This window comes from Pristis pectinata, chromosome 26, assembly GCF_009764475.1.
Source record: "Pristis pectinata isolate sPriPec2 chromosome 26, sPriPec2.1.pri, whole genome shotgun sequence".
In the NCBI taxonomy this organism is placed as follows: domain Eukaryota; kingdom Metazoa; phylum Chordata; class Chondrichthyes; order Rhinopristiformes; family Pristidae; genus Pristis; species Pristis pectinata.
The window spans coordinates 3107225-3683940 of NC_067430.1; the positions used below are offsets into that span (position 1 = coordinate 3107225).

A 576716-nucleotide genomic window follows, 5' to 3' on the forward strand; every position below is an offset into this window, starting at 1 on the left:
CGCACGCACACGCACACGAATGCGCACACACGCGCACGCACACACACACACACACACACACACACACACACACACACACACACACAACGAACTAGGTACAGACAATCGAGGATTACAATACGATACTTGCCACCCCTTGACTCAGTGCAGGCACGGCCCTATGCTACCAGGGACACTAACTAAAATGCTCCCAACCCTTTAAACAGTGCACACCTCACCAATGATTTCTCCAGTGCCGTCCCACGGTCCTCGGCCTGGAGTGAAGTAGGGTGATCCCTCGAAAGTCACAAAGAGGAAGAGCCGAGCACATGTGGCACTCTTTATAGTGCTGGCCCGTCCAGCCCAGGTAATTTACAAAGGCCAATGGCCCTGGGCCAAGTACAAAGGTGCTTAAAGGGACCAATGGTCAGGTGTGCGTTGATGGGTGGGGTGGAGCCAAACCTTGATTGGCAATGGTGTGTCTTTCGACCAGGTAATGGGCAGCGCTGTCACATGACAGCCGCGACCCTCCACAATACAGGTGATATGTCAGATTTTTTTTCTCTGTGACTAAACCAAACCAAATCATAATGAGGTACAGTAATTCACTTCAAGTTTGGCTCAAGCCACATACCATCTCAGGATAGAAATATTTGTCCTTCTCCTTGTTGCTGGGTCAAAACCCTGCAGCAGTCCATTGATTAGCCCTGTGGGAGGAACTTCACACACTGTGGCAGGTGAAGGGGTTGCTATAATCGATGATTATTAATTGCTGACTTGGTCACGGTGCCCATGTTCTATGAATAAACACAAGAGAAAGGAAAGTTCCGCAGTGAATTCCACTTCTCATTTTACTTTCCTTCTGTTTGAACTTCCATCTGACCGACCTAATGCAACTTAATCAATATCCCAAACCACGGATGCTCCACTGATGCTGCCCAGCCTGTTGAGTTCCTCCAGCATCGTGTTGTTTTTTCATCGAGATTCCAGCATCTACAGTCCTGTGTTTCTCTAATATCCCAAACCCTTTTCATACAGTGAATCAAGACTAATCACTTCCATGTACACCCTCAGAGCCCATCTTCCACCTGCCTTTGAAGCAAGCAGCAGATGGCTGTGAAAGAGGCTTTGAGCGGCTCAGGGCTCAGCTGACAGACTTGAGACTGCACCATCTCGTCACAACTGGCAGCTGCCGAATAGGTAACAGGAAGGGTGCTGGTCAAATGGCAGTGATGGGAAGTGGGAGGCATATCAATTGTGAAGATCAAAAGAGCTGGTGGGAGATTAGATTGTGGCTGCCATCCTCTTCAGTGATCACAGTGCTGCTGTGGCATTCGACACTGGAGTGGCCACTGCAATAATGGCCAACTCCCTCACTGGTCACTGAGCCACTGGCATTATTGATCACTGCCAGTTTATTGTTGCTGCTGGGGACTGTGTGCCAGTTTTTTCTATAAGAAAGAGAAAACAGTAAGTAACTTTGTTTACTATGTGACTGAGTGAGGGCTGCCATACAAAAACCCTCTGGTTAAAAGTGTGTGCACTATGAAATGTGGATGTGAGCAGTGGTCAATGTGATGGGCCATGAGTCAGGAGGAATAGAGAATGCCATGAAATTGGTGGTGAGTGTGTACAACATGCTGAATCAGTGTAGTTGTTGGGAGTTGGGATTTGAGGACATGTTCACCTACTCTGACCAAGTTCAGTAGTCCAGGTTTTGTATGCTTAGCTACCTCCGGTCATAGGCACTTCTTTGTGTATCTGGATAACTTCCTGGGCTCCACGATTCAGTGGATGAGGTGGAGAGGAGAAGTTCTCCAAGTCACCCAGAGTTGTGTCAGAGAAAATGACTGCCAGCTCTCTATGCTCTTCTATGGTTTGTTCCAACTTCATAAAACTGTAGGAGAGGTGCATTCACAGCTTCAGGAGGTACCATCACTTTCCCAAATTGCATCCTGTGCAAATGCAAAAATGTAACACAGTGCAAATGCACTTGGCTGGATGCTATAACTTCCCTGTTACAACTCAATTCTTGCACCAACTTCAAGAATTTTCTTGGATCAAATTGGTGCAAGAACTTGTGATTTGTTGTTCTAACGCACATTTCCAGCAAGATCCAAGTTCCCATCATCTGCATTCCTTCCAAAATAAACTGAACTCATCGCATTTAGCTTTTACATTTTTATATTTTACAAAATTGCTACCCTGTGAGAACAAAAAGCAATCCGGTGCTAGATCTGTAATGTGTGAGTTAAATATTTTCGCAGTTGACTTTGTGTGCATTTAGATATAATGTTCAGTCACTAGGGTTGTGTTGGCGTGTAGTATATGACAGAATGGTGATCCTGCTCACGATACCGAGTCTCTTCTGTCCTGAAGAAGAATTATAAAGTTTTATATATCGTCATCTCATTTTCTAATTGTACTGAAAGGCCGATCTTTTATTTTGAAACCGTGATGCCCTCTCTCTTGGGGGTATATCATCCCTGCATCTGCTCCATTAAGCCTTCAGTAAGAATTTTATACATTTCATTGAGATACCTGTTATTTTTCAAAACAACGGAGAGCATGGAACTTCTGCTGCCCCCTCGATAGCAAACATCTCCTTCTTTGGGTATGGAGATCAGACCTGTACGCAATATTCCAGATGTGAACACATCAGTCCTTTTATAATTGGAGCAAGATATCTGTACAATTATATTCAAATCCCCTTGCAAGAAAAGCCAACGTATTGTTTGTCTTCTGAATTAATTTCCATACCTGCATGTTAGCCTTCAGTGTCAGGTCCACATTAACACTTTTCAATCTCTCATTTTAAACAGTGTGGGTGTAGGAGGAACTGAACCTGGGGACCTGCTCCCCATCTGTCCCTTTTCTCTCTCTGACCACTGGGGTGCTTAGCAGCAGCACTGCCACCTGCACAGCCATGACCATCACATACTCCATCTGCAGCAGCCACTGGTCTGAGTAGGGCTGTCCTATATCTAATGAAAGGAAGGCCTTGATTGCATCAGTTGTAAATCCAGAGCTCTGTGGTGTTATCTACCATTACACCCAAAACTAGCAAAGTACAACTTTTAGGTGGGTAAGGGGTGTGGAAAGAGACAGAAATTACTCTGGAATCCAGTCCAACAAAGTAGTCAGGCCACATTTTTGTCAATTCACTCCATTGATACCAATGCTACTTCTAGCAATGAGCCAGTTTAATCTTTCAATCGCACTAAAAGTAATAATGTACTAGTTGTAAAAACAGACAATGCTGGAAGCACACTGTGGGTCAAGGAGCAGCAGTGGGGAGAGGAGTAGAGTTGACATTTTGGATCAAGGGCTCCTTGTGAGAGACATTGAGTGAGGGGGGTGGACAGGACGGAGGACGTGTCTGTGAAAAGGTGTGGATCGAAGCTTGTCAGAGCGATGGAGGAAAGTTTAACATGGGAAAGTTTGAGGTCATGCACGTTGGTACAAAGAATCAAAGGGCAGGTAATTATCTAAATGGAAGGAGACTCAAAGTGAATTGGAGTTTGGAGGGATCTAGGTGTTCCAAAGCACGAACTGCAAAAAGTTAGTGGGCAAGAACAGCAAGCGTATATTGGCCTTTGATGTAAAGGGGTTGGGGGTTGGAGTTGAGAAATTGGGAAGCTTTGTTACAATTATACAGGGTGTCGGTGAGGCCACACCAGGACAATTACACACTGTTTTGTTCCTCTAACCTAAGAAAGGGTATTAGTGGTATTGGAGACAGTCTAAAGGAGTTTCACCAGGCTAATTCCTGGGATCAGAGGATTATCCTTTCAAGAGAGGATAAGTGGGTTGGTTTGGAGTTTGGAAGAATGAGGGATAATCTTATTCAAACATATTAGATCCTAAGGGGACTTGACAGAGTAGATGTTGAGATGTTTTCACCAGTGGGAGAGACTCAAATGAAGGACAAAGAGGGGCAGCCATTTAAAACTGAAATAAATCAGAACTTCTTGCAGAGAGTGATGAAGCTGCACTGGAAACCAGAATTGTAGACCAGATACAAAGATGGTTACCACCGATACAGCGGTGTGGACCACACATCCAGTGGCATGCACCACTGATCCAGAAACACAAGTTCCAACTCAAAGTCTGTAGGGGGGGGGGAAATTAAATTCAATTAGTTAAATAAATGTGCATTGTAGCAATGTCCTCTCAGTAACAATAGTCATGAAATGAACCAAAAGTAGCAATAAGCCAACTGTGTTGCTAAAGTACTGTAGTGAAGGAAATCTACCGCCCTGGATTATATGTGATCCTGACATTCTCCTGGGATTGACCCTCCCGGGTTCAGAGCATTAGAGGATACAAAATAAGTGCTGGCACAGCCTGTGATCCTCAGGACCCGGATTGTAATTTACCTTTCCAATAACATGGTAAAGAGTTAGTCATACAGTCATAGAGCAAAACAACATGGAACCAGGCCCTTGGGTGCAACTCGTCCATGCCGACCAAGTTGTCTACCTGAGGTAGTCCCATTTACCTGCGTCTGACCCATAACCCTCTCAATCTTTCCTGTCCATGTACCTGTTCAAATGTGGAGGCCAGATCATTAGAAGCTTTTGAAGTGGAAGTAGATACATTTTTGAAAGACTGGGGATTGAGAGTTATAGGGATCTGGCACAGAAGAGACCAGCATAGATTAGCCATGAACGTATGGAAAAGAGGGAGAGGTTTGAGGGGCCAGTCAGCACATTCTAGTCCCTAACTTCCTCTGTCCTTGCAACAATTACTGTAAGAACTGTTAGAAAAGAGAAAGGAACAAATTGAAAGAGAAGGTTGCTGTGGAGAGCAGAAAAATAAAGGAAATGTTATTCTGAAATTGTTAAATTCAATGTAGTGTCTCTTGGGTTTCAACATACCCAGATGGTAGATGAGGTCCTGTTTATCAAGCTCATGTTTATCTCAATTATAGTTGGCTGAAAGGTGAGTGAAACACAATTGCTACAGCAACCTCCAGGGCGATATATCATGTATCACAATGACAATGTTGCTGATAGTGTATCGAAGCAGTGGGGCTGTGTCAAATCTCTGCTGTTGGAGCCTGAAGCTCGGCAGGGTTCCTCCAATCTCAGTGTGACGGCAGCAACGTTGGCACGAGTTGAATGGCTAAAAACCCAAACACTAAAACATTGCAGCACAATTCCAGATAGTGTGTACCCACATAACCTCCTATCTTTCACAGTTGTCCAGAGGAGACTTGCAGTGTTGCAAACAAGATTATGAAAATTCTCCAGAATGTTTTCAGTTACAAAGTTTATTTTATGGCATTGTAACATTGGTAATTTCTCAATGAGGGAATGAGGATGAACCATTTTTCGATGATCATTTCTCTTTCAATCCCAGCTGGGTATTTGTAACCACACCCTGAGCAGGCAGGTGGTTTCCAAGTTGTGGCCTTGTCCCGAGCTCTTCTGGTTGACATCTGCTTCTCCTGATAGCCCATGCTGAAAGCTTGTGCTTAATTTCAAGGTTTCAACATTGATCGTCTGTACCCTTCATCATCAGGTCTGACTACCTGAAGGTGTTGGGAATCTGGTCTGGAGCAGCTTGCCAAGGCAAAACAGAAGTTGGGAATGTGGGAGCAGTGGTCCCTCTCAATGGCAGGCAAGTACCTAGTTATCAGGTGCAAGGTGCTCTTGGCGATGCTGTACATGGCATATGAGTGGCTAATAACTCACTCCTGCACCATTAGCAGTTACCCAAGCCATCTTCCGTTTCATCTGGAGATCCAGATTGGATCACGTCTGTTGGGTTGTGATGTACAGGTCTCCCGAGAAAAGATGGAAACCCATTGCCAACGTTGCCCTTGTCCTGGTGCCCACCTACGTGTGTGGCTGCATCGAGCTGTGCAAACAATCAAAGCATGCAAACACCAAGTGCCACTATGTACTGAGGTTCTACCTGTCCTTGGTACTGCGAAGGCTGGGCCTGGTCTTGTTGCTACACATTGTTACATCTAGTTGGATTTTGTCACACTTGTCCCCTGTAGAAAAGTTTCTGCAGGAAAACACCTTTGACCATAAGTCCATCAGGCAGTGGTCAGTGCAGAATGTCCCAAAAACTCTACAGGAGAAGGACATAATGAACACTGTGCCAAGCAGACTGTCAAATAATTTGGCAGAATGTCCAGAACTCACAAACAAGCACCGTGACCTCACTTGGCTGGCAGTGAGAAGGGTCCTCCCCATCAGATCCTTCCTGTACAGTCAGAGTCTCACTGCCAACACATGCTGCTCTCTAGAGGGCTGCAGTGTGGATGAGATGATTGTCCAGTCCTCATGGACTGTGCATTTGCCAGGAAGGATGCAATGGTCCTTGTCAAAGTTCACACCAGGCGGGTGTGTAACAGAGGACTCTAAGATCTCCAGGCTGTTCCCAGGGATGCAGACCGAGAGAGACAGCGACTGCTGCTGGAGGATCGCCAACTCAGTGAAAGACATCCTTTGGTCTGCCCGAAAACTATTGGTCTTCTGGTGTAAGGAGATGTCCACAAGTGAATGCTGCTGACCAGCATATTCCAGGGTGCAGGAGGACATACTGTGAGACACACTGAAGCATTTTCTGTTTTTATTTCAGATTTCCAGCACCCGTAGCTTTTGATTTTAAGTTTTCAGGCTCTTCACCCCAATCAGTTCCTACCAGGGGTTGAGCTCCACTTCAGCCTCCTGCCATCTTTCTGTAACTGCTTCTTTTTGTGATATTTATAGATGACTTAGATGAGGGGGTGGAAGGCTGGGTTAGTAAGTTTGCGGACGACACTAAGATAGGCGGTGTTGTGGATAGTGTGGAGGGCTGTCGGAGCTTACAGAGGGATATTGATAGGATGCAGAGCTGGGCTGACAAGTGGCAGATGGAGTTCAATCCGGAGAAGTGTGAGGTGGTACACTTTGGAAGGACAAACTCCAGGGCAGAGTACAGGGTAAATGGCAAGGTACTTGGCAGTGTAGAGGAGCAGAGGGATCTGGGGGTTCATATTCACAGTTCACTGAAGGTTGCCTCACAGGTGGATAGAGCAGTTAAGAAGGCTGATGGGATAATAGCTTTCATAAGTCGTGGGATTGAGTTTAAGAGCCGCGAAGTGATGATGCAGATTTACAAAACTCTAGTTAGACCACACTTACTGTGTTCAGTTTTGGTCGCCGCATTATAGGAAGGATGTGGAGGCGTTGGAGAGGGTGCAGAGGATATTTACCAGGATGCTGCCTGGATTAGAGCGTATGGAATATGAGGAAAGGCTTAAGGTGCTAGGGCTTTATTCACTGGAAAGGAGGAGGATGAGAGGAGACATGATAGAGGCATATAAAATATTGAGAGGAATAGATAGAGTAGACAGCCAGCGCCTCCTTCCCAGGGCACCAATGTTCAAGATGAGAGGGCATGGCTTTAAGGTTATGGGTGGGAGGTTCAGGGGAGATGTCAGAGGGAGGTTTTTCACCCAGAGAGTGGTTGGTGCATGGAATGCACTGCCTGGGGTGGTGGTGGAGGCAGATACATTGAACAGGTTCAAGAGTTTGTTGGATAGGCACATGGAGGAATGTGAGATAGAGGGATATGCAGGAGGAAAGGGTTAGATAGTGTGAGGGTGGTTTGAAGGTCAGCACAACATGGTGGGCTGAAGGGCCTGTTTTGTGCTGTATGGTTCTATGGTTATTAACATTTCCTTCATGTGTCTCTTTAGCTTTGTCTTCCACACATCCATTTACCAAACCATAAAATATACCAAATTATGAGAGGGATAGATCAATTAGATAGTAAGAATCTTTTCCTATTGGTGGAGGTCGCAGAGTCATAGAGCCATGATCCATATAGCACAGAAACAGGCCCTTTGGCCCAATTTGTCCATGCTGACCAAGTTGCATACCACAGCAAGTCCTATTTGCCTGCCTTTGGCCCATATCCCTCTAAACCTTTTGTATCCACGTACCCGTCCAAATATCTTTGGAACATTGTAATTGTACCCGCCTCTACTCCTTCCTCTGGTTGCTTGTCCCATATACGCACCATCCTCTGTGCGAAGAAGTCACCCCTCAGGTCCCCTTTAAATCTTTCACCTCTCACCTTCAACCTGTGCCCTCTAGTTTTAGACTCCCCTACCCTGGGGAGAAAGACTGTGATCACCCACCTTGCCTACGCCCCTCGTGATTTTCTAACCCTCTATAGGATCACCTCTCGGCCTCCTAATCTCCAGGGGAAAAAGTTCTAACTTATCCCGTCTCTCCTTATAACTCACCCTCTCCAGTTCCAGTAACGTCCTCATGAATCTTTTCTGTACCATTTCCAGTGAAATGAGATCCTTCCTACAGCTGGGCCACCAGCTACAGCGACCGGCTAGGTGCCTAAAACACAAGGGCTTTGGTTTAAGGTGTGAGAGAGAAGGTTTAGAGGGGATCTGAGGAGGTATTTTCTTCACACCCAGAGGCTGATTGGAATCTGAAATGCACTGCCTGAGGGGGTGGGGTGGAGGCAGAGACCCTGACAAATTTGAGAAGCATCCAGATAAATACTTGTATCATCAGGGCATGGCAGGCTACAGACTAATGTGGGCAAATGGGATTCGTACAGATGGACACAATGAGCATGGATCTGTTTTTATGGTTGACAACTCTATGACTCTGACTACTATGGGCAACAAATACTCCCTGTGAGTTTTATGTTCTTACCCCTCGCTAGGCAGAGGTAGGAAGATTTTGCAATGATTCTCCTGTGTTGATGACTGATAGCTATGCTCTGACCAATAAGTGGAAACGCTCCCTCTGTGTTGACTCCATCAAAACCCTAGAGACCATCCTCAACTTTGTCTTTTCAAGTGATAAGGGTCCCAGGTCATTCTTCCTTTTCTTTCGGTTTAACCTTGGATTTCTGGCACCATCCATACCCATTATTTTGTGTCCTTTGCAGTGCCTCTATATCCTCACTGTAATTCATCCATCTGCATCATATGAATTAGTCGAACCAAGGTCTAACAAAACATTTTAGTTCTCTCACTCTAGAAATAAACCCTTGCGTGTGGCTTTCTTTTGTACGGCTTTGTTAACTGGGGCCACTTTGTTGCGAAGGTCGCTTTGGTCTTTGACCCCAATCTGGATTTGTAGTTTCCATTTGTCTCCTCATAACTTTTTCTCATCGAAATGCAGTTTCTGTCTATGTTGAAAATCACTTATCGAATATGTCAATTTTTCAAATTTATGAACATTTTGTAATTTGTTATAGTTTTCTGTATTGACAGTGTCACCCAATCTAATGCCATCTGTAAATTATGAATCGTTTTGTTGATTTCAGAATCTTAATTATTAATATAAATTGTAAGCATTAATAATGATTCAAGTCCCATGTGCTTATTGAATAACCCTTGGTACATGCTCCTCTAATCTCCTGATCTATGTACTGGCTGGTATCATGATTCCTATTAAAAGGTTCATAAATTACTCCTTGTTGCGTATTCTGCCTTTTCAATTTCTTATCTTCGACCATAATAGTTCCACCTCCAGATTTTCTGGCTGATCTCCTTCCTGCACGCTGCCTTTACGGTCTAGCTTAGCTCCTTTTACATTTTGCGTAAATTTTCTTAAGTTTCCTGGAGTATCAACCTTTGGTCCTGTTGGAACCATGGCCCTGGAAAGGGTATAAAATCAAATTAGTTTATTGTTATATTTGGTATTAGTTCAATTACCCTATTACAAAAGCTTCATGCACTCAAAAGTAGTGTATTAATTTTCAACATATTATAACTTTTCATCTACCAGTCCTTGATCAGAAATGCTGTTACTGTACTTAAATCCTTCCTGGTACAAACTACATGATTTCATCCAATTTATTACTGTTCTATACACCTCTTCAGATATGTAGATTTACCCTACCTGAACCTTAGCTCTCCCTTAATACATAACATAACTTAAAATCATGTAAAGCCAAATCAGAAAATGCAATAATTTGGTTCAGAAATTATTTGTTTCGAAATTGGTACCAGGCTTATCTTTGAAATGCTCAATTTACCTGATTCTTAGCTGACGCACATCATTTCTCAACTGGATGCGTTACTTATTCTGGATCAAAATGGCTTTAGTTTTTTGGGGCCCAAATGCAGGAACACACCCGAAATCCTGTCAGATTTCAGGCACCTCGCTTGTCACTGGGGACTGACCAAGTACCCTCAGTTTAAATCTTAGCCTTCCAGCCACAATTTATCTTGAAGAAACAGTCCAAATTTACCTTTTTCAATATAATTTACTATCTTGGTGAGCTCCATGGATTCACCTCTCAGATACCTCCTTTCCAGTGTAAAACCCCAAGACTCTGGCCTTTCCTAGTGGCTAAACATCCCTGATACAAGAGATCGGGCCAGTGTCTCACACATTGTGTGTTTGCATGTTCTCTCCGTGACTGTGTGGTTTTCATCTGGGTTCTCTGGATTCATCCCACATCCCAAAGACATGCTGATGGTTAATTGGGTCCTGTAAGTTATCTTTTTGTATTGGTCAACGGCAAAAAAAAATCAAAGGGAAATTGTTGGAAGAATAAATTGCAGGGGAGAGGGAAATAAGGAGTGGGGGAATGGGACTAGCTGGATTGGTCCTAAAGGGCTCATGGTATAAGGTTTTAATTGGAAAAGAGCTAACAGAATTTTAGACGGTTACCTGCTAGTTATCTATGGTGTTACCCTCCTGTATGGTAAAGGACAGACTGCTCTGGGGAGGTCTGCCAGTTTATGAAAATAAATGGAAAATATCTACCAATAACGTTATGGCAGCCTAAGAATTTTTCACCAGAGGCAGGATAATGAATTGGGTGTCAGTGGTGCTGATAACATCCATCACTTAGCTATCGCGGACAAGGCCGGCATTTGTTGCCAACCCTAACTGTCCTGGAGGAGGTGGCGGTGACCTTCCACCTTGAAACTCAGTCGAGAAAACATCGGCCACACACCTCAGAATTTTACTCTTAAAGGAATACTGAACTCTAACTGGAATCAAAAATCTGCAGATACTGCATATCTTAAATTAAAACCCGAAACTACTGGAAATAGTTAGCAGGTCAGACGGCATCAGTGCAGAAAGAAGCAGAGTTATTGACCTGAAACATTAACTCTTTCTCTCTCCACAGATGCTGCCTGACCTGCTGAGAAGTTCCAGCATTTTCTGGTTTTATTTTGACCTCTTCCTGCTTGTAGACTGCTTAGAAAACACAGGGGACCCAAAGATTAATGTCGAAAACACAGAATCATTTCTAAACAGTAAAAAGCAAACACAGTACTCACACTGCAGTGTCAGAAGAAGCCTAGTCTGCAGACCAACAGTAAGATTGAAAGCTCAATCAGTAACAGAGAAAATGCAGTCCTTGTGCAAGCAGTAAGCCAACGAAACACTGACATATTGTGTAGTAAAGAATATGCTGTTTCCATACAGACAGTAACCAAATAAAATGCAAAACAAACAGACATTTCACAATGTCAGTAATTCAAATAACACCAACTGCATGCTGTCAGTACAATGAAACAGAGGCATGAGTGTCTCCAATGGAAGCAAATAAACTGCAAAACTCAGAGCATCAGCAGCAGACGAAACACAAAGATCAGATTGTCACGTAACAAAAAAATGCACATTGAAAATTTTCTGTAACACAAGACACAGAGTTGTACTGGGTGTCATAGTGAAAATGCCCCACTCGCTATTTCAGTAACTCAGGAGGAAAGCGATGAAACTCAGGTGCTGAATTCCCATTTACGGGGAATCAGCAGAGTTCATGTTGTCCTCCCACTGGAAACTCCGAAGTCTTTGGTCTTTGCTGATACTCAGTACCCTCTCCACCATTGCATCGCTTTCCCCAGCATCTGGACAAAGGCAAACCAGACTGTTCACAAGGCTTGGTGTCATAGATGACCCCAAGAAGGGTTTGTGACTGTATCACAAAGAATGCCTGTTTTCATCCCTTTAATATGATTGAATCTGATTGACCCATTTGATGAGGAAACATCCATATCGTTTGTCCATGACTTGGCTATTCTATTGTAATCTTGGGTGGCCTCCCATAATATTGACAACATTATAAGCATCTTACCTTAACATACAAAGGGACTGAAGGAACTCAGTGGGTCAGGCAGCATCTATGGATGGAAAGGGACAGACAATGTGTTAGGTCGAGACCCTTTATCAGGACTGGAAAGAAAGAGGGGAGATAGCTGGTATGAAAAGGTGGGGGGAAGGGGTGGAGCAAGTGTGGGCGGGTGATAGGTGGATCCAGGTGAGGGGGGGGGGGTGATGAGCAAGTGAGGGAGGGGGGAGAGTGGGAGTGATGTAAGAAGCTGGGAGGTGAGAGGTGGAAGTGACAAAGGTCTGAAGAAGATGGAATTTGACAGGAGAGGACGGTGGACCACGGAATAAAGGGAAGGAGGTGGGGAGGGGAACCAGAGGGAGGAAGGTGTGGGTGACGGGCAGATAAAGAGGGCAGGGGAGGGGAAAGGGAAAGGGTGACGGGGCCGGTGGGATAAGAGAGAAAAGGGAAGGGACAGAGGGGAGACGTTACCGGAAGTTAGAGGAATCATTCTTCGTGCCATCGGGTTGGAGACTACCAAGGCAGAATATGAGGTGCTGTTCCTCTACACTGCATCTCGTCTCAACTCGGCAGTGGGGGCGGCCGTGGACAGACATGTCAGTGTGGGAATGGGAAGTGGAATTAAAAGGGATTACAATAGAATAGCCAAATCATGGACAAACGGTACGGATGTTTCAGCATCAAATGGCGGAAACAGGCATTCTTTGTGATACAGTTACACACCCATTTTGGGGTCATCTATGACACCAAACCTTATGAACAGTCTGGTTTGCCTTTGTTTAGGTGCTGGGGAAAGTGATGGCATAATTTCACCTGTAAACTGCTTCCCAAACAAAGTCTAGATTTAAAAATTCTCACTGTCATTTTCCAATCCCTTCATGGCCTTGCCTCTCCTTTCTCTGTAATATCTGCAGTCCTATGGGATGTTTACACACTTCCCATGTTGACCTTTTAATCAACCCCCAGATTTAATCCCTTCTCCACCAGTAGCCATGTCTTCAGCTGCCAAGACACTGAGCCATCGAATTCTCTCTGCAAACCTCTCTGCCTGTCTTTCTTCCTTCAATGCTTCTTAAATCCTGCCTCTCTGACCCAGTTTTTGGTCTCCCCCCCAAAAAAAATCTCTGCAAGTGATGCGGTGTCACAAACATCATAATGTCAGCAGCACTAGAAGGTCTCAGCCAGCAGCAGGGAAAATGCGAATGCAATGAGGAGTCCACGACTGGTACCCAGTGAAATGCAGACCAGACATAATTAATGCAAGAGAGTGAATCTTGTCATTCTGTCAGTAACCGGAAATTGGTGGCATCACTATTCCCTGAACAAAAAAAGCAAGGAGTTCAGTGTCACTGCTCCTATCAGTAGATATATTTAAGATGGAGACAGATAAATCTTTGAATGGTGGAGGAATTGAGGATTATGGGGAGCTGGCATGGAAGAGGAGTTGAGGCCGGCACAGATCAGCCCTGATCATATTGACTGGCAGGGTAGGCTTGGGGGGACTGGTGACCTCATCCTGCTCCTATTTTCTTGTGTTCCATTGAAGTCTGGACCTCATTCAGTCAGTATTAGAGAAAACACAGATATGATTCATGAAATCATTGAATCATACAACACGCGAACAGGTCCTTCAGCTCACTGAGTTCATGCCGACTATCAAACACCCATTTACACTAATCCTACACTAATCTCATTTTTTCATTCTCATCGATTCCAGCCAGATCTTTAACACACACCTAGACACTTGGGGCAAGTTACACTGGCCAGACCTACCACCCCACACATCTTCAGGATGTGGCAGGAAACCGGAGCACCCAGGGGAAACCCCACGCGGTCACAGAGAGAACATGCAAACTCTACACAGACAGCACCAAAGGGTGGGTTTGGACCAGGTCTCTGGTGCTGTGAGGCAGCAGCTCTACCAGCTGCACTACTCCAGTGCCCTAATAGCCTGGTATAGCGAGAAAAGTGTAAATACAACATGTGTATGATCTGGAACCCAATAATATGCTGATGGATCTATTTAGTGCTTGGTCTTTAACTGAATAAGCACGGTATCATTTTCAGTGAGAGTGCAGACTTCACATTGTGAGAGACTGGCAAATGTAAGTCACCCACTGTCAGTAAAACAGAACAAACCAACTCCACCTATCAGCCTCAGAACAAATGCAGACCTCCTCCTGAAGTGCATGGAACACAGAGTGTGGTGAAAGTAACAGAGAAGGCACAGATGTCTGCCACACAAAAATAGGAACTATTAGTGAAAGGGCTGACAAAGGCTGCATTTAGAAAAAAAAGCCTTGGAGATGCTGACAATCTGGAATAAAAACCAAAAAAATGCAGAGAAGACTCAGCAGGTCAGGCGGCATCTGTGGAAATAGAAACAGAGTTCACATTTCAGGTCAAAGACCCTTCACCAGAACTGGGAAAGAGAGAAATAAGTTAGTTTTAAGTTGCAGTGAAGGTGGTGGGAGGGATGGATAGGACAACGGGAATATCAGTGAATGGGTGAGGCCAGGGTTGCAGTGAGGATAAGTTGCAGTTGATGGATTAAAGGTGGCAGATAGAAAGTGATAATACAGACGCCTCAAGATGAACCTTTCTATTGCTCCCCTTCACGTGTGGCTGAGGGCAGGTGAGGAGAGGCCGCAGCTGTTTCCAAGGTTCTTATTGGTGCCCATTGATTCCCCCCTCTGGACCCACAGGAAGGTGAGCATTCATTGAAAACTGAGCTTGGCCATAGGCAGTTCCAAAGTGTGGCATGTAAACGCCCAGTCCCACGTGTTGGTAGAGACACGGATGCTGCCTGCCCCATCTCCACGGATGGAACCAATACATCTCCTTGGAAGAAATCCTTGGGTCCAACGGTCACCCTGAAAGCAGCAGATTAGGTGGAAAGTCCTTCACATCCAGAAAGTGTCACCTTGGTCAGGCCTTGATTTTACTGGCCAGCTCCAACATCTAATGAGACTCATGCACAAAATCCCAAACTCCTCTTGGTATCATATCTAATAAATGATTGGCACATAGAAATCACCAACCCACCTCTCTGGAGATGTGGGTTGAATGCAGAAATCAGAGAGTTGGTACCATGTTTTCAATGCACCAATACTTCTCACATCTCCCACCAGCCTCCACCTCCATCCTCCCATCGATGTTTGACGGTGACCTGACATTATAAGATTGACAAAAAATTGTTGGTGTTTGTAAAAGAGATATTGGACAGTGTGCACCATCAATACAGACATTAACATCCAGACCATGTACCGGCTGTAACTTAGAAGCTCGGACTTCAGCTTGTTAATTGGACAGAACATCTCACAACTTCAGCAAGCGAGGGACTGCAGTGCTCACTCTTCAATAACGTATTCAGGAATGCAAAGCACACACAACCAGGTACAGGGGGAGTTTCATTCTCAGCTGGTCACTGACCATTCATCAGTAACAGCAAATGCACAGTCCTCACACAGTCAGTGACCCAATCAGATGCAAGCTTCACACTGATGGTGAAAGAGAAAACAGTGTCACTGGCAATGCCATTTAAAACCAAGCCCAGACATAACCACTGGCTGCATGTAAACCTGCAAAATGCAACCACCACATTGTCAATCACACAGTAACTACAGAACTCACACTAATGCAGACATCACATGCTGAGCTCAGCATCTCGGCAGCAGGAAGAAGACGTATGTCACACTGTCGGTAATCCAATAAGATCCAGATCTCAGGAACTTAATAAAATCCAGACTTCTCATTGCCAATGATGGTAAAGGCACACAGCTCCTCTTTGTCATTAACTCAATAAATGTGAGTAACAGGGAAATCACTTCAATAATAAGAGGGAAAACACACTCCACATCATGTGGTTGAGCAAAATAAAACACAGGCTGCCTGCTGTCAGTAACAGAAGAAACATAAGCCTCTCTCGGTCCGCAACAGACAAAATGCAGGCCTGTACTACCAGCAATGGAAAAATACAAATCTCATGGTCAGCTGCAGAGAAACTGCAAATTACACGTGGTCAGTAATCCAGCAAATGCAGGACCACACATTGCCAGCAATAAAACACAGATCTCAAACTATCAGTAGCCCAGGGGGCACAGACCTCACAGACACATGTGATCAGTAACTAATAAAGCACAGACCTTGCACTGTCAGAAACAGAGAAAACACAGACTTCACCTCACATGTGGCAGTGAACACACATTGCACGTTGCTCGTAACTGATAATATATAGTCCTCAGTGATGGGAAGAACACACAACTCAATGCCAACTCAATAAAATGAAGATCTAATGCTGCCAGTAAAAATGATTCACATATAGCACAAAATCAGTAACAGAAGAAATACAGACCTTAAACTGCATATGTAATGGAGAAACTCTAATATCAGGTACAACCTAGATTTCAGCTTGAAAATCAAACAAAACTGCAGATGCTTGAGATCTGAAATAAAAACAGACAATGCTAGAAACACTCAGCAGATCAGGCAGAATCTGTGGAGAGAGAAACAGTGTAAACATTTCAGATACAAGATCCTTCATCAAGAGTCTTGTACACGAACTGTTAACTCTGTATCTCTTTCCACAGGTTCTGTCCGATCTGTAGACTCCATCTTGTCCGTTTAATACTTTGCATGTCAGTAACAGTGGAAGCACATCCTGTACACTGCAAGGTAGAACTGCAAATGTCACAAAGACTTCAACAGAGAAACCAAGGTCCTCATAACGCCAACAACAGAGAAAACACAACCTCACGTTATTAATAGCTCACTAACAAAAATCACATGCAAGCAGAAACAGACAAAACTCATACCATCTGCCAGCTCACAAAACACAAACATCAGATCACCAGTTATAGAGAAAATACAGGCCACACACTGCCAGTAACAAAGAACACACAGATCTTTTACTCATAGAGGCACAGGAGACACACTTCACGTATTTAGTAAAACAGAAGCACTGTTTATAACAACATATATAGTGCCTTTAACATAAGTACAGCATCTCAATCCATTTCACAATTAGAGTCAGAAGGGAAATTTGATACTGAGGCACCTAAGGAGATGTAAGGACAGATTATCAAAGGCTTCCTCCGAGTGGTGGGTTTAAATAGTATTCTAAAGGAGGAGGGAGATGTGAAGGGCTTAAGGAAGAAATTCCTGAGCTAAGGGCCTCAACAGCTGAAGGCATTTAGAAGAGGGATTAAAATGGGGAATCCATGGGAAACAAGCGTTGAGAAAATGAAGAGAACCCAGTGGGTTGTGGGGCTGGAGGAGGTAAGGATGTGAATGTTAAAACTGATGCATCATTGGACTGATAGTCTAGCTCAAAGATGGTTAGAATATTTAAATCGTGAGATATATAGGGCCTTTAGCAGCAGATGAGCTAATGCAGAATGAAGATTAAAAAAAATACTCATATCTGCCATCAGTCCCTTCTCCTTCTCTCCCCTTTCAATGTTTCAAAGGGATCCATCCCTTTATGACTCCTTGGTCCACTCTTCTGTTTCCACCAACCACAGCCCTACTGATTGCTCTTTCCCAAGCAACCACAGGACATGCAACACGTGCCCTTTCAGTTTTTCCTTCCCACCATCCAGGGACCCAAACAGCCTTTCCAGGTGAAGCAACGATCCACTTGCACTTCCAATCTGGTGTGCTGTATCTTTTGTTCACGCTGCAGTCTCCTCTAAATGGATTAACCAAATGCATATTGGGTGACTGCATTGTGGAGAACTGGGTCCATTTCCTCTCACGTCCCAAAGGCGTGTGGGTTGGTAGGTTAATTCGCCACTGCAAATTGTCCCTAGTGTGTAGGTGAGTAGTGGAATCTGGGGGGATCTGATAGGAATGTGGGAAGAAAGGACCTGTTTCCATGCTGTGTCTCTCTATGATTCTATGATGCTCTAATCCCAGTGACACCAAAAACTGAAATTTCATTGACAAAGACTCAGTAAAATGCAGACTACACGTGGTCAGTAATGGTGAAACTACAGTCCAGGGTTTGCTGGCAACTCATGAAACTGGTTACCTTATACTTCAGTGACACAGTGGCCCCAGAGACACTGCCCCTTTGCTACTGAAACTCAACCCTCAATTGCACAGTCTGTTAATTATATTTTAATAATATATTTACTTGAATGTGTTAAGGATGTTAATAGTAATGAAATGTCAATGCTAATAACTCTCATGGCAATTCATTGTGATCTTAGAGCACAGCATAACTTGAATATAAATGATGAAATAAGCATAGAAAATGCTGGAAACTTTCAGCAGAATAGGCACTCACTGTGGAAAGAGAAACCGAGTTAATGTTTCAGATCGAAGATCCTTTATCAGAACTGGGAAGTAAGACATCACATTAGCATTAAGTTGGGGAGAGGGTGAGGCAGCATAAAGGGCATTTTTCTGATTGGGTGGGGCCAGGCCTGCCATGGGGAGGGAAGAACTGAGTTGATATTACAGATGGATAACCTGCAGAGGAACAGGCCAGTTCTGACAAAAACAGAGAAAGTGAAATTGTGAATCCGATATTGAGTCCGAAAGGCTGCAACGTGCCCAGATGGACGGTAAGGTGCTGTTCCCCAGGCTGGGTCTCATCGGAACAATGCAGGAAGCCGCTGTCAGATAGTTCAGTGTAGGAGTGGGAAGATGTTGATTTCTTTGCTTGCCTTGCCTCCCACAATGCCCAGGTTTTCTCTCTATACAGAAGAGTAAGAATTTGGAAATTATTGTCAATTTCAAGTTCAACTTTAGGTTTATTGCCATGGGCACAGGGTATAAATGCCATGCTTGTTGATGTCACATCTAAGTCGTTGAGCTTCAATTTCAACATTACATTTCCCTGTTCTGGATTCCTCTACTGAAGCATCTATCCCATCAAGTCACTTCAAATACTTTGACTTGGCCAAACTTCCAAACTCATGGAAAAGTTATGTAAGTTCAAGTTCAAGTTTATTGTCATGGGCATACATACCCAGGGGATAAACGCCATGAAAATTAGCTTTTTGCAACGGTAGCACAGTACATGACAAGATGAGGACAAACATAAGTTAACAGAAACTTAAATTAACATAAATTGTACATAACTTACATGATAAAAATAACCATAATGACATGAGTGCATGTCACATGGACGTTGGTGGAGAGTGTATTGATGCACCTGAGGAGAAACTCCAAGACAGCAAAAGGGTGTATAGAGATATGGGGACTGGTGATCAGTGTGGAAGAGAAACACCAGCATCGACCAAAAGGGAGCAGTAGGGCCTGCTTCTGTACTGTAGATCCCATGTTTCACCTGCCCCTTCCAGGTCAGAGACAACACTGGCACTGAAATGGGGACATTTTTGTGGACAGGTGAGGTACAAGAGGGGACCAGCCAAATGACTGTCAATTAGCCCCTTGTACATGACAAGGAGGTGAGACTTTTCCTATCACTGCAGATACAGTTCTGTTGGTACTGAGGCTGAAAGGATGGTGTAGAAACATTTCTTTTCATGAAGATTGAAGACTACGATTTCTGTAAGGTACAGCATCATTTTTAGACTGGCCATTTTTCAAGATGATTCAAGCTAAAAATAGGATTCTCAATACCAGGCTGAATTATGTGACAAAATCTGTTCAGTTTGAACATTGCAAATGACAGTCAAATGTAAATGACTTGAGGTGAGATTGATTTAACAATATAGTCCCACAAATGCCACATTCTGAAAGGAAAATTTATGATATGTGTAACTACTTGTCCCTTTAATTGTTTATGTTATAAAGAATGAGCTGCTTTTATCCGTAAATTGATACCCATTTTAAATCTGATTCCCTGAGTGTTGCTGCGATCGGTTCCGGGGATATCTCCAGGTTTACACACCACAAATGACCACATAATTCTTCAAGCTAAACAGGATACTGTACCTTCACTGCCAGGGAATAAATCTGAATTGACAGACTGCACAGGGGTGCCCTGCTTCTGATAACACGAGGAAGCAAACAGTGACCAAAGCCCTGACTTTAATTCTGGTGAGGTGGGGTCTGAGGCAAATGTTGCAGATTCTTGGCTAGCATGACGGCAACACTGGCTAAATTTTAATGTTGGAACCTCATTTACATTCACAAATGATCAGCCTTGATCGATGACAACATTGAGTATTGGAGCATCAACCAGTCATCGAGTTCTACAGCATGGAAACAGACCCTCCAGCCCACTGAGTCTATACTGACCATCAAGCACCTACCTAAACCAATCCTATTTTGTACCTTCTGAAGTAAAGCATTCTGATGAAGAGACGCAGACCTGAAGTGTTGACTGCTTCTTTCTCCACAGATGCTGCCTGACCCGCTGAGTGTTTCCAGCATTTTCTGCTTTTATTTCAGATTGCTGGCATCCGTAGTTTTTATTTTGATTTCCATTTGCTAATGACAAGCTCCTCTTTAAGGTTAGCTGATCAGGAAGGGACAAAGAACGCCATGAACAGGGCAGCCCAGTTAGTTCTTGTGAATCCGCAAGGATTGTTCTGGCCCACTGGGAACACAAAGGATGTGTTTAAAATCCCAGTTACTGGGGCTTTCTATGGCCAGGGTAGCACAGTGGTGCAGCAGGTAGTGCTGCAGTTGCTGTACAAACTCCAGAGCAGCACACAATCTGCCAGAGGGACTCAGCGGGTCGAGCAGCATCTGTGGGAGAAAAGGAATTGTCGACTTTTCAGATGCTGCTCGACCCTCTGAGCTCCTCCAGCAGATTGTTGCTCCAGATTCCAGCATCTGCAGTCTCTTGTGTCTTTGCCTCCAGCACTGTCTGTGTGGAGTTTGTATGCTCTCCCTGTGTCTGAGTGAGTTCTCCCCCCAGGTGCTCTGGTTACCACCCACATCCCAAAGGCAGGCTGCTTGGAAGGGTAACTGGCTGCTGTAGGCTGCTCCTGGTGTTGGGGGTGGGGGCGCGGTGGCAGGACAACTGGCAGAGGTGATGGACATGTGAGAGAGAATGGGTTACAGGGAAATGTGGGGGAATGGGACAGATGGGACTGCTTTGAGACCCAGCATATTCTCAATAGGCCACCTGTCTTCCTGCTGTGTAGGAGGAAAGGAGCAGAAATAAATATAGTAGGAGATTGCAACAGCCCAATAGAAGTTGCTGCCATTCTTGTATCTGTGTCCACCTTAGTTCGGCCTATGACTGTGCTTCAAGTGCATGGATGAATGTGTGTTTTCCTATCTGCCTTATGTGTAAATTAAAAAAAGGAGAATGAATGACCTAAAGTAACCTAACAATACCGGGAGAAGCAATCAGTTCAGGTCACCTTATTGTTCTGGTAACTGTTCCCTCACTAATTAGGGTCATAGGGAGGTACAGCACAGAAACAGGCCCTTCAGCCCATCAATTCTACACTGACCATCAACCATCCATTTCCACTAATCCTACATTAATCCCATTTTTCATTCTCCCCACCATCTCATCAAATCCCCCCCAGATTCTGTCACCCACTTGCACCCCAGGGGCAATTGAGAGCGGATAATTAACCTACCAACCTGCAAGTCCTTGGAATGAGGAAGAAAACAGGAGCACCCGGGAGAAACAAATGCGTTCACATCGAGAATGTGTAAACTCCAAACAGGGAGCACCCAAGGTCAGGATTGAACCCAGGTCTCTGGAGCTGTGAGGCAGCAGCTCTGCTCACTGCTCCACTCTGCTGCCCCAACTACTTGTGCTGTGTCTCCATCATGTGCTTGGCAAAACCTGATGTCACCACAACAGTGCTGATAAATGTCTGTGACCCTAAGTATAAATGTCATGAATTGACAGCAGAAAATTTAATTTCTTGTCGTCACTGGGAACAACCTACTGGAAACCTTAACTTTTTAATAGTGTATTTGCTGCACTTCCCGAGTACATTGGAATCCATGAATTCCATAGCCTGCACAAAAAATGAAAGGCACTTTGTTCTACTTTATTGAAAGTTATGTTCGTTTGACTTTTTTGGGAATAAGTGTTTGTCTTATAATTTTAAATGCCAAAAGAACCAATGATAAGTAATTTTCTTTCTTTTTAAAAAAATACTGTCAAAAGTTCTCAATTAGCAAAAAGGGGATTTGAAGTCAGTTTCATTGATCGTTTTCATTTAGGGCTGCAGGCAAAAGTTTAGAACTCTTCCCAATTCTGCCCTGTCGCAACTGTAAGTTCATTTATGGGGTCTTTGCTCGGTGGAAGAATGTTGCATTACATAAAAATGGTGCATTGTAGTTAATTTTAAACATTTTCATGCCGAATTTCATTAATATTAGGGTTGTTAAAAAGCATTGTGGTTTTTGCTGGCTAGATCCACCTTTATCTTCAACCATTAAATCCTGCTCCAGTTTAGCTTCTTGCGTTTATCCAGATTTATCACTTTCCCCCCACCTCAGCCTGGAGTTCTCCTTGCCAACATGTCCTCGCAGTCCCCACCTCCAAAAGAGTGCTCTATCCTTGCCTGGAATACTGCCCCTGAGCCCTCACTTACCAGCACTGGGCAGTGATTGATGACGCCCTATGCAGAGAGATGGAGTTCTCCTATTCACCACTGTCCCCTTGCACTGTGAAAAGCCTGCTTGGTGGCAGGAGGAAACAGCAGCAAAGTTGAGCTCAGCAAGTGCACCTGGGGAGAGGCTAATCTGTGCGATGATTGAATTTGAGATTATGTTTTAGAGGAAGCAGGGAGAGCCACAGGGCAAGGTTTTAAATTTAAGTAAGCCTTAAGAATGAAATGATTGCAGCAAACTGAACTAAAGTGCTAAGGGAAAACCTTACATTGAGAAGCAGTCAAAGTATTTGATATGCTGTAAAACCAGCTGATACCTCTGAATGACAAAGGCTCCACTTGTGCGTTGAAGCAACTGTAGGCAGCGAATGAGGTGCATAGCGTATCCACTAAAAAAAGGCAAGGAGATCAGAAATTCAGCAGACTTGGAAAACTGTACAAAATAATGACAAATAGAAAGAAGCAGGACAAAAGGTAGCCAAATCTCAACAACCCAGTGACCAGCTGGAAAAGGTAGTAAGAGCAAAGAGAACATCAACCTTTATGACAGGAAGGTCAGGTACAGAGCTGTGCCGTAGTTACATTGGGGGCTTCATCAGGAACTCTGCGTTCAGTTCCCTCAGCATGGGTACATTGGGCCCTGGAAAGGATACCATGGAGTTCATCAGATATGGTGAAAGGTCCTTGACCCAAAGAGTTGACTGTTTATCTTACCACAGATCCTGCCTGATTGGCTGAGATTTTTCCCAGGATTTTCTGTTTTTATTTCAGATTTCCAGCAGCTGCAGTTTTTTAGATTTTGATGTACACTGGTATTCATCGGATTTATACATGCGGGTTAAATTATGAAGCCCCACACCTCAAGGTTCAACAACAGCTTCTTCCCCACTGCTGTCACTTTCTTGAACCCACCTGCAAACCCCACATTCTACCACGGACTATATTTCTTTTACTCTCTCTCAATCTTGCACGAGTGTTGTTATGTTTATTTTGTCATTTATTTTCACATAAGTTATATCTAATTTATGTTAATTTAAGTTTATGTTAACTTATGTTTGTCATGTTTGTAACGTACCGTGCTGCTGCTGCAAAAAGCTAATTTTCATGGAATTTATACCCTGGGTATGTATGCCCTTGACAATAAACTTGAACTTGAACTTATGTAACTTTTCCATGAGTTTGGAAGTTCGACCAACTCAAAGTATTTAAAGTGACTTGATGGGATAGGTGCCATTTCCTTCAGTAGAGGAATCCAAGACAAGTGGATGTAATTTTAAAACTGAAGCTCAACTATTTAGATGCGACATCAATGAGCAATGTCTTGCACAAGTGAAAAGCTGGAGCCTGGTCCTCCAAGGTGCTGATGTTGTTGAGGGTGAACACTGAAGTTAAGAAATTTTTATTTAATAGAACTGAATGGAAAATGGGCTGAATCATTCTGGCTGCAGTTAATAGTTCTGGAGGAGGCCACAGTGAAACTCCAGTAATCTGGATCATTCAGGATTTGGTGGTGCCAGAAGTTAAAGGGACCACGGGAATCTGGGCCCCGGCCAGTGCAGAGGGAGAGTGGGAACAATGGCCCTGGAAAGTGGGAAGGAAGGGCAGGAGCCGGGGTTGCAGTGAGTGGGAACGGCAGCAAATATTACCTGGTGAGCCACCAGCATTTTGGAATATTCGTATAGTGGATTATTAGAGTTTTACTGTCACTTCCACTCCCACGTAAGTAAATCCCAGACTCAACATAGATCCGCTGTAGGTTGGAGATGTATAGACTGACAGGTACCTGCACAGCTGTGACTCTGCTCCTGGCTAGACGCTGCATGGATCCAATGGCCAAGGCTGCTGTGCTGACACTCAGTAGCACTACACAAGGATCTGCCCAATCCTAAACCAGTCAGACTTAGCACAGGACCAGAGACCTCATTTACTTCACTGGGGATTTCCAGCCCAGGGAATCAGATGGAAAAGGGAAGTTATTTTTACATTTTACTCTAATATTTGTAATGATTTCTGGCTGTTTCAATATAGGTGAGCATATAAGATGATTTGATTGAAACATATTAGATTCTAATGAACATTTCCTCTTGTGAGAGAATTAGAATGAGAGTAAGCTGTTTAAGCATAAGGAGTTGCCCATTGAAGACAGAGATGAGGCAAATTGTTTTCTCTCAGTGGAGAAAAGATAATTTGCCTCATCTTCAGAATTCTCTTCCCAAAGGCCGGTGGAAGAAGAGCTTTTGCATATCTTTAAGGCAGTGGTAGATTGATTTTTGATAAGCAAGGGGGTACAGGGATATCTGAGGTAGGCAGAAATGCAGAGTTAAGGTTACAATACTGTCAGTCATGATCATATTAAGTGGTGGAGCAGACTCGAGGAGGCAAGTGGCCTCCTTCTCCTAAACTGTATGTCCATGTGAACACGGTGGCCACCACGTCTGCTTATCTGTTGACCCTGGATTTTAAGGCCCAGGAATACTGGTAGTTAAGAGGTTCTAAATGTAGACAACAGTGTCCATGGGAGATTAGACTATCAGACATGGCTGGTGTGATTGTGATGGTGTCAATTTCACTGATCATTGAAGCCGAAATACTCATAAGTGTCCCATGGAGAGAAAACTACTTGCTTTATGGGAGTTTTTAATTCATTGTTGAAATAGATGGGGAATATATTTGGATAACATTAACACCAGGTTTGTTGCACAAGCTGGTAATACATCAAATGACTCAGAAATTCTGCAAATCACAGAACATGTATGGAGCAATTGTACTTGCAAAATTTAAAACATGCAATTGTTTTTTTTTAAACATTGAAAGCAGTTATATATTCTAGAGCTTGGACGTGTAACTGTGCATGTTTGACGACCTACAATCTGCAGAAATACTTAATGGGCTTAGAAAAATAGCATTAATTTCATAGTAATTATCCTTCCCTTCAGCTGTTTAAGTATCCAGCAGCTGTTGAAGAAAGCGACAACACTTCAGTTTACTCCACAACGTAAGACTAATTATGAAGCGAGATGTATTAGAGATAGTGACTATCACACAGAAAGTAATCTGATGAGCTGCACTCAGGCTGACAAGCCCAAACAACAACAGTGATGAAAGTCGACAGTAATCTATTAATTGTTAAGTGCTTTGAGACATCCTGAGGATATGATAAGGTGTAGGGTGTCTTGTCAGCTTGCCCAGTGATAGCACTTCAGCCTGAGTTGAGGGTTCAAAAGTTATCTCGGCTGTACGTGAGTCCAGTACTGAGGGCATACAACGTTTTAAGTGAATGTAAAAGATCATTTGTCATTGTCCAAAGACAGGGAAGAGTGCCTAATGTAAGAAACTGGGATTATTATGACAGACACAAGCTTATGTCTGCAGTGCATGTGTCTCATAAAATTGTTACAGCACGGGAGGCTATTTGTTTGATCATCCAGGCCAACTCCTTGTGGAACAAACCATTCTGTCCTATTCTCCTGCCCTTTCCCCGTATCTGAGTCATTTTCCCAAATTCCCCTTTGATTATCTCTATCTCCACCACCACCCCTTTCCCCCCCAAACCCCACCCCAACATCGAGTTCCAGATTTCCTCCTCGCATCTCCCCTGTATCTTTTGACCATCAGTGTCCTTTGGTACTAGGACCACCTCCAAATGGAAACAACTTGTCTCTCTTAACCCCATTTAAACGTACCAAAAAACGTCTCTAAACCATCATTGCCACAAGGAGAGCAACACCAGCTTCAGGAGTCTAACCCTGCAGCTCAAATTACCACATCCCTGAGACCATTCCAGTAAATCTTCTACACACTCCTTCTCGGACTTTCCCATCCTTCCTACAACTGGTGGTCAAAATTAGATGCTGTTCTCCCGTTGCGGCAGGTCCTGATGAAGGGTTTCATCATGAAACATCGACAATTCCTTTCCTTCCACAGATGCTGCTCGACCCACTGAGTTCCTCCAACAGATTGTTTGAGTCTCCATCCATGGCTTGCTGCATCAATGTCAGATGGAGACTCTGAGGCAGACCTCACCCACTGGCAAGGTGGCGTCTGAGTTATCCTCCCCTGACTGCAGATCACTCATGCCCGATGTTTCACTGATCTCTGTATTATCCTCCAAACTGTGTGAAGTGCTGGAATCTGAGCTGGTTGTGTGTACATTAAGTCAAGTGATGCTATGTTCTCATTGTCAATATCTACTAGCAGGCATTCCTCTCCCCACAGTTAGTTCCAGCTGTATGCAGCCTTTCCCTACAAGTGCGTCAATGAATGTGGTCTTTGATGATGGAACTGTCTTGGGTTATTAGCTGCCAGTGTGTGAGAGCTGTGAAATGTGATATGAGGCATGCTGTAGGGATTTTTGTATGCAGGAGGTGAGGCATACATACACTTGTGTAGATCCTGGTGTATGGAGACTGTTGGTCGGTCAGTGATGAGTGTGGAGTGTACAGAGCAGAGACTGAGGCTAGTGATGCATTTAGGAGGATGTGCAAATTAGAGATACATTCACTGACCCCCTGACTGAATGTGCAAGGCCATCAAACTCCTGTGACACCACATTCATCCATGCCAGCTTGACAATTCCATCGGGCTCCTGGACGACTTTCCTCACCCTACTACGTGTAGCCCAATGCAAGCTTGAGGAGCAGCAGTGCATCCGCCAATTAGGAATACAGCCCACAGGACTCAAAATTGGATTCCACCATTTCAGATAACCAGTCTTTTGAGATTGTGCCAGAGCAGGCCAGGTCTGATGAAAGGACACCGACCTGTAACGTTAACTTCACCCTTCTCTCCCCATCTGAGTTGTCTGGATTTCCAGCATTGTCCTTTTCTCAGATTTCCAGCAACTGCTAGCTTTTGCCTTTCAAAGCTTTTATGTGTGTCATATGAACAAATAAATTAGGAACAGGATTAGGGTCATTGACTCCTTAAGTCTGTTCTGCCATTCAGTGGATCATGGCTGGTGTCACTGTAACCTCAACTCGGCATTCTCATTTACCAGTGGTAACCCTTCACTCCTTTACTTTTTGAGTATGTATCTACCTCTGCCTTAAAGATATTGAAAGACTGCTTCCGCTGCCTTTGAGGAAGAGACTCATACCCTCTGAATTTCCTTGTCTGTATTAAATAGGCAGCCCCTAATTTTGAACTTGTTCTAAATTCTCCCATAAGAGGGAACATTCTCTCCACATCCACCCAGTCAAGACCCCTCCTGAATTTATGTTTCAGTCAAGTCCCCTCTCATTCTTCTAAACTCTGCAGATATAAATCAACCCATCCAGCCTTTCATTCCAGGTATTAGTCCAATAAACAATCTGCTGGATGTATCCAGATACAGGGTTTTGACCTGAAACATTGACAATTCCATCCCTCCCACAGACGCTGCTCAACCGCTGAGTTCCTCCAGCAGATTGTGTGTTGCTCCAGATTCCAGCATCTGCAGTCTCTTGTGCACCAATTAATAAATCTTCTCTGAACTGCTTCCAGCCCATTGGAGGCCAGTGCTCTATAAAGTCCTCTTCATGTGGTCTCACCAAGGCCTATCTAACTAAAGCATTAGTTCCTTACTTCTGAATTCCATTCCCCTAACAATAAATGTTAACATTCTGTTAGCTTCCTAATTACCTGCTGTACCTTCATCCTGACCTGTTGCAAATCATGCACCAGGACACCTAGATGCCTCTATATCTCGGAGCTCGGCAGTCTCTCACCATTTAAATAATGCATTTTAATTTTTTTTACCTAAGTGGAAAGTTTCACATTTTCCAACAATATAATTTTGTCCACTCACTTAACCCATCTATATCCCTTTGTAGTTTCTCTTCACAGCTTATTTTACTGCCTTCAGTGAATTCAGCAACCGTCTCTTTGGTGCTTACATCCAAGTCATGATATAAACTGTAAGAAGTGAAGGCCTCAGCACCGATCCCTGTGGCACACCACATGTTACACCTTACCAACAGGAAGAAGACCCATTTATGCCTGCTCTCTTTTTCCTGTTTGTCAGGCAACTTTCTTTCTATGCCAATATATTACCTCTTACACCGTGAACTTTTATTTCCCATGTTAACCTTTAATGCAGCACCTTGTCAAGTGCCTTCTGGAAATCAAAGTACAGTACGTCGGCTATTTCCCCTTTACCCACAGCATGTGCTACTTCTTCAAAGGACTCCAGTAAACTGGTCAAGCAATATCTTTCTCATAGAACTCTGTGCTCTAACCCTGATTACTTTGAGTTTTTTCCCCAGGGACCCTGTAATAACATCTTTAATAGAGTCCTGGATTCATACAGCATGGAAACAGGCCCTTCAGCCCAACTGGTCCATGCAGACCAGGATTCCCATCTAAGTTTGTCCCATCTAAGTTTGTCCCTGTTCATGTACCTGTTCAAGTGCGCGTTAAATGTTGTTAATGTACCTGTCTCAACCACTTCCTCTGGCAGCTCATTCCATATACGGACCATCCTCTGGGTGAAAATGTTGCCCCTCAGGTTCCTATTAAATTTCTCCTCTCTCACCTCAAACCTACGCCCTCTAGTTCTTGATTCACCCTTTCAATGCCACTCATAATTTTATATACCCCGATAACATCACCTCTCATTCTACGCTCCAATGAAAAAAGTCCCAACCTGCTCAACCTCCCTCCATAACTCAGTCCCACGAGTCCCAGCAACATCCTTGTAAATCTCCTCTGTACACTTTCCAGCTTAATGGCATCTTTTCTATAGCAGGATGACCAAAACTGAACACAATATTCTAAATGTGGCCTCACCTACGTCTTGTACAACTGCAACATAACATCCCAACTTCTATACTCAGTGCCCTGACCGATGAGGGCCAGCGTGTCAAAAGCCGCCTTCACCACCCTGTCTACCTGTGACACCACTTTCAGGGAACCATGTACCTGAACTCCTCGGTGCCTCGGTTCTACAACACTCCCTGGGGCCCTACTGTCCACTGTGAAAGTCCTACCCGCATTTGTCATCCCAAAATGCAACACCTCGCACTTATCCAAGTTAAACTCCATTTTAATCCTGATACCAACTTCACTGTCAATGACACCAACTACTTTAATGACATCTGCAAACTTACTAACCCTGCCTCGTTCATTCCCATCCAAATCGTTGATATAGATGACAAATCGCAATGGGCTGAGCACTGAGCCCTGGGGAACACCACTAGATACGGGCCTCCAGACCAAAAAACAGCCTTCCACCATCACTCTCTGCCTCCTACCATGAAGTTAATTCTGTATCCAATTAGCCAGCTCTCCCTGGAACCCATGTGATCAAACTTTCCGTGGCAGCCTACCATGCGGAATGTTATCAGAGGCCTCACTGAAGCCCATGTAGATAATAATATCTTTTAACATCTTCCCTGTGACAAGTATTAAGCAATCTGGCCTGTAGTTTCTTGCTTTCTGCCTCCCACTCTTTTTGAATGAAGCAGTTAAATGTGCTATTTTCCAATCTAATGGAAGCTTCAAACAAGTTTAAGGAGTTTTGGAAAATTAAAACCATCGCCCAGTGCTGATGAGTGCCAGAGTATTTTTGATAATTTTTAAGGAGGCCTCAAAGGCCTCCTTAAAAAATGCAACACCTTCACTATCTTTTGGGAATCTCCAGCCCATAATTGTTCAAAGTGGGGGAGGAACATTCAGGAGAAGGCATTGAGAATCTTGAGTCCATGAGGTGGCACACAGAAGCCCAGCGTATGGGGCGGATGGAGCAGAGCACCTTGTAAGATACCTGCCCCCCTGATGTGGCAAATTCAGTGGTTCCCAGGTGGTCTTGACAGCACCTCAGAACCTTCAAAACTGGAGTGGAAGCAAGTCACCCTCAATCCCTAGAGACTGCCTTAGGAGAAGAATAAACGTGCAAGTGCAAGGCAACCACAAAACAGTTGCCTTTCCCCAATTATTTATAAAAGTCACTTGTCTCAAATCCAACAGTACAATTATGAAGAAAGATCCTTACTGTCATCAGGTGAGCCTTCACACAGCATGTGACAATGTTGACATAATTGTATTTTAAAATATTCATATAATTTAAATTCCCTGTTATTTCATGCCCTGAACCGTGTGCTACAGTGTGTGGAAGGCACTGAATGCATGGTCAATTGAATAAGTGAACCTTAGTTGCTTTGGATGTCCAGGAAAAATTAAACTTAAAAGGGAGGACGGCTTCAGCCCCCAGTTTCCCCTGAGCAGCCGGACAGAAAATCATTAGCATTAGTGGTACTCATGACACAAGCAACCAAATGATATTTCTGCAGGAGTGTTTGCTCCACTTTACCAGTTGATAAACCTCTGCCAAGTTATCTGGAGCAGAATCTTTGGAGAGAGGGATTTAACCCATTGCAATTTGCAATTATGTGCTCAGCAGGTATCTGACTAAACATAACGCCTTTCTGCTATGCTTCCGTGCAATGTTTAATTAGTAAATCAAAGCTGATGTTGCAAAGCTCTGGTCACAAGCCTCATTACTCCTGAAGGGACTGACTTGATTAGAAACATCTTTCTGGTTGGTTGATTTTTGACCCCAAGACAGTTGGAAAAAGAAAGCAATATAGAAAGAGCCTGAATTGTAGCAAATATCTGAGCCAGGGCTGCTTTCTGCAGACTGAATGGAAGATTGAAGAAACGTTCTCCAGTGCTGACATCCCCTTCCCTCCCGTTTGGGGATAAGATCCGAATACCCACCGCTGCCCTTCAGAAATGAAAGCAATCCACGAGAGCAAAGCGTGAGTGTATTTGTAGGTTGTCAGCACTCCTGGGTTGTATGGCAGGCTGTAACTCATTCATGCTCACTGACATTTCACACAATATCTGGAAGCTGTATTTTATTTCTCGTTTACTGCTGGGGAACGTGTCGGATGGGAGCAGTTTATCACTGGAGACCCAATTTTAATTTAACCCAGCCCAGCAGGAATGGGACGAGTGTGGATCGGACAGGCCCTTAATAGTCTCACTCTTAAATTTATATGAACACAGAATTTGTACTGTATTAAAGCACAGTTCAGGGCCTCCCCGGGTTACGAATGCCCGACTTCTGGATGCCCCGTTCATACGAACAAGTGCTTGGGAGCCCGGCGGGATGGATGGGATGGATTTGCCGGCTGCTCCAGGGCTGCAAATATCTTCTGCTGGCGGGGAACGGGGCATTTCCCCACGCCTTCTCTCCTCCCCGCCCACTGAGCCGCAACAGTCGGGGGGCTGGATGGAGCCGAGCAGAGCTGGGAGCGCTGAGCAGACTCAGTGAGTCAGTGAGGCCAGCTGGCGGCCGATCTTCCGCGCCTGCTCGCCCTCCCGTCACCCCTGTTTCTGTGATCCTCTCCCACACTCTGTGTCTGTTCATCTCCGACTCACAAATTGTTCAGGTTGTAAACAGTTCTCAGTAACGGAAGCCTGTCATAACCTGAGACTGCCGGTACTTAGCTCATAGTGCCTCCTTGAAAGAGATATCCAATTGCTCCCCTTCCGCTGCTTTTTCTCCCAAAGTCTTCCATTTTAGAGTAATTACTTTTTTGAAAACTTCTATGGAATCTGCATCTATTGAATTCCATTTAATGCACTCCAGATTGGACTTAAGGTATTAGATGCACAGCTCAAACTGTACTGATTTTAACATCCAGGGAGATTTGATGGCTTTGGACTGATGCTTGCTTTACACCTTGCCTGATTTTGCCACCCTATTAACCTCAATGTTGTCCAACCCAGGGCAACATCTTCCTGCCATCTGGCTTCACGCTCTCATTATGGCTTCATTCCTTTTGTGGGATAAACGTTGGCTGATTCAAATCCCACTGCCGTCGTTGAGTCAGAATTTGTTATGGTTTCTTCTGTAGTGGAATCTTTTATTTAACAGGGACTGCAGTACTATGGAAATTCTAATCTTCAATTATAATTAAGCTTTTAGCTCGTTGAAATCAATCCTAGTATGACAGGAATAAAAATACATAATGTCACAAATAGTTACAATGTTCATCTTAAACCATGGGAAAAAAATTGCTTTAAGTGGAAATAAATTTTTGTCAACCAATCAGACCACTTGTGTTTAACACAATTCTATGTATTTTATTTGTATCTGGTAGAGTGTGTCAATTAAAAACTAATGGGATAGGAATATCCATAAACACAACAGTGTATTGGAGTCCAAGACATGAATGCAAAAGACAAGGCTGAAACCTTTACAATTGTCGGCCTGAAGTGCCAACCGTCTGATTCATCTCAGCCCCATCTTGCATATTCATCATATTTGATGCCAATTCAATTCACTGCAGGTGTGTTTAAAGAAACACAAGGACCCTTGGATATAGGAAAAACTACGGGCCCCAACAATATTTCAGTGCATTGGTACATGCTAGTGTTGTAGAGAACAGAGCCTTTGAATCAGAATTTTTAACAGCCACTGCACTGACATCCATATAGCAAAGTGGAAAGTTCCAGAACTATCTCCTCCATACCAAATTGAATTCAGCCTAACGCTGCCATATCATGTAACTGTCATTCAGCAACAGTGTGACAGAAGGAGGAGTTGTACCTTGGTACAAGTGACAATAATAAAACAATACCAATGTTGCAAAACAGCACCTTCTCACCACGTCCTGCTCACCAATCAACGGTTTGAGTTCAACCCCCTCCAGATCTCATTGCAGTCTTGGTCCCAGCATGGACAAAGTAGTTGAATCCCTTGGGTGAGGGGAGAGTGATGGCCTTGACATTTGATCAATCATGGTGTTAACAAACATTAGTCAAACTGAAATCAGAATGGGGGAAACCTTTCCACTGGAGGGAGTCATACATGGCTCAAAGAAACAAGGTTGTGGTTGTTGGATGCCAATCACCTGAGCCTAGGATGCAGCTGACAGGTGGCGAATAATACTCCCATCTCACAAATGCCAGTCATTAACCAATTCCAATAAAAGAACATCCCTTCACAATGGGAATACCTCATCCACCCCCCACTTTCAATGTCCTGAGAGTCACGACTGACCAGAGACCTTAACTGGACCATACACATAATATTGAGGCTACATGAGCAGGTCAGAGGTTGGGTATCTGTGGTGAGTGATTCACCTCTTGGCTTCATAAAGCCTTTCCACCATCTACAAAGCAGAAGTCAGGAATGTGATGGAAGACTCTCCACTTACCATTCGCTGACACCCAGTTACTACCTTCAATAATCATGCTCTCCATCATCAGTACACCACGGCTGCACTGTGCTCCATTCTCAAAATGCACTGTAGTTACTCTCCTCAGCTACTCCGTTGTGTCCTTCCTATAATTGGATGCAGTACTCCAGTTGTGGGCCGACCTGTGTTTTATACAGGTTCAATGTAACCTCCTCACTTAGAACTCTATGCATCTATTTATGAATTTCAGGATCCAATACGCTGTATTAACTTTACTTTCAACATACCCTGCCAGTTTTAAAGATTTATGCACTTTTAGGTCTAAGTGCATCTGTTCCAATATGCGCTGCAGAATGGTACAATTTAACCTGTATTGTCTCTCATTCTTCTTCTTATCAAAATAAGTCACTTGACATTCTCTGTATTAAATTTCATTTGCCACCTTTCTGCCTGATCTGCCAGTCTATGTCCCTGTGTGGTCTATTACTCACTATCTGACACATCTCCAAATCACAAGTATACACTAAAGCCCCAGCCTGATCTTAGAACACAAGAGCATAAGAAAATAGGATCAGGAGAAGGCCCCTCAAGCCTGCCGCACCATTCAATATGAACACAGCTGATCTATGGTGGCCTCAACTCCTCTTCTGTGCCAGATCCCCATAGCCTTTGATTCACTGATCGTCCAAAAATGTATCTTCTCCACTTTAAATCGTTCTAGTGATCCAGCCTCCACAACTCTCTGGAGAAGACAATTCCAGAGATTCACCACTCTCTACAAGAGGAAATTCCTTCATGCCTCAATTTTAAATGATCAGCCTCTTACCTTGAAACCATGTCTCGTTCACCCACGAGTGAAAACATCTCCACACCTACCCTGTCACACCCCCTTAAGATTGTATATGTTTCAATAAGGTCAGCCCTCGTTCTTCTAAACTCCAAAGAGTGCAAACCCAACCTGTTTAGTATCTCTTGATAAGATTGTACTCCCATCCCAGGAACTATCCCGGTGAATCTCTGTCAGAATGCCCGGAATGTTACAATATCCATTCTTAGGTAAGGGGAGCAAAACTGTGCACGATACTGCAGGTGAGGCCTCACCAACATCTTGTAAAATATAACAAAGCTGCCCGATTTCTAAACTGCAACCTCTTTTCAATAAAAGCCAAAATGCCATTTGCTCTCTTAACTACTTGTGCACTTGCCTTTTGGCATTTTGTGATTCATGCACTGGAGCACCAAGATTCCTCTTTACTTCACTCACTTGCAGTCTTTTTCCACTTCATTAATAATCTATCTTCTGAGCCTTCTTATGAAGTGCATGAGCTCTCACTTTCCACATTGAACTCCAGTGGTCAAGTTTTCACCCACTCTCAGCTACCTCACAGCTCCAGCGATGTGGTTTCAGTCCCGATCTCCGGTGCTGCCTGAGTGGAGTTTGCACATTCTCCCTGTGACCATGTGGGTTTCTTCTGGGTGCTCCGGTTTCCTCCCGCATCCTAAAGATGTGCAGGTCGGTAGGTTAATTGGTCACTTTAAATTTTCCCTAGTGTGTAGAATCTGTGGGGAGGATAAAAAGAGGCCAGTGTAGAATTAGTGTAACTGGGTGGTTAATGGTCAGCACAGATTCTGTGGGCTGAAGGGCCTGTTTCTGAACTGCATGGAGTCCCATCCTTTGATAAACAACTGTTCCAATGGCTCTTTGATTCTGTCCTTGTGCCCAGTTTTATTCGTACTTTCACTGCCGCCTTTATTTCACAGGTCTCGTCTTTGCTAACCAACATTTTATGTGGAACTCGGACTTCAACATCTCCATGTAGGTACCACCTGCTGTGCTCCTTTCATCAACCTCCTCTGAGCTGTCAACAAGAAAATTGAACCAAATTAGTCAAATATGATTTGTCCTTAACAAATCCAGGCTGGCTTGCCTTTATTAACTCAAACCTCTCCAAGTGAATATTCATGTCCAGAAACCTCCCCACTAATGAGGTTAATCTGACTGCTCTGGAGTTGCCTGGCATGTACTTATACCCCTTCTAAACAAGGGTGTTACGTTTGCATTCTCCTGTCTCCTGGCACCTCCCCTGATTCTAGGAAGGATTGGATGATCCTGGTAAACCCCTCTGCAACCTTCATCCTCACCTTCCTCAGCAACTCATCCAGACCAGATGATATTCACTTTAAACATGACTGGCCTTTCCAATACCTCCTCCTTATCAAGTTTTACCTCATCCATTATTGTTATTCCCTCAGCTTTGACTGAGGTACTGGCAGCATCTTCTTCTAAAGACCAATGCAGAGAACTCATTAGGTATCTTTTCTGTGCTCTCCACCTCTGTGCATGGATCATCCTCTTGGTCCATAATTGGCCCCACCCCTCCTCTTGGTAGCCTCTTCCTCTTCCTCTGTGTGAGAGAACACTTGGGTCCCCTTTGATGCTAATTGCCGCTCTTGTTCTCATATTCTGCCTTTGCCCAAATTATTTTCCCTTTCTCTTCTCCTCTCAGTCTGCTCCTCACTTGAATTATTCAAATCTGTCAAACCCCCAGTTTCTCTTTTATCATATTCTCACTCTCTCTCTCCCTTGTTTGTTATACAAGGAACTTTCAGCTTTGATTCTCCCCCCTTTATCCTTTGAGGGAATATTTAAAAAATTCTCTCACAACATAGAAGGATACCATTCGGCCTATCAAATTTATGCTGGCTCTCTCAGGGCATCCTCATCAATCCTATTCTCCCACTTAATTCCTTGTAACCTATTCTCTCTCACATGCCCATCAACTCCACCCTGATTATTCTATCACCAAGATTAATCTACCAACCCCCATATCTGCAGGATGTGGGAGAAAACCCGAGCCCCTTGGGGGAAACCCACACAGTCACAGGGAAGACAACATAGTCCACAAAGGCAGTAGCGGACAGTCAGATTTGAACATGGGTTGGTGGAGCTGTGAGGCAACAGCACAATGCACTGGGTCATTGCTAAGCCGCTGTGCTGCCCTTAGGAATGTCTTTAGCTTGTACTTGAAACACCTCTTTAAAAGGCTGGTGTATCTTATTTTGAGGCATTGATCTTTAATAATTGTGACTGACGGTTGAGTTGCTACTGTTGCTTCCTGGAATTTTCAGCTTTTACTTATTCAGTACGTGAAGACATTTATTGCCAAATCCTTATCTAGAAGACCTTCGTCTTATTCAATCAACCAATTCCCAACTGAAAGTAGACAATGACAGTTATGACTGAACAAAAAAAAAACTTCTTCAAATTTTAACAGTAAGCTTTTTGCTCTTAAAGTGTTAGCAGTGGCATGAAATGAGAATTTCAATGTCAGTCAAAAAATATTGCTCCAGTTAGCTGAACTCCTGTAGAAAATAGAATTGGTGAGAGATTCTAAACAGTAAAGTAAGCAGGAGTTTCAGGAGTTGTAGTTTCCGTCTTGCTGAAGAAGCATTTCACTATCGTAGTATTGACACAAGATTCATCACATGGGCTGAGGCAACTTTGGCATTTACTCATAACTTGACAGAAATGATTAATTTCTTTGAGTTCTGCACTGCAGAGAAACATCGAACAGATGTTTTTTTTTGAAGCATCCTGACCCCAAGTACTTGTATAAATTAATTTAACCCCCTGATATATATTACACATGCATATATACATACACATGCATTGGTGACTGCAGAAGTGAGTTGTGTCTTTCTGTTTCAGTCATTGTTAGCGTCCAGAAATGTTGAGCATTTTCAAGAATATTTCAATGAGTGCAAATCCATTTTTTCAAGAAGTTTATTTTGCTTTAAGAGAGCCCAATTTAGAGATGGTATTGTGCAAAAGTGACCACAATCTGTTGTCTGTGACTGTACACATTTATCAAATGGTGTTACGAAGGGTCCCACCAATCACAAATACAGTGCAGGTGACACTGCAGGATGATGGATTACGTGCAGTTTTTTTCTCTCTGTTCTCCGTCCCAATCTTTGTTTGAATCGCTCACTATTTCCGGTTGAGGACGAGTCAGCAGTCTGCTCCCCATCCTCGATTGAGGTTGTCGGGAAAGAGGTGCGAAGCAACTGACCCACCTCACCCACCTGGAGGGCACTGAGCCTCAGTCGAGAGCCTCTGTCGAGCGCCTCTCAGTGACTGGGATCAGGAACATTTTAGACACTTAGTTTCTGGCATCAGCTTATATCCTTCTGCCCCCGGGGATTGTGCGTCCTCACGCAGCTCCTTTGAAAATCTTTACCTGAAGAGTTCAGACAGGTTATTTTCTCCTTGGTTTCTGTAACAACCATCTGGAAACATGGCATTCATGTGAAAGAAATGTAAGTCCCCATTAGAGATACGCAGAGCTGCACTCTGCTGAATCTTCTTTGAAACTGAGTGAAGTACCAGCAGAACAGGATGAAAAATTCAGGGTTTGAAACTGAGCAGCTCCTTTTCACCTAAAGCTGCTTCTCTCTCCCTACACCTGTCCTGAATTGCTGCTTGCTTGTCCTCTCTTCCCTTCAGGATGCTTCCCAGCACCAGCAATTAAATTAAAATTAAATTAGTTTATTATTGACACATGTACCGAGGTACAATGAAAAACTTTGTTTTGCATGTCATCCAAACAGATTATTTCATCACATCAGTACATTGAGTTGGTACAAGGGAAAAGCAATAACGGAATGCAGAATGAAGTGTTACAGTTACAGAGAAAGTGCAGTGGAGGCAGACAATAAGAGGCAAGGTCATAATGAGGTTGATTGTGAGGTCAGGAGTCCATTACAGCGCCAGGGACCCAGGTTTGATTCTGGCCGCTGTCTGTAAGGAGTTTGTACGTTCTCCCCGTGTCTGCGTGGGTTTCCTCCGGATGCTCCGGTTTCCTCCCACATTCCAAAGACATATGGGTTAGGAAGTTGTGGGCATGTTATGTTGGTGCCGGAAGCGTGGCAACACTTGCGGGCTGCCCCCAGAACACTCTAGGCAAAAGATGCACTTCACTGTGTGTTTCGATGTACATGTGGCTAATAAAGATACCTTATCTTATCTTATCGTACAAGGGGACCATCCAAATGGAATAGAAGCTGTGCTTGAGCCTAGTGGTAAATGCTTTCAGGCTTTTGCATCTTCTGCCTGATGGGAAGGGAGAGAAAGACCTAGGTCTGATGAAATGTCTTTGATCTGAAATGTTAACGCTGTTTCTCTCTCCATAGATGCTGGTTGACCTGTTGAGTAATTGGTAGTTGCTAATTGGTTTATTATCATCACATGTACTGAGATACAGTGAGAAGTTTTTGTTGGATGCCATCAGATAGATTATTCCATACATAAGTACATCAGGGTAGTGCAAAAGAAAAAAAAAACAGAATGCTAGTGTTACAGTTACAGAGAGAGTACAGAGCAGGTAGACAAATAAAGTGCAAGGGCCATGGCGAGGTAGATTGAGAGATCAAGAGTTCATCTTTATTGTACAAGAGGTCCATTCAAGAGCCTTATAACAACAGGATAGAAGCTGTCCTTGAGCCTGGTGTACCTGTTCTCAAACTTTTGTACATTCTGCCCAATGGGAGGGGGGAGAAGAGAGAATGACTGGGGTGGGCGGGGTCTTCGATTATGTTGGCTGCTTTCCCGAGGCAGCGGGAAGTGTAGACAAAATCAATGGAGGGGAGGCTGGTTTTCATGGTGGACTGGGCTGTGTTTTCAACTCTCTGTAATTTCTTGCAGACTTGGGCGGAGCAGTTGCCATGCCAAGCAGTGGTGCATCTGGATAGTATTCCCTGTTACTATTTTGTTACAGTGACATCTTCAGCACAAGGTTCTGGGTGCTGGTGAGGTCCTATAAAAGGTACATTTGAATATGGGTGGAGCATGATCACATAAACCCATGGACTGCTCCCATTACCTGAGGAAACCATAAATGAATTGGAAGGTATGTCTCCCCTATTGGATCTTGACATTTCTGCTTTCCCCAAGAAATTGTATGGCTATGGAGTTTAAGAAGTGTCTCCTCTATTCCCAGCACCATGAATGTGAGACAGGCTTGAGAGACTAGTTAGTCTTTCTCTGATTGCCATACTAGTATGTTAATATATTGGAACCCATTGAATATCCCAAACAATTTCGAACCTAAATTTTTAAGTTAGTATTCCAGATGCATTAAGGGAATAACTCCCATCTCCAGGAACACTGTCACTGCACGAAAATTCCTGAATAGTATTTGGAGTGAGTTCCATGTAGGGCATTGTACATTGTAGGTTGTATTTTCCCATCCATTGCACAGTATTAGTATATCTATTAAAGCATACATCTCAAACACTCTTCAAGGCTAAAAGGGCAGTGATGTTCTTTGTAGAAACTGGATACCCCACATAAAACAAAGACAGTCGCAGGTCTCCCCACCATTGGACTTGCTAAAGATTCCCCTGTTCATGAGGTTCTTTTGAACTATAATTGCTGTGTACGTCAGAAGCATGGCAACCGAATTATGCAGAGCAAGTTCCTACAAACAACAATGTGAAAATTGGTATTGGTATTGGTTTATTATTGTCACTTGTACCGAGGTACAGTGAAAAACTTGTCTTGCATACCGATCGTACAGGTCAATTCATTACACAGTGCAGTTACATTGAGTTAGTACAGAGTGCATTGAAGCAGTACAGGTAAAAACAATAACAGATTATCTCTGTTGTGATAACGTGGGTTGAGGAATATGTGCAGGACAGCTCTCCCTCAGTATGCATAAGGAATCAGCTTGAGTTCCATACATAGGTCCCTGGATTAGGGTTTGAACCCCTAACCTTCTGACTCAAAGACAACTGTCCTCCTGATCCACAGCTGCAACAAATGCGATTAGCCTTATTTCTGGTGGTGCTTAGGTGTTGAGGAAATTGAGTGACGTGATAAGTTCACACATTCCATCACTTCTGGGGTCTGGTTGATTGGATGACCCACCTAATCCCTCTGTTGGGTGGAAAGGTTCTGTTTGTGTGCACAATCTCAACCCAGATCCCGGGCTCAGGAAATGTATCTTCCAAATTGAGCATGAATTGAAGGCAAACATTAGTGAACAAGTTGGTCCATTGGGTATTTGGTGAAAGAGGCACAAAATATTGAACTGAATGAGGTATGGCTCACAGTTTGAATCAAACTATAATCATCAAACAAAGTTGAGTTTTACTTTTCTAATTTGAAAGTTGTTGATGTTGGTTTCCAGAATTGAAAAAAAACACCTAGCATTAATAATCCTACCATTCAAGATGTCCAAAAGTATGAAGGAATGCATGCTTGGAGAAGACCTTTTGATCTCCATTGTCAGGAGGGAGGTCACTGCCATGGGAAGAAGGAGATTTGGCACTGCAGAAGAATTGATCTGAAAATGATGACGATAATTATTCTGATGCTTTTATAAAGGTTTCATTCTTGAGAAGTGGGCCTCACTGGTAAGGCCAGCTTCTATTGCCCATGCCTAATTGTCCTGAGAACATGGTAGCAGATCATTTTGTATCTCTGGCTTGGTAAGCCACTTCAAAGAGTAATGAAAGGTCAAACATGTTTGATGTGGGACTGATGGTACATCTACAACAGGATATGTAAGGATTTCCTTCCTTCCAGGGTATTAGTGAACCACTTGCATTTGTTATGTCAGTCCAACAATTTTCTGGGCATGTCTAATTTCAAATTTCTACTTTTCTTTTAAAAATGAATTCTCAATACTTTGCATTTTATCTTTGCATCCCCACAGCTTGCCCTGTGAGACCTGGATGGCGTTGATCATGATTTACCTTCTGGAGTCATTTGTTAACATGCTTCCTTTCTGGGTCCATTCACAGTGCAAGATTTTGCCACACACAACTCATCATAACTTCTGCAGCCTTCTCCAAACCCAACTGGTGTATGGGCTTTGGTTCTGCTTTCATTAGTAGGACCTTGGAAAAAAGTGAAACAGGCCAGAAATCAAAATCATTCAGTTGTTATTAAGTCCAAAACAGATACAGTGCTTTGATGGGCTGAATGACTTCCTTTTGTGCAGTAACATGTTATGATTCTGTAAAAAGGAGTTCGAATGTGTGTTCTTGTGTGTGGTGTGTTGTGTGTGTGTCTGCACGTTACAAGTGTGTACATAACAAGAGTTGAAATAACCCCCTAAGTTAATGTATGTAGTATCACAGTGATGCAAAGACACAGCAAATGAGGAGCAGAAGTAGTCCTCCTCAAGCCTGCCCCACCATTTAGTGTGATCATGACTGATCTGTCCCAGCCTTAAGTGTCCTCTTCTGTGCCAGTTCCCCAGAGTTCCATGATCTTTAAAAAAATTACCCACTCCTCTTTAAATACCTCCAGCAATGGAGCCTTTCGGGTCGAGAATTCCAGAGATTCACATGCTTTGTGAGAAGCTCCCCTTCAATTCAGTTTTACATGGCTACCCCATATCTTGTAACCATGTCCCTCATTCTAGACTCGTCTGCCAGAGGGAGCATCTCAACACCTACCCTCTATCAACTCCTCTGTTTCATTAAGATCACTCCTCATTTTTCTAAACTCTAAAGGACACATATCCAACTTCTTTCGCCATTCATGAGGCTTTTAGATAGACATATAAGTGTACAGGGAAAGGAGGGATATGAATCATTTACAGACAGAAGAGATTTAGTTTAATTCGACATCGTATTCGGCACAGACATTGTGGGCTGAAGGACCTTTCCTGAACTGTACTGTTCCATGTTCTATGTTCTATGATAGGACTCCCTCTCATCACTGGAATTAGCTTAGTGAATCTCTTCTGGACTCCCTCCAATGCTGGTATATCCTTTCTCAAATAGGACCGAAACTGTGCATGGTACTCCAGATGCAGCATCCAGTACAATAGTAACAATACTTCCCTGTTTCTAAACTCCAAGCCTCTTGCATTAAAGGCCAATGTACTGTTTGCCACCCAAACTACTTGCTGGAATTACTTCATGACTTGTTGTGATTCATGCACTAGAAAACCTAGATCCCTCTATACTCCACTCATTTGCAGTCTCCCCCCATTTAGATAATAGTCTGCCTTTGAATTCCTCTTACCGAAGTGTACAACCTCGCATTGTCCCACATTAAGCTCCATTTACCAAATTTCCACCCACTCACTCAATCTATCTGCATCCTGTTGCAGAGTCCAAATGTGCTCAACACAACGTGCCCTCCCATCTATTTTCACGTCATCAGCAAACTTGGATACCTTAAATTCAGCCCCCTTCTCCAAGACATTCATATAGAGAGTAAATATGTGAGGGCCAAGAACTGATCCTTGAGGCATTCCACTACTTCCATCCTTCCAGCCTAAAAAAGTTCCATTTGTTCCGACTTTCTTTCTTCTAAGTGATGATCAATCTTCAATCTGTGCTAGCACATTTCCCCGATACTGTGAGCTCTAATCATCGAGTCATACAAACTCTAACTGCACATCAACCTTGAATGTGGCACTTTGTTAAGTACCTCAAGGAACTCCAAATTCACTAAATCTGCAAGTTCCCCTCTATCAACTCTGCTTGTTGCATTTCCAAAGAACTTCGGCAAATTTGTCAAACAAAGATGGCCTTTCATAATAACTTGGATTTCTTCTCTGCTTCTAGCTTGGAAAAACTTGCTCCATAACTGAAACAAATTGGATGTAGCAGGTCATTGAAGGAACACTTAAGGAGATGGGTCTTAAGAAAAACAAAGCTGTGTGCTATTGCATTTCAATATGAACCTGAAGGGTAGGCCAATTTTAGTGTAGTTCTATTTGACATGGTTAGAGGACAGAGCAGAACATCATGTGGATAGAGGAGTCCCAAGGGACACGCCTTCTCATGGTCCTTCAAAGAAGAGATTTGTAAATAACTTGGTTGTCTTCTCCATCCTCTCTCTAGCTACTAACTCACATCCTCTGCCAGTAAAGTCTTGCACCTCTGGGTAACTGGTAAATTGGTTTATTATTGTCATGTGTACTGAGATACAGTGAAAAACTTTGTTTTGCATGCCTTCCATAAAGATCATTTCAGAACATAAATACATCAAGGTAGTACAAGGGAAAAGCAATAACAGAATACAAAATATAGTGTTATGGTGACAGTTATAGAAACAATAAGGTGCAAGGGCCGTGACGAGGTAGATTGAAGTCAAGAGTTCATCTTTATCATACAAGAGGTCCGTTCAAGAGCCTTATAACAGCAGGACAGAAGCATCCTTGAGCCTGGTGGTGCTTTTTTCTAGGCTTTTGTATCTTCTGCCTGATGGAGGGTGGAAAGAGAGAATCCAGGATGGGAGGAGGTCTTTGATTATGTTGGCTGCTATCCTGAGGTCAGTGGGAAGTGTAGGCAGAGTCAATGGAGGGGAGGCTGGTTTTTGTGTTGGACTGTGCTTGGGTCTTGCAGTCTTGGGCAGAGCTGTTGCCATATTAAGTAGTGATGCATCTGGGTAGAATGCTTTCTGTGGTATATTGAGAAAATGGATGTAAGCAGTTAAAATGATGATCTGTGTTGGCTGGGTGCAAGAGCTGGAGGCTCCATTTTAAAGGCTTCTTCAGCCCAGTTTCCATTGGTAGGGTGTGTTGACAGTGCTTCTATCTTTTTAACTGCTTTCGACAACAGAAGGTACGGATGAAGGAAGAACTGAGGGGCCTCAATGGTTTCCTTCTGATATACTGTATGGCACGGTAGCGTAGCGGTTATCGCAACGCTATTACAGCGTCAGCGATCAGGGTTCGAATTCCCGTCGCTGTCTGTAAGGAGTTTGTACGTTCTCCCGTGTCTGCGTGGGTTTCCTCCGGGTGCCCCGGTTTCCTCCCACATTCCAAAGACATACGGGTAGGTTAATATGGATTTAAAATGAGCGGTGCGGACTCGTTGGGCCGGAATGGCCTGTTACCACGCTGTAAATAAAACTTAAAAAAATTTTTAAAAAATACTAGTTCATTGGCCTATCACTTCCTGCCATGAAGCCAGCTCAGTTGGTGTAAACTCCTCTGTGACCTGCTCAGTGAAGGTTTTATGTTTACTGAGCCTAAGATATCATGTGCTAGATTTGCCTCATTTCCTTTATTGCCACATCATACTGTTCCCTTCCATTTGCCCTGCTCCAGTCTCATACAAAATGGGTGACAGTGTTGTGCGCAGTGTTTGATCAACCCATTTTTATCTTTCACTCCAACCTTCAGTATGGTTTCCAGCCAAGCAGTTATTCATCTATTTATAGAAGGAACTAATTGATGGAATATCCTTTAGTTTTGACGGTCTTCTATTCCATGTGTCAGCTCCTCGTTGGAGAAATTTCTTCTTTTACAAAAGGTTGTTAAATGACGAAGACTGAAAATATTAACCCTGTCGTATTTCCAGTTAATGAACACGGGTATCAGTGGAAATTCATAACAGCCAAAGTGCCAGGGCCAATAAAAGAGATGCTAGTCACCGACACTGGGCTATAAGACCCCAGACGTTGCCGCTCAGCCCCTCAGACTTGCTCAGACTACGGTGAAATTATGGCTAATTGATACTTCGGTTGTTTTCATGCCATCAGTCTATTTAATCTAAAGACATCTCAGGACTGAAAAATCCAAATTGTTCCAGAATCCTTAGGGGGGAGAATTACAGATTTCTAATTCTGATAACATGCTTCTTCTCATTGGTTGACTTTCAATATTACGCAGTCCTCTTGTTTTTTTATTCTCCAGTGGTTGAACATCGCATTAATCCGATCAGATCCCTTCAGTAGTTCCCGTTCAATAGTTCAATGTTCACCCGCTTAACCACCCCCAGTCCCAGCTTCACACTGGTGCTTCACCACTCTCTCCAGCCACTGTGGGATCTCTGCCACTTCATGCTAGAGCTTTACCTTCAGGCAGAAGAGCTCTCAAAACAAGTCACCTCATGTGGTGATACTTTGTGGTGAGACTAATTGGAAAATTCTGATGTCACAGAGACTTACAAGATGAAAGCAGGCCCTTATGCCCACCCTATCTATGCTGACCATTGAGAACCTATCTGTGCAAATCCCATTCACCAGCACTTGGACAGCAGCCTACTATGTCTCGGCATTTGAAGTGCCTGTCCAAAGGTTTCTTAAAAGTTGTGAGAGTCTCTGCCTCCACCAGCACCTCAGGCAGTGTGTTCCAGATCGCAACCATTCTCTTGGTGAAAAAATTCTTCCTCAGGTCCTCTCAAACCACTCGCTCCTCACCTTACATCCTCTGGTCTTAGACACATCTCCAATGGGGAAAAGTTTCTAACTATCGACCTTATCGATGCTTCTCATAATTTTGTACAGCTCTGTCAGGTCACTCGCCGGCCTCCTCTCCTCCTGGGAAAGCAAACCCAGTCTCTCTTCAGAACTGAAACTCTCCATGCCAAGTAACATCCTGGTGAATCTCCTCTGCACCCTCTCCAGTGTAACCACAACCTTCCTATAGTGCAGTGACCAGAGCTACAGACAATATTCCAGCTGTGGCTTCACTCATGTTGTATAATGTTGTACCATTACCTCACTGTTCTTATATACTACCCCCTGGCTAATGAAGGCAAGTATCCTGTACGCCTTCATTGTATCTCTTTTCACTTTTGGTCTGACTACGCACAGAGACAGTAACCTATTGCTCACTTATAGAGTCAGAGTCATACAGCATGGAAAAAGGCTTTTGTTCCGCCTAGTCCATACTGATCATCAGTCATTACAGGTCGTCTCCAGGTTATGCACACCCTGTACCTACAAAGGAGTCTTTGGGAGACCAACGGGATGGATGGGGATGGATTTGCCAGCTGCTGCGGGGCTGCAGGTATCTTCTGCCAGGTGGGAATGGGACATTTCCCCGCGCCTTCTCTCCCACTCCTTCCCGAGCCGCATCGATCAGGGGCTGGGTGGAGCCGAGCAGAGTTGGGAGCGCGCTGAGCAGACTCACTGGCTCCCTCACTGAGGCCGGCTGGCGGACGCTCCTCCCGCGCCTGCTCACACTCCCGTCACCACTGTTTCTGTGATCATCTCCCACACAATGTGTCTGTTCATCTCCGACTTACAAAGAGCTCTGGTTATAAACAGTTCTCAGGAATGGAACCCTGTTGTAACCTGAAGCCTCCCTGTACACTAATTCTAATCTAATTCTATTTTATTCTCCCCAAACTCCCATCAGCACTCCACGGGTTCTACCACTCACCTCCAGACTAAGGGCAACTTACAGTGGCCAATTACCTACCAATCCACTCTGGGATGTGGAAGGAAACCTAACATGCAAACTCTATGCAGACAGCACCGGAGGTCAGGATCGAACCAGGGTCTCTGGCGCTCTGAGGCAGCAGCTCTACTTGTTATGTCATTGTGGCACCCAGTTTGTGCCTTTTTCTGCTAAAATAGGAAACAGTGGAGACTATCGTGCATAGAGGTGAAGGCAGAGACTGAAAGAGTCAGACGTTCAACAAGTGTTCAGTTCTGGTCGCCTTATTCTAGGAAGGAAGTGGAAGCTTTAGAGAGGGTGCAGAGGAGATTTCCCAGGATGCTGCCTGGATTGGAGAGCATGTCTGAGGGGGATAGGTTGAGCTCACTAGGGCTTTTCTCTTTGGAGAGAAGAAGGATAAAAGGTGGCTTGATAGAGGTGTCCAAGATGATAAGGGGCATAGATCGAGTGGACGGTCAGAGACTTTTTCCCAGGGCGACAATGGCTAACACGAGGGGACATAATTTTAAGGTGACTGAAGGAATGTATAAGGGGGATGTCAGGGGTAAGTTTTTTACACAGAGGGTGGTGGGAACGCACTGCCTGCAGAGGTTGTGGGGGCAGATACATTAGGGACATTTAAGAGACTCTTAGAAAGACACATGAGTGATAGAGAAATGGAGGGCTATGTGGGAGGGAAGGGTTAGATAGATCTTAGAGCAGGATAAAATGTCGGCACAACAATGTGGGCCAAAGGGCCTGTACTGTGCTGTAGTGTTCTATGTTCTATGTTCTAAGAGATTTACAAGGCAGGTTTACTACACAGAGAGTGGTAAGATGCCTGGAACACTGCCAAGGGAAGTGATGGAAGCAGATATGACAGCAAAGTTTAACAGGCATTTAGACAGGCACATGAACAGGCCAGGTATGGAGGGATATGGACCATGCGCAGGCAGATGTTCAGGTTGGTCAGCACAGACGTTGTGGGCTGAAGGGCCTGTTCCTGGGCTGGACTGTTGTGTTCTATGTTCCATTGCAAAAACTAGGACCCATCATCATCCCTTAAAAAACTGGGATGATCATGCTTGACAGGTGGAAATGAAGTAAAGGGCACAGTGGAGCATCTTGTGAATCTGCTGCCTCACAGCTCCAGCGACCTGGCTTCGATCCTGACTTCCGGCGCTGTCTGTGTGGAGTTTGCACGTTCTCCCTGTGACTGCATGAGTTTCCCCCATGTGCTCCGGTTTCCTCTCACATTCCAAAGCTGCACGGGTTGGTGGATTAACTGTTACCCTTATTGTAGGTGGCTGGTGAGAGGACCATGTTGAAGTTGATGGGCATGTATTAGAGTATTAGGTACAGGTAAATAAATGAAAGAAAAGGATTGCTCTGAGAGCTAGGATAGATGTGACAGGCCAATTGGCCATCCTCTTTATCATTAGAAAATATAAAAGATGTGAGGAAGAACTCTTTGACATCGAGAGTTGTGATGATCTGGAACTCAGTAGCTGAAGGGAAGCAGAATCACTCAGGACCTTCCAAAGGGCATGGGATGGGAACGCAAGGGAACATAATTTGCAGAGCATCAGAGAAAGTAGGGGAAGTGATTGGTCCACAACGAGCCTGCACGGACTGGATGAGCTGAATCGTTTCCCGTCTGTGTCATAACCATTCTGTTCCCAAAACCTGTGGAAAACCAGAGTCTTGGTTAATATCTTTCTCATTTCGATGCTGCAACAGTCTCACACAAAAGGCGACATTAAAATAACAAAACCTTAACCACAGGCAGCATGACAGGCCGTCCATTAATCATCTCTGTCCTGTGTTGACTGGAACAGACCCTGAGTTTTGTGATGGTAATTGCTGCTTTCACTTGGCACAATTGCTTTGTTGTTCTTTTATTTCCTAATTCCTCTTTTGCTCATGCTGTTTGTTCATTTAATTAGAACACACCTAGACATCATGAGTAATACAAATAGTTCACTGCCAGTACCTCGCTTTTTCTATTGTTGAGAAATTCTGGGATATTTTTGGGTGTGTGGTTTTAGAGTTAGAGAGTCACAACGAGAACAGGCCCTTTGGCCCATCAAGTCCATGCCCACCAGCAGGCACCCATTAGTGCCAATCCTGCACATCCGGTTTTATTCGCCCCACATTCCCACCAACTCCCCCCAGATTCTACCACTCACTTACACTCTGGGGGCAATTTACAGTGGCCAGATAACCTACCAACTTGCACATCTTTACATCTTTGGGAGATAGAAGGAAACCCCAGGCAGCCACAAGAAGAATAGGCTAACTCCACACAGACAGTGCCAGAGGTCAGAATTGATGGAACTGTGTCATAGAGTCGTACAGCATGGAAACAGGCCCTTCGGCCCAACCAGTCCATGCCAACCTAGATGCCCCATCCAAGCTAGTCCCATTTGCCAGCTTTTGGCCTATATCCTTCTAAACCTTTCCTATCGATGTACCTGTCCAACTGTCTTTCAAAAGTAGTTATTGTAACTGCCTCAATCACTTCCTCTGGCAGCTCATTCTATATATGCACTGCCCTTTGTATAAAAAAGTTACCCCTCAAGTTCCTAGTAAATGTTTTCCCTCTCTCCTTAAACCTATACTCACTAGTTCTTGATTCCCCAACCCTGGGAAAAAGACTGAGTGCATTCACCCTATCTGTGTCTCTCATGATTTTGTACACCTCTGAGAAACTATGCTCCAAGGAAAAAAGTCCTAGCCTGTCCGACCTCTCCCTATAACTCAGTCCCTCAAGCCCTTGTAAATATTTTCTGTATTCTTTCCAGTTTAATAACATCTTTCCTATAGCACAGTAACCAGAACTGAACACAATACTCCAAGTGTGGTCTCACCAGTCTTGCAAAACTGAAACATAACCTCCCAACTTCTATACTCAGTGCCCTGAATTATGAAGGCTAACATGTCAAAAGCCTTCTTCACCACCCTGCCTACCTTTGACTTCACTTTCAGGGAACCAGGTACCTGAACTCTAAAAGGTCCCTCTGTTCTACAACACTGCAAAGGGCCCTGCTGTTGTGAAAGACCGACCTGGATTTGACTTTCCAAAATGCACCACCTCGCACTTACCTGAATTAAACTCCATTTGCCACTCCTTGGCCCACTTTCCCAGTTGATCAAGATCCCACTGTAAATTTTGATTACCTTCCTCTTGAGAAGGCACCTCTACCAGCTGTACCACCGTGTCGGTTTTAAGGACACTTCAGGGAGCTCAGATTCCACAGCCGATGAAAGGCTTTACAGGAGGATGTCTGCCATTTACTGGAACATGATCCTCAAAATGTCGCTTGTCAAAATGTTCCCACCCGATTCTTTAAGAAGGAAGGAATTACATTTGCCTTTATAGACTGAACCTGCAAAAGGCTAGGAACTCTTTAAAAACTGAAAATTGGCAAGGTCAAGAAAAAAATCAAAATTTCATGTCAAAATTACAGATTCTTGTTTTGTTGCAGTCTAAAATTCAAAACTGAACATAAATGCTATTTTTTGTGCTTGGTACATGTATACAAACAAAATAACAGAATAAATAGAAGCAAGAGTGGGACAACCAGTACGTTGAGGCTGCTCCACCGTTCACAAAAGTCATGGCCGATCTTACACCTTAACTTCATGTTCCTGCCCCTGTCACATGAGCTTCGGTTCCTCAAAAATCCAGAAACCAGTCAATGTCAGTTCTGAATGAAGTCAATGACTGAGCCACTTCAGCCCTCTGGGGCAGTGAGTATCAAAGAATCACTGCCTTCTGACTCCTGACTGGTTGAGACTGTGTCCCCTCCTTCCAGGATCCTCAGGCAGGGCAAACATCCTCCCCTCACCTACCCTGCGGAGCCCTCGAAACACCTTGTGCATCTCAATGAGGTCACCTCTCTTTCTTTTAAACTTCCTTTCAATCTCTCCTCCAATAAAGTTCAAGTTAGAACATAGAACATAGAACAATACAGCACAATACAGGCCCTTCGGCCCACCATGTTGTGCCGACCTTCAAACCACTCCTAAGACTATCTAACCCCTTCCTCCCACATATTCCTCTATCTTAAATTCCTCCATATGCTTATCTAACAATCTCTTGAACTTGACCAACGTATCAGCCTCCACCACCACCCCAGGCAGCACATTCCATGCACCAACCACTCTCTGGGTGAAAAACCTCCCTCTGACATCTCCCTTGAACTTCCCACCCATTACCTTAAAGCAATGCCCTCTTGTTTTGAGCATTGGTGCCCTGGGAAAGAGGCGCTGGCTGTCCACTCTATTCCTCTTTGTTGTCATAGGCATACGTACCCAGGGTATAAATGGCATGAAAATTAGCTTTTTGCAGCAGCAGCACAGTACATGACAAACATAGGTTAACATAAACTTAACATAAATTATACATAACTTACATGTGTGCAAAATAATAATGACACTAGTGCAAGATAGAGAGAAAGAAAAGTATTTACAGAACTTCCACCCAAGGAGCCAGTCTTATTAATTGTTGTTGCATTCTCTCTGTAGTGAGTATATTCTTTTTCATGGTCAGGAGACCAGACTTGTTTGTGATATCCTGGACATGGTCTCCTAAGCAATAGTGGTGAGATAGCTCTAGTTTTGTACTCAAAGGTCTCTCGCAATAAAACCGATGTCCTTCCTAATTGCCTGCTCTACCTGCATGTTAATTTTCAGTGACCATGTACGGGGGCACGCAGGTGCCTTCGAATGTCGACATTTCTCAGTCTCACCGTCTGAGTCCAATACATTTGGTTTTGAGTCTGGGGAGTCTGAATCTGAATCAATCCAAAATCTCTATTTGACTGGGCATTTGGAAAACACTACCAGGCAGATGCTCAAACTGCCACCTCGCTCTGGTGTGATAGTTGTGCTGGTGGCTGAGGAGTAGTTACACGCCGATCGAAAATCTGCTTGGTGAAAGTAAAATCAGTCAAATGTGAATCCTCTTTTATCTTTAAGTTATCAAAAACTAGAATGAAACATCACTTTCCATTCCTACAAAATAGATTGATTTCTTTTGCTGCCTTTATATGTTGGCTTTTTATATGGAAATCAAGCTTCAGACCATGCAACATTCCCTTAAAGCAAGACTCCCGCATATACTTATACTGATGCAGAAAGCCATGCTCCCGTGGGAGAAATCCCATTCCCCTCTTTTTATGTCCCTATAGCTCTGCAACTTATTCCCTTTCCCAAATGCCCATCAGTACTCCTTCAATAGATTGTACCATTAACTGAGGGGTAATTTACAGTAGCGAATTAACCTACCAGCATGACTCTGGGATGTGGGGGGAAACCAGAGAACCCGGGGCAAACTCATGCAGTCACAGGGAGAATGTGCGAACTCTGCATAGACAGCACCGGAGGTCAGGATTGGACTTGGCCAGGGGGCTGTGAAGCAGCAGCACTAACTATTGCGCTGTCTGGATAATTCTGTTCATTTTGTCCTTTCAGTGTCCCAATACACAACACTTGATTTTCCTTCTATTCCCTTCACAGGAAAGGGAAATCAGGTGGGTTTATAAGAAGCCAAACTCATCGAACATAAGGACACACAGGCATCTGAATAGGTTGCATCGATTTAACACTACTACGCAATATTCAACATCACCAAGGCTTGGACATGTTGAGACACCTAGTACCAATGGCTTGAACTCTAATTCCCATGAATGTTTTCGGGGTATGAAGTGAGTGACATTATCTGAAAGCGAATCCTGTTATTCTTCATTGATTCAAGTAATTTTCAACCAAAAGACATTGCTCTGAGCACTCATATTAAAGTTTTACCTTCAATGGAGTTTGTGACCTTAAGTGATGGAGCATCATGTAATGTGTTGGAGTGGAACCCAAGTACTCTTTTCAGGTAGCTGCTGTTTGAACACCATGACCAATTAGATGCTTCTCTTGTGAAATCAGAGGAGCTTTAGGAGAGTGAAGGGCTGTTTTACATGAGCAGTGATAATGTATCTGCAGCCCTTGTTCTCACGTACAGCTCAGAGTAAGAATTCCTCTGATACAGCCGCACTTCTTGCCCGTAGTGTGTGGGTGAAGTGTGTTCTTATGTTCGATGAGTTTGGCAGCCAGTTTGCTTCAAGCACCTGCAACCCCTGAGCTGAAAGGTCAACAAAATGGTCTGTTCCAAGGTCATCACAGCACAGCTTAGTAACAAGAAAGCACATGAAGAGTTGAGAGGAACTACTAACTTCAGGGCCTTTCCACACATTGTTCAGTCATGCAGCATTCAGATTTACCACGCAATGAATCAAAGGTGTGAATTGAAGTCCAGTGGAAATGCTTAAATGGGAAAACCACTGATCCTAGTGTTTGATTTATGGAATCACTCTCATTAAAGAGTTCCTTTGGAAAATCATACAACGATCTTAAATAGAACTCAGATCCTAAAACCTCAGAGACTCTCCCAACTCACCCATCTCCCACCTCACATAAAACCTAGGAAATAGAAGCAAGAGTAGGCCATTCAGCCCCTTGTGCTTGCTCTGCTGTTTAACAAAATCATAGCTGATCTTCTACCTCAGCTCCACTTTCCATGATTTTCTTAACATCCTAAGATCTATTTATCTCTTGCTTGAATATACTCAGTGACTGTTTCTCCTCAGCCTTCTCAGGTGAAGAAACTTATTTTCATCTCTGTTCTGAATGATTGATCCCTTGAGACTGTGTCCCCTGGCCCTAGACACCCTAGTCAGGGGAAACATTATCCTTGCATTTATATTGTCAAATTTCATAATGATTTTGTCCATTTCAATGAGATCACCTCTCATTCTTCTAAACACTACTGGACATAGGTCCAGTCTATTTAATCATGGGACAAAGATCTTAACTGAGGAATCAACCTAGTGAACCTTTGTTACACTAGCTCCATCACAAGTATATCTTCCTTCAGGTAGAGAGAAACGAACACGTCCACAATATGCTCAGTGTAGTTTCACCTGGGGCCAATATAATTGCAGTAAGATGTCTTTCCTTTTGTTCTTAAGCCATCTTGTAATAACGGCCAGCATACTGTTTACCTTCCTAATTGTTTACTGAGCCTGCATTAGTGGTTTATGCCCTAGGACACCCAGGTCTTTCTGAACACAAGTGCCTTTCAGTTGGTCACCATTTAAAAATACACTGTTTTCTTTTTACAACCAGAAGTGTATGATCTCATATTCTCCCACATTATATTCCATCTGAAATCCCCTCACCATCCCACCCATCTGGACCGTATTCCCCAGAAGCCTCTCTGCATCCTTGTCACAACCCACACTGACACCCAGCTTTGTATCATCAGCAAGCTTGGATATATTACACATGGTCCTGCAGAATCCCACTAGCCTTCTGAACCCAACAGTGATCCAGTTATTCCTCTCTGTTTTCTGTCTGTAATGCAATTGTTATAAGACTATTGAATGGTTCCCTTATACGATGAGATGGACTCTTGACCTCACAATCTACCTTGTTATAACCTTGCACCTTATTGTCTACCTGCACTGCACTTCCCTGTAGCTGTGACACTTTGCTCTGTATTCTGTTATTGTTTTTACCCTGCACTACCTCAATGCACTGTGTAATGAATTGACCTGTACGATCGGTATGCAAGGCAAGTTTTTCACTGTACCTTGGTACAAGTGACAGTAATAAACCAATACCAATCCCAATCCCTAATCCATGCCAGTATATTACCTGCAATGGTGTTACCTCTAATACTGTTTAAAGTATGACACTTTATCAAAGGATTCTGAAAGTTTAAGTGTACCACATCCACTGCTTCAACCTCAGCTAATCTGAGTTACAACCTCCACAAAACTCCAACAGATTTGTCAAACGTGATTTCCCTTTCATTAATTCATGTTGACTCTGCCCAATCCTATGATTGTTTTGCAATTCTCCTGATGTCACTTGCTTAACAAATGATTCCAACATTTTCCCTCCTACTTGTTAGACCCAATTAGTCTGTCGATCCTTATTTTCTCTCTCCATTCTTCTTTAAAACAGTGGCTTATATTTGTTCCTTTCCAATCCATGGGAGCCATTCTAGAATGTAAGGAATTCTCTGTCCTTGATTAGTCTTTCTTTTCTGAATGATCTTTTACATTGTTCCTCCAAATTAACACAAATAATTTTCCCACTACTAAAGTTCCATTTACTGAGTCCTTCAAAAACACTCATGTAACTGGGAAGGACTGAAAGATTGTAACCAAGTCCTGCAGAATTCGTCCTTGCTTCTGTGGGGTATACCTCACCTGGGCCAGGAGATTTATCCACTTTCAGAGATGTTAAACTCCTTGACACTGTTTGTCCCATCCAATATTCAACCCTACACATTGACATTGCAACCCCACGGCTTCCACCTCCTTTTGTAAAGACAGGTAGACAGGTGCAAAGTATTCATTAGGAATCTTATTCACATCTTCTGCTTCTACACATGGGGTACCTTTGTGGCCCCCTGAAAGGCCCTATCATTCCCTTGGTTATCCTCCAGCCATTTATGTAAAACATTTTTGGATTTTCTTTTGACTTTCTTTGGATGTCTCCCTTTGATTTCCTAAATTCCTGGTTAATTTCATCCGATGCTCTCTGTACTCTTCCAGGTTTATTGCGGTACGGAGCTCCAGGTCTCACATAAGCTTTTCTGTTTTGCGTTGTCTTATTATTGTCTTATTAGGTCCTATTATGCACCTTGTTATCCCAGAGTCTCCAGATTTGACAGGACTCACCTGAATTTTTTGTGGGAGCATGTTTACCTTCTTTTGTCCCATAGAGTCAGAGGATTATAGAGTAACGCAGCACAGAAACAGGCTCTTCTGCCAAACTCATCCATGCCGACCAAGATGTCTATCTAAGCTGGTCTCATTTGTCTTTGTTTGGCCCACAGTGTGGTCCACCTCCATGTGACAGATTCCAATTCATCTTTACTAAATCATCTCTCAGTCTTGTAACATTGGTCTTAACCCTGTTTAGAACTTTTGCTCCTATTTCACCCATGATTTTTTTTCGATAACTATGCCAAATACAACTGAATTCAGATGAGAACCCCAGTAATACTCCCCCATTGAGACTCCTTCCACCTGCTCAACCCATTTCCCAAAATCTCACCCGAAGCTGTTCCTCCCAAAGCACCTCATTTTGGGTTTGTTAACATGGGTTAAAAATGTTCTTCTGAAATTCAGTGTCTTCCATACCTTTCACACAGACACTTTCCAAGTTAATATTCGGGTAATTGAATCCCCCACCGATTATGGCCAATTCTATTTCTCTTGAAGTGTTTGGACATCTATGAAATGCACTGCTTAGAGTCGATAGTACTGTCCCTTCCTTGTACTTCAAACCTTACAGCTTCATTTGACAATCTTTCTAAGATGTAATTCCTTTTCAAAGCTACTATTGTTTTTTTTGTACTATTTCCACCCCTCTCTCTCTCTGCCAGGCCTGCTTCACTTTAAGCCATGCATTACACATCTGCATATCCAATGGTGTTTGATGGCTAGTGCAGACTCGATGGGCTGAAGGGCCTGTTTCCATGCTATGTGACTCTGTGGCTCTGTTAGAGCCTTCAGCTCATTTGCATGTCCTTTAAACTCCTTGTGTTTAGGTGTAGGCCATTACGCATAACCAGAGTCCTCTTTTTCTTTTGCTTTTGTTTAAATTTGATCATTTGATGGAATGCAAGGAGATGTAGCTGTGAGTGTAAGGGGCTCTGGTAAGTCCAGCTCTGAGGCACCAACTTTGTCTGGTACAAGGCTGAGGGACCAGTTACAGTGCATCTGATCCACTGGCTTATGGAACTGTCACTGGACCCTTTGGTGAGCCCAGTGTGGAGACGGGTGTCAGCTGTGCTGCCGTCTCACCTCCTGTGTTTGCTGCACTTCTGCCCTGCAGCCTGCAGACGTGCAGAAGATGCTGACGCAGGCTGTGTGCTGGCCAGCACTCCTTTACGTAACAATCTGCTCACCAGTAGCACCACCGATCCATTTGCTCCCCCTCAGTGCATGCTCAACTTTACAATTCTCTGTCCTGTTTCCAAATCCCCCTGTGGTCTTGCTCATCTCTAGCTCCTCTGTCCAATGGGAGGTCTGCCTCTTCTATATCTGGCCCCTGTACATCTTCCAGTGCCATTGGTCTGCTCTTGATGGCCAAGTCTTCTGCTGTTTCAGCCACCACACAGGAATTCTCTGCCTAGGTCTCTCCAGCTGCCCAAGTACCTCTTCCATCAAGATGGCAGGCACAGTAGCGTAGCGGTTAGCCTAACGCTATTACAGCGACCCGTGTCCAATTCCGGCCGCTGTCTGTAAGGAGTTTGTACATTCTCCCCGTGTCTGCGTGGGTTTCATCCGGGTGCTCCGGTTTCCTCCCACATTCCAAAGGTGTACAGGTTAGGAAGTTGTGGGCATGCTATGTTGATACTGGAACTGTGGCGACACTTGCAGGCTGCCCCCAGAACACTACGCAAAAGATGCATTTCACTGTGTGTTTCTCTCTCTCTCTCTCTCTCTCTCTCTCTCTCTCTCTCTCTCTCTCTCTCTCTCTCTCTCTCTCGCTCACTCTCTCTCTCTCTCTCTCTCTCTCTCTCTCTATCTCTCTCTCTCTCTCTCTATCTCTTTGAAGATGCTTCCCCCAACCAAAGTCTTGGTCGATTTAATACCTCCATTCTAATGTCTCCTTGCATGACTCATTTGATTTTCATTTGGTATCACTCCAGTGAGGCTCCAGCAAGGGGTCTTTGTCCTGGGATGTTGACTCTGTTTCTTTTGGTATTGATTTATTATTGCCACTTGTACCAAGGTACAATGAAAAACTTGTCTTGCATACCGATCGTACAGATCAATTCGTTACACAGTGCAGTTACATTGAGTTAGTACACAGTGCATTGAGGTAGTACAGGTAAAAACAATAACAGTACAGAGTAAAGTGTCACAGTGACAAGGAAAGTGCAGTGCAATGAGGTGCAAGTTCACAACAAGGTAGATCGTGAGGTCAGAGTCCATCTCACTGTATAAGGGAACGGTTCAATAGTCTTATCACAGTGGGGCAGAAGCTGTCCTTGAGCCTGGTGGTACGTGCCCTCAGGCTCCTGTATCTTCTACCTGATGGAAGAGGAGAGAAGGGAGAATGACCCAGGGTGGGTGGGGTCTTTGATTATGCTGGCTGCTTCACCAAGGCAGCAAGAGGTAAAGACAGAGTCCAAGGAGGGGAGGCTGGTTTCTGTGACGCTCTGGGCTGTGTCCACAACTCTCTGCTGTTTATTGAGGTCCCGGGCAGAGCAGTTGCTGTACCAAGCCGTGATGCATCCAGATAGGATGCTTTCTATCCCACAGATGCTCCCTGATCTGTTGGTTGTTTCCAGCATTTTATGTTTTTGTTCCAGTGAATGTTTTTTTCCATATTAAAGACAACATATAAACGCAAGCTGTTGCTTTTGTTATCCCTGTATTTCAACACATCTACATCGACACTAGGATCAATGTTATTGGGAAGGTTGATATGGCTTATTTGATGTTGGTTTCTCGGGTCAGTTTGCGTGTGGGGATGGGAGAGAAGGACTGAGGGTACGAGGTAGGTTTCTGTCATTGCTCTTCACAGTGAGAAGCAGCCTGTGTTTCTCAGAGGAGACATGCTGAATAATGTTTCGGCACAGACTAGAAGGGCTGAATGGCCTTTTTCTGTGCTGTAGTTTTCTATGGTTTTCTATATAGTTACAAGTTCATCAGGAAAGACTCTTCCTGTCTCAGTATCCTGGCACACACAAGACCACCTGAGAGACTGGGGTCATGGTCAAACTGTCCTCAGATAAGGGGGCCCTTGGAAGAGTATAGACCACCCAGTTTAACTGTTTTGCAGGTGGTCTGCTGGCTAACTGGTCATTGGGAATTTCTAGTGGTCAGGAGTGCCAAAGGTCAACAGTCAGGATCCTCACAGCTGTAAATACATTCCATTCCCTCCTCTCAGAGGAGCAAGGCCCATCCTGGGGACAGGCTTACACCAGACTGGGTGACCCCTTGACCCATGCAGACACCGTGCACATATGTCTGGCAGAAACAAGCGCCAGAAAAAGCGTCTGCTTGACCCATGGATAGACAGTTGTAAGTTTTATTCTTCTCACCATCTGCTACATTGTAGAGAAGTAAGGGTTGATCTACCCTGGGTCTCACCCCTGTGTAACATAGCTGTCTACAGCAAATCAAAATTCAGAACACTTGTGCTGTTTTATTCGGAACCCCAGTGGTGCCTTGTTAATTCAATCTTCACGCTCAAGGACACATTTAATTTATTAGATAAAGATTGTGATGTACAGTTGTTGGCTCAGACCTTTCTGCAGCAATCATTATTGAAAACGAGCTTCGGAAAGCTCCTTCGGGACACCTTGTTGAATGGTAGTGTTCCGGTTCCAGAGGTTGGTGACAGTGGAGGTGTAGTTTAGGACAGGGGAAATATATTGGCTAATTTAAATTAGTGATCCTGTCACCAATTAATCTTAATGAGGACCTTTTTAAAACTGGCAACGTACTGCTGGGTGAGGAAGGAGTTGAATGTGATTCATTCTTCTCAAATAAAGTGGGAGCTGGATTGTGCGATTGGTTAGCAGGTGGTTCCAGAGAGAAGTGCCACACAGCTCCAGCAACCCCGGTTCGATTCTGACTTCTGGCACTGCCTGTGTGGAGTTTGCACGTTCTCCCTGTGACCACGAGGGCTTCCCCCAGGTGCTCCGGTTTCTTCCCACATCCCAAAGGTGTACGGTTTGGTTGGTTAATTGGCCACTGTAAATTGTGTCAGCGAATGGTAGAATCAAAGAGGTGTTGATAGGAATATAGGGAGAATGAAATCGGAATAGTGGGTACTTAATAGTCAGTGTTAGATCTGGAGATGGCATTGACCAGAAAGTTCTTCAGAAGTCAAGAATGAGGCAGAAATCTTGTAGTTACAGCCGTTTTATTAGGTGTTCATCATAGTACAGGTCAGACAGGGTCACCGTGTACCAGCCAGCAACGTAACAGTAACAGCAAAGAGAAGTAACTGAACTGTAACAAAGGAACCTGAGCACATGCTCTCCTATATACTGCAAACTGGTCCGAACCTGTTTTGATAAGAAACCTGTTAAGCAGGTACTGACTGAATCACACTTCAGCTTTACAGACAAAGAGACCACAGAAGTATAGAGCCAAATGTACAACATGTTACTAAAAGTTTACAGACAAACAGAATATTATGCAAAGATTTCAGAGCACAGTACGGTAGTGTAGCGGTTAGTGTAACACTATTACAGCGCCAGCAACCCGGGTTCGATTCTGGCCACTGTCTGTAAGGAGTTTGTACGTTCTCCCCGTGTGTCTGCGTGGGTCTCCTCCGGGTGCTCCGGTTTCCTCCCACATTCCAAAGACGTATGGGTTAGGAAGTTGTGGACATGCTATGTCGGCGCCAGAAGCGTGGCGACACTTGTGGGCTGCTTCCAGCACATTCTACGCAAAAAGCTACATTTCACTGTGTGTCTCAATGTACATGTGACTCATAAAGATATCTTAAATCTTAAAGAAAGCTAAAACTACAAGGAAAAACACAATAAAAAGAACAATCTAGACCCTGATCCAACATCAGCATGGACTTGATGGGCAGAAAGACCTGTTTCTATTTTGTATGCCTCTTATGATCCATCCAGCATTATTGGGTTTTTACCAGTTCAAACTGATTTACTGTTCCTTCTGACACCCAGTATCATCTGGCACACATTGCAACTGACAAAGATTGAAGATTTCAGAAATGTTTTCTGTAACAGATTCATTACATCAAAATGTGAGGTAAGTTCTCGCCAGAAATCACAACTGTTACGTGCTATAACTTCAGTAACATGAGGAAAACACTGGTATTTTCCTGGATTGCCAGGAGTTGGCTTTCTTTTGAATGTATCAACTTTTCATTCAGGTTGAATACAATGAAGCTTTTGGTTTAGATGAAGGTATTGAAAAAATGAAAGAGCCATTGTGATCCATGAACATGTAGGGAATCAGAAGAGAGCCGAACATCGAGATATAGTAGACCTTGATGGAAATGTTTCTCTTCAGATCACCCAAACCAACATCATTTCAATCCGGTGATGAATTGTTTTCACAGAATCTTTATAAATTTTGTGAAATGGCCCTAATCATGACGTTGATTTTTCTTGTGAACACCTAGACCACAGCAGACAGGTACCAACAGGCAATGTCTGCATAAAATACAGAAAAAGACCTGGGTAGGGCTGGAATAGATTGGAAGATTTCCCCACGGTCTGAAGGAGCAGTGAGCAGAGAACACAGCATTCACACAAGAGAAAGCAGAGGACAGACGAAGGGTGTTTTTCACACAGTGAGTTGTTCAGGGTTGGAATGAACTTTCTATAATTGATAATGCAGTGCAACAGTCATAGGGTAATACAGTATGGATACAGGCCATTCGGCCCAACAAGACCATACCGACCACATTGTTGTCCCTTTTTACTGCGTTCGGCCCATATCCCTCTGGCTCCTCCCCTCCATGTACCTATCCAAATACTTCTTAATGATACTATTGTACCTGCCTCAGGCAGCCCCACTTCCTCTGGCAGCTCATTCCATTACAGAGGAGTGGTATTTAGAAGGAAATTGAAATTTTTTTCTCTGGATTAAGATCAAAGAAACATCCCAGGCATCATGGACGGAATAGCTGCAAGTCCAACAGAATCAAAAAGGAGCCTCTTCTGAAACAACTTTCCCATCACTTCAGACTGGAAGTGATTCGAGCAGAAACCTGTCCCCTCTTCCACCTTCCTCCAACTGTCTCCACAGATGAACAAGGATGGCAAGGCACAGGTTCTAAATGTGCCTTTAGTTGGGCTGATGTCCACCACCGCAGGTTATGAGCAAGCCCCCACTGGAGAGTGGGAAGTCAGTCAAGAGAGGAGGTTGCCCCTGAATATATCTCAACGTAAGTGCTGACATCCACTGCCAACGCACTGCTGGCAGAGGTGGTGGAGGCAGATACATTAGGGACATTTAAGAGACTCTTAGATGGCCACATGAATGATAGAAAAATGGAGGGCTATGTGGGAGGGAAGGGTTAGACAGATCTTAGAGCAGGATAAAATGTCAGCGCAACATTGTGGGCCGAAGGGCCTGTAGTGTTCGATGTTCTATGTTCTATGTTCGATGTTCTATCCTACTGTGTATTTCTGGGGCCAGGTAGTTTGGTGCATCCACTGAAAAGGTTGCAAGGTGCCTCAGTGTGCCCCCAGGTGAGCTAAAATCCATAACACTGGAGCGCTGAATCCCCAGCTATGAAATACATTGAAAAGGTTAAAAACCAGTCTAAGTTGACAGTGCTCTTGAGCTTTAATGACAAGACATGTTTAAAGGAAAAGAAGAAGATTTGAGTTTATGTTGAACCTTTCAACACCACAAACCATTTGAAAACACCTTACAGCTTCGGTCTCACCATCCGACAGACAACTGACCAGAAACGCCCCAGGCAAATGAAGGCAGAATCTTCCTTTGTTACTGAGAAGAAGACACTGGGCCTAGTTACACTCCGCTCGCCCTGTTGGGGCAGGCCATGTCAGTCGCAACACAGACTCTTGAAACAAACTCTCCTCCTCACCCATTTTCTTTGACTTCACAGATAGATTACCGACTGATCCTTAAGGGGACCTACACTCTCCCTAGCTACCCCTTTACTTTTTACATATTTATAAAAAATATTAGATGATTGAGATCTGACCGATAGGGCAACAGTTAAGCAGACTGAATTTGTCTTTTTTTCTTGGACAGGACAATTTTACAATTGTTTCTTACGGCACAGAATGAGTCCATTCAGCTCATGGAGTCCCTGTCAGAGCAATCCCATCAGTCCCTCACCGCCTTTCCTTATTTCCCTGCATCCCTACAACTTATTCTCTCTCTCACATGCCTAATCAACTTCCCTTTGATTCTTCTTCCTACACTAAGAGGTAACAATGGTCAGTTAACCTACCAGCAATCCTTTGGGATGCAATAAAAAACCAGAGCACTTGGAGCAAACACATCTTTTCATGGGGAGAACGTATGGATTCCACACAGACAACACCTGAGATCAGGATCGAACCCAGGGACCTGGTGTTGTGCTGCGGCAATTCTAACTGCTAAGACATGATCCCGCCCTGCATTGTTGAGAACCATTTCCTAAATGGCTGCAGTCTTGTGCCCTTCTGTGCAAAACCAACGATCAGCTTCATGGCACTGCTCTTCAGTGTTGTGAGGACAAATTTCCAGGCCACTGTTTATGATCGCATGAGACTTCTTCCTGCTACGTTCAGTCCGTTCCACTGGTGCAAGTGCATTTCATTGTAATCTGTAACGTTTTTGATTTGGGAGAATTCAGTTTTGACACAGCCTGGCACATTTATTTAGAAGTTTGAAACAAGTGTATTTTGAATTTAAATCTGAGTGCAATGTTTGAAAAGAGAGTTCCCATGAGATCTGATTGTGTCATCCATGTTTCTGTGTGTTCAAAGTACGGAGAGTATAAAGGACTTCATCAACATCATTTACAGAGCAGCGATTTCAACACAACAGTGATCACAATCCAATCCTTTGGTATCTCATCTCAAGCAACAGGGGATATTCTTTGTATTTTTCTCCTGTTTTACATTTACATACCAACAATGCCAAAGGGACACAGATGGCAGCTCACAACTCTCTTCACAGATACTATCAATATAATTCTTTTGTCAACCTCACAGTGGGGCTCCTTGGCACACTGTGGAAACCAGCAGTTCCCTTTCACCCATGTATCACCCTGCTGAGCTTGGCTGAGGTATCAGCTTTGACTCAACAGCGACACTCCACCTCCGAGGCATGAGCTCAAATCTGCTTCGGATACCTCCTGATCACAGTAAAGCTTCAAATCGCCTTGCCACTGAGATATTAAACCAAGGCCCTGCCTGCTCTCATGGATGGCCTTCTAAAGATCCCACAGAGAAGAGCGGGCGTAATGGGAGTGGTGAGCCAGTCTCCCTTCACTGTGCTCCACAACATTTATCTCTTAACCAACGTCAGTGAAAGGCAATTCACTTAATCAAGCTTGAAATACATAAATAGACTGCACTGTGACTAAATCTCCTAAGTGCTTATTTTCCTCTTCTCCATCTTCTGAGGCAGGTCCTTGGGATCAAGGTTGACTTGCTTCCACTCTGGTTAAGTGGATTCTGAGGTGGCTGATGAGGCTGTTGTTGTAAACACAGACTCTCCCACAGATGGGGCAAGTGTGAGGTTCTTAATACCACCCTGAATGCTCCTTCTCCACTTTGCTGCAGATTCCCAGGAACCAGTGGGGATGTTGCATTTCTTCAGAGAGGCTTTGACCATATCCTTGAACCTTTTCCTCTGTCCTGCTAGTAATCTCATCCTGCGAGCTCAGAACACAGAACAGTACAGCACAAGAACAGGCCCTTCGGCCCACCATGTTGTGCCGAACTAATTAAGCTCATGATGCCTAATTAAACTAATTCCTTCTGCCTGCACATAGTCCATATCCCTCGATTCACTGCACATTCATGTGCCTGTCTAAGAGCCTCTAAAACACCTCTATTGTATCTGCCTCCACCCCCACCCCTGGCAGCACGTTCCAGACACCCGTCACTCTCTGTGTAAAAAACTTATCCCGCACATCTCCTTTGAATTTACCCCCTCTCACCTTAAGTGCATGCCCTCTAGTATCAGACATTTCGGCCCTGGGTGAAAGGTACCGACTGTCTACTCTATCTATGCCTCTCATAACTTTATGAACTTCTATCAGATCTCCCCTCAGCCTTCGCAGCTCCAGAGAAAACAATCCATTTGTCCAACCTCTCCTTATACCTCATGCCCTCTAATCCAGGCAGAATCCTGGTAAACCTCTCCCTCTCAAAACCTGCACCCTCTCAAAAGTCTCCACATCCTTCCTATAATGGGGCGAGCAGAATTGAATGCAATACTCCAGATGCGGCCTAACCAGAGCTTTATAAAGTTGCAACATAACTTCCTGACTCTTGAACTCAATACCTCGACTCATAAAGGCAAGCATGCCAAATGCCTTCTTTACCACCCTATCAACTTCTGCCGCCACTTTCGGGGAGCTGTGGACTTGGACACCAAGCTCTCTCTGCACATAAGGGTCCTGCCATTCACTATGTATTTTCCATTGACACTTGATCTCCCAAAGTGCAACACCTCACACTTGCCCAGATTAAACTCCAACTGCCATTTCTCCACCCATATCTACAACTGATCTATATCCTGCTGTGTCCTTTGGCAATCTTCTACAGTATCCACAACACAACCAATCTTTGTGTCGTCTGCAAACTTACTAACCCACCCATCCACATTTTCATCCAGGTCATTTATATACATCACAAACAGCAGAGGTCCCAGTACAGATCCCTGCGGAACACCACTAGTCATGGACCTCTAGCCAGAATAAGTCCCACTAACCACCATGCTCTGCCTCCCATGGACAAGCCAATTCTGAACCCAAATGGCCAGTCCCTGTGGATCCCATGCATCGTAATCTTCCAGATGAGCCTCCCATGAGGGACCTTGTGGAAGGCCTTACTAAATACATGTAAACAACATCCACAGCTCTACTCTACTCTACTCCCTGTACGCTCATGACTGTGTGGCCAGATTCTGCTCTAACTCCATCTACAAGTTTGCAGATGATACCACCGTCATAGGCTGTATCTCAAACAGCAATGAGTCGGAGTACAGGAAGGAGATAGAGAGCTTAGTGGAACGGTGTCATGACAACAACCTTTCCCTCAATGTCAACAAAACAAAAGAGCTGGTCATTGACTTCAGGAGAGGAGCAGTGTATATGCACCTGTCTACATCAATGGTGCTGAGGTCGAGAGGGTTGAGAGCTTCAAGTTCCTGGGAGTGAACATCACCAACTGCCTGTCCTGGTCAAATCACCTAGATGCCACGGCCAAGAAAACTCACCAGTGCCTCTAATTCCTCAGGAGGCGAAAGAAATTTGGTTTGTCCCCTTTGACTCTCACCAACTTTTACCGATGCACTATAGAAAGCATCCTATCTGGATGTATCACAGCTTGATACGGCAGCTGCTCTGCCCAGGACCACAAGAGACTGCAGAGAGTTGTGGACACAGCCCAGTGCATCACGGACACCAGCCTCCCCTCCTTGGACTCGGTCTTTACCTCTCATTGTCTTGGTGTAGCAGCCAGCATAATTAAAGACCCCACCCACCTGGGACATTCTCTCTTCTCTCCTCTTCCATCGGGTAGAAGATACAGGAGCATGAGGGCACATACCACCAGGCTCAAGGACAGCTTCTATCCCACTGTGATAAGATTATTGAACGGTTCCCTTATACAATGAGATGGACTCTGACCTCACGATCTACCTTGTTGTGACCTTGCACCTTATTGCACTGCACTTTCTCTGTAGCTGTGAAACTTTACTCTGTATTGTTATTGTTTTTACCTGTACTACCTCAATGCACTCTGTACTGACTCAATGTAACTGCACTGTGTAATGAATTGACCTCTACAATCGGTTTGTAAGACAAGTTTTTCACCGTACCTCGGTACAAGTGACAATAATAAATCAATACCAATACCAATACATGCAACAGTCACCTCGGTCACCTCCTCAGAAACTTAGTAAGATATGACCTGCTCCAGGTCCTATCCCCATGCACTTCCCATCTGTACTTACTGTGGAGAAGGACATGAAAGCTGGTGGGTTCAGGATAGGGAACAGTGATATCCTAGAGCATCACAACATTACTAACGAGGGGATTTTGGAAGCCTTGAAACATATGAAGATGGATAAATCATTGGTGCTTGACCAGTTGTATCCCAGGATGTTATGGGAAGCAACACAAAGGATTGCTGTGGCCCTGGTAAAGAACTTTGCTTCTTTGTTAGGCACAGGTGAGGTACCAGGAGACTGGAGGACAGTTAATGTTGTGTTTGCCAGTGAGCCTTACATAAAAAGTTGTTGGAAGGGACGGGATTTATTTGCATTTGGGAAGGCAGGATTGAATAGGGATCACCAGCACGGCTTTTGTGTGAGGGAAATCATGTCTCACAAATTTGATTGAGTTCTTTGAAGGGGTGACCAAGAGGATTGATGAGGGCAGGATGGTAGATATTTCTGCATGGACTTCAGCAAGGCCTTTAACGAGTGCCCTGTGGTAGGCTGGCCCAGAAGGTTAGATCACATGGGATCCAGAGTGAGTTAGCCGATTGGATGCAGAATTGGCCTGGTGCTAGGAGACCGAGAGTGGGAGTGGAGGGTTGCTTTTGTCAGGTTGCAGGCCTGGGGCAAGTGGTGTGCTGTAAGGGATCAGTGCTGGGTCCTCTGTTGTTTGTCACAATGATATGGATGAGAACGTGGATGGCATAATTAGTAAGTTTTCAGATGACACCACGATTGTTATAGTGAACAGTAAAGAAGGTTGTCTATGGTTACAACAAAATATGGATCAACTAGGAAAGTGGGCCAAGGAATGGCAGATGAAATTTAACTCAGACAAGTGCAAAGTGATGCATTTTGTGTCGCTAAACTAAGGCAGTACATGCACAGTAAATGGCAGGGCACTGGGGAGTGCTGCAGGACAGAGAGACCTTGTGATACAAGTATGTAGTTCCCTGAAAGTTGCAACGTGGGTGGACAAGAGAGTGAAGGAGACATATGTATGCTTGTCTGCATCGGCCACGCAGTGAGTACAAGAGTTGGGACACCCTGTCGCAGTTGTACCAAATGTTGGTTTGGCCACATTTGGAATATTCTGTGCAATTTTGATCACCACACTACAGGGAAGATGTGATTAAGCTGGAGAGGGTGCAGAAAAGATCCACGAGGACATTGCCTGGATTGGAGGGCTTGAGTTGTAAGGAGAGACTGGAGAGGCGAGGTCTGTCTTCCCTAGAGTAAACAAGGCTGAGAGGTGACATGATCGAGGTGTATAAAGTTATAAGGGGCATAGATAGGGTAGATAGCCAGAGTCTGTTTCCCGTGGTAGAGGTGTCTAGAACTGGAGGGCATAAGTTTAGAGAGGTTAAAGGGGATCTGAGGGGTAAATTTTTCACACAAAGTGTAGTTGGTATCTGGAATAAGTCGCCAGAGGAGATGGTGGAGACAAGAACAGGAACAACATTTAATGTGCATTTGGAGACAGGCAAGTGAGATTAGAAAAGATAGGCCTGATGGTTGGCATAGACATGATGGGCTGAAGGGGCTGTTTCTGTGCTGTACAACTCTACCACTCTATGACTCTATCAGCAAAGTGATGGAAGATATTGTCAGCAGAGCTATCAAGTGGCGTACAGCTTGATCACCAATGCCCACTTTGAGTTCCACATCACAGCCTTGATCCAAACATGGATCAAGGAGCTGAATGCCAGAGGTGAGATGAGGGTGATGCCCTTGACACCGAGGTAACATTTGATGAACCCAAATAAAACTGAGCTCAGTGGGAAACCCTCCAATGGTTGGAGTCACACCTTGCACAAAGGAAGATTGTTGTGCTTATTGGAGGTCTATCATCGCAGCCCAAGAACATCACTGCAGGAGGTCTTCAGGGAAATATTCTGGGCAACCTGACAGCATGAACATCCCCTCCCCTCTGCCCCTTCTCCACGGCTGCTCCCTGGCCTGCTGAGTTCCTTCAGCATCGTACTGTTTTTCATCTTTGCCTGCCCCTTTAATTTTCTGTCCCATTCTCACTCTGGCCGTTTTGTCTTTGGCCTCTCCCTTGTTCAGTGGTCCCATCACCCCATCCGTTTCTCCTCCTCTGCCCTCTCCACCTGCCCCTCACCCACACATTCCTCCCATCGGTTCCCCTCCCCACCTCCTTCCCTTTATTCCATGATCCACCGTCCTCTCCTGTCAGATTCCATCTTCTTCAGACCTTCGTCACTTCCACCTATCACCTCTCAGCTTCTTACATCACTCCCACTCCCCCCCTCCCTCACCTGCCCATCACCCCCCCTCACCTGTCAGTTCTTGCTCCACCCCTTCCCCCCACCTTTTATACCGGCTATCTCCCTCCTTTCTTTCCAGTCCAGATGAAGGGTCTCAACCCGAAACGTCGACTGTCCATTTCCCTCCACAGATGCTGCCTGACCCGCTGAGTTCCTCCAGTGCTTTGTGTGTTGCTGCAGATTTCCAGCATCTGCAGTCCCTTGTGTCTCCAACCACCCTCAACTGTTTCTTCAATGACCTTCCTTCTGTCTTAAGGTCAGAAGTTTGCTTGTGTGCATTTCCCTTGGAGCTCCTTAGGAAGTGAACACTCCATGCCTGAAGAACTAGACAACATTCATTGAAGGGCTGATGGGTGGCAGGTAACATTCTTGTCACAAAAGTGCCAGGAAATGAGAATTGGAGGCAATTGCCTGTCCCTTTAAGAAAAAAAGCCTAGCCTCTTTTTCCTATCTCTTTTTTTCTCTCCTTACCTTTGACCCATCCCCCGGTGGATCTGCTCTCCCCTCCTCCCCCTCACCTGCCTATCACTATCTCTTACCTGCATCTACCTACCACCACCCAGTGCCCACCCCACCTTCCCTCTTTTGTCCACCTATCACTGCTCTGCTTTTCCCTCCTATGTATTGGGTTGCCCCTTTTCCTATCTTCAGTCCTGAAGAAGGGTCCTGACCCAAAATGTTGAATGCCTGCTTTTCTCCACGGATGCTGCCTGGCCTGCTGAGTTCCTTCAGCATCGTAGTGCTTTTCATCTTTGCCTGCCCCTTTAACTTTCTGTCCCATTCCCACTCTGGCCATTTTACCTTTGGCCTCTCCCTTGTTCAATGAGACCCAATGTAAGCTCAAGGGACAGTACCTCATCTAACTAGACACACACAGCCCCTGGGACTCAATCTCAACTTCAACAATTTCAGCCTTTCTACTTTGTGTCAGAACTGGTCGGTTCCGATACAACAGCAGCAAACAATCTGCTGGAGGAACTCAGCGGGTTGAGCAGCATCTGTGGGAGGAAAGGAATTGTCAACGTTTCGGGTCGAAACCCTGCATCAGGACTGATATAAGGTCATCCCAAAGTTAAGTCAGTTTTTGTTCCTCCACAGATGCTGACTGACCTATGGAGTATTTCCAGTTTTCTATTTCACTATAGATGTCCAGCAACTGTTGGGTTTCACCTCTTGCACTTCCCATATTCTTTCCACACTCATCCAGCAGATCGGCTGTGATTAACAAGTCGTCATCATTTGCCATCTGTGTGGTCCGAACAACCTTGGTCTCCACCCCACTGCAGATATCCCCTTTGTTGTCTCCACCCTTCCTGCTTCGCTGCCACTTGTTTCTTCACTTTTCCTGGTTCTGATGAAAGGTCATTTGCCTGAAGCATTGGTTCTGCTTTTCTCCATATAGTTGCTGCCTGACCTGTCGGGTATTTCCAGCATTTTCTGTTTCATTTCAGATTTTCAGCATCTGAAATGTTTCCTTTTTGATCAATGAGTAAAGACTCATTTATTTTCCAAAGAGTGTGGGCATGGGGATCAGTTGGAGTGTTTCCCAAAGCTCAGGCACTCGTATTACTCCTTATAGGTATCATTGCAACCTGTTGTTACGAGCATTTGGTTCATATGGGCAATATTCTCCACCTGCCTGACTGGATTGCTATCTGATACCCTGGAAACAAGCTCTCCCACCTCTCTCATCATTGCCATTGATGAAGAAGCAGCACTCTCCAGTAATTGGAAGAGTGCGGCTTACGTTGTGCATGTGTCTCTCCAAGAGCTGGCTCCCATGTTTGCAACTGAAGGCTTAGTGTAATCCTGCTATCGATCAATAGAAAGCACACACTGAAACTAACGAGCTGTTGTTACACTTGGGAGCCTGACAACTCTGTTTTGTGAACCTCTCAATGCAAAATTAGGATCTTAATGGTACTTTTTTCAGCAGTATCATTGCACCACTCTATCTTGTTTCAGCACAAGTTACAAGCAGTGAAGGAATTTTCAGGCCAGTCATTTTAGGATACATCAGGAGGACAACCATGCGATAACAGTTGCTGAATTATAACATAGTCCTTTTATAGAATGTGACTAGTTAAAGTTAAATATTCAAGATATTTTGGGCACCCAGAAATAATGTGAAACAAACACTTGTCACCTTGCAGTCCAATTCACACCGCACTGATTTTTCTTCTCAGAGATGCTTGGGGACTTGAGTTCATGGCACGAGAGGAGGAAAAGCGGTCTTGAGTTCAGGATACTGACAAGGGGAGCACTGGTGAAATCAAACTGGGAAATTATCACGGAGACACAAGAGACTGCAGATGCTGGAATCAGGACCAACACAAAATCCGATGATTCCCTCATCTTCAGCCCTGCGTCACCTCCACCTATCACCTGCCAGCTTCTGACATCATTCCCGCCCTCACCTGCCTCCACCACCCCCCTCACCTGGATCCACCTATCACCTGCCAGCTCTTGCGCTACCTTCTCCCCCACCTTTCCATACTGGCTATCTCCCACTTCCTTCCCAGTCCAGACGAAGGGTCTCGACCCAAAACCTCAACTGTCCATTTCCCTCCGTAAATGCTGCCTGACCCATTGAGTTCCTTTTGTGTTGCTGCAGGAAATTATCAAAGCAATAATGTTGCTTTCATTAGTGGAGAAGCAGGTGGAAGCAGTGACTTTGTGAAGGTGGATATCAGTTCCTTTGACATTACGTGGGAAATGTCGGTCAAATTTGAAAGACAAACAATTTTAGTGTAGTTACAGTTTCTCCAAGTGTTTTGTAAGCTATAAGCAAAGATCTTGATGCTGAATAACTTGAGATGTTCAGACTGTTGACCAAAAGTTTGGCGAAAGAGAAAGTTTTACAGGAGTGACTTAAAAGAGGAAATATAAGATAAGACAAGATATCTTTATTAGTCACATGGACATCGAAACTCACAGTGAAATACATCTTTTTGCATATTGTTCTGGGGGCAGCCCGCAAGTGTTGCCACGCTTCCGGCGCCAACATAGCACGCCCACAACTTCCTAACCTGTACTTCTTTGGAATGTGGGAGGAAACCGGAGCACCCGGAGGAAACCCACGCAGACAAGGGGAGAACATACAAACTCCTTACAGACAGTGGCCAGAATTGAACCCAGGTCACTGGCACTGTGATAGCGTTATGTGAACCGCTACACTACAGTGCCTGCCCATACATTACTGTGGAGAAGCAGATGAGTTTAGGAAGGGAATTTCTGAGTTTTGACCCAAACAACTGTGGTCACAGGTCCAGTGCTGGAGTGATGCAAGTTGGGGCTAATTGTAATAAGACATAAAATTTCCATATTCAGTTCCCTTAACATTAAAATCCACTTGCCTTCTGAATTACCTCCTGCATCTGTACGTTGGCTTTCAGTGACTTTTTCCAAGGATATTCAGTCTCTCTGAACATTAATGCATTCCAATCACTCACACTTAAAAAGGGCTCAGCAGTTTTACCACCAAAGCAGATAGCATCACATTTTCCCCACATTGTATTCCATCTGCAATGTTATTGCCTAATCAGTTAGCTTATCTACATCCCCTTGAAGCTTTTTGCATTCTCATCACTGCTCCCATTTCCACTTAGTTTTGTGTCTTCAGCAAACTGAGAAGTTTTGCATTTGCAATCGATTCTCTCAGCCATATCTTTGCCACGGGTTGTGGATAGTTGAAGTCCAAGCACTGCTTCCTGCGAGACCCCAGGGTCACAGCCTGCCAACTTGAGCTGAGCCCATTTTATTCCTTGAAGCAGGGTTTTGATCTGAAACTTCAGCACTTCCTTTTCCCCCAGAAATGTTGCTCAACCCCCTGAGTTTCTCCAGCAGATTGTTTGTTGCTCCAGACTCCAGCATGTTTTCCTTTCATAAATCCATGTTGACTCTGCTTCATGATATTATTTTCTAAGTGTCTTGAGAGCACATCCTTTATTATACTGTAGATTCCAAAATTTTCCTTGTTCCCTATCAGAGACTCTGGTGATTCATTTCCCTGGGCCCCAGACTAACAGTTTGGGAGCTCCCTGTGTTCTATCTCCCTCCTTTCTTGAATAGCAGGTCACATTTGCTACCTCCAATTGGTGGGAACCATTTCAGAATATATTGAACTTTGGAAGATGATAACCAGAGCGTCAACCATCTCCATAGCTGTCTCTTTCAAAACTCCCGGATGCAGATCATCAAGTCCTTGGGATTCATCAGTTTTTAAGCTCATTAACTTCTTGGGCAGTATATTTCTAATACTAATTTCATTTTCTTGTTCATTTGTACTGGTCCCTTGATCTCCAGTATTTCCGGGAGTGTTTTCTGTGAAGACTAACACCAATTATTGGTTTAGTTCCTCTGCTATTTCCGTATTCCCCATTATAAATTTTCTGATCTCTTTGTTAGGCAAACACATTTGCCCTTAACTGTCTTTTCCATTTTACAAACCCATCGAAGCCCTTACCAACTCTATATGTGCTTTCCATAGATTTAATACCATCCTTAATTTCTCCTGTAATGGTCCTCTTTCCCTGTTGTGTCTCTGTGTATTGAAGTGGTACATCGAGAATATATGAGTTGCACGTATTATCTCTGTAAATGCTGGCCACTGCCGTCCACTTTAATGTAGTTTCCCAGTATGCAACAACCAAGCTGCCCCACATAACCTTCATACTTTTGCTTGGTTTCAAATTGAACTGCAGACCTTTAGAAGTCTGCTGCTGTTTATGATGTTAATCTATTCACCTTGTTGGGTATGCAGTGTACATGTAGGTATTGTGGTTTTAAATCTGGCCTTTTGATATTTTTAACCAGCTTCAACCTGATTTGCTTCTTCCCTTTTCCCTATGCCGATGTATTTTGCTTACTTCATCTCTAGCTTCCACTGTTTCTCTCCCTCCTGATTCTCTCCTTAGATTCCTATCCCTCTGCCAAGCTAGTTGGAGGGATTTGAATAAGATGAGAATTTCAAAACAAGAGAGCTGAGGACTGTGTGGAGTATGATTGTAACCAGGGGTGGACAGATTAACAATTCCAGTGATGGAATTGGAGTTTTGGCTACACAGCATTAGAGCCAACATATGCTGTGTCTGGAGTACAATCATGCAGACGGCTATGGGAAATGAATCACCAAAGTCTCTAATTTTGTCTTTTTTAATTTGTTTATGGGATGTGGATAACAGTGCCAGGGACCGCATTTGTTGTTCTTTCCTAATTGGCCTTTAACCTGAATGGTTTGTGAAGCCAGTTTAGAGTTCACCATGTTGGTGAGACTGGAGGAACATTTAGACCAGGTAAACATGACAGATTCCCTTCCCAGAAAGACTTCAGTGAACTCAATGGGTTTTTAAAACAATCTATTAGTTTCATGGTCATGATTACTATTACTATTTTTTTTAATTCCAAATTAATTTAAATTCCCCTGCTGCTGTTGAGAGATTTGAACTCTTGTCTTTGGATCAGTGGTCTAAACTTCTGGCAGCAGATCAAGTTAATTTGATCCTTGTAATACATAAAATTCTTCTTCACTGAAATTTCTAGACACACTTTGGTCTGAATATACAAGCTGACTTATTGGTATTCTGATGTGATGATTGCACTTCATAGAACATCTTGACATGAATAAATACCACATCTCTCAATGCAAGTTTGGCTTTCTGGTTGGAAAGCTTCCATGGTGGTAGAACAGATTGTATCTATTTTCTACCATAATGAGTCACCCTAATTCATGGCTGCACTGGGAATCTGAGAAGGTCAGGCCTGGCAGAGGGACAATTAGTCACTCGCCACAGCAGTGGGATGCATGCTGCAAGGAATGGTGGGATAGGACGTATTGATACTCCATGATCATGAGGGAAACTCCAACTGGATGCACGTGTACAAAGTGAAAATCTATTCATTCACCAGACCCCCTCTCCTTTTTATAGTGGCCTTCCCCCCTCCCCACTCTCAGTCCTGATGTAGGGTTTTGATCTGAAACATCGACAATCTCTTTCCTCCCACAGATGCTGCCCGACCCGCTGAGTTCTTCCAGCAGATTGTCTGTTGCTCCAGATTCCAGCGTCTGCAGTCTCTTGTGTCTTTATCTATTCAGCAGTGTTCCAGGGCACTCCCCACCACACCTCTCGGTGCAATATCTCAAAACAAAATCGGGAACATTTTGAAGGCAGCTTGAAATCAAATGCATCTGATTGCCCCATTACAGGAAGGATGTGGAGGATTTGGAGAGGGTACAGAAAAGGTCCACCAGGATGCTGCCTGGATTAGCGGGTATATGCTGTAAGGGGAGCTGGACAAACTTGGATTGTTTTGTCTGGAGCGCCAGAGGCTGAGGGGAGACCTTATAGAAGTTTATAAAGTCATGAGAGGCATAGATGGGGTAGATCACCGGCATCTTCTTCTTGGGATAGAAATGTCAAGTACTAGAGGATATGCATTTAAGGTGAGAGGGGGAACGTTCAAAGGAGATTTACTGGACAAATTTATTTACACAGAGTGGTGGGTGCCCGGAATGGGCTGCCAGGGGTAGTGGGTGGAAGCAGATACAAAAGCAATGTTTAAGACACTGTTAGATTGACATATGAATATGCAGGGAATGGAGGGCTATGGATCACGAGGAATATAGGCAGAAGAGATTTAGTTTCATTCAGCATCATGTTCGGCACAGACATTGTGGGCCGAAGGGCCTGTTCCTGTACTGTTCTATGTTCTATGTTTCATGTAAGTTGTCGGAATGGTATTGGAATATAAAGCAGTGATGTTTTCCAAGGCAGTTCACAATACAAGGACCAAACCAGTTGTGGTGATGGTGAAATAGAGCCCTGGTTGCAAAGGCCATTTCATTTCAGCAAATAACAGTTTGTGGAGATACTGATCTTGATTTTTAGAGCTTAAAGTTGGGAATGGTGCATTGTCAAAGAAAGAAAATGAAGTACTTTCTCATTTCATCCTCAATTAGAGTAAAGACTAAGTTTTCCATTAGTGGCACAGTTCCATTGTGATTAATGACACTATGCCACGAGTGTACATTGTTTTGATAGATAGAGGCTGTTAGCAACTAATCAACCCTGTTATCAGCAGTCTTGTTTTTATTTATAAAAAGAAAAATCTTTAAATCTACTTATGCAATGTATTTTAAAATGAAATTACCAGTTAAATTGGATTCCTGTTGACATTTTTTTTGCCAGTGGAGGGCCAGTATGTGTTATTGCACAGTCTACTGGAAGGTAAGCATTAATCAGATTTTGCAGTTGATCTGACACTGGTAGGGTTCATAGTTTGCCTCTGGGCAACAGTAATGGCATCAGCTTGACTTTGCAACACCTCAGACATTCACATCACAAAGAAACACCTGGAACCATTTAAATATGACAGAACCATAATTAACTACATAATTATTGAAAATGTTTCATAAAAGCCTTATTTTAGATGCCGCAGTTAACAATGAAAGAAGCCAATTAAGATAAATATATGGAAATCATATTTCTTTCCTGTGGCAACCAGTGATTTCCCTGCATCACAGCACCAAAGTTACAGCAAGATACAGAATGACTTACACACCTAACATCATATGTGGTCGACTCAGGGTCAGCTCTGGCTCAGCAGAAAGGACTTTTGCCTCTAAGTCAGAAGACTAATGGGTTTAAATCACACTTTAAACTTGAGCACATAATCTAGTCTGGTTCTTCGTTGAGCTTCAGGGAGTGCTGCCAGCAGGGAGCCATGTACCTTCTCAACTGCAAGTAAAAGTCCCCTAAACTAGCATTTAAAGATGAGCAGGGAGTTCTCCTTCATTAACCCCTCAAGCAACAAAATCTGAACAGATTAGTTGGGGACACAAGAAAAACTGCAGGTGCTGGAAATCTGGAGCAAACACACAGAAAAACGCTGGAGGAACTCAGCAGGTCAGGCAGCATCTATGGAGGGAAATGAACAGTCAACGGTTCGGACCGAGACCCTTCATCAGGACTGGAAAGGAAGAGAGCAGAAGCCAGAATAAGAAAGTTGGAGGAGGGGGAGGAGCACACGCAGGCAGGGGACAGGTGAGTCCAGGTGAGAGGGGGAAGGTAGGTAGGTGGGGGGGGGGGGGGGGAAGTGGGAATGATGCAAGAAACTGGGAGGTGATAGGTGGAAGAGGCAAAGAGCTGAAGAAGATGGAATCTGATTGGAGAGGACAGTGGACCATGGAATAAAGGGAAGGAGGTGGGGAACCTGAGGGAGGAAGGTGTGGGTGATGGGCAGGTTGTGAGAGTGGGGGAGAGGAAAGAGAAAGGGCAATGGGGCCAGAGGGATAAGGGAAAACAAAGGGCAGGGGTAGAGGGGAGTGGTTACTGGAAGTTCGAGAAATCGATGTTGATGCCATCAGGTTGGAGACTACCAAGGTGGAATATAAGGTGTTGTTCCTCTAGTCTGAGTCTAGCCTCAATTTGGCAGTAGAGGAGGCTGTGGGTGTGGGAATGACAAGTGGAATTAAAATGGCTGGTCACCAGGAGATCCTGGCTGTTACGGTGGACAGAGCGAAGGTGTTCAACAAAGTAACACCCCAATCTGCGTCAGGTTTCACCGATGTAGAGGAGGCTGCACAGGGAGCACAGGATGCAATAAATAACACCAGTGGATTAGTTGGTGATCCATCCATCTGTCTCACTAAGGGACCTGTTATGTTTCCTACATTATAACATTAGAACATAGAACAATACACCACAGTACAGGCCCTTCGGCCCACGATGTTGTGCCGACTTATGTAAACACCTGCTCCACGATCAATCTAACCCTTCCCTCCTACACAGCCCATAACCCTCCATTTTTCTTACATCCTATCTAAGAGTCTTTTAATTGTCCCTACTGTATCCACCCCCGGCAGTGTATTCCAGGCACCCACCACTCTCTGTGTAAAAAACCCACCTCTGACATCTCCCCTAAATTTTCCTCCTCTGACCTTAAACTGATGAGCTCTGGTATTGGCCATTGCCGCCACGGGGAACAGGCGCTGGCTGTCCACTCTATCTATGCCCCTCATAATCTTATACTCCTCTATCAAGTCGCCTCTCATCCTGCGTCGCTCCAAGGAGAAATGCCCTAGTTTGCTCAACCTATCTTTAAGCCATGCTCTCTAATTCAGGCAGTATCCTGGTAAATCTCCTCTGCACCCGTTCTAAAGCTTCCACATCCTTCCTACAATGAGGTGACCAGAACTGAGCACAATACTCACAATGTGGTCTAATGAGAGCTCTATAGAGCTGCAACATCACTTCGTGGCTTATGAACTCAATCCCCCGACTAATAAAGGGCAGCACACCATATGCCTTCTTAACCACCCGATCAACTTGCGCGGCAACTTTGATGGATCTATGGATCCTTGCAACACTTCAAGTACCTTGTTGGAAACAAAGCACTGTGGAAGGTTCTGAGTTTGTGAAAGGTCTGTAAAGACAAATATTTATTTCACAAGAACACTTTAAATTCACCTAGACCTATGTTCTGTTCTGTTGTACAACAGCAATATTTGACTGTGCTGTTACATTGAGTTGTCACAGAGTTACACAGCATGGAAACAGGCCGTTTGGCCCACCCAGTCTGTGCTGACCATCAACCATTCATTTACGCTCCACCCGGTTTATTTTACCCACATTCTCAACCCTAACCACCCCCCTTCCCCCAGAATCTACCACTCACCTACACACTAGGGGCAATTTACAGTGGCCAATTAACCTATCAATCTGCATATATTTGGGGTGTGGGAGGAAACCAGAGCACCTGGAGAAAACCCACGCAGTCACAGAGAGAACATACAAGCTCCACACACGCAGCATCGGAGGTCGGGATTGAACCTGGGTCACTGGAGCCATGAGGCAGCGGCTCTGCCCGCTGCATTGCGGTGCTGCTATGTTTGCAGTCACATGCATTTTATTGTGATCAGTCACTGTCTTGACATTTTTAGATCGCTTGAATCCAGTTGAAATATAAATAAAAGTCCCGCATTTCCGTAGCATTTCCACAGCTGTGATATTTAAAATCTAGTTAGCCACTGAAGTGACAGAGGAAGTAGAGTAGCTAAATGCATAGCAAGATTCCACAAACAGTCTTGTTTTATCCTCTCCCTTTTGTTAGACAGTTGCGTGAGGTGAGGATAACACACTCGGGTTTTGTGGGTTCTGATGAGACTCTTCTACAGATGAACCTTATTGCACTGCACTTTCTCTGTAGCTGTGACAGTTCACTCTGTACTGTTACTGTTTTTACCTGTACTACATCAATGGACTCTGTACTAACTCAATGTAACTGCACTGTGTAATGAATTGACCTGTACGGTCAGTATGCAAGACAAGTTTTTCGCTGTACCTCGGTACAAGTGACAATAATAAACCAATACCAATAACAATACCAATGAAGTGGGTGACTGTGCGGTTTGTGAGGTGGTCCACTCCTATGCAGAGCCTCTGTGTGTACTTCCATTGCATTGCCTCAATGTTCTTAATATCATCCATGTATTCCTTAAATACTTTGTGTGGGCAGGGCTCAACATTGACACTGACTGACAGATTAAAAACCTGTCAGACATTTGTTAAAGCAGGCAAGCCTTTCCATAGCACAGGCCAAGGAGTTGGGAAAGGAATGGAAGCCTTACAGGGCAAGAAGATATTTTTGTGGAATGGAAATTTATGTACGTTGGTTCTGTAATAAACACAGAATCTCTAACAGGGAACAATTGATGCAAAAGTGTGCCAAAAAAGTGTCAGTTAATTTTGTATGCCTGTTTGTATGTTGTAAATAAATATATGCATATTCTGCCCAGATGATTTTTGATTATGTAATTGTTTTCCTGAGATATATAACATTCAGAAGTTGAGAGGAAAAGCCGTATCTCCTGTACCACGTGCCATTAGTTTATTGAACAACCTTATGAAAATTTCAGTGCGATGCCCATGGCAAAGCTTTGATGGGTAGGAGGGGAAGGAACTTTAGAACTCAGTTCTACTGAAAACAAAGTCTTAATGCCCTGACGAGAGAACACGTAAGTATTTCTATATGGTGAACTTAAACAAGCTTCTCTGAAATGTGTCATTTTGTCACACAGCTTCCTGATGTGTGTCAAACAAATGAGCACTTGGAGGACCATTTCACGAAATGTTAGGAGAAAGAAGGAAACGGAATAATGTGAGAACAGCTCCTGAGAGATGTCTTAAATTGTGAGCAGGCACAATGTCCTCTTGACATGGATATTGTGAGTCTGTTGCGCTAACAACTGGCTGATTTCACATCGTCAATTGTAAAGGAAAACAAAACTGTTAAAAACTCCCTGGCTGGAGCTAACATTAACTTCTGAAATCTTAAAGACTACTGCCTCGAAATTCAATCACATAATGCTGTTTTGTTCAGTGTTATGCAATAGAAAATTGATTTATTTTTCCAGAGTGAATCACAAAATGACCATTTCTGGGTCCGAGTTTTCAACCAGGCAGATATTACTTGTGCATGCTAACAGGGGTATGATAACAATGTTCTTAACATATTAGACCAATAGCCAGAGTCAGGAGCGTTCATCCAGAGACCCGAGTTCGAATCTTGTGGGGGTAACTGGAGAATTTAAATCCAAGTAATTAAATAAAGCTGAAATAAAAAAAGAATGTACCAGTGATGACAAAGCAACAGGATTATTATAAACCCATCTAATTCACTCATGTCTGTCAAGGAAGGACATCACCCATCCTTACCCACTCTGGTCTATATGTGACTCCAGACCCACCGATGTGCTTCACTCGCTCCTCAGTTGAGGGGCAATTAGGGATGGACAATGAATGCTGGTAGGATCGCCAGTGTCCACACCACTTGAACGGACATAAACAAACTCCTCCTGTTGTGAGTGCCCCTTGTAGATTTGGTATGATTTCTCAATGGGGGCACACAGGGTGACATAGGTTGCTGTGCAATGCCCCATTGCAAGGGAACTTGGAGCACTTTGGTGCAGGGCTCCCTGGTTAGACCACGTGGACCTACCGGAGCAGCGCAAGGGGGACATCAACAAAGAGATGACCAAGCCTTGTCCTTGGGTCCTCCACACTACCTTGAGCTGATTGCACCTGCCCAAGCCCCGCAACTGCCCCTGGTTAACACCACACTCATTGTCCTGCTGGTTCCTGTTCCCACCCCCGACACTCCAACAAAGGCCTGTCTTTCCACCACCCCTACCACCAACGTTTTTTTAAAATTTTATTTACAGCGTGGCAACAGGCCCTTCCAGCCCAACGAGTCCGCGCCGCCCATTTTAAACCCAAATTAACCTACCCGTACGTCTTTGCAATGTGGGAGAAAACCGGAGCACCTGGAGGAAACCCACGTAGACACGGGAGGACGTACAAACTCCTTACAGACAGCGACGGGAATTGAACCCCAATCGCTGGCGCTGTAATAGCGGCGCGCTAACTGCTACGCTACGGTGCTGCCCCACTTCTGCTCCCTTGCTCTTGATCCGCCCCATCTTTAGTGCTGGGATCCAATGTCACCAGCACCAAAACAGTCATTGGCAGCTCAGTGAACTATTCCATTGCACCTTAATGGGTCCACAGGGAAATTTAAGCTTCTCTCCTTTGTAAAGGGCACACATAATGGTCGACTTGCACGCTCAAATACTGTCTTGATAGCTTATGAACCTGAATTCATAATATCTGGTAAACTGTCTGATTTTGGGGTCCATATCAACTATATTGTTATACAATTCACCTGGATCATGAATGTTCTCCTGGGAGGGAATTTGTGTAACAGAGGCCAGCTCATCACTCCGGCTTGACCCTAGATACCCTCGGGGCAATATATGGGGACACAAGAGATGCTGGAATCTGGAGCAACACACACAAAATGCTGGAGGAACTCAGCAGGTCAGGCAGCATCTGTGGAGGGAAATAAACAGTCGATGCTTCAGGTTGAGACCCTTCATCAGGACGCCCGACCAGCTGAGTTCCTCCAGCATTTTGTGTGTGTTGTTGCAGTAGAAGGGGACTTCTCAGCCAACGCCTCTCAAGAACCAAGTTTAAAACAGCCATAAGCCACTCAAGGCAGAAAGTAGAAGGAAGCAAAACAAAACTCCAGCATTTATATAGGGCCCTGAACATGGAAAAACAATTCCAAGCAGAATCGAGTAAAAGTAATTGCCGAGAAATAGGGGATATTATTAGGGTACATTTTACAGTGAATTTTACAGAGAGTGGTGAAAGGTTGAAGAGTTTCCAGAGTGTATGGGCAAGACTTTGTCAAGAGTCACCAAGAGTGGAGCAAAGAGACATTGGGGAGCTGGTGCACTGGATGTCAACGTCATTTAATGCCCTAAACCACAGCCTGCTCAGCCGTTTACAACTCACCACGTTGCTATGGGACAGGAGAGGCCAGACAGGGTGAGGTGAGCCAATTTCCTCCCTTGAAGGACATTATTGAACAAGATGCACTATTACAACAATCTAGTATTGGTATTGGTATTGGTTAATTATTGTCACTTACACCGAGGTACAGTGAAAAGCTTGTCTTGCATACCGATCGTACAGGTCAATTCATTGCACAGCGCAGTTACATTGGGTTAGTACAGAGTGCATTGATGTAGTACAGGTAGAAGCAATAAAAGTACAGAGTAAAGTGTCACAGCTACAGAGAAAGTGCAGTGCAATAAGGTGCAAGGTCACAACAAGGTCATAGTCCATCTAATCGTATAAGGGAACCATTCAATAGTCTTATCACAGTGGGGAAGAAGCTGTCCTTAAGTCCTCAGGCTCCTGTATCTTCTACCTGATAGAAGAGGAGAGAAGAGAGAATGACCTGGGTGGGTGGGGTCTTTGATTATGCTGGCTGCTTCACCAAGACAACGAGAGGTAAAGACAGAGTCCATGGAGGGGAGGCTGGTTTCCGTGATGTGCTGGGCTGTGTCCACAACTCTCTGCAGTTTCTTGCGGTCCTGGGCAGAGCAATTGCCATACCAAGCTGTGATGCATCCAGGTAGGATGCTTTCTATGGTGCATCGGTAAAAGTTGGTGAGAGTCAAAGGGGACAAACCAAATTTCTTTAGCCTCCTAAGGAATTAGAGGCACTGGTGAGCTTTCTTGGCTGTGGCACCTACGTGATTTGACCAGGACAGGCTGTTAGTGATGTTCACCCCCAGGAACTTGAAGCTCTCAAAACTCTCGACCTCAGCACCATTGATGTAGACAGGTGCATGTACACCGCCCCCTTTCCTGAAGTCAATGATCAGCTCTTTTGTTTTGTTGACTTTGAGGGAAAAGTTGTTGTCATGACACCATTCCACTAAGTTCTCTATCTCCTTCCTGTACTCCGACTCATCGCTGTTTGAGATACAGCCTACAACGGTGGTATCATCTGCAAACTTGTAGATGGAGTTAGTGCAGAATCTGGCCACACACTCATGAGTGTATAGGGAGTAGAGTAGAGGACTGAGGATGCAGCCTTGTGGGGCACCAATGTTGAGAATAATCATGCCGGAGGTATTGCTGCCTATCCTCACTGATTGCAGTCTGTTGGTCAGAAAGTCAAGGATCCAGTTACAGAGGGAGGTGTTGAGTCCTAGGTCTCGGAGTTTGGTAGTTTCATGGTCATTGTTACGCCTTGTCTATTTTTGTTGTTAAAACTCCAGTTTGTGAACTGAATTTAAATTCCAAGTTGCCATGATGGGACACAAAGTCACTCCTGGATTGTTAGTACTGGCCTCTGGATTACTAGTCCAATTTAACCGTTGCATCCCTACAAGGTTTCCAGGAAGGAGAAAGGCTGTGGGAGACAGGGGGTGTTTGGGGGGGGGGGGGGTGTTGAGAGGGGGTGTGGGGACAGAATGAACTGAAGCCAGAGGGAGATTTCAAAACAATAATAGAAGTTTAAAATTGTGGGATAAGGGTCTGGGAGCCAGAGTTGAAAATCAGTGCGGCAAATGTGCATGAACCTGCAGAGTGGTGGAACAGGGCATAAATTTTCAGGTAGTAAGTCTGGCAGTGACAAAGGCACGGATGATTGTATTTGTCAGTCCGTGTGAAGGAGAAGACACGGAGGGAGAAACTGGAGCTGAGTTTTCCGCAGGATGCCAACATTTTGAATTGTCAGCGTTAGCCTTTGACCACAGCCAATGAATCGTGGAAAGGACACAGTGTATGGTTGAGATGATGTATCTGGTATTCCCTAAGGCCTTGGATTTTATTTTTGGAAAAAAAGCATTCTGATGGATATCTGGAAGAGAGTGAGGTGTGGAAGAGGCCAAGTTCCAGTAAAAGCCATCAGGCAGCTGAAATTCCCCATCCCATCCCTCATATCCCCCTACACCACCCACCTAAACCTTATGTTTTCCAAAATGTTTAGCTCCAATATCTTATCTGGTAGATTATTCCAAATATTTGGCATGAAAAATTCAGATCTGTTATACATTTTCTTTTCCTCTCTTTAAATGTAGCCCCACTGGGCCTGACTTATCTTGCATTGATTCATTATTCGTTTACCTTTTAACACTTTCTATAACTTGATAAAGATCCATCATAAGTACTCTGTAGAATTTAGAAATGTTTTGTTACAGCTCTTTTCCTTTATGCATGGGATCAATCTTGTTACTTATAGCTTCTTCTTTGCTCCTGTTTAACCAAACTTAATAAAGTCATAAATTCCATCGAATGGAATCTATTGCTTCACTACGGTCTCTTTGGAGAAATATTACAATGTTCTGTCTTTGTATCAGTTTGTTTTCTAACTGCTGTGATATTAAAAGTGACAGGTTTCTGACATTTGTGAGTCCCTTTCAGTCTCATTGTGCCGAGAAGTAATCGCCCACGGTCTAATAAAAACAGGGGGAGCAAAATGTTTGAACTCTTGTTCATCTGGTCCTGTGAACAGTTTTTATACTGTACAGATGTTAATATTTTATCACAGTACACAATGCTTTGCATTTGTCAATTTTAATTTGTGATAATTCCAACAGATTTAACAAGGTGAAAAAGCAGAGATATTTTTAGGCTTTGGAATACACAGGGAAAAATATAGAAAATAAGTGTTGGCAAATGGGAGGCAGGATCTGCAGTGCACAGGCAGAGTCTGAAGCTTCCAAGAATCAGCCAGTTTGCTCACGCCAGAGCTGTTGACAGAGATCCGATTTCATTCAATTCAATTTATTTTTTATGACTTTAAATGACAATTTTGTCTTACATTTAGATTTGTCAAAGGAGGCAGTGCAAATTTAAGACACAGAAACACATGGCAAATTTGTTAGTGTGCTATCTGAAACAGACCATGAAATTTCACAATTAACTGTATGGCATTTTGCTCTAAATTGCATGCGGTCTCATTGAAAATAAACTTGTATCGAATGGTTTTCTTATTACTCCTACACAGCAGTTTGCACTTTGCCTTACTTATCTTTCAGGTAGTACACAATAACACTATGTCTGCATTATAGATGAGAATCAGCCCAGAAACATTTGCCTTTTACATTGAGCTGTGGGCTTGTTATTTTGTTGACACATCCTCAGAATGGCGTCATTTCTCACACCGTAGGTGTGCTTGTAAGCAGCAAAATGGTCTAATATTTTCAGGTTTACCATGCTCAGTATGTCTGGGAAGCACAAGGGTTAAATCAGGAAATCCACGGAAAGCTGAGGCTTCTTCTCCGTTCCTTGTCCTGGAATTTCCTGCATGTTTGCATCCAGGGACAACCAGAATCTGGCTGTGAGTCAAATAGACAACTTAGAAGACCACAGGGTTTTGGGTGCGGGTTACTTGTGCAAGTAAGTCCCGTCCAAGCCTCGCCGACCTTCTACTATCCTCTAATGGTTTCTCTCTGTGAGGGCATCCTTCTGCATAATATTAGTTCTGCTACCAAGTTATTGAGCCTTGTACATGAGTCTCCTGCTTTTGCAGTTAGAAACTCTCCTCAATTAATTTTTAAACTGAGCTAGAAACACAGTCATTTTTTTGGTGACTTATTGCCATTTTAAAGGATTTCACAGAGTCATGGAATTGTACACCACAGAAACAGGCCCTTCAGCCCATCACTTCCATACCAATCTTTGCACTAATCCCATTTGCCTCCATTGGAACTGTATCATGCCTTGCCTCAAAGTGTGTGTCTAAATTCCTCTTAAATATTGTAATTGTATCTGAACACAAACATAGAACATAGAACAGTACAGCACAGAACAGATCGTTCAGCCCATAATGTTGTGCCGACATAGCTAATCCCTCCGACCTACAGGATGCCCAGATCCTTCCATTTTCCTCTCATCCATATGCCCGTCCAAGCCCCTCTTAAAAGCCCCCAATGAATTTGCCTCCACCACCCTATCAGGCAACGTATGCCAGGCATCCACCACTCTCTGAGTAAAAAACTTACCCCTCACGTCTGTTCTGAGTCTATCCCCCTCACCATAAATGCATGCCCTCTGGTATAGGATCACTCAATAATGGGAAAAAGACATTGCCTGTCCGCCCTATCTATGCCCCTCATAATTTTATACACTTCCAACAGATCACCCCTCAGCCTCTGCCGCTCCAGAGAAAAGAACCCAAGTTTGTTCAGCCTCTCCTGATAGCACATGCCCTCTAATCCAGGCAGCATCCTGGTAAACTTCCTCTGCAGCCTCTCTAAATCTTCGACATCCTTCCAATAGTGAGGTGACCAGAACTGCACGCAATACTCTAAATGCGGCCTAACCGGAGTTCTATAGAGATGATACATAACTTCTTGACTCCTGTACTTAATACCTCGATTAATGAAAACAAGCATTCCATAAGCCTTCATAACCACCCTACCTACCTGTGTAGCCACTTTCAATGAGCCATGGACTTGCACCCCAAGGCCTCTTTGCTCTTCAACACTGTTAAGGGTCTTGCCCGTAAGAGTGTACTGCCTCTTGACATTAGTCCTACCAAGGTGCAGCACCTCACATTTATCTGGGTTAAACTCCATCTGTCATTTCTCTGCCCACATCTGACTCCACCACCTTCTCTGGCTGCCCATTCCAGATATCAACCGCTCTCTGTGTAACAAAACTTACCCCTCAGATTTCCTTTAAACCTCCTTGCTCTCACCTTAAACACATGCCTTCTTGTTTTTGATACCCTTACCATGGGAAAAAGACTTTGACAAAATCCTATCTCTGCCTCTCATAATGTTATACACTTCCATCACGTCACCCCTCGGCCTCCTTCGCTCCAGGGAAAACAAGCCCAGCCTATCCAATCTCTTCCCATAACTAAAATGCCCCAGTTCATGCAACATCCTACTTTGCACTCTCACCAGGGCCACTACAGGGTTCCTATAGTTTGGCGACCAGAACTGCAGACAGGAGAAGATATCCTCACAGAGATCTGCTCTGCACTTTGTTTCTGTGGCTGGATTTCTGTGACATTGGTACAATCGCATTAACAATCGAAAAGATCCCCTGATCTGAAACATGCCGTGTGACGGGCTCAGATGATGGTGGCTTGCTGAAACTTTAATGATTGGTTTTAAGGAAAGAATTCACGGTGGGAATGTGGCCCTTCCCTTTAACCACAGTTACTTAGGCTGATTTATAGTCAGTATTTACCCACATTACATGACATCCAGTCCATGCTGGTTCCCACTGGGGACAATTCCAAAGGTACCATTCCCACTCATTCCCCCTCTCATTTCCCTGTGGCTCTGCAATTTCTTCCTACTCACACATGCCCATCAACTCCACTTCCATTATTTCGCTTCTTCCTTACCTTAAAGGGTAAAATACAGTGGCCAGTTAACCGACCAGCACATCTGTGGAACATGGGCAAAACTGGGGGACTCTATGGAATCCAGGTGGTCACAGGAAGAACGTGCAGACCCCATACAGACAGGATCAAACCAGGGTCAATGGAGCCATGGGCAGCAGCAGTCACTGTCACACCTGTGTAGACCGCATTCCAAGTCGTGACCAGAGGCTCACCAAATGTAGTCACTACTGTTGGTCTTGATGGAGGTTGGGTGAATTTATAGCCATTGCAGGTCAATGGAAGATAAATCAGACAGCACCTAAACTGGGCAGTGAGTTAATGAACATGATGTAAAGCAAGCTGACATTTTATTACTGCTAGCTTCATGCCGATGAAACAACTTCAGATCCAGAGCCTTGACATGGAGGTTGTGCGGGCGAGGGGATATTCTCCTCCATTATAATCAGACAGGTTAGAAAGAGAAAGTGAAAGATTTTCACTGGCAAACCCCATTTGGGTTATGACCTCAGCCACCAAGGTCTACAGCTTTGTCACCACTGGTTTCAGACAATGAGGCCTGAAATCCCCACACACCTCCCTGCTCCCTGTCACAAGTACACTCATTGATGGGGATGTCATGGGGATGTGACTGCAGGGCCAAGAGTACAAAGTATCGATGTGCAGGAAGAGACCTCCCGGTGCCTTCCCATCCCCAGACAAAACTTAGTCGCGGAGTCACAGAGAGATACAGCACACAAACAGACCCCTCAGCCCATCGAGTTCTCACTAACCAACAACCTTCCATTCTACACCAGTATGACTTTAATCTCATTTTTATTTTTTCCCATATTTGATTCAACTGCCCCCGGATTCTACCTGTCACCTACTAGGGGCAATTTACAATGGCCAATTAACCTAGCATCCTGCACACCTTTGGGATGTGGGAGGAAATGGAAGCACCCGGAGGGAACCCACGGAGAATGTGGAAACTCCACGCTGACAGCACCAGAGGTGGGGTTTGAACCTGGCCCTCGGGTGGTGTGAGGCAGTGACTCTACCAGCTGTCTTCTTCCAATTTTCAGGTCTGTGTCTCATTGCTTCAGGTCTCTCCTTCTGACCCCTGCTGCAGCCTCTGCCACGACTGCCCTCCCTTTTTCCCTCTGTCTGGAATCTTGCCAGAGCCCCGTGGACACATTAAATCAGCCCAGAGTCAGCAGTTAGTGATAAAGAGGGAGAGGAGGTAGAAGTATCTGGAGTGGATCAAAGAGAAGAGAGGTTTGGAATGAACGGAGGTGATATGACCTGGAACAGAACTTCTTGCCGTTACTGCTTTGACCCAAATTACACAAGTACCTTCAAAGTGAAGGGATACTTGATAACTTGCATGTTGGACATAGTGGGTAATGGAAGATGAGGGGAGGGGTCATTGATTGACGTTGGGAGCATAGGACTCAAATCCAAAGGATGATCAGGTCACCTGCTCCTTGAGGCTATGAGCTGGAAATTTTTCTACTATGCTACTGCCCCAGGTGTAGAAATAGATTTATAGAATCTTTCCCCTTTGCAATTGTAAAACGCAAGAGCTGTTTCACATTCAAACTTACATTGAACAGGTAGAGCCCAAGGTTAAGTGATTTCCTCAGTATTAACTCCTGCATAGAAAATGTACAGCAAAAGTGTGGTGTCTGTCATGTTAATAATGTTCTTTCAAAAGCCTACGTCACCAGCTCAAAGCATTATATAGATTAGTTGACAAGAAAACAAAGTTGATATCTTGATCAGTCTTTTGACAATGAGAAATGTGATCAAATATTTCCTGATATTTTTGTTTTAGATCCATCATGAGTATCGGGGGTGCAGATTACAATCCCGAAATGCATAATTTCTGATCAAAACTATAATCTCAGTCCCCTTCAGAAATGCAAATTTAAAGAAATCCCATCCAGAAGCATTAAACTTCAAACACAGGGTTTGAATGAAAGCAAAGTGAATATTTATCAGTTATATTTCAAACTCAGTAGAAGGTAATTCTTCTTCCAATATATTTCATGCTTTTTTTATCCTTCGAGCCTGGGTATCCAAAATTGCTTTTATTCAGCTGTTTCGAGCAGCTTGCCCTTCTGGTTCCCTCTGTGATGGTCACCAAGAGCTTAAATCATGACAATGATTTAATTGTCATGTAAAAATTGCGTGCTGTGTCCACAGTTAAATGCAAAGTACTTACTGTCAAGTCAAGTGGAGTTTATTGTCATGTGCACAAGTACAGTGAGGTACAGGAACAGTGAAAAACTTGCTTGCAGCAACATCACAGGCACGTAGGTTCAGACAACACACAGAATGTAAATTTGACATAAATTATACAAGGCAGTGAAAAAAAGAATCAGCAAACCAAGACATTACTGCAAAGAAAACACGATTGAAGAAAAGTCCATGGTAGGGCAAGAGGTGGTCCGTAGTGTTCTGTTGCTGAGGTAGTGTTAGGGTTGTGCAGGTCGGTTCAAGAACCTGATGGTTGTAGGAAAGTAGCTGTTCCTGAACCTGGTGGTGTGAGACTTCAGGCTTCTGTACCCCCTGCCTGATGGTAGCAGAAAGAAGAGGGGATGGCCCAGACGGTGGGGATCCTTGATGATAGATGCCACCTTCTTCAGGCAGTGCCTCATGTAGATGCTGTCAGTGGTGGGGAGAGATATTTTGGCTCAACTGGCCCATGCCAGCATTTAGTCTCCACAGGACTCACCCTACCTGTCTTCCCTTCATCCTTTTTGCCCAAGTGGGGAATTGAAGTGCCTCGTACAGGATAGTGTGATGTCCTACATGGTCTGGGAAGATCACAATTCCTCCTTGGATCCTCAAGCATCTTCCTCCCTGTGGATCAGGAGGCTGAGACCTGCGCAGTTTCAGCTGAGGGCTGTTCGCCGTCGGAGGGTCAGAGTCAGAGGTCTCTACTGTGGTAATAAACGCAGAAAACACTCAGGAGGCCAAGCAGCGTCTGTGGAGAGAGAAACAGTTCACAATTCAGGTCCAGGTGACAAAGGGAAAGACAAAGGACAAGTTATCTTTCAATAGCAGAGAAGGTGGTGGAAGAGGAGTGGGTAGGACAAAGGGAATATCTCTGATAGGGTGAGGCCAGGGACTGTCATAGTTAAGGAATTCAGTGATGAGGTTCTTGTTCCTTCAACAGTTGCTACTAATTGGAAAGTGGGCTTGTGCTTACAGCTCTGATGTTGGCTGCTATCTCCCAGAGTGGTTCACGTGACTTTAAATCCTTAGAATGGGGTCTTGCTAAGTTTTTGTAGATGAGGAGACTGATGCTTCCTTTTCTCTTTCAGACAGGCAGCATGTTTATGCAAAGTCCTTTTGATGAGATTAACCAGCAAGATTTTAAATGAACAGCGAGGCCACATATTGTTGAAAAGCGAAAACCTGTAGATGTCAGGGACCTGAAATGACAACAGAAAATGCTGGAAACACTCAGCAGGTCAGGCAGCAGCTGTGGAGAAAGAAACAAAGTTAGTGTTTCAGGTCGATGACCTTTCATGTTGCTGACCCGCTGAGGATCTCCAACGTTTCCTGCTTTATCTGGGACCTCGTGAAGGTTATCGTCAAGTTCCCAGGTATTAACAACATTTCCATTTGTCTCAGTTGTTCCTTGTTGGAACAAGCTCCACTCCTAGGTGAGGAAGTTTCTCCTGAATTCCTTACTGGATTCATCAGTGACTGTTTTATGTCGATGAACCCCTATTTTCAGAGACCCCAGAAGCAGAAGAATCTCCATGCCTATGCCATTAGAGACCTGATAATATTAAAGACCTTAGGGTGATGACTCATTTACAGCCCCAACCTGTTTAATCTTACCTGGATATTTATAACCTTCCAGTTCTGCTGTCATACTGTGAACCTTTCTAATGCACATTCTCCTGTGCCTCTACATCCAAATTGTGATTTGTAGACTGGAACAGTGTCTAATACAAGTTATTATGTGAAATCAAGAAGTCTACACAGATTTATCTATGAAGAATCTTCAATTTTATCTCATCGCTTCACTGAGAAACATCAGAGTTTTGGACCGAAACCAAGTACCATTGCACTGGCTGATCTGAAGGGTTAGCAGTCAGGTCTTATTCCCTGGGCAGGGTATAACTATCCTGGGTAGAATTAATGTTATCCTGGGTAGAATTAATGTAGACCTTGCAGCATTGGCACAGAGTGAGCTGTGAGTGTGAGTGATCTGTTGGGCTCCTGGTGAAAATCACACCCCACTTCAGAAATAAACAATTTTCAGACAAGTGTGGCTACACAAGATAAAATCACACCGCACATGCAAAATTTCAAGCTCTCTGCTTTCCATGAGGACTATCAGAGTGATTATCTGTATATTTTTAAAGACAGCCATTTGAAGAATGGATCCTCTGGCAGCTCATTCCATATACGTACCACCCTCTGTGTAAAAAAGTTGCCCATCAAGTTCCTATTAAATCTTTCCCCTCTCACCTTAAACCTTAAACATTTCTCCAACCCTGGGAAAAAGACTAAATAGAGATGTAGAGAAAGAATAACCAATGAGAAGACTGAACAAAAAGGAAATATTAAAGCAGAAAATAGACAAAAGAAAGGCAGAGCAATGTGCTTAAAAATTATCTACTCCTCTGGGTCAGAATAAAAGTAGAGGAAGTCTCTCCTTAGTTATCGACCTCTCCAATGCAGCAGTGAGCAGCAGGCTCTGAGCTGTGGCAGATATCGGCTGCTGCAGCCTGGGAGAACGCTGAGCTAGGAAGCCAAGAGTGATGTGGGTGTAGTCTTCAACTGTGCAAGCAGTCCAAGTGGATGTGTAAGGCTGGTGCAGGAGGTCATAGATCTCAGTGAGGTCTCTCGTGGTGAAGTGTAGCTGCAAAGATATAAGATGCTGCTAAACTCTGGATGGGAAAAGTCTTGGGTGATGAGCCCTTCTCTGCCTTTTCTGGGTGCTCTCCACACCTGGCTTCAGTACCTCTGAGCCCAATGTCTCATCTCCATGTCACCAGTAAGAGGAGTGTTGGATGTGGATAAATCTCCATTGGAATGACAATTGGAGAGCAGAATGCAGTGAAGATGAGAAAACGGCACGGTGGCATAGCGGTTCACGTGACGCTATTACAGCACCTGCGATAGGGGTTCAGTTCCCGTCACTGTCTGTGTGGAGTTTGTATGTTCTCCCCATGAGTGAGTGGGTTTCCTCCGGGTGCTCCAGTTTCCTCCCACAGTCCAAAGACATACAAGTTAGTAGGTTACCATGGGTTTAAATGGGCAGCATGGACTCATTGAGCCAGAAGGGCCTGTTACTGTGCTGAATAAATAAAGTTTTAAATAAAGTTTTAAAAGTTTTAATTCTGTGTGAGTAGAATGTAGAGTAAGTAGCAAACCTTCAGAGTTCTCTAGAGCAGCTGGCAAAAATGCAGATTAGCTATTAAAAAAATTAATTGTTCTGTAAATAAACAACATTGGTTTTACGGTTGAAGGCAAAAATTAAAGGTTGCCCTATTGCCAATGCAAATTGGGCAAATTTCACACCCAAAAAACTCTCTTCTCACAGCAACAAAAATCCTGAAAAAAAGTCTCCTTTCCCACTGGGAAATCACATGGATTCAATTTTACACTACTCTGGCTTCAATCTATTCTCAACTGCTGAGCACAATGAAAACAGTAGGAGATTGGGAGAAGGCACTGAGACAGGGAAAGTCATGAAAGGCAGGAGGGAACAGAGCAAAGGGGGAAGAGAAGGAAGAGGAATAGGAAGAAAAATGGAGAAAGGAAGAGAAAGAATGAAGGGAAACAGAAGCAAAAATAATTGGAGAGTAAAAAAAAGGTGAAGGAGTGGTTTCCAGCAAAAGAGGAATTCTCCCAAATTTACTGTTCTTAGATGGAATATTGGATGATCACTAAAGGTAACGTAAGAAACTAAAAATAGTTCTTCATGATACTTCTTCAGATTTCTCAGCAGTTACTGGAGGCAAAGATCAGGAAAAGCTCACAGAAATCCTGCTCCGACTGTGGTCTTTAACTATTGAACAACATGGCATGAGCACACAGAAGATTCAGACCAGACTCTAAGCTCAATGTTATGATCAATGGATAACATCTCTTCCTGTAGCGTCTCCAATGTGAGCAAACCATTCCTGATCAGTTTCTATTTACTGAACCAATGAAGGGCCAGAAAAAGGAACAAGATGAATGTTTAAATGAGAAAGCTGGTGTTTCTGACAACGGAGCTATGCAGGGAATGAGAAACGTGAATAGTGGTCTAAAAGTAGAGAATGTTCAATTCAAACAGCTGGCCCATCAGAACCTGAAAGAGAAAATTATATCTGAAGCATGTGAGGTGGTGTTGTTCTCAGAAGCCAATAGGCTTTTAGGCCAAGTCAACTTGGCACAAATAACAATGCTTTTATGAATGTGACATTGGTCAGTAATTTTAGTGGGATAAAGGAATATTGCATGAGTTGTTGAATCCCTGTACTCACTGGTCAAGCTACACCTGTATGTAACAAGTGGAATTTTGTCTTTAGCATTCCTGTTATTTTTAAGGCCTTGCATGATTTGCACCTTAATTTTCAGTCAGGAGTGAGACCTGTGTCTGTTCAGAAATGCACAGTTCAGAACTAATCTTCGTGATATAACCCATGATAAAGCTGCTGGAGGTGTGAGATCATCTGGGCCTTGTGAACAACATTACCAATACGATTCAAAGAGTGAGGAGTGAACTTGGCAAGGGTTGTGAAGGAGGGTGAATGAGAGGAGGTGTATTTAATGTGAAGCAGGTAGAGAAGGACCAATAATAGAGGTAAAAGAAGATTGTGCAAGAGTAAGAAAAGGACACAGGGAAGTAAGAAAAACAAATTAAAGTTTAAAATTTGATATTCTTAAGATGTCCCAAACCAATTCAAAACCTGAGGGACTGAAACTATTCATGTTCTGGGCAGAGTTATCACACCATTAGAAGGAGAACAACACCTTTATACCATAGAAACGATAGAACAATACAGCACAATACTGGCCCTTCGGCCCAGCTTGTTGTGCCGACCTTCAAACATGTGGAAGGTCATATTTATGTGGAAATATTAAAAAAATTATTTAAAAAGATCAGCAGAAGCAGGAAATTTGGAGTAAAAACAGAAGATGCTGGAAACACTCAGCAGGTCAGGCAGCATCTGTGGGGAGAGAAACAGAGAGAATGTTTCAGGTTGATGACATTTCATTGGTTCAGCAACAAGGTCATTGAGCTGAAACATTAACTTTGTTTTCTCTCTCTGAGATAAAATCAAACTGCTGGAGGAACTCAGAGGGTCAGCCAGCAACTGTAGAGGGAAATGAACAGTTGACGTTTTAGATCGAAACCAAGTCCAGCTCCTCACCTGGATCCACCTATCGCTTGCTAGCTCTTGCTCCACCCCTTTATATTGGCTTTCTCACCTCTACCTTTCAGTCCAGATGAAGAGAATTGGCCTGAAGCATCGAATGTCCATTTCCCTTCACAGATGCTTTCAACCTGTTGAGCTCCAGATTCCAGCATCTGCAGTCTCGTGTATGTGTGTCTTTCTGAGATGTTACCTGAACAGCTGAGTATTTCCAGCTGGGTTTCCTATAATATACTTCTATATTTCTCTGATTTGTCTCCCAGAGACATTCCCCAAGGTCACAAGAGAATTCAGAAACTCCACACAGACATCACTGGAGGTCAGGATTGAACCTGGGGTGCTGGAGCTGTGAAGTAGTAACCTTACCTGCTGCACCACTGTGCCGCATTGTAGACAATTCCGGTTCTCGAGTTTAAGGGGCAATTAATGTGCAAATATAACACACTGTCATTCTTACCACTGGCATTAAGTTAAAGAGTTTCTGCATGTGTTCTATCACTCTTTTTTAAATTTACATTAATGGTCGACCAGGCCTTTCACGCTATTCCTTCTGCAAATGATATTCATAAACATAAAACAGTGTTTCTGGTAAATCTTCCTTCAGTTCTATTGGTACAGTGTCATTTTTGCCTCTTTAAATGTTACTCGTTATCACCAGATAAGCAGCTTGAAGAAACCTAATTACAATGAGTTAAAAAAGAACCTGGCCCAGGGGGATTGGGAATGCATATTGGCAAGTTAATGTGAATGATCAATGAGAGAGTTTAAGTGCAAACTAGAAATTTTCCTGTTGAGTATGAAAAGTTGAAAGTGCAAAGCTGGAGCTCTGAGAGACCAAAGACATTGAAATGAAACAAGACAGAGCAGGAGACGTGTGATAAATTCCAGGTTGATTGCACAGCGTCAAAGCAAGGTGAATGCAGAAAATACAGACAAGTTAGAAGGGAGTTGGAAGGTGAAGTGTCCTTGAGAGAGGATTAACAGGTAATGTGAAAGGCAATTCTAAGGTCTACAGGGTAGCAGTAGGCTTCAGGAAGATATTGGCAGGCTGATGAAATGGGCAGACTCAAGGTGACAGACTTCTGTGCAAGTAAGGGTGATGGTAAGTTTTTGAAGAAAGAATGAGGGGAGGTGACAAAACAAGTGCTCCAGTTTGAAAGGTGGTGTAAAGTCACAGAGATCCAATGATTCACGTACACAAATAAAAAGGAATTTAACCCTTCTTATTTACAAATGGTCTAACATAAGCTATCATTTTACCCAGGCTGTGTGTTTGCAGCCTCTTTTGTGCAGAGGTCATGATTTCTAATGCTGTGTATCTGTAAGTCCTTTGTCCACAAAATATGAATTTATAAAAGGTCCTTGAGATGTATTTGAACTGAAGAGGTTTCCAGTGTGTCATTGAGATCAGTGCAAGTGGATGGGCTGAGCCATGTTCAAATACTTAGAGTCAGTTTCCCTGTCAGTGCTTGGGACTAAGAAAATTGGCCTCCCAGTGATGGGATCATTCTGGCCAGGACTCCTCAGGAACTAGGGTCACATACACATGTAAGATCTGCTCAATGAGAGTTTGCAACACCCTTGAATTATATTGTGAATGATTAACGACTGGATCTAAATATTGGTGCAAATCATCCACAGAACTGGGTCAAATGATCACCTCAATCTCTGATCCGAGTAATAGGCTCACCATTACCCTTGTGTGAGGTGGTACATTTTCAAAGTAAGATTCAGCACAGCCAATGTGAACTGCTGCAGTTTTAAAGGGGACAGGAACAGAAAGATCCGAACTCCCCACACACAACTCTTTGAAGGTAAGGGATATTGGTCAGGATGTTTAGAAAAATACTTCAGTTTCAAAAACAGGTTATAAAGCAGAACATAAGAAACAAGAGCAGGGGTAGACCCAGGTGCCTGCTCTGCCATTCAACAAGATTATGGCCGATCTTTCACTTCAGAATCACCTTCCTGCAAAAACCCCATATTCCTTGATTTCCTCAATATCCAAAACACTGTCAAGATCTGTGTTTTATGTAAACTCACAGATCTCTTCAATAGAATGTTCCAGTGATTCACTTTGCTTTGACTGAAGATTTTTCTTGAATGTCTGATTCCTTATTTTGAGACCGGGAACTCTGGTTCGAGACACCGTGGCCAGGAAAGCATTATCCCTTCATGTATCCTAAAAGAATTTTGTATGTTTCACTGAGATCACCTCTGATTCTTCTAATCTTTATATAAGGGCCAAACTGCTTCATCTCTCTTCATATGACAAAACCTCCATCCCTGCATCATTCTGGTGAATCTTAGTAGCAGTCCCTCCATCCTTCCCCAGGCTGGGAGACCAGACCTGTGCCTCGTATTCTGGATACACGTCAAAGTCAAGTTTATTGTCATATGCACAAGTGCATGTGTGCACAGGTGCAATGAAAAACTTACTTGCAGCAGCATCACAGGCACAGAGCATCAGATAAACAGCATTCACCAGAGAAAAGTATAAATTAAACATAAATCACACACAATTTTTGCAAGAAAGACATAATTAGAACAAAAAACACAAAAGCCCATTTTAATGCTAGGTGATCAAAGTGGTCATAGTGTTGCTAAACTTTAGTGATTAGGGTTGTGCCGGTTGGTTAAAGGATTGAATGGTTGAAGGGAAGTAGCTGTTCTTGAACCTGGTGGTGTTGAACTTCAGGCTTCTGTACCTCCTGCCCGATGGGAGCTGTGAGAAGGTGGCACGGCCCGGATGGTGGGGATCTTTGATGATGGACGTTGCCTTCTTGAGGCAGCGCCTCCTGTAGATACCACCAGTGACAGAGAGAATCGGAATTAGAATCAGGTTTATTATCACTGACCTATGATGTGAAATTTGTTGTTTTGCAGAGCAGCACAGTGCAAGACATAAAATCTAAAACTTACAAAAGTAAATAAATAGTGCAAATAAAGGAATGGGTTCATGGACCGTTCAGAAATCTGATGGCGGAGGGGAAGAAGCTGTTCCTGAATCCTTGAGTTTAGGTCTTCAGGCTCCTGTACCTCCTTGCTGATGGTAGTAACGAGAAGAGGGCATGTCCCAGGTGGTGAGGGTTCAGGCTTTTCTTCCATTCACTTTTCATGCAAACGACAAATCAAATCATTAATTGAAACCTGGACACGTTCTGATGAAGGGTCAGTGGCATGAAACGTTGACCCTGTTTTACTCTCTCTGCCTGATATCTTGAGTACGATATTTCCAGCATTTCTGTTTTATAACCAGTTTTCATTCCCTTGAGGACACATGTAAAAATGTTATTAAATCCAGTTGTTTTCCTTTGCAGTGGGACGCTATCAGCGAGATGGATGAATTCTTCACCCCAATCCACACCTATCAAGTCTGCAACGTCATGTCTCCAAACCAGAACAACTGGCTGAGGACTAATTGGCTCCAGCGGAGTGGGGCACATCGAATATACATCGAAATAAAGTTCACTCTCCGAGACTGCAACAGCATGCCAGGAGTTGTGGGGACCTGCAAGGAGACCTTCAACCTGTATTACTTTGAGTCAGACAGAGATATTGGCCCCAATGTCTGGGAGAACCAATTTATCAAGATTGACACAGTAGCAGCTGATGAAAGCTTCACCAGTGTGGACCTGGGAGTGCGGAAGCTGAAATTAAACACTGAAGTTCGTGGAGTGGGTCCACTCACGAAAAAAGGAATCTACCTGGCTTTTCAGGACATTGGAGCTTGCATTGCCATCGTGTCCGTGAGGGTCTATTATAAGAAATGCCCAGCCATGATTCGGAACTTGGCTGTGTTTCCGGATGCAGTGACTGGTGCTGACTCCTCCTCCCTGGTCGAAGTTCAAGGTCAATGTGTGGACCACAGTGAAGAAAGAGATACGCCCAAGATGTATTGCAGCGCAGAGGGGGAGTGGCTCGTTCCCATTGGGAAATGCGTCTGTAGTGCTGGCTATGAAGAGCAAAGAGACAGTTGCCAAGGTAAGACGTCTTTCAACTTAAAATCTCTTCCTCATGTGAATTGGATGATGCAGCAGCAGATGACTTTGGATCTGTGGTTCTCAAATCTTCCCAGCTGTGGGTTCAGCCTCACCTCACCCTTGGATCTGTTGCAGACTAACTGATCGAGGTTAATTGCTATGAATAGTGAAGATCTCCATCATCACTACATTGCCTGCCTGTCAGGAAGGTTGTGAGCTTACTTGATGAATCATAATTTATTTCACATGGTGTTGACAAAGGCTGCATAGAACTTTCCTGCCAGAACTCGTGAAACATCACTGAAGTATACCGTGTGTTTAACGGTTTACACAGAGGGCATGTTATTGCTAACAGGACTTAAAAGTTATCTTTTGCGGTTTGCAGGTTGCAAAATTTTATCGGTGTTTTCAGACTACTTGCTTTAGCTCAGTTTTCTTCTTGTGAAGATGGAAGCTCAGTTACGAAGTGACGGGATGTAACTGCAGGGGAAATGCGCTGAAACAGGAGCTCATCATTAATACTGTGTCGGTGCAGAAAATGTCATCAGTTGCACAAAAGAGAAAGCCTATTGCATTAGGTTTTGAATATTTCTAAAGGGACTGTGAGGTGTGGAGAGGGAGCTGCAAAATATTTTTATCAGAGAGAAAGATTGATTGCTGTGTTGTAGCACTTTCAAGTCAGAATGAGTTCCTCATACCAGCTGTGAAAAAGAATTTCAGGAGCGGTCAGGGAATGGAACTCATCCGCAACCCTTTTCCGTAAGTTTGATGGAGACTTTGAATAAAATGAGTGGCTATGCAAAGCCTCGCTTCACTTCTCATTTGCCAGGTGAAGGTTTAGTTAGGCTGCAATCTATCCTTGAACAGATCTTTGAGCATGTATACACCTACCCAATGAAATCCTAGAATTCCCAGAGGAGCTTAACATCCAGACATCGACATTTCCGTACCCCCCTACAGATGCTGCTCGACCCGTTGAGTTCCTCCAGCAGATTGTGTGTTGTTCCAGATTCCAGCGTCTGCAGTCTCTTGTGTCTCCATCATGCAGAGATGACCATTGTGTCGATACTGGTGATGTAGACTAATGCCATGCTTTGACCTCATTGCATCTTCCTTTATTTCAAGTATCCCACCAATATTGATGTCAAAGAAACCTTAATTATTGAAAAAATCTGGAGAAACCTGAAATAAAAATGGACAATGCGGGAAGTACTCAACAGGTCAGGCAGCATCTGTGGAAAGAGGAAAAGAATTAACATCTCAGATCAAAATCCCTTCACCAGAAACTTAATTACTGTCTGTGCCTCTAACAACTTCCTGCACAAAGTAACTTCACTTCAGATCCCTTTTCATTCACTGAGGACAGTTTTGAATTTATAACTTTCTTGTTTCCGACTCTGCTCACTTGAAACTTAACATTAGGTACAGGGCTCTTGTCAGAATATGGAGTCAAACTTCATTTCCTGGACAATGCTATATGATTCATCTGATCAGTACATTTCCAGTAATCTGCGCCCATCAACATTTACCTCCCAACAGTTAAAAAAATTGCAATAACAAGCTCACCTGCCCTGCTAAATGTTCATTGAAAATGAAACACAGGGCTGATAGTTGGAGAGTACCATTCTCCACAAACTCTCTGGATGGAATAAAGTTTATTATTTCACAAGAAAAACATATAAATCCTCAGCACAGATAAACATCTCAACATATCTCATGGGATGTAAAATTGACATTGCTATAGGGGAGAGATTAGGTGATGAAAATCTTGGTCAAAGAGGTGGGTTTTACAGAAGACAGGGAATGGAAAGACCTGCTAAGCCCCAAGATGCTGAGCAGGAAGTGCACTCACATTTCTGGCATGAATTTCCAGGATGTGGCCTTGGTTCAAGCATCTCCAGCTTTCAGGAAGCCTTGGAGGATCTGTGCAAGAAAGAAGTGGACATTTCACCTCGTTCAACAATTCTACATATGTTTCTTTCAGTTGTTTGCCAAGCGTAGGTTAAAAGCAGTGCCCAAAACACAATCCGATGTGACTCACTTCTCAAACAGTAGACCCTCTGCATGATTAGACAATAAAATACAATGCTGAGCCAAAAGTCTTTGTTAAAAGTAGGAGCTCATTGAGTTCACAGATGGTACAGATGAGTTCTGAGCATCTGTCTGCAGTTTGAAGGTTGGTAGACTTCAACAGGTTAAAGCAGGAATCAATTAACAGACAAGGTGTATGTTATTAAACTAAGTGCCGGTAATCTCATCATATGATTAAATGATGATGAACACTGGCAAATGGAGCAGGTGAGGTAGTTTAAAATATAATTTCCTACCAGCTAATGAGCTGTGAATTTTGATCTGTGCAGTGCAATTTTTTTGTAGATCTTTATTATAATCTTGGTGTTTCAAACTGGAATAATGAATAGTTGTAGGAGATACTTGGCTTTATAATCCATTAAGACTCCTGTTCTTGTGTTGGTTTTTAACCCAAGTTTCAGATTTTGATTTTATAATTTGGGTAAGTTCTCTCACTTTTCAAATCATTGTCCGCCTTTGATTAAGGCTTTCTGCACTGGATTAATCTTACAGCGGCAGACTTCCATTATTACACCAGTTTTACATTTCTCTGCAACCCGCGACTGAAGATTGATTTTAAACAATGTGGATGGACTGAGGCTGTGTGTTAGACGTGGCCTCAGACTGGGTTCCATTACAATCGCATTTCCCTAACGTTGTACAGGTGCGATCAGGAACACACGTACAAGCTGTTGGAAGCAGTATTCCCAATACTTGGCCAGCCAGTAAGACACCTGTCAACCTTTATATGAAAAGAACCTTCGACAACATCATAAAGAACACCTGCCAACTCCAGCACTGATGGCAGGAGTAAACTGCCATTCATTGCTCGTCACTGACGCAGCATCACAACATTCTAATTTCTTCTGGGCATCTGAGACCATCGGTTTTCTTCCACTATTCTGGCTGCTGTTAGTTCTGGCAGCATCCCCTTCCCCAGTGAAGATCAACGTAAGTTACTTATTCCAGCCCTGCACTCCACCTGAATTCATAGATCATCTAACCTTCCCCATCTCTCCTCTCCCCAGCCATGACTTTCCACATGCCAATTTAGGTTGCCTTTTCTCTTAACTCCAATTCTATTTTCTTGTTCCCTGTTTTATTTTCCTTTTTGCCATCCCTATTAGCTTTGATCTTATTTGGATTATTCACCTGAGACACGTCTTACACCCTCTTCGTGGTTTCATCATGGTTTTACCTTCTATATCACCTGGAGAGCACTAGGTTTGATCTCCCTATCTGTCTCCTATCTCGCCTATACCTGAAGTACCTCTATAAAGGTTTTGTGATATTAATAGGAGTAATATCTATCAGTCTGGCAAACCACCCAGCTCAGCACCACCAAGGTCCCAAGGGTGCCAGATGAACAGAGTTTTACAGCCTCTTGTAACCATGGGTTGTTTGCGTGCTGTAATCCCCATCCGTGGCTGTCCACTGTGCTCCTGTGAACCCCTCTGAAGGACGTTGGGCCCAGTCCTATTGAGCTATAATGCATCCATCCTGAAATGGCCCCTCATGTCCAGAACTGGTCCCAGTGCCCCGGAATCTGAAGCTATCCCCCTGCCCCCTCCCTGCCCCCCCTGCCCCCGCCCCCCCCCCCCCCCCCCCCCCCCCCCCCCCCCCCCCCCCGAACCTTGTCTCTGGCCTCATTTTCCATGTCTATTCTCATTGGGGCTAATTCAGAGATTACAACCTCCCTAGCTCCCAAAAGTCTGTCTGTTTTGATTCAAGTTGTTACTTTAAAGAACTAGATGTATGCTACAGACAGTTTTCACAAAGCAGGATCTGGACATTATTTAGTTCACAGACTCCTGGCCCCCATATGCATGTTCCTCCTGTGCAAAATAACATTCAACAAAAAATATTACATTCCAAGCCTCAGAAAACATAATAGAAGAGAGACAGCATTAGGTGATAACAAAGTAAACCTTTTAATCCTTCTTAATCACCGTACCAACCATGGTTCTATTCCTGTTTTGACCTTTAATCACCACAATCAATTTATATTCCCTTTTTCACCTTTATTAATCTCTTCCAGCTATTTTATCACTGCAGAAATGGATGTGACTGAAACCACTTTAACAAGGTACCTTGTCACAATATGAAAGCTCTGTTTAACTCATCATGCACTACTTGTGTGCAGGCTGCCCAGGTTACTGAGATATACAAGCAGTGTAGCTCTTTGTTGCGATATGGGGCATTATCAGTCATAGCTCACAGGTCATCAGCAAACTGTGGAATATAGGCCACTGGTAATCTACAGCACAGAGGGACAAGCAAGCTACAATGTAGAGGATACTGATAAACACACAGTGTGGAGGGCCCCAGCAAATAATCATGTACAATATACTGGAAAACTGCAACATATTGGAAAGCAGCAGACTACACACTGTTATATGGGTCCCTGTTTTCATGCCATTTACTAATGCATGTTGAACCAGGAGAACAACAATTCACCAGAAAGATATAACTGAAAGTGTTTGCTGCTTTTTCAGACTTCAATGACCAGATTGCCAGAGCAAAAGCTGAGGGTGCTGGGGATGTTTTCCATTCAATTGTTTGAGTTACATTAGAATCAAAGGAAATTGTCATATTTGTAGTTGAAATTCTGTTTTCTCTCCATACATTTAATTGGGATGTTTCCACAGTACAAATAAAACTGCATTAAAAACAGAAAATGCTGGAAACACTCAGCAGGTCAGGCAGCGTCTACGGAGAGACAAATTTAATGTTTTATGTCGATGAATCCTTATCAAAACAACTTTTGCATTTCAAAAACTGCTAGTATTTCTTGCAGCTGTTGCAAAAAAAAATTAAACAAAGATGACTTTTAAAATGCAGCCTCATTACCACTGTAGAGAATTTGCAAGCAGTAAGGTCCCACTGATAATAATGCGACTGGAAGGAAAGTGTTGGCCGTGAGACTGGAGATGACACCCATGTGGTACAGAGAATGTCACAAACTACACTTTGCTTAAACCATCCTGATGGCAGTGCCTTTAACAATGTGGTATTCCCTCATTTGGGAATACTTTGGGAATTTTGGGAGTTTTTATTTGATGCAATAAAAGAGATATGTGGATAAAAGGTAAACCTGCTAACTTTTACTGGACTCTACCAAGAATTGACAGTTCCCATTTGCCCACTATTTGATCAGGTTTTGTCCAATTCTGGACTATTCTTCTGTCCTAGTTAGTGAAGCAAACTCATGGGGTGATGAAACATGAGCAGTAAATGGGGCAAGTATGCAATAATAACTACCCATTGTAGAGATTTACTTGTGTTGGCCAATCCATATAGATCGGTCCACCCTTTGAATTACTCCATGCAAACTCTCTTCCCAATCACCACACAGTCATACGTCAGAGATCACAAACAGTTGAGCAATAAAAGAGCCATCACTGTTTGCCAAATATAAGAATTACAAAATATCTGTGGCATCAGAGCTTCTTCACCTACAACAGGTGCCATTGGACATATGGCACAGACCATTCGGCCCAACTAGTTCATGTGCTCCTCTTGTGCCCCATTCTATTCACCTCCTATCTTTCCCCAAATTAATTCATCAGTGTAACATCTATTCTCATCTCTTCATTTCCTTATCCAGCTTCCCTTTAAATATATCTATGCGATTTACTTTAACCTCTTCCTGTTCCTCAGAGGTCCACATTGTCTCCACTCTTCATGTAAAGAAGTTTCTTCTGAAGTCCTTTGGAGATTTCTCAATGGCTATCTGATAACGATGGCCTCTAGTTATTCCCTTCCTCACAACATTTTCTCTGCCTCTCAAAACTTATTATTGTTTCAAAGATCTTGGTTAGATCTCAGCCTTCTTTACTCAAGACGAAATGAGATCCAGTCAGTTCATTCTTTCTTTGTTTACTCTTGCATTTTTGTTAAATCCTTATCAAGCATCTGTCCCCCCACCCTGTCCATTGTCTCTGGATCGTTTTTATAATACATCAAACAGGACTGTAGGTGAGGTCTAACCAAAGCTTGATACAGGTTAACCCCAAATTCCCTTCTGTTTCTCTAAGAAGAAATCCTAGTGTTTGGTTTGCTTTTCATTAAAGCTTTTCGAGATCTATGTGTTTGTACTCTGAGACCCTTCTTATCCTCTACCCCACCTGGACTGCCGTCTTACAAGTCATAAGCGACTTCCCGATTCTTCCTACCAAAATATACCACCTTGCATTTATCTGTTGTCAAACTTATTTTGCCAATTATTTTTCCACAAGCTTGTTGATGTCCTCCTGTGACATTTTGTAGCCCACAGACAGCCCCTCTCAGTTTGGTTTCCCAGTGTGCTCTTGAGTCCAGAGTCTAACTGGCTAATGTAAATGATGAACAGTGGTGGTCCCAGCACTGATTCATGTGAACACCATGACCTACCTCAGGAGGAGCTACCTCTCTGTGAATAGCTACCCTTGTCTCCCACTTTGCACTCTCAGTCCTGAAGCCAATGGGTAATCTATTCTGCTCCTTGTCTCCTGACAGCATTCTCTGCTCTCGTTCATTGGACTACTATGGGGCACTTTATCCTCTTAAGAATCCAGATAAATAACTTCTACTGCATCACCACTGTCTACACTCCCTCCCTGTCGCCTCTTTGATAAACTGAATAAGATTGGTCAGCCAAACTGTTTCCCTTTGAAATCTATGCACACTGTTCATCATTATCCTTTACACTTTTAATTGTTTTTCTATTCTTTCCTTTGGTAAGGATTCCATTATTTTTCCTACCATTAAGGTTAAGCTGACCGGTCTACATGTTCTATTATGTATTATGTTAGCGATCCACCAGTCTTTGGGTATTATGCTTTCTCCTTGAATTATTAAATATCTGCAACAATGTCCCTGCTACTTGTTTCCAAGATTCTATTAAAATGTGTGAATGCAATCTGTCCCGAACAGAATTTTTATCCTCTGAGTTCGATTGGTTTACTTAACACTCATTACTCATTGCATCATCCAGCACTATGTCCACCTGTATCTGCAAAAATTTTAACCATGACATTGGATCATTATGTGGCAGCTTTCCTGGTGGTATAGATGTTAATTTGATTCCAATTTCAATTATGAGTCATGAGAACACATCCTCAACATGACTTGCACTACTTGACAGATTGGATAGTGTGAAGACACGGTAGTTATATGCATCTGAGAGTCGGGGCTGTTGGTGAGGTCAACTATTGTGTGACCTTCATCTGACACCTGCCCTGCCAAATTACCAGCCAAACCCACTCTCTGGAGATGTTTTGTTAAATTAAATATGGTAACGAGGGTTAGAGGTTCATATATAATTTGCTTAACATGTTTCCCAAGGCCCAGGAAACTCAACAATTTAAAAGGAAAGAAATTAAATGTCTTTGCAAAACTGCTCTACTCTCCTGACATTGTACTCTCCCCTTCAAACAACCCTACCACCGTTGTGCCTCATCCCCTTCTGGACCAACCCCTTTGCAACCTCTGTTCTCTGCCCCACCAGCACCTGCAGACTCACCACCTGTGGGCTGTAAGAATGCTTCCTGTTCGAAAAAGGAGCAGCAGACAATCTACTGGAGGAACTCAGCAGGTCGAGCAGCATCCATGGCGGGGAAATGAACTGTTGCTACTTCAGGTTGAAACCCTGCACCAGAACCATGGGTTTTACTGCAGGGTTTTGACACTGAATTCTTCCAGCAGATTGTTTGTTGCTCCAGATTCCAGCATCTGCAGTCTCTTGCATCTGAAAAAGGACCTACGGCTGTGAGTTAGGTCAGTGACTTAGCAGAGGAAATGGCTAAGGAACAAAGGCACAAGATCTGGCGTTTCAGAGTATGTGGAGATCTGTGAGCTCCAAGTGTTATGTCTGTAACTCTGTTTGCCCATTTGGACATTATCTAACTTCACACTCTTTCTTTCTCCTGAAATCTCCACTTACCATTGTAACTTCAAGCCAGAAGTGGCTTCCATATTCTTCCCACCAAAATACACTGCTTTGCCCTCCTGTGACTTCTTTGTAGTCCCCTTCTGTTTGATGATTCAAGTCGGTCTTAGTTTGATTTCTTGGGCTGTTCTTGATTTCAGAGCCTGAATCATTATTGTACATTGTGAACTGGGGTGGTTCCAGCACTGACCCTGTGGATACCATGATTCACTTGCTTCCACTGTGAAAAGTTTGCCCTATATTTTGCTGTTCAGGGGTTCATCAGTCACTGAAACAATTGAGTACCTTCAGTGAAATTTCATCCATTAGCCTGCAAATGAGTGTAAGTCCTGAAGTCAGAAGTTAATCAAATTTCATCTTCAGTTGAACAAGATTGATTGAAAGAAATGCTGGTTAAGTGTGGAGAGCTGGAGGGTGTAAGACAGGATTAGACACATTTTGTAGTAACTGATTATCAGTAGATCTAACAACAACATTCACATATTCCTATTAATAAAACTAATGAACTTACCGCTTCATACATAAATTACACATAAAATGAGAGCATGAAAGATGATGGAGAAAACACTAATATTTTGTAATGTGTACTTGGTGCAGTGTAAGAGACCCTTCATTAATTTGACTGTCACCTGAGTTCAGTGATTTTTAAATCTCATTAAAAATCTCATTAAATCTATATTTCTGAAGGCTTCATACTTTTCCTGAAGCTTTTTACTTCTAGGACTTGACTTATTTAAGTACAGGCAATAACGATTTATTTCCAATGTGATCACTAAACAGGCCACGGAAAAAAAAAGTCCCAATAGTATAGACGCATCCAGAGGAAGTTTGAAAGTCAGATCCTGACCGCTAAATAATCCTCCTTTGAGGGGAGCCAATCTGATGGTGTGCTAAGGAAAAAAGTGGCAGCCTTGATTGATTTTCCAGTGATGGAATCAGAGTCTTCATTTGCATCTGTATTAACTGTTCTTGCTGATTAGGAAATATAGTACAGAAAGCTCTCTCAAATCTGGATGAGTAATATGCCCTAAGCATTCGAGGCTGGGATTGGGCCGAAATGATCCATATCTCTAAAACCCATTACACTATTTGATGAAGCAACAATTCCACTTTTTAGTAAATAGCATTTTGATCTTCTTAAGGGTTTAGCTGTTTAAATGCAGCATACAACATTATGCCGTTTTCTGAAGAGTCAGCAGTTATAGGACAGTGGAAGTGTAGTTGGCCCAAAGGTCATACGAGAGAAAGGCTAACCAAATTCAATGGAACATTGATAAACACCTGAGGCTGGGTCGGAGGAGGAGAGCATTACCTGGGAGTAAAATGCTGAAACCGCACTTATCACTGTCAAAGTCAAGTCCACACAAACTTGGAGGACAGGGACTGAAAGGACATTGGGTTTCAGAGGCTTCATTGGCCAAAAATGGATGTAACAATGTTTTATGTTCAAAGAAAGGAGCGGCAAAAATACGTACATAAGGAAAACAAACCAGGTAAATTATTAAAAGGATTTTACATAAATTTGCAAATGTAAAACGTTGAGATGTGGACAATAATTCAATGCAAGACTGAAATGTATACCCAGTGGCATAAAGTGTTACATTTCATTCTAAACCATTTTGATTAATTGAAATTGGTTTATTATTGTCACTTGTGAAAATCTTGTCTTACATACCAGTCATACAGGTCAATTCATTACACAGTGCATTGAGGTAGTACAGGGTGAAACAGTGCAGAATAAAGTGTTACAGAAAATGTGCTTTGCAGGTAGACAATAAGGTGCAAGGTCATAATGGGGTAGATTGTGAGGTCAAGAGTCCATTTTGTACTAGGGAACCGTTCAATAGTCTTATAACAGCACGAAAGAAGCTGTCCTTGAACCTGGTGGTACGTGCTTTCAGCCTTTTGTATCTTCTGTCCAATGCGAGAGGGGAGAAGAGAGAATGCCTGGGGTGGGTGGGGTCTTTGATTATGCTGGCTTCATTACTGAGGCAGTGAGAAGTGTAGACAGAGTCCACGGAGGGGAGGCTGGTTTCCGTGATGTGCTGAGCTGTGTCCACAACTCTCTGCAGTTTCTTGTGGTCACGGGCAGAGCAGTTGCCGTACCAAGCCGTGATGCATCCAGATAGGATGCTTTCTATGGTGCATTGATAAAAACTGGTGAGGGTCAAAAGGGGCATGGCAAATTTCTTTAGCGTCCTGAAGAAGTAGAGGCACTGGAGAGCTTTCTTGGCCGTGTTTGGACCAGGACAGGCTATGTTCACTCCGAGGAACTTGAAGCTCACAACCCTCTTGACCTCAGCACTGTTGATGTAGGCAGGAGCATGTACACCGCCCCCTTTCCTGAAGTCAATGACTAGCTTTTTTGTTTTGCTGACACTGCGGGCAAGGTAGTTGCCATGACACCATGTCACTGGGCTCTCTATCTCCTTCCTGTACTCTGACTCATTGTTATTTGAGATCTGGCACACTACGGTGGTATCATCTGCAAACTTGTCAATGGAGTTAGAGCAGAATCGGGCCACACAGTTATGGGAGTAGAGTAGGGGGCTGAGGACGCAGCCTTGTGGGGCACCAGTGCTGAGAATAATCGTGCCAGGGGTGTTGCTGCCCATCCTCATTGATTGCAGCTTTCAAATCAGTATTTGTCTCATCAAATAAAATGTGCATGTGATGATCAGAGTGGACTTGCTGTTGGGGATTACGTGGTCATTTGTAATCATCGTTACCATTCTCTAGCACACGTGCTCATCAGCTTCCCCTTCATTTTTTTTTACCTCACTGAGTGGGAACTTACAGTGGCCACCACCAGCGCATCTCTGGGATGTGGGAGGAACCCAGAGGCCATGGAGAGAACATACAAATGCTAGCACTTGAACTCAGGATCAAACTCTTTTGTCTCTTGGTCTGTGGAGCAGCAGCACGAACCATGACATACATTTTTTTCTTAAAGTATTTCTCATCATACACTGACACAGAAGGAGGCTAATCAGCTCACCGAGTCCATGCCAGCTCCAAGGGGAGAACATGGAACATAGGACTGCACAGCATGGGAAGAGGCCCTTTGGCCCATCACGTCCATGCTGAGCATGATACCAAATTAAACTAATCCCTTCTGCCTTTGCACTTACCATATCCCTCCATTCCCTGCACATCCATGTGTCTATCTAAAAGCCTCCTGAACACCACTGTCATATCTGCTTCCACCGCTACCCCTGGCAGCCCGTTCCAGGTGCCTGCCACTCCTTGTGTAAAAAACTGCATGCACATCTCCTTCGAACTTTCCCCTCATCTCACCTTAAATCTAAGCCCTCTAGTATTTGACATTCCTACTCTGGGAAAAAGATTTTGGTTGTTTACCCTATCTGTGCCTCTCATATTTTATAAACCTCTATCAGGTCACTCCTAAGATTCCGATGCTCCAGAGAAAACAACCCAAGTTTGTCCAACCTCTCCTTATGGCTCATACCCTCTAATTGAGGCGATATCCTTGTAAACCTCTTCTCAAATCTCTCCAAAGCCTCCACATCCTTCCTGGAATGGGTTGACCAGAAGTGCATGCAATACTCCAAGCGAGGCCTAACTAAAGTTTTATACAACGGCATCATGACTTCCTGACTCTTACACTCTATATCCCTAGCAATGAAGGCAAGTATGCAATACACTGTACATCTTCTTCACCGCTCTATCTTCTTGTGTTACCACTTTCAGGGAGCTATGGACTTGTACCCCAAGATCCCTCTGTACATCAAGGCTATTAAGTGTCCTGCCATTAACGTATACTTTCACTTTACATTTGACCTCCCAAAGTGCAACACCTCACACCTGCCTGGATTAAACTCCATCTGCCACTTCTCTGCCCATAACTGTAACTGATCCACATCCTGCTGTATCTTTTGATGTCTTTCTTCACCATAATTCCACCAATTTTTGCGTCGTCTACAAACTTACCAACCAACCCATCTACATTTTTGTCTGTTGCCAACAACACAAGTCCTAGCACCGATCCCTGCGGAACACCACTGGTCACCAACCTCCAGGAGGAATAACACCCTTCTGCCACTTCCCTCTATCTTCTATGGGCAAGCCAATTCTGAGTCCAAACTACCAAGTCACCATGGATCCCATGCATCCTAATCCTTACTAAAGTCCATGTAGACAACATCCACTGCTGTACCCAATATCAATCACCTTAGTCACCTCCTCAAAAAACTCAATCAAGTTAGTAAGACATGACCTGCCCCGCACAAAACCATGCTGACTGTCCCTAATTAGGCCATGTTTTTCCAAATGTGAGTAAATCCTATCCCTAAGAATCCTCTCCAATAGCTTCCCTCCCACTGATGTGAGACTCACTGGTCTATAATGTCCTGGATATTCCCTATTTCCCTTCTTGAACAAAGGAACAACATTGGTGACCTCCAGTCCTCCAGGACCTCATCCGCGTCTAGAGCGGATACAAGGATCTTTGTCAAAGCCCCAACAATCTCCTCTCTTGCCTCTCTCAGTAACCTGAGCTAGATTCCATCAGGCCCTGTGGTTTTGTCTACCTTAATGCTCTTCTAAAGACCCAACACCACCTGCTTCTTGATCTCAAAATGCCCTAGCACATTAGAATACCCCACACTGATCTCACTATCCTCTGTGTCCTTCTCCTTAGTGAATACCGATCCAAAATACTCGTGTAGTACTTCGCTGACATGCTCCAAGCATCAATTCCTTCCTTTATCCTTGAGTGGTCCTACCCTCTCCCTAGTTATCCTCTTGTTTTTAATGTAGGTAAAATAAATTGCCTTGGGATTCTCTTTAATCTTACTTGCCAAGGACGTTTCATGGCCTCTTTTGGCCCTCCTTGCTTGAGTTCTTTCTTGCTTTCTTTATATTCCTCAGAGGCCCTGTCTGGTTTCAGCAATCCCATCAGTCTGATTCCCCCTCTCCCTAGTTCCCTGCATCCCTGCAATTTAATTATCATTGCAAAACCACAGAGGCAGCGAGAGGGATAGACATGTCAGGATACTGGAGTACTCTGCACAGCAAGGTGCCAATGACAGCTTCTTTCTTCCAATTGTGGGTACATATTGCAATGTTTGTTGTTTTGGCGTGCACCAATAGGATCGCACATTGCTGATTAGAACATATCAAAAGAAATAAAATCACAGAGAGAATCAGCACAGAAATAGACTCTTCAGCCCACTGAGTCTGCGCCAACCATCAGGCACCCACGCACATTATCCTGCATTAATCCCTTCTTTATTCCCCCCACTTTCTCATCAACTCCCTCCCAGATTCAACCACTCACCCGCACAGACAGGGATAACTTACCATGGCTAAATAACCTGCCAACCTGCCTGCTTTTGGGTTGTGGGAGGAAACCAGAGCACCTGGGGGAAACCCACACAGTCAGGGGGAGAACGTGCAAACTCCACACATGCAGCGCCTGAGGTCAGGATCGAACCGGAGTCTCTGGCGCTGTGAGACCGTGGCTCTACTAGCTGCGCCACTGTGCCACTTACAGCACCTTGTCCATCCTCTGCATGTTCACAAAGCAGCTTCTGTTCAATTTGGAAGTTGCAGTCACTGTAATTAACAGTGGATACTTAGCTAGTTTGCACACAGTGCGGCCTCACCAACACCAATATGCTGGTTGAGAACATGCTACCACCAAGCAAAGTCTTGGGTTGGCCACACCTGAGGTATTCTAAGCCAGTTTAAGCACCACATCTTAGAAACCTCACAGCTCCGGAGACCTGGGTTTGATCCTGACCTCCAGTGCTGTCTGTGTGGAGTTTTCATGTTCTCCCTGTGACCGCATGTTTCCTCTGCGTGTTTCAGGTCCCTCCACATCCTAAAGACACGCAATTTAGTTGGCTAATTGACCACTGTGGATTACCCCTGGTGTCATAGAACCATACAGCATGGAATCAGGCTAATTGCCCACCATGTCCATGCCAACACATCCGTACCAATCCCACAGTAGGATAGTGGTGGAATCTGGGGGGAGTTGACAGGGAACATAAGCAGAATAAAATGGGATTAGTGCAGGAATATTGTAAATAGGTGGTTGATGGTTGGCACAGATTCAGTGGGCTGAAGGGCCTGTTTCCGTGCTGTGTGACTCAATGACACTTTAAGCAGGACCTTGAATGGAGTGTGATAAATAATTTACCGGAGTAAAACACAGATTCCCAGAGATAACTTGTTAGGGAAGGTGACACAAACTAAGTTTGTATTCTGTAGAAGAGCAAAAAGATTAGAGGGTAATTTATTTGAGATAGCTGTTACGAAGACCTGGCAGTGGAATCTAGGACAACGGACGAAGCCTACGAGTTAGGGCCAGGCCTTCAACGGATGAAGGGGGGGAGACATTTACACACACACACACACACACACACACACACACACACACACACACACACACACACACACACACACACACACACACACACACACACGGGTGAGGTTTGGCACTCCTGTCCAAAAATGGCAGCTGATGCTGGGTCAATCTTTCGCTCAATCTATGGTTGCTAGGATTCTGTTAATTAAAGGTTTTGAGCAATATGGGTGAATCTGGCTGTACAGAGTTAGCTCATACATCAGCCTTGATCTCATTGAATGGAAGTACAGACTCAGGGGGCAACATGCCCTACTCCTGTCTCTGTTTTCTTCTGATCCCATGTTCATGCCGATAGCATATTGTTGGCTAACCCTTTTACCTATTTTCACGATATTTGTGATTAATGTGCTTGTTCTATTCCAAACAAAATGTATACATAGTGACTGATAGTCTACATTCCAACTATTGCTAGAACCTAAATATGATTCAATAAAAATGTTTTCTCTGTGAGGAAGGGTGTCCTTCACTCTCTTTAACAGTTGCAGGATATTAGTACATTCTGCAAAGGCTGACACTCCACAGACATTTAATTGGCAGCAGGAAACACAGGGGTTTTCAGCAGTGAGGTACAAGGCTGGTTCTCCCTGGCTATATCTTCTCCGGTCATTGTCCGCAGTGACCAGACTGTCTAGAAATATACCAAGAAAGCAAAATCAGCTTTCCTGTGCATTGATAACTGTGTGAACTGTACAGTGGTCAGTCTGGTGGTCATCACTCAATCTCCACCCACTGCTATAACTACATAATTCATTGGACAATATTCACACAGTTCTATAGTTATATCAGTCACTGGGCAATCTAGTCACATCTCCTCTAGTTACGTACTCACTGGGCAATCTTCAGCCCCTCCTACAGTCATAACCCCTAGAGTTACATCACTCACTGCACAATCTCCCCACTACCCTTGCTGTGCAGGGCTGTTCAAAATCAGCGACAGAATCTGTTTGTTTCTTTTTCAGCCACTGATAAACCAAAGAAGGCTACAATCCCCAGGCAAATCCTGTGTAACCAAGAAGGCTCATGAAAAAGCTTCACCTTGAAGCATTTCAACATAGCCACCGGAAATGTGCTCCATTTTGCTGCAAAATATTGCTTTCAGAATTTTAAGATTGCTGCATAATTTAGATATTGTTACATGACAAAAGACCAAAGTCACTCAGCACAGTTTCTATCACCCTGTCATTCGTTTGATAAAATGGTACATCTTGCAAAGGTGAATAGTAGTGCACACTGACAGACAGAGTCATGGGGTCATTCAGCACGGAAACAGGCCCTTCAGCCCGACTGTTCCATGCTGACCAAGGTTCCCATCCAAGCTGGTCCTATTTGCCTGTGTTTGGCCCATATCCCTCTCAACCTTTCCTATCCATGTACCTGTCCAACTACCTTTTAAATATTGTTAATGTACCTGCCTCAACTACTTCCTCTGGCAGCTTGTTCCATACACTGACCACCCTTTGGGTGAAAGAGTTGCCACTCATGTTCCTATTAAATCTCTCCCCTCTCACCTTAAACCTCTGTTCTAAATTCCCCAACCCTGGAAAAAAGACTGTGCACATTCATTCTATCTATGCCCCTCATGATTTTATACACCTCTGTAAGATCACCCCTCATTCTCCAACGCTCCAACGGAAAAAGTCCCAACGTGCTCAACCTCAAGATCTGGAGCAGACGGTGGACAACCTGCACCAGCTGTATGTACATGTTCAGGTTCACAGCTGAAATTACTTCTTACTTGGAACTGAAATCGGACTGGTCTATTTGGGAGAAGATTGTATGTGGTTTCCTCCTTTCATATGATACTGCTGTATACTGCTGGGGATAGTATTATGGCAGTTTGCTGCATCACGAGTGCCAATTATGCAGAAAAGCTTCCAATGCTGAAGACCATGAATATAAAGTCTTCGATAGGAAAGAATTTAAAATCTAGTGGGTCTCAGCGTCACCCAGAGCAAGGCTGGGGTTATCAAAAACAAGGTAAACATTGTTGGGGTGGACTATGGGAATAAATAAATCTTTATTCTGCCTTCTTCAGACGATTAGTTGGTAACAGCTTCTTCCAATAATTATCTGCAGAAATGTGTGGAATGGCATTACAGAGTTTAGTAATGTTTTATGTTCAATGACTGAATGAGGAGCTATGATGAAAACGTTTCAAATTGGTGTCTTTTCCTTCTAAGTCGCCATTAAAGTTTCCTCAAAAGACCAATAGAACCAGATTAACTCATGATGTGGTAGCTGTATGCACCTTCTGGGTGATATTCAATATCCAGTCATGATTTGGAGATAAGAATTCTCCTTCATGCCAATTCAAAACAATCATCTCTGCTCTACTTATTCAGTGAATGGGAAATTGCACAGAAAATTATACATGTTGAGATATCTTTGAACTTTCCTCTGCTTCTGATCATGAGTTTGCCAAATTCAAGTTAGGTTGAAAGACACAGAAACATGGTAATCCTTGTGTAATGATGTAGGATCAAGGAGCAGTAGTGTATAAACTGAGTGAAGCACAGGAGTGGAATTAAAAATTTCAGTTTGATCAGAATTTAATTATAATCATTTAAAATTTTTGAAATTTATGTTTTTTTCTGCACTGCCATGAAGATCTAAATCATGTGTGCAAATGTAGAGGAGAAACATTGCATTTGATTGGCCAGAATTTCATGGTTTTGTAAACATCACTCTGAGCATTGAAGCCAACCTTTCACTAAGTCCCACACACCTGCTCAGTTCAATCCTTCTGTTCTTTAAATAAGAGAATTTATACCTTTCCAGGAACCATGTTTCTGTATCAGTGTTTTATTTTTCCATTGGAATCATGTTACCTGTTTGGTGTCAGAAAGACTTGAAGAGATAAAATATTTACTTTGATGTGTGTGGAGAGGAACTTGGGTGCTGATGAAGGGCTCTCGGTGCTGGTAGACTCTGCACAATAAGTGATACCAGGGGAGCTGATCAAGGAGGAGTTTTTACTTCATCTGGGCCTCAGCAAATGATCAGTTCATTGCCCAGAGTTCAGCAATCATTTGTCAATGAAAAAGTCCGAAGTAAAACAAAACTGCAGATACTGGAAACCAGAAACAAAATTAGACAATCCTGGAAAAAGTCAACAGGTCAGACAGCGTCTGTGGAAAAAGAAAATGTTAATGTTTCAGGTTATCAGAACTGAGAAGAGAGAAAACAAAGTTGGTCTGGGCTTCAGGGAAAGTTGGAGGGGGGTGGGCGGCAATGGGTGGAACAAGGGAATGTCTGTGATAGGATGAAATAATATGGTCATTAAATGGGCGGTAACTCTCCTTTGTCTGTGTGATGTGTTGCTAATATTGGAAAGTTGGGGTAATTTGTAGAGTCTGCTTTACTGAGATATGCCCAGCAAACCAGAATATACAAATGACAGTAAAAAAGCAAAAAAGGGGTGGCAGACAAGATGTCCAGTCCTGAATCAAACAGAAAGAAAGAGCAAGTTATCTGAATTTAGAGGACTGAATATTGAGCCCTGTAGGCCACAATGTGCCCAGGTAGAAGATGAATTGTTGTTCTTCCAGCTTACATTGGGCCTTGTTGTAACAGTGCAGGAGGCCACAAGCAGAAGGTCAGGATGGGAGTGGGGGTGGGTGGGGTGTGAATTAAAGTGGAGACACAAGAGACTGCAGATGCTGGAAATCTGGAGCAATACACAAAGGGGCTGGAGGAACTCAGTGGGTCAGGCAGTACCCATGGAGGGAAATGAACAGTTGATCCTTCAGGTCGAGACCCTTCATCAGGACTAGAGAGAGAGAGAGAGAGGGGAGATAGTCAGTATAAAAAGGTGGGGGAACGGGGTGGAGCAAGAGCTGGCAGGTGATAGGTGGATCCAGGCATTAAATTAAATACATTAAAATGGCAGGCAACAAGAAACTCAGGGTCACTGCTATGGACTGAGCACAGGTGCTCCACAAAGCAGTCACCCAATCTGCTTTTGGTTTCTCCAATGTAGAAGAGACCACATTGTGAGCACCAAATGCAGTGCACTAGATTGGAAGAAGTGCAAGTGAATCGCTGCTTCACCTGGAAGGACTGTGTTGAGTCCCTGGATGGTGGGAAGGGAAGAGGGAAAGGGCAGGTCTTGAATGTCCTGTGGTTGCTTTGCAGAGCGCGATTTGACAGGGAGAAGTAGGTGCAGTCAGAAGAGCAGACCAGGGTGTCACGAAGAAGTGATCCCTTCGAAATATTGAAAGCTGAAGGACGAGGGTAGATCTGTCTGGTGCTTTATCTTGTTCGAGATAGTGGCAGTTGAGCAAAGGATGGTCCATGGAATGCAGAGGCTGGTGGGGTGGAAGGTGAGGACCAGGGGAACTCTGTTCTTGCTCTGGTCAGGAGAAGGGGTCACAACCCTTGGACAGCCCTCCCCGCTATCTCCAACAAAACCAATGTTTGTCCAGTAGGGATGGGTATACAGAGGGAATATGTTTGGTAGGGTGAGACCAAATGGGCTAATGTGGTGGTTAGAACCAGATTATATGTTTTATATTGCCAATAGCAAGGCTGGGTCTACTAATGGAGAAAGAAAAACTGAGCCTCTACCACAGTTGGAAGCCCCATAGAAATGGCCTGTTCTGGGAGTCAGAAAGAAAGAGCAAGTTAGCTAAAGGTCGAGAATTCGATATTTTAAGTCCAAAATACTGCAAAGTGACCAGTCAGAAGATGAGACATTGTTCCTCAAGCTTCTGTGGGCCTTGTTGTACCATAGCAGGACCATCTTCAATACATCATATGTTAAAAGATATAAAAAGAGATACATGCACTGTAAGTAAGAACCTTTTGCTGTAAAGTAGCTCCCCTCTCTCCCTGACAGGACAAAGATCTTGCTAAACCAAGCAACACTGAAGAATTGTCTGATCTGTGTAATGGTGACTGGTACAGGAATAGATTAGGAACATTCATATGCTCACTGGGTGGAGGGTAGTGCTTCTGTCGGGATTTTGCTGCCAATCTAGGCCATTAGTGACTTTTCATTGGCAAAAAAATATATATGCTAGGTTTTGTGGGACAAAAAAATCCATTGAGCAATTTTACAGCTGCTAGTGATTTCTCCTCTGTACACTTAAACAAGGGACAGCTCAATGAAATATTCTGATATGACTTCTCCGGAGAATAGAAATAACCTAACGATACGATCAGCATTTCTCAGACACATTCTCAGAGGAAATAAAAGGAACATTTATGAACAATTTTAGAGCTGGCCCAAATTTTGCTCAGTATACTGCCTCCCAGTGTAATGTCTTCAGATCTAATATCAGCCTTGCCTGTGTGGGTAATTTGCAAACTGTGCAGTAATGGATGAATTAGTATTTGTACAGTGCCTTTACAAAAAATGCAAATTTGTACTTTATTACTTGATTTCCTTATTACTTTACACATTCAGGGTTCAAGTCTGAAGTATGATTATAGGGTGGATAATAATTTGATGGTATTCAGATGTAATTCATTCCCCATTTGAAAATCAGTGCCTGGATTTTGCAATCAACAGTGAATGAATGTTGCTAAGGATTTATTGCGCTCAGATTTTCTGTGGGCCTCTGTGTTCGATGTTGTGGTAATTTGAGGACAAGGCACCCTCCACGCGGAATTTTGGTTGTGGTGAACAAGACGAGCAATGACTTGTTTCCTCATCCGATCAGACTGAAGAATCTTCTGACCCCCCTCTTAGTGTGGTACAGTGGTGCAGCTAGGGCAGCCATTGCCTCACAGCGCCAGGGACCTAGTTTTGATCCTGGCCTCCGGTGTTGACTATGTGGAGTTGGCACGTTCTTCCCGTGACTGCTCAGGTTTCCTCCCCCGTCCCAAAGACGTGCAGGTTGCTAGGTTAACTGGCCACTGTAAATTGCCCTAGTGTGTACGTGAGGGGTAGAATCTAGGGGGAGTTGATGAGAATGTGGGGAGAATAAAATAAAATGGGATTAATGTAGGATTATTGTAAATATGTGCTCGATGGTCAGCGCAGACTCAGCGTGCTGAAGGGCCTGTTTCTGTGTTGTTTCTCTGATTCAGTTCTACAGGAGCAAATTTTCATCCAATTTGTACACAACGTAAGCGTGCATTTTTAAACATGTCCACTCCTTGGAAGTGTGCAGAGTAACCAGATCATCATATCAACACTTAGATAATGCTGATATGGCAGTGCTGCAGACTTGGGCCGTGTGAACCCAGCCAGTGACATGTATTAAGCATTCACAGGAAGTCTAGCAGACTCCCCATCTCCCTTGTTTAAAGGCATCCTCAGTGACGTTGTTTGTTGATGAGTGACTGGAAGGTGAGTTGTGGGATTATGTTGTTGACAACCTCATAACTCAGGAAGTCATGAGGGAGTGCCATGGCTTAAGGTAGATATTTACTTGAACTTGTATCTCAGAGGTTGTGGTGGCCTAACTCAGGGGAGCATCAGGGAGGAGAGGTGTGTCAGAGCAGGACAACATGTCAGGAGACAGAGGAGAGAGGCTTTGAACAGAGAGAGAGGATTTGACCCTTCCCGAAACGTTGACCGCCTGCTTTTCTCCACGGATGCTGCCTGGCCTGCTGAGTTCCTCCCGCATCATCGTGTTTTTCATCTAGATTCCAGCATCTGCAGTCCTTTGTTCCTCTCCTATAAAGAAAATTATCCTGCCACCCTTGACATACGTAAACAGACAAAGATTGTCCGAAGCCAATGCTTCCATTTCCTGGTTGGCTCAGAGCGCACCTCACAGTTCAATCTATCCTGGGTGCCCCAGTTTGTTGAAAGTTGTTGCATCCTCCACAAACTGTAAACTAGTTGTGCTCAGAGTCTGTGAGCAGAGCACTACCTGCTTATGAGACATTGACTTCCTCCAACAGAGAAAGTGCATCCTCTCCCCCTTGTCCTTCACTGGTCTGAAACCACACTTAAGTTCTCAAGGACCTACTCCATCAATCCCTTCTGGTATTTGCCCTCTATTCTAACATTAGTCCAATCTACATGGGGGTAATTGAACTGAGGTCGACAGGAAGAATGCTGCTGCAGTGCAACTGGTGGGGATCAGGAATCCTGAGGAAGACCAGTCAGTCTCCAGGACGATGCCTCAGCACCTACTGGGTGACAGATTGTTGGAATGTTCTGATACCAGCACAGCCCCTCTGAGAGCTGTGTGGTTCTACATGGCAGCGGGCTGGGTTTGCATGCCCGATACCAAAGTTTCCTCTGTCTTGCTCATCAGTAGGCTGGTTTCTTCCTGTGCTGTAATGGTATAGATACAGTATTGAGGTTGAAATAGAGTTGGACATTGGACATTGGACATCATCCATGCTGGTAAGTATGGACTCCAGGTTTTCACAGAGCCATGTTTGGTGCCAATTCCCCCATTCTTTGTGATGTCTCACAAGTGCTTCAGCAGGCTTGTCAGTGTCCTGACCTTCTAGATGCACATATTCATCACTCTTTGGCTGTAGGCTGCCACTCCTGAGTCCTCTGGAACCAAATGTGTGAGTGACTCAGATGTCCCCCTCCTCCCCTAGCGAGCTGGCACCTTGGACTACCCATTTCCCTTGCCCTGGTGTAGACTACCTGTGCCAGAGGACTGATCATGGGCTGATCCCAGGCATAAATTATCCTTTTAAATATTGGCTGCAGAGATTGAACCTGTGAGGCTCGGTGCTGGCAGCTCTAAGAACATTCAGTAGATCAGTAGAGAGTGCTGTGCTGGAAACAAAACCACCTGTTTCAGTGGAACGTTACACAGGGAAATCCAGCAGTGCTGGTCTGTAAACCTTGCAATTGAGGACCTCTATAAGATTTTCACAAAGAGCCTAAGGGTGACCTTAAACACAGTTGTAAGGCCACTAAGAAGGCAGTAAAGCAATTTCTAGGCCATAAACTGAAAGCAATCAAAATTCTCAGCAGGTCAGTTTATGTGACAAGAGAGATTGTGTTAATATTTCAGGTTGGTGACCTTTCTTCACTGTGACTGGAAAATGTTAGTGATAAAATGAGTTTTAGCAGAGGCAGGAAAAAGAAAGGGCTTGAAGAACAAGAGGGTAGATCTGCGATATGATGGAATCCATGAGAGGTTAAACAACAAACTGGATGATGTTGGTAGAGTAGAGGTAATGGGGCAAGTTAGTGGGTCTGGAGGAACTGTAGCCACTAACAACAGAATCATCGTAAACAACTATTCTGAGAAGATTGGATCAGTGGATGCCTTAACTAACGTAGTAATGAGTTCCGTGCAGGCTAGCATGTTTAAAACAATTTAAGCCCAGGTGCAGAATTCAAACATAAAAGGAGAAATAGAAATATGGCATTGAGGGAGAGAAAGAGAGACAGAAAGGGAAGGTGATTGTTATTACTTTAAATTAGTTTTATTTAAAAATCTCCAACTGATGCATGTGTTTCTTTTATTTATCTCTTTCTTAGCCTGTGCTTCAGGCAGCAGATGGATACCATAAGCACAGTATTGGTTTCAGAATCCAGGAGCTAGTATTATTGCAGCTGGGAGACCACAGTTTTGTACACAAGAACTCTGTTTGCTGGTTTTATGAGTTACTCTCAACAAAATTGACAACTGCTCCAATTACAGGGCAAAGCAAACTGCAAAAACATCAGTCACAAGAGAATAAAGCTCTCAAAATGATACAAATAGTCTATGATTAAATATTGGGCATTTACACGATCCCCTTCTAACACACAGCTCTGACATGTTTCTTCATGATTACTGTAAATATATGTGCCTTTAATTAAAAGGTAACAGTTGCCCCATATAATTCATGGCCATGGATTAAATGTCAGATTCGAAAAGTAACATTTTTAATTGCTGCCTGCTGCAGTCGGGGCAAGGTTTCTGATGCCGCTGTTAGTGTAATTTTTCATTTCCTGCCTTCACTCTCAGGATATAAATCACCTCAGTGGCTTTAATAATCTCTTCAGAAATATCCCAGACATTTTCAACTTTTTCGTGAATTTGATCACTGCCACTTTGCTTTAAATGTAAGACATGCCAGTGCCTTTATTTTTGCTGCTGGATCTTGTTTCATTTGTAGTTTGTGCAAACTGAATTTTGTGTGGTTATGGAGAATTTACAGCCAGTCAGGCTTCCGGGATCGGTGCTGGTATACTTGTCCCACACTGGTCTCTTCCCACGCTCCCTCATATAACACCATCTGTATATCAGAGTATCCCCACTACATCATGTATCTATCCAGCTCCCCTTTAGTACATCAACCCAATCCCCCTCAACCAATCCAAGGGAAGAACTTCCACATTCCCAGCATTCTCTTAGAATTGCAATGTCCTTGTACTTTTCTTTGGCTGCTGTCAAGGATGAAGTGCTTTCTCTTGGTCCTGAGGTGGCTGATGAGTCTGGTTAAAAAGAATACTACTGTCCAGTACAAGACTGTAGCATTCCTTTTAAAAATGGGATTAGGGTAGTTTTGTGTAATGGAAGGAGAACACCGTGTCGGTAGTGCACTTTAGGATGAGAGGTAACAAAATTGGTGCTGCCTGTACAACATAACTGATTAGGACCAAATCACAGAGAGCTTTCTTTGAAGAGTGCTGTTTGCAGGAAAAGATGTCTTTGCAGTGTCATTGAGCAGTGTGGCTCTTTGCAACAGGCCAGTTCATCCTCACCAGCATAGAATGCTGTTCACCAGGATGTCATAGCCAGGACAGCCCAGTGAGGTTGAAAGTGGGTTGCAGACTAAGTCCCACTTTGCCGTTAAGTACTTTATTCATGGATTTTATGATAAAGGGAATGTTCCAGCTCAAGCCTGAATGTGATCCCATTCCACAATGGGGATGGGCAAGTTTTGATGGGGATGGGCAAGTTTCGATGGGAATGGGCAGATAAACAAAATTATTCCCGAAGACCCGAATCTTCACGTACTTCAGTAGTGGCCTCGGCGAGCTGATCATGCAGCGACAGTTTCTTGCAGTTCCCGATGATGTTGGGAATCTGCCACTGAAAGTCCATCAGGTTAAATGCAGCACATGGCCAACAGTGCTATTCATTTCACATTTCAGACAATTTATATCTTTTAAGTTTTTTTGGGTTAATTTAAATATCATAGAGTCAAAGAGAGATGCAGCACGGAAACAGGCCCTTCAGCCCACTGAGTCCGCACCAAACATTAAGCACCTATTTACACTAATCTTCCCTAATCCCAGTCCTGAGGCAGGGTCTCAACTTGAAGTGTCGATCATTTCCTTCCCTCCACAGATTCTGCTTAACCTGCTGTGTTTCCTCCAAAGGTTAATTTTTTGCTACACTAATCCCATTTTATTCTCCCCACATTCTCATCACCTCCACCCCCTCTCCCACCTCCCAGATTCTACCACTCACCTGCGCACCAGGGGAAATTTTACAGTGGCCAATTAATTGAGTAACCTACCTGTTTTTGGGATGTGGGAGGAAACCGGAGCACCCAGGGGAAACCCACAGGGAAAATTTGCAGGCGAGGGAACGAACAGTGAGGGAAGGTTTGCCAATTGATTTTGCTGATGTGGATGAACCGAGTGTGACGTTGTACACCAGAAGACTGGAAGTGGAATCGTCAGCCCCACTCCTGACTTCACGAGGAAAAGAAAGTCATTGATGAAGTACCTGAAGATGGCGGGTCTGGGGCAGTGCCCTGAGCAACTGCTGCGGTGACCTCCTCAAGTTGAGTTGATTAAGCTCCAACAACCACAACCATCTTCATTGGTGTGAGATATGACCCCCAACCAGCAAAGAGTTTCCCCCTTAATGCCCATTGACTTCATTTTCACCAGATCTCAATTGCGCAATGCTGAAACAAATGCTGCCCGTCTACAGTGAGCCAGGGTTTGTGCTCTGGATTGATAGCAGTGGCAGATTGAGAGATCCACATGAGATTAAAGTTTGGAGTGGAATACAGTCTTGCTGTTATGGATGGAGCATGGCATCTGTTGGGCTTCTTCCACTGCCTTATCAGTCACTGAGATGGATGTATCATTTCTGTTTATGGTTGACCGTCACATTGCCTTTGGTATTTTGTCTCTGTGAGAGTGTGATTGTGAATGTGTGCGTGTGCGTGTGTGTGCGCGCGCAAGTGAGAGTAAAAGGGTGAGTGTGTGCAAGAGTGAGTACGAGAGAGTGTTTAGATGTGTGTGTGTGTGTGTGTGTGTGAGACAGAGAGAGAGAGAGAGAGAGAGAGAGTGGGGGGGGGGGGAAGATTACCTGGAACGAGAACCCATGGCACCAATGACTCCTCATCATGACATTTGTTGATGGGACACTATCTTATAATATTCATTTTATCTTAGACGGGGCTCTCAGGGTCACCCAACTCTGAAATTACTGGACATTCTGTTTTAAAGTGAGATGCAGAGCTTCAGTTATAAATCAAAGAAATCAAAATCAACCAAGTTTACAAAATCCTTAAAGGTTGCAAGCTGCTCTCTGCAGATCTACTCATTACCTTAAAAGCAAAAATTATTTCTGCAAAATTTTGGCAGAACTGTCCACACCAAGAAAATATTACATACAGCAAAGTACCATCATTGCAACTAAGTTTTAATTCTGATTTCATTTGAAGCATGGAGTTGAGGATCAGGAGCTGATTCTGTGGCATCTATTTTGAGAAATCACTGCCCCTGTGAGTCTCAGTGAGGATTCTTCAACCTGATTCGTTGAAAGGACATGCCTTTGCTCAGTATGTTGCTGCAGATCCCTGTTCCTCTGTAAGGGATGGCATGATGAAATGAATTCCTAATCATAATAAGTTGCAGCACAACAGCCCACAAGATCATGGACAGCCGTGAGTGTAATGGTGGCAAGTACAATTCACTTGCCACCAACCACAAAGTCCAGAACAGTATAACTCATGACATTAGTAAGAGCAATTCTACGCAAGCGAAGGCATAAAAGATCTGTTGACAGATCCCAAGCATTGGTAACCTTGGCAACAATGAAATGTCAAACAGGAACCACTTGCAGTTGGTGATGCAGGAGAAGCTGAATTTGTAGCCTTGGAAACTGTGCAAAACAGGACAACAGCTGGTAAAAGATTTAAAGTAGAATGAGGAGCTGCTTTTTTCACTGGCCATTTTAGATTAATATTGAATAGCCGACTGCAAATTATTTCCTTTGACTTTTATTTTGCTGTTCTTCTCTAAATTTGGCAAGCACTGACAGTCTGTGTACATTGATGTGACAGGATAGTTGGTCCCATTGTCCCAATGCTTCAAAAGGTGAACAAACTCTTGGGGTCATTCCTTGTAAACACTCTCTCCATCCCCACGGAGAAGCAGACTGATTTTGTTGGGCCCATCTCTTTGACAGATTGCATCAGGAGCTCCCCATTAGACTTTTAAAACTGTCGAAAGATAACAACAAAAGACATGAATGGCACTTTTGTTACAAGTCTCAGTTGGCTTGTGCATTCATGCCATTCAGTCAGAAGATTGTGGATTCAAGTTCTCAACCAGGAGGCAGGCACATAATCTGAGTTTACAATTCAACACTGTTGCAGGCAAGCGTTACATCACCGGAGGTGCTGGCTTTTAATTAGCAAGGGTTAAGGTGTGGTTCTGTCAGGTGGAAGTTGAAGATCTACTGCCATCTGCTCCAGAAACCCCAAACAGATTACCTGGGCATTCATCTTGTTGCCATTTATAGCATTCTGCAGTGTGCTAATCTCACAGCTCAAATTGCTGGCAATTTGTAGAATGCCATACAAAGGACTCTTTAGCCAAACCAAAATCCAGGAGTTAGAGGATGGTTGCAGTGTGAATGCAAAAGCGGATGAGCGACAGAAAGCAGATGAGTGCTGAATGGTTATTTGTTGGACTGGAGGGTCTCAAAATGACCTGAGCTCAGATATACAGGGAATAATTTCATTATTCTCTGGAGACAATACTTGGAAATGTAACTAATAGTGAAGAGCAAAATAACAGACCACCAGAAATAGGCAGATGCATGGCAGCTTAACACAGGGATGTGGGATGCCACATATGTTTAGTAGGAGAATAAGGAGAGATTATGGGAACAAAATGGCACCATTTTAAAGTGGACATACCAACAGCGGCCTAGGTTTCAGGTCTACCAACGGCTAAGCTGAGATAATTTTTGAAAAGAGGATCAGAATCATTGGGTTTGTTTGCGGGTGCCTTGAGTCCAAAAACAAGGAATTTATGCTGAATCTTTACTATTTATTGGTTGTTTCCTAGATAGAACATTGTGTCCCATTCCGAGCACAGCTCTTCCAGAAGAAAGTAAAGGCCTTAAGAAAAGGCACAAAGGAGAGATTTGCTGCAGTATTGGGAAGAAAGAGATGACTTCAGTTATCTGGGGAGAATCAGGTGCTGTTCTCGAAGGAGAGAAGGCTGTTCCTGGTTTATGCAAGAACAGATAAAGAGGTTCATTATTTTTTTCTTACAGGTAGATTGGAGAAAGGATTTTCAGTGACAGGATGATCAGTTGTAAGGTAATTGTCAGAGGCACTGAGACAAGGAGATCAAAAGTTCTTGTGTTCTGGAATACATCTGAAAGGATAATGGAAGCAGCTTCAAATTACAACATGATAAATAATCATTTGGGAAAACAGAAAGAATGGAGATAATTGATGAATTTCTTCAAAGAGATAACATTGCTTTTGATGGACCAAATGGTTGTTTGTGTTGTTTAGTTCAATAATTCTTTGAATAAGGAACTTACTGACTGAACTGCTTCAGAGCATCATGAGGATTTGGGAAAAAAAACACTTGAATGCCATGTTAATGGGTTCTTTAAGATTTTCAAAATGCGTCAAATATCGAGCAGCGAAAGTGAGTGATGCAGGAGTCCTCTGCAGGTCTCTGCAAAGTGGACAAGGCTTTCTGAGTGCAATTGGTCTACTTTGGAATGAAACTGGAGTAGTCTTGACTAAATATGTTTATAAGATCACGCTAACACACTGGTTTGTTTAGTGGCTGAGTACCGTACTTGGGCTGAGGATTAGATACTCTGATCAATACCTGGACATGGCAGAAGACATGCTGTAATCACATGCACTGCCCTGGTTGGAGAAGCATCATCCACTGGCCTCTGTTTAAAAGATCAGAAGAAGTCTCTTCTGCTTGAAGAACAACATCAAGTGCTCTTCATGTAATGGAGACAACCTCCTTAACACTCCAGCAGAACAGCCATTTACAATGAAGATATAAAAGCTGCTGAAATTATGGATCATCCGGTGATCAGGAATAAGCACGCACTGGCAGACATGGTAGTGTAGCAGTTAGCATAATGCTATTAAAGCACCAGCGACCCGGGTTCAATTCCAGCCCCTGTCTGTAAGGAGTTTGTATGTTCTCCCTGTGTCTGTGTGGGTTTCCTCCGGGTGCTCCGGTTTTCTCCCACATTCCAAAGATGTACGGGTTAGGAAGTTGTGGGCATGCTATGTTGGTGCCGGAAACGTGGCGACACTTGCGGGCTGCACCCAGAACACTCTATGCAAAGAAAGCATTTCACTGTGTGTTTTGATGTACATGTGACTAATAAAGATATTTTAACTTATTTTACACTAGAAGTCGGATCTATATTAAAGTATACAGCAAAATTTCAATAATCCAGCACCATTAGGGAGTGCTGGCCAAGCAGATTTTCTGGACTGTTGGATATTACTCCTATTAATATCCAAACACACTATTTTTACATGTTACACGGTATATAATGCATTTTCTAGTGAACCCAGTGAGTTTCAAGGGAACGGGAATTATACAAACCCTCCGGACCCCAGCTTTGGCCGCAAGGCTGCCCACCTGATCCCAGTTTTCCGGGCTCCACACCCAGCTCTGGATATATTCTCAGCCCACAGTTCCAACCCTGTACGCATGTCTGTGGCTACACACCATGCTTGCACCCTGGACACCTGACCAAGAGATAGTGAAGAAGGTTATCTGAGGATAGTGGCAGATGGCGAAGTAAAGGGTACTGAGGGACACAAATCAGCTGGAAAGTTGGACAGACTGGTGACAGATGGAACTTAGTCTAGACATTTCTGAGGGTGGTCAAATTCTGGTAGAACATGTAGAGTAAATGGCAGGGGTCTCAGGAGTGTTGACGTACAGAGAGACCTTGGGATGCAAGTCCATAGATCCCTGAAAGTGATGACACTTGGTGGGTAGGGTAGTGAAGAAGGCATTTGGTATGCTTGCCTTGAAAGGCCGGGGCTTCAGTATGGAAGGGGAAACTGAATTAATTCTTCTATTGGTCAACTTTCATTAGAACTGGGACAAGTTAGAGAGAAGAAGAAAAAAATCAATTTACAGAGTAAGGTGGAAAGGGGAATTGAGAACAAAATGGGAGGTCTATAGGTGGAGGCTACGAGAGATTATTTCTGATGTCAATTCAAAGTGGGTGGTATAAACTAGTGAGTAACTAGAGGTTTGTTGGGAGAGGTCCTCCATACATACTCCGACAACCTTGCCTTGTTTCTCAACAGCCTTTACCATCCATGCCTTTACCACCTGATCTTCATCCACCCGTCATCGCCACCTTTGTAGCTTCTTTTCTCCCATACACCCGTACAGCAGAAGCTCTCTTTGGAAGACTCTGAGCCACTGATAACTCCATTTGCCAAGCATAATATGGAACTAGTAATGTCAACATACATGCTGTAGGCTGCCTAGCCTCTCAGGCAGTAGGGTAGGTTGTCCAATGAAGGCATCAGCAGGATATGTGGAAAACCTAAGTTATTCGAGTGGAGACTTCAATCAACTTAATATAAACTTGGAAACCACAAGTGCTTTGGAATCAGATTTGGCAGGCATTAGAGAAAGACCAATGCATCAAAGAAGACAACAAGAGATGGTGTTCATCTTGAGCTGGTATTTTTTTTACATAAGGTAGAGGAAATGGAGGTACAAGGGACTGCAGATGCTGCAATCCAGAGCTAAAAGCAAACTGCTGGAGGAATTAAACAGGTCAGGCAGCGTCTGTGGAGGGAAATCGACAGTCAATGTTTTGGGTCAAGACCCTTCATCTGGACTGGACTCCAGACCAGGTGAAATGTCTCAATCTGAAACGTCAACTATCCATTTTCCTCCACAGATTTTACCTGATCCACTGAGTTCCTGCAGCGGTTTGTTTTTTGCTTGAGGATCTGGAAGTTGTGCAACTTTGGGAGTAATGAGATATAACGTGATCTGGAAGTCAATGATACCCAATGCAAGAACCTTGATATATTATTTTATTTCATTGGATGGTGATAAAAATAGGGAATAATGAAAACAATTTGGGTGGACAGGCTGTTCTCCACTGGAGTGATGCTAAACTTTGGAGATAGAGTGTTGAGAATCCAGGATAACTGTACCAAAGGAAAGTCAATCAGCTCATGATCCAAAATGAATGAAGAGGCAAACTAAAAATTTTGCAAACTAAATAAGTAATCTCTACAAATCTTGCAGAGAATCTGGGTTAAAGATTAGAAATTACAGAAATATATTAAAAAGGTGATAATGAGACAAAGCATTAAAGCATATTGGAAGAAGCTAAATATCATTGTGAAAAGATCAATAATGATGGCAGGCAAAGAAGAGATAGGAATCACACTGAATGTTTGCTGGTGCTTCAGCTGAGATTTAACACAAGATAACTGATGATCTGAAAGATTACTTCCTCCAAGTATTGACGAGGGGAGCTGTGAACATGCCTCTCAAAACAGCTTTAACCACAGCCACATTAACATCTTTAAGTACATGAGATGGAAGGTTAACAGAGATCAAGACAAATATTTCACTGGGAGAGATGATATTTGAACATTAATAGAGAGAGCATCTGTGAAGTTCTATCAGGAAGTTATAGAGCCATAGAGCAATACAACACAGATACAGGCCATTTGGCCAAACAGGTCCATACTGACCCTGGTGCCTACCCATCTCGTCCCAATTTCCTGCATTCGGCCCCTATCCCTCCAAGCCCCACCCCTCCATGTACCTATCTAAGTGCTTTTTAAATGATACTATTGTACCTGCCTCATCCACTTCCTCTGGCAGTTCGTTCCATATGCTCACCACCCTCTGTGTGAAAAAGTTGACCCTCAAGTCATTTTAAATCTTTCCTCTCTCACCCTAAATCTATCCCCCCTACTTTGGACTCCCCTACCCTGGGGAAAACACTGTTACTGTCCACTTTATCGATGCCCCTCATAATTTTATAAACCTCAATATGGTCACCCCTCATTCTCTTATGCTCCAAGGAATAAAGACCTAGCTTGGCCAACCTCTTCCTATAACTCAGGCCTTCGAGTCCTGGCAACATCCTTGTAAATCGTTTCTGCACCCAGTTTAACCACGGTGACCAAAACTGTACACAGTACTCCGAGTGCAGCTTCACCAATGACTTATACAACTGCAACATAATGTCCCAACTCCTATACTCAGTGCCCTGACTGATGAAGGTCAGTATGCTCAACACCTTTTTCACCACCCTGTCTATCTGTGACGCCGCTTTCAATGAACTATGCATTTGTACTCTGTTCCATTTCACTCCCTGGTCCCCTACCATTCATAGTATGAGTCCTACACTGTTTTGACTTTCCAAAATGCATCACCGCACATTTACCTGTATTGAAATCCATTTGCCACTCCTCAGCACACTTCCTTAACTGATGAAGCAAACAATGAAGCAAATATCTCCGCAAGGACCTCCGTAATTTCTCCTATAGCTTCACAAAAAGTCTGAGGATGCACCCGGTCAGGTCCTGGGGATTTATCCATCTTAATGATGTGTAAGGCTGCAAATACCTCCTCCCTAATATAAATGTTCTTCAGAACATCTCCACTTGTTTCCCTTATCTCTTGAGAAACCATAATTTTCTCCTCAGTAAACACCGAGGAGAAATACTCATTAAAAATCCCACCCATCCCCAGCGGCTCAAGACATAGGTGACCCTGCTGATCTCTAAGGGGACCTCCTAAACCCAATGTGTGCTTCCTTCTTTTTCTTGAACAGATCCTCAATATCTCTCATCAGCCAAGATTCCCGAAAATGGCCAGGTTTACCCTTCACCCAAACAGGAACACGCTGCCCCTCGACTCTTGGTATCACACTCTTAACAGCCTCCCACTTGCTATTTGTTCCTTTCCCTTCAAACAGACTCTCCCAATCAACCTCTGCTAGATCCTGCCTTACTCCCCCAAAGGCAGGCCCTGCTCCAGTTTAACACCCTCCGGTTTAGTTCCCGTTGACTATTGGGGGGTCTATAATACAGCCCCACTAGAGTGACCCTCTTCTTCTTGTTTCTAAGTTCTACCCACTCGATATTTCCCCAAGAAAGTTGTCTCTGTTGTCGTGTCCTCCTTTATCTAAAAGGCAACACCTCCTCCTCGCTTACCTGTACCTCTATCACACCTGTAGCATCTGTATCCCGGAACATCGAGCTGCCAGTCCTGCCCTTCTCTCAGCCGTGTTTCTGTTATAAAATCCCAGTCTCCAGAGCCAATCCACGCTCTGAATACGTCTACCTTACCTGTTAAACCTCGTGCATCAAAATAAATGCAGTTTATCTGGGTATTCCTTTCCCTGTTTTTACTGTGCCCCTGGCTGTCCTGATTACTAAACTTGTTATCGCTGGCTACTGCTTTATCCCGTGACTTGCTCCTGCTCAGAGTCCCTCCCTCCCGCCAATCTGGTTTAACCCTCCTGTATAGTAGCTCCAGCAAATTTCCCTGCAAGGATATTGGTCCCTCTCTGGTTCAAGTACAACCCGTCCCTCTTGTACAGGTCACTGGTAGACATAGCCAATGGAGAGTCACAGGGTCAGTAGTGATATCAGTGAATTTCTCATAAAAAAGGGGGAATAACAGATAGAAATAGCTTTTGATCTGCTAGTTACATTTTTGTTCCATGCAAAAAAGTGGACTAAATAATGAAAATCTGCATAATAATTACCAGCAGTGTAGGGATTCAGAAGGAATCCCAAGCAATCTACTTAACTGCTTCAGAGGAAGTAGCTTGCCAATGGCGGTGGTGAAAGCCCTGTGAAAATGAGGGCCGATTCTATTCTGAGCTCTTTAATGGGAGGAGGATGCTCAATTGTCAGAGGAAAAGAATTCAAGGATTTTCTCAAAGCTTCCTTGACGAAATCCAACATCTCCACTGACCCCTGGGAACCTCTGGCTTATGACCATTCATATTGGAGAAGAAGCAACTGGAATGGTTTTGGGTATCAGGAGACCAGGCATGGGGAACACACAAAGACCCTGCACACAAAGAACTACTTCACAAACTACCACTCTCCCACCCTGTTGATCACCACCCACCCAACCTGTAGAGTCTGTGGTCCTTACCTTGGCTTATTCGCCACCTCAGAACCCACAAAACCAGACTGAAGGATCATCCTTGATTCAAGGGACTTCTAAAGAAGAAGAAAATAAAAAGAAGTCCCCAAAAGACTAACCCCTGGGAAAGGCAAAAAACTCCATCTACAAGTTTACAGATGACACCACCATAGTGGGCCGTATCTCAAATAACGATGAGTCGGGGTACAGGAAAGAGATAGAGAGCCTAGTGACATGGTGTCACGACAACAACCTTTCCTTCAATGTCAGCTGAACAAAAGAGCTGGTCATTGACCTCAGGAAAGGGGACGGTGTACATGCACCTGTTCACATCAATGGTGCTGAGGTCAAGAGGGTTGTGAGCTTCAAGTTCCTAGGAGTGAACATCACCAATAGCCTGTCCTGGTCCAACCATGTAGACGCCATGGCCAAGAAAGCTCACCAGTGCCTCTTCTTCCTCAGGAGGTGAAAGAAATTTTGCATGTCCCCTTTGACACTCACCAACTTTTATTGATGCACCATAGGAAACATCCTATCTGGATGCATCACGGCTTGGTACGGCAACTGCTCTGCCCAGGACCACAAGAAACTGCAGAGAGCTGTGGACACAGCCCAGCGCATCATAGAAACCAGCCTCCCCTCTTTACCTCTCGCTGTCTTGGTGAAGCAGCCAGCATAATCAAAGACCCCACCCACCCAGGTTATTCTCTCTTCTCTCCTCTCCCATCAGGCAGAAGATACATGAGCCTGAGGGCACGTACCACCAGGCTCAAGGACAACTTCTATCCCACTGTTATAGCACTATTGAATGGTTCACTTATAGGATGAGATGGACTCTTGACCTCACAATCTACCTTGTTGTGACCTTGCACCTTATTGTCTACCTGCACTACACTTCCTCTGCAGCTGTGACACTTTACTCTATATTCTGTTATTGTTTTTACCCTGTACTACCTCAATGCACTGTGTAATGAATTGATCTGCACGAACAGTATGCAAGACAAGTTTTTCACTGTACGTCAGTAAAAGTGACAATAATAAACCAATACCAATACTCTTTTGGATCATATGTGGAGTATTGCATCAAATTCTGGGCTCCAGAGAGGGTGATCCTTGACAGGGTGCAGAGAAGATTTACTAGAATAGCTGAAAGGATCTGGGATTTCAGCCATGGGTTAGACTGGAAGGAATGGAGTCGTGCTTGGAACAAGAGGGTGGGGAGGAGATTTGGTCGAAGTGTACAAGAGGAGGAGCTCAGATAGGTTAGACAGAGGGAAGCTGTTCCTATTATTGTATGGCTCAACGACCAGGAGCCTCAAAAGAAATCACAAGACATAGGTTGATGTAAGGAATTCTTTTTTTATGCATTATGTGATTACAACCTGGAACTCATTTGTTTCGGATAGTGGCGATAGAGTCAACCAGGTCTTCAAAAATAAGACTGGTCTGATGATGGTGGACCTGGGGACAATGGGATCAGCAAAAGGAGCTGAGAACCTGCGGGGTATCGAATGCAACATGAATAAAATGAGAAAATAAACAACAGCAAGTGCTACGTGAATATCAATGAGATTTAGAAGTGTTAGCAAGCTCAGCTCTCAACATCTCTAAACAATGCAGAGCAGAATTGATCAAACCCAGCAGAATAGCCAGTGAACTGTGAGATGAGAGGGAGTACAGACTGCATCGTGAGCACAGTGGTCACCAAGACAGAGGAGAGACATTCAAGAGACTGTATGCAGAAGAATCTTTTTGCTGGCCTTTACAGTTAGCAATCAGAGAGATAAAAAGAGCTGTGAGCATTGTTAGGAGATAACTGGGAGTTAATGTTCCAGAGAAACATGTATGTAGCAAATGGGAAGAAACAGGTTAACCTGTAAAACAATTTTAAATTAAACTCTGCAAATAGAGCAAAGAAGCACAAGTACAAGCTGGGAAAAGACAGCCTTGGGACCAATATTAGGAGGTCCTTCTTCACATGGGGTTGATCAACACTTGGTGGAGGCACAATCGGTGAGGTAAAAACCATTGAGTTATGTAAGCAATCCGGTACGGTGCTGATGTTTGGGAGACGGACGGTGGAGGTGGGGGTGTTCTGTAGATGGCTGAACATTGGCTGGAGGGTCTTCCACATCTGTAATGTATAAACTTGAGCAAAATCAGTCCCACTCAGAAAGCGATGGAATGAACGTTAAATAAAAATAAAATCATCACTGCAGTCCCAACAGCAATCTCAGGAACCACACCAGCCTCCTTTAAACAAGCTGTGGTCTATAAAGGAAATGTGTTTTTAACATGGTTATTTAGCTCTTTATAATTATGTGGACTGCAGCAGAACCTGTCGGTTAAAGGAAGAGGTCAAGGTGATGCTGCTTCTCTTGTAATAGTTGCATTGAGGAGAAGAAAGGCCTCATTGAAATCTTGTTTCCACTAATTGCCCTCAGCAGTTGGTGCTGGCTGATAAAACCTGGTCCAGATGGGATTTCAGTACATTGACTTCTGACTCCATTTCCTGTGTTTTATTAAATCTTAATCCCTCGCTGTGTCAATGTTCAAGGTGTATTTTCTTATTATTTAATTTCTAATTCTAGCCTATAATTTAAAGCCCAGAGCAGCACTGAGGAATCATACAGCAAATTAGTTAAAACCAAATTCATTAAAATTTCCAGAAGGATGAATAATTCACAGATACGATTTGTAAAGTGAGAACGATTCCTCTGATAATTAATGCAGTTATGCAGAATAACAGCATGTAAAACTGTCAAATCCTTAATACCAAAGTGTTAAAACATTGTTATATAATCTTAATCCTTGAATGTCCAGTTTAGTCCCAGCATTGCTGCTCAGGATGATATTTATATGCTTTTAGTCCTTCTCTTGATTAATTGCCTCAGTCAGAATATTCTGAGGAAGAGCAAAAGAATGTTGTCCTGGTGACCCGGCCAATGAAAAATGATAATCACTAAAACAAATTAACTGGTTGCCTCTCTGATGCACTTTGTGGGAGCTCGCTGTGCATGGACCCGATGCCACATTAGTCATAGAGATACAACACGGAAACAGGCCCCGTGTTCCACCAGATCTGCGCCAACCATCAATCATCCATCTCACACTAGTCCCCGTTGTTCTCCCCACATTGTCATCAACTCTCCCCAGAATCTACCACTCGCCTACACACTAGGGGCAATTTGCAGCGGCCAATTAACCCACCAAACCCACGAGTCTTCGGGATGTGCGAGGAAGCTGGAGCATCCAGAGGAAACATAGGCAGACAGAGGAAGAACCTGGAAAAGTCCACCAGCAGTCAGCTGCCCGGTCGCTAGAGCTGTGAGGCAGCAGGTCAACCAGCTGCACCAGTGTGCCACCCCAGTGTCCTTGCATGAAGTACTTGACCTCAAGGGTATCATGATGTGAGGCAATCTGATCTTGCTGCTGTGCGTAAACTTAAAAACACTTCACTGACGGCAAAACACATTGGGACATCCTGATGTGGTGCAAGGTGCTACATAAACGCAGGTCTGGATTTCTTTCTTTTGACTTTCCTTGCTTTAAAATCACCAGAACGAGCCTTTTCTTCCTCGGAGCCCTGCTACAACATGTCCGACTGAGCCTGATGATCACAGGGTTAGATACTGTTGGTGCAGCCTTTGTCAGGGAACCAGTGCTAACCCATGACTGGCACAGGTCTTTGTGAGGAGGTTCAGAATTAAAACCCTGACTGCATTTTCTCTAGGAAGGAGGAGCCTTACCGTCAGGCGGGGAGTTGTTTGGGTTTGGTTTTGACTGAATAGCCAACTGCTCTTGTTGCTGGCTCCCATGCGTTAAGAATAAATATTTAGGCAAACTGGCAGAGGTGAAGTGGCAGTGGGGGCAAAAGTGCCTGTGTCAAGTACCTACTGGGATGGAGACTGTAGAATACAACTTGCTCAGGAGCTATTGGGGAGGTGCATACGGTGGCAGAGGCACCAGTAGAATTGTGATCGGCTCCTGCTGAACCCACAGGTCCTTGCGCACAAACCCTGCAAGTCATGAACTAATTAGACAAGGGCCGGTCCTTTAAGGGGCACTACTTTACTTTGCACTTTCAGGTGAAAGTTAATTTCTAGGCCAGAAATGTTCGCTCTTGTCTGGGAATTCTGATCTTAAGGCTGCCTGGTGTTATGTTCCTCTTATCCGATGGGCATCTGAACCAGGTTGATAAATTATAAATATCTGGCTGAGTTAGCGGCCACACTGTGCAATTATCTGGATGGAAAACTCCCTGAAGCTCACTTACCCTTCGAGGAAAAGCAGCAACTCTCCGCTGTGGATTAAAAATGATTCATTAAAAATTTAATTTTGTTTGATTGTAAGGATATATTCAAGTTGCGTTGAGCACATCCTTACAATTCAGTGTGTGATTGGGATACAATTCCATTATTTATAATTATTTTCATTGAGTTGAAGAGTCATATAGTGTGGAATCTTGATTGGCATGGACCAGTTGGCCCTTCAGCCCAACCAGTCCGTGCTGATCAAGATTCTCATCTAAGATAGTCCCATTTGCCCATGTTTGGCCAAAATCCATCCAAACCTTTTCTATCCAGGTACATGTGCAAAGTTTTTATGAGTTATAAATTAAGAGTAACACAAGGAAGCCCCTTCCAATCATCGCTCATTTATCCTGGGGCCTCATTACAGCAACGACTAGTATAAGTACCTTGTGATATCTAGTTATGAAAGGTGCGAGCAAATGGTAATTTGTAAAGGACCGGTTTTAAAAGTTGGCTTAGCAGATTGGAAGGGAATGATGCCAACAAGTAGATTACTCACACGGAGGAGTGGGGGAGAAGTGGGTCGGCAAATGGATGTGACACGGAGGCTGAAGACAAAATATTGGTATTGGTATTGGTATTGGTTAATTATTGTCACTTGTACTGAGGTACGGTGAAAAACTTGTATACAGATCGTACAGATTAATTCATTACATAGTGCAGTTATATTGGGTTAGTACAGAGTGCACTGAGGTAGTACAGAGTGCATTGATGTAGAACAGGTAAAAACAATAACATTACAGAGTAAAGTTTCACAGCTACAGAGAAAGTGCAGTGCAATAAGGTGCAAGGTCACAACAAGGTAGATTGTGAGGTCAGAGTCCTTCTCATCGTATAAGGGAACCATTCAATAGTCTTATCACAGTGAGGTAGAAGCTGTCCTTAAGTCTGCTGGTACGTGCCCTCAGGCTCCTGTATCTTCTGGATCACGGAACTTTAAGGCACAGAGGGATCACGTTCAGCTTGTTGTGCCATGTCATCCGAAACAAAAGCTTCTGGGACTAATAAAAGTCGGAAATACTGGAAACTCCAGCAGGGCAGGCAGGGTCTGTGGACAGAGCAGTTAACGCCTCAGGTTCAAGACCTTTCATCACAATTGACAAAGGGTCTCAGACTGAAACGTTAACTGTTCCTCTCTCCGCAGATGCTGCTAGGCCTGCTGAGTGTTTTCAGCATTTTCTGCTTTGATTACCACAGCGGAGGTCCCTGGCTCTGATCCGCTGACGGGGAACAGCCCTCAACAGAATCTGCACAAGTCACGTATGTTGTGGTCCCCTGCTCCACGGGAGAAAAATGCTTCATGGCCCAGAGTGGAATTGTGACTGTCCCAAACATCATATGAAGCAATTTTCATTCACTATTGAGACTAATCTCATTTTGCAACCCCCATGCTGTAACCCTGCAGATCACAGCTCTTCTCATCCTTAAGTATTTCTTCAATGTGATGGGAATTTCTGTCCCCACTACCTGTTCAGCCAGTGAGTTATAGACCCCGACCGCTCCTTGGTTAAAAAAAGTCCTCAGTTCCCCTCTAACCCCGCCAATTATTGTAAATTAATCCCCCACCCCTTTCTGCCGAGGGAAATGATCCCTTCCTGTTAACTGTGCTTGGGCCCTGTACACCTCAATTAGGTCTTTCCCCCTCCCCCAGTTTCCTCCCTTTTGATTTGCTGTGAGTGTCTGTGGAGCCCTGGAAGATGCTTTGACATTGGTTTGCCATGCCTGGAAACTCCATGTCCTGTTAACCTTCACAGCAACAAAGAAACTTTTTATAAACCGTAACAGTCGCTCGGCTTTAATTAGCGCTAATTGTCGTGTAGACTGCCCTGTAGGAATGAGAGTTCAGAGACATTCTGAGGAAGCAATCATTCTGTCCTTCCCTAAGATTTAGATTAATTATGCTCAATGTCCACTTACCCTCCCCCGAAATTTCATCCAGATCTCTTGCATCTTTCCTAATTCATCTTCTTGACAAGGGAAAGTTACATGCGGTGGGGAAGGGGTGGGAGTGAGGATAATACTAAAAATAAAACACAGTTATGTCTTTTTTTAAAGACCATTCATGTATGGTGATGAACGTGAATCAAAAGCAAAAAAGAAATAATACTTGCAGGAGAACAAAATGATGCAACTTTCTTCACTGCATTTTCCTGTTCTTCACCCTGTGATCGGGATGTTTGCAAACTTTCTCACGCTGTTAATACTGGCAATAAACTGACTCCTCTTCTAAAGGAAGTGTCCAAACCATCTAAGATAAGATAAGATAAGATATCTTTATTAGTCGGACGTACATCGAAACACACAGTGAAATGCATCTTTTGCGTGGAGTCTTCTGGGGGCAGCCCGCAAGTGTCGCCACTCTTCCAGCAACAACATAACATGACCACAACTTCCTAACCCGTGTGTCTTTGGAATGTGGGAGGAAAACGGAGCACCTGGAGGAAACCCACGCAGACACGGGGAGAACGTACAAACTCCTTACAGACAGCGGCGGGAATTGAACCCGGGTCGCCGGCGCTGTAAAGCATTACATTAACCGTTACACTACAGTGCCTGGCCTTTGATATGAAAATTGTAATCATAAGATGCAAACACTGATGGACAATGGATTTTTAGATATTATGATAGCCCTTTTACTATTACAATGCATTGTCATTTTTCTCATATTCCACATTCTCTTACAACATAGAAGGACGTCATTTGTCCCCTGGAGACCAAGCCGGCTCTCAGAACAATCCTGTTAGGCCCATTCCCTCAATTATTTCCCTGTAAACTGTTCTCTCACACATGCCTACCAGCTCTGCCTGATTTTCCTACTTACGCTAGGGGTAATTTACAGTAGCCAATTCGCCCATCAGTATGTGCTTGTGATGTTGCAGGAAACAGGAGCACCCAGGGGAACTCACATGGTCACAGGAAGAAAGTGCAAACTTCGTACAGACAGCACCTGAGGTCAGGATCAAATCTGGTTACTGGTGCTGTGTGGTATTCTTCCCATCTGCTAAGTTCAGCTAAGTTACCACATATTTAAATGGCACAAATCTCCATGAAGATTCCATTTTAAGTCCGCAGCACATCAGTTTCTACAGTACACTGGTCTGGGTGCTGTTAGCAGCAGCAGCCAGGAGATCCATGGCCCATTTCAAAAAAAATCCCAAGTAGTCTGTGAGGATTGGCAAGTAGAATTTGCCACTGTTTCATTATCCACTGCTTAATCCTTGTAACAAGTTCAATGGAAAACAAATTCTCCAAGAATTTAAAGGAAAGTTCTTGCAGACCATGTTAAATTACTAATCTTGCTATGATTTCTATATCATGGCAACTTTCCATCTTTTAATTTGAAATTAAAATCCAATTACAAATGAGGGAGAAATTAAGCAAATATGTATAAACATGATGATAATCAAACTGAAGTATGTTTTGTTGGTTGGATTATGTTTCTCTGGTTTAATTGTGTTGAAAACGGGGATAGAAAACATGGTACCTTTGAATTTGTTTGAATGTTAAGGAATCCTCGCATATTAACAGAGGTGAACAAGCTGAGAAGCAGAGAGAAGATAACTGTAAATATGCAGGTGACTGGTGATACTGGAATAATGACAAATAGAAAAGAAAAAGAAGAAAATTGAATTTGAGGGAGAAAAAATATGAAGTTGGTCAGGTTGAACTGAAGGGATGGCATTAAATTTAAGGACTGGGATGAAACATCTAGGAGGTGGCAAAGAACAAGAAGACTGACCATTACAGAGAGGGCAAGGAATTGTATAAAATAGGAAATTATTACGTGTAGCTTGGAGAAAGTGTTGCATTATCCAGAGAGAAAGTTTGCAAGCTTTATCAAACTCTGCCCCAATGTACTCTCGGTGTTAAATGAACTCCCGCCTGACATTTCAGCATCACAAGAGATAAGCTTACAGTATAGTATAAGAAAGAAGTAACAGGATAAGATAAGATAAAATTTCTTTATTAGTCACATGTACATCGAAACACACAGTGAAATGTATCTTTTGCGTAGAGTGTTCTGGGGGCAGCCCACAAGTGTCACCACGCTTCCAGCGCCAACACAGCATGCCCACAGCTTCCTAACCTGTACGTCTTTGGAATGTGGGAGGAAACCGGAGCACCCGGAGGAAACCCACGCAGACACGAGGAGAACGTACAAACTCCTTACAGACAGCGGCCGGAATTAAACCCGGGTTGTTGGTGGTGTAATAGCGTTACGCTAACTGTTACACTACCGTGGATACTTCATACTCATTTGTTTTCTCAAGTTAGGTTTTTCATAGAGCCATAGGGTTCTACAGCATGGAAACAGGCCCTTCAGCCCAACAAGTCAGTGCTGACCAAGATGCCCATCCAAGCCAGTCCCATTTGTTTATGTTTGGCCCATAACCTTAGAAACCTTTCCTATCCATGTACCCGATGCTGGGTTCAAGTGGTAATACCCTGAGCCGGAGGGTCTGAGGGTTCAGTCAGTTATACCTACCCCAAACATCTTCTCAGAGCGGGGGAGGAGAGGAGGTGGCTGCCCAGCTAAGTGGCTACTGTTGGAAGGTGCATTTGTGGGATGTATTGGTCTGAGCCATCTGCTGAGTAACCTGTAGTGTAGGAAGACCAATGAGAAAAGATCTCCTTGTACGTGGCACCAGCAGGCTGTGAGTCTTTGGAATTCTCGACCCAAAAGGGCAACGAAGGCTCAGTTGCTGAGTATATTCACAAAGTGATCAATGGATTTTGGATATTATGGAAAATGAAGAGTATGGGGTTAATGTAGGAAATTGGCACTGAGTTCAAAGGTAAGCCATGATCTCATTGATTGTCAGAGGAGGGAATAATGGCTCCTCTGACCATCAATGAGATCAGCCCCCAGTTCTGATCTTCTGATGACAGGCAAGTGGAAAGTGCTGAGGAGAGAAACGAAGGACCGCGGATGCTGGAATCGAGATGAAAAACACTCTGACGCTGGAGGAACTCAGCAGGCCAGGCAGCATCCGTGGAGAAAAGCAGGCGGTTAACGTTTCGAGTCAGGACCCTTCTTCAGGACTGAAGATAGGAAAAGGGGAAGCCTAATATATAGGAGGGAAAAGCAGAGCAGTGATAGGTGGACAAAAGAGGGGAGGCGGGGTGGGCACTGGGTGGTGATAGGTCGATGCAGGTAAGAGATAGTGATGGGCAGGTGCGGGGGAGGAGGGGAGAGCAGATCCACCGGGAAGGGTCAAAGGTAAGAGAGGGAAAAAAGGTAGAAAAAAAAGAGGGTAGGAAAGGAAACAAGAGAAGAGGCATGGTGGGGGGGGGGGGGGGGGGGGGGGGGGGGGGGGGTTGGGGGGTTTGTGGGGAAGGCGGGTGTGGATTACCTAAAGTGGGAGAATTCAATGTTCATGCCAAAAGTGCTGAGGGCTGGGTAAGAAGTCAAGAACAAATATGAATCAATGAAAGAGATTGACATCTCACTTCATGTCTGAACCTGTTGCACCTTCCATTTCTTCAGCTATCAGTCAGTCAAGCAGCTCCTCTGACAAAGAAGAAAGTTGCATTTAAATGGCATCTTTCATTTTCAAGTTTTCTTAACAGCCAGTGATATATTTGTTGAAGGATGTCACATAAACCTCAAGAAGCACACCTAGACCTCACCAACAGTAATGAGATCATTTTGTGATGTTGATTAAGGGATAAGTATGTCATATTGAGGACATTTCCCTCACTTCCTTATATCTGCTCCCCATGTGATCCAAAAGATAGCAACTCTGAAAGTGCAGGACTCTCTCAGTACAGCACTGAAGCATCAGCCTGGGTTTTATATTCAGGTCTTTGGAATTGGCTTTGAATCCACACCTTTCTGACACAGAGGTGAAACTGCTTTCCACCAAGACAACCGACACTTAATACATCAACCAGTTACTGAAATACAAATTGTGAAGTGTAAATAGGTAAAACAGTAAATTTCTCTGGTCGAGATATCCTGTGTGCTCTCAGTTCAGCAACTCAGTGCAGGAAAATAACGACTAAATTAGACAACGTTCCAAATATAAAGTTGCAGTTCTTGAAAGACTGAACTGCAGAAGAAATTACAACGAAAAAAAAGAAGGGGCTGCTGCTCAGGATTAATCACCAAATAACTCCCTGATAAATTCATTTTCTATTCTAATCATTCATTGGTACAGAAACAGGATTAACTTCATATACGACAACCCATTAGAATCTTAGGCATAAAAAGTAAACAAATCTATTATTTTTGTGTTTTGTGGCAAGTTAATGAAGTTATAAAGAAGGGAATCAATTATGCATGATTAAATTCAGGCAGCTGTTCAGTGGAATAATTAGGAGTGATTTAATGGTTGTCAGCACCAAGCATTTTGTCTTGTTTGATTCTTTCTACCAGACTAGTTCCACTCTAGCACATTACATTGGCTTTGCTGCTGTTCGCTGGTCAATTAAAGAGGAAATGGTTCCATTTATATCAGGATAACTAGACACTGCTTGAATGGTTACTATGAATCCTCTGCATATTCATAAAAACAAATGAAAAATATAAGGACCAGGGATGTTATTTTCTTTTTGTATTTAAGAATCCCACTCACACAGCTTAAATAAAAGCACAAGGCTGTGAAAATACATAGACATGCTTTCTCACATGTAAATATATTCCTGCAATTAATTCCTTTTTCTTCAATATACATTCCATGTAGCAGAGGATGCCCATTGATTGTTTTTGTCTGGGTTATAATGTCTCATAAATTGTCCCTTGTCCCTCCAAATAGCTTTTAGCAATTATATAATTGAGGTTATCAGGCCTCTGTAACATGAAAGATCAAGGTCCTGGTATCTACTGGGAGGATGTCCTTGAAGACTAAACTGGTAAAAAACACTCAGCGAGGCTTCTTGCAAAAGCTCTGCTGTACTTACGGTTACGTTGTTCCAGCTTCCTCCGACCAACTGGCTGACAAGTGAGTAGGACATCCTTGGCTGGAGGTTGGAGGCAGGAATGTTTAGCAACAAACAATCTGCTGGAGGACCTCAGCGGGTCGAGCAGTTCCTCCGGCAGATTGTTCGCTGCTCCAGATTCCAGCATCTGCAGTCCATTATGTCTCCATGTTTAGCAACACCCCAAGCAATCGGACTGGCAGAGGCCTTTGACTGGGGAAACAGGCCGTCAGGGCCAGATAAACAGTCTGGGCAAGGAATTCTGAGGACGTCATTGAAAGGTCATTCTGGGGCAGTGAGGATCAGTTCTCCTGGCCCACAAGATATGCTGAAGGAGCCATTCACCTTCTGAAGACAAACCCTCTGCTCCTCTCCCAATGCTGAATTTTCCAACCCCCAGGAACCCGTTGTAGAGCAATACATTTCAAATCAAGGGTACTGTAAAAGCCTGATTTAAATACCTTCACTCTCCATCACGTACAGAGTGCTGACTCTCTGGAGTTCTCTACCTCTGAGACCTGTGGAGGCTAGGTTACTGGGGGTATTTAAAATGAAGCTAAACACATTTTTGAGAAATCAGGAGATTGAGGGTTATGGGGAAATGGCACAGAGAGGATTTGAGGCAATAAATCAGCTGTGACTATATTGAATAACAGGGCAGGCCTGAAGGGCTGAATGACCCACTCCTGCTCCTATTTTCTCAGGGACTTATGTTCCAGGTACCTCCACACTCGAATGCTCTAATGTAAAAAGACTCACTTGTTCCAAATATAACTACAAAGTTTCACCAGCACTTGGGAAATTCCACAGTCAAGTTTATATCTGGATAATGAAAGTCAATGGAAGTGCAGGTTCCAGAAGTCTGAAATAAAAACAGAAAATGCTGGAAACACTCAGCAGGACAGGCAGCATTTGTGCAGAGTAACAGTTAATGGGACCATTGAATGGGGAATAAGAGGAACGAGTGTAGCATGCCCACCTTCAATACTGTTTAAACCATCCCCCCTCCCACACCTGCTTCACGACCTAAACTAACTTGTTTCTCTCTGTCTCCCAGTTCTGACAAAGAATCCCGGTCCTGAAACATTTCTCTTTCCTCAGATGCTGCCTGAGTTGTTGAGTTCTTCCAGCATTTTCTCATTTTATCCTCTATCTAGTTAGTTGCTCACAGATGCAATTCTGAAAGTTGTGGTGCCTATCTCGTACCAGAGCCAAGGGCATCTCCTCACTGTTGGAGAAGCAGTTGCAATGGGGTGGGGGGAGTTCTGTTCCCTGGTGTCATGTTGGAACCAAAGACAAAGGTAGAACTTTGGAACAAGGTTCTGCTCAGGGAGTTTGATGAGCAAAGTCAAGTTGAAATTAAAATATGAACCCTCATAGGTAATAATCTCTGGATTGTTGCTAGAATCACATATAACATTGACACAGGGAAAACAGATGACAGGTTTAACCACGTGGGTGAAACAGAGGTGTAGGAGAAATAGGATATGATTTTGATCAGATCAGATCAGATTAGCTTAGTTTATTGTCATGTGCATCGAGGGGCAATGGGATTCCTTGCAAACCTCGATTCTGGGGAAAGAGAGAACCATTCTGTTAGCTATTTCCCCTGTGGAACAGCCACCCCACCCCTACCCTCATCACGATACACACCCCACCCCTACCCTCATCACCAGACACACCCCACCCCTACTCTCATCACGATACACACCCCACCCCTACTCTCATCACCAGACACACCTGACTCCACCCCTCCCCTCATTACCACACCCCACCCCACCCCTCCCCTCATCACCATACTCACCCCACCCCTCCCCTCATCACCACACACACCCCACTCCCACCCTCATCACCACACACACCCCACCCTGATCACCACACACACTTCACCCTCCCCCACCCTCATCACCACACAGCTGCCAACCACTGCCTTTTCCCTTTTGTCTACCTGTTCTGAGAGTTGAATTGTCTGGAATATTCAGTTTCTAATCTTGGTCACTCAGTAGCGAGGTTCCATAATGGTTATTGTGCCAAACCCCTTTATTTCTATATGTGCAGTTCGTACGTTTTGTTGGGAATGCTTCACACATTGATACAGTGTGGATATAGCTTTCATAATTTCCATTATTTTTCCCTGATGTGATCTGAGTTATGAATGCTCTGTTACAGTTGTGAATTTCTGTCCCTTCCTGAGTCACTCTGCATGTCTAAATCACCATCTTGTTAAGAAGCTTTCATACTTATCTCACTGCTTTTGACTTTCTGAATCTCCAAAGCCCCATACAGCACGGAAACAGGCCCAACTTGTCCATGCCAACCAAGATGTCTGTCCCAGCTAGTCCCATTTGCCTGCATTTGGCCCATGTCCCTCTGAACTACTTCTATCCATGTATCCATCTTCAAAATCACAAGGTTAAGGCCTTTCTCCTGCACCGGCTACTGACTTTCAGGTCTCAGCCTGGTTAAGAGTCCTTCTCCCTTCACAAAGCTGACCAAAAGCAGATAAGTCTGGGTTTGGGGAGTGCGGGGAAGGGGAAGGGAAAGCGTGACAGCCGTGGGAAGGGCAGGTCAATGGGGAATGAATATTGGGTAACAGGCCTTTGAAGGAAATGGCTACTGGCAGATTGACGTGGGCCAGTGGTGAGGTCACTTGGATAAGTGGGAGTGAACTATCACTGGGGAGCTCAGGCATGGGATCAGTAGTTGAGTAATAGGCAAGCATCATGATCACAGGATCTGCTAAGGTTGCATTTGATTTGGGGTGGTGGTTAGAATCCTGAAAAAGGACTGTGGGATGGGTAGGTATTGCATTTAAGAGACTTAGATGAGATGCGTCCTCAGCACTAGATTCCATAAGCTGAGACTGTAGCGGTGGTGAGTTAGAGAGATTATTACATGGGGCGGAGGTCGACAGCTTATTTCCCTCCATAGATGCTGCCTGGCCTGCTGAGTTCCTCCAGCTATTTGTGTGTGTTGCCACAGTTACTGTTGCTGTGGCAGCCCTGACAAGTGGAGTGGAGGACTGCTTCTGTTTGAAGGGGCTGTCCCAAGCAGGGAACCACCTTGGACCAGGGCCAAGGGGGTGACTTTCACACCTGCACTGCAATGACTGGACACCACTGAGGATGCCCAGGCTCCTGCACCTTGAATGCACAGGGGTTCTTGAGAGAAAGTCACAGACTTTGTGGAACTCCCAATGAAACCATGATTTTCCCTTGCAATTAATTTTTATAATGAAATGACTATGCTTCCTACATAGAAAACAGGGCGCTACTCAATCCAATTTCTCGACCATTAAGTTAATTAGGAGCTTTGTTGCAGTTTGACACTGGGAGGATGTTTCTTTGGCTCAGGAGTGTAGAATTAAATGTCTCAGAATAAAGGAGAGCTATTCAGAACTGAGATTTGCAACCATAACTCAAAATTACTCGATTGCTTGTAAAGTACTTTGGGACATTCCAGTCTTTAAAGACACCATACACATTGTTGAGACCAAACACAGACTAGGCGACCACTTTGCCGAGAATGGGGTCCATCCACCATTCCCATCTCGAGCCGCCAGTTACGTGCTATTTTAACGCCCGCACTGCCCTGTCTTGTCCTCAGCCTCCTCCACCTGCCAGGGTGAGGCCAAATACAAACTAGGTGAACAGTACCTCACACTCCGCCTGGGTAGTCTGCAATCCGTCAGCATCAACATTATATTCCCCGATTTCAGGTAACTGCTCCCCCTCTGTCGCTTTCTCTCTCTTCCTGATCTACCTAGTTCCTCGTTCCCGCACCCATCCCGTCACCCCCTCCCAAGGCCCCATCACCCGGTTTCTTTCCCTCCTCCACCTACTCTGTCTGCCCATCACCCACGCACTCCTCTAACTGGGCCTCCTCCCCCCCGTTCCCACCTGCCCTCCCCACCTCCCCTATTTAAATTCCATGCTCTATCTTCCTTTCCGATCAGACTCCATCATCTGCAGCCCTCTGTTGACTCCACCTCTCACCTCCCAGACTCTGTCACTACTTCCACTCTTCCCTCCTCCATTTGTCTATCACCTCATCTCACCCAGATCCACCTATCGCTTGCCAGCTCTTGCTCTATCCCTTCCCTCTGTCTTTTTATACAGACTGTCTCCCCTCTATCTTACCATCCAGATGAAGAGTCTCGACCTGAAACGTCAACTGGCCATTTCCCTCCACAGATGCTGCCTCACCCACTGAGTTCCTCTAGTGGTTTGTTTTTTGCTCCATATAAGATAAGATAAAATTTCTTTATTAGCCACATGTACATCGAAACACACAGTGAAATGCATCTTTTTGCGTAGAGTGTTCTGGGGGCAGCCCGCAAGTGTCGCCACGCTTCCGGCACCAACATAGCATGCCCACAACTTCCTAACCCGTACATCTTTGGAATGTGGGAGGAAACTGGAGCACCCAGAGGAAACCCACGCAGACACGGGGAGAACGTACAAACTTCTTGCAGACAGCGGCAGGGATTGAACCCTGGTCGCTGGCGCTGTAATGGCGTTACACTAACCACTACATTATTTTCTTTGAGATGAGAAGAAATGTCTTCGCCCTGAGCGATTCTGAGCTTTTCAAATTATCCCAAAATGAAAATGAATAAAACTTGCAGATGCAGGAATCTGAAACAAGAACAGAATTACTGGAAGAACTCAATCAGTCAGGCAGCATCTGAGGGAAGAGAAGCCAGTTAACATTGTGGGTCAGGAACCCTCCCTCAGAACTGGGTGAGGAGCATAGGGGTTACAGTTGTCAAACCAGAGCTGAGGGGAGGAGTGAGGTGTGAGACAAAAGATGAGATGGAGATAGGTTAAGATGGATCAAGTGACAAGGAGCATGAGTACTGACTGTTAGCGAGGCACTTTCAATAAACGGTGTGAGAACTAGGCATGAGCACAATAATGGGAAACACTGAGAGAGCAGTTCACCTGAATGATCATTGAACTGTCCAAGTTCAGGTGACCCCCAGTTCTGAGGGAGAGTCCCTGATCCAAAATGTTGACTGGTTTCTCTTTCCACAGATGCTGATTGAGTTCTTCTGTCATTTCTGTTCTTGTTTGAGATTATCCCTGAAGACTGTGGAAGTTCAATCGATAAATATGTGAGATTTTTGGATACTGAGAATTAAGAGATAACAGGATAGGTGGGAGATCAAATGAAATTATATTGAAAAGGGGGGATTTGAAGGGCAGACTGGCTTAAACCTGCTTCTTTTTTTTATGTTTTTATATTTTCATCATGCAGAACTTAACCACTAACCTTTTGCTGATTCAGCTTGTATTCATCATTATCGATTGACTTGTGAAGCCTTTGATACATTTAAGTTTAATACACTCACAGTCTGGATTCTAAAACCTGAAAAATGCAGAGGTTCTAATAAATACTTCTGATCCTTTAGTTACCACCAGTAAATGTGGAACGAGAGATACTACTATTATCACAGGCTTCATTGTTGACCTTTCGACCTTACACAAAATGGTTTTAATAACACATTTAAAAAAAAGTATTCTCGAATGAAAAAGTGGGTTTGAGATGAGTTGCTCATTATCTTCAAAGGAACAGACGTTGTTTGAACTGCATTCATGTCCTGAGGTGATAAGATACATGGCATTTTAATTTGAGATGTCCATGTGAGGAATTTGGACCCAATGAAAATAAAATTGTTGGTGAGGCTGCACTTGAAGTACTGTATACCGTTTTGGTCACCCTGTTATAGAAATGACGTGGTTAAACTGGAAAGAGTGTGGAGAAGGTTTACGAGGATGTTGCCAGGACTAGAGGGCCTGAGTTATAGGGAGAGGTTGGCCAGGCTAGGTCTTTATTCCTTGGAGCATAGGAGAATGAGGGACAACCTTATAGAAGTGTTTAAAATTATGAGAGGCATAGATAAGGTGGACGGTAACAGTCTTTTTCCCAGGGTAGGGGAGTCCAAAACCAGGGGGCATAGATTTAGGGAGAGAGGGGAAAGATTTAAAAGGGACCTGAGGGGCAACTTTTTCACGCAGGAGGTGGTGTGTATATGGAACGAGCTGCCAGAGGAAGTGGGTGAGGCAGGTACAATAGTATCATTTAAGAAGCACTTGGATCGGTACATGGAGGGGTGGGACTTAGAGGGATATGGGCTGAACGCAGGAAATTAGGAATAGCTGGGTGGGGACATGGTCGGCATGGACTGGTTGGGCCGAAGGGCCTGTATTCTTGCTGTATTGCTCTATGACTCTTGTGACGTTAAGTCAAAATGAGACCTTCACTTCAAGCTTTTAGTCTATACAAACTAGCAAGGAGTTGCAGTGGTAGGTTGTAGGGACCCCTGGAAAGGTTTATAGGCTGACCCTGTTTGTTTCCTTACACTGTTATCAGGTTGTTTTATTATGATCAGTTATTTCACCAGGAGCAGTTTGACTTTTATCAATTCAGACCCTGACTGCAGATGTTCGAAATCCAAAATAAAAACCAAAAATACTTGAGATTTCCAATGGGTCAGGCAGCACCTGTGGAGAGAGAAGCAGACCTAATGTGTCAGGTCAATGATCTTACATCAGACTAAAACAAACTTAGAAAACAAGCACATTTTAAAACATAGAGAGGGAGGTGTGAAGAGGAGAAGGGAGAGGGGAAGGGTGAGGACTAAGAGAGCTAGTGATGGAGGTTGTTGAGGGAGGGCAGTGAAGGCCTGTTATTCACAGATCATCTGTCTGGATAAGATGTAAGTAAGGACAGAGGAGAGAGGAAATATGTCGTGTTGGAACTGTGAGGTACAGAACACTGCAGAGGTTGGCTCATGTTCACCATGAATGTCCAATCCTCTACATCTCTGTCCAATGCAAGGATGGCCCGAAGTCTCTTGAACAGAGGCACAACCAGCTCCCCTCTGCTACGACCCTCCTTCACCTGGCTGAACGTGTTCTCACGTGAAACAATTTCTCCTTTAACTCAACTCACTTCCTCCAAATCAAAAGTGCAGCGGTGGGAACTTGCACTGGTCTGAGCTGTGCCTGTCCCTTGGTGGCATATGCAGAAAAATCCTTGTTTCAGTCCTACGTGGGCTTTCTCTCTCACCTCTCTTTCCTGTACATTGCTGACTACACTGGTGCTAGTTCCTGCACTCAGACGGAACTCAGAAAGTTCATCACCCTTGCTGCCGATTTCCACTGTGCTCTCACCTCCACAGAGCCCATATCTGATACTTCCTTCCCTCTCGTGGCTTCTCTATCTCCATCACAGGGGGTAGGTTACTGACAAATATCCACCACAAGCCAACAGGTTACAGCAGCAACACCTCCTCCCACCCTGTTTCCCGTAAGGACTCCATTAGTTTCTCCTGGTCTGTTCTGATGACATCACTTTCCACAGCAGTCCGTCTGAATGCCCTCCCTTCTTCCCCTCTATCGTGGTTGATGGGTCTCCCAACTGCTTCTGTTCCGTTTCCCACATTTTTACTCTTGACCCTCTCTCACGTGGAGCTCCCCTTGTTACACCCACCCCTCCACCAACCTGCACATGCACCAGAGCATCCTTTGTGCTTTCCACCAACTTCACCACCAGACACAGCAACTGCAGGCGTTCTGTACCCCACAGCTGTCTTCGTCTTCTTCCTTCATCTCCTCCTGTTTACAATTAACAAGCCTGCAGTCTCCTCTCTCACCCCCTCTCAGCCAGCCCTACGCTAGATACTCCATTCCTCCCTCTTCTTTGCAAGTCAAAACTTTCCTGTTCTTTAACCTTGCCTAGTCCTGACGTGTGGTCTTCAACTTGAAACATTAGCTCTGTTTGTCTCTCCACAGCTGGTACCTGACTTGCTGACTGTTATTCCTCCTAGTAAAACAATAACTGAGTGATGACTAACTTTCTCATCATTGAAAACATGCTGAAACCAGGAAACATCCTCTAAACACTAATGTGCAAGATACCCTTGCATCTAATTGTGGAGGCTTGTCTCTTCCTCAGTGTATAAATTTCTCTCCCTATCCATTGACATTGCCTCAAGCCATTGATCTGAGCAGATCTTAAGTGTTCTGACCCAGTATCTATCCACCAGTAAGTCAACAGAGCCAAAACCAAGCCTCCTTGTCCACAAAAGTCAAACCAGCACATAAGAAAAACATAGATGCAAATAGGATCCAGTTCTCTAAGTTTTGAGGACTGCACCACCAAGCTTGGGGGTTGCGGCCTCACCAAAACAAGTGTGTCAACTGGTTTTGGGTTTTACGGCATATTGTGGTTGGTGAGAATGCTATTGTAATCAATCAGAGGGCTATTTCATGTGCAGTGTAACTTATTCTTTTCTGAGTGCTCACTTAATAGGGTTTGTAAGTAATGATTGATTTTCGTCTCTGACTTGCTCCGTGAATCTTTTCCTACTGAAAATATGTTTGCAGCACTTCAGTGACCTGTCAATAAGAGTGACTACCGCTACACAACTTCACCAGACTGAACTGTCCTTCGGGACTCAGGAATGCTGGAATACATGTGAAAAATAAATGATTAAATACATTAAGTAGGAATCCTTGGACGAAGGATTACTTTATATGAAATTGAAGTAGTGTATAATTGCAAGAGAAATGATACATGGAATCTGTATTCTATAAACTGGGCTCAAATAGCCACATAAAATAAATACAGAAAATGCTGGAAGTACTCAGCAGGTCAGGCAGCATCTGTGGGAAAGGAAACAGTCAACGTTTCAGGTCAAAGACCCTTCATCAGAACTGGGAAAGAAAGAAATAAGTTTAAGGTTGCAGAGGAGGTGGTGAGAGGGATGGACAGGACAGAGGGAATATCCGAGATGGCTGATGAGATCACTGTGGGACCTTCAGATCTTGCCACAAGACACGCTTGATGGGATGGGCAGTAGGTAGTTTGAGAAGCGGTGAACTCCTTCTGATGTTACCACTCATCTTCTGAGTATCCCTGACAAAGGGACATAGGTTCCCAATGCTCGTCAATGCTCCTTCTCCACTTGGAGTAGTCAAGGACCAGGAATTCCCACGTTGGTGGAGATTTTTCAAGAAGACTTTGAACACATCCATGAATTATTCCTCTGTCCAGACAGTAACCATTTGCCTTTTCAGAGCTCAGCGTAGACTGCCTATTTCTGGTGCTGGGTATGCAAACAATATGGCCTGTCCATTGGAGCTGACTGACTATAATTAAAGACTCAGTGCTGGGGCATACATACTGACATTGATTCACTTATCCTTCCAGTGAATCTTGAATATTTTGCAGAGACAGTGGTGGTAAAATGTCTCCAGTGCTTTGAGCTGCCTGCTGTAGGTCGTCTAAACCTCAGAAGCAAATATTGAGGTGTGTGTCACTGCAGAAGGCCGTGAGCTTTGCGTCAGATTTGAGATTCAATGGAATACTTTTTTCTTCAGATGGCCAAAGACAGTGCTAATTCACTGAAGGTGTAGATCGATTTTATTTGAAGTCTTTGCTTCAAGGTGGCTCTTGAGATATGTGACGCAGGCTGCTTTTTCCCTGGACCTTTATTATGGTGGAGCTGGGATGTGGCAGTGTTGTGCAACAGGGACAGTATGGTACCAGGACCTTTATTTTGCAGATGTTTAAGATAAGGCCCATTCTCCTGTATGCTAAAGTGGTCCATGATACCTTGAGGCCCTGCCTCCAGGTGTATGCATATGCAAGCATCGTTTGCATGCTCCAGCTTGCTGGCTAAAGTTGGAGTGACTTTGGTTCTGGAGTGGCAGTGATGGAGGCTGAAGGCAGAGCTGCCCAATTTCTACTGTGGATCTTTATGCCTCGATTTCCTTTCCTTGTCAGGAGCGGATGTTCTCAAAGTCTACTTGAAAGTTTCCCATCACCTTATTGGAATTCCTGATCCATGACAACTCAAAATATAGAAAGAGTATTTGGGATAGTCAGTAAATTATCTGAATGGAATGAAGTTTGAAGGCAGAGTATAATGTGCTCACATAATTCTATCAGACATTTGGCACTACCAGCCAGGGATTAGTTTGCAGGCATTGATGTCTAACACGTCCAACCAGTGCAGTGCAGTAACACACAAATCCACAAGGATTATTATCTACATTCAGTACCGTAGAGCACAACTCGGAGAAGCAAGTAATCAGACTGTACAAATCTCTGTCACAACACCTTGGCCACTGGGTCCAGTTCAGTCATTGAAACAAAGGAGACCTTCAAACACTGAAGGCCAGAAGAGCAAACAGATAAATCTCAAAATCTTTTGTCTGATTGTGGTGATTTATACTTTTAACCAAAATAAGTTAAATCTAAGTTTATAAAAAAAGTCATCCTAACTCTTGAGAATGTGGAGCATACTGACACATCGATGTGAAGTCAATTGAGATGTTTTGAGAAGAGATATGACTTGTTTGACAGGATGTTGCGATTAATAGAAAGCTGTGCTGAGTTGGATCAATGGCTGTGGCATATCCCTGTTTGCTTGTTGTGTTAACTCCTGAAAGCTGAATATATTAAGTTTCAGTTTCTGGACAAGACCTCATCAAACTTCACAGTGAACATGCGTATGAGTGATCATAAATAGTAGTGTTTTAAACCCTGCAATGTTAATTATCTGCCTTTTGCTTAGTGCCTTGCAGGCTCATGTATTTCGGATAGGTTTTGGTTCTCTGTGCTTCATTACCATTATTTGGGATATTGGCATCATTGACATGGTTGGCATTTACAGATAGTGCTAGGCCTGGTACTTAAACCACTGCAGTCCATGTGTTGCATTAATTAGAAGGGACTTGGACTTGGAGTTATTACCCTGCCAATGCTGCCCTTGTCATTCGAGTTGCGAAGGGTTTAGGACCTGGAGTCGTGAGCACGGTGAGAGTCAACCAGTTTCAGCTGATGGCTGATAAATACGACATTGAATCAACCAGTGGCATTCTTGGTTCCAAATCAGATGACCACGCGTTTGAGTCTTGCTTGAGATTTTCAATCCATTATCTGGGTTTGCAATCCAGTACATACTGGGAGAGCTTCCAGTTACAAGGGACATCATTCAGCTGAGAAGTTGAATGAAGTTTCTGTCAGGTTGTTAAATTGGATGCAGAATGTTACCATAGAAGGTAATAAAGCTAGCACTGCAATGCCTGAGGTAAATGGTGAATAGGACCCTTTCACCCAACACTTATAATTGCACAGAAGATATTCTGGGCCAGCACTGAGCTCCTGATATGCAAATACATTTCAGAGAGCAGAAATGATTCTCAAATCAAGTCAATTGCTTTTTGAACAATGCAATGGACATATTTACATCCCCTTTCTCTGATGCTAAGTTTAGTTGCACAATAAATGGTGTAGAAAATGGCAATGGTCATCGGGGATAGCCATGGACCGAAGAGACATAAACCAGGAATGGGCAGGTAGGTGGCAGATGGAATTTAATGCTGAAAAGTGCAAAGTGTAGCAGAAAGAATGAAATGAGGACGTATACACCAGAGGGCACAATCCTAAAAGAGGCACAAGAACAGAGAGGTCTGGTAGAATTAGTAGGTTCTCGAGGGGATCTGGAGGATAAGAGTGGTCTTGGGATCAGAAGATCATGTGGTCATGACGTGTGTCTCATGGGGTTGCTTGAGTGGGGTCATTAGGCCAGGGTGGCAGTGCAGTGTTGTTGGGTATGAGGAGGTGAAAGGTCAAAACTAAATAAGACACTTGCTTCTCAGGGGACCCGCCCTAGAGATGCAGTAGTGAAAAGATCATTGCCACAGCCACTGTTAAAGAGTCATACAGCATGAGAACAAGCCCTTTGGCCCACCAAGTCTCCAGAAGTCATCAAGCACTATTTTATTCTCCCCACGTTCCCATCAACTCTCCCCAGATTTGACCATTCACCTGAATACGAGGGGGAATTTAGAATGGCTATTAACCCATGAACCCTCAAGTCTTTGAAATGTTGGGGTGGGTGTGGGGAATCTGGAGAACCTGGAAGAAATCTACACATGGGGAGAATGTGCAAACTCCACACAGACAGCAAGGAAGGAATCTGGGTCAATGGAGCTGTGAGGCAGCAGCTCCACCAGCTACGGTGCCACCCTTGCAAAGGGAAAGATCTCATCACCGACACAACTGACATGGAACTTGCCTCAGGCGTGCAAGGTGACCTGCTCCCAGTTGAATTTTGAAAGTGATGTGAAATGAGCTGGAAATGATCTTCACTGCTTCACTCCAGGGAAAAATCAATCTTCAATCGTACTGTGCCGATAAAAAGTGTTATAGAATTAAATTTCTAGGCAGTAAAACTAAGGGAAATGGACAGAGTTCAGGTCAACCGTGATTGAATTGACTTCAGAACAGGCTGGCATTTGCCTGCTCTGAAGCACTTCAGAAGGAAGTTGGAAAAGCCAGTTGGCGTGCAGAGATCGATGACCACATGATCTGTTTTGTTGTTGGTGATGTTTGAGGGCTATAGAACCACAGCATGCTTGTTCTTTTACCATTCATACAGGAAAATGGGATATGTTTCTAACACCTCATCTGAGAGACATTGCTTTGATAATGCAGCATACTATCACTCTGCACTGGAACGTCAGCCTACATCATATGCTTTAGTCCAAGGGTGCTGGTTTGCACCCATGCCTAGTTGACTGAAAGCCAGCACTCGCCATTAGAACTACATCTGACAGATGGAACTTGATCCTGAAGAGCTCTGATGAGCCAAGGATTGACACAGTCAAACACTGGCTTTATCTGCAGCTGCAAATTTAAGTGCTATCTGCAATCCAGTGGCGTCTGCATAAATGAAAAGGATATTGCAAATTTAAATCTTAAAACTGGGAGGAGATAAATCAGAACACACCAAGGGGGGAGAGACTGCAGATGCTGTGATGTGGAGCAATGAACAAACTGCTGGAGGGACTCAGCTGGTCAGGCAGCATCTGTGGAGACAGAGGGATGGTTGTATCATGGAGGGTCATGGCTGTCACGTGACAATGACAACACTGACCCCATCTGGTCAGATGACAGCACTACACTACCTGGTCAGAAGACACACCACTGTCAATCAAGGTTTGGCTCCACCCCCACCCATTAGTGCACACCTAATTATTGGTCGCTTTAAACACCTTGGTACCTGGCACACTCGGGCAATTGGCTTGTTTGAACTACCTGACCAGCAGTCTAAAGAGTGCCACATGCCTGGTTCTGCCTCTTTGTTGTCTCCGAGGGACACTGAGGTAAGTTGTGCGCTGCTTAAGAGCAGTTAGTTAGAATATCCCTCTATCACAGAGCCTATGCTTGCACTGAGTCAAGGAGGGTGGCAGGTTTCTTCCTTGATTTGTTTGTACCCAGTTTGGTGTGTGTGTGTATGTGTGTGTATCTCACCCTTGTTGTAATTTCCCCCCCAAGTTCATGATCACCTGTGTGTATATGTGTGTATTGCCCCCGTTATCCTGTCCTGTGTTGGTCTTTGCAAATAAATCATTTTAACTCCAAAGACTGTGTCCAGAGTCCTTGCCCTTTAAGACCTTACGAACTTGTCTTACAACAACAGTCGATGTTTTGATCCCTGCATCAGGACTGAGTGTGTAGAGGGGAGAGAGTCAGTATAAAGAGGTGAGAGGGAGGGGTGAGGCAGGTGCTGGCAGGTGATAGGTGGAACCAGGTGAGGAGGGACATGATGGGCAGCTGGAGCCAGGAATGGGAGGGGAGAGGTGGAGTTGGGACCCAGAGGCTTGTGGACGATGGAGATAAGGAGAGAGAGAAAAAAAGCTGGAGATGGAACGAGGGGGTGGGGGAGGATAGGCTGGAGGTAGAGACAGAGGCTGGAAGGTGATGTGGAAATACAAGGGGCTGCAGATGCTGGAATCTGGTAAGTAAGGAAGGTGATAAGTGGATCCAGATAGGGGAGCAATGATTGGCAGATGGAACGAGTTGAGGAGGAGGTAGGAGACACAATAGGTTAAGTGTGTGGGTGATAGACAAATGGAACCAGGTGGGGGAGGGGAACAAATCTTGGTTATGTGGGGGGGTGTTGGAAAAAGTGGGGTGAGAGAACCTGGGTGGATCAGCACAGTGGTGTAGCTGTTAGCGTAACGCTACTACAGCGCCAGCGATCCAGGTTCAATTCCGTCCGCTGTCTGTAAGGAGTTTGTACGTTCTCCCCGTGTCTGCGTGGGTTTCCCCCGGGTGCTCCGGTTTCCTCCCACATTCCAAAGACGTACGGGTTAGGAGGTTGCGGGCGTGCTATGTTGGTGCCGGAAGTGTGGCGACACTTGTGGGCTGCCCCCAGAACACTCTACACAAAAAGGTGCATTTCACTGTGTGTTTCAATGTACATGTGACTAATAAAGAAATCTTATCACCGTTTAGTTATGGATAAATTAAATGTAAAAAATATGGGATTGAATTTACTTACTTCAATAGTAAGGTCTTTAATGATAATCAAAGTTAATTCAGTAAAGAACCATTAAGATATTTTGAATTTGCCTGGATAATTAATTGCTTCAGATGTGTTTGCTGTGTCTATGGTCAGGGTCATTGCTGTGGTAAGGGGGGGATGTTGGGAGTTGTGTCTCAGGTGACTTGGAGAATGGGGGAGGAAATTGCTGTGGGATTTTACCAGAACATAGATGACTTGTCAGTGCCAGCTGAGGACTTTGACAATGAAACACATCTGTTGGACAATTGCGAAATGTCATTGGTTATTTCTGTGAACTGATTTTCACCAAGCAGATTAACCCTGCTTCTCTGATTGGTTTTCCCAACATTGGATTCCAGGAAGTATAACATGCAGAACAGTCCTGGCCGGCCAAATCTGGCAATGTCCCAGATGGGTTAAATGAGGGATTTGATCCTGAGTGTACACATGACTCCATAGCCAATTGGTCAAATTGTGTTAATGTTGTACTGGGCTGGATGCCTCGATATCACACACATAAGAAGTAGAATTCAACTAGAGACAAGAGTCATGAATTGTGGAGCTTTTGAGCTTATTCGTAATTATAAGCAGAAGTAAATTGTGTGTTAAATGTTTATGGACGTTTTGATACATTACGGAACACTTCACACATTGCTTTCAGTGTGCACTTATTTTATTTTCTGCTTCAATAGGATCCCATTGTGTGTTTATGAAAGTCAGTGGGTGGTTAAGGGAGTCAGAGGTTGTTTCATGCTAATGTTTTGCCTTGAAATCCCTGTGCAGTCTTTTTGCTTGTAATCCACGGCCTATAATTGTGTTTTATATGGCTAATAAACACATGACTAATGCTGTTATTTCTCCTCCAGTCACACGTTGATGAAATATAATTGAAGCCTGGTCCAATTAGGAATTCCAGAGATGAGGGCACAGCTGTTGATTGCTAGCTGCACACCAAAGTAAATGCAGGATTCCAAATCCAGAGTTAATCCTTTTCATGTGTCTGGTAGCTACTCCAACCATCCCAATCTTAGCTCTCAATCTGCTGCAAGGGTTGTTGAAAACCGATGCTTAACTGATATCAGAAACTGTGCTTAGCTTCTGCACATAATTGGAAGCTTCTTTTGCATTGGTCTCGTTTCCTTCCTGAACCTCCCTCTTCACTGATTCCAGTCACTTTAACACATCTGTTACTCTTGTACTCCTGGAGCATGCTGTTTTGCCTGCACCTATGTGTGTGTTTATATTGGACGGCATTGGACAGCAGAGTTAGGTGGGGTACCTGTTTCTAAAACCATGTCATAGCTTCACACACATTCAGTACGAGCAAGTTCGAAAGACTGAACATATAAATAATAAAAGTTGTCTTGCAAGTAAACCTTAAGCTCTCGGAACATGTATATATAATTAAGTCTCCGTGCATTCGTGAAGACATTACAACTCTAGTCACTATTAACTTCATACACTGTAAAACATGAATTTGAAAGCACAAAACACCAGTCCATGGAAATGTAACTTTAATCAAGCTGAACATATGTGGCATTTCAAGTGTCTGGAAAGGATTTTCATTTGTATTATTCCCAGTCTCAGTTTGTGTGGAGCTGTCAATGAAATGCATCATCTGGCTCTTGGTACTTTGGTAACAGGAATAACAACTGTCCTGGCAGAAGAAGCTGTTTTCCAGGGATTGTTAATCCTCAGGACTGTTCAGGAGTTTTCAGGAATTGAGAAATCAGACCTTGCTGGCAATCCTGAAAAACATCAGAGATAGGAGAATTACTGTCTGACTGAAAGCTAATTGGCTAATGAAGTCAAATTGCTGCCTAATTGGTGAGCTGCACATGAGGGTGGGACGAGTTGGTGGTGGAGGCACAGGCAATTCATAGAATGTATCCGTGATAGCTTTCTTGAACAGCACGTTAGTGAACTTACAAAGGAAAACGCTGTCTTAGATCTGGTCCTGTGCAATGAGACAGGTAAAATTAACGATCTAGTAGATAATGATCCTCTTGAAAAGAGTGATCATAGATGCATGATGTGGGAAGTCAGGGAGACCTCCAGTATCTCTGACGACTACATCTGCGAGAAGTGCATGCGGCTGCAGCTCCTTACAGACCGTGTGAGGGAACTGGGAGTTGGAGCTGGATGACATTCGAATCATTCGGGAGACTGAGGGGTTGATAGACAGGAGTTACAGGGAGGCAGTCACACCTCAGTTGCAGGAGGCAGGTAGCTGCGTGGCCAAGAGTGGGAAAGGGAAAGGACAGTCAGTGCAGGGTTCCCCTGTGGCCGTTCCCCTCAATAACAAGTATATTATTTTAGATATTGTTTTGGGGTGGGGGGAGACCTACTGGGGAGAGCTACAGCAGTCAGGTCTCAGTCACTGAGTTTGGCTCTTTTCCTCAGAAGGGAAGAGGAAAGAAGAGGCGAGCAGTAGTGATGGGGGATTCATTGGTCAGGGGAGCAGACAGGAGGTTCTGTGGAAGAGAACAAGACTCCCGGATGGTATGTTGCCTTCCAGGTGCCAGGGTTGTAGATGTCTCGGATCAAGTCCACAGCATTCTTAAGGGGGAGAGTGAGCAGCCAGACATCATGGTACATGTTGGCACCAATGACATAGGCAGGAAAAGTGACAAGGTCCTGCCAAGTGAGTTCAGGGAGTTAGGTGCTAAGTTAAAAGATGGAACCTCCAGGGTGGCAATCTCAGGAATGCTACCTGTGTCATGTGCTAGTGAGGCAAGAAATAGGAAGATAGTGCAGTTTAACACATGGCTAAGCAGATGGTGCAGGGAGGAGGGCTTCAGATTTTTCGATCATTGGGCTCTATTCCAAGTACAAATGGGACAGTTTGCACCTGAACTGGAGGGGGACCAATATCCTTGCGGGAAGGTTTGCTGGTGCTGCTCGGGGTTGGGGGGGTGGGTTTAAACTAGAGCTGCAGGGGGGTGGGAACCAGAGTGGCAAGACAGCAAGTGGCGAGGCTGTGGGGAAAGTGGATGTTACAACTACAAGCAAAGATGGAAACCAAAAGGTCGAGTATGGTGGGAGGTATGTTCTGAGTTGCATCTGTTTCAGTGCAAGGAGTATTGTAAGTAAGGCAGATGAACTTAGAGCGTGGACCCCTATGTGGAATTATGATGTTGTAGCCATCAGTGAGACTTGTTGCAGGAGGGGCAGGGCTGGCAGCTCAGTGTTCCAGGGTTCTGATGTTTTAGACATGATGGGGGGAGGTATTAAAGGGGGAGGGGTGGCATTACTCATCAGGGAAAATGTCACGGCTGTGCTCAGAGGGGACATACAGGAGGGCTCGTCTACCGAGGCAATTTGAGTGGAACTGAGGAATCAATAAGGGACTACCACGTTAATGGGACCCTATTATAGACCTCCCAATAGTCAGTGGGATTTAGAGGAGCAAATTTGTTGACAGATAGCAGACAGTTGCAGGAAATATAAAGTTGTGATAGTTGGTGATTTTTACTTTCCACATTGACTGGAACTTCCATACTGTAAAAGGACTGGATGGGATAGAGTTTGTCACATGTGTTCAGAAAAGTTTCCTTAATCAATTTGTAGAGGTCCCAAGTAGAGAGAGCGCGATACTGGATCTCCTCTTTGGCAATGAGACAGGGCAGGTGACAGAAGTGAGTGTCGGGGAACACTTTGGATCCAGTGATCATAATTCCATTAGATCAAGATAATTATGGAGAAGGATAGGACTGGTCCTATGGTTAAGATTCTAAACTGGAGGAAGGCCAATTTTGATGGCATCAGAAGGGATCTGGCAGGTCTGCTTTGGGATAGGTTGTTTTCTGGCAAAGAGATGCTTGGTAAGTGGGAGGCCTTCAAGAGTGGAAATATTGAGAGTACAGAATCTGTATGTTCCTGTTAGGATAAAAGGCAAGGTTAACAGGTTTAGAGAACCTTGGTTATCGAGGGATATTGAGGCCCTAGTAAAGAAAAAGAAGGAGGTGCATATCAGGTATAGGCAGTTAGGATCAAATGAGGTGCTTAAGGAGTATAAGAAATAAAAGGGAACACTTCAGAGAGAAACCAGGAGGGCTAAAATAAGATATTGGGTTGCTCAGGCAGACAAGGTGAAAGGGAATCCAAAGGGTTTCTTTAGCGAAATTAAGAGTAATGGTACAGTAAGGAACAAAAAAAGTCCTCTTGAAGATCAGCATGGTTATTTATGCATGGAGACAAAAGAGATGGGAGAGATTTAAAATGGAGTTTTTTGCATCTGTGTTTACTTGGGAGTCAGACAGAGTCTATAGAACTGAGGAAAAAGAGTAGTGAGGTCATGGACCGAATTTGGATTACGGAAGAGGAGGTGCTTGCTGTCTTGAGGCAAATTAGCGTGGATAAATCCCCAGGACCTGACGAGATGTCCCCTCAGACCTTGTGGGAGGCTAGTGCAGAAATTGCAGGGGCCCTGGCAGAGATATTTAAAATGTCCTTAGCCACGGATGAGATTCTGGAGGACTAGAGGATAGCTAATGTTGTTCCATTGTTTAAGAAAGTCTCTAAGAATAAACTGGGAAATTGTAGGCCGGTGAGTCTGATGTCAGTCATGAATAATTTCTTGGAAGGTATTCTGAGGGACAGGGCCTGATTTGGGACAGTCAATGTGGCTTTGTGCATGGCAAGTCATGTCTAACCAATCTAATAGCTTTTTGGGGAGGTTACCAGGAAGGTTGATGAAGGGAAGGTGGTGGATGTTGTCTACAGAGACTTCAGCAAGGCCTTTGACAAAGTCCCGCATGGGAGGCTGCTCCAGAAGGTTAAGTCGCTTGGCATTCAGGATGAAGTAGTCAATTGGATTCAACGTTGGATTAGCAGGAGAAGCCAGAGAGTGGTAGTAGATGGTTTTCTCTCTGATTGGAAGCCTGTGTCTAGTGGTGTGCCGAAAGGATCGCTGCTGGGTCTGTTGTTGTTTATCACCTGTATTAATGATTTAGATGATAATATGGTAAGTTGAATCATCAAATTTGCGGATGACACCAAGATTGGGGGTGTACTGGACAGCGAGGAAGGCTATCAAAGCTCGCAAAGTGACCTGGACCAACTGGAAAAATGGGCTGAAAAATGGCAGATGGAATTTAATGCAGACAAGTGTGAGGTGATGCACCTTGGGAGGACAAACCAGGGTAAGACTTAGACAGTGAATAATAGGGCTCTGAAGTGTGCGGTAGAACAAAAGACCTGGAAATACAGATCCATAGTTCCTGGAAAGTGGCATCGCAGGTAGATAAGGTTGTAAAGCGAGCTTTTGGCACTTTGGCCTTCATAAATCAGGGCATTGAGTATAGGAGTTGGGATGTTATGTTAAAGTTGTATAAGACATTGGTGAGGCTGAATTTAGAATATTGTGTGCATTTCTGGTCACCTACCTACAGGAAAGATATCAATAAGCTTGAAAGAGTGCAGAGAAAATTTACATGGATGTCGCCGGGAACTGAGGACTTGAGTTACAGGAATAGGTTGGGACTTTATTCCCTGGAATGCAGGAGAATAAGGGGAGATCTTATAGAAGTATACAAAATAATGAGGGGTATAGATAGGGGTGAATGCATGCAGGCTTTTTCCCCTTAAGTTGGGTGAGATGAGAACTAGAGGTCATAGGTTTAGGGTGAAAGGTGAAGTATTTAAGGGGAATCTGAGGGGGAACTACTTCACTCAGAGGGTGGTGCGAGTGTGGAATGATCTGCCAGTGGAAGTGGTGGATACGGGTTCAATTGTAACACTTAAGAGCAGTTTGGATTGGTGCATGGCTGGGAGGGGTTTGGAGGGATATGGTGCAGGTAGATGGGACTAGGCAGAAAACCAGGCCCGCATGGCTGAGATGGGCTGAAGGTCCCGTTTCTGTGCTGTAGTGGTATGTGACACTATGATTGAATTTCTCATACAAATGGAGGGTGCAATAGTTTGATCTAAAACCAGTGTATTATGCCTAAGCGAGGGAGACTACAATGGGATGAGGAAGGAGTTGGCTAATGTAGACTGGCAACACAGGCTATATGATGGGACAAGTTGAGGAACAGTGGAAGACTTTCAAAGAGATTTTTCACAGTGTTCAACATAAGTATATTCCAGTTAAAAACAAGGACAGTAAGGGTGGGGAGAGCCAGCCTTGGATAACTGAGGAAATAAAAGAAGGCATTAAGCAAAAAGCTCGTGCATACAAAGTCACCAAGAGCAGTGGAAAACTGGAAGATTCGGAAAACTTTAAAAAGCAACAAAGAACCACTGAGCAAGCAATAAGGAAAGGGAGGATAGGTTATGAAAGTAAACTAGTACAAAATATAAAAGCAGATAGTCAATGTTTTTATAATTATATAAAGCAGAAAAGGGTGGCTAAAGTGAATGTAGGTCCCTTGGAAGATGAGAAGGGGGAATTAATATTGGGTAATGGCCAAGGTCTTAAATGACTATTTTGTGTCAGTCTTCAAGGTGGAGGACACGTCTAACATGCCAAGGAGATGTTATGGATGCGATGGGAGGTGAGGACCTCGATACAATTGCTGTCACTAGAGAGGTAGTGATGAGAAAATTAGTGGGCCTAATGGTAGACAAGTCCCCCTGGTCCTGATGGGATGCATCCCAGGGTACTGAAATAAATGGCGGAAGTTATATCCTTGTGATAATTTACCAAAATTCTCTGGACTCTGGGCAGGTACCGGTGGATTGGAAGACAGCGAATGTCACGCCACTGTTTTCAAAAGGATGTAGGCCAGTTAGCTTAATGTCTGTCATTGGGAAAAATGCTTGAAGTTATCATTAAGGAAGAAATAGTGAGACATCTGGATAGAAGTGGTTCCATCAGGCAGATACAGCATGGATTCAGGAAGGGCAGGTCCAGTTTGACAAAGTTACTAGAGTTCTTTGAGGATATAATGAGTGCAGTGGATAGAGGTACAGGGTACTGGTGAGGCAGCACCTGGAGTACTGTGTGCAGTTCTGGTCTCCTTACTTGAGGAAGGATATACTGGCTTTGGAGGCGGTGCAGAGGAGGTTCACCAGGTTGATTCCGGAGATGAGGAGCTTAGCCTATGAGGAGGGATTGAGTCGCCTGGGACTATACTCGCTGGAATTCAGAAGAATGAGAAGGTATCTTATCGAGGCATAAAATTAGGGAAGGGATAGGTAAGACAGACAGGAAGGTTATTTCCACTAGTAGGTGAGACCAGAACTGGGGGACATAGCCTCAAGATTTGGGGGAATAGATTTAGGATGGAGATGAGGAGAAACTGCTTTTCCCCGAGAATAGTGAATCTGTGGAATTCTCTGCCCAGGGAAGCAGTAGAGGCTACCTCATTAAATATACTTAAGACACAGTTAGATAGATTTTTGCATGGTAGGGGAATTAAGGGTTATGGGGAAAAGGGAGGGAGGTGGATCTGAGTCCACGGCTAGATCAGCCATGATCTTATTGAATGGCGGAGCAGGGTCAATGGGCCAGATGGCCTCCTCCTGCTCCTATTTCTTATGTTGTTACGTAATCTTCTAGATCATGTCAATGATGGCAGCATCAGTCTCCGCTCATCATGATACGGTTTGGATAACACCTAGAAAGAGCCATTCCATTATATGGAGGAGTCTTCCTTGTGGTCACCACAGGTGAGGCAGTCCAGGTGCTCTGTCACCTTTGCAACAATTTTCACTCATGCAGGTGGGAACAGCAAGACCATGTACCCTGGTGTGGATGCTGTCCACCCAAGCTTCCAATGGACACACATGGACAGAGATTTTCAATTCTTTGTTGGCCACAGGTGATGTGCCAGTTGACTGGGGGACACGGAAAGTGGTAGCTTTATTCAGGAAATACATCAGGGATCAGCCAGATAATTAAAGACCAATGAGTCTAATTCAGTGGTAGGGAAGGCATTGGAAAAAATATTCCAAGGGACAGGGTTAATCTCTACTTTGAAAGTAAGGGATTAAATAGAGAATGGCTTTGATAGGGGGAAATCATATCTGGGCAATTTGATTGAATGCTTTGTTATCATCAATATCTTTTGTTACATTTTCAATGTGGTTGATATTGTTCATATGGACTTCAGTAAGCACTTTGACAAGGCCCCATTTGGAAGACTGGTTCAAACAGTTAGAGCCAATGGGATTTGAGGGAATTTGGCAAATTGGATCCAAAATTGCCTTGGTGATAGGAGGCAGATGGAGATCATGGAGTGTTGTTAACAGTGGAAGTCCAGTGGTTTACCACAGGGATCCACACTGGGAGCCATACTGCTGGAGATATGCATTCCTGATTTGGATATTAATGGAGGGTGTATGGTTAGTAACTATGCAGATGACGCAAAAATAGGTTGTGTTGTTGATAGTAGGGAGGATAGTCATGGGCTACAGGATGATATAGTTCAGTGGGTAAGATGGGGAGAGCAATGGGAGATAGAATTTAATCCTGATATACCTGTATGTGCGATGATGCACTTTGGAGGACTAATCAGGGTAGGACATATACCATGAATGGTAGGGCCCGAGAGAGTATTGAAGAAGAAATGGTCTTTGGTATACGAGGAACGTTGAAGGTGGCAGCACTGGTAGTGAAAGGGTAAAGAAGCAAATCAGATTCTTGCCTGCATTAGTGTAGCAGTTAGTGTAACGTTATTACAGTGCCAGCGACCCGGGTTCAATTCCAGCCACTATCTGTAAGGAGTTTGTACGTTCCCCCCGTGTCTGCGTGGGTTTCCTCCGGGTGCTCCGGTTTCCTTCCACATTCTAAAGACGTACAGGTGAGGAGTTGTGGGCGTGCTATGTTGGTGCCGGAAGCGTGGCGACACTTGCGGGCTGCCCCCAGTACGTCCTTCATAATGCAAGAAGATGCATATCAGCGTGTGTTTCAATGTACATGTGACTAATAAATAAATATCTTACCTTCTCTTATTAGCCAGGGCATGGAATATAAGATCAGGAGGTTATGGGACCACAATATGAAACATTGGTTCGGCCACAGCTGGAGTAGTGTACAGTTCTGGTCACCACATGATAGGAAGGATGGAGAGGGTGATTCATCAGAATGTTGCTTGGGATGGAATATTTCAGTTATAAAGTGAGACAGGTTCAGCTGAGATCGTTTTCCTTGGAACAGAGGAGGCTGAGGGGTAACCTCATTGAGATATACAAAATTATCTTTGCCCCTCATAATTTTGTTTGTCTCTTCTTGGTCCTCCACAAGATAAAAGGACAATTTTCCCCACAGGAGAGGTATAGGCTTAGATAAGATAAGATATCTTTATTAATCGCATATACATCAAAACACACAGTGAAATGCATCTTTTGCAGAGAATGTTCTGGGGGCAGCCCACATGTGTCGCCACACTTCCGGCACCAACATAGCATGCCCACAACTTCCTAACCTGTACATCTTTGGAATGTGGGAGGAAACCGGAGCACTTGGAGGAAATCCACACAGACACAGGGAGAACGTACCAACTCCTTACAGATAGTGGCCGGAATTGAACCCAGGTTGCTGGCACTGTAATAGTGTTACACTAACTACTACACTACCATGCCTGGGTAGGGGTAAGAGGTTTAGAGGGGATCTGTAGAAGACTCTTTTCACCCAGTGAGTGGTTGGAATCTGGAATACATTACCTGTGACATGTTGCAGGGAGGTACTCTCACAACATTTAAGAAGGATGTAGCTGAGCACTTGAATTGACAAGGCACAGGAAGCTAGGGACCAAGTACTGGTGAATGGGGTTAGTACAGATGGGTGTTGTGTGGGCATGGTGGGTTGAAGTGCCTGTGTGACTCTGTGACCCTGTAAGAGGGTGATTAGTGACAACTCTGCTTCATGGAGACCAGTTGCCACATGGACTGTCTCTCTCTACGTTTATGAATCAACCAATACCCGTCCTCTTCCATATCACTGAACATTTGCTCCAGAGATTTAAGTGAAGTTATTCAAGGAATATTCTGAAGAGAATGCTTCAATTCCCCAAGTGTCATTTTACTCCATGTTGCTTGTGACTCTGGAAGATACTTTACGTGGAAGGTTGCTTTTGAGGCCTAAACTTTGTGGTGTTTACCGAAAAAAGTCCATGACACGAAGCAACCTTCAAGGATGGAATATTTCTGGATAGAAGGTTATGGGACTGCCTGTGATTCCCTGACTGGCGCTCCATTGGATGGATCTTGATGTTAAGAGACAGTATATGTGAACATCGATGCTGTTATGTATTGCAAGAGACTGACAGTTTCCCCTCTCTCTGCAGTGATCTAGGACTGTCGAGACTATTACTTTAATTACAGTACCTTGCTCAGATAAAAATATGCTTTGGGTTGAAATGAATATGGCAATATCCCAAGCTGGACATGAGGCTCTGACACAATGATCCCAATTCCCTGACCCACACCCCACTAGGCGCTCTCACCTCCTGGAAGTGTGGTGGTGTTGCAGTGCCATTTTGTGTTCTTGGTTCCATTGACAGTATAATTTGTGTTTCAAACTGAACTTTATAAGGGCTTCTGGAATGATTTGTCCGATCTTTTGCCCTGTGGTATGTAATGTGGTATGTAATGTAGAGTGTAATGTCAACTGTACAATCATTTGGATTTTTGTAAGTACATGCAACGTAAATGTGTGAACATCATAGAGGACCTAATAGGCCTTGGTATGGTGGTATGAAGTTCATTAAAGCTGCAGCAAAGTTGGTAAAGCCATTTTTTAAAATAAAAGGTAAATATCTAGTCACTGATCTTGATACTAATTCCCACATGGACAATGTCATAGAGTCATGGAATCACAGAACAATACAGGCCCTTTGGCCCAACCAGTCCATGCTGACCACAGTACCCACCCAGCTAGTCCCAACCTCCTGCATTCAGCCCATATCCCTCTATGCCCCGCCCCTCCATGTACCGATCCAAGTGCTTCTTAAATGATACTATTGTACCTGCCTCACCCACTTTCTGTGGCAGCTCGTTCCATATACTCACCACCCTCTGTGTGAAAAAGTTGCCCCTCAGGTCCCTTTTAAATCTTTCCCCTCTTTCCCTATATCTATGCCCTCTTGTTTTGGACTCCCCTACCCTGGGGAAAAGACTGTTACCATCCACCTTATCTGTGCCTCTCATAATCTTAAGCTCTTCTACAAGGTTGCCCCTCATTCTCCTATGCTCCATGGAATAAAATCTAGCCTGGCCAACCCCTCCCTGTAACTCAGACCTTCCAGTCCCGACATCCACCTCATGGAGGTGGTTTAGTACAATGGTTTAGAAAATGCAGATATCGGAGTTCAAGGTAAGGTACTCAAGTCTGCCAATGACATGAGAAAAGGTGGGAGGGCAAGTTGTCATGAGAAAAATTCAGACTCTGCAATAGGATATAGATAGATCGAGTGAGTGGGTGAAAACCTGGCAAATGGAGTTTAATGTGGGGAAGTGTGAGGTCGTGCTCTTCGGTAAGAGGCGTCAAAAGGTGGATTATTATCTAAGTGGAGAGAGACTGCAAATCAGTGAAGTACAGACGAATCCAGTGCATGAAACACAAAAAGTTAGCAGGCAGGTCCGACAAGTAGTTAAGAAGACAAATGGCATTTTGACCTGTATTGCAAAGGGGTTGGAGTTTGGAAATAGGGTCTCGACTGCAGAGGTTTGTGGAGGCTAGATCATTAGATATACTTAAAGTGGCAATGGATGCATTTTTGGAAGATGGGTGTATTGAGGCCTTTGGGGATCTGGCACAGCGGAAGAGTTGAGGCTTGGCGTAAATCAGGCACAATCATATTGAATGGTGGGACAGGTTTGAGGGACTGAGTGGCCTACTCCTCCTATGATCTTGTGATCTTGTGTTCTTTTTGTCTTCCTCTTGTCTGCCTGTGATGTTTTTCAGCTCGATGGATCATCATGTCATCCAGGAACAGGAATGTTAGGTGTAGACTAATTCCCATTGGAAGTATATTTGGAGTGCAGGAGTGTACAAGGAAGGATCTGCACTGTGCAGAGAGTGAGCAGTGAGGCTTCAGAGTTCTGTAGAACTGCTTGGCAAAGAATGTAGTTTAAATGGTTTTAAAAAAAGCTGGTTGTTCTACAATAAAACTGAATGATTTTAGACCTACGAAGTTGCGAATCCTTCAGAGAATCAAAAGTAGGCATTACATTATTGCTGATCCCCTTGGGCCAAATTTCACATTGGACCACATTTCTGAAATGAAAATCAGATGGAAAGTCAGAGATGGAATTTACCACTGGCAGACCTGAAATGGTGCAATTTTGGTCTACTTCAAGTTAAAGATATTTTAAATTGCACAGCAGTTCAGTGTTATGAGAACTGATCTGAAGGTTAGAATCTTCACATGGAGGCTAATAACCTACAAACTGGACTCACAGACCATAATTTCTTTAACATATTTATTTAGGTAGTTCATGAGCAAAATACTTGAAATTTGAAAGAGAATGCTGGAAATACTAAGGCCAGGAATCATCTATGGAGAGAGAAACAGAGCTAACATTTCAAGTTGCAGGTCTATCATCAGAACTCTGTTCAGTTGGATACCCATTTCTGTGCTTGAAGTTTTTAAGAACAATGCAAGGGTATCATGGTAAACTGTTATAAATTACGAGTATTATGTCCAGTTACAGGTACCAGACATTCAGGTATCCAAGTCTTGAGGAGAGGAGATTTGTCAGAAAGGTACCAGAGATGAGGGAGTTCAGAGACCCAGAGATACCAGACAACCTGGGTTAGTTCCCCTTAAAGCAGGGAAAACAGAGTTTTAATAAAAACTTAAAATTACAAAATAATTGACTTCTGTGTTTTTTTTATTTGACTGTTGGAATTGGAAACCTCTCCCAGTTGGTTGCTCAGCGAGATCATCAGCAGTTACTAATAACCCCCTGGGTGAGAAGGTCATGGCTCCACATCTTAGTTCATTTATCTGGAGAGACTAGAGAAGGAAAGCTTGTCCTTTCTTGAGTAGAGAGGTTAAAGGGTCATTTAAGTTCTTTAAGTTCCAAGTTATATGAACAGTTTTGTTGGAGAATTCAGGGAGAAATGGTTTCCATCAATATTAGAGTCAATAACCAAAGGAAGCAGGCTTAAAATAATTGATAAAAAAACACTAAGCGGTCAGGAAGCTTTTTACAGAATGAGTCGGTAATCTGGATTCAACGACCAGAAAGAGTGTGGAATCAGATTCACTTCATAAAGCGAATTGCACACATACTTGAAGAAGAGAAATTTGGAGGGAGAAAGGGCAGGAGAGAAGAACCAACTGAATAGTTCTTTCACAGAGCTGTCACAGACACTGGACTGAATGCCATTCTTCTGTGCTGTATGATTATGTGATATAAAAACTGAAGGGAAAATATACAAAGAATAGAAAAAGTTCAAAACCAGTCACTGTAATATTTATTTCTTGAGCTCCAACTGAAGTTTAATAAAATCTTCAGCATGAAGTACCTGCATAATGTCAATGTGACAGTCAGTACAAGAAGCGATATACTTCTGTGTTCCGAGGGTCACAATAAGTGACTTGACTTGACTTTCATTTCATTCTTGTTTGAAAAACCTATTTGGTTTGACATTAAATTGGTTAATTACCTTAGTGTGTTCGTGTGCCTCTGAAACTTTTCTTAAATACAGAACCAAACTTACCATAAAGTTCTTTGGCAATTATTTATACTTATTCATCAGAAATTTTTATCTTATGGTAAATGAACAGATCAAAAGTAGGATCAATCAATGTATCTGATGAACTTTTCATACTTGGTGCTAAAGTCAAACATTTGCAATACATGCACATTGCTGCTTCAATATAGAATACAGCTGATGTAATTGTTTTTGTTTATTTATGGGATGTAGTTACCTCTGGCAAGGCCAATATTTAATGCTACATGTTGCAGTCTGCTTTCAGAATTCAGTCCCAGACACTTCAATGTCAGATCTGCTGTACAACACCCAGCTGCTACTCTGTGTGCATTAAGTGGCAAGACTACTGACAGACTGCCACACCACTGTGTTGAATTGACCCATGATCCTGGTATTTAGAAGAATGAGAGGTGGTTTGTTACTTATTACAACACAAAAGGAAGCCATCTGACTAACAGAGCAATCCCATCAGTCCCATTCCTTTCCTCCCTCATTTTCCAGTAGCTTATTTCCTCAGACATGTACATCAACACTCCATTGATTTGTTTTTACCATTTAACGACACTGAAGGGTAAGTTACAATAACCAATTAACCTACCATCTTTGGGATGTGGGATGAAACCACAGCATCTGGAAGAAATCCATGCACTCACAGGGAAACAGTGCAAACTCCACATGGACAGCACCCAAGTTTAGGATCAAACGCAGACTGGTAGAGCTATGAAGCAGCAGCATTAACTGCTGCACCATCGTGCTGCCCACTTTAATGAAACGGGTAAAATTATTAGAGCATGAGAGAGCTGATGCTGATTTTACTTATTGGAGAACCGGGAAATAGAGGTCACTGACCCAGGGAAAAAGATTAACCATACGGAACTGAAAGGAGAGGGAATGTCCAACTGAAAGCATTGTGAATCTTTAGAACTTTTCACTCTGGAGGGCTGTGGATGGGAGTCCATGGGCATGGATGTGGAGGTGATGAAGAGAATCAGCTGTGCTCATACTGAGTGGCGGAGCAGCTTGTGAAGCGTTTCTTCCATTATCTGTCTCTTCTGCTCGAATACCATTTCAAGTATCAATTTGATTAATTCAGCAACAACCATTTTGGAGGCCGGACACGCCGTGGCGGTCCGTCTTGCCGGCGGGCGGCGAGGGCGGTCCCCGGTGGGGGTCTCTCTACGTGGGAGTCCTCCCGCTGTACATCGGGGACCTGGGGTGGAGGGTGTTGCACCGGGCTGTGCCGTGCAACCAATCCTTGAGCTGGTTCACCGACACCCTGGACGCCTGTCACTTCTGCGGCCGGGAGGAGACGGTGTACCAGGTGTACGCGGAGTGCGAGAGGTTGCAGCCCCTCTTCGATTATCTGCGGGGGCTGCTGCTGAAGTTCTGGTTGCACTTCAGCCCGGCGCTGTTGGTCTACGGGCACCTGGTGCGGTGCGGGGAGGACCGCGCGGCGGATCTCCTGGTGGGTCTCCTGCTGGGCCTGGCCAAGCTACCCATCCACGGGACGCGGCGGCAGGCGGCCGAGGGTACCGGCAAGTCGGCCTGCCTGCCCGTCTTCCGCGCTTACGTGCGCGCGCGGGTGCGTTTAGAGAGGGAGTACGCGGTTTCTGCCGGCACCCTAGCCGAGTTCCGCGCTCGGTGGGCCCCTCAGGGGATCGCGTGTGTCGTGGACGATACGAACGCGATTCTCATTTGAAGTCTCACGTGTCGCGTTGACGGGTGTAGCGTCGCGTGTGTGTTTCGTTAGTATTAGTTGCATTCTCTATCGTAGTATGTCGTTGCGTAGTTTCTTCTTTTCTGTATTAGATGTCGTGTATTGACACTGGTTGTCTTTTGTAGCGCTTTTAGCGAAAAAACATTTATTATTAAAAAAAAACAACCATTTTGGATTGAAAAAGACCTTTACTTTAGTTTTTTCTAAATTAAATAAAATAACGACTTACTTAGGCAATAAAGTTGCCCCTGTGCAGAGGGGCATGACAGGTTGCAGTGAACCGATTGCACACTGTATATGGACCTGACCTTCCTTTCACTGGAGGAACTCAGCAGGCCGGGCAGCATCCGTGGAGAAAAGCAGGCGGTCAACGTTTCGGGTCTGGACCCTTCTTCAGGACTGAAGATAGGAAAAGGGGGAAGCCCGATATATAGGAGGGAAAAGCAGAGCAGTGAGAGGTAGACAAAAGAGGGGAGGTGGGGTGGGCACAAGGTGGTGATACTACTCTATTGCGTTCGGTGCTCCAAGTGTGGCCTCCCCTACATTGGTGAGACCAAACGCAGACTAGGTGACCGTTTCACAGAACACCTGTGCTCCATCTGTAACCGTGATCTGCATCTCCCCATTGCCGGTCACTTCAACTCCCCCTCCCACACTATCACTGATATGTCAGTCCTCGGCCTCCTCCACTGCCAGGAGAATTCCAAGCGCTAACTGGAGGAACAGCACCTCATTTTCCGTCTTGGAACCTTGCAGCCTAACGGCATGAAGACTGAATTCTCCCACTTTAGGTAATCCCCACTGCCCTTCCCCACAAATACCCCCCCACCCCCCACCAGGCTTCCCCTCTTCCCTTTCCTAGTCTCCTTTTTTCTACCCTTTCTTTCCCTTTATCTCCTTACCTTTGACCCATCCCCCTATGGATCTGCTCTCCCCTCCTCCCCCACACCTGCCTATCACTATCGATAACCTGCATCTACCTATCACCACCCTGTGCCCACCCCGCCTCCCCTCTTTTGTCCACCTATCACTGCTCTGCTTTTCCCTCCTATATATTGGGCTTCCCCTTTTCCTATCTTTAGTCCTGAAGAAGGGTCCTGTCCCGAAATGTTGACCGCCTGCTTTTCTCCACGGATGCTGCCTGGCCTGCTGAGTTCCTCCAGCATCATCGTGTTTTTCATCTAGATTCCAGCATCCGCAGTCCTTTGTTTCTCTTCCTTTCATTGGCTTCATTGGTGAGGAGACTCAGGCAAGGCACAGAACTGCCTGCTAACCCGGTGCCCCAATTTTTTCAAACAGTGTCTGTAAGTCACAGAGTCGTACAGCATGGAAACAGGCCCTTCAGCCCACCAGCTCCTTGCTGACCATCAACCACCCATTTACACTTATCCTACGTTTCTCACATTTTTTGTTCTCCCCACATTTTCATCTATTGAACGGTTCCCTTATACAATGAGATGGACTCTGACCTCACGATCTACCTTGTTGTGACCTTGCAACTTATTGCACTGCACTTTCTCTGTAGCTGTGACACTTTACTCTGGACTGTACTGTTATTGTTTTTACCTGTTCTACATCAATGGACTCTGTACTAACCCAATGTAACTGCACTGTGTAATGAATGATGTACGATCGGTTTGCAAGACAAGTTTTTCTCTGTTCTCGGTACAAGTGACAATAATAAACCAATACCAATACCAATTTCTCCCACTCACATACACACCAGGGTCAATTCACGGTGGCCAATTAACCTTCCAACCCACATGCCTTTGGGATCTGAGAGGAAACCGGAGCACCCGGGGGAAACCCAGGCAGGGAGAATGTGCACACAGACAGCAGCGGAGGTCAGGATCAAACCCGGGTTGCAGAATCTGTGAGGCAGAAGCTCTACTAGCTACATCATTTTGCCATCCACTCGTGACTTGATACACATGTAAAATTGAATTTTACTTATTTAAATATGTTTTGTGCTATTCAAGATGAGCAATGATAGTCTGAGAAATAGAACGATTTAGGGTGGAAGGTGCTCTGTGATGCATCGACGGTCAGATTCCATCAGGGCAACTGGATAATCGGCAGAACACTGATCCACTGAACGGAAGGTAATTATGAAGGGAGAAGGTTACCTGAGTCTACCTGTCTCATTCATCTTCTGAAACAGTTCGGCAGCATCTCTGAGCTTGCTGATGATATTGCTGGATCATTGAGTCATAGATTCTGACAGCACAGAATAAGACCATTCAGTTCATCATGTTTGTACTAGCTCTCTGTAACTTTACACTTATTTAATAGTTAAGTATATTCTAGATTCCTGTTCATTGCTAAGTCTCCTCACACTGTCCTTCCATCTCATGGCAACATGCTAAAAATGAATTTTCCTCTCCAAAGGCCTTTGTCTGTGATCTGTGGGGACGGACCAGCAGGCAATTTGGAACAACTTTACCCCAATTCACCCCATCCCCTCACCTCTTTATGCTGGGTATCTCCCCTCTATCTTTCAGTCCAGAGGAAGGGTCTCGACCTGAAACGGCGACTGTCCATTTCCCTTCATAGATGCTGCCTGTTGTGTGTTGCTCCAGATTCCGATATCTACATTTCCTTTTGTCTCCAACCCGCTGAGTTCCTCCAGCTTTGTGTGTATTTAACCCAGTTACTCCAGTCATAATTTTGACATTCCTTTACCCCTTCACCTTCTCAGTTCAAAGGAGAACAGTCTTATGCGATCTCTCCTCATGCTCTTAAGCCAATATATTTTTTTCAGTAATGATACCAGCATAAAGCGGATGCTGCCTAGCCTGCTGAGTTCCTCCAGCATCATAGTGTTTTTAATTCAGCATAAAGTCCTTTTCCATTGATTTCTTTCAGAAGCATTGTCTTCAGGTTCAGCTGCTTATTCCTGATTAGGGTCAATGTCACTGCCAGAAATAATCTCCACGTTTCAATTGAAATATTGTGATATTTACTGCTGGATGCTCATACATCATGCAAGGAACATTGGAATGCAAGGACATTATACAGGAACTATCTGAAAAGTTTTTAAAGCACATCAATTCTCCCAGTGTGTGTGTGTATATATATATATATATATATATATATATATATATATATATATATATATATATATATATATATATATACACACACACATATATATATATATATCTCCATGCATGGCCATGAGTGTTCAGGAGCTGAAATACTTCATGGTTATGAATGACATGAATATAAAAGCTAAGGAAATTCAAAATAAGAATCCTTACTGATGTTATTAGCTTTGAAATGGCACTATTACTGACCTGGAGGGTTTGCTTGTTAATACTAGCCACTTGTACCCTCACTGGATGGTTTGGTCACAGACAAGATAATATCAATATAATTTGTGTAAAAGCCCACAGCGCTGTGTATGTTGTGTACTTCTCTCCTCCACAGTGACGCCTTGCAGACAGAAACTTGTATTTGTACAATATCTCTGACAGATAAGAAAACAAACTCCCAAAAGGGAGTGAAAGGAGAAGGATAAAGAAACTGAGTCAAAGACAATTAACTGAAAGTGGGAAAATGTGAGGTCATTTACTCTGGTGCACATAACAGAAAAGGTTGTGTTAATTGGCGAGAGATCGGGCAGTGTTGATGTTCAAAGGAACTTGGGTGTGCCTGTATACCAGTCACTGAAAACCAACACATTGGATTGATTAAGAGGACAAATGGAATGTTAGCCTGCATTACCTTGAATAAAGAAATCTTATTGTAATTGTACAGGGTCCCGGTGAGATGGCACCTGGAATGTTGCGTACAACTTTGTCTTCCTTATCTATGGAAGGATGTACTTGCCATTGAAGGAGTGCAACAAAGATGAGGAAAGATTGAAGGAATAGCACCATGTTCTTCTGAGTTTAGAAGAATGAGAGAAAATCTAATGGAAACTTACAACATTTTTAAAGGGCTCGACAGGGCAAATGCAGGGAGGGCCTTTGACAGAGACGTCTAGGATCAGGGGGCACAGTCTGAGAAAAAAGGATATTTCAGACTGAGATGAAGAGAAATTTCTTCACTGAGGAGGTGATGAACCTTCAGAATTCTGTACTCCCAATGGCTGTGGAAGCCGAGTTGTTATGCTCATTCAAAATACAGATTGACAGATTTCTGGGCATCAAAAGAATCATAGGATATGGGAATAATGCTGCAAAATGACACTGCTAGAACATCAGCCTTGAACTTGATGAATGGTGGAGCAGGCTCAAATGGTTGGATGGTCTCCTCCTACTTCTATTTCTTATGTTCCTATATTTTCATCAAAGCTTCGTGAAGAAACGGGCTTTGGAAATATCTGGGAGGAACTCAGCAGGCCAGGCAGCATCCATGGGAAAAAACAGATGGTAAATGTTTCAGGTCAGGACCCTTCTTCAGGACTGTCCTGATGTCCTGCAGATGGAGAGGTAGAAGAATTTCAGAAAAATACTAAAGCTCATGAGCCCTGCCTGTTTTGCTTGTGTGTGTATATAATGCCAAGGAGATATGCTGACAGGAAATATATTTCCTCCACTTAAAGAATTTAGTTGAAGGAGCTATAGCTCAGTTACGAGCAAGAAGCAAACTGCGGGAGGGACTCGGGGTCAAGCAGCATCTGTGGGGGGGAAAGGAATTGTCAGCATTTCAAATCGGGACCCTGCGTGTGTGTGGCTCTTGTGTCTCCATAGAGGTCAATTAATATTTGGTGGTAGGAAAGATTATTTAATGGTGAAAATGTCCAGAAAATAAAAATGTAACTAAGTGTAATCACCAGGGATTTCTAAAAGGAAGGTCATGCTTGATTAACCTTATAGAAGACCTCTTCAAAGAGTCATTAAAGGTGAAGAAGTAAATGTGATACATCTGATTTTCTAAAGGCTTAATGGCAAGATATTACAGAGTATACTTGCTGACTAATGCCCAGCCCACATCCGTGGGGTACAGCACTTCTGTAGTTCTGACCAACGAGATCACTCCTTTCCTGTTTTCTACTTGCAGCCAGCTTGCTGTACGTTCTGAGGCTTGCCCCCGATCTCACCATTCCCAAGTGTGAGGTAGTTACTTTGAGAGGAAGACACAGGAAGGAAGCCACATTCTGGAAGGAAAATCAATAACCAGATGGAGGAGAGCAATTTTAATTTTGATGACCATCTGGACAGTTAAAGAAACTTTGAAAAGTATCTGCCATGTGGCTCTGCGTGCAAATTATTGGATTTTTAACCTCCCTAATGTGTTGGATATCTCAGGTGACTTGTTTATTTTCAGGTGTCAGTGGAGGAGGAATGTCTTTCAGATGCTCCTGACTGATGTGTGTACCTACCAGTTAAATTCTATAGAAATTACATACAGATGTTTTATTTTGATTTTTTTTAACGTTGATTGTTTCTCTGAGAGATTTGTGTCACCTGCTAGGTATAATATTTTACAGACAAACCTGTCTGTGTGTAATTTGCTTCACGTCAATGATGAATGTTCATGACAGCTCAAACCCGGGACAGCGTTTGCAATTCAAACCCAGTTGCTTCGAACAGCCACAGTGAGTGTGTTAGTGAATGGTGCATGGCAGCTAATGTGTGATGTGTTGCAGAGAACATTGCTGCTGAATGTGAGGTCTGGGCCCTTGCACTCAGGAAAGTATTTCTTGCACATTCTCTGCCATCCCAGCCACTTGGGCGGTGTGGCATTGTGATTAACTTACAGGACCAGCAACCGGAGTTCTGGATCATTGATCCAGAGACATGAGTTCAAACCCACCAGGGCAGTTGGGCAATTTAAATTCAAGTAGTTAACTAAACAGGAAACATGGAAAGAAAAGCTTTAGTAATGAAAGTTTATAAATGATAGTTTAGAAAGAAAGCTTTAGCTCTCAGTAACTGTGACCGTCAAGTTACCAAAACTCCATCTGGTTCGGTAACACACTTTGGGAAAGGAAATACTCATGGAGTCATACAGCCTTCAAAAAGACCATTCAGCCCATCATGTCCATGCCAACCAGTGGGCACCTACCTGTATTAATCCCATCTTCCAACATTTGGCCTGTAGCCTTCTATCCCAAAGCAATTTAAGTGTTTATCGGGACACTTCTTAAATGCTGTCAGCAACTCTGCTTCCACTACTGTCTCAGGCATTGCATTCCAGGTACTCACCACTCTCTGGCTGAGGAATGTTGCCTTAGGGGCCCCTCTGAATCTCTCCCCCCTTACCCTAAACATTTGTCTTCTAGTCTTTTATTCACCTCTGAATAAGGGGAATTTGGACCACGTTGTCCTGGAGATGCCTGACACCGACTTCCCCTGGGAGAGTATGCCTTCAAATACACGACTTGTGAGACCTGCAAGGTGTACCAAGTACCTGGCCAAAGCCCGCGGTTCACCCACCCCTCTCTGACACTGTGGTAACAAGTCCACACCATCCTCACCAACTATGTTCAGCCTGCGCCCCTACCCCTCACTCCCCCTCCCCCTGATCTGCGGTAACCCCTTGGGTTGCTGGTACACCAGCCCCAATGATAGTGCCTCCACCCTCCACCACCCACAACATCCAGCTGCTGGCCGAGTTCCCGGTAGGTTCCACACCACCACACTCCATGCATCCAACAACCCCACCCTGCTCTCCTCCCACTATACCACAAAAAATCCAATCTCTTCCTCTCTCCCATGCAGGTAAACTCCTGATCTAACAGCCCCCCCCCCCTCTCTCTGATACAAACCCCATCTGGCCAATGACTGATGTCTCAAACCTGGAAAGGGGACAGGGTTTCACATTGGTTGTGGTCCCACCACATCTTCTCATTATGACTGCGCAAGAATTTCCAGGCACCACAGTGTTAATAAAACATTGAATTATACATTCTACCATTTAAAGAATCAAAGATTATAAAGCTGGAAATTGTTGCAAGACTGCAATCCCATCTCGAATCAAAGAACATCTTGATCCTGTATCTGAGCACTGAGGAACTGACCTCAGCCCCATGCTTCTAAATAACTGTAGGGCAAATAGTTAACAACCTCTTTGTTAGGTCTGATTTGGACCTGCTTTCATCGGTCTCGCTGCTTGCATTGGTGAAGGTTATTGATTTGTGTTCCATGCTATAAGAAATGTTAGGAATGAGCATGACCTCAATGTCCCAAAGAGTTTACAGCAGTGAAGTATTTTTGAATTTACTAATGTAAGAAACATCACAGCCAATGTGTTCAGCAGGCTCTACAGTCAGAAAAGAACAGCCAATTTCGAGCTTGGTCAAGGAATGATGCTGATCAGAACTCTTCTGAACTACATCATTGCCTTATCAACCTTCTGTTCTTTTCTTTGACCTCAGACTTGCCATTCAGAGCCAGATTTGGAACTGAAGCTAGTGGGTGTCTGTTGGGACCATGACTGGGGTTGGGGAACAGTGCAGAAATCTGGTTACCCTCTCATCCAACTGCAGAGCCATTGCAGTGAGACTGCAGGAGGAGTCGAGGTCAACTGTCTGCTCACTAACCGTCTCCAACACGAAATCGTGTAAGGAGAAGGAAGGACAGAGGAGGTCCGATCAGTCTCGAGGGAGATAGTGTCTGGAAATTTGTGGCACTTTAGATGAATGCAAATCCCTTCCACAGTCAGACTTCTGAGATCCATCAAGCAGTAAATTCATCACACTTCAGGGAATCTTATTTCCTTGTTCAAATTCTTCATAACTACATAGAAGAAGGTCATTTGGCTCACTGAGTCTTTGCCTCCTCTCAGAACACTCACACCATTCCCATTATCCCCTTCATTTCCTTGCAATCTATTCTTTCTCTCATACCCTACTAACACCCCACTGATCTCCCCACTAACTACCTGCACTGGAGGTGACTTACATCCACCTCCCAACCTGCACATCTTTGGGATGTGGGAGGAAACGGGAGTACCCACAGGAAACATGAAAACTCCACACAGACAGCACCCGAGGTCAGGATTGAACCGGGATTGCTGAGCTGTGAGGGGGCAGCATTACCTGTGGTGCCACAGTGCCGTAAGTACTGTGTCACTGAGCAATAAGTAAGAGGCAGAGAAGCTCCATTGAAATTATTTCAAAAACCCAAATGATTTTAACCCATATATTCCTAGATAAACAAAACTCCTTCTCATTCCCAACTTGTCATGCCTAATTATTAGTACTGCAGAGGGCATTTTAACTATAAGAACATAGACTCAAGATTCACGGCCTTGAGAGATACATACATGGAACATAGAAACTAGAACAGTACAGCACATGAACAGGTGTTCAGCTCAACCACGATGCCAATGTAAACTAATCCTATCTGCTTACACATGATCCCTATCTCTCCATTCCCAGCCTGTTCATGGGCCTATCGAAATACCTCTTAAACATTATCGTATCTGCTTCCACCACCTCCCCTGGCAGCGTGTTCCAGGCACCTACCACTCTGTAAAAACACTTACTTCATAAATCTCCTTTGAACTTTCCCCCTCTCAAGTTGAATACGTGCCCTGAGCCCTGACCATACTGGATCTGAAGCTAGGATAATTACAGATAGTTTGAAGGTGAAATAAACTCCCAGCAAAAGTAAGTAAGGCATTGCCAGTTAATCATCCTGAACGTAACTGGGCACATATTTAGAAACAGATAACATTGAATGTTCGTGGGAGGGAGGTGCACCCTGGGGTGACCGAAACGCTCTCTGACTCTGTGCACTGAAAAGAGGTGCTGGGATTATGTCAGGACAGTGACAGGTTAGATTGTGGAGATGGACAGGTGAACAGAGCTACACTTGGTGAACATTAGGTTGTAAGAGCAACTTTGGGAGATGAAGGAAATGAAGCAGAGTGTATCAGGTCTGTGGAAGGAAAAGCCAGGTGATCTTTTCATTCTTACAACATTACTGAAAATTGATCTTCAAGCCACAAGAGGAGACTTAATTGCATCTTCCCCTGCTGCTATTCCAGCTCCTCGTATCCCTGTTTCTGGAACCTAACTATGAGAAGATTGTCTGTTGTGTTTCAAGCACAGAACAGCAGTGACAACACTTTGTTAAAGACTTAATTGAGTGTAAAGTGCTGTGAGTAATGCAAAGGTTGTGAGGTGCAAAGTAAATCAATGAGCTAATGCAACATTAACCAGTGCTGTGTGATAGAGTTTTACCGTAGCATCATTGGCGATCATGTATTTAACCTGTGACGACTGAACTGTGTTGAATTGCTTCCAGATTCTCTGTGCAAATGGCATGTGTGCCCATGAAGGCACCCGCTACGGGTCTTATGTAGATACTCTAACCACCATTCAGCACATCGATGGTGACCAGGCTCATCCTCCACCCCAGCAGGCCTGTTCGGGAGGTTGCAATGCCCCCCACCGTGAGTGATGAGTGACTCCTGTGCTCTTCCACCTTACCTCCTAAACCCCCCCCCCTCCCCTTCCCCAGAGCAATGTCGACAATTCCTTTCCCCCGCAGGTGCTGCTCGGCCCGCTGAGTTCCTCCAGCAGACTGTTTATTGCCACGGCTTCCAGCACCTGCAGTCTTTTGTCTCCCCTCTCCCGGATCTCTCTCCAACCGGAATGAGGGGAATTAGGTCTGTACCCACAGGCTCCTGCTTGGCAATTCTCCGATCTGGGCTCTGGTACCCAGTGGAGGGTGGCAGACTCCTCTCTGAATTGGCTGACAAACTCACAGCTGTATGTTTGCCATCACCTGCCGGTGAGGAGATTGCTACCATCTTGTCAATCAAGCAGTGAAGGACATCAAGGAAGAGGAAGTCTCCTGTGTGGGTGTACAGCTCTCCCTGCCTCAAAAATCCTCAAGTAAATAAAACAATGCTGACAAACTTTGAAAAGGAAACAAAAAAAGCGATTGAAAAAGATTATCACTGTTCACCAGCTACAGTCTTGAGTTATGACCTCAGAGAGATTGCTGACACAAATTCAACATCTGATATACGGTGGTGTCTGAGTAAACCAACAAGAACAAAAATGTTGGAATGTAATTATGTGTCATTTTTAGCTCCACAGACCATACAACAACCCAGTGGTATTTGCATTCTGTTTGTTGGGTCATGCCATAGTTGAGTGAGATTTTCAACAAGAACATTCGAGATGTAAAGCAATCAATTATTAGATCAAAGTGAATCAATTATCATCAAAGTCTCTACAGACCATGTTGGTATCTGTAACCCAGTTCAATTAAGAGTCCCACAAAATTGCTTTCAACTCTTGCAAGGAATACGAACATCAAACCACATTTAGTGCTTGATAATAATTCTACATTACTGAAAACTAATATGCTACAACACCATCACCCAAAATTGAGATGTAAACACCTGTACACACTTGAATATCTTTGGTAGTCCAAGTAGGGATTCCTGCTTTGCATCATAAGGTTGATTCTCTCAGTCACATAGTCCTCCACTATCCTAAAGGCTCTGCATGTTAATTTCAGCTGGTCTTCCTGATGAAATTCATAAGAAGATAAAATAAGATTTCTTTATTAGTCACTTGTACATTGAAACACAAAGTGAAATACATTCTTTGCTTAGAGTGTTCTGGGGGCAGGCCATAAGTGTCACCACGCTTTCTGCGCCAAAGTAGCATGCCCACAACTTCCTAACCTGTACGTCTTTGGAATTTGGGAGGAAACCGGAGCACCCGGAGGAAACCCACACAGACACGGGAGAACGTACAAACTCCTTACAGACAGCGGCGGGAATTGAACGCAGGTTGCTAGCGCCGTCATAGCGTTATGCTAACCGCTGCACTACCGTGCCTACCCATCAGGTCCTGATACAATCACCACCTTGTTGGTCATAAGGTTGGTCATCCGACCACCATAAACAAGAGCCCTTACCATACAAGTTGCAAAAATAAAAAAAAACTGAGTTTGATTCATGAGACCCACCAAATGAAAGTAAAAACTTCATGCTACGGCCGTGCCAGTTTATAAAGAATCAAGGTGACGTCAGAGCCCTTTAAGACTTACTTTCATGGTTTGTAACTTTGTTTAAATGATTTTCAACAATTGCAATACATTTGCTGCAATCTTTTACTGTCTTTAAAATATACAGAAGGAAATTAACATTTTAATTTCCTGTAACTTTGCTCCATGGAGTCACATGATAGTTTAACAGACCATTTCTGATAAGATATTTTCCTGTTGATGCTTTAAGCTGGCAGTAAAGTGTGACAACATAACTGGGATGGAAAATCGAGCAATGAAAGATTAAGAATCGTGTCTGTAACTCCTTCAGCATCAGCAATGACACAACACATGTGGCGAAAACCTCAGTCCTTTCAGTTTGTGCAGATCACTGGTGGTCCGGAGGTGGGGGGGAGGCCACAGTCACCAATCCCCTGCCTTAGGTAGGGCACCGCTCGCAGTGGGAGTGCTGGCTGAAGAGCCTACACTATTGGAATCCCAATTCTCTGACCCATTCTTCCTTTGAGCACAACAGTGAGAGTGTATCAGACATCAGAGTGATACAGAGGGGAAGATTTACAGGAGCAAAGGATGGTTCATTCTTACAACAATGCAGAAGGAGGCCATTCAGCCCATTGGTTTCATGTCAGCTCCCAGGGGAGCAATCCCATGTCTTATTTCCCTGTACCCCGATAACTTATTCTCCCTTGTGGCCCCATCAACTCCCTTTCTGATTCTTTTGCCACTCACTTATTCCAAGGGGTAATTTACAGTGGCCAGTTAACCCACTAGAGATAAGGTAAGATAAGATGAGATATCTTTATTAGTCACATGTACGTCGAAACACACAGTGAAATGCATCTTTTGCGTAGAGTGTTCCGGGGGCAGCCCTCAAGTGTCGCCACGATTCTGGCGCCAACATAACATGCCCACAACTTCCTAACCTGTACGTCTTTGGAATATGGGAGGAAACCGGAGCACCCGGAGGAAACCCACGCAGACACGGGGAGAACGTACAAACTCCTTACAGACAGCGGCCGGAATTGAACCTGGGTCGCTGGCGCTGTAAAGCGTTGCACCAAGTACATCTTAAGGATGTGGGAGGAAACCGGAGCACCCAGGGGAAACCCATGGGGTCATAGGGAGAATGTACAAACTCCACACAGACAGCACTCGAGATCAGGACTGAACGAGGAGCTATGAGACAGTCACTGCTGTGTCACCTCGCTCCCCCTCCTATCTTCTGTTCAAGGCCATAAATAGGACTAGCAAAAGATTTTAAACTTGTATTATAGACAAAGAATCATTTGTATTTTTACAACAATTTTCACAATCACAGGATGTCCAGAAAGTGCTTACCAACAGTTGGGTACTTGTGAAGTGTATGGTATTGGCTGAAGAATAAATACAGACAGAGTCATGGAGTCATACAGCACAGAAACAGGCTCTTTGGCTCACCACATCCATGCTGACTGTTTTCCCCATCTGCAGTAACTCTAGTTGCTCACATTAAGTCCGTATCCTTCCCTGCTTCGCCTATTCAAATACTTGTCTAAATGCCTCTTCAATGTAGCAATTGTATCTGACTCCACCATCCCCTTTGGCCGCGCGTTCCAGATATCAACCTCTCTCTGTGTAAAAAAAAACTTTCCCCTTGAAAACTCCTCCCTCTCACCTTAAACCTATGCCCTCTTGATTTGGTACTCCCTACCCTGGGAAGAAGATTCCAACCATGGACCCTGTCTATGCCTCTCATGATTTTATATACCTCCATCAGATCACCCTCTCCACCTCCTTTGCTCCTGGAAAGCAACCTCTCCCCATAACTAAAGTCCTCCAATTCAGGCAACATCCTGGTGAATCTCCTCTGCACTCTCTCCAGTGCAACCATATTCTTCCCATCGTGTGGTGACCAGCACTGCCCATAATGCTCCAAGTGCCATCGAAACAGTGTTTCTAAAGTTGGAGCATGATGTCCCAACTCTAATTTTCTTTGCCCTGACCTAGAAGCATGAACATCGAACCACTTTCAGGGAACTATGGACTTGAATCCCAAGGTCTCTCTGTTTCTCAACATCTCCTAGCCCCCTCCCATTTACTGTATATTTCTATCCTTATTTGACTTCCTAAAATGCCTCACCTTGCACTCGTTGGGATGAAATTCCATCTGTCAACAAACGCTCTTCCTGACTTTCCATCAGATCTATATCCTGCTGTAACTTTAGACAACCTTCCTCACTATCCACAACACCAACAATTTTCATGTCAAGCACAAACTTACTCATCATTCCTCTTACGTTCACGTCCAAGTCATTAATATGAATCAGAAAACAGCAAAGGTCCCAGCACCGATCCCTGAGATACACCACTGGTCACTGACTTCCAATCAGAAAAGCAACCTTCCACTGCCTCCTATCACCAAGCCAATTTTAGATCTAATTAACCAGCTCACTTTGCATCCCATGTGCCTTAACCTTCTGGAGCAGCTTACCATGAGAGACCTTGTTAAAAGCCTTGCTAAAGTTCACGTAGACAATGTCCACCACCCTGCTTTCATAAGGCTTCTTAGTTGCCTCCTCAAAATAATTGCCCAGGACATTGAAGCTGCCTGCTTTTACTCACCATCGGAATAATGTCGTTGGATCTCCTAAATCCACCTGAAATCACTGACATGTCCTCAGCTTCATGGCTTATCCAAATTTTAGCCCTTTGTCCATGCAGTCCATATAGGCACGGTAGTGTAGCGGTTAGTGTGACGCTTTACAGCGCCAGCGAACCGGGTTCGAATTTGGCCGCTGTCTGTAACGAGTTTGTATATTCTCCCCATATCTGCGTGGGTTTCCTCCGGGTATCCTGTTTCCTCCCACATTCCAAAGACGTACGGGTTAAGAAGTTGTGGGCATGCTATGTTGGCGCCAGAAGCGTGGCGACACTTGCAGGCTGCCCCCAGAACACTAGGCAAAAAGATGCATTTCACTGTGTGTTTTGATCTACATGTGACTAATAAAGATATCTTATCTTATCTTAATCTTCTGCACTAGCTTTGAGCTGGAGGGGATGCCTACAGTTTTTTACACTCAGGCCTCTGGAATGGGATTTAAACCTATGATGTTTGACTCAGACAGAGGAGTACTACAGTGGAAATGTCACTCACATGTTAGACATTACACACTTTATACAGTTATGGAGTATTCAGGTCAGACTCCAGTAAAACAAAAAGAGATTATAATTGAGTCAAAGAGTCATAGAGTTGTACTGCATGGAAACAGGCCCTTCAGCCCAGCTCACCCATGCTGACCAAGGTGCTTTCCTGAGTTAGTCCCATTTGCCTGTGTTTGGTCTAAACGTTTCCTATCCATGTACCTGTCCAAATTTCTTCTAACTGTTGTAATTTTACCAACTCTACCACTTCCTCAATTCCACATAGCCATCACCCACTGTGTGGAAAGAATGTTCCTCAGGTCCCTTCTAAATCTTTCCCCTCTCACCTTAAACCTATGCCCTCTAGTTTTAGACTCCCCTACCCTGGGAAAACAGACTGTCATTATCCATCTTGTTAATATTCCTCATGATTTTATAAACTTCATAAGGTCACACTTCAGCCTCTTTCACTTGAGGAAAAGCAGTCCCCTGTATCTAATCTCTCATTATAACTCAAGCCATCCAGTCCTGGCAACATCCTCTCAAGCTTAATCACGTCCTAGACTGGTGACCAGAACTGCACACGACACTCCAAGTGCAGTCTCAACAAAATCCTACATAGCTGAAACATGACAGCCCAACACTTGAACTCCATCAACTGACCAATGAAGGCAAGCATGCCAGACACCAGTTTCACCACCCTGTCTACCTTTGTCACTATTTTCAGGGAACAATGTACTTGTATCCCAAGGTTTCTCTGTTCTACAACTCTCTCCAGGGCCCTGCCATTCACTATGTTTGTCCTGGCCTGCTTTAACTTTGCAAAATGCATCACTTCACCCTTGTCTCAGTTAAATTCCATCAGCAATTCCTTTGCCCACTTTCCCTGTTGATCTCGATCCTGTTGTAACCTTAGACAACCTTCTTCCCTGTCCACTACACCATCGATCTTGGGGTCATCTGCAAACTTACTAATCATGTCATTTACATGACTACACGACCAAAGGAAGATGTAAACAGAGGTGATATCCTGTAAATTGCAAGGGCTCCTCTGTCACCAGTTGAGCCACTCTGTAAAAAAACTGGACGGGAATAAATTAGACAATCCAGAGGTTTTCTTTAAAATCCACAGGGATGGGGATAGCCCATTGAAATTTCAAGAGTGGGAAAGATGATCTCAACCATGTGTTTCCAGAACTGTTGCTTCTATTTCTCCCTCTTTCCAAATCTACCTCTCACTTCTTCACAGAATCCTCCTTCATACCCGTGTTCTCAGCCCATTATACATGCTCACCACACCGTGTACACCTCTATAAGATCACCTCTTAGTCTCCTGTGCTCCAAGGAATAAAGTCCCAGCCTGTCCAACCTCTCCCTATAACTCAGTCCCTCAAGTGCTGGCAACATCCTTGTAAATCTTTTCTGCTCTCTTTCCAGTTTAGTAACATCTTTCCTATAGCAGGGCGACCAAAACTGAACACATTACTCCAAGTGTGGCCTCAGCAGTCTTACACAACTGCAACGTATCCTCCCAATTTCTATACTCAGTGCCTTGACTCAACAACCAGTCCTCATTGAGTGGTCAGCGGTGGAAAGGGTGAGCATCTTCAAGTTCCTGGGCGTCAACATCTCAGAGGATCTATCCTGGACCCAACACATTGATGCAATCATGAAGAAGGCATGCCAGTGGCTCTACTTCATTAGGAGTTTGAGGAGATTTGGTATATCACTAAAGACTCTTGCAAATTTCTACAGATGTACGGTGGAGAACATTCTGACTGGTTGCATTGCCGCCTGGTATGGAGGCTCCAATGCGCAGGATCACAAGAGGCTGCAGAGGATTGTAGACTCACCCAGCTCCATCACGGGCACAACCCTCCCAACCACTGAGGATGTCTTCAAGAGGTGTTGCCTAAAGAAGGCGGCATCCATCATTAAGGACCCTCACCACCCGGGACATGCCCTCTTCACGTTACTATCATCAGGGAGGAGGTACAGGAGCCTGAAGACCCACACTCAACGTTTCAGGAACAGCTTCTTCCCCTCCACCATCAAATTTCTGAATGGCCCATGAACCCATGAACACTACCTCATTATTCCTCTTTTGCACTATTTATTTTTGTAACTTATAGTAATTTTTATGTCTTTATGTCTTGCACTGTACTGCTGCCACAAAACAACAAATTTCACAACATATGTCAGTGATAATGAACCTGATTCTGATTTTGATTCTGAAGGCCAGCATGTCAAAAGCCTTCTTCACCACCCTGTCTACTTGTAACTCCACTTTCAGGGAACCACATACTTATGTTCCAAGGTTCCTCTGTTCTACAACACTCCCCAGGGCCCTGCCATTCACAGCGAAAATCCTACCTGGATTTTACTTTCCAAACAGCAACACCTCGCGCTTTTCCGAATTAAACTCCATTTGCCATTCCTTGGCCCATTAACTCAGCAGATCAAGATCCCCCTATAATTTTTTGATAACCTTTATCATTGTCTCCTGTACAATGAACCAAGCTTAAAGAGCAAGCATTCCTGATTGTTGATCTAGGAGTGCTCGACAACGGTCTCTCTCTCTCTGGAAAAATTCCCCAAAAATGCTTCCAGTGGAAATTGTGTCAGGTGTGCATGGAATGAGTCACACCCGGATATGCCATATGGAATTTTTGGAGTGACATGAACAGAAAGGGATATAATTATTATTGCTTTTTAGTTCAGGATAAAACAAAAATCAGCTTGTAAAATAACAGCATCACATGAGCCAGAACAAGCATACTCAGCATACCAGTGTCCAGGCACAAAGAGGAGGCCAAACTCCCACCCCACCCTTCCTCCCCCCGGACAATTACCTGAACGTGATTACAACTTCTTCTCCCAACAATGCATCTGGGTTACCAGGGCTAGAGGTGGAAGTAGATCCGATAATGACATTTAAGAGGCTTTTAGATAGACTCACAAATATGGATCATGTGCAGGCAGCAGAGATTTAGTTTAATTTGGCATCGTGTTTGGTGCAGACATTGTGGGCTGAAGGGCCTGTTCCTGTGCTGTACTGTTCTATGATCTAAGTATTCCTCCCCTACCTCCTCTCCAACCATCACCTGCCTTCCACAGCCCATACCTTGCTCACCACCTGACCCCACATCTTTATTTTTGGCTGTGAGGTAGAGGATGTGTTCTGGCTAAGCTGTTTAATTAGCTCCCAGTGGCACAGTGAAGTAGGCTCTTCGAGCTATGTTTCATACAGGCAAGAATTCCTGGAGACATAAGAGACTGCAGATGCTGGAATCTGAAGCAAAAAAACAAACTGCTACAGGAACTCAGCAGGTCAAGCAGCATCTGTGGGGGGAAAGCGATAGTTGATGGCTCGGGTCATGACCCTGCATCAGGAATTCCTGGTTTACACAGGAGATTGGCTGTCTGATCTACCTTCAGTGCTCTGTCAGCGGGTCTCTGTGGAAAGACTGAGGTTGGTTCTGGGGTATTGTCACCAGTTTATCTGTCAGCAATTGTTCCCACAAAAGTAGAAAAGAACAAAATGAACATCAGCAACTCTTCCATATAAAGAAATGTGACTGCTCCAAAGTAAATCCGGAGAGAAATTCCAGAAGTGTTAAGGCGGAGGCATTCCTTTGCCTCGGTATCTGCAGGCCACATCACAGAATGCACAACAGGGAGCACTCAGCTGATGGTGGGATTCAGCAGCACATTTCCCGATGACCAGGCAGAAAGCTGTGTATTCTCTGGGTCAGCTTCATGATGGAAATAGACATTGGTGCAACGAACAGCCCAGTGAAATCCCCTGGGCACTGGCAACTCTCTAACTGGTTTGTCGAAACAGCAAGAAATTAAAGTCGTCAGCTCTTGCATCCTACCAATAACTTGACTTTTACTCGGTTTGGAATCAACAAGAGGCCTTTTGGGCTTCTGAATTAAGGTTCCCTTAAAAGCACAAGCTTCCATGCTACAATTATCCTGAATTAATCCTTCCCCTGAAGGCAGGTTTTTCAGTTGCTGTGATGCACACTGCAATGCGGGAGCCAAGATGTGAACCCAGCTCTGTGAGAGCGCCATGACTTACCCTGTGCCCGTCTAATCTCCTTTTCCTTCAAAGTTCATCGTTCAATCTCCTTTCCTCAAAGCTTATGTACACAGATCTTCCTGATGTAATGATATGGCTATTTTGTCTAAAAGAAGATTATAAAAATATCATTGTGTCGCCTCTTCAGCTGCACAAACTTGGCAAGCACCTGCAGTTCAATGACAGCACGCAGTAAGTTGTTCTTTTGCTTTTGGGCTGCAGACTGGATTAGTTAAATAGACATCTCAGTGAGCAAGGTAATATCTCAGAGCAGGGCACCATGTGCCGATGACTGAAACTACCACTGCATTCATTTGTCCTGTGTCTTTGATGAGCGTTGAAATTCTATACTGCTCCCTTTGTGTCGCATGTATGACATGCAAGATGAGCATGATGTTTGTTCTATGGTGTGTGCTGTGTAGAGAGTCACCTCTGTACCTTGTGAAGCTCACTGACAGTTGGATTCATGTTTCACCTTGATTCACACAGGGACTGAGTTTGAGGTGGTGTTAAAGCAAACATTTTGCTGCTGGTTTGAAGCAAGGTAGTTGTGGAGATCAGAACTGTGATGTGTCTATACCTGTGAATTCCTAGTCTCTGGGAGAGGAATGTGCAGGGTAGTACACAGAAAGGACAGTTTTCCAGAGGGTGTGCTTGGTTTATTTGGGATTTACCTCAAATTATTCCACCCAAACAGGACATGGGGGCGGCGCAGTGGTACAGCCACTGCCTCACAGCTCCAGAAACCCGGATTCATTCCTGACTTCCAACGCTGACTGTGTGAGTTTTCACGTTCTCCCCGTGACCGTGTGGATTTCCTCCCACATCCAAAGACAGAAAAGTTGGTGGGTTTAATTGGCCACTGTAAGTCGCTCCTTTTGTGTAGGGGGGTGGTCAAATCTGGGCAGAGTCGATGAGAATGTGGGGAGAATGAAATGAGATTAACGTGGGATGTGTAAATGAGTCGGCACGGACTCGATGGGTGGAAGGCCAAGTTCTTACTTCGCCCTTGGACAGTAGACTGGTTGTAGACTGTTTGCAGGCACCCTCAAGCCCAAATAAACCAGCTTCTGCACAAAGCCACATTTATTCTAACACTGCACCCATGGCACATCCTGAAACTCTTCAATATTCCTCCTCTGGGGCAGTTGTGATCACCTTGATTGCACAATGTTGGACTCCCTTTTATTTCCTAGCCTGAAATATTTTGGGTGATGACTCTGCACCATAAGACAGCTTGGTAAATAAATAAAGACCCTGAGATGATGTTGGCTTCCTTCACATTTAACAGTACAGGTTACTTGTCCAACTTGGTAAAAGCCTTGGCTCCTGCCATTTCATCGTATATGTCCTACAGCAAGGGTGAAGGGTTGGTTGTGGATCACCTTGGGAGTGTACAAAGCTGTGGACGCCACAACAGGGGGTGTCACCCAATCACTCTTTGCTGTTATGACCAACACACTGTTGCTTGAGTTTGTTCAGCTCTTTGTTCACTCAACTTTGTCATGTCCATTGTGCTGGGTCAGACCTTAGTGAATTGTCTTGGCATTTGGCTTATCCCACATGTGTTGGCTGTGGAGGCAAAGTCATTGGGTGTATTTGAGGCAGAGATTGATAGGCATCTGAGTAGCCAGGGCATCAAAGGTTGTGGCGAGAATGCAGGGGAGTGGGGCTAATGGGAGAATGGATCAGCTCATGTTAGAATGGCGGAGCAGACTTGATAGGCCGAGTGACCGACTTCTTATAGCCTTATGGTGTCCATTAGCACCAGTCTGTGAACAGACAGTAATTGCTTAATTTGTGAAATTTTGCCATAATGCAATTGGCTCTTTGAGGTACCTGTTTTTGATTTCCAAAACTACTTTTTACTGTAATGAGCAGTGCATTGCATCTGCTCCGGGGTTCTTAATTTTCTCCAGAAAATATCCTCAGAGCCAGCTTGCTAAACTTCTCAATGTATACACATGTATCTGCTTATGGTGGAGCAGTCAGTAGCTGCATTGATATTCATCATGATACACCAATCATTTACACACTTTCAAGTCACTGCATTGCCCATTATTGCTGCTGGTGGTATGATTGTTATTGAGTCATACAGCATGGAAGTGGGCCCTTTGGCCCACTGGGTTTGGACCAACCCATTCACATCAATCCTACACCAATCCCATTTCATTATGACCTTGCACCTTATTGTCTACCTGCACTGCACTTCTCTGTATCTGTGACACTTTACTCTGTATTCTGTTATTGTTTTTACCCTGTACTACCTCAATGTACTGTGTAATGAATTGACCTGTATGATCGGTATGCAAGACAAGTTTTTCACTGTACCTCGGTACAAGTGACAATGATAAACCAATTCCAATACCGATTCTATCACTCATCTGCAGAGTAGGGCCAATTTACAGTGGTCAATTAACCTAACAACCCACGTACCTTTGGGATGTGGGAGGAAACGGGATCACCTGGACGAAACCCACATGGTCACAGGGAAAACAAGAAAACTCCACACAGACAGCACCTGAGGTCATGGTTGACCCTGGGTCTCTGACGCTGTGGGGCAAAGGCTCTGCACCATTATGCTGCTGTTACTTGAGCCTCACTCAATATTGTACAAGCCTCTTCCTTAGTGCTGATCCAATGCTGGGAATCTCCATGGCTTGCAATCCTGGGTCTAGCCTCAGACACTCAGGTTCTGTGCACTTTCCTTCTGCAGATGAAACATCTCACTGCTGTCAAGGGCACACCAGTGATGGTTGATCTCCAATTCACTGATTGCATCAATCTCAGAATTACCTCACACGTATAGTTCTGGGTGAATACCGATGTTCTCGCCGTTTTTGCGGCTGTTTACCCACACAAAGGATAACACTGATGCCGAAAACGTTCTGTGTTTTTGGAAGCCATCTCCATTGACGCAGCAATATCCCAGGCAATGCTCGATAATTGAGTCTCGTGAATTTGGTAACTGAGATTGAATTTGCTGGTCTGTTGAACTTCATGCAAACTTCATTCAGTTCAGGAAAACACTAAAATTACATTGGGACAGATTCTTCAACACAATTACATCATCACTAATGGTCTTGGGCGACCTATGGTTTCTAGTTCTGAACAGGTAGCTTCCCACAACTTCTAAAGGTGCTGAATTGAAGTGATTCTGCAACCTCTCACCTTGTGGAATGAACCATCATTTGTCTTGCTCAGCACCAGGACTCCATCACAGTGGTGTACGTCTCAGTGCTAACCTCTGTTAATAAGATTGCTTTCTTATTCTCTCATATGGCTTCATTCTGAGCAGGTGAAGTTTAACCCCAGCCCTCAATTTCTACAAGATTGGTTGCCCCGAAGTACATTTCCTTCTGTTCTACATAAGAACTGAAGGGCACATGCTCTTTATCACAAAAGGCACGAGCACGGACGTCTCAATTCTGCCCCAGGTAGAAGAAATATGCAATAAAATTGAGAGAGATCGGTGAGCAGTAGCAAAGGTAATGATTAGAAATTAATCTCATTGATATTACAAATCTCTGAAGATTTTCCTAAGGCTAGATAACTTTCAAAAATAATATGTCCATCAGTCAATTTCAGATAAAAGTGGGACTGTGGGCTGTTCCTGTCTGACAGAAGAGATCAAGGTTTTCTTCTCAGTGAAGTGTTAGGTGCACACAAGGGAACAATCATTTGGATGACCCATTGGTTTGGATGTGCTAGGAAATTTATGGTGGATGCTGCAAGGTAACAAGTGCACTTCAATCAAATTACTTATTTACGTTTAAGGGGCTTCGACATGGAGGTGCAGACAGAGGAGGTGTGAGAGCAGCTTGTGGGCACTGACTGTATGTGACAGCTGGAGTACTGATCTGATATTGTCTTGTGCCGTATCATGTGTTCAGCCACCACTTAATGACTCTGCCAAAAGCAATATTAAGATATATAGGTGTACTTAAATGAGACTATTGGTTTATTTTCTACAGTGTGTAGAACCTTTAGCATTCTGTTTTGTTTTGACGTTAAACGGGAGGCCTCGTTATCTACACAGTTGCATTTTGTCTTTGCTTTGCAGTAATTGAAAAGCACCAAAGGGAGACATTGCGATGAATAGTGTTGGAGCTCATGTGCAAGAGTGAACTCCTGAGATATGGATGTCGTGCCAAGGCTGATCTTTATCTCAGCACCACACTCCGATACACTGAGCTGGCTCACATCCATTAAACACTGCCTTGAAAAGTTCATTTGATCCAAGCCAAGCAGGGGTGGTGGGGAGAATATTTCATTTACTGCGACCATGTATGCAAAGAAGTTTTTGCAAGGGAACAGCAACAGTCACAGAGAGATGAATGGTGCAGGAGAACTGAGCAACAGGACCAAAAGATAACAGTGGGAAAGAACTGAGCAAAACTTTACAGGAATACAGGATGACTCAGAAGGAGGCTAACAGTACAACAGTTGTCCTAGTGAGTGTAACCTTGAGGTCACCTTGCCAAAGCTCCAAGGCAGGATGACACTGTGTGCTGCCACAGTTGGATCGGCTGCCTTGCAGCTCCAGTGACCTGGGTTCGATCCTGAGCTCTGTTGCTGTCTGTGTGGAGTTTGCAGCTTCTCCCTGTGACTCTTCTTCCACATCCTAAAGATGTTCCATTTGGTTACCAGGTGAGTGTAACCTGGAATCTAGGTGGCTGACGGTAGGATCAGAGGTGATTTAATGGGAATGTGAGAGAGAACAGGTTATGGGGAAATAAGTGGGTGAAGAGAACTGCTCTGAGAACAACACGGACTTGATAGACCGAATGGCATTTCTCACATGGGAGGGTATATAATGGGATGCGTAACAGAAAATACAGAGCAGCAATACTTAAAGATGGGGGCAGGTAACAGTGGATGATGACAGATAAGATAAGATAAGATTTCTTAATTAGTCACATGTACATCAAAACACACAGTGAAATATATCTTTTGCGTAGAATGTTCTGGGGGCAGCCTGCAAGTGTCACCACACTTCTGGTGCCAACATAGCATGCCCACAGCTCCTAACCCGTACGTCTTTTGGAACATGGGAGGAAAACCGGAGCACCCGGAGGAAACCCACGCAGACACGGGGAGAACATACAAATGCCGGAATTGAACCCGGGTCATTGGCGCTGTAATAGTGTTACGCTAACCACTACACTACCGTGACATGAGAGGGTAATTCTGCAGATGAATACAGAAATATTCCTGAGGAAATTAGCAGTGGGGCAGAATCCAGCAATGGTTGTAGGGAGGTAACAGTGCAAGGGAACAGAGCGAGTGTGTGTGGGGTGTTGGTGCAAGAGCAGTGTCACACTGATGGAAGCTGTGATATCAGTGAGTGTCGTGGCCAACTCTGAGAACAAGCCTGGTGCACACTCTGTGGAACATAACCAGATAATTCAGAATCAGAATCAGATTTATTATCACTGACTTATATGATGAAATTTGTTATTTTGCAGCAGCAATGACAGTGCAAAGGCATAAAATTACTACAAATTACAAAAATAAATAAATCGTGCAAAAACAATGGAATAACGAGGTAGTGTTCATGGGTTCATGGATCATTCAGAAATCTGATGACAGAGGGGAAGAAGCTGTTCCTAAAATGTTGAGTGTTGGTCTTCAGGCTCCTGTACCTCCTCCCCGGTGGCAGTAACGAGAAGAGTGCACGTCCCAGATGGTGAGGGTGCTTAGTGATGGATGCCGCCTTCTTGAGGCACTGCCCCTTGAAGATGTCCTCGATGGTGAGGAGATTTGTGCCCGTGATGGAGCTGGCTGAGTCTACATAATGCACTAAGAAATAAACCAACAGAAATCAAGTCAAACATAAAATAGCATGCCTTAAATTAGAGTTCTGCTTTCTGTCATTTTATAAAACGTGCAGTGGCTTCTGAATAATCTGAATTTTGTTTTCTTTTCATTGACTCAAACCCAGTGAGACACGGAGCTCTCCCAGCCACAGAGGACAGCACCTTTCATTTATTCACTTATCATTCCTTTCTCTGTGGTTTCGGCATCTGCCATTGACAGCAGCGTTTGTGCATAAATCTAGCTAAATCCTTGCATTGGTTTTAATGAATCTATACAAAGCCTGGAGAAGGGTGATGTGCATGTTAGTAGCAATCACAGGCCCGATGGCCTCGATTTGTTCTTTCCTAGTTTCCTGCAAATATGACCTTACTTTTCAAAAGATTTGATTTGTAGAGGCCACGGATAAGAAGGAGTGCAATACATTCTTATTTCATTGGTTGTTGCCAGGATAAGCTCACGCAAACCGCAAGCTCGGATTTAAAGAACAAAACATATTTAATTTATTCCCTCACACAACCCTACATCATGCCGGATGCCATTGCTGGGGATTTCACTGATCACTTCTAACTCCCACATTTTGCAGCTACTCCACATCACTGGGGCTGTTTTCCCTTCCAATATTTGATTTGTCTACTCATTTAGGTTTTGATTTACACCACGTCTGTTTTTAACTCTTTAGTTTCCCTATTGAGATGTAGTCCAGGGTCTTACCATGGGAAGGCAGTGTGGTGCAGGGGGGACCGATCAGTGGATGACCTTGGTCATGTGGATGTTGAGTGTAAGGCCCCTCCTCTCATGTGTTTCAATGAAAGAGGTGATGACGTCTTGTAGCTTAGCTTCTGAGCTTGCACAAACATAAGCATTGTTGGCATTCCGAGCTCGATTCCTGAGGATTAGGCTTCTTTTATCTGAAGTGCATTATTGGGGGACCCTCAACCCCAGCACAAAACTCCCGGTCTACTTAGCAGCAGCGATCCCTGTCCTGCTGTACACTTCTGAGACCTGGGCTTGGCTGTAGCAGGCATCACAAGATACAGGGAAAAGAGCATCAATGCTGACTGTGCAAAATCTTCCAAATTTATGGAAGGATAAGTGAATCCATGTTAATGATCTCTCATGCCAACATTTCCAAAGGTGAGGCTCTAGTTACATTCTCACTTCTATCCTAAAGAGACAACCCATTATTCTGAAATTATGTCCCCTAGTTCTAAATCCTCTCAGCTGGAGAACAGCTGGAGAACTGAGGGGTCTCTACTCAAGACCCCTCAGTTTCTTAAACAGACAGGTGGTGGAAATACTCAGCAGGCCAGACAGCATCTGTGGAGAGAGAAATGGAGTTAACGTTTCCAGTTGATGACCTTTCATCAGAATTGGGAATTAGCAATTATGTGACAATTTAAATTGCAGAGAAGTGGGGAGAGATGGAGGGAACCAAAGGAATGTTTGCAATAGGGGAGCGAAACTGAATGACACAAGTGGTGGTGTGGTTAAATGTTGGATGAATAATTCAGCACCTGAGATTAACAATCCAGAAATCAGAGTTCAAATGCCACCATGGCTGCTATGGAATCTACGTTCAGTTAAGAATCTGTTAGTTGGGCAGAGAATGAAAATAAGAGATTAGTGCAGGATTAGAGTGAGTTGGTCGGCACAGACTTGATGGGCCGAAGGTGAGCTTTCTGTGCTGTGTCTCTCTATGAATCTATGCCTCTAAATGGTGGTGGTGCCAGCTGAGAGAGTGTGGTGAAGAAGGCTTGGTCTTTGCCGATAATCTGTCCCGAGGAGAGGTGAATGGAAGAGGGTGAGCTAAAGTGTAGACAGACAAAATTGGTGACAAAACGATACTGTGGACATAGCTGCAAAACAGTGGAGAAGCAAAATACTACAGATGCTGGAAATCCAAAATAAAAGCAGACTTCCAGAAATACCTGGGAGGCTAGTCCTGAGGTCGAGGCCGGATATCTGACATTGTTGCTTTCAGTGTTGGGCTCCACCATTTGTAATGTGACCAGTCAGAAGGTGAGGTGCTCTTTCTTGAGCTTCCGTTGGAACAGGGAGAAAGGTCAAAGGCAGACAGGTCAGAGTGCGAATGGGATTAAAAAAAACTAAATTAACAGGTAACTGGAAGCAACTCTTAGTGATAGAGATTGTTTTAAACTCCTCCTTCCCTTTTGCCCCATGATTTTCTGTTATTATTGAGCTGCTATTAATGTCTTCCGGTGTGACCACCAAAACTATCATCTTTGATTCTCACCTTGGCACTGATTTGATCTCTGTGTCGGGCTGAGTCAGAGACAAATTATTGACCCCTGTTTGACCTCAAAACAAACTTCCAACCAAACATTTGCTCTTTGTGAAGACTGCCTTTTCCCAGCTCTGTAACATCACTCATCCCTGTCCCCAGCTCAGCTTACCTGCCACTCAAACCTCATCCCCACCTTAGCAACCTGTAGAGTCAACCATCTGAATCGCCTTGTGGTCACCTTTCCCTCCTGCAGACTTTGTAAGCTCAAATTCACCAAAAGTCCCTTTCCTAACTCACACCAAGTCCAGATCACCCATCGTTGCTGCCCATACTGATTCACAAGGCTCCCGGTCAGACAACATCTCACTTTTAAGATACACATTCTTGATTTTAGTTGCCTCTTTGACCTTTTTCTTCCCTTTCTCTGTAACCTCCTCCATCCCTGAGATCACTATGCTCCTCCAGTTGTGAGGCCCCAATTTTCATTGCTGTCTTACACCTAAGATCTGGTATCCCTAAACCTCTCTACTCCTCCACTTTCTTTCAGAGACTACTTAGAACATACACGTAGAGTTATACAGTGTAGAAACAGGCCCTTCGGCCCACTGAGTCTGCCTTGACCATCAGGCAGCCATTTACAGGAATCCCATTTTATTCTCTCCACATTTCCATCAACTCCCCCCAGTTTCACACCAGGGGCAATTTACAGCGGCTGATTAACCTACCAACCTGTGTGTCTTTGGAATGTGGGAGCAAACTGGAGCTCCCAGAGGAAACCCACATATTCACAGGAAGAGGGTGCAAGCTGCACACAGACAGCACTGGAGGTCGGCACAGAACCTGCATTTTGAGAGCTGTGAGGCAACAGATATCCTGGCTGTGCCACAATTCTGCCAATTGCACAGTGGTGCTGCGACATTGAATTCAACAACATCAGATAAACAGCCTTTGCAGTTCGCATCAGAGCTGGCCTGCCAAGTATTTCCAGAATTCCCTGTCTATTACTTCAGGTTTCCAGCATCTGTACCATTTTGTTTCTCTTGTGCTTTGCTGCTAGTTAGTCCTAACCATGGTGTCCAATCCTAATATTTCCTTATGTTGGTAAATTTTCCTTTTTTATGCACCTGTGAAGCAGTTTGCAGTATTTACTGTTAATAGAGGTGTTATATAAATGCAAGTTGTTGTTGTTGTATATCCACCTCCCAACATTGTGTGCAGCCTGATTATCCAGATGCGTGAACACTGCCGGAGGGTGTTGCCAGGGGACGATGCAGTAACGCACAACACACTCTTGCTTCTGCTTCAGCTACAGTCACACTTCATTCACATGGAAGCTCATTTGATATTCTTTCAGTTAATAGTCCTGCAACATTTTCATCTGATGAAATTTCATATTGCACAAGAATCGATTCTGCTTCATTATCCCGGAAGCAGTTTTATATATCTAACATGTTGTAAAATAATAAACATAATAACAGTCCACATTATTTTACAGGCCTATAAACACTTACTGTGAAGTGCTGAAACCTGTCAAAGTAAATCCCAGATCTGGCACTAGCCTCTTTAAATTCCACCATCACTCAATATCTCAGCGCTGGCAGCTGATTCATGCTTTTCCAAGATTTCCAAGCCCAGGAGCTCCTTCTCTCCCTCACCTTTGCCTTTCTTCTGCAACCTACAGCCTTTGGAACACACAGCTTTGCTCAAGACATGGTGCTCACCTTGACGCCGAGTTTGTTCCTTCATCTGACATGTGGAAAGAAATCTTTTAAAGGGAACGGGTCCCTGTGTATTTCAGTGAGTCATGTCACGTATGTTGTGGCCTGGGCTGTGCAGCTGAAATCTCACTCTTGCCAGTTCAAATGGAGCAAATGAGAGGAAGTGGAAGCTGCCAACTTCCTTCTGCTCCCCCTCAGAAAGATGAGTTGCCTTCAAGGAACTCATGGAGGTCCAAGGTCTTGGATTGACAACTGGCAATCATTGTGGTGGGGGAAGATCTAGGGTGGAGGTGGGCTTGGGTTTAGCAGTGACACCATCTGTATTTGGGCAATGGGCAAATTTGCAGCCATATCATCAAACACCTACTGCATTTATAAGAGAAACAAAGGACTGCAGATGCTGGAATCTAGATGAAAAACACGATGAGGCCCGAGGAACTCAGCAGGCCAGGCAGCATCCGTGGAGAAAAACAGGCGGTCAACGTTTCGGGTCGGGACCCTTCTTCAGGACTGAAGATAGGAAAAGGGGAAGCCCAATATATAGGGGGGAAAAGCAGAGCAGTGATAGGTGGATTACCCACCTCCCCTCTTTTGTCCACCTATCACTGCACTGTTTCCCTCCTATATATTCCCCTTTTCCTACCTTCAGTCCTGAAGAAGGGTCCTGACCTGAAACGTTGACCGCCTGCTTTTCTCCACAGATGCAGCCTGGCCTGCTGAGTTCCTCCGGCATCATTGTGTTTTTCATACTGAATTTATAAAGGGTGCAGTTGCTTTGGACTAAAATTTCTATTTAGAATTTCTGAACATTCATTTGATTTTTGTTAAATAACGTTCCATGAAACTCACATTGTCTACTTCTCATTAAAGTTTTACTGACATTACACTGGGGTGCTGCAAACAGAAAGAATCTTTCTGGCTGCTGAGGTTCTTGTGATGACTCTTGATGTGACATTATGATTCAACATTATGATTCAATACCTGTTATACTGTTCAGTTACATCGCTGTGAGCTGCAGTGTTATCAGCCTGAAAGCAGCCTGTATTAAAGGGTATGTGTGGAATTCCATTCCCTGAATGCTGAATGTTTCATGTGTGGGGCAATGGCAGTGGTCTCTGTCCTTTAGTAAGGATGAATTGCACGGCAAAGAGGGATTATTCAATCCATAGGAAGTGACTTTAGAAATAGAATTGGCATAAACTGTGAGTTCAGCTTTGTGTTGTGTGGGCACATCTGGTGAAAGATGCCATGTGTCCTCTGCAAGGAAAACCTGTACCATCTTGGAGTGACCTCACTGGCCCTACTGTAGATGGTGGGAGGTGTGAGTGGAGTGGTGTGGGGATATCTATGGTGCACAGAAGTGGTGAAGTGCTTGCTAATAAACCTGAGCCACTAAGTTCAATTCCCACTGTGGAATTTATATTCATTTAATAATCTGGAAGTTGAGGAAAAAAAACATGATTTTTGTAATGATGACCACAAAACTTCCAGATTGTTCTAAAAACCCATCTGGTTCACTCTGCAGTCCTGACCCGGTTCATCCTATCTGTGAGAGACCAGAGAGAGGAAATAGTATTTGACTGAACTAGACAGGTACATGGATAGGAAAGGTTTAGAGGGATATGGGCCAAATGCAGGCAATTGGGATTATCTCAGGTGGGCACTTTGGTCAACATGGATGAGTTGGCTGTCTTCATGCCGTATAACTCTATGACTCTATGAATCCTAAGTGAACAGAGAACATAGAACAGTACAGACTCTTTGGCCCCCGATGTTGTGCCAACATATTATCCTGCTCTAAGATCTATCTAACCCTTCCCTCCAACATAGTCCTCCATTTCTCCATCATTCATGTGGCTATCTAAGAGTCTCTTAAATGTCCCTTATGTATCTGCCCCCACCACCTCTGCCGGCAGTGTGTTACCGTGCTAACTCACTGTGGTGACCGAGCACTTGTTAAAATTGCAGGATTTTACCAAGTCGCTAGAAGCTGGTCAATGTCATTGATCTCCAGACCCGAGTCTGGGTCAACAGTCACACTTTGCCACAATTCTGTCCAAGGAGAGTTGAGAAATATGTGATATCGTATGCACCCTGGACAAACTTAGAAGTCCGAGGTGGGCATCTGAAACAAGGGTTTGGATCTTTGTACATGCTAAAGAGACAAGACGCAGAAGTCTACAGACCAAGTGCTGGTCAATGGGATTAGTATCGATACGTACTTGATAGTCAGCATAGACATGGTGGGCCAAAGGGCCTATTTCTGTGCCACATGGCTCGTTGACTTTCTAACTCTACGAGGAGCTGGTAGCTCTCTCCACTTATTGATGGAAACCGGGGCTCAAATGGACATCCCTTTCAGCCCCTGGTTTACATGTGTCATTTGTTTATTGTGGTTTCTTGGCACAAAAATAGGTCAAGTCAAATGTTTATTCCATAACTTTTCTGAATGATGAGTCTATTGAGAACAGCATCAGGCATTCTATGAACAATTTAAAGAGTAGCAGATGAGAGGTGAAACCTGATGATGATGGTCTCTATAGAATACATACCCTGCTTTCAGAGATATATCGTTTTTAAAATGAAATGTGCACAATACATGGGCCAATTACTTTCCACAAACAAAACTTTTTTATTCTTAGAGTCGTAGCAGGATGCAGCATGGAAACAAGCCCTTCAGCCCAACGCATCCGCACAGACCTTCAACCACCCGTTTACACTAATGCTTCCTTATTCTCCCCACAATTTCATCAACTCCTTCCCGATTGTACCACTCACTTACACACTATGGGGTAATTTACAGTGACCAGTTAACCCTCCCAACCCATACATCTTTGGGATGTGGGGGGGAGGGGCGAACCACAGCACTGTGGGGAAATCCATGCGGTGATAAGGAGAACGTGCAAACTCCACACAGACAGCGGCAGAGGTCAGGATTGAACCCTGGTGTCTGACGCTGTGAGGCAGTGGTTCTAATCGATGTTGCATTGTGCTACTTGATAGTAAGATGAGGAAGAAATAAATGGAATTAATTTTCCTTTTCTTCCTTCATTGTGGCAAATGATTCCGAAGATTTTTCCTGTAGTATTGAGGTTATGAACTCCTAGCGGACTAAAGTAACAAATGCACTCTGAATGATATTGATGGATAATCCTCTTGCCCATTTGATATGGATTACCACCCTGGAATTGTTGGCATTTAAATGACACTTAATGCACTATAGGTATTAATAAAAGAAAGCATTGGTTTTAATCAGAAACATTTACAACCTCAGGAGATTCCTCATGGCCAATAAAGTACTTTTAAAGTGTAGTCACTGCTGTAATGCAGGAAATGCAGCAGCCAATTGGTGTACGATGAGCTCCCACATAAAACAGGTAAAGCAAATTCTACAGTACCATGGCAGTGAGATTCCAGGGCAGAAGGTCTCCAAGTCAAAGCATTATTGTTTTACTCTGTACTACCTCAATGCATTGTGTAATGAATTGACCCGTATGAACGGTATGCAAGACAAGTTTTTCACTGTACCTTGAATAAGTGACAATGATAAACCAATACCAATGCCATTCGCAGTGACCGTCATGAAGTGGGAAGGTAAAGTTATGGAACACTGCACCAAGTCAGCCAGAAAATTAGACCTTGCTGAGATGTCCCATGTTACAGCAAGAGAGGCTGAAAACAGGTCTGGCTGAATTGTGAACACTGGAAACAAAGGCTATGACTTTCACTCACTGAAAGAGATCGAGAGAAAAGAAGTCTAGATTCTACAGGAGGTGGAAATCAAAATACGAGACACAGAGAGAGCAGAGGGGCAAAGATGGGAGCTTCAAAGACTCAAAGTGGAGCACGATTTGATTGAATTTATAATATTTAGTGCAACCTTGGGTTTTGAAAAATGTTCTTAATATTCTCTTTATGTCTTGGAAGTTGTGTTACCCACTGACATTACCAACTCACACTGAAACCCACCTCAGGAAATATCATCTTCTATTCACTGCCACACAATTTCACCACAGCTCTGGGTTCCACAGCACTTGGTCTCTTCAGTATGTAACCTTTGCAGGCATTGACGCAACTTTTGTCTCACTTCCTTCTGGGAAGGTCTCACATTCAGCTGCTCATCTCAGCTTGAAGCCCAGGCTTCACACTGCTCTTCAGATGGATCATCCACAAACTCTGCCCATAACGGAGCTTCAGAGTCTGTATGTCGATCATTGAATCTACTTCAGTGTACTTTCCTCCCTAGTTGTACCGTTAAGTTGTGAGATGCTGTCCTTTGGCCTCTCATTCATGAAGAACATAAGAACATTAGGAGCAGGAGGAGGCCATCTGACCCATTGAGCCTGCTCCGCCATTCAATAAGATCATGGCTGATCTGGCCGTGGACTCAGATCCACCTACCTGCCTTTTTCCCATAACCCTTAATTCCCCTACTATGCAAAAATCTATCGAACTGTGTCTTAAATATATTTAATAAGGTAGCCTCTACTGCTTCCCTGGGCAGAGAATTCCACAAATTCATCACTCTCTGGGAAAAGCAGTTCCTCTTCATCTCCATCCTAAATCTATTCCCTGAATCTTGAGGCTATGTCCCCTAGTTCTAGTCTCACCTACCAGTGGAAACAATGGAAACCTTACCTTATCTATCCCTTTCATAATTTTATATGTTTCTGTAAGATCCCCTCTCAATCTTCTGAATTCCAGCGAGTATAGTCCCAGGCGACTCAATCTCTGGGACTACGACTGGTAAAGCTGTTGCCAGTGATTCTGTTCCCATAGTGTCTGTGACCTCCACATTTCTTGGCACTTGTCATGCCTACCTCTGTTTTGACAGAGCAAAAACACTCTGACGCATGGATGGCCATCAATCTCTTCACAGCTCAATCTTCTCCATTAGACCATGCGATATAAGGAGGAAAAGGAGTCAGAAATTCAGCCCCTCTGCCACGCAACAGGATCATAGTTGATCCGTCATTCCTTAAGTCCACTTTCCTACCCTTTCCCCACAACTCTTGATTCCCTCACTGATTAGGAGCCTATCTCATCCTTAAATATACACAAGGACTCTGTCCCACAGCTCTGTGTGACAAGGAGCTCACAACCCTCTGAGAGAAGAAATTTATCCTTATCTCAGTCTTATGTAGTTGCCCCTTTATTCTGAGACCCTGCCCTCTGATCCTGGACCCTTCCACAAGAGAAAGCATTCTCTTGACATTTATTCTATCTTGCCTCTTAAGAATTTTATGTTTCAATGATGTCTCATTCTTCTAAAGTCTCATGAGTGGAGTCTCATATTTATAGACATTTTTAATTTATAGTTTATTTAGGTTGCCATATCACGTTTAACCTTTCCTCATCAGACAGTTCCTCTATGCCCAGGATTATCCTCGTGAACCTTCTCAGAAAGTGCCTCCAATTACATAATATTTTTCCTTAAATAAGGGAACTAAAACTGTTTGCAGAGCTCTAGTAGCGGTCTCAATAGTGCTTTGAACAACTTAAGAGTCATGGAGTCATAGCCAAAGGGATAGAGTCATAGAGCATAGCAACAGGCCCTTCGGCCCAACACATCCTTGCTGACCGAGTTGCCCACCTGAGCTAATCCCATCTGCCTACATTTGGCTCGTATCCCTACTCTTATACTCCAAATGCCTTGAAGTAAGGGCCAATATTTCCTTGGCCTTTTACCTGCTCTGATTGGATATTAACTTTCTATGTTTTATGTACAAGGACCTCCAAATCCTTTGGTCTGCAGCTTTCTACAGTTAATCTCCAGTTAATTAAACACTTTTCTTTCTCATAGTCCTTCAATCCCAGCAACTCCATGCAGTCCATGTCCATGTTTTCCAATATATAGAGACACATAGGACTGTAGATGCTGGAATCTGGAGCAACACACAATCTGCTGGAAGAACTCAGCGGGTCAGGCAGCATCTGTGGGAGGAAAGGAATTGCCAATGTTTCAGGTTGAAACCCTGCATTATAGGGCACAGGTATTATCTCTACTCTCTAACCTGTGGCCCACAACCATAAAAGATAACCTATCCATCTGCCTTTATTGAGGAGCCAAGGGTTTAGCATGGAGACTCCCTTCTGCATGAGTGCCTCACACCATTTTACTCTACCTCAATGGGAGGTGTTTCAGATGTTTCTTATGTAATTCCTACAATGAAAGCATAAGCCATGGAAGCAGGAATTGGTCATGTGCCCTCTTGGGCTCATGAATCAATCAATTAACTATGAATCGACTATCAATTAATCAACTTTCAATCAACTATTAATCAATAACATCATGGCCAATAGGTGATCCCTCATCCTGAAACAGGATAAGGGATGTTATCCATGTGCCCTGTTTCCAGATTTTCCCATGGGAGGAAAGTTCCTGTCAGCATCTAGTTTTTCAAGCCCTGTCAGAGTTTCATGTATTTTAATGTCATCTTGCATTCTTCTAAACTCTGATCAGTGGAGGTCTAAACTGCTGAACCTTCATACTCAAAACAATCTCTTTGTTTCAGAAATCAACCCAGTGAGCCCTCTGTCTCTGACACAAGTGCATCCTTCCTTAAACAAGGAGACCAAAGCTGTATGCAGTACCTTAGATGTGGTCTCACTGATACCCTCTACAATTGTACAGTTCTACACTTGTATTATCTCATCTGTGGCAGCTTAAAAGGTCCTTGAAGAAGTTGTCACACCAGAAGCTGGTTTTGAATACAAATTCAGGCCGTTGTGTTTATTGATTGTCAAATATTGCTGACTCACCTTTCCCTTGAGTAGCTGAATGTGTGTAGGACTTGTGGCTCCCCTCACCTTCCCATATTTATGACAGGTTGGTAATTGAGTTACTACTGGGTGGAATTTTAAGTGTGTAACAAAAAGCAGAATTACTTATTCAGTGACTGAATACCCTCATGTGAGGTTGCTAGGTTAATGTAACATCTCTCTCTCTCTCTCCCTTTCCTTCTCTCTCTTTCTGTCTCTTTTTCTCTCTTCTTCACTCTTTCTCTCTCTCTCTGTCTTTCTCTGTCTTCCTGTCTCTCTCTGTCTTTCTCTCTGCCTCTCTTTCCTGTTTCTCTCTCTCTGTTTCTACCTCCATCTCTCATTCTCTCTCTTTTTCTCTCCGTCTCCCTTTCTCTGCCTCTCTGTCTCTCTGTCTCTGTTAAGAGATGAGTATAACCAGCTACAACCATCGGTAGTTCTATTTATCATCCGCTGTGACTCACTAAACTAAACATTTCATCCGGCCTGCAGACTTTGAAATTAAACTGGCTTTGTGTCCTTGCCCATGATTCCATAATCTACTGTTGTGTTGATGCCCCTGCCTATGCACCGACCATGTTCCAGCTAGAAATATGGGCTCCAAATCATCAAAATCTGTCAGGAGCTGTGGAAAATACATCAGGTATGTCTGCAAACAAAGCCACTGTCTTGAAGTCTTTCTGTTTCCAACCTCGCTGCTGATAGTGTAAGTGCCACATGAATGCAATATTTCTCTCTTCACACTGGCTCTGATAATATGTGGGTTTCCTCCCTGTGATTCTTCACTCTGAAACTGTCCCTCGCAAAGGATTTGCATCAATGGAGTTCCGTTGGATTGATATTTTGGCTTCAGACTGAGGATATGGGCCTTTTTCTGACAGTTAAAACATTTTATTATTTTGGATCAGCACAAATGATATGGAGGGTTTCCATTGCATCAGTAGCAGAAACTTGCCCCAACCTCACCTGCCTGCTTCAGATTCTACTTCAGTCTTTGGTCCCATTTGGTGCCTGTATTTGTACCTTGCATTGGACGCAGTCCTTCAGTGTTCCTCCATGCTGCTCCAATGGATGTTGACAATTCTCCTCACAGCATCAAATGTGAGATTCTGCCTGATTAATAACTTTGATTCAATTTGCTGATAGATTAAACCACAAATAAGTTTGCTGGTCTCAGGTCACATCCAAAGAAGGCAGGCTTGGTCTGCACCATTTTCAGAACCTCTGCAATAGCATTGCCACACCAGAGCTTCCAAGAAAGAGACAGCAAGGAAGGAAAACTTATCTCAGAATGGTGCTATTCAAGCTCATTTTACCTGCCCGCTGCCCTGCAATTTCCCACAGGACTGTATCAATTCTCTTTTGAACATTGCTATTGAACCTGTCTCCATCACATTTTCAGGCAGGACATTCCATCGGCAGTGACCTGCTGTGGAGAACAATGCTTCCTTATGCTAGTCCCCTTAAACCCGTGTCCTAGAACCATCAAAACGTCATGATTTGAACGATTATAGTAAGGGTAATGAGGAGATCTGTAGGCAGCAGCTTGCAACGAGTCGCCACGCTCTGGCACCATTTCCCTTTGAATTTTGTCAGCTCCCTGGAGAGTGGCTCCAGCTTTGTATAACTGGAGGTGAGGCATATCACATAGTTGTTACACTTTTGGCTTAGCCTGAAGTGTGGTGCCCCAGTGAGTTATCACGGCTCCTCATCCAATCTATAACACAATGTTTGTGTTTTCTCAAAATGTGTTGTAACTAGATTCTAAAACACAGCACTACTTAAACATAGTCTTTAATGTTCACCAATACATCGCATGAATTCACAAGCACTGCAAAGGAAAACGAGTTTGCTGATATATTTTTGTACTGCAATTTAGTCCATTTACTTTGTCATGAGACAGGTTACACTGAGTCCATTTTTAGTCTGAAAGAATAAGGGGTATTTTCTTTAATTTTGGGACATTAGAATGGATTATTTTTCCCACTTTATGATTCTGATGCCCAGTACTTTAAAATCAAATGGCAACAGTTGATGCATGGAAATTGTCCAATTTTATGGCATTAACTCAAAGAAGGTGACTAAAGGTGTCAAAGAGCTAGACTTTAGGTATGGGCTCAAAGGAAGAGAGAGGTGGAGATAATGCGGTGGATATGTACGGCTGATGGCACAGTACCCATCCAAGAGGTAAGATAAGATGTCTTTATTGGTCACATGTACATTGAAAACACACAGTGAAATGCATCTTTTTTTGCGTAGAGTGTTCTGGGGGCAGCCCGCAAGTGTTGCCACTCTTCCAGTGCCAACATAACATGCCCACAACTTCCTAACCTGTTATGTCTTTGGAATGTGGGAGGAAACCGGAGCACCCGGAGGAAACCCACGCAGACACAGGGAGAATGTACAAACTCCTTACAGACAGCAGCCGGAATTGAACCCGGGTCGCTGGCACTGTAATAGCATTAAGCTAATCGTTACACTACCGTGCCTGAGTAGTGATACAGAGTGAGAAGAGTCATATAGGATATTAGAGACAAAGATTTGGAAAAGACTGAGAGAGGCTTAAACAAGAGAATTGGAACTTTAAATGAGAGGTATTGGAGAATTAAGAACCATTTTAAGTCAACAAGAGTGCAAGCTGAAGAGAGAGGGTTCAGAATGAGCGAAAGAATACGAAGGAGAGGAAGGCACTCAGGGACACTGAAGGAGATGATCCTGGAAACCTGGAAGTAGTGAAGTGGGATTATGGTTATGGAACAGATGGGTCTTGGTGGGAGTGAATGGAATGAACCATCCACATAACATGGGACTGGAATCACAGGCAAGATAGTGGTTGCAGGCTGTTCTCCTTGAGGACCATCATCAACCAGCTGAGTCTTCATGAAGTCTAGTAGCTCAAAGGTTTATTTGGGAACTGAGATCGGGAAGAAACAGAGTGAAGAGGTTACAAACAACTTGATTATACCTGAAGCAGCTGCAGAGGAGGGGCAAGGTTAGGTTCAGGGGAAAGAGCTAATGGTCATGGCCATTGATCATGACTTTGGTTTCCCTTTGGTTAGCTGGAAGAATTTCCAGCTCATCCAAACCCGGATAATGGACAAACGCCCCAACCACATGGAAAATCCTGCAGGATCTACAGTGGGTGTGTTACACCGTGTTTGGACAACCTGTTCCACTTAATCACCCACCAGGCTGAAAGGCTGAAACTGGCCCTCACTGGAAGAGTATTATACTGGAAGATGACAGAAGGCATGAAACATCGTGATGCTGTACAGAAAGTAGATTTAACAGAAGCACGTCCACCATTGCTGATGTTGGGTCTTATTGCTCCCACAGCGCTGTTTCTTATTTACACTTAAAGGCTGAAATCTTTAGCTTATATCAAGTTTATTTTCTGTCAATAGGTTGTGTGCTTACAATGTGTGCTTTCTATACAGGAGACAAAGCACCAGTGAGTGATAAATGGCTTATAGCAATATAGATCCCCATTTGTTCTTGCAGTGATAAACCCTTTTTCTTTAATTCATTTTCAATTTATTAAAACTTTGACTTGGATAATCTATTTTAATTTAAGTTCTATTTTTACTTTCCAAGCCTCTTAAAGCATTATGCTAATATAGTAAGCTGTTGCTTTTTCATTTCGTGCATGCAAGAATGTGTGAGGAAGAAGAGAAGGCCACTTGGTCCCTTGAGTCATGTAATAAGATCCTGGGTGATCTGGCTCAACCCCTGGTCACCTTTCACCACCATCCTCACCCCCTCTTTCCTTATGAGGAATCTCTATCTTAAAAGATTCAAAGCCTCTACTTCCATTGCCCTTTAAGGAAGATATTTACAGAGGTTCACAACCTTCTGACAGAGAAAGAAATAATCACTCCATTTTAGCCTTAAATGGGCAATCTCTTACTTTTAAAAAAGTGACTCCTGGTTCTGGATTCTTCCACAGGAGGAAACATCCATCCTGTCACAACCACTCAGGATCTTACATATGTCAATCAAGTGCCTTCTAATTCTTCTGAGCTCCAATGATGCAAGCCTAGCCTAACCAATCTTTCTTCGTAAGACATCCCATCCATTCCGGGGGTCACTGCAGTAAACCTTCTCTGAATTACTTTGAATGCATTAACATTCTTCCCTAAATGAAGAGACCAACACTATACACACTACTGCAGATGTGGGCTCACCAAAATACCCTACATAACAGAAGATAACTTCCCTACTTCTGTATTTAATAACATTCTAATATCTTTCCTCATTACCAGCATCACCTACATGCTTGCATTTATGAATTCTCAGAGTTTTACAACCTCTTATCATTAAGATGAGATGCTTCTTTACTTTTCCTGTCACATTTTTCCACATCATACTCCATGCTCTGCTCAGGACCACAAGAAACTGCAGAGAGTTGTGGACGCAGCCCAGTGCGTCACGGAAACCAGCCTCTCCTCTGTCTACACTTCTCACTGCCTTGGCGAAGCAGCCAGCATAATCAAAGACCCCACCCACCCGGGTCATTCTCTCTTCTCTCCTCTTCCATCAGGTGGAAGATAAAGGAGCCTGAGGGCACGTACCACCAGGCTCAAGGACAGCTTCTACCCCACTGTGATAAGACTATTGAACGGTTCCCTGATACGATGAGATGGACTCTGACCTCACGATCTAGCTTGTGACCTTGCACCTTATTGCTCTGCACTTTCTCTGTAGCTGTGACACTTTACTCTGTACTGTTATTGTTTTTACCTGTACTACCTCAATGCACTTTGTACTAACTCAATGTAACTGCACTGTGTAATGAATTGACCTGTACGATCGGTATGCAAGACAAGTTTTTCACTGTAGCTCGGTACAAGTGGCAATAATAAACCAATCCCAATCCCAATCCCAATACCAATCCCATTTTCCAGATGTTTCCCTATTTGTTGCCTCTTTCTGTCCTCCTCACAACTTACTATACAAATTTAGTGACCATGCCCAGGGCAGCTGGACCCAACTACATGCAGCGCATCTATAGTCTATGCCATAGTGAGCTCCTCATTCAAATTTAAAGCTTTAGAACATTGAACAGTACAGCACAGGAAAAGGCCCTTCGGCCCATGATGTCTGTGCTGAGCATGATGCCAAATTAAACTAGTCCCTGCTGCCTGCATGTGATCCATGTCCTTCCATTCCCTGCATATTCATGTGCCTATCCAAAATCCTCTTGACCCCAACTATCATATCTGCTTTCACCACCTCCCCTGGCAGCCTGTTCCAGGCACCCACCACTCTGTGTGTAAAAAACTCGCCCCGCACATCCATTTTAAACTTACTCCCTCTCATCTTAAAGCTAAGCCCTCGAGTATTCAACATTTCTACCCCAGGAGAAAAGATTCTGGCTGTCTACCCTATCTATGCCTCTCCATGTCAAGTATTCTGAACCCCAGATAGGTTGGTCCACTAACCTTTCATCCATGTTGTTGAACGTGCATTTGCTGGCTGTGTTTCTGAGCCTTGCCTAGAAATTGTCAACTGGCTCACCTGGATTTTGACCCTCAGGCTTTGGAGCTCATCTCTGTTGGCTCAGTGATTCAATTCTGAATTTTTTGAAGATCTTGTCGGGATATTTACTCTCCAGCTCACTTATTTTTTAGCTGTTGAAACGATCCAGTCCTATCTTTCCCATACACAAAAACCTTCTCTTCGTCAGTTGTGCCTTTCAGAAAACCATTGAACGTCAGTTTATATTTTTGCTTGAATTTTCTAAATGTTTCCACAATATTGCAATCTCCCCTTTCTGTTGTGGATAGTGAGGAAGGTTGTTAAAGGATACAGCAAGATATAGATAAGTTAGAAATTTGAGTGGAGAAGTGGAAGATGGAATTTAATCTGGACACATCTGAGGTGTTTTGCCAGCAAATTTTGGGAGGTTAAATGCAAGAGGGAAGTATACAGTAAATAGAACATAGAACAGTACAGCACAGAACAGGCCCTTCAGCCCACAATGTTGTGCCAACATAGCTAATCCCTCCTACCTACAGAATGCCCCTATCCCTCCATTTTCTTCTCATTCATGTGCCCATCCCAAGCCCCTCTTAAAAGCCCCCAGTGAATTTGCCTCCACCACCCTATCAGTCAAAGGAATCCAGGCATCCACCACTCTCTGAGTAAAAGACTTACCCCTCATGTCTCTTCTGAACCTACCCCCTCTCACCTTAAATGCATGCCCTCTGGTATTGGATCGCTCAACAATGGGAAAAGATATTGCCTGTCCACCCTATCTATTTCCCTCATAATTTTATGCACTTCCAACAGATCACCCCTCAGCCTCCACCGCTCCAGAGAAAAGAGCCCAAGTTTGTCCAGCCTCTCCTGATAGCACATGCCCTCTAATCCAGGCAGCATCCTAGTAAACCTCCTCTGCACCCTCTCTAAAGTCTCGACATCTTTCCTATAGTGAGGTGACCAGAATTGCACACAATACTCTAAATGTGGCCTAACCAGAGTTCTATAGAGATGCATCATAACTTCTTGACTCCTGTACTCAATACCTCGATTAACGAAAGCAAGCATTCCATAAGCCTTCTTAACCACCCTGTCTACCTGTGTAGCCACTTTCAATGAGTCATGCACTTGCACTCCAAGGTCTCTCTGCTCTTCAACACTGTTAAGGGTCTTGCCCTTAAGAGTGTACTGCCTCTTGACATTCGTCCTACCAAAGTGAAACACCTCACATTTATCCGGGTTAAACTCCATCTGCCATTTCTCTGCCCACATCTGCAACTGATCTATATCACACTGTATCGTTTGCCAGTCTTCTACACTATTCACAACTCCACCAATCTTGGTATCGTCTGCAAACTTACTAACCCACCCATCAACATACTCATCCAGGTCATTTATGCACATCGCAAACAGGATGCTTAGGAGCATTGATATTCAGAGGGATCTTGGGGAGCAAGTCCATAGCTCCATGAAAGTGGTGACACGAATGGATAGGATGGTACAGAAGGGGTATGGCATGCTTACCTTCATTGGTCAGGGCATTTGAGTATTAAAGTCGGAAAGACATGTTGCATCTGTATGAAACTGTATTTCGGCCACATTTGGAGTATTGCATGCAGTTCTGATCGCCATATTACAGGAAGGATGTGGAGGCCTTGGAGACAGTGCAGAAGAGGTTCACCAGGATGTGGTTTGGGATTAGTGTATTAGCTATAAGGAGATGTTGGACAAATTTGGATTGTTTTCTCTGGAGCAATGGATGCTGAGGGAGGTCTGATAAATTATGAGAGGCAGTGGTAGGGCAGATAATCAAAACTTTTTTCCCAGTGTGGAAATGTAAAATACCAGAGGGCATAGCTTTAAGGTGAGAGGGAAAAGTTTAAAGGGAGTTGCGAGGCAAGTTTTGTTTTACATCAAGAGTGGTAGGTGTCTGGATCATGCTGCCAGTGGAAGTGGTGGAGGCAGATATGATAGCAATGTTTAAGAGGCATTTTGACAGGCACGTGAACAGGCCAGGTATGGAGGGAGACACAAGAGACTGCAGATGCTGGAACCTGGAGCAAAAAACAAACTGCTAGAAGAACTCAATGGGTCGAGCAGCATCCGTGGAGGAAAAGGAATTGTCAATGTTTCACATCGGGTCGAGTTCCTGTGTCAGGGCTCAGAGCGGAGAAGGAAGGTAGCTGGTATAAAGAGGAGAGGGAGAAGGGTGAGACAGGGGCCAGTGGCTGATTGGTGGAACCAGGTGAGATGGGGGATGATGGGCAGGAAGAGCCAGGAGAGGAACAGGGAGGGGTGGAGCTGTGAAACAGAGGCAGGCGGGCGATCGGCAGAAACAGGCAAGGAAAAGAAAGTAGAAGAAGCAAAAAGGCAGATGGAAATTGAGGGCGGGGTGGGATCTGGTGGGTGAAGTGTATTGGTAGTAGGTAGATGGGACCAGGAGGGGGAGGGGATCAAAAATGGAAGGACCAGAGGGGGCTGGAGTGGTGTGGTGGGGCGTGGGAAAGGGAAGGAAAATGTGCAGACTAGAGGTGGATCAGAAGGGGGGCAAGGAGGTAAGGGTTACCTGAAACTGGAAAATGTATTGTTCATGCCATTGAGTCATAGACTACCCAGGTGGAATATGAGGTGTTGTTCTTCCAGTTTGTGTTGGTCCTGCCCCAGGCAGTGGATAAGGCCAAGGATGGACAGGCCGGTGTGGGAATTGGGAAGGGGAGTTGAAATAGCATGCAACAGGGAGCTCAGGATGGCCACTGCGGACAAAGCGTAGACGCTCTGTAAACCGGTCACCTAGTCTGCGCTTGGTCTCACCGGTGTAGAGGAGGTCACATCAGGAGCTCCGGATACAGTAGACAAGGTTGGAGGAGGTGCGTGTGAGTCTTTGCTTCACCTGGAATAGAGGGACACAGACCATGTGGAATTGGTATTGGTTTATTATTGTCACTTGTACCGAGATACAGTGAAAAACTTGTCTTGGATACCGATCGTACAGATCAATTCATTACACAGTGCATTGAGGTAGTACAGAGTAAAAATAATAACAGCATACAGAATAAAGTAGAACAGCTACAGAGAAAATGTAGTGCAAGTTGACAATAAGGTACAAGGTCATAAGAGGCAGATTGTGAGGTCAAGAATCCATCTTATGTTCAGGCAGATGGGATTGGCTAGATTGGCACTGTGTTTGGTGCAGATATGGTGCAGATAACTGTATTGAATAGATAAAGGGACCAGTAGCCCAATAGGAGATACGGGTCTGTCCCTGTATTGTGTTGTTCTATGTTTTATGTATGTTCTATGTTCATCAAGGGCTGGAACTGTATGACTACCTCAGCTGTCATTTATAAACAATTATCAGAGGTTAATGTTGATTTTATTTAAGGTCAAATTGAGTATTCACATTGTTCATGTGATATGGAATGTTACACACCACACCGGTGCCTTAATTACCTGCTTCTTAATTACCCTTTGACTCAAATCAGTAGTTCATACGAATGAAAAACACGATGATGCCGGAGGAACTCAGCAGGCCAGGCAGCATCCGTGGAGAAAAGCAGGCAGTCAACGTTTCGGGTCAGGACCCTTCTTCAGGACACAGATGTGTCCACGGATCCACGGATGCTGCCTGGCCTGCTGTGTTCCTCCAGCATCATCGTGTTTTTCATCTAGATTCCAGCATCTGCAGTCCTTTGTTTCTCAGTAGTTCATACCATGTTTATTTTCAGAGGCTACAGTGCACATGTCCCTGAGATCTACAATATGTATTTAGTATGTAGCATATAGAACACTAGTGAGTGACAGAGAGGTATACTTGTGTGTATAACAATATAGGTCTCTGTGCTTGCTGTAACCTAATATATGTTTATGTTGTCATTTACTGTAGTACCTTATGGTGTTTAGAAATGGCCTATAACTTATTACTTTTACAGCTGGATATATAACTGTTAATGCACACAAATACACACAGCACACTATACAAGATAGAAATAAACTGCTAGTTTTTGCACAACGTGAGCCACCCATCAGGCCCGGGATTTACATGTTTACCAATATCCTGTTTTATTTCGAGCTCTGCTCCGTTATTCTCAATCCCAAACTGCCAAACCTGCAAATCACAGACTGCCTGCAGGACAACTCCATTTTGCTTCTGATAAATTTGAGTTCACAGTCAAACAAATCCATCTTAATCATTACTCAATGACTAATGTTGAGATTGAACATTTTAACATTGGAACTGAAAGAACAGAATTAATCCAAGTTTGATACATGCAGAAAATTATTTCTGTGTTTAGGCCCACAGACAGTGTGAGAGAGTGGTCCAGGTGGAACTTGGTTTGCCTGGAATGCAGATTCACTGCAAAGACACACCATACTCTCTCAAAAAGCAGCTTGCTTCATAAAACTGAGCTGAGCTTCATCATCGCTGCTTACATCCTGACTCCCCACCAACTCTGGTTCAACCTCCTGTTCTCATTGTCTTACGTTGTCACTGGCTCAACTTTAAAATTCTCATCCTTGTTTACAGATCCCTCCATGGCCTTACTCCGCCCCTATCCGTGTGATCTTCTCCAGACTTATAACCCTCTGGGAGTTCTGTGTCCCTCTAACTCTCACCTTTTGTGCCGATTCTATTGTCATCAATCCACCTTCAGCTTCCTGGGCCCAGAATGCCGCAATTCCCCGCCACCCTACTCCTCTCCTTCAATGTATTCCTGGAACTCACTTAGCTGTCAATGGATGCACTTTAGTGTTTCTAAAACTCGAGGGTAGGTTGGAAGAGTTGGGAGGCGTGGCCAGCTGAAGTCATTCAATGCATCTGCACATGGTGCCAGAAAACTTTTTTTTTTGCTTCTGTTGGTGCTCCATGCATTTTTTATCTCTAGGCTCAACTATTCCAACACAATCCAGTCAGTTTCCCTTCTTCCTTCTTTCGTAGACTCCAGGCCAACACACAGAGGGCAGTTTACGCCTGAACCTTTTTGATATTTGGGGATGTACCGGGTGAGTGAAGCTGACACACAGTTACAACTACTGCAACACGAGACATGATCACACTTAGCATGCAGGTTTTACATTAAGTTCCTTTAAGAATTTCCAGACTATTATCATACTCTGCATGATCTTTTAAATCTTTTTGCACTTCAGTCAGCTGCCACGGTCAAGTTAGTGAGATTCCCTTCCATGTACAGTATTGGAGTAACTGTATTGAATAGATAAAAGGACCAATAGCCCAATAGGAGGTCATGAGTTTGAACCTGGACCAAACTAATTCCACCAATGAGATCTTTTTTAAATAGAAAGAAAATGAAAATTTGCATTTAAGATAAACCTTTCAAATCATCCCAAAGTACTTTTCAGCCAAGGATGTATGATGGTAATGTGGAGAATGCAGCAACCATTTTGTGCACAGAAAGCTCCCACTACTAGTAGTATGATAATAATCAAATCAGCTTTCTAACATTGCTGATTGAAGAATAATTGACACCCACTGGGGATAACCCCTCCCTTTGAAATGACAGCCCTTTACATTTAGAGCAGGTAGCTCCTTGGTTTGATGTCTCATCTGAAAGAAAGCTCCTCTGACAATGCAGCACTTCCTCAGTACTGCACTAGAGTGTCAGTGCCTTGGTTCTGGTGCTGAAGCCTCTGGATTGGTACTTGGATGCTCAGCACTCTGATACAAGAGACCATGAGCTGAGCCTCTGCTGACACTGATGTTATGTGGAAGTAACGTTGTGGTTTGAACATAACATTGTGAACTCTCCGAATGTCACAAAAACCCAACTAGTTGTCTATAGTTCTTCACTCCTACCTTCCAACATATAAAGCGACTATTCAGTCCATCAAATCTACTCTGGCTACAGGAGCAATCCCATTAATCCCATTCTTTGTAATCTATTCTCTCCCATATGCTCGTCAACCTCCCCTCTGCTTCTTTTACCACTCACCTACACCAGAAACAACTTACAGTGGCCATTTAACCTACCAACCAGCACGTCATTGGGATTTGGGAGGAAACCAGGGCAGTTTCGGGAGAAAGTCACCACAGGCACAAGGACAATGTGCAAACTCCACGTAGGCAGTATCGGAGGTTGGAATGGAAGCTGGCTTACTGGAGCTGTGAGGCAGCAGAATGCCCACTGTGCCACAGTGCCACTCTGGCATGACCTGATTAGTCCAGAAGAACCCTATGGTTGACCCAATCCATTCAATCTGGGGCAACTGTGGATCTACAATAAATGCAGCAATCATCGCAAGAGATAAGATATCTTTATTAGTTACATGTACATCGAAACTCACAGTGAAATGCATCTTTTTGCGTAGAGTGTTCTGGGGGCAGCCTACAAGTGTTGGCACGCTTCCAGCGCCAACAGAGCATGCCCACAAATTCCTAATATTGATGAGGGCAGGACAGTTGATCTTGTCTACATGGACTTCAGCAAGGCCTTTGACAATGTCCCGCATGGTCGGCTCGTCTGGAAGCTTAGATCACATGGGATCCAGGGTGAGTTAGGTAATTGGATGCAAAATTGGCTTGGTGGAAGGAGTCGGAGGGTGGTAATGGAAGGCTGTTTTTCAGACTGGAGGCTTGTGACCAGTGGTGTGCCACAGGGATCAGTGCTGGGTCCCCTGTTGTTTACCGCATATATTAACGATTTGTTAACATGGTTAATAAGTTTGCGGATGAGTTCAGATCCAGATTACAGATTCAGATGAGTTTATTGTCATGTACACCAGGGTGCAATGAGATTCCTTGCTGCTCCTATGAAGCTCACAAAGTAAACAGTGTTCATAATAATAATAAATTCAGCAATAAATACAGCAACGAGCACAAAATAATGGAATGGTGCAAAGTATAATAGTGCAAACTGAGGTAATGCAAAAAGAAGTGTGTAAGTGACAATAGCAGAATAACTGAGGGAAGTAGAATTACAGTGGCATGCAAAAGTTTGGGCACCCCTGGTCAAACATACCTTTGCTCATTGCGGCCAAAAAGTTCTATTTTAACTTCATCAGTCCACAGGACTCGTTTCCAAAATGCATCAGGCTTGTTTAGATCTTCCTTTGCAAACTTCTGATGCTGAATTTTGTGGTGAGGATGCAGGAAAGTTTGAAGAAAAAAGGGTGCAGAATTTCATGAAAATCCACCTCTCCAACTGTTAAGCACGGGGGTGGATCGATCATGCTTTGGGCTTGTGTTGCAGCCAGTGGCACAGGGAACATTTCACTAGTAGAGGGAAGAATGAATTCAATGAAATACCGGCAAATTCTGGCAGCAAACATCACACAGTCTGTAAAAAAGCTGAATATGAAAAGAGGATGGTTTCTACAACAGGATAGCGATCCTAAACACATCTCAAAATCCACAATGGACTACCTGAAGAGGCACAAGCTGAAGGCTTTGCCATGGTCCTCACAGTCCCCCAACCTAAATATCATGGAAAATCTGTGGATAGACCTCAAGAGAGCAGTGCATGCAAGACAGCCCAAGAATCTCACAGAACTAGAAGCCTTTTGCAAGTAAGAATGGACAAAAACCCCCCAAACAAGAATTGAAAGGCTCTTAGCTGGCTACAGAAAGTGTTTACAAGCTGTGATACTTGCCAAGGGGGGTGTTACTAGGTACCGACCATGCAGGGTGCCCAAACTTTTGCTTCAAGCCCTTTTCGTAACTTTATGCCTTTTGGAAATCAGGGCATCTTTTCCTCGCTTAGCTATTCACATTAACAGAAATTTTGACCAGTGATGCCTAAACTTTTGCATGCCACTGTAAGATCCGGGGATATGGCAGCACCACCGGGAAGGGGATGTGAAAGGGGTGATTGGTTCAGGGGTCTGACAGCAGTGGGGAAGAAGCTGGTCTTGAGCCTTGTCATCCAGGCTTTCAAGTTCATGTATCTTCTCCCAGGAGGTAGAGGAAAGAAAAGGGAAGGGCCAGGGTGACAGGCGTCCCTGATGATACCGTCAGCCTTCCTGAAGCTACGCACGGTGAAGATGGACTGGATGGAAGGAAGTGACGACCCTGTGACGGACTGGGCTCTGTTTACCGCTCTGTCAGTCCAGAGCAGAGCAGTTGCCGTACCAGGGCTGAGGTGCAATCTGCCAGGATATTTTCTGTAGCAGGTGTGTAAAAGCTCAAGAATATCCTCGTGGACAAGCCAAATCTTCTCTGATGCCTAAGAAAGTACAAATGCTGATGCACTTTCTTGATCAGCGCATCAGTGTGGAGGGACCAGGAGAGGTTGCTGATGATGCGGATGCTGAGGAACTTGAAGCTGTCAACCACCTTTACAGGGCCTGTTACTGTCCTGTATAACTCTATGATCCTATGACTCTCTGTGGGATAATGTAGAGTGGCAATTGTGAGATTCGTTTCTTGGATTAAGTCACAGTCTACATTGGTGGCTGTGGTATTAGTGCAGATCTTGGACGATGAGGTGGATTTACTGATTGAGGGTTTTGAATTGATATCTTTTTCTGAAATGGAAAAAAATGGTTTGTGCTTGCAATTCTTACATCTGAGTCTTCCATTTCACATCCATCATAGCTCCACACCACAGGACACAGAGCTGAGTAAATCATCTCATTGCAAAAAAACCACATTCTCCTTATCCTTTCCCTGAGCAATCTCTGATTATAATTAGAGGTGGTGAAAGAAATTTCCTATAAGTGGTTAACACAGGACTGGAATTGTATATTTGAAACCTATTATGTGGTAATCTTGTTTATAACCAATATTAACCAATGTGGAAATAGTTGTTTGATGTTTAGACCGATTACTGCATTACATTCTGTTTAGTCTGTCTCCATCTTTAAATGGGAAATGACTGTAATCTTCGACATCTTTGGAGCTGATTGCAAATGCATATGGAGTTAGTTATGGCATCAATTGCATCAGGAGCTTTCCTCAGAGTCCACTAAGTACTGTACTAATGTTTCTGATTATATTGAGCTAATTTCTTGGGTTTATGTAATGATCAGAGATATTTTCCTTGTTTATTTAAATCGTAAAGTACAATGTGTCAGCCCATTGGCCCATCATGCCTACACCATCTGTTTGAAAATCCCATCCAATTAGACCCACTCTTTGCTTTCCTTCCCACAATTCTCCCATTAAACATTTCTCTTCTGAGAGACACAATTGAATCTATTTCAGTCCCGCTGTTGTCCTGTCGATTTCTGATGACAGCATTCTACCTAAAGCACTATCCACCTGTTTTAGTGGCTTCTAGTTACCGACCTGTCCAGCAGTGGAAACAATTTCATCCTATTACTCTGTCAAACCCTTTCACTATTTTAAAAACTGTTGTTATTTCTCTCCCTAGCCTGTAAAGACAATTACCCCAACTTTTCCACATAACTGAAGTCTAGCACCCCCATACAACATCACTTCCAGGCTCTCTCCAAGATATTGATATTGGTCTGAAAGTGTCATGCCAGGATCGGTCATATTTTTCCAGCTGGAAGTAACCTACTTAACTGTCTCACTTTCCCCTCTAGATCACTTTTGATAAAGCCCTTATGAATTATTTTCAGTTTTAGTAACTTGCCCTGTCACCTTCGAGGTAATGACAGCACAGTGACACAGTTAGTAGAACTGGTACCTCACAGCTCCACAGACCTGGCTTCAATCCTGATCTTGGATGCTGTCTGTGTGGAGTCTGTATGTTTTCCACATGTCCACATGGGTTTCCTCTGGGTGTTCCAGTTTACTCCCACACCCCAGAGATATTGGTATCGGTATTGGTTTATTATTGTCACTTGTACCGAGGTACAGTGAAAAACTTGTCTTGCATACCGATCGTACAGGTCAATTCATTATACGGTGCAGGTACATTGAGTTAGTACAGAGTGTATTGAGGTAGTACAGGTAAAAAAAAAACAAAGTAAAGTGTCACAGCTACAGGGAGGTACACTGCAGGTAGACGATAAGGTGCAAGGTCACAACAAAGTAAGGTCAAAAGTCCATCTCAACGTATAAGGGAACTGTTCAATAGTCTTATCACCATGGGATAGAAGCTGTCCTTAAGTCTGGTGGTATGTGCCCTCAGGCTCCTGTATCTTCTGCCTGATGGAAGAGGAGAGAAGAGAGAATGACCTGGGTGGGTGAGGTCTTTGATTATGCTGGCTGCTTCGCCAAGGCAGTGAGAGGAGAGTCCATGGAGGAGAGGCTGGTTACAGTGACGCACTGGGCTGTGTCCACAACTCTCTGCAGTTTCTTGAGGTCCTGGGCAGAGCAGTTGCCATACCAAGCTATGATGCATCCAGATAGGATGCTTACGATGGTGAATCAATAAAAGTTGGTGAGTGGGTGAGTGTCAAAGGGGATATGCCAAATTTCTTTAGCCTCCTGAGGAATAGAGATGCTGGTGAGCTTTCTTGGCCATGGTGTCTGCGTGGTTGGACCAGGACAGGCTATTGGTGATGTTCACTCCTAGGAACTTGAAGCTCTCAACCCTCTTGACCTCAGCACCATTGATTTAGACAGGTGCATATTCACTGCCCCCTTTCCTGAAGTCAATGACCAACTCTTCTGTTTTGCCGACATTGAAGGAAATGTTTTTGTCATGACACCATGTCACTAAGCTCCCTATCTCCTGCCTGTACTCCAACTCATCGTTATTTGAGATACAGGCTACTACGGTGGTATCATCTGCAGACTTGTAGATGGAGTTAGAGCAGAATCTGCCCACACAGTCATGAGTGTACAGGGAGTAGAGTAGGGGCTGAGGATATTGCTGCTGGTGTGCAGGTGAGGGGTAGAATCTGGGGGGAGTTGATGAGAATGTGGGGAGAATACAAAATAGGATTTGTGTAAATGGTTGGTCGATGGTCAACCTAGTGAGGTACTTCACCTTAGTGAGATCACCTTGGTGAGATCATCCTGGTGAGGTACCACACCTTGGAAAGGTACTTCACCCTGGTGAGTTATTTTGCCCTGGCTTCAGCAAACACCAAGAACTAGGTTTCATGGTTTGCTAACTTTTGTAGCCAAGGTTGTGCGCACAACAGGCACGAGGCAGAAATTAATATCCACACATCCATCCTCCTCAGTGCAGCTCCTCTCCAACGAGCATCTCCAATGTCTAAGTTCACCTTTTATGTTTATTTGATAAGCATCTAATAACTTGGTTCCAGATGTTTTGCAAATGCAATCAGACTTTTCATCTGATTATTTATGCATTTATCGCATCTTGGCTCTTCTGTTCAACAGCAGTGTGGGTTAATGGAAGAGTTAAGATATCTTTATTCGTCACATGTACATTGAACCACACAGTGAAATGCATCTTCTTTGCATAGAGCGTTCTCACAAGTGTCACCACGATTCCGGCACCAACACAGCATGCCCACAACTTCCTTACAGGCAGTGGCCGGAATTGAACCCAGATCGCTTTCACAGATTCACAGACTGTGACATGAACACACTGACAGGGCAGCTGGTTTTACCTAATGGGAGGGTTTTATGGACTTATACAGAGTGGAAAGTATCCTTTAAACAATGAGCCAACTAGATCTTGGTTTGACATTGCCACCTTTAATTTCTTCTTGTTGCAACTTTATGGACCAGCATTGGAAGCCTGAACCATACAGCTCAGAATTGGTAGTCCTTCTCCTTGGTGAAAGGATAGCTTGATGCTTGCTTAGAGTTGTGATGTATCAATAAGTACTGTAGGTCGTCTATGACTGTCACTCCGTTAGAATACGCATTTGTTTAGTCCCAATCACACAGTAAAACAATTATGAAGATTGATCATTTTTTGTGTGTAAGAAGGTTTATATGCACCTCCTTCTGCTTGGGGTCCTCTTCGTACTCCTGTGAAATCGAGTGCAGTTAATTTTGCATGCTTATCTAACAGCAGCTGATGGATCTCAAAGTAATTAATTATAAGTGAACTGTTAGATGAAGTTTCTGGAGGTAAGATGTATTCTTCTAAGGATTCTGATAACCAGATTGATTTCTGGGATTAGTGGATCGTCTTCCCAGGGGAAATTGAGCGGAATGGGCTGAGATGGATTGGAGTTCAGAAGATCGAGAAGTGATTTCATAGAATCAACTCAGATTTTGAGGGGATTGAGGGGCAGATTCTGTGAGGATGTTTCCTCTGCTTTGGGAGTCCAGAACTAAGAGGCACAGTCTCAGGGTAAGGAATTAACCACTTCAAACTAAGGTGACGAGGAATTTCTTCTTTCAGGGAATTATGATGTTTCGCAAGTTTCTGCCACACACAGCCATTGATACTGGGTCAAAAACTTTATTCAAGGGATAGGTTTTTGGACTAAAGGCTGCAGATATTGAGCAGGAAATTGGACAAAAGATCAGGCATGATCCATCAAATGACAGAGCAAAACTGCAGAATGGCCAAATCTTATTTTTGATATTCTTCATTGCAAATCTTTCTTAAGTGTAGATGATCCTTAATGTAATGGATAACAGGGCAGAGATTTACAAGGGTTACAATTCATCAAAAGTGATTGCACATCAAAGCAATCCCTGATACAAGAACTATCAGTCCATAAGTGCCATTGTACTCACTACACACTCAGTCAACATGTGACCAATTGTTTATGAAGCTTTGTCACGAAACGTTGTTTGCAGTTTAACCTAATAGCTTCCAAAGGCATCCACTGTGCAACTGTGCTTACCTGTTATGACAGATTCTATTTCTGATCTCTATGCTGCTGTTAACAGAGTCATAGAGAGATACAGCATGGAAACAGGCCCTTCAGCCCGCAGAGTCCATGCGACCACAACCAGCCATTTTTCACGAATCGTGCATTAATCATATTTTTTTCATTCTCCCCACATTCTCATGGAATATGCCGTTGTTAATGAGAGAGGATTGGTTCAGTAAAACTGAAACAGTAACTCAGATCAAGGAACCTAATCCGGATAATGTGATTGAAATCCTGTCGGAATATCTGAGTTTACGTTGAAAACTTCCAGTTTTAAAAAAATCTGAAACTTATAAATGACCAAAGGGTTTTTATTGAAAGTCAGAGCTTCACTGATGCCCTTGAAGGAAGGAATCCTGCCGCTTATGTGACTCCCTTTTGTGTCAAGGACCTAGCCAACGTGTGTGACTCCCACTCACCCACTGTCATGGTTCTCAATCTTCCTGCTTCGCATGGGGATTTCTGGAATGAGCAATTTGTCTCCCAGGCACTATTAGTAGTTGCCTGGAAAAAATGGTATGTGTTTATATAGTTATGATGTGATCCACTGACTGGCAACCATGACTTAGAGTTAACTCACGTTGTTGGAATCCATTACGATTCAGAAACAACTTTCTTATTGGTTCTGAGGTTAATGGCATTGGGACAGGCCTAGAAACTCTAGGCCCCGTGAGAGGAACTGAGAGAGGGAGGGGGTGTGAGAGAGGGAGAAAAAGGAACTGACACAAGCTGAGAGAGAGGGTGGCGATAAAGAGATAAGGAGATAGAGAAAGAAATGGGGAAAGGGGAAAGGATTGGGGTAAAGAAAGGGAGAAAAGAAAACACACAAACTGGAGGTTGGGGCAAAATAGGAAGAGTGGAAAGGGAGCATAGAAATTGAGGGAGCAGATAGAAGAAGTGAGAGGGAGAGAGAAGCACACAACGTGGGAGATGGAGGTGGAGGGAAAGTGGGAGAGACAAACACATAAACTGGGAGATAGCATTGGAAAGAGAGAGAGAGGGAGTGGAAGAGAAACTCAGACTGGGACAGAGAAAGGGAGAGAAACCCCATTGGGAGGAGAGAGGGTGAACCACAAAGCTGACGCAGGGTGATTGCATATTGTCTGTGACATGTGCTGTTGCTCGGAGTACCTTTGTTCCTAAAGGCAGGCTTAAAAGGTGACGATAGATCCAGTAAAACGAATCGTCTTTGGATTTGGTTTCATTATGTTGTAACTTGCCGTGTCTTGCAGGTAAATGTCACACATTCAGATGGCTTGTGATTAAGCCACACAGGAATAGCATCACATGATTTACTCAAGTTTGCATGACCAAATTTCCAAGGGACACGTCAAAGCAGAGTTTGCAACCTAATCTAAGAAGAAGCCGTTGAGTTGCTCTGAAGAAGTTTAAGAAAAGCAGTAATATTAGATCCCCAGGACTACAAGGCCCAGGAAATAAATGTCATCTTTCTTAACTCTTAATTTATAAAAAGCATAAAAATGGCATCACAGATTTTTAGAAGTACCTTGCAGAACCATGATTTTTACCATGAGTTCGGATTGCTTTGATGGAGTGCTTTAAAAATGTGCATGCACCTTTGGACAAGTCCATCCACAATGCAAAAAATCCCCTTTGTTGTTTCAGGTTTACGTTGCCTGCCCTCCCCTGCTTTGTAATCATGTTCCTTGCTGGAGAAGATTCTTGTTTATTCTCCAGTTTGGCATCCGATCCTTCAGCTTGAAACACCGAGGTGGTGCGGGAGTGGCCTAATGCCTCATCTTTTCTTCTCAAAAATGAGGTACCAAACTGGGAATCGAACTCAAAGTAGCTGTGTGATCGAAAGGCTAAAAGATTAGGTGACCTAGTCGCTGTTTCTTTTTTGATGCTGCCTCATGAGTCCACTCCAGTTCTTTATTCCAATCGTAACACGTGCTAATCTCATTTTTGGACCAGTGTTAACAGCAATAGAATTCAAACCTTCTGTTTATATGCTTATTATTGAGGCTATTTAGTCTATCGAGTTCATGCCAGTTCCTTGCAGAACAATCCCAACGGTCCCATTCCACCTTCTTATATCTCCGTAACCCTGCACCTTATTCTTTCTCACATGTCTGTTTACTTCCCTTTGATTCTTTTTGCCACTTGCTGGGACTGGGACTGAGTTATAGGGAGAGGTTATACAGGCTGGGCCTTTACTCCTTGGAGCATAAGAGACTAAGGGGTGATCTCACAGAGGTATATAAAAGCATAAGGGACTCATGAGGCGTGGCCTTTTATCCAGGGCTGGGGAATTGAAAACTAGAGGGCGTAGTTTTAATATTAGAGGTGAAAGGTTTAATAAGAAGCTGAAGGGCAACCTTTTTACTCAACAGGCGGTAGATAAGGGCAGGCACGGTAGTGTAGCGATTAGCATAACGCTATTACAGCGTCAGTGACCCGGGTTCAATCCCAGCCACTGTCTGTAAGGAGTTTGTACGTTCTCCCCGTGTCTGCATGGGTTTCCTCCAGGTGCTCCGGTTTCCTCCCACATTCCAAAGATGTACGGGTTAGGAAGTTGTGGGCATGCTATGTTGGCGCTGGAAGCGTGGCGACACTTGCGGGCTGCCTCCAGAACACTCTGTGAAGAAAGATACATTTCACTGTGTGTTTCGATGTACATGTGACTGATAAAGAGATCTTATCTTATATGGAACTAGCTGCCAGAGGAAGTGAGTGAGGCAGGTACATTTGACACATTTAAGAAGTATGTGGACAGGTATATTGATGACAACAGTTTAGAGGGATATGGGCCAAGTACTGGGAAATGGGATTAGCTTGAATATACATCTTGGTCGGCATGGATACATGTGGTCTGAAGGGCCTTTTTCTGTGCTGTACAATTCTATGACTCTATGACTTAACTGCACCACAAGATAACTTACAGTGGTCAATTAACCAAACTGAGTGCCCAGCAGAAACCTGCAGGGAGAACGTGCAAATTCCACGCAGACCAGACCAGGATCGAGCCTGGGTCCGTGGACCTGTGAGGCAGCAGCAGTAACTACTCTGCCACCATGCCACCGGATTATTTTCAGCCATGAATATGCGAGATGGGAAGACATTTGGGCAGAGACATGGATAGGAAAGGTTTAGAAGGATATGGGCCAAACGCAGGCAAATGGGATCAGCTTAGGTGGGCATCGTGATATGGGCACCTTTGTTAGCATGGACAAGATGAGCTGAAGGGCCTATTTCCGTGCTGTATTGCTGTATGAGATGGAAAATAAATGGTCCCGTTAGTGAACGGAATCAGAATCACAAAGGCCCACTGCTAAAGGAACAGAAGTCTAACTCTATTTAACAGTCAGGAGCCTGGTTCTAGGACGTGCTTTGGTGTTTTACATCTCCTACTCCTCTGTTAGAAGTTGGCCAATGAGTTTTGGGCAGTCACTGTACACAGTGCTCTCTCTGATGTTTTTAATGGACTTTAAATACCAGCCGGCACTGGGTCAATAGAATGTCACTTTTGATGCAGCGATGCTCATGAAAATGTTTCCACTGCAGCAGCCCAACACTTTTGGAGCTGTTGAGCCTGCTAATATCGAAACAGATGCTCGATGCATTTCCGCTGAGTGTGTTAAGGGTGTGTTGCCTGTGCAGAAGGATGGCACAGATATATTTTGCTTGTCATGGTTAATTACACATAATTATTCCAGTATGATCACATTGTATTTTATCACTGATGCAAGAAAATTAGTCCTTAGCTGTGCCTAATGTCACTTCTAACTGGGATTAAAAGGGCCTGTTTATAAACACAGTCAAAAATCCTTCTGTAAAAGAATTAAAGAAAACCAGCAAACAAGATCCTTACCCCTCAGAGGTGGTTTATTGTAGGGAGCTCAGGGTTTCAGGCTGTCAATGCAGCAAGAAATTAGTATGTGGATTCACAAACAACAGTGCAAGGATTAACTGTGACTTGAACAGAACCAACTTGTGCTCTGTAAAGTATAAATTGTACCTCGAGCAATGGGCAATGGAGAGAGGGATTAATACCTGCTTCCTTGGCAAGCTAAAGATTTAGAAGCAGAAACCACGCTGGGCTCCACTCAGAACATTCTCTCATACCCTGATTTTTTCCTTATACTTTCACACATCCCCTTTATACCAGTCTTGCACACACTTTAAACAATACTTAATATCATTACAGTACAATAATGAACTTGCAACAAGATTAACAACAAATTGCTTTCATATACAAACCTTTTAATGCTGTGTAAACTCTCAATACATTTCTCAACACTGGGCGATAAGTTCTGCAGCATCACTGGTACATCACACCACCTTTAGCATCCACAGCAAAAGGATGTAAGGTTTTGTACTTGAAAACTTGTCTCCATTGATAGTGGAACTTTGCTGTAAAAAAAGTATAAACCCTTGTGGGTAACAGAGGCTGGAGCCTGAAGGAACAGGGAATGACAATAATACAGAAATCTGGGGTTACTGGAGTTTGATGTTGTTTAGAGCTGGGAATGAATTTTTCTCTGAAGCTTGGGTTGAGGCTGGGTTTATAGTTGAGGTTAATTTTAGTATTGAGTCAGGAGTTGATGCTGGTGATTTTGATGTCAGGTCCCAGATTGAGGCTGAAGTTAAGTTTATGGTTGAAATTGATGCTGGCACTTGGTTTAAGTTAGGGGCCACCCATTACAAGCCATCTGAACCTAACCCATTTGTTTTATATGTTTAAATAGCTCCTTCAATGTCCATTAACTGTGCAGTTAATGCTAGGGGAACACTGTATTTGGCCATCTTCAAAGAGGCAGGTTACATCTCTGCCAAATGGGTTATTTAGCAACACAGAGGCTTGGACTTTTCTGGAAAAAAAATGCAGTTTGAGAAGGACAAAATTCAATCAGAAACAAAACTCTTGAACTTGAAGCCAATGAAGTTGGTATGACTGGCAAATTGTGCAAGGTAAGCTGGGAACTCAGGTTAAACAATTGCCCATTGACAAACAACAAACATTTAAAGATGTAGAGCACTTAACAAGTTAAATGACAGGGGAAAAGTGATCCACTCCTATCTAACTCGCGTGGTCAAGGATGGGTTTAGATTGAAACAAAGCTTGTACCGTCCCCAAATACGTCTGGTCATTGTGGAAGTTCAAGGAAGCATGAAAGGGCAATCCAGTGGTTAATAAAGAAGAAGATGGATTACAAGAATACTTTGGCAAGCAGAGTAACAAAGATATGGGTGCCTTACTGGAAGAAGCAGAGAAATTGTAAGAGGGAATAAAAGAATAAAAGAAATACTTATATGTCTTTGCTGTAGCATAAACAATAACAGAAATAGAGTGGATCTCCTGGTTAAATGGTAGCCAGGAATTTCAAGTAATTACTGTAAAGAAAGTTGTGATGAAATGAAAGGAATTAAAAGCAGGCAAATGCCCCACATGTGGAGACCAAGTGGCTCAGTGATACCCCGTTTGGTTTCACCAGGACCACTCCAGTCCGGAGCTCAGCACATCCCATCACAGACCAAAGAACTGAATTCCAGAAGTGTGGGTTGAGTCGTTATCAAGTCAACAGTTGCCCGAGTGTCACATCAAGGAGACCTGCTAAAACTGAAGTCCATGGGAAGCTAAAGGAAAAACACTATTGGTGTTGGTTTATTATTGTCACTTGTACCGAGGTACAGTGAAAAACTTGCCTTGCATACCGATCGTACAGGTCAATTCATTACACTAGTCGGAAACCTCTCTCAGACAAAGGAAGAGGTCAAGTCAAGTTGAGTTTACCGTCATGTGCACAAGTACGGTGAGGTAGAAGTACAATGAAAAAATTGCTGCAACATCACAGGCGTGTAGGTACAGACAGCACACAGAATATAATACATATATTATACATAAATTATACAATACAGTGAAGAGAAAGAAAAGTCTGCAAAACAAGACATTACTGCAAAAAAAAGAGACAAGTCCATGGTGCAAGAGCTGGTCCATAGTGTTCTGTTACTAAAGTAGGAGTAGGGTAATGCAGGTCAGTTCAAGAACCTGCTGGTTGTAAAAAAGTAGCTGTTCTTGAACCTGGTGGTGTGGGTCTTCAGGCTTCTGTACCTTCTGCCTGATGGTAGCAGCGAGAGGAGGGCATGACCCAGATGGTGGGGTCCTTGATGATAGATGCTGTCTTATTGAGGCAGCACTTCCTGGAGATGCAACCATTTCAGCCCAGCAGGGTCCCAGAGCAGTGTCCTAGGCCCAAACAACTCCAGTCGTTTCATAAATGACCTTCCTTCTGTCGTAAGGTCTAAAGTGGGAATGTTCAGATGATTGCACAGCATCAAATTCTATTTGCATCTGCTCAACAAATGAAACAGTCCATGTCTGCATGCAGCAAAATGTAGATAACATTCTGGCATAGGCTGATGAGTGGCAAGTAACACTCTCTCCACAAAAATGCCAGATAATGACCATGTCCAACAAAAGGGAATATAACTACTTACCCCTGATGTTCGATGGCATTACCATTGTTGATTCCTCCACCATCAACATTGTAAATTGGTAAATCAGTTTATAATTGTCACGTATCGAGATACAATGAAAAATTTGTTTTACATGCCATTCATACAGATCATTTCATTACAACAGTACATCGAGGTAGTACAAGAGAAAACAATAACATAATGCAGAATAAAGTGTTACAGTTACAGAGAAAGTGCAGTGCAGGCAGATAATAAGATGCAAGACCATAACAAGGTAGATTGTGAGGTCAAGAGTCCACCTTATCATTCAATAGTCTTCTCACAATGGGTAGAAGCTGTCCTTGAACCTGGTGGTACGTGCTTTCAGGCTTTTGTATCTTCTGCCTGATGGGAGGGGACAGAAGAGAGAATGTCCGGGGTGGGAGGGGTCTTTGATTATGTTGGCTGCTTTACCAAAGTAACAAGAAGTGAAGAAGTATAGACAGAGTCCTTGAAGAGGAGGCTGGTTTCCATGATGTGCTGAGCTGTGTCCACAACTCTCTGAAGCTTTTTGTGGTCTTGGGCAGAGCAGTTGCCATACCAAGATGTGATGCATCCAGATAGGATGCTTTCTATGGTGCATCGATAAAAATTGGTGAGGGTTGATGGGGACATGTCAAATTTCTTTAGCCTCCTGAGGAAGTACAGGTGCTGGTACTCTTTCTTGGCCGTGGCATCTACGTGGTTCGACCAGGACAGGCTATTGGTGATGTTCACTTCTAAGAACTTGAAGCTTTCAACCCTCTCAATCTCAGCACCATTGATGTAGACCGGTGCATGTACACCGCCCCCCTTTCCTGAAGTCAGTGATCAGCTCTTTTGCTTTGCTGACATTGAGGGAAAGGTTGTTGTCATGACACCATGTCACTGAGCTCTCTATCTTCTTCCCGTACTCTGACTCATCGCTGTTTGAGATATGGCCTACAACGGTGGTATCATCTGCAAACTTGTAGATGGAGTGCAGTAGAATCTGGCCACGCAGTCATGAGTGTATAGGGAGAAGAGTAGAGGGCTGAGGACGCAGCCTTGTGGGGCACTAGTGTTGAGGATAATCATGGTGGAGGTGTAGCAGCCTATCCTCACTGATTGCCATCTGTTGGTCAGGAAGTCACGGAGTCCAGAAATTCCAAATAGGCCACAAATACCATGATTACAAGGACCGGTCAGAGGCTGGCTGTCCCACAGCCGGTAACTCACCACCTGTTATCCCAAAGCCCCTTCCACCATTGACAAAGTACCAAGTCAGGAGTGTGATGGAATAACCTTAACTTGCCTGGATGAGCACAGCTTCCAAAAACACTTGAGGAGCTCAATGCCACCCAGGACCAAGCTATCTACTTGATTGCTGTGTCTTATTCACCATCCTAAGCACTCATCCCCTTCACCACAGGTGAACTGTGACCGCAGTATGTACCATTCAGAAAGTACACTGCAGTCGCTTGCCTGGGCTACTGCAGCAGAAACCCCCCGAACACCACCATCTGCAGGATCCCTTTTCCTAATCAGGAAATATATCACCATTCCTTCGTTGACATTGGGATTTAACTCCTAGAACTCCCTACCCAACAGCAGTGTGGGAGCACCTTCACTGGCTGTGGTTCAAGAATACAGCTCACCATCTCCTTCTCACAGGCAATTAGGGAAATAAATGCTGGCATTGCCAATGATGCCCAGATCCCAAAAAGAAATTGAAAAAAAAATGAACTGAGATCCTGTGTATCTGTGCAGGTGGATGTACGTACCCAGGGCAATATTTATGGAAGAGCAAGGTTTCCCTTGATTCCTGGACTTCACATCCTTCAACTAATATCACTGCAAACAGACTGAAAGATCATTATCTCATTGCTAAATGTGGGGTATCACAGTACACAAATATGCTCTTTGGTTCTGTAGTGTTTTGTCATCCTCAGCTCATAAAGGGCACTCTATAAATATACAAGTAATTTCCCTGCATAGTGCCAGCTCAATTATAACAATTAGAATTCCCAGATTCAGAGGTTAAACTATTGGATTTTATTGCCTGAAAATCCACAAGTAGTTTGCAGGTGATATGCATATCCAAATAAACTCTTAATTTTAGTCATTTGTAACTTCATTTATTTAGTGTGAATGCATTATTTCTTGCTGTCTTTTGAGAGCATTACTATATTGTTAGCTGACAATTAAGGCAAGCTGCAAAAATAGCTTGCTTGCCTGAAGCAAAATTAATGCCAGATAAAGTCAATAACTTATCCATCAGGTGTCATGTGCATGACTCTCTTTAAAGCACAATATGACAGGCACATTTATCTGATGCTCAAAGCAGTTCTGGTGATTTTTTTCCCATTTGCTTTGCCCTTTCTGATGTCTGTACCAGCTCTTGTCTTTGAAGACTGCGATCCTTAAGGGAATTATAAAAATAGTCGTAAATTTCACTTTGTTTCAAATGCTCGGGATGACAAACTTTAGGTTGCGAAGTGTTTGCAGTCTGTGAGAGACCAAGAGGGTCATCCTGAAGAAAGAACGCAATCTTCTGTTTTTTCTCAACCTGCAGGTGTTTAAAGGAATGAGTCCCAACCCTTAGTGATTTCATGTAATTTCTAAAAAAATGAGCTGGAAACCCATTCTGTGTCTAACCAGGATGACAGGGCATTGCAGGAGGGATCTCATCCCAGTCGACCATGATATCTACCGATGATAATCCAATTTTATTGCATTAGACCCGTATCCTTCTGCGCCTTTTCTATATAAGTACACTTCCAAATGCCTTTTAACTGCTGCAACTGGACCCACCTCCACCACGTCCTCTGGCAGCTCATCCCAGATAACCACCAACTTCTGAGTGAAAAACATACCACTCCAGTCTTGACCCTACCACCTTCAAGATTTGGTCAGCACAGTGGTGCAGTTAGTAGAGCCACTGCCTCACAGCTCCGGCAACCCAGGTTCGATCCTGACCTCCAGTGCTGTCAGTGTGGAGTTTGCATGTTTTCCCTGTGACTGTGTACCCCTGACCTCCAGTGCTGTCAGTGTGGAGTTTGCATCTTTTCCCTGTGACTGTGTAGGTTTCCCCTGGTTTCCTCACGTAATATGAAGATGTGCAGGTTGGATGGTTAATGGGCCACTGTAAATTTCCCCCAGAGTGTCGGTGAGTGGCAGAATCTGGAGGAGTTGATGGGAATGTGGGGAGAATAAACTGGGATTTCTGTCAGATGTGAAAATGGATGATTGATGGTGGGTGAGGATACAATGGGCCGAAGGGCCTGTTTCCACACTGCATGATTCTACCTACCTCCATCTCTTCGCTGCCTCTGTGTTACACAGATAAAAGTGTCTAAATTATTCACCATTCCAAAACTGCTTGGTGTAAGCAGCACTTTCTTGTTCTGACAGGCTTCTGATGATGTACATCATTTCAGAAGATTTGTTGACCTAATGTCCTGACCAAGGTCATGGGAGAACCAGATATGTTCCCACTAACCTGTCAATACCACTTCAGGCTTGAACACAGTGACATCGATTAGCATCAATCATATAGATTTATACTCGGTTCCGTTGGAAAAGAAGTGACTGGAGCCACATGCTTCGGCTGCAACTGGTTCCTCTGACCCTATTTCCTGCCTTCCCTATTCCCTTTCCAATTCTTCCTCAACAAATGCCGTTATTAAACAGATACAGCCTTTGCTTCAATAGCCACGTGTAATAAAACACCACCACTTAACGAAAAACACATTCTGGCATATTCCTGCTTTCATATATCCCATGTTGATTCTGAGTTTGCTCCTGATTTGCCAATGAACAGAATTAATTTCTCACAATTTACTGTCCAAAATGTTGCATTACTGTGAAAGCAGTTAAATCCCCTTTCCCAGGACAGAACCCCATCACTGTAACCTCCCATTTCCATTATTATTCCATGCAAGACATTAGAGCGGTGGAGAGCACAGAGTTTTGAAGTTAACCTTGCAAAATGGGTCGGTGGTCGGGTGGAAGATAGACTAATGGAAGTAGGGACAAAAGGAATGAACTCTGGTGCCAGTGGATCTGAGGTGGAGGCTTAGATTTTCATTATATTAATTACAAAGTAAGGGACAGATTACTTGAACTAAGTTTGCAGATGACTCGAGGTTGTGCGGACACTGGCAAGAACGTACAAAGGGACTGACCCACATCGTAGGAGAAGGTATCACCACATTAGATAGAGTTCAATACAATGAGGTGTGAGGAAAAGACAAACAAAGAAGGAGCAGATCTACCTCTGTCCTGGGATTGCTGGGCTGCTCCCAGCACAATCCAGGGCATCGTCTTCTGCTGGGGATTGGCTCCACACTCACAAACAACACTCAAATTATTTTTAAAAACTGTAATATTAGTCTTAAAGTGTACACAAACCAACCTCACACAGGAGCCACCTCCCCACCATCTCCCAAGCACCACTCCGCCCCAAATCTGGTGATAGACACCTCTTCACCTCCTCTCCGCACCTCAACCCCAGTGCTTCCATTCTGATTCACCCACACCGAGCCTGAGGTGAACAAATTCTCCCTCCAGCTAAAAATGGAGAAGACCCATGGCCATTGATGTTGGCCCCAACAAAAGTTGCCCCCTGCCACCAAATCTACCTCCTCCCCCACTCCTGTTGTAGGCTGGAACAGTGAAGAGAGCGTTTGCGAAAACTAATTGCACCCTCAACGATGATTTACATTTGAACATCCATAACTCAGAATATTATTATCACATACAGTCATTATATTTGACAGCATTTTTGGTCTTTAATCGACTTTCACATTCTAACACGCAGTACAGTAAAACTCCAATCATCTGCCACCCTTGGGACTTTGGTGGTTCCTGACTGGCAGATTTTCTGCACTATTGGATATTATTCCTATTAATACACCAACACACTTCGTCTTTTTTTTGTTATATGTTACACAGCAGTATGATAAATCTTCCAACAAACCTGGCAGATTTAAACAGAACACAGTAACTGGGACCAAGGTATATTAATGGGAGAGCAGAAACTGGGGCTCTGGTGTGTTACTGGAACTGTTGAACTAGGGCCCCAGTGTGCTAAAGGAAGTGCAGAATCTGGGACCCTGGTGTGTTGAACCATTACTGTCTTCTGTTATAGGAAGTTTGGGGAACAGCATCCAGTGAGCCAGATGCCAAACCATCAGGATTTCTGGACAATTGGATAGCGGATTATCAGAGTTTTCTGATACAACGTGTACAAAGTTTGTGCCAGGAGCTTTGGGAGAAAGTTAACCCGATCCACATGTGTCCACAGTGACCAGATGTAAGCTGAAACCAGTTTTTGTCTCTGATCCTCTGAGGTCAATAGGTTCAGTGACTTTGGAATCTTGGCCTCAGTGCTCTCCCATTTCTGCTCTCCCATTAACACACTGGGGCCCCAGTTTCTGCTCTCCCATTAAGATACCATGGCCCCCAGTTGCTGTGTTCTGTTTAAATCCGCCAGGTTCGCTGCAGGATTTATCATACTGCTGTGGAACATAAACACAAAAATGACTTGAACTGTGTTGGTGCATTAATAGGAATAATGAGGCCAAGATTCCAAAGTCAGCTCAATGGCTTCTGCGAGTTATGGCCGAGGAGTTGTTCATCCTACCGGTGTCATCCAGGGGCATTGGGCCGAATCAAGCTGATTGGTGGCCAGAATTTCCACGGGGAACCGCCCACATCTCCATTCAAGTTCGTTTATTGTCAAAGGCATACATACACAGGGTATAAATGCCATGGAAATTAGCTTTATTGCAGAAGCAGCACTGTAGACAATAAACATGACAAGCATAATTTAACATAAACTTCAATTGTACATAAATTACAGGACCAAATAAACATCATAACACTAGTGCAAGATTGAGAGAGAGGTAAGGAAATACAGTCTGAGGTAGTGTTAAGGGTTTACAGGTCAGTTCAAGAACCTGATGGCAGTGGGGAAGAAGCTGTTGTTGAACCCTGAGGTGTGGGTCTTCAGGCTCCTGTACCTCCTGCCTGATGGTAGCATCGAGAAGAGGGCATGGCCTGGATGGTGGGGGTCCCTGATGATGGATGTCACCTTCCTGAGACATCGCCTCTTGTAGATGTCCTCGATGGTGGGGAGAGCTGTACCCGTGATGGAACTGGCTGAGTCCACCACTCTCTCTGTAGCCTGATGCGTTCCTGTGCACTGGGGTTTCCACACCAGGCCGTGATGCAACCAGTCAGAATGCTTTCCACTGTACATCCGGAGAGGTTTCTCAGAGACTTTGTTGGCTTGCCGAATCTCTTTACACTCAGCCAAACCCATAACCTAGAAGTCCAAGAAGAGCTGAAGGTCAGGTGTCAGTGTACCTGGTTGTCCCCTGTGCTGCCAGCTTCACCCATGGAAGCCAGGGAGGGGCTTCCGAAGGGAGGCTTCCTCACACAGGAAGGGGATGGCAGAAGAGCCCTGGCCTCAGTTATATATCTTTTTGCAATCAGACATTTTAAAAAAACCTCAAAAGCGTTTTGTGATGATGAGCTATCAAAAACCAACAGTGAACAGAAGGGGCCACAGAATGCATTGCCTGAGTCCGACTCATCAGTTGGAGCCCCTCCCTCTCGTGGGATACCTTTCGTAGCCCCTTGCAGGAATTCCTCTCGGCAGTGAGGGATTAGTTTGTCCAGCTCTCCACATCTGGAAAGTTAGTTCCTGGTGGGTCAGCACAGCAGGCAGTAGCCCAGTCCATGTCCAGCCCAGTGTGATGGATGCCAGCACTGAGTGGTACGTGCAGTGTTTGGCCGAGAATGTGAAGTCTCAGCTGGGTAAATGCCTTGGGACTGACAGGGGATGGACTACCAACAATTCGACAGTTCATGAGTGAGGAGGAGCGGGAGCTGGAAGAGACACACGTATCAGTTTTTTTTTTACCTCTGCATTATTAAATTTCTAAGTTTCTTATGGTTGAATTTTAGCTACTACTAATATGTGGCAAACGTCTTGTTTGCACTCAAATAGAAGTTATCTTGGTCAAGGGATGGGTTTACATTGGAAAAAGGCTTTTCATAATTTGGTTGGTTAGTACAGAAGCAGGAAACCATAGGCTAGTCACCTAACATCAGTCATCCAGAATCCAATCTTGAGGAGGTAATTAGAACATGTAGAACATAGAACATTACAACACAGTACAGGCCCTTCAGCTCATGATGTGATGCCGACATTTTATCCTGCTCTAAGGCCTATCTAACCCTTCCCTCCAACGTAACCCTCCATTTTTCTATCATTCATGTACCTATCCAAGAGTAGCTTAAATGTCCTTAATGTATCTTCCCCCACAACCTCTGCTGGCAGTGTGTTCCATGCACCCGCCACTGTCTGTGTAAAAAACTTACCTCTGACTTCCCCCCTAAACCTTTCTCCAATCACCTTAAAATTATGCCCCCTCATGATAGCCATTTTCGCTCTGGGAAAAAGTCTCTGACTGTCCACTCGATCTATGCCTTTTATCATCTTGTGCACCTCTATCAAGTCACCTCTCATCCTCCTTCTCTTCAAAGAGAAAAGCCCCAGCTCACTCAACCTATCCTCATAAGACATGCTCTCCAATCCAGGCAGCGTCCTGGTAAATCTCCTCTGCACCCTCTCTAAGGCTTCCACATCCTTGAGGTGACCAGAACTGAACACAATGCTCCAAGTGTGGTCTCACCAGAGTTTTATAGAGCTGCAACATTACCTCACGGCTCTTGAACTCAATACCCCAACTAATGAAGGCCAACACACCATACACCTTCTTAACAACCCTATCAATCTGCGTGGCAACCTTGAGGGATCGATGGATGTGGATCCCAAGATCCCTCTGTTCCTCCACACTGCTAAGAGGATATTTGGAAAATTATAAGACATTCAAGCAGAGTCAACATGGTCTTATGGAAAGGAAGTTGTGTTTGTCAAATGAAAGGTATAGATAAAACAGATCATCGAAGTCTTCTTCCAATGTTAGGGGTATCAAAAACAAGAGAACGTAGGTTTAAGGTGAGAGGTGGAAGTTTTAAAAGAGACCTGACAGGTGATTTTTTCACACAGAGAATGATATCTGGAATGTGCTGCCAGAGGAGGTGTGGGAATCAGACACAATCGCTTTTTTTTAAGGGGCATTCAGAGAGACACTTAAATAGGCAATGCACCGGAGGATAACATCTTAATGCAGGCAAATAGATTTGTGAAGGTAGGTAAAAGGTCAGCGTGGTGGTGGGTCAAAGAGCCCATTTCTGTGCTGTACAGCTCTATGACTCTATGCGTGTGTTCTGGAGGATGAAACAAACAGGAGATGAAGGATTGTCAGAAGGCATTTGATCAGGTGCCACATAAAAGGTTACTACACAAGATAAGGTTGCACGTTTTTGAAGGTAATTTATTGGAAGAGATAGGAGATTGCTTAATGAACAGAAAATGGAGAGTATAGATAAATGGATCATGCTTGGATTGGTGATCAGTAGCTAGCGGGGTCCCTCAGGGATCATTCTGATGTTGCAGCAACTTACAATCTACACCAATAACCTAGATGAAGCATCAAGTGTACTGTGGAAAGATTTGCTGATGATGCAGTAATTTGTGGGTTAGAAAATTATGAGCAGGACAAAAAGAGACAGCAGAGGATGTAGATATGTTGAAAGTTGGCAGATGGAGTGTAATGTGGGAAATGTGAGATTATCTACTTTGGAAGGAGAAATGAAAAACTAAATTATTATTTAAGTGGAGTGAGACTACAAAATGCACAAAGGAATCTGGGGATCTCAATAAATGAATGCAAAGACTTGGCCTGCAGTTACAGCAAATAATTTGGACAGCTCATGGAATGTTGGCCTTAGTTGCAAGGGGTATTGAGCATAAATGGAGGGAAGACACAAGAGACTGCAGACGCTGGAATTTGGAGCAACAAACAATCTGCCGGAAGACCTCAGAATGTTGAGCAGCATCTGTGGGGGAAAGGAAATGTCCACACTTTGGGTCGAAACCCTGCATAAATGCAGGGAAGTTTTGATGCATCTTTAGAAGTGAGACTGTACCTGCAGTGATTCGTACTCTTTTGCTCGCCATATTTGAGGAATGTTGGAAACTCTGGAATAATAGAAACAGGGAAACAGGACCAGTAGGCTATTTGACCCTTTAAGCCTGGTCCACCATTCAGGAAAGTTAAGGCTGACCCTTTATCTCAATACTATATTCCCACTCTCTCCCCTATACCCCTTGATGACTAAAATCCACCGACTTCTCTCGCAGAAATATTCAGCGAATTGGCCTCCACAGCCTTCTGTGGTAGAGAAATCTATAAATTCATTACTGAGTGAAAGAAGGTTGTCCTCATTTCAGTTCTAAATGCCTTACCCCGTATCCTGACACTGAACTGTGCTTGCATTGGAGGCAGTGCAGAGAAAGTTCATCAGATTGATTCCTGAGGTGATGTGGTTGATGAATGAAGAAGGGTTAAGCAGATTGGGCCTAAACACATAGAAGAATTAGAGATGTTCCAATTGAAACATGTGAAAATCTGAGGGGGCCTGACATGGTGGATGCCGAGGGGATATTTTCCTGAGGAAGGATATTTTTAACTCAACGGCGTGGTTTCAGGATAACACATCAGCCTTTTCAGATGGAGATAAGAAGAAATTTCTTCTCTCAGAGAGTTGTGAATCTTTGGAATTCTCTGGAGAGCTATGGAGGAAGAGGCTTTGAATATATTCAAGGCAGAGACAGATGGACATTCAACGACAAGGGTGTCAAGGGGGATGGGGAGAGAGTGGGAAATTGGTGAACATTTGGAAAATTGCTGATACTGGAAATCTGAAATAAAAACAGGAGATGCTGGAAACACTCAGCAGATCGGACAGCATCTGTGGAAAGGGAAACAGTTGACGTTTCAGGTACAAGATTCTTTGTCAGGATATAAAGTGGTGGAAGTGGGACTGTGGTGTTCGTTGAATAGTGGAGCAAGCTTACTGGGCCAGCTGGTCCGTATGGGCTCCTGTTTCTTATGCTCTTATTTAGTATGAAGAACAAACCTGCTACATAAACCTATTCCCATCACTTCATGAGATGCAATTGTTTTCACTTGACTGTGTACTTTCAATCGACAAGTGCCTTTAAAATGGTTAACTCAGCCTCACTGTTAGTACCTTATATTGTTTGCCAAACCTTTTACATTTATTTGAAGCTTCACAGCTGGCAAGAGGCCTTATAAGGATCTTGCCGTCAATAGGATTCACAATTCAGAGACACAAGAGACTACAGATGCTGGAATCTGGAGCAACAATCTGCTGGAGGTGAAACAGCATCTGTGGGGGGAGGGGGGAAAGAATCGTCGACGTTTCAGGTCGAGACCCTGCATCAGGTTGGGGCTGGCGCAGTGGCACAGCTAGTACAGCTGCTGCGTCACTTCTCCAGCAATCTGAGTTCAAACCTGACATCCGGTGTTCTCTGTGTTGGGTTTGCACATTCTCCCTTCTTCCGGGGGCTCCCGTTTCCTCCCACATCCCAAAGATGCAGATTAGTAGGTTAAATGGACACTGTAAATGGGTGTCGAGTTGAGTGGTAGAATTTGGGAGAGTTGTCGGGAATGGGGTAGAATAAAATGAGATTAGTGTAGAATGAACGTAAATGAATGCATGGTGGTTAGCATAGACTCGGGGCCAAATGGCCTGTTTCCATGCTGTTGAATATGTTACTCTATGAAATTCACTCTTTTATCCTGCTGGCATTGTTGTTATCTTTACAACTTTCTAAAGTGTCTTTGATTTTTTTTCCCTGATGATTTTTAGCGGAGAGGATTTTACTTTTGGGCAGTTGTGTAGATGGGAATTAATGGTTAGTTCACCTATTAGTCACCCTGTATCTGATTTTCCCCTCTTTTGAGTTGAATTGAATTCTAACCCTTTTGTGCTGGAATGGTTTCCTGCACACTACCTTGTAGCCAGGTGTTAGCATTAGATGCCTGAGTGAGGTGCATGGAACATGGAATGGATATGATGCCCAGAATCCAGCCGTCTGATACTCTCTCATCCCCAGAGAGGGAGCGTTTTGAAATTATTCTGTGATAAACTGTATTTTTAGAAATATTTACTGGTAGTTGCCAACTGATTCTCAGCAAAGCTTTTAGACCACAGTGTGATTACGGTGAACTTTTTGGGTGAAAGGCAGAAGAACTTAATTAACGAGAAAAAAGAATGCTGACAGTCAAGCCCAGGAAATGTTATTATTAAGGTTTTGGCAAACATTATGCAAAATTCTTCTGCTTTCAGATTAAAAACAAACTCCATCATCCATTCAGGCTGACTGACATGGTCTCATTAAGTTATGTGGAAGCAAAGACTGCTTTAAATACTATTGATGTAGTACTGGCAGTTAGAGAAGCAAACGTCTGATTTCCAACGATGACTCTAAGGGCTGGCTCATTCATCATCCACTCAGTTCTTATGGCTTATTAACAGATGTTGTTTAATCTCTAAGGAACAATATGATAAATGTAGGCAGCTACAGATGGTCATTGGAAGAATCTTTCTTCCCTCCTTTCCTTCCCGTTGCAATAAGGGAGATGACACCATGAAAGGTTTTCCCTCACATGTTTCAAACAGCTGAGAGCAAGGGTTCCACACACCTCTTCGCTCAGAGTCCACAATGTACCTGAGGTAAAATAATCACCGTATTTGATTCCAGCACAATGTCAAACCATGGTAGCTTAGCATTAAGATGCCAATGTTGCCTTAAGATTTAAGGTTGCCTGAAACATTCACAGTAGTTTCTATGTGCAAGCTAAGGGATTGAAGGCTATGAACCCAGTGTGAGTAAATGACATTAGTTGTAGATAGGTACAATGGCCAACATGGACACAGTGGCTAAAGGGTCTGTTTCTGTGCTGCATGACTCTATGGTTCTATGGCGAAAAAGAAATCAAAGCTATTGGAAAATATATGAGTGGGTTTTATCTTGTGGCTCCTATTTAATAGGTCAGAACCTTCAATGAATTTATCAGAGATTGGGAGCACCAGGGTGAAAACCTGGCAGATAATGCCAAGGTGAGGGAGACAACTTGCACTGAGCTCCAGATGGGTACAGGAAGGTAATGAGGAGGGTGCTGATCATTGAACAGATGAACAAAAGAGTTATTGGAGCAACACACAAAATGCTGGAGGAACTCAGCAGGTCAGGCAGCATCTGTGGAGGGAAATAAACAGTCGACGTTTCAGGTCGAGACCCTGCATCGGGACTGGAAAGGAAGAGGGGAGAGAGCCAGTATAAGAAGGTGGGGGAGGTTTTGGAGCAAGAGCTGGCAGGTGGATCTAGGTGAGGGGGGGGTGATGGGCAGGTGAGGGAGGGGGGAGAGTGGGAGTGATGTAAGAAGCTGGGAGGTGATAGGTGGAAGTGACAAAGGTCTGAAGAAGATGGAATCTGACAGGAGAGGACGGTGGACCACGGAATAAAGGGATGGAGATGGGGAGAGGAACTGGTGGGTGAACTGTGTGGGTGGTGGGCAGATGGAGAGGGCGAGGGAGGGGAGAAGATGGGGTGGGCCGGTGGGAGAAGGGGAAAAAAGGGACAGGGGAGTGGTTACTGGAAGTTAGAGAAATCGATGTTCATGCCATCAGGTTGGGGACTACCAAGGCAAAATATGAGGTGTTATTCCTCGAATCTGCACCTAAGCAGTAGAGGAGGTCATGGACAGACATGACGGTGTGGGAAGAGGAAGTAGAATTAAAATGGCCGGCCACCAGGAGATCCCGGCTGGTACGGTGGATGGAGTGAAGGTGCTCGATGAGATTTCCAGCATCTGCAGTCTCTCTTGTGTCTCCAAAAAAATTATTGGATCAGTCACTTCATGTAATAAGGTGAAGCAGAGTTGGGTCTGGTCAGGAGATACTGAGGACAATCCCTCAGTGCAGGCAAGCGGTGAAATTCTCTGATGGATGAGACTGGCAATCTCTGGAGATGCCCCCGTGTTTTCCATCAGGCATCTGGCCCCTCCAAAAAAGGTCAATGTTTTATCAGGCACCAGCAGGGAGGTCATGAGCTGTGAATCTACAGACACACCACAGCTGTTACATGAACCTGATGCAGTTTGAAGTGCCTCAAGTTGAAAGTGGCAGGAGAGGCCAAGAAATCAGACTACTGGCCATATCTCCTGATGGGTATTCTCAGCACTTCCCTTGTGGTTAACTATGGAGTACAGTTACCACAAATAGATGAGTCCTTCAACAGTAAAATCTGTGCCTTGTGCTTTCACTGAATATGATTTACTGTGGAACAGATTGAAGAGATACGTAATCCCAAATCACAGTAAATCACTGTGAACTGTGCATGCAAGTCACTCCATGATTATTGGCCACTACACAGTATAGAATAATCGAATCATAGAAATGTACAGTGCAGAACTGAGACATTTCGGCCCATCTAGACCATGCCGACCTCAATGTCTATCTAGGCTAATCCCATTTCCCTGCATTAGGCCTGTATCCCTCCAGTCCGCTCCCATCAAGGTACCTGTCCAAATGTCTTTTAAACGTACTAACAATATCTGCCTCCAGTACAGCCTCTGGCAGCTCGTTCCAACTATTCACAACCATCTGTGTGAAAAAAATTAGCCCTTAAATCTCCTTTAATTTTCTCCTCTCTCTCCTTAAACCTGTTCCCTCCAGCTTTACACTGCCCTGCCCTGGGAAAATGACACTACCTCTGCCCTTCATAATTTTGTAAACCTCGATAAGGTCACTCCTCAGCCTCCTACGTCCCAGTGAGAACAAACCCACCCTGTAAATCTCCTTATAACCACAGCCCTCCATCCCAGGCAACATCCTAGTGAATTTCTTCTACACTCTCTCCATCGCTACCACATCCTTCCTGCAGTCTGGCGACCAGAATTTTACACAATACTCTTAAGTATTGGTATTGGTTTATTATTGTCACTTGTTCCGAGGTACAGTGCAAAACTTGCCTTGTATACCGTTCATACAGATCAATTCATTACACAGTGCATTGAGGCAGTACAGGGTAAAAACAATAACAGAACACAAAGTAAAGTGTCACAGCTACAGGGAAGTGCATTGCAGGTAGACAATAAGGTGCAAGGTCATAAAAGGGTAGATTGTGAGGTCAAGAATCCATTTCATCGTATAAGGGAACCATTCAATAGTCTTATCACCGGGGGATAGAAGCTGTCCTTGAGTCTAGTGGTATGCGCCCTCAGGAGAGGGGAGAAGAGAGAATGACCCAGGTGGGTGGGGTCTTTGATTATGCTGGCTGCTTCACCAAGGCAGCGAGAGTTATAGACAGAATCCATGGAGGGGAGGCTCTTTTCCGTGATACGTTGGACTGTGTCCGCAACTCTCTGCAGTTTCTTGCGGTCCCGGGCAGAGCATACCAAGCTGTGATGCATCCAGATAGGATGCTTTCAATTGCACATTGATAAAAATTGGTGAGTGTCAAAGGGGACATGCCAAATTTCTTTAGCCTCCTGAGGAAGTAGAGGCACTGGTGAGCTCTCTTGGCCATGGTGTCTACGTGGTTGGACCAGGACAGGCTGTTGGTGATGTTCACTCCTAGGAACTTGAAGTTGTCAGCCCTCCCGACCTCAGCACCATTGATGTAGACAGGTGCATGTCCATTGCCCCTCTTCTTGAAGTCAATGAAGTCAATCTTTTGTTTTGCTGACATTGAAGGAAAGTTTCTTGTCATGACACCATGTCACTAGGCTCTCTATCTCCTTCCTGTACTCCGACACATCGTTATTTGAGGTATGGCCCACTACGGCGGTATCATCTGCAAACTTGTACAGTCTATCCAAAGTTTTTTGCAACTACATCATGATGTCCCGACTCTTATATTAAATGCTTTGGCCAATGAGGGCAAGCACACCAAATGCCTTTTTCACCACCCTATCCACCTGTGTCGCCACTTTTAGGGAACTATGCACATGTACCCTTAGGTCTCCCTGTACATCAACTCTCATCAGGTCCCTGCGATTTGCCCTAAATGTTCTATCAGAATTTGACCTCCCAAAATACACTTGTCTGGATTAAATTCCATCTGCTACTGCGCCACCCAACTTTCCAGCTGACCTATGCCCTGCTGTGTCTTTAAACAACCTTCTTCGCTGTCTACAACTCCACTACTTTTCACGTTGACTGCAAACTGACCAATCATATCACTTGCATTCTCATCTGAGTCCTTTCTGTACATTGCAAACAATAAAGGTCCCGGCACCGATCCCCGCGACTGGTATGGACTGGTAACACTGGTGTACTGAGACCTAACCTACTTGTCCAGGATTATTCACAAGTTAAATATTATACAAAAAGAATAGGAAAACATTTACCTGGACAATTCTTTCTGATGGATCCAAAAGTTGCTCTGCTGAAATTGACATAACATTTTGGTCATTTTTATCCAATATGTTGAAAACTAGGGAAAGGAAACCTGGGATGGGAGGTTAGTCTGGGATCATGACGATGGCCACATGGCCTGGTTCTATGCAATACTACTCTATGACTCTAAGACTAAGATCAGTGAACTGTGCTAATAACACAACTGCCTAACAATTCCTATCTGCTGACCTGATCAAAATATCAATGTATTAATTTTTTTTACAGCAATTACGTCCATCATTTGTCCTCCTAGTTCCTATTGTGTTCAGTTGGAAATGTTTTTGTCTGAATGGAGTGAATAAACACCATCGGCAGCAAATATCCAGGAACACATCTTCCAATAGCGACGTACTATGGCGCAGAACAAGGCAGAAGGTTGCATGGTATAATGAGGGAAGCCCCACCTGTAGAACAGTGTCAGACACGGATACCGCGCAGGCACACAGAAGAAAATTAAATGAAAGAAATGTAAACATATGCCTTCCCTCAAAAACTCTTCAACATGCATTGTTAAAATGGTGGGCTGGGACTGAGTCCAAATGGATTGGATGGCATGATGCTACAGCAGGTAATGATGGACGGAGACACAAGAAACTGCAGATGTTGGAACATAGACCAAAACACAAAGCATGTGTTGCTCTGGAGTGCAGCATCTGCAGACTCCTGACCTGCAGTGTCCTCCAGTGTTTTGTGTGTTGCAGCGGGGAGTGCCGCTGCCCCACAGCCCTTGGGGACCGAGTACGATCCTGACCTCCAACACTCTCTGTGTAGAGTTCTCCCTGTGACCGCATGGGTTTTCCCAGGTGCCCTGATTTCCTCCCACGTCCCAAAGACGTGCTGGTAGGTTAACTGGTTACTGCAAGTTACCTCTTTGTGTCGTAAGTGGGGAAAGTAAAGAACCGAAGGGGGAGTTGACCAGCATTTGAAAGAACAAACTGGCAGGGGGCTGGGTTGGGTGGTATAGCTCTGCTGGGAGACGGCATGTACCTGATGGGCCAAATGGCCTTCTATGTTGCAGTACATAAGGTTTGAACTTTTTACCATGGAGGGATTGTCCAGACAGCACATGGAAGTTGAAGTACTCTTCTGCCGGTCACAGCAACCTGTTTAAATAAATACCAGCGGCCAGCCAAGGGTATATGACAGCTGTAAATTCCATCAAGGAGAGAATCAGGCAGCTTGTTGCTCATCTAAAAATCCCAGACTATGTTTCTTAAAAGCCTTTTCAATGCAGAAAGAGAAAAAAATCAATTTAAATGTGATTGTAAATTCACTGCCGGCCCATTGTCATATCAGGAGCTCAATCTGGTGAACACTTTGGAAGAGAGATTCAGGTTATTTAAATTCAAATGCATGGGATGGACATCAAAATAATGGGATTTGAAATCCTCGAACAAGGTACAAAGTGAAGGATGGAGGCCCAAGTCTGTGCCTCAGATGTAGCTGCTCAGAGTACATCTGTGTGATTCATGCTCTCTCTCGCTAGACATGGCCAAGTGCTTCACTGCCGGCCAGGACTTCCACAGTATCTCCCTGTCTGCATTTGGTGTCAGTGTCCCACAGGGGGATATAGCTGCTCAACAGTGGTGACTGTCAATGTTTGTGAGATCAGGAAGCTCAGCGAACTGTCCAGATCAACTCTCATTGTGGAGAGTGGCCTGTCTTTGAGCGGAAATGAGCTCATGAAGTGATTTTTCTGTCGATGGCAATACTTGATTCATTTGGGAACTCCAGTGAAGCTCTGGAAGTCTGGCCTTTACAGCAGGAGATCCTGTTTCCGATGCTCAGTTTCGTTTCTCCTGTGGGTTGTTCACAGCTCGGCATTGCCAGAAATCCAGTTTTGGTCACATGACTGCAGCTGGCAGGTTGTAATCAAGGCTCAGGCTTAAAACGTCAGACTGGGAAATTTATGGTGCCTTAACTGAGAGCAGATGGTGCTTCTTCCCTCCGTGGCAGCCCATGTGCATTACTTACCTTCATGTCAGCTCTCACCCTCCCTTACTCTCCCCTACATCGCCCATGTTCCCTCGTGGGATAGGGCAGTGGTGCTGCAATTGGTGCTGCTGCCTCATAGGTCCAGCAACCCAAGTTCGATCCTGACCTCCAGTGCAGCTTGTGCAGAGTTTGTATGTTTTCCCTGTGACTGTGGGGATTTCCTCCTAGTGCTCCAGTTTCCACCCACACCTAAGGCGTGCGGATTATTGTAAATTATCTCCAGTGTTGGTGGGTGGTAGGTGAATTGGGGAGGAGTTGGTGGGCAGGAGAGAGAGAATGGATTACAGGGAATATAAATGGAGGAACGAGACTAATGAGAATGCTCTGAAGGACAGCATAGGTCAATGGGCCAAATGGCCTTTTATGTTATCATAAAATACAAGAAATTTATGGGGTGGGCTGCGATGTGGGGCCTGTTCTTCAGCCCCTGCCAGTGCTACGTGAGTTGGACATTAGTAAGCCATACAGCACATTGTACCTCTTCAGCTCACTGCCATCCACTCAAAGGCAATTGGGGCTGGGTAATAATTGCTAATGTTTCCAGCAACGCTGCATCCACAGGTGAATAGACAAAGTCATCATCTCTTGTGGGCCATAACCATTCAGTCTGAGAAAAATAGCCCTATCTATTGTGATCATTCTCCTCCTCACCCCCCATAAAATCAGAGCGCAGTTCATGATCAATCTCACCATCGAGCCTAAGGTCTACCCAGAACCTCACCTGAATGTCCATCGTGATTTGCCCTTGGTCCACCCAGAATTCTATTGGTTGAGGTGCTCCAGTTCAAAGGTGACATGTTCACAGTGAGGAGCAGGCTGATTTCAGTAAGTACTGTGCAAGAACCATTTAAAATGTCCCTGAATGTACTTAAATTGGTTTTGTTGCAGAGAATAATTTCTGCTGCCTGAACTAAACTCTGATAATGCGTTGCACGTGCTGCCCACAATCTCACACAGCCCAGCCCCATGTCTCTGTGCAGAGATCAAGAAATAGGAATAGGAGTAGATTATTCTGCCTTTCAAACCTGCTCCAGTGCTCAGCAAGTGATTTCCTGCTCTGACCCCATATCCCTCTGTTCTTCTAGTATCCAGAGGCCTATTGATCTCAGATTTGAATTCAGTCAGTGACTGAGCCTCTACATCCCTCCACAGTGGAAAATTGCAAAGATTCACCACCCTGTAAGTGCAGAAATGTTTCTTCATTTCAATCCTAACTGGGCAACCATTTGAATCAGTGACCCCTGGTCCCTGATTCCTGCTGTATCGACATCTCTGGCAGAAATCCCTGGCCAGCATCCCGGAGTGGAAACAACTATTACTTCTGCTCTTTGAACCACAACCTTCTCTCAGGTCAACACATAAAAGGTGCCCCAATAATACAGAGAAGAACAAGGAGCTTCCCCCACCCCTCCCTCCCCTTCACCACCCAACCTAGTATCCTGACCGATATTTATTTCTCCTCCAGCTTCACTGAAGACCCAGATTAGCCACTCATTATCTGCTTTCTGTTTCTGAGATCTTGCTGTGTGACAATTGACTGCTGTTTTTCCTGTGGTACGACGGTGACCATGTTCCGAGAGGTACTACATTGGCTGCAAAGCGCATCAGGAGGGACTGATGTGAGGTGGAGGATGATGTAGAATTGCAGGACTTCAGTTTTGTTTGTGGATACAGACTCCCATCTGAGATCAGGTATTTCAAGCCATGCTGGAAGTGAACGAATCACAGATGCTGTTCTACCTCAATGCCACTTTACCATTCCTGTCCTGTGTTAACTTTCACATTACAAGGCCCAATTCAGAGAAATGAAATCACTGTTAGAAGATTAAGATTAAGATATCTTTATTAGTCACATGTACGTCGAAACACACAGTGAAATGCATCTTTTGCATAGTGTTCTGGGGGGGAGGGGCAGCCTGCAAGTGTCGCCACGTTTCCGGCGGCAACATAGCAGGCACACAACTTCCTAGCCCGTATGTCTTTGGAATGCGGGAGGAAACCGGAGCACCCGGAGGAAACCCACACAGACACGGGGAGAACGTACAAACTCCTTACAGACAGTGGCCGGAATTGAACCCAGGTCACTGGCACTGTAAAGCGTTACGCTAACCGCTACACTACCGTGCCTGCCAAAGAAAATGCAACTGACTGCTACTGTGTTTCAACTTCAAGGAAAGCCATTTGACCCAACCAATCTGTTAGCATTTACCTTCTCTGTGAGTCAACGCTTCCAATCCCACTCATCCCTTGTTCTCACATGCCCTCCAGTCCTGGGAGAGGAAAACACAGCCTCAGAGTCCTCTGTGTGAGAATGGTCCATCCATCTCTGCTCCGAGTCCCTTACATTTACTCTTGTTCCGCTGCCTCTTCCCTCTTGATCCCTCAACCATTGGAAATATGCTTCTATTAACATGTCCTTTCACAATCATAAACACTTCAATCACATCAACCATGATTTACATTTTTTGGGTCGGCTTTTCTTGGGAAACAAATTACACCTGTCTCTTTCTGATGTCAATCTGGCCAATTGCAGGTTAGTTTCATTTGTTCATGATTTATGAAGTAACAATCAGATGGAAACGAAAAAGATTGATAATATGCGACTCAGTCAATCACCTGTCATTTGGTTTGTGAGTTATAATTTGCAGGATGACTGTCTGAGCTCAGAGACTGACATTGCCTCATGAGAACAAAAAAAATACAGCACACAATTTAAGATGAAAGTAGGAGAAGAAAATTGTTGGCAATATCATTTGCCCCCAGTGAGTCAATAAAAATGACGTTCATTAGCACTCTCAGTCCAGTCATCCACTGTGACAGAGTTGTAACAATTTTGTGTTGCTTTCAGAATAAATTACTGTAAAAGAGTGAAAGAATGCTTGTGGTAAAGTTAAACTGGAGGTAGATCTCATGAACACAAGTTGCATAGAATGTTGGTGTTGCGTTCTTGTTAAAAGTTGTTCTTGCAGTCTAACCATGATGCTCAGTGGGGGCAACAAAGTGGTGGCCCAGAATTTCCTGAAAGTACCAGCAGTTTTTCAAGCAAGTGCCAATATTTTCCATCTGACTGGTGGGAACTTATGTAAACTTCCCAAGAGGTCCAAGCTCTCGATGTTCTGAATACCTCATAGAGTTCAATGCTGGAACACCAGCTCACTGCAGCTTCCCACCTGGAACATCTGCCTCCTGAGATTATCTCTCACCTGCCAAATGGTCAGGGACAGGAGGGTGTGGCTGCAGAAGAGGCAGGTAGAGCAATCCAGAGGATAGTTCTGGAGGAGCCTCAGCTGTTGCCCTTTCCAACAGCTACAGGGTTCCTGGTTCCTGTGTGAACAAGGCTGGGAACTGCAGGGAGGACTTGCAAACTGTCCATAGCCCCATGGCACTGGGAGCCATTCAAGTTGGGGGAGAAAAGAGAAATGTAGTCATAATAGGGGATGGTGTAGTTAGAGGAATAGACAGTATACTTTTCCACAAAGATAAAGTCCCAAAGATTGGGTTGCCTGCCTGGTGCTGGGGTTAAGGACGTCTCTTCTGGACTGGAGAAAAATTAGGAGTGGGAGAGGGAGGATCCAATTATTGTGGTCCATGTAGGCACTGAAGACATAGGTAGGACTAGGAAGGAGATTCTGTTGAGGGATTATGAGGAGCTTGGGGCAAATTTGAAAAGCAGAACCACAAGGGTGATAATCTTCAGCTTATTTCCTGAGCCACATGCACATTGGCAAAGGGTAAATAGGATTAGAGGGGTAACTACTTGCCTTAAAGTGAGCAATGGGAGAAATGGGTTCCAATTCATGGGACACTGGCACCAGTACCGGGGAGGAGAGGGCTGTCCTATTGGGACGGGCTCCACTTGAGTTGTGTTGGGACTAGGATCCTGGCGAATCACAGGACTGAGGTTATAGACAGGGCTTTAAGGAGAGCTCTAAGAATTGGGTGCTGAGTATTCAAGAAGAAATGAGAGAGTGGTGGCAAATGACAGTGAGGGGGAAATTGTCAAGCAAAGTGTGATAGGCTGGGATGGAAAGTATAAACAAAAGTGTACAGCATTGAGCATGTCCAGAGTTTGTAAAAGCTGTAAAATATCATTGCTTAATGTTCTTTATTTGAATGCATGTAGCATTTGCAACAAGATAGATGAGTTGACAGCGCAGATGTCATGAATATGATCGAGTAGCTATTACAGAATCGTGGCTGTCAAGTGACCAGGACTGGGTGCTCAATGTTCCAGGTTATATGGCGTTACAGAAGAACAGGCCAAAAGGGAAAGGAGGCAGGCTAGTGCTGTTAATTATGGAAGGTTTCAGAGCAGTGTTGAGTTGTGATATAGGGGCAGTGGACAATCATGGAGAATCAGTTGGGGTTGAAATTGTAAATAGCAGGAAAAGAAGGCAGAGGTGGGAGAAGTCTATAGGTCCCCAGAATGTGACCTCTTGATAGGGCAGAGTATAAATGGGGAAATATCTAGGGAATGTTTGAAGGGAGCTGCAATTGTCAGGGGAGATTTTAATCTGCATATTGATTGGAAGAACCAAACTGGCAACGGTATCGTAGAATAATTTGTGGAGTGTGTCAGGGATTGCTTCTCAGCACCGTATGGTATGGAACTTACCCAGGAACAGGCTATTTTAAATTTGAGTAATGAGGAAGAATTAAAAAGAGGTCTTGTGGTTAAAGATCCCCTTGGAGGTTATGACTACAATATGATGGAATTCCAGTTGCAGTTTGAGGGAGAACACCGTAGGATCAAAACCAGAAAACCAGCATCTTCTACTTAAATAAGGGCAATTATAATGGTATGAAAGTGGAGTTGTCTAAGGTATGGACTGGGAAATAACCTAAGATACAGGTCAGTAGTTGAACAGTGGCAGATATTCAAACAGCTGGTCCATAACACTCAGCAGGAATAAATCCCAATTAGAAAGAGAGATTCCATGAGAAAGAGACACAATCTGTGGTGGATAAAGAAGGTCAAGGATTATGTTAAATTGAAAATCAGGGCATACAAAGTGTTGGTAGACCAGAGGACTAGGATCCAGCAACAAAAAGACTTAAAAGCTCCTGAGAAGCGAGAAATCTGATTTTGAGAGAAAACTTGTGTGTAATATCAAAACAAACAGTAAGAGTTTCCATGGATATCTACATAGGAAGAAGGCAGCTAAGGTACACGTGGGACCTCCAGAGAACATGGTGGTGAATTAATAACAGGAAGCAAAGAAATAACAGATATGTTAAATCATTTTTTGCATCATTCTTCACTGTAAGTATCTCTGAGATAACAGATGGGCGAATCTCAAATAACAGGGAGGAACTTGTAAATCCCAATCACAAGGGATAAAGTTTCAGAGAAACTCACAGGGTTAAAGATGGACAAATTGCTGGGACACGATGGTCTACACCCAAGGGTTTTAAAGGAAATGGCTGCAGAGACAGTGAATCCAATTTTTCAAAACCTGCTGAATTCTGGGATCGGACCAGAAGATCAGAAAACAGCCAAAGTGACTCCTTTCTTTAAAAAGGGAAGGAGACAGAAGGTGAGGACCTATAGGTTGATTCATTCAACACCTATTGTTGGCAAGATGCCAGAGTCAATAATCATAAGGAAACAACTAATCATTTAGGAAAGCTGAATATAATCAAACCTGGTCAATGTGGTTTCATGAAAGCTAAATTATGTTTAACAAATTTGCTCAAATTCTTTGAGGGTGAGTTGACAGACAGGAACCTGTAGGTATGGTGTACTTAGATTTTCAAAAGACACTTGGCAAGGCACCACATAAGAGGCTGGTGCATATCTTAAGATCTCAGGGTACTGGGGGAAGTACGTTTGCATGGCCTGAATACTGGCTGCCACATGGAGAACAGAGAGTTGGAATAAATGGGTCCTTTTTTCAGGCGGGAGAGATGTAACTAGCGGAGTACCCCAAGGATCGGCTCCCAGCCCTTGTGTGTTTACTATTTACATCAATGACTTGGGGGAGGGGATGAAATATAAGGTTTGCCAATGACACAGAAATATGAGCACAGAAACAGGCCCCTGGGCCCAGCACGTCCATGTCGATCTTTTTGTCTGTTTACACTAATCCCATTTGCCCATATTAGAACTGCATCCTACTACTCCTTGCCTATTTAAGTGTCTGTCTAAAATACCTTTCAGACAGTAATTGCATCTGACTCTACTACCTGGTAGGGACTTTCCATATGTTAACCACTCTCTGTGTGAAAAGCCAACCCCTCAGATCCTTCTTCCTCCTTCCTCTCACCTTAAACCTATGCCCTTTTGTTTTTAGTACCCCTGCCATGGGAAGAAGATGTTGGCTGTCGACCCTCTCTATGCCTCTCATAATCTTACATACTTCTATCAGGTCACCGTGATGCTGCACTGTTCTTGGAGTCATCATGCAATAAAGATCATGTTCCCCAAAGCACACACTCTGTTCCGAGCTCCATGATGCGAAGAGTTGACCAGCTGAAGGAAAGGAGTCAAATTCATTAAAGCCACCTCGAGAAAAAAACAGAATCTCCATTGATGCATGGGAACCTTGGACCGCTCAAAGTAGTGAAGGATGCAGAGCTGGGCTGAGAAGTGGCAGATGGAGTTCAACCCGGAAAAGTGTGAAGTGACACATTTTGGAAGATCGAATTTGAAGGCAGAATACAAGGTTAATGGCAGGACTCTTAGCGGTGTGGAGGAACAGAGGGATCTTGGGGTCCACGTCCATAGATCCCTCAAGGTTGCCACGCAAATTGATAGGGTTGTTAAGAAGGCTTTCATTAGTTGGGGTATCAAGTTCAAGAGCCATGAGATAATGTTGCAGCTCGATAAAACTCTGGTTAGACCACATTTGGAGTATTGTGTTCAGTTCTGATCACCTCATTATAAGAAGGATGTGGAAGCTTTAGAGAGGGTGCAGAGGAGATTTACCAGGATGCTGCCTGGATTGGAGAGCATGTCTTATGAGGATAGGTTGAGTGAGCTTGGGCTTTTCTCTTCGGAGAGAAGGAGGATGAGAGGTGACTTGATAGAGGTGAACAAGATGATAAGAGTGGACAGTCAGAGACTTTTCCCCAGGGCGACAATGGCTGACATGAGGGGATATAACTTTAAGGTGATTGGAGGAAGGTATAAGGGGGATGTCAGGTGTAAGTTTTTTACACAGAGTGGTGGGTGCGGGGAATACGTTGCCAGCAGAGGTTGTGGGAGCAGATACATTAGGGACATTTAAGAGACTCTTAGATATCCACATGAATGATAGAAAAATGGAGGGCTATGTGGGAGGGAAGGGTTAGATAGATATTAGAGCAGGATAAAATGTCGGCACAACATTGTGGGCTGAAGGGCCTGTACTGTGCTGTAACGTTCTATGTTCTATGTGAAGGAGCATTCAAGATGGTATTGAAACCAAGAAGCGCATAGAACCTATGTGGCAGAAGGAGGGGACAACCTTATAAACTACCCACCCCTTTTCCAATGGTTCCCACATTGACCACATCAGTCCCCTCAGGACCCACAGATTCATCTACACAAATTCATTTAAAATAAAAAAATTACTGATTGGGAAATCAACGTAAGACTTTATAAGAGAGGAAAGATACCAGGGCTACTTATTCCGCCAAAGAAACATGCCATTTGGCCCAACAGGTTTATACTCCACATTTGCCTCCTGCCACATTCCTTATCTAACACATCCTCCTATTCCTTTCCCTTCTGAGTGTTTACCTACTTTCATCTTAACTGCCTCTCTGGTACTCACCTCGTGCTTCCTGTGGTCGAGGGTTCCATAGCCCGATTACTTCCTGGGTTTTGAGATTTCTCCTCCATTCTCCACTGGACTCTCTTATATTTAAGACCTTCCATTTTGGACCACTTCATAGGTCAAAACATTTTCTCCATCTGATCTAGGGTATCTTTGGTAAAGGGAAACTTGACAGGGATGAGTGTGTGGTACATTAGCGAATATCAAGTATGCCAACAGAACTTTGCGAAGTCAATAGCATCATTAACACGGTCAAACATGTGTCATTCACTGTAGCAATCTCATTCAGCATTGGTCCCGTTAACACAACATGTCCCTGAAGGGTTAACATTGCTTTAAAATCATTGTGACACAACCAGATCTATTACAATATCAACCAGATGAATCTATTCTCATCCATCGGGAAGACAAAATGTTTATTTATTCCTCTTAACTTCCTGTAAAATACTTAAGGGAGTATTTATTACCTTGAGTAAGTAACAGTATAATGCTTTTTTTTAGTTGTTTACAAATGGGCTGATGGAGAAATGTGTTGGTGGTACACGAAACTTCCATTTGATATTCTGCAGTCTGAAGACTCCTGAACGTAATCTAGGCTGACATTAAGTGCCCTGTGGAACTCTGGGGGAGCACTGCACCCTCAAGTGGACAGTACGAAGGGAGTGCTGCAACGTCAGATGGAAGGCTTCAAGGGAGCATTGCGTTGAGGTAGACTGAGTCTGACGGAAGTTTGTACTGTCAAATAGGCAGTAATGAGGGACTGTTGTGCTGCAGAGGGGGAGTACTGAAGTAATGATTCACATCAGTGGGGCAATACCGAGGGATCGTTGCACTGTGCCAATGGTGATGAGGAAGCAATGCACTATTGGTAGTGCTGAAGGAGTGCTGTATTGTCAGCATGACCCACAGAGCATTGTGCTGTTGGCAGTGCTCTGCTGAGGGAATGTTACGCTGTTGGCTGTTGAGGGAGTGCTGCATCATCAAAATTACTGAGGGAGTGCTACATGGTGGTGCTGCACTGTTGGCGGTGCTGAGGGAGTGCTGCACGGTTGGTGCTGAGGGAGTGCTGCATGGTTGGTGCTGAGATCACATAAAAGTCCTGCAGCACCACTGAGGATAAGTGTGAAGTTCTCCCTGGCCAATATTCACCCCTTGACTGACATCATTACCAACAGAATAATAATTCATGTGTTTACTTAGTACTTTTATTTCTACAATGTTGAACAGCAAATTTACACAAAGCAAGATAGCATCAGGCAAAGACGTAACAGACTGGGTTACCTGCTTTTCTGAAGTTAGCACAAATCATTGTGTGTAAAGTGTGCTTGTACTTGAACTGAGGAGTGGGGTGTTACGGAACTAATGTGGCTTGTTGTACAAGCAGATAATGTCCATGGGCACAAAGGGACCCTTCTTGAGCAGTTTACCAAGAGTGGCAAATGCAGGCAGGACTGAAAGACTCTTTATCTGTTTCCTTTAATCCAAGGAATTACAATTTTTCCTCTGTGGTTTTAGTGGAAGTACGAGTGTAGGAGGAGATACACCTTACAAAAGCCAGGATTAAAGCTTTGAACTTGTCTCAACACTCACTTACATTCCGGTGCTGCTGTATCATGAAAGAGCCCAGTTTCTCTGATGTGAAGCCTTTGTTGAGTGATAGAGAAATCACTTCATCCTCTAATTCAGGCTGATAACAGTTTCATAGCACATCAATAAATGTGCCACCATCAATGACATTAACAGTTTAGTCAGGAAATAATGACTTGTTACTGCATTGATCTGATGTATGATGGTGCAGGGTTATTTGGACTATTTTACCTTTGTGACACCACAAAAAATTAATTTGTTTCACAAGACAGCCTCAAAAAAAAGGCAAAGTCTGCAGCAGAGAGAAGTACTTTAATGCAGACAGCAACATACACAGCAGCTAAAGCACAGTGATGCGTATAGCACAAGAATTTCCTGTGCCCTGTTGTATCACACAAAGAAAAATTATCACTGAGGGAAGTGTTTACAAATGACTTTGCTGAGCCATCTCATTTACGTAGCCCCAGAAACATTGATTGATGGACATGTTGTGTGGGACTGGGGTGCGACCTTTCAGAAGGATAAGCAGGAGATTGGGAGTCAGCCAAGTGAAGATGGAGCCCATTCAGTGGAGTCTCTGCCTGGCTTATCAATCCTTTCAGTCAAGATCAGCAGGGCAGTGGAATACGTCATTCTGGCGCTGTGAGTAATTCGGAATGTTTCCTATTTGTGTCTCAAGAAGGTTTCCAAGAATATCACTGGTGGGAGGTGGATTTGACGCACCGGCTTCCACCTCTCATCACTCCGAGGAGGTTCAGTGGCCTCACCAGGGTGGGGAGGTTCGGTGCGAGCATCTTCTCAGAGTCCCGTCGACTGGCATTGATTCTTCAATGGCATCGACTGAGATTTTAATCGAGCACAGAAATGGCTTGTCCACTCAGAAAATATCCCTGCCTCACTTTGCCAAGGACGGCGCAGTCGGTAGAGTTGCAGCTGAGTCATAGCTCCAGTGATTTGGATTCAATCCTGAGCTCGGCTGCTGTCCGTGTGGAGTTTGCACGTTCTCCCTGTGACCGCATGGGTTTGCTCCGGGTGCTCCGGTTTCCTCCTACGTCCCAATAACGTGCAGGTTGGTAGGTTAATTGGCCACTGTCAATTGCCTCTTGTGTGTGTGGGTGAGTGCTAGAATCTAGGGGGAGTTGGTGGCACCATGGGGAAAGGATCAAATGGAATTAGTCCAGATGAAGGGTCTCGACCTGAAACGTCGACTGTCCATTTCCATCCACAGATGCTGCCTCACCCTCTGAGTTCATCCAGCAGTTTGTTTTTTGCTCCAGATTCCAGCATCTGCAGTTTCTTGTTAATGGCTGCTCAATGGTTTTGCATCCAATGGACCAAGGGGTCTCTTTCTGCGCTGTGTGACTATGACTCAAAGTATGAGCACACTTTATACAGAAGGCAGCAGGTAAGGTCTCTCTCAGGCTTGTGTTTCATTGTTCGTCCCTCTGTTCTCTTCACCTGAGATGTCTGGGAAGGTTGGGCAATGGCCAAACTCTCAAAGGCAGTGATACAAGGAGCTCTCCTTTATCTCCCATCACTCACTGATCAGGAGCTAGTTTGCAGGGTGTTCATCACTGTAACCCACTCGTGAAGCTCCATGTGTACGTGACAGAGGTGTACCAGACATTGGCCTGGATATTGGAGAATGGCATTAGAGTGACATACTGACCGAGTTTGTGGCTGTTCAGAGGGCCTTGGAACTTTGATGTGATTTTCAAAGTATTGCACATTTCTGGAGTCGAAAATGTGCCACTTGCCGTGACTGTCAACAGGTGCCAGTGTCACTTTTACCCATCAGGACTGTGGAGCACTGACACCAATGTACGTGGCTGTGGTGGGTTTGGGCGGGAGGTCTGTGGTTGTGTCCTGTTCTGTTGCTCGAGGGCTGAGAGGAGGATTTACTATTGATGAAGATGGTTGCGATTTGGATGGTGAAGGAGTTTGCAAGCGTACAACCAGAAGCACCATTACCACCAAGAGGTGTGTGAGTTAGACCCTGGGAGATGATGGGTTGGAAGTTGATGATGGGTGGGTGTGATTGTTGGGTGGGCGGGGGGATTTGGTATTCGGAGGGGATATTGGGGGTTGGGATTGCGAAGGGGTGGAGTCAGGATTAACACTGAGGTCGGGGCAGGGTTGATCAGGAGTCGGGGCAGGGGTCAGGGGTTGTTATTGGGGTTTGGGGAATGGATGGGTCATTGGAAGTCGAAGGTTAGTGCTGGTTGGGATGGTGGGTCCTGTTTGTTCCCTTTGAGGTTGGGTCTGTAAAGGCACTTGTAGGGGAGAGCATTCAGTGTAGTGTTGAACATGGGATGAGCACCAACCTATTGGCTGCTCCCAGAGAAACATAATTTCATTGCTAAATGACTCTTGAAATATGACGATCACATGACCAACACGACAGTGAAACACAAACATCCTAGTTGAACTTTCAGTTCAGCATGAAGTGCAACAAAAAGCATCATCGTCACCAGTTTGTAAATCACAATTTACGAAGGATCGTTCTGCTGTAAAACCCCAGCGTGAAGGGATCCATTATCTAACCCGTTATCCTTTAATCCTCAGTCCCATTAATTCACAAATATCTGAAGCTGCCGACTGATACAGATCTTGCGTTTCTTATATAGATTTTATCCATCACCGTAGCAATAGGATTGAGAGCAGCCCTTTCAAATCCCCCAGACCCAGGAAATTCAAACAGAGCAAGCCTGCAGTGAGTTGGAAATATAAACATAAAGGGAAATGATTCCTGAGCCTCGGAGCCTGGGTCTAGATATGGATCTCTTAGAGTCAGAGAGTAATACAGCCCTTCAGCCCAACTCATCCATGCTGACCAAGGTACCCATTTACCCAAGCTAGTCTCATTTGCCCGCATTTGGCCCATATCCCTCTAAACCCATACTATCCATGTACCTGTCCAAATGTCTTTTAAGGGTCACTATTGTACCTGCCTCAACCACTTCCTCAGGCAGCTGGTTCCATCAACTCACCACACCTCTGCATGAAGAAGATGCCCCTCAGGTCCCTTTTAAATCTTTCCCCTCTCACTTTAAACCCATGCACTTTAGCTTTTGGTTCTCTTTCCCTTGGAAAAAGACTGTATGTGTTCACTCTATCTATGCCCCTCATGATGTTATACACCTCTCTAAGGTTTACCGCTCAGTCTCCTACACTCCAATGAATGAAGTCCCAGCCTGCCCAACCTCTCCCTATAACTCAGGCCCTCGAGTCCTGGCAATATCCTCATAAGTCTTCTTTGCACTCTTTCCAGCCTAATGACATGCAACATTGCTTCCGTTTGGTTCCCCCATCCTTTCCACTTCTGTTGTCTTACACTTCAAGTGAGCATTAGCATGGTTTAGTTTTCGGCACACTTGACCTGAAGCAGGTTCAAGTCCATCTCTAGGCCACAGTATTGAGGGAGTGCTCAGTTGTCAGAACTGGCAATTGTAGATGAGATGTCAAACCAAAGTCCTGCCTCACCTCTCAGGTGAAAGTGAAAGATTTACAGAGCAATGTTAAACAGAAACAGTGGAAGTGCTCCTTTATGCCTGAGCCAACATGTATCCTAAAGCCATCATATTCTTGATATTCTGTGGTGACGAACATGGGTTAACACAATTTTCTGTTAATCAGTTGCTGCTAGAGTGTTCATGCTTCACTTGAAAAGTGTCTATGGGAGATCTGAATCATAATCAATCTCTTACGTTTACTTTATTCATTATTAAAGTATCTATTACTTTCAGCTTGGACCAAATCATGTCAACGAAAAAATTACACATCCTCTCACCAGCAGGGTGTAGTGCACATGGACAACTGCTTGTGCCCAGATGATATGAAGATTACATCACTTTCTCACTCAGAACATGGTGTCTGCTGTTACCTTAAAACTGTCGACTCTCCGAAAAGAAGTCCTATTAGCCTTTGCAGTGGAGGGAGCAGGTACAACCATCGGCTGCATGCCAACATCTGCAGCCATTACCAACATCTGGAGCTATTGGCAATGTACAAACAGCCGCAGCTATCAGCACCACACAACCCATCGAACCTCTTGGCAACATTCAAACAGCTGCAACCATTAGCAATACAAAGCAGCGATAGACGTTGGCAATGCGGAGACAGCTGCAGGGACTAACATTTGAATAGAGCCAGCAGGAAGAAAATGTCCCATCCCATTACATTGAGGTCTATCCTTCAGTTAATAGTTTAGGTGTTTTGAGAGGCTGTTTCACTGAGGCTGGCAGTGTTTGCTTATAACTTCATTTTGGCTTCTGCTCATGAGGTTTGGATATCGCAGAGAGGGATCATCTAGTATTTTTAAGATTATTTCAGAAAATTCTGGACAAATGATCTGTTGTGTTATTTTAAATAAGAAAGTTTTGTTGCAAAATTAAGAATGAAAAGAGAGCTAAATATCCAGCTTTGGCTCTCAAACAGAATACTTAGCTCAGAGACAGAAGGTTCTGAATGACCGCTTGCTGTGTGCTGGCTCCTCACAGCAGCAGTTATGGAATAATGGATTATCTCATGAGTTAGTTATTAACAAGAGTTCCGTTTCCTCCTTGCAGTGGTCCAGGTGGATGCGTAAGGTCCCAGAGTATTATACACAGGAGAGGCAGCAGTTCTCACAGTATCCAGACCAACAACCCTCCTTCAATGTAAAACAGATTAGCTGGCCAATCGTTGTATTTGTTGCTTCTGGGACTTTGCAGGTGGCTGATATGTTTTGCCAAAGAACAGCAGTGTCTAGATTGCCAAAGTCACTTATTGGGCCTAAGTAAAACACAATACTATTGCAAATTCTCCCTTCCTCTCTTCCCAGCTGGTGAAAGAGTTTACAGCAACATCGGAAAAGATGTCAGGTCCACCATGCACTCTGACAATACCTGGTTTCTCCTCATCATCGTCTCTTGTCATGACTTGTCTGACACTCAACAGTGGACGAGCAAAAATTCTTCTACTGAAGTACTTGGAAGACAAAGGCCATTGTGCAGCACCTCCCCGAAGTGGCAACAGTTTGACACTGACACAGACCGTTCACAACCATGGTGGTCTATTTGATCTGTATCCAATGAACTCCCAGGATTCCCATTTCACTTCAGATCATTGAAGGGCCACCTTTTACTTGTAAAGGTCGTGATATCACCGCCCAAATTCCCTAATGCATAAGGACTCCCAAGCAGGTATCATCTCAGTAGCAAAGTGAATTGCTATTAAAATGCCCCAGATCCCACTGGGAATTCCTCTCCCTTCTTCTCAGATGGCCATCCGCAGGGGTCATACATGAGTCGGTGCAGGAGGTCGAGCTCACTGTGGCCCCTTCACACATGCTCATTTCCATATGATGTGTGGACACCCCAAGGGCAGGACTCGAGGTCACTGATCCTTGATCAGGTTCTTGGTGCTGAGCTCACCAGGGAAGGGTTGGATGGACCGCAGTCTTCCTTATCATTTCAGTGGCTTCTCGCATTCTCATTTAAGATTACCTTTCTGGACCTTTCTTCTCCTACCTACCTTCCCCCTCTCACCTGGACTCACCTATCACCTGCTTGTGTGTGCTCGTCCCCCTCCCCCCACCTTCTTATTCTGGCTTCTGCCCTCTTCCTTCCCAGTCCTGATGAAAGGTCTCGGCCCGAAACATCGACTGTTTATTTCCTTCCAATGGATGCTGCCTGATTTGCTGAGTTCCTCCAGCACTTTTTGTGTATTGCTCCAGATACATCCAGTATCTACAGAATTTCTTGTGCCTAGCTCTGATCTTCCCTTGGAATCACGCTCTTAATCCGACTCTTTCCTGGGTTCCTGTACCATCGTCACTCAACTCCTGTCTTAACTTTGCGTCTTATTCCTGTAACTCTGCTTTTTCCCTTTCATTCCACTTTCTCTGTCTTGGATCTGTCTTGTGAAGACTTAAATGTGGACCCTGGATCATGATTCAGCATCAGGTAATCCTTGAGAGGTAATTTACCAGTAGTTCGTCCAAAGACACCTCAGCCCTGAGTATCATTAATACTCTGTCTTGCTTCGAGCTGGTGCATCAAACCAATATGACTGGAGGCTCCCCCTGCCTTCTATGTTTGCCGTGGGTGATAACTGAATTACTGCTGGCTGCTCACAAATCCTGAGTCATAATTTTCAGTAAATGACAGGATATCACATATCCTTATTCTGGGGTGACCTATCTTTACTTGGTTTTCTCTCCCTCTACCCCTCTATGTTGTGAGCTGAGCCCTATGTACTCATGACCATCTCCAGTGTCAATATACTAATGATCTATAGAGGCAGGACCTCTGGTGACTGACCTCACCGATGTACACTCATAGCTGAGAGGTCTTACTTGTAAGGTAAAAGCCCACTAGCTAATAATAACTAAAGTTGTACTTTCCTCTTTGAGCTAACATTAGGCTTTGCCACCACACAACCCCTCCCCACCCCCCAACTGGCCTGAGTAAACAGAACTTTCTGCTCTTCCCTCACTCCAATATGGCATTAGTGTCAGCTGCTTGATACAATTATTAATGTTATAAATTCACAATTCTGAATCACATTCCAAGTGGTCAAACACAATTTCTCTGGTTATGACGGTGTTATAGAGGAACAGTATTAATAGAATTACATATTTATAATGGAGTAACATTTTAGGTGGGAAAATACAAACTTCAAGATTTCTCAGCACCTATGTTCACTTGTTGAAATGAGCTCACCGTATATTGTCATGAAATACCAAATGCATCAAACGGTCCTTCAAACACTGCAGGATTTTGATTCCAGGGACTGTTTGTTGGGATAGCTGAAGTGTTCTTCTCGAGGTCACTAACAGTCTTTGATCTTCAGCACTTACAGAGACTTTGGTGTAGGTCCCAGACATCTGGAGCCCCATTTTTTACTGCCTTGTGAACTTTATTGTCGTAGCAGAACTCAAAAACCACAGTGGGGTCAAAGCATGAAAGGCATGGTTAAAATTAGTAAATACATATCTCTCCATCTCTGCCTCTCCTCACAGCCTGTACATTTACCGAACCGTTAGTTTACTCAGGACATACGGCAATATTAAATCTTGGTCAATTTCAGTGTACAAGGGCCACAAACAGCCTTTACCACCCAGCACTGCAAGTGTAGCAGATAAGCCACTCTTCCCACGGATACTGTATGCCTAAATTACCTGTTTGACCAAGCTGTTGGTAATCTGCCCCAGTAATTCTTTTTGGCCCGATTTATTGTTGAATTTAAAGGGCTACATAAATGCAAGTTGTTTGTAGTAAGTGATATGTGGTTGCTTTGAGTTTTGGCAATTACTACCTGATATATCTTAGGAAGATGGTTGTGGTGGTTGGTGTTAAATATCTCAGCCACAGGACATCTCTGCAGGAATTCTTGAGGGTAGTGTTCTCGACCCAACCATCTTCAGCTGCTTCATCAATGACCTTCCTTCATTCGTAAGGTCAGAAGTAGGGATGTTCACTAATGATTGCACAATGTTCAGCACCATTCATGATTCCTCAGATAGTGAAACAGTCCATGTCCAAATGCAGCAAGACCTGGACAATATCCAGGCCTGGATTGACAGGTGGCAAACTAACATTCATGCCACACAAGTGCCAGGCAATGACTATCCAACAAGAGAAAATCCAGCTATCGCCCCCTGACGTTCAATCTTCCCCCCATATCCATAACCTATTGACCAGAATCTGAACTGGAGGAGCCACTTACACAATATGGCTACAAGAGCAGGTCAGAAGCTGGGAATCCTGTAACTCACCTCCTGACTCCCTAAAGACTGTTCACCATCAACAAGGCTCAAGACAGGTGTGAGATGAAACACTCTCCACTTCAGCTTCAACAAGACACAAGAAGCTCGACACCATACGGGATATAACAGCTCTCATGATAGGCACCCCATCCACAACCGTTCACTCACTCCAGCACTGATTTACATGAGCAGCAGTTTGAACCACCTACAGGATGCTCTGCAGCAACTCACCAAGACTCCTTAGACAGCACTTTCCAAACCCGTGACCTCTACCAGCTAGAAGGACAAGGGCAGCAAAAGCCCGGGGAACACCACCCCTGGGAAGTTGCCCTCCGAGCCACTCACTGTCCTGACATGGAAATATCTCGCCGTTCCTTCACCATCACTGGGTCAAAGTCCTGGAACTCCCTCCCTAACAGCATTGTGGGTATACCAGCACTTCAAGGACTCCAGCGGTTCACGAAGGTAGCTCCCTTCTCGAGGAATGGGCAAATAAATGCTGGCTCAGCCTGCTAAGCCCACATCTCTTGAATTAATAAAACAAAACTTGCACATGTTTAGCTTTGGCAACTTTTAATGAGTATTCAGAAGTGCCCAACATCAGAACAGTAAATCACCAATGGATGAAAGATCAAATTTAGCTATACTGTAGGAATACTACTAGTGGTGAGTATGGTCATTGAATCAGAGCTTAGCTCTGGCCCAGGTGTAGATTTAGATGTAGCTCTGTGTAGACGGGTGCTTGATGGTCATTGCGGACTCAGTGGGCTCAAGGGCCTGTGTCTGTGCGTTGTGACTCGATGATTCAACCTTTTGTACAGTGAGGCTCCAACGAGACTGCAGTCTTATTGAAGCTGCTCTCCTAATCATTACCAGTTCATACGTGGGCTGAGCAAAATCCACATTACTGTGCCTAGAAGCAAGCAATGACATTGTAAGTAAAGCCTCTTTGATGATATAAAGAAATGTAAGGCACCAAATGTGCGCAGGTTTATCAGCTATCTCCAAACGCACATCATAACTCTCAAAGCAAGTTTTTAAAAGCAGATGTGCACTCTTCAATATGTTATCTAAATATCTGCCTCAATTTCATGATCCATAGTGCAACACTGATTTTAATCTTGTGTTAGCAGTTCAAAATCCTGACTGGGGCTGGAGTTTACACGGAAGATTACCAATTTAGAGAGTAATTAATATTAGTAAATCCTTTAAGCAAAAGACAATGTGACTAAATTGTGCCAATTAAGTTGTCAAAGCAAGCATTCATTTACATTCTGTCTCTCCCATTGCATCTTTAATGCAGTCATTATGAATTATGCAGTAGATATGCAGATATCATGTGTAATAAAAGGGTTACTTGTGAAAGTGCGATGATCACTGGGCATATGGCACCAACTATTAATTAGAAAAATGTTTTTTAAATTCATTTTCATATATCTGATACCAAGTAATGCAAATCCCTCTTTTTTATGCATAGTGACTTGATGAGATTTAATTGTTTCTTTGTAGCTATAATAGTCTCAGACTTCTTCAAATGTCTATTTCTACCTCCAGTCAATTTAGCTCCAGGAAAAGCTGAGGCTTGGAAACTGTTTAAACAACATCAGGTGTTCCTAATAGCAACCAGCCATGCCAGAGTGAGCAAATTGAATAGTCTCTCCACTGAAGACATTTCTGAAGTGCTTAATAGCAATTGGCTTTTCATGGAAGAAGGAAAACAGTGTTCCTGTGATAACCAAATGTTTGAGAAATACTCAGGTTGGGCAATGTTTTTGGAGAGGGAGCCAGAGTTAACGTCCAGGCCAGTGATTTCCGTCAGACTTGGAATATGTTGGGCTGCAACAGATTTAGACAAGTTGTGGAGAATGTGGGGAGGATGGGTGGGGGAACCAAACAGACCTGTGATGGGGCAATAGACAGTGAGCAGTCCTCAGGCTTCAGGCCTCCTATCCCAAGAACACTGGACAGCCTTAACCATCTGCCTCATCATCAAACGCTGTTTTAATCTTCTTAAATGCCTCTGACAGTCTGACCTCTAAACACTGCTCAAATAGATGGAAAGAGTTAAAAACATTGCGGTACAGAAAGATGCCATTTGATCCTCTGGATCCATCTCCTTATTTCCCGGTATGCCTGCAACTTATTCTTTCTCTCATATGCCACTCAAATCCTCTTTGATATTTTTACCACCTACCTCTACTATGGGCAATTTACAGTGGCCAATTAACCTATCAGCACGTCACAGGGGTGTGGGAGGAAACCGGAACACCCAGAGGAAACCCCTGCAGTCACAGAGAGAACGTACAAACTCCGTTTAGGTAGCACCGGAGGTTAGGATCGAACCCGCTTCACTGGAGCTGTGAGGCAGTGGCTCTATTGGCTGTGCCATTGTACCACCTAAAACAGGAAAACACTGCAAATTTTATAAATCTTCAAATAAAGTAATACAAATTAAGTTATCATTGCCAGTGACCTTGGCCAAAGGGTTGGCAAGGCCACCAACTCCCTGGCATAAGGCTAAGGGCCAGCAGGATGAGATCTAGACCCTGCCCTGCCTCTGGGTCCATTGGTGAGTCCAGAGGTGGAGCAGACAGTGAGAAGCTCTGATACCTGGCCTCCCCCCTTTCATTCTACACATCCGAGAGCCCAGCAGACACAACGACACATGAAATAGGAGCAGGGATGGGCCACCAGGCCCTCAAACATGCCCCACCATTCAAAATCATCATGGCTGATCTACACTGGCCTCATCTCCTCTTTTGTGGCAGGTCCCTAGAGCTCTCAATTCCCCAATTTTTCAAAATATTTATCTATCTCCACCTAAAATTCTTCTAATGGAACATAGAACATAGAACAGTTGTCCTAACATATGCGCTGAACACGGAGCCAAATTAAACTAAAGCTCTTCTGCCTGCACACAATCCATATCTTTCCATTCCCTGCATATTCATGTGCCTGTCTAAAGGCCTCTTAAATCCCACAATCATACCTGCTTCCACTAGTACTCCTGGCAGCCTGTTCCAAGCACCCACAGCTCTCTGTGTAAACAGATTTGCCCCACACATCTCCTTTAAACTTTCCCCATCTCACCTTAAATGTCTATCCTCTGGTATTTGTCATTTTTACACTGAAAGAAAAGGATTCTGACTCTCTACCCTATCGATGCCTCTCATAATTTTATACACTTCTATCAGGTCTCCCCTCAGCTCTGCGACGCTCCAGAGAAAACAACCCAAGTTTGTCCAACCTCTCTTTATCACTCAGACCCTTTAATCCAGGCAGCACCCTGGTAAACCTCTTCTGTACCCTTTCTAAAGCCTCCACATCCTTTCTGTTAAAGGGCAGCTAATGATCCAGCCTCCACAACCCTTTGGGGCAGAGAATTCTAGAGAATTCCAGAGATTCACCTATCAGTGTGAAAAAAAATTCTACACATCTCAGTTTTAAATAACCGGCCCCTTATCTTGTAACCATGGACAGTTACCTCAGTAACCTGCTTGGGACCTGTGTTCATGTTTTCCTGAGTTCCCGTTGGATTAACCAAACATTGAGAGAGGTGGCAGAAAATTGAGCGAAGACTCTGTTGTCCAGACCCAGAGAAAACCCTGCCAGAAAGCCCTGAACCTCGCAGGAATCTGACAGAGGCTGCTCAGCAATTGGACCCTCTATTGATGTGCCCAGTGTAACCTCTGTCGAACCCACCGCTCTTCTTGACTTCTATCCTTTGCTCCGACTAGCTTTCAAATTCTTTTCACACACAGCAAGAACACCAGCTGAGCTCTGTGGGAATATAAACAATCAGCAGCGGAACCAGCCACTCAGATACATAATGGAGCTACAAATTATACACAGGTCTCCATGGCTTTGCTGTTCTGTGAGCGTGTTAATTAATCAATGAAATATAGCAAACTTTTAGAGCTGCGATTGATTTGAATGGATAAATGAAGTGATCAGGGTGTTGTGATATTGAGGAATATCTGTTATGTTCTTATTCCAGCTTGTGAGCCTGGATTCTTCAAGCCAAACTCAGGAGACCAGCTTTGCGCAAGATGTCCTCTTCACAGTCACTCGGATGTGATGGGTGCTCTCTTCTGCCAGTGTGACCCCAACTATTACCGATCACCTTCTGACCTTCCCTCTGCACCTTGTACCAGTGAGTAACAGAATCTGTCATAGTCCACCTGCACAATCTGCCATTCACTCATTGATGCTCTGTCTGCATTACATCTTCGAACAAGGTTTGTTTTATCAATGTGTGTACTTCTCATTAACCCAAATTCAATACAATCACAGGCTTTGCAATCACATATATCCCAAATGAATAAATATCTATTAATTACACTGATGGATTCCTTTCCAGTCAGGCTGTCCTGTTAACTTCAACACAACAGAGAAATCAAACAAACCTCAGCATGAATCTCATTATCCCCTTTGTTCACTTCACCCCTATTTTCTGTCAGACTTCCCTCTCCCTATACTCCCAATTTCCTATTCTCCCCATAATCCTGACTCCTGGTTTTCCTCACCCCTCAGTACTCCTCCTGCTCTTCTTTCTTTCTATTCTCTCCTCCCCCATTCTCCCCTCTTCCCATTCTCCACTCCTCTGTAATTCCCTCCCTCCATTCCCTGTTCTCCACTCCCCTTTGCTCCCTTCCCCTGATCGCATACTCCTCTCCCCTGTGTTCCCCTTTCCCTGGGATCCCCATCCTTGTTCTCTTCCTGGGCTCCCAACGCTCAGAGCTCCCTATTTTTTCTCCCCATTTTCTTCCCTCGCTAGACTCCCCTCTCCCCATTCCCCCTCTCCTTGTAAGTCACCACCCCCCTTCCCAATCTCCCGTAAATCCCAGGCTCCCCTCACTCTGGCCACTTCTCTCCCCATTTCCCCCTTTCGCTCTCTCCAATCTCCCCTCATAATTCTGTATTCCTCAATCACATCCCCCTCCACATCAAGGAAACGAAACCCAGCCAATCCAGTCTGCAGGCTCTACTTGATCTCCAGACCGCTGAATTCTTCTGAGTAGATATCAATCCTGCTCTGTTCAAAAATATCTAATAACACCATGAGATAAGAACTCCTCTGGAGTCATCAGTCTCCACTATCTACTACATTTCTAATTTAGTGCAAGGATTAAGCAATAACTTGTTCAACTGTAGACCTGAGGTTGTTTTTAAGATTTTGTTTTGTCCTTGTTTATTCGTGCCTACTTTAGCTGCTTTCATTGTTTTCTGTTCCATTTCCAGACAGGACATGTTAATACTATTGAAACGGGCACTCACAGTCTCAGCTAGTTTGCATTATTCAGTCAGCTCTCTGCTCTCCAGTTGCAGCTCTGCGTTACTGACACTGGCTCTGATAATCGGGGGAACAGACGGGAGCACAACATGAAAATGCGGAGAATGCAGGGCCAAGGTGGACCTTCAATCCGTACAACACTCAAACAGGCCTTTCGACCTGTTAGTCTTGCGCTGGCCAGCGTTCACCCATTTACACTGAAGCTGCATTAATCCCATTTTATTTTCCTCACTTTCCTGTCAACTCCACCAGATTCTACCACTCACCTACACACTGGGGGCTAGTCACAGCAACCATTAACCTACCAACCCACACGTCTTTGGGATGTGGGAGGAAACCGAGGCACCCGGAAGGAACCCACACGGTCACAATGAAAATGCCAAACAGTCAGTACTGGAGGTTAGGATTGAACCTGGGTCTCTGGAGCTGTGAGGCAGTGGTTCTCACCAGCTGTGTCACCATTCTGGCTTAAGTTTAGTTCAAGAAGTTCATCTTTTTGTATCTTGGTTACCACCTGGTAGCCAATCTGATGGATACAGGGGTGAAAATAACTTCAATTTCTTCCCAGTACAGTCATATCACTAACATTGCCAATTCTACACATTCATGCTGATTGTGCATGCTGTGCTGGCCCCTATTAGTGTACCTTACCTCTGGGTGAATGGTTAAGAGAGCAGTGTTTGGCCATAACCCAGGACCATAGCCATCAACAACTAGAAAACATATAGGTTGGCCAAGAGTGTTGGCACTACAGCTGGGAGGGAGTGGGGCGGTGGGGCTGGAGCTTGTATGTATTGGTATTGGTATTGGTTTATTATTGTCACTTATACCAAACTACAGTGAAAAAATTGTCTTGTATACTGATCATACAGGTCAATTCATTACACAGTGCAGTTACGTTGGGTTAGTACAGAGTGCATTGAGGTAGTACAGGTAAAAACAATAACAGTACAGAGTAAAGTGTCACAGCTGCAGAGAAAGTGCAGTGCAATAAGGCGCAAGGTCACAACAAGATAGATCGTGAAGTCAGAGTCCATCTCATTGTATAAGGGAATCGTTCAATAGTCTTATCGCAGCGGGATGGAAGCTGTCCTTGAGCCTGGTGGTACGTGCCTTCAGGATCCTGTATCTTCTACCTGATGGAAGAGGAGAGAAGAGAGAATGTCCCGGGTAGATGGGATTCAGCTGAGTAAGGGGCAGGAGAGATACCCCTCCTCTGCATTCGGCAGCTCTTTCAGCTGCTGAGTTTCCCCTGCCTGGGCAAACTGGTCACTTCTGTTTCGTCAAAATAGTTGCCAAAATCAGAGGACCAAAGTCATATTTAAATGTCACAACCTCTGACCTACTTCTCCAGAATGGTGCTGTTCATTCAAGAGGTTAAACTAGGAGTGAGCACATCGACAGGTGGGTGGATCTGACTTCTGAAGATCTGTGAAGTTAAAGGCTGGCCCCCCTGTTCCCATTCCCCAACTCTCTCCTTCCCTTCATGAGGAGGACAACACTGCACCCCAACTGTGCGACAATGTGGAAATGATTACTGAATGGTTTGTGCTGGTATCTGCCAGAGGGAATTAGGTCCTTTTCATATTGTGTGCAAATAGAAAAACAATTATTTTATGTTTTAACCTGTCCTTTTGTGACCACCTGAATGTGCGTGATAAACTTGGAACAGTTGGGACTGAGCTGGGACAGAGATAAGTTCACCAACAGGAGCTGGTGTTGAGTTGTGAACAGTAAGAAACACCAGCAGGAGCAGAACTGAGCTGACAGATGGAGATCAGGGCCATTTGTTGGTGACATTGAGTTTATATCCTGACCCACAGGCAGGGTAGATCCACCAGAGATGGAGGCACGATGGTATATGGGTGGGAAGGAGCAGCCTTTGGAATCCTTAACATAGACTCCAGGCCCCACCAAGGTTAAATCATAGCATCAGGTCACCATCAACATCCCCTCTCAATGCACTATATAAAAACTCACTCCAACCTCTGTACCAATGGAGCATCACATCAGATTCACTATCAATTTTCCAAGCTCAAACACTCTTTGTGGCTCAGTTACAATATTTTACCACAGAATTTTCATAGGACCTCTCCTGCTGGAATGCACTATAATTCTGGTGGATGTTTGGAAGGCACTCTGTAAACATCTCATTAAATGTACAATATGGGGAGTGTCAAGCAACAATCACCAGCCCTTCCCAGCAAATGGCTTTGCGACCACATTGCATTTCATTCACCTCCACTTGTGGGTGACAGTAGCAAGGTTGGCAATTATCGCCTGCTCCAAGGCGGGATGCCTTCTTGAGCCACTAATCTAGCCAATGAAAACAAATCCCTGCCACATTGTCGATACTATTCTTTATAGATTTTTGATGCAACTAAAGGGCATGTTTATCCACTTTAGGAAGGATGGGGTAGCAACGGAGAGAGTGCAGAGGAGATTCACTAGGATGTTGCCTGGAATGGAGGGCCGTCATTACAAGGAGAGATTGGATAGGCTGGGTTTGTTCTCATTGGAACGTAGGTGGCTGGGGGTGACCTTTTTTGAGGATTATAAAATTATGAAGGGTATAAATAGGATAAGAGTCTTTTTCCCAGGACAAAGGCGTCGAGAACCAGAGGTCACAGGTTTAAGGGGAGAGGGGAGAAATTGAAAGGAGATCTGAGGTGTAAGTTTTTCACATAGAGGATGGTGGTTATCTGGAATGAGCTGTCAGAGGAGGTGGTGGAGGTAGATGCATGTATGACATTTAACAAGATATTTGGACAGGTACTTGGATAGGAAAGACAGAGAGGGATATGAGCCCAACGCAGACAAATGGGCTTAGTGTAGAAAGGTGTGGATGAAGTAAGCTGTGCTTTATGATTTTATGATTCTGTGAGAGGAAATCACCATGACATACATCACTGTTTAAATGGTTGACCATAGTTTTACTTCAGCATTAAAGGCCAGTATAATATTTGACCAAACTTAACTACAAGAATAAAGCCCTTGTATTTTGCTGAATGTCTTGGTGTTCATGAGGATCAGAAAAGTCTACAAATATTGTAATCTAACTTTGATAGCTCCTGAAAATAGGTGTGGAGATCAGGATGAGTAATTCATCTGCACAGTTGCTTCTGATGCAAGCCCATATGTCAAGCTCATGTTGCCTGCTAATTGACATGACTGCAGTAAGCCTCCAGCATTAAGTATGCTTTTGAGTGACTGTGTACACCAGGAGGGGCTGGAAAATTTGGAATGCCCAGCACCATTTAGAGGTTGACTTAAGGCCAGCCTGTGTCTCCTCAAAGGGGGGTTTATCTGTGGCAGATTTCAGTGAGCACGGTCATGCTGAGACTTGGGCACTTCCTACACTGTTCACTGCCGAGGTTAAGGTCCCTGCGTAGCCTGGGTAGTTTTGACCACTCGCTCTCCACCCTCATGAGGCAGTTTGTCTTGCTCCATGTGTCCTCTCCTATTCTCCAAGGGGACGCCCATTCTGTACCCATGTTTATGGACGAGACTTGCAGTCAGGACAAATTGCTTTGCACCAAGCACAGTATCTGTAGGCAATTGCAAGAAAGCACCGAAACCCTGTAGAAATCGCGGCTGACCTCCACTGGCTCAGTGAGCCAGCAGTCACGGTACTTTTCCCTTAATAACAGCAATCTGATTACAGAAAAACTCCAGTGATCCAGGATCTGATTGTTTGGACATCCCAATGGTTCAGCATCTGGCTCACCCACTCGAACGCAATGTGAGCCAGGAATCTGAAGTGCGAGCGGGGTGAGCCAGGGCTCGGCAATGTGGATGGGTTCACAGCTAAAACCTCCAAGCTGAAGCTCGCCGGGTTCTATTTCCAGCTCCCTTTAAACTCACCAGCCTCAGTTTCCTCTCCATTTATTTTCACTGAGTTCACTGAATAATTTGTCATACTTCTATGTAACATGTTAAAAAAAAGAGAAGTAAACGCATGGTTGGATATTAATTGGAGCAACATCCAGCAGTTCAGAAAATCCAGCACCACCAAAGTCTCCAGGGTGCCGGATTATCGGAGTTTTATTGTAACTTGTTTGTGCATCAAGCAAGGGTTTATTTACTGTAAAATCACCGGCATTTCTCCAGCAATTTTATCCACATGTGTGGTCAATTCAAAATGATGCTGTCCATTCTGTTCTCTCAATGTCTCAAATACACAAGTTGAAATAGCCCTCTGTTATCAGTTCATTTCCTTGGAGTACAGCAGTGTAGTGCAGGGTGATGCAGTAGAATGAGGGGTGAGAAGAGAGGGTTGTTCTCAAGTTGGGAATTACAGCAGGGTCATGGAGTTGATCTCAGCTGTTCTGCTCTGTGTGATATAGGATCAGTGTTTTAAGTGTGACATAGGATCAGTGTTTTAAGTGTGATCCTTGCTGGTCAGCTCCCAATATCTACCAGACGGTGGGTGGAATTCCCAGCAGAGATAGGTGCACTTCCCAGATAAGGTTTTGGATCCTTACCGACTCCCAGTGGTTACCTCAGCACAACAAAGTTAGCAGAGGCTGGATTGTTATGAGTAGAAAGAGCCACTGTACAGAGTAGAAAGGGCAACATTTAAAATAGAGCAAACAATGTGATACGAATGGAGAATCTTCAAATCAGCTTTTTAAAAGCTAGAAATAGCACTGAATAATTGCATAGTTTTCGGTGATCACAGCCTCTCTGTGGTCTTTCAGTTAAATGTGAACTGCTGATGAGGTGAGTCCAGATCTGGTCTCTGGAACATGGTGAACCCAATGTTGCCAGGAGCACCATCCCACTGGCAAGAACAGGGTCGGACTCTCAAGGACACAATCCTTCTGCCGGGATTGCAACCAGTCTATCAAATCACAGAACAGTTACAGTGCAGGAAGGCATCAAGTCCCACTGGTTCCAGTGATGCTGGTCCCTCTCCCCACAGCCCCTGCAACATCTTTCCCTTCAGATACTTATCCAGACCCTTGTGAGCACTGCGGTTGACTCTGCCTACGAACCCCAGCTCTGCAATCCACACTGTTCTTTTGTCAATCGTCTTAACTCCTGTCCTTTTCCACCAATGGGAACAGTTTCTCCTCTGCCTGTAGAATTCATGATTTTAAATACCTCCATTACACATACTCACAACCTCTGTTCCAAGGGGAACAACCCTGACTTCTCCAGTCTATCCGCATAACTAAAGGCCTTCATCCCCAGAATAATTTTAGTAAACCTCTTCTAAACCCTCTCTACTTTTCTCCTAATATGTGGCACCCAGACCTGGACACACTGTTCCATTTGTGGCTACACCATTTGATGCCTACCTGCCCTGCATCCCTCTATCTATTAAGACCAGAATCCTTCCTTTTTTTTAACCACACTCCCAACCTGCCCTGCCATTTTCAAGGAACTATGCTCATGTACCCCAGGATCTTTCTGCTCCAGAATTCCTTTTAGCTTCGTGCACTATGTTTTTTTTATTGCCTCTTCTCATTCTTTCTCTCAAAATGTCACACTTCACATTTCTCAGTTTTACTTTTCATTTACCCGTTCCACCAAGAGCAAAAAGTGACTACCCAGAGCAAAAACGGGCTAATGGAAATATCAATTGGCTGTCTGAAACACTACCCTAGTGCCAGCAACACAACTGGAGTGTTCAGAACACAATCACCAAGTCACATGCAAAATCCTACACTTGAACAGTCATTTTTGTCAGGAGCATGATACTACTACCAGAGCCATAATCCTCAAGGCAAGGAGGTAATCAAACAAAGAGGGCACAGTCCCACTTTTAAAAACACAACCATTGTGTCAGGAACACAATCAGACTGATGGATGAACAACTATTGTTTTGATTGTCAGGGAACTTAATTGGACACCACGAACATTGTCCTTGGATAAGGAACACAATCCGAATGTCTCAATCACAACCCTTTTGTCAGAAACATAATCACCATATCACGAACACTATCCAACTGTCAAAAACAGAATTCCTGCACCAGAAAGGTAATTGGACTGTCAGGAGCACGGTCGGGTCAGAAGCACGATTCCAGTGTCAGTCATGTAATCATTATGTCAGGACCACCTGCGAATGTCCGAGGGACATAATCCCTGGATCAGGAATGCAATTGGATTATCAGAAACACAGTCTGGAGCCAACATACTCCAGTAGCTTCTGGTTCAGTTGTTTCTGTCATTTCATGAATATATACTTAAACTCACCGACAAAAAAGAATTCTCTCATTATTTCAGCACTGTGAGCCCCCACAGTTCAAGAAAGGCACTTTGGAAACATTGTTCCACTGCATGTATTTTGTTCAACGAGTTATTTTAACATGTTTAATGCATTAAGGTGCTTTGTAGCCACAATGATGATTATTGTTACTTGCTAGGAATGGAAAACTGAGATTGTTAAGTTGTCATAAAACCACCTGATTCAGTAACCTCCTTCAAGGAAGGAGACTTTCTGGTGTCGAGGTGAGACAGTTAAGTTAGAAATATTGTAAGAACTGGAGGGATCAGACTGAGGAAATAGCAAAAGTGGCAAAAGATGTAGCAAAATATACCTCAGCAGTTGAGGTTGATAATGTCACAGATAAAATTAGTGAGTTGTCAAACTGAAGCATGAAGTTATGGCGAGGATGCATCACAAGGGAGATAGGCTGATGCAGGGCCAGGGATGGGCTCTTCTTCCTCTTAGCCATATATCAGGAGTTATGGGAGAAAAAGTGGTAGAATGCGGCTCTAAATAGACCAAAGATACTTGATGAGTCATAGTCATTGAGTTATACAGCAATCCTCTTGGTCACCTCTTCAAAAAACTTAATCAAATTCATGAGACATGATGTCCCACACACAAAGCCACATAGACTATCCCAAATCAGTCATTGCCTTTCAAGTGCAGGTAGATCCTGTCTTTCATAATCCTCTCTAGTAACTTTCCCACCACTGATGTTAGGCTCGTTGTCCTGTAGTTCCCTTGCTTATCCTTGCTGCCCTACTTAAATAAAGGCACAACATTAACTACCCTCCAATCTTCCGGTACCTCACCCGTTGCTAAGGAAGACACAAAAATCTCTGCCAGGGCCCCAGCATTTCTTCCCTTGCTTCCTACAACATCCTAGGATACACTTGGTCAGCACGCGGGGACTTATTCACTTCTATACACTTCAAGACCACCAACACCTCCTCTTTCATAATATCAGTATGTCTCAGCACTGACTGCAGGTGGCTGGTTGAAGACCAGAGTTACTGCTGCACTGCCTAATCTTATGAGCTCAGAATAGTGAGAAGGAAATGGATTTGTGGATAAACTTGTATCGTGTGTAATTACAATTGAACAACAGTGGGTAACTATAATCAAGCAGTAGTATTTGAAAATGTTCATTTCCCTTTGATTAGAGAGAAACAACAAGAAGGATAGGGAAGAACTTAATATGTGTGTCTAGGATGACCTATTCATTCAGTATGTCTCCCAATGAACTAAGAAGGAGTCTTGGCTCATTGTGTGTGTCGAAAAAATTGCCCAACCTAATCCACCTTCCTGCATTAGGTCTATCCCTCTGCAGGTCACAGCTCCTCGAGCACACATTCAGGTACTCTGTTCATTTGTGATGACTTCCCGCTTCTGCCGCCCTTTCAAATGGTGAGTTCCAGGCCCACACCACATCTCCCGCTAATCTCCCACTACCTTAATCCCCCTTCTAATCCTTCTACCAATTATTTTCAGTCTCTGTCCCCTAGATTTTGACGCTTCTGTGAAGCCAAGTAGGTTCATCCTGTTTACTGATTGCAAGGAAGATTCAACAGAATGTTGCCTGGGATGGAGCTCTGCATGTATGAGGAGAGATTGAATACGCCAGGATTGTTTTCCTTGGAGCAGAGGAGGCTGAAGGGTGACTTGATAAAGGTGTCCAAAATTATGAGAGACACAGACAGTGTAAAGTAAGAAAGTGTTCTCTATGGCAGAGATGTCTAAGACCAGGGACATATAGGTTTAAGGTGCAAAGTAGAAGGTTTAGAGAGGACCTGAGAAAGATTTTTTTTCACCCATTGATGTAATCTGGAACGCACTGCCTGAGGGGGTGGTGGAGGCAGAGAATCTCACGACATTTAGGAAGTATTGCCAAGACATGCTGAGCTATGGAATGGGATTTCGTATGGATATGTACTTGATGGTCAGTGTGAATGAGATGGGCTGAAAGGCCTGCTTCGGTGCTCTGTGACTCTATGCCTCTACCTAAGCCTCTCATGATTTCTTCGTGCCTCAAATGAGTCTCCCCTCAGCTTCAGTGTTTCAATGAGAACTGTCCACACCTGACCAACTTTCCTCACAGCTAAACTTTCCTAGTTATTGTAAGTCTCTTCTGCATCCTCGCTAGTACATCACATCTTTTCTGTAATGTGTTCATTGAAACTGTAATTAGTGGTAAGAATCAGAATCAGATTTATTATCACTGACGTATGACAGGAAATTTGTTGTTTTGCCGCAGCAGTGCAGTGCAAAAACATCTATGTTACAAAAATGAATAAATAGTTGTCTAACTAGTGTTATACACAGTTCCAGCATGACCTCCCTACTATTATATTCTATGCTTTATTGGGGAGGATATAGATGGCCTACCCAAATGACCAGACCCCCTATACCATCCTCAGTGGCACACCTAGCATAGCTGGTACAGCTGCTGCCTTACAGCTCCAGTGACTCAGGTTTAATCCTGACGTCTGGTGCTGTCCTTATGGACTTTGCATGTTCTCCCTGTGACAGTGTGGGTTTACTCTGGGTTCTCCGGTTTCCCAAAGAAATGTGGGTCGGTAGGCTAATTAGCCACTGTAACTTATCCCTAATGTGTAGGTGAGTGGTAGGATCCGGAAGGAGTTCATGGGAATGTGAGAAGAAAATTAAAACTGGGATTTGTGTAAAGGCTGCTTTTAGGCTCTGCTGCCGTTAAGGATCAGTGGGCATACACTTCAAAGTCCATTTGTCCCTCTACACCTCTTCGTGTGCTCCCATTCATTGTGTATTCCCTTGCCTCGTTGCCTATCTCCAAATCCTCACATGCCAACCCTCTGGATTAATTTGTTCTGTCCAACTGTTCAGTCTATCTACATCTTCCTGCTGTCTAAAGCTTTCCTCTCACATGACCAATTTTTGTATCATCTGCAAACTCTCTACTATGTCCCAGCACTTTGGTCAATATCATTAATGCCTATCAGAGAAGGCAAGGGACATGGGTGGCAAATTAAATAAGTGTTAGAATAAAACAGAAAGCAGAGGCTTATGAAAGCTATCAAGAATAAGATTCAATTAATAGCTAAGAAGATTATGGAAGTAACAGGAAGGTTCGACAATGTTAATATGGGCACAAAGGAATGATACAAAGATGTATTCATAAAGCAAAATCCAGCAGATGCCAAAAATCCAAAATAAAATCAGAAAATGGAAACACTCAGCAGGACAGGCAGCATCTATGGAGGCAGAAACTAAGTTAATGTTGTCCGTGTTTTTCTCTCCACAGATGCTGCCTGACATATTGAATATTTCCAGCACTTGTTTCTATTGAAGGAAAAGGATTAGTAGACAAGATGAAATTGAGTCTTAAGGTGGTTTATAAATGCAGAGGCTATGAAACTGGACAAATTCCTGCTCCTATTTTGGTGTCATGCATTATAGCTTGTTTCCAATTACTTTCACAGTTCACAAATGCATATTTTTTTCCACGATTCACACACTCGGCAGATTAGCACAGTGACTAGTTAAAGGGATCCTTGTTGATGGTTCATTAATTCCTCAGTGATTCCTGATGGCCCTCTTCTTCCAGCACATCTCATCAGCATCTCTTCCCTGCTCTGTATGCACCAGGTGGGATAGATCAAAAGAGGTCCCATTGCTGTTTGAACGACATATTACACAGTCACATTTGAGTTGCTTCGGGATTATTGGAATTTCAGAAGTGCGGAGGAAGTGCTGTGGTTTAAGGTAGAGTTTTACCTGAACTTCCATCATTCTGTGCTGAAGTGAGTGGAACTGCTCTAGATGCAGCAAGACGAGGAGGAGAGTGGACACATACAGCAAAGCACCATGCAAACAAAGGTGGGGGAGGCTCCATCCACACTTAGTTGTCTGGGAACAGTGTTCATTTATTAAATTGATGAAGGAGCAATACCCGAGGTGGCTCCCTCTCTGAGAGAAGGTCGAACTGCATCAGCTGTGTGCTGGTGCTGGAGGATTGGTGCATTTTAAGGAGATGGGTGGGGTGCCAGTCAGGTGAGCTCTTTTATCCTGGACAGCGCTAACATTCCTGGGTGTTTTTGGAGCAAAGATCATCCAGACAAGATGTGTTTCTCAAGTGTTGGGAGTTCCAGTACGCTCCCGATGTGCCTCGTGTACGGGCAAAAGCCACGCTGACATAAACCTAGAGGCTTCTGGAGCTTTGACGGTTCTGGTAAATTCAGGGCAGAATTGTAGATCTTGGTGAAAGAGCAGGAACTACAGGGTGGCAGAGCAGAACTAATTGCAACAGGCATAATATCAGCTTGGTGACAAACTTCATTGCTGCATGATTCTGATGTTCTGGATCCCTTCACGGGATGGCTGAAGATATCCAAATGATTATATCCATGAGTTCCATTGAGGAGTAAAGCATCTTCACTTAAATTGGGCACATCTTCTGATGGCCAACCATAATTACTTCCTTAACTCCCAGAATTTAAGGACTTGTTTTATTGGAAGCAGGCAAACATTCACCTGTCTTTGGACAAGTCAATCCAGGAGGGTCTCTGCTGCAATGTGGACCTCTCCACAGAGCAAGCCATCAGAATTTCCCTGCCCTTGCTTTAACAATGGCCCCTGTCACTGGCAATTCAGGAATCTGGAGTCTGGGAATGACGGGAGACAGGAAGATATCTGCCTGGAGTCAGAGTACAGGAAGAATGTCATGATGAACATTTATAAAACAACTGGAGAATTAGAGGCAGTTCTGGATGTCACATTTCAGCAATGATGTGAAGGCTTTGAAGAAGGTGCAGGAGAAATTTACTGAAATGATTCCAGGGATGAGGGACTTTCGTCTTGTGGATAGACTGAATAAGCTGAGGCTGTTCCCCTGGCACAGAGGAGGTGTTGAGGGGATCTGATGCAGGTACTTAAAGTCATGGTCGGTGTAGACAGAGTAGATAGAGACAAAAACCATTCCATTGGTGGAAGAGTGGACCAATGGAGGATATAGAATAAACCAAATGTGACATGAGAATATCTTTTTCACTGCCAAAGATAGGGGTGAAGGCAGATTCAATTATAGCATTCAAAGGGGAGCTGGATAAGTATCTAAAAGGAGAGAACATCCAAGGTCATGAGGAGAGGGATTAGCTGGATTGTTTATACATGGCTCTGGTATGAATGGACCAGGTGGAATGTCCTTCCTCAACGTTGCAGCCATTCTGTGATCTTCATCTAACTCACCCAAGCCCCCTGCTGGTTCCATTACATCACGAAATGTTAGGATCTCCTGAAACGCCTGAAGATCTTCTCCTTCATCCTGCAAACTGCTGGACAAACCTTTTCATTCATGTTGGTCTCTTGCTATCAAAGTGTCTGAGTGTTTATTCACCTATTTTACTGCTGTGCTATTTGAACTATTTAACTGTCTTATCACAAAGGAACTGTCCACAAGCTTCAGGAAGACAAAGCCCACATTCTGCCTTTGACAGTTTCACCAAGGTTATTTGATTAACTGCTGCTTTTATGGATATGCTTCTGGGCATTCATTGGTGTTTGAAGTCTTGAAGAGGAGGACGATGGTAGAGGAAACATTTGTACCTTAACTGTCTAACAAGTCAGGATTCATTACTTGTATGGCCCGCGACAAGGACAGGGAATCCAGGCTACAATTCTTAAAGGAGAATATCGTCAAACTTGCAATTGGTCTGAGAAATCACTTCAGTAACAGCAGTATCTATTACTGGAGGTGAGCGTAAGAGCTACTTCAAATTTTTATGCCATGGGCATCTCTTAATCAACTGCTGAAGATGTCTATAAATCACTCAACCTGCAATGAACAATTACATTATGCAAGTCACGGATCCTCTGTTGACAACCCTGTCAATTTTTGCATAATTCTTTGGAAAACATGCAGAAGTATTGAAGTACCCTCAACTTTCAATGTCTGTCTTGATTGCACAGCTTAAAAGATGTGTGCGGGGGAAGTCTGGAGGTGGGTCCAACTGCTTTTAAATCCATTCGGAGGCAGGAAGGTGCCTTGCTGCATAGTTCCTCCCCAGTTAGCTGGAAATCCACCTCCCACCAGTAGAATGTGCCCAGGGCACACTAGAAGAACCTATTTTAATGCTGCACTGTTTGAACTATTTAGCTGTTGTATCTGGGTGGAGATTGGGGGTGGGGAGGGGCTGGGTGACCTGTGGAGATCCATCCCAGTGAGCACTTGTGAATAAAATGGTACCACTGTCATACCCTTGTGGCTCATCAATGATTCCTGTTGTAGTGTCCTCTTCCTCCAGCACACCTTGTCAGCATTCCCTCCCTGCTCTACATGCACCATATGGGATGGATCAAAAGAGGTCCCATTGCTGTTTGGACTACATATTACATGGGATATCAGATACAACTGTAACATCAGAGGATCTACTCCAAAAATTCTCATGTAACCCCTAAACCTGGAGGTCTCTGTTGGTGAACTGAGCTGGATGGTAACTTCCAGTCTTCAGTCTATCACTATGCAAAAAATAGCTCTGCGTTTTGAGCCTTTGGATGATTGATACAACTGCAATCCTGTTAGGACTGAAAGGCTTAATGCCAGGATTAATCAGTCACATTGAGCAATTTCACTCAATTGCCTTTGAGCTGAGGGAAAGGTTCAGAGTTTTCTCTCCCCCACTGCTTTACAAGTCATTTAGTTCCCTTGGAGAGCTGGATAATAAGTTTAATGCACTTTCTGGAAGATTCAAATTAGATGCGAGGTGTTAAATATTAGTGGGATCCCAGGTTAATGTTAATGGTGCATAGTGCTGAGATGACATATTTTGAAATTAACAATTGCAGTGAGAAGTTTTATGCTGCTCTCTCGGAAGGAATTTGAACTAGGAAAAGTATGAATAGGATCTCTTGCTTCTGAGTTTTCAAAAATGTTAAATGCTGCTGTGCTGTTGTGTAAATATCTGTGCAATACTGTGTAACATTTCAATTGTACTTTGACATTCAACATCTTTGATTCTCCTGAAACACCAGGACCACCCTCTGCTCCAGTAAATGCGCTATCCACTGTGAATGGAACCTCGGTATTCCTGGAGTGGAGCCCACCCGCCAATAGTGGAGGAAGAAGTGACGTCCGGTACAACGTCATCTGCAGGAAGTGTGCTTGGGAGTCGAGTCAGTGCGAAGCGTGTGGGAATCGGATAAGATTCAGCCCAAAGCAGATGGGACTGATTGAGCCAACCATCAGCATAGCAAACCTATTGGCGCACACCAACTATACACTGCAGGTCGAGGCAGTGAATGGCGTCTCTGATCTCAGCTTGGAGCCCCGGCAGTTCATTTCACTTAATGTCACCACTAACCAGGCAGGTATGAAAGATAAGTCTCATTTCGTTAAAGTTCAACATTTGTTGGATAGGCACATGGAGGAACGTGAGATAGAGGGATATGCGGGAGGAAAGGGTTAGATAGTGTGAGGGTGGTTTGATGGATGGCACAACATGGTGGGCCGAAGGGCCTGTTTTGTGCTGTGTGGTTCTATGGTTGACCACATGGAATGTTTGGTGCTGTGAACTGGGTTCAGTGAAGATCAGTTCTATGTGCCATCACCTTGAGACACATACATAGACCAATAGCAGCCCACTCGTAACCCAGTCTTTCATAGGGCTTGCTTTTTCAAAGCATGTGTTATCAGCTTCCTCCTGAAATAAAGCATTAGCTTTGACATTTCACATTTTAATTTTGACCTTCTTAAGTGTGTTAAGAAAGTGAATATCTCGATATACACAGCACACGTTATCTCCCTCCTTCTGTGTAATTTATAATGTCCCACCTGATGATAATAGAAAGAAAAAATCAATCCCTTATCTCAGAGGAAGGACTGGGTTGCCTCTTCTCTTGAGAATTCAGCCTGGCTCCATCAGAAAGTCTTCACCAGTTACAAGGCTGGGGGTACACTCCAGTTATAACACCACCAGTGTCTGTGGCTTCAGGATAAGATGGCCAAGGATACGAGAATTGAAGTTGAGGGATTTAAATTACCATCTAGACACACTTTAACTATTCCTGCTGCCACCCTAACCACTCGTTCATTTTGGAAATGGAGTTGTGTGATGTAAGCAGCAGGGTGGCTCATTAGTCAAAACATGTTGGTTCCTTGCACCCTGATGCTGGTTTAAAGGGATAGGCCTGATAGCTCACCCATTGGTACTGGTGAGTAAAACCTCTCTTGGTTGAATTCAGGCAAAAACAGACTGCAAGCAGCGTTTATAGCAGTGCTTGCATCAAAGTATACTGTTACTGATATCAAGGAGGTTAGTGATTGCTTGTTATTCTTTGCAAACCTTACTCATCTGGATTCAACCTTTATAGTTCAACATATGCCATTTTGCTTCATTGCTTTGGGCAGGGGAGGGTTGGGATCAATAGCAAAAGTATTCCACAGGCATCAGGTCATGGGATGTGGGAAAAGGCAGGCTGGGAGTTGTGGTATGCAGCTCCTTGAAGACCTTACCTAGTCCACAGGGTGATAGACATGGATCTACTGGATATCTCTGAGGACCAGGCAAGGGGAGGAGCAAGCTAACACAAACCAAGGCAGCCTCATGCAGCACAGCTCGTAATATCCGCTGCATCCCTCAGCTTGCAGTGCACCACTGGGTTAGGAAACTCCCCAGTGAGCTGCTAGGACAGACTCAGCCCCTACATCACTGACCTCAATATGTGGGAGCTCCGGGACTGCACCGTTTGCTGCACCACCTCTGTGCAGGAGAGAATGGCTTGCATCAAATAGGCTACATGGTCCCAGAAGATGAGCCATGTATAGAGGAGGGGTATCACTACTTTGCCGCTGGTGTGTGCTCCCAGTAGAAAGACCATGCTCATTCAAACCTGGTGATAGGGAGCTGCCATATTGACTTTAGTTTGCACACCGGTCCATTTCCTTCCTATTCCAGAAAGAGGTGGGTGCTTGGAGATAATGTGTACCCTTGTATATTGCAATGATAAACCATCCCAGCGTGAGCCTGAAACTCCAGAGCTGTGTCCTGGTGTTCAGATCACAAACCAACAATCACAACCACCTTCATTTTTGTGAGGTACAATTCCAACCAGTGGAATGGTTACCCTCTGATCCCCAATAACTTCCGTTTAATTTTGTTTCTGGACGAGCACCTTGTCAAATGTTACACTTATAAAACCCTGATACCATCATTTCAACCATGTTTTTGCAAAGTGTTAAAATATGTTCCAGCTGCCCTGCCTGTCAGACCTACATCTTGGGGTACTGGTTACATTTGCTCCATGTTTGGCCTTGCTCCCGTGAATGTGCTGTGTCACAGAGACAGATCAACTATTAGATTTAGACTGCAACAAAGCCCCATTCGAGGGCCCAGGCTGCCTGGAACAATATGACTTGAGAGCTCCCAGTTACTGGTAAAATATGCCATTGACTTCTTTTTCAGAAGCCTGTTTCTGAAGTGTGCAGTGAAGATAATGTTTTTCTTTTTGGTTAATTATTTATACATCGGTTTTGACTCTCCCTGCTGTAAGATCTCTTTATTTCCTGTTGGAAACCTCTGTTTTCAAGCTTTATTTTCTGCAGTGCTTCCAAACCAGGCAGTCTGTGCTGCTGACAGGTCAACTGGTGATTGTTTAACACATCTGCCGGAGTTGCTACCAGGCTATAGCATGGAAGGAGAAATGCACTAATGGTATCAGCTTCCCTTTAATGACCATTTGTGGTGGTACCTAGCTCTACCTTACATGATTCACAGTGAACTGGGTGATTGAACCCCGATTTCCCCATCAGGCTCCCACAGTGGGAGACATTGCTGCCTGTTCACTGTGATTTGGCAATTGTTGAATTAGTATTCAGCTAATGAAAAGGACACATCTTATGTTTACTGAATACCTAGCTGCAACTTGCCTTGTCACAGTAAATGCAGAGTGCCATCTTTTCCCATGAATTATAATGGTATTGGGGTAAATTTAGCGTTGTTTCACTTACTTCTGTTCCCAGGATAAGTGTGTGTGCAGATCTCGGAAATACACTGATGCATTGACAGGTCTGCAGTGCCCTGAGCTGTTCTCTGGATTGAAAACTGCTGTATGAACATTTTGATCCAATATATTTCTTGTGAGTTATTAACTTGTTAAAAATAGTTGCATCTCACTAATGCTGCAATTTGCAGTCTAACCCCAGTGTTTTATACCCATGAGTGTCTGTGTTTCTCTAGCCCCATCACAGATCTTGGTTGTCAAGCAGGAAAACACCAGCCAGAACAGTGTGACCTTGATGTGGCATGAACCTGACCAGCCCAATGGCATTATACTGGAGTATGAGATCAAGTACTTTGAAAAGGTAAATTCTTGCCTTCTGTGCTGCTTCAATGAATCATTATTGTGTGTCTTGGAAAGTACATGATGCAATTGTTGTGTTGTACTGGTGTCATTGACTGCAGGACAAGGAACTAGTATGAAGGATTTCTTTACACTGCCATACTCATGTTTCTCTAAGATTGCCTTGCAAGTACATGACTGTTATTTTTTATATGAAAATATCCTCAAGGTTGCTTTTTTTGAAATAACTTGTTAACTGTTGACTTTCACTCTCAGGTCAAGGATGGGCTCATTTACACCAATGTAGGTGGCTTGGCCATCTTAGGTACGGTCTAGGAAAGGGCAGGGAATCTATCCATTTGTGTTTGGTGGACGGCCACTTATAACATGCACAATGGAGTTGAATGATGTGCACAGAGTGCTGATGGTGTTCTTGCCCTGTGTGATGTACATATATCACTCGCTAAGCGACCAAACTCTTGGTTTTCCAATGATGTGCTGGATCCTGCTCAGAAGGTCCCTACATTTGAACAGGAGGGTGAAGGTAGAAATTCCACTCTGGTGATTGATAGCCCACAGATCATAAATTATATGTGGAATCCATGTGCATCACAACCCCAGACATTTTAATTACCTGCCTGCCTGCTTTCCACTGGATGGGTGGAGTTAATCCAATCCTACACCCCTCCATCCCACCGGTCTCTTTAGTACCCAGTCCCCCATCCTTAATCTGAAATGGAATTGGAAATTGGGAAGTTTCTTGAAAGGGAATTTTCATTCAATGACAATACACAAAACCCCAGAAGTTACAAACCACAGTCATGCCAACATCGGACTATAACACTGTAACCTATCCACTGACAAAGCAATTATGGCAGTGGGTGATCTGCTAATGAGGTGGAGACCTCTTCACGCAGTGTTCATGGGCTGGCTGTCCTCCCAACTCCCAATCTCCATTAAAAGGTTCATCCAAACCACTCGTGTTCGTGTCCTGAATCACATCAAGTCCTGTTGTCCCCAGCACTCCTCTGGTCACACATCTATGTTGTCTCTTATTCTGGAACGGGCTCCTTTTGAAATTCCCCTTCTTTCCTCATCCCTCCATTACCTTTCCCTTCTTATTTTGGTAATCCCTACCAGCTCCTCTGACATCACCCTATCCTCCAATTCGGCCTTTTGAGCATCTTGATCTCCATTATTCCAACATTGGTGATTGTGCCTTCAGCTTCACGTCGCAGACTCTGAAATTCTCAGTCAACCTCATCCTCCTGCCTCGTTCCTTATTTCTGATGTTTCTTAGAACTGGTCTCTTTTTTCCCCTGATTTTTGATCACCTTTCCTAATATGTAGCTCTGTCGAATTTTGTTTGATGGTACTTCTGTGAAGCCTTGGGATATTAAAAATACAATATAAAATATAACAAGATTGATCAAGAATCAAACAGCATCTAAAATAATGCCTTCAAGAGGGAAATATTTCAACCAAATTGCCATGCAGAATCCAGTTACAGATCAATCTGTCTCTGTAAAAGAAAGCGCTGAAGGAAGAAATTTCAGCTGCAGAAATAAAACAAAAGTTCTAACGGCCACATAAGAGTACTGCAGAGTGCATAAGAGTACGAGCAGTCACTGGAACCTGCACCACGAGAAAACCAGCAAATCTTGGAAATCCGTGTGGTGGTCTAATCAACTGTACTCTTGATAGTAAGGATGAAATGGCATCAATTCCAGCGGAATAGAAAGCCTCAGGGACTTCCCTTTGCAAAAGTGCAGAGAAAACTCTTGAAGTGTAGCAAATATTTCCAGTTCTAGCCTGGAAAGAACATGTTATGCCATGGCATCCATGAACACAACCAGCAAAGTGGTCCTTTCCTTGCTGTGAATTTGGATAGGACTTGAGACTGTAGCAGACTGCAGTGAGGGTGTCCTTACTACAAGCAGCCATCTCCCACTAACTTAGCATACAAGTTTACTGAACAGGACAATATTAGACCTATCAGCTCCATGCCGGCTCAGTTTTATCAGTCCCCTTCCACCTCATTTGCTGTAATCCTGCAATTTATTCGTTCACCTGGCTATCAACTCCTCTTTGTTTGCCACTCATGTGCAACAAGGGGTAAGTTATAGTGGCCAACTTATCCATCAGCACGTCTTTGGGATGTCGGAGGAAACTGGGACCCCTATCACCCACACATTGCCAAATTTTGTAATTCAGAAGCATTTAGAATTAGACTATTACACACAGGAAGCGCCTAACTCATCTTACAGATGTCAAACACCTGACACAACCCTCCATGCATCACTTTATAAAGCACATTGATCTGATCCCTTGTTCAAATATTGTGGGAGAGCTAAATGACAAGAATGTAATAACAACAAAGTGGTAATCTTTAGTTACACTCACCTTAACAAAACATGCCGCAAAGTCTGTAAATGGTGGAGCTGCAAACGTATTGTCACAAGTTAATTGGTAGATCAAAAAATGACACAGTTCACTGAATGTGTTGTATTGATCAGATATTGTGCAGGAGCCCTCCTGAAGCATCCAACAAAACCAAATCTCTTTTTGTATATTAAAGGACTCTGTTTCTTTCTTAAAAGAGAAGTTATAATTGTTTCAATAAACTAGTTGCAAATTCTCAATTAAAGGACATAATTATAATGATGTGGGGTGGGAGCAGAGTCCTATGTGAACCACAGGCTCAGGCACAGATGTCTTGGCCTGAATGGTCTATTTACAAGCTTCAAAGTCCATGCATTAAATGTAAGATCATCACTGAAAGAATGAAGAGAGCACAAGGAATGAATCATTACATTTGATTTAGTTGGGGAAGTCACTGGAGCTGGAGCTCCCTCTCTCCAACTGCTGGGTTCCCCTAGACTTGGGAAAACTAATGAATCTAATAAGCTGGTAGGATCAGAGCTTCAGTTGCGAAATAAAGGTACTACTTAAGTCTCTTGCCTGTCTCTGGAGGAAGCTACTCACCCAGCTCATGCCCCTGTGCACCTTTACGCTGGGTTAGGGTGATGTCGTCGCACAGCTGGTAGAGCTGCTGCCTCAGAGCTCCAGGGATCAGGTTTCGAACCTAACCTCAGGCACTGTCTATGCAGAATTTACACATTTTTTCCATTACTTTGTGAGTTTCCTTAAGACTTCTCTGGTTTACCTTCTCATTTTCCAGAGATCTGATGTTGGATAATTGGCTACTGTAAATGGCCTCTTGGTATAGGTACATGGCAACAGATTCAAAATGGGAGCCGATGCGCTTGCTCTGCTGGGAATTGGCATGGATCTGATGGGCCGAATGATCTTCTGTTAGCTAGTGTTTCAGAATTCAGACCCTCCCATCCTTCACCTAACTAGGTGATACAATTCCCCATGATGATTCTGTGACATTGAGAAGTGGTTCAGTGAGCACTGTTGGTAGCATTAATTAACATATTTTCCCTGATCTGAGGAGTTCTACTCCATAATTTTTTTCTTCATTGTGACCAGCTGTGGTACAGACTTCCATAAAATGCAGACTGAGAACGGAACAATCACATTCCATTTCGTTGTGATGGATCCTTCTGTACGTTAAAATGAATTGTACAATCTGGTACACCAATACAGCATGGAAAATATAGAACAGAATCTCCTCTCTGCCTCAAGGGTCCTGTCATTCACACACTCAAACCATCTGGTCAGTCATAATTAATAGCCTTTCTATCAGCCTGTCAAATTGTCCAATTAACAACCTTAGGAGGCAACATAATATTATTCAGGCACAGGGTAATCTTCCAGCAGCTCACCATTGATACATGAGGCAGTGAATCAGAGCTATGGCCCATACTTTGTTGCAAGTTATGCCTCTCCCAGAGCAGAAAGCATTTCTGTTGACAGCAAGCCATACAGAGAGCCCATTTATTTATTGACAACTTACTGTCATAATTGCTTTGTAAGATCTTGCAAGGACTAGAATCTGATGCAATCATGGCTCCCAATAACTTATGTAGAACAACAAACAAAATGCTGGACGAACTCAATGGTTCAGGCAGCATGTGTGGAGGGAAGTGGACAGTTAACGTTGAGCCCCTTCATTTGGACACAAGTCCAGATCATATTACATCAGTCCTGATGAAGGGTCTTGACCCGAAATGTTTACTGTCTATTTCCCTCCACAGATGCTGCCTGACCTGCTGAGTTCCTCCAGCATTTTATTTCTTGCTCCAGGTTTCAGCATCTGCAGTCTCTTGTGTATTCGACCTGTTTTCAGTCAGTTGCTACCTTTAAGGCAAACTTTTATACAGCAGAGAACTGAATTTGAAAGAATTAATTGAGGATAATAGTAGGGACCCAGAGGGACTAGGGCATTGCTGGCTCTGATGTCCAAGTGTGAGTCTCACACAATTTGCAGATCCAGCAAATGTCCCCTGTGTTCCTCACTCTTCATCCAAAGAAACTTAGGGCCTTTTACGCTCCACTTGAGCACTGCCCCTTATCATTGTTGCCACCTATCGGATAAGCCACCTGTGCTGCTTAGTTCCCCATCACTGATATTGGAGGAATGATCACTGTGAGAACTGAGCTTCAGGCTACAAATTGACAGATTGATTTGTTGGATATTAAATCAGTAAAACAGACAACACTGAAAAGCCACACAGCCTAACCATGAGCAAGGGCATCCAGGATAACTTGAATCTAACTCACTGAGCAGAGATTTGATAGGATTGGATTGGGCACTTGTACTACATCCTAATAATTTTATTCTCCATCAGCTTCATGGAAATATAAACAGCAGACAAATTTCTTGTAAACCATGAATGTTGTTTGTCAGAGTACAGAGTTACTCCTATTTCATATAGAGATGAAACTGATATTGTTTTGTGTGCTGTATTACAAGGCGTTACAAAATTCTTCACTCCCCATTGATAAATTCCACCTCTCTTTCTCTGTGCTTCCCGTGTTGCGCCTTGCCTCCTTGTTGTGATTCACATTGCCTGCTCGTTCACATTGAATTTACATCAGTCAGGCAGCAGTTAACAACTCTGTTGAATGTTTGCCTTTTCTGCTGCTCCTCCAGCTCGATGAAGGTGGAGAGGTCTTGGTCAATCAGCAAGAGCAGTAGTTAAGGAGTGGAAGCTTGTAGTTTTCAGAAGGAGGGTGAGGGAGAGACCAGGAAGGGCACAAGCACATGCACACACTGTATAAACTGGGATAATTTGTCCTTATCATGTTGTGATTTGTGGGAGCTTGCTGTGCACAAATCCCCTGCTGCATCAGAGATATTCCACTGGGATAGTGATTGGGTTAGATTGGATTTGGGTGAGACTTCCTGCTCTTTGTGCACAGCCCCTACCTGGGCAATTTTCAATGTCATTGCTGGAGCTACACTGGTGTAGTTCACACATGGGATGTTGTGGGGTTCCATAATATTCCTTGTGTCAGCTACCCTCAGGTATTCTTGATACCACGTAAAATATTGGGCCCCTCCAGAAATGGATGAATTATCTACTGGCTGATGGTTGCAAGGTGGTTGTTGAGATGTGCTTATCTAACAACCACCTCCATTGACAGCTGGAGTTGGCAGAGTTTCCATCTGATTCTGATGGGTAGGCTTTGTGACTGGCTAGTTCTGACCACTGCTTGTTTGGTCTGTTGGTGCATTATGCATTAGCCTACAATTTAGAGCATTTGCAATTACTGTTGTTCCATTTAGTTACAGCAATTGTGAAGAACAATGTGAAGCCCATCACATCCTTCAACTACCATTATTTCATCATGCTGAATTGATGCTGCCCAATTTAGATTCAGAGCAGAATTTGGGTGATTAAGTTAGATAAGATAAGATATCTTTATTAGTCACATGTACATTGAAGAACACAGTGAAGTGCATCTTTTGCATAGAGTGTTCTGGGGGCAGCCCGCAAGTGTCTCCACGCTTCCGGTGCCAACATAGCACGCCCACAACTTCCTAACCCATACGTCTTTGGAATGTGGGAGGAAACCGGAGCACCCAGAGGAAACCCACACAGACACGGGGAGAACGTACAAACTCCTTCCAGACAGCGTCCGGAATTGAACCCGGGTCACTGACGCTGTAATAGTGTTACGCTAACCGCTACACTACCGTGCCTGCCCTCTGAATGATTCTAACAGAATGATTCACTTCTGAACAGAATGTTTCTCAAGCCATGATCCTCCGGCAGTGAATTATACATTTATATATAACATATTGTTAAGGCCCATTTTAAATTACATTGTTACAGGGGATGATGATTAAGGGAGAATGCAATGCAAGATGTAGATATCATCAATAATACAATATTAAACTGTTGTGAGACACTACATTCCACTGAGAGAACTTCCCATTGAGAATAATTCCACTCATTGTCGATCATGTACATATATATTTGCTTACGTTCAGCTGGTTGGGTTGTGGTGCAGTACACCTGTGTTCACATGTTGCCACAGGGCTCCATTTCATTGCCCATTTTAGTGGAACCACTTTTAGTTGAGGTTTACTTTATTACATTTATTGTTAAGTGTCAGTGAAGTATTCACTAAACCATAACACATACACATTGGAGACTGAACAAAAACACAGCTGCCCACAATCTGTCTCTGTTGAAGACCTTGTGCTGACACCAGTGACACTGAGCAGATATCCTACTGCTTAATGTTTCCCCAAAGTGCATCCCAACTGCTCTAGAGCACTGAAACAAAGGAGTATGTCACAAAAATCTTAAATGTGAGTGTTTTTAAAATAGGAAATAATTCAGCTGAGCAGTATTAAGAGATCGCTTTGGATGAGTTCTTGTCATCTCTTGAACTTCGAATCGAGGCATTACAGTCATTTGAGAGGTTTCGATGAGACAAACTCCTCCTAATGCTGTGTTCAGTATTGATTTTGGACCAAACGCAGAGAAGGCTTACGCAGCCAGATCACGAGTGAGGTCCATTAACTGAAAACGTTGCCAATCAGGCAGGTTTGCCATTAACAAGGATTGTTCTCCACCAGGCCTTCGTCTCTGCACCCTCTGGTCAGGTGATGAACACACTGGTTATAAAGGCTAAAATCTGTTCATTGGCAATCGGGACTTCAGTCACCTGGACACTCAGCTCTGAAATTCGGCCTCCAAACCTTTCCTCTCTACATCCCACTTTTCCTTTAAGACACTTCTTAAAACCCATCTCTCCGACCATTATTTTAGCCACTGGTTTTGTGTTGCACCTTCAGAGAATCAACGTGGAAGAAATAGCTTGACTACTTCAGATCTGGGATGGGTCCCACATATTTGTTGTGTTAAATACTCTCAATCATTCTTGATATCAATGCAAGTTATTTTTGTCTTGGTTTGTTTTCCTTTTTCAATTTCTTTTAGGCTGTTGTCTGTTCAGTAACTTGAGACAAAATGCCATTGTTCCTCTGAAATCACTTTCCTGCATCTTCCCAATGTTAATAGTTTTCATTTCAACTTCACTGCACTTCTTTTATGCTTGAATTAGAACTTCCAACCCTCAGAATCCTAAAATGGTTACAGCACTGAAGGAGGCCATTTGGTCCATTGAGTCAATACCAGCTCAATGTAAGGGCAATCCAACTAGTGTCACTCTCTTGACCTCTCCCAACAACCCTGGCAAATTCTTTCCTTTCAGACTGGTGCAGTTGGTAGAGCCTCGTAGCTCTGAGACCCCGGGTTCAATTCTGACCTCAGGTGCTGCCTGTGTGGAGTTTACGCATTCCCCCTGTGACCTTGTGGGTTTCCTCCTATTTCCTCCCACAGCCCAAAAAAATGCCGCTTAGTAGGTTAATTGGCCACTGTAAATTTGCCTGTGTAGGTGATTGGTAGGAGAGTGGGGAGGGGTGGTCAGAGAAGGATTAGTGTGAAAGTCGGTGTGGACTCAGTGTTTCAATGCTGTATCTCTCCACGACCTCTCACTTATCCAGCTTCCTTTCACCAAACCTACCTCGACTGCAGCCCCTGGCAGTGCATTCCAGGACTTGACTACTTGCTGTGTAAAAAAAGTTTCCTCATGCTACTTCTGATTTGTGCTGGACTTTCCCACGATTCAAGTTATTCTTCCAAATGCACCCATGAGCAACCTGTGAAACTTTCCCTTCTCCTTTGTCCGACCAGACTTACCAGAAACGATAAGGAAATAAGATAAGACATCTTTATTAGTCACATGTACATCGAAACACACAGTGCAATGCATCTTCTTTGCATGTAATGTTCTGGGGGCAGCCCGCAAGTGTCGCCACGCTTCCGGTGCCAACATAGCACGCCCACAACTTCCTAACCCGTACACCTTTGGAATGTGGGAGGAAACAGAGCACCCGGAGGAAACCCACGCAGGCACGGGAAGAACGTACAAACTCCTTACAGACAGATAATGTAGACACTCCTCATGCAGTCACTGAAAAAAAAACAGATGCAGTGGCTTTCAGAGTGTTGAGGATTATGGATATTGTGGTCCAGAGAACAGATGAATGTTTGAGTCAAACAATGAAGGAAGTATTTGGCAGAAGTTGACGCAAATGGTCGTGTGATGAAACTACATTGAATGTTGTCCATCCAGGGCTGTAAGCCCGATTTGTGATTTTATCTCTTAAGTTTGCAGCCAGTATCTTGCAATATGGTTTACCAAAAGCTGCTCCTCAAATGGAGTATTTTTACTGTCCCACAGGGTAAGGAACAACAGAGTTACTCCACACTGAAAGCCAGGGGGACAAGTGTGACTGTCTCCAACCTGAAACCTGGAACCCGTTATGTATTTCAGGTGCGAGCGCGAACATCAGCTGGGTGTGGACGCTTCAGTCAGACTGTAGAGATTGAAACTGGGAAAATAGGTAGGTGCTACATGGGTTCCCGCTCTATGGGTCGGTCAAATCCTCACAGGGGTGTCAAGTGGAGGAACAGGGCAGTGCTGAGGGCTAGGATTTGCTGGTTATGCACACGTGCATGTTCCCACATCCAACAACTTACACCTGTGACCTGCTTCATTGGAATGATAAACCTCCCACCCCAACTCTGGGCTTGGTTAAACCAATGCTGGGCAGACCCCCATTCACCCACAGATTCTTCAATAAGACCACTGCTTGTTCTTCCATATCCTGTTGTGTCCCTGCCCACCCTGCTCAATTCCCTTCGTACGTTAGCCCCTCCATCCCAGGAATCAGCCTGATGATACAAAGTGGGAAGGCAAGGAGGACCCACAGGATGTAGATAGGTTAAGTGAGTGGGCAGGAACTTGGCAGATGGAGTATAATGTCAGAAAATTGGAGGTTATCCAATTTGGAAGAAAGGATGAAAAAGCAAATTGTTCTTTCAATTAAGCCCACACCTCAACATTCCCAGGATACACACCCTGACATTCCCAAACACACACCTTGACAATCCCAGGACACATACCCCAACATTCCCAGACACACACCCCAACACCCCCAGACCCACACCCTGACATTCCCAGGATACAGATCCTGACATTCCTGGGACACACATCCCGAAATTCCCTGTGTCTGCACTCCGACACTCCCAGACCCACACTCCAACACCACCAGACCCACACACCAACATTCCTGGGATATACACCCCAACATTCCCAGACAACATCCTGACATTCCCAGACTCACACCCTGATATTCCCAGGGCACACACCCTGACATTCCCAGACCCACACCCCAACGTTCCCAGGCCAACACCCTGACTATCCCAGACCCACACCCCGACATTCCCAGGACACACACCCCAACATTCCCAGAACCACACCCTGACGCTGCCAGGTACACACCCCGGTGCTCCCAGACCTACACCCCGACACATCCTGATCAACACCCCGAACAGAGCCTGAATTCTCTGGTCTAAATCGTTTCTCTCTGGACTGTCTTGTGAGTTGATGACAAGTTAAGATTTATAACCATCCTTTCCTCAGCACTGCTCCTTTGATGAATTAACATTTCATGGGGGAGCTGAGAGTCGCCCTCCCAAGTTAATGCACAGATTATACCCTGTGATGTATGGGAATGGCTCAACAAGCTACATATAAATGCATTGCCTTTGGCCCTATTACTGAATGCAGGTTATGGTGTGCACATTCAAGGTCACCATGGTAACCACAGGGCAATAATTTCAAGCCTCAGTTGTAGCAAAATATTTGCATAAAGTCTGTCATAACTACCCTGAAACTATTTAGCTCTCTTTATAATTGAGATGTCTGTTCGATTACATTTTTGATTAAAATTGATCTCCATGGCAACCATAGTAAAAATAATTGCATCACTGGAAATTGGCGTCACATTTGTCTCAATCATTGGTTATTAAAGGAAAATATCAGATTCTTCATTTGTTTAATTGCTGACTAATTGTAGAGTGACAACAAATTGAAAATATCAGTTTAACAACATTCTTCTCTTTCTCCTTTAGTCTCCCTCCGATATGATACCACCACAATAATCTGGATCTGTTTTGCTTTGGTGATGGGGCTTATCATTCTCCTTGCAATGTTTATCTGCAGAAAAAGGTAAAAATGGGTGAATAACGTAACAATTGGTGGGATCTATTGCAATCCCATCACTTTATTTACTGTGGCACAGACATCCTCAATACAATGTCAACCCAGGTTCTTTCTGAGAAAGGCTTGTTAACCCTTCTAGAATGTCCCCACTGCCAGCCTGGTACAGTGAGGAAGGCCAGTCAGGTCATCTTCAGCTATCAGTCACCTTGAACCATCAGGCTCTGCTCCCTTTGTTGTATTTATTTATTTATAAAACAAAGTAACATTCTCTCTCTCCACCCCCTCCCCCCCCCCCAATTCGGCAGAAGATACAAGAGCCTGAAAGCACGTACCACCAGGCTCAAGGACAGCTTCTATCCCACTGTTATAAGACTATTGAGCGGTCCCCTCGTACAATAAGGTGGACTCTTGACCTCACAATCTACCTTGTTATGGCCTTGCACCTTATTGTCTACCTGCACTGCACTTCCTCTGTAACTGTAACACTTTATTCTGCATTCTGTTTTCCTTTGTACTACCTCAATGCACTGATGTAATGAAATGATCTGTATGGATGGCACGCAAAACAAAGTTTTTCACTGTGCCTCGGTACGTGTGACAATAATAAACCAATTTACCAATTTAAACAAATCCTAAGAATGGTTCCCCAGAAGGCCTTCCTGTCAGATTTTTTTCTGGTTTGACTCTGTATTCTCTTATCCGCCACTTTTAGTTAAAAGTTAAATTTCACAGGAATCTTGTGCATTCCTTCAATTGTTTTGTATCAGTTTTCGGGATTATGTCTCCTCTCTGCCCCTCCTTTACTCAACCCCTCCTCTCTGACTTGAAAATTCCAGGTCCTTCCACTTGCTCGTCAATCAGACCTTCTCTCCATCGCCCTGTTTCTGTGGCATCTTCTTTCTCAGTGACTGAAACTAGACTCAGCTGTGTGACCAAACATTGCAGAGTTTGATCACTGCTCCTGGAAGTAGTACTGCCTGGAGTACAACTAGTTTTGGCTTTGCTGATTATTATTCTGCAGGTTGGACATGTTGAGTGTTGAGTTTCCATCAAATATGCACATTGTACATTTTGTACTTTATATTTAACCCAATCAGCTCCTGTTCAGACCAGTCACTTAACCCACCCTATAATCTCAGAGCTGGGACGTTCAGCTCTGTTATTCCTCCAAATCTGATGGGAAGAGCCATCATTCCCTACTTCATGGATCAGTGTTTTAACTGCATAAGACATTTGAACATTCAGAGAGAGCTGTGGATGCAACACTGCATCTTTATACAGCCTTGTTTACAAACAAGTGCAACCAAAAGGTAATTCAAAGCAATCATTACAACACTTAATATTGTACTTCAATGGATGAAGTCTTGTAAAAGAAAGATCACGGGGTAACTGAGAGTCGCTCTCAGCATAAGTACAGATTGTGCTTTGTGAACTAAAGGAATGGCTCAATAGGCCACAGATAAAGACATTGCCTTTGGTCCTATTATTGAATGCAGGTTATGGTGTGCATATTCAAGGTCACCATGGTAACTGCAGGGCAATAATATCAATAATTTCATCAACTGAGAAATAGAGCAGAGAGGACCTTTATACTAGAATAATTTTTCTATCAGAATTATTGTTTTTTGTCCATTTTATTAAGCAGTGATAATTCTTACCAAGGGAATCCTGTCTTGAAAGTTTACATGCATACATGCTGTTGTGGAAATGATTTAAGGATTACACAGAAGTTCTTGGGATCATAGAGTTCAATATAAACAACATATCTCAGCTGTGGCAGTAGTTCCTAACACCTTGTTGAGAGGAGAAAAAGACCCTGAGCTATTTGAGCATTACAAGCTAGTTAAAGGCTGTGTTGTTTGCTGGTCACTGGATGTCAATGATTCTCCAATGGAAGCTGATAGGCCCATTGTGTGCACTGCCCCGGCTGAATATCCTATCCCAGAGACTCATGTCTACCTAGATTACATTTCTCTGCAGACTGTACAAAATGAAGAGAGAGACCTACCACATTTCTGTGGAAATCTACATCTCTTCGATACATACGTGCGCAAAAAGCTGCTGCAGGGCGTCAAAGAGGTAAAAGAAATACTCATATGCAGATATACATAGATTTATGTGTATGGAGATGCATGTAGGTACATATATTTATCATTAAATAGGAGAATGTGCACACCATCCACAGCTGCAAGGAACTTGCTTTTCAGTCCTGTTTTTCATGTAATCAGAAGGCAGAATATTACAGTGATAAATCTGTGATGGTTGTTCGTTGTAAGATTAATCCAAGGGTACCCTAATTAAATCCAATTCATTTACATTACATTTACTCTTCATTCAGTTGTCACTTTCCCCAAACTCCCTGCCCAGACTTTTGTTTAATTTTACTCTATTTTGCCAAATCTGCTATTGTTCTCCTTATCCTGACCTGCCTTAAGTCTAAACCGTTTGACATACTTCCTGCCTTGCTTCCCACTTGATGCCGGAATAATTTTAAGGAAATGTTTAATTGAATCCTTTGCTGATTAAGAAAAGGTGTAACCTATTCACATCCAAGTCTATCGTCAGAATATAGACAACATCTGCAGCTCACTGCAGGAGTTTCTGCAGGAAAATAAGAGAGCAAGTTAATGTCACTCAGGTGCTTTCTGACACTAAGAGAATCAAGGGACATCGGGACAGTGCAGGAAAATGTCACTGAGGTAGAAGGTCAGCCATGGTCTTGTGGAATAGTGGAGCAGGTTCAGGACAGGACAGTCTGTTCCTACTTCTGATTCTTATGTTCCTATGAGAATGCTTTTCCATTCCATAGGAGTCTTCGCTTGAGCACAGCGATTGAAAGTAAATCCAGTACCATGAATAGGATCTGCAATTTTCAATTTTAATAATTCAATAAATAACAATGACAATTTATAGCCAAGTTTATCATTCTAACTCCATGACAAGCACTTTCAATCTTAGGAGTGCATCATCATACCTCACTGTGGTCTTTAACACCAGCAGTCAGGAAGAGGAACAAACCGGGGTGTTATATTGCACTGAATATGTGGGAATGTACATCCATATGGAGACATAGTTGAAAAGAGCTGTTTTTGAGGGTTTATTTCGGTACATTCATACATTTTAAGGTCATTTTCTGGAGTGGAGCCAAGTAGTTATCAAAAATTGAAGATCAGAAAAATGCAAATGCTGGAAACCTGAAATAAAGATACAAACACGAGGGTATTGGTATTGGTATTCATTTATTCTTGTCACTTGTACCGAGGTACAGTGAAAAACTTCTCTTGCATACCGTTCGTACAGATCAATTCCTTACACAGTGCTTTGAGGTAGTACAGAATGCATTGAGGTAGTACAGGGTAAAAACAATAACAGAATACAGAGTAAAGTGTCACAGCTACAGAGAAGTGCATTGCAGGTAGACAATAAGGTGCAAGGTCAAACAAGGTAGGTTGTGAGGTCAAGAGTCCATCTCAATGTATAACAGAACGGTTCAGTAGTCTTATCACAGTGGGATAGAAGCTGTCCTTGAGCCTGGTGTTATGTGCCCTCAGGCTCCTGTATCTTCTACCTGATGGGAGAGGGGAGAAGAGAGAATGACCCGGGTGGGTGGGGTCCCTGATTATGCTGGCTGCTTCACCAAGGCAGCGGGAGGCATAGACAGATTCCACGGAGGGGAGGCCGGTTTCCGTGACGCGCTGGGCTGTGTCCACAACTCTTTGCAGTTCCTTGCGGTCCCGGGCAGAGCAGTTGCCGTACCAAGCCATGATGCATCCTGATAGGATGCTTTCAATGGTGCATTGATAAAAGTTGGTGAGTGTCAAAAGGGACATGCCAAATTTCTTTAGCCTCCTGAGGAAGAAGAGACACTGGTGAGATTTCTTGGCCATGATGTCTACGTGCTTGGACTAGGACAGGCTATTGGTGATGTTCACTAAGCTACATATCTACAAAATAAGGGGCCTGTCATTTAAAACTGAGCTGCTGAGAAATTTCTTGGTGGTGAATCTCTGGAATTTTCTGCTGTAAAGAGTGATGGCGTCTGGATCGTTAGATGTGTTTAATGTGGAGATGAAGAAGTATTTGAAAGATCGAGGAATTGAGGGTTATGGGGAACTGGCACAGAAGAGGAGTTGAGGCCACACTGATCAGCCATGATCATATTGACTGGTGGGGCGGGAATGAGGGGCCAAGTGGTCTATTCCTGCTCCTATTTTCTTGTGTTCTTGCGAAAGTTCTCAACAACCTTGGCAGGTCAGGCAGAATCTTTGGGATGAGAAACAAAGTTAACATTTCAGGACAATGGCCTTTTGTCAGCACTAATAGGTCAGTTGACTCGATTTCTCTTGCTACAGATTCTACCTGACCTGTTGAGTGTTTCCAAAAGATTACTCCAATAAATTGCATATTTTTTTAATCAGACATTGTAATTTTCTGCTGTCAATTGACATAAACTGACTGACATAGAATTCAGCAAAGATAGAAGATTGCTTTGTTCAGTAGAATGAGAACCAAGGGAAATGACAATTTCAGTGAAAATAAAACAAACACAGATGCTGGAAATATGAACTAAAAACAGAAAGTGTTGAAAACACTCAGTGGGTCAGGCAGCATCCGTAGCAAGCGAAATAATTCTTTTGAAATTCTAATTTGACAGGTTCTGTGATGGTCAGTAATCTATTCTGTCCTGTGTTCAACCAATACAAACCACAGATCCAACTTTGAAGAAAGCCTTTACAAGAAGTTACTAAGTTGAGGGCACATTAATAGCTAGTCTAGACATGAAGTCCATGCCATGTAAGAGTCACATAAGGACTAGATAATAACCCTGTGGACTGTGTTACTGATCAAACACTGCTCTAAACGGAAGGTCCCTCTTGCTCCACTGTAATGTGGGTTATTTTTTTCTTACAGGAGGTGTGGGTACAGTAAAGCGTTTCAGGATCCTGATGAAGAGAAGATGTATTACCAAAATGGACACCGTAAGTACAGCAGTAATATTCAATTAGTTCAAGGAGAATGAAATATCTTCTATATAGTATCGCTGTCTTCCTACCTATGACACAGGGGGAGGGAATTTGATCCATTAGGTCCATGCCAGCTCCCAACAGTAACATGCCATCAGTCCAATCCCTCCCTCCTTATTTCCCTGCAACCCATTCTCTCTACCTACCTTCACTCGGAATAATTTACAGTAGCCATTTAAGCTACCACCACGTTTTGGGGATGTGGGGTATGTACAACAATTAATTTTCACACAGGTTATCCCACACACACCAAATGAATCACTATCCAAGTAGTTTGGTCAGAGTACCACTGATTAAGCAAGAAATAAATTGGTATTGGTATTGGTTTATTATTGTCACTTGTACCGAGGTACAGTGAAAAGCTTGTCTTACAAACTGATCGTACAGGTCAATTCATTACACAGTGCAGTTACATTGAGTTAGTACAGAGTGCATTGAGGTAGTACAGGTAAAAACAATAACAGTACAGAGTAAAGTGTCACAGCTACAGAGAAAGTGCAGTTCAATAAGGTGCAAGGTCACAACAAGGTAGATCGTGAGGTCATAGTCCATCTCATTGTATAAGGGAACCGTTCAATAGTCTTATCACAGTGGGGTAGAAGCTGTCCTTAAGTCTGGTGGTACGTGCCCTCAGGCTCCTGTATCTTCTACCTGATGGAAGAGGAGAGAAGAGAGAATGCCCTGCGTGGGTGGGGTCTTTGATTATGCTGGCTGCTACACCAAGACAATAGGAGGTAAAGACAGAGTCCAATATTGGCCAAGACAATAAAGGAATTGCAGGTCCTTATTCAAATACTATTAGAGGATGTTTTATGTCTATGGAGCTCGCAGGTAGGACCTTGGTCCAAGCACCCATTCTATAGGGAGGAGAGGCAACTGCACTGTGACCTGGTTTGTATCCCACATTTGTGGCTTGGTAGCACATTATAACTCCTAAATAAACTTTTCCCAAGTGACATTATAGTGCATCCAAACAATGGACAATATTTTTAGCTCTTATTCATTTGATCCCTTTTAAATCTGTGTGAAAACCTAAGAAATATTCAGTGACTGATAGACAAACTGTTCAGCATAAACAGAAGCAGGACGTATCCAGCAGTGTTAGTCAGGAAAGTCCCATATTTAAATTACAATATGTGCAAAAACTGACTGGTTTTCTTTTAATCAATTTATAGGAATTTGGCACCACTGATAAGTTCAGCATTCACTGTCCTCTTCTAACTATCTTTGAGAAGATGGTGATGAGTGGACTCTTGAACCATTGCAGTCCTTCCTATGCTGTTGGATTATTGGATTAATCCAGCTCCAATAATACTCACAAAACCCAATGATAAAGCAGGAATGTTCGGCACCCCCACCCAGCATGCTGAGCATTCGTTTTCTTCACCAACGGTACACAATAACTGTAACAGGTATCATCTTCAAACCTCACTGCAAGAATTCACCAAAGGTACTCCAAAAACATCTCCCAAATCCACAACCTCAGTCATCAAGGAGGGCACTGAGTGCAGTGGATCACTACCACCTGTGCTCCTCTCCAAGTCACACATCATCCAATTTGCCAATATATCTCTGCTCCTTGGCCATTGCTTTGTGGAGTCCAGAGGTGAGCCAGTTGCCAGCCTCTGATCTCTTCTTCTCAGCCATGATACTTATTTGTCTTCTTCATTTATGTTTCTGGTCAATGTTCAGCACAAGTTGATGGGGGTTTCAGGGATACACAACAAGTGAGGTAACATCTACCATCTCTTCAGGTTGATGATCTTCCATCAGAACTGGGAGAAATTAAAGGTGAAAAAAATAAGTTGCAGATAAAGTGGAGGGGGGGGAGAGAACAAGAGGGATTGTGTGTGATAGGATGGAGACCAGGAGAGACTGATTGACACAGGTAGCAGAGATGCCAGTGGAGAGAGGGTAGTAAAGGCTAATGATAACAAACTGATCTGTGAGGTGCAATATGTTGTATGTTAAGCTGCTGTTTATAAAGTTTATAAAGGCAGGCACAGTAGTGTAGCGGTTAGCATAATGCTTTACAATGCCGGTGACCTGGGTTCAATTCCGGTTGCTGTCTGTAAGGAGTTTGTATATTTTTTTTATTTACAGTGTGGTAACAGGCCCTTCCGGCCCAACGAGTCCGCGCCGCCCGTTTTAAACCCATTTTAACCTACCCGTATGTCTTTGGAATGTGGGAGGAAACCGGAGCACCCGGAGGAAACCCACGCAGACACGGGGAGAACGTACAAACTCCTTACAGGCAGTGACGGGAATCGAACCCCGATCGCTGGCACTGTAATAGCGTCGCGCTAACCGCTACACTACCGTGCCGCCCCATGTTCTCCCCGTGTCTCGGTGGGTTTCCTCTGGGTGCTCAGGTTTCCTCCCACATTCCAAAGACGTACGGGTTAGGAAGTTGTGGGCATGCTATGTCCGCATGGGAAGCATGGTGACTCTTGTGGGCTGCCCCCAAAACCCTCTATGCAAAAAAAAATGTGATTCACTGTGTGTTTTGATGTACAAATGACTAATAAAGATATCTTATGTCTGCATTCATTCATCTCTTAGCTCCTTTTAAGGATTTGCTATCCAAGTCTCTCTTCTTTTAAAGTTTAACTGAATGTCAAATTCCCAGCCATATTTATTATATTTTCCACATTGGTATAGGACCCTGTCGAAGATATGCTGATATTCAGTCTAAACGTGACTAATTCATATCTTGCGATCATGTTTGAAATAGTGTCACAAAAACTGTTGTGTTGTTGCTTTAACAGTCAGATTCCCAGACCCAAAGATTTATGTCGACCCTCACACCTACGAAGACCCAGGTCAAGCAGTCCGAGAATTTGCCCGAGAAATAGAGGCATCACGAATAAAAATCGAGAAAGTTATTGGCTCAGGTGAGAAATTCATTTGTTTTTTTCTCTTTTAGCAATAGATATGATCATTGCAGAGGCTTCTGTGATTACTTATTCTCAGGTCATGACAGGGCAGGTTTTATACTCCTGATTCAGTTCTTTTGAGGACATTAATGTGTTGTGTCACTTCTGTTGATTTCAGTAGGACTGAATATCAAGCCAATATTGTTCACTTAGCACCAAAATCCAAAGCAAGTGTTTACCCCTTGGAATCCATGAGATTTGGGCCTTTGCTTTCATTACTTTGCTGTTATACAGGTGAATTCGGTGAAGTGTGCTACGGTCGTCTGAAATTGCCGGCAAAACGAGAGATCCCTGTGGCTTTAAAAACTCTCAAAGCAGGATACACAGAAAAACAGAGGCGGGACTTCCTGAGTGAGGCCAGTATCATGGGACAATTTGATCATCCCAACATCATCCGTCTGGAAGGAGTTGTAACTCGAAGTGAGTACTGAAATGGCAGTAGTTTCAAGGATAGCTATTACTCTTCTCTATAATGACTGTACTTAACTGTAATATCTGCTTTGTTGGCAATAAATTTATCAGCCCAGAGTTTCCTTGGAGTGGCTCCCATGTTAGACCAAAGCTGCAGTGAATTTACAGGGTACCTCTGGGCAAACCCTGAGCCATTTCACATAATTTGATAAATACTCAGAAATATTGATGTTATTTTGATCATTTGTGGGACTTTGACAACTTAGGAACTTTTGATAAGTGAACGGTTCAGGTAATCTGGGTGAGGACAAGTTTAAAGTTACCAAACATCATGGCTTGGAAATTGGTTCAGGTATTACGGTATGTTCTTGTGTGCTATGTAACCCAATTTCCATGAAAGGGAACACTTTAATGAAAGTTGGGGGCTTCATTCATGTGGTATAGAGAACCCCAGATGTGCACAGAGGCACTCAACAGCAGCCAACTCATCTGGGCACTGCATCTGGGATTTTCCATGGGGTATGAGTTGTTCCTATGGTCACTTGTACAGAAGTCGGAGTCCAAAATGCTGGTGGTTAGCTTCTGTGTGAGTTAAAGTGGAACTCCTTGGGCAGGTTCCATCCCAGTACTGGAAACCCAAACTAATATGGCCCGTTAAGTGATTTATTTACTTGCTTCTATTCAGGGTCCCGAGCTTCAGTGATGGTAACACCCCCAAACCCCAGCCAAGATCATCTCCCTAGCTAAACCTCCCACTCTCACTCACTGATCACTTGATCCAACCCAAGCCAACCACCCAAACAGCTGACATTGACCATCAACACCTCTATGGGCAGCACGGTGGTGTCTCACAGCTCCAGTGACCCAAGTTCAATCCTGATGCTGGGTGCTGTCTGTATGGAGTTTACTCGTTCTACCTCTGGTTTTCTCCCTTATTCCAAAGACACGCTGGCTGTTGTTTAATTAGCCACTATGAATTGCCTCTAGTGTGTAGATGATTGGAGGCAGTTGACGGGATGGGGCTGTGGGGGGAGATAAAATGGTATTAGTCTAGGATTAGTGTAACTGGGTGTCTGATGGTCAGCACAGACTTAGTGGACTGAAAGGCCTGTTTCTGTGTTGGGCAACTCCAGGCTGATCAAAGACCCCTTCTACAGCATCCACATTGACCTCAAACCCTGACCGATGTTTGCAGCCCATCTCAGCAGCAATCCCCAGCAGCCGACCTTCACCACAACCCCTCTACTCATTGATCTGATCTTCCCCTTGCCGCCTCCTTGCTCACCAGACCCAGAGTTGGCTCCCTTGGTTTTGTTTGCACATTCCCCAGCGAGCGGAAAGCCTTGGCTGGGGAAAGTCCTACTCAGTCGTACACTAACCCTTGCACCCTGTGTGCCATTGAATCTCATCATGCTGGGCCCAGGGACAAAGTGGTTGCCCACTGCACTGCGACTGCCTAACATGCCTTGGTAGGTACAGACAGAAGTCTCAGCATATGACCTCCTGTTACAGTTATTGGCTAAAGACCAAGAGGGAGATGAGACTTTTCAATGCAGTGGGTTGATGTGATCCTTCATGGTTTGCTTGGGGGTGGTGGGGTGGTTGATGGAAGCAGATTCAATGGTACGTTTGAGAAAGGAATTATATAAATACAGGAAAAAAGGTGGGAAGAGAGCCAAGCTGCTTATTTCTTTCAATGACTCCAGCATAGACCTGAATGATCTCTTTTCAGGTCTATTCAGGACCTGAATAAGCCTGAATGTATCTAATAGACCACAGAATTCTCATAAAATTGTTAAATGTTGTTGTAAGGGAATTTAGTATTGGTCCATTACGTTCTCCAGAGGTAGTGGCCCAGAATTTCCTTGTAGCATGAGCCCCCAATGCTCAATACTTGACTTTTATCGAAAGTGCAGAGTTACCTTTTGTAGATCCGTCCCCTTCTCACAGTCTGTCCTGAACCTTATAGCCAGGTCCTACATGGTGACCAGGATCGGAGGGACCAGAGCACGCTGATAAAGCTTTGACGGCAAGCCCCTGACTTAGCTGGCTGTCAGACCTGTCAATTGCTATGCGTCTTTCTAAATGCTTCTGCTATTCAAAAACTGTTTCAATCACACAATGAATTTTTTAAATTATTAAAAATCCAAGAGAGATAAACTAAACTAAAATGCAAAAGTAGTTTTAAACAATTAAAATCATTTAATTCATCGAAAAAATTGTCAATGACATAATGCTTAAACATACACCTTTCATCTCTTGTTCCCACAAGATTGGGATTGTCCCTGTTGGGTCCCACAGACAGATCTCCCAGCAGCACTGCAGGCTGACCCTCTGCCAGGTCTCCATGGGCAGTCACAGCACAGTCTGGTGAAAAGTGGTCAGTTGTCTTAGACTCTCTCACATGTGAGAATCCTGACCTTGATGGCACTTAATCTGGGGAATGCCAGCAGTTTCATACCAAACTCCTGGCGCTTCCACAGGGACTTCAGTCCAATATTTTCTCTTGTGGAAAGAATTTTTTTAAAAAATGCAGATACTGAAAATCATAAATAAAAACAGAAAATACTTGAAACACTGAGCAGATAAGGCAGCATCTGTGGAAACAGGAACAGAGTTAACATTTAAGGTTGAAGAACCTTTATCAGTTCTGGTGAAGAGTCTTCAGCCTGAAGCATTAACTGTCTTCACACAAATGATGCCTGAACTTCTGAGATTTTCCAGCATTTTCTGTTTTATTATTTTCGTCTCTTGTGACCTCACTGAATCTGCCAACAATGCATGTTAGAATTAGGATAAGGGGGTGCTGAAAACAAGAGGGCATAGCTTTAAGATCAGAGATCGGAGGCGGGAGGTTTAAAAGAAACATCAGGGGCAGCTTCTTCATGCAAAGGGTGGTGCGTATTTGGAATGAGCTGCCAGAAATAGTGGTTGAAGCGGGCATATTAGCAACATTTAAAAGCCATTTAGATAAGTACATGGATAGGAGAGGTTTAGAGGGCTATGGGCCAAACACGGGCAGGTGGGACTAGCTTGGTGGACAACACAGTCGGCAAGGACGAGTTGGGCCGAAGGGTCTTTTTCCATGTTGTATGACTCTATGACTGATTTTAATGTAATGGTGGAAATAACAAACCCAAAATACTTAATATGTGCTTGCGGTAATCATCCAAAATCAGAAGACTATCGCTTAAGTGTCTGTAATCTATGGTGTATTTTAGTACATCAGCCCTTTACTTTCACCGTGCAGTTTGGTTTAACTACTGCATCCTTTCTGAATACCTCATAAAAACAGCAGATCATCAATCGCATTCACTCTTTCTTGCAATTAAACATTGAACAATATTTGTCCATGAGCCATTTCAGCCTAATTTATCCAGTAGCTGAATCAGTCTGTCTGCAGTCACATTTCAAGGAGTTGAAACTGCTCAAATCAGTTCTCGCTTTCCCAACAGAATCCGAGAATTATAAAATTATTAGACATAGAATCCTAGAATTATCCAGCAGAGAAACAGGCCTTTCAGCCTAACTCATCCATGCTAACCAAGTCACCTAACTGAGCTAGTCCCATTTGCCTGCATCTGGCCTATATTCTTCCAAGCCTTTGCTATCCACGTAGGTCGAAAAATCTTTTAAACATTGTAATTGTACCCGCCTTTATCACTTGCTGTGGCTGCTCGTTCCAAATACCCACCACCCTCTGTGTGAAAAAGTTGCCCCTCAGGTCCCTTTTAAATCTTTCCCCTCTCATTTTAAACCTTTGCCCTCTAGTTTGGACTTCCCTACCCTGGGGAAAAGACTTTGGCTATTCACCTTATCTTTGTCCTTCATGATTTTATTAACCTCTATGAAGTCACCCCTCAGCCTCATCCACTCCAGGGAAAAAAGCCCCAGCCTATCCAGCCTTTTCTTATAACCCAAACCCTCCAGTCCCCATAACATCCTCGTAAATCTTTTTTGCACCACCTCCAGCTTAATGACATCTTTCCTATAGCAGGGTGACCAGGACTGCACACAGAACTCTAAATCTGGCCTTGCCAACGATTTGCTCCAGAGCAAAGCTTTGCTCTGGATCTGCCCTTTCCTCTTAGAAGATCAAGTTGGTTCTCAGGTACAACATGTCCAGCCCTGAGACAGGACCCTTCCTCCCAATGTCTGACCCAATTACTGCTGAAGTTTCGGGACTTGACCCAATCTAGAGCATGTTGTTCTACAACCTTTACCCTTCATGCAGGAAACAGTGGTACACTTAATTGCAAATAAATTGGCTTTATTTCTTTCCGTGAAATAACATTAGTATTGACCCACACAAAATCAGTCATTAATGAGATGCTATCGATGCGCTTTCATTAGCTGTGATCTCATCACTCATTCATTTTCTGGGAACCGTTTCCTTCATTTCATTCATAAGAACTGATCAAAGTTATGTCCTGCAGTAAACATATCTTCGCTGCTCAAAACCAAAGCGTCTGGCTTGAATACATAATGGGTCAATTAGTCAAAGTACAAATGAAATACTCACCATCAAATGCAGGATTAGGACAGGCTCCTTTTATTTAGACAGCACAGTCAATCTGGGTGATTGCAAACTTGTTCTTTATTTGTGAATGAAATGCAGAGTGTTGTTCCCATGAAATTAATGAATGGATGGCAAGGCTCCAGATCTAGGTCTGCACATCAATGCCATTACATCATTGATTACTGAGTTTGGAGCTCCACTAAGCAATGCACATGCAATAGAGCGGCTGATGTGCCTAGTCCTGGTTTTAATCATCCACATTTTGCACCTGATAGTGAATAGAAGATAACTTTGGATTGGTGCAGAGACGTAGAAAATTCTTCCTCATTGCTCTTATGTATATGATCATATTCACTCACAGTATCAGCCTCAATCTCAACCAACCTTGGCAAACATCAACACACTCTGTACTAACCCACTGTAACTGCACTGTGTAATGAATTGACCTGTAGAATCGGTACGCAAGCAAGTTTTTCACTGTACCTCGGTACAAGTGACAATAATAAACCAATACCAATACCAAAACCGTCCTGCTACTTAAGTTGTGTGGTCTCTGATGCTGATCTCAATATAAGGCAGGAGGCACTAGACTCCCAGTACTTCACTGATATTCCACCTGGGCATCTGTTTGAAATTTAACACCAACTGGAGAAAAATATCTGACTTCAGATTTAATCTTCCTCTGATTTTCCATCTGACTTCAACAACTGTTAACAAGCTGTCAGCCAACATTTTGTGAGGAATTGCGTTTCCATCACTTTAGTTAATTGCCTCTCAGCTCAGGAGGAATGATTTACCCTGGATAGCTTATGATGTTGTAATAAATTTACAGTCATGATCAGCATTCCTCAGGAATCTCCTCACCTCCTGATTTTTAAATGTTCATGACGTTGGCAATGGTGGTAAGACAACTATTTATTGACCAAGAGAAGTGTTGGTGACCCTTTTTTTTGAACTGCTCTGGTTCATGTCGTGTAGGAGCAATCACAGTAAGCTTGACAAAAATGCAAGGGAGACGTAACTAGACCTGTTGAAGCTGGTCATTCTTTGAAGCTTACTGCCATGGTTTTCATGCTGCTTCTCAGCCCAAGTTACATCTGCTTACACTTCATGAGAAAAATTACACAATGGCAAAAGTATCATAGTTTCCTCCATTTCCCTGTACATATCATGTTTGCAATCCTTTTTAAATACCTCAATTTTCCTTTGCATCTCCAGTATCTGAGACAATATTTGCACACTTCTCTAATTATTTCTTTCATAAGTTTACTCTTCCCCTTGTAAATTGGGTTCTAAGTTTCTATCCCCTTATTTAGAATTCCTCTGTGAACCATTTCCCTCTCAGGGCTAACAACTCACATTTGTGTGTTAACAAATTCACCTCCTCAATTCCTAGTGAAATAATTCTAGGTCACCCGACTGTATAAACCAGTCTCTTCAATCAAGGCGTTGTTCTGTGGAAACATTGATGGATTTCCTTCAAGCTTAAGAAGTCTTCATCTGTTCCCTTCCCAGTGTGCAGAACCAGCTCTGATAATTGAAATGAACTCTGTGTATTTGCAGGACCATATCCATGGATTATATTCCATACCTTGTTCATGAACATGACACGTGCTCTCCTCTTACACTTTAACTAGATGACACACGCTGTACTTCTGCTCACAAATTTCCCAGTTTGTACGTTAAGTTCTCCTTAATCTTTCCCACTGACTTTGGCACACCTCACTCTGTATCCAAGTAGTGTTGCCGGGCAGCTGTTTCTAACTGTCTACAGAGGAGCCCCGCACAATCACAAAGAAGACGGGAAGCTTTGAAGCTGTGTGATGTCTCTGCCTGAGCCACATTTCACAACAGCAAAACCGGCAAGGGTCTGGCATTGCCTCATTGATGCAGGGTCTCAGATACTGGGCATCTGATTTGTCAATGAATTTACAACCTCGTAATCCAGATACTCGGGCACACGCCCAGACTTTCACCTGGTGACAGGAGGTGAAGCCAGAAGGAGAAGGGAGAATGGACAAGTGATTTCTGAGTATTTCCACAATCTTCTACTTTTATTTCCTCTTTCCCGATGTATCACCACCGACTGTAGGATAAGTCTGTGTCCAAGATGGTACAAAAGCTTGCTTTACTTTCTGGCTCTCTCATTTGCAGGCAAACCGGTGATGATTGTTACAGACTACATGGAGAATGGATCGCTGGATTCATTTTTGAGGGTAAGTTCAATGCACTTAAACTCAGCAGAATATTAAACCAACTGGAATTTATATTTTTCATTTTAGAAAATACAGCTCCTAAACACCTGTTCACATTGATTGCTCTGCTGAATACTTCAGTTAGGTAGCTTCAGAGATTACTACTCCTTGGAGCTAAATTAAAAGTAGGGAGAATATTCCAAATGAGTAGCAAATCAATTTTCTGACTGATTCAATTATTTTTCAGATTTCTCTCCTCCTTATAAATAAGTTTACTTCTTCAGTGAGTTTATTCAATGAAGCACTCAAGTGAAGTAGGGCTATATTTCATAACGGTCACGCTTAAATCTTTTGTTCTAAATTAGATTTTACAAACACTGCCATTTATAATGTGACTGTGGATCAGATGTTATGCACACAGTTCAAAATGTGACTCAAATTTTATTTTAAAACTAAATCTACCTATTACCAGCAAAGGACCTAACCCTGGAAATAATAGCAAATAACATTATATTTCTGCCCACTCACACTAAAAGTCAAATGAAAACGTCAGTGGAAGGAAAAGCTAAATCAAGACATCCTGCGGAAATGTTATATTCAGTGGTAATAAGAAAATGTTATTAAAATGTGATTTATATATTTTGCTGTGCTTTCAGCCAATACCTCATAAATACACAATAGCAATACACCTTGAAATTGCAATGATATTTTCATTTCATTCATACAGAATTTAATTACGAGAAAATGTTGTATTTTGTGTGACTGATTACTGTGCGTTTATTCCCACTTTGTTATGTGTTCTTCCACTGGCGAACTCCTGTGTCTGTACACCTGCCACCAGTGAGTGAGGCTGGATAGTCTCGATCTCTGTCTTCATAGCCATCCCACCCAGCCAGGCTCCCAGGAGAAGGTGCAGTTCAAGTAGTGTGGGATGGACAGGGCCAGGTTTTCATTTCTACTGGAATTCTGTGAATAGACCAGGACAAGTTGGATCTGAGCTGGAGACACAAGAGACTGCAGATGGAGCAACACACAAGATGCTGGAAGAACTCAGTGGGTCAGGCAGCATCTGTGGAGGGAAATGGACAGTTGAAACTTTGGGTTGCCACCCTTCAACGGGACCATGGATCTGAGCTGGTTCATCTGGATCTAAGCTCAATTGCCTGGCAAACCCAACCCCTGAACCTGAGAGCTTCCTCCCTACTGTGGTTGCACTCACATCTCATAAGAGAGCTCGCACTCACATCTCTGCCATTTCCCGCACCTCTGCTATCCCAGACCCAGTAGGGATAGGGTCCCCCTTGTCCTCATATTTCATCCTATCAGCCTATGCATCCAACACATCATTCTCTGCCACTTCCGCCATCTCCAACGGGACCCCACCACCAACTATATCTGCCCCTCCCCACCCCCTTCTGCCTTTTGCAGAGACCGCTCTCTTCACGACTTGCTAGTTCACTCCTCTCCCCCCCACCCATCCCTGGGAACTTTCCACTGCTCCCACCATAGGTGCAACACCTGCCCCTACACCAACTCCATCACCTCCATCCAGGGACCTAGGGGGGGAAGAGAAAGGGAAACAGATACAAGAGAAACAAAGGACTGCAGATGCTGGAATTTAGATGAAAAACATGATGATGCTGGAGGAACTCAGCAGGCCGGACAGCATCCGTGGAGAAAAGTAGGCGGTCAACATTTCGAGTCAGGACCCTTCTTCAGGACTGAAGATAGGAAAAGGGGAAGCCCGATATATAGGAGGGAAAAGCAGAGCAGTGATAAGTGGACAAAAGAGGGGAGGTGGGGTGGGCACAGGGTGGTGATAGGTAGATGCAGGTCAGAGATAGTGATGGGCAGGTGTGGGGGAGGAGGGGAGAGCAGATCCACCGGGGGATGGGTCACAGGTAAGGAGGAAAAAAGGGGGTAGAAAAAAGAGAGGCTAGGAAAGGGAAGAAAAGAAGAGGTGCGGTTGGTGTGGGGTGTGGGGAAGGGGGGTGGGGATTACTTACAGTGGGAGAATTCAGTGTTCATGCCATTAGGCTGCAAGGTTCCAAGACAGAAAATGAGGAGCTGTTCCTCCAGTTTGCGCTTGGAATTCTCCTGGCAGTGGAGGAGGCCGAGGACTGACATATCAGTGATAGTGTGGGAGGGGGAGTTGAAGCGACTGGCAACGGGGAGATGCAGATCGCGGTTACAGATAGAACGCAGGTGTTCTGCGAAACGGTCACCTAGTCTGCGTTTGGTCTCACCAATGTAGAGGAGGCCACACTTGGAGCACCGAATGCAGTAGGTGATATTAAGGGAGGTGCAGGTGAATCTCTGTCTTACCTGAAAGAACTGTTTGGGTCCCTGGATGGAGGTGATGGAGATGGTGTCGGGGAAGGTGTTACACCTCTGGCGGGGGCAGTAGAAAGTTCCCGGGGTGGGAGCGGGATGGGTGGGGGGGAGAAGAGTGAAGCAGGGAATCGCGGAGAGAGTGGTCCCTGCAAAAGGCAGAAAGGGTGGGGAGGGGAAGATATGCTTGGTGGTGGGGTCCTGTTGGAGATGGCAGAAGTGGTGGAGAATGATGTGTTGGATACATAGGTTGGTGGGATGAAAAATGAAGACAAGGGGGACCCTATCCTTGGTAGCTCTGTGAGGGGTGGGGGTGAGAGCAGAGGTGCGGGAAATGGCAGAGATGTGGGTGGGGCTCTCTTGACCACAGTAGGAGGGAAGCCACAGTTGGTAAAGAAGTTGGACATCTCGGATGTCCTGGAGTGAAAAGCCTCATCATGGGAACAAATGCTGTAGAGACGGAGAAATTGAGAAGAAGGGATCGTGTCTTTGCAAGAGACAGGGTGGGAGGAGCTGTAATCGAGGTCGCTGTGGGCGTCAGTGGGTTTGCAGAAGATGTCAGTGGATAAGGAATCTCCTGAGATGGAGATGGAAAGATCGAGAGAGGAGAAAGACGTGTCAGAGATAGTCTGAGTGAACTGGAGAGCAGGGTGAAAATTTGTGGCAAAATTTATGAAGCTCTCAAGTTCCGCACAGGTACAAGAGGTGGCACCAATGCAGTCGTCGATATAGCGGAGAAAGAGTTGAGGAACGGGGCCGAAGTAGTCTTGGAATAGAGATGGTTCAACATAGCCAATGAAGAGGCAGGCATAGCTGGGGCCCATGCGAGTGCCCATAGCTACGCCCTTGGTCAGTGGAAAATGAGAGGAATCGAAAGTGATGTCGTTAAGGGTGAGGACAAGTTCAGCCAGGTGGAGGAGAGTGTTAGTGGAAGGGGACTGGTTCTGTCTCTGGTTAAGAAAGAAGCGGAGGGCGGTGAGGCCGTCATGGTGAGGAATGAGCTTTCGGAGCTGTCAGTATCCTTCAACCTTTCTTCAACAACTATACCAGATACCAGCCATTCTTTAATATCACTTGCTGCGTGAGACTTTATCTGTGGTTGAGAACAGTGTCATTGTTCCTTCTCACGACAATTCCCTTGGGTGACACAGTGATGCAGTTGGTACAGCTGCTGCCTCACAGCGCCAGAGACCCAGGTTCGATCCTGGCCCCAAGTTCTGTCTCTGTGGAGTTCAGATGTTTTCCCTGTGGCCACACGGGTTTCCTCCAGATGCTCCATTCCCTCCCAGATCCCAAAGGCGTGCAGATTGGTAGGTTAATTGGCCTCCATAAATTGCCTGTTGTGGGTAGATGAGTAGTAGAATCTGGCGGTGTTGATGGCAATATGATGAAACAAGGTAACAGGGAAAATTCCTTTCCCGTCATCAGGAAGTATGGAACATCCAGGCACTGTTTAAGTCTGATTCGGGTTTCTGCCTCGACCATCCTCTTAGACAGTAAATTCTAAATCCCCACCATCCTGTGGGTGAAAAAAGATCTTTCCTCCACTCCCCCCATTCCTTCTATCCATTATTTTAAATCTCTGCTCCCTGATTTTTGCAATCACATCTTTCCTGTCATGTGGTGACCAGAAATATATGCAATACTCAAACTGTGGCCTAACTACTATTGCATAGAGTTCAATCATATAACCTTAGCTGGTAAAGGAAAGAATTCATTGTCCATTTTAACCATCTGTTGACCTGTTCTGCTACTTGTAAGGATCTATAGATATCTTGGATCTATAGATCCAAGGTCCCTTTTTTCAATCACACCGGTCAATATCCTGTTTTTTGCAGTACGTCTCGTATTTCTTGGATTAAATTCCATTTAATACAGAATATTTAATACTTAATTCTTGGATTTAGTTCTACTTCCACTTGTACAATCCATGACAAATAATTGTGTTTCAAGAACTGTATCTCGCACATCTGCTTGTGAAAACTGTAAATTAATGACAATGTCCCAACCTAGATTGGATTTTGCGTCGCACCTCTTTGTAGATGTAGAAGCACATCAGTGACAGTGAAAGCCCAGAAACGGTGACAGTTCTAATAGCACCAAGGAATAAAAATAAAATCTGCAAGTAATCCAACAGTATCACAAGCTGAAATTGAGAGAACAACACCTTATAAGATGAGCAGAGATTGAGAGGAAGGAGAGAATCCATCGCTGCAAATTAATGTTGGAATCTTCTTGCCAAGGGTTTGACCTCTTGTTGCTGTTGTTTCTCTTACTCATTGCATTCCAATATTGCAGTCACTGGCTTCTTCCCAGGGCTTTTTATGTAACATTCCATAATATTTGACAATATAAAGTATGTGTCTTGAGTTGCCCACCGAGAAGTAGAAGCACTGTGTTGTTGAAGTTGCACCTTTGGTTTGAATTTCTCATGTTTTCTTATTCCCTTATGATTGGTAATTGGTTTATTATTGTCACATGTACCAAAATGCAATGAAAAGCTTTGTTTGCCTGCCATGCAGACAGATCATTCCATACATAAGTACATCAAGGTGATACACAAGGAAAAACAACTGTATGCAGAATACGGTGCTACAGTTACAGAGAAAGTGAAGTTCAGGCAGACAAATAAGGTGCAACGGCCATGCTGAGGTAGATTGAGAGATCAAAATTTCATCTTTATTATATAAGAGGTCAATTCAAGAGTCTTAGAGCAGTGGGATAGAAGCTGTCCTTGAGCCTAGTGGTATGTGTTCTCAAACTTTTGTATCTTTTGCCCGATGGGAGAGGGGAGAAGAGAGAATGACTGGGGTGGGTGGGGTCTTTGATTATGTTGGCTGCTTTCCCGAAGCAGTGGGAAGTGTAGACAGAATCAAAGGAGGGGAGGCTGGTTTTTATGATCGACTGGGCTGTGTCCACATCTTTCTACAATTTCTTGCGGTCTTGGGCAGAGCAGTTGCCATACCAAGCTGTGATGCATCCAGATATGATGCTTTCTATGGTGCATCTGTAAGAATTGGTGAGGATCATCGGGGACATGCCGAAATTCCTTTGCCTTCTGAGGAAGTAGAGGCGCTGCTTCAGCCCATTGAGTTCATGCACAGAACAACCCTTTCCCCCACTTATTTCCCTCTATTCTATTCTCTCTCACATGCCCATTAACTTTCCCTGATCTCAAGCCACCGACCCCCAACACGAGGAGTAATTTACACTGCCCAATGAGTGCATCAAGCAGCTCTCTTTGTGATGTGGGGGGAGAATCCGGGGAAACTCTCGCAGTCATAGAGAGGATAGGTAAAAACACACAGACCATGCTGGAGGTTGGGACTGAACCTGGGTCTCTGGAGCTATGAGGCAGCACTCGACTGGCTGCACCAGTGTAATCTGAGGATTGACCATCAACTGCAGATCCAACTGCTCTTCATCCTGTTGTCAAAGACAATCAAGTCATAGGGTGTGTTGGTAATCTAAACTCCACTGACCCAGGGTCGGCTTGGGAGAAATTCTTTCTGGGACCAAATTTAACATTTTCCATTTGAAATCTTTAATAAAATTGATCTCCCATTTATGAAGAGGGACTTTTGTAGTTCAGTGGAGAGTGACTTATTCTACCTATGTTCATGTAGAGACACGATGGACAGTTCACAGTGATCCAGCTTGTCGGAATGCTGCGTGGTATTGCTGCGGGAATGAAGTACCTGTCCGACTTGGGATACATCCACAGGGACCTCGCGGCTCGAAACATCTTGGTGAACAGCAACTTGGTGTGTAAGGTGTCGGACTTCGGCCTGTCCCGAATTTTGGAAGATGATCCGGATGCAGCCTACACCACCACTGTACGGTTTGGAATTTTAATCAGAGTTTCAATTCCTCAGTAATAAATTGCCTGGGATAATGTCGTTAGTGGCCACTGTAAGAGGGCAAGTGGGACATCAGTGTACATGAGAGGACTGCAGTACCAGAGATGGGAGCAATGCGGTGGGAATGAATGGAATGGATATGGTCCTTGTCGGAATGGTACAGTGGTTAGGAGCATGGGAGCAAAGGATGGGGGGGAAGGACACAATGTTTTGGGGGAAAGGTACAGGGCTCAAGAGCACGATACAAGGGACGGGGAATGTTCCAGGGAATGGGGCTGGTGGAAGCATACAGTGGAAGGGTGCAGGGATCAAGGGATCAGGGATAGGTCCAGGTAAGGTACAGTGGAGCGGATGCACGAAATGGGACAGAACATGGGGAACGGTGCATGGGAGTGGGGGATGAAGCTGTGAATTTTACATGACTAATTTTCACCTGACCCCAGTGGAATGGGATTGTGTGGTGAATCAGCCCACACTCCGTCTGGCGGCAGTTACTCTGCTGCACCACCCCTTCCCTGGGGATTGTGATGAGGATGTGTTGGCTGTTAAGCTCCTGCATTGGTGTAAAATGAGGCAACTTTATCCCAACCCATGGGTCTGGTTCTGCAAACTCGTCTCCCATCCGTCATCGACATCTCTGAGCCTAACTCGGGCACGCCAACCGTGTGGCAATGAACAGGTGTTGGCTCAGACCTTCACCGCGCAACAAGCCACTGGGTTCGCTGGTCACCCGCCTCCTACACTGGGACGGGCCCCGAGGGCAGTCTCTCATTGTGGCCAGCTTCCCTGTTGACCGGCAAGGTGCAGTGAGGCAGTGGTTTCAGTTGTAAGTGGCCGGCACTGCCCATGGACTTTCCGGTTCGCCCCTCCTCACTGGCTGTCAAAACTGTCAAAGAGATTGATCGGCCCTGACCATCAAGAATGAGAAACTCTGACAAGAATGTGTTTCGATCTTAAATTCAATAAAATTGAAAATGCACACTTGTGTATGCTGAAAAATTAGCTCCATTCTGCAGACTCGATGAGATATGGTGCAGTTGTCCCCAGAGTTGTCAGAAGTTTGACACTTGGTATTGGTATTGGTTTATTATTATCACTTGTATTGAGGTACAATGAAAAAACTTGTCTTGCATACCGATCGTACAGGTCAATTCATTACACAGTGCAGTTACATTGAGTTAGTACAGAGTGAGTTGAAGTAGTACAAGTAAAAGCAATAACAGTACATAGTAAAGTGTCACAGTTACAGAGAAAGTGCAGTGCAATAAGGTGCAAGGTCATAACAAGGTAGATTATGAGGTCAGTCCGTCTGATCGTATAGGGGAACCGTTCAATGGTCTTATCTTAAGAAGCCGTCCTTAAGCCTGGTGGTACGTGCCCTCAGGCTCCTGTACCTTCTGCCTGATGGGAGAGGGGAGAAGAGAGAATGACCCAGGTGGGTGGGGTCTTTGATTATGCTGGCTGCTTCACTAAGGCAGCGAGAGGTAAAGACAGAGTCCAAAGAGGGGAGGCTGGTTTCCGCGATGCGCTGGGCTGTGTCCACAACTCCCTGCAGTTTTTTGAGGTCCTGGGCAGAGCAGATGCCATACCAAGCCGTGATGCATCCAGATACGATGCTTTCTATGGTGCATCGATAAGAGTTAGTGAGTGTCAAAGGGGACATACTGAATTTCTTTAGCCTCCTGAGGAAGTAGAGGAGCTGGTGAGCTTTCTTGGCCGTGGCATCTACAAGATTTGACCAGGACACGCGGTTGGTGATGTTCACTCCCAGGAACTTGAAGCTCTCAACCAGATACATTGGACAGGTTCAAGAGTTTGTTGGATAGGCATATGGAGGAATGTGAGATAGAGGGATATGCGGGACGAAAGGGTTAGATTGTGTGAGGGTGGTTTGAAGGTTGGCACAACATGGTGGGCCGAAGGGCCTGTTTTGTGCTGTATGGTTCTATGGTTCTCTCGACCTCAGCACCGTTGATGTAGACATGTGCACGTACACCGCCCCTTTCCTGAAGTCAATGACTTGCTCCTTTGGGAGTCCCAAACCACTGTAGTTAAGTGGGTAAAAGTTGGTTGTTCTAAGCCAAACTGCTGACATTCAGATGAGAGATGCAAGCTGTGCAGTTCCAGTGAGGTGGATTGAGGAGTTGGTTTTGACTGTGATACTGGCCTGTTACTCTTCATATTGATGGCATGTGAACAGTTAAAGCAGACAGGGTCTTGTTTTAATGTCTTGTTGTTGTGTAGCATTCCCTCAGCATCGCATTCAGTGTTGACCTAGATTTTGACCTCAGGACTCTTAGCTCAGGAACTGAGCTCAGGCTGACATTTAGCTTGGATTTTCCAATGCCTGCAGTAATGGTTCACCTACTGCAGATGTTGGAACCTGGATCAACACACCAGATGCTGGAGGAAATCAATGGGTCAGGCAGCATCCATGGATGGAAATGGACAGTCAACGTTTTACATTGAAACCATTCATCTGGATTCAATCTGTGGTTGATCCTCACTGGTTACTTCAGTTCTGGCAATCTGAGATGGACACCAAATCCAGGCATTGTCAGTGACATTCACATCCTGTCAATGAATAGATCTGAGGAAATGCACTCTAATATTGGAACATCTAATATCTAATATCTAATAATACACTCTCTTATTCCCATCTAACTTCTACTTGTGGATACTTATTTAACCTTTGTCCTATGTTACATGCCTTGGCCCTGGATGGCTGAAGCTATCTTGTTGCCACATTTTCCAACTATAACAACCTGCCACTTGTTTCTTGCTCCCGACATCCACTGCACTCCGTTCTCTGTAGCTCTTTCCACGTTTCTGATATCCTTCACCTCAAAAACTTATTTTTAATTGAGATACTTAGGAGTGAGTTAGGTTTTAACCAAGTCTCAGTCACTCTGGGAAGTCCTTTTGCACTATTTTTGTAATTCATTCAAGGGATATGGGTCCGACCAGGGAGGTGAGCATCACATCTTGCTTCTTGAGAAGGTCATAGTCCAGCAGAGGCAGTCTGATCCCTCCCATGTTCCTATACCCACAGGCAGAGCCCTTCCTACCATGTAGTCTGATAGGAAATCTATGTTCACAGACAGTGGTATTGGTATTGGTTTATTATTGTCACTTGTACCGAGGTACAGTGAAAAACTTGTCTTGCATACCGATCGTACGGGTCAATTCATTACACAGTGCAGTTACATTGGGTTAGTACAGATTCCATTGACGTAGTACAGGTAAAAACAATAACAGTACAGAGTAAAGTGTCACAGCTACAGACAAAGTGCAGTGCAATAAGATTTAAGATCACAACAAGGTAGATCGTGAGGTCAGAGTCCATCTCATCGTATAAGGGAACCGTTCAATAGTCTTATCACAGTGGGGTAGAAGCTGTCCTTAAGTGTGGTGGTACGTGCCCTCAGGTTCTTGTATCTTCTACCTGATAGAAGAGGAGAGAAGAGAGAATGACCTGGATGGGTGGGGTCTTTGATTATGCTGACTGCTTCACCAAGACAGCAAGAGGTAAAGACATAGTCCAAGGAGGGGAAGCTGGTGTCCGTGATGCGCTGGGCTGTGTCCACAACTCTCTGCAGCTTCTTGGGCATTCTCCTTGAATACTGCAACCCCTGTACGGGAGTACTCCCCTCACATATCTGGGTGGGAGTTCCAGAATTAAACCAGCAAATATAGAGAAGTAGTGGTACAGTTCATAATAATAGTTCCGAGTGACTGGGAGAAGGGAAGGTGATGTGTTCCTATAAGCCTGCTGTGCCTGGCCTCTTGGTGGAGAGCTTGGGGTGTGGGAAGGTGCTGTCAAAGATTTTGCATGTTGCTGCAGTGTATCGAAGAGATGGTGCACACTGCATCCGCAATCTAACAATTAGGGAGATCCTCCAAAATGCATTCTATTCTGTGCCCCAGAGTGTCATAGAGCATAGAGCATTACAGCACAGTACAGGCCCTTCAGCCCATGATGTTCTGCCGACATTTTATCCTGCTCTAAGATCTATCTGATCCTTCCCTCCCACATAGTCCTCCATTCATGTGGCTATCTAAGAGTCTCCTAAATGTCCCTAATGTATCCGCCCCCACAACATTCTACATATATTGCTGAAGAGACATTCTAAGCATTCCTTCAAATTGGGATAACACGGATCTACACAGAGCTGGATACCTTTTCGAGGTATAGAGTCATACAGCACAGAAACAAGCCCTTCAGCTCACCTTATCCATGCTGACCAGCAAGTACTTATCAATACTAATCTGTAGCCTTCAGTGTCTTGGCAGTTCAAGTGCTGGTCTGCATACATCCTAAATGTTGGGCCTCCACCATGTCCTCGGGCAGTGTGCTCCAGATTCCACCCATCCCTCTGGGTGAAAAAGTCTTCCTCAGATCCCCTCTAAACCTCTTACCCTTTATCCTGAACCTACGCCCTCTAATTTTGGGTATCTGTACAGTGGGGCAAAGTTTCCCTTTACCTACTCTATCTACGCCCCTCATAATTTTGTCCACAACGGGCAGGTCCCCCTCAGCCTCCTCCGCCCCAGGGAGAAAAAATCAGCCAATCCAGTCCTCTCCTTTCCACCCACACTCTTCCCCATTGATTCTTTACATAAACCAACATTATTGCCATGAAGCAACATCAAATTAGTGCCAAGAGACAAGGAAAGCAAACACATTTTAACATAATTGAAAATAAAGAGACAAATTACGATGCTAATAGTTTTCCTTTCTGCCATTGCTCATCTAGAAGTCCATTTGTGGTGCAATTAAATTGCAGACTTCTGTGGCATTATTCAACAGCTTTATCCCAAGACATTGATAAAGTAAATCCCCACTTTGAAGACACGAAAACTACAGCAGTGTGAGTCAAAACGTTTACTAAAACAGCAAAGTTTTCTGGAGCTGGTCCTGGTAACAGATCACATGATTCAGAAAGATTTGGAGTCTTGGAGAAAATTAATGCTTCGTGCTTTTCACAGCAGTAAAGCCAAAAAAGATTTTCTCATATTTCTTGCAACAGAGAAGGAGGCCATTCAGCCCCAAACCAGGATGCTAGCTCTCAGAACATGCCCATCAATCCCACTTATTTCTCTTTCAACTGACCATCAAACTCTCCCCCGATTATCCTGCCCTCCACCAACATACAGAACAAGTGGGTGACTTACAGGCACCTGTTAACCTGCCAACCAGCATGAGGAGGAATCTGGAGCACCCGGGGGATACTCAGGAGACCACAGTTCTGCTCATTTTGTGCCCTTCAATATCTCCAAATCAACCTTGAGGCAAGCCCTAGGAGTACCTGTTTTAATACATTGCCAAAGAATTCACCAACTTGATTTGGGATAGTCAACACAGCTTTGTGTGTGGGAGGTCATGTCTTATGAATTTGGTTGAGTGTTTTGAAGAAGTAACCTTGAAGATCGATGAGGGCAGGGTAGTAGACATAGTCTATATGGACTTCAGTAGGGCCTTTGATAAGGTTCCACATAGTAGACTGCAATGGAAGGTTAGATCGCATGGGATCCAGGGAGAGCTGGGTAATTGGATACACAGTTGACGATGGTAGGAAGCAGAAGGTGATGGTGGAAGGTTGTTTCTCGGACTGGAGGCCCGTGACTACTGGTGTTCCCCAGGGGTCGGTGCTGGGCCCATTGTTGTTTGTCATCTATATCAGTGATTTGGATGAGAATGTACAAGGCACAGTTAGTAAGTTTGCAGATGACACTAAAATAGGTGGTGTCATTGACAGTGAAGATGGCTATCAGGATTTACAGAGGGATCTTGATCAGCTGGGTAAGTGGGCTGCGGAATGGCATATGGAGTTTAATTTGGATAGGTGCAAGGTGTTGCTTTTTGGTAAGAAAAATGAAGATAGGAAGTTCACTGTCAATGGTAGGGCCCTGGGGATTGTTGTAGAACAGAGGGACCTTGGAGTACAACTACATGGTTCCATGAAAGTGGCATCTCAGGTAGACAGGGTGGTGAAGGCGGCTTTTGACACGCTGGCTTTCATCAGTCAGGGCACTGAGTATAGAAGTTGGGATGTTATGTTGCAGTTGTACAAGATGTAGGTGAGGCCACATTTGGAATATTGTGTTCAGTTTTGTTCACCATGCAATAGGAAGGATGCCATGAAACTGGAAAGAAAGCGGAGGAGATTCACAAGGATGTTGCCAGGACTCAAGGGACTGAGTCATGGAGAAAAATTGAGCAGGTTGGGACTTTATTCATTGGAGTTTAGGAGAATAAGAGGCGATCTTAAAGAGGTGTATGAAATCATGAGGGGCATAGATAGGGTCAATGCGCACAGACTTTTTTCCAGGGTTGGGGAATCAACAACTAGAGGGCATAGGTTTGAGGTGAGAAGGGAAGATTTAATAGGAACCAGAGTGGAATCTTTTTAATCCAGAGGGTGGTCTCTGTATGGAACGAGCTGCCAGAGGAAGTGGTTGAGGCAGGTACATTAACAACATTTAAAAGGTACTTGGACAGGTACATGGATAGGAAAGGCTTAAAGGGATATGGGCCAACTGCGGGCAAATGGGACTAGCTTTGATTCTAACCTTGGATGGCATGGACCAGTTGGACCAAAGGGCCCATTTCCATGCTGTATGACTCTATCACTCTGTAACTCGGCCTCAGTGTTGAAAAACGTGTAACCACACCGGGATTGGAGAAGTAGATTCCTGGACCCAGATCAATTGGAAGGGGATCATTTGATACTGAGTGACCCAGCTTGCCCTGATAAATGCTCCTATCTTGTGAAGCTCTGCCGTGAGAATATAATGTCCATCTAGCCCACAAAATATTGCTGCAACTTGATTGCTAATGAATTAACGATTTCCTGTGGCTTTGGATCAAGCTGTTTGTTCACTATTCATTCCTAAATGGATGTCTGATAGTTTACAAAGAAGAGTATCTGTAAATTGCTTTCTCATAATATGTTCCTCCAGTCATGATTAGAGCTGCTACAATTCAAGTATTTGCAATGGGGATACTATTGGTGACAGAGTGAGTCTGAAGCAATAACTCAATGTTAGAATGAGTGTGAGACAGGTTATACTTCAACAGAGGCAGCTGCTCCTCCCACCATGTTGTACCCACAAGCAGAGCCATTTCTACCACTAATTCTGACATCACAGGCAATCTCAATAATGGGAGCAGAATATTACTGTGTCCTCAACAAACTACCTGCTGGAGGAGCTCAGCGGGTCAGGTGACATCTGTGGGAGGAAAGGAATTGTCGATGTTTCGACCCGAAATATTAACAATTCCTTTCCTCCCGCAGATGCTGCTTGACTTGCTGAGTTCCTCCAGCAGATTGTGTGTTGCTCCAGATTCCAGCATCCGCAGTCTCTGGTGTCTCCATTGCTGTGTACTCACCTGGAATCTGAGCTCGACACACAACACAAATAATCCCCCTATTTGACACCACAGGCTTCATCTGAGTAATTCTAAATTGTCAGGGGAGACATCAGAAGATGTCATCAGGACCAACGGTGTCTGATGTATCGTCACACCTTTTACTCAGTGTAACACTCTCATGTTTACTTCACATGTTTCAATCTCAACTCTGAGCCCAAGTTTTGAGTTTGTAATCCAGGACAGTACAGTGCAACACTCTTGGAGCCCCACAGTGTCAGGGGTGCCATTTCTCATGTGAGAAATTCTCGTGCGAGAAATCCTATCTGTTCTTTAATGTATATGTAATAGACGTGATTCTTTTTAAAAAGGTGCAGGGATATTTTCCATGAGTCTTGGCCAATAATAATCTCTCCATCAATATCTGAAAATAATTAAACGATCATTCATCCATTTGCTCTCTGTGGGGCCAATCAGCACTTATACCAATCTTTACACTTCATGATATCTGATTGGCTGCAAACCAAAGACGTACGGGTAGGTTAATTTGGGTTTAAAATGGGCGGCGCGGACTCATTGGGCCAGAAGTGCCTGTTACCATGCTGTAAATAAAATTTAAAAAAAAACCTCTTCAGGCCATTCTGAAAGGGGCTTTAAAAAAGCAAGTTCTTTCTTCACTGCAGTATATTTTATTCCATAGTGCACTAAATTTAGTTTATGGGGGATTGGCAGGAATAGATCTGCCTTGCAGTACTTGACAAAGTCCAGGGATTTATTGAGAGCATCATGTGTCCTTCCAAAGCATACCCATTACTTTTACAGATAGGCACGTTACATGACATCAGTAAGCATCAGAACTAAACCCACATTTTGGCCACTTCCCAGACAAGTGGATTTAATCTATTAATCTATTAATTCTATTTAATCCACATGCCAGGATTTATATGGGAGTGAAAGAATAAACAGATGGTCTCCAATATCTTTAGATCTGAAATTCTCCATAAAAGCCACCAGCTGCATTGGGTCACTATCAGATGGTGAGGTGCCATAGTACACCCTCCACTTGCTATCTCAAAGGGGTGACCCTTCTCCAGCTATCCGTGGGAAGGTGAGATGGTGGAGGAGAAAGTGGCAGTGAAGGAAGGGGACGGAGTGGTCCTTTCTGCTTGGGCTACAGTCATTCCACTGGGATGGATGTATCTTCATGAAAAACACGATGATGCTGGAGGAACTCAGCAGGCCAGGCAGCATCCGTGGGGAAAAGCAGGCAATCAATGTTTCGGGTCAGGACACTTCTTCAGGACTCCAGATGAATTAAATAGTGGATTGAATACAATTAATAGTTTCTGGAGATGTAGCCTCAGCCTGAATCCCCCATCACAGCGCTGCTCCTTCCCCTCCCTCCCCCACTGACCATTGCATGGACCTCTTGATCACTATGCCAAGATAAAAGCCAACACATGTTCCGCATCCAAACACAGATTGAAGCATACTGCAGATAACACAAACCAAGCAGCTTCATGCATTCCCTTTCTATCAGCTATCCAAAGCTTGGTGCATTGGGAAACTTCTCAGGAAGTCTGTGTACAATGTGAATGTCAGAGAGAGGCAGCCCCTCCGGTCCGGTTTCCAGAAGCACCAGCGTGGTAGCCTGATCATTGACTGCCGGAGGTCTGCTGATGTACAGCAGAGACATCTGCAGCCGGTCTGGCTGGAGGCTGTCCTCAAGCAGAGGGGTCTCTGCTTCATCTGTGCCACCCCACCATGGGGCAGCATCCAGGCTGGGGTATGTCATTGACCCGATATGTTGTCTCTGTTCCTCTCTGCACAGATGCTGCCTGACCTGCTAGGAATTTTCAATATTCTCTGCCTTTAGCTTAGGAAGGACCTCAATGCAAAGGGCAAGAGTGGGATCAGGAGTGTTGTCATCACACAGTGAGGACACAGGATTGTACCTCATGAAGCCACATCCGTTGCCCTCCTGCTGCCCTCAACCAAGAGCTGAGCCTCAACAGTCCCTAAACCTGCTGAAAGACAAGATGACTGTGACACTGTGGAGGTCCCTTTAAGTACCAGAGTCTAAAGCCAAGCTGCAACAAGCTGTACTCATTGTGTTTGTTGATAGAACTGGGCGCTGCACACAAAATAATGGGCTTTAAACCCTGTGCAGATCCTGTGACAAGGTGCTGCCTCTATATGTAATGCTTCTTGGCACTGTGCAGAGGTTCTCTGACAGGCTTCCCTGTGCACCAAGGGTTTCAGTCCATCCACCTCCAGCCTTTTGCAGTTGGGTGCTCCATTGCAATCCTCCTCCATCCGCTGCAGCAGAATGCATGTGCAACCATGCACTCCGGCAAGCTGGCACGTCTGCAATCCTTTCCATCTGTCCTGGACCGCTGTGTGCTGTGCCCAGCACTTCTTCACATGCCAATCCTCATCTGGAAATTTACCTCCAGTCTCACACCGTGCAATAGCACAGATTGTTGGACCGTCTCCGAAATTCAGTTTCAGAGCAGGAAGGAGCAAAGGGGGAAGAAGATGAATGTCTAGAAATCCACAAAAATCCCAAAAAGCATTTATAAAAACCTTTAATTTGTTATCCTGTAGCAAGTTTGTTCAGAAGCAGAACATACAGCTCTCTGTACATCCTAATGTCTCGAAGCTGTCATGTAAGATAGCTGCAGTGTCTCAGCTGGTGAAGTATGAAGTCGAATCCACACTGGGCTGATTTTCCCCTCTCTCTTGGCTCTCCCTGGTGACACCTTTACCTTCATCAATGGCTCACAGCACCTTCACTGATGCCAACTCATCCAACCTCTCCTCACAGCCAAGACCCCTCATTCCTGGTAGCAGAGGCCCCGTGGAACCCACCTGACTCTTCCCAGAACCTCGGCCTCCCTCCTGAGCCATGTTGCTCAGAATTGTGTTTGAGGCCTAAACAGACATTTGCACAGGTTCATCGTGACTTGATCATGTATTAATTGACCCTATTTGCAAAATGAGGTGTGCTTAAACACCTCACTAAACACCTCTTCAACTCGCTCACCCACTTCAAAGGTTTGCAAATGCACATGAAAGCAGAGAATGCTAGAAAGGGGAGATAGGTACTGAGAGGAGGAACTGGAAAAGTTGACCACATTTAATGCAGAAAAGTCACCAGGTGCAGATGAAATGGATCCCGGCTTGTTGAGGGAGGTGGCGGCAAAGGTTGCAGCAGAGCTTGTTTCTGTCTTCCCTGGATACCAGAGGAGTGGAGAATGGGAAATGTAACACCTTTTCTCAAAAGGAGTACGGCAGCATACTCAGCTACCACAAACCAGTCGAGGTAAGCTTGACTTTAACCACACTTCAGCAACAAAAGGATAAGAAGAGGCAATATTGGCTTAATGACACCGCTTCAGACAATGTGCAGCAATATTGGCTTAATGACACTGCTCTAAACAATGTGCAGCAATAGAGGAACCAGGGTGTGAGGGAAAATCAGGGGGGAAATGGATAGTCACTTGGAGAGTGTTACCTGGGGAAAGGAGCCAACTCAGACTTGTTAAAAGAAAATTCTGTTTAGCCAATCTGATTGAATTTTTGAATGCAGTAACTCAGCAGGTTGCTGAAGCGAATGCCATGAATAATTATATGGATTTTCAGAAGACAGTTAACAAACAAAAGACAAGTTAGCAACACAGGCCCATGAGACAAATGGATCAGTGGCAGCACAAGTAAACATAAAATTGTCTCAAGGATAGAAAACAAAGTCTGCAAACAATTTTGTTTTTAAGATTAGAGGATGGCCAACAGTGCAGTTTCCCAAGGATCAGTGCTGGGACCAATTTTTTTTTCATGTACTAATGACAAAGATGAGTAGGGGAACATTGAAAAATCTGCAGAGGACCTACACGTGTGGTAACTGGTGAGGAGGATGGTAGTAGGCAGCAAAAGGCTGGAGATGGGCTGGCAAAGTGAGCAGACAGGTGTCAGCTGACATTTAATATGGAGAAATGTGAAGTGATACATCATGGCAGAAAGGATAAGGAGAGATAATGTGATCTTAATATTACTGTAAGAAAGGATGTGCAGGAACGGAGGGAGTCGGCTTTACAGTGGCATCGACCTGAACGTGACAGGCTGGTTTAGAGAGAGTGTATTTGAGATTCCCAACTTGAGGGATGGAGAGAGACTATATTGATTCTTTATAAACACTCGATGAGCCACAGCTCTTGTGTCCAGTTCTGGTCACCTATGTGTTTATGAAGGATGTGTAGGCACAGTGATTCCAGAGATGAGGGATGTCGGCTTCTAGTTAGACCGGAGAAGCTGGGGTTGCTTTCCTTACCAGAGACTAGATTGAGAGGAGGTTTGACAGAGGTAGATAAGGTTGGTTCAGGTAGGTTAGATGGAGGGAAGCTGTTCTCATTGATGATGGTTCGAGACCCAGGAGATGCAAACTTAAAGTGAAGGGCTAACCTTGCAAGGGGGTGTGAAGGGAAACACCAATGCAGAGAGTGGCGATCATCAAGTTCTCACTTACCGTGGCTGGAGGAAACAGGGCTTTCAAATAGCAATTCAATCAGATCAAAGACAAGCACAGAAGGAAAACAGTCTGCAGATCTGTGGAGAAACATTAGGCTAATAGGATCGAACAGTTTACAGGGATCCATGGTCTGATGGACTCTTTTTGTCCCATGACTATTCTTTGATTCTATGACTTAAAGCAGATTGCTTTCCTTTCGCATGTGGCTACCCATTTCAACAGTTTGTCAATGTCCTCCTTGCCTCTGATTCCCTTTTGATCACAAGTTATGACATCAACGTCATCCACAATTTTCCAAATTGTACTCATTCAGGTCATTGATATATCAAAGGAGAAAAGGAAATTACTTCTAGAACTGATTTAAGAAGATACATTTAAAGTAATTGTCAGGAATTACAAGGAGCATGGACTAATAAGAGGATAGTTACACACAGATGGACGATAGACTCAGGTGAAATGTGCAAACAATAAGCTTGGAATTGATTAAAACTCCAGAAAAGTGAAAATTTAAGACCTGTCGGACTGCCGTATTAAGATGAACAAATGACTTTCCCCATTGGTGCTTATCTTTGCCTGGAGATATCATCAACATGTGTACACATCAACCTGTCCAGAAACAAAATAATATGTAATTTGCAAAGTATTCAGGCTGGTTCTGGTAGCACATTGTTCCTGTAATTCTCTAGATTTCCACTCAAATGATCTGGGCCATAATTTCTTCCACTCACTAGTAATACGGTTAAAATAATCCACCAAAGTACCTGTTAAAATGAACTGTTTGGCATTGGCGATTAACGCCATTTTCAAATGATTATTCAAGATTTGAGTTAAAGGCTGTCTACAATGATTTAAACTGATTGTCTAATTGGTCCCCTGAAGGAAGTGTGGTGAAAGTGATATACCATTATGACTAGCAAAGAGGATTAAGTAGCTCAAATCGCTTATTGGTTTTGGCATGCCCTACATGGTAATTGATAGCTGAAAGCTCATATTTGAGGCTGCTGCTTTATGGTGACAGAGTAAAGTTCTGTTTTTATTTCATTGGATTGTGGGGTTTTTAGCAGTGCTGCGGGGCTTGTTAATCAGAATCTGAGATTCAGTCTATTTTTTCATATAAATGGAAATGACTGGGCATTAATTGGGAGAACTGCTCATGATGATGGTGAATCTGCTGACTGTGTCTTCGGATGGAACCCTATGACTTTTAATATTTAGTAGTGTTTCATTAAATGGGGACTAGTTTCTGCAATTCTTTGCAGTTCCTGTGAAAACCTAACTCCAATGGAATTGCTCGTGTTGTTGTAAAACAAACCCGCTCCCGCACTGCTCATTCTGTGTTGTGGAGCAAGAGAAGCACTCACACAGTCCATCACCAGGTCAGCTCCAGTATCTGTAGCACAGTGGCACAGAGCAGCCTTACGCCTCCAGTGACCCGGTTCAATCCCGACCTCCACTGCTGTCTGGGTGAAGTTTCTATATTCTCCCTGTGACCCTGTGGGTTTCTCCCTGGTGCTCCAGTTTCTTCCCACATCCAAAAGACATGCAGGTTGGCAGGTTAATTGGCCAGCGTAAATTGCCCTGAGTGGACAGATGAGTGGTAGAATCTGGGGAGAGTTGAGGGGATCCTGGGGAGAATAAAATGGGGTGAGGGTAGGATTAATGTAAGTGGGTGCTTGACAGTTTGAGCGAACTTGGTGGTTTGAAGGGTTGGTTTCCATGCTGTGTGACTCTGTGACTCTTTACGTATTCATTCAATCGATCTTTCTCCTTGAAGTGGGAGAGGCAGGCCTGTTCACTTGCTGTGATTCCCACCATCAGTTGTACAAAGAAAGGCATTTTTATTTACATTTAGAGATAAGATAAAATACCTCACCAATGCACAACCTTTGGACATCACCTCTTGACCAACCCAAGATGAGTAGACATATGATCAGTGGCTTCTGAGATCACCTTTCCTACATGACCATTTGTGCTTGCAACCCTCTGCCTTGTGGTCACAGTCTGATGTCCTCATGTCTAAAATATCCTTATGTTCAGTTAAGGTCTTGTTCACTATGGTGAATGTATTAGGAGCAGACCCATTATTCCAATTACCATATTCCTTCTGGTCTTTTAAGAGGGATAGGGAAGGGGGGAGAAGAGGTGGAGGGGTGGCGATACTGGTCAGGGACACTGTTACTGCTGTGGAAAAGATGGATGTTGTAGAAGGATCATCTCTAGAGTCCGTATGGGTGGAGTTAAGGAGCAAGAAAGGAGCAGTTACTCTACTAGGAGTATTCTATAGGCCCCCGGTAGCAGTAGAGATATAGAGGAGCAGATTGGCAGGCAGTGTTTGGAGAGAAGCAGAAATAACAGGGTTGTTATAATGGGAGACTTCAACTTCCCAAATATAGACTGGAACCTGCTTAGTGCCAAAGGTTTAGATGGGACAGAATTTGTTAAGTGTGTCCAGGAGGGATTCCTGACGCAGTATGTTGACAGGCCGACTAGAGGGAATGCCATGTTAGATCTAGTTTTAGGAAATGAACCGGGACAGGTGAAGGATCTATTGGTGGGTGAGCATTTGGGGGACAGTGACCATTGCTCCATAACCTTTAAAATTGTCATGGACAGGGACAGGTGCAGAGAGGACAAGAGGTTTTTCAATTGGGGAAGGGCTAACTACGAGGCTATAAGGAGAGAACTTGGGAGTGTAAATTGGGATGTCCTTTTTGAAGGAAAATGTACCATGGGGATGTGGTCGATATTCAGGGATCTTATGCAGGATGTTAGGGATAAATATGTCCCGGTGAGACAGAGAAGGAATGGCAGGGTGAAGGAACCGTGGGTGACGAGAGAGGTGGAACGACTTGTTAGGGAGAAGAAGGTAACATACGTGAGGTATAAGCAGCAAGGTTCAGACAGGGCCCGTGAGGAATATAGGGTAGCGAGGAAGGAACTTAAGAAAGGGCTGAGGAGAGCTAGAAGGGGACATGAAAAGGCTTTGGCTAGTAGGGTTAAGGAAAATCCCAAGGCCTTTTTCAAGTACATGAAGGGTAGGAGGATGGCTAGGGTGAAGGTAGGTCTGATTAAGGACAAAGGTGGGAGAATTTGCCTGGAGGCGGCGGAAGTGGGAGAAGTTCGCAATGAGTACTTCTCTTCGGTATTCACCAGGGAGAGGGGTCTTGATGATGCGGAAGGGAGTGCTGGTAGGGGTAATGTTCTCGAGGTTGTTGATATCAAGAGAGAGGATGTGTTGAAGTTGTTAAATAATATTAAGACAGATAAATCTCCGGGGCCTGACGGGATTTTCCCCAGGCTGCTTCGAGAGGCTAGGGAAGAGATTGCTGAACCGCTGGTAAGGATCTTTGAGTCCTCGTTGTCTACGGGGGTGGTGCCGGAGGATTGGAGGATTGCGAATGTGGTCCCCTTGTTCAAAAAAGGTAATAGGGATAGGCCAGGGAATTATAGACCGGTGAGTCTCACGTCTGTGGTGGGTAAGCTGTTAGAAAGGATTCTAAGGGATAGGATCTATGAACACCTGGAGAATCATGGACTGATTAGGGACAGCCAGCATGGCTTTGTGAAGGGAAGATCTTGCCTCACAAGCCTGATAGAGTTCTTTGAGGAGGTGACCAGGAAGATTGATGAGGGCAGTGTGGTGGATGTGGTTTACATGGATTTTAGTAAGGCATTTGATAAGGTTCCTCATGGTAGGCTTCTTCAGAAGGTCAGAGGCCGAGGGATCCAAGGAAGCTTGGCTGTGTGGATTAGGAATCGGCTTGCATGTAGAAAGCAGAGGGTTGTGGTGGAAGGAGTGCCCTCGGATTGGAAGGCAGTGACTAGTGGTGTCCCGCAGGGATCGGTTCTGGGACCTCTACTTTTTGTGATATTTATAGATGACTTAGATGAGGGGGTGGAAGGCTGGGTTAGTAAGTTTGCGGACGACACTAAGATAGGCGGTGTTGTGGATAGTGTGGAGGGCTGTCGGAGCTTACAGAGGGATATTGATAGGATGCAGAGCTGGGCTGACAAGTGGCAGATGGAGTTCAATCCGGAGAAGTGTGAGGTGGTACACTTTGGAAGGACAAACTCCAGGGCAGAGTACAGGGTAAACGGCAAGGTACTTGGCAGTGTGGCGGAGCAGAGGGATCTGGGGGTTCATATTCACAGTTCGTTGAAAGTTGCCTCACAGGTGGAAAGAGCAGTTAAGAAGGCCAATGGGATGTTGGCTTTCATAAGTCGTGGGATTGAGTTTAAGAGCCGCGAGGTTATGATGCAGCTTTACAAAACTCTAGTTAGGCCACATTTAGAGTACTGTGTTCAGTTCTGGTCGCCTCATTATAGGAAGGATGTGGAGGCATTGGAGAGGGTGCAGAGGAGATTTACCAGGATGCTGCCTGGATTGGAGGGTATTGAATATGAGGAGAGGCTTAAGGTGCTAGGGCTTTATTCACTGGAAAGGAGGAGGATGAGAGGAGACATGATAGAGGTATATAAAATATTGAGAGGAATAGATAGAGTAGACAGTCAGCGCCTCCTTCCCAGGGCACCAATGCTGAAGACGAGAGGTCATGGCTTTAAGGTTATGGGTGGGAGGTTCAGGGGAGATGTCAGAGGGAGGTTTTTCACCCAAAGAGTGGTTGGTGCATGGAATGTACTGTCTGGGGTGGTGGTGGAGGCAGATACATTGAACAGGTTCAAGAGCTTGTTGGATAGGCATATGGAGGAACGTGAGATAGAGGGATATGTGGGAGGAAGGGGTTAGATAGTGTGAGGGTGGTCTGATGGACGGCACAACACGGTGGGCCGAAGGGCCTGTTTTGTGCTGTATGGTTCTATGGTTCTATGGTTCTATGGTTCTATGGTCTTATCATGTAACCCATTGCACAGACCATGCCTGACTTATTTGGTATTTAGGGTTTCACTTTGTCCTTCAGCATTCTTCATAAGATAACAGTAACAAACAATGTTCCTCTCCTGCCACTTCAACACTTCCTTTCCTTTGCTGATCATGTCTTTAGATGGAACCCCATAACTTTAATACTTCTCAGTGTTGTGGAAGGAGTATCTCAGGTAAAATAATTCACCTTGTGTTATCTGTCTGAAGCATTCCAGCTGACAACTGGTTCTACTGGCAATTAGTGGCTGTCACCTTAATACGTCTCGAACTTTTGAGATTGCTGGGTGAAAGGGGAAGTCCGAGATGTGCTGGCGGTCAATACTGGTGCATCTGACTTTCCGCTCCACTGCTGGACTCACCACTGAGGCCAGAGGCAGGGCCATGGCTCGTGGAGGAGGGGGTCCCTCAGCAAGAAGGTCTGGACCATGGATGGAAATGAAGGGATCTTCCAACCCTGTAGGAAAAAGTAACATTGGCTTTGTGCCTGACTTACTTCATTGTAATGTTTTTAATTTTTTTTGTTTTAATGTGTTTTAATTTTTTAAAATTCTTTAAAATGTTTCAAGTATTTCAATCTGAGTATTAAAGCCCCCACCCCCTCGAGGGTCTCCTTCTAGTTGCAGACGATCCGCTCAGAGAGCCCTTGCATTGAACCCTGGACACTCCGACTCTGCCTTGTGTCTTTCACCAGAAATCTGGTAACTGCTCAAGGGACGTGTCCCGCGGGTGCACAAGTAATGACTATGCTGAGTGTCTCAGCTGAGGAGTCAGGTTTTACCTGCACATGGAGCACAGTGCACTCTCACTACCTCCCCCCTCACCCCCCCCACACACCCCCCCGCCACACACACACACCCCCACACACACACACACTCTCACTACCTCCCCCCGCCGCCCCTGCCCCCCCACACCCCCTCCACACACACACACCCACACACACACACCCACACACACACACACCCACTTTCACACACAGACCTACACACAACTTTCTCTCACACACACACACACACACAGACACTCACACACACTTTCACACACACAGACATACACACACACACTCTCTCTCACACACACACACACACACACACACATTCTCTCTCAAACACACACACACACACACACACATTCTCTCTCAAATACACACACACACACACACACACACACACACATAGGGCAATAGGGAGTGTAATGGAACAGAGATACAAAGGAGTACAAGTACATAATTCATTGAAAACGGCGTCACAGATAGACAGTGTGGTGAAAAAGATGTTTAGCACTCTGGTCTTCAGTCAGGGCACTGAGTACAGGAGTTGGAACATTATGTTTCAGTTGCTTAAATCGTTGGTGAGGCCACACTTGGAGCACTGTGTACAGTTTTGGTCACCTTGTTATTAAAAAAGGTGTGGTTAAACTAGAAAAAGTGCAGAGAAGATGTTGCCAGGACCAGAGGGCCTGAGCTATAAGGAGAGGTTGGCCAGGCTTGGTCTTTATTCCTTGGAGCGTAGGAGAATGAGGGGTGATCTTATAGAAGTGTTTAAAATTGTGAGAGGCATCAATAAGGTGGACGGTAACAGTCTTTTCCCCAGGGTAGGGGAGTCCAAAACTAAGGAGTATAGGTTTAGGGTGACAGGGGAAAAGATTTAAAAAGGACCTGAGGGACAACTCCTTCACCCAGAGGGTGGTGAGTAGATGGAACGAGCTGCCAGAGGAAGTGGGTGAGGCAGGTACAACAGTATCATTTAAAAAGCACTTGGATAGGTACATGGAGGGACGGGGCTTGGAGGGTTATGGGCCAAACGTAGGAAGTTGGGTGGGCACCATGGTCGGTATGGACTCGTTGGGCCTTTTCTTGCAAGTGTTCTGCTCATTGCGACGCTGTAGCTCACTCAACAGTAATCGACATGGAATTTTTAACTATCTTTGCACGAGGAAGCCATTTAGCCACTTGTGTTTCTCTGGAAGAGCTAACCAATTAGTTCCATGCACCTGTTTTGTCTCTGTTGCCCAGCCATTCACCAGCCTCTTCAGCAGTTTTCCAAAGCATAACAATATACTGCATAAAGAAATAATTCTCCTCATCTTCTCTCTGGTTTTTTTGGAAATTATTTTAAATAATTTAATGTCTTCTAGTTACCAACCAGATTTTTATTTCTCCTTAATTAAATTCTGACAGTTAAAATTTCAAATGTTTGGTTATTTGTTTCAATTATCATCATAATCAAAAGATATCAAATATTATGAGACACTAAAATGTGATTATATCACCAATGGTATATTCAGGATTTTACAGGCAATGAAGAACTTTACTGAATTTTTTAGGGAGTGAATGTTGGTTGACTGAAAGATAGAAACAGGCATTTGTGAGACGGTGAGAGACAAAGCTGATGGGGAACTTGGAAACGTGCCTAAGAATTATAGACCCTGGTAAAAGGGGAGATGGTGAAGTGAGTGGTGTAAGCTAGGAAACCCTGACATGATGAGAATGCGGAGCACGCATTGAACTTAGTAGCCTGACATTTACTCCATCCCCAGTCAGCAGCTGGCCAAGTCAAAGGCCGTTCATGACTGTCGTGAGTATTTAGTAGTCACAGGATCTGGGCCTGTGCATCGAGAGGACTCAAAGGGTGGTGAAGAGGGAAGGAGCAATCATTGCAAGGAAGAGAACCTCTGAGATCAATGCCAGAACATAGCAAGCTTGCTTGGTGGACCAAGGGGAAGTTGTCTTATTCCTCCTGACTCCCACGCAATGGTGAGAAAACACTAACCTTCTGTATAAAGTGACTTCCATCTCCCTTCAACTACTGAGTTTCCTCAGGCCATATAATCCAAATCCAAAACAACAATTGAGATTTATACCTTGTGATACTGAGCTCCCTGTAAGGGGTAGCCAATCTGAAATACACCCTTTACACCAGAAGTAACACGTAAGGATGAAAGGCAAGGACATCAAGTCCAGGGAACCGTGGATGTCAAAGGTTATTGAGGGTTTGATGAGTTAAAAAAAAGGAAGCATGTAGTAGGTATAGAGCACTTAAATCAGAGGAGGCACTTCAGAAGTATAGAGAGTGTGAGGGAATAAAGAAATTAGGAAGGCAAAGAGGGGCCACAAAATATCACTGGCAGATCAGATTAAAGAAAATCCCAAGGTATTTTGTCAGGACATTAAGAGCAAGAGTATTGTTGTGCAGAGGATCGAGATGCACATGAAACACAAAGTTTGCAGCACGGAGGTACAATAAGTAATTCAGGTGGAATGCTGGCCTTTACTATAAGAAGGATAGAGATTAAAAATAGAGAAATCTAGCTACAACTGTATCTGGCTTTGGTGAGACCACACCCGGAATGTGGCGCACAAACTTTGCCTTTCTATTTGAGGAGAGCTAAACTTCAGAAGCTGCTCAGGGAAGTCTGACCAAGTTGGTACCTGGCAGGAAGAAGTTGTCTTGTGAAGAGTGATTGAATAGTTTGGGTCAACACTCATTGGAATATTTTTTTGATTTCTTTATTGGTCACATGTACATTGAAACACACAGTGAAATGCATCTTTTGTGTAGAGTGTTCTGGGGGCAGCCCGCAAGTGTCACCACTCTTCCGGCGCCAACATTGCATGCCCACAACTTCCTAACCCCTACGTCTTTGGAATGTGGGAGGAAACCGGACCACCTGGAGGAAACCCACGCAGACACGGGGAGAACATACAAACTCCTTACAGACAGCGGCCGGAATTGAACCCTGGTCGCTGGCGCTGTAATACTGTTACACTAACCGCTGCACTACCGTGCCTGCCCCTAAAGAATAAGAAGTGATTTTAGTGACACATTTGAGATTCTAAGGGGTTTTGACAGAGTAGATGTTGAGAGGATGTATCCCTCGTGGGGGAAATCTAAAAATAGGATCATAATTTCAGAATAAGAGGTTGCCCATTCAAGGCAGAGGTGAGGAAGAATTTCTTCTCTCAGAGCTGTGAATCTTCAGCATTCTCAACCCCAAGGAACTGTGAAGGTGGCATCATTCATCCTAATTAAGGTTGAGATAGGCAACTTCTTCAGTCTATAATGTGTCAACGATTATGGGGAATAAATGGGAGAGTGGAACTGGGGCCAAGATCAGATCAGCCATGATCGTACTGACTGGCAGAGCAAGCTTGAGGGGCTGCACATCCTCCTCCTGCTCCTGCTTTTGACATCCTTATAGTATATTTCCTGGAGTAGTTATCTGAGATTCATGAAAAGGTGCATTGACCTCTCCAATCTGTCTCTTGTATTTTGGTACAGTTTTAACAGGCACCCTTATCACTCTAACAAAAAAATCATAACTTAATCGTTTTCTTTATTTCAAAACTCCAGCAGCTTCATGGTCAGACGTCTGGATTTACTCTTTTAAACTCAAGTTGTGCTCTCAAACTTCCATTGTGGAGAAATTCAGAGGGATGCACTGTTTGTTTCATTGCACTCACAAGAAAATTACGATGGAGACACAAGACACTGCAGATGCTGGAATGTGGAGTAACACACAAGATGCTGGAGGAACTCAACGGGTCGGGCAGCATCTGTGGAGGGAAACGGACAGTCGACATTTTGGGTTGAGACCCTTCATCTGGAGTGATGTAAAATGATCTGGACTTGAGTCCCAATGAAGGGTCTCAACTCAAAACGTCGACTGTCCATCTCCCTCCACAGATGCCTCCTGACCTGCTGAGTTCCTCCAGCATTTTGTGCCTTGCTTCAGGTGAAAATTGCTTCATCCTGGAAGGGAATATGACTTTGACCACTTCCAGGTTGAATTACACCGTTATGGAAATTCACCCAGACATTTTCAGTTGTGATTCCTCCGTGCACACCTCACACGATTTCCATACCAGTCCCGGACAGGATGATTGCTCCTCCCACAGCTGTCTATTTAAAGGGGGCCCCTGGGAACAGGTTGAACAACAATGGCAATCCAGCACTTTATTTTTTGTAACTTACTAGTGACCACCCTGTGACTCCCCCTCACCCTCATCAAGACCTAATCACTTGACCCAACATCCAATGTGTGGCTATCCCCAACTTCCTCATGTTCTGATCTCTGGTCACCTTCTCTCACTCCAAAGACAACACTGTTACCAGCTCCCTCCTCCCCCCAGCACCCCTGCCAAAGCCCTGATCTCCACAAACACTCCCTCCATGCCCCAGGTGGACTGCCAACCACCAGCTCACCTTCTCATTGTGTCTGCCCCATGTCCAGCCCTCAGTCCTGGACTTGCTGTACCTCCAGTGAGCCGGTGAAAGAGCGCAGTGAGGAACTGGCACGTATTTCACTGGGGTGTCACATGACAACCTTTAATGGTGCAGATCAGTTTGTGAACAATTATCTGTTTTATTAATCCAGAAAAACAAGTCCACCACTTACTTAAGTACAATTTAATAGGTCAAACATAATAATCCAATATTTGAAGAAGTCAGAATATTTTTCCCAGGGTCAAAATGTCTATTACTGGAGGGCATGCATTTGCAGTGAGAGGGGGATAGTTTAAAGGAGATGTGCAGGGTAGGTTTTTTACACAGAGAGAGGTGGGTGCCTGGAACGGGCTGCCAGAGGTAGTGGTGGTGGAAGCAGATATGGCAGTTGGGCCTAAGAGACTTTTAGATAGAGATGTGAATATGCAGGGAAAGGAGGGATATGGATTTGCAGGCAGAAGAGATTTAGTTTAATTTGGGAGCATGTTCTGTACAGACATGATGGGCTGAAGCGCCTATTCCTGTGCTGTATTGTTCTATGTTCCAAATATTTACAAGGGTGGATTAAAACAATTAAGGTAACATAAGATATCTTTATTAGTCACACGTACATCGAAACACACAGTGAAATGCATCTTTTGTGGAGTATGTTCTGGGGGCAGCCCGCAAGCGTCGCCACGCTTCTGGCGCCAACATAGTATGCCCACAACTTCCTAACCCGTACGTCTTTGGAATGTGGGAGGAAACCGGAGCACCCGGAGGAAACCCACACAGACACAGGGAGAATGTACAAACTCCTTACAGACAGTGGCGGGATTTGAACCCGGGTCGCTGGCGCTGTAAAGTGTTACGCTAACTGCTACACTACCGTGCCTTCCCACCCTACATTTGTTTTACATGTAACATATAGGATGTAGTTATTTCCCCTGGTTGATGCAATGGACTGATACCAAGGGCAGTAATTACCGAGTCAGAACATCCTAAAGGGAACTGGGTAGATTTCTGATTCGTCAAGATGCAGAGGAATTAAGTCAGAATGCAATGAAAAATGGTCAGAGTATGTTATGAGGTACATCTGGATTAACGCACAAAACCAGCTGCACAAGAAGCTTTGCCTCATTCACCCTCTACAATCCTTTGAGTGAAAAAGGAAACTTCAAATCATCAAAATCAAAAAAATTGGAAATCTGAAATAAAAACAGAAAATTCGGGCAAATCTCGGCAGGTCAGGCAGCATCAGTGGAAGGAAAAACAGTCAATATTTTGGGTCTGTGACCCATCCTCAGTACTGTGAACTGAAAATCATTTTGTGAAATATGTATTTCCTTTTATCAAGTTATAAGTTTGTATTGAATGGGGAGCAACAACATATAAAAACTAATAAGCTCTCCAGAACACTTCCTGCTCATTTTCCCTTCAGCCGTTATCCCACAATTTCAGCTGTGTGTGTTTTTTTATGAAGAGTATATCAAACTCCAGATTGTTTGTTAAAGAACTATTTTCACCAATAGTTACTTTAATTGGGTTTCCGTTTCTATTTACATGAGTTTTATTCCTGTTACCATAATGTGCGGTATAATCGAATTGTAGATTGAAGGTTAGGAAATGGATTCTGGTGAATGTAAAACATCAGGATCCATAATATTATTTCACTTTACAAACACTGTCATTGTACAAATATGCTCCAATTTCAATCTTAAATGTGGGCCTCTGATAAAATTACTGAAATTTAATTCATATCGGCAAAGTCTCACAACGAAGAGCAAATAATGACTTATGGAGAATACTTCCTCAGTTTGAAGTAAAACGTTTTGTTCCCCTGAAAAAGAGAGAAATAACTAAAGTCAAAGATTAGGTTTGTCCTCGGGCACACTGGAATTCTGTGAAGAAATATTCCTTTCTTCCTAGTCACAATGTATACATTTATATTCGTCCATTATCCCAAAGAATTAGGCACAGAAATGAACATAGGAAATGCTGAAATATGCAGTTGGTCAGGCAGTATCTGCAGTCCTTGCATTCTGGATGTTAGAGTATCCTGATTTTAACTCCACTAATGCTGACCTTGTCTTCGGCAAACAAGACTCTGGGATTTCCTTTCATAACCTCTTTGCCTTCATCTTCCTCTCCCATCATTAAGACGCTCCTTAAAACCTGACGTTTTGCCCATTAGTGTTATTTTCTCCAAATACAGCTTCCAAATTTTTATGTGATAATACTCCTGAGAAAAACCTGGCAGGTTTCACACTGCTCGGGGCAAGGTATTCCTTGTTGTGTTTTGTAGGATGGCACTCTGGTACAGGCAGTTGGTGGAGCTGTCTTTTAGACACAACATTGAAGCAAAGCCCTATCTCTCTAATGTCTGATAACATTTATATATTGAAGAAGAGGAGAAAACTTCTTCCCAGTGCCCTGACCCATGCAAATAGACAAATTAGGGGCAGGAGTTGTTACTCTGCCCTTCAAGTCAGCTCTTCCATTTTATAAGGTCATGGCTGATTTGATTGTAATCTCAATCTGTGGTAACCTTTTATATCCTCGCTTATCAGCTCTTTGTACCTCTGCCTTAAAAATATTCAAAGGCTCTGCATCCACGATAAGATAAGGTGTCTTTATTAGTCATATGTACATCGAAACACACAGTGAAATGCATCTTTTGTGATGTTCTGGGGGCAGCCCACAAATGTTGCCACACTTCCAGCACCAACATAGCATGCCCACAGCTCCTAACATGTACGCCTTTGGAATGTGGGCAAAAAAATGGTGCATCCAGACGAAACCCACGCAGACACGGGGAGAATGTATAAGCTCCTTACAGACAGTGGCCAGAATTGAACCTGGGTCGCTGGCGCTGTAATAGCATTACGCTAACTGCTACAAAGACTCACAAGTTTCTAAGAGAGAAAGATTTCACCTCATCTCGATCATCAGTGGGTGACGCCTTACTTTTTAATGGTGACCCTTAATTCTCAATTCTTCCACAAGATGAACCTCCCTTCCCACTTCCATCCTGTCAAAATTGCTCAAGATTTATATGTTTCAACCATTCCCCATAGCTCTTATGATCTCCAACAGATGTAAGCCCGGCCTGTCCAATCTTTCCTCATAAGACATCCCACTATTGCCAAGGAGGAGTCCAGTCGACCTTAGCTTCCAATGCATGCTGTTCCCTGAACCAGCTCAACCAAAGTCCAGTTATCTGGTTAATATCACAGTGCTGGGTGTGGGGGCTTGGTGATCGCCACATTCTCTCACATTAAAAAGTGGCTGCAGATGATCAAAAGGCTTGGATGAGCCTGGGAGGGAGTCACTCACCACAGGATCCTCAACTCCTAACCTGCTCTTGTAATCACGGTGTTTATGTGGCTGGGTTTGTTAGGTTTCTGGTCAATGGTAACCCAGGCTAATGGTGGGACCCTGGCCAAAGGTAATGCTGCTGAAGATAGTTTGCCTCATAAAGAGTTGAACATTGCCTGATACTTAAATGTCAGCCAATTGCTGAATGTTGAGCCAGCCTTCGTGCATGCAAACACAGAACTCCTTCATCTTCTGGGGATTTGTGCGTAGGATTGCAGACTCAGCAATCATCAGCATTCCATAAGACCATAAGACATAGAAGCAGAATTAGGCCATTTGGCCCATCGAGTCTGCTTGGCCATTCGATCTTGATGATTTATTTTTCCCTCTCAACCCCACTCTCCTGCCTTCTCCCCATAACCTTTGACGCCCTCACTAATCAAGAACCAATCAACCTCTGCTTTAAATATACCCAATGACTTGGCCTGTCTGTGACAATGAATTCCACAGATTCACCACCTTCTGGCTAAAGAAATTCCTCCTCATCTCTGTTCTAAAGGGACGTCCTTCTATTCTGAGGCTGTGCCCTCTGGTCCTAGACTCTCCCACTACTGGAAACATCCTCTCCACATCCACTCTTCCCAGGCCTTTCAATATTCAGTAGGTTACAATGAGATCTCCCCTCATCCTTCTAAATTCCAGCGAGTACAGGCCCAGAGCCATCAAATGCTCCTCATATGTTAACCCTTTCATTCCTGGGATCATTCTTGTAAACCTCCTCTGGCCCGTCTCCAATGCCTACATATCTTCCTTATATATGGGGCCCAAAACTGCTCACAATACTCCAAATGTGTTCTGACCAATGCCTTATAAAGCCTCAGCATTGCATCCTGGCTTTTATATTCTAGTCCTCTTCAAATGAATGCTAACATTGCATTTGCCTTCCTTACTACCGACTCAACCTGCAAGTTAACCTTTAGGGAATACTGCACTAGGATTCCCAAGTCCCTTTGTACCTCCAATTACTGAATTTTCTTCCCATTTAGACAATAGCCTACGCCTTTATTCCTTCTACCAAAGTGCATGGCCGTACACTTCCCTGCGCTGAATTCCATCTGCCACGACTTTGTCCATTCTCCTAATTAGTTCAAATCCTTCTGCAGACTCCCTCCTTCCTCAACACTACCAGCCCTTCCACCTATCTTTGTATCATCTGCAAACTTGGCCATAAAGCCATCAATTCCATTATCCAGATCATTAATATATAACAGGAAAGGTAGCGGACCCAACACCTACCCCTGCCGGACACCACTAGTCACCAGCAGCCAACCAGAAAAGGTCCCCTTTATTCCCACTCTTTGCCTTCTGCCAGATAGCCAATCTTCTATCCATGCTAGAACTTTTCCTGTAATACCATTGGCTCCTATTTATTCAGCAGCCTCATGTGCGGCATCTTGTCAAAGGCCTTCTGAAAATCCATGTCAACAACATCCACTGATTCTCCTTTGTCTATCCTGCCTGTAACTTCATCAAAGATTTCCAACAGATTTGTCAGGCAAGATTTCCCTTTAAGGAAACCATGTTGACTTTGGCGTATGTTATCAGATGCTTCCAAGTACCCAGAAATCTCATCCTTAATAATGGACTCTTAACGTCTTTACCAACACTGAACTTCAGGCTGACTGGCCTATAATTTCCCGTCTTTTGCCTCCCTCCCTTCTTAAAGAGTGGAGTGACATTTGCAATTTTCCAGACCTCCGGAACCATTCCTGACCCTAGTGATTCTTGAAGGATCACTGCTAATGCCTCCACAATCTCTTCAGCTACCTCTTTCAGACCCTGGGGTGCAGTCCATCTGGTCCAGGTGACTTATCTACCTTCAGACCTTTCAGCTTCCCAAGCACCTTCTCCTTAGTAACAGTGACTACGCTCCCTTCTGCCCCCGACTCTCTCGAACTTCTTGCATTTTGCTGGTGTCTTCCACAGTGAAGACTGATGCAAAATACTTATTCAGTTCATGGACTATTTCTCTGTTCCCAATTACAACCTCTCCAGCCTCATTATCCAGTGGTCTGATGTCCACTCTTGCCTCTCTTTTACTCTTTATATATCTGAAAAAAAGTTTGACATCCTCTTTTATATTAATGACTAGCTCACCTTCATATTTCATCTTTTCTCCCCCTATTGCTTTTTTACTTGCCTTCTGTTGGTTTTTAAAAGCTTCCCAATCCCCTAGCTTCCCACTAGCGTTTGCAATATTGTGTGCCCTCTCTTTTGCTTTTCTGCTGTCTTTGACTTCCCTTGTCAGCCACGGTTGCCTCATCTTCCCTTTAGAATGCTTCTTCTTCTTTGGGATAAACTGATCCTGCGTCTTCCGAATTACTCCCAGAAACTCCTTCCTTCAACCCACTCCTAAGATGGAGGGTAGGTCACTGATGAAGTAGCTGATGGTTAGATCTAGCACACTGCAGTGAGATCCAAAGAAAAAGTACTTGCCAATCACAACCATTATCAAATTCCTTTTCCCTGGCTGAGGGTTTTCACTCAATTCCCATTGATTCAGTTTTGCTGAGGTTCCTTGATGTCAAATGCTGCTTTAATTTCAAGGGCAGTAACTCTCACTATACTTTCGGCATTCAGCAACTTGGATGAAGGCTGTGCTGAGATTTTGAACCAGGAATTCCTGGCAGAACCTGAAGAGAACTTCAGGCAGCAAGAGAAGTGTCACTTGACAGCAATGTCGATAACACCCTCTGTTGTTCTGCTGATTGTGAGCAGACTAATGGTAACCACATGGTAGGTTGATTGGCCACTGTGCTTTGCCCCTTGTGTGTGGGTGGGTGGCAGAATCTGGGATAAGTCAAGGGGAATGTGGAGAGAATAAAATGGGAGTGTGTAAGGTTAGTGTAAGTGGGTGGTTAATGCTCAACAGGAACTCAATGGGCCAAAGGGTCTGTTTCCGCGCTGTATGACTCTATGTCTCTGTGACACATTACGCTTGGCCCGCTGTATGTGAATAGGACATAGCTTGCAATTGACAGTGTTGTAACTGTACTGGGACAACTTAGCTGGAGACACAGCTTGTTCTGGAGCCTAACTCTTCTTCCATCATAGCCCGGATGTTGTCAGGATCCATCGTGTTTACTGTGTACAGGCACTCAAGGAGTGAAGTGAACTGCCTGAAAACTGGCTTCTCCAGTGGTGGGGACATTAGAAGGAGGTCATGATAGAACATCTCTGTGGCAGTTCTGGCTACAAATCCTTCCACCTTGTTTTTATACACACATCAATGCAGTGAATCTATCCGTGTGCCTATGTTAGTCAGGAGAGTCACGTAACACTGACTGCAACATTCAGTCTATAAGGGAAGCTTGAAGTGTCCACATGGACAAGTTAAATGTTTTGTCTTGCAAATAGGCCCCAACTTTTTATTCTGTGCCTCAGTAGATTTGTGAAGACTTCACAATGAGGAAGGGGATACTTGTGGACCTTTTTCCTCCTGTTTACTGTCTATTAGTCCATCACCACTTGTAACTTGATGCATTAGGACTGTGGAATTTTGATATAATCTCCAGGTTATGGAATTCCCTACATTCCACTATTTACCGTACATGTTGCCCAGACATTGCTTTACTACACTGACCGAAGTTTTAGGTCGGCTAGTTGCCACCCATGGCTGTAAATGGACCACAAGGTTACTTCTTACAACAGTGAGGGGTATGTTGCAGGTTACATGCTGTGGTGGTGCAAGTCACTACACACAGCACATTGTGAATTCCAAGCTTAGAGCTGCCAGATTTGTTCTGGATTCCTTGGTGGGGGTGGGGGTCCCAGTCAATGACATCTGCCCTGAGTGGGAAGACAAGGACTTTGTCTCTGCAAGAGCAGTGGAGTTATTATTCTTAGCAGTCCTGACAAGGACAGATGAAGCCGTAATTGGTGGGTCAGTGATAACAAGATCAAGGTGTTTTCCACCATGTGTAGGTTCTTTTGCAATTGCCGCAGACTCGACCTGGCAGCTGTTCCTCTGTACTCAGCCCGTGGTGATGTTTCCAGGTTGCTCAGTAACAACACTGAAGTCCTTGACCTGGGGTACATAACAAACCTCAGCGTTTCAACATGACTGACTCATCAGCCAGGGGAGGGCAGGGGGATTCGTTGCCCATATTTGATTTGATGCTATGAAGTTTGATGGGGTCTTGAGTTGATTGAGCTTTCCCACCAACTCTGCCACACCACTGAAGGAGTTGCGCAAGATTCTTGATTAAGCAGTCTGGTATGTTATGACTGGGATGTCCTCAGGGATTTAAATTTGACTGTCTTTGTAGGGGTACGATAACCAGACACAAATTATAAACTCATATGTGCTCATCCTTAAATGCATTCATTGATTATTGAGGACCTGCGAACCAGGATAAAGCTCTGTGACTGTTAATGTGTCAGGTTATTGCTCGATCTGTGGAACAGATCTCCTAATTTAGGCAACAGCCCCCAGGTGTTTGTGAGAGGAATTTGCAGGGTCAACTGGTCCTTTGTCATATCTGAATCCATTCCCTGGGTGTTGCCAAGTGGTGCATCTGGTTTTATTCTTCGTGTTATCTTTTGCTGTAGAGCTTTGCTAGAACTAAGCGGCAGCTGAATGCTTTGAGGTGCGGAGCAGCCACGATTTAACTGAATGATCCAGCGCTGGTGGGGCAACAGGGCAGATTGTGTTTCTGCTTCCTTATTCATATTACACCTCCTGTTTCATCAGAAGTATAGATATTCACTTCAGGAAAGGTCGATTAGCTTCGTAAGAAGAAACAAGGAGACTGGCCAGAATGGTAGTGGGACTGAAAGGATTAAGTTATGAGGATTCCTTGCAAGATCTGCGCTTATTTCTTTGAGTTTAGAAAGTTGAAAGACGATGAGGCAGGCATGGTAGTGTAACGGTTAGTGTAACGCTTTACAGCGCCAGCGACCCGGGTTCAAATCCGGCCACTGCCTGTAAGGAGTTTGTACGTTCTCCCCGTGTCTGCGTGGGTTTCCTCCGGGTGCTCCGGTTTCCTCCCACATTATGAAGACGTACGGGTTAGGAAGTTGTGGGGATGTTATGTTGGTGCCGGAAGCGTGGCGACACTTGCGGGCTGGCCCCAGAACACTCCATGCAAAAAAATGCATTTCACTGTGTGTTTCGATGTACATGTGACTAATAAAGATATCTTATCCTATCTTATTAAAATTAGGAAGATATTTGATATATTGTATTGAGAGTATTTCTTCCAGTGGCCAATCCAGAATAAGGGATGAGGGCTAAACTATTCTTAGGTTATTCTAAGCAGATCCAGGACAGGCTTGTGTTAGATAAGGGCATCGGAGAAAATGCAACAACGATGGAAAAATAACAGAGGAGAACATGATCTATTTGAGTGATAGAACAGGCTCACGGATTGAAATCTGTTGCTCTGTAGGTTTGTTGCCTTGTTCAAGAATAAATCCTCATTCCTGCTGTTAGTTGATTCCACTATGACAGATGTGCTATCTGTGCAGCACCACCTGCTTTGGAGGGAACAAGAATGGGTTCCTGTCTAAGGGAAAGGCTGTAAGACCAGATAGACTGTGAAGTACCACCAAGATAATGGATAGTGTACAGAACCACACAAAACAGAAGCTGCACTGACTGTTCGCATCCCTTGGACAACAGAGTGACAGAGTTGTCCTATTTCTGAGATTAGGAGGGAGGAAATTACAGAGCAAGGAAAGGGAGAACCTACATTTACATAGCCCCCTTCACTACCTTGGCATTGCCTAAACACTTACAATTTAATATTTTTGGAGCACAATGCAGGAAATACAGTGGCCAGTTTGTGGCCAACAGCTCCCTCAAACACCAACATATTATTGACTAGAGTATCTGTTTCTCAGCTGTTATCTAGCACACAAGAACACAGGAATATAAGAGTTGGAGTAGGCCAGTCGGCCCCTCAAGCCTGCACTGCCTTTCAATATGATTGTGTCTGATCTGCCCAGGCCTCATCTCCCCTTCTGTGCCAGTTCCCCAGAGCCTCAAATCCCTGATGTGTAAAAAAAAATTATTTACTTCCTCGTTAAATGTCCCCAGTGATTCGGCCTCCACAACCCTCTGGGGTAGAGAACTCCAGAGATCCACCACGCTTTGTGAGAAAAAGTTCCCACACACCTCACTTATAAATGATCAGCCTTTATCTTGTAACTATGTCTCCTTGTTCGAGATTCTCCCACTGGTGGAAACATCTTCACATCTGCCCTATAAATAACCCCTCAGGAGCTTATTTGTTTCAATAAGATCTCTCCTCATTCTTCTCAGCTCCAAAGAATATGGATCTAATTTATTTGGCTGCTCATGATAGGACAACCCTTTCATCCCTGGAATTAGGCCAGTAAACCTTCTTTGGAGTGCCTCTAATGCCAATTCAGGGAGGAGAGATTACTGTCCTGTAGACTGAGGAGAGCCCACTGCCAAGGGACACTTTACATCCACCTGAGAGAGCAGACAGAGCCTTGTTTCAATATCTCATCCAACAGGTAACACCACACACAGTAAAACACGAAGGACATTCATTGAAGTGGATGTCATCCCAGATTTTGTGCTCATTTCCGTGGAGTGGGACACAACTCAGAGTCACGAGTGACAGTGACTAAGGCAAGCTTGATACCTGGTCACATATTCATTGAGGACATGAGACTGGAGGAGAACCAAAATGCGCGCACGGTTTTAGATACGCATAAAGAATCCTAGGCAGGTACGTGGAGGGATTGAAAGCAGTACTTTATGATGGCTGATATTAATGTTATGAACAGTCTGACATTAAAATACTTGCTGTGGCACTCTGCCCCTGATTCCTTTCGGAATCCATTGCCTTCAGCATCTCTGTTCTTGCTGCTTCCCTCTTCTAGCTGACGATGCAGTATAATATGACGCTGCACAGAAGACCATCTTAAATCAACTGTGAAATCGATATCAAGCCATGTTGCATCAAGAACTCCTCAGGCAGGGTCCGGCACTGTAAACAAGGCAACATGCACACCTCTGGATGATGCCAGTGGTCAAGGTGACACAGAGAGGTATAAAGAAGGCCTTTCAGTGGTCTGACATTGGGGTTCCCAGTCTACCTGCTTTGCCCTGGAGATTCTACGTAGAGATCAGTCTTCAGCAAGGAAGGTCAGCATCAGCAGGGTGAACTCAGCCGGTGATAGGATGTTGGACATGGACATTTGTTGTAGAAAAGTGGAGCGGTGAAATATCTCCCAGACAGAACAGAATTTTAGTGAGTCTCCTGAGCCTACAGGATTATGATTTCCAACTCATTTTCTAATCACTATGCATTCAATTCTTTGTGCCAGGATAAGTTCAGCACCATGGCAACAAGTCACACTGCAACAGGATAAATCAACAGAAGTTCACCTGCCTCTCTGTAGGACTTCTATCCACACCTTTGATTTTTTTATATTACATTTTATCTACTTTATAAGTTAATTTTTCAACATGTGGAGACATTGTTCAACAGAAAAAAAACTTTTGGATCTCAAAGTGTTAAGGCTGGGAAAGAATATCAGCGTTGAGGCCACCTTTGAGATGATTCTCGAGGTCATTTATATGGTCAGTGATCTGCATTAATACAAATTGATCTACACACGCTCAATTTTCCCATGTAAATGGGAGTAATGAAGTGGAATTTAGTGTTTGCATTCAATCCTCCAAGGACAAACACCAGCAGATTTTTGTACTGGCAAAGAAGGAATTTGTCAGTCAAAAACGTTTAGAAAAACACAGGCAAAACCACTGGGGAAAAGAATTTGTAAATTTAAATTGAAACAAAAGAACCTTTGAAAAACATTACTAAGCTAGCTGCCATATATAAAAAAATCACTCATGTCTGGACGAAATTGCCATTGATTTTCTCCAGATAAAGTGCTTTTAACACTGACAAATGCCTTCTAATCTCCACTGCTCCGAAATGCTGATCCATCCCCAGTTTCCCCATAAAACACCCAGCCGACTGGGCTACTGGTTCACAATGCAGAGCTTGGTCTGGCAGCAGAACTCATTTTGCATTGGATCTCCAGGGCACTTGCTCTGTGCCACCCAGGACAAATGAAACGAAGAAGAAACTATTTTCCTTTTACCTTTTGTTTATTCATTCTCAAAGTAAGGGGAGCATTTAACTGGCCATAGTACTGAGGGATGAGAAAACTTATGATCCAGGAGTACATTCAACCAGAACTGAATCTCCTATCTCAAAGACGTCCATCAGTGGAAGGTCACTCCTCTACTGGCTCACTTTGGCCTGCTGTGATATCAGCTGAGAGGACAGTAGAGTGATAGAAGGAACACAGAACAAGGCCAGTCAGCCCATCAAACCAGTGCTAGTGTCAGTGTTAGCTCTTTAATTGGAATAGTCTAATTCCATTTCCTTCTTTTTCAACATGTATAAAATCATGAGGGGCACAGATAGGGTGAATGCACTCAGTCTTTTTCCTGGGTTTGGGGAATCAAGAACTAGAGGGCATAGGTTTAAGGTAAGAGGGGAAAGATTTATTAGGGACTTGAGGAGCAACTTTTTCACCCAGAGCGTGGTCCAAATATGGAACGAGCTGCCAGAGGAAGTGGTTGAGGCAGGTACGATAACAACTTTTAAAAGACAGTTGGACAGGTACATGGATAGGAAAGGCTTAGAAGGTTGTGGGCCAAATGCTGGCAAGTGGGATTGGCTTGGATGGGGCATCTTGGTCGGCATGGAGCAGTTGGGCCGGAGGGCCTATATACTTGCTGTATGGCTCCATATCTCTGTAGCAATATGCTTTTAAATTACATTTTATGTTTTGACTTTTAGTGGCAGTCTGCTTATTTTATCAGGGCCGAATGGGAGCACAAGCCTTCAATAAGGCAAGCAGGAAGCAATGATAATTTTGAGAGGGACATGGATGTACTTGCCATATTGGCACAGGCAAAAATAAGCACATGTGGGATCCATGTTTGAACCTGTTAATAAAAGTCCTCATGAGCTCCTGCATTGGCCTGAACCTCTTCCTTTTTCAGACAGCACTTGCACCTTATCCTTATCTCTGTCTCAGTTCCCATCCCTTGCCTGTAAAGACTAGGCTGCTATTTCAGGCTTCTTTGCCAGTGAGCTGCCTGGGATGCCCAGAAAGTGTCCATGGATCACCGCTGTTAATTACCTAAAGCTCACAGTCCAGATTCATGCGAGCTGTGACCTCAGCTGTTCTGCTGCAGGAGTTGATCCATCATGAATCAAACCACCTGCCTCACAGTCTCGCCTTAGGTGCCCATGTGGGGGGACACTTCATCTGTGTGACACCTCCAGCATTGTGCCTTGACTTGGTTGTTCACCCAGACTGCTCCTTGGCATTTCTGTGCTTATACATTAGTCCTTGCCTCTTTTGTCTTGACAAAGGCCCTGAGCTACTGAAATCCATTCGAAGCAAGCCAAGATGAATCAGAAGTTGTCTGCAACATTGTATTTGTTAATTCCTTCTGGTGATTTAACACGTGCTGGAAGATGGGATTAATACTGCTGGGTGCCAACTGGTTGGCGTGGACATGATGGGCTGCAATGTACGATTCTATGACACCTGTAAGGCCAACGTTTAATGTCCATTCCTATTTGTTACTAAGCTGAGCTTCTTGCTGGGCCACTTCAGGTTCAATCTAATAACACACTGGTGGTCTGGACATAAGAACAAAAGAACACAAGAAAATAGGAACAGGAGTAGGCCACTCGGCCCCTCAATCCTGCCCCACCATTCAATATGATCATGGCTGATCTGTGCTGGCCTCAACCCCGCTTCTGTGCCAGTTCCCCAATACCCTTAATTCCTTGATCTTATCAAAAATTTATCTATCTCCACCTTGAATATATCTAATGATCCGGCCTCCACTGCCCTCGGGGGCAGAGGGTTCCAGAGATTCACTCCCTCTGAGAGAAGAAATTTCTACACATCTCAGTTTTAAATGGAGTCACACGTGGGCCCGACTGGAGAAGGATGCAGGGCTGCTTCCCTGAAGGCCATTAGTGAACCAGGTGGCTTTTCCTTGGTCATCTGATGATGCCAGCTTTTTGGTCCAAACTTATTTTTTGACTTGAAATTCCCCAGCTGAGGAGATGGGAATCGAGTTCAGTCTGAATCCATCATAAGTCCAGGCCTTTGACTTCTGGACCAGTAACTTAGCCAATATATTGCCACTGAACCAATACATAGTTTGGAGTCTGAGAGTAATACAGAACAGAAGCAGGCCTTTCGGCCCATCTCGTCTGTACCTACCAAGTTGTCTAACTGAGCTTGAGCCATTTGCCTGGGTTTGGCCCATATCCCTCTCAACCTCTTCTATCCATGCGCCTGTCCAAATGCCTTTCAAATGTTGTAATTATACCCGCCTCTCGTACTTCCTCTGGCAGCTCGTTCCACATAACCAGCACCTTCTGTATGAAAAGGTTACCCCTCTGGTCACTTCTAAATCTTTCCCCTCTCACTTGAAACCTGTGCCCTCTAGTTTTGGATTATCTTACCCTGGGGAAGAAGACTTTGTCTATTCACTTTATCAACACCTCTCACGATTTTATAAACCTCTGTAAGGTCCTGTGCTCCAGGGAAAATGTTCCCACTCTTTAGTTTTAACTGACATGATTTTCAGATGTACTGAACTTGGAACTACAATTATATAAATAATCTTACAGTGGAAAATTGGATGTGAAGAACATCCATCCTTCTCTTTCAGTCTGTCATTGGACCTGGTGGCTTTACAGTTGAATTCTCATTGTCTATCTCTTTAGAGTGCCACATTGGTTTAAACATGGTACAGGTCCTCAGTACAAAAGAACAAAGTCCGATCCCAGGCTGAGTTGCCATGGTGCATATTTCAATCCCCAAGCTCTGCTGTGTCCCCTGGCCCCACTGTGGTCACCTGATGCACAAGTTGTGGGGAAAGCTTGCTGTGTCAGCTCTTATTGAATCAGCTTTATATAAGACTCACCTTTTTCAGTTTCCTTCACCAGATTATTACTTTATTCTAGGTTTTAATAAAATTGTGTTGGATTTAATAACCCTAACATCCAACATATTCTCTATTGCGATATTATACAGGTCCCTGTTTTATTGATGCTTTGATTGCTAACTTCCTTTTTCTGCAAAGTTGCAGAGATGTTGTTTCAGAAAATGTTGTTATATTGTGACCAGTTTATACCAGCAGTTTTCAATATAAAAGTGGGCGTGGGAATTTATGTTAAGAACAGGGACAGGGTACGTGACTTTATATGGGGACTGACCACATTCTGGTCCAGCCATCTTTGCAAGTCCATACAAAGCCTTGACTCCACAGGATGGATCAAGTCCATGCAATTGTGGAACATTGCACAATAATGAATTGATACGTTTTTAATAACCATGTCTTCCATCACTCCCAATTTTATGAGAGAGATTGCTAATTCACTAGTACTCATGATACACATTGCAAAATTCAAAGTCTACCTCCAGCTCCTGCGACATGGACTGATATCCATCCATTGTGCATACTTCCTTATGATATAGAAGGGGGCTATTCAGCCCATTGAGTCCATGCCAGCTCACAGTGTAAAGCTATTACCCAACCCAAGTTCTCCTATAACTAAACCTCTCCACATTCCCATCAATTCCACCATCCATCTGCACTCAGGGAAATTTACAGTGACCAGTTCGCCTACTGACCTGCGCTCTGTGATGTGGGAGGAAACCTGAGCACATGGGGAAATCCTTGCAGTCAGAGGGAGAACATGAAAACTCCACACAGACAATAGGTGAGGTCAGGATTGTGCTGCCCAGCATCTGTGCATTACTCCACGCACTTGATTAGATAGAATCATTTCCCAATGAAAGCCAAGTAGTTGGCACAACACACTTTGAGGATGAAATCAGGCTGGAGAAAGAATGGGTAGACATCAAACATCGTTCAACATAAATGATAATGCAGAGGCAGGGAAGTCCTGCTGTATCTGAACCAGGCATTGTTGAAGTACTGTGTACAGTTCTGAGTCTCACAGTTAAGAAACAATATTTGAAACATTGAAACATCAGGAGAATACCCAGGAATGAGAGGACATGTTATGATGAGAGAATTGAATGTTAGGTTAGTATTTACCAATTCCAAATTCTGAAAGGTTTGTGCAGATAAATTGTGAATGGTCATTTCTTTGTAGTCAATGAATCATTGGCAAAAAATTAAGAGCAGTACTGCATGCACAAGTGAAGCAGTTATTTTTTATTTGTCCGCGAAGTGTTATGGAATATGGAAGACATTTAAAGTAAATGACAATTGAAGCTTAGTCATCTGAGAATGAATTGCAAAAACAGTTGAAACTAAACTGGATTAGTGAGTTGAAATTAAATCAGATCAGCCAGACCTAAGGCAGAGATGATATCGAGCTGGGCCTGGTACAAGTATCAGGGGTAAGATGAAGCTGTCTTATGCTGAAATTTCTATAAGTCAGTGATGTACTCCATACAATGCAGGGTGGACTGTCTGAGACTACTCTTGGAAAAAATCTCAGAAGTGAAATTGAGCTGTTCTAGATCACATTTAAAAATGTTCATCTAAACTCGTTCAAGTTTTAATTCAAAAGGAACGAGTTGATTTCAAACTATTTTTTAAAGTAGATTTAGTCCCTGCCAGCACAGAGATCTTCTGTTAAGAACCAATGAATTTATCAATAAGGAGTCTTACAGTCCATACTTCTGTCAAGAGACATACAATGCAAGATAATGGCTTGATATCTGGAGACACAAGAGGTTCCAGATGCTGGAATTTGGATCAGCAAACAATCTGCCAGAAGAACTCAGCAGATCAAGCAGCATCTGTGGGGGGGGGGCCGGGGGGGTGGGGTGGGGGAAGAGGAATTCGTGAATTCATGCAGGGTTTCGACCCAAACATTGAGAATTCCTTTCCCCCTCAGATGCTGCTCAATCCGCTGAGTTCCTCCAGCACATTGTCTGTTACACCTCATATCTGGTGTTTCTTTGTTCAAGCAACACATATTACATGGCAATGCCGTAGAAGTGTTTAACATAATGAAAAGATGGAACAAATTTGACAAAAGGCCACTGTTTCATGTGTCATGGAAGAGGGGCTATCTATAGACAGTTAAATGTAAGAGATGTAACGCAGAAAGCAGAGGGAAGTTCACACAGAGATCAATGAGATTACAGAGTTCATTCCCTTGGTCAGTCCACGAAGCAAAGTCTATGTTGGCATTCAAATTTGGGTGGATGAAATGATGAACGGCAGGGAAAACAGTGTCTATTTGCTCACATGAAGTGTTAGCAAGAAGATGGGCTGACTAGGTGGAAAGGCCTCTTTCAATGTTGTCAGCTTTGTGTAATGTCACTGTGGTGAACCCAGCACGAAGTACTTCAGACACAGAGATCTGACAGTACTTTCTAAAATGCAGTTAATACATATTCAAACCATATTACCATCCAGAAGTAATTTTTCCCTGAGTTTGTTGTCAATGCCCTGGATCTGCTGTATTGATGTGCAGTTGAGAGCATACTACTATAGCGTCCTTATGTCATTGGCTCTAGTTCCTGAGGTTGAACGTTAGAGGTTCACTTTGCGTCTAAGCATGTTTCCCAGGGTAACAATGCTGAAGGAAAACCATGTTATCAAAGGCAGTGTGTTTCACTTGAGACGTTAGATCAAGGCTCTCTCTGTTTTCTTAAATGGATGTAAAATACATACATGACAGCAATGAAAGAGTACCGGGAAACTCATTTTTGTCAGAACAGGGTCTTCAACTCTCTTTCCACAGATGCTGCCTGACCTGCTGAGTGTATCCGGATTTTATGTTTTTATTTCAGGTTTCCAGCATCTGAGGTTTTTTTTTGATTCTCAACTTATCTTGGTCTCTTGGCCTCACAAAACAGATTAATTGGTCATTCACCTCATTGCTTTTAGTGAGACTTTGCTATTGGCAAATCAACTACTTACTAACTATGTCATGTCATGTTGAAAAATAATTCATTGGGCGTATCGAGATTAGGACATGAAAATTCTTATACAAATGCAAATTCTCCCTCCCTATAAACCTAGTATGCAGGATTCCATATTTTTCTGATAAATTCAATGTACAGCTGAAAATCAGAGGGAATTATTTTTTGGATTTTTTTCCTGATCTTTTGTACTTGCAAGATTTATCTCAGAGAGTCTGGAAATCATACTGAAAAGCCATGGATAAAAGCAGAGGGAAATTTCAGTGATGAGGGTCTCAGGCACGGTTTAAGGAGTTATATTTGTTTCATACTGTTTTTATCTTTGTTATTCTTCACTATTGCACACCATGTTTTATTTTTTATTGTTAAAATAACTCTTTGAAAGGTAGTGTGCTACAAATGCCCAAACTCTGACTCTCATACTGACAACTGTAAATATTTCAAGTCCTATTAAAATTCGATCTACCGACATGTTTGTCATAAATTTACCATCTCAATTACTAGAGTCGTAGAGTTGTACAGCATAGAAACACGCCCCTCAGCCCAACACGATTAAGAACATCCTCATGACGAGAGAGGTCAGTCCGGAGGAAGAGCTTCAAAGACTGGAATTTGATCAACATGGGCATTTATTGCAGAAGGAGAGGGAACAGACCTTAAAGTCCCTCCAAAACTATTGATCTGTGGAGATTTCACACAGTGAAGATTTAAATTTTGTCTTGTGATTAGTGCAAGTTGGTGTATTTTTGAAAAAAAATCTTACAACTGACTAAATCCTGTAAACTGATAGATATGGAGCGGGACGAAGGGAGAGAATCACATCCCTTAGATTAGACTGGACTTGGGCAGTGGCCAGGGACAGAAGGATATGGCCATGAATCAGGCAACCCAGGGCATAGTGATGCACGAGCCTCAACATATGAATATCAAAAAGGTGTGACGCTGGAAACCTAAAACAAAACCAGAAGATGCTCGAAATGTGCAGCGGGTTAGGTAGCAAATGTGGAAAGAGAAACAGAGTTAACTTTTCAGATCCAAGACCCTTCGTTAGATCTGCGTTGACTCCATGGGATTAATCTTCTGGAGCAGAGCCTTTGTGCATGTTAATGGTGATACTGCTATCTTTGTTGACATTCAGTTGTGCACAATCATGGATGAGGTTTAATTCTATGAATAACGTTAATCCTGCTAACTCTGCATCTATCTTATGAAGATAGTGGTAGATATTGTCCAATAATTTGACTTTGCATGAACTTATCATTTCCACACACCCGGGTTGTTTTGTCTAACTTTGGCACAACCACTATTGGCATGCCTCTCACTCTGGCCAGTATTTACAAACACACCATTTTGTTCTAGTCTATGCAGTTCCTTCTCAATTTATCTCTTCAAAGCATTGATTGGCTTTGCATCCAGCCATATGTAAATGTGCACATTGTATCCTGTTACGCCAGTGTAGCTGACTCTGACTTCGATATATGAACCTTTATAAAACACTGGTCTGGCCACAAATGGAGCATTGTGTTCAATTCTGGTTGCCTCACTATACGAAGAATGTGAGGGCATTACAGAGGGTCCTGAGAAGATTTACGAAAATGCTTCCCAGCATGAGAAACTACAGTTATCACGATAGATTAGAGAGGTTGTGACTGCTTTCTTTACAGAGAAGACTAACAGAAGATTTGATTGACATAAAATAATGTCTGGACATAATGGAGGCTGTTCCCACTGGTGGAAGGGTTGAGGACTCAAGGTGACAGGTGTAAAATTCTGGGGAAGAGATTTCAGAGTAACGTAAGGAATAAAACCTTTTTAGGCAGCTTCTGGTTGGAATCTGGAATGCACTGCCTGCAGATGTGGTGAAGGTAGGTTCTATTGCCACCTTCCAGAGGGAATTGTATACAGTGAAGTAAAATCTGCAAGGCTGCAGCGAAAGGGTTATAGTGTAGAACTTATTAATTGCTCTGGTAGATAGCCAGCATGGATAGTCTCTTTCTGCGCTGTAACCAGCCCTATGAATCAGCTCTGTGCACCTGAAGTGACTTAGCATCAGGTGTGCAATGGGACAATGATGTTCACTGGCCACTGCCCCTATTTGATTAATTCTGTGAGTACTTATTGTGAATGAGTTTGATCTAATAGCCATCATGGTGACGCTGTTTCATCACAACCAATGTTGGGAACTGTGTATCTCAGTGCACTTGATGTTTAGAAAAGAGAAGATAAGATTTCTTTATTTGTCACATGTACATGAAACACCCAGTGAAATGCATCTTTTGCATAGTGTTCTGGGGGCAGCCTGCAAGTGTCGCCACGCTTCCGGTGCCAACATAGCATGCCCACAACTTCCTAACCCGTACGTCTTCGTAATGTGGGAGGAAACCGGAGCACCCGGAGGAAACCCATGCAGACACAGGGAGAACGTACAAACTCCTTACAGACAGTGGCCAGAATTGAACCCGCATCACTGGCGCTGTAATAGCGTTACACTAACCACTACACTACCAGAAAGACACACAAAATGGGAAAGAATAGGTGATAAAGCATGACATAGGGCAGTCAGAACTGGCATAACCATGGTCTTCTTGAATGGTGAAGCAGGCTGGAAGGACCAGATGATCTGCCAGTTCTTATCACCCTTGTGACACAACTTCATCTCCGTTCTCAGCGCCCCTATTGCACTATCCTCCTGTAACGTATGATTTTAATTCTGCTGTCTTATCCAAGGTGTCAGCTGTGGCTCAATGCACAGTACTTCCTCTTGGTTCTGAGTCAGAGGTTCTGGGCTCAGGTCCCACGTTTGGAGTTTGAGCTCGTACTCCAGGCAGGCTGCAGTGAGTGAGGCCAGGCTGTGTAGAAAGGCATCCATTTGGATGACATTAAACTGAGGCCCTGTGTGCCCTCTGAGGCAGGCACAATAGATTCATGGCACTAGTGGAGCGCAGCTAACACCTTTTCCCAGGCCAACACTTATCCCTCAACCAACACGCCTCATGGTTCCATCCTGAACTCCAGTGCTGTCTGTGTGGAGTTTGCACATTTTCCCTGTGACTGCGTGGGTTTCCCCCGGGTGCTCAGGTTTCCTCCCACGTCCCAGAGATGTGTGTGTTAGTCAGTTAATTGGCTGCCGTAAGTCTCCCTGGTGTATCGGTGAGTGGTCGCATCTGGGGGGATTTGATGAGAATGTAGGGAGAATAAAATAGGTTTCATGTAGGATTAGTGTAAATGGGTGGTTGATGGTTAGTACAGACTCAATGGGCTGAAGGGCCTGTTCCATGCTGTGTGACTCTATTTTGTGATCTGTAAAAACAGATGATATTATTGACTACGTTGCTGCTTGTGAGATCTCACCGTGTGTGAATTGGCTGCTGATATTACACAGTGGCCATACTTTAAATGTCCTCATTTTGCTATGATTTAGGATCTCCTGTGTTGTATTAAAGTTCTTTCTTGTGGGTTCTGTTGCTCAAAATACCTCCAGGTATGCAAAATGTGGTGTGGCTAGGTTATCTCAAAGACTTGTCATAATCTTGAGTCTCGTGTGCCCTATTACTCGACACATACCTCTAATATTCCATGCAGTGAATAGTTGATCAATACAGCCAGCCTCCCCTGAGTTAGCTGACAGCCAGGTGTCAGTAAGCACAGTACAACTGGCTTCACTTTTTATTGTAAATGAATGGATCCCTGCAGTGACAGAGAGAATTTAAAATCTAAATCTCCAATCCAAAGGGGAATCCCTGCTTGTGTAGTGATTGATTAAACTTGCTCTGGCTCCAATTGTTGTTAATTTGTTAAATTATCCTTTGACTCCCCTGGGCTAGACTGCATTAGTGTACGTGCCTGAATTCTGTGGTCCTCCCTGCCCAAGGTGGTCTTCCATACAGAGGCAGAGTACTGCAGTGAAATCTGTGGGAATCAGGAGTGCTGACGGGGGTGGATGGGGCGGATGGTGGCAGGAGCAAGCTTCGTTCTCTGTGGGTTGGGAACCTGATGTTACACTCACTGCACAATGTGTACCACTTCTTTTTCTTCACAACGTTCTGAATAATGAATCTTAACTATTCATTGAGTCTTTGAGAATCACATGAGATGGAGGGAGGTCATTCTTCCCCTGTTACTAGCTTGTACTCTCCTGCTCTCCCTCCACAGTGAAACAGTTTCTCCTTCCAAGTACTAATCAGTAAGTCAAGATTTAATGTAATTTCTAATGTCTTGAAGATTGTCAATCTGCCTTAGATATTGATAGAACAATCAGGATTTTGGTTTTTGAACTTGTCCTAAAAGCAAAACGTTTTGCGCAGGGAGGAAAGATTCCAATCCGCTGGACGGCTCCCGAGGCCATCACATATCGCAAATTCTCCTCGGCCAGTGATGTGTGGAGTTATGGTGTGGTCATGTGGGAGGTCACTTCGTATGGAGAGAGGCCGTATTGGAACATGACAAACCGAGACGTGAGTACTGAGATCTGCTGCAGATGTGTTGAACTACAAGCACTTCATAGGAGCATCTTAGTTACCATTTAAACACTTAAAAAGCTGCTATACTACAATGAAAACAACCGAGATTTCAGCTACAGGTATAATCAACTTTGAAATCATGAGTGTATTACTGATTTTGGTTCTGATCATTGAAGTATTTTGTTTTTTTAACACACACACACACACACAAACACACATGCGCGCGCACACACACACACACACACACACACACACACACGTGCACACACACACGCGCGCGCGCACACACACACGCACACACGCACACGCACACACGCACACGTGCGCACGCGCACACACACGCACATGCGCGCGCACACACACGCGCGTGCACACACACACATGCGCACACACGCGCGCGCACACACACACACACGTGCGCGCGCACACACACACACACACACACACACGCACACACACACACAAAGAGCTGATACATTGTGAAGATGAAGAACATTTTTACTTGTACCTTACCTATAGAGAAAGCCCTTTGCCCTTTATACAGGACGCTTGGAATACAGGCCCTCCCCAGGTTACAAATGCCTGACTTACGGACACCCTGTGTATATGAACAGATGTCTGGGAGGCCGGCGGGATGAATGGGATGCAGGACTGCAGTCACCTTCTGCCGGGTGGGAACAGGGCACTTTCCCGCACTTCCTCTCCCTTTTCCTCCCCAAAGCTGTAACAATCAGGGGCTGGGTGGAGCCGAGCAGAGCCGGGAGCGCTGAGCAGACTCACTCACTGAGACAGTGAGGCCGGCTGGCGGCCACTCTTCCCGAGCTTGTCGCTCTCCCATTACGGCTGTTTCTGTGATCGCCTCCTGCACACTGTTGTTGTTCATTTCCAATTTATGAACAGTCTGAGTTATGAACAGTTCTCAGGAATGGAACCCTGTCGTAACCTGGCGACTGCCTGTTGGGGGTTTCTGTGGAGGGATTCAGAGTGACAGAAACCTGACTAGGAAGATAGGCTTTGAGAAGTGTCCAAAGTGTGGATGGTGTGGCTGGGGTTAGCAGGTGGATTTGCCAGGAAGAGGAAATGAGTCCCTGCCCCACAGCCATTTCATGCCTTGACAGATCTTCTCACAAGGGCAGGAGTTTAGAGTTATTGGCAGTGATGAGGAGGCTTGTGGCAGGAAGAGTCGTAGTCATTGAAAACTGCCGCATGGAAACAGGCCCTTCGGCCCACTGAGTCCGTGCCGACCATCAACCACTCATTTGCACCAATTTTACATAAATCCCATTTTTCATTCTCCCCACATTCCCATCAACTCTCCCCTGATTCTATCCCTCACCTACATACCAGGGGCAATTTACAGCAGCAAATTAACCTACCAACCTCCAGGTCTTTTGGGATGTGGGAGGAAACCGGAGCATTCAGGGGAAAGCCACGTCGTCACAACGAGCAGGTGCAAACTCCACGCAGACGGCCCCCGAGGTCAGGATTGAACCCAGGTCTCTACGAGCTACACCACTGTGCCGCCCACAGAGGGAGATGGAGTGCAGATAATGTGAAGTGGGCCAGGGGATGGGGTGCTGAAGATGAAGAGCAGGGAGACGAGCTGGGAGCAGAAAGGGAGACTGAACCAAGGAGGTTGGATGGGATCAGGTATCTCCGAGCTGGCGTTGGAAGGATTTAAGGTGGAAGGTTAACAACTGGGGATGAGATAGTTTGCTGAGATTGTGCTTTAGGTTAAGTATTTGTCATATGTAAAGTGTAAAAGTGCTGCCAATGTAAAATTCCACATGTTCAAGGAAAGCCCCTGAAAGAATTCACCAGTTTCAACTGCAATTGTGCAATTGAAAGTCAAAAAAAATCTGCAGATGTTGGAAATCTAAACTAAAAACAGGAAATGCTGAAAACACTCAGCAGGTCAAGCAACATCTGCGGAGAGAGAAGAAAAGTTAATGTTTCAGGTCAAAGAAATATTATCCTGAAGAAGGGTCCTGACCTGAAACATTGACCACCTGCTTTTCTCCACGGATACTGCCTGGCCTGCTGAGTTCCTCCAGCATCACTGTGTTTTTCGTCTAGATTCCAGCATCTGCGGTCCTTTGTTTCTCAAAGAAATATTAACTCTTGTCTCTCTTCCTACAAATACTGCTTGACTTGCTGAGTGTTCTGGCATTTTCTGTTTTAATTGATTGATTCCCTTCCACTACAATTACAGCAGCATTCAGTAAACACGTTGCAACGTGGGTTTTGTGCTGGTAATGTTGGTATGCAGCATGGTTAACACCCCGAGAGCTCGTCCATCAGATTGGGAGCAGAGGGGCCAGAGTCTTGGTGGGTCCAAATTTTCCAGGTCCTTGCTTCCTCAGGGTTCTTGTTTGGACTGGAACCTTTGTCGGCCCTGAAACACGGAGAGGGATTCAGCAGTCACCGTTCAAATCCTTCAGCTACAAAGCCTGTCTGATAGTAGCTTTCATGGGAGTAAGTGGCTGCCTTAATCACACTGCCAGTCACAATCCTTAAACCAGCTTAAAAACCTTAGCTCCATGCAGATGTAGGAATGAGCAAGATTGTAAATCTGGTTCCTACCCTGATGCTTAAAGACAACAGCTTGCAATTAAAACTTCTGTTGGAGGAGTAACTAAAAGCTTTGGATAAGGGGTGCCTAAAGGTAGAGATGTGGAAAGATTTAGGGAGGGAATTCTGGAGTGAAGGGACACAACACATGAAGGCACAACGGGCAATCGTGGGGCAAAGGGAGGGGTAGGGAGACTTACCAGAGAGCTGACGAGGTACCTTCAGCACTTGCTGCCGGTTCCATCTGGTTCTGACTCATTACTGCTGTGAACTTTTAAACCGCAGCAAGTCTCTTGTCAAATCCGTAACCTTGTCCAAACAAATATTATTAGTGTTGAATGATCAAATTTGGTGGGATAGACATAAATTACTTTGTTCTTGAATTTATCAATGCGTTCAGCAACTTCTTCCTGGCGGGATACTGAGTAAGAAACTCCAGTCTGATTTTCTTTGTCAAAATACAGAGAAATCCACAAGTTATATAAATACTGCTCTACAATTTGCTGCCAACTATGAGCCACATACACTCACCTCTGGCATTCAGCTATTTATTCTTAGAGTCATGAAGATGTACAACATGGGAACAGGCCCTTCAGCCCATGGGTCCGTGCTGACCATTAACCATCCATTTCCACCAATCCAACTCTAATACTACGTTATTCTCTCCATATTCCCATCAACTATCCCCAGATTCTGCCACTCACCTACACACTCAAGGCAATTTACAATGGCCTGTTAAACTCCCAACCCATGTGTCTTTGGGATGTGGGGAAATTCCACATGGACAGAGGAAGAACGTGCAAACCCCGCACAAACAGCACTGGAGGCAACAGCTCTACCAGATGCACCACAATGTCCCCTTGCTGATTACTGACATACTGATCCGAAATGCCAAAGCCCTGTCTGGTGACAAGATTCTGCGTGGTGAAATCCCATCAAAATAGTAAGCCTGAAAAAAACCCACCCAACAAAAACACTTTGACAGCTGATAAAGTTATGCCCCAGTTACAGTGACCAACTGATCTACTAACTTACATGTCTTTGGGATGAGTGAGGAAACCAAAGCAGCCAAAGGAAACTCATGTGCTGTCAAAACTGTGAAAAATTAAGGATATCTTTGTCTCCCTGCCATTCAGAAATGTTTAAAAATGATTAAAAGTCAATTAAATGGTTGAATCTAAACAAAATTTAGTGCGGAAGATATTCCATTGCCTTGGAATCACTGGCTGCCTGCTCATTGGATCTCCTGTTTCGTCCAGTGTCATCTGCCAAGAAGCCAGCACTCTGGCGGTCACAGTGGTATAGCTGCTGGAGCTGCTGCCTCACAGCTTCAGAGACCCGGCTTCAATCCTGACTTTGGCTGCTGTCTACGTGGAGTTTGCACATTCTCTCTGTGATCACATGGGTTTCCTCCATGTATCCTGGTTTCCTCCCATATCCCAAAGACGTGCAGGTTCATTGGCCACTATAAATTGTCCCATGTGTAGGTGAGTGGTAGAATTAAGGAGGAGTTGATGAGAATGTGGGGAGAATAAAATGGGATTAGCATAGGATTGGTGTAGGTGGATGCTTGATGGTTGATGCGGACTTGAGACAGGGTGCCATAGGGCTGCTTCTGTTCTCTGTCACTCTATGACTCTGATACTCAGATCCAACCCTCACCCAGCAGAGCAGCACATGTCCGTGCTCCACTCCTGGAGCCCCGCCGGAGGGTTAGGTGACATTTCACATTCAACACTGGGATGTTCTTTGGTTGTTCCAGGACATTTTTTTTATCTTCAGTTATCGGGATCTGGGCCTCAGTAGAAAGGCCAACATTTGTTGTCCATCCCTAATTACCCTGAGAAGGTCGCTTGCACAAGAGCAGTAGAAATAGGAATGGGGTGGGCCCTTCGAGTCTGCTCCTCCACATCCTCCAGGTTCACCATCAGCTGAGTGAAAATAAATAACTTCTCTTCATCTTAGTCCTAAATGGCCTACATCTTATTTTGAGATGGTAGCCCCTAGTACTATGCTTTTCAGCCTTTGGAAACATCCTCCCCTTTTCTACCCCGTTGAACCCTCTAAGAATTTGTATGTTTCAATAACATCACCTCTCACTCTCTTGAACTCTGGAGAATAGAAATCTAGCCAACTCAGTCTCTGAGCTGCTGCCCCAGGAAACAGTCTGATGAACGTTTGCTGTACTCCCTTGATGGAAAGGAGACGAGGTGTGCTCTCACCAAGACCCTCTATTATTTCTTATTCTCACACTCCTGCAATGAAAACATACGGTTTGTCTTTCCAAATTGCCACAGGCGCCTGCATGTTGGCTTTCAGTGACTTGTGGCATTTATTGCCTATTTATATTGCCCTTTAGAAGGTTTTGATGAGACACCTCTCAACCTACTGGAGTTCTGTAGTGAAGGAATGACCACAGTGCTGTTAGGGATAGTCTTCTACGAGTTAGATCTGGTGACAATGAAGGAATGGTAATTTATTTCCAAGTGAGGATGGTGTGTGTCTTGGAGGAGAACATGGAGATTATAGTCTTCCCATTAAATTTCTGCCTGTGAGCCTCTTCATCTGGCTGAGGTCATGAGTATTAGAAGATAAGAGGGAAAGGAAGAGGAGCAGAAGTAAGGCCTACAACCCATTGTGCTGGCTGGTAAAAATCCTGGTGAGTAACCAAATGCATTTTGTATATGGCACACAGCACAGCCATGGTCACCAGTGGTGGAGGGAATGAATGTTCAAAGTGGGGGATTGGGTGCTGATCAAATGGGCTGCTTTGTCCTGGATGATGTCAAGATTCTTGAGCATTAGACCTATGCTCATCCAGCCAAATGGAGAGTATTCCATCCTGCACCGAACTTGTGCCTTGTAGATATTAGAAACATTCTGGGGAGTCAGAAAGTGGGTCACTGGTCAGAGAATTCCCAGTGTCTGTGCTCCTCTTGTGACTGCAGTACTTATGTTGCTGGTCCAGTTAAGATTCTGGCCCAAGGATATTGATGGTGGGATATTGGTAAGTGATACTGAAACTCAATATAAAGAAAAGATAGTCATTGGGGATGGTCAGTGTGTGCCTTGTATGGTTTAAATATTACATGTTACAGATCATCACAGGCCTGAATGTTAGCCACAGTACATGTAGGCAAGGAATGTCTTATTACCTTAGAAGCTGTGAATGGAATTGAACCTGGTGCAATCAGCTTTAATGGAAGGATGGTCATTGATGAAGCAGCAGATGGTGGTGAAACCTTTGACATGACCCTGAACTTTATCTGTGATGCCTTGGTGTTGAGATGACGGACTGCAAGCAATCACAATCACATTGCAGAACGTGTGACTCTTGCCAGTGTTGTGTGCCCATGGTGCCCCTTGGATTCCATTTTACCTGGTGTCCTTGATGCCATATTTAGTCAAGTCCTCCTTTGCCACTGGCCTCATTGTAATGAGCCAATCAGTTCAATGTCTGAGGTGTCAGCTAAATCAGGCGGAATCACAGGCTCCAGTGCTGATGAGGTCCATTTACATTCATTACCTGTGTATCAGCGCAGGGCAAGGAAGCCGTTGGGTTCTTGCAATGTTGCAGAATAGGGTTAAGTTCAGTTCTGAGGGCTATTCCCCGATCACATACCTACTGGATGTTTAAGTCTTTGCAAGGCAAACAACGTCCTCTGTTTTCAGTTATTTTTCTCCCTTCTCTCTCTGAAGAGTAGGCCACAGCTATCAGCAGCAAGACTCTTCTCAAAGGGCACTTCCACTTAAAAGCTATACATGAGAAGTCACTGGACAAAATTCATGACCAGGAGGTTCTCACTAACTGAGGGACACTGAACAACAGCATCATACTCGTTCAACTCATCCAAATGAGTAAGAATTTGTATGAGTTGAACGAGTACCTTACCCGATTTTGAAACACTTAAAAACACCTGATGCCTCCAAGGAGAATCTTGGACATTTTGCATTCTGAGGACACTATGTAAATGCAAATCTTGCTGCTTTGAGACATCAGGAGAGTGCAGGAATCACAGCCGCACATATAAAGCAGCAAGTGTTGCTGGCGGTACAGTAACTTAATGACTAAATTACTGGACTAGTAATCCAGAGGCTCAGACTAATGATCTAATAATCCAAAGGTTCAGACTAATGATCTGGGCACATCAAATCCCACTACAGCCGTTGGTTTGCTTAGTTTCAGTCAATTAAATAAATTTGGAATACATTGCTAGCAGCAGTAATTTAGACAATGAAACTACGAAATAGTCATTATAAGCTTGACCTTATCTGCTCTGCATCATATGTGACGCCTGACCCAGAGGAATGCGGTTGATTGTGAGATGGCCAGTACCCAGTTTCGTGTTGAGTATCCTCATGGTGACAAGAGGTTTCCCTTTTCTCTCACTGCCACACTTTGAACCATGAATGTGTTTTTATAGCAAACCTTATCATGGTGATGGGTTTGACTCTGGATTTACGCTAAATGGTATGCAAGTGATGCTGCCTGCTTCCAAGGCTTTGATTTGCTTTCTCTGGTTTTCTTGTGTTAAAGAGTAGCAGAAGTCCCGGAGGGACCGGTCACTGTCTAGTGGATCCTTTCTGCTGCTTCATTGCTCCTCCCTATCAGGGACATGCTGAAGTCAAGGAGGCTTTGGATTTCATCTTATGCTGTAATATGGCCTTGGCCTAGACTAATGGAACATGCAGTTTGCATCTTCAGCTGAGAGATGAACTTAAAATCTTTACAGTCTGTGCTTAGGCTCTGCTTATAATGCAGGACATGTCAAAGTCTTTCCTCAGAGTGGAAGTTTTCATTCTCTTAGTTTGCAAGATGTTTATTCTTCAGACATAGAACTGAGAGTCAGTTGTCTCTCTCCCAGGTTTGCGTTACAATCAAAAATGTTCAAAGATTGGAATGATGGACCGATTGTAATCATTGTGATGGACTTTAACAGGTCCAGAAAATATCCTGACTGCAGTGATGACAACGGTGCCCCAGAACTAGCTGTGCCTCCAGTCAAGCTGTATCAATAGAGCTATTAATGGTATCTACTCAACAATGTGGAGAAGTAGATGATCCACAGAAACCTAATTTGCATCAAACCCTGCCAAAAGCCAACTATACTATATTATAGAGTCATGGAGCCTATGGAAACAGCATGGAAACAGGTCCTTTGGACCAACTTGTCCATGCCAACTTGTTGCCCAGATAGCTAGTCCCATCTGCCCACGTTTGGCCCATGAAACCTCTCCTATCCATGTACTAATCTAGATGACTTTTAAACATTGTTAGTGTGCCTGCCTCACCCGCTATTGCTGACAGTTCATTCCAAATTATTTTAAATTCTTGGATGACATGGGAGTCCAACAGTTAGTGCTGTTTCTCAAACCCAGGAAGTCAGGTTTGATCCTGACCTTGGATGCTGTGTGGGGTTTGCAGGTTCACCCCTTGCCTGCATGGGTTTACCACAAGTGCACAGAGGGGCATGCTAGTAGGTAAATTTGCTGCTGTAAATTAGCCCTTAGTGTAGATCAATGGCAAAAAGAATCAGAAGGAAATTGTTGGGCATGGAAGGGAGACTATGAGCAGAGATATGAGGAAATAAGAAGAGGGGAACTGGATTGATGGGATTGCTGACATGGACCAAACATTCGTAATGGCCTCTTCTGTTAGTATAATAAGTGCATTAAAATTGATGGAAATCCTGTCAGTTGTGCAGTGCTGACCAATGATCTACTCACTGTTGTTCAGATGGGATACCCTCAGGAACATTCAGCTCCACACCGCCATCACCAAAGGGAGACTAAAGAGCTGGATTGCATAGGTAGAAGTTACTCCTACAACACAACATTGGCTGAGTGTCAGATTAAGCAGACCTAGTAAAGCCATAATTATTGAGGATCAGGAAGAAAGCTGTCTTGCAGCTAGAGTCAGACTCAGAAAGAAAGACGTTGTTGGTAGGCAAACATCTGAGTCCAGAACATCACAGTTGGCATTCTTTAGAGACACATCTGGGCCCAACCATCTTCACTGCCACACCTTCCTTCATTATGTTGGAAGTCAGGATGTTTGCTGATGACTGCACATTGTTCTGTTCCATTCACAATGCCTAAGTAATGAAGCAGCCAGTGCTTGCATGCATTAAGATCAGGTCAACATTTAAACTAGGGCCAATGAATAGCAAGTAACATCAACACAGATGAGTACAATAACCATCTTCAACAACAGCACATTTAACCACCACCACTTAACATTCAAAGGCATTCCCATTGGCAAATTCCACCACATGGATCAGCCACACAAATCCTGTGATTACAGAGGATAAATATTCTGAGGTGACGGATGTCCCCAGTGTCCCAAACCCTCCCCAACACCAACAAGGTATAACTCAGGAGTGCAATGACAAACTCCAGGCTCTGCCAATGGCAACATTATCTCCAGAATTAATAAAAAAATAAAACTTTTATAATATTCACTCAATGTAAAAATTCAGATAAATCCTGTTAATAGTGAGAAATACAATGAGGGGGTGACAAAACAATGACATCTATGCAAAGGGTTTCAGAAAAGAAGTTTGGAGGAGATATTAAAATCAGCACAGAAGCTACTCTTCTGTTTTATTAAAAGAAAGTTTGTTCAGGAGTTACTCGGACTTCTTGAAAAATAAGACGTAATGGTTGGGAGCATATGTTTAATTAATAGCTTTGCTTCGGCATTCATAGGAGAAGTAGTTCTACTGATTAGCCCAAGGGAACTAATGCCCTAACCTCCTATTGCCATTCAACCACATGATCATCACTGAGTGTCTCACCACCAACAGGCTGGGAGTCACTATTGACTTGAAATTGAACCGGACCAGCCACGACAATACTCGGGCTCAGAGACTGGGTGTGGCATTGAGGAACCGACTCACCTCCTGACACCCTTGTGCCTTTCCGCCACGTCAAAGGTACATGCCAAGAGTGTGATGAAATACTCTCCAGTTACACTCCGCAAACTTAATACCATCCAGGACAGGGGCCCGTTTCAATGGCACAACATCCACCACCGACACTTTTATTTCCTCCACACTGCAGTGTGTAACATCCACAAAACACATTGCAGTCACTTGCTCAGGCTACTCTGACAGCAGTTCTCAAACCTGTAACCTCCATCATGAAGTCTACGAAGGTACTTAAATGAACTTACAGACTGCATTTGATAATGTTAACAAATTATCGGTCAGCTAAAGCTGAAGCTCATGAAACAGATTATCTCACAAAAAATAATCACAGAAGCCTATGGAACACATGCCTTTCTAACTGGATGAGTGGAATAAAAGAAGTGAGACAAAGCCCGAGCTACAGTAAATCAGATCTGCTGTACGGTGAGCAATGCTCACACTTACCCAGATACGGGTCTTGGTGCAAGTGTAGCACAGGGTCTACAGGACGATACCTGGATTCTTAAGTTTCAATCATGCAGGAACATTACACCAACTATATCAGATTTGATAGGATATGCCACAGAGTATCAGGCTGTTCGGCCCTTCCACTCCATGTCAGCATTAATGCTCCTCTCGAAACTCCTCCTGCCTTTACTCAGCGTGATCCTCCACTCCCTTTCTCTTCGCATGCTGCTGCAGCCTCCTCTGAAATGCATCCATACTGTCTGCTTCAACCACTCCCTGTGGTAGCAAGTTCCTCATTCTCACCACTCTTTCTTCCTAATTCCCTCCTTGATTTCTTGATGGCATCTTACGTTGATCGCCTCTGGTTATGTTCTTCCCCACAAATGGAATCTTTATCTCTGTATCTCTGTCAAGACCTCACATTATTTTAAAGACCTCTGATAGATCATACCTCAGCCTTCTTTCTTCAAGAGAAAAGAGATTCTTTCCTGATGCTTTTGGAGCCTTTTATTAATCACACTATCCTTGTAAGTTTTCCCTGCACCTTCTCAAGTGCCCCTCTCTCCTTTATATAACAAGATGGTAAGAACCTTCCATAGCATTTGAACTGTGGTTGGCATATTAATGCAAAAGCAAAGTACTGCAGATGCTGGAAATCTGAAATAAAAGCAGAGAAACACTCAGTAAGTCAGGCAGCATCTGCTCTGCAACTCCAGCCTTCTATATAACTATGGAGTCATATTTGTACCTTGCATTGCACAAAATCCTTTGCCAAACCCACTGACTTTCACAGTTTTGCACACAATCTCAAATGTGAAATTCTGTGTGTTCAGCAACTTCACTCGAATTCTATCATCAATCAAACCACAAACCTACTTGCAGCTTGTGGTCTAAGAAGGCACCAAGGCAGCAGTACTATAATGTACTCACTGACAATCTCTCCTGACCTCTGACTCCTTGTTCCAGATTCATAGTGCACTACAATTTCTGGAAGTTTTGGGATTAAAATGACCCTATAATTTTCATTCTGCTTTGCTAAACATTTGCACACCTTTCCATAGCATGAAAAGATTTACTAATATTGTGTATTTTTCAGAACTCATGTCAGAATCAGAATCAGGTTTATTATCACATGCTGTGAAATCTGTTGTGTTGTGGCAGTTGAAGAGAGAAGAATACCTTTCTTGAGCTCACGTGTAACATTGTTTTGTTGAGGTTCATTCCCACCATCAGCAACCACTTCCACCATGTTATTTGTTGGATAAACAAGTCCATCTTTTCTGTTTGTGAACTGAATGTCTGACACACCCGGTCCAGTGCACCACAGCTTCCAAGGTAACCACCTCCTCTCTGGCAGCCTCCTTGTCTTGTTCCAATAAAATAAGATTAGATCAGATAAGGTATTTATTTATTAGTCACATGTACATTGAAACACACAGTGAAATACGTCCTTTTGCATTACTGAGAATGTGCTGGGGGCAGCCCGCAGGTGTCGCCACACTTCTGGCGCCAACATAGCACGCCCACAGCTCCTGACCCATACATCTTTGGAATGTGGGAGGAAACCGGGGCATCCGGAGGAAACCCACGCAGACACGGGGAGAACGTACAAACTCCTTACAGGCAGCGGCGGGAATTGAGCCCAGGTCGCTGGCGCTGTAATAGCATTACACTAACCGCGTTTAAGACTGTTCTGCAATATATTGCTATTACTCCTGTGCTTTTTATCAGTTCGGCATTGTTTCTTGCAATGCAAATGTTACTGTGAACGTGAAATAATCTTGAGTGAGGTCAAAGATAGAAGAAGTTATTGCAGGCTTCCAGACCCATTTCTGCTCATCAACAGTTTCAAAGCCATTGTTTATTTTCCATCAGTCCTTGTCGGAGCTCCTTACTCCCAATCTGAGCATCCAAGCAAAGACACATTCACCTAGAGAGAAGGTGGGGTGCTAGAACTTGTTTATTCAGCCAGCTGCACATGCTACGTCCATTTACATACATGGTGCAGGCAATGACCAATGTCACGACCTTCAGTACTTTTTACAAGCACTTCCCAGCTTTCCAAATCCAGGCAGAGAACACTGATCCACCCAACTCACACTGATGTACCTAAACACTGAAAAGAAACGCAAAGCACCTCTTCCATCTGTTGAACTGAAGATGCTGCAGAGGTTTCATGGAGTAATTGTAAAGAAAGGGGGAAAAGCACACACTGTAGCCTCTCCTTGTGATTAACATGGATCTTGATCCGTGCGGACTTCCAATCAGTCTAATGCAGGATCTGCCAGAGGGTTTTCCTGGGCTGAAGTTAACACAAGAATGCTGAGGCAGAGAGAAACTGAAGTGTTTGGTAGGTTGAGGAAAAGTTTATTTTCTCCTGGTTTTCATTAATTGCAGGGATGGCAAGCTTCGTGTTGAAATCAGATTGAGGAAAGTGTTTGTTATGCCAGTGGAGAATCACACTTAATTCTCATGTCACAGAGTGGTACAGCATGGAAGCAGGCCCTTCGGCCCAACTTGTCTGTGCCAACTGTGTTGCCCAGTGGGAAAGTCCCATCTGCCCATGGTTGGCCCAAAGCCCTCTAAACCTCTCCTATCCATGCACTTATCTAGACGGTTTTTAAACATTGCTAATGTGTCCGCCTCAACCACTGTTTCTGGCAGCTCATTCCAAATATGCACCACTCTTTGTGTGAAGAAGCTGCCCCTGATGTCCCTTTTATATCTCTTGCCTCTGATCTTAAATCTATGCCCTCTTGTTTTCAGCACCCCTTCCCTGGGAAAAAGATTATGTGTTTTCACCATGTCTATGCCCCTCATGATCTTATATACCTCTATCAGGTCACCCCTCAATCGCCCACATTCCAGGGAATGAAGTCCTAGTCTAAGCAACCTCTCCTTGTAACTCAGGCCCCTAAGTCCAGGCAACATCCTGGTAAATCTTTTCTGCGCTCTTTCTGGTTTATCTTTCCCAGTAATCTTTCCTATAACAAGGTGACCAAAACTGCACTCAGTACTTCAAGTGAGACTTCACCAATGTCTTATATCACTGCAACATAACTTCCTAACTCCTATACTTAATGATGAAGGCCAGTGTGCCAAACACATCCTTCACCACCTTACCTACCTGTGACACTGCTTTCAGTGAACTATTCACTTGCACTCCCCAGCCCCTCTGTTCCGTAACACTTCCCAAGACCTGACCATTCACTGTATAAGTCCTACCCTGGTTTGAAGTTTGAAAAACCACAAGTACTTTCTCCACAGACTAAACTTTGTAAATCCTGCTGTGTGTAAATCCATGCCCAGTACACACGTGATTTCCTGATACATAGGACTGGTGGGCGTGGGATTCCAGCTGAGATTGCATACTTAACCCTTCATCCTTGGAGCGACCATTTCATGTTGTAAATATGCTTCTGAACAGAACTTAGCATTCAAGCAACAGTAAAGATGCTCAACTGTCACACATCAGGTCATTCCTCGTGGAGGGCTTGGCTCAACAATTGCTTCACTTGCCTTTGGAATTTGTATAAACTGAATGAGGTTGTTCAGTTTCATGCCAATTTGCCTCAATCGGGGGCTGAACCCACTGCCCACACCCAACCGTTTCCCAACCATATCACAGTAAGTACTTACAATCTCCACTGCATTCTTCCCCAACCACACACCCTTCCTTTCTGTCTTGCCCCATGGTTGAATGTGGCTCTGTGGCCACTCTAATTTCAAATTTCTCATTATTTTACATCTCTTAACAATATAGAAGGAAGCCATTCGGCCCATTGAGCCAATGCTAGCTTTCATAGTATTTCCATCAGTTTCATTCCTCCACTTACCTTCCTCTTCTCACACAACACACCTTCTGCCACCACCTACACTAGGAGTAATTTACAGTGGCTGATTAATCTGCCAACTAGCATGTATTTGGGATGTGGGAAGAAACCAGAGAACCCAGGGAGAATTCCACACAGCCACAGAGAGAGTGTGCAAACTCCATAATGGCAGCACCTGAGGCCAGGATCAAACCTGGGTAGCATGAGCCGAAGAAACGTACTCCTGGTAATCTGCTGTCAAGGAATATTGCAATAAGTGTAGGATTAGGCGTTTATGTCCTTCGACTCCTTTGAATATTGTTATCTTTGCTTAAAGTGTGAGAATCGGTGGGCTTTTTGTCTGCAGGGGACACCTGAGGTGATTGTTAGTGTGTCTTCACACAACACCACAAACATACCTTGCAATTCAGAAGCAGGAAGGTAGGATAGATTATATTCCCGTCTTCAACACAGGTGAGAAGTAATTTGGATAATCTTTGATTGGTGTGGCTCAGCAGAAGCTTGTCCTTCTGCTTACTGAGTCCTTGTGGGAGATTGCACTGGAGTTTGTTGACATGTGAGACAGGACAATTTAATTCCTCGTTCAATACTTTCTATTCACCATTCTCTGGCCACATGACCTGCACTCGGATTTTAAGTGGAACAAAACTGGATGATGCTGGAGATGGTCAGGAGGTCAAATGGAGCCTGTGGAGAGAGAAGCAGGGTCAGTGTTTGATGTCAGTGAACTTTTATCAGGCCTGCGACATACTGGAAAATGAAGCATTCTTAAGGGAAGGAGACCTGGAAAATAACCCATGAGAAAGATGTTTGATAGGTGGGGAAGAGAACATTTCAAACGAGAAAAATGGTGAAGTTTAGAGCTGGCACAGCCCCACTAGCTTGTTTTTAAATGGCTGATAATCCTCCCACTCTCCACTTTCCCAGCCTATCCCTATAAGGTGCAAGAGGAGAAAGTAATTATAGAATATATAGAAGCAAAAGTTGGAGGAGGTTCAACTCGTTCAAGTGAAATGATAGAGAGGGAGGATGCAAGGCAGATGTCTGACTCGCCCACAGTTTTTCCTCCCGGTGAGAGAGCCTGGCTTCAGATGGCTGAGACCTGGCATTTCAACCTGATATCAAGAACACACCAGATGTAATGCAATGCTTGACAAAGTAACCAAGCCCTTCAGAACAACCTCAAAGCATGACATTGCAATTTCTTAACTCTTAATCCCTTCATCTCTCTGAGGAAAATTGCTGAATCAGTGCTAATTGACATTGGAATTATCGGATCCTGGTTCACTTCTATTGTGTATTTTCCTTCCAGTAATAGACTTGTGTCAAACAGTTGATGGATTCATTCCGCTCCAGATTATTTCATGCAAAGGTTTTTGTGGACTCCAGAAACTATATAAGTATATTCCTGTTAATCTGCTGTCAAAGAATGTTGGAATAAGGGCAGGATCATACAATAACGGGTGATTGATTTATTACTGTCACGTACCAAGGTACAGTGAAAAACATTATTTTGCATGCCATCCATACATATCATTTCTTCACACCAGTTACAGTTACCCATCCCCTACCACACCTATGAAGATGATTTTAGCTATCCCTTAACAGAGAAAAACTTAAGAGAAAACTCGTGAGTACAGATAATGTATTGTGAAGGATATTGTTCGATTCCAGCATTCATTAATAGATTGCATGTTTATCACCAGCAGAATCACTATCTCATGACTTACTGTGGCAACACGATTATCCCCATTCTGCTCTGGGCTGTGAGAACGTTGCTCTCGTTATCGGGTTGCAGTGATGATGTTACCTGACAGTTCTGGGCAGGGAAAAGTACTGAAAGAAAACAGCAAATATCCACAAGCACATTGGACTCAACCCTTATGATACAGATCAGATTTCCAGGCATGTGATGCAAGATCCACATTTCAGATAAAGAGAGTTATCAAATATGAGAAATGAAATCTACAGAAGCATGCCACTACTTCAATCACAGTTATCTCACTTGGTCACTGACTATCATCTAAAACCTGATGTGCTGCTGGTGGACTCTGTTGGTGCTCAGAGTTAAGCAAGGCCAACATTGTTGTCAGTCAGTTGAATTATTTATCTCCTCTGGTGTTCTAGCAGATGGTTAAAACTTTAGTAGCTTCAGATACCCAGAGCACATGAGCTGGAGCCTGGCGTGATTGGTATTGTGCATCATGGAGTAAACTGAAGCACAGAGATGAGTTGCAAGAGCACGTTACAGAGTCAGCCCAACGTTGTGCAGAAGCCTTTCTTGGAAATGAACGCTTCTGTCAGCTCTTTGAGAAATGAACGACTTTTCCAGATTCATCGCACAATCTGCCACTTCCTCACATAAAATGTCTGTAAAATTGATTTTCTTCAGGCATTATACTGTGACAGAAAATGGAATATGATAAATAAAAAGCATTCTTCACTGAACATTGAAAATGAGCAATGGTACCGTTTTTATAAACTGGTTAAAGTTTAAATGCACAAAAAATGGATTTGGCCTCACTTGAGACTGTGAGATCGATGGTGACCATGGAAACAGAGTAAATTAATTAGGAATTTTATTTTGATATTGAATAGAGTCATACTGCATACAAATAGGCCCTTAGGTCGATGCCAACCATCAAGTCCTATCTCTACCAAATAGATAATGTAAAATAATTTACGATATTCCATAAATAATAAAATAACAGAATTAATATAACTACAAGAAGAAAAAATTAATTCAATTCTTCTACCTGCTGTTATAACCACAAAAAAACAAGGCAGCAAATCAGTTCCATCAGTTAAATTTCATCACTGTTTTTGCTTGTACTTACTAACTTCAGAAGCTGCTATATTAACATTTATTGTCTTCATCCCCAAAGTCCCATTTTAATGCAGTGTATTATTCTCAAGCCCATTTACGTTATGTACAAGAGGCCACCTTTGCAGTCGTGCTCCTGTGTTTGACTACTCCTGTTTCTGGTCTGCTTCCATTTTAGTGGTTCGATGGTTAGATGGTGAAACCTGCTGTGATTCTAGCTACCAGCATTCATCTCTTGCTCTTGTGACTGTCCTTGTATTGAGGGACATGCCTGATTTTGCAGTGCTGTCTTCATTTTGCCAAAATCCCACGTCGGGTCTGGCATTTAGAGTTTTTTTACTGCTAACGTAGGCAATCATGTGTAGTTCAAGAGTGATGAATAAATTTAAGTGGCAGCAAATGAGGAAATGAATGTTGGTGGATGTTACAGCTTTTTTGTTGGTATGCTTGATGTAACAGAGCAAGCCTGGGGATATTAGCGAGCAGGGCAAGACATTTAGAGTAAAAGAATTGAAACTGTGGCCAACAGAGGGAGTGGAGAACAGGGCTGCCTTCTGTTTGCATTGATGATGAAGTTGGAATGGTGCAGGAAATGGCAACTTTGAGGAGCATAGTCCGGTTTACCATTCCTGGGCACTCCTCCGTGTATACTGGCACTCTGCCATACCTGGAAGGAGCCGATAGATGCTTAAGATCCATGAGAAGATAAACCTTACCCTGAATGGTCGGCAGGGCTTTCCCTGCAGCAGATGGTACAGTTTTACATCTGGCTTCCCGCTGACCTGGAACCTGTAAAGGTAGTTCTGCGCAGTCTCTGCCAGGTAAATGTGGTTCACAGTAATGAGTGCAGTCTGTCCTAACACAGTGTGGCCTGCCTTGTATCTATCCAGTCAGTCTGCTGCCTCTCAACGTAAAGGAGTTGGGACTACTGTTGGGAAAAGAAAAGTCTGCAAATATCAGAGGAATTGAAAATAATTGGCAGAACTGGAACACTTGAAATTGAGGCTCCTGACCAACTGGGCCAAGAGCAAAGGAAATTAAATGCCAAGTAATACAGTTGAGAAAATCTTCAAACGGCTTGCAATAAGTAAAGTACTAAACACATCCACAAATAGCAGGGCTTGTCGGACTGGACATGCACATTGTTCAAACAGAATACTGTCCTGGTAGTTGGATGGACATCTAACTGGCATCACCACGATTTGAAGTTTATGTCAGTATAATTAACAAATGGGCTGTTCTGAGGCCAGTGGAAATTTCAGGCTGAAGATAGGATTTGACTAAAGGGAGACTTTGCGCCACTGAATCAGAGGAGCGCTTGCACAGTTGGTAATAATTTGGCATCTAAATTGAAAGGGCACACGTTCAGTTGTGGCTCCAGGATCTGAGTTCAGCAGCATAACTGAGGCCAGGCTGCACTCACACAAATGTAAAAGATTCATTTGCATTATTAGACGAAGACCAGGAACAAACAGCCAGTCTCCTCAATAACCACAGCTCCCCAGTCAGCACCACAGTAAAACAGACTGATGATGAGCTGTCTAAGTTGTGTGCCTAAAATAGCTGCTTGGTGTGCCCACAAAAACTGTCAATGCACTTCGAAAAGAAAAACCATTGTAAAATGTTTTACAGAATTTTGAGTTCAGGAAGGCATGTATGTGAATGCATATGACATGCTTGCCTTCATCGCTAGGGGCATAGAGTATAAAAGTCAGAAAGTCATGATGCAATTGTATAAAACTTTGATTAGACTGGACTTGGAGTTTTGTGTATAGTTCTGGCCGTCCCATTACAGGAAGGATGTGGAGCCTTTGGAGAGGGTGTAGAAGAGGTTTACCGGGATGCTGCCTGGAGTAGAGGGTATGAGCTATAAGGAGAGGTTGGACAAACTTGGATTGTTTTCTCTGGAGTGTCAGAGGCTGAGGGAAAACCTGACAGAAGTTTATAAAATTATGAGAGGCATAGATAGGGTGGATAATCAGAGTATTTTTCCCAGAGTGGAAATGTCAAATACAAGGGAGCATAGCTTTAAAGTGATAAGGGGAAAATTTAAAGATGTGTGGGGCAAGTTTTTGACACAGAGAGCGGTGGGTGCCTGGAACGGGCTGCTAGGGGTGGTGGTGGAGGCAGATATGATAGTGGTATTCAAGAGGCTATCAGACAGACACATGAATATGCAGGGAATTGAGGGATGTGCAGGTAGAAAGAACATAAGAAATTGGAGCAGGAGTCGGCCATCTGGCCCATCAAGCCTGCTCCGCTATTCAATAAGATCATGGCTGATCTGGCCGTGAACTCAGATCCACCTACCTGCCTTTTCCCCATAACCCTTAATTCCCCTACCATGCAAAAATCTATCTAACTGTGTCTTAAATATGTTTAATGAGGTAGCCTCTACTGCTTCCCTGGGCAGAGAATTCCACAGATTCATGACTCTCTGGGAAAAGCAGTTTCTCCTCATCTCCATCCTAAATCTATTCCCTCAAATCTTGTTCTAGTTCTAGTCTCACCTACCAGTGGAAACAACCTTCCTGCCTCTATCTTTATCCCTTTCATAGTTTTATATGTTTCTATAAGACCTCCTCTCATTCTTCAAAATTCCAGTGAGTATAATCCCAGGTGACTCAATCTCTCCTCATAGGCTAACCCCCTCATCTCCAGAATCAAGCTGAAAAGATTAGTTCAATTTGACATCATGCTCAGCACGGACATTGTGGGCCAAGGGGCCTGTTTCTGTGTTGTACTCTTCTGTGTTCTATGCATGTTCTGCCTTTCATAAATTGATCAGCAAATAAACACTGTTGAACCTTTTGCTTAGTTGTCAACATAAGTGCCTTTTTGTAGTAGCAAATATCCCCACTGTTAATCATTACAGTTTAACTGAACAAAAAACATGTAAAAAAAAGCACGTCTTTAACATCATTAGCAGTGCACCCAGTCTTATAAAGCAGTCTGTGCACTGCTCCATAAGTTTTTAATAAATCATGCAATGTTTATGCTCTTTCTTGCCAATTTACATTAAAAAGACTCTGTCTTAATCTGCTTCATGTGGCCGAGGATTTCCTAAAGCCAGTAAAATACTTGTGAAGTCCAGTAACATGGGGAGATGTGACTGATAGTCAGCAGTGCCACTGAAGGGAAGGCCTGTGTGAGATTCTCTCTGCCAGGCACAACACCACAGGCCTCATGAGAGATCGAGTATCACTTCAGAACCTCTTGCACACTTGGCTTTCTATAAAATGTCGGTTTTACCAAGGAGGAAGTAAATATTTTTAAAGCTCAAACGCAAACCCAGCCCACCTTGAACATGTTGGGTCCCAGTTTTAATGAAGTCTGAACAGAGCAAGCAATCCAATTGCAAAGGGCAGGCTGCTCATTGAAATCTCTTAAGGTGGCTCATATTTTACCTCCGTTTTCAATGCCTGCCGGGTGGCTGCATTTGCCAGGCCTCAGGACACCCGACAGCTGATGGGAGGTGAGGCCTGCTGTTGAGGAAGGTAAGTGCTCGTGGGCCAGTGTGTCTCCTCACTGCCTTGCACCTGGCCTGTTTAAAACCATTGCCCCTCCCCTCCAATCGCCCCTTTGCCCAAGTATTTCTGACCCTTCCCTCATCCCCCACCCGTACAATATTGCCAAGATCCTTCAACAATCGTGGCTTCAGATTACTGCCTGCAACCCCCACTTCCCTCTCCCCCCAATTTACTGACCACTACAGCCCTTAATCTGTCTCTACCACCACACATACTTTCCCATTGGGTACCCATTTCCCATCTCTAGAGGCATAAATTTAACCTCACTGACTCTCAGTGAGGGTAAATTATTTGCCTCCTGTCTGGGAGTCAAACCTGTAATCAGTTTGCCTTCTGTGCTGGCAACCTGGTTAAAGCCAATGCATTGGGGAGCCAAAACTTTGTATCATTCCCGGAACTCCTGGCTTAGAAGTGTCCCTGTGCCTGCACATTTCCTGCCCAATCACCCCTCCTGTCATGCCCTCCCTCACCTCCCCATCACAACCCTGACCCTCCGATCCCCAGTGAACAACAAGAATAACTATGTCGCCTGGAATGGAAGCACGTGCAGATCTGAATGGCCAGAGGAGTGACACAGTGGCACAGCTAGTAGACCCACTGCCTCATGGTGCCAGAGACCCGGGTTCAATCCTGACCTCCGGTGCTGTCTGTGTGGAGCTTATGCACTCTCTCTGTAGATTTCCTCTGGATGCTCAGGTTTCCTCCCACTTCCCAAAGATGTGCAGGTTAATAGGTTAATTGGCCGCAATAAATTGCCCCGAGGGTATTGGTGAGGGGTAGAATCTTGAGTGTGATGATGAGAATGTGGGGAGAATATAATGAGATTAGAGTTGGATTGGTGCAGATGGGTGGTTGGTGATTGGTGTGGACTCAGGGGGAAGGTATTGGTATTGGTTTATTATTGTCACTTGTACCGAGGTACAGTGAAACACTGTCTTGTATACTGATCATACAGGTCAATTCATTACACAGTGCAGTTACATTGGGTTAGTACAGAGTGCATTGATGTAGTACAGGTAAAAACAGTAACAGTACAGAGTAAAGTGTCACAGCTACAGAGAAAGTGCAGTGCAATAAAATGCAAGGTCACAACAAGGTAGATCGTGAGGTCAGACTCCATTTCATTGTATAAGGATCTAAGGGAGAGCCTGTCTCTATGCTGTATCTCTATGAAAATGAGATGGTGGACTTCATACTGCAGATTTTAAATCTTAGGCTTTTTGGCATTTGTACGTGACTCAAGTTTCCTCGCATGGCCTGTAATATGATGTGGCCTGGCGAATGAATTTAATGTGGTGTTCCTTAGAGCAGCTGCTTCTCCGTGTTGCTAATTTCCAGAACCTTGCCAAAGAGTTCCTGCTCATCCTTATTTTGTGTTGCAGGTGATTAAGTCGGTAGAGGAAGGTTATCGCCTCCCAGCCCCCATGGGCTGCCCGGCAGCCCTTCATCAGCTGATGTTGGACTGTTGGCAGAAAGACCGCAATGAGAGGCCCAAGTTCATCCAGATTGTCAGCGTGTTGGACAAGCTCATTAGGAACCCCACCAGCCTCAAGATTTTCGAGACCACGAGCAGGTGAGAAACCACCAACAGCAACTTTCAACTGTGTGCATTCAGGAAGACTCACAGGGTCATAGAGTCATCCAGAATGGAAACAGGACATCCAGCCCATGTCCATACAGACTAGTGGACATCCATCCATATTAATCTCATGTTCCAACACTTGGCCCATAGCCTTCTATGCCTAGGTGATTCAAGTGCTTGTCCAGATGGTTACTAAATGTTTCCACCACTCTCTCAGGCAGCGTACTCCACATACTCACTGTCAGATCCCCTCTAAATCTCTTATCCCCTACCCTAAATCTGTATCCTCTAGTTTTATCAACCTCTGTTTTGGGGAAGAGATTCCTGCAGTCTGCCCTCTCTATACCACTTATAATTTTGTACACCTCAATCATGTCCCTTCTTAACCTCCTCTGGTCCAGGGAGAACAGGCCCAGCCTCTTCAGTCTCTCCTCATAACTGAAACACTCCATCCCAGGCAACATCCTGGTGAGTCTCCTCTGCATCCTCTCCAGCACCGTCGCATCCTTCCTATAGTGTGGTGACCAGAACTGCATGCAGTATGCCAGCTGAGGTCTGACCAATGTGTTATAAGGTTGGAGCATAACGTCACTGCTCTTGTATTCAATGCCCTGACTAAAGAAGGCCACTGTTCCATAGGCCTCCTCAACTACATTAACCACTGGCACTGCCACCTTCAATGTTCACCTTTGAGGTTGGTCCAGAACCTTTACATGCTGCTCTTCTGATGACCAGGCACTCTTGGTAGACCGAGATATTGGGCTAGTTAAGTGCGAAATGAATGAAAGTAGGCAGGTAAAAAAAGAAAAACAAACTGCAGATGCTGAAAATCTGAAATAGAAATGGAAAATGCTGGAAGCAAGCAGCAGGTCAGGCTGCATCACTGGAAAGAGAAACAAACTTAATGTTACAAAACTGAGACCCTTCATCAGAAGAGGTAAGGAGCAGGTGGCCTGTTTACATCATTTCCAATTTCATTCGCATTGAAATCAATCAGGAGAGATGTGAATTGAGCTACTTCTGTCTATCACACACAGTCAAGGCCTAACTTATTACTTTAAACATCTCCAGTGGTGCTTGCATCATTATCCCAGTTGTTCTGAATTATTAATAGACAATAATAATTCAGAATTAAAGTGGATCATAAAAGGATTGATGGTTCCTTCACTTTTTGCTGCATTGGTGAAGGTTTCAGAACTCCGTCGTAAAGGTCCAAATGTTGGCAATTCATGGACTATTTACACTATCAAGATAACAGAAGAATGGTGGAGGAAGCAGTTCCTTTGATTAACAACAGTGCTGGCTGCAGGACAATCCTTCAGCTGCCGGGGATGTGGAACGAGCTCTGGCTTCAGTCGAGGTTCAGGTGGAAGTAGCAGTGCAGTGCAAACACGACTTGTTCTTTTGTTTACAAATCGATCCCTGTCTAACACAGCACTGTGGCAACATGTTCCCCTCCACACTACAAACTGGGCACTGAGTTTTTTGCTAGTGCCTCATGCATTTCAAAAGATGCACTGAGAATACAATCGGTACAAACATAAGGATGCTACCACAGAGTGAGTGAACAGATGAGAACAGATTCACTTTACTACCATAGGGTGAGTGAACAGATGAGAATAGGCTCACTTTACTACCATAGAGTGAGTGAACAGATGAGATTAGACTCACTCAGAAACACTGGCATAGGAGAAGATTATACTGCCCCTTGAACCAATTCCGTAATTCAGTTGGATCAATATGACTGATACAAGTTTAATCACTTAAACTCATCCTCATGTGATGTTCTGTTGTAATTAAGATACTATGCTTCTGTATATTTACGGTTTGTCTTGCCTGATCTGAACAATATGGTCTCCGACTGCCCACCTGCATCCTGGCCTTGTTGCTTGATCTGACTACCCTTTCAGCTTTGTTTTTTGCAGAAACTGGAGTGACTGGACAAGCCCATTTCCACTTCCCATCTCCACGTACCTGCAAGCAGAGGGGAAGGGTAGTCTCACGGAGGTGCGCTGATTGGGTAACATTAGCGAGGTTGGCTACAGAGGGAACTTTGTTCCCTAAGTCGCAGTCTTGAGGGAATCCACATCGATGTCTGCCTCTTTTGCATTTAAACCACCTCTTGGTCTGAATGCCTTTAAAAAAATCATAAATATGCAATCCTTATATATCTCTCCGATAAATATTTACCGTGGACAAATGGTGAAAAATTCCTCAATGATGTCAATGGCACTGGCAGTGTTGTTGTTAAGTGCCTCCTGCTCATCACTCCATAGCCTTACATCAAACATTAACCAGTGTAACGGAGTATACAGCATTAAAGTGGTTTTTCTCCTGAATGATCCTTTCATTCTTCCTGTGGAATTGCTTCTTTTTTCGATTAAACTTAAATGGAGCTGGAGCTACTTAGCATCGCATTGAGTGAATGCGTGCAGTCAATTTTTATACCCTGATGTATTTTGTGGAGTAAGATATCCTTCCTCTTCCAATTTGTGTTAATATTTAATTTTTCAGTTTCTCATTTGGCATCTCAGCATGTTTCCACAGCTAGTGTGTTCAATGTACTACCTTGTGAGAGAAAATTAATACTGTTAGCTCACCTGTAAGGAAGAGAAAGTGTATACTTTCTTACCAGCAACTGATCTTCATTGCAACGTTGTAATGACAAGGCCTCACTTCATCTGAAACTATGTTAGTTCTCTCAGTAAGGCAGATAGAGAAAAATATCTTACATTCTTTTTTCTGCAAGATCCCATCTATTGTAAGAGACCCACGCATTGTTGAAGGTGTCTGCAGTTTAAAGTGATGGATGTAAGTTGCTCCATCAATAGCACGGAATTAACTCTATTGCAATATTGATTGGCATGCAATATTCAATAGAGTCATCTTGTACATGTGGAACACCTCAGATAAATCTACACCATCGAGCGTCATGTAAACAGGCATGACAGGTGAACTGAAACAAGACAGGGAAAGGAGTCAGAAAGAGTACTCAATATGAAGGCAAGGAGAGGAAGCAAGCCAAAGTGGTTTATATGCAGATAGAGAAGAAAATATTGCAACAAACAAGACGCTGGACAAACTCAGTGGGTCAGGCTGCATCTGTGGAGGGAGATGGACGGTCGAGGTCGAGACTCTTCATTGAGACCTGAGTTCCTCCAGCATCTTGTTTGTTGCTCCATATTCCAGCACCTGCAGTCTCTTGTGTCTCCAGGAAAATATTGTAAGTGGTATGGTGAGATGGGGCTAAAATCTTCTCCTCCCTGAAATTTATTTTATTAAAAGCCAGAATTCAGTTGGACAGAATTTCTTGGGCAACAATTTATCATGAGCTAAAAAACACTTCTCGAAAAGATAACATAACCCAGAGTTTACTAAAGGGGAACTGGATAAGTTGTCAGAACAGTGAGGAAAGAGCAGGAGAATGAATAACTATCAATGAGCCAGCAGGGGCACAGATGACTGTGAGATTCCAAAGTTAGTCCTCAGTTGCTCTTACAAAAAGGGAAATTTGGAAGCGGCTGAGGATTGTACTTCTGAAACTGGTTTCCAAAGATTTCAATGAGGTCAAATTTGGGAAGTGGGTGCCATTTTTCCAATAAACTCTGTATTACACATTGAGCACAAATAACCGTGAATGAAGTAACCCCATATTATGTGGACATCCTGAAGAAATTCTATTATATACTTTAAAGGCAGCAATAAAACAGAAAGGTGAGCATTTCTGTCACCTCTTAACATCCCAAGGCACTTTATAGCTAATAAAGTACTTCACTTTCTCTGTAACTGTAACACTACATTCTGCATTCTGTTATTGCTTTTCCCTTTGTACTACCTCGATGTACTGATGTTTGGAATGATCTGTATGGATAATATGTAAGATAAAGTTTTTCACTGTATCTCAGTATATGTGACAGTAACAAACCAATTCCAATTCCAAGTAGAGTAATAATATAAGATTGAACATTTAAATCCTCTCATGTTTAACTTTCAAACAAATACCATATACACAGTTCTTCTATTTTTAATATCATTGCTTGCTCTGCAAGTTAGTTAAACATTTCCCGTAAAGATCTCAGTTCATGAGATCCAATTAGACTCAGCAAGCTCTTATCCAGTGTATTTTCAACCTGTTGCTCAGGTGTATTATAAATTAAAAATTGCCAGATGCATTAAAAAGTTAACAGTTTATTTTTTAATAACTCAGCCAATCACAGAATTGAAGGGTATCTGAAAATGTTGTGACAGCCCAACTCTTAATCCGATTGCTGGGGAGACCGTGCTTGCAAATTTCTGCTTGAATGTTGTCAGCACCTGATTTTCTTGTTCACAGTGGAGCAATGAGATGGTCAGCATGCCAGCAGAGAGCCCTGTCGACAACAACACAAACACAAATATTGGATAAAAGCCAAAGCTAGCTTTTCTAAATCTTTGAAATTATGCCGCATCCACCAGATCTCAATATTAGGAGGAAATTGTTGGCATTGACCTCGGATCATTTCACAATTATGATCAAAGGACATTGTTATGACCCAACTGGCCCCCTATTGACGCAGAATTTGTACTGCTGGTTACTCCATGTTTCTAACTGGTCATTTTCTTTGGTTGTTTATTAAATCCTGGAGAGAATGCTCAACTATAACTAGAGATTACTGGCATTGGTTTATTATTGTCATGTGATGCTGTGTGAAGCTTTGTGATCATTCCACACGTAATTACATCAAGGTAGTAAAAAGACCAATAACATGCAGATACAGAGAAAGTGCAGTGCAGGTAGACAAATAAATAAAGGGCCACGATGAGGTAGATTGAGAGATCAAGAGTACCTCTTTAGCATATGAGAGGTCTGTTCAAGAGCCTGATAACAGCGGGATAGAAGCCGTCTGGTGGTACGTGCTCTCAAGTTTTTGTATCTTCCGTCCTATGGAAGGGGGAGAAGACAGACTGATCGGGGTGGGAGGGGTCTTTGATTATGTTGGCTGCTTTCCCAAAGCAATGGAAAGTGTAGACAGAGTCAATGGAAGCGAGGCGGGTTTGCTGGGCTGCATTCTTGGCACAATTTCTTGCAGTCTTGGGCAGAGCAATTGCCAGACCAAACTATGATGCATCCGTATACAAGAAGAAACCAACAACATCCTGCCAGTGAAAGTCACCAGTGTTCACATCTTGTCCAAGTCGAATGTAAACTTGTGCCCTAAAGGAGCAAGTTAAATGTGTTACTGTTGGAAGTATCTTTCCATCATTTGGAACAATTCAACTTCCTGTAACTGCAGGCACAACTCCCCATCATCTTGTTCCTTGTACACACCGACATGTCAATCTTATCCTCAGTCCAAATTTCACCAAAGACATTGTCATAAATGAAATGATAATTCTCTATTTGTATGATCAAAATCAGTCACTTTTTAAGCAATAGGGTTTTACTAAACAGATTCCAGCTTATTTGTTTCTGCCTCAAGCCTTATGGAATTTAATGAAGGCATTCAAAATACTCTCAGAAAAACACTTGCTTTGATTGAAATTCAGTGATAAATCATAAAGCAACTGACTGATGCTTGGTGCTGGCAGTCTGTATCGGGAACCATGAACTTTGAAATTGCTTTCTATTCAGATCATGTTAAACAAATTAAATTAAAACTAATTCCATGCATCTAAGACACTGGAACCTGATAGAATGAATAGGATATATTGTGCATACCTCTCAAACAGCATGGGACTGTACCTCACTGAATAATCCCAGTCAAAATCCTGGTGGAAGATACTTCACAGAACATAACTATGAAATAGCATTAGAGGTGCTGGAGGCAGTGCTGTGTGGGCATTTTAATTTCCATCGAGCCTATGGCTTAACAATCCTGAGAGAGTTCTGTTCTTCAGCACCAATATCCTTGAGATTATGTTGAAGAACCAAGAATACAAATGAGCACATTGTTGTGATTGTTGGTGGCCTATTACCAGACTTGAGGAGAATCTCTGCTTCAGCTACTACGTGAATGATATTCCTTCACCATAAAGGCAGGAAACGGTGCTGTTGGTTGAAGATTCTTTCAGTATTTAGTACAATTGCAACCCAGTGAAGAAGCACCTGGACCAGGTTAATGTCTAGTCTTGGGTTGACAAGTGCCACATGCCACGTGCAAGCAGCACCAATAGGAATATGCAGGCCACATTTGGCATGACAAAGTATAACTGCTGGAGAGTGGCAATTCCTTTACAATATAGAAGGAAACCATTTGGTCCAAGTCTAGGTTGGCTTTCACACTAATCTCATCAGTCCCATTTCCCTACTTATTTATCCTATAACCTCTTTTCTTACACATGCACATTAAACCCCTCCTGATTCCCCTATCAAGCACCTACAGTAGAGGTAATTTATGTAGCTAATTAATCTAGCAACCTGCATGTCTTTGGGCTGTGGGAGGAAAACGAAGCACCCAGAGGAAACCCACAATCACAAACTCCGTACAGAATTGAACTTGGGTCACTGGAGCTGCAAGACAGCTGCACCACTGCGCCACAAATTAGTCCCTGTGTCTCCGCTATTAATCAAATACATCAATGCCTCAGGTAAGAAGACCAGCTGTAGTACAACCAGATCTGCTAAGGGAGTCGTTCAATAGTCTTATCACAGTGGGATAGAAGCTGTCAAGTCTGATGGTGTGTGCCCTCAGGCTCCTGTATCTTCTACCTGATGGAAGAGGAGAGAAGAGAGACTGACCCCGGTGGGTGGGGTCTTTGATTATGCTGGCTGCTTCACCAAGGCAGTGAGAGATAAAGACAGAGTCCAAGGAGGGGAGGCTGGTTTCCGTGAAGTGCTGGGCTGTGTCCAAAATTCTCTGCAGTTTCTTGCGGTCCCGGGCAGAGCAATTGCTGCACCAGGCCGCGATGCATCCAGCTAGGGTGCTTTCTATGGTGCATCGATAAAAGTTGGTGAGTGTCAAAGCGGACATACCAAATTTCTTTAGCTTCCTGACATAGGATGGCTGTCCTATGAGGAGAGGTTCTGAGGAATGAGCTGATATTTTCTTGAGATTTTATAATTGAAATAAATGAAATCCTTAAAGGACTTAAGAGGCAGGTTCTGAGAGGTGGTTTCTCCATTTCAAGAGTCTAGAACCCAAGGTCACCATCTCTGGATAAGAGTTCATCTCTTTAGAACACAGATGAGAAGAACATTTTCATCCAGAGGGTTGTGAATCTTGTAATTCTCTATACCCGGGGATGTGAATGCTCCAGATTGAGGCCGGTTATTTGTTGGACACTGAGGGAACTGTGACATGGAGCTCAGACAAGAAAATGAAGGATGTAAAAATTCAGCCAAGATATTATAAATAGCATTACAGGGTTGAGAACCATACATGGTCTATTCCTGCTTCTATTTCTTGTTCTTATTATAGTGCCACATCAGTCTCAGGCAGCAACCATCCCACGAAGAAACAGTCCAACATTTTACCTTTAGTAAGGTCACAGTCAGCTGCATCTACACTACTGAGGAACGGCTGAACCAGACCAGATCTGTTTTATGATTGGTTGAGCAGGAGGAGTCTGGATACTTTGCAACAAATGACTCAACATGTTGACTTAAGTTTCTCCACTTTGTTTTCTGTAGATTGCTAACACCCAAAAAAATGTTAAGTTGCAGAGTGTGCAAACAACTACACATGAGACACAAGGAGCTCAAAAAAAGGCGTGTCCTTTTCATTCACAGCTGTCCTTGAAACTTTCAATGCACATTGTATTGCAACCCAGAGAGTAGCTAGTGAAATTACACAATCTGTCTGGTAATATTAGCCACAAGGCAAAAATTATTGTTCACAACCAATATTAAGTTTTCTAAATTCACCTACAGAGCTCAGGTCAGGGTCCTGATTGATAACCCAACTTCTATGATGTTCAGCCTGTTAAGTGCTATCACCCTAAGGGCTGCAATGGTCCTAGGGGAAGCACTCATTATCACAGAGAAGGAGGCAGATCAGCCAACGAAGCATGTTCTGGGATTTGAATGCAATGCTTGGTCCCACATCAGTACTTTTGGCCTCCATGTGCCTCATTTTCATGACTCTGCCCTATTCCGCTTGTAGAATCAACTCTCAGCATCTTTCGGGTTGTTTTTTTACCAAATTCCAGCAACTCTCTGTGATAAAAGTCAACCTTAGACCCACGCTAGACCTTCCTATGAACCTGTTTTTGAATCTGTGACCTTTGGTTATTAACATTTTTGCCAGAGGGAATAATTTTGAACCTGTTAGAACCTTTCCTCACCTTGGAAGCATTGGCTGAATCACTTCTGAAGTACTTTGGGATGTTGTGAGCTTGTGTGAGATGTCACATTAGCATAAGTCAGAAGAACAATCTTTACTTTTCCAATCTTTCTTCAAAACCAAAGTCACTCAATCCTGGTTACATTCCGGTAAATCTTCTCTGTATCTTTTCCGAGGTCCTTTATGTTGTATTTTATATAAACGTATGATGGATGTGAATGTGCTCAGTGTATTCAGTGAGTTGAATAAACCAGATGCACATGTTCCAGTAGCTCTCTCTATCTCTGGAGGGTGGATAATGAAGGTACATGGCGTATTGTCTGTTTTTTTTCTGTGTTTCTCTATACTCTCTGTATTACTCAGATTCAGAGTTAAAAACACAGACATACATTGCATGTATCTTTTCTGATGCTCAGAGTTGCCCACAATACTTAATAATTAATAAAACAAAATTATTCAAACAAAATGAAATGATCCTTTTCCTTTAATATACTGTTACTCTATTCATCAAACCCCGTATCCCCCCGACATTTTAACAAATTTATCAAAACATCTGTAATCTGAGAACAAGTTTTAAAAAGATTGTCAAAGTCCAGTTATATTTGGGATTTCCTTCACAACCTCAGAGTGGACTTGACTAAAGCCTTGACATTGTGTGAATTGGGTTCTGAAATAGTCAGCAGCGCTCACACCAACTTTCCCAAGTGACCGTCTTTCATATATGACAAACTTCTCACTCTTCTACCATGGAAGGCATCACAGATGAAAGTAACCTCTCCCCACCCAAAGTCCATGCATGTACACTCAACAGTGAAGGTGAACTAAGTCTGAGGATTGGCCTCTGCCCCCTGGCCAGGCCTAAGGGTACTTTGGAGATTATGCTGCCTGATCAGTTGAGGTCGATATATTTGGAGCAAAGTGGACACCAAATCCAACGTCCCATGAGAGGAGTTGCTTTCTGTGATACTTTTAGAAGATGATGGAAACAACTAAAAATGTTAAAGGAGCTCAAGGACCTGCAAGGTCTCCTTATCTTCTTATGAACCCCGGTAGCTAACGTCCCACTGACACCTGGACACCATCTGAGTTCCTCCCATAAAATTGCCCTCAGGAGAAAATGACTTCAGTGACTTAACTTGCAATTATCCACAGTGATTTAGGTTGCTTCATCTGATGGTAAGTTTGGGAAAGGATTAGCTACAAATTTGAACATTAAATGCACCACTCTAGGTAGCAGGATATGGAAGCAATAAGACAATGAACATGTGAATTAAAACTTCATAATTAGGATTTAAAAGCTATGGGCAAGGACACATCTCTCTCAGGTGGGGCACAATAGAATATATTGATGGCATAACAATGGAATCTAATGAATAATAGGATTTTCGGTACTAGTTTTATGTTACCACATACTTCTTATTTTGCAGACTGAACAGCCCGCTCTTGAACAGAAATATCCCCAACTTCACATCCTTTGCTTCTGTGGATGAATGGCTGGATGTTATCAAAATGGGACGCTATAAAGACAATTTTGCAGCTGCAGGTTATTTATCACTGGGTCTGGTAATGAGAATGAACATGGAGTAAGTACTGAGAAAGTGCAATGATTAATACAGTGAATTAATATGATGGATTTAAATGTTCATTTTGCAGTGAGATGTACTATTAAACGAAATTTAACATGCATTCCTCCCCCTGCCAATAAATCATGCTGCGTGAGAGATTTTGAGATCGCTGTTACAGTTTCCTCCATCTGGAAAAATTTAAATTTAAAACTTTTGCATCAATTTCAAATGGGAGAGCTGTTGGTGGAACAATGAAGACATCTGGAGATGTTGAAGGACAGCAGTTCTCTGACCTTTCTGCTGTTGGTGGGTTCTGCTGGAGGATGGGCAATGAAGGCATCCAGAAGGTCCACCTGTCCTCAATCACATCCTGCCCTCTTGACCATCCACGTCCAGCACCAAGTCGGAGTGCACCGGGTGATCACAGCCTCCCCGCTCTGGCCAGCGTTGGAATCTCAGCTCCCACAGGTTTTTTCCATGGGAAAGGCTGAGGGATCCATGCAAGGTTATAGGCCTCTGGTGGCAGGGCTGCCAGGACTGGGAAGGGCAGTGACTGACTGTGAAGTAGTTGTCTCACCCCAGGAGAGAGGAAGTTGGAGAGATGGGTGGATGTGGGGTGTGGTTGTGGGAGGATGAGGTTTGGGGAAGGAGATTCTTAGATGAGAATAAAGGAACAGGGTGTAAGTTGGAGAGTGTGGAGGTGTAGTCTGTGAGCAGGCAGAGAGTAACAGAGTGGTGAGAAGAGTGGAAGATAGGAGTAGTAGGAGAGAGGGACATGAGTGGGAGACAGAGTGGGGAAAGCAAGAGTATGTGGGTAAGGACAAGAGTGTGCATATGTAGCTGTGATCTGTGTGTGTGCGTGTGTGTGTGTGTGTGTGTGTGTGAGACTGTGTGTTGTGTGTGCGTGTGTGTGTGTGTGAGACTGTGTGTGTGTGTGTGTGTGTGTGTGTGTGAGACTGTGTGTTGTGTGTGCGTGTGTGTGTGTGTGTGAGGAAGGGGCATGCAGCTGTGGTGAGAGGACTGGGGAACACAGTGTGCATCAGCGTGCAGGAGCATCTATATCACTGTCCAGAAACCAGAGTTTTCTTAGTCCAACATTTGTTCCTTTAACGTGTTTACTTCCATGTTCCAGGTTTTCCCATTCCCAATCCACAAGTTTTCATTTAGACAGAATTATCCCATATTAAACTATATCCTGAATGGAAATATCTCCAATGGTTAAAGTGCTGAAAGATGCTAAAATATTTAATAAATGATGACATTATTAGTACAATTATTGGTAATTATATCACTGAAACTTTGAAAGACAACCGGTCGACATAATGGGTCACCAGGAAACGCGCTGAGAGAGCCCTAGATGTCTTCAGAAGGCAGTGAGTCATTGTGCTTTGGTCGTGACATGGAACAGTTTATGAACCTGTGTTTAGATTCTACTTACATGGTGAAAAATCCTCATCCCCTCTAAATCTCCTCTCCTTTACCTTAAACCTATGACCTCTAGTCACAGCTCTCTCTGAGGGGAAGTGTTTCTCACAATTTACCCTATCTAGGTCCCTCATAATTTTGTATACCTCAATCAGGTCATTCCTCACTCAGCCTTCTCCACTCAAAAGAAAACAAACCCAGCCTAGCCAGTTTCTCCTCACAGCTGAGATACTCCATCCCGAGCAACATCCCAGGCAGCAAAATTTTTATTATGTAAATATAACACTGAGAAAGGGTTCAGAGCAATTTCCCTGGAATTATCAGTGAGTGTTGCTGACCAAGGGCAGAAGACACAAGAGACTGCAGATGCTGGAATATGGAACAACAAACCATCTGCTGGAGGAACTCAACGGGTCGAGGAGCATCTTCAGTCCTGAAGCAGGGTTTTGACTTGAAATATCGACAATTCCTTTCCTCCCACAGATGCTGCTCGACCCGCTGAGTTCCTCCAGCACATTGTTTGTTACCGACAAGGGCAGCATTTGTTGTTCAACTCTTTACCAGGACTTAAAAGGTTAAATTATGAAGAACTGCGGCAGTTCAAGAAAGCAGCTTACCACCAGCTTCTCAAAGGCAATGAGGGATGTGCAATTAAATGCTGGATCAACCTGCAAAGTCCACATCCCTTGAATGAATTAAGGAAAAATGATAATGCAATACTTTAGCTGGTATTTACCAGAACCTCAAAGTTTGATTGGATAATATTTTCAAGCTATTTAAAAGGAAAATGGTTTTGCTCACATTGACATGGAAGAAATTTCCTCCGGGAGACGGGTGCAGAACAATGGGGCACAATTTTAAAAGTGGAACTTGCCTATTCAGGGAGTACTTTAACCCAAGGATAATGTGGATCTGGAAGACTCCATCCCAAAAGGCAATGGATGTTGGAACAATTAAAATTTTCCAGACAGAAATTGATGGAGATATGTTGGAATTGTGTTTTAAGGAAAATGGAACAAAGATGAATATAAGAGCCTGAATTACAAGGCCTGATCTCACCGAATGGTCAATGTTTCCCTCTGTTGCTCTACTGACATAAGTAGTTCTGTTCTAATTCTTATCGAAGGAAAAAGGACTTCTATCAAATTGTCATAAAATTATTTTACATATCAACCAATTACTCCAGCCTCTACAGTGCCGGTATGTCATAGAAGGTGTCCTGAGTGCCAGCAGCACCGCATGCTCCCTTTCCAGAACCACCCAGGCTCTGAAGGACATGAAAGTGGGAGAGAGGCAACCTGAGTGACTGCATCCATAGGCCATGTCTGACCCCCATCTGTGGTCGGACTGTGCCAAAGCTGAAGTAGAAGCATGTTACTGGGGCACAGTGGAGACAGTTCCCTGCTGGTTTTGGGTACAAAGTGGGAGGAGGTACTTGACAGTAACAATTTTTATTCTCTTCAGAAATTTAAGCCACAGAATCTAATATGATTCTAATTCTTCTTTAATAATGTTGACTCGGATGTAATTCCCCTGGACAAAACTCAAAACATCAATTCATGATGACTGAAAGCTAACCTTAAATTCTGCTTCCATTCACTCCATACTGATATTCACTCATACGAACACGCCAAGGTTCTATATGGTTTCTTAATACAGAGATGGGCCGATGTCGGCTATCCTCAGATTAAATGAAGAGCTGTTGTTTCCCAGCTAAGTGAACATCTCTGGATTAGAACAGCAGTTTTGGATTCACACTGGCCTCAGATCCCAGCCGATGCAGTAGTTTCAAACAGAGATATAGCTAACAATGTTAAATTTGTGCAAATGCAAGCCAATTCATGCGACTAAACTCAATCTTCTTTGGTTGGCATGTTATGCATAACAATAATTAAGGCATAATTAATAAGTTATTATATTTTCCTAACAGATTAATACATACATTAATATTCAAAAGGTTCTTAATTTTTGATTCAAAACTAAAAGTAATAAAATTTATTAAATGTGTAATCAACCAAATAATCAACTAAATGCTTTTGTTCCATTATTTCTCTACAATTCACAGGCAATCTCATTAAATGTGCTTTTTGAAAATATAATACTGGACCTGAAGTTCCTTGCAGTAAAATTGATTTAATTATCTCCCACTTCAGGTAAAATGGGATTAAAGAGCAGTGAATAATTTTCAGTGTGTGCAGATCTTATTCAGTCTCAATTTTATAGTCATATGTTCTCTCCTTGAGTTTTATATAAATATATTTTTTTAAATGTTCAGTATTGATGAAGGAGGCAAGAGGAATTTTGTGTAGTGTGGGAACTTTATTGCAGTATATTGGCTGGGAGATAAAAAAAATTAAGTATTATAGGGCCTCTGATGGAAGGAAGGCATCATTTGCTGTGTGGCATGTGGATAAAGGTGATGCCATTGTCAATCTAGGCAAGAGTTTACAACAGGAAGGTTTATACATGAAGGGAATGGGAGCAAACAGTGTGTTTGCACAATGTATATGCAGTGCATAACACAGTGTGTGTAAATGTATGTACAACAGTTCATAGGAGGTTCAAGTATTCAGGCAAATGCATTGACATTACAAAAAAGGAGTATTTTTTAGTGGGTAATGTCAACACAAATTCATTGAGACACAATTGGTATATTACAAATATATCCAAAGAGGCAGTGTTTATTTGCAAGAAGACCCAGTTAAACTATATTCTTTTGCTGAGGTTTTAAGCTGGCATACTGACCGTGACCATGGTACAATGCAGACACACTACATGACTCTTCTGTCCAATGGGATCACAATATTAATGCACACAAAGGTACACAGAGAACAGAATATTCCCACTTAAAGATGAATTATATATGGAAGGGGGCACATTGGGAGACCATCTTGAGGAGGAACAGAGGCTTCAGCCTCAGGGTTTGTGTGCGTGGCTCCATGCAAACAGTACAATAATTTCCTTTCAATCCGGCTCATCCCTTCTGCTGTTCCTCCTGAAATGTCTTCTACACACGCACACAGTCCAGAATCAGATGAAATGGGGGCTTTGCTAAATTATGAACCACACAGTCTCCCATCTTTCAAACATACACTAAGGCCTTATTCACTCTGCACTGTTCCCCACACATGAGACCAGGCAAGAGATATCTCACTGATTCTGATCCTGCCCTCACAAGGCAGACAGATACATCCACTCCCGGGTAGGAATTATGCTATGTAATTATACTATGTCTTTGGCTGTGGTAGGCCCATGCTTATCTAAGTGACATTCTAAATTTCTTAGGTTCAGGTGGGCTAATGTCAGTACCCATGGATTGAATGATCCAGTTTCAATTCATTTTCTTTAGCAAGAATATGAAGAATATTTGAACAATGTGGGATCCAACCACTCTATCAGAATGCACACTCTGCTCCAGGCCTTCGGATATGCACAGTTACTAAGGAATTTTAAAAAAAACAGCCTTTTAAAATAATGATTAAAAAGAATTCCTTAAAAATGTTGGCAAAGCCAGAATCATCATCATTTATTCAGGGGGATATACTCTTCCACAAATGGAAACAATCCTTTAGGGAACAGCAGGGAGCTGGTCTGGATCATTGTCCTGGGCTTTTCATTCAGCACCGAAGGTTGACATACAAAGTGCTCATAGCCTGATGCAGTGGGATCTGGCTCAGATAGAAGAACTCTTCTTTTATTGTTGATATAACTTGATTTCTTCATCTGTTGCCTTCTCTGTCTCATCAAATATTTAATGCATTTCCAAAAAAAATGTATGTGCTTTGTTCTGTGAAGTGTTTTTAGAAGCAGTACCAGGCACCAGTGAGTCTCACTGGCACAGCGGGGAGACTACTGCCTCAGGACTTGGTTACCATTCTTCCTTCAGCCCAGGCCACTGTTCTGAAGCATAGTTTAGTTAGCAATAGTCCAGTAACCTTTGCAATAACCACACTCAGCATTACACAGTATCTGAAGCACAGGGTGAGCTAAAGAAGTGTTCCTTTTAAACTACAATACTCTCACATCACTCTGAAAATAGTAACATTCTTCTGCTGATTGTAGCCTTCATTGGAAGGAAGACTGTTAATTTATTTAGTTCTTTTCCTTGGTAGAAATACCAGATTAGGCATTTGAAGCATCAGGTCCACACTTCAGCTGTAATCTTGGCCCAGTTTTCTCTCCTGTCCTGATGCATTATTTCCATGTCTCACATCATCAAATCTTATGATATCTCTGAATGAGATTGTTGCCAAATCACTACTAGTTCTAAGCTGTGGGCCAGTATCCTTGGGGAATGCAATTGAAATTGTTGAAACTCATCTCCCTTTGATCATTCTTCAGAGGGAAAAAAAAGACCATCTTGCCATCTGTCCAAGCAACATCAATCAATAATCTGCCTTATCCACATAAACAGACTGTCACAGTGATTGAGATGTTTCTGCCTGTGAGGATGAAGTAGTCTATCCATCAACCAAAAGTACTTTAACAAGTCACTTTCTCATTTTTAAAATTATTTTATTATTATGGCTAATTAAAAAAACAGTCATCTGATGACAATCAATCCTCACAGGAGCAAGAACTTCAATTTCGAAATATCAGTGTGTACATGAAGATTCTCCAAGATTGGGGAATTCCCTTCATTATGAAAGTCACAGTGATGTAAAACAAAACAGGTTTTATTAATTTACATTCCCCAAGGTTTAAAGCCTGCTTGCAAGCTTTAGTGGAATGTTCTCGTAAGCTTTTTCTATGAAGGCTCAGAGTTGGTAGTTAGGGATGAAAGTGCACATCTCACTGCGCTGACAGATACTCACAGACTTTTTGCCTTTTTTTAGGAATCGTTTTGCTGTTCTTGGGTGCCTGATTCACCCTGGCTCCTTCTACAAGGCATCTGTTGTGTCTGTGAGTGGGATAAGCAGTGGCAACAATCTTCAATCCATCAGAATGATCCACAGAGTTTAAACCAGGGAGCATAAATTACATTTAAATCATGTGTAAAAAACATGGACACAAAGACTGAACTAAAGAGTGGGATAAAGAGGCAGTCTGAAAATGCACATAAAAACATTACTAAACTTTGAGGGAATGAAACTTCACACTTGTAATATAAACATTTCAAAACCAGTCGGTTTGTTTGGCAGTAATTGTGATTTATCACACCATTAAAATATTTCCTTCCTTCTGAATATATCAGCTCTAATATTTCCTGATGTTTCATAAGCAACTAATGAGTAAATACCCTGTCTTCACATTGTTGCATTGATTTCAGTGCTGAGTTCAGTGGTGAGGTATTGCACATCTTATGGAGATCAACGCTTTGATCTCGAACCACAACATTCATACTTCATGTGGAACTATGCCTATGAGACATCTTGAAGGACTTGCTTTAAATTTTGGGTGAATTAATAAGATCTGTTTTGGTTTACATCATTCTTGTTGTCTGGCTTGCTACATATTTATGATAAATGTTACATCAGTGCAAAACTTTATACCCTCGTCACCCACCTGCTCAGTGGGAGGAGTTTTGTCCTGATGTTCATGTACCTCAGAAATTTGGGGACTGTGTGGCTAATGGTTTTGACAATGAATGTAGTTAAGCAAGGTATGATATGCACTGCAACACCTGTGGAGTGTGTGTGTGTGTGTGTGTGTGTGACTGTGTGTGAGTATGTATGTGTGTGTGAGTGTATGAGTGTGCGTGTGTATGTGTGTGGGTGTGTGAGTGTGTGTGTGTATTTGCCTCTGTGTGTGTGTGTGTGTGTGTGGGGGGGGGTGGTGGGGGGGTGGGAGAGGGGCATGTGAAGCTCTTGGTAACAGTTCAAAATTGGTCAAATAAGGAGGGGGAGGAGAGAGGAAGAGACTGGGATGGGAGTGGGCGTCTTCAAGGAGTCCATTGATGCATCGAAAAGTTCACATTGTAGCCAGGTGTCAGGAGATGAATTGGTGGCTAGGGTGAAGTTAGTTTTGTGCCCTTCTTAGTGAGATGATTAACTTACATCAGGTTACAGAAATGATGGAATGTACAGGAAAGTCACAGAGTTCACAGATGACACAACCAAAATCGATTTGAGCTTGATTTGGAAAGGTAGGGATCTGGGTATATCCTCCAGGAACTCTCTGTAGTTGTGTTGAAGGTTCATTCTATGTCAGGGTATTTTCCCTTTCTCCCTCGCTTGAATACCTCAGTCTGGAAGGTGCTGAACAGAAGTCAAGCAGGTAGGGCTTGGCTTTTGTTGAACACTCTTCCATTACATTAAACCCTCTGTGTGGTTCAGTTTGTCCAGGATTTGTGGGTGGTCGGAGGAGGGGGAAAAGGGGGAATTAGGCTTCAGTTAGGCTCTCTCTGGCATGGTGCCATCCCTGCTTCACACACCACTGCCCATCCCTGCGAGATGCTCATCCACTGACATGATTGCCAGAGCATCTGTTGACTTGTTGATTCCTAGTATTTGTAACCTTTGCTGAAGATATGTTTTTTCTGAAGAAAGGCAAGCACCATTCTGACATTGAACATTTTGGAAAATGTTTTCAAAATAACAATCAATTAATTTTCACACTGTTACTTCCGATAGAACAGGACTCCATATTTGAAGCACGATGCCCAGCAGTCGTTGCACTGATCTTGAAACTCAGCTTAAAGATCAGTGCAGGATCTAATGGAGACGGGATGTGATTAAGATTCAAAGAGGTTGTGAACTCTAAGCTCTTTGCTGTGGGTGTAAACTTTTCATTGTCTTTTCTTTTTCCTTCTTGTCTTTGCACTCAATCACAGGGATGTCCGAAGACTGGGAATAACGTTGATGGGGCATCAGAAGAAAATTCTCAGCAGCATCCAGATCATGAGGACACAACTAATGTGCGCAAATGGCCCGGGTATACATGTATAGCCACAAAGATGTCATTACAGAATGTACAGTGAATCAAGGCTGATGGCACAATGGAAATCAGAATGGCTGCAGAGCAAACTTTTACAATTTTGCCTTTAATACAAAACATAAAAGATTTGCAAAAGCAAAAGATGGGTACTGCCTCTTTCCTGAGAGAACTTCTTGGAAATCCTAGCATCATTACCAATCATGTTATACAGATCTTCCTAAAGGCGGCAGGTTTCTCTGGAAAACCGAACCATGCCCGGATGTGTTAATGGCTCTGTTCTCTTCCTTGCTGCACGGAACTGACCCTGCACCAACCAGACATGGGGGAGCTCTGGTGTAATAGAACGTGGAGTAACTAAGTACTTTGCTGGAACTTCGGTAAGGAGGAGAAGGTCTCGTACTGAGGAAGCGGTTGACAGGGGAATGGCAGCGTCCCAGTTAAAACACTGCAGCAACTGCTGAATTATCGCAGGATGGCTTCGACACTTCCAACGGGATGGAACTGAATTTGAAGGATGGTGTCCACCTTCTTGGTAAAGTTCTGAAGCACAGCTCCATTTCAATACACAGCTTCGCCAAGGATGTTAATGACATGAGGAATTTGATCGATGATTTAAAAATGACTAAAAAAAAGGATTTACTTGTTTATTCTCCACTAAATGAAAGTTTGAACAGTGCAGACCCTTTACTGTTTGTTCTTTTGCCTGGTGCTGCAGTTTTAAGGTTTGTGATTTTGACCAGGAAACCATTTGACCTGCTCAGATGTCAGGATCAGGATCTGAAGGAAGTATATCAGACCCATGTATCTATCAGTAAATCACACTTATTACATCGTACCCGTCTATAGATTGCAGCCTCACCTCTTGTTAAAATAATTACATTCTTCTCGACTTCGAAAGACACAAAGTATCACCAACAAGTTAGGCTCAATGATGCAAAGGTCGATTCTATGCACGTGATTAGGAGTTTCAGTGCCTCCTGAATCAGTGCTCCAGAGCAAAAGCCACAGAGGTTACTCCAGATGATCTCTGAGCCTTGCTGGGGACCATACCCATTAAAATGAGTACCTGTCCAGTCAACTGCAGGCACTGGTGCTGGAACTGAACAGAGATACCAGGAGGGTTGCTGGGCCTGTCAGTTTCAGGTCTCTTGCTCTGTAAAGTGATTGTTGTTACTTCAGCAATGTTAAATCTGGTCTTTAAAAGTTATTACCATAATACGATTATGGACCAATTCAGTGTTGATGTCCAAGCACTTTCAGTAGCCAATGTGTCAAAGTCATTCTGAGCAGAATGTTATTCCAGCCTGAAATTTGATGCAGTGAACTCAATATTGGAAGCTGAGCTGAGTTGAGAGTCTAACGGATCGTTTAGTTTTGAAACAATGAACCCACAAGTAATGGGTAGTACCAAGAGGGAAAGGCATATTTATTGGTATATTGACTCAATGTTTGACAGAGATATGTCTTTATCTAAAATGTATTCTTTATATACAGAGTTAATTTAGGTGTGCCAAACAAAGGATGTTAGATTTGTAATTTATATGATTCTGGCTTGTAAAATGCTATTTGAATTTGGAAGAAAGGCATGGAACAGTGGCGTAGTTCCCCTCTTCCAGGACCTGTGCTGGAACACGATGCTTTGAGAGATTCCTAGGCTAATGGCTATGGTCTTATACGAATTGCAATGTTCACATCAAGCTCATTATGTGTACCTCACAACAACATGAATGGAAGTTTCAGTAGTTGCTATTATAAAGTAGAATTAGTGAAATGTAAAAACACTTCTATACAGCAGGCAGAGAGGGGCATTGTTACCATTCCACTCATGGGTTTCTTCAGGTTATGTTACCCCATGCAGTTATTTAATAGTTAATTCTCTACAATGCATCTCACCACAGAGTGAATACATTTGTAAAATATGGACATTAAGTAGAATACTATAATCTAATGAGTACATTTTATGAGCAGTATGAAACTTGATGGCAATACTTGGTGAAAAATGATATCTATCCATTAACATCTTGACATGATAATGTGCTCCAAGGTTAAGGGTGTTAGCAGGCATACGTATAAGCTCCACTACGTTTATATTTCCATGCCTCACTGCCCACTTTTATTGATCTCTTCATTTCATAATGCCCCAAGGAAAAATTGAAAAATGATAAAATGTATGATTATCCCAGACCTCATTTTCTCTGAGAACTGGATTTTCATAGACAGAACCTCTTGTATCAGGTAAAAGTGCTGGGACCGAAGGTTCTCAAGGAACCATCTTCCCAACATTAACCTCTAGAGTTCCATGATCAGTGGGAGTGTGATGGACAATTTTTGCTGAGTCACTCTCTGTTCCCAGTTTGCGCCTTAGGGCAGCTTAACCTGTTGCCATTATGTTTTGCATTGGCACTGTGTTGAAGCTGAAGGGTCTGGGGGTTTGTGCTGATGTTGGTCTGTACCGGAGTTCGAGTCACTGAAGTGCTTGGCTGAAATTCCAGACCAGGGTCTCTACTCGAGGTCCAACCTCTAATGTCCAGCCTCTAAAGTCCAGCCTCTAGACTATGGAATTGCAGGCTCTGGGAAGTCTCCACTGGATTTCCAGGCACCAAGGATGTTTTTCTGGAGTGCAAACTCAGGGAGTGTCTTTGCTGTAACTGTCGTCATTGACATTATTCTCCATGTTTTCTGTAGATATTTGAAACCACAGTTGTCCCTTTCAGAAATTGTAAACTCCAGTCCAATTGACATCAATATTTTGTCTGACAATATCAATGGATACTGGGCAATAATTCGTTGAAGTGAAATATTTTGCTTCATCAGTAGTCCAAATGAACGGTGAAATGGACTTGGGGTACTGGAAGGCCTATCCTTAATACATTCTCTGCAACCACATCTCCAGCAGAATTTGATCAGAAAATGCCGAAAACACTCAGCGGTTCAGGCAGCACCTGTAGTTGTTAACGCTCCAGGTCCAGAACCCTTCATCAGAACTGGGTAAGAGAGAAAACAGATTAGTTTTTAACTGCCAAGTAGGTGGGGGGTGGGGGGAATGGATAGGACACAGGGAATATCAGTGATGTGGTGAGACCAAATGAGTTGAGTAGCAGATTCAGTTTCTTTGTCTGTGTATCATATTGTTAATGGTAAGGCTGTGGGACATGGCCAGACAACATAAATAGGAGAAAAGAACAATTCCAATTTTAGGTAAATCACTCTTTCTCTTTCTGTCTATATCAGAACTGGCCAGCCCTGTCTGTTATCATTTTGGCTCAGTTTTTCTCTCTCTTTTAGTGTAGTCTTGCCTGTTGAACATGTCACACAGCCTTAGCATTAGCAACACAAAACACAAAGAAAATTAACTTCTACATTAACTCATTTGGTCTCACCCTATCAGAGATACTCCCCCAACCTTCCCAGCCACTGAAAACTAATTTGTTTTCTGTCTTTCCTGGTTCTGACGAAGGGTCCCAGTCCCAAAATGCTAATGGTTAGTTTTACCACAGATACTGCCTGACCTGCTGAGTTTTCCAGCATTTTCTATTTTTATTCTGGATTGCCAGCATCTGCAGTTTTTTGATTTTCACATTTCCAACGGGCCTTGCGGTGGACTTATCTCCAGCTCCCTTATTGCCCTGATGTCTTGAGATGCCCACCTATTGGGTGGGGAATGTGACCATTGCTATCTTGCAACACAATAACTGGCCAAGAGTTCAGGAATTCACCTCAATTAATGCAGACCAGCAGGAGTGCAGGAAGAAAAAACACTGCAGGCAGTTTCGCACATTGTTGGTTTGAAGTGGAGTACGAACAAGCTAACATTTTGCTCATTTGTCTGATATTCCTCTCTCTTCTATTTTAGCTGAGAAAAATAACCCAATAAGGCAATCATTATGGTCCTTCCACTAAAGCAGCAGGGAGAGAAAGTTCCAGGATGCCTGTTAAGTGTTTATATGCCAGTGATTGTGGCTTCAAAGCCCTTATATTTTAGGATGGTAAACAGTTAAAGGACTTCTGTTTTCTATCACATTATAGGTTTATTGATGCAGAGGAGTACTGTTAATAACCTGGTTCTTAATATTCACAGCAGCAATGGTAAGGCTATTGTATAGAACAGCTTCAAATAAGACATGCTTAAGAAAGTTGGATTCAGTGGGGATCTTATTGAGTTTTGACACTGAATAAACCTTACAGGCAGGGTCACCCATAGCTCTATGAAGTTTAGAGATCTCTGTACTTTCCACAGAATATTAACTTAACATTTTATTGGATTTATAGTGTTTATGCATATCTTACATTGCTTTCTGCTTTGTATGAAATAGCCAAACTGAGTGTGTGTGATGTATAACTGGAGTCCAAAATGAATTTTATTTAATTAATACAGGACGCCGAAATATTTGCTAACCCACTGTGAATGTCACCTCATAACTCTGTGGTAACAGTGTCACCACTAACCTGAGCATAACCACCAGCATCCAATGTCAACTTTCAACATGCTGATGACAAATGGTGGCTCAAATCTTTCTGTAGAAACTGGAGAACATGCGTTGCTCATTAATTGGTGTGGAGCCATCAGGCTTATCCACAGTGATCACATAGTGCGAGAAAATAATTTGATAAATTAGTTACTTCAATTGAAATAGAAAATACTGGATACACTCAACAAGTCTGGCAACACTTGCAGAGAGAAAATAAATTGAATGGGTTCCGTCAATAACCACTCGAGGCAGCACATTAGTTTCACAAACCGTATTAGGATAACTATAAGAAGTAAAAATGTAAAACAATGGAAATGCCAGATTGATACCAAGGGCAGATTTTGACCTCGTACCAAAGAGTAAAACTGGAGATGAAGAATCACGTCTTTCTTTTGTTTTCTCTCCTTGGGGTCAGGTGGCAGAGAGACAAAACAAGCTGTGATTTAGTGTCACACACTATTCAATACCTCACAACATCCAGATTTACCCTACTAACAACTTACCTGCCCTGTTTGACCAGGTAGAGAAAGTCATTCTGGCCAAATATACTGTAACTCCTGATGGTAATGCAGGCTTGTCGGTTGTGCTCCATTCCCTACCACCAGCAACTCCTCACTTTCAATCCAACTCCCACTTGGCACCATCTCCTCAAGGACGATGTGCTGATTGAGACTTGGCTTCCATTGGAGACACAAGAGATTCTGCAGATGATGGAATCTGGAGCAACACACACAAAATGCTGGAGGAGTTCGACCTGAGGGTCGCTGAAGCGATATCGACCCGAAACGTCGACTGTTTATTTCCCTCCATAGATGCTGCCGGATCTGCTGAGTTCCTCCAGCAATTTGTGTGTGTTGGGTTCCATTGGGTCAAGGACGGTGACTTTGACTTCAATAGTCTCCTCAGTTCATTGCCTGAACCTCCTGACTGGATTATTGCATCACGGATGTTATATTAGTTTTAATTGCTGTAGGAGTGGAATCTATTTCTTACTTAACCTATATCTGCATGTGTAAAGGCAATTAATAGCAATGCCCGATTTCACTGGGTAATGAAGAATTTTACAGAGAAGGTAAGTTGGTGACGAAAAGATAGCGTGAGTGAAAATGCCACCCAACTCACAGATTGCATGATTTAATTAATATTAATTCAGTATAGTTTATTAGTCATTGTGAATTAACAGAATACAGCTGAGGTGCTGAGAAGTCAACACCTTGCAGCTAACAAGTTATGAAATGAATGCCGTCAGAGGCAGATTGCCTGTTTGATGTTGCTCTCCACTGACATTACTAATGTGTAACAGGCAACTGATCATTTATCCTCTGTTGTCCACTCTTTGTCATCCCAGAGATTGCATTTAATCATGAGAAGGTTATGAGGAGCTCCTCAAGTTCTTCGCATTGCCCTTCATCCACTGTGCATTTAGAGCTACACAACCTTTAAATTAAATTTTTTTTTAAATTTTATTTACAGTGTGGTAACAGGCCCTTCCGGCCCAATGAGTCCCCACCGCCCATTTTAAACCCAAATTAACCCACCCATACGTCTTTGCAATGTGGGAGGAAACCAGAGCACCCGGAGGAAACCCACGCAGACACGGGAGAATGTACAAACTCCTTAGAGACAGCGGCGGGAATCGAACCCCGATTGCTGGTGCTGTAATAGCATCGCGCTAACCGCTACGCTAGCGTGCCGCCCCAACCACTGTGCTGTAATTTTCAAACAGCAGCAAAAAATTGTCAATGTTTTCCAAAATAAAACCAGAAAATGCTGAAAACAATCAGCAGGTCAGGCAGCATCAATAGAGAGAGAAACAGAGTTGATGTTTCAGGTGGCTGGTCATTCATCAGAACTGAAAAGTAAGGAGTCAATGGTGTTTTAAGTTGCAAAGAGGAGAATGGGTAATGAGAGCAAAGAGAATGTGGAGATCAAAATTACCTGGGGGTCAAAAATTCTGTTGGTACCGCCGAAGAGACGGTGCTGATTGTTAATCACAGCTGATCTGTCTGGTGAAGTGAAGTTGGTGAGGGGGAGGTGAATCAGGGCAGTGGAGACTGGTAAAAAAGTGTTGGAACTGTGAAATGGAGAGCACAGCAGTTGCTGGAAAACAGGTGGGTGTCTTTAAATTGGAACTGGCCACTTCCCTCACAAACAGGAAAGGCTGGTTATCTGAAATTGTAGAATTTGGAATTGAGTCCTGACAGCTGTAACATCCTGAGTCAGAAGATGAGGTGCAGGTGCTTGTGCTTAAGTTGGGCCATATTGGAACAATGAAGCCCACACAGGGGGCAGATTGAGAGCAGGATGGAGAATTGAAGTGACTGGCGATTGGAAGCCTTGGGGATGTTTCCTGTTATAGTCAGTATGAACCCACACAGGTGAAATCACCATGAACCATTTACCAAGCTGATGTAAAGGTTAACCCATTTCATTTCCTTGACCAGCATTTAGCAAGGTATTGCTATTAAAACAAAACAATATCAAGAGTAGCAAAAGTGTGCAGCAAAATCAGGAAGCATTAAAAGGTGCCACAAGTCAAGCAGCATTGGTGAGGAGATTCGTGTGATGACAGAGTTAGATTGTTGTTTCAAAATGACCAACAGTAAATTACAGTCAACTATTGACATCCTTGACTGTGCTTTCTATTAACTGCACAACAAGGTAGTTGGGCAGTGGTATATTGGGCTGGCAATTCTGGAACACCAAAGGCCAATTCTACTTGTAGTACTTTGGGGAATGAACCCTCCATCTGTCTGCCCTGCCACAATTGTCCATCACATTCACTATCAGCAGTGGTCAAAATCCATCATCCCATGGAGAGGAACAGCAGGCTGATCTCTCTGCTAGTTTTTGGACATGGTCAAGAGTCATTATCTCCATCTGTAGCATGAAGGAGAAGACTTCCTCCTTCACTCCTGTAGTAGAGTTAAACTGTGGCCTCCACTTCAATTCAGGACATTATATGGTCATGTTAACAAAGCCTGGACCCTTGTATCCCTGATTCCTTGAAAGACCTTTAATGTAGAATGAAAGTAGCTTCAGAGTCTGCTGGATATGAGGTTGCACATCAAGGGCTTTTAAATTTTGTGGTGTTAGTTTTGACCCAGTTGCTTACCACATTGTGTAGAGAGACATTACTGAGTTAATATTGCATTGTCAAGGAGGGTTGCAATTTAAGAACATATTAGGCAGAATTTTGGCTTGCCTTTCAAGTGGACACAAAAAGACCAATAGTACTCTCCTGATGTCCTAGTTAACTGTTATCCCTTGGAGAACATCTGTGAAACAATAGGCCCGTCACTTATTTCATTGTTGTTTGAAAGACATTGTTGTGTATATTTTGGGGGTTACAGATTGTCCTGGTGGAGTGGTACCATGCTATGACAGTGCATTGTCCAACAGTTTTACGTTCCATCCGACTTCCTTCTCCACTGAAATCAAAACATTGACTGTGTTTCAAAATAATTAATTAGTTGTGAAGTACACTTTGACATCATAAGGACATGAAAAGTTTTTATATAAGTGCATGCTCTTCCCTATTCCTTACGGTAGCTCAACGAAATCTTAATCTTATTAAGTGAGGGTAATCATATTGTACCACAGGAGGTTTTCAATTGATTGATTACATTAATTATAATTTACTTTGGAATTTTCAATATGTGTAGTGTTAGCAAGGAATGAGCAATAAATAATGTAATGAAGCAAACCTTTGTGAATAATGGGTGCGGAGGGGATTTGTGGGGTTAATTTGGTCGACGTTTCTCCAAGTCCACTTGAAAGATTTGTTACTGACATGGTTCTACCGCACTGTGCTTCCTTCGACCCATATCACACATTGAGATGAGTTGGCTCGTGTATCTGGGAGAAAAATATACTGAAATGTCATTAGCATTTCTGATTGGAGGGATCTTGGCTAGACAGAAGTTCTTTTTATGGAGCAAATATTTTTGAAGTGGATTTTTTTATCCCCTTAAGAGGAGAAATGAGACAGGTTCAACTGTAGGTTGGCAAAATGTTTGAACCTTTAATCAATTTTTTGCCAAGGCTGATTGGTAGCTTCAGGGATTAACAGATCTCTCTCAAAATGTAATGGGATGTGGTGCTAATGAGGCATTGTCTGTCCATACCAAAAATTCAATGTGGACTAAGGATTTCAGTGGGTATTTAGTGACCTTTAGGTTGCATTGTTCCTACTAGTGCTTTACTGTAGTCAATAGACACTGATCTAAAAATGACAAGAAGGCACTCAGCAATTTTAACATGCTGTTTATCAAGTGCAGTCAGTAAAAAAATATTGGTTTTAAAAATGAGAAAAGAGTTCACCAGCTGATTGCTTTCAAAAGGGAATTATATAATTTATCGGGACTGCGTAACAGTTCCTGAGTAAAGCACAGTGCAGTGGTTTCATGTTTGCAGCTAATCTATTGCATTTTAAATTACTTCGCTTCACACAGCTGAATTCACATACTAAAGAGAATTGTCGATTAACGAATGGAGGTTGCATGTACAGAAGCTTGTTACTGGTTTACATGAACCCCACTGGGCATAGCTGTTGTCACCAGTGCCTGGTCAGTGTCTTTGTTGGTTGGATTCTCTGGAGGAATGCATTGGGAGTTTTTACTGTATTTTTGTAAATATAGCAGTTCTTTTTTCCAGGCTATAACCTACCTGCGATATTGTTCAGACTGACTGAAGAACGTTGATGTGAACTTTATTGGCCAATGAATGATGTTGTTAACTCCAGCCATCCTACATCAGATCACACCAAAAATTGCAAAATTGCATTCCTGTTGCAAGTTCAGACCTGAGAGTGATCAAGAAATCATCTTATCCACAGACCATAAAAGAACAACAAACCCACGTTGGTTTTCTTCTCATCATCCTTCCTTCCCCCACCGTCCCCAACTCCCCAGCCTCTTCCCCACCCCTCAGCCTTTCACCAAGGCAGAGTAGAGGCTAAGGAAATGCTAGAGGCTTGTAAACTGAGGCTTAAAATCCTTCCGGGCAAAACTCATCTGTTAAAGACTTCATCGCCTCCTTCTTGTTGTAGTTCTATTGGTTTAACTCTACTAATTCAGGGACAGGAGCACCAATCTGATTCAATCCAAATACCATGTGGCTTTTGGACAGAGTAGGGAATTTTGAAACAGAAATTTTATGTAAAACTAGGACAACACAAGAGGAAATAGAATCACAGGACTGCCCATGTGTCACTGATGTGGATTAGTACTGATGGAAACAAATTATCCTCCCTACCTGGGATTAGTAATTGTTCATACATTCAGTTATGAGTTAACTAAATTACCAATATACATCCAACTCTCTGGAGCGTTAGAAATATAAGTATTGATATTTTTTCTATTAACACTGTTGAAGTTGAGTGGAATTTGGCATCTTTCAGCTGACATCACCTGTAAGTTACAGGTGAGAAATTGAGCTAAAGGTCAGCTGATAGCAGCAGTAACCTGTAACCACTAGATATCTTGATTGGAAGAACGATCTTCCTTTGTGTCATGTTAAAAGTAAATTTTCCACATTAAAGAAAAAGTGACTGAATACTGGTTGATTTTGAGTGGGTTGAAACGCACTTTTGGTTAGATGCACAAAGTCCTCCCAGATGAATGGATTCTGCATGGACTTTCAAACACATGGGGAATATTTGTCTGGACAGTGCAAACTTACATTTTGGATGTGAACACACAACTAACTGCCTAGATCAGAGAGTCCAACATTCTAAAGCTTTCAGGTAGATCACAGTCAATTACTAATTCCTCCACTTTAATTTAACAATTTCTCTGCTGAAGGGTGCCTGGAGTTCAAATCAAAGCAATAAGGATTATGGAGATATTTCTGTGTCTGACATAAAAAGAGAAACAACCAACTCATTCTATTGTTCAATGAAATGATGCTCAAATTATGTCTTTGATCTCTTCCCATGGAAGATGTGTAAAGCAGATATAATGTGTTATTATTTTTAAAGTTTAGCTTTTGTTCTGATAAAAAAACTTTTCAAAAAAACTCTGCCTTTTTTTCTTAAATCTTTAAAGTACATGACCTCTTCTTGCATTGATCTATTTTTCTACTTTATTTATGAAAAATGCCAATGTAAATGCTAAGAGTTAGGATTATTTACTGTACAGAACTGTCAATTACAAACCAAAGATTTCTTTGTGCTTTCTGTGTTGGTGTGTAAAAGAGGGATATTTGCACTTGCATTTTAACCGTTCTTTTGCTGCTTTAGTTTGTCTTTTATTTATTTGCTTTCCGTTCTTAATAAATGTGGCGTTATTCTGGAGATGGCATTCCTGGAATTCTTACTGATTGACCAACTTCTCGATCTACTTTGTCTTGCCAATGTTGTGGCTCTAATTGGTATATAAATTGTCAATACTTCTTTTTTGTCCTACGGAATTGGTACTGAGAAATGAATGGAGATTTATTGGTAACACATTATCTTGTTCCACAAATATATACAAATATATTTTTTGTCAATTTTCAGCCACTCGCTCCTGTATAATGTAAGTTTTGCTCTCTCAGTAAAATTCTTGGCCTTCTGAGTTTCTTTACTGGATATATTTTTGCCATCAAAGAAATGAAACTTTGTTTCATGAAACCAATTTCATTGAATCATGGAATCATACAGTATAGAAGGGTGCCATTGAGCCGACTATGTTTGGGCTGACTCTTTGAAAGTTGCTTCAAATGGCAGATGAAATTTAATCCTGAAAAATGTGAGGTAATGCATTTTTGGAGAACTAATATGGCCAGGATATACACAATGAATGTAAAACTCCAGCAATTACTGAGGAACAGAGAGACCCTGGTGTACATGTCTATGAATCTGTGCAGGCATTAGCACAGGTAGGTAAGATGGTTAAGCAAGCATGCAGGATACTTGTTTCATTAGACAAGGCATAGAATGTAAGAACAGGGAGCTTATGTCACAACTATATAGAACATTGGTTAGGCTACATCTGGGGTACTATGTACAGTTCTCCACGCTGTAGGGAGGATGTAATTGCGCTGGAGAAGGTGCAGATTCACCAGGCATGGATGGAGCACTTCAGTTATGATGAGAGATTGGAGGAACTGGGTTTGTTCTCCTTGGAGTGGAGGAGGCTGTGGGGGGTCCTGATATTAGTCATAGACATGTCTACGCTGGGGGCAGATAATGGGAAACCGTTCCCCATAGAAGAGGTGTCAAGAACCAAAGAGAGTAGATCTAAGGTAAGGGGGAGGAGAATCAGAGGGATTTGAGGAAGAATTCTGTCACCCAGTAGGTGACTGAAATGAGTGGCAGTGACAGAGACTCCCACAGCATTTAAGAAATATTTAGATGAACGCGAGAAATGCCATGGAATGAAAATTTAAGGAGACACAGGACACTGCAGAATGCTGGAATCTGAAGCAACAAATAATCTGTTGAAAGTACTCGGCAGGTCGAGCAGCATCTGTGGGGGGGGGGGAAGGAATTGCCGACGTTTCAGGTCGAAACCCTGCATCAGGACTGGGAGTGGAGAAGTGAGATGGTCGGCTCAGAGAGGAGAAGGGGAGTGGCAAGAAAGGAGTTCGAGGCGATTGGTGGACTGAGGAGGGGTGTAAGATGACAGGCAGGTAGTGCCAGGTAGGGGAGGGGAGCGGGGGTGAGGTTGGGAAAGGATGGCAGGTGAATGGTAGATGGAGACAGACACAGAGAGAGGGAAAAGAGGAAACAACAGATGGACCAAGGTGGGAGGAGGGGATTGCGAGGGTCAGAGACAGCTGCTGGAGGGAGCACAAAGGGCTACCACTGTTGGACTCTGATAAATAAAGGAGGGGAACCATTAGAGGAGAGATGTATGGCAGTTGGAACCAGAACAGGAATGGGCGGCACAGGAACCTGTGGGTGAAGTGTGTGTAGTGGATGGATGGAACCAGGAGGGAGAGGAGGTGAAGACACACACACTTCACCCACAGGTACCCCTCCCCCATCTGGTTCTGGATCCATCTGCCATACACCTCTCCCTTAATGGTTCCCATTCTCACCTCTTGTACTTATTGGAGTCCGGCGCTGGTTGCTCTTTGTATTCCTGCTTATCTCCCTCCATCAGCTATCTCCCATCTTCTCCCTCTCCCTCCTCCCCCCATCTTGCTCCAGCTGCCTCTTCATAATCTTTAATCCTCTCCCTCTCTGTCTGCCTCCATCTATCATCCACCTGCCTCTGTCTCCCAACTCCCTCCCCCACCTGGCACAACCTGCACGAAACAATCACAGGGTTTAAAAGACATTTGGACAGGTACTTGGATAGGAAAGTAGAGAGATACAGGCAAATGGGATGAGCGTAGATTGACACCATGATCGACATTTCTGTGCTGTATAACTCTATGACTCTGAAACTACCCTGCTGCATGTACAGAACCAAAGGGAATGGAGTTGATGCCTCAATTAACTCCAATAATCCCCAATTTGATTAATCGGAAATCACAACGGTTTAACATTTGTCTTCCTTGTAACTTACTGGGGCTCTGTTTTGTAAGATCCCTTTAAACTCACTGGGACATTGTTTAATGCACTCCCTTTAACCTCACCACAATCCCTTCTCCCAAGCTCATGTGAAACCGACCGGGGACCCACTTCTGCACTCCCTTCAAACTCAAAGGGTTCACTGGAAAATTTATTATACCACTGTGCACATTTGTTTTAATAAAGTGAATTCTAGTGTGTTGGGGTATTAATAGAATAACATCCAACAGTCTGGAAAATCTACCTGTTCAACACCACCGAAGTCCAAAGAGTACATGAGTAACAGAGTTCCATTGTGTCTACATTTAGTTATACCTTGGCAAAATCTCCCTGGCTCAGCCATCGTGTCACTCACAGAACTTCCCTAATCCTGCTATTTTCAATTTTCTTGTCTTGTTGCTTTGCATGTAAATCCTCCCACTGGTGATTCATATCTGTCGAACTCTACAACAGAGGAAGAGGCCATTGAGTTCATCCCCACTTAGGCTGGTATTCAATCTCCGTGTTGTCATTTCCTCTGTAATATGCTGGTGACTTTTTTCTCTAAAATTTATCTACATTCTTCATTAAAATTGCAACTCATTATTGGCATCACACTTACAATCTCAGCACACAAACAGTGTAGGCATTAACTGCAGAAGGAAGCCTTACCAGGAGATTGAAAGCCTGTATTTGTGTTACTTAAAGAGCCCACTTACACCTGGGCTACTGCCAGAGAGTTCCGCAAAGAAGATCCCACCGGAACAGTGATATTCCTTCAGGTAAATTCCTGTATTCCTGTGGGGGGGAGTGATCTCTGCCATTCCTGCTTCTGGTATTCACCTTCAATGACCAAAGTCTCATCAGCCATTGGATGCCATTACTTCTCCTCTCCACCCTTCCCCTGCCATGTGAAAGCAAATCTGCTCCAAAGTGATCCCAGTGGTTGAACTGCTGTTTCCCGAGGGACCTCAGTATTATGGGAAGTCTCAGAGGCAAAGGTTTTGCTCTGTACCTGATGCTGGGTCTATAGATTATTTTGTGTGCATGAGGTTCAGGACTGATGGTGTTCACTGGCGTGACACCTGACACATTGTCATGTTGGACCATTACCAAGTCTATGGCAGGTATCACTCAATGTGCATCTTGAAGCAGTGACGGACTGATCAGGGATAGTCAGCATGACTTTGTGTGTGGGAAATCATGTCTCATGAATTTGACTCAGATTTTTGAAGAGGTGACCAAGAGGATTGACAAGCGCAGGGCAGTAGGTGTTGTCCACGTGGACCTTAGCAAGGCCTTTGACAAGGTCCTGCATGATAGACTGGTCCAGGAGGTTAGATCACATGGGATCCAGGATGAGTTACCAGTTGGATACAAAATTGGCTTAGTGGAAGGAGTCATAGTGGAGGGTTGTTTTTCAAATTGGAGGCCTGTGACAAGTGGTGTGCCGCAGGGGTCGGTGGTGGGTCCCCTGCTGTTTATCATCTATATGAACAACGTGGATGAGAATGTAGCTGGCATGTTGTGCTGTATTGTTCTATGGTTCTATGGTTCTATGGTTAGTAAGTTTTTGGATGATACCAACATTGGTGGTGTAGTTGACAGTACAGAAAGTTGCCGAAGGTTACAACAGGATCTAGATCAACTGGAAAGTGGGCAAAGGAATGGCTGATGGAATTTAACTCGGACAAGTGCAAAATGATGCATTTGGGAAATTAAATCAGGGCAGGATGTACACAGTGATTGGCAGGGGCCTGGAGAGTTTTATAGAGTAGCGAGACCAAGGGGTACAAGTACATAGTTCCCTGAAAGTGGTGACACAGGGAAAGCGGTTGGTGAGGAAGACATATTGGATGCTTATCTTCGTCAGTCAGGGCGCTGAGTACAAGAGTTGAGACGTCATGTTGCAGCTGTACAAGGCGTTAGTGAGAACACTTCTGGAGTATTGTGTGCAGTCCTGTTCACCGCACTACAGGAAGCATGTGATTAAACTAGAGAGAGTGCAGAAAACATTGATTAGCATGTTGCCGGGACTGGAGGGCTTGAGTTATAAGGAGAGTCTGGATTGGCTGAGATGATTTTCCCTGGAGCGAAGTAGGCTGAGGGGTGACCTAAGACAGGTTTGTAAAATCATGAGAGGCACAGATAAGGTCATAGTTTTTTTCCCAGGGCAAGAACGTCTAAAACCAGAAGGTGTAGGTTTAAGGTGAGAGGGAAAAGATTTAAAGGAGACCTGAGGGGTAACATTTTCACACATGGGGTGGTGGGGATATGGAATGAGCTGCCAGAGGAAGTGGTAGAAGTGGGTACAATTACAACATTTGAAAGACATTTAGACGGGTGCACAGATTAGGAAAGGCTTGGAGGGAGATGGGCCAAATGCAGGCAAATGGGACTAGCTCAGAAAGGCAACTGGGTCAGCATGGAAAAGTTGGGCTGAAGGGCCTCGCTCCATGCCGTATAACTCTATGACTCTGGAAAGAGTTGCTGTCGCTTTTTTCACGGTTTTCTGATTCCACTTTGTTCTTGAACAAATCCTATTTCTCCACTGACCTTCCTGCTTCACTCTCATCTTCATACTTGCTCCGCTTCATGTCGAGACTGCCTGCCTCTTTTTCTCACACTGGCCTACTCCAGCATGCTGCCTGCCTGCTCTTCACTGGGGCATTGCTACACTGGGTGAATTCCGATCTGTTCCTGCCTCTATGTACCCTTCCCCCCCGATGTTGCTCTGGCCCCATTCATCCTTCAGAGCTCTTTCATTATCCTTTGTCTTAATGGCAAGACTATCTGTTCAGGCTCATGCCAATGCCCCTGAAATGATGTACATATCCCCTTCATACCTCTGGTCTCGTCTTATAGAAGGCTGAACATTGCTTGTAAAGGGTACCTCATCGTGAGGAAGTGCCTCCTTATCCTAGACTCATCTTCATCCTCCCACCTCTGTCTGCTCATGCTGGTCTTCCCTAGAGTCCTGTAGCCCTCTGACATCTCATGTCTTGACTGGTCTTCCTCAGGCTTGTACAGCGCCAGCAACCCAGGTTCAATTCCAGCTGCTGTCTGTAAGGAGTTTGTACGTTCTCCTTGTGTCTGCGTGGGTTTCCTCCGGGTGCTCCGGTTTCCTCCCACATTCCAAAGATGTATGGCTTAGGAAGTTGTGGGCATGCTATGTTGGCGCCGGAAGTGTGGCGACACTTGCGGGCTGCCCCCAGAACACTCTACGCGAAAGATGCATTTCGCTGTATGTTTCGACGTACATGTGGCTAATAAAGATATCTTATCTTATTATGGAGCATGCTGGAGACAACTGCAAAGACCTGTTGGGTGTATATCACAGTGTGCCCCACAGGTACATGGATCGGAAAGGTTTAGAGGGATCTGGGCCAAACGCTGGCAAATGGAACGAGCTTGGATAGGCATCTTGGTCGGCATGAAGGGCCTGTTTCCGTGGTGCATGGCTCTATGAATCTATGACACAGACTGGCGTGGACAACTGAATCTCACCTTCTTGAAGGCCAGTGGCATTCTCCATTATTGTGTCTCTAATAGGCCCGTATGGAAGGAAAGATGTGCTAGCCCTGGAGACGGTCCAGAGGAAGTTCACCAGAGTGATCCTGGGAATTAAATGCTTGATGTATGAGGAGCATTTGATGTCTCTGGGCCTGTGCTCAATGGAATTCAGAAGGATGAGGGGGGGATCTCATTGAAAGCTACCAGATACTGAAAGGCCTGGATTGAGTGGACGTGGAGGGGACGTTTCCAGTAGTGAGAGAGTCCGGGATCCAAGGGCACATCCTCAGCATAAAGGGACGTCCCTTTAAAACTGAGATGAGGAGGAATTTCTTCAGCCAGAGGGTGGTGAATCTGTGGAATTCATTGCCACAGAGGGCTGTGGAGGCCGAGTCATTGGGAGTATTTAAGGCAAAGATTGATAGGTTCTTGATTGCTAAGGTGGTTAAGGGTTACAGGGAGAAGACGGGAGAATGGGGTTGAGAAAAAAATCAGCCATGATTGAATGGCAGAGCAGCCTCAATGGGCCGAATGGACTAATTCTGCCCCTATATCTTATGGACTTATAATGCCACATCCTTCATTGCAGTGGCACTCCGCTGGAGTCATCAAGGTGTCCGTGCAGGTTACCGGAAGCCACGTGATCCCCAGCTCCCAAGTTTCATCCTCAGCGAGACACAAGAGACTGCTGATGCTGGAATCTGGAGCAACACACAAGATGCTGGAGGAACTCAGCAGGTCGAGCAGCTTCTGTGGAGGGAAATAGTCGTCATTCCATCCTTTGCACAGTGCTGGTCATTTACACTGATGGAGTCTTTTCACAAAAGTTTCCATTAGCAATCCATCCTGGGACCACTAACGGTTCAGGGTGCATTAAATTTAATGTAGGACAATAATCCACACTTAACTAACAGTTATCCAACTGTCATCTAACAGCAAACAAAACACAAAATGTTACTGAGGTTCTAAATTTAGGTTAGGCTGATACAGACTATCCACATTAAACTGGGCAAATCTGTTAATGATTCAATGGGAGTTATTTTACATAATATCAAATCAGTTCAGACCCCAAAGGGGCAAGGGTCCTACTTGTCAAACCAAATAACCATAGATAACTACGTAGGTGATGGATAAAATAAAATTAAAAGAGAAAGCACAAGAAGTCAGGAAACCATTGTTGATCCTGGTGACTGGGAGAGAAACAGAGAATGAATAGTGACACAGACCAGAAGAGTTATAAAGAGAGAGTATGAAAAGAGAACTTTCAGGGGATATCAAAACTACACAGAGATATATTTTATTGTCGAAGTTTGTCAGAGGTAGTGTGGTCTCCTGAAAATCACTAATGGTTATATTGTACATTAAAATATGAAAATGTTGAATATGTCGAAGAATTAATTTACGTCAGTATTTACTACAAAGGCGTTAAGCATACTGGGCATCCCAAGACCTATTACAGAGTTAGTGATTGACACTCACCCAATTATTGCTGATATTTCATCAAAGAGTGACTCATTCCAAGGAACTGATGATTTAAAACACACGGTTTTAAAGGAAGGAGCAGAACACAAAATGCTAGAGGAACTCAGCAGGTCGGGCAGCATCTATGGAGGGAAATGGACAGTCGACGTTTCAGGTCGAGACCCTTCATCTGGACTGAAGGATTGAGGAGAGATTGCCAGTATAAAGAGGTGTGGGGAAGGGATGGGGCAAGAGCTGACAGGAGTTTGGTGGATCCGGGTGAGGAGGGATGATAGAGGAGGGAATCCTGCCTCCACAGATGCTGCTCGACCCACTGAGCTCTTCCAGCAGTTTGCTGTCTTGCTCCAGATTCCAGCATCTCCAGTCTCTTGTGTCTTCGCCAGGAAGTTGCCTGAGTTGGAGTTCTCGTTGGCGGGAGAGATTGGATAGGCAGGGCTTGTTTTCCCTGGAGTGCAGGAGCCCAATGGGTGAACTGATGGAAGTATATAAGATGATGAGAAGCATGGATAGAATAGATAGTTAAAATCTCTTTTCCCATGGTAGAGGTATCAGAAACAAGAAGGAGTAGATCTAAGGTGAGAGGCAGGAGTTTAAAAGGTATTGGTATTGGTTTATTATTGTCACTTGTACCGAGGTACAATGAAAAACTTGTCTTGCAAACTGATCATACAGGTCAATTCATTACACAGTACAGTTACATTGAGTTAGTACAGAGTGCATTGAGGTAGTACAGGTAAAAACAATAACAATACAGAGTAAAGTGTCACAGCTACAGAGAAAGTGCAGTGTACGTAGACAATAAGATGCAAGGTCACAAGGTAGATCGTGAGGCCGGAGTCCATCTCATCGTATAAGGGAACTGTTCGGTGGTCTTATCACAGTGGGGTAGAACCTGTCCTTGATCCTGGTGGTAAGTAAAGGGGATCTGAGGGATAAGATTTTTACACAGAGAGTGGTTGATATCTGGAACGTGCTGCCAGGGGAGGTGGTGGAGGCAGATACAGTCACTACATTTAAGAGACACTTAAATAGGCAGCAGATAGGTGAGGCATAGAAGGCTGTGGTCCTAATGTGAGCAAATGGGATTAGTGTAGGTATGCAAAAAGGTTGGCATGGGCACGTTTCTGTGCTGTACAACTCCATGACTCTATGACACAAATATAAAATATGTAGTGATGTCTCTTGACTACCCTTTGCACTTCAGCAATAGGTGGAAATTCACTAACTCAAGAATAGCTTGGTCTCTGATGACTTCTGGAGCTGACCCAATTTATTAGCTCTCTTGAGGAAATGTTCTGTAAGAATTGTCCTTGTGCTGTTAAAAATGTTCCACCAGCAGTAGATATTCTCCTGGGCTCAGTGTTTCATCAATTACCTCCCATGTGGACTCCCTGTTGCCTATGATTTGGAATGTACCTTTACTGCCAGTGTCAGGTTGTATGGTAGCCGATCCCAGGAAGCAAAAAGTCCACATGTGAAATGAGGAGTTGGTACAAAGGATAAAAACGTCAGGAGATGGGCAGTGAAATGAGAGATACATTGAAACAGAAGCACACATGGGGTTATGCCAACTCTATCAAAACAATTTATTTATTTTCAATTGACAAAGTAGTCTTTGCATTGAATATATTTTGTAACAGAAAATAGCCATGCATGCCACATAATTTCTGCATTCATTTTACTGGGTAATAATTCCTCCAAAAGTACATTAGTTTGAGTTCACCTTTGAAGGAACGTTCACGTCCATTGTCTCTGTCTTCCACTTCAGGTCCCTGAATTTACTTTGTGTTTCAGCTACGCTGATGAAGCTAATGTCTTGACCAGTGACTCCTCTCCAGCCCTCTGGACCTGGGGTTTGACCAGTGGTGTTGCCGACTACTTTGAATGCGAAACCTCCCCTGTAGCACAAACATGGTCTACTCACCTAAGACTCACTCCGCTACACATGAGAGTCTGTTCTAATATGAATAATATTATTGAACCCTATTTGAACCAGACTAAATACCCAGTCATTTTCCTGAATCTAATCCATATCCCTGGGATGTATTAAGAGTGTTTAAACCTTTGAGAGCTGATTTATCTCAATGCAAATAACTCTACTTCAAACACAAAGTAAAGAAATCATAACACACTCCCCAAGAATTATCAAATGAAAAGCTACTACCTCGTTGCTGTGTTGACATTTGCTTGTGTGTTATCCACTGCACCACTTTCAACCACGAAAGAAGCAGTTCACTGAGTATTTCAGCATCCCTTTATCAATTGTCACCAAACATGCTTTGAAACAGATAATTGCCCTGATATTTTTCAAAGATCTTGATCGCTATGACAATAATTAGTCTTACTTTGAGTCTGTTCAATGTTGAGTACCAACTTACAAAATAACCTCCCGATCTCTGGTCTCACTTAAATAGCATTAGTTTTGCATTGACGTTTTTCACTTCTCCAGTCCACCTGAGGTCAACATCCTGCTTGTAATTATATCATCTTTGCATTTCTCAATTTGAATTTTTAGGTTCTCTCAATCTTCTTCACTCTAACTAAATTAGTTTGGTTTGTACACCTTTGACATGAATGAATCCTTGAACTAATCTTCTGAGAGCACTTCAAAACGTTGGTCTCCTTTTGAAGGGAACATGGTAAAATCCATGCACCTGCCATTCACCTATAGATCTAAATAATGTTCTAAATTAATAGCAAATTCAGAATCAGAATCAGATTTATTATCACTGGCTTAGATGACCCAAAATTGGTTGTTTTTCAGCAACAGTACAGTGCAAAGAGATAAAAATTACAAAAATAAATAAATAATGCAATAAACATTAACAACGAGGTAGAGTTCATGGGTCGATTGACTGTTCAGATATCTGATGGCAGAGTGGAAGAAGCTGCTTCTGAATCATTGAGTGGGGGTCATCGGGCTCCTGTACCTCCTCCTGAATGGGAGTAACGAGAAGAGGGCATGTCCCGGATGGTGAGGGTCCTTAGTGATGGTGGCCGCCTTTTTCAATAATCCCAGTGCTTGATTAGCTCAGCTGATTATATTGACTGTCAGGTTTTGATGAAAAATCATGTTTATTTTTGTTTCTCCTTTGCTATCGGATGCTCATACCTTCCACACTTTCTTGAAGCTCCAGAATTAAAGACATTCCGTACTGAGATCAAAGGGGTAATCGTCTACAGGTCAACCAGGAAAAAGGAAAGACTGGCATTTATATAGCTTCCTACACAATCATAGGGCACTCCAAAGCATGTCACAGTTGATCCAGTTATTTTAGAATTCAGTAGCTAATTAAATGAAGGAAATACCGCAACCCATTTCTATACTGCAACCTCCCACAACAGAAATGAAATCATGTCGGATAATTGGCTTCATTGAAAATTCTCAGCAGGTCAGGCAGCACATATGTGCGGAGAGAAACAGTATTAATGTTAACTTTATTTCTCTCTCCGCCTGACTTGTTGAATATTTCTCGTTTCGTCAGCTTTTATGTCAGATTTTCAGCATCCTGCAGGATTTCTTTTTTTTTACTTAGTTTTAATGGTGTTGCTTAAAAGATAAATATTGCTAAGAATACCTTCTCTCACTCAAAGCAGTTTAATGGGATACTTCACGTCTACTTGAACAGGCAGACAGAGTCTCGTATGACATCTCATTCAAACACAATCCCCAGTAGTGTAGTAGTCTTTCAGATCTATGGAGGACTATGCTCACTGGAGTGACCTTGAACCCATAAACCTCTGACTGAATAATCATATCCTGATTCATTCCTTTCTTTCTTTGTTACTATTGCATGCTTATTCCTTGATATATACTTAATGCTCAAAAGTATAACAACTGTGCATTCTATTCCTTAACCTGTTCCTTTATTGGACAATAGGTGGGTACATAAAATAGTTGGAATGAAATGTGGCAAGATAAAATAACATGCTGCATACAGGGAGTGCTCATGGTCATGAAATTCTGAATACCTTCCTGTATATCCTATGTGCTGAATGTCTTTTTACAATATTTTTATTGATTCCACATAGAAAATACAGATTACATGAAGCAGAAAAAAGATAAAATACTACTAAATACATTACCTTAAATCATACTTGAAATCACAGTCCCAATATTGGTAAGCGAAAATGATAATTAATTAATAACAATTCAATTGGAATAATCTGATTACAAAAAAATCTAAACCCACTACCAAGACCGAAGCTGTTCGGTGAAAAAAAAAGAAAAACCCTTAACACATAACAATATTAGCCGATATCTGTACTTTAACCACCAAGTCAAAGGTTTTGAAAATAGTTCAACAGAGGTCCCCAACAGTGTTTGAAAATCTAAGTTCGATTCAGAAATTGAACAACGGATCTTCTCTAGATTCAGGTGTGACATAACATCCCGTAACCATTGAACATGAGTGGGCGGAGTAACTTCCTCCCATTTAAGCAGCACAGCCCTCCTGGCTATAAGAGAAATAAAGACCAATATATGTAGATCAGAAGTCTCCAGAGTTATATCTTTTTCTCCAACAATCCCAAATAATGCAGTCAAAGGATTAGGCTTAAAATTTATTTAAAAAGCACAGAAAAAGTTTGAAATACCTCTATCCAGTACTTTTTAAGACTCGGACATGTCCAAAACATGTGGATTAGAGAAGCCTCTTCATTGTTGCATTTATCACAATAGGGAGGTATATCCGAATAAAAACGAGATAACTTGTCATGGGACAAGTGAGGTCTATGGACCACTTCAAATTGAAGGAGGGAGTGACTTTGAAGGAGGGAGTGACCTATGTGGCGAATGTAATATCACTTATTGGATGGAAAATAGGGGTAGGTTAGGATGGGAGGAGGGTTGGATGGACAGGCTCTTCTACCACCCGATTTCACTCCACTTTAAGGAATGGTGAGTAAAGTCACGTCGGGTATAAAACAAGCAAGTGGACCATGCTACCCACTTTCAGGCCGAGTGCCAAGGGAGGTGGAGGGGAGGGTAGTTATTGGGTTAATCCAAGGCCTGAGTCTGCAGTGAAGTTGCAAGAGAGGAGTGGAGGATAATTGCAATAAAGGAGTTCACTCCTTATTTGCAGTGATAAAATCTGCCTTTCTTCTGTGCCAACTTGTTGTTATTCATTTTAGTTGCCTAGTAAAAGTAGAGTGGAGAAGGAGGGTTGGTCATAGGTCGGAATGTCTGTGGTGTAGATTGAGGCGTTGTGAGGTGTAGGATTGAGCATCACAGAGTCACTGCCAGTGGAAAGCTGCAGATAAACCATGACGTTTATATAGGCAAATCCCATTAAATGCAGAGATAAGAATTCAAAACATGAAAGGTTTGATGAGAAGTTTCACGGATGAAAGATTCTGAATATGTTACTGATAGATCACCAAGAAGTGGCTTCTCCTTGAAGTGATTTCAGAACGGTGTAATCAGCATGTGTTATGGAGAGGACCACTGAAACCTTGGTCATTACTCTTGCTATTGGTCCCACCTTCTGCTTTCCAATGTTACTGCAGAGTTTTAATTTGGTGAATTAATTTACTCATAATTCCAGCAGTATTAATATGCATTAGATGTTGTCTATTTACTTGCTTTTTGTTCTTTATTCCCTGTTAAAAAAAACTGTCACAAACTGTGTTAATTAATGTTACAATCTTTTGATGGATTCCACCCTGCCGGACTCAGTATCCACGCAGATAGTTAAGGTTAATTGCAAATGGCTGTTTCTACCTGTCATACAGAATATATATCTACAGGTTGGTTAATATTCACAAGAAACCAAGGCAGAAACAATTGTATTTCAGTAAAGTAAATTTTATTTTCTGACATTATATTGGGAAAGGAGCTAAGAATTATTGAGCTGAAGATAAACACACATTCTACATTAAGACCTGTAAACAAGAGAATGATGACTGTAGGAGCCTGGTAAGTTCTGTGTCCAGAAACTAAGAACAATGACAAGAAGCTGTAGAGAGTTGTGGACACAGCCCAGTGCATCACGGACACCAGCCTCCCCTCCTTGGACTCTGTCTTTACCTCTCGTTGTCTTGGTGCAGCAGCCGGCATAATCAAAGACCCCACCCACCCGGGACATTCTCTCTTCTCTCCTCTTCCATCGGGTAGAAGATACAGGAGCCTGAGGGCACGTACCACCAGACTTAAGGACAGCTTCTACCCCACTGTGATAAGACTATTGAACGGTTCCCTTATACGATGAGATGGACTATGACCTCACGATCTACCTTGTTGTGACCTTGCACCTTATTGCACTGCACTTTCTCTGTAGCTGTGACACTTTACTCTGTACTGTTATTGTTTTTACCTGTACTACATCAATGCACTCTGTACTAACTCAATGTAACTGCACTGTGTAATGAATTGACCTGTACGATCAGTTTGTAAGACAAGCTTTTCACTGGACCTCAGTACAAGTGACAATAATAAACCAATACCAATACCAGATTATTTTCGAGGTGGTACCACTTGTAACACAAAGTTGGCCAAGGATTTGGTGCTGAGTTAGGTAAACTTGAAGATCTGCCTTCCTTGGGATGAGACATTACTTACAGCTCTTTGCCTTCAGAAGTTGATATGACAATTGGTGAAACAGAGAAAGTCACACTGGGCTCCTGTGGTTAGTCATAAATTTGCCAATGTCTCAACAGCGTTTGATTCCCTTTACTGACTATCATTGAGGTTCAGGCACAGTATGGCCATTGGATGTTTCCACAATCAATTAAGAAAATATAAAATGATGGCATATTGATCAGTAATCACCTTTCATCATCGAATGTATGTGTCACCCCATGGACTGGTGTGCCAATATATGACACATTAAATTAATACATACATTACTCATTGGGCTCTGTGAATTACATGCTAGGATAGCCCCAGTTTAAAGAGCAGACCTTGCTCTGTCGACTGAGCTCAGGGACAGCATTGGTAATGTTACTGTTGACCTCAAGACATTTTGGAAGGGGCAGATTTTATAGGTGAAGGTGTTGCCTGAGGACTGGATGATACCATGTGGAAGGATCTGTCAGTGGCACCCGCGGCCACAGCTCAGTGTGAACAATGTCCCAGTGGCAACCAACACTCACAAAGCACAGCAAAAAGTGAGTTGCTGGAGGAACTCAGTGGCTCAGGTAGCATCTGCAGAGTTCCTCCAGCAGCTCATATTTTGCTCCAAACTCCCGCATCTGCAGTCTCTTGTATCTCCACTAACCACACACCAGAGAGGAGTCGACAACTTTCAGAGAACAGGCAACAGAAACTAAAACAACCCACAATTTCTCAGGAGATCATCAAAGGTCAGCTCCTCATCCAACTGCTAGCCAAAGGAAGCCTTCCTGTTCTCTCTACTTATCTCTTTAGATTTTTCTTCCCTTAAAAAAATCCAGGAACATGTTTAATTATTTTCATCAGAATCAGAAGGAGAATCCTTTGCTGCATGTTGCACAGTGGGGAGAAACAGACCTCTTGGAGGCACAGTCAAAGAATTAACAATGAACAGGAGACCAAAAAGCACAGAAGAGGTTTTGGAGACAGAAAATGTTTACGTGGGAAGAATCTTAAAAAGGATTTTGAAGGTGGTTAAGGGGGTAGCTGGATATTAATGCTGGGGGCAATGCAGCTAAAAAGAGTGTTTGCAGACCACACAAGCAGAATAGGGTGTTGATTGTAGGCCAAACCTCAGAGAAAGGGAGGGTGTGCACACCAATTATTTAGGTGAGCGAGAAAGGTACAAAAGTTTGATCAATGCAATGGGCTCTCATAATTTAACCCCAGGGTTTTACAAATTGGAGTTATGTCCCTCCAAAGGCAATGGATCCCTGCTGAGGGGCTGAAGTTAATATCCCTGAAGCAGTTTAATCAAAGCCCTGTGGAGATCCAGCATAACTTCTCTCCTTTGTACTCCAGCCCATGAGATAAAGTCCTCACATCCCTTTAATTATTTTTTGATACTGGCCACCAATTTTGGGAGGATTTTTTTTTCCACAGTTACTGACATTGTTCTGCTTTTCCACAGTTCCTGGCAACAACCTATAAAAAATATTCTGATCTGGCATTGATCAAATAATACATGTACAAGTGCTCTAACTTCACCGACACTGAGGGGGTGTAGCATTAGTTCAGCAGAATAACACGAACAGAGTTACAATGTAAGGATATTTAGCTTGCTGTTTTCCCTGGAGATTAAAGTTTGATCTGATTCAGCTGCTTAGAATGAGTAAACAAAGAGATAAGTGGTGGAACAATGGAATACGAAAAGGCATGACTAAACTGGAGCATCACACAAACGTCTGGAGGACCTCAATGGGTCAGGCAGCATCTGTGGAGGGAAATGGACAGTTGACCTTTCTGGTTGAGACCCTTCACCTTGACACATGAAGGTTCTCAACCCGAAATTTTGACTGTCCGTTTCCCTCCACAGACGCTGCCTGACCCACTGAGGTTCTCCGACAGTTTGTGTGTTGCTCCAGATTCCAGCATCTGCAGTCTCTTGTGTCTCCCATGACTAAGTTGGAGCTAAAAATTTCCTCTAAGTTCCTCCAATTCCAAGTCTGAAGCTCCCACTCAACATGACAGTCAGTAGAATGACCACAACAACCCTCATGAAGTGGTTTACTCAGGAGGTCTGTTAATGAAAGAGCCTCAGCTGTTAGTTTTGGCAAAAGATGAGCACTTGACAAAGTGTGGGAGCAGATTTAGACCTGATCCCTGAAGTCTCCAGTTGCTGGCTAAGCGAACCTTTAAATGCTGCCTGAAAGGAGAACGTTGTGAATTCTGCTCCTAGTTTCTTGGTGATGGTCGGTTGTTTTCTTAACCTGGAAGCTCCATTGTAAGTTTGAAGCTAGAAAACAACCCTGTATAATGATTGATGTCAGTAGATGGAGATCTGAAGCTGGAAACACACAATACATGCTGGTGTGGATTTTGTCAGTGAAAAACTTGCATGCCATCCATGCAGATCAATTCATTACAACAGTGCATTGAGGTAGTACAAGGTAAAAACAATAACAGAATGCAGAATAAAGTGTTACAATATAGAGAAAGTGCATTGCAGGTAGACAGTAAGGTGCGAGGTCACAATGAGGTAGATTGTGAGGTCAAGAGTCCATCTTATTGGCATTGGTATTGGTTTATTATTGTCACTTGTACCGAGGTACAGTGAAAAATTTGCCTTGAATACCAATTGTACAGGTCAATTCATTACACGGTGCAGTTACATTGAGTTAGTACAGAGTGCATTGAGGTAGTACAGGTAAAAACAATAACAGTACAGAGTAAAGTGTCACAGCTACAGAGGAAGTGCAAGTGCAGGTAGACAATAAGGTGCAAGGTCACAACAAGTGCATGGACAGATTTCACAATTGACGTGATTTCTCACAGAAAACATAGCAGATGTGAATTACTCCAGGTTGAGTCAATTTTTAGTTGGGTAGCCCTAAAATGTAATCCACTTCCAAGGCTGGAGTGTCTGAATAGAAGATCTATACAAAGTTTGTCTCAAAGGATTAGTTCTTTGTGATAAGTTGTCTTTTAAAGAGTGACTCTTTTCTCCTTCTATTAACTATTATTACAGAAATTATTAATTTACTTTAATTGCTTTTTCCTCCTTCTTCAGTTGAGGTGTTCACTGTTTCCCAGTCCCCTTGGTTAGTTTGCTGATGATAGCTTCGACACAAGTTGCTGGAGCTGATTGATTTTACCTCTGTTGGATGTAGGGTAACTTGCAGGTCAAGTGGAGTGAGTGCATCAAAGGGTCAAAGGCTGCACGGAGCATGTAATTATCAGTCTAACCACGAGACAGATTATGGAGGAGACAGTCTTGTCATTGTCTTTCAGCAAGAAATTGTCTGAATGAGTGAGATTGAAGCAAAGTAATCAAAAGTTATACAGAGCCTGCCAAATTTGACAGCTCCACAGTCAATCTTGGAGAACTGGAATGAGCATATTAACTAAAAGCACACCCTCCACAGCCAATCGATCACTGCTGCGCACAAAACATTGTTGACGACTGCCATTAAATGCTCATTCTTAACATCAATCTCCAGGGCAAGTTATATCCTTCTTCATTGATGTCATTGCCATCTCTGCAATGAAGATTATATTCTATTTCCAAATCTGAGTGGAGCTGCCCCGAACACTTTTAATTATATGAATATGTGAGTAATACTGAGTACATTTCCCACTTTTAATATCACATAACCACAATATCAGATTCCCCTGGGTCGATTACCTCTTTAATTAAAGCAAAGGCCAATTATCCAAATTTATTTTGATTTTTTGTCCACCCCATTTAAGCTCGTTCAAAAAGTCAAGCTATTTTATATCATTATAATGTCAATGAAAAGCTGATTTCATGTTTTAAAACTTAACTCAGGTGTTTGTGGGTAGTAGGAGTCCTTGAATTGCAGCAGCAATGAAATTTTAAAAGTACTTTATTATGTAAATGCATATTTTCTTAGTTTATTATTCTTAGTTCTCCTCAATCACATCAATCAAAAAGATTCTGCAATTTTTTGAAACCAGCAAGTCCCCTTTATAGTTTGCTTAAAAGATTCTTCTAATACTAGAGACACAAGGGACGGCAGAAGTTGGAATCTGGAGCAACAAACAATCTGCTGGGGGAGCTCAGCGGGTCGAGCAGCAGCTGTGGGGGGAGAGGAATTGTTGCCATTTCATGCATCAGTCAATCGACCTGCTGAGTTCTGCTGAGGCAAATTCCAGAAACTAAGATGCGAGTTTTGAAAGAAAGTAATTTGCAGACCTTCTGACAGTTAAGCCAGTGACCAGCAGAGACAACCCGACCAGGAATTAAATGGACTTAATCTTTGAATGATGGTACATTAACAAATCTAACCTGGGATAGCTGTGGTCTACAATGGGCTCCTTGGTTAGGGGTGGGAGATTGTTCAGGGATGCTTGCCCAGACCAGGTCAGGTGATGTACTACCAATAAAATAAAACAACATGTATTCATAAATAGACAGCACAGAGAGCTGGAGGAATCTTCTGTGAACTGGCTATAAATCCCTGGAATACTCTCCTCCTCCTCATTGTCTTGAAGTTTGCTTAACCCACCGATGCCTCTCTTATAAACACGAGCTCTGCCTCTCATGAGTTACATATGCTTTTCAGGTTTGGCTTATTTGTGTCCGATTGGTCCAGTCTTTGATGAGAAGATAAATCACCTGGGCAAGCAACCCTGAACAAACAGAAGAATGTAAGAAATAGGAGCAGGAGGAGGCCATCTGGCTGATCATGGCTGATCTGGCTGTGGACTCAGATCCACCTCCCTCCCCTTTCCCCATAACCCTTAATTCCCCTACTATGCAAAAATCTATCAAACTGTGCCTTAAATATATTTAGTGAGCTAACCTCTACTGCTTTCCTGGGCAGAGAATTCCACAGACTCACCACTCTCTGGGAAAAGCAGTTTCTCCTCATCTCCATCCTAACCCTATTCCCCCGAATCTTGAGGCTATGTCCCCTAGTTCTAGTCTCACCTACCAGTGGAAACAACCTTCCTGCCTCTATCTAATCTAACCCTTTCATAATTTTATATGTTTCCATACGATCTCCCCTCATTCTTCTGAATTCCAGCGAGTATAGTCCCAGGCGACTCAATCTCTCCTCATAGGCTAAGCTCCTCATCTCTGGAATCCACCTGGTGAACCTCCTCTGCACCGCCTCCAAAGTCAGTGTATCCTTCCTCAAGTAAGGAGACCAGAACTGCATGCAGTACTCCAAGTGCGGCCTCACCAGTACCCTGTACAGTTGCAGCATAACCTCCCTGCTCTTAAATTCAATCCCTCTAGCAATGAAGGCCAACGTTCCATTTGCCTTCTTGATAACCTGTTGCACCTTTTGCAATTCATGCACAAACGCTCCCAAGTCCCTCTGCACAACAGCATGCTGCAATCTTTCACCATTTCAATTACAAGCTGATCTTCTATTTTTCCTTCCACAGTAGATGACCTCGCATTTACCAACATTGTACTCCATCTGCCAGACCCTTGCCCACTCACTGAACCTATCTATATCTCTCTGCAGACTCTCCACATCCTCTGCACAATTTGCTTTTCCATTCAATTTAGCATTATCAGCAAACTTAGATACGCTACACTCGGTACCCTCTTCCAAATCGTTAATGTATATCGTGAACAGTTGTGGGCCCAGTACTGACCCCTGCGGTACCCCACTCACCACTGATTGCCAACCAGAGGAACACCCATTTATCCCAACTCTCTGCCTTCTATTGGTTAACCAATCCTCTATCCATGCTAATACATTACCCCCAACTCCATGCATCCTTATCTTATGGATAAGTCATTTATGCGGCTCTTTATCGAACGTCTTCTGGAAACCCAAATATACAACATCCACTTGTTCCCCTTCAGTAAGTTTGTCAAACAGAGCCTGCCTTTCCTGAATCCATGCTGCGTCTGCCTGATGGAACCACTTCTATCCAGATGTCTCGCTATTTCTTCCTTAATGATTGCATCAAGCATTTTCCTGACTACAGACGTTAAGCTAACTGGCCTATAGTTACCTACCTTTTGTCTACATCCTTTTTTAAATAGTGGCGTGACATTCGCTGTCTTCCAATCTGCCGGGACCTGCCCAGAGTCCAGAGAATTTTGGTAAATTATCACAAACGCCTCTACTATAACTTCTGCCATTTCTTTCAGTACCCTGGGATGCATCCCATCAGGACCAGGGGACTTGTCTACCTTTAGGCCCAATAGTTTGCTCATCACTATTTCTTTAGTGACAGCGATTGTATCGAGGTCCTCACCTCCCATCGCATCCATAATATCTCTCTTTGGTACATTAGACATGTCCTCCACTGTGAAGACCAGCACAAAATTGTCGTTCAAGGCCTTGGCCATTTCCACATTACCCAATATTAATTCCTCCTTCTCATCTTCCAAGGGACCTACGTTCACTTTAGCCTCCCTTTTCCCATCCAATCTCCCATCCCATTGTAGACCCCAGCTACCCCAGGTTACGTTTGAAACCGTACCATCATTCAGAGATTAAATCCATTTAATTCCTGGTCGGTTTGTCTCTGCTGGTCACTGGTTTAACTGTCAGAGGGTCTGAAAAGTATTTTCATTCAAAACTTGCACCTTACCTTTTGGAAACTCTCGTGTACAGTCTAGACACTTGGTCCAACCTGTTGTCTGCCTGGAGCACCTCAGGGGTGCAGATAGCAGCAGCTCCATAGCTGAAGCCAGCTGAATCAGTCCCCCAGCCATACTATATAGACCGAGGAATCCGCCAATGACCTGTGTTGTCTGGTGGCATTATAGGCCTTTGTAAAGCATTTGATAAGGTTCCATATGGTAGGCTGCTATGGAAAGTTGGTTTGCATGGAATGCAGGGAGAGCTAGCTAATTGGATGCACAATTGGTTTGATGGTAGGAAGCAGAGGTTGATGGTGGAAGGTCGTTTCTCGTACTGGAGGCCCATGACTAATGATGTGCCTCAGAGATCAGTGCTCAGCCCATTGTTGTTTGTCATCTATATCAATGATTTGGATGAGAATATGCAAGGCATGGTTAGTAAGTTTGCATATGACACTAAAATTGGTGGTATCATCAACAGCGAAGAAGGTTATCAAACATTAACAGGGGGATCTTGATCAGCTGAGCAAGTGGGCTGAGGAATGGCAAATGGAGTTTAAGTCAGTTAAGTGTGAGGTGTTGAATTTTGGAAAGTCAAATCAGGATAGGACTTTCACAATGAACGGTCAAGCACTGGGGAGTGTTGAGGAAGAGAGGGACCTTGGACTACAAGTAAATGGTTCCCTGAAACTGGAGTCACAGGTAGACAGGGTGGTGAAGAAGGCTTTTGGTACATTGGCCTTCATCGGTCAGGGCACTGAGTACGGTAGTTGGGAGGTGATGTTGCAGTTGTACAGGATGCTGGTGAGGCTGCACTTGGAACATTGTGTTCAGTTTTGGTCACCCTGCTATAGGAAAGATGTTATTAAACTGGAAAGAGCGCAGAAAAGATTTACAAGGATGTTGTCAGGACTCGAGGGACCGAGTTATAGGGAGAGGTTGGACAGGCTAGGCTTTTTTTCCTTGGAGTGTAAGAGACTTGAGAGGTGATCTTATAGAGGTATATAAAATCATGAGGGGCATAGATAGGGTGAATGCATTCAGACTTGTTCCCAGGGTTGGCGAATCAAGAACCAGAGGGCACAGGTTTAAGGTGAGAGGGGAAAGATTTAGTCGAAACTTGAGGGGTAACATTTTTACACAGAAGATGGTACATATATGGAACAAGCTGCCAGAGGAGGTGGTTGAGGCAGGTAAAATAACAAAATTTAAAAGACAGTTGGACAGGTACATAGATAGGAAGGGTATAGAAGGTTATGGGCCAAACATTGGCAAATGGGACAAGCTTGGATGGGGCATCTTGGTTGGCATATTGGGCTTGATTCTGTGCCATATGACTCTGTGACTCTATAATAATGAGCATCAGTCTGGATAATAGAAAGACACACATTGGCATGGCGTCGGCAAAGAGCTGAGTAACTGATTGTCCTTTTCAATTATTGCATGAATACGGATTCTGCACTTACATGACATTGAGTTATTCATGGAAAGGTAACACACTCTCTGTGTTGACTCATTCATGATTATTGGCACAATCATTTCCAGAGATAATGTGACATTCTCTGGAAAAATGGAAGGTGGAAAGAGGGAATGTCCGGATCAGCAGACTAGATTAGATAGAGAATGCAATATTTATTATAATAGAGCAGTAAGGTACCTAAAACAAGAGGACTTTAAGGCTGGAGGAAGCAGTTTCAAAGGGGATCTGAAGGGTAATTCATTTTTACACAGAGAGTGGTTGATATCTGGAACGTGCTGCCAGAGGAGGTGATGGAGCCAGACACAAGTCTCTGTTTCAGAGGCATTTAGCCAGACACATAAAGAGGCAAGTCACAAAGGGATATAAACCTACTGTGCACAATTAATGTAGATAAGTTAAAAATTGGCATGGATTTGATGGGCTGAAGGACTGTTTCTGTGCTGTACCTCTCTATGACTCTGTGAGGAATGGCACGGCCTCTGAACTGATAAACTTTCTGTGTGCGGCTGAACCCCAGAGAAGTAACTGAAGAAGTGAAAACTGTTGTTGGACAGGAAGTCCGATAGTCAATCTCGCAATGTAACATCCACAGAAAGAAACTTGATGACCAGTCAACCCATTTTGACTGTGTTGATGGAGGGACAGATTCTGGTCTGGAACAGGGAGCTTCCTGGCATACCCGATGTATCTGATGTACCTGTGTGACTCACTTTACTCAGGCACTAATCCAAGGAAACTCTCTATTCATTCTCTCAGGACAGTAATTACTGACCCACAGACAAGCCACAACCAGCCAGGCAACCAAGGGTACAGGATGTTCTCTCTGGCACTAGCACAGTGTGAAAGCACAGGGTGAAGAAACATTGACTTTGAGGGCACAACGTTCGGTGAGAAATATTCATTGAGCTGCAGTGCCTGACAATGCAACAGTAGCACAAGTTTTACACGATAGACCAAGACAAGATGAACTCTTCTACAACTCTCCCACCTCCCTCCACTCCTCACACAAGGGCTGTCAGCAGTGGCAAACTAAATGTAGCCTGAAGGAACAACAGTACAGTAGTCCCTGTACTACGAGAGGCTCCCCCTGCTTCTTGTTATGGTGCTTTTGGAGATTTTCCAGCTCAGTCTACCTGCAAGGTCAGTGCAAAATAAACAGAACTGAACTGATATGTCCCAAAGGGTGTTAATTGTAATCCATTTCCGTTGTGAAGGAGACCATTTAACCTGCTGAATAAATAGGATCACTCTACACGACGGAACAAGTGTTGCTTAACTTTAATATCATGAAGTCGAAGCTACCCCTCTTCAAGCCATTGATCATGCTTGAGTCTGTATCCTCATCTTCCACCTGCGGGTATCTCTGGTTAGTCATGGGTGGGGCAATTCATCTCGTGTCCACAGACAAGGAAACAAGCTCTTACTGAACTTTCCACATCCTGTGGTGGAGATGTTGCCCTGAATATGTGAATGAATAGAAGTTCTCAAACTGCTTAGTGGGTATCATAGAGCCATAGTGCTGTACAGCATAGAAACAGGCCCTTCAGCCCACTTTGTCTATGCTAGCCATCATGCCTGTCCATAGTAATCCCACCTGCCTACATTAATCCCATACCCCTCTAGCCCTGCTCATTCAACCACCTGTCCAGACACCTCTTAAATGTTGTTACTGTTCCTGCCTCCACCACCTCTTTTGACAGCTCATTCCAGATATCAGCTACTCCTTGTAAGAAAAATTTACCCCTCAGATCCCCTTTAAACTTCCTCTCTCTCACCTTAAATCTATGCCCTCTTGTTTTAGACACCCCTACCATGGGAAACAGACTCTGGCTATCTATCTACTGTATGTGTCTCATGTCAACACTCAGTCTCCTTCACTCCAGGGAAAACAGACCCAGCCAATCTAAAGAAATATAAGACTGCAGATGCTGGAATCTCAATGAGAAAACAAGAACATGCTGGAGGAACTCAGCAGGCCAGGCAGCATCCGTGGAGAAAAGCAGGCGTCAACGTTTCGGGTCAGGACCCTTCTTCAGGACTGAAGGTAGGAAAAGGGGAAGCCCAATATATAGGAGGGAAAAGCAGAGCAGTGATAGGTGGACAAAAGAGGGGAGGTGGGGTGGGCACAGGGTGGTGATAGGTAGATGCAGGTAAGAGGTGGTGATGGGCAGGTGCGGGGGAGGAGGGGAGAGCAGATCCACTGGGGGATGGGTCAAAGGTGTGGAGGCAGGCGGCATGGGGGGAGAGGAGGAGAGGTAAAGGAGACGGGGCAAAAAACGAGGAGAAAAAAGAGAGATAGTCTGGGAAAGGGAAGGAAAGAAGAGGCAAGTTGGGTGGGGGGGTGTTTGTTTACTTAAAATGGGAGAATTCGATGTTCATCCCATTAGGCTGGAAGGTCCCAAGATGGAAAATGAGGTGCTGTTCCTCCACTTTAAGTAAACCAACCCCACCCCACCTCCTGCCTCTTCTATTCTTTCCTTCCCTTTCCCAGCCTATCTCTCTTTTTTCTCCTCGTTTTTTGCCCTCTCTCCTTTTCATCTCCTCCCCTCCCCCCATGGGCCACCTACCTCCACACCTTTGACCCATCCCCCGGTGGATCTGCTCTCCCCTCCTCCCCCGCACCTGCCCATCACCACCTCTTACCTGCATCTACCTATCACCACCTTGTGCCCACCCCGCCTCCCCTATTTTGTCCACTTATCACTGCTCTGTTTTTTCTATATATCGGGCTTCCTCTTTTCCTATCTTCAGTCCTGAAGAAGGGTCCTGACCCGAAATGTTGACCGCTTGCTTTTCTCCACGGATGCTGCCTGGCCTGCTGAGTTCCTCCAGAATCTTCTTGTTTTTTTCACCCACCCTATCTAATCTCTCTTTATAACTCAAGCCCTTCAATCCAAGTAACATACTTCTGAATCTTTTCTGCATCCTCTCCTGCTTAATCACACCTTTCTTATCGTGTGGCAACCAGAACTACACACAATACTCCAAATGTGACCTAACCAAGATTTTGTACAACTGCAACATCTTGTCCCAACTCTTGTACTCACTTGGCTGATGAAGGCAAGCATACCATATGCCTTATTCACCACCCTACCTCATGGTAGTGTAGCAGTTAGAGTAACGCTATTACAGCGCCAGTGACCCGGGTTCAATTCCGGCTGCTGTCTGTAAGGAGTTTGTACATTCTCTAGTTTCCTCCCACATTCCAAAGACGTATGGGTTAGGAAGTTGTGGGCAGGCTATGTTGACACCGGAAGCATGGTGACACTTGCGGGCTGCCCCCAGAACACTCTATGCAAAAGATGCATTTCACTGTGTGTTTTGATGTACATGTGACTGATAAAGATATCTTACCTCATCTTATCTTATCTTATCTTATCTTATCTTATCTAGGTGTTGCCACTTTCATGGAACTCTGGACTTGTATCCCAATGTCTCCCTGTTCAACAACACTCACCAGGGCCCTACCATTTGCTGTGTATGTCCTGTCCTAGTTTAACTTCCCAAAAGTGCATCGGTCCTCACTGGTCTGTGTTAAATTGCCTTTGCCATTCCTTTGCTCATTTTCCCTGTTGATGACTACTTTGCCTTGACTGCTGTGAATTCCGGTCACATGATTCCACCATCATCATCAGTGCCTCATCCTCCAGTGCAGGGATGACTCAACGACTCCTGACAACCGGGGTTGGGGGTTACAGGCCTGTTACATCCACGGGCCAGTGTGTATGACGCTTTGTGGCATAATGCTACAAATCCGAGGTCAAGGAGAGCCAGTGATTCCTCGCAGTGTAGCAATGTGAAGGAATGGCAAAGACAGCCTCTTCTTCATCCATGGGATCATGAGAATGGATGCAGGTCAGAATAAAAAGGAGCAGCCTCCTGTGAATGTTGATTTTGAACAGAAGCACATGAGTGAAGCTGAATAGCAACGAGGGTAACACAGTGGCCAAGTGGCCAAATTCGAACGTGCCCATCACGGTCCTAACTTAAGTACGGAAATGCCTCTTGAGAGCTGACTCCTCTCATAATGTGACGTGTGCCAGCATGGCTCTGTCCTTGTACCATGTTGCTGGTGGCAATGGCACTGAGCAAATGGTATACACACCACTAATGGCTTCAACCTTGGCTCAGTGGTTGCCTTCCAACCTCTTGATTTAGATGGAAAGACCTCCGGCATAGTATCTGTGGTTGTGGTGTCGAGGGGCGTTGTGTGTAAAGTAGCTGCCATACTTCCTAACTTACAGCAGCAGTCACTTCAACGATACCTCATTGTGTTCAAAAGGATTTGGGGATACCTTGAGGTGCTGAAAAGAAAGGATAATTGCAAATTATTTCCACAGCTGATGGGTGCTGCATTGCTGGAGGTGAATGAAACCACTAAATAAATAACTGCAGATGCTGAAAGCCTGGAATAAAGAGAGGAAATGCCGGATGGTGCAGATGCCGCCTGACCTGCTGAATTTTTCCAGCATTTTCTTAGGAGTGACGTCCGTTGCTAAAACAAGGTCAGTGGTATATAAGATCATGAGGGGCATAGACAGGGTGAAAGCACACTGTCTTTTTCCCAGGGAGGAGGTGCTAAAAACAAGAGGACATAGGTTTAAGATCAGAGGCGAGAGATATAAAAGGCACATCAGGGGCAGCTTCTTCACACAAAGGGTGGTGCGTATTTGGAATGAGCTGCCAGAAATAGCGGTTGAGGCAGGCACATTAGCAACATTTAAGTACATGGACAGGAAAGGTTTAGAGGGCTCTGGACCAAATGTGGGCAGATGGGACTAGCTCGCTGGGCAACACAGTCGGCATGGACAAGTTGGGCTGAAGGGCCTGTTTCCATGTTGTGTGACTCTATGACTCTAAGGTCCATTCAAAGAGCAACAGGATGTTTTCGTGGTATCCTGGCCATGTTTATTAAGCAACTCAAACTGAATGGTCTAGAAATTGCTCTGTGATATTTGAAGGACCTTAAGACGGCATTATATGATGTCTAACATCTCATAAACAGCAAGCTTTCAAAGGCAAGGTTCCATCACTGTGTTGTCAGGTTTCCCCATGTAACGTTGCACTGTGTCAGCTTCACCTCATGCTGTTCCATTGATCCAAAGCCTCACAGTTGCTGGTGTTTAGCCCAGGAGCTGTGCCCTCAGCAACCAGCCCTTCAATGGACATGCAACCATACACACAGTATTTTTCCAGCCATTGGAGAATGTTGCGGCTGAAAGAACAGCTGCTGCAAAGATGGGAGGTGTGGAAGGATGCTCCTGGAATCAGTGGGATGGGGTCTGAGGAGACCCCTGGACAGGCTGGTGAAGTGCCTGCAGGAGGTATGTCCTTTGTGCAAGGGAACCAGAGAGACTGCAGCCAAATACTCCCACCACAAGGTTGCCAGAGAAGCCTTTATAAGGAGTTATTGATGCCTGCACATTGGGGTAGCTGCAGAGCATGCAAATCATTGAGGATTGCAGGTGCTGGAAATCTCTCCACAGCTGCTGCCTGACCTGCTGAGTATTTCCAGCACTTTCAGATTTTATTTCAGATTCCCAATCCCGCTTCCGTGAGCTGAAGCAAAGGTGGATGAAATTTCCTCCCTGTGAGTACGGAGTTTGGGTGACCTCTTTAGTGCAGCGGTGAACAGCTGGGAGACGTGGCAAAGTTGAGCAGCGAGGGCCGGGATTGATCCTGAGGCCAGGAAGTTGATATTTGCCCCGACCCTGATGTCCAGAGGTGAAGCAGTCTGGGCTGACACATAAGAGGTCACACAGCAAGGACAAGGAATGAAGTTTGATACTGACCCTTTGAAGGACACCATTAAAGGGGAATGAGAATTCTTAAAACCTCGCTATTCTGTGGATAAGTAGAAAAAAAATTCAGACCAATGAAAATCTTAATGATGATGAATGTTATACATTGGTGTTGTTTGCAGTGTTAGGGTGAATGGAAATCCCAACAAAAAATGAGCGAACTTTCATATGGGTGTAATGACACACAAAATAGTTGACAAAATTGCACCATATCAGAGTATGCTGATTGTTATCAGCACCATACTCATTTTTCCAGAGTTGTATGAATGGATTTCTACTCCCCAATGTTTATCTTATTCACACCATGCCCCCCACATAACTAAAATTAACTTCTAATATGATTCATTGGATTTGTATTGAATATCTGCAGTCATTCCCCTGACAACACTTTGATCAATTGTGCCATCGATATTGACAGAATCTCTCCAACCGATAATTAGTGTACAATTGACCTTTTTTGTGGTGGGGCCAGTCAGTGGTTCAGCTGGTAACTTCAGGGATCGGAGTCTCTGATCCTTGCAGCCTTTGTAATCCCATACTACATTAAAATCAAAAGAAACCACAGGTGATGGAAATCTGAAATATATCCTGAAAATTCTGCCAACACTCAGCAGGTCAGGCAGCACCTGTGGGAAGAGACTTGGCTGAATGTTGCCAGCATTTTCTGTTTTTATTCGCAATATCTGAGAAGCACAAAACAATGTCATGATCATGGGAGTGAGGTGTTGTGAAGTGGTGTGTCCAGACGCAGGTAAGACGAGTCCCTCTTCCTTGCCTTTAATATTCATGGCTGCCTTTTGCACAGTTACTGTTGCTGCCATGGAGAAGTCAAAATCAAACTCAAAGTTGAGTTTATTGTCATTTGAACATACATGTATGCACAGGTACAATGAAAAACTTACATGCAGCAGCATCACAGGCATATAGCATCGGAGAATGTCCCTCTGACCCACTTTGCATGAGTCTTGGTGGCAATAACCCAGTGGATGCAACTGCTGGAGACAGCTGCTACCAAAAATTTTCCAAATCATGTTTGGTGCATCAAAATGATGCAAAATCAACAAAGTTGATTTGAAGTACATTTCACCAATTTCATGACTTTTAAGGGATTCTGAAATTGAACAAGCAACCATTCAGCACAACACTTATCAGTGAAGTCCAGTTTCTCGTTACCAGAAATGTGGGCTGTATCAGCCAACTCCAGGTTAAACCAATTTTCAAAGGCACAGCATGGTTTTTATTGGGACAGTGGGAAAGAATTTCCAGGTCAGTAACTGGTATTTCTTGTTGCATTACCTGTGGAATCACAAGGGATACCAATTGGTTGCTGCATTTGTCAAAGCGATCAAGAAATCACTGCCTGGAAACGGGATTTGCTCACAACTGTTGCACTAAATAAGTGCTGCTTTTGGACATCACTCCATGTGTGGCGGGGTGGGGACACAGATAAAGAGGGAGATGGGGGGGGCGGGTGACGCACGTCATCAAGTCACACGGGATGGAAGCCATTCAACCCACCACATCCCTGCTGACCAGTGGGCACCCATCCATATTAATCCCATTTTCCAGCACTTGGAACGCAGCCTCATTCACCTGGGTGATTTAAATTTAAGTTGGTACATTGGTACATGTACATATTATCACATGTACCGAGGTACGGTGAAAAACTTTGTTCTGCATGTCATCCATACAGATCATTTCATCACATCAGTACATGAAGGTAGTACAAGGAAAAACAATAACAGAATACAGAATAAAGTGTTACAGTTACAGAGAAAGTGCAGGGCAGGCAGTCAATAAGGTGAAAGGCCATGACGCAGTAGATTGTGAGGTCAAGACTCCATCTTGTCGTACAAGAGGTCCGCTCAATAGTCTTATAGCAAGGGGATAGAAGCTGTCCTTGAGCCCGGTGTTACTTGCTTTCAGGCTTTTGTATCTTCTGCCCAGTGGGAGGGGGGAGAAGAGAGAATGTCTGGGGTGGGTGGGGTCTTTCAAGTGCTTGCCGAAACACCTCTTAAATGCTGTTGGCGACTCTGCTTCTACCATACTCTCAGGCAATGAATTCCAGATGCTCACTAGTTCTCCTCAGTTCCGCTCTGAGTCTCTTATCCTTTACCCTAAATGTATGTCCTCTAGATATATAGATACATATCTATGATGTATCTGGCTACAAGTCCCAACCTTGCAATCATCATCTTGCATCCATTCCCATGCCCTTTGTGGGGACAAACAACTGCTATGCACAGGATTATACAACAGGCAGTGATCAGCAGCACTGATCCCTGCAGGTCCAAGCAACTCAAAGCTCAAAGATGCACAGAACTGATCAGCTACTCATCACACAGGGTGGATCATTGATATTCCAGTGGTGCCTCCTTAATTCACATAATAGTGGCGATGTGATGCATGATTTGCTCTTTGTTGGAATGAGGGAAAAACACAGGACGAGGGTTGTATGCTTGTGCACTAATTTCAGTCATTAATGAGGAAGTGAGCATTGCACTCATTGATGCTGCTGTCGTATGTAGGAACGATTCAAGGAACTGATGTCGCCATGGGTGGGTTGTGCCTGGAAAGAGCCTGGTCCAATGTCTTGAATGACAAGATTTCATTCAGGAATCAGGTGCAATTGTTTTAAAACACGTGCAAGTCAATACTTACACAAAAAAATGGTACAATTGGATCCAATTTCTATTTCAAAAAGTAATTAATTTGAGTCATATAACTGAGGGTGTGAAAAGCACCAAATGACTCTGTGTTCCTGGTCCGGAACATTCTCTGGGTAAATTACTAAACTGAAAGTTCATTTATCTATTTTAGCTGAATACTGAAGCTCCCATGACAGTACTGCAAGTGGAGAAGGCTGGTTTTTGGATTAATTTATTTAATTGCTTTTAGTGGGATCATGCCGTGTGAATAACGACTGTGTTACTTGCTTAGTTAACAATTTTCAGTGTGTTCCAAAATAATGAAAGTGCGTCTGAGTGACATTATTTAGGATTTTTTTTATTAATTTCCCTTCTAGCCTGTAAACATTTATCCACTTACAGTGATAGAGTTTGTGAGGTTATTTCAGAGAGATGACACCACAATTCTTTATAACTCTGCTATAATTGTTGCTGCAGAACAATTTTTCACTTGAGAAAAGACTCTGTCCAGGTCTGTGTTATTGACTGCTGAGAGGTTGGTTGCAGGTCCCAGATAAAATGCAGCAAAAAAAGTTGAGAGGACATTTGATTGCGGTGAGCTAGATCATAACAAGCTTGGAGCAGAATCAGAATCAGAATCAGGTTTATTATCAGTAACATATGTCGTGAAATTTGCTGTTTTGTGGCAGATAGTTCAAGGACCAGGGTCATAGTCTTAAAAAATTAAGGATGTAAAAAGAGCCATCAGATATACATAATATCAGATATATATAACCCTCATAATAGAACATAGAACATACAGCACAGTACAGGCCCTTTGGCCCACAATGTTGTGCCGACATTTTATCCTGCTCTAAGATCTATCTAAGACAGAGGGTATTTTCATAGATGTGTGTTGAGAACTAGAATCAATCATGGCTTTCAAGGGGGAGTTGGTAAGACAGTTTAGAGAGAATAACTTGCAGAGCTATAAGGCAAGGGCGAGGGAATAGCTGGACTACTGTACTGGAAGCATAGAGCAGTTGACCTCCTTCTGCGTCATAACACTCTAATGACTCCATTGAGCTGTTCTCCGATCTCCTCCACCAGCCTCCAGTCAGCCATGCCCAACAAATAACGGGTAATATTTCCGCCACGTGAGTGCCAATCTGAACCCACCTTCAGCCAATTAGACCCATCTACCTTCATGGAACTGCACCACCTTCAGAGGACTCCCCCTATTGACATCTCAAGATTGATCACCAAAGTGAAGCTGAACTGTATCAACTAAAGGACCAAGGCAAAGGTTAAACCCTCTGGGAAGAGGGACTCACCTCCTGACTGCTCAGGCCATTCCTATCCCCTGCAATATTCACCAAGCACGGGGCAGGTATATTTGCAACAACATTCAAAGAAATTTGACGCCATCCCAAGGCAAAGTGATTCATTTGAGTTTCCTCCTGATATTGGAATTGATTCCAATGGCAGCACACTGTGCCTATGTGTATACATGCAAAAGGATACATCACAGCAGCTCATCAATGTTACCAGAAAAACAGCTCCCAGCTCCATACCTTCTGCTAGCCAGAGTGGGAAAATGTTGGGCAAGTCCAAAGTTGGTTTCCAAGTTGAACATCAGACTGCTTTCAACATTCACTATTTTGTCAAGATTTTTGGATGTCAAATCTAACAGATCATTAAAGCATGGAACATAGAACATGGAACATAGAGCATTACAGCACAATACAGGCCCTTCAGCTCATGATGTTGTGCCAATATTTTATCCTGCTCTAAGATCTATCTAACCCTTCCCTCCCACATAGCCCTCCATTTCTCCATCATTCATGTGCTTATCTAAGAGTCTCTTAAATGTCCCCAATGGATCTGCCTCCACAACCTCTGCTGGCAGTGCGTTCCATGCACCCACCACTCTCTGTGTAAAAAACTTACCCCTGACATCCCCCTTATACCTTCCTCCAATCACCTTAAAATTATGTCCCCTCATGTTAGCCATTTTCGCCCTGGGAAAAAATATCTCTGACTGTCCACTCGATCTATGCCTCTTATCATCTTGTACATCCCTATCAAGTCACCTGTCATCCTCCTTTGTTCCAAAGAGAAAAGCCCTAGCTCACTCAGCCTATCCTCATAAGACATGCTCTCCAATCCAGGCAGCATCCTGGTAAATCTCCTCTGCACCCTCTCTGAAGCTTGCACATCCTTCCTATAATGAGGCGACCAGAACATTGAGAGTACGAGCCTCAGCAGGGCTGCAGCTTTGGACGGATGTGCTGATCATGGTCTGGAGAAAGAGGTGAAGCCTAATTTCGAAGGCTGTAGGGTGGAAGCTGCCAATGATGCAATGGGAAAGCCAGTCATGTGCTGAGGCCCTTAGCTCAACTGAGATCAAAAATGCAGAGAGCGGGTTTTAACAACGGTGTCTGCTTTGTGATGCTTTGATAGGAAGATAGAGAAACAGCTACAAAAAGAAGAACCAAAGCACCTGTAGAACACAATTCACAGCTTTTAAGATATTTTTGAAACACATTTACTGTTACAAGGCAGTGAAGTGTAGCAAACAATTTGTATACAACATAGGTCTGCAAATGGATGTATGCCCAGAACTTTATTATGATGTTGGTTGAGTGATAGGTATTGGTCACTGAAAAAAGTGTCAGAAAATCTGTTCTGTTTCAGTGATAGGACAGGAGAAGGCTTGGTACCAAGAGAAGCCATCTTATCCAAAAGCCACTTTGTCACGTAGCAATGCTTCAGCGAAGTGTTGATCTATGTTTTGTTTTCAGTTCTCTGAAGTGAGTTTGTTCAGAGGCAACAGGGCCACATCTAGCATAGAAGGGAGGAGGTGGTAACGTTAGTCTGAGATAAACTTAATTACTTCTTTATACGCTGAAGCAGAGTAAGGAATTAGAGAAGATGGTTCATCCCTCTGAAGAATAATCTTCTGCTTTATGCTCTGGAGAATTGGGAACATGGCCCATGTTGAGGGATATGCAGCATTACTCCCAAGGCTCCAGATGGATTTGTCAAACCAGCTATGCAGTAGGTGTGACAATGGTGAGCAACACTAGTGGAGATCTCAAGGGCATGAGAGTGAACATCAAGCATTTAATACTTCTGTACTTTATTGAGTGTAGTTTCATTGGGCTGCAATTTTCTATAATTCATTGTTAAAAATTACTGTGCATTTTATGTCACAAAGCTAACGTTCCATGAAACCACAGATTTTGTCAACCGTATAATATTATTGAAAGTACAGGCGCTGTTGACTGGCAGCTTTCCAGCTTGAATGGGCAAACGTATTAAAAGGCAAGGTACATAATCACCCTCTCACTTAAAACGTAAATAACATTGGAAGCTTTTCACTAAAGGAGACATCTAATAAGCTGCTTGATGTTCACTTTTCTCATCTGAAGCTCTTGATGTTAATTCAGAGGGATTCCTTGTAATTACCTCTTGAGCTTCATCATACTCTACTCCCTGTCCCCCACCTCACCCCAACCCAACTGACAGTTCATCACTGACTCTCTCTCTCCCATCAAAATGAAAGTTCTCCACTTCTAAATACCAATCCCATTTTAGCTTCAAACAGAACCATTCAACTCTGCATTTCCAACTTCAAAGTGTGGTAGTGAATCACAACAGCTCACTGAAACATTTTCACACCTAGCCTCAGGCATGGTATGGCTCAACTGTGTGTATATTACTCTGTTTTGTAATATCTTTCATCAGACACATCTGCTTCAAAAGCTCCCTAAGCCCCCTTTATCACGTTTTGTTTCATCTGTTAATTGAAATGTCCTGAGTTCCTTCAAATTATGATTATTATTTTACACTTGATCTTTTAAAGGCCAATGTGATGCTGTGAGTTGGACACAAGTGCTGGTCTGGATACTCCTGCAGGAAGGACAGCTTAAAAACTGCATATGTTTCTGGGTCAGAATGGTAACTGACTTGGAGGGGAACCTGTAGGTGGTGGTGTTCCCCTACTCCTCTTGCCCTCAGTGGCAGAGGTTGTGGGTTTGAGAGATGCCAACAGAGATGGGTAACTGCAGAGCATTTGGTAAATAGAACACACTGCATTCATAATGCAACGGAGAGAAATGATGAACTCTCAGTCCAAGCCAGTACATTAGCCCCAATTCCATATCTTCTAACCTTGTTCACCAATCCTCTGTGTGGGACCATTCTGAAAATCCACTTGTTCCCTCTCACCTACTCTACCTGAGATATCCTCATAAAACTCCGATCAGTACGTCAAATATTATTTCCTTCAATATATCCATGTTGACTCTGCACAGCCCTGTTATTATTTTCCAAGTGTCTTGAAGTCACATTCTTTTTAAAGATTCCATCATTTTCTCAGTCTGACATCAGCAGTTAACTCCATGTTTGTTCTCTCCTTCCTTTCTTGAATAGCTGGCTCACACTTGCTACCATCCAAGCTGCAGGAACCATTCCAGAACTGATAGAACTTCAGGAGATGGTGATCAAAGGTTCCACTGTCGCTATAACCACCCCCTTCAAACGCTGGAATGCAGATCAGCAGGTCCTTGGGATTTAGCAGCTTTCAGCCTCTGGATGAGAAATACTTCTTTGGATATTTCTTCAATAAAAACTAATTTATTTCTCTTCTTTCCTTGTTTGAGCTGGATCCTTGCTTCTCCAGTATATCAGGGAGGTTTTTAATGTCTTCTTCCGTGAGGCCAGACACAAGAGTTTTTGTTTAATTCCTCTGAAAATTCCATATTCTCCTTTTCTGTCTGTCAAGAGCCCACATTCGCCCCGAATAGTCTTTTCCTTTTGACATTAGAACATTTGACAGTCTGGTTTTTCTGGTTCTCACTGGTTTATTTTTATAGTCTATTTCCCTTTCTTCATCAGTTCCATGGTCATCCTTTGCTAAGTTCTGAACATCTTCCAATCCTAAAGCTTACTGTCATTTTTTCTGACAACTCTATTAACCTTTTCATAGAACACAGAACGGTACAACACAGGAACAGGCCCTTCAGCCCACATGTTGTGCTGAACTAATTAACCCACTAATTAAATATCTAACTAAACTAATCCCTTCTGCCTACACAATGTCCATCTCCCTCCATTCTCTGCACATTCAAGTGTCTATCTAAGAGCCTTAGATTTTCCTCAGATTTAATATCATCTTTAATTTATCCTGTAATCCATGATAGGAATACTTCTTTCTCCTGTGTCTTTTTGCATTGTTTAAGCATACAAGTGCAACCTTCATGTGTTGAAGCACGTTGAACGCACAGTCTGCACTATCTATGTGTTTAAATGCACATGCACAGTCAGAGTGTGTTTAACTATTCACACACTGTCTGCACATTGTTAAATTGATAGCTTGAGGCTCTCTGAGGGTCTGTGGCTCATCCTCTAATGTCTTGGTTGCTTGCTGAGGTTTGCCACCAAGCTGATCTTCAACGGGACAATATGATCACTGCCCGGTAGTGTAGCGGTTAGTGTAACGCTACTACAGCGCCAGCGACCCAGGTTCAATTCTGGCCACTTTGTGTAAGGAGTTTGTACGTTCTCCCCGTGTCTGCATGGGTTTCCTTCGGGTGCTCCGGTTTCCTCCCACATTCCAAAAGATGTAGAGGTTAGGAAGTTGTGGGCATGCTATGTTGGTGTCGGAAGCGTGGCGACACTTGCGGGCTGCCCCCAGAGCACTCTACGCAAAAGATGCATTTCACTGTGTGCTTGATGTACATGTACTAATAAAGAAATCTTATCTAAGATCTGTGACTGATGTCTTCTGCATCTGAATGGGGATCAAGCAAAGTTGCATGATCTTCCCCACTTTGTTCATCCTCCACAAGGCTGTCATCATGCATCTCATCTGAGATAACCTTGTCCACTTAGAGTGGCACAACTAGTAGAGCTGCTGGCTCATGTGTCCAGCGGCCCGGGTTCAATCCTGAACTCCGGTGCTGTCCTGTGTGGAGTTTGCACGTTCTCCTTGTGACTATGTGGGCTTCTTCTGTGTCCCCTTCCTCACCCCAATGATGTGCGAGGGGTTGGTAGATTAATTGGCCACTGTAAATTGCCCCTGAGTGTTAGAATCTGGGGGAGTTGATGGGAATGTGGGGAGAATTAAATAGGATGAGTGTAGGATTAGTGTAAATGTGTGTTTGATGGTCAGAGTGGTTGGGCAGAGGGGGCTGCTTCTGTGCTGTATAACTCCACAACTCAGTATCCAGTATTGAATGGATGGGAAACTTTTTAATCTTGATCGCCTCCAAGCTAAAACAAGACTTATCACCTCGGACATCCATGACCCTCAGTTTGTGGACAATCACTGTGTGATGGCTCATCACGCACAGGACCTGCAGGTGATGCGAGATCTCTTCGATCCTTCATGTAAGAGACATGGCCTGCCCTTGAATATCACCATGACAAAGATCCCCCACCTACCACCTCCCAGCCAACTGTACAGCTCTTGCACAAGTCAGGGTGGCGGTGATGATATTGAGTGTACCCGTTCACAAGTCCTAAACTTAAGCCAAGACCTTAAACCTTATAGGTGTTTGTCAGTACCCTCACTTTAGGGAGATTATACTATAGCAACCTGTAGTTCAAAGACTAATTTACTTAACTATTTTAGTCTATTTTCTGAAAGGGTTTAGCTGTCAATAATCACTACTTCAAATAGTGGGCGCCCCCTCCCAACCAAGGAGGAGATACTTCCAGCTAACGAAGCAGATTAAACGTGGTTATTTTGTTTTAAATGGAGCACATTTATTATGAGGAGTAATTCCTAATGGAAAGTATAATTCTACAAAGGATTTCTGAACACAATCTCAATTCTTACAAACAAAGGAACAATCCCAGTGAGTTACAGACGATATTTATTAATGACTTAGATGAAGGGGTGGAAGGGTGGGTTAGCAAGTTTGCAGATGACACAAAGATTGGTGGTGTAGTGGATAGTGTGGAGGGCTGTTGAAGCTTACAAAGGGGTATTGATAGGATGCAGAGCTGGGCTGACAAGTGGCAGATGGAGTTCAATCCGGAGAAGTGTGAGGTGGTACGCTTTGGAAGGACAAACTCCAAGGCGGAGTACAAAGTTAATGACAGGATACTGGGTAGTGTGGAGGAGCAGAGGGATCTGGGGTTCATATCCACAGATTACTGAAAGTTGCCTCACAGGTGGATAAGGTAGTTAAGAAAGCTTATGGGATGTTAGCTTTCATAAGTCGTGGGATCGAGTTTAAGAGCCGTGAAGTAATGTTGCAGCTTTACAAAACTCTGGTTAGGCCACACTTAGGGTACTGTGTCCAGCTCTGGTTACCTCATTTTAGGAAGGATGTGGAGGCATTGGAGAGGGTGCAGAGGAGATTTACCAGGATGCTGCCTGGATTAGAGAGTACGGATTATGAGGAGAGACTAAAGGAGCTAGGGCTTTACTCATTGGAGAGGAGGAGGATGAGGGGAGAGGTGTACAAAATATTAAGAGGAATAGATAGAGTAGACAGCCAGCGCCTCTTTCCCAGGGCACCAATGCTCAATACAAGAGGACATGGCTTTAAGGTAATGGGGGGGAAGTTCAGGGGAGATGTCAGAGGGAGGCTTTTCACCCAGAGAGTGGTTGGTGCGTGGAATGCACTGCCTGGGGTGGTGGTGGAGGCTGATACGTTGGTCAAGTTCAAGAGATTGTTAGATAAGCATATGGAGGAATTTAAGATAGAGGGATATGTGGGAGGAAGGGTTAGATAGTCTTCAGAGTGGTTTGAAGGGCGGCCACAACATGGTGGGCTGAAGGGCCTGTATTTGTGCTGTATTGTTCAATGGTTCTATGGTAACCTCTCAGGTTGATTAACTGGAAAAAGTGAAAAATTAGGAATGTTTTAAGTTCAGAAGTGGATGCTAGTTAGGCACTTGATGTTGGCATGGACATGGTGGGCCGAAGGGCCTGTTTCTGTGCTGTATGACTCTCAGAACATGTTGTCCGTCTCAGAAAGAAGGCTCTGGGAAGAGATCCTTCTTGGGTCAAGGCCGAGGAGTGGACCCTATCTCTGTAACTCCTCCCAACACTTGCCGCCTTCTAATGTTTTGCCGGTCATCTAATGTTTTGCTGGTCATCTAGTGACAACCCCAATCCGCATGTGCTGTTTCCACAACTGCATTGGTCAGGTCAGGATGGCTGGAGCTTTAGTTTAACACAGACAATGTTGTTTCTTCTGAGTAGGTTGCAGTCTCAGTTAAGTCAACAATAGGCTTCATGAGCCTGGACAGTATTGTTTCTCAAGAGGATGGTTTAATGGTACTAGTTAAAAATTAACAATAAACATCTTGAACCTTGAGCAGTTTCTTTTGCTAAAAAACCAAGTTTAGCAAAAAACGTCCTGACCCTGGATAGTGAATATCCATCACAGTGGTTCTGAAGTATGTACACTTCTTGTCTCTTGACTCACCCCACCCAATAGACTACCACAACAAAAATGTCGAACACTAACACAACATGGTAGGCACAACATGGTGAGCCAAAGGGCCTGTATTGTGCTGTATTGTTCTATGGTTCTAATCAACCACACCCTGACTGTTCCGTTAAGCTACTGCAATATGTCATCAATAAAGGGACCTTGGGAAGTTGAAGGGTCCTGGTTTACAGGCTGTCATGCAGACTATCCTCTTCTACTGCAGTGGAACCCAGATTATCTGCTCTCCTCACCGGCTCTCTCTTGGCCAATGGTCAAAAAGATGGCCAAATGGAATGGTACAATGATACGATCAAGCAAAGAGCTGTGCAGACTGATGACTGGGAGGAGCTGTCAGCTCAGTATGGCACCTCCTGATTCATCATGACACACGCCATTTCGAACCCCAGTGATCCAATGCTGACTGGAAGAACAGCGATGGAGAAACGAGAAGGGGACCATGCCAGGGTTATAATTCCTGGACAACATTGCCTCTTACTTCCGGACAACACATTCTTCCACAATCAGCTCTCAGTCATCTGAGGACATCATCCTTGATCCCAGGGACCTGCCAGTGATGACTGCCTCTATCTACATCATCCACACAGGTTAATACATACACACAATCGAAGGTTTAAAAAGCAATATATTGCATGCTTAAACAGACATGAACAGTTTCACTGTGTTAAAATACATGTACATTGTCTGCTTGAGTTCAACTACATTTTTAATACAGGTGTTTAAATAGATGCACACAGCCTGCTTAGAGTTGTGGAATCATAGAGCCATATAGCACAGAAACAGGCCCTTCTGCCCAGCTAGTCCATGCACACCAAGACACCCATCTAAGCTAGTCCCATTTGCCCTCATTTGGCCCATATCCCGCTAAAACCTTTCCTATCCATGTACCTTCCCTGGTATCTTTTCAATGTTGTTAATGTACCTGCCCCAAACCACTTCCTGTGGCCAGCTCGTTCCATATACGGACCACCCTCTGGGTGAAAAAGTTGCTCCTGAAGTTCCTATTAAATCTTACGCCTCTCACCCTAAACCTATGCCCTCCAGTTCTTGATTCCCCAACCCTGGATTCACCCAATCTATGCCCCTCATGATTTTATACACCCCTATTAAGATCACCCCTCATTCTCCTATGTTCCAATGAATAAAGTCCCATCCTGCTCGACCTCTCTCCATAGCTCCCTTGAGTCCTGGCAACATGCAACATCCTCGTGAATCTCCTCTGCACTTTTTCCAGCTTAATGGCATCTTTCCTATACCAGGGTGACCAAAACTGAACACAATATTTCAAACGTGGCCTCACCAACATCTTGCAACATAACATCCCGACTTTGATACTCAGTGCCCTGACCGATGAAGGCTAGCACGTCAAACACCTTCTTCACCACCCTGTCTAACAAGTGACACCACTTCCAGGGAACCATGTGCTTGTACTCCTAGGTTCCTCTGTTCCACAACACTCGCCAGGGTGCTAGCATTCACTGTGAAAGTCCTACCCTCACTTGCCTTCTCAAAGTGCAAACACCGCACACTTTTGCCAAATTAAACTCCATTTGCCATTCCTTGGCCCACTTACCTAGCTGATGAAGATCCCTCTGTAATTCCCAATAAACTGTCTAGTTTAGAAATATGTGCATGTTGCTAAATGTACAAAGACAGTCAGTCTGCATGGAGAAACACAGATAGGATATGTTTTAAATACACATCCATATTCCTATTCAACTTAAACACATGTAGATTGTATTGTTTGTATTGACATAGTCTTTTTTTTGTCAGAATACATGCATATTGCAATGCATTAATACATGTTACTGTGTCTGTAAATGTACTCAGCCTGTGTGTGTTTAAATAAATGCACACAATTGTACGATTTCAATCCACATAGAAATTCCTGCTGATTTAAAGACCCATATACGATTGTGTGTTGAGCAATTAGAGAGCTGAATGTATAATTACTAAAGATGGCACATGTCATTCCTCATCTGTCATGGTACGAAACATCGCCAAGTAAACAGCAGCGGTTAAATGGTGTATTTTCTGTCACACCAAAGGGTAGTTTTTCAGACCCAGTATGCACCTTTAATAGAACTCAAAAGTGGAACAAGACAACAGGCAGAGACCTTTCTGAACTCACATTACCAGAATGAGAGGTGTCGTGGCTAAGAGCCTCCTGTGACCAGTCAATATTGAATGTTTTGCGGAATGAAATAGCTTTACTCAGGAAGTATTTAGATAATAAATAATGGAAAGGAAATACAAATCTTGGCTGAGCAGGTTGGTTAATTAAGATATCTAACAAACCTACCTCGTACAACACCATTGAATAACAAGTGTCAATCAGACCTGCAATTATGCCAGGGGTGTTAAGAAAAGTGATCTTTCTTAAAATACCTGTAATTTAGTCATACAAAGCTATTACCAAAGGTCAGTTCTTGCAAAAACAAAACCACCTACAAGAAGATTCATTTTCAGAATTTACTTCAGCGTGTGGTTTTGTAAACTCATGACTGATTTGTGGCAAAATGTTTCTATAAATGCACAGATAAGTAGTTTCTCTCCAGCTTGGCGATCTCATTCATTACTGAATACAAACATGACACAATGCTATTGATAGACATAATTAAGAAGAGTCAAGGTCACTCTAAATGTTCAGACAACTCTGGATGGAATATATAGAAAATAATGGAGAAGGAGAAAGGACATTCCACAGTGATATTTAAGGCTCATTTTAAAAAGCCCTGAAGGTAGAGATGGTGATTGTAAAGGCTAGTTCACCCATGCACGTTGTTCCCAATGCTGCTAGTGCATCAACCATTCCAATAGCTGTGGACGTTCAGCAGGAGCCAGGCTTTTCATTGGATCATTGCCTCAGTCAGGGTCCCAGGTTAATGCGTGTCTTGGAAATCTAAAGCTGGCTTACTCCACACCTGCCCCTTTTCAGAGGAACATTGTTGCTACTGCAGGGGCCGGCTCTATACTCACTTAGGTATTGGCATTGGTTTATTGTTGTCACTTGTACCAGGTGTTACGGACTCAGTGAAAGTCCCTTTAAGATAGAGAGTGTGTGTGTTTGTGTGTGTGGGGCATGCTTACGTCAATAGAAGATAAGGACGTAATGACGTTGTTGAAGAAGTCAGAAGAAGAAAGAGAGAGAGAGAAGGGAGAGAGACACCAGCCTGCTTGTTTTCTCTATCGATGGATGAGAAACAATAACTGTGTTTGCCACTGAAATCCGTGTATGGAAGTTGGAAGAAATCCGGTGGAGTTCACTTTTTTGCTGACCTGTAGAAGGAAACAGGTATTTGTGTGTGGACGACCACGATTTGGATGCTTTTCGGGGTGAGGAAGTCACTACCGAGTAAACACTGAAGTGTCGTTTGGGTTCCATCGTGGAACATTTGGATTTCGTATTTACTCTCTCTATGTTTCTCTACATCTACGTCTTATCTTCAGACAACAGTGGTTGTTGAAGAAGCTCTTGCTCATGTTTCAGCTTATGGCTTGTGGAACTGAACTTTAAGAACCATTTCTGAACTGGGAGTTTTGGACTTTGCCACACACACACACGAAGAGTTTAGTTTTGGGGTTAACGTTCAAGGTTTAACATTTTTGAATTCTAACATACTAACATTTTTACTTTTATTTTACGTATATCATAAGTAGTAATTAATAAAATAGTTTTTAACACTGAATCATGCTCAGTGTGTTTCTTTTGTTGCTGGTTCGTGACACAGGGTACAATGAAAAACTTGTCTTGCATACTGTTCATACAGATCAATTCATTACACAGTGCATTGAGGTAGTACAGGGTAAAATAATAACAGAATACTGAGTAAAGTATCACAGCTGCAGAGGAAGTGCAGTGCAGGTAGACAATAAGGTGCAAGGTCACAACAAGGTAGATTGTGAGGTCAAGAGTCCCATCTCATCGTATAAGGGAACCATTCAATAGTCTTATAACAGTGGGATAGAAGCTGTCCTTGAGCCTGGTGGTACGTGCCCTCAGGCTCCTGTATCTTCTTCCTGATGGGAGAGGAGAGAAGAGAGAATGACCCGGGTGGGTGGGGTCTTTGATTATGTTGGCTGCTTCACCGAGGCAGCGAGAAGTATAGACAGAGTCCATGGAGGGGAGGCTGGTTTCTGTGATGCGCTGGGCTGTGTCCACAACTCTCTGCAGTTTCTTGTGGTCCCAGGCAGAGCAGTTGCCATTCCAAGCCATGAAGCATCCAGTTAGGATGTTTTCTATGGTGCATAGATAGAAGTTGGTAAGTGTCCAAGGGGACATGCCAGATTTCTTTAGCCTACTAGGCTAGAAGTAGAGGCGCTGGTGAGCTTTCTTGGCTGTGGCATCTACATGGTTGGAACAGAACAGGCTATTGGTGATGTTTACTCCTAGGAACTCGAAGCTCTCAACCCTCTCAACCTGAGCACCATTGATGTAGACAGTACCATGTGCACCGCCCTCCTTCCTGAAGTCAATGACCAGCTCTCTTGTTTTTTTGACACTGAGGGAAAGGTTGTTGTCATGACACCATGCCACTAAGCTCTCTATCTCCTTCCTGTACTCCGGCTCATCATTATTTGAAATACGGCCCACTACAGTGGTATCATTTGCAAACTTGTAGATGGAGTTAGAGTAGAATCTGGCCACGTATCATAAGTATATAGGGAGTAGAGTAGAGGGCTGAGGACGCAGCCTTGTGGGGCACCAGTGCCGAGAATAATCGTGGCAGAGGTGTTGCTGCCTATCCTTACTGATTGCAGTCTGTTGGTCAGGAAGTCAAGGATCCAGTTGCAGGGGGAGGTGTTGAGTCCCCAGTCTCAGAGTTTGGTGATGAGTTTGCTTGGAATTATAGTATTGAAGGTGGAGCTGTAGTCAATAAACAATAGTCCAATATAGGTGTCTCTACAGTCCAGACGCTCCAGAGATGAGTGTAGGGCCAGGGAGATGGTGTCCACTGTAGACCTGTTCTGATGGTAGGCAAATTGCAGTGGATTGAGATTTTCTGGGAGGCTGGAGTTAACATGTGCCGTGACCAGCCTCTCGAAGCACTTCATGATGGTGGATGTCAGAGTCACCGGTCGGTAGTCATTGTTTTTCTTTGGTACTGGGATGATAGTGGTCTTTTTACCACCGCCAGCCGATCAGCACAATATCTGAGGACACGGCCAGGACCACCATCCGGGCCAGATGCTTTCTGTGGGTTCTCTCTCCAGAAGACTGGTCTTACATCCTCAACAGTGACCACGGGTTCAGGTGCATTAGAGGCTGTCAGGGTGGGTGGTGACAAACTAATCCTCTTCTGTTCAAAGCGTACATAGAATGCGTAGCTCATTGGGAAGGGATGCGCTGTTGTCAGCGATGCAGCCCGACTTCCTTTTGTAGCCTGTTATAGTATGTAAGCCCTGCCATAACTGAATGCTGGTCTGGGACTCTATTTTGGACTGGCATTGTCTCTTGGCATCTCTGATAGCTTTACGGAGGTCGTATCTCTATTTCTCATAAACGTCTGGGTCATTTGATTTGAATGTTGCAGTCCTGGACTTCAGTAAGGAGTAGATCTCCTGGTTCATCCATGGTTTCCGTTTGGGAACACCCATATTATCCTCTTTGGTGCACAGTCCTCAACACGTATGCTGAAAAGTCCGTGATGGTGGTGACACACTCATCAAGTCTGGCAGCTTAGTCTTTGAACATGGATGAGTCCACTGACTCAAAGCAGTTGCATAGACGCTCATCCGTTTCCTCAGACCAGCACTGTACGACTTTCTGCGCTGGATCTTCCCGTTTCAGCTTCTGTTTGTAGGCAGGGAGAAGGAACACAGCCTGGTGGTCTGATTTACCAAAGTGAAGGTGAGGGGGGGCTTGGAAGGCAACTTTAATGGTTGTGTATCGATGGTCAAGGGTGTTTTGGCCCCTGGTGTGACAGGAGATGTGCTGGTAGTATTTTGATAACACACTCTTGAGGTTGGCCTGGTTGAAGTCACCTGCAATAATGCAGGGGGCCTCAGGGTATCCTGTTAAGGCTGCTGACCACGGAGTGCAGGCTTCATGTCCATCTGTGGTGGGATGTAGACTGCCATCAGGATAGCTGAAATGAACTCCCCTGGCAGGTAGTATGGTCGGCACTTCACCGTTAGATATTCCAGGCTGGGTAAGCAGGAACTCGCCAGGACCGACGCGTCTGAGCACCACAAGTTATCGATGAAGAAGCAGACCCCTCCACCTCTATCTTTGCTCGAGGACGCTGTACGGTCCATTCGGTAGATTGAGAAGCCTTCAGGTTTGGTGGCACAGTCAGATGAAGCAGGTGTAAATTACGTTTTGGTGAGACACAGCACACAGCAGTCCCTCAGTTCTCTTTGGTAGGTCAGTCTTGCCCTTAGTTCATCAACTTTGTTCTCGATGGCCTGGACGTTAGCTAGTAGTGTGCTGGGGAGGGGGTCTTGTACCCTCGCTGTTTCAGTCTCACCTGTAGCCCAGCCCTCTTACCATGCTTCCGAGGTAAGCAGCTGCGACTCTTCAGTACTGGACATTCAGGATATTTCTGGAAGAGCCTCTGCTCCCAGTCTCTCTGGAAACCTGCAATTCATTCATGGTCTGTAAGCTAGTATGCTGAATGGTTACTTGGACCATACCCTTCTGCTCTAATGTTTTGCCAACACACTTCTTACTTATCCCTCCCACTTTAATGAATTTACGTACTTTTTTGTCTTTGTTGCCTAGAACAAGAAGTCTATTACTCAACACTTCTGTTTGTTTGCCTTCGAGCTGTTACTGACATAACTTTTTTCTCCTGAGCTTCCTACCTGCATCCAGCTCACATCCATGTCCCATTTCCCCCTTCCCTGCCCTTTATAATCAGTCCATCTATCTTGTCTGCTGGGACCCTGGTCCCACCTTAGTTAAGGTGAAGTCTGTGCCAATGATGCTATACCTCCTGTACCAATACTGGAGATAGTGTCCCCTGTGCTGGAATCTCTCTTTCGCACACCACTGTTTTCTGCACATATTACCCTCACCTGTTTAGCTGTCCACCTTTTTGTATCGGGCTTGGATAATAATCCAGACAATCTCACTAGAGGTCTTGTTAATTTAATTCCCAGCATCATGTTCTCTCTAAACAAGACCTCTTGCTTACTGCTTCCCGAGTTGTTAGCCCCAGTATGAACCAGAGCAGATGAATCTTCCTGCACCCTCTCACTGTAGCTGGTTTGGGATGTCTCTCACCTTGGCACAAGTGTAACATGGATTTCTCAAGCCAAGTTAAATTCATTGCCATGTGCACAAGTACCGAGAGGTACAGGTACAAGTAAAAATTTGCTTGCAGCAGCATCACGGGCACATAGGTACAGACAACACACAGAATATAAACTATACATAAAATTATACCATACAGTGAAAAAAAGACTGTGCAAAAGCGAGACCTTGATGCAAAAAAAAACAAAGACACAATCAAAGACAAGTCCATGGTAGTGCAAGAGGTGGCCCATAGCGCTACATTGCTGAGGTAGGGTTAGGGTTGTGCAGGTTGGTTCAAGAACCTGATGGTTGTAGGAAGGGAGCTGTTCCTGAACCTGGGGGTGTGGGACTTCAGGCTTCTCTACCTCCTGCCTGATGGTAGCATCAAGAAGAGAGAATGACCCAGGTGGCGGGGATCCTTGATGATAGATGCTGCCTTCTTGATGCTGTTATAGAGGGAAACAGCAAGGAAACAAGCCCTTTGCGCCATTGAGTACGTGCCAACCATCAAGCATCCATTTTATTCTCCTCAGACTCCCATCAACTTCCCCCAGACTCTTACCACTCACCTACATACAAGGGGAACTTTACAGTGACCAGTTAACGCCAATCCACATTTTTTTTTAGGATGTTGGAAGAGCCCGGAGCACCTGGAGGAAACCCACGTGGACACAAGGAGAATGTGCAAACTCCACACAGACAGCACCGAAGGTCAGGATTGAACCCGGGTCTCTGGAGCTGTGAGGCAGCAGCGCTATTCGTCGCACTACTGTTTCACCCAAAGGTCCTCCAATGATGTTTTATACTTTGCAATGACTAAGTTGTGGTCAACTGCACCACTGTGACCCCCCAAGAATTAAATCAATTCTTGATCTGCCTTCTCAGGAGGATGTGGAAGATTCAACATACCTGTGAGAGCTCCCAGACTGCTGTTCGGTATTTATTCTTCACCCATTTGTTGCTGGCTTTGGGACCTGGCTGGGAACATAGGACAAGGAGTGGGGAGTTCAAACAATGAGCTGTCCATTTCCACAGCTCATTTCAAATCGATATCTCAACAATAAACAATATCATTGTCCAACAAAGATCATTTGTGAACACATAGTCCACTTCCATCAATCTGACGAAGATCTTCCATGGAGACAATATGTGGGCACACTAGGGCCACAAGGCAGGCTCTGTAGATCTGCTCATTACATGGTTTATGTCAGTTGTGGATAATATTGTGCATTTGAGTCCCATGAGCAGCATTTTGCATTCATCATTCCCCTCCCCTGTGACCATCCAACCCTTCTCCAACTCCTCTGAACAGTGTTGGCCTGCTTCTCTGAAACAGGCCTTAACTGGAGAAACAAGGCCTGCTTTGGAGTTCCATGAAGGAACCCACTTCAGATGCTGGAAATCTGAAATAAAAACAGAATATGCTGTAAATACTCAGCGAGGCAGGAGGCATCTGTGGGAAGAGAAACAGAGTTAATATTTCAGGTTGAAGACGAGGGGGCTTCACAGATGCTCCCTGACCTGATGAGTATTTCCAGCATTTTCTGTTTTTATTTCAGGAAGATTCACGGTGGTTTCCGCCGTGGAGTCTGAGCATCTGTCAACAGTCAGTTACTTCTTCGCTAAGTATTTTTCTTGGTGTTTGCTCCCACTGGCTCACACATCACACTTAACTCTCTCTCTGTTCCTGTGTACATCCAACTGATGGTCGATGTCCCCAACGCTGAACGCTTCCTTCCTTTGCTATCCCTTTCTGTCTCCCTCCCATGCCTTGAACTAGCCTTTGCTTAATGCTCTATCCACTTCATTCCCCCTACCGTTGACCTTCCTGATCCCACCTGATTCCAGGCCCAATCCTGCCAACCTAGCCCCACCTCGGTCCCAACCTTCCCTCCCATCCCAGAGTTCCATGACGTACCCACTTCGTTTTCAACCCCACCTCTGCAGAACAAGCAGAAGGGCCATTCCTTACATAAGGTGGGATGTTCCATCACACACAATGCATTGGGCTTCAAGTGGCATAGAACTTTGCTAACACAGGGTGTACACTAAACTACTGCTTCTCCTCCAGGCCCATGAAATGCATGTCTTTCATATTCTGAAAGCTCTAATCTGCTTCTTCTCTAGAAGCAATGTCCACACTTTTCTGGAGCAATCAGAACTATCCATCTTGTCCTACACTCTCCATCTGTAAGTTTCCTCATCTTGAGATGCATAATACTTGAACTTAGTCCCCCGTTGCCCCGAAACATTTCTGGAGCCTCCACTGTCAGAATTTGCACAGGTTCAGGCACAGAGAAACTGCCCACCTCTTCGTGGCTTCAGTAGGACACACACATGCCATCTCCACCACAAGCTTAACTGTGGGTCATGAAACCGGTGACAACAGCACACAGAGTCCCAGAGTTGACCCTATTACCTCTACAGGGTATCAACTAATGTGTTGAACAAAGAGCCTCTAAACCAAGGTTTAGTACAACTTAGTCTGTATTGGCATATGAGTTATCTAAGCATATCTGTGTACCACTGACTTCCAGCAACTTCACGTTTGATTTACTCTTAAAACTTGTCACTTTTTATATTAACTAACAAGATTCATGGCTTGGAGTTAAATACTACCTGTAGGAGATAGAATTGGTCAGATTCACTGCCCAGGTTTGCAGTCTTCTTCGAGTTCTGAACTCAGGGCCTTCCTTCTTGCGACGGTTGTTCGTGAGTTGTCTCGGACTGCCCTTTTTTTACACCACTTTTCCTCCAATCTTCGAAAAGTGTTCTTTGTTCTTATCCCACTCCAGCTCTCTCGTGATTCTGAAATTGATCACTTCAAGTTGTTGCTCATCCAAGGACTGAGGAAACAAAACACATCTTCTTTCCTGACAAGTCCAGAGAGTTCCTCATTATACTTTGGTACTTTGGTACTTTGCTCATCACTTAGTCCCTTCACAGGATCAGACACTCTTATCTTGTTCGTACTGTTTCTCATGGTCAAGTCACATAACCACGAAGCTGTCCCAGCTTTGTTCTCAACAGGTGTCGATCACGTGGCCTTCCTTCACTGTCCAATTCTGTGGTGTGGTTCACAGCATCCCTCTCTACAGCTCGCAGTATCCTCCCAGATACTTGCCATCTTGTCTCCAGCTACACCAGGTTAGTTTATTGGCTTTTCTGGGCCAGAAGAAGGAGGGGTCAGTGGCTTCCTCTTTGTTCCCCATTGTGAACCCCTCCACTCATCAGAATCAGGTTTATTATCACTGACGTATGTCGTGAAATTTGTTGTTTTGCAGCAGCAGTACAGTGCAAGACGTAGAAATTATTGTAAGTTACAAAAATAAATAAATAGTGCATAAAAGAGGAATAGCAAGGGAGTTTAATGGGTCCACAGACCATTCAGAAATCTGATGGCGGAGGGGAAGAAACTGTTCCTGAAACATTGAGTGTGGGGCTTCAGGCTCCTGTACCTCCTCCCCAGTGGCAGTAACGAGAAGAGGGCATGTCCTGGATGGTGATGGTCCTTAATGGTCCTTCTTGAGGCACTGCCTCTTGAAGATGCCCTTGATGGCGGGGAGGGTTTTAAACTGAAACTTTTAACCTTTATTTATACAGAGCAGTAACAGGCCCTTCCGGCCCAATGAGCCCACTCTGCCCAATTACACCCATGTTAACCTATGTACCCGTACGCCTTTGGAATGTGGGAGGAAACCAGAGCACCCAGAGGAAACCCACACAGTCACAGCGAGAATGTGCAAACGCCTTACAGACAGCGACGGGAATCGAACCCCGATCACTGGCGCTGTAAATAGCGTCACGGTAACTGCTGCGCTACCGTGCTGCCCATGATGGAGCTGGCTGAGTCTACAACCCTCTGCAGCCTCTTTCGATCCTGCACATTGGAGCCTCCATACCAGGCGGTGATGCAACCAGTCAGAACGCTCCCCACCGTACATCTGTAGAAATTTGCAAGAATCTTTGGTAACATAACATCAGCACAACATTGTGGGCTGAAGGGCCTATACTGTGCTGTAATGTTCTGTACCAAATCTTCTCAAACTCCTCACGAAGTAGAGCGGCTGGAATGTCTTCTTTGTGATTGGTATTGGTATTGGTTTATTATTGTCACTTGTACCAAAGTACAGTGAAATCAATATGCTGGGCCCAGGATAGATCCTCTGAGATGCTGACGCCCAGGAACTTGAAGCTTTTCCCTAGTCACTGTGCCAGCCAGACTTTCCATGACACTAGGTAGTGGCCTTACTTATCGTAAACTTTGACTCCTGGGTCATCAGTTGTGACTTTGTGCTCTCTGGCCTAAGGCAAGGGTCAGTCCCTGAGAATGCCGGTGAAGACACATGTTAAACTCTCCCGGGATTCAAACAGAGTTGACGTTTCAGGTCAAAGACCCTTCATCAGACCCTGTTGACTGTTTCCAGTGACTTACTGCTTTTATTTCAGATTTGCAGCATCTGCAGTTTTATCGATTTCCACACTTTGCCAGCTGCTGGGGTTCGAGGGATAAATAGCCAATGTAAAAATTAAGCCCTTCTCATGTACAGGACAAGTCCCGACAGAAAAAAAAAGAAGAGAATTTAATGACTCCCCATTGGCAGAGAGGTATCCGATAAAATACTTCTGGTTACATGTCTAAGCGGCCTTTCATTCTGAGGCTCCTGTGGATTGCTTGATGTGACAGAAGACAAATTTAGACTAGCAAATGATAATTTGAAAGAGAACCTTGTTCACCTGTGCAAGGACAACCTCAAGTGGAAGAGGAGGAACTGAGTCAAATCACATACGCAGTGAATTATCCTACTCGGTGAACTGGCTCTGTTGGATCAATTCGGCTGGGATTCACTGTAAGAGCTCATTGCTTCCTGGTTCTGCTGCTTTTTCATTCAATCTGCATCATATTTCATGGCTCTCCCTGGCAACTGATGGTTGACTGGTCAGAAAACCTTACATCGCTTCCTTCCTAGGAGCAAACATCCAACACTTGAATCAAATAAACAAATACAGAAAATGTTTTGTGACTATATTCCAAGGGCTGATGGCATCAATGTTTTAAAACACTTAAAATAGTGAAGATAAGGGATTCTATAAATATTTTCCAATATTGTCCAGTCAAGAATAATTATTTTCTGGATCAGCTTTGATTATCAGAGGCATAATTTTTGCATCAATGGAACTTTCCTCTCTTACACTTCATGCATGGTACATGCATTTTTTAAATTATATATCTGAATGCTTCATTAGTCCATAGTTTTCACACAAGCTCCTCACAGTAATTCAGTTTTAATGTCAGAAACTACTTGCTCATTTTAATACTCTTAAGTCGTAGAACAGAGAACACTACAGCACAGTACAAGCCCTTCAGCCCACAATGTTGTTCTAACATTTTATCCTGCTCTAATACCTACCTAGCCCTTCCCTCCCAAACATTAACCCTTCCCTCCCATTTTTCTATCACTCATGTGGCTATCTAAGAGTCTCTTAAATGTCCCTAATGTACCTGCCCCCACAACCTCTGCCGGCAGTGAGTTCCACGCACCCACCACTCTCTGTGTAAAAGACTTACCCCTGACATCCCCCTTATACCTTCCTCCAATCACCTTAAAATTATGCCTCCTCGTGTTAGCCATTGTCGCCCTGGGACTCATAGAGTCATAGAGGCATACAGCATGGAATCAAGTTCTTCAGCGCCCCCTCCCACCGACTCCTCACCAATTTATACCAATCCTACGTTAACCCTATTTTTTATTCTCCTTATATTCTCTTCCACTCCCCCCAGATTCTGCCACTCAGCCACACACTAGGGACAATTTAAAGCAGCCAATTAACCCACCAACCGGCACATCTTTGGGATATGGGAGGAAACCGGAGCACCTGGGGGAAGCCAATACGATAACAAGGAGAACGTGCAAACTCCGCACAGACAGCACTAGAGTTCAAGATTGAACCTGGTTTCTGGTGCTGTGAGGCAGTGGCTCTACTAGCTGTGACGCTGTGCTGTCCACAAGTCCTTCACTTGCATATTTTATCTTATGATGACAATGTGATCATTTTGATTCCCTGTGGCCATGCCAACAGGTCAGCTTTGAATGTATTTGCGTTGTAGACGTAAACTGGAAGCAATGGCATTGTGTTTTGATTTCACCTTTTTCGCAGCAGTTCCAACCTGAATGTACTCTTCATCTGAGGCCTGGTCTTCTCTCAGGCTTTCACCTTGCAGCACGGCCTATCGCAAATCATAGGACAGAAAACTTGCACCTGACACAGGGCCTGTTGCCGAAGCAGTTTTTCTTTTTTTCTCTCCCCAGCTGCTGCCTGATCTGCTGACTGCTTCTAACCTTTTCTGTTTTTGTTCCACTTGAAACTGAGTCTGATAGGTGAACACATAATTCAGGCTAAATTTCAACTTTATACTGCTGAGCTGCACTGTTGAAAGGGACATATTTAGGAGGGGGTGTTTTTAACCTCTCAGGTCGCAAGTGTTAATGAAGACATTCTTGCTAAGCAAGTCTTCACATGTTGCTTTTTGTTTCGGTTTAAGTTGTTCCCTGAGCTGATATTGGTTCTTGCTGAGGACACTTCCAAATCACTTTCCCCATCCAGCAGCATGACCTGAGCGTACAGTGTAGCAAGGGTTTTGCTAACTAATTCAACCTTGCTTAGGAGCAACTGGTTTACATTGAAACCTAGAATTCGTCAAAAAAATACCTCAGTATTTACCACAATACTCCCTGGAAAGTTATTCAATCGAAACAATCATAGAAATTACAAGACTCTTGTAAAATTGTAGAAGCAGCCAGATAAAAAAAGAACCAATAACAGATGATCTCTTTATTCTTCCCACTGCTTGCTGTGTATGTAAAGACTTGTCATGCATGTATGAGGCACGCACAGTGTTATTAGAGATGGATCCAATAAACTGGATCCTCTTGTCTCTAAACGCTTCCCGTTTTTCCTGCATCTGGAATAAGAACCCTGTGCAGTGCACGCATGTTACACTGCTGAAGACTTGTTCAACTGCGCAAATTTAAGAGAGGTCGCTCGCTGGAAAGTAGAGCTCCCAGTGGCAACGCTGGGGTGCAGCCAGCTCTGCCCGTTGATCAATGCAATGATCTGCCTCCCCTGAGTCCTCCAGCGGGATTTCAATGCACCATGCCAGTATGAGGTCCAATGCAATTTTGTCTGCAAACGTGCATGGATGACCTATTGGGGGTGAAAGGTCACTTGAATTCCATGAAGCACATTCATGGTTCAAATTTCACTGCAGCTCGATTTACGGGTGACAATTTGCTCTAAACAACCTTCCTACCTTTCTTTACAGTGGCCTTTATATCATACTGAAAGTCCATTTTAATATATGTTGCTTCAGAGGCAATGAAATTGCTTCTCTTCACGGACTCAGTGGCTGGAACTCCAGATAGTTCATCATTGTTCCACACTTTTGGATCAGTAGAGTCCCTGAATGAAATAGGAGACTACTTTCTCCCTTCCTGTTGTAATCTCCGTTTTTTGAAATGGATTTCTACACTCTTGACAATGGTTAATGCAATGGACAAGAGTAAGGTGGCAAAACACTTCAGAGTGAGTGAACTGCTGTGCATCTCCAGGAAATATGCCTCATAGGATCCGCAACGGATGATATATTCAGTTGCATCTCAAAAATATCCACTGGCGTCAGCTTTTTCAAATTGAACAGAAACGTGCACATCAAGTGTAGCCAATCATTTGTCCTCACTTACTGTCGGACCATGTGTGGTCATCCGACAAGCTGGTAAGTGCAAGAGACCCCGTATGATAATAGATCAAATTGTTTTGCTAACAGCTGAACCATTTTTCAATTGCCTCTTTTGTAGAACAGCGCAGGAGACCTATAAAGACTCTGCATCAACTCTAAACAGATGGCATGGAGCTCTTGTGTGATTTTCTTATGATATATGGAAGGAGTGTGAACCAGGATTGAGATTTATGCAATAAGAGTCTTGATGTTGGAGCATCGTGGAGCTGTTAAGGCTATTGCATTTTACATGAATACTAGTCAGTGATATCCCTCATGAAAATATATCACAATACCCTAAGGCGGTACTGCAGAAGGTCAGATGCTTAATAGGGGGCAAGTGGGTCAGCGGTTGATTGTTTATCTTATTAAGTTCCCTCTGCACAACATTTCAGCTCTGTCACACTACAGCCCTAGCCTTCCAAGAACTCGATCCAGCTTCATCCATAAAAGCCATATAAAACATTTAATAAGCTCTTGTGACGAAACTCCAATTTAATATACTGATCTGACCTAGCTCCATGTTTAATTCATCTCAGTAGGTTATGAAGTTAAACTCCGCAGCAATACTCGAGGTACAACTACCTGACTCTCTGCTGCTACAGAATCTCTCAGGTTGCATTCCTGTTCTTGGTATTTCAGTCCTTTGGCTCTTAGCATGCTGCAGTGCAGGTCCAAGATGAGGAAGTCACAGACACACAGATCAGTACACTGTCATGGATAAGTAAAGAGTATATTGAAAATAGTTGATGAGATCCTGGTCTTTTTATCTTGAAGACGACAATGCAGAAGGGGAGAGGTTCTGCTAGAGATATATAAAGTTCTGATTAGTTACAGAGTCAGAGAGTTATACAGCACAGAAACAGGTCCTTCGGCCCAAGATGCCCCATCCAAGGTAGTCTCATTTGCCAGCATTTGACCCATAACCTTCTAAACCTTTCCTGTCCATGTACCTGTCCAACTGTCCCTGGAATACTGCAAGAGTTCAGGGCAACACACTTTAGGAAGCATGCATTGGAAGGAGAGCACTGTAAATTTACCAGAACATTAACGGGGTTTAATCCGACAAGGATGAAATTAGGAGGAAAGAATATACAAATAAGGAATCTTTGCAGTGGAACATAAGAAGTGATTCATCTACTTCCCACAACACCCCAGAAGAGTATTGATTGAAGTTTTATTGATATTAAGGGAAATGGATATGGGCTGGCAGCAAGAAATTATTTCCACTAGCTGGGAGATCAAGTATGAGGAGACGTAAATAGCCTGCTCTGGTTCCCACATGTTAATGTTTTTATGTTCTTGTCTTCAGCTGAAGCTCTGAAAGACAAAGGGAGAAATTAAAATTGGTCTTGGGCAGTAATACAAAAAGGGAGAAAGTGAACTATCTGTCTATTATAAACCTAGTCTCTCTGCAGTTGGCTTCAATGGAGGCATTGGGGAGGGAAGGAGGTGAATTTCTGACTCACTGTTGTTCATAAGAACCAATCACAACTAACTATACCTTCAAAGAGAAAGGGAAATAGGGCGATGTCTCACGTGTGAGACAGGGTACAGGTGAACTGAGCATTGATGTTGCATTCAACTGTTGATCATTTACTCACCATAGGTTACGTGGAAGATAATCACTCTGTTGCCAGGTTTGTCGGCCTTGTGTGGGGCAGCATGCAGTGTGGAAATCTAGAGTGAGCTTTCATAACTATTGAGCTTCAAATGGTCCCCAGTGACTTCGAATCAACATTGGTCAGGACATGCCCAAAGAGTTACAATATGTTGATCTCAGGACCAACTGGTTCAAGCGTTAACGTCTGGAGCCACACATCCATAACATCATCCGCTCGCATCCCAGGTCTAGCCCTTTGTATTTTCACATTTTACTCAGGCCTTTGCTGCCTCCTGACTTGAGCCCTCTACCATTTTCCTGATCAAACCCAAAAACTTCGTGAACCTCTGCAAACCTCAGCTGATGGAAAGCACTGCTGTCCGAATCTTGGCTCGTATGAAGTCCTGCTCATGTTTCACTCCGATGGTCTCTGACCTCTGTTGGCTCTTAGTTTCTCAGTCCTTCACATTTTAAACTCTTAATCTGCATGCAAATCTTTCTGCAACCTCCTAGGCCTTATCCAACACTCAGAACTACTGGATCTCTCCCAATTTTGCCCTCTCCAGCATCCTGGATTCCCTTCCACACACCACTGATGGCTCGGTTCATCGTTGCCTCAGCCCAAATCTGTGAAGTTTCTCCCTAAACCCCCTCAGCTCTACACAGCTCTTTCCCTTCAAATCCTTCTTATAAACCTGTTTCTATGACCAAGGATTTAGCCAGCTTTTCTGATGTCTTTTTATGTAAATCAGTGCCTTATTCTGTTTGATGAACCCTCCTGTGCAGCTCCTTGGGAGATTTCACTATGTTAAAGGCATTATACAAATGCAAATTGTTTTTGTTGTTCCAACACTTCTTTCTCCTGTTGTAGCTCCCATGATGCATCCAGAGAAAGCATTAGATTTCCAGAGATCTAATCCACTAATAATCCAGCAGTGTCAGAGGTCAGGGAAAGCCGATGGTAAAATGTTCAAGGTAGCAACAAATGAATAACTTTGCATTATCTGGTCAGCAAATCAAGTGACCTCTAACTGTTTCAGACTAAGGTAGGGCATAAAGCATAGAGCAAAGAGCTTCCCTTACCTCCTATTTCTGCCGTGGCAATGCCATGTTCAAAGTCAGGGAAACAAGTCCCTACTGGGTGACCTTCAAACATTGGCAGAGTGATAGATCCTGAGGGTTTGCTTCAGGCCAGAAATTGTCAGGTACCTTTATATTACTTCATCCAATGAATCAAGTTCAGTGCCAAATGCTTTACCTTTGAGGAGTTCACGGGCTGTGTCTGGTAGTTTGGAATGAAAGCTCTAAGAAATGTCTGCTGCTGATCCTAAACATGGATTAATAAGATACACAACCACAGTGTATAAAATGTTGTATTGATAAAATGACAGGAGAATTAACATTTCAGAATCAGAATCAGATTTATTATCACTGACATAAGTGACGTGACATTTGTTGTTTTGCGGTGTGTAATGTTTATGTTTATAAACACAAGAATTTAAGAAGGGATAAAGCCACTTGGTGCCTCACCCTGTTCCATCATTTATCAGATCATTGATCAAACCAGTGCGTTCCTGTATTAACCCCAAATCCCTTCATACTCAAAAACCTACCATTCTTTCTCTTGAAGGACGCAGTGACTGAGCCCCCACTGCCATCTTGGGTCGAGAATTCCAAAGGTGAACTACCCTCTGGGTGAAGAAATTTATGCTCGTCTCAGTTCTGAACAGCCAACCCCTTATTCTGAGACTGTACCATGCCCCCCCCCCCCCCACCAAACCCTTGCCCTTGGTTCTGGTTTGCCGGCTCGAACCTTGAAAGAAAACAGAATTTTGATTCCCAAGTAAAATTAACACTGTGACAAATCAGAATAGCTGCGTTGCTAGGGGGATAACCAAATAAATTACAGCTTGCATGGCAAGGTGTGAATGGAACATCAACATGTACCACAGGGCCAGTGCAAAATTCCAAGGTTTCTGACTGGCATACGTTTGGATACATGTGGGTCGGAAGTTAAACAATGCACAAGCAATGAATTAACTGCTCTGGGGATCAGTTAACTTCGAGAATGTATTGATCTCAGTGAAATATTGTAAATCAATATGAACCTCTCATCCCTCTCAATTTTCCCAAGGCTCAATATAAATGAAATTTGACATATTCTTGGACTAATATCAATAAAAGTTAAAAAAAACACTAGCTAGTCATTAGATATTACAGAAAACCCTCTCCCCAAACATAGATTAATTTCTCAAAAAAGTTTGTGTTGATTGAGGCTGGCTCTGTGGTTTCAGACTCCAACTCTCTCAATCACAGTTCAAGTTGTTGTGTAGCTGGGGACTAGTTGACATTTTACTTCAACCATTCAGATGTCAAGCCAGCATCAAAAGCAGGAAATGAACAAAGTGGGGGCAATAACATGCAAATGAATGTCAAATTCTCAGATGTTTTCAGCTCCACTTGCAAGAGCTTTTCTTGCCAAAGGTGCAATTATTACACTGAACGTCCCAATATGTTGAGAATGCTTATGGTTGGGGCACAGTTGTCAGTGGTGTTTTAACCAGCCACTGCAGGGAATTTCCTGCAGCTCTGCACCTTTCAGGTTTTACGTTTCATTGTGCTCTCTCTAAATTCCCTCGTTAATCTGAACAAAACAGATAACTTCGACAACGTATTTCCCCCACATCAATCCTGGCCTCACCCTGTCAGAGATATACCCTTTGTCCGATCCATCCTTCCCCAACATTCTCTCCAATTTAATACTAACTTATTTTCTTTTGATAAGATTTCTTTATTAGTCACATGTACATCGAAACACACAGCGAAATACATCTTTGGCTTGGAGTGTTCTTGGGGCAGCCCACAAGTGTCACCATGCTTCCAGCGCCAGCATAGCATCCCCACAACTTCCTAACCTGTACGTCTTTGGAATGTGGGAGGAAACCGGAGCACCCGGAGGAAACCCACGCAGACATGGGGAGAACGTACAAGCTCCTTACCAACAGCGGCCGGAATTGAACCAGGGTCGCTGGCGTTGTAAAGTACTACGCTAACTGCTACGCTACCGTGCCTGCTGTTCCCAGTTCTTACAGAGGGTCTTTGACCTGAAATGTTAACTCCGTTTCTCTTTTCACAGACACTGCCTGACATGGTGAGTGCTTCTGGAATTTGCTGTTTTTATTTCAGATTTCCAACATCTGCAGATTGATATTCTTTTTACTACATTTCCAGAATTTACAATTAGTCCGAGCAGACATTTTGAAGATGTTGCTCAGTATCAGCTTCACTACTTAAAAGCATTTCATGCATGACTTCAGCACATCCAGCAACACCTGTGTATTACTCAAATCTCCTCAATGTACTCTCAACTCCAGATTGGCCCATGACTGTTCTCTCACAGTATCTACACTGCCTCACATCACCATACGACCAGCATCCAACTCATTCTCATCTTTGTTCAGAGTCATCCCTCCCCCTTAATCATCCTTGAAAAATGTTCTTCATCTAGTCATACCCCTTTTTTCAGTAGTACAAATCATCATGGCAGGCATGGTAGTGTAGCAGTTAGCATAACACTATTACAGCGCCGGTGACCCAGGTTCAATTCCAGCCACTATCTGTAAGGAGTTTGTATGTTCTCCCTGTGTCTGTGTGGGTTTCCTCCGGGTGCTCTGGTTCCCTCCCACAGTCCAAAGACGTACGAGTTAGGAAGTTGTGGGCATGCTATGTTGGCGCCAGAAATGTGGCGACACTTGCGGACTGCCCCCGGAACACTTTACGCAAAAGATGTATTTCACTGTGTGTTTCGATGTACATGTGACTAATAAAGAAATCTTAGATATCTTATCAGGGAGAGAACACTATGTAGCCCACCAACCATCTTGTGACACACATCTGCAAAACAAATCACCCTCGGGACAACAACATGACTGAACGCAAAGCCATTGGAGCTGTGATGATGGGGCGGAGAAGCAGGTAACCGAGCAGTTATTGGGTAGAGTTGCTAGACTTACTTTCCTTGGAATAGAGGACGATGAGGGAAAACTTAATTAAGGCGAGGGGCCAAGAGAGAACAAATAAAAAAGACTTATTTCCCTTTGTAGAGGAATCAAAATGAATGTGTGTAGATTTGAAGTGTTTGACAAAAAATTAGGGGGATTGAGAAAATATTTTTCATCCAGAGGATGGTCGGGGTCTGGGAACTCACTTAATGACAGAGTGATGGAGACAAAAACCATGAGCATACTGAAACAATAGAACAAGAACATAGAACAGTACAGCACAGGAACAGACCCTTTGGCCCACGGTATCTGTGCCAAACACAATAGCAAATTAAACTAAATCTCTTCTGCCTGCGCATGATCCCTATGCCTCCATTCCCTGCGTCTAGCTAAACGCCTCTTAAACACCACTGTCATATCTGCTTCCATCATTACGTTTGCCAGTCCGTTCCAGTACCCACCACTCTCTGTGTAAAGCTTGGCCCACACAACTCCTTTAAACTTTCTCTCTCTTACCTTGAAAGCATGTCCTCTAGTGTTTGACATTTCTACCCTGGGAAAATGATTGTGACTGTCTACCTTATCTGTGCTTCTCGTAATTTTATAAACTTCAATCAGGTCTCTCCTCAGCCTCTTACACTTCAGAGAAAACAACCCAAGTCTGTTCAACCTGTCCTTATAGATCATACCATCTAATCCAGGCAGCATCCTGGTAAACCTCTTCTGCACCCTCTCCAAAGCCTCCACATCCTTCCTGCGATGGGGCGACCAGAATTGCACGTGATACTCCAAGTGCGGCCTAACCAAAGTTTTATATAGCTGCAACATGAACTTGGAGGAGGACTTGAAAAGCTGTCACCTGCAGGCCAGTGCTGGAAGGTTGACCTCGACTGGGTGGCTCTTCATTTGACCAGCACAGAGGCTGAATGCATCCTTATGTGTTGATTCACATAAAGCTCTGTCTGGGAACAGTCATTGCTGGAAATCACAAGGGTGTTATATAGGATCCTTGTTGTTCAAACTATTAATCGAAAGAGCGGAAGAGAAAAATGTAGACAATGCTGGTGATATATAGATATTGCTGTGTAATTTAACATTCAAATAGATCAGCTTACTAATGCCAGGCAACACAATGGGGCAAGTAGTAGAGCAGCTGCCTCACAGCTCCAGTGATCCAGTTCATTCCCGATCTCCAGTTCTGTCGGTGTGGACTCTGCACATTCTCATTATAACTACATGGGTTTCCTCCAGGGTCTCCACTTTCCTGCCACATTCTATGATGTGTGGGTTTGTAAGTTGATTGGCTGTTGTAAATTGTTCCCAGTGTGTGTGGGTGAATGGTAGAATCTGGGGGGAGCTGATGACAGTGAGGAGAGCATGAAATGGGATTGATATGCTGAAGGGCTTGTTTCTATGCTGTCTGACTCACACTATTAATATATTACATTCAGATCTGTATATTTGTCAACTGTGGCTCACCCAGCAGTAGATGTAGCTCTTAAAGTGTGTTCAGAGACCTGTCATCCAGGCTGACACTCCAGGGCATTTCTGAGGGAGTGCTGTTGTATTGTCTTTTAGATGAGCCATCAAACTGTTCAAGTGCTCATCCAAGTATGGTTCCGCCTGCTTTATGGATATAAGGTCCAATGGAATGATTACAAGAGCATGGGTGTCAGTCTGGTCACATCACAACTGGGACCAAGCAAGCTGCAGTGTTGCAGCAGATTGCATTTCAAATCAAAAGTATTGCATGAGCTGCAAAGTTCTTCAGGGTGAGACCTGTGGTTCTGTCGGGTTCACCACAACAAGCCAAAGTCCATTAAACTTGTCCTCACTAAGCAGCTTCTCTCAACAAATAGGGAACAACTGTAGAATGGCCACTGGAAGTATTAGTTAGTATGACGTGGTCTCATCGGTTCTAAGTTCTAAGGAGCATCTCATTGACTTTTCAATGAAAGATAAAGAAAAGGCCACTCTCCCTTCTGTGACATTGGACTGCACCATGCTTTGATACTCTACTTTCAAAATCTCTTTGGATGAAAGGTCATCAACCTGAAGCATTAACCCTGTTTTTCTCTCTGTACAGATGCTGCCTGACCTGATAAGCATTTCCAGCATGTTCTGCTTTTATCTTGGATTCCCAGGATGTGCAAGATATTATTTTCAAAACCTTCACATACAAGTTGGAGATCAGCAAATAAAACAACTTCAAGTTGAAGCCAATTTTAAAAATAATTTGAATGATTCATCCATTAAAGCAAGATATCCTGAACACTAGAAGTCTAATATCTTCCTGAAAGGTGCTGGAGAGGCAGAGCAGAGCACAATGGTGCAGGTGGGGGCTGAGGTATTGTTCAGCAAATCTGTCAATGGACATTGAAACTCACAGCTCCTGAAAGATTTCATTTGTAAAATCGATGGTGTGGGAATGGTCACATAACTTAAAAGCAACACTTAAATAAAAAATTGAAGTTAAATTTGAGATTATTGCGGTTCATTTTCCAAACTTGTGGACCCCACTTTTCTCGGGATTAGAGGTCACATCACAATGAGAATCGCGTAAGGATAGAGACCCTGGGACTTTGAGGAACATCCAGAAACACCTTGGGAGCAGCAACACAAGCAGGAAGGCTGCAGTAGAGAGGAGTATTGGTATTGGTTTATTATTGTCACTTGTACCGAGGTCCAGTGAAAAATTTACCTTGCATACCGTTCGTAAAGGTCTATTCATTACACAGCGCAGTTACATTGAGTTAGTACAGAGTGCATTGATGTAGTACAGGTAAAAACAATAACAGTACGGAGTAAAGTGTCGCAGCTACAGAGAAAGTGCAGTGCAATAAGGTGTGAGGTCACAACAAGGTAGATCGTGAGGTCAGAGGCCATCTCATGGTAGAAAGGAACCGTTCAGTGGTCTTCGGTGGGGTAGAAGCTGTCCTTAAGTCTGGTGGTACGTGCCTTCAGCCTCCTGTATCTTCTACCCGATGGAAGAGGAGAGAAGACAATAAGGTGCAAAAGCCGTGATGAGGTAGATTGTGAGGTCAAGATTTCCTCTTTAACATAAAAAGGTCCATTTAAGAGTCCTATAATAGTGGGATAGAAGCTGCCCTTGAGCCTAGTGGTGCACGTTATCAAGCTTTTGTATCTTCTGCCCAGTGGGAGGGGGGAGAAGAGAGAATGACTGAGGTGGGAGGGGTTCATGATTATACTGGCTGCTTTCCCGAGGCAGCCAGAAGCGTAGGCAGAGTCAGCAGAGGGGACGTGTAGCTCACAGGTACCACAGGGGTCTACAGGCAGTGAATAAGCTTCCTCGACACTCGTCTTTCAGTCAGCTCAGGACAGTGTCTGGTGATGGCGGACACGCCACCAACTGCTCATTCTACTGAGTGCCTCGCCTGTTGCTCTCAACCTTGTCTAAGAGCCTTCCAAGCCTAGCAGAGACGATCAAAGGATCTCACAGTGGATAGGAAGGAATTGCAAGAGGTAGGAGACTGCTGTCCTGCCCACCAGAACAGCCAGTGATGTCAGCTTATGATAGCAAGGAAGCCTATCAGAGTGAGTGAGAGGAGGGGATAGTGCTGAGGGCTGGCATAGACTTGATGGGTCAAATGATCCCCTTCTACTTTGTAAGAGCCCTTAGATCCAAGAGCTAGATCAACAGAAGAGCACTCAGCATGTAGTCGAAGTATGACCACAGCATCTGTCTACCGCTGGAGCAAGATACCTAGCAGCTGCCTGGAAGCTTCCATTTCCTGCCTCCTACATCCAGTTCCAGTCTGACTTCTCTCTTCACTAAATCTTTGCTCAGCCCCTCATCCCCCACCAAGCTGGCTTCAGTCCTTCCTTAATTTTCCCAGTTATCATCGCATTCTGCTTTCGATTGTTAAAGCTGTTCTTAATCAGGTTTGTAATTTATCATTAATTACCCCGAATTAAGTGACCATCTTTTATACACAATGTTTGACCAGCTCCACTTTAATCAAACAAGTTATTTTCCACAGTGCATAATTGCTGGTAAATTGCTCAATTATAAAAATGCATTAAATATTTCAAAATAATAGCTTCAGATGTCAAACATTTAAGGCTGTTATTCATTACTGGTTTCTTAATAACAACTATGATAAAAAACTAGAAACTAATATATTGAAAAGAAATAACTATGTTAAATATACCCCAATATTTGAACAGAGCTCACTTAATGCTTGCAAGATTCCACATTTTGTTAGTGTGCAAGCTAATTCGAAGGGTTTCCTCATATGGATTTGGAATGATGATTACAGAAAGAATCCTTTGTCTACGTGTGGTGCACACATGATGGGCTGAATGGCTTTTCTGTGCCCCTGAGACTACATGGGCAGCACAGTGGCGCAGCTGGTAGAGACACGTCTTCACTGCTTCAGAAACCTGGTTTCGATCCTGACTTCTGCTGCTGTCTGAAGTGGAGCTTTCATGTTCTTGCTGTGACAGCGTGGGTTTCCTCTGAGTGCTCCGCCTTCTTCCCTTGTCCCAAAGACGTGCAGTTTGGTAGGTTAATTCGCTTCTGTAAATTGCCCCTAAGTGATAGAATATGGGGGCAATTGATTGGGATATGGGGAGAATAAAATGGGATTATAGTAGGGTTAGTGTAAATGTGTGATTGAAGGTCAACCTGGATTCAGAGGGCCGAAGGGCCTGTTTTCATGCTATTGCAGGTTCATGCAGGTTGTGGGGGCAGATGCATTAGGGACATTAAGAAGCTCTTAGATAGACACATGGATGATAGAGAAATGGGGGGCTATGTGGGAGGGAAGGGTTAGATAGATCTTAGAGCAGGATAAAATGTCGGCACAACATTGTGGGCTGTCGTGTTCTATGTTCTATGTTCCATAATTCTGTGATTATTGTCCTGAACACGTCAGGGTAGAGATAACATCACTCAGCCTTTCAAAAATTTAATTCTTGATTATTTCAGTTCCCTGAATTCTAATTTTTGGGTTCTGTGGCCTTGTTTGAAATGGTTGTGGTTTTTCAGTGAGGCTAATTTTTAAATCATTAAGATCCTGAAAGCTGCTGTCACAACAATGATACCGAAACCTCTGTCTAATGGCATATTGAAAAGGTTGGAATACTTGTGATTTAAGAACTCTTTTGATTATTTTCTTGAAAATATATTTTGTTTCTTTATCATTTAAGCATTCTCCTGTTCAAAAGGGAAACAAAAGGGAATCTTCCTCACCTCGGTTAACAACTCCCATTATTCTGCCGACATTTGTTGGCTGGAAGAATGTTTGACAGCACTGCCACTGATTCTAATTGTAGAAGATGTGCAGAACCATCATTGTGAGGAATTCTTTGAAGTGAATGGAAAATAGCATCTCTATATTTCTTCAGCTTGGTGCCAAAATATCAGTTCCAGCAACCCAAGCAACAAAGAACCACACCTGTCTTTCCTTTTGTACATTTAAAAAAATTTTATCTCACTGTTCACAGCTCACTCTGTCGGTATCTTTCTCCCTCTTTTTGCCTTCTTCATCTTGCCCTCCACTCCCTCTCCTGTATCTTCCTTCTTCCTCCCTCCCTCTCTTTAAATAAATTAAAAGTGCGGAAGTCCATTCAGTTAATCTTCATTCACATTACATATTTATTAGGCAAGGTGAACATGGAATTAATTTGTGCTTTTCTTCAGAGGAGCTGCCTATCGATTGTTCTAGTCTCTGCATTTCAATGTACAAGTTCCTGAGAGTGTGTAGTTCGGATATTTCTCTCCTGCCTGGGATTGAGTTGCAATGTTTTTGTTATCCCTGCCGGTTCAGTTCTGACAGCAACAATCTCTGACTTCTGACCCTGCTAATCATTTATTTCGTTTTGATCTTCTCAAGACTTTGTTGATCGCTTTCCCTTCACACCTCTAAGCCCCTCTGAAGATGTCATGAATTTTGCATTTGCTGACGGTGCCGAACATGGGTGCCGATGTTGCAGGATGCAAGCTCCCTGATACATTTGTAAGTGATTTTATTCACAACCTCCTGCTTGGCCGGAGGTGAACGAAAGCTGACCTGAAAATGCACAACGTCAGATTGAATTCATCTTCTTATTGAGCTCAGCATTTCAAATTGACGTACCAATTTATACATGGATGTTCCTTCAATGTCGGAGTTTGACTATTACAGCTGGCAAAGTCCAAAACACACACACAACAGGCAGCACATGTAAAAACCTGAATTTATTCCTGTTGTGAGATATATTTAGAAATATTGAAAGTAAACTTTTATAGAATCTTTCACAACCTCAGTTCACTTGCATGGGAGTATTTTTGAAATGTAATCCCTGCTTTGATGGAAGGAAACACTGCCAGCTGAATTATGCACAGCAAGATCCCATTAAGCAACAAGTGTCAAATAGCCAATAATCCCTTCTTAGTGGGCTTGGTTCAGACATCAATTTTGACTCTTTTTTTTCAAAAGTGCTGTGGAATTTTTCACATTCTTCTGAGGTACCAACATGGTCTTTATTTAAGAGACAAAATTGCTGACAGTGCCAAACATGGGTGCCTATGTTGCAGGATGCATGGTCTCCGATGCCATTGTAAATTACTTGATTCACAGCTTCTCTTTGAGCTGCAGCTGGATTATGAGCTCAGGCCTTTGAGATGGCTCTTATAACCTCCTGAACCAGAAGCCAAGGAATACATCTCAGACTGCAAGATGTCTTGAAGCCAATATTTCAGACAAAACTCGCCGTAAGAGTTCAGAAAATGAATGACAGTATTTACATAAGAACATAAGAAATAGGAGCAGGAGTCAGTCATCTGGCCCGTCGAGTCTGCTCCGCCATTCAGTAAGATCATGGCTGATGGTACTATGGATCATGGATCATGGTAAGGTCTTACTGAGTTCCAAATACCTGCCTTTTCCCCATAACCCTTAATTGCCCTACTATGCAAAATCTATTGAACTGTGTCTTAAATATATTTAATGAGGTAGCCTCTACTGCTTCTCTGGGCAGACAATTCCACAGATTCACGACCCTTTGGGAAAAGCAGTTTCTCCTCATCCCCATCCTAAATCTATTACCTCAAATCCTGAGGCTATGTCCCCTCATTCTAGTCTCACCTACCAGTGGAAACAACCTTCCTACCTCTATCTTATCTATCCCTTTCATAATTTCATATGTTTCGGTAAGATCCCCTCTCATTCTTCTGAATTCCAGGGAGTATAGTCCCAGGCAACTCAATCTCTCCTCATAGGCTAACCCCCTCATCTCCGGAATCAACCTGGTGAACCTCCTCTGCACCGCCTCCAAAGGCAGTGTATCCTTCCTCAAGTAAGGAGACCAGAACTGCATGCAGTCCTCCAGGTGCGGCCTCACCAGTACCCTGTACAGTTGCAGCATAACCTCCCTGCTCCTAAATTCCATCCTTCTAGCAATGAAGGCAAACATTCCATTTGCCTTCTTGATAACCTGTTGCAACTGCAAACCAACCTTTTGCGATTCATGCGCCAGCACTCCCAAGTCCCTCTGCACAACAGCATGCTGCAATCTTTCACCATTTAAATAATAATCTGATCTTCTAATTTTCCTTCCAAAGTGGATGACCTCGCACTTACCAACATTGTACTCCATCTGCCAGACCATTTCCCACTCACTGACCTATCTATATCTCTCTGCAGACTCTCCGCATCTTCTGCACAAGTTGCTTTTCCACTCAATTTAGTGTCATCAGCAAACATTGATACGCTACACACGGTCCCTTCTTCCAAATCGCTAATGTATATCGTGAACAGTCGTGGGCCCAGCACCGACCCCTGCGGCACCCCGCTCACCACTGATTGCCAACCAGAGGAACACCCATTTATCCAACTCTCTGCCTTCTATTGGTTAACCAATCCATGCTAATACATTACCCCCAACTCCATGCATCCTTATCTTATGGATGTCATTTATGCAGCTCCTTATTGAACGTCTTCTGGAAACACAAATATACAACATCCACCTGTTCCCCTTCAGTGAGTTTGTCAAACAGGACCTGCCCTTCCTGAATCCATGCTGTGTCTGCCTGATGGAACCACTTCTATTGTCTCGCTATTTCTTCCTTAATGATGGCATCAAGCATTTTCCTGACTACAGACGTTAAGCTAACTGGCCTATAGTTACCTGCCTTTTGTCTACATCCTTTTTTAAACAGTGGCATGATATTCACTGTCTTCCAATGTGCCGGGACCTGCCCAGAGTGCAGAGAATTTTGGTAAATTATCACAAACGCCTCTACTATAACTTCCGCCATTTCTTTCAGTACCCTGGGATGCATCCCATCAGGACCAGGGGACTTGTCTACCTTTAGGCCCACTAATTTGCTCATCACTACCTCTTTAGTGACAGCAATTGTATCGAGCTCCTCACCTCCTATCACATCCATAACATCTCTCTTTGACACATTAGACGTGTCCTCCACCGTAAAGACCAACACAAAATAGTCATTCAAGGCCTTGGTCGTTTCCACATTACCCAATATTGATTCCCCCTTCTCATCTTCCAAGGGACCTACGTTCAATTTAGCTAGCCTTTTGTGCTTTATATAATTAGAAAAAACTTTTACTATCTGTTTTTATATTTTGTGCTAGCTTACTTTCATAATCTATCTTCCCTTTCCTTATTGCTGGCTCAGTGGTTCTTTGTTGCTTTTTAAAGTTTTCCCAATCTTCCATTTTCTCACTAGTCTTAATGACTTTGTATGCATGAGCTTTTAGCTTGATGCCTTCTTTTAGTTCCTTAGTTATCCAAGGCTGGCTCTCCCCGCCCTTACTGTCCTTGCTTTTAACTGGAATATACTTTTGTTGAGCACCGTGAAAAAGCCCTTTGAAAGTCTTCCACTGTTCCTCAACTGTCCCACCATATAGCCTGTGTTTCCAGTCTATGCTAGCCAACTCCTCCCTCATCCCGTTGTAGTCTCCCTTGTTTAGGCATAATACACTGGTTTTAGATCGAACTACTGCACCCTCCATTTGTATGAGAAATTCAATCATACTATGTTCACTCTTTCCAAGAGGATCCCTAACTACAAGATCGTTAATTTTACCTGTCTCATTGCACAGGACCAGATCTAAGATTGCATTTTCCCTTGTAGGTTCACTAACATGCTGTTCATGAAAGCTATCATGGATGCATTCTATGAAGTCCTTCTCAAGACTGCCTTGATCAACTTGATTCACCCAATCTATGTGGAAGTTAAAGTCGCCCATGACAACTGCTATTCCATTCATAGATGCATCAAATATATCTTGGTTTATTGCCTGTGCCACTGTACTGGGCAGGCATGGTAGTGTAGCAGTCAGTGTAATGCTGTTACAGTGCCAGCGACCCTGATTCAATTCCCGCAGCTGTCTGTAAGGAGTTTGTACATTCTCCCCGTGTCTGCCTGGGTTTCCTCCGGGTGCTCCAGTTTCCTCCCACATTCCAAGGATGTACAGGTTAGGAAGTTGTGGGCATGCTATGTTGGTGCCAGAAGCATGGCGACACTTGCGGGCTGCCCCCAGAACATTCTATGCAAAAGATGCATTTCACTTTGTGTTTCGATGTACATGTGACTAATAAAGAAATCTTATCTTAATGTCATTATTCGGTGGCTTATAGACAACCCCCACCGGTGATTTTTTTTTCCCCTTTACTGTTCCTAATCTCTACCCAGATGGACTCAACACTCTGCTCCCTCGATCTTATATTATCTCTCACTATCGTCCTGATCTCATCCTTAATTAAGGATGCTACCCCACCTCCCTTACCTTCCTGCCTATCCTTCCACATTACCTGCCACCCTTGGATATTTAATTCCCACTCAGCTCCACCCTGCAACCACATTTCTATAACGGCCACTAAATCATCCCCCTTCATACTGATTTGTGCCACAAGTTCACTGACCTTGTTTCAAATATGATGGGCATTCAGATGAAGTGCCCTTACACTCATTGTCCTTTTAGAATCTAGTAACCTTTGTGACCTTTGCATTTGACTGTTCTGTACCCCACTCTTACTTTTCTTCACATCGTGACCCTTTATATTGGTATTTTATTATGTGACTAATAAAGACATCTGATCTGATCTGATCTGATATAAATAGGGCTCGTCCAATGTAATTAAGATGGTTGTGAGTTAACTAAAAAGGCAAATTGAGAGTATGAAAAAGCAACTAATGAACATTCACAGCAATGTAACTGAATTATCAGAGGCATTCTTAATAAGCTGAAAAACGGGTTCATGTTAAGTATGTGATGATGGAGCTGATGCTTAGTTCTGTTGATATATTGGGAATCATTGTGCGACAGTGTAAAACGTCTTGGATTGCATATCTCACAATTTCAATTCCCATTGATTTGTTATTGGATATTTTACACAATTGCACATGTTTACAATCACCCCCACCGATGTTTACTGATAGATTTGCACATTACCACCCCAAGGCAGAACGGGTGCTGCATTTACTAATTCCCATTGAAGTATAACCATCAGCCAGCCAATTGGAAATCCATCATAAAATCTTTACTGTCTTGTTACTGTGCAGCTGAATCTATTCTTCATTAACACTCTGGACAGTGCAATATTCGATTGGTTACTGGCTGTGAGCACACACAGCTTCAGGAAACAGAAATAACGGGGGATCACTCCTGAATGATCACATGACAACTGGCAATCAGGAGTAAACTATTTATATTGTTCTTCTGGTCTTATTAACTTGAATTGGTCAGACTGTTTTTTGCTCCATGCACTGTAGTAAATCTAGGCCATATGTGGCATTATTCAGCAACATTATTAATGCAGTGAAACCAAGTGTACTTTGCACACTGTAGATTTTTATTCCCACTACCTATTCCAAAATTATCCAACTGTTCTTGGTCGAAGTGTTCACTGAATTACCTGGCCAACACTCCGGATACTTAGCTCAACTGAAGAACAGAACAAAGTTCCAAGATAACTTGGATGCAAGCAGAGAGACACAAGAGTGACACAAAATGACACAAGAGATTGCAGATGCTGGAATCTGGAGCAACACACAATCTGCTGGAAGAACTCAGTGGGTCGAGCAGCATCTGTGGGAGGAAAGGAATTCTGAATGTTTCGGGTCAAAACCCTGCATCAGGACTGAGAGTGGAAAGGTGAGGTGGTCAGTATTAAGAGAAGAGGAGTGGCAAGAAACAAAACCTCAAATAGGGAGCAGTGAGAGAGGCCTCACAGAACTCCCACTGGAGAGGAGGAAATCTTCAAAGTCGGCAGGCCTTGAAGAGACTTGGAGTACGTGGAGGCACAGGAGACTCCAGATACTGGAATCTGGAGCAACAAGCAAGCTGCTGGAGGAACTCAGTGGGTTGACCAGTACTTGCATGCATGACCCACTGAGTTCCTCCAGCAGATTGTTTGTTGCTCAAGATTAGATGAGATGACTGAAGAGCACAAGTGCTGAACTTGCCCATTTCCAGGTGTTGCCTAGTGTAGCAGTTGCCCAGTAGCCATTTTCCAAAAGTTGGGAACAACTGTATTTATCTTCACTTTATTACCCATAACTCTCTTTGATATTAACAGCCCAAGTTTCATGTGGGACTACTCAGATGTTTGGATTTGATGTGTGTTTTGAAAAACTGATGAAAATGTTGTTTTGCATTGCCCATTTCAAATCAGCAAATTATGTTATCAAGTGAGATAGCTTATGTTTGCAGAGTGAAAGTAATACATGCCCCTGGGCAAAGTTATGTCCCTTAGCCAAAAATGAAATCCTGTGTTTAATTAAGTTTGCACAAGGACCAGGCCACTACCACAGAATCTAATAGCCCAGAAACAGACTGTTCATCCCATCTGCTGCACTGAACTTTAAAGAGAGCGATTCAATTAATCCCACTCGCCTAAACTTTCCCTGGGAAAATAAAATAGGAAGTATCCTTGACCTGAAATGTTAACTCTGTTTCTCTTTCCATAGATGCTTCTGAGAGTTTCCAGCACGTTTTGCAGTTATTAACTTCCAGCACAAACTAAACCAAATGTGCAAGTGCTTTATTTTGTTATCGCTAACCTCAGTGATGGAACAGCTAGGGAATGGGCAAGGGATCAGTTGTGTGGCCTTCAGTCTTCTCAAGCTTTCCCTTTCCGCTGTTGACCACCCTGGGATGTTCTATCAGGTCCAATTATAATGTGAAAGACTTGATTAAACAAGGAAAGCAGTGACACACTGTGGGTTTTATTTTGCACTGCACATACTAGTTGTACGTTGGGACAGATTGTGTTGATCTCCAGCCTGCTGCTTCAGTAGAGAACATGTGTCCAGCTGCAGTGCACAAGCCAGTTGGTTCTCAACTTCTGCAGTTGCAGAAGTTAGAGAAACTTAACATATGAGGAGCGTTTGATGGCTCTGGGCTGGTTCTCAATGGAATTCAGAAGGATGAGGGGGGATCTCATTGAAACTTACCAGGTACTGAAAGGCCTGCATAGAGTGGAAGTGCAGAGGATGTTTCCATCAGTGGGAGAGTCTAGGATCCAAGGGCACAGCCTCAGAATAAAGGGATGTCCCTTTGAAATTGAGATGAGGAGGAATTTCTTCAGCCAGAGGGTATTCATTGCCACAGAGGGCTGTGGAGGCCAAGTCATTGGGTGCATTTAACGCAGAGATTGATAGGTTCTTGACTGGTAAGGGGGTTAAGGGATACGGGGAGAAGGCAGAAGAATGGGGTTGAGAAAAAAATCTGCCGTGACTGAATGACACAGCAGACGATGGGCTGAGTGGCCTAATTCTGCTCCTATAACTCATGAGCTTATTATGGTCTAAATGCCGGTGGGTTGGGCCGATGCTGGCACATTTGGTCTCCCTCTCTATCGCCGGATTCAGAGGTGTGTCGGGACAGAGTGGGTGTCATGAACTGAGGGGGCCTCATACACCTTGCATCGGGCCCCTCAGTTTTATACAGCAAGGGCTGGAGTATGTACTGTGACCACTATCATTACCCTGGGATGTACAATTTGGACTAAAAAACTCAGTGTTTTTTAAAAAATTTTATTTAACCTCAATGTTTTACTTAATTTCTAGCGTTAGTGGTGTTTTTATGGTTTTCTTTTTTTAAAATCCTTTTTAACACTTTAATTCCACTTAGAGAGCTTTTAACCACCCTCAGACCTGCTCACCACCCACAGACTCCCAGCCCTTGCAGCCAGCTATGGAATCCATGCCTCAAGCTCGATTGTACCAGGGTGTCACCCAAGAGCAAGCACTGCCGTGAGAAAAGCACAGGAACGAGCTTGGGAATGACGTGGATGGAGGGCAGCCCATTGAGAGAACAGATGAGGAAACAACATTTCTTCCTTCAAGAGTCCTTGAAGGTTCAAAGTGATGTCCATGGTACACACACACACGCACGCACGCACGCATGCATGCACGCACCTCAGATATATTGGTGATGTTTTCTCTTAAGAACATAAGAAATAGAAGCAGGGGTAGGCCATTCAGCCCATTTCTGTCTTCAATAAGAACATGGCTGATCTCTCATGTCACATCACTTTCCTTCAATATACACATTTCCCTTTATTCCCTTCATATTGAAGTCGATAATGGGTAGTAATGATGTATATCACTATGTTCCAATTAGCAGGCAGGTCACAAAAGTCAAGGGATATGGAATCCAAGGGAAAGGGGCAAATTGGATCCCAAATTGGCTGAAAGACAGGAAGCAAAGGAGATTGGTTGACAGGTGTTTTTATAACTGGAAGGCTGGTATCAGTGGGGTTCCACAGGGCTCAGTACTTGGTCTCTTGATTTTTGATAGAAATATTAGTTTAAATGGAGAGAGCATGCTAAAGAAGTTGCAGATGATACAGAGATTGACTGTGTGGCTGACAGTGGGCTGGAAGTGTGTAAAATACATGTTAGACTCCAGATTGAGCACAGTCAGGTCATCACATTACAGGACACGTGTGCTTGAAGGGGTGCGGAGGGTATGAGGGTGCAGGCTGTGAGGATGTTGCCAGGATTGAAGAGGGGAGACTTGAGAAGACAGAAGAGGGAAGTGTGTAAAATGATGAGGAGCCCAACCAGAGTAAGTAGGAAGGATCTATCTCCCTTGGCAGAGGGATCAAAACCCAAAGGAAGTGGATCTAAAATAATCGTTGGAATGGAAATGAGGAAATATTTTTCTAGCCAAAGGTGGCGTGGGTCTGGAACTCAGTGACTCAAAGGGTGGCGGTGTACTTGAGGAAGCTATGGTCCCAGTTCTGGAAGGTGGGATGAATTTAAGTATATATAGCTCTTCTCTCATCAACCATGACTCAATGGGCTGACTGGCCTTGTTTTGCATTGTAAATTTTATATAATTCTACATCTCTTCCTGCATTCGTATTGAGTGTGGGGTGTATTGAGTATTGAGGGCAAGGTGTCCAAACAGTGTAGGATATCCAGGGTTCTCATGAGTGCAGGGAGTGGGTGCTGTGTGACCAGTTAGTGCAGATGTTGCAACAAATGCTTTGCATTCAGTGTGTGCTGGGTCTCCAGTCTGTGCAGAGGGTCCACTGAGCGCAGGGTGTGCAAGAGACTGCAATACTTACTATACTTCAATGAATTCAGTGTGGCCAATGATGTAATCCATCCAATAAGTACAAAGTGTCCAATGGGTGCAGCCTGTCTGGGGACAGCAGTGTGTCCAGTAAATGCATTTTATGCAGTGTTTGCTGTGCACCCAGTGAGTGCAGGGTGCCTGATGCCTGCAGTGATAAGATATTTATTTATTAATCATATGTACATTGAAACACACAGTGAAATATGTCTTTTTACGTTGCTGAGAATGTGCTGGGGGCAGCCCGCAAGTGTCGCCACTCTTCCGGCGCCAACATAGCATGCCCACAGCTCCTGACCTGTACGTCTTATAAATGTGGGAAGAAACCAGAGCGCCCGGAGGAAACTCATGCAGACACAGGGAGAACATTCAAAGTCCTTACAGGCAGCAGCGAGAATTGAACCCAGGTCACTGATGCTGGAATAGCATTATGCTAACCACATCCAGTGTATGGTAGGATGTCCATTGAGTGCATGGTGTGCAGTGACTGCAATGTGCCCAGTGGAGGGTGAGTGCAGTGTGTTCTGTGTTCAGTCAGGTATCCCATGTGCCTTTTTCACCACTTTATCTGTTGATGTTGTCACCTTCAGGGATTCTTGGATATGTACGCCAAGGTCCCTCTGTTCCTCAATACTCTCAACAGCGTATGTCCTACCCTTATTAAACCTCCCAAAGTGCATCATCTCACACTTATCAGGATAAAATTCCATCTTACGTTGCTCTGCTCATCTCAATATCATCTCTTAGCCTAAGACTATCCTTCTCATTACCAACAACACCATTGATTTTCCCATGAGTGCAGTGTGTCCAGTGGATGTAGTTTTCAGTCATCTACAGTGTGTGGAGCATGCAGTATATCCAATGCTTGCAGTAAGTCCATTCTCCGCAGTGTGTGCAGAGTGCAGAGATCTCCTTGAAAACTAAGACCATGTGGGTTGACATTAGGAACAAAAAGGGGCACTCACAATGCTGGGGGTATACCACATGCCTCCTTACATTCAGTAGGAGATAGAGGAGCAAATATGCAGACAAAGCATGGAGAGATGTAGGAGCAATAGGGTTACAGCAGGAGAGGATTTCATCTTCCCCAATATTAACTGGGACCATTGTGTGAAAGGCTTGGAGGGCTGGAATTCTTAAAGTGAGTCCGTGAGACCATTTTGAGCTGGTATGTCGATAACAGAGAAGGGGCAATGCTGAAGCTAATCTTGGGGAAAGTAACCGGGCAAGTGGTTGAAGTGTCACAGTGACAGCACTTTTGTAAGTAGTAACCATAACTGAATAATTGGAGGTGGTAATGGAATAAGGTAAGATGATCTGGAAATTAAAGTCCTGAATTGGGGGAAAGCTGATTCTATTATCATGAGACAGGACATGGGAAACGTAGACTGGAAGCAACTACTCGCAGGGAGGTCTACATATCCAGCTGTTGCAGTATGTGCAGGGGGTCCCGTGAGTGCAGTATGTTAAGTGAGTCCAATGTGCAGTACATTGAGTGTATTTCCCTTCAATTCTGTAACGTCTAAGGCTGGAACAGTGTGGTGTGTGTGTGTGTGTGTGTGTGTGTGTGTGTGTGTGTGTGTGTGTGTGTGTGTGTGTGTGTGTGTGTGTGTGTGTGTGTGTGTGTGTGTGTGAGTCCACGGGGAACAGTGTATTCAGTGAGTCAATAGTGTGCAGTGTGTGTGTACCCAAATAAGTGCCCCAAGTACAATGAGTTCAGTGCAACCAGTAAAAGCAGAGCTTCTCGTTGATGCAGGGTGTCAACAGAGTGCAGTGTATCCAAAGAGTATGCCCAGTAATTGCAGTGTGTTTATTGCACCCAGGACGTGCACTCTACCCAGTCGGTACAGTGAATCTCATGCATCTAGTGTGTGTACTCTCTGCAGTGTATCCGGTAGGATTACGATGTCCCATGAGCTCACTGTATTCAGTCAGTGCAGTGTGTTCAGTGTCTGCAGTGGACACACTCTCTTCAGTGATCCAATGGGTTCAGTGAGTGCAGTGCATGCCATGAATGCAGTAAGCGCATTGTGTGCCATGGGTGCAGTTGTTGCAGTGGGAGCAATGCAGCAGTGTGCACAGTCCATCTATTGGTGTTACGTACAATGGGTGCCGTGGGTGGATGTGACAGGTGCCCTGGGTGTTATGGGTGCTGTACTTACTAAGGGAGCAGTGTGTGGAAATGGATCTCATGGGTGTGGTGTGTGTCATAGGTGCAAACATTTACTGAGGAGTCGGGGTGTTGTGTGCAATTCTGGACACCCCATTACAGGAAGGATTTGGAGGCTTTGGCAAGGATACAGAAGAGGTTTACCAGGATGCTGCCTGGATTAGAAGGTATGTGCTATAAGGGGAAGTTGGGTTGTTTTCTTTGGACCGTTGGAGGCTGAGGGGAGAACTGATAGAAGATTATAGACTTATGAGAAGCATAGATGGGGTAAGGAGTCAGAGTTTTTATTCCATGGTGGAAATGTCAAACATTAGAGGACATGCACTTAAGATGATGGGAGAAAGTTTAAAGGAGATGTGCGAGGCAAGTTTTTTACACAGAGAGTGGTGGGTGCCTGGAACGGGCTGTCAGGGGTGGTGGTGGTGGCAGATACGATAGTGGTGTTTAAGAGGCCTGTGGAAAGATACATGAATATGCGCAGAGTGGAGGGATATGGATCATGTACAGGCAGAATAGATTTAGTTTAATTTGGTATGGTATTCGGCACAGACCTGTTCCTTTGCTGTGCTGTTCGATGTTCTATGTTCTAGGTGGATGAATTCCTGAGGGTGGTTGACGTCTCCCCATGTAGAGCTAGGTTAGGCACTGGTCATGGCAGAAATGGGCAGCACGGTAGCGTAGCGGTTAGCGCAATGTTATTACAGCGCCAGCAATCGGGGTTCAATTCCCTTCGCTGTCTGTAAGGAGTTTGTACGTTCTCCCCGTGACTGCGTGGGTTTCCTCCGGGTGCTCCAGTTTCCTCCCACATTGCAAAGGCGTACAGGTAGGTTAATTTGGGTTTAAAGTGGGCGGTGCGGACTTGTTGGGCCGGAAGGGCCTGTTACCACGCTGTAAATAATTTTTTTTTAAAAACTGGTCACCCTGACAACCCTCATTCCATCTCTTAAAGCATTTAAAAGTTATTGTTTTTACCCTGTACTACCTCAATGCACTGTGTAATGAATTGACCTGTACGATCGGTATGCAAGACAAGTTTTTCACTGTACCTCAGTACAAGTGACAATAATAAACCAACACCAATACCAATACCATTTGGCTGAAAATGTATTTCTGCTCTCTTCTCCCTCTACCTCGAAATTGCCTGGTGGGCTGAATGGGATAGTTTTTTGATGTTGGATTCACAGATTGTTTAAGCAGCTGATTGGCTGACTAACTGGTGGGGTGGTTGATTGACAAGCTACCTACTTGTCCATCCATCAGGCTGGGAGGCTGCTAGGTTACGTCCGGTATTTAGGAGGGTTTGTGGGTGGGGTTGGGTGGCCGGGTCAGCTTTAGTCAGCAGCTTGCCATGCGGAGAGGGAACTCCTGCTGTCCCAGGCCATCACGTGCCGGGCACTGAGCTGATGGATCAGGCAGGATTCCCAGGATCACCGATGGAGGAGGCAAGGAGTTCAGGAAGCAGGTTGCTGCTGGGAGCGGCTCAGTCACCAACATTTTGCACGTCTTCAGTTAAACCCACTGGCAAAAGGGTCACACAGGTTTCGGGCTGGATTCAAAAATCTTAACCCTCCCCCTTCCTCCAGAACTGAACATCCCCTTTTTTCCCTCTCTGTTTCAGCTCTGATTCAGCCTGTTCCCCATCTTTGTCACTTTGATTTTGCAGATGCACCGTGTGGCCCCAAGCTTCGGCAGCTCATTAGAAACTCACACCTGCAGCAAGTTACAGAGCTGAAATGTCTGACTTATGGTTGCAGGAGAAGGTCAGTCTATTGTTGCACCTACAGGAGATCCACTCCAATTTTCAGATGCTTTAAGCTCCCAGAGGAATACTGTTTGTTTGAGAACTTTCTGTACCCATGCCTTCACCAGTTCTGTCCTAGAGTTTTCCAAGCTCGCTTTCAAATACTAAAAATGTATAATCATTCCAGTGAATGGGCTGGAAGCAGCATTACCTCCACCTGTTAAATGACAGCAACACACATTAAGCATATTGTGTCCTGTGAGTGCAATATATGCTGTTACTGATGTCCTGTGAGTGCAGTGTTTTGAGTGAGTGTAGTGTGTGCAATGAATGCCAGGTCTTCAGTAGATGTAACGCTCGCAGTAAATACAGGTTGCCCAGTGGATGTAGGATGTCCAATATATGCATGGTGTTCAATCAGTGCAGTGTATGAGGCCAGTGCAGTGTGGACAATAATTGTAGTGTGTCCGGTGATGGTAATGTACTTTCAGCATATTAGATGATAAGACCATAAGATATAGGAGCAGAATTAGGCCATTTGGCCCATCGAGTCTGCTCTGCCATTCGATCGGCTGATTTTTTTCTCTCAACCCCATTCTCCCACCTTGTCCCTGTAACCCTTACGTAACCCCCTTACCAATCAAGAACCTATCCATCTCTGCCTCTAATATACCCAATGACTTGGCCTCCACAGCCATCTGTGGCAATAAATTCCACAGATTCACCACCCTCCGGCTGAAGAAATTCCTCCTCATCTCAGTTCCAAAGGGACATTCCTTTATTCTGAGGCTGTGCCCTCGGATCCGAGACTCTCCACATTCGCTCTGTCCAGGCCTTTCAGTATTCAGTAGGTATCAATGAGATCCCCCCTCATCCTTCTGAACTCCATCGAGTACAGGCCCAGAGACATCAAACGCTCCTCATACATCAAGCCTTTCATTCCTGGGATCATTCTTATGAACCACCTCCGGATCCTTTCCAGCACTAATACATCTTTCCTTAGATACGAGACCTATATTGTACAAAGTGTACAATGCAAATATTGTACATTACTAAATATTTTTAAATATACCTTTAATATAAAATAATGATTTTTATATTGGCAACTGATTCAACAACTAAGATACTGAATGCTACAATAGTCTGATGATGTTTATTTAATTGGATAAAGTTCAAAGCAGCTGAGTTAGCAGCTTGCAAATTTTCTTTTACAATCGGGCTTTAATGAATCACTCTACTGATATTTTGTGAGTGTGTGCTTGGTAGTTAAGACACAGTGACAGTCCACTGAGAGATTTAAACATGCTTTACAACAACAGATGTGCTGTGTGCAAAACTACAGTTACTGACAGCCAAATTAATTAAAGAGAGCTTGGTGAGACTTATGTGATGTTTTATCAATCTGAAGGTGTATGTGAGAAGGATTTATTTGCATTTATCTGACTGTAAGATTTCTTCATTGCGACTGCAGCTAATTGATACTCAGTAGAAATACAGTCAACAGGTTTAGAAGGAATTGGTGCTGATGAAGAATGTAAATATTCCAAACTCAAAGATATCATACTAGCTGACATTTGAAGAGGAATTTCTCATTTGTTCCAAACTAGGATCACTTCATCTTCTGAAAACCTGAATGTAGCTCAGTTTGACTTCAAATATAAAGTTATATAAGTATAATAAAATCTGTCAGTTGCCCAAGCACAATGCCATTTTCTGAAGGAGGGATGTTTGTCCTTGAGGTGGATATCAGCACAAGAAGTAGAAATAGTAGGATGTTTCACTGTGCGGTAGCTTACCGGCTACATGTCCATGCTCTGGAGGGCAATACTCAACACAAAATCTCAGCAATAATTCACCTTCAAACTGAATGTTGAAGCCTGTGGGTCACGTTGTTCAGAAAGAGAAATAAAAGTGAGAGCTGTGTAACCAGGTGTGTTGGAGAGGGAGGTGTGCTGCTGCTCTGAGCTGAATACTATGGATTCCAGCACTTTGCCTGTGGTTCCTAATATTGACCCATGTAAGTAATGGCAGCTTTACATAGCTGTTAGTAAATTGAATCCAGGAGAAAATTCACAGCAAATTCCTCTTGTCCACACATTCCCTAAACACAAACTGTAGTCCTGATTCAATGCTTTCATGCACTGTTTTGAGTTTGAAATAAACCGACACAGCCATAAAATTCCAAAGGTTACAGCAATTTCAGGCAAAAGGGAGGCCATTTGGCCCTTTGTATCCATTCTAGCTGAGCAAGAGATAAACAGCTTAATCTCATTTCTATTTTAGGTTTCTCATATTTTATAGATACTTGTATTTTCTTACCACGTAGAAGGCCATGCAGCCCATCGAGTCTACGCCGACTCTGCGGAGCAATCCCATCAGCCCCAGTCTCCCACTTACTTCCCTGTTTTCTCTCATGTGCCCATTTACTCCACCCTGATTTTCTTACTGCCCGTCTGCTGGTTTACAGTGACCAATTAACCCACCCACCAGCACGTCTTTGGGATGTGGGGGGAGGGAACTGGAGCACCCGAAGGAAACCCATGTGGTCACAGGGACAAGAAACTCCACGCAGACAGCCCCTAAGGTCAGAATTGAACCTGGGTCTCTGGAGCTGTGAGGCAGCAGCACTACCTGCTGGGTGACTGCGCTGCCTGTGAATGTTACAGCAAAGTGCACGTATGATTTATTTTAAATATGATGGGGGCTTCTGCCTCCATCACCTCAAGTTCTAAACCCTCAATATTCTTTCGGTGAAGAAATATTTACCTCAGATTCCACGAATCTTTCTACCAGTTTTCTTCAATCAAAACATCCTTCGGCAAAGGGATTTAGATCCTGTGAGTCCGAGGGTGTCATTTATTGCATCCGGTGCTCCCGGTGCGGCCTCCTCTACATCGGTGAGACCCAACACAGATTGGGTGACCGCTTCGTCGAGCACCTTCGCTCCGTCCGCCGTAACAGCCAGGACCTCCCGGTGACCACCCATCCCACTCCCACACTGACATGTCTATCCATGGCCTCCTCTACTGCCACGTTAAGGCCAGGCGCAGGTTGGAGGAACAACACCTCATATCCCGCCTTGGGAGTCTACAACCTGACGGCCTCAACATCGATTTCTCTGACTTCCAGTAACCCCTCCCCTTCTTTTACTCCCCCCTACCCACTCCTTTTTCTTCCCTTATTCCTGTGACTCCCTTCCCCTGACTTGATGACCTGCCCATCTCCTCTCCTCCCCTCCCCCATCCTTTATTCCATGGTCCACTGCCCTCTCCTACCGGATTCCTTCTTCTTCAGCCTTCGGCCTCTACCTATCACTTCTCAGCTTATTACATCTCCGCGCCCCCCCCAACCTACTGCCTTCCCCCACTCACCTGGACTGACCTGTCCCCTGCCTGCGTGTGCTCCTCCCCCTCCCCCCATCTTCTTATTCTGGCTTCTGCCCTCTTCCTTTCCAGTCCTGATGAAGGGTCTTGGCCCCAAACTTCGACTGTTTATTTCCCTCCACGGATGCTGCCCGACCTGCGGAGTTCCTCCAGCACTTTTTGTGCGTTGCTCCAGATACATCCAGCATCTGCAGAATTTTTTGTGTGTCTGTGTCTTTTGATCCTTCCTGTTGTCTTATTGATTGTGGACTATTCAACTCCTCAAACTGGTTCCACCATTCAATAACATCAAAGCTGACCTTTGACAACTCAACCCTCTGCTTGATATTTCTTGATTCACTTGGCATACAAAAATCTATCTCTGTCTTCAATATAATCAGTTCCGTCTTCACAGCTCTGTAGAGTAGAGAATCCCAAAGATTCACAATGCTCTGTGCGAGGAGTTTTCTCCTTATCTCTCTCGTTAACCCGGCGTCCCCTTTTGTGAAGACTGAGACACTTAGTTTCCAGGTCACCAGCCAGGCAAACATTCTCCCAGTATCCAGGTCTGCAAGCCCCATTAGAATCTTACATCTCAATGATTTAGCCTCTTGTTTTTCTAATGTCCTGTGTAATAGCACTTGGCCATTTATACTGGGTTAATCCCTCACCCAAGACATACAGTGCCAGCACTGTAGTGTAGTGGTTAGCGTAATGCTTTAGCGACCCGGGTTCAAATCCGGCCACTGTCTGTAAGGATTTTGTATGTTCTCCCCGTGACTGTGTGGGTTTCCTCCGGGTGCTCCGGTTTCCTCCCACATTCCAAAGACATATGGGTTAGGAAGTTGTGGGCATGCTATGTTGGTGCCGGAAGTGTGGCGACACTTGCGGGTTGCACCCAGAACACTCTACGCAAAAGATGTATTTCACTGTGTGTTTCGATGTACATGTGACTAATAAAGATATCTTATCTTATCTTGTTGCAACAAGGACATCCTTTTGCTGTAGAATCCCAAAAAGCACTCCATGTGAGCACTCAATGAGACCTCATATAATGCATCCAAGTCCTGCAGCCCAACGCACACCTCACCACCCAACCACCCCACCACCAACTCCTCCCTCCACTGCAAAGGCCAACATTTCATTGGCTTAGCTAATTATCTGTGACTTCCTCCAAAAATTCCTGTCCACAAGGACACCCTTCAAATAGCAAACTTCTCCATTTTCCACCATTTAAAAAAGATTGGCCACAACATTTGCCCATATGAGACCACACTGGTGGCACAGTAGTGCAGCTAGTAGAGACACCACCTCACTCATGTCCAGTCCTGGGTTTGGCTGCTGTCTGTGTTGAGTTACCTTGTTCTCTCTGTTACAGCATGTTTCCCTCTGGGCTCTCTCACATCCCAAAGACTTTGACTGGTAGGTTAATTGCCACTGTAAGTTGCCCCTAATGTAGGCGGCTGGGAGAATTTGTGGGGATTGATGGGAATGTGGGGAGAGTAGGAAAATCAGTGAGGAATGGGATTACTCTGTGAGCCAGCAGCATTTCAATTGGTCAAAATGTCTTTCTGTGTCGTGTCAATATATTAAAATCTAATTGATCCAGCTTAAATTTTGTTCGCAAATTCAAGCCGTCATTTTTAATGTGAACTGTGGGACGAAGCAAACTAACACGAAACTGGGTGGGATTCCTCACTGCAGATTGGAAGTCTCCCACATCGGGAGCTGGTGACTCAGTCATCGGGAAATGTTGAGCTGAAGCCTGCCTGTCAAGCTTCAATCCAGAGGGAGCCTTACAGCAGAAACCTGATTTTAGCAGGAAGAATACCTTCTCCAACATTATTTAAAGGAAACCTCAGTGATTTGTAGGCTTCTTGGGGATTTATAGGTCTGTAAGGATTCTGCTGAGTGCCTTCAATCACAGGTAATACACCGGCAACACACACAAAATGCTGGAGGAACTCAGCAGGTCAGGCAGCATCTATGGAGGGAAATAAACAGACGATGTTTTGGTTTGCGACCCTTCATCAGGACTGGAAAGAAAGATGCCGGGAGCCAGTATGAAAAGGTCGGGAGAGGGGGAGGAGCACAAGTTGGCAGGTGATAGGTGAGTCCAGGTAATACAGTTGCGTTTGATGCCAAGGTCCAAGAGATCTGTTTCTCTGGAGTCTCACTGGGCAAGAGAGAAAGCGGAAAGACAGGGTCTCCGGACAAAGTCTCCTGAGCAGAAGAAGGAGGATGAGGAGGAAGGTCCTGACCAGGAGGGCCAAGGAATACAGATCCACAAGTGACTGATCAAGAAAACTTATGTCCTCAAGCTACTTCTCTGGGGTTGTTGGGGGACACTAACGGATGCTGGGGTCAGAGATTTCCCACTGAGCCATGCCTGGACATCTCTACCTGTCGTAGTCAATGTCAGAGTGCCCTTGATATTGCAGAATCCACTCGTGCATCTGCCCCTGTGGGTGTCTAGCCTACACTGAAGTAATGTGTGCTGTGTGCAGAGCAAAATGTGAGAAATAGAGTTCATGAAGGTGTGTCCGGTTTATTCAAGGTTCTTCTCACACAGCATGCATATATACCACTATACACATAGCCCAGTGAATTGCATGATATTGAGACAGCATGCTCATTCATATGTACTACTGGGCTTTCCCCCTTTAAAAGAAACAAAAAAATGAAACTAGTTTAACAACATTTATAAGTTTACAAGTTTATCTGATCCGGGTTTTGAATTCTCCTTAGTTTTTGTAACTGATGTTGCTGATGTTGATCCCGGAGACTTGACGGATGTTGTGATGCAGTATCCACCTCTGGACTCACGGCATGTGTCACTTCCTGATCGTCCTCTGTCGCGTTCTGTGCCAGCTTTCCTTCAGCGACTGGAGGGCGATGATCAGATTCGCCATCTCCCGCAGTGTTCTTGTGTGAAAATCAAATGGTCAACACGAACCTTTCTGAATCTCTCCCCTACTCCTACAAGATAATTTTGGATATGTTAATCTCCACAACTTCTCCAGCATCACACCTTGTCCTCACTGACCAGCCCCAGTGGTATCAATGCATTAAACTTATGTTATCTGAACCTCTTCCCTTTACAGCAGGTCTTATGAAGTTTGCTTTGTTTCAATTGCCTTTCTCCCTCCTTCCGTTTCAGACTAGGGCGAACCAGACTCAAACGTGTTCTGAGTCTCTGTGCATCAATATTTCTGCAGGACTGCTTCCTGTTGTGGAGAGTGACATTTGAAGAGGAATTTCTCATTTGTTCCAAACTAGGATCACTTCATCTTCTGAAAACCTGAATGTAGCTCAGTTTGACTTCAAATATAAAGTTATATAAGTATAATAAAATCTGTCAGTTGCCCAAGCACAATGCCATTTTCTGAAGGAGGGATGTTTGTCCTTGAGGTGGATATCAGCACAAGAAGTAGAAATAGTAGGATGTTTCACTGTGCGGTAGCTTACCGGCTACATGTCCATGCTCTGGAGGGCAATACTCAACACAAAATCTCAGCAATAATTCACCTTCAAACTGAATGTTGAAGCCTGTGGGTCACGTTGTTCAGAAAGAGAAATAAAAGTGAGAGCTGTGTAACCAGGTGTGTTGGAGAGGGAGGTGTGCTGCTGCTCTGAGCTGAATACTATGGATTCCAGCACTTTGCCTGTGGTTCCTAATATTGACCCATGTAAGTAATGGCAGCTTTACATAGCTGTTAGTAAATTGAATCCAGGAGAAAATTCACAGCAAATTCCTCTTGTCCACACATTCCCTAAACACAAACTGTAGTCCTGATTCAATGCTTTCATGCACTGTTTTGAGTTTGAAATAAACCGACACAGCCATAAAATTCCAAAGGTTACAGCAATTTCAGGCAAAAGGGAGGCCATTTGGCCCTTTGTATCCATTCTAGCTGAGCAAGAGATAAACAGCTTAATCTCATTTCTATTTTAGGTTTCTCATATTTTATAGATACTTGTATTTTCTTACCACGTAGAAGGCCATGCAGCCCATCGAGTCTACGCCGACTCTGCGGAGCAATCCCATCAGCCCCAGTCTCCCACTTACTTCCCTGTTTTCTCTCATGTGCCCATTTACTCCACCCTGATTTTCTTACTGCCCGTCTGCTGGTTTACAGTGACCAATTAACCCACCCACCAGCACGTCTTTGGGATGTGGGGGGAGGGAACTGGAGCACCCGAAGGAAACCCATGTGGTCACAGGGACAAGAAACTCCACGCAGACAGCCCCTAAGGTCAGAATTGAACCTGGGTCTCTGGAGCTGTGAGGCAGCAGCACTACCTGCTGGGTGACTGCGCTGCCTGTGAATGTTACAGCAAAGTGCACGTATGATTTATTTTAAATATGATGGGGGCTTCTGCCTCCATCACCTCAAGTTCTAAACCCTCAATATTCTTTCGGTGAAGAAATATTTACCTCAGATTCCACGAATCTTTCTACCAGTTTTCTTCAATCAAAACATCCTTCGGCAAAGGGATTTAGATCCTGTGAGTCCGAGGGTGTCATTTATTGCATCCGGTGCTCCCGGTGCGGCCTCCTCTACATCGGTGAGACCCAACACAGATTGGGTGACCGCTTCGTCGAGCACCTTCGCTCCGTCCGCCGTAACAGCCAGGACCTCCCGGTGACCACCCATCCCACTCCCACACTGACATGTCTATCCATGGCCTCCTCTACTGCCACGTTAAGGCCAGGCGCAGGTTGGAGGAACAACACCTCATATCCCGCCTTGGGAGTCTACAACCTGACGGCCTCAACATCGATTTCTCTGACTTCCAGTAACCCCTCCCCTTCTTTTACTCCCCCCTACCCACTCCTTTTTCTTCCCTTATTCCTGTGACTCCCTTCCCCTGACTTGATGACCTGCCCATCTCCTCTCCTCCCCTCCCCCATCCTTTATTCCATGGTCCACTGCCCTCTCCTACCGGATTCCTTCTTCTTCAGCCTTCGGCCTCTACCTATCACTTCTCAGCTTATTACATCTCCGCGCCCCCCCCAACCTACTGCCTTCCCCCACTCACCTGGACTGACCTGTCCCCTGCCTGCGTGTGCTCCTCCCCCTCCCCCCATCTTCTTATTCTGGCTTCTGCCCTCTTCCTTTCCAGTCCTGATGAAGGGTCTTGGCCCCAAACTTCGACTGTTTATTTCCCTCCACGGATGCTGCCCGACCTGCGGAGTTCCTCCAGCACTTTTTGTGCGTTGCTCCAGATACATCCAGCATCTGCAGAATTTTTTGTGTGTCTGTGTCTTTTGATCCTTCCTGTTGTCTTATTGATTGTGGACTATTCAACTCCTCAAACTGGTTCCACCATTCAATAACATCAAAGCTGACCTTTGACAACTCAACCCTCTGCTTGATATTTCTTGATTCACTTGGCATACAAAAATCTATCTCTGTCTTCAATATAATCAGTTCCGTCTTCACAGCTCTGTAGAGTAGAGAATCCCAAAGATTCACAATGCTCTGTGCGAGGAGTTTTCTCCTTATCTCTCTCGTTAACCCGGCGTCCCCTTTTGTGAAGACTGAGACACTTAGTTTCCAGGTCACCAGCCAGGCAAACATTCTCCCAGTATCCAGGTCTGCAAGCCCCATTAGAATCTTACATCTCAATGATTTAGCCTCTTGTTTTTCTAATGTCCTGTGTAATAGCACTTGGCCATTTATACTAGGTTAATCCCTCACCCAAGACATACAGTGCCAGCACTGTAGTGTAGTGGTTAGCGTAATGCTTTAGCGACCCGGGTTCAAATCCGGCCACTGTCTGTAAGGATTTTGTATGTTCTCCCCGTGACTGTGTGGGTTTCCTCCGGGTGCTCCGGTTTCCTCCCACATTCCAAAGACATATGGGTTAGGAAGTTGTGGGCATGCTATGTTGGTGCCGGAAGTGTGGCGACACTTGCGGGTTGCACCCAGAACACTCTACGCAAAAGATGTATTTCACTGTGTGTTTCGATGTACATGTGACTAATAAAGATATCTTATCTTATCTTGTTGCAACAAGGACATCCTTTTGCTGTAGAATCCCAAAAAGCACTCCATGTGAGCACTCAATGAGACCTCATATAATGCATCCAAGTCCTGCAGCCCAACGCACACCTCACCACCCAACCACCCCACCACCAACTCCTCCCTCCACTGCAAAGGCCAACATTTCATTGGCTTAGCTAATTATCTGTGACTTCCTCCAAAATTCCTGTCCACAAGGACACCCTTCAAATAGCAAACTTCTCCATTTTCCACCATTTAAAAAAGATTGGCCACAACATTTGCCCATATGAGACCACACTGGTGGCACAGTAGTGCAGCTAGTAGAGACACCACCTCACTCATGTCCAGTCCTGGGTTTGGCTGCTGTCTGTGTTGAGTTACCTTGTTCTCTCTGTTACAGCATGTTTCCCTCTGGGCTCTCTCACATCCCAAAGACTTTGACTGGTAGGTTAATTGCCACTGTAAGTTGCCCCTAATGTAGGCGGCTGGGAGAATTTGTGGGGATTGATGGGAATGTGGGGAGAGTAGGAAAATCAGTGAGGAATGGGATTACTCTGTGAGCCAGCAGCATTTCAATTGGTCAAAATGTCTTTCTGTGTCGTGTCAATATATTAAAATCTAATTGATCCAGCTTAAATTTTGTTCGCAAATTCAAGCCGTCATTTTAATGTGAACTGTGGGACGAAGCAAACTAACACGAAACTGGGTGGGATTCCTCACTGCAGATTGGAAGTCTCCCACATCGGGAGCTGGTGACTCAGTCATCGGGAAATGTTGAGCTGAAGCCTGCCTGTCAAGCTTCAATCCAGAGGGAGCCTTACAGCAGAAACCTGATTTTAGCAGGAAGAATACCTTCTCCAACATTATTTAAAGGAAACCTCAGTGATTTGTAGGCTTCTTGGGGATTTATAGGTCTGTAAGGATTCTGCTGAGTGCCTTCAATCACAGGTAATACACCGGCAACACACACAAAATGCTGGAGGAACTCAGCAGGTCAGGCAGCATCTATGGAGGGAAATAAACAGACGATGTTTTGGTTTGCGACCCTTCATCAGGACTGGAAAGAAAGATGCCGGGAGCCAGTATGAAAAGGTCGGGAGAGGGGGAGGAGCACAAGTTGGCAGGTGATAGGTGAGTCCAGGTAATACAGTTGCGTTTGATGCCAAGGTCCAAGAGATCTGTTTCTCTGGAGTCTCACTGGGCAAGAGAGAAAGCGGAAAGACAGGGTCTCCGGACAAAGTCTCCTGAGCAGAAGAAGGAGGATGAGGAGGAAGGTCCTGACCAGGAGGGCCAAGGAATACAGATCCACAAGTGACTGATCAAGAAAACTTATGTCCTCAAGCTACTTCTCTGGGGTTGTTGGGGGACACTAACGGATGCTGGGGTCAGAGATTTCCCACTGAGCCATGCCTGGACATCTCTACCTGTCGTAGTCAATGTCAGAGTGCCCTTGATATTGCAGAATCCACTCGTGCATCTGCCCCTGTGGGTGTCTAGCCTACACTGAAGTAATGTGTGCTGTGTGCAGAGCAAAATGTGAGAAATAGAGTTCATGAAGGTGTGTCCGGTTTATTCAAGGTTCTTCTCACACAGCATGCATATATACCACTATACACATAGCCCAGTGAATTGCATGATATTGAGACAGCATGCTCATTCATATGTACTACTGGGCTTTCCCCCTTTAAAAGAAACAAAAAAATGAAACTAGTTTAACAACATTTATAAGTTTACAAGTTTATCTGATCCGGGTTTTGAATTCTCCTTAGTTTTTGTAACTGATGTTGCTGATGTTGATCCCGGAGACTTGACGGATGTTGTGATGCAGTATCCACCTCTGGACTCACGGCATGTGTCACTTCCTGATCGTCCTCTGTCGCGTTCTGTGCCAGCTTTCCTTCAGCGACTGGAGGGCGATGATCAGATTCGCCATCTCCCGCAGTGTTCTTGTGTGAAAATCAAATGGTCAACACGAACCTTTCTGAATCTCTCCCCTACTCCTACAAGATAATTTTGGATATGTTAATCTCCACAACTTCTCCAGCATCACACCTTGTCCTCACTGACCAGCCCCAGTGGTATCAATGCATTAAACTTATGTTATCTGAACCTCTTCCCTTTACAGCAGGTCTTATGAAGTTTGCTTTGTTTCAATTGCCTTTCTCCCTCCTTCCGTTTCAGACTAGGGCGAACCAGACTCAAACGTGTTCTGAGTCTCTGTGCATCAATATTTCTGCAGGACTGCTTCCTGTTGTGGAGAGTGTCGTTGATCTGTGGCGCAGAAGATTCATGTCAGTGATTCATCAGCCTCATCTGCCCTGTGTGACTTGCTTTTCTTGTGCCTCTTCTTCTGTGTTTGAGGCTGGATGATAAGGAAGTGTGAAATGATGTTCAATCATTTCTCATTCCATAAACTGTTCAAACTGAAATGACTGAAATTTGGACACCATCTCCAGTAGGGCAGTTATGAAAATGGACCAGAGGTGCTCTGTAGGACATTCAGTGGTGTGTGACCCCAGGTGCTTCCACTCAATCCACTCTGAATGGCTGCTCACCAACAACAGGAAGCAGTCAGCACCCTTCTCCCAGTTATATGATGTAGGTATGTGTGGATCACATCTAAACATGAATGGTGTTCTCAGTTGCTTGACTTCCTGGTTGTCTGTCCCAGCTCTATGTCTTTGCTGGACCAATAGGTAAAACTACAAGGCATTGTCTTCATGATAATAATGTTCAAATGTTCCAAGTGAAGTCCCTCTAATATTCTGCCCCTTGGCTCTTTGTGATTAACTATCCATTTGACGCAGCCTTGATTTGTGAACTGCTCGTAACATCTGTGATGGGAAAGCTTAATATTCTCATCCCAATATGTGTCAGAATCATTCCAACCACTCAAAGTATACTCACGTCCTCGTGTCAATGTCAGCAGTGTCATTATCTCCAACTATAATGCAGGAAAAACATCCTCTGCTGTCTGTAGGGTGAACCCTGCACTCTCTCTGTCAGTATCAGTGTCCTCATACAGCAGTCCCGATAATGCACCCACTGGGCATTCTGTTTGGGCTCAATATTCAATATAGGTTCAGGAAGATGCTTGCTGCTGCAGTCTTGCTGCTCCTGTGGGAATGAAGGACTGGGATCCAGGAATAGCCAACAACAGTTTGTGGTCAGCGACCAACATGAACCATTTGTCTAACTAAACTTGTGTTTCCAGACGCGTTTCTCAATGCTTCCTTTCCCATCTGAGCATCGTCCCGCTCACTTTTTGTTCATGTGAATAACACAAAGGACCTTCCTGGACCTTATCCATAATATGACTTATGACTGCCCATTGATTTGCATTTTTTTTTCTTCTCTCAAAGGTTGTGAGTCTTTAGAAATCTCTGAATCAAAGTGAAGTGGGAGCAGAGTCATGGAGTATTTTTAAGGCGGAGGTAAATAGATTCTTGATGAGCAGAGGTTTATAGAAATGCAAAGATGATATTACCCTCAGGTTGGCCATGACCTTATTGAGTAGCAGACTAATCTTGAGGGGTCAAATAACCATCTCCTGCTCCTAATTCATATGTTCATGTTTTTGGACACAATGTTTTAGCATGCAGTGGTGAAGTCAGAGCTAAGACTTCTCTTATGGAGGTCATTCTCCATCTGCAATCCTTTCCCCCTGCCCTGGTCTGTCATTTCTCAGCAGTAGATGCAGTGGTGTCAGTACTGCAGTGAGTTCTGGTGGAAACCTGGCAGAATCTCGGACAGTATCTTGGGAAAAGTTTGGTGACATTCTCAGTTTTTCTGTCCTTAAGGATGAACTCAGCCTTCTCCTGGGCCAGTTGTAAGCTCTTTGTGTCCTCCCTCAAGGCCAAGTGGACCACTTCTTCTAAAGGCACATTTATTTTTCTGGAACTTAATGCTATGCTCATGAAGGATCCTTGAACCTCTTGAAGTAGTCTAACATTTTCCTCCTCAGTGATGGATGCAATCAAAGCATCATCTTGGTTGCCTCGACAGTGTTAGGTTCCATTTAATATCATGTTCATGGTGGCCTGAAGTACAAAAAGTGCTGACTACACACCATTAGGCAGCTTGGAATCTTAATGGGTGTTGATTGTTGGACCGTGTTGGCTTCTTTAAAGTTCATGTTTAAGTACGTTTCTGCATGAGACTGCCACAACTTGGTGAAGAACTCACCCACTGTCAATTCAGCATGCAGATCCTGGAAGGTTGGCACAGGATACTCCTCATGCCTATGCCTTGAATGGCTATCTCTCCCATGCCTTATAATCCCTACAAAACTGGACAGTCTAATCTGCACTGGGAATCATGGCAAACATTCAGTACTGTTTTGTTGAACACATTTCATCTTCTAAAGTTTCTTCAACTCCTCCACCCCAGCCTTCAGGTTTATGGTTCAGCTTTACGTAATTTGGCATGACCTTGCACCTTATTATTGACCTGCACTGCACTATCTCTGTAGCTGTGACACTTTACTCTGCATTTTGTATTGTTTTATTTTATACTACCATAATGCACTGTGTATTGAATTGATCTGTATGGACAGTATGCAAGACAAGTTTTTCACTGTACCTCGGTACAAGTGACAATAATAAACCAATTCCAATCCCAATTGCAATGACATTTGTTTAATGCTAAGGGACATTGTGCCTCAATGCTCCTTTGCAAATCTCTGGATATATCTACATATTGCCCTGGAAGCTGAGCCAATGGTGGTGATCAAACTAAATCATTCCTGCCAATCCACTTCTAATTCCCTGAACTTTTTTGAACCAGTTTGTGTAGTCAGCTGCTGATTGGTAGCTTCACTCTTTGATCATTATAGGAAACTATGTCCTGCATCTGACCACAAGTTCCTCAGTGTCCACCAGAATGTGCCCTCAAGATCAGCTTGCTTTTCTGTAAGTAGCATTTTCTTGAACTGTTTGATGTAGAAATCTCTGCTCATAATCAAGATTCAGCAGGAGTATCAATGTTCATACTGTCCAGATGAAGGGTCTCGACTTGAAACATCAACTGTCCGTTTCCCCCACAGATGCTGCCTGGCCCACTGAGTTCCCCCGGAAGTTTGTATTTTGCTCCAGATTCCAGCATCAACAGTCTCTTGTGTCTTCATACCAATATACTGACCACAGGCCCACTTTGATTTTTCCATCCTTCGCACTGCTGCCATGTATTTTGCTTCTGTTCTGATCTTCGTGCTGCTCATGAACTTCAGTATTGTACAAGCCTCCCCCTTGTGGCTTTCTGTTATAACGCTGACTTTAAATGGAGAACCTACATGGCTGATATTCTTCTGGCTTGCAATCTGAGGTCCAGGTTCACTCAGGCTATGTGCCCTTTCATTTCTCAGCTGAAATATCCCACTGCTCTCATTGACACACCGGTGATGGATGATCTCCATGACATTGTTCATTGCCCTCCCCACCAGTCTCACAATTTGTGCCAAACTCACTCATATAACTCCAGGCGGACATTGAAGCTCCCGCCTTTGTTGCCGCCGTTAACCCTCACAGGACACAACATTGAAACATGCAGAGGCCAGAATTCTTCTGTGTTTTGGAAGCCATCTTCATTGATGCTGTAATTCCACAGGCATGCTCGAACTTGGAGTCTTGTTCATTTCGTAACTTGGATGGAATTTGCTGGTCTGTTGAACCTCACACAACCTTCGCTGGTTCAGGAAGACACTACAATTATAGCATCGGGACAGGTTCTTTAGCAGCACGACATCATCACCAATTTAGTTTCTGGTTCTTAACTTGCAGCTTGGTGCTGGGTTCAAGTGATTCTGCAACCTCTCATCTCGTCAGATGGAACAGCTTTTGCCTTGCTGGGCACCAGAAGGCTTGCCACGGCGGTGTACGTTTGCATGCCATTCTCCATGAGATTGCTTGCTTTCTTTGAGCAATTTGTTTTGAGCAGCCTCACTTTCACTCTTAACCCCAATTTAAGCAATTTTTTTTGTCCTAAAAGACATTTTCATCCTTTCTACATAAGAACCAATGACTGAATGTGCTTTATCATAAACTTCAAGGCTCTAGATTAGCTGGATAACAATCTTTGATGTCATCTTGTACCATTCCCACCTCAACAATTATAATACTTAACAATCAGTGTGCAATATACTTTATTTTTCAGTGCTTGAGCTTGGACTTGAGTCCTGTCACCTCAAGTCTTCATGTTGAAGCCATTGTGACTGATGGTGAGATTTCAGATGTGAATATATGGTGGCCCTGATGTAGGGTTTTGGCAGAAAACGTTGACAATTCTTTTCCCCCGACAGAAGCTGCTCAACCCACTGAGTTTCTTCAGCAGATTGTTTGTTTCTCCATGTTCCAGCATCTGCAGTCTCTTGTGTCTTCACGAGTATACGGTTGTTTGACGTACTTGATGGCTTTGTCACTGAAGGCAGCTTCAATTTTTTTCTATCCCATCCTTGTCGCCAGTGCAGTGTATGTGCACCTGTGGTACCTAGTCCCTGGTAGAATAGCATAAAGACTGTGTAGGGTGTTCTGTGGGAGACAGGGAGACCTCCAGAAAGTGTGTCTGGTTTATTTGAGATGCTTACAACAATGCACACACGATTAAATATATCATGCAATGACAACATGCTTATTCATATACACTATACAGCATCTCCTATTGCTCTAGGGAGCCCTGGCAGATGACAGCTACCTCTTCCAGCTTGCTCTGCATGGATGAAGCTGGCTATTTATTTAAAGAATGAGGAACTCCCCTCGTCCTTGAGCAGAAAACAGCAGGCAGTTTTGCTGACATGGTGGACTTTCTCACAGTGACAGCACCCAAGTATTAAAGGTTCTACACAAGATCTTTATCTGCCCCGACGGTCAAATATTCTGTAGTCACACAGAGAAATTCGCAATGTTCAACACGCTGCACAGGGCTGTTTGCATGCCTCTTGCATTTGTGCTGTCAGCACTTCCTGGCATATTTATGCTCCATACTGGACCAGCAGGTAGCACTCAGGGGGAAGAGCTTTCCTCTAAACCTCTGGCTCCACTTTCCAAACCAGGGTCATGGACAATACAGAGCAAGCTACAACTGCAATCCTGAAACAGAGTTTCTGATGGATGAACCGCTCTGGAAGCACACTCCTGCACATTGCAGAGAGGGTCACTTGCTTTGCCATTGTGCAGGACACAACCAGCAATCTTGTGGACCATGCTGTTATTCAAGCATTGTCCTTGTTCATGACATAAAGCCATGAGGAGGAGGAGCAAAAAGGACAAAAGATCGAGGTAGTCAGTTTTGATGAGAAGCTCTGCCTGGACATGATGTGAGGCTCGGTAAATTGACCTGTGCTTCACCTAAGGAGCTGGAGTGATATTAGGACATCCGAGGGCATGACAGTCAGTCTCCACTTGCATGCAGTAAGACCAGACACCACGGGTTGGTAATTGGTAAGTAGCAATGTGGGACATGGATGCCACAAGCCCAACTTCTCCAAGCTGTTCAAACTACCTTTGTCATATCCTCTACTAACCATATGCTTCAATCACCCTGGACCAGAAGCTCACTGTGGCTGCAAGAACACATACAAGGCTGGGTAGTTTTCAAAGAGAGACTCACCTTTCAACAACTCAGAGCCTTTCCACCATCTATAAGATATAATATGAAGATAGATCCCTTTATTGTCTAGAGGAATGCTGTATCTTCAACTCTGAGCAGTTTGGCATCATCAAGGACCAACCAGCTCTCTTGTTGTTATCAGTCCTTCTCCAAAAGCTTCACTCCATCCAGTGTCAGCACATAATGGCTGTGATGTGGACCATTGACATGGAAGTTACATGATGAGTCCTCTTCGCTACCTGTAAACCTTTGACTTCTGTCAAGGCAAGGGCAGCAATTACATGGGTTCATCATCACTTGGAAGTTCACCTCCTGATCACACATTTGGAAAAATATTTGTATTTCCTCTTTGTCCTATGGGGCAGGCATGGTAATGTAGTGGTTAGTGTAATGCTATTACAGCGCCAGCGACCGGGGTTCAATTCCTGCCGCTGTCTGAAAGGAGTTTGTACGTTCTCCCCGTGTCTGCATCAGTCTCCTCCGGGTGCTCCGGTTTCCTCCCACATTCCAAAGACGTACAGGTTAGGAAGTTGTGGGCATGCTATGTTGACGCTGGAAGCGTGGCGACACTTGCGGGCTGCCCCCAGAACACTCTAAGCAAAAGGTGCATTTCACTGTGTGTTTCGATGTACATGTGACTAATAAAGATATCTTATCTTATGCTGACAGCATGTTGGGATACCTTCTCAGCAAGGACGGCAGTCAGTTACACATGACCAATACAAACCATTGAGTTCCATTTTTCTCTGTTGCTACTCACCTCAGTGTCTGCTTGGCGAAACATCATGAACTCAAGACCCATCCAAACAATATTCTGCCCAATGTTATTGTATCCAGTCAAGAGCAAACTGAGACAAACGTTGGCAGGACCTTGAATAACTTCACATAACTTGATCTTTCATTCTGTTTGTACCAGTACCAACCAGTCCTTTTCCTTTCGTTTCATTTGTATGTCCTGGCTCCCTTGCCACAGACTATACAACATCACCCAGAATTTACTATAGTAACAGCACATTACACAGGCAAGGGAACTTAACTGTCTGTCTAATGGCAACATCATTTCACCCCATTACAAGCTTTGCCTCTGCTCTACCCATTGCCCTGCTCCCCTTTCTCTGCTACCTAAACTAACCTGCTTTCTCTATTTCTTAGTTCTGATGAAGGGTCTTCATCAGGCAGCATTCCACAGATGCTGCCTGACCTGCTAAGTTTTTCTGATATTTTACTTTTTTATTTCAGATTTCCAGCATCTGCATTTTGTTTTTGCTTTTCGTTGATTGGATTATGCTCATGGGATCTTCGCTATCCCCTTATCTGTCTGACTGCACGACAGCAGTTCATCTCTTGTGACTGGAACCAAGCCTTTGGACTGTTGCTCTGCTGCAATGGAGCAGGCTGCAGATAAGTCCAAAGAATGACCTTGTGACTGGGTGGCTTCAGACTGCATCATCTCACCATGAGTGACAGCAGACTGGCAGAGACATTAAGGGCTGGCAGAGAGGTTACGGGCAACAATGGAGGGTGATTACAGGATTACCTCAAGCTCGCATCCTCAGAGACTAGAGTAGGTGCATCCTCCACCAGTCCTGCCACACCCCAGGGGCAGTGTCTCAGCGGCCCTTGTAATCTATCGATGGACAGGTTGCTGGAGTGCTGTGGCACCTTGAAGATCCTTTTCTACACTGGTGACCAGAGCTGTGATGGTGACAGATAACACTTGCTGGGCAGCCGGCTGATTTTGACAGCAGAAGCCAGAGCTTCCATTGCAACACCAGGGACACGGGATGACCTCTCGTTGTACCACAGCAGCACCTTTGAGACTGTCCATCAGTTGGATCTGCATGTATTGAAGAGGAATTGACTATGGCTCTCACACTGGAATGGATGGCTTGCAGGCAAACTCTGTCTGAGGTTGGTGCCGGACTCTTGCCATGCTCCAACCTGCTCATGTTCCTTAACATGTGAGACATGCTTGCTGGCCAACCTGACAAGGCATCAGGTAGCTTGTTGTTCAGACCTATCGATATTATTCTCTCGGTTTCCCCATCAAAATCTTCATCTGAGTCCCTGGAACAGAGGAAGATATTGATGGAGTAACCTAGAGAAGAAGATCAATGGTATCTGGATTACCATTTCTCTTTGTACTGCCCCTAGGTCGTCCACATCCGGCGACTCACCTCATGAAGATTCTTCATCCAAGTTGATCCCGCATCCGTTCTTCATCCAAGATTCTTCATCCAGTGTGTGCATGGCGGTGGGGCTGGCAGCTTCAAGGAACTAGTGCGGCTTTCTTTGCTCATTTGGTTCATCGTCGGAGACCTGGCTGGTGGGATCTCTTGGTCAACTAAAAAAAATAGTTGAGGGGAGGGGTCAAACAAGAGCTGCATGCTCACACCATCCGTAGCCTTTGGGAAAAGAAGAAAAAGAAATGCAGGAAGGTAGATGAGATATGAACATACCATTATCCTTCATTTTCACTGCCACAGATTGTGATGACCACTCCTGTGATGGGTAGCACTTTCTTCTCTTGGTCAGTCCTGATGAACCGGATATTGGCCTCCCTCCCAAACCCCTCCACCACTCTCAAGTCAAGTCGAGTTTATTGTCATGTGCACAAGTACAGTGAGGTACAGGTACAATGAGAAACTTGCTTGCAGCAGCATCACAGGCCACGTAGGTACAGATAACACACAGAATCTAAATTATACATACAATTATACCATATAATGAAAACAAAGACTGTGCAAAAGCAAGATCTTAGTGCAGAAGTAAAACAAAGACACAATCAGAAACAAATCCACGGTGGTGCAAGAGGTGGTCTGTAGTATTATGTTGCTGAAGTAGGGTTTGAGTTGTACAGGTTGGTTCAAGAACCTGATGGTTGTCGGAAAGTAGCCATTCCTGAACCTGGTGGTGTGGGACTTCAGGCTTCTGTACCTCCTGCCTAATGGTAGCAGCGAGAAGAGGACATCACCTAGATGGTGGGGATCCTTGATGATAGATGCTGCCTTCTTGAGGCAGCGCCTCCTGTAGATGCTGTCAATGGTGGGGAGAGCTGTACCAATGCTGGACCAGGCTGTGTTCACAACTCTCTGCAGCCTCTTGCATTCCTGTGCGTTGGTATTGCCGTACTAGGCCATGATGCAACCAGTTAGGATACATTCCAACAGTGACACTGCAGAAGTTATTTGGTGTATTTGGTGACATGCCAAATCTCCTTAACCTTCTCAGAAAGCAGAGGGGCTGGTGTGATTTCTTCACAATTGCATCAATGTGCTGGGCCCAGGACAGGACATTGGAGATGTTAACGCCCAGGATTTGAAGCTGGTTACTCTCTTCATGTCTGACCCACTAATGAGACACTGCATTTATGGCCTCAGAAACATTCTTGATGAATTTGTCAAATGCATTGGAATTTATTTTCTATGCGCAATTATCTCATAATTTTCCACCTGGAAAACATCCTTAACTGGCCGTTTTCAGTCTCTCTCCTTTGACAGGTTACATGTGTTAGCTTCCAACCTAAGTTCTAGAGACCTTGGGATCAGTAAAATGATCACATTCACAATATCTTTTCCCACCTCTTGCCAACTTCCAACAGGTAAAACATCATCAGAAGAAGGTCAGTCGGCTCAGGCCCATTAAATTCTTTACCCCTATTTCTTAGAGAATGCTGGTTTCTTGAAGTTCTTTGTTTTCTCTGGAATCTTGGATCCTCATTATTTCTAGAATACTCTGAAATGCTTTGTATATATTCTTCTGTGAGGAGAGGTACAAAGTATTTGTTTAATATCCTGTAATTTCCTTATTCCCACTCAATAACTTTTTTCTCTCTCTCTGCATGCTTACTTTTGCTAATCTCTTTTACATGTATTTAGAAGCTTTTATAACCTATTTAAAAAAAAACTCTTGGAAGTTTACCCACTTATTCACCGTTTCTTTCCTTTTACCAATTTGCAATGTTCTAAGCTCCTCCCAGTCTTCAAGCTTTTGACAATGATATAAATCTCATCCTTTCCTCTAATAGAGAGAGCTCCCAACCTATTGCACACCATCGCCCATTGCCCACTTGCCGCTCCCAACTCAAGAGCTAACTATTTTAATCTCATGGTGCATGGGCATTGTTTAAATTCCAATATACCTCAATACTGATTCAGTCATGCTGCCTGATATTAATACAATGGATGAGTGCATTAGTTTGAGCATGGACCATAAGACTATAAAGTATAGGAGCATAATTAGGCCATTCAGCCCATCGAGTCTGCTCCACCATTCAATCATGGCTGATTTTTTTTTCAACCCCATTCTCCTGCCTTCTCCCCGTAACCCTTAATTCTTTACTAATCCAGAACCAATCAATCTCTGTCTTAATTACACCCAGTAACTTGGCCTCCACAGCCGTCTGTGGCAACACATTCCACAGATTCACCACCCTCTGGCTGAAGAAATTCCTCCTCATCTCAGTTTTAAAGGGACATCCCTTTATTCTGAGGCTGTTCCCTCAAATCCTAGACTCTGCTACTGATGGAAATGTCCTCTCTGTGTCCACTCTATCCAGGCCTTTCTGTATGCGGTAGGTATCAATGAGATCCCCCCTCATCCTCCTGAACTCCATCAAGGACAGGCCCAGAGACATCAGATGGTCCTCATATGTTCAGCATGGACACATGATGTTTGGAGAGGTGAGAGTTGGGTGAGTCGTATGTTGCTTGATACACAGAGTTGGGGATGAAAATCTGCCTTCACACTGGTAAATTAAAACAAGTTACATCACACGCTAGTCATTCTTATCTGACACTCTGGGGTACATGGACCCTGAACTTAGTGAGTACTTAAGCTGGAACTCAGTCTTCATCTAAACATCGGTTGGGAAGTCCAGGAGGTTGTCCAGCTCTGTTCATTGATTTGTCCTGCAATGTGGGTGGCACAGAAAAATTAATGAGGGATAGCGGTTTCAATTGGTTGTGTTTCCCATTGAAAGGAAGTACTCATGCAATGACGTGGCAGTTCAGTGAAATAACCTTTGGTGTTACCTTCAACTCTCCTGCAATGATGGTCGCTTATTCTTGCAAATTAATACTGGATCAGGAAAAATTTGCGTAGTTTTCTCTCAAAAGCATGCCCGGAATTCCAACTCCCATCACTGATTCTGGATGTTGAAGGTGGTTGTACTCAGTTATTTAAGTGCTGGATATAATTTATTCCAAGGCAATATATACAAGGCTATCTCAGCCAGGAGCGTCCGGCCAAATCATTCTGACAGTGAGAGAGTGAAGATGGGTGGTCTGTGAAAACTAACCAGACCCTGCTGTAGAGTTCAAAGAGGATTGAGATTTAGCTGGATAGTAGCCATCAAACTTTCCTTTGGAGAACTACAGCCATGATCCAGCTTCTTATCTCATTATATATAGTGGAAAATATTCTGGAATTCAAGAGTTACAGAGTGCGATGTTTTCTGTCTTCACAGTTCTGTCCAAGGCAACTTTCAAACCGACACGTTTCCAGAGATTTGTGCTTCTCTGTGTCTCTGTGTTACACTGGGAGACAATGGTAGGCTTCACTACTCCACTCTACCTACCTATCAGAAAATCTCCTCAGAATGTCCTCTGTCATTGCACTCTGCTAAGACTGGCATGTCTAAGGGCTGGTCCAGTCAGAGGCCAAAAAACAGATCGCTGTTGATGTTTTGCTGTTCCATTTTGCTGCTCCTTTGTGAAGTCTCTTTGAGGTATGCCTCCTCTCTTCGATGGGAGTTCTGTGAGACCCTCTCTCATGGCTCCCCCTCTGTGAACTCTGTAGCTCTCTTGCTCTTCGACCATGTGTTCACCCAGACTCGCTCCTACAGCCGTGTGTCCTTCCTCCAATATCTTCAGCCCTTTGTCACTCCCAGCTTCGGAATCATTCCCACTCTCCCCCCTCCCTCATCTGCCTATCACCGCCCCTCACCTGAATCCACCTATCACCTGCCAGCTCTTGCTACACCCCTTCCCTTTTTATACCGGCTATCTCCCCTCTATCTTTCAGTCCAGATGAAGGGTCTTGACACGAAACATTTTCTTCCATAGATGCTGCCTGACCCACTGAGTTCCTCCAGTGCTCTGTGTGTTGCTGTTGACATTGTTTGCTCATACAGTTAGGACGTCATCGACCATATCAATAATTCACAGTGATGACATATTGGTTTCTAAGGGCACAAACAGAGTTCATTTGTGGGTCTTCTTTCCAAGCATACTGTTATCTCAGCTTGTAACCTCTGCCGATAGCAGTCCCTCTGCTATGGTGTGGTGTCTTGTTGATGTTGCAGCGTGTAACTTGCCATCTGTCAGGCTTTAAGAGTATTATTGTATTCTGTAAGGACAGAGGACAAATCTTTCTATCTCATTATTAACTCTACTTAAGTCTGCTTGAAGAATGGCATTTTCTCATCACCTTTGCACCTTTGTTGTCGGCCCAGTTTGGGTCTGATGTCATTGATTCACTTTACGTGTTGAGTCTCTCATCATTGCCTCACCAAAGATTTCAGCAAGGGTACTTCCACTGGCAAAGTAAACTTCACTGCTTCAGTTCCCTTTACTGATGCTTCATGTGTTTTCTTAACATTATTTGTCTTCAGCTATTTGTCCATCTTGCATGGTTAGATCCTGGCAGATACAGTGCAAATGTATACAACATTAAAGTCCTGAGTTAGCTCTGAGCACAGACAGTCAGAATGGTTGCTAGGGTGTATTTCAGGGCTCTGTACCTCATTGTCTGTTTTCTTGTCTTCTGATTTGGACATCTCAGAGTAAATTATTTATTCTATATATCAGTCTGTAAAGCTTCATTTCTGTGGCCTGTTATTAAAAAAAAACATAAAATAATTAGTTACAAAATCCAGCTTTGGACAATGCCACCTCACCATCGTCCCCACCCCAAGGTGACTTGCTCATCCTCATGTGTGCCCCTGATGTGGAACTTTCTGTTGGCGGTGGTTCGATTATTTTCCTGTGATTTTTTTTCATTCCTTTGAGGAATGTACTTTCATTGAAAATAATGAACAAGGTGTAAAATGTGGGCCCTAGCTTACTGGTTCTTTCTGGGTGTAAATCACCCTTCCAGTGTTTTCATCAATTTGTCCATTTTTTGATGGGAGAGTGCTAAATGCAGTGATGTTTTATCAAAATTAAGTGAAATCCATTTTCTAGGCATCAGTTTCCACTGTTTTATCCACTGGGGAACACTATCAACTGGCACAGGATGGAAGTCTGGAGGCATTAAGAGGAAGATGCAGACCAGAGCGTATGGCCCCCTCCCACAGCACCTCAGGGACTGGCACAATGAGCGATGAGCAGAACAGATGAGAGCGACAGTATCTCAGGGAGATTCAATGGGCACTAGCCAGCTGCAGTCTGACAGCACTATAAGAAGTCTGGGGATAGGGCTCACTGGAGTAGAGTCCACTCATTTGTATTGCCCCTGAAAACTCAGTCAAGGACCAGAACTGAGATAAAAAAGTTCTGGAAGAAGTCAGCAGGTTAGGCAGCGCCTGCAGAGGCAAAAGGTGTGTGTTTCAGGTCGAGACCATGCATCAGGACTGAGAGGGAACAAGATAGATTGGCAGTGTACAGCAGTTCATGGGGGTGTGGTAGGCGATAGCAGAACCGGATGGGGAAGGAATGATGGGCAGATGCAACCAGGTGCAGGGACCCATAGAACCATAGAACCATGCAGCGCAAAACAGGCCCTTCGGCCCACCATGTTGTGCCGTCCATCAGACCACCCTCACACTACCTAACCCCTTCCTCCCGCATATCCCCCCATCCCACACTCCTCCATGTGCCTATCCAACAAGTTCTTGAACCTGTTCAATGTATCTGCCTCCACCACCACCCCAGGCAGTGCATTCCATGCACCAACCACTCTCTGGGTGAAAAACCTCCCCCTGACATCTCCCCTGAACCTCCCACCCATAACCTTAAAGCCATGACCTCTCGTCTTGAGCATTGGTGCCCTGGGAAGGAGGCGCTGACTGTCTACTCTATTTATTCCTCTCAATATTTTATATACCTCTATCATGTCTCCTGTCATCCTCCTCCTTTCCAGTGAATAAAGCCCTAGCACCTTAAGCCTCTCCTCATATTCAATACAATCCAATCCAGGCAGCATCCTGGTAAATCTCCTCTGCACCCTCTCCAATGCCTCCACATCCTTCCTATAATGAGGAACAGGGATGGGAGAGGTGAACTAAAGGAGAAGGAAACAGGGTGGACAGGTGAGTGTGTGTGAGAGGAGAACACCAGGGGTGCGGGTTACCTGAAACTGGAAAATCCAATATCCATATTATTGGGTTCTAAACTAACCAAGCAGAACATGAGATGCTGTTCTTCTAGTTTTTGTTTGACCTCTCTGCAGCACCGGAGAAGGCTGAGAACAGACAGGTCAGTGTGGGAGTGGGAAGGAGGGTTACAATGACATTCTGTGACAAGGCTGATGCAGGTGCACAGTTAGTGTGCTGTCAAGCCCGCGGGGATTGCGAGGTGAGTGATGTCATTGGGTGCATACTGAAACTGGGGCAACCTCAGTTACACTTGTGTGAATTGCGACCAGGAGCGGCTGGTCCATTTTCCTGATTGGTACAATTTCATGTAGAAAATCTCATTGGCATTATTTACTCTGGGTAACATCTAAATTGGATTATACCCCCTCGAGAAATAATAAAGTGACACAATCCAATTTCTAGTCCTATCTCTGCAAATCTAGTTGTTCAGTCTACATAAAGATTAAAGTTCTTGTCATCCCTTGTTACGTGCACTGCTCTACTTGGCCTGATGATATGCCCACTTCAGGAGCTGATGAACTGCTGCCATCAGTATCTCTGCATTTGTTTCTTGGTTTTAACCAAACTATTTCTGCAGCTTGATTTTCTGAGCCACAAGCCTTTCCCTGCTGCCTTTATGACACAGGTTCTCACTCCCACCTCATTTTCCATTTTGCTGTAAGGAAGTGTTCTGGAGTATTTCGTTCCCAGCCTTGATCACTCTTAAGTCCTGTCTCCACAATGGCTGCAAAATCACAACCTGCTATTTCTCCCTGTTGCATTAATTCCTCAATTTTGTTGCAATTGCCCTAGTTTCTGAATCAATGTCTCTTTTTTCACTCCTAGTCCTTTATTATAACATTTCCTACTCCACTTGAAGTAACCTGACCTTCTCCCTGATCTCACCTGTCCTATTTCTGATGCCACTTGTCTTGTCTCTAATAGCCCACGTCTCTCTTTTTGATGGGATGTATCCTTCTTACTGATGCCTCAAGGTTAACAACACTGCTAAAAATTTAATGAACAACTGAATCTCTTTGAAAACAGAAACCGATTTTAAGGTTGATATAAACTCCAGGCAATGAACTAGCTCTGGTACGAAATGGCTCAATAATCTTTGTGGATCTTGGGAAAAAAATATTACATCATCCTTAGCTTTTAGACCATTTTGTAGAGAGATAGTTGGGGATTTGGGCCCCCTCTGCCAGGTGGATGTGTCAAAGAGGCAACTTTGATGAGAAAATGATGGAATGGGCAGAGCTGGGGTGAAGGGGTTTGTACTACCAGGAAGGAGATTATCTTTACCTTCCAGCAAGATGCTGCAAGGATCTGCAATATGCAACATAAAACTAATAATGATCAATAGAAAACAGGAATGATTTCATGATCAAGAAAGTTGACATAGGGGAAGAAGGGAAACTACTTTTGAAATGATGAAGTTCTATGTTACGGACTCAGTGAAAGTCCCTTTAAGATAGAGAGTGTGTGTGTATGTGTGTGTGTGGGGCGTGCTTACGTCAATAGAAGATAAAGGACGTAATGACATTGTTGAAGAAGTCAGAAGAAGGAGAGAGAGAGAGAGAGAGAAGGGAGAGAGACACCAGCCTGCTTGTTTTCTCTATCGATGGATGAGAAACAATAACTGTGTTTGCCACTGAAATCCATGTATGGAAGTTGGAAGTAATCCGGTGGAGTTCACTTTGTTGCTGACCTGTAGAAGGAAACAGGTATTTGTGTGTGGACGACCACGATTCGGATGCTTTTCGGGGTGAGGAAGTCACTACCGAGTAAACACTGAAGTGTCGTTTGGGTTCCATCGTGGAACATTTGGATTTCGTATGTACTCTCTCTATGTTTTTCTACATCTACATCTTATCTTCAGACAACGGTGGTTGTTGAAGAAGCCCTTGCTCATGTTTCACCTTATGGCTTGCGGAACTGAACTTTAAGAACCATTCCGGAACTGGGAGTTTTGGACTTTGCCACACCCACACACACACGACGAGTTTAGTTTTGGGGTTAACGTTCGAGGTTTAACATTTTTGAATTCTAACATACTAACATTTTTACTTTTATTTTACGTATTATCATAAGTAGTAATTAATAAAATAGTTTTTAACACTGAATCATGCTCAGTGTGTTTCTTTTGTTGCTGGTTCGTGACATCTAAGTCGCATACTAATATCAAATACATTCAAAGGATCCAGGCTATTTTGCCTATCTGCCTCATTATTACACTAATGTGGTATTTATTAACATGTGGAATGATTCCAGAGGTATCCCCTCCTGTCCAGTAGAGTATTGCATTCACTGATTGGCTATTGGAGTGACAGAGCACAGAAAAAGGCCCTTAGGCCCAACTGGTCCATGCCGACCAAGGTTCCATCTAAGCTCGTCCCATTTGCCCGCGTTTGGCCCATATCCCTCTCAACCTTTCCTATCCATGTACCTGTCCAAGTACCTTTTAAATGTTGTTCATATTCATGCCTCAACCACTTCCTCTGGCAGCTCATTCCATATACGGACCACTTTCTGGGTAAAAGAGTTGCCCCTCTGGTTCCTATTAAACCTCTCCCCTCTCACCTTATACCTATGGCGTCTAGTTCTTGATTCCCCAACCTTGGGAAACAGACTGTGCGCATTCATCCTATCGAAACCCCTCATGATTTTATGAGGTAGATTGTGAAGTCAAGATTCCATCTTATCGTACTAGGAGACCGTTCAATAATCTTATAACAGCGGGATAGAAGCTGTCCTTAAGCCTGGTGGTACGTTCTTTCAGGTTTATGTATCTTCTGCCCAATGGGAGGGGGGGGAAGAGAAAATGTCTGGGATGGGTGGGGTCTTTGATTATGTTATTGTTATTGGTTGTTTATTGTTACTTGTACCAAGGTCACTTGCCCTCATTCTCTGGGGACTTGTGCATCATGGCCCATTGGACTCCCTCCATCTTGGACCCCCAGGTGAAATGAAAGATGTCCCGGGTGATTAGTGAAGTAGCAGAGCTGGGGATGGGCCACACCTACGCCAAGTACAGCTGCCCCGAGAGCACATTGTACCTGATGTCCAAGTTCTTCCCAGTTATTGAGGGACAGTGCTGTTTCCACAGTCCCAATTTTTGTTTAACCTTTCCAATCTACTTCAGCCAATTCTTGTTACACATCTCAGCCTCTCTGAACCAGATCCCCAGCACTTTCAGGTAGTCAGACCTGCCTAGTGGATTATTGTATTCCCTGTCTTCCCAGTGGGATATTATATCCACTGCTTTCCACTTAAGCCATTCACACTTATGTAAGGAGCCTCATGACCATGTTCGATGAACTTAAACCACAGATCAGCACTTGGCATTATGAGGTCATTGCAGTCATGGAAATGTGGTTGAAGGAAGTGCAGGACTGGCAGCCTAATGTTCTGGGGTATAGAAGTTTCAGACATGATAGAGGAGAGTATAGATGAGGATGGGGAGTCACCCTGCCGATTAGGGAAAAAATCACCATAGAACCATTGAACCATAGAACAATACAGCACAATACAGGCCCTTCGGCCCACCATGTTGTGCCGACCTTCAAACCACACCTAAGACTATCTAACCCCTTCCTCCCACATATCCCTCTATCTTAAATTCCTCCATATGCTTATCTAACAACCTCTTGAACTTGACCAACGTATCAGCCTCCACCACCGCCCCAGGCAGCACATTCCATGCACCAACCACTCTCTGGGTGAAAAACCTCCCTCTGACATCTCCCCTGAACTTCCCCCCCATTACCTTAAAGCCATGTCCTCTTGTATTGAGCATTGGTGCCCTGGGAAAGAGGCGCTGTCTGTCCACTCTATCTATTCCTCTTAATATTTTGTATACCTCTATCATGTCTCCCCTCATCCTCCTTCTCTCCAATAAGTAAAGCCCTAGCTCCCTTAGTCTCTCCTCATAATCCATACTCTCTAATCCAGGCAGCATCCTGGTAAATCTCCTCTGCAGCCTTTCCAACGCCTCCGCATCCTTCCTATAATGAGGCGACCAGAACTGGACACTGTACTCTAAGTGTGGTCTAACCAGAGTTTTGTAAAGCTGCATCATTACTTTGCGGCTCTTAAACTCTCCAGCAGCACTTGGAGAGAATATCCTGGAGGGATTGTTCAATGAGGTCATATGGGTAGAACTTAGGAAAAAGTTTACTGGGGTTTACTACCCTTTACTGGGATTGTACTATAGACCCCTCAAATGGTAAGATTAAGGAACCTTGGATGACGAAGGTTATTGAAGGTTTGATCAGGTAATGAAAGAAAACAGATGACAGATATAGGCAACAGTAATTAGAGGAACGGATATGTAAACTAATTGCAGAAGGGTGCAAGATCAGGAAGGTTATAGTGGGAATGTTAACTTTTCCTGGGATCGCCTTCTTGCAACAGCCGTGGACGGGGTGGAATTTGCGTGTCCAAGAAAATGTTTTTGAGACAATATGCAGGAAGTCCTACTCGAAGGGGCAGTATTCGACCTTATCTTCGGAAATGAAATCGGACAGCTGGTGAAAGTAAATCGGGAGCAGATGATTGCAGGTAAAATGATAGCTGACAAGTGGGAATCTTTTAAAACAAAATTCAGGGCCAGCATTTTCCAATGAGGGTGAAAGGCAAAGGTGGCAAGATTAGGGATCCTTGGACGACGAAGGTTATTGAAGGTTTGATCAGGTAATGAAAGGAAACAGATGGCAGATGTAGGCAACTTCAATCAAGGGAGTTCCTGGAGGAATATAAAGGGTGAAGGAGAGAACTTTAAGAAAGAAATTAGGGGTGCTAAAGGGGCCATGAAATATCCGAGGCAAGAAGGGCTGAGAACCCCATGATACTTTATATCAGAAGCTTGAGAGTACCCAGGGAAAGAGTGGGTCCCCTCACACAACAGGAGCCCTGGCAATGTGGCCAGTGTCCTAAATGAATACTTCTCATCTGTAGGAGAAAGATATGGAAGACAGTGAGTTCAGGGGGGAGGTACATGGATAATGAGGAGTACGTCAGCATTAAGAAGGAGGAGATGTTAGATGTCATGGGATCCCCATGGCCGGATGAGATTAATCCCCGGTTGCTGTGGGTGAGAAGCAGAAGGCTGGAGGATAGCGAATGTTGTTCCTTTATCTAACAAGTTCAGCAGGGGTAAGCCAGTTAACAACTGATCAGTGATCCTTACATCAGTGGCAGGGAAATTATTGGAAATGTTCCTAAGGGATGGGAAGATCAGGGATAATCAGCATGGCTTTATGCAGGGGAAACCTTGCCTCACAGCTTCAGGGATCTGGGTTCAATCCTGACCACAGGTACAGGGTTTGCATGTTCTCTCTGTAGCCATGTGGGTTTCCCCCAGTTGCTCAGGTTTCCTCCCGAATCGCCAAGGCGTGCAGGTACGTTAATTGGCTGCTGTAAACTTCTCCTGAGTGTAATTCAACAGCAACAACAAATCAAAAGGTGAAGTTGACGAGACATCAGCCAACCTGTTGGAGGAACTCCGCGGGTCGAGCAGCATCTGTGGGAGGAAAGGAATTGTCGACGTTTTGGATCAAGGCACTGCATCAGGATTGCCATGTGGGAGAGGGAATAAGTTGCAAGGTGATAGGAGCCAGCATCGATCAATAGGTCAAATAGCCTCTTTCAGTGTCGATATGTTATAAGACCCACCTAAAGCAGCAATGTCTGGGCTCAGGTTTCCAAAAATAATGGGCGGTAGGAACACTACTTTAGACTTAAAATTTAACCATGTTCTGACTCTACAAACTGTCAAACTATTTTTATTTGATTCAAGTCAAATGTAATTCTTTGCAGAAAAACTTCATATGCCTTTATCTAAATTACTTGGTTGACTCTGAGTTGCAAACAATTTGATTGACATACAACACAACAATCAATCTGAAGCAAAAGGGATAGGAAGAAGGAGGAGGTCCTGCAAAGAGTGTTTAGGGAATTAGGTGCAAAGTTAAAGGACAGGACCTCCAAGGTTGCAATCTCAGGATTGCTACCAGTGCCACGTGCTAGTGAGGCTAGAAATAGGAGGATCATGCAGCTAAATACGTGGCGAAGGAGTTGGTGCAGGAGGGACGGCTTCAGGTTTCTGGATAATTGGGCTTTGTTCCAGCGAAGGTGGAATCTGTTCTGAAGGGACGGTTTACACCTGAACTGGAAGGGGACTAACCTACTTGCGGGTGGGTTTGCTAGTGCTGCTCCGGTGGGTTTAAACTAGATTTGCAGGGGGAGGGGAACCAGAGTGTTAGAGAAGAAAGTGAGGAGGAAAATGATCGTGCAAGGTCTACGGCTATGGACAGAAATCAAAGGTTTGTACATGATAGTAATGTTCTCAGGTGCATCTATTTCAATGCAAGGAGTATCGTAGGTAAGGCGGATGAGTTTAGGGTGTGGATTGGCACGTGGGATTACGATGTTATTGCTATTAGTGAGACATGGTTGCAGGAGGGGCAGGACTGGCAGCTTAATGTTCCGGGCTTCCGTTGTTTCAGGCGTGATAGAGGGGGAGGGATGAAAGGGGGAGCAGTGGCATTACTAGTCAGGGAACAGATCACGGCTGTGCATAGACAGGACAACCCGGAGGGCTCATCTACAGAGGCCATATGGGTGGAGCTGAGGAACAGGAAAGGTGTGGCCACACTAATAGGGTTGTATTATAGACTGCCCAATAGTCAGAGAGAATTGGAGGTAAAAATCTGTAGGGAGATAGCAGACCGATGTAAGAAACAGAAAGTTGTAATAGTAGGGGATTTTAACTTTCCACATATTGACTGGAACTCACACACTGCGAAAGGGTTGGATGGCTTGGAATTTGTCAAATGTGTTCAGGAAAGTTTTCTAAATCAATATATAGAGCTACCAACAAGAGAGAATACAATACTTGATCTCCTATTAGGGAACCAGGCAGGTCAGGTGACAGAAGTATGTGTAGGGGAGCATTTTGGGTCCAGTGACCATAATGCAACTAGTTTCAAGATAATTATGGATAAGGATAGGTCTGGTCCTCGAGTGGAGGTTCTAAATTGGAGAAAGGCCAATTTTGTGGAAATGAGAAAGGATTAGGTAGGGTGGATTGGGATAAGTTATTTTCTGGTGAGGATGTGCTCAGTAAATGGAAAGCCTCCAAAGACGAAATTTTGAGAGTGCAGAGTTTGTATGTTCCTGTCAGGATTAAAGGCAAAGGTAACAAGCATAGGGAACCTTGGTTTTCAAGGGATATTGGTGAGCTGGTTAAGAAAAAGAGAGAGGTGTATAGCAGGTATAGGCAATTAGGAATGGATGAGGTACTTGAAGAATATAGGAAATGTAAGAAAATACTAAAAAAGGAAATCAAGAAGGCAAAAAGAAGACATGAGGCTGCTTTGGCAGATAATGTGAAGGTAAACCCAAAGGGTTTCTACAGGTATATTAAGAGCAAAAGGATAGCAAGAGACAGAATTGGTCCCCTAGAAGATCAGAGTGGTCGTATATGTGTGGAGCCTCAGGAGATGGGGGAGGTCTTAAACAGTTTTTTTGCATCAGTATTTACTCAGGAAACTGGCATCGTGGATATGGAAGGAAGGGAAGGAAGCACTAGTGTCATGGAACATATAGAGATTAAAAAGGAGGAAGTACTTGATGCTTTACAGTGAATAAAGGTAGATAAATCCCCAGGGCCTGACAAGATATTTCCTCGGACCTTGAGAGAGACTAGTGTAGAAATTGCAGGGGCCCTGGCAGATATATTTAAAATGTCCTTAGCCACGGGTGTGGTGCTGGAGGACTGGAGGATAGCTCATGTTGTTCCATTGTTTAAGAAAGGCTCGAAGAGTAAACCAGTTAATTACAGGCCAGTGAGCCTGACATCAGCAGTGGGTAAATTATTGGAAGGTGTTCTGAGAGATAGGACATATAACTATTTGGACAGCCAAGGGTTGATTAAGGATAGTCAGCATGGCTTTGTGCATGGTAGATCGTGTTTAACGAATCTTGTGGGGTCTTTTGAGGAGGTCACTAAGAAAGTAGATGAAGGTAAGGCTGTGGATGTTGTCTACATGGACTTTAGTAAGGCCTTTGACAAGGTCCCACATAGGAGATTAGTTCAGAAGGTTTAGTCAATGGGTATCCATGGAAAGGTTGTAAACTGGATTCGAAATTGGCTGAGTGGGAGAAGACAGAGGGTGGTTGTGGTTGGTTGTTTCTCAGATTGGAGGCCTGTGACTAGTGGTGTGCCTCAGGGATCTGTGTTGGGAGCCATTGTTGTTTGTTGTATATATCAGTGATCTAGAAGATAATGTGGTAAATTGGATTAGTAAGTTTGCAGATGACACTAAGATTGGAGGTGTAGTGGACAGCGAGGAAGGCTTTCAAAGCTTGCAGAGGGATCTGGACTAAATGGAAAAATGGTCCAGAAAATGGCAGGTGGAATTTAATGCAGACAAGTGTGAGGTGTTGCATTTTGGAAGGACAAATCAAGGTAGGACATACACAGTAAATGGTAGGGCACTGAGGAGTGCGGAGGAACAAAGGGATCTGGGAGTTCAGATACATAATTCCCTGAAAGTAGAGTCACAGGTAGACAGGGTTGTAAAAAAGGCTTTTGGCATCCTGGCATTTATAAATCAAAGTATTGAGTATAGAAGTTGGAATGTTTTGGTGAGGTTGTATAAGTCATTGGTGAGACCAAATTTGGAATATTGTGTACAGTTCTGGTCGCCGAACTACAGGAAGGATGTCAGTAAGATTGAAAGAGTGCAGAGTAGATATACTAGAATGTTGCTGGGTCTTCAGGAGTTGAGTTACAGGGAAAGATTGAGCATGTTAGGACTTTATTCCTTGGAGCGGAGAAGAATGAGGGGAGATATGATAGAGGTTTACAAAATGATGAGGGGCATAGACAGAGTTAATGCAAGTAGGCTCTTTCCACCTAGATTAGGAGAGGTAAGTACGAGAGGACGTGGCTTTAGGGTGAAAGGGGAAAGGTTTAGGGGGAACATTAGAGGGAACTTCTTTACTCAAAGAGTGGTGGGAGTGTGGAATGGGCTGCCATCTGATGTGGTAAATGCAGGCTCGTTCTTAACTTTTAAGAGTAAATTGGATAGATACATGGACGAGAGAGGTCTGGAGGGGTATGGGCTGGGGCCTAGCAGAATAATGTTTCGGCACAGACTAGAAGGGCCAAATGGCCTGTTTTCTGTGCTGTAGTTTTCTATGGTTCTATGGAAAAGAAAGGGTCATCCTTCCGAACTGCTACTCTCTCCACAGAAGCTGCTTGACCTGCTGAACATTTCCAACACTTTTTGGTTTTATTTTATAAAAGGAGGAGTTGGGTTTACTGTGGAATGATAGACCCTCCCTTATTCAAAACATGTAAAATGCTATCTCGCTGAAGTAACCTTAAATATGTTTTCATATTTAATCCTATTGGATTCTCACCAGCTGAGCAAAGTTTGGAAAGGAATCTGAGAAGAAAGATCAACCAGTGTTTGGATTTGAGTAGATCTAATTCCAATTAGCTTTGGCCTTAAAAATAAATGTGTTGCCAACTATTTTTAAAGTATATTGGCCCAAAATATTCAAATATGCAGTAAGAATGCATGGTCAAAATGGAGCATTCCTGTGGTGACTGTTTCTGGGTTCATTTCCAGCCACTCTTATAATTCAACCATGGGCTCCCTGCTGTGAATTGCACATATGTTTTAGACATAACTTGGGCATCAGATGCTTGTCAAGTGAGGTTATTCCCCATTCTGTGGACAAATTAGTGCCTGCCTATGGGAACTCCAATGTTAATTAGGTTTTCATAACATGACTCCAGACCTGGGCCCCATCAGGGTAGGATCCACTATTTGAAGCAACACACAAAATGCTGGAGGAACTCAACGGGTCAGGCAGCATCTATAGAAGGAAATGAACAGTCGATATTTCGGGTCAAGACCCTTCATCTGGACACCGACAGTCCGGATGAAGGGTCTCAAACTGAAACGTCAACTGTCCATTTCCTTTCACAGGTGCTGCCCGACCCGCTGAGTTCCTCCAGCACTTTGTGTGTTGCTCTAGATTTCCAGTATCTGTGGTCTATTGTCTCTCCAAGATCTACTGTTTACTTTCTAACCCACTGCCCTTCAACGCAAGTATGTCTGCGGTATTTCAGGTGTGTGGTCTCACCAATGCATGGTTGTAAATAGACTTCCCACCTTTTATATTACATTCTTTTTCCAATAAAGGCCAACATTCCATCTGCTTTCTGTATTACATAGAGTCATAGAGAGATATAGCATGGAAACAGTCCCTTCACACCACCCCCACCAAGTCCATGCTGACCATCAACCACCCACTTACACATCCTTTTTTATACTCCCCACATTCTCATCAACTCTCCCCAGATTCTACCACTCACCTACACACTGGGGACAATTTACAGTGGCCAAATAACCTATCAACCCGCATGTCTCTGGGATGTGGGAGGAAACCAGAGCACCCGGAGGAAACCCACACGGTCACAGGGAGAATGTGCAAACTCCACACAGACAACACCAGAGGTCAGGATTGAACCCAGGTCTCTGGCACTGTGAAGCTGCGGCTCTATTGGCTGTACCATTGTGCCACCCAGTTGTACTTAGTATGTGTGTTTCATGTACAAGGATACCCAGATCCCCAAACGTGGACATTGGCGCTGGAAGTGTGGCGACACTTGCGGGCTGCCCCCGGAACACTCCACACAAAAGGTGCATTTCACTGTGTGTTTCGATGTGCATGTGACTAATAAAGATGTCTTATCTTATCTTATCTTAAAAGATATTCCTCCTACTAAAGTGGATAAATTCACATTTCCCTGCACTCTACCCCTGCTGCCTTATTTTTGCCGACATTCATGGTCTATCCATTTCCCCATGATACTTTGTCACCAAAACTTGCTTTCTCACCTTTCTTTGTACTGCCAAACTTGGTCACAGTACATAAGAACATTAGAAACAAAAGCAGGAGATACAGGAGCCTGAGGGCACATACCACCAGGCTCAAGGACAGCTTCTATTCCACCATGATAAGACTATTGAACGGTTCCCTTACACAATCAGATGGACTCTTGACCTCACAATCTACCTCGTTGTGACCTTGCACCTGATTGCACTGCACTTCCCTGTAGCTGTGACACTTTACTCTGTGCTGTTATTGTTTTTACCTGTACTACCTCAATGCACTCTGTACTAACTCTATGTAACTGCACTGTGTAACGAATTGACCTGTACGATCAGTATGTAAGACAAGTTTTTCACTGCACCTCGGTACAAGTGACAATAATAAACCAATACCAATACCAAGGAGTAGGTCTCTCACCCCTTCGAGCCTGCTGTGTCATTCAATAAAGTCATGATTAATGTCTCTCCTCAGTGCAACTCTCCTGCACTATCCCCACATCTCTTGAATTTCCTGACATTCAAAAACAAAACTAGTCCCTATCTTGAATACACTTAACATATGAAAAAAATGTGTGCTTCACTTAGTGCCTTCACCCAGATCATTGTTCTACGTGATCACTCCTTGACCTGAAGCATCAATTCTGTTTCTCCACCGCTGCCTGACTTGCTGAGTATTTCCAGCATTTTCTGCTTTTCTGGACACAAGAGACTGCGGATGCTGGAATCTGGAGCAACACACAATCTGCTGGAGGAACTCAGTGGGTCGAGCAGCATCTGTGGGGGGAAAGGAATTGTCTACGTTTCGGGTCCAAACCCGAAACTGTTTTCATTTCATGTTTCCATCGTCTGCAATATTTTGCTTTTGGACCACGCAATGCAAGTTCTATTTTTCTGCCAGAGTCCATGCACTTTGACAGTGTCTGCTAGCTTCCAAACTGTTCTATTATAAAACTCAATTATTTTGCTTAAGGAATTCCACTGGTCTGCACGTCCTCACTCTCCCATCTTGGAAGAAAAGGTAAGTTAAAGAGACAATAATAACTTTCACATTGAAGTGACTTGACTCTCCAAGTATAAAATAGAGATAGGAAAGGTTATTGTTACATTCTGAAATCTACTGAAAATTCCAATAACTATACCTTCAATGTCTTTCTCAAATATGCCTACTTTGAAAGGTTTATTCCCTTGATAAGGGAATTGATTAATTCTCCAGAGACAATCAGTGAAAATTTACAACCAACTCAACCTTTTGTCCAGTCGTGTCAACATTGGTCATTAAAGTGCTGCTCTGCCTCATTTCACCTTCCAGCACTTGGTCCGTAGCCCTGCACATTACAGTCCCTCATTAAAACAACCAAATGCTGTTGAAATGTGCTGAGGGATTTTGCTTCTCCATCTCTTTCAGGCCGCGAGTTCCAGACCCCATCACCCTCCAGATATAACATTTTTTCTCATCTCCTCTAATTCTTCTCCTAATTACTTTAAATCTACATTATTGGTTTTCGACCCCCTTGCTAAGGAAAAAGATCCTTCCCACTTACTCTATCCGGAACAGAGAAATAAGAGTAGGAATAGGCCACTCGGCCCCTCAAGCCTGTCCTTGCCACTCAATACAATCATGGCTGATCTGCCCCAGGCCTCAACTCCTCTTCCATGCCAGTTCCCCATACCGCTTAAATCCCCGATCTTTCAAAGATTTATCTACCTCCACTTTAAATACCCTCAGTGATCCAACTTCCACAACCCCCAGAGCATTCCAAGATTCACCACCTTGTGCAGTTCATGTGCATTTCAGTATTAAATTACCATCCCTAATTTTGAAACTGAGTCCCCTGTTCAAGGTTCTCCCACTGGTAGAAATATCTTCCCATCTGCCCTGTCCTGTTTCCTAAGGATCTTATATGTGTCCACATTCTTCTAAACTCCAAACACCAATTTTTTTTTAGCTGCTCATGATTGGACAACCCTCTCATCCCAAGAATTAGCCCAATGAGTTAAATATATAAATAAGGGGACAAAAACCATGCCCAGTACTCCAGCAACGCACACAAATTGCTGGAGGAACTCAACAGGTCAGGCAACATCGATGGAGGGAAATGAACAGTTGATGTTTTGTGTCGGGACACTTCATCAGGACTGTACCCAGTACTCCAGCTGTGGTCTCACACGTACTCTGGACAACTGTGTCAATACTTACCTGTTTCTAAATTCCAACCTCCTTGCAATAAAGTCCAAATATATTTTCTGCCCCTGATGCTTGTTAGCTCCACCCAAACTAATTCAAAGTAGTCATAGAGAGATGCAGCATGAAAACAGGCCCTTTGGCCCACTGAGTCAGTGCTGACCATCAACCATCCATTTTTAGACTACTGCAATCCTACCCTAACCAATTTTATTCTCCCCAAATTCCTCCCAGATTCTACCACTTAGTTGAATTTTAGGGTCAATTTACAGCAGCCAATTAACATACGTACATGCACATTATTGGGATGTGGGAAGAAACTGGAGAATCCTGGGAAAACCAACACAATCACAGGGAAACGGTGCAAATTCCACACAGACTGCACCCGAGGTCGGGATCAAACATGGGTTGCTGGGGCTGTGAGGTGCGTTCTATACCATAATCTACTGAGCCAAGATCCTTTCTAACTATTGTATTGTTTTCATCCCTTGCCAGCAGTAAAACCCCACCTGTTTTCTCTTTCTTTGTCTTTCCAAAATGTGGAAGACCTTGGAATATGTTGGGACCCTGCAGCCACGTTTCTGCAATGAAAATTAGATCATATCCATTTGCACCTATTTGTCTGTTAATTCATCCACCTTATTGCAGATTTAGCCTGCTTTTGAACACAGTGACTCTAAATTTTAACTTGTTTATGTCCTTGCACACTTTCCGTTCTCCGCAGCTCGCAAATACTGTTTTCTGTGAGAAACAACCACATACATTCTAAGTGTCCTGGGGGTTTCTTCTTGGCATGATGGGTTAGAGAATAAACTCTGTATCAATATCCATAGACGCTTCATTAATGACCTGCTTTCTGTGCCTATTTCACCATCACATTAACCTGAACTGCGGTCTTCAAGCATCAGTTGACATTAACTCCCAAGTCTGTTTTTCCATAAAACCATTCAATATCCTGCCATTTACTGTGCATTTTCTCACTTATTGTGCTTTCCCAATGTATTACCTCACCCATCTATGGATTAAATCCCATTTGACATTTTTCTGGTACATTGACCAGACCATCTGTTGTCTAAAGCTTTCCTTCTGTTGGTCAACCGCACTGCCAATATTTGTATCCACTGAAATTTATTTTGTGGTCCCCTTTACATCATTGATAAATATTACAGAAAGGAAGGGACTGTGTACAAGCCTTGTGGAATTCCACTGGTAATCGCCCAGTGCCTTCCAGTCACAAAAATTCCATTAACCTATCGACCACTATTGCCTGCCATGAAGGCATTTTTGGATCCAATTTGGCACTCTCCCTTGGATCTCAAAAGCCTTATACCTTTTTGACCACTGTGAGACATAGGCAAAAGCTTTGGTAAATTCCATGTACAGTAGATTGCTTCAATCACACCATCTTCATTGGTCTCCTTGTTAACCTTTCTCAAAATTCAACTCTTGCATGTTGTGATCACTTGATTCAATACAGCAGCTGATTCAGGACAAAGAATGCAGGAACATTTTGACAAGAGAAAATGTCAATGAGTCTGCAGTATGCAGGGCAATGTTTAAGCCATGCAAACTTGAAATACTTTAGGGATTTATTTTGCTGAAAAGAGTACACAGTGCCTGAATATATGTTCCTAACATCACTCTTCTTGTTCCAAATAATAAAGGTTCAATGCAGCAAATAGTACCACAGCCAATATATAGATAGCCAAGGTGAAAAGACACTTTAACACCAGCAGAAAAATATAGCATAATGCATTATGGTAGGAAGATTGAGTAGAGACAATATAGAATGGAGGATCCTGTTCTAAAAGGGGAGCAGGAGCAAAGGGACCTGAAATGGGTGCACGTCATTGACAGTGGCAAGTCAGGTTGAGAAACGTACCCACAATTCTGGGCTTCATCAACTGAGGCACAGAATATAAAAGCAGGGAAGTTATACTGAACCTTTATAAAGCACTGATCTCGCCTCCTCTGGTGGATTGTTTTCTAGGAAAGATGTTAACTGTTACACAGAGTCTAGAAAATGTTTACGAGAATAATTTCTGGAATGAGGGGCTACAATTATAAAGATAGATTGGAAAATTTGAGACTGTTCTCTTGAGAGAAGAGAAGGGTGAGGGGAAATTTCACAGAAGTATGTAAAATGATGAACCATAGAATAATACAGCACAATACAGGCCCTTCGGCCCACCATGTTATGCCGCCCTTCAAACTGGACAAAATGGATGGGATACCTAAAATGTTATTGGAGAGAATGCAGAGGAGATTCACCAGGAAGTTGCCTGGGATGGAACGCTTCAGTTATGAGAGGGGAATGGAGAGGCTGGATTTGTCTTCCTTGGAGCAGAGAGGATTGAAGGGGGACCTGATAGTGGTGTACAAAATTGCAAAGGGCATAGATAGAGTAGATAGTAGGAAGCTATTCCCCATAGCCGTGCTAGCTAGAGCATATCGGTTTAGGATAAGAGGTTGAGAGGGGATCAGAGGAAGAACTTTTTCACCCAGTGGGTGGTTGGAGCACACTGCCTGTGAGGGGTGGAGGCCGAGACTCTCACATTTAAGAACTATCTAGATCAGCACTTGAATCATCAAGGCAGAGGAGGCTGTTGACCTTCTGGTAAATGGGAGTGGTATAGAGAGGTAGTTAATTGTCAGCTTGGACATTTGATTTGATTTGATTTCTTTCTTAGTCACATGTACATCGAAACACACAGTGAAATGCATCTTTTGCATAGAGTGCTCTGGGGGCAGCCCACAAGTGTCGCCACGCTTCCGACGCCAACATAGCATGCCCACAACTTCCTAACCTGTACGCCTTTGGAATGTGGGAGGAAACCGGAGCACCCGGAGGAAACCCACGCAGACACAGGGAGAACGTACAAACTCCTTACAGACAGCAACGGGAATTGAACATAGATCGCTGGCGCTGTAATAACGTTACGCTAACTGCTACACTACCGTGCCTGCCCATGGTGGACTGAAGGCCCTGTTTCTGTGCTGTACGACACTATGACACTGTGACTGTATGCTAACTCTGTATCTCTCTCCACACCTCTGAATGTTTCCAGTGTTCTCTATTTTTATTTGAGCAGATGAAGTTTTCCTGTGGAATAGAAAGTGTGAATACAGCTCAAGGGAATGAAGAGGAACAAAAAACCAACAGGTAATCCAACCCAAGCAGGCCTCTATAAATAGGCCTGGAAATCGGAAAGAATGTGACGAACATAATATCTATGGTCTCAGTTGGTTGTCAAGAGGAAGAAGATGAAAATTAAATAGCCTAAATCTAGTTTTATTTCCATAAAAAATCAAACTGTTCTATTTAAAAATGTAATTTTCTTGACAAAATGAATTTAATCATCATTTGTTTTATGTCTGAGTAAGTAAATCTCTGACAGCCCAGAACGTGGAGCGACCTTGTGGCTCTTGGGTGAATGTGACTCCCTTTTTTGCCATCCATTGCTGTAAAAGGAATGAAGAATCACAGTGACAGCCCTTCCTTCCAGCTGCTACCAGGTGTGATAATTGACTCCCGCTGACGATTAGGGAGCTTTGAATAAAGTGTGACAAATTGTATGTTTCAGCAATTATTCCTCAGATTAATAAAAGTTGGACCTTTTGTCCATTAAACTTTGAATCTATGCTTAATGAATTACAACAGTGTGTGTATCTTTAGCTCTAATTTGGTATTGGTATTGGTGTTGGTTTATTATTTTCAATTGTACCGAGCTACAGTGAAAAACTTGTCTTGCATACTGATCATACAGGTCAATTCATTACACAATGCAGTTACATTGGGTTAGTGCAGAGTGCATTGAGGTAGTACAGGTAAAAACAATAACAGAACAGAGTAAAGTGTCACAGCTACAGAGAAAGTGCAGTGCAATAAGGTGCAAGGTCACAACAAGGTAGATCATGAGGTCAGAGTCCATCTCATCGTATAAGGGAACCGTTCAATAGTCTTATCGCAGTGGGATAGAAGCTGTCCTTGAGCCTGGTGGAACGTGCCCTCAGGCTCCTGTATCTTCCACCTGATGGAAGAGGAGAGAAGAGGGAATGACCCGGGTGGGTGGGGTCTTTGATTATGCTGGCTGCTTCGTCAAGGCAGTGAGAGGTAAAGACAGAGTCCATGGAGGGGAGGCTGGTTTCCTTGACGTGCTGAGCTGTGTGCACAACTCTCTGCAGTTTCTTGCGGTCCTGGACAGAGCAGTTGCCGTACAAAGCCATGATGCATCCAGACAGGATGCTTTCTTTGGTGCAGCAGTAAAAGTTGGTGAGTGTCAAAGGGGACATGCCAAATTTCTTTAGCCTCCTGAGGAAGTAGAGGCGCTAATACTTGGGTTTGAAATCTGAACTCAATGCACTAAAAAGTATGAACAGTGATATGGGATACCTTGCTTAAAAGGACAACTTGGGTTTTCCCATTGGTTAAGCAGAAAAAAAGACAAACACCTCCAACTGCTCAAGGATTGAATGTCAAGGAGAATTGATACATAGAATCATAGAATCATAGAACATTACAGCACAATACAGGCCCTCGGCCCACAATGTTGATGTAATGTAAATGGAATAATATGGCTCGCACTGAGACTGGCGATACGTATATGGGTATACTGTGTTATACCATAAGAAATTTCATGAATAAAGGTGGAGTATTGTGCGTAGTTCTGGCCACCTAGCTATAAGATGGATGTCATTAAGCTGGTGCAGAAAGGGTTCACAAAGATGTTACCAGGACTGGAGGGCTTGAGTTATAAGGAGAGACTGGATAGGCTGCTATTTTCCCTAGAGCATTGAAGGCTGAGGGGTGACCTTAAAGAGATTTAGAATCATGAGGGACAGAGATAAGGTGATGGTCACTGTGTTCTTTTCTCGGGGTAGGGGAATCTAAAACTAGAGAGCATAGGTTTAAAGTGAGAGTGGAAACATTTAAAGGGAGCCTCAGGAGCAGCTTTTTCACAGAGAGAGCAGTGGCTATTTGGAACGAGCTGCCAGAGGAGATGCTGGAAACAGGTGCAATTACAATGTTTAAAAGACATTTGGACAGGTACATGGATAGGAAAGGTTTTGAGGGATGTGGGCTAAACACAGGCAAATGGGACTAGCTCAGGGAGGCAACTTGGTTGGCATGAATGAGCTGGGCCAAAAGGCCTTTCTGTGAGCCATATAACAGTATGACTCAAATAGTTAAAAACAAATATTAGGTCAGCAGACTCAGCATATAGAAAGAAGAAGGAAGGGTTGGATATCAGCACTTTGCTTGTTTCAGCCAAACCCATTTGAAGGTAGCATGAGGTTAATGAAGGGCAATGGCTGAATCTTTAAGGGACTCTGAAAGTAATAGTTCATAGGAAGGAGGGGATGCTCTTCATAGGGGTACACAGGGTGTGTGATTAGGATCAACAAAGATAGCTCCACTGAGCTGGGAAATAAAAGGGAGTGACTTCAAGAGAATGATAAGATAAAGGTGTGAAGAAGTCAATGGGAATAATGTGCTAGAGAGCACAATGGTACAGTCACAGGGAATATCATACTGGGCTCTGGCTGGGGGAACTTTGATGCTGTTTGAAGAGGCCCACATAATCATGAGACAGAAGGTGAAGCAGAAGCAGACATGGTGATGACATAAGGCGAGATATCTTTATTAGTCACATGTACATCGAAGCACACAGTGAAATGCATCCTTTTGCGTAGAGCGTTCTGGGGGCAGCCCGCAAGTGTTGCCACGCTTCCGGCGACAGCATAGCATGCCCACAACTTCCTAACCCATATGTCTTTGGAATGTGGGAGGAAACCGGAGAAACCAGAGGAAACCCACGCAGACACGGGGAGAACGTTGAACCCATGTTGCTGGCGCTGTAATAGCATTACGCTAACCGCCACACTACCGTGCCTGCCCTCTACACCACCGTGACAGCCTGTCACTACCGTGACATCTCAAAAAGCTCAGAAAGGAACAAGCGCCCAAGCGAGAGGGGAAGGGCATTGGGCCTTGCTTAACTGTGCCTTGAGGGAATAAATCTTTTCTTAATCTGAATGTCCTTGTGCACGACACTGCAAAACTTTATTCTTTGTTTTGGTTCTTGCTGGATGGAAGAACATTCAGAAACCGAGCAATGTGATTTCTAAAACCATTCTTTAATTCTTGGGAAATTTGGAATTATTTTTAGAAAACCTGTAATTGTTGGCTGTAAATTAATTGTTATTTAGGTAATCTGAGCATGCCTCATAGATTAAATTAATTTTACAATCTCATGCATTGCTATCAGTTATGCAATGATAACTCAGGGCAGCAGGGAGCAGACAACTTTACTTTCATAAAAAGAAAATAAAAGATTGCACATGATTTCTCAAAACTAAGAGTTTGCTTTGAGTATATTGCCTCACTAGTTCTATTTTATAATATGTGGCACATGAAATTTATGGAAAAATTGCTTTTCTATTTTTCTTCTGAGTTGGCCTGTGAGCTGCCCAGGTTGGATTTACTGCCCTTTCTCTGGATTCTTGTCGTTATTTCATTCTAATCACTTCCTTTTTTTCCTTTTATAAGAAATTAAATTATAATGTGAAATCTTTCCAATGCTAAAGTTTACACATTGACAGAGCTCTAAAGAACTGCTGGCTTGATCTTAAATTAATGAAATTGACCTGAAATCGTCAGCAAATCATTTCACTTTAAGTGTGATTTATTAATATTTGCCACTTAGAATGCAGCTCAGTTAGTGATTTGCTCTTTTTGCTATTAGGATCAAAGGTTCTGTGGATTTGGGGGAGGCAAATCTTTGGAGTATAAAGATATTATCAGGTTTTGGCTTGAAATTCAATCATATGCTGCTATATATTTTTTGGATGTTAAATAGTCTCCTAAGCCTTTTGTATATCTGAAGCTTCCACAGCTTTATTGGGTAGTCTAAAGACATCAAATGCTTGCAAGAAAACAAGGAGTAAACAACACAGACTGCTGAAGAGAGCAGACAAAATGGTAAGGTTTGAAAATGATTTTGCTCATCAGGGGATTTGAAGGAACAATCTGCTGGAGGAAATACCTGGAGCAACAAACAATCTGCTGTTGCTCAAGGTTCCAGCATTTGTAGTTGCTTGTGTCTCCAGGGGATGTGAAGGGCCAGGAGTGGTCTTCAAAGCTGCACATTAAAACTACATTGGCTACTGAGGTCAAACATACTTTCCTCTTGCATGTGATCGCCCTCCTTGATCACTATTGCTGCACTTCCAACTGATATAGCCTCTAACACGAATGCCTGCCAATGTCCGCTTCTTGATTCAATGTCCTTTTCCGATTGTTCCCTTTCTTGTCCTGGCTGCCCTCTCTCACTTTGGCCCCTTACCCGATTGTCTTGCACCAAGTTATTGATCTTCTCCCAACTCATCCCCATTCTCAATTGTCCCCTTCTCTCTACTGTCTCATCTCTATCACTCCTGAAACTAACTGATTCCTCTATCCCAGACACACCTTTCACCTGACCGGACACTTCTGACCACATTCTCTCTTATCGCACCTCTGAGCCCTGATCAACCATCTTAATTTTACGAAATATGATTCAAAATGAGGCCATTTGCCCATCAATTCTATGCAGGCTTCTATCAGAGCAATCCCATTAGGCACGGTAGTGTAGCGGTTAGTGTAACGCTATTACAGCGTCAGCGACCCGGGTACAATTCCCGCCGCTGTCTGGAAGGAGTTTGTACATTCTCCCCGTGTCTGCGTGGGTTTCTTCTGGGTGCTCCGGTTTCCTCCCACATTCCAAAGACGTACGGGTTAGGAAGTTGTAGGCATGCTATGTTGGCGCCAGAAACGTGGCGACACTTGTGGGCTGCCCCCAGAACACTCCCTGCAAAAGATGCATTTCACTGTGTGTTTCGATGTGCATGTGACTAATAAAAATATCTTATCTTTTTTTATTTCCCTGTAGCTTCCAGATCATCCTCTGTGCAGAATGCCTGGCCATTTTTGGTTGTGTGCCTATTTTAAAATCCACATTTATTTCCAGGATTGACCATTTAATACACTGTAAGATCTGATCACTCCAACAATGAGGACATTTGAGCCTCTTTGTCTTCCCATCACTGGTTCCTCAAGGTTTCATATACCTCCCTCTGCAATGCCTCCCTCTGCATTGAGCACAGAAGCAGCCCCTTCGGTCCACCATGTCTGTGTCAACTATTTAGCATCAGTTTATGAGTTCTTTTAATCTGGGAAGACCATTGCATGCCAGCCACCCCACAGGGACTTGACAATAAGGTCCAAGTAACTGGAGACCAGGCTCTGCTGTGTGTAACCCACAGAGTAACACACACACACACACACACACACACACACACACACACACACACGCATACACAGGCACAGGCACATGCATGTACAAACACACATGCACATGCACACACACATGGACACACCCACACACAATCATGCACAAATACACCCATGTATTTGCACGCATACATACATGCAATGCATGCACATACACATGCACACACATACATGCATGTACACATGCACACACACACATGTATATGCATATGCACACACAAACACACATATGCACACATGAGGGGTTTCAGCACTCAATGTGCTCATGGCTGACTTTTCACCTCAGTGTCAATCTCCTGCAGTAACCCCATGCTCCCTTGATCGCCTAAATATCCAAAAATCTATGGAATATGTTCAGTGACTGAGGGTCCACAGCTCACTTGGTGGAGAATCGTAAAGATTTACTACCATCTGGGCCCCTGCAGCCCCCTCTCCCATTCAAAAGATCATGGCTGATCTTCGACCTCTACACTATGTTCCCCCTATCCCCCTACACCTTTCATCTCTGACCTTTGTTTTGAATGCAATCAAGTACTGAGACTCCACAACCTTTTTCATCACAGAATTTCACAGATAAGGCATCTGGAAAATTCCAAACAATTGCCAATAATGTGGAACTTAAAAAAAATAGTCATTAGTATTGCTGACTGCAAAATTACTGGAATATTGTAAAAAAAAGCATCTGGTTCACTCATGTCTTTCAAGGGAGAAAATGTGCTGCCCTTACCTAGGATGATCGAGATGTGACTCTGGACCCATCGATGTGGTTGACCCTGAAATAGTCCAGCAGGTCACTCAGTTCAGGGACAATTAGGGGCGGGCAATAATTGCTGGCCTTTCTGGCAATGGCTAGCTCCCGAAAAATTAATATATAAGGTTTAAACCTGATCAAAACTTGCTACAGCATTGGCAACGTTCCAATGTGGTAATCTCGAAAGTGATTAAACAAATCATGTTTTCATTTCAGTATTTTTCATAGAAACGCACAATGGAATTTCCATATCTGGTTGAAGTAAGTTTTTGTTTAGGTATTATATATGGCAGCCTTAATTGAGATTTTATGTTGGGTTTTAGGTTTCCAATTCAAAATAATGTTGCTTTGTGTGACCAACATCTGCTGAGAATGATTGGAACTTATCAAATGACTAATGTAACAGAGAGAACATGAAGAAACACAAACAGTGAGCACAAAGAGAATTCAATAACCTTGCAATATAAACTCCATTGTGGACTGAATGATAGCAAAATCATAGCCTGTAGAAAGTCCAGGTTTCTTATATATTGGTTGTTCGTGACTTTCCTGTCTACTGGCGGAGCACAAAGCTACCTGTAAGTACATTGAGGAGACCCGTGAGGATGTGGTTATTTTGTGGATTTGTCCACCAACTACCCAGATATACAGTAGATTGTTGATTTAAGAGGACAGTCATTAGACACAGTCATACTTCATTGCAATTGTTGTACATTAAAATGATTTCCTGAATAGCAGAGAGAAGCATGTAGTGACCCTGGTCACTCTTGTGCAGCAATGGAATAAATAAATAAATTGTCAGCAAATTATAGCTACTGGCAGACAACATCAATCTTTATCAGTGACAGGTATACTGTGCTCTTTTAAGCCCCAATCTCAGATTTGTGACACTGAGGCTAGAAATTTGCCACATTAGAGGCTGTCAGTGAGTAATAGGCCAGGTGATATATCGATAAATTACTTGGTTAAAAGTGAGCAATGTCTCCTCCAGTACTTGCTTCAAGCTCATTTGAAGGCTGATCTACACATAGCTCAAAAGTGATTGTTTTCTACAGGGCAGACCCCCCACCCCACCCCTCCCCAGCCTCCCTCCACCCCCCCCCCCCCCGGCACTCTCTCACACCATGAAATTGGTATTGGTATTGGTTTATTATTGTCAATTGTACCGAGGTACAGCAAAAAACTTATCTTGCATACCGATCTTACAGGTCAATTCATCACACAGTGCAGTTACATTGGGTTATACAGAGTGCATTGACGTAGTACAGATAAAAACAAAAGTCCATCTCATCATATAAGGGAACCATTTCAATAGTCTTATCACAGTGGGATAGAAGTTGTCCTTGAGTCTGGTGGTATGTGCCCTCAGGCTCCTGTATCCTGAAGAGGAGAGAAGAGAGAATGACCTGGGTGGGTGGGGTCTTTGATTATGCCGGCTGCTTCACCAAGACAGTGAGAGGTAAAGACAGAGTCCAAGGAGGAGAGGCTGATTTCTGTGACGTGCTGGGCTGTGTTCACAACTCTCTGCAGTTTCTTGTGGTCCTGGGCAGAGCAGCTACCGTACCAAGCCGTGATAACATCCAGATAGGATACCTTCTGTGGTGCATCGATAAAAGTTGGTGAGTGTCAAAGGGGACATACTGACGTTTCAAAGCTTCCGACTGATCAACTTTGCAGCATCTCAGAGTCCTCCAGCTTTGCACTCCTCCTCCTGATTTCAGCAACAATGATGACCTTTTCCTCTTGCTATTCATTGTCTGCACTGGTAGTGACGTTTGAAAATGACACGGGATCTAGAACATCTGCTTTACTGGAAACCCTGGAGATTTTAGCCAATGTGGGAGCTTCAACATTCTCAGAGGTCCCTTCTGATGTCTGACCGATGCAATGATGACTCTTTGTACAGAGGGTGGTGAATACTCTCAAACAAGGGACCCGTTACAAGGGGGTGGTCATGCAAAACTGATCATCCCCTGAGGGATTTCTTCTTGCAGACAGTGGTGAATCTCTGGAGTTCTCTACCCCAGAGAATTGTGGAGCCAGATCATAGGGGTACTTAAAGAGGAGGTAGAGCAATTTTTGGAAGATTGGAGAATTGAGGGCTATGGGGAACTGGCACAGAAGAGGAGTTGAGGGCGGCATAGATCATATTGAATGGTGGGGCAGTCTTGAAGGACCTTGTGCCTCACTCCTGCTCCTGTTTTGTTATTATATTGAGGGAGACATGGAAATGAACTTACAAATAATCCACTCAGAGGGGCACTGCTGTTGGGATCTTGTGGGTTCACAGTTTTAATTCACAACTAATTAGCACTGAGTGTCTACTGCAATATTACAGGCCCCTTCACTAGAACAACAACCAGCAGGAGGAGTGCTGATGAGGAAATATTTCATTTATAGAACAACTCTCACACCCTCAAGGTGTTGCATAGTCCGTCGTAGGCATGGACCTGCCTTTGAAAGTCTACAAACGAGCTCAAACCACGCACAATCACAAGGAACAATGAGATAAATTACCAGCCAGATGATAGAACAAATTTCACAGACGCACCTCACAGAACTCTACTGCTCCTCAAACCTTTTACATTCACCTGAACAGATCATTTGAGGAACATTAATACGTACAATGGCTGAATAGTAGTGTTGAAGGCAGTGCTGCTGTCTCAAAGCTCCAGCAGTCCAGTTTGAACCTGACGTCTGGTGCAGTCTGTGTGGAGTTTGCACGTTCTCCCTGTGACTGCATGGGATTCTCCTGGATGCTCCAATTTTCTCCCACTTCCCAAAAAAGGTGCAGCTTGATAGGTTAATTGGCAGCTGTACATTGTCCCTAGTATGTTGATGGCTGGTGGGAGATTCAGGGGAACGGTAGTGGATGGAGATGTTAACAGACTTGTATGTATTGATGTTGGTATTGGTATTGCATTATTATTGTCACAGGTACCGAGATACAGTGAAAAACTTACTTTTGCTTGCTATCCACACAGATCATTGCATCACATCAGTCCGTCAAGGTAATACAAGGGAAAAGCAGTAACAGAATGTGAAATAAAGTGTTACAGTTACAGAGAAAGTACAATGCAGGCTGACAATAAGGTACAAGGCCATAACGAGGTAGATTATGAGGTAGAGAGTTCATTTTCAACATACAAGAGGTCCATTCAAGAGTCTAACAGCGGGATAGAAGCTGTCCTTGAAACTAGTGGTCTGTGTTTTCAAGCTTTTGTATCTTCTGCCTGATGGAAAGTGGGAGAAGAGAGAATGTCCAGGCTTTGAGGGGTCTTTGATTATGCTGGCTGCTTAACCAAGATAGTGAGAAGTGTAGACGGAGTCCACGGAGGGGATGCTGGTTTCCTTGATGGTCTGACCTGTGTCCACAATTCACTGCAATTTCTTGTGGTCTAGAGCAGTTGCCATACCAAGCTATGATGCATCCAGATAGAATGCTTTCTATGGTGCACCTATAAATATTGGTGAGGTTCAGTGGAGACTTTGCCAAATTTCTTTAGCCTTCAAAGGAAGTTGAGGCACTGTTGTGCTTTCTTTGCTGTGGTGCCTACGTGGTTGGACCAGGACATGTTATTGGTGATGTTTACACCTAGGAACTTGAAGCTCTGAACCATGTCCACCTCAGTACCATTGATATAGACATGTGCATATGCTCTGCCCTGATTCCTGAAGTCAATGACCAGCTCTTTTGCTTTGCTGACATTGAGGGAAAGGTTGTTGTCATGACATCTCTTTCCTGTATTCTGACTCATCGTTATTTGAAATTCGACCCACTACGGTGGTGTCTTCTGAAAACTTGTAGATGGAGTTAGAGCAGAATCTGGCCACGCAGTTGTGCATGTATGGGGAGTAAAGCAGAGGACACCAGTGATAAGGATGATCATGGCAGAGGTGTTGCTGCCTATCCTTACTGATTGCTGTCTGTTGCTCTGGAAGTCAAGGATCCAGTTGCAAAAGCAGTGCTGAGTCCCAGCTAGGAATTTTGAGATGAGTTTGTTTGGTTTTATGATATTGAAGTCAGAGCTGTAGTCAGTAAGTAGAGGTCTAAAATATGTTGCAGGGATTGATGGGATTGTTCTGAGAGCCAGCATTCAGTAGACAGAATGGCTTCCTTCTACATTGTAAGTAAATATGAAATATAAAAGTTTGATTGGTTGCCAGGAAGGATGGTGGAACGGGACTGATTGCGTTGCTCTTTGAGAGCTGGGCAGGCTTGATGGGAAAAATAACACAGAAAAAGCTGGAGGAACTCACGCTTAAGTTCCTCCAGCTTTCTGAGTGTTGCTCCAGATTCCAGCATCTACAGTCTCTTGTGTCTGCATTTTGCCTCTTTCTGTGCTTACACCATTGCATGATTCTACAGCGTGGTAAGATTTCCAGGGATAACTTCAAAAGGCAGTTAAATTAACAAGGCAAGGTCAATATGATGTAACTGAATGTTGGATCAGGCTCAAACAGCTGCCTGCCCAATATTTCTAAGTTCTTAAAGCTTTATGAAATATAGTATTTGCAAATGTTTAAATTGTCGGCTGGCCAATTACAGATTCCTGATGCACAGCCTAGGGGATTTCCAAAGTTACAAGTCATAATGTAGATATTGTGAAAAGCTTGGCTTAACTCTACTGATAGAAAGCTATCCTTCCAGTAATGCTTTCCTCAAACCATACATTTTCTTCCGATCTGGGAAACCCAGGGGTGTCTCTCACTCTGTTGACATGCTGTAGCACAGAGAGCAGAGACGGGAGCGTTGTCCTGTACACTGGGAGAAAGTGATTCTGGTCTCACTTGATAATGCAGTTCATCTCTCTGTCCGACTTAATGTCCTTGTGAGTGTGAGCAAGAGTTCACTCCTAAGAGAACGCAAACCTGGTAAAAAGTACCAAAGTGTAAAAGCAGAAAGACAGCTTGCACTTATGTGGTGTTTTCAATGCAAAGAAGCATCCAACTGCACTTCACAAGAACATTATCAAACACGTTGACACCAAGCCATGTAGGGACATTCAGACAGATGGCAAATACTTGGTTAAAGAGGAAGGTTTCAAGAACTGCTGAGAAGACAATTTTAAAAGAGAAAATAGAAGTCAGGAGGTGGAAAGTTTTGTTGATGGAGTTCCAGGGATTAGTGCCTTTTAGCAAATAAAAGCCATTCATTGTGAAGCAATTAAATTTGGGGTTACTCAAAAGGCTAAGAGTGGAGGAATGTGGACATCTCGGAGGGACGCAGAGCTGGATGAGATTTCAGAGGTTGGGAAGTGTGAGAAAATTTGAAAACAAAGGTCAGATTTGTTTGAGTCAAGGCATTTCTTAGCAGAGAGCCAATTATGTCGGCAAGCACAGGGGCAATGGATTTTTTTAATAGTGAGACTGGGAAACAGGTGCCTTTATACATAATTCACGGAAAGCTAATGTGCTGGTGCAGCAGACAATTAGGAAGGTAAATGGTATGTTGGTCTTTACTGCTGGAAGGTTTGATACAGGAGCAAAGATGTCTTGCTGTACTTATATCAATTATATTGAGTATTGGTGAGACCATACCTGGAATATATTGTACAATGTCTTCTCCTTAAATAAAGAAGGATGTACATGCCCTGGGCTATGGATAAAGTACAGCAAAGATTCACAGGTAAATGAAAATCAAAAAACTGCATGCAATGGAAATCTGAAATGAAAACAGAAACTGCTGAAAACGTTCACCAGGTCAGGCAGCATCTGTGCAAAGAGAACCCTGGGCTCTCCTTAAGCTACTGGCTACTTTATCAAGAACATCGCTGATCTTGTAACAGAAACAACAAACTGCCGGAGGAACTCAGCAGCTGAGGCGGCATCTGTGGAGGGAAATGGACGGATGAAGGGTCTCGACCTGAAATATCAGCTGTTCATTTCCATCCACTGATGTTTTGCTGTTTTTTATGTCCTTCAGCAGACTGTGTTGCTCCAGATTCCAGCATCTGCAGTCTCTTGTGTCTCCTTAGCTGATCCTGTTGCTGAAGTACATTTCCCTGCTCCAAATACAATATCCCACCAATTCCTTTAGTACTTACGAGACCACCAGCATTTGTCTTCACTGAACCCAATGACATTCACTGCTCTCTGGTTTGGAGACTGCTTTCTGAGTAAAAAATCTTCACTTCATCTCTGCTCTACTCAGCTTATCCCTTAACTTAAGACTGCGAGCCCTAGTTCTACATGTTCCGGATAAAGGAAATAACTATTGGATTTTAACTTTGTCCATCCTTCCCAAAAGCATGTACACCTCAACAAAGACACGTCTTATCCTTCTAAACTCCACGAATTATAGAACAAAATCATATCATAGAACAACCGCCCAATCACAGGAAAATTTCTACTGAACCTTTTTCCCATGGTAGATGTATTAAAAAGAAGAGGACATAATTTTAAGGTGAGAGGTAGGGGATTTAAAGTGGATCTGAGCAGTAAGTTTTTTAGACAGAGAATGGTTGACATCTGGAACGTGCTGCCAGAGGAGGTGGTGAAGTCAGATACAATTTTTACATTTTAGAGGCATTGAGACAAATTCTTCTATAGGCGATGCATAGAAGGATATAATCCCAATGCAGGCAAAAGGGATTAGTGGAGATGGGCAAAAAGGTCATCACGGTGAGCCCGTTTCTGTATAGCACAATTCTATGACTCGACTACACACAGCTCTGCATCCATTATCTCTCTCTCTGTGTTATGGACACCAAAACTAAAAACAGTGCTTCAGATGAAGTTTTATTAAAGCCCTGTACAATCTCAGCAAGTCTTCCTTATTGTTGTTCTCCAAATCCCTTGCAAAGAAGCCCAATATTTGACTTGTTTTTTTATTTGCTTCCTGTACCTGCCTTTTATACTTTCTGGGGAACCAGATCTGCAGAGGGAATGCAATGCAGATCCCTCTGCATTAATCAGGTTCTCAATATGTATGAAGAATAATTCTCCCTATCGAGATGAATACCCTCACATGTTGCCATGGTATATTTCATCTGACAGTTTTGTGCCCATTCACGTAGCCTGTCCATAACCCCCACAGGCATTACGCCCTCCTCACATTCCCAATTGTCTTTGCATCATCAACAAATACAGATAAGGCATAAGATCAGAAAATGTTGGAAACACTCAGTCAGTCAAGCAGAACCTATGGAAAGGGGAGCAGTGTTAATATCTCAGGTTGAAGACTTCTCTCAGAACTGGGAAAAAGAGAAAACAAATTAGTCTTAAGTTGCAGAGAAGATGAGGGAGGAATGAATCAGGCAAAGAGAATATTTCTGATAGGGTGAAGCCAGGGTTACTATGGGGATAAACGTGGATAAGATATATTACATGTTTCCATTAAGTCATTAATATAGATTTTAAATAGTTGAACACAAGCATCAAACCTGTGACACTCCTCCAGCATCAGTCAGTTAGGCTTGGTTAGACCCATTTACTCCTACTCTCTATTATTTGCCTTTTGACTAATTCTGATACATCGCCTCCAACCCAATGAGCTGTTATCTTATATAATAATTATTGATCGAGTGCATTGTGGAAATCCAGGGGTTCCCATTATCCGCCTACTCCTTATCTGTTCAAAAGATCTATATTAAGTTTGTTCCATCTGATTTTCCTTTCATAAAAGCATGTCAACTCTGCTTAACAATACTGTGATTTACTAAGTGAAACTCAAAAAAAAAACCCTACAGATGTTGGAAGTTTGAAATATAAAGAGAAAATGTTGGAAAAACTCAACAGGTCAGGCAGCAGCTGTGGAAAGAGAAGAACAGTCAATGTTTTGGGTCTGCACGGGGAAAGAGAGAGATACATGTGTAGAACATAGAACAGTACAGCAGAGGAACAGGCCCTTCAGCCCACGCTGTCTGTACTGAAACATGTTATTTGTCCGTAGGAGAGAAGGTGGGAGAGAGATGTGTAGAACAAAGGGAATGTCCGTTGAAATGGCTTTCTGAGTCAACATTGGTATTCGTATTGGTTTATTATTGTCACGTACCGAGGTACAGTGAAAACTTGTCTTCCATACCGATTGTACAGATCAATTCATTACACAGTGCATTGAGGTAGTACAGGGTAAAAGCAATAACAGAATACAGAGTAAAGTGTCACAGCTACAGAGGAAGTGCATTGCAGGTAGACAATAAGGTGCAAGGTCATAACAAGGTAGATCGTGAGGTCAAGAGTCCATTTCATCACATAAGGAAACCATTCAATAGTCTTATCGCCGTGGGATAGAAGCTGTCCTTGAGCCTGGTGGTACGTGCCCACAGGCTCCTGTATCATCTGCCTGATGGGAGTGGGGAGAAGAAAAAATGACCCAGGTGGGTGGGGTTTTTGATTATGCTGGCTGCTTCACCAAGGCAGCGAGAGGTCTAGACAGAGTCCGCGGAGGGGAGGCTGGTGTCCGTGACGCGCTGGGCTGTGTCCACAACTCTCTGCAGTTTCTTGCAGTCCCGGGCAGAGCAGTTGCCATATCAAGCATAATAGGCTTCTTGGTCAGTGTAATGTGTTTTACATGATAAGGTTGAGGGACCTGCCTGGTAGACCTGCCTGGTAGACCTGGTAGGATAACAAAGATTGATTTAATGTAATATAAAAACTCAAAATGGAAGATGCTGGAAGAACTGAGCAGGTCAGGCAACATCCGTGGAAAGAGAAACATTCAATGTTTCAGATGAGGACCCTGCATTAGACATGAGAAACAAGCTAGTCTTGGCAGAACAATTACTCTTTTACATTTCTCCTCCAACTGATGTCAGGCTACAAAGACTGTAGTTTTGTAGTTTCTCTCCTTACTTCTGGAATGGTGCTGTTACATTGCAAATTCACTGGGACCCTTTCAGAATCAAGGGAATTTTGGATGATTACTGCCAATGCCAACCTCTCCCGGGCACCTCTCCAGGAGAAGTTTGCTGATATTCACTCTTACAAGATAATGCCTCCCTGGGATAGAAAACAAAACTTCTACTGCATTCAGTGCTCCGAGTGCGGCCTCCTCTACCGAACGCAGACTAGGTGATTGTTTTGTAGATCACCTGCGCTCTGTCCATAACCATGATCTGTTCCTCCCCATTGCCAAGTCACTTCAACTCTCCCCCCCGCCCCCCACACTATCACTGATATGTCAGTCCTCGGCCTCCTCCACTGCCAGGAGAATTCCAAGCGCAAACTGGAGGAACAGCACCTCATTTTCTGTCTTGGAACCTTGCAGCCTAACGGCATGAACATTGAATTCTCCCACTTTGAGTAATCCCCACCCCATTCCCCACACCCCCACCCCCACTATGTTTCTTCTCTTCTTCCCTTTCCTAGCCTATATCTTTTCTCTTTCTCTCCTTACCTGTGACCCATCCCCTGGTGGATCTGCTCTCCCCTCCTCCCCCTCACCTGCCTATCACTATCTCTTACTTGCATCTACCTGTCACCACCCTGTGCCCACCCCACCTCCCCTCTTTTGTCCACCTATCACTGCTCTGCTTTTCCCTCCTGTATATCTGGCTTCCCCTTTCCTTATCTTCAGTCCTGAAGAAGGGTCCCTGACCCGAAACGTTGACCACCTGCTTTTCTCCACGGATGCTGCCTGGCCTGCCTGAGTTCCTCCAACATCATTGTGTTTTTCATCTTTCTATAGAAAACAAAACACTTTGGAGGAAGAGGTTCAGAAATCAATACAAATGATAGCATGTTAATAAAGCCTTAAAAATGTGCAGACAACAGATCTAGGTTAATTTCCAGAGGAATGTAACTTTGAAACAAAGAACATACAAGACCATTGGAACTTGGTGGGACCATATGTACAGCTCTGGATGCTATATTAAATAGCTTATGTAGGAGAACTGGAGGAAGTGCAAAATAACTTTACAAAATAATCTATTTATCAAATAATCCTAGAACTGAGAGACTGCAACTATCAAGAAAGACAAAATAGCCTGTGGCATTTTCCTCTTTAAAATTTATTGAGAGATAAGCTGACAAAGGTCTTTCAAATTAAGAAGTGGCTTGATTAGATCCATATACTGAAGATGTTTCCCATTTATATTAGTCCAAAAGTAAACATCCACAAATAAGATACATTAATAATCCAGTAAGAAAATCAAAAGAAAATGATTTCCTTATGGAGCAAGTGATAATGTGAAACACTCCAGCAATGGAGCAGTTTGAGGTGATTCGTAATGTTACAGTGCACAATGGAGGAAGGAGTAGAACAATATTGGTTTGGTTCGATCAAGGAGGGTGGGAAGAGGCTCTGTGGAGTACAAACACCAGCAGAAGATGGTAGAAGATTGTATGTCTTCTGCAGGTATCAATTGTCACTTGGTTAACTATTAATTTTAAACCTGAGGTTGATAGTTTTTTTGTTAAGCGAGTGTTTTGAGAGAGAAGAGGAAAAGGCTGGATATGGAGTTAACTCATATAAAAACACACAGGAAAATAGGATCAGGAGTAGGCTACTTGGCTCCTCAATCCTGCCCCACCATTCAATGTGATGATGGCCAATGTGCCCCAGTCCTCAACCCCTCTTCTGTGCCAGTTCCCCATAGCCCCCAGTTCTCCAACTTTTCAAAGATTTATCTCCCTCCTCTTTAAATACCTCCAATGATCTGGGTCCACAACTGTCCAGGGTGGAGAATTCCAGAGATTCACCACCCTCTGTGAGAAGAAATCTCTACTCACCCTCAGTTTTTACATGACCACCCCTTTGGAACTAGTCCTTGTTTGAGACTATTCTCCCACTCATGTAAACATCTCAATAATTTACCTGTCCTGCTCCAGGATCCCATATGTTTCAGGAAGTTCACCCCTCAATCTTAAAGAATACAGTCCACCGTCTTAGTCAATTGTGATGGGATAATCCTCTCATTCCAGGAATTAGCATAGTGAATCTCCGACACAAGTATATTCTTTCTTAAATAAGTGGATACAACACTGTATGTAGTACTCTAAGTGGGGCTTCACCAAATTTTTAACAATTTTATAACAATTATTTCCAGATTTCTAAACGTCCAACCTCCTTGCTATAAAGACTAATATGTCTTTGGCTTCCCAACTACTTGCCGCATCTGTTTGCTAGCTTCTCACTCATGCACAAGAACACCTGGATCCCTCTGTACTTCACTCATTTGCAGTTTAGATAATGATCTACCAATTGATTCCTCTTACCAAAGTGTACGACATCACACTTCCCCACCAAACAAGATCACACTTATTCCCAATTCCTGTCATCTGTGCAATAACCACTCTTTCAATTCACGCTAACATACTTCCTCCGATATATGGAGCTCTTACCATGTGCACCAGCTCTTTATGTGGCACCTTGTCAAATATGTTTTGGAAAATATACTACAGCTACAGTTTACCTTCCATCAACTCTACTTGTTACATCTTTGAAGAACTCTGCTAAATTTGTCAAACATGATTTGCTTTTTATAAAACCGTGTTGACTTGGTTTGATTACATGAATTTTTTTCGATGACTAGTTATTTCTTCCTTGACTATAGACTTCAGCACCTTGCCAAACTTTAACTTTACGCTAACAGGCTTATAGTTTATTGCTTGCGTCCCCTTCTTTTCTTGAAGAACGGGCTCACATCTGTGGTTTTCCAATCCACTGGCACCTTCCCAGATCTCAGTTCGTTTTGAAAAACTTCAACCAATGGGTTCACTACCTCTGCAGCCTCTCCCCTTAAAATCCTCAGCTGCAGGCCGTCGGGACCTGGTGACTTTTCTGTCTTTAATCTCATTAGTTTTCCAATACCTTGCCCCCCATGATTGGAATCGTCACGTGCTTTGTCCACATTAATTGAAGCCAGTCCATCTTTGGGATATTTGCAGTGTCTTCCACAATAAGCCACTGCTGTAAACTTATCTGCCATTTCCGGTTTTCCTGTTATTAGTTCATCGATCTCACTCTCCAGGAGATCCACACTTACCTTAATTATCCTCTTTCTGTTTATATACCCACAGAAGCTCGCGTTATTTGTTTTGCTATCAATCTCCATTTTTTTCTCATAATCAATATTCTCCTCCTCTTCAGTTTTTTATTCTCTCTCTGCTGGTTCTTACAGAAAATCCCGTTCTCTGGTTTATTACAAACCTGTGCCATATTGTAAGTTGGTAAATTGGTTTATTATTGTCACATGGATCAAGGTACAGTGAAAAACTTTGTTTTGCATGCCATCCACACATATCACTTCATCACATCAGTACATTGAGACAGTACAGGTGAAAGCACTAACAGAATGCAGAATAAAGTGTTACAGGTTACAGAGAAAGTTCAGTGCAAGCAGACAATCAGTTGCGAGAGTCATAACGAGGTAGATTGTGAGGTCAAGAGTCCACTTATCGTACTAGGTCAATAGTCTTATAACGTGGGATAGAAGCTGTCCTTGAGCCGGGTGGTACATGTATCAGGCTTTTTGTATCTTCTGCTCAATGGGAGGGAGAAGAAGAGAGAATGTCCCAGGTGGGTGGGGTCTTTGATTAAGTTGGCTGCTCTACCGAGGCAATTAGAAGTGCAGACAGAGTCCATGGAGGGAGGCTGGTTTCGATGATGTGCTGAGCTGTGTCCCACAACTCCCTGCAAGTTTTCTTGCAAATTATGGGCAGAGCAGTTACCATACCAAGCCATGATGCATCTAGATAAGGTGGTGTATCTATGGTGCATCAATAAAAATAGGTGAGGGTCAAAGGGAACATGCCAAATTTCTTTGGTCTCCTGAGGAAGCAGAGGCACTGGTGAGCTTTCTTGGCCATGGCATCTACATGATTGGACTGGGGCAGGCTATTATTGGTGATGTTCACTCCTAGGAACTTGAAGCTCTCAACCCTTTCAAACTCAGCACCATTGATATAAACTGGAGCATGTGCACCATCCTCCTTTCCTGAAGTCAGTGACCAGCTCTTTCGTTTTGCTGACGATTGAGGGATTCCATGTCACTAGGCTCACTACTTCCTGTCCTCCGGACTCATCGTTATTTCAGATCCGGCCCACCACGGTGGTGCCATCTGCCAACTTGCAGATGGAGTTAGAGCAGAATCTGGCCACACAGTTGTGAATGTATAGGGAGTAGAGTAGAACACTGAGGACACAGCCTTGTAGGGCACCATTGTTGAGGATAATTGTGGCAGAGGTGTTGCTGCCTATCCTCACTGATTGCAGTTTGTTGGTCAGGAAGTCAAGGATCCAGTTGCAAAGGGAGGTGTTGAGTCCCAGGTCTAGGAGTTTGGTGATGAATTTGCTTGGAGTTACAGCATTGAAGGTGGAGCTGTGGTCAATAAACAATAATCTAACATAGGAGTCTTTATTGACCAGATGCTCCAGAGATGAGTATAGGGCCAGGGAGATGGCGTCCGCTGTAGACCTGTTTTGGCGGTAGGTGAATTGCAGTGAGTTGAGGTTTTCCGGGAGGCTGGAGTTAATGTGTGCCATGACCAGTGTCTCAAAGCACTTCATAATGGTGGATGTCAGAGCCACCGGGCAGTAGTCATTAAGGCACGTTACCTTGTTTTTCTTTGGTACCGGGATGATAGTGGTCTTCTTTCAGCAGGTGGGAACATCAGATTGAAGCAGGGAGAGGTTAAAAACATCTGCAAATACCCCCGCCAGCTGATCTGCACAGGATCTGAGGACACGGTCAGGGACACCATCTGGGCCAGCTGATTTCCTCGAGTTCACACTCCCAAAGACTGATTTTGTGTCCTCAACGATGACCACGGGTTCAGGGGCATTAGAGGCTGGCGGGGTGTGTGGTGACATTCTAATCCCCTTCTGTTCAAAACGTACATAGAATGCGTTAAGCTCATCGGGAAGGGATACACTGTTGTCAGCGATGCTGCCCGACTTTGTTCTGTAGCCTGTTATGACATGTAAGCCCTGCCACAACTGACAGCTGGTCTGGGACTCAATTTTGGGCTGGTATTGTCTCTTGGCATCTCTGATAGCTTTTACGGAGGTCATACCTCGATTTCTTGTCAAGGTCAGGGTCATCTGATCTGAACGCCACAGTCCTGGACTTCAGTAGGAAGTGGATCTCCCAGTTCATCCATGGTTTCCGGTTTGGGAACACCTGTATTGTCCTCTTTGGTACACAGTCCTCCACACACTTGCTGATAAAGTCTGTGACAGTGGTGACATACTCATCTAGGCTGGCAGCTGAGTCTCTGAACATGGACCAGTCCACTGACTCAAAGCAGTCATGTCGAAGCTCATCTACTTCCTCAGACCAGCAATGCATGACTCTTTGTACTGGATCCTCCTGCTTCAGTTTCTCTTTGTATGCGGGGAGAAGGAACACAGCCTGGTGGTCTGATTTACCAAAGTGTGGGCGGGGGGTGGCATCTTTAATGGTTGTGTAGCAATGGGCAAGGGTGTTTGGGATCCTGGTGGGACAGGAGATGTGCTGGTAGTATTTTGGTTACACACTCTTGAAGTTGGACTGGTTGAAGTCATCAGCTGTGGTGAAGAGGGCCTCAGGGTATCCTGTTTCAAGGCTGTTGATCACGGAGTATAGTTCAGTGGGTGCAGGCTTCACATCCACCCGGGGTGGGATGTAGACTGCCATCAGGATAGCTGAAGTGAACTCCCGTGCCAGGTAATATGGGCGGCCCTTCACCATTAGATATTCAAAGCTGGGTGAGTAGGAACTCGCCAGGACTGTCACGGCCAAGCACCATGAAGTGTTGATTAGGAAGCAGACCCCTCTGCCTCTATCTTTGCCTGAGGACCCCGTACGGTCCATCGGTGAATTGACCAGCCCTCAGATTGTATGGCACAGTCAAGTGAAGCAGGTGTAAGCCACGTTTTGGTGAGACATAGCACACAGCAGTCCCTCAGTTCTCTTTGATAGCTAAGTCTCGCTCTTAGTTCAACTTTGTACTCAAGTGACCGGATGTCAGCTGGTAGTGTGCTGGGGAGGGTAAGTTCAAGTTTTCAATTTAATATCTTCCTTGATTTTCTTTGCTAACCACAGATGGATCATCTTTCTTGTGGAATGCCTCTTACTAATTGGGATTAGCCGTAATCTCATTAAAAGGCCCAAGATGCTCAGGAGGTTAAATGACGTTCTCTTGTTCCATTTTATACGTGGACTTGTTAGTGTGAATACCTTTTCCAAATTTCCCCTAAAATCCAATCCTAAACTCTCTCCAATGCATTTGTGGCATCCAAATCCTACCCCCGGAACTCATTTCCATAAAACAGTTGGGAACCCAATTTCTGTTCCAGGGTGTCCCTGAAAATATCAATGGTTCATTAACACAGACCATTAAACTTACTGTCCTCATTTCCATCCTCAAAAATGCACCCTTGGCTCCTCTGTCCTTGCAAGCTACCACTCCACTTCCAGTTTTCCCACCCTTTCCAAAGAACTTGAATATGTCATTCCCAAAACTTCCAGCTGACCTGAAGCTCCAGGTTTTGAGAAGCACCGAAGAGTTTGCTGCTGAAATGGTCTTTGTCAAAATCATAACAAATTTTATTTTTCAGTGACCATAGCAACCTATACATTATTCTTCTCAGTCTATCCTCTGGCCTTCAACACTTTGACACGTGATTCTCACCTAATGCCATCTTCCATTGCCCGGCCTTTGGAGACCACACTAAAGCAGTTCCTTCCCCACTCCTAACCAAAGCATCAACATCAATGAATTCTGTTCTGGCTGCTGCACTGTTATCTCATGTGTCTCCAAAGATCTCTCATTGCTCACCATCATATTTCGCATCTGCTTGCTGCCTTCAATGACATTGTTTCACATGCTCCCTGCTGTTACCACCTCCACATCGCATCCATCAACCCTCCATTCTCTCTAATCTGTCACTCTATCTGGCCAACATCCAATACTGGATAAGCAGAAGTTCTTTCCAGCAGAATATTGGTGAAACAGAACCATTGTCTTTGAGCTTCATTATAATCTACTTTACCTGGTCACGGACTCCAACCCCCTCCCTGAGAAGTGCCAGAGGCTGAGCCAGACTGATTGCGACCTTGCTGTTACATTTGACCCAAGTTAATCAACTGACTGCCTATTAATGCTGTCACTGATGCAGAGGTTGGGGAGGTTGGAGGTGAAGTGATAGTTGCAAAGATAGAGGGGCCAGGAGTGAGTTTTTGAGGATGGGAACGAATTCCAGTGGCGAGGTGAGAGTGATATCGAGACATCATTTGACCAAGTGTGGCATCAAGGAGCCCTGCTATCATTGAGGTCCATGGGATCAAGCGACCTGGGTTCAATTCCAGCTGCTGTCTGTAAGGAATTTGTACGTTCTCCCCGTCTGCGTGAGTTTCCTCCAGGTGCTCCGGTTTCCTCCCACATTCCAAAGAGGTACGGGTTAGGAAGTTGTGGGCATGCTATGTTAGCGCCAGAAGCATGGCGACACTTGTGGGCTGCCCCCAGAACACTCTATGTAAAAGATACATTTCACTGTGTGTTTCGATGTACATGTGACCAATAAAGAAATCTTATCTTAAGACCACACTTAGAGTACTGTGTCCAGTTCTGGTCACCTCATTATAGGAAGGATGTGGAGGTGTTGGAAAGGGTGCAGAGGAGATTTACCAGGATGCTGCTTGGTTTAGAGAGTATGGATTATGAGGAGAGACTAAGGGAGCTAGGGCTTTACTCATTGGAGAGAAGGAGGATGAGAGGTATGACAGAGGTGTACAAAATATTAAGAGGAATAGATAGAGTAGACAGCCAGCGCCTCTTTCCCAGGGCACCAATGCTCAATACAAGAGCGCACAGCTTTAAAGTTATGGGTGGGAAGTTCAAGGGGGATATCAGAGGGAGGTTTTTTACCCAGAGTGTGGTTGGGGCATGGAATGTGCTGCCTCGGGCCGTGGTGAAAGCAGGTACATTGGTCAAATTCAAGACATTGCTAGATAAGCATATAGAGGAATTTAAAATAGAGGGATATGTGGGAGGAAGGGGTTAGATAATCTTTGGTGTGGTTTAAAGGTCGACACAACATTGTGGGCTGAAGGGCCTGTATTGTGCTGTACTGGTCTATGATTCTATGATCTTATCTTATTTAAAACACTCCAATGGTTGGAGCCACACTTCACACAAAGGCAGGGGGTTGTTGTAGGTTAACCATCCCAATCCTAGAACATCACTGCAGGAGTTCCTCAGGACAGTGTCCTCTGCCAAACCATCTTCAGCTGCTTCAACAATGAATGTCCTTCCACTACAAGGTCAAAAGTGGAGAAGTTCATTGATAACTGCCCAATGTACGGGTAGCTTAATTTGGGGTTTAAAATGGACGGCGCGGACTCATTGGGCCGGAAGGGCCTGTTACCATGTTGTAAATAAAATTTAAATTTTTTTTTAAAAATCTTAAAATTGTTCAAAGCCAATTGTAATTTCTCACCAAAAGAACTAGCCCATGTCTGCCTGCAGCAAGGCCTGGACAGTATTCAAGAATGGGCTGATAAATGGCAGGTAACACTGGGGCCACCAAAGTGCTAGGCAATATCTATCTCCAACTATGGAAGAGTCTCGTGATCAACCCTTGATGTTCAATGGTATTACCATTGCCAAATCTCTCACCATCAGCAAACTGGAGGTCATTATTGACCAGAAACTGAACTGGAATAACCACATAAATACTGTGACAACAGGAGCAGGTCAGACACTCTGTGGTGAGTGACTCACCTCCTGGCACCTGAGGACATTTGCCCATCTTTAAGTCACTTGTAGGGAGCTTGATGGAATACTCTCAATTTGTCTGGATGAGTGCAGCTTCAACAAGTCTTAAGCCTGACACCATTCAGGACAGAACAGCACACCTGATTGGCTCTCTACCTACCACTAGTCTTAATATTCATCCCCTTCACCTCCCACTAACGGTGACCACAGTGGGTAGTATTTGTAAAATGTACTGCGCTTACCCACCTAGACTAATCTGACAGCATCTCCCAAAATTTGACCATAAAGGAGGACAAGGACGGCAGGTTCATGGGAACACCACCACCTACAGACTCCCCTCCAAGTCACACAACATCCTAACTTGGACTGTGGCTGTGATGTGGACCATTTACATGGAAGTTACATGATGAGTCCTCTTCACTACCTGTGAACCCTTGACTTCTATCAAGGCAAGGGCAGCAATTACATGGGTTCACCATCACTTGGAAGTTCACCTCCTGATCACACATTTGGAAAACTATTTGTATTTCCTCTTTGTCCTGTGGGGCAGGCACAGTGGTGTAATGGTTAGCGTAATGCCTTACAGCGCCAGCAACCCGGGTTCAATTCCGGCCGCTGTCTGTAAGGAGTTTGTACGTTCTCCCTGTGTCTGCGTGGGTTTCCTCCGGGTGCTCCAGTTTCCTCCCACATTCCAAAGGCATGCAGGTTAGGAAAGTTGTGGGCACGCTATGTTGGCACCAGAAATGTGGTAACACTTGCGGGCTGCCCCCAGGACACAACACAAAAGATGCATTTCACTGTGTGTTTCAATGTACATGTGACTAATAAAGAAAGCTTAACTTATCGCCATTCCTTCATCATCACTGGGTCCAAATCCTGCAAGTCCGTCCCTAAGAGCACTGTGAGAGCACTTTCACCAGCAGATCAGAGAGGTGGCTCACCACCATTTTCTCAAGGACAATTAGGGATGGACAACATGGCCCAGATCCTGAAAAACAGATAACTTAATAAAATCTAAGGCAACCTCTAGTTGTGCAAATGTACATGAATCTCTGCTTGCCTGCTGCTAAAACCCTCATTAAAGCCTTAATTAAATTCAGGCTTGACAATTCCAAAGGATTCTTGGCTCCCCTCCCACAATTCATCCTTTGTAAACTTCAGATGCCCCAGATTCTGCTGTCATCATCCTAACTTGCACTGAGTCCTGTTCACCCATCACCAATGAGTCTGGCAATGCTGCCTTTTTAAACTCTCATTATTGTGCTTTCAAATCCCTCCATGACCTATCACTGAGGCCTCTTCCTGCTCCAGAACCCTCTGCAGTATCAGGAATCTTTCATTATTCACCTCCTGACCATCCCATCCCAATCTCAGTTGCTGCACCTTCAGCTGCCAAGGCCTAACCTGCGCAATCCCCTCCCCAACTCTCTGATTCTATCTCCACCTGATTCTTCAACAAGCTGCATAAAATTTATGTCTTTACTTCTGAAATATCTACTTGGAGTCAGTGACTTTGGTTTGATAACTTTCCGTTAAAATGCCTTGAGATTTTTTTACCAGGGTAGAGGTAGTGCCTGAATGCAAGTTGTTGTTTTAGTGCTCCAACTTCCAAAGGTAAAGGACAAGGGAACCTGATTGGGATTTAAGAAAATTTAAGGATATTTAACAAATTATACAACATTGCAAATACACAGGCCCACTTCAAGGCAAGTCCACAATCCATCTGTGGGTCTTGACCTTTGTTTGCTCTGGGCATTTAAAAAGGAATTTAGTTTAAGGACCTCTTCCATTTTTAGTAAAGGTATCAGCAAAATAAATTTCCAGTGAGTGGATGGAGAGCAGACAGGGAAGAGATGGTGCGTCTGAACTGGCATATGGACTACAGACAGGGGTCAGGCACTGTGGCCTAACTAATGGAAGGACAAGTGGACAGGAGACGGGCAGTGAAGTCACCAATGGTCAGTCGGCAAGGGAGGGATGGAGGGTCTGAGAGTTGGACACACAACAGACTGGGGAAAGGTGGTGAGCTTGAGCAGTGGGTGGGGAATGGACAGAGGGCATCCACTGGGTCTAAGAGTGGATCGGCACAGGTAGGCTTCACGTGATGTCACCGAAATATGGAAAGGGAGCAAATGGGGGACAGACAATGCGATTGAGATAAGGGTGGTGAATAAACTGGCAACCAGGTGAGCTGTGGATGAGCAGAAGGTGGGGAACGGACTGCACCTTTGAGATTTTATTGGGCAGAGGACAGGAAGGCAGCCAGTGTGTCTCAGCAGAGAGGTGACATATGCGAGATGGCGCCGGAGTGCGGTGACTCATTGCAAGCTGCTCTTTGCAGATCTACTCATCTCCAGGCGCTCAGGTTTCTTTTTATAAGATAAGATAAGATATCTTTATTAGTCACATGTACACCGAAACACACAGTGAAACGCATCTTTTGCGTCGAGTGTTCTGGGGGCAGCCCGCAAGTGTCGCCACACTTCTGGTGCCAACATAGCATGCCCACAACTTCCTAACCTGTACGTCTTTGGAATATGGGAGGAAACCGGAGCACCCGGAGGAAACCCACACAGACACGGGGAGAACGTACAAACTCCTTACAGACAGCCGCCAGAACTGAACCCAAGTCACTGGCACCGTAAAGAGTTACGCTAACCGCTACACTACTTGTGGGCTGCCTTCAGAACACTTTATGCAAAAGATGCATTTCACTGTGTGTTTCGATGTACATGCAACTAATAAAGATATCTTATCTTATCTTATTACTTCTATTATTTACTAGGTGTGGGTAGGAGCAGACTGGGAACAACCAGTGGATTTGAGCTGTGGATGGGCAGGAGATGGGACATGGCCTTGAGGTAGTGGAGCTGCTAGTCTACAATGTCTGGGCCACCTCAGTCCTCCTGTAGTCTCAACTATCTTGGGCATTCCATCTTTGACCAGAGAGAGCGATTTGACCTTTTTGCCCAGAAGAAAGCTGGGAGAGGAGTGTACTTCCAGGGAGGCACCTCTACAGTACTGTGGCCTGGTGAAAAACTACAATAGAGAGGGATGGGCAGTTGGGATTAGTTAGATTTGGGATCATGGTCGGCGCAGACATGGTGGGCTGAAAGGCCTCTCCTGTGCTGTATTGTCCAGGTTCTATGTTCTATGTACACAGGAGGCAGGAACTGTACACTTGTCTGAATAAACCTGTTGTCATGATATCTGTCAACCTGGAGTCATAGAAACAGGCACTTTGTCATCCACCAGACCCATCTATACTAATCCCACTTGTCTGCATTAATTCCATATCCCTCGATGCTCTGCTCAACCACCTGTCCAGATGCCTCTTAAATGTTGTTACTATTCCTGCCTCCACCACCTCTTCTGGCAGCTCCTTCCAGGTACCAACTACTCGTTGTGTGAAACATTTATTCCTCAGATCCCCTTTAAACCTCCTCCCTCTCACCTTAAGCTCTGCCCTCTAGTTTCAGATACCCCTACCATGGAAATCATGCCTCTCAAAATATTATATACCTCTGTCATGCCACCTCTCAGTCTCCTGCTCTCCATCTCCTCTGAAAGAATGAAATCTGCCCCAAACAGTCTAAACCTATTTCTCTCTCACTTCAGTCTCCATATGCTCTTAACATTACTTCTCGCTGACTGGGAATTTGCCAGCTCTGGAGTGGACAGATTGCTTAAAGCACAAGAAATTTCCCTTAAGAAATTCTGGAACAATGTTACCCTAATATTTCTCTTAAAATTGGGGATAACCTTTGCCAGTGTTTTACAATTGTCAGCTCCAACACAGGGAAGAGCGTCGTGCGGGAGTGAACTGTTCTGTTTTTGAGCTGGTGGTAGATAGACTTGCTCTTCCTGCAGCAGCCCAATTGGCTGGAAAGCAATGGAGGTTAATGGAGCATGGATGCTTTTATCTGGCTACTTTTGCTCACACACATTCAGATGGAAGGTGCCGTGTTATGTGTTGGCTGCAAAGGCCAACAAAAATCAAAATGTCACTTTGAATCATGCACTAAATGGCACTGATGAACCACAGTGACAATATGCCATGCCCTCCAGTGGCTGGCAGGGGAGGTGAGCAATAGTTTGGTCGTGTGTGCTCATGACTACATCTGTTTAAAAGACATTTATTTGGCAGGCGATGCGGGAACCCGGGGCTGGACTGAATTATCACTGCCTGATCGGGCAAACAGATCACGCTATCTCATCCAGCGACGACCTGTCACTGCAGATAGCTATCACATGGCTGAAGTCAGCGGGCTGTTTAGATACTACAATATTTGCAAAAAGCGTGAGCCAGCCCATTGACTCCAGAGCTTCGTCCGTGGAATTAAAAATGGATGTGTGTCTCCAGTGATTTGTGTTGCCAGCTTTGATTGTGATTTAATTATCAATGATGTTTTTTTAATGAGAAACGATCACGGTGCCTTGTGCAAATGCAGAGCACAGTCACGAGAAGCAGTTAGGCATTACGGCGGATTTGGGACACAGGGAAGAAGACAAGGGAATTAAGAAAGGAAACAGCACAGGAGAGAAAGTGCACAATTAAAAATAATCTTTATTCTAAATCAATAATTGTTGTTAATTGAACTCAATGGATTCCACTCAATAGTAAAATGGGTATTTATTAGAGTCGTAGAGAAATATAACATGAAAACAGCCTTCGGCCCATCAAGTCTGCACCATCAAACACCCATTTACACCAATCCGCCATCAATTCCATTTTTAATTCTCCCCACATTCTCCTCAACTTCCCCCAGATTCTACCACTCACCTGCCCACTAGGGGCAACTTACAGTGGCCAATTCACCTACCACCCACATGTCTTTGGGACGTGGGACGAAATTGGAACACCCAGGGGAAACCCACATGGTCACAGGGAGGACATGCAAACTCTACACAGGCTGCACCCCAGGTCAGGATTGAACTTGGGTCTTTGCCATCGTGCGGCAGTGGCTCTCCCAGCTGTGTCTCTGTGCCAACCTATTTCTACTCAGAGTTCAATGACAGACATGTTGGAGTTTTGACCATATACCCTGAATGGATGGGGACCAGAAGACTGGAGCGCAGCTAATGTTGTGCCTTTATTGAAGAAGGGCTGCAAGGACAAGCCAGAGAACTACAGACCGGTGCACCTGACATCAGTGGGGGGAAAGTTACTGGAAGCGATTCTGATGGACAGGGCTGATTTACATTTGGAAAGGCAAGCACTGAACAGGGATAGTCAACATGGCTTTGTGTGTGGGAGATCACGTCTCACGAATATGATCAAGATTTTTGAAGAGGTGACCAAGAGGATTGATGAGGGCCGAGTGATGGACATTGTCTACATGGACTTTAGCAAGGACTTTGACAAGGTCCTGCATGATAGACTAGCCCAGAAGGTTATATCACTTGGGATTCAGGGCGAGATAGCGAATTGGATAAGATATCTTTATTAGTCACATGTACATCGAAACACACAGTGAAATGCAACTTTTGCATAGAGTGTTCTGGGGGCAGCCTGCAAGTGTCGCCATGCTTCAGGCACCAACATAGCACAACTTCCGCCACAACTTCCTAACCCCTACGTCTTTGGAACGTGGGAGGAAACCGGAGCACCCGGAGGAAACCTACGCCAACACGGGGAGAACGTACAAACTCCTTACAGACAGCGGCTGGAATTGAACCCAGGTCTTTGGTGGTAGGAGGCAGAGGGTGGTTGTGGAGGCTTGTTTTTCAGATTGGAGGCCTGTGACAAGCAGTGTGCTTCAGGGATCAGTCCTGGCTCCTTCATTGTTCATCATAAGTGTTAATGATTTGTAAGAAAATGTAGACAGCATTAAGAATGTAGGTAATAAGTTTGCAGATGACACCAAAATTCGTGGTAGAGTGGAGAATGAAGAAGGTTGTCTAAGGTTACAGCAGGTTCTAGATCAACTGAGGAAGTGAGCAAGGGAATAACTAATGAAAGTTCACTCAGACAAGTGAGGAGTGATCCATTTTGGGAAGTAAAACCAGTCCAGGACAAACACAGTAAATGGCAGGGCCCTGGAAAGTGTTATTGAACAATGAGGCCTTGGGGTACAAGTACATGGTTCCCTGAAAGTGGCGACACAGGTCAACAGAGTGGTGAAGAAGGCATATATCATGCTTGCCTTCAGTGGCTGAGGCATTGAGTATAGGACTCGAGATCAGTAATGATGCAGTTATACAATTCGTGGGTCAGGCTGCATTTGGAGTATGGTGTGCAGTTCTGATCGCCAGGCAGATGTGATTAAGCTGGAGAAGGTGCAGAAAAGTTATACCAGTAGGTTGCCTGGACTGGAGGGCTTGAGCTATAAGGAGAGACTGGATAGGCTGGGACTGTTTTCTTTGGAGTGAAGGAGGCTGAGGGATGACCTTATAGAGGTTTATAAGATCATAAGGGGCATCAATCAGCACAGTCTTTTGCCCAGGGTAGTGGAGTCTAAATCTGGAGGGAATAAGTTTGTTAGAGGGGAATAATGTAAAGGGGTTCTGAGGGGCAAGTTTTTCACACAGAAGGTGGTGGGTATATGGAACGAGCTGCCAGAGGAAGTGGTAGGGGTGGGTACAATTACAATGTTTAGAAGATATTTGGATAGGTACATGGACAGGAAAGATTGAGAAGGATGTGGGCCAAACACAGGCAAATGGAATTAGCATAGGTAGGCATCTTAGTTGGCATGAGATGTGTTGATTTGAAGGGCTTATTTCTGTGCTGTATAACTATGAATTCTACCCATTGTTTATGACTACATATGGACAGTCATTGAGAGATAGTAGAATCAAAATAAAATGTGGTTAGCTGCCTGGTTGCTAAGGATTCTGTAAGTTTGGTTTCATCCAGAAAACATTTTCAATAATTGTACATGTTACAAATGTTTGGTAAGGATATCCAGGGAATGGACAGTGTAGATCCACTGGTGTCTGGGATTGAGAGCAGGCTTGAGATACTGACACAGAGCTCATTGAGATCATAGTTCATTGAGTGTTTTAATGAAGGCTGTTGAGGAGTGAGTAGTTGAAAAATTCATTCAAAAAACCCAAAGACAAAGTTTGTCAGATCAATGAATATATTGACAACAAATGGTCTTACATCAAGCTTGATAATTTAGTTAAAAATGGAGAAAATTCTGGAAATGCTAAGAAGCTCAAGCAGCATCTGTGGAGAGAGAAATAGATTTAATGACCTTTCAGCTCTGACCTTCACTGTCTAAAGATGCTGTCTGACCCACTGAGTAATTCCAGCATTCTCTGACTTTATTTCAAATTTTGGGCATCTTCAGTACTTTACCAATGGACAACTTAGTTATTTTCTAATCTAAGATTTAATTTAAAGTATAGGTACGGTAGATTTTACCACAAAGAACATGATGGCTTCACACACAATCTTCCCGTAACACACACAGCTCAGAACAAAGCATTTATTGAATTCTGAGAATGAAAGTTCCTGTCTTACCTCATCTTGCTCTGGTGCTGTACCTTGTTCTTCTGATTATCCGTGTAGGATGAACTGTTTTATATAAGAGCTCCTTCGACTTTGTACCATATTTGGTTTGTTTTTCACTTCAGGCTCTCAGGAATTTGTATCAGTTCCTCCGGCCGATTTGGCTGTTTGTGCTTCTGTCAGCACACTTTCTTATCAGTTCCTCAGACTTTATCACTCACCAAGGCCATTCTGCTGACACATCTTACCCGCTCTCTCAGTGATACTGTATCCTGCCAGGATGCATTAAGTGAAGCCCCATCATTCTTAACATGACTTGTCAATGGCATTTTCAGTCTGTGCGAGTTGACAGTTCTGTATGCTTTTACCTACCGATCAAAGGGCTGGATATTCTTCAGCGTGTGTTTTCACATGAGCAAGATATTCTCATATTATATTGTCTTACAATACTAAAGGCGATTTGGCCCATGAAGTCTACACCAGCCCTCAGCGCAATCCCATCAATCCCACTTCCCCACTTATTTGCCTAGAACCTGTTCTCTCTCACATGCCCACTGGCTCCAGCCTAATCCTCCCATCACCCACCTTTATTAGGGGTGGGTTGCAGTAGCTAATTAACCCACTAACTAGGGTGGACTGCATGAGAGGCTGCCACGGTAGTGAGGGTCTAATTTTCTCGTGCCCTTGATGGTCAAAGACTCTTGTGTGCTAGAGTGAACAGTTTGAGGGCTTGCTCACAGATTCATGCAGGAACAGATACGTGCATTTCCACCGTGATCTGCCACAGTGTGGGGAGAAGGCAGGTTACAGGAAGGCGGGGGGTGAAGAAGTTCAGAAAGTTGGCGATGGTTGAGGAAAGGTACATGTCGGGAGACAACCACTCAGTGGGAGATAAATGGGGAAGTAGGTTGAGAGGGTGATTGTGAAAAGATTGGGAAGCTAGAGAAAGCAGGGAGATGCGTAACGAAGTGGAGGCAGGAAGGGGATGGGAGGGGAGTTGGGAAGCAACTGAAATGACCGTGGAGAACAGTTGAAAGGGTCAGTGTCTATTACACTTGGGAGCAGGAGCCATCACAGAGATTAAGAGAAAGCAGGAGCTTCCCATAAGGAACTACAGCCCTTTCTGGAAAGTCTTTCACTGCCTGGATCTTTGACACCAACTCAGGGAGGGAGAGAACTATCCAGTGCCAATTGCAAGTCAAGTGAGTGTTATAGAAAACTGCAAAAATGTGTGCATTGTTCCAATGTTTATTCAGCATGCAATCAAATTTAGCTTATTATAAAAAAATCGTACTTGTAATTCACGTAAAAGTGAGAAGCACTGCAGAACCCCACTATATGCAGCCCTCTCATCACTGAAGCTCAGACTGAACATGACCTTTTGCTTTCCACCACTGAGGCATCAGGTGCCAATCAAGTGGGTTGATTTGTCCTGAGTGGTGGTGACCTGCACCCATCCACGCAAGTAGAGAGTGTTGCATCATATTCCTCACTGCTGCCCTATAGATGGCGGAAAGGCTTAATGGTGTCAGGAGGTGAGTCACTTGCTGCAGAACGCCCAATCTCAGACATTCGCCTGTAACCACAGTTTTTATGTGGCCTAACCATCTGAGTTCTGGTTAATGCTGACCACAAGCATCTCGATCGTGGGGGCTTGGCAGTGATAATACAATTGAATGTCAAGGAAAGAAGTTAGTTAGTTTCCACTAAGAGCTAGACATTGTCTGGCACTTGTGTTACCTAATCAGTTGTTGAGGTCTTGCCATGTGAAGGCATGGGCTGCTCTATCTGCTGAGGTGTTGCACATAGAAAAGAGTATTATATAATCATTGGTGAATATCCCTGCTTTTGACCCAGTGATGGAAGAAAAATGATTTATGAAGCAGCTGAAGATTGTCAGGCCTAGGATGTTATTGTGAGGAGCCCCTGCAGAGATGAAGCTGGGATAATTGACCTTCAGCAATCACAACCATCTTCCTTCAAGCATGATATGACTCCAACCTCGGGAGTGTTTTCCACTTAATGCCCATTGGCTTCATTTTTTCTTCAATCCTTGTAGCAACATTAAGTCAAATGCTGACATCATAAACTGTCAGCTTCACCTCAGCTCTAGAATTCAGCTCTCGTCCATCATTGTGTCACAGCTTGAAGCTGATGGTCCTGTCCAAACCCTCCTGTATGCAGCCGATGACCAGGTGGCAGGTCTGTTACACCTCTCACATTCTCAACTCTTTCTGACAAAATAGAGCTCTGCAGGGCACAGGCCAATATTTCTTTACATCCAAACTTGGTGCTAATGAAATGTAATTATTTCCATCTTGCAATCCAGCAGAAGGAGCTAACAGCCTCAGAGTGGTTTTGGAATCTCTTGGTGATTTCAAAGTCAATGTCTATCCCTGATATTTTATTGGGATATTGAATAAAAACACCTGCTCTCTCCACAGGACCCCCATGCCTTGTGTCAGACAGGCATCAACATGTTTCTTTTGAAAGCATAAAGGCAAATATTTCTAATAAAAATCGATCACATATGCTCTCACAAATAACAAGCTATGAGATGCAGGATGTAATAACTGTTAACATACATTATTGAAATAAAGGTATTGCCTTGCACAGAGGATACTATCTACGTATACAGTTCATTATCTTATGCTTTTGTGCATTCCCATTAACCTTTTGAATTATAAATTCCCATGTCAAATTTCTAATGGAAAATCCTTCAGCAAATTTGTCTTGCCATAGCTAATGGTAGGAGGATGTAATTACATTGTGAAAGGTTTACAAAGGCAGCTTCCATTACAAATATTTACAATTTATAATAAAAATATGTTACTTCAAAATAGGGATTGATTCATGCTGGTTATTGCTCAGCCCCTGACTTGCCTTCGCCTGAGGTCCACACATGGTCTATACTCTGGGAGTAGACTTCACCACATTTAATGGCAGAAGCAGCACAAAACCTGTGGTGCAAGATTTATCTCCCAACTTCCAGTGTAACAGCAATCACCTCAACTTTCTGCGCCCAAGCGGATGATAGTAATCAAATCATGAAATTGTATTAAAAATGCATCTGATGAATGATTGAAGTAAACTCATTTCTGCATCCTGAAATCCATTGAATCAATTGCTTGGTGAAATGTCATTAAATTCCCATAGCAACTTGACAATACTTAGCAATGGCTGAAGTTTGGCTGAGCTTGAGGACTATATTACACTAGCAACTCTGAGAAAGAAACAAAACACTCTTGTATTTTAGGCAACCTCCTGTCCCTTTGGTATAACTCAGACTTAAAGATAGTTGAGGACCCAAATGTGGGAGTCACTGCCACCATTTCACGCCGCATACCTCCTCATGATGCCACATCACCTGACTTCAACAGCTTCAGGTCTTAATGCATTGCTTGTGTAACTTTTTGACTGTACTTTGCTGAGGCTGTGTCCATCAAGATATTCAAAAGATTTCTCTCACCAGGCCCAAGTTTATAATAACTTGAAAGGAGATTGAACGAATATAAACATTTGATTCCACTTTTGTAAGTTCACAGAATGTTTTCTACATGTTAAAGCCAAATGTAAACCATGTTTGAACTGGAGACATTGTTTGATGTTGATTTATCCAGTCTTCTCTTTCTCATGTCCAGCCAACAAAGACGTGGATTGTTCTGTTGAGAGGAATATTATGAAGCTTTCAAGCTGGTCTTGGCAAGGTCCTGAACTGTACATGGGTTGTCCAGAAACTGTGTATGAACCAGAAGGTATTGTACAGTTTGCATCTCACTGGTGTTATAGCACAGCACCATTCCGGCATGTTGACCCTTGTGTGGTTGATTTGAGCCCAGGCAATGTTTAGGTCCTCCCAGTTTCTCCTCTGCACACACAGGCAGCTGCTCGACCAGCCTAATGCCTGCATTGACTCTGCTGGCAAGGTGTCTAAGTTGCATTACTCACTGCTCCATGCAGATACCAGTTGCAGGCTTTCTGTCCCGAGGAAGCTCCTACACAACTTCAGCAGTGATATCACCGTGCAAAGGATGCATGGCAAATTATAGTTTCCTTTCGAAAACTGTTATGTGTGCTTCAACTTCCTGTAAGGAATTCAATATTTAATGGAACCTCATGGAGATTCAAATAGAGTTGAAATATCACTTTGCAGCCTTTTATTTTACTCCTATAGCCATATGATGGGCCCCGAATAGATCTCTGCCCATCCACAATGAAACCCTGTCTGAGCTCTGCTCAGTATCACCAAGGAACAAGAGCGTCCTCCCATCTGTGGACTGATTGTATGCCCTGGAACTTGCCATGGCTTTCCACCGTCCAGTGGTAAAACAATACCGAGGCTCATCCCTCAGTTTGTGGTGGGCCACCTGTTGGACCCATTGACACCTCAAGGTGATTGGGTTTAGCTACTTAATGGACCTCATTTGGAGAGGCAAAATATTTCCAGAAAGTTGTTTAACTGACAACCTAATTTTTCTAAACTGCTCCTTCTATAAAATTCAGAATTCTGTTCTCCATATCCTAAATTTTCAGTTTTGTTCATCCATTTTTCTTGAACTTGGCTCCAGTCTGACAATGCTTCAGTTTAACATTCTCATCATTGCCTTTGAACTGCTCCATGTTCTTGTTCCCTTATGTTGCTGCACCTACTTCTAACCTGAAGCTATGTTCTCTGTATGCCTCCAGTCCTGCCCTCCTACACTGCCCTGAATTTAATCTCTCAATCTTGGATAGCTGTGTCAGCAGCTTCTTGGACTTTTGGAATTTAGGAGGTTTGGAACTCCCTTATAAACCTCTCAGCCTCTCTACTTCTCTTGTTTCCATTAGGATGTTCCTTAAGCGTGATCCTTGGTATGTTTTACTGGCACGGTAGTGTAGCGGTTAGCGTAACGCTATTACAGCGCCAGCGACCCGGGCTCAATTCCCTCCACTGTATGTAAGGAGTTCGTACATTCTCCCCGTGTCTGCATGGGTTTCCTCCGGGTGCTCCAGTTTCCTCCCACATTCCAAAGACGTACAGGTTAGGAAGTTGTGGGCATGCTATGTTGGTGCCGGAAGTGTGGCGACACTTGCGGGCTGCCCCCAGCACATTCTCAGTAATGCAAAAAGACGTATTTCACTGTGTGTTTTGATGTACATGTGATTAATAAAGTTCTATCTATCTATTTATCTATCTATCTATCTATCTATCTATCTATCTATCTATCTATCTATCTATCTATCTATCTATCTATCTATCTATCTATCTATCTATCTATCTATCTATCTATCTATCTATCTATCTATGTTGAAAGCTCACTATAAATACAAAGGATTCCTATTGTAAACTTAAAATCATCCACTAACTGCCTTTGATGCAGTAAAACATTATGTATTTTTTTTGGAACCAGTGCACAAATTTATAATTTGACATTCACCACTTAAGAAGTGAAAGATGGAGACACAAGAAACTGCGGATGCCGGAATCTGTAGCAACAGACAATCTGCTGGAGGAACTCAGCGGGTCGAGCAGCATCTGTGGGAGGAAAGGAATTGTTGACGCTTTGTCTCAAAGCCTTGCATCAGGACCAAGGGTGGAGGGGGAAGATAGCCAGTGTAAAGAGGAGAGGGGGAATGGTGAGACAGGGCCCCCAGATGATTGGTGGAATGAGGTAGGGTGAAGAATGACAGCCATATCGAGCCAGGTTGGGGAGGGGTAGATCGAGGGGGAGGGGTAAGAAGAGGATGATGAGAGACAGGGACCAGGGAACTTTTACCTGAGCTCTAACTTGGCTGAAGTCAGCACCATTCATTATTAATAACAAGAATACAAATTAATTGAATGAAAACTGGGTTAACTCTGCACGGGGTGGACAGATCAGTCAGCAAGACACTGAAACCAAAAATCTGCCTCAGTGAATCAATTCATTGTGTTGTTTTTCGAAATTATCATAGAGTCAAAGAATGATTACAGCTCAGGAGGAGGACATTCAGCCTGTTCTCCACCAGAGGCACCAAATCATTGATGTTGACAGAAGAAAAGACTTTGCATTTACTTAGCGCCACTGCTGTGATGTAGGAGCTGTAGGAGGTTGGAAGGTGCCTGAGGCCATGCACAGGGCGGGGAATATGAAGAGGCAGGAATTCGAGATCACCAGCTCTGAGCACCAGGACAGGCCTCCCTCGGCATCACTAAGGATATCGGACATCTTTGTCAACAGATTACAGGGGCAGTAACTCAGTCCTACCTGCCACACATATAACACCTCTTTGTCATAGTATGGCTTTACCACAAAGCACCTGAGTTACGAATAGACTGACCAGAGATAACGAAGCACAGAACAGCAGTTCATGGCATTTCCTCAGCACTGCTGTAATGTGGAGAGAAACAGCTTATCGTACAGCAGGAAAACAGGCCATTCAACCCAACTCGTCCATGCTGACCGGTGGGAACTCTTCCGTATTAACCCCATTACCCCACACTTGGTCCATCACTTTCCATGCCCAAGTGATTCAAGTGCTCATCAAAACATTTCTTAAATGCTGTCAGTGACCCAGCTTCAACCATTCTCTCAGGCAGTGCATTCCAGGTACTCACCGCTCTCTGGGTGAAGAAGGTCTCCCTCAGATCCCCTCTGAATCTCTTTCCCTTTTACCCTATGTCCTCTAGTTTTATCTACCTCTAATATAGGGAAAAGATTCCTGCAGTGCACCTCTCATAATTTTATATACCTCAATCATGTGTCCTCTTCGCCTCCTCTGCTCCAGGGAGAACAGACTCAACTTCTTCAGTTTCTTCTCATAACTGAACTGCTCCATCCATGGCAATGTCCTGGTGAATCCCCTCTGCACCCTCCCAAGCACCATCGCATCTTTCCTACAGTGCAGTGACCAGAACTACACACAGTATTCCAACAAATGACACAACTTGCCACATTTCCTTAGCATTGTGTTTCCTTACAGGCCCTCACTGTGACGTCCTGTCTCCTATCCTGTGGCCCCATTCACTCAAAGTGCCTCCAGTCCATGGGATGCATTGATTGCTCATGTACAACAATGAGCTTTGAACCTGATGCGTTTCCAAAATCTTGGCAAACAGTTCCTGATGTTCTGGTAACATTGATGGATGGTGCTTCTGGGCAGCCTGCTACAGACTATACAGGGAGGTACAGGGAGTCTGGGGTCCAGGAGGGTGCTGACCAGACCAGGCATAAAGCACCCCCCAGCCTCGGCTGTGGAGAGGTTTGCTGCTCTGCTGGCTCAGCAGTGGCTCTGGTCTGGGATCTCCAGCCTGTGCCACACTCTGACCTGTCCCGGTTAGTTAGAGAGCTGCAGTCTGTCATCTCCCAACGTGGGAGCCCCCACTGCTCTGTCCTACCTCGAGATCTGTTGTAGGCAACAGTGCAGCTGACACTCACTGCTTTGGTGTTTGCAAGGAAGACTTTGTTTCTGAGATGTTTCCACACAGTAGAAGCTCAAACTCACACCTGTCAACTTCTCATCACCCTGGGAGAATTCCCTTAGAGTCTGTCCATGGCTTTAATGTTTCTTCAACATGCTTACTTTGCAGTAAGTACTCCTGAACTTGGGGTACCCGGCCTCTCAAAACATCTGGAGTCTTTTCCTGGACCCTGTGGGAAGGAAGAGTTCTCCTTGTCCAGCACCCAATCCTCTGGCTCTGTGTTGCTCAGTTGAACCAAGTGTATCAGTCTGGCTGGGTGTGCAGGGGAGAGAAGACACCACACAGGTGTGCTCACCGATGAGGACACTCTCAGGAGGTTTTGAGCCAGGATTGCTTGACTATCTTCATTTCCAGAAGGTGCTTCTTTCATCATCCTCTTGTGGAATGAATAGATGGGCCCAATCCCACTTCTCTTTCTGTTCCACCTTGATGAAGCAGAGTCTGTAGGAGAGGTTTTAGTCCACTTTATGTCTACTTCAGACAGTGCTTTGAAAATGCTCGACTGTAACAATCCCTGCAAGGTTATTGAGTGATAGTCACTCCTTGATGGCAACTAGTAACTTAATTTGCTGTTTTCATTATGAGAGTCTTACCTTGATGTTACCAGATATATGATATGATATTTTTATTAGTATTTTATATGATTATTTTATAAGACAGTTATAAGAATAGGTTCCCTTATACGATAAGATGGACTCTTGACCTCACAATCTACCTTGTTTGACCTTGCACCTTATTGTCTACCTGCACTGCACTTTCTCTGTAGCTGTGACACTTTACTCTGTATTCTGTTGTTGTTTTTACCCTGTACTACCTCAGTGCACTGCAGTTTGCATAACATTATTACAGCGCTAGCGACCCGGGTTCAATTCCGGCCGCTGTCTGTAAGGAGTTTGTACATTCTCCCTGTGTCTGCGTGGGCTTCCTCCGGGTGCTCCGGTTTCCTCCCACATTCCAGGGACGTACGGGTTAGGAAGTTGTGGGCGCACTCTGTTGTCGCCGGAAGCGTGATGACACTTGCGGGCTGCCCCCAGAACATTCCATGCAAAATATGCATTTCATTGTGTGTTTCGATATACATGTGACTAATAGAGATATCTCAATGAACTGATCTGTACGAACAATATGCAGGGTAAGTTTTTTACTGTACCTCGATACAAATGACAATAATAAACTAATACCAATACCAGTTAGTCGCATGTACATCGAAACACGCAGTGAAATGCATCTTTTGCGTGGAGTGTTCTGGGGGCAGCCCGCAAGTGTCGCCACGCTTCTGGTGCCAACATAGCATGCCCACAACTTCCTAACCCATATGTCTTTGGAATATGGGAGGAAACTGGAGCACCCGGAGGAATCAGTAAGTAACGGACTTAAACTCTCTAATCTCCTCAGTATACCAGCAATCCAATTTACTCCCAATGTCCTCCCCACTACTGGGAAGTTCCTTGGCTGTATTCTGTGTGGCCCAATGGTGACACCTATCAGTGAGATCTTAGATAATGCAACCACACACAGGAAAAGAATTAGTGGTGGATATCTGGCTTCATGCATTTAACAAGACCACACACAGCCCAAAACTACTTTATAGACTCCTTTGAAAAACCAATGCTGTAGGTCTGGAACAAAGGAAGTAAATACTGAAAATGTTCAATATGACAGGCAGCACCAAAGTGGTACCGTATGTGGGCGTTTCAAGTGTAGATCCTTTCGCAGCCTTCAAGCTTCCCGTGTTTACTGGCATTAAAGAGTTAATGCTCTCTGAATTCTTCTGTTACATCCTCTGCCAAGAAGAGTGGATTCTGTAAAGCTCAAATGTAAACTAAGTGTATCCTAACTAACCTCAACCAACACCAAGGGATGTGCTTTGTCATTTGCCTTGCATCAACAGGATTCCAGTGTATGAAATCACTCACACTTATGTATTATCCTTTAATTACAGTTTACATTTTCCTTTCTGATACATCATTACCTTCAGGATGTACGTGGAGAGAGCATGTTTTGAAAACATTTTGCTATTACAGCATGCTTCTAGTCCTACAAGAAATGAAAAAACTTATGATTTTCGGATTGCATTCAATGACTTACATTGGGCGTGGATTAATTGAGAAATTCTCATTTGTTTTGTACCTCCATCGGATGTAATCACACAGTTCTAATCTTCCTGTAATCCCACACCACCCAAATGCAAGTACGTTGCACACTTTCAGGGCAAATGAACAATGAAGCATTAACATTTTTAGGGGACTTGACAGGGCGTTTCAGAGCTCTTATGTCTGCATCAGAGAGCACAGATTCAGAACAAGGAACTCGGACGGATGAGGTGATATTTCTTTACTCAATCACTGTGAACCTTTGGCATGCTCTCAGCCTGTGGTTGCTGAGTTACTGAGTTTATTCAAGATACTTAGTAACTGAGCCATATTTGGATGCCGAAGGCATCAGAGAATAGGGAGTTGGAGCAGGAAAGCAGAAGATCGGACAAGATTTCATTGAAAGGCAGATCCCAATGAGGGTTGTCCTTCTGCTATTCCTTGTATCCTTAAGCTTTTAGTCCCTTCTGCTGTTGAAGCATGCAACTGTACTTTTGCTTTTTATACCCCAAGTGCAGTTACAGTTAAATGGGGCTTAGTTCTGTGAAGTCAAAGCCTGTGTTAAATATTTGTAACCACACTGTGAATCTCACTGTGAGTGGAATTCCCCTGTCTCCCCACTAAAACAAATTAGCAAGTCAGCCTTTCGATAAGCTTAATAATTAAATATAATTTAGTTATCAGGTTTTGCAGGGAAAACAAGTTGAGGCAGGACGGAACATTTGGTTACTATGCTTTGTTCCTCCTACTTCTGTCACTGTGATGCTGGACTGAGCCACCAGTTGTACCAGGACTTGATTAATCAGTGAACCCAGAGGAGACCATTTCACAAAAATTGTTGTTAAAACCCATGATTGCTTCACTCTGTCATCTAGCATCGAGCGGTGTAGCAGAGAGGTCCCTGAGAATTTTCAAAGAAGCTCTGAAGAAACAAATGTTATGCGGGTGTGCTTGAGTTATCAATGAGACATTGATTATCAAGCTCTCTGCTAAACTACAGCATGCACACAGGCTCAGATCACAATGGAAACCTGGAGGGGAGAGTGGGAGATGAGCAGTTGAGACAGAAGTGAACCTATTACTTGTCATGGTGAGGAACAATTCAACCAACATGACAGAGCTTGTGTGCTAACCTCATCCTGTAAATCTGACTTCCGGAAGAGCAGTGTTGGATGGATGGTTTAAACAAACAGAGCAAAAAACTCTTATGAAAGTAGGAGTCGAAGTTGGAAGCCTAGATGTAAATCACTCAATTCCTGTGAGATCTGCACAAGATAATGTTGAAGAGTTGTGTAATTATGAGCAGAATCATGAGGTTTTTCCGGTGGAGAAACAACACAAGATTCTACTGAACTGCAATAAGAAGAGGCAACGTGTTCCTTTGAGAAGATGAAAACAACACACAAAAACTTACAAGCCTATGAATAAATTACTCTTTTCCATAGAACATAGAACAGTACAGCACTGGACAGGCTATTCGGCCCACGATGTTGTTCTGATCTTTCTTCTGAATGTCCTCCTCCTGTGTATCATCCATATCCCTCCATTCCCTTCATAACCATGTGTCTATCTAAAAGCCTCTTAAACTGCACCAATCTGCCTGTTTCCACTACTACCCCTGGTAACCCACTCCAGGCACCTAC

General features: G+C 43.9%; 1 protein-coding gene across 3 annotated transcripts; it reads left to right on the forward strand.

Annotated features, from left to right (window-relative positions):
* Window positions 1-98219: 98219 nt before the first annotated feature.
* Window positions 98220-404451, forward strand: epha8 (eph receptor A8). Of its 3 annotated transcripts, XM_052039034.1 has the most exons (17): window positions 98229-98889; window positions 271242-271397; window positions 285760-286095; window positions 288963-289087; window positions 297736-297898; window positions 299472-299568; window positions 302090-302122; window positions 304474-304541; window positions 307355-307480; window positions 307757-307942; window positions 314607-314668; window positions 320605-320814; window positions 364009-364026; window positions 364442-364591; window positions 386114-386304; window positions 396002-396157; window positions 404337-404451. In XM_052039034.1, exons 1-17 carry the CDS (start codon window positions 98244-98246, stop codon window positions 404449-404451), a joined length of 2838 nt encoding a protein of 945 aa, XP_051894994.1. In that variant the 5' UTR covers window positions 98229-98243. The 3 variants fall into 3 exon arrangements, with proteins under 3 accessions (XP_051894995.1, XP_051894994.1, XP_051894992.1); XM_052039032.1 differs by lacking the exon at window positions 364009-364026; XM_052039035.1 differs by lacking the exons at window positions 302090-302122; window positions 364009-364026 and having other exon boundaries at window positions 98220-98889.
* Window positions 404452-576716: the final 172265 nt, after the last annotated feature.

Excerpts from the sequence above, each read along its gene's own strand:
- epha8 (XM_052039034.1), top strand. The coding sequence starts at position 98,244 with ATGGATGAATTCTTCACCCCAATCCACACCTATCAAGTCTGCAACGTC. Across the intron at positions 307,481-307,756 it reads CGAGAAAGTTATTGGCTCAG|GTGAATTCGGTGAAGTGTGC; the intron begins GTGAGAAATTCA and ends GCTGTTATACAG. Across the intron at positions 396,158-404,336 it reads GTAATGAGAATGAACATGGA|GGATGTCCGAAGACTGGGAA; the intron begins GTAAGTACTGAG and ends ACTCAATCACAG.